The sequence below is a fragment of the Pseudoliparis swirei genome, chromosome 5 (assembly GCF_029220125.1).
Source record: "Pseudoliparis swirei isolate HS2019 ecotype Mariana Trench chromosome 5, NWPU_hadal_v1, whole genome shotgun sequence".
Lineage (NCBI taxonomy): Eukaryota > Metazoa > Chordata > Actinopteri > Perciformes > Liparidae > Pseudoliparis > Pseudoliparis swirei.
In genome coordinates, this window is record NC_079392.1 from 19,935,630 (window position 1) to 20,490,483 (window position 554,854).

Below are 554,854 nucleotides of genomic sequence, written 5' to 3' on the forward strand. Positions count from 1 at the left end.
GAGCCCTATACTCTCACAAACACACATTCACACGGGATATAAAAACACACACACACACACACACACAAAGCCTTACTTCTGTGGTTCAACAGTTCACATGGTCACCTTGTGAACTATCCTTCAACCTCTGCTAGACATCAGTGGTCCCTCTACTCTCCAGAGCAAAGGGAGGACTTAAATGAAATAATAAATATCCTCAGTATGGCTCCCTCTCGCGCACCAGGCCACTCTGACCCCTCTCAGCACCTTCCAAACCAGGCAGGAAGAGCCAACGAGGGGTGAGGAGCTGGAGGATGTAGGAGAGGGAGGGCTGTACGCTGCTCAGGTGACCCAGGAAATGGCTGGAAAAGGCTGGGGACCATAGGATTGTTTCAGCGAGGCTGGACGGTTCAGCAGTGGCCAAAAGAAAAAGCTGGAGCCATGGCTAATCTGGGTTGAGCCAAGTTTAGCCAGGCAGCTGGCAGACATCACAGGAAATATGTTTGTGTGCTCTGGACACAGCAGGTCAGGAGGGCTGTGATCCAGGAGGGAGCGAGAGATGGACGGAGGCAATGGAATAAGGAGATAAAAAAGGACGAATAAACTGTGGAGGAAAAGAGAGAGGCAAGACGAGGGGGGGGGGGGGGTGAAACGGAGTATAAACTGTGAAGATCAACAAGACATCAATTAATTACTGCAATATTCACGTCCTGTTTTTGTTAGGTTTAGTGTGGAGCTGAACACAAAAAGCAACTAATATTCAGTCAGTATACATGAAGGTGGGATTTCTCAAACTTGAAAAGGAAGATGCCTCCCAGAGCTCTAAACATTTTCCAAAACATCTGTTACCTGATCATTTATTCATCCACTTCACCGGAACCATATTATCTTTAACAACTGATATATGTCGACTATATTTTTCGATCCCCCAACATGTCCTTGACCCCAAACAGGACACTGTAGGAGTGACGTCCACAGGCCCAGATGTGAAAACACGGTGTGGGCGATCCCCCTCTCTCCGAGGGCTCGAGTTCAGAGCTGTTACAACACAAGAGGACAGTGGGATTAGGTGAAAACCTACAGCTGTGGCTGGAGTGTGTGTGCGTGTGTGCGTGCATCTGTGCGTGCGTATGGGTGTGTGTGGGGGGTGCAGAAAGAAAGGATACAAAAGATTAAATGATGGCTGGTGGATTGAAGGATGGAAAGATTGTGCTTGACCTTTGTGGGCGAGGTGGTGCATAATATTTGTACGTGTGTGTACATATGGAGGTTAGTCGCGATAGCACTCAGAAGATGACTGTAATTTACTGGGCAGGTTTCAGCCATGATTGTGTGGATATTGAACTGTAAATCTGGGTGCTGGATGAGGGCAACCAGGCGCAGGTGACCTCCACTTCTTGATGAATACAAATGTTTGAAAAACATATGAATCAATAGAAAATATAAAAAGCATGTCTGCAAGCCCGCACAGCTGCAGTACGTACCTTTTCTAATGCTTTCCAGTACAACTTCCTAGGACCAAATCACAGTGCTTTTCATCTCTTTATCGAGTATGTAAGTTCTGGTATTCGGGCTGGACTGCGAAGGCACGGGGGGTCACCTTCCGCACGTAATGCACAACCAAAGTTCACAAGCAATTTTCTGCCCGAACACGGTTAGCTACATGTGCTGTGATTAGCACATCGGCTTGTGAGTTGGTCAAACTTTGGCAAGCGTGACTCCGTCAGCGGTTTCCCAGTCAGCTACTAAAACAAACAAGAGTTGTGTATAAGTCAAAGACAGTGTGTTATAGGTTATTGAAATGGAAACGCCAACAGCATGCTAACACACATTTCAATTAAGTTTATTTTGTATCGCCCATTCTCACAAACTGTAAATTTGCCTCAGAGGGCATTACAATCTGTACACATAGACATCTCTGTCCCACAACCTCACATTTGACTGCATCACCCAAATTAAACTAGAATGAAGTTATTAAAAACCCTCCTCAAAATTAATGAACAGAAGTTTCAGTTTGTATCTGCATAAGAGATGCTTTTCAGTCTTACAGCCTGTTGTGACCCTTTTGGGAAAGTGTACTGAAGAAATGTTCCCTATTATAATTATATTATTATTATTGTAAAAAAAGATTTCCAAAGTGCTATCTCAGTCCCCAGCAAGAGGATTTGGTCCATCTCTGACACTGAACCGAACTGAGACTTCTGTTTCATTACACATGATTTTTTAGACATCAACACATTCAAACTAATAATAGAGTATTGCACAAAACAATAGAGATGAGCAACACTATCAAGGTGTTGTCACAATAACAATAAGCATGATACTACTTATATATCTGTGATATGTGTATATGTTACCAAAACTTGCTATTTTGATCAAGCAAGAAATAATCTACCACTGACGGTTTATTTTCAGTGTGTGTGTGTCTACATGGACATGGCTCAGGGATTGGATAATTTAAAAAAACATTTCAATGGTTGGAGAAAATACAACCGTCAAATAGCAGAAAACATGGCTGCAACGTCAAATAGTCCACCACATCCTGAATTGAATCCAAACCTATCTGTTTGCCAAAAGCTGTGCCAGGAACCAAATATCCAGCTATTCCTCTAACGGAGCCGACATCAACCGATGTCCAAACATCAGAAGCAGAATCACGATGAATTGTTGTTGCTACAAATTGGTTTAATTCAAGCACATTCTGTGTTTTTCTCGTCTGGCATCATAACGCAGTTTTATAAAACATTTTTGATATTTAGTGAAAACAAGAATAGTTTGATTACATTTGTGATCACTGCTGAAAGCAGCTCTCATAGTGCCTTTCTGTGTTCTTACTGTATCTGTCTTCCTCTGTGTCTCTCCTTCCGAGAGGCATTCAGGGACAGGCTTCAGGAGCACATTTCTAAACAGCCTGTCTATGGGGGGTTCGTTTGTTTTACTGTCCCAGCAGGAGGGCTGGTGGGAGTCAACCGGGGTCGGGGCAGGCTAAGACTTCATAGCAGTACTTTGACAGAGGGGCGTACCCTCCTCAGACCCCACAGATTGCTAGTTCAATAACGGCGGCAAGCACCGCTCTCGGGGAGTTTGTATACCCTTTATAGAGGACAACTTTAATCAACCATTGTTGAGCTGTTTGTGTTATTGTTTTAAAGGAGTAGTAAGTCATTCATTTTTTCTAAACGGTGTCAGTTTTTCATTTAAGGGTGCAGCGAATGCGTTCGGCCATGAACCTCTCCTCAGCGTTGCACCGCTTATGGCTTACATACGGGAAATGGAGTAGAATCTGATCAAGCTCGTCTTTAATTTGAAGGTTGAACGTAAAACTTTCCTGTCCCATATGGAGAATGGTAATGGCGAAACGAGGATGTTATTAACAATTCAGGCGGCACACCATATTAGTAGAGATGAAGTTCCTATTTTTTTTGTCGCGGGATGTATTGAGGCCAGAGTTTTTACCCACCATTGTCGTCGTCTTGCATTGTGATGTCCCGCCCCTGGAGGATGTGCGAGAGGAGTTTACGGGCATGGCGAACAGCTCTTGGCAGACGTGAGCAGCTGGGCTCTGCAGAAGGGCTACTTAAAGAGGCCTTACAGGTGCTGTAATGAGCAGGTTCTTAAAATCCCCTCGCCGCCTTGCTCCTAATCAGCCTCGGGGCTATTTTTACCAACCCCTACGGGCCCCTCAGGCTCATCCACTTTCTGAGAGGGCACGTTGTTCACACTGAAACAGACAGAAACACAGTGACACAGCATACACACTCAAGGACTTGCACATTCAGTCCGCACACACACACACGCGCACAATCACACGTCGAGGCACACATTCATTTATAATATGAAGCCACGAGCAAGACAGTGGTCACATGCTTCCACTGTGTCGGAGCTCTTGGAGGTTTAGGTGGTGGTTTAAAGTTTTGTCAGAGAAGCAGTGAAGGATTAAACTTCTGTCTCTCTGGAAATTTTCAGAAAAGAAGTTTCGCAGTAGCTCAAGTGTGTGCTTGACATGAAATCTGACTGAATAGATGAAGCACTGTATGTTTAAATTCAGATTTGGATGAATGTTTGAGGCTCATGTCATATCAGCCCCACCAAACTGATTGAAAAAGCATAATTTCTGACAAAAATGGTCACTGATCAATAATACTTCCAGAGTTATAGCAGAATGTGCTTCCACTGCGTAACACTTGCGTCCAGAAATGTGTCCTTAATAACAATATACACAATAGATGCACAGATTGTCCACCTCAAAGGTCGGCCCACTTTAAGTGCGCCGTTGCTAACTTGGGGGCTAACCCCACTCACTTGAATCCGTAGCCGGCTGCAAAGCAAGACACAGGAACTCCATGGAAACCTGTCATTTCAAACTCACTGCACTGCTACATTTACTGCTGTACATTTTCTGCCAACGTCATATGTCACACACAAAGATGTGCGCTTCTCTCCACCCTGGATAATGTTGCACCGTGTTCGCGACACACTGCCTGAAACCGTGACAGCTGACAGGCTCGCGTCTAAACTAATCGATGTGGTGGAGACTGCAGTGGCTGCACGTGTGGACAATAATGCACGCAACATTTTGGCTGATAACTCTCCCGGATGCGTGAAGTAGAGGCGGGTTAACGTTTCTGCTACGCGGCCTGAAATGCTTCACTGATGAGAGGCTAACAACACGATTCTGGTGTATCGGGTGCAGTTGTTCTGGAGGAGTTTTACGAGTGTGAATACCTGAGCACGATATGGAATAGTGGTATCGGTGTGTCCCCAATATACACCAAACCCAATCTTATGGTACAATAATGTACAGATGAGAGACACGGAACACACTTGAATAAAAAAAAAGATCAAAATCCAACTTAAACTCAACATTTCTGTAAGGTTTTGAGGTCTGACAAAGCCAAGATTTGTCAATAATGGAACAAACACCCGCTGTACATTCACACTGACCGTGTTTACATGCATTCAAATAACTGGCTTAGTCGGACTGAAATCGAATTATCCGTTTCATGTAAACACCTTTGTTCGACTATGTGCGGTCCGACTACGATCCGATTAACACCCCTGGATAACTCGATCCGATCCGGTTGATAATTCGACTATCGCGGCATGTAACGGTGAATTGGATTAGGAACTGGACTTTGCGTCTTTGCGCATGCTTGAGATCCCTCCTCCCCCCTCCCTCCCATGTCGTGACCCGGAAGTCGAAAGAGACGATAAGTTGTCACTGCCGGGAGCCTGGCCGGCAGAAAACAAACAAACAACGCTATGGAGAACACAAGAGCCACCACACATTTCTGGACTGAAGAACAGACAGAATTTATGCTTAATGTATTGAAGGAGTTGAACATACTAAAGTTCATGGTTCTTTCTCGAAATGTTGTTGTTGTTGTTGTTGGTTGTTGTTGGTAGTGGTGAAGAGGTCAAGCGGAAATGGCTGTATCACCACGAGTTGTAATGAAAACAGCGCCGCCTATCGTATCGGATATGACATGCTTTCGGCCAATGATTCAAATGACTCACTGCCATGTATATTGGGATAATAGCAGATCCCCCAAAAGATAGCATAGTCCGACTAAAGCAAGATTCGAATTATACCATCATGTAAACGCACTGAATGACTTTTAATGACTTTGACTACAGCTTTTTTTAAACCTTTTTTGTCTATCTGTCACTCCCGCTCCCTCCCATAAGTTTCCTAATTGGACTGACACTGTGGAAGGTGATCAACATGCGCAGTACACAATGCAACACGTCACCCAACACAGACACACAACATGACACGTGGCATCGGTCCTCCAGCTGGTAGAAATGCATGATGCTTTCTCTGTGAAGAAAGCGGATGCCGCGTGGAGGGACGTCGCCATGGCAGCAGCTTACATTTGGACGGTTTGAGCTCTGTAAACTCGTTAGTCCGGGTTACAGAGACTTGCTCTGAATTTGAGGATGGAGATATTCACACAGTTTAATTTTGCATGACACACCAAAGTGGCGTTTTATGCTGGTGCTGGCATCATCATCAGGGTACTCGTCATGCTTTTTTCTTGTGTATTGGCATGTTTACTCCCCCCTCCCCCCTCTCACACCCCCCCAAACAATCTCTTGCTCCCCATCTGTCTCTCGGTCTGTCTGTCAAAGAAAGCCAACTATTTGTCTCTGTGTCTTTCTCAGAAACTTCTCTTTTTCCAACTTAAATAGTGAAGCAACGTCCAACTCCGGTCATTCACAAGCATAAAATGAGAAAAAAAAGAGGAATACAAATAAGTATCCATCATCATATACATTTGAAGAGCAGAGTACAAGGCAGTTCTCTCTCTTTGCTTTCTGCCATCCAGGGAGTTACTTAGAAGCCCCTGAAAACCCCTGGTGATCGGTAGTGTTTAAATCCGCTCGAGGCCTTTGAAATTATCGCACAGCAAAGGAATGCTCATTTTAATATCAAGTGGAAATGTTTCCCTTTATACCCTTTGCTCATCTGCATTATATGTTATGTGCTGCATTGGAGATGGGAAGGACTTGCAGTCAGTTTGATGCAGCAAGTTCCTCAAACCAGGGCAATCACTTCCTAGAGCTGCAGAGCCCATAGCCCAAGTGCACATATTCCTCGATGACGGAACAGAAATAGGTTGTAAATCCGGTCATTCATCCTCCAGTGACAGATTTGCGCAAGAAATCTGTACCTACAGCTGGTAGAGGCTCACTCCGGACCCCGAGGCGATAGTTCTGACACTCTTGCCTATTAGCCTGACATTGTATCCATGTGGATTCCTAAATTACCAAGTAGATTTAAACACCTTCTCCTCTCCAGTGTTCCTTTAAACCTATGGGTACAGTATACAGTACATGTACATTTCTTTAAAAGAACAGTGCAAAGTTGTCAAGAGGAAGGCTTGGTACTGCTTATTCGTCGTTCCAGAATACACCTTGTTATTTTTTTTTTATTGTCAACACATCCGGTATAAAGACCCAAACCACCAATGTCCATGTCTCATGGGTTCCTCATGAAGATGTGCATCTTCAAAAAAGGGTCGTGAAGATATACTTTATTTTTCATAAAAAGCTCTGTACCTTACTAAAGCAGCAGAGCCCTGTAGTTACTCACATGCTGAATAGTAGAGGACAATTTGTTCCGGACTAATTTCATCTGCGGAAAGAAAACATATTTGTTGTTGTGCGAGTCAGTACTTAGGCAGCAGGATGCTAAAAATCAGTGTTCATGGTAATGAGGGTGCACCAGTATGTGTGTAAGCTCTATGGCAAAGAGGAATAAGCTACATCAGGCTTTGACTGCACTGAAAATACTTAATATAGGATCAAATCTTTGGTTTCAGTCTTCTCATGGGATTAGTTGACAAATGTAGAATAACGCCAGATTTATCCTCTAATACTCTCATGTGTTGCATTTTCACTTGCTCTCACTAAGCCGTCATGTCACTAAATAACTGGTGTAAAAGAAAATCAGCATCAACCAAAACCTTTCACATTTATTATTTTTCATCTTAATTCTAAGTTCCACTGTGTGTGACAGTTAATTTGAAAGCTGAAATAGTGCCTGTCTCCATTATGTCTGTTATTATTAAGTCACACTGCTTTAGTGTTGTTGTTTGTTGGCGCTGTAACATAAGTATATATAGTTATGATACTGATACTACATTGAGCCTCTTTGAATGCGGAGATTAAAAAGGAAAATAGAAAATGCTGTTCATGACCTAATTTTCTTTTCAGTGGATTTCAACCAAACAGAATGAATGACCGACCAACCACATGATCAATCTCTTGGGCGTAGGAAGCAATGACAATGTGGAACTTGGAGTTATACACTGCATATGCAGGAATATTTAAATCTTTTTTGTATTATTATAATATAATTCTTCAAGTAGCAATAAATGTTCACTCTCTAGCCTCGGTCTTTCCTCATGCGGACCCACAGGAGATGCAATCCTGCTCAACAAATTAAAAGATGAAATGCTATTTTAACACGCCAGAATGAATTCTCCCTTTCATTAACATGAATAGCTCGATGAGGCCTGCCAATCACTTATTTATAAACTTCAAATAGCCTCGTTCCGGTGACACCTACTGTAACAGGGACTACCACAGAGGGGTTTTAAAGCATTTTGCCATGTGTGCTTTTCCCCACACACACACACACACACACACACTCACACACACACATACGCTGTATGACCCTGGGTGATTTGGTTGTGTGCCCGGTGTGTCTAAAAATAATACAACTTGCTTTTATTTTCTGTATTTTCACAACCTGTTTTTATGAAATTGTACTGATGTTTTTAGGTGTTCAGCACGCATGCTGTTTCATCGTGATAATGTCAATTATTATTGACATGACGTAGCGCAGGCAAAGCATCAGGTTCAAAGATGAAGCCGTACAAGCTGAGAGCTGCAGACAGTCTGAGAAGCCAATTATTTACAGTTGCAGTGGCTGTGAGAATGCTCTACTAATTATCGAAAACTGAGCTTGTTCAGTCGCTGAAAAGCTGCAGACTCAAGAACAATTTGCACCCATTGAGTACCTTGGGTAATTAATGTCAGCTTCACATTTGAAAGAAAGTTTGTTTTTTAGTCATCCATTTACGTAAGCTACTTTGATGCACCACCTTAACTTCAGAAGATCTTCGAGCAGCTGCGACTTGAGTCTTACCAGCGGTGAAAGGAAAAAGAGTTTTGAGGGACCTTGAGTGGTGCGGCTCTTTTTTGGGTAGATATATTTAAAATGTCAGGCTTTAAAAGACTGGCTTTCTGAGACATAATGGGAACAAGATAACAGCTATATTTACTAAAGTGATTTCATGCAAAATTACCACACTGCCAGTGAAACACAAACAGACTGATTTGCCTAAATACACAATACACACAGTGAGAACACACATACACACACACAAATACAAACACTGAAGAAACAAAAAATGCACACACAACACATCTGACACACAAATCTCCCGCTAAATCTGGGGAGTCTAATCTCCCCTAGCCGAGCTATTCAGCCTCCCCAGTTTAAAAGAAAGTCCTGCATTTAATCTCAGTAAACACAATGCTGCGAGGCAGAACATCACGACATGTCCACGCTATAAAGAAGTATACAAACTGACAAATCAGGCTCAGAATGTGTGATATATATAGACACGATTTTTGGATCACTCTGTCCGACACGAGCAGCGGGAGAAAAACTCTTTTTTACGAGTCACTCTGGGATATTTACCACCCTAGACATGTTTGTCTTTACTAGAGAGTACCTGCACACCCTAAGGATCACCGGAGGGGTCATTAACACCGGTGACCTGTGTCCGGCTTATTGTTGCAGGATGATGTCCCAGACAAAATGGAACTGGGGAGCCGTAACGGAGACACGAGAAGTGGAGTCACGAAGGAAAAAAGGGATTGCCGACGAAAGGAGGGGGGAAAAACGTCCAGTTTTAAGAGGGTTCGCAGGATCACCGTTTTTACAATCCTCTTTTTCTCGAAGAAGATGATGTCACAGTTATGGCTGTTCAAACCATCTGAGGGGATTCAAAATGGCTGCTGGCTTCAGAGACTGAGCTGTGGTTTTTGTTGAGGTTTTCTCCAGTTTCCTTCGTGCAGGCGCTGAGAGCAGATCTGCCAGAGATCTGTCCCTGTGAATCATTACGGTTAAAGGGGAGATTGGGAATGACTTGGCGTGCGTGAAGTCGGCATCAATGAGGTGCAAACTAAGAAAATGACCACAAGTTGCACATAAAACAGTGTCTCCGTGATATTATACCCTTAAATATTCATTGTGTCCTTATTTTATGTATTTATTCCATGCTAAAATACGTGTTTTTAGCCATTCACATATGAATCTCCATCTGTTGGTGAAGATTTGGGAGCAGACAAAAGATTCTAAATATGTGTCTTAAAAAGATCACAGCGCACCATTAATATGAGTTCTTTGGCTTCCGTTCAGCACGGAGACGGCTTCAACTATAAGCAATTTTCAGAAGTGCAAGGTCAACCTCCTCATTACACAAATGGAATATGAAACGGCTGTGAAACAAAGTAGAGATGGAGATTTAAAATACAGAGGAGTGACACTGGCACTCTTAAAAAGAGCAGGACATGTGTAATTACAGGAGTGGGCAGCACACGGAGTGTGAGGCGCACCTTGGCACCTTGAAAGCCACAGGAATGAGTAAGAAAATAGCAGATAATCACGGTGTGACAATTATAAAGACATCTGTGTGAGTCGTAGGAAGGCCGGAGAAGGGACAGCAAATTGGAGGCTCGAGAAGAAGGAAACAAACAAGGAGGAGGCGAGTGAGAAGGACCGAGCAGGTAAGGATGAGGCAAACATGGAGGTCTGGCTGGCAGAGGCTCCAGTGAAACCAGCCGCCCCTTCACCACCCAGTGCTGAGGCAGAGTGAGTCAGTGGCTCCGTCTCCTGTCTCCCAGGCTGCCTGGAGGGACTGTATTGATAATATCCCAGCCTGCAAGGCTCAATCCATCCCCCGGGGCGCTCAGCAGCAAGTGGAGGGAAAGTCCCCGGACGGTCTTTTGGCTCCTCGGCCTGCCACTGCAGCGAGACGGAGCGATCTGAACCCGATAGGAGGCAGGTGCACGCACACATGCACACGAACCGGCACGCTGCTCGGATGCCTTCCACACACCTCATTTATTCTCATTTTGAGTCTTCCCCTCTCCCACTCGCTGCAGAGTGGGAGACAGAGAGCGGTGATCACAGAGGAGGCGAGGAGACGTGCGAGAGGGGGGGGGCGGAGAGAGAGTGACAGCCGACGCCGAGGATTGTCCTCGTCTCTTCTCTCCCATCAGAAGTGCTAATCCAGCCAGCGGAGGTGCAGACCACCGCTCACACCTGCCTGCTCCTCTCCATCTTGTTAGGGGCCAGATGGGAGAGAAAGTGACTTCCTGCTGTACTTCCACCACAGGGCTCGTTCCTTCACATTAATACCTTCGCCGCTCGGCTCCATTTGTTACACACACTCAGGGGGAGCCCGGGGCTGTGAATGATGGCCATATGCAGAACTGTGCTCATCTATAACCCCCCGTGGCTGGAACAAAGTACAGTGGGCTCCTTGAGTGTTGAAACCAAGGTTAACATTTGGAAGTGGTGCAGTGTAATGATTCAGCGGCTCTGCGTAGAAGTTTGCCCAGACGGGGTTGGCGGCTCCATAAAGGTTGGTGAGGTGGGTTTATAGGTAGAAGGTCACTGGTTAAAACGTATACGCGAGAGCGTGTCTACAGATTTGTCAGAACTTCCGCCCTCTTCAAGCAACCGCGGTGAGAGTCATGTGACCGCTCTGCAGCCGACAGTCAGGCGTCACTGCACAACTCCCAACTGTAGATGTGTGAATGTGAAACAAAGCCGAGCTGAAAAATTCTACACGCACTACCCTCCCCCTGGAGGAAACGACAACAACAACAACAATTCCCCGACTGTGGGACTAATCAAGGGTTATCTTATCTTATCTTATCTAAGATGGCTGATGGGTGAATCACAGAGGAAACATTGGAGGACTCGGGCAAACCAAATAAACAGCTTACCATTAATATTCAAAAAGGGCAAACCAAGGGTATGGAGACCAATAAACAATGGTGTGTGTGCATGTTTGTCGATGAAACAAAATCATGAAAGATTATTCTTTTCCGTGACACACAATGCAACATTTTCAAGTTAGTTAGTTGATTAATGTAGCCTTTTGTGCTTGTTGAAGAAAGACAAAAACCTGATGACCTCTACTTGAATAAACGCATCTCACCTTGAATTAGCTCCACATCCTGCAGTTTCCTCGAGAGTGTGTGAGTGTGTGTGTGAGTGTATGAGTGTGCGTGTAAATGCTGTCACCATGGTTGCGATGAGATGTAGGTGTGGATCACAACTACCACAGGGAATTATGCACTTTTTTCCACTGCCACTTGTTTGTTTGAATCACACTTGTAATTTGATTAATCAATTCATGTAAATGTTGGACCGACATTCTCAACTGGTCATAAGACAAATCATTTCAATAGGAACACAAATAAGAATAGAGATGCAACTAATGATTATTTTTAATATTGATTCATCTGTGATTATCTTTTTAATGAATTGTTTAGTCTACAAAGTGTCAGATTATATTGAAATGCTCACAATCATTTCCAATAACCGGAAGAGGAGGCATAATATTCGATTGTCTTTTTTTGGCCAAAAAACAGTCCAAAAGCCAACAAGATATTCAGTTTACGGTCGTATTTAACCAAGAGAAGCAAAAAATCTTCACATTTGAGATGCTGGAACCAGCTTTTTATCCATATTTGATTGAAAAGCAATACTTAATTGATTATCAAATAAGCTGCAGATTGATTTCTCTGTCAGCTCATTGCTTCAGCGACCAATTGTTTAAGCTCTAAACTCGAGAGTCTGAAAGATGAGCAGGCTCTGAGGCCACATTATGCTGGAAGGTCTAAAGAGGGCTGGAATTAACACTTATTTTCATTTTCGACTAATCTGTTTTACTTTTACCAATAATCTATAAATGATTTTTTTAAATTAAAGATGATTAACATCATCCTCTGTTGGAGCCACTGGTCTAACCAACACATTATTTCTCTTTTTGCTTGACTGATTAATTTTTATTTTTTTATTTTATGATCTACTAATGAATTAGTGGACTTAGTCCACATTCAGGCATAAATCGTAGAAATATAACTTTATCCCCTAATTATGTATTTAAATGAAATACGGGCACCATGTTAATTAAACCAAAAGTCACATTCTAAATATTTCACAGCTAACTAGAAACATCCTCTCACGAGCTAAATATATTTTGGTTAAATTATTTAAATTAAAATGTGTTGCAGAGTAAATATTGTGTGTGTGTGGTAAATAACCTGAGCCACTGGGACGACTGAAGACCATCGGCTCCTCAGTGTGCACATGTTTATCTGTTGGTGTATGTGTCAGTTACAGGCAGGACCCCTGCTGAGAGCAAAGACGTTGTAAACGAGGCCCGACAGATAATGTATTGCAGCGCGTGTCATTGAACGCATCCTTTGAGAATACACATAAAACACACAAATACTAGGACACAGAGGCCGGTGGGAGGCCTGAAAAACTAATAATACACAGCAGTCAACGTATGTGAACATGCCACACACACACACACACACACAGCACATAACACACTGAGTGGGTAGGAGAGATACATAATCCTACACCCACACTCTCACTGTTTCATACACAGGCAATATTTGTCTGATAAGAAAGGTCACTTTTGAAAGCACACAAAGTACTACAGGCTCCACTTTTCAAGCTTCGGTAGAAATAAAAAAAGAAGGGCAGCCGAAACCTCTGGACACCTCACTCAGTCATAATTACAGAACAAATCACACTGCTCTTTTCCCTCCATGTCATTTGAAATAGTGGATTAAGAGCAGACAAAAAAGCTGCTTTTTTTAGGCCTGGCCATCTGTGTTTGCTGTGTGAGCTTGTGTGTGTGTGTGTGTGTGTTTTTCCTTATCTCATCTGAACCATCCACCTCTCTCACAGCTCCCAGATGCTTTTTTTTTATACTCTCAAAGCCGGAGTGGTCGGCTTAGGGCCTTGAAACTGGGTCATCTGGGCGTTGTGAAAAGAAAAGGCTGGCCACTGGCCGCCAAGCTGCCTGTATGGACCACGCTCAGGTAGGAGAGACGGGGAGGGAGAAATTGATGGGATGGGGCCTCGGAGAGTGACGAGTGGAAAGGTCAGGACAGTACGGCGCAGCTCTGTTGCTGGGGGAGATATTTTTAGACAGCTCGCAGGGGTCACAGTGCCAGACTGTCAGCCGCTGCTGTAGTCTGGTTGCAGGGGCCGGGGCCAATGCGGAGGCAGGAGAGCCTCAAGGTCACGGCCCTGCACCTTTTCTGCTGACAGAAAGAGGGAAGGAAAGGGGAATGGAGGGGTGGAAAGGCCACAATAGCCTGGAGAAGGGTTTTGGCTTTTACAGGTCTAAATAAAAGTGACTTTGTTCTTCTTGAGAGTATCGGCGTGTGCGCACAAATGATTATCCGTGCAGGGTGGCTTTCGGGTCAAGATGGAACAAGAAAGGGCTGCTAGGTACACGCTCTCATTTCAGAGGCGAGTGACGGTTCAGGAGTGTCACCTCTCCGCCGGGGGCCTCTTGTGAAATGTGATATCACTCAGAGGCTGACCCAGATCGCCAGAGAGCTGCTCGAGTAGCGGATATCCGGTAGACAGGAAGTGTTAGTTAGACTGATCGGAGATCGACGGCACTTAAATTCAATGTTCTTAATTGGTTCCGCTTGGTTGATTTGACAGAGTATTTTATTCACAGCTCCCACTTCTATTGATACTATCTCAGCTAATTATTGTTAAAAAAAATATCCTCAAAGATTACGGAAGTTGCCCCATTAAAATGCTAATTGCAGAATTGTAACAGAACATTAGAACGCAGTAGAAATACAGTCTCATCCTGGCCATTATCATGTATTTATACGCTATTAATTGTAACGTGTCAAACTTTCACATTGCTGTCCATTGCAGGCAAAAATGTAAAGAGATTGTGGAGTTATGTCTACCTGATGAGTGTGTGTTGCATCGCAGCTTTCGTGTGTTTCAATGCATTTTAGAGCACGCAGCGTTCTCCCGGTGGACACTCTGCTGGTCGACACAATGCAGAAGTGTAATGCCCACCGCCTGGTTGCCCCCAACCACAAGTGGTGACCGGATCTGTCTAGATTAGAATTTATAGTATTTATGAGGAGTTTGCATCTTTACCTTCGCATTGAAAATGCGGAAGGTTATGTTTTGATCGCCGTGTATTTATTTATTTATGTAAATATTTGTATGCGTGTTCCTCGCATAACAGCAGCACGGTGGCTCAGTGGTTAGCACTGTCGCCTCACAGCAAGAAGGCCCTGGGTTCGAATCCCTTTCTGTGTGGAGTTTGCATGTTCTCCTCGTGTCTGTGTGGGTTTCCTCCGGGTACTCCGGTTTCCCCCTCCATCATAAAGACATGCACCGCAGCCTCACCCCGGTTCGTATGGATGTGAATGAATGTTGGTGGTGGTCGGCGGGGCCGTAGGCGCTGATTGGCAGCCACGCTTCCGTCAGTCTGCCCCAGGGCAGCTGTGGCTACTGATGTAGCTTACCACCACCGGGATGACTGTGTGTGTATGACTACTGGACTCTGAACTGTAAAGCGACTTTGAGAAGCGCTATATAAAATAAATGATTATTATTATTAGAACAAAAAAAGTTTTAAACCGAATCGCATGAGATTTGGTGGGATGATTAGTTATTATCCGGGGACCATTTGATTCGATTTTGGGATCAATCGGGTCAAAGGTCAATGTCAGGAAAGTTCAAAATCTTCTTTTTACCATAGCACGGTCAATTTGTATCCAATTGGCATGCAACTAATGCCAACATGTTCATAATTCAATGCCCAATCTTGTGATATGCGAAGGTATGCGCTCTACCGAGTGCCCATTCTAGTTACTTATGGACCAGCTCTGTTGTGTATTTGGGTTTTGAGACTTGATGAGAGTATGTATGTTGTGTGTGAGGTTCACATTCTGCAGTTACTCAATAAGAGAAGTGGAGAACGACGTTGTGTTGCACAACTTATATTTCATAGTCGAGTGGAGTCAGACAGACAACCACGTGAAGGGATGAATCATTCGTCATAGCGTAATGAAGTTACGCAGTTGTCACTTGTTGCCACGGTAGTCACGTATTGTGCAGGCAGACGGAGAGACACGAGTGTAAGTGAGGCAAGCCGAGCACTCGGGATTGGTAAGATAGGTGAAGCCGTCGGACTCATTAATCCCTTCTTTCCACACTAAATGGCAACTTGATCACTGAGGACACAGATACAACGATACCAACTTTGTTTTACTTTTGGCTCTCAAATCGTGTTCTCAGCAGCACGCAAACGGCAGTTATCTTCCAGCAAGATAAACAAAACATAAATTTAGGGTCCCTTACATTTTTTTAAACATTTATTCACAATCATAATTAGTGTTTTTAGGAAAAGCAATATCTTTTATTTGGCAGCTTTCTAAAAACTCTGTGGATGTATTATTCTTACAAGATTATTTTACTACAAAAAACTTTAAACCCTTTTTTAATAAGCTTGGTCCCACAGTAAAAGTTACATTTTTATGTTTATATGATGAATAAAAGAAAAAAAACATTGAAGATTGTCTGGGAACCACTGAACAAAACAAATGACAAAAAGAGGAAATGCGTTTGTTTAAACATTTTATTGCTATGTAAAATTAAAAATATCATACCTTTAATGAAAAAGTACTACTCTTAAATAACACAAATAAAATTAGGCAAAATAAAAATATTTGGCAGTGATGTTCAGTGTATGGGAATTAAATGTGAGCAGATTTAGCACAGCATTGCTGCAACACTTGTTAGTCAGGGTTGATGTATAAAATTCACAATGTGCTGTATCGCACACGTCTTCTTTAAGTCCAGTGTCCTCTCATTGGGTCGCACAGAGCCAAGAAAACTACTAAACGTGTAACGCTGCGTTTCTCCCTATCAATATTTAATACCACATTTAACTGAGGTGCTACAGGGTTTCATGACATACAAACCCTAACTAAAACTGAACACATGATGTACGTGTGCTTATCCATGATCTGCCCGGCAACTGTACCGACCATGCGTTGGGAGAAAAGGCTGCGGCTGCTCGACCCAGGGAAATCGCTGCCGTCACAGTACAGAACATTTGAGCTGACGATCCGAGTCAATCAACATGCCACAGTCTGAAAGTGATGTGACACTTCCTTATTATCTTTGACACGTCCGTACTCCAGAGTACAAATCTAAAAGTGAAGTGTACCCTTCTTCGTGAAGCCGCTACGAAGACACAATTATGACAACAAAAAAACAACAACACAAAACTTCAAGTATTTTCCAAACGCAGCTCCTCCTCATCTGGGTGAGGGACTAAAACTCTAGGCATGCAACCACGACTGTTATGTGCACCCAACTTTCTCTTTCTGTGACATACTGCAAAGTGCATATTAGGAACTGGGTGCTCTCCTCAGTTTGGCTCTTTGCGTCGTGGCGTCAAAGTTAGCTCATTCTGAGGCAAAGAGGCTCGGTTTTACTACATTGAATCTCTAAACATTGTGCTGCTTAATAATGCTGCACTCCATACCGCTCAGGTAAAACAGACGTTTGCAAATTCAAAAACATTTTGAATTCTCCGGGCACCATCTCTCCACTGGAAAAACTGGAACATAAAGTGACTGTTGAAACATTTACAAACATAAAGCCGTCGATATAAATTATGAATCAAATCAAATTCAAAATAACTAAAATAAGTTTTTTTGTTTTTCTTTTTTTTGTTTACATCCATACATCAAACAAGTTTGTTGATCATTCCATATCTGCATTCTGCATCAGCATTCACTGCATTCATGGAATACCTTACAAAATAAGTAAGTATATAAATAAATAATCCTTGCATTGTTAAGTATTTGTTTTTTGTTTTTACTTGTACAGTACAGTAGCTATAGTACAGCAATTACAAACCCATTGTCTGGTGTTACTGGGGCTAAAGGTGAGGCTTGAGGGTACCGGTGGTCTGCTGGTCTAGGCCGGTCCAGGCTAATTTAAAACGAACAAGGCCCTTTAGCAATCCATAATCATCTGGCCCTTCTTTGTTGGTCTGCCACAGGGGGAAGTGGCCAGGTTGAGGCTCCGGACGGTTTTCAGAGCTGCCTCGACTTCAGATCTGTAACAGACTTGCTGAGATCGGAGTTTGGCTGGGGGAGAGTCGGAGGAGGGAGGTTGAGGTCAAAAGGCAAGGTGTCGGGAGCCTCAGAAGTGGCCCATCCTGGCGGCGAATAGGCTGCGTGACCGTGGCACTGTCAAAGAGATGCGGCCAAAGCTGGACGAAGGCCACTTCATGATGAACTGGGAGGTCACTGGCAGCAGATACCTGGACAGACGGACACGAGCGAGGGACGGAGGGATTAGGGGAAAGGATAAACATAATGAGAGGATTAGATAGGCATAGGTCACAATTTAGAGGTCAGGGCACATCAGTCCTCGGGACTGAGATCTTTTCATATATTTCTACCATTTTACAGCCATCTCCATTTGCACATTTCAATTTTAATAATAGCGTGGTGATTTCAAGATTGACACCACCCTCCCCTTGAAACGAGAAAAAAAAGATTGAAGGCTGGAATTGTGAGATTCAAGAGATCCAGGTTATTTTGTGTCGGGCTGCTGCAACTGACGTTTTAAATCTTTTGGGATTACTCAGTAAAGCATTTTGTCTATAAAATGCCCGAAAATAATTCAAAGTGATGGTTATAATTCCTCCCACACACCAAGGTGATGAGATGTCCTGTTCTGTCAAAGAATATACATATACTGTATATTCACTTTACTTTCATGGATGGCAAATAAAAGCATCACATCCTCATATTTTAAATGTGGAAAGAGCAATTGTGTGGCTTTATCATCCAGGACTAACGGCAACTATTTTGATTACTCAATTATCAAAATAGTAGACAATTAATTGGACTGAGTTATCGATTATTCAATCCAGCTCTAATTTTATGTAATGTACCAAATGTAAACTCTCAGTCAGAGTCCTGTTTGATTAGGTTATAGGCAGTATTTAGGTATGTGCTCGTAGAAAAATGAATTATTGACTGTATACTAAAAGAAGCAGATCCTTTCAGTGCAAAGGAACTTTTCAACTTTTAACCTTTTTTAGTTTCTGGTATCATGAACAGAAAATCCTCACCTATCATTCCGAGGCAGAGGCGTCAGTACCTTTCTAAGACTTTTCTATGACACCTTCCACCGAGACAGAGCAGTGAGGCAGCTCCTGCTAACAGCGTTCCAGTACCTGAGAATGAGACCAGCGTCAGGTTGAGGCAGAGTAAGGAGGGGCTGAACCCTGCTCCCATCCTCCTTAGCGACTGGAAATGAGTCAGATATGGTTGTCAGAGCAATGTCAGATGAGATGATCAAATCGTGGGCAAGGTTAACTGAAGGTTATGCAAATGTTGGGGTACTGTTCAGAAGACATGAGACAGGGGAGGTTTGAATTCTTCCAGACTGAGCAGTTGGGAGAATGACTTACATTAATAGGCTTTTGCAGCACACTTGTCATATTGTTATGTTATATATTATGTGACCTTTTTTTTTGCCACTCCCGCAGCATGGATTTTTAGCTAATAAAAAATACATCTAATAATTGTTCAGTTGAAAGAGTACAATGGACAAAGGAAATGGTCCCTGTGGAAGTGTTTAAGATGTGACAATCTAATCAAAACGGCGCCAGTGGGGCGGAGGGTCACAGGGGGGAGAAATGATATCTTCTTTTAAGCTGGCGCAGAGATAGCATACATTTTTCCTCTGACAGCTCTCTCCTTGGGAAATAGCTCTCGGACAAATTAGCTGAGCAGTTTCTTCTAAAGTCGACCGGAAAGAGAAAAAAAAGCACATGTCGCTAAGGGCGCCCGCTTCAACGTAGCCCCAGACTCGGGAGAGTTAGAATAGCTCCAAATTAACTTCATTTAGTCCAACGAGAGTGTCCTTGAAGCGGCTTCAAGTGGGCCGTGGGTATCCCTCCAGCACATCCTCCTCGGTTCTGACTGGACTTGGTGAACAAGGGCTCAATCCGGCACTTCCTAAACTCCTCCACTCAAACCCAAGAGAACAAGTGGGGAGGATATTTGTTGCCTTTGATATTTACTTCTAAGTGCAGTCTTCAAGGTTACATTTAGTGATTTCATACCATGATTTTGTATGCTCTTTGTTTACATTTCTTTCTACATTTATTATGTTTCTCTTCCCCTTGCTTGGCATCTTATTCCATCACATGCCTCTATGTGATTCATCCATTGGGATTCTGTTAATGGGTTTTTGGTGTGATTTTTTTTTCTTTTTCCCCTCTTCATTTCCATAAGGCTTTGGCTGAAAACCCAGAAGCCCAGGCAGGGAAATGACAGTCTAAAAAAAAAAAAAAAGTAAATCAAATATTGAACATCCATTGGGGGCCCGGGTGTGTGTTCTTCAGAGATCTTCTGGTATTAACTTTGAGAATATTCTGCTTATAGAAAGGAGGGCTTCTCACGTCCAAATGGCCGCTGCCTCTGCAGGCTATATTTCATTGGATTCACATTCGGTATCTTCCAGGTTCGTCCTCCGTTTGATCACAAAGAAGATCGTAACAACGTGCATGCTTGAAAGCCAGGGGGAGGCTTGTTCATGCACTTGTGCTTTGCTTCAATCCATCAGTTGACCGGGAGACGGAAAGATACTCGGCTGCTCTGCTCCTGACATGTAAAGCTACAATCCACCGCTGTTCCTCCTGACAGGCCTTCCGCGCTCCTCTTTAGTCGTCCATCGAGATGCAACTGCCACTGCGAATTAAGAGGAGGCCAGCCGAAAACAAAATGTCAGGACTAAGGATGGAGGGAAAGACTGGCGATAGCTAACGCAATCATAAACCAAGAGGTACAAAGAGCCTCGAAGGTTATCTGCAGCCCACATTCAGCTCAACACCCCAATTAACCCTAATTACTGCCACACTTTTCCGACAGATGAAAGGTAATGGAATCTGAAACTTTTGTCATCATGGGGAAATTGTCTTTGGGTAGTGACAGTAATTCCACGCTTAACAAGAAAGTCATTAGTGGAGCTATTTGCCTACTTCCTCTCATCTGTCCACACAAAACTGAAGGACTTTGCTTTGACCAATGGGGCTGTTGACATACCGGTTCAGGGCACTCGACAGAGGAAGGAGGCTTGAACAAGAGCGGGCATGTGTGGTCAACAATGGAGTCCCCAAAGATGCCAACCTACAGACCTATTTTGACGAGTGCCAAAGGCTGCCAAGAGCTTTGCGAGGGTATGTGCTACGTATATGTGTGGACATGCACAAGAGACTGTGGATATTGAGTTTTAATGTGTGAAGTGGTTCAAGTAGTCAGAATGTGGAGGTTTGCCAAACTGTTCTTCCAGATAACATATTGAACTGGAAACTGTCATTATCTGTCCACTTGGGTCTTTGAGAAATGTCCCACATAGTATTCAGGTGCCATTAATTATGTCTCATTAATAGCTGGTCATCTCATAGAAATCATGTATTGACCTATTTCTCCAGTAGTTTTGTCTGACGTTTATTTTAGTTCAGCGAAGTTGTGATGTTAACCGGATAAAATAAACCTAATTATTGTTTTATCATTAAATCATTTATTTACAACTTTACTTACCATTCCAATGTGAGACATGGGGGAGGAAATGCACACTCCTCTTTGCAGGCACAGTGCATATGGGCATTGGAGAGTTGTTTCAAATAGAATTAGAGATGCACTGATTGATTAGTTGCCGATCGAAACCGGACTCTTTGCAGCTGAACAACCGGTTCACATGACCGGTCAGTTTCATGTTTCCAATTTGTTGCCGATCATATTTACACTCGTGCGTGGAGCTTTACGTCAGCACACAGCGACACAGGCGGTAACCAGCCACACTCAGACATGAAGTTCACAATTTATCACAACTTCAAGTCGAAAATGAGCCGTGCAGGAACCACCTTTAAAATACTTGGAACAACAAAGTTATTGAGACACTCGTTGTTCCTTATTAATTCCCATGCACCACAGTGACTGGCTGGTGTGCCGATAGCACAGCGTCTCTCCCTCGCACCGTCCGGTGTGTTCACGCTGTGTTCTCGTACAATTTCATTTTTGGCACATTAATAAATACAGTTGTTTGAAGGAGATGTTTTCACAGCAATATCAAATTTATATCAGACATGAAATTATGATCCGTTTAATTTAATAATACTTATTCATATTCATATATTTACTAGTCATTTGAAATGTATGTTTGTATGCAAATAACCACGGTAGATAACGATAACAAAGTTAAAGGATAACATTTAAAAATGTTCACGGTTTACACAGACTTTGAATTATAGTAAATTTAAAAAAGAACTTTAAGAAAAAGAAAATGGCCAAAAAAAAACGAATCTGTGTGTCTCTAAATATAATGTATCCTTTAAATGTTTGTGTCAGTTGCATGTGGACACAGCACGAGATAAATAGTAAAGAGTGAGGCTAGTTTCAGTGTAAAACATTGAGGGACTGATAATCGTTGCCTAACAGTCACATGACATGTGCATGAACACACACACTCTCACACACAGTCAGTTTACCCTCTTATATTGAAAGCTTATCCATCAATGTGAAAATAATCCTAAATACTTCTCTTCTATCTGAAGTGGCGACGGATCGCGTCTGCTTCCTGCGTGCCTGATGGAGCGATGCGAACCGCGCGTTTTGTGAAACTGCAAACCACACGATGCAAGCTGAGCCTTTTTCTGTGCTCTTGTGATGAGAAAAAAGAGCGGTGCTGAGGCTGATCATGGCACTGATGCGGAGGTGAGGTGAGGAGGTGAGGCGCTCGGCTTCCACTGAGGCCACTCGGACAAAAAATGCACTCAGTGTAAGATGCTCTTGATAAACGAAAGGCATAGTTAAGCATGTGGCGGCAGGGGGATTGGCTGGTGAGGTACAGCAAGCTGGCCCAATGGTTGGACAAACGGTGCTCTTAACAGTCATAGGATGCTTTCTTCTCCTATCTCCTCCTTCCTTTCCAATATATTGTCTATAGTTGTGGGCATCAGATCATGTGAAACGCACCCGAATGTCATGTTTAAGTCGATCCAAACAGCACTTATTTTAGTGAGGCAAAGGAGAGGAGACCATGCTAGACTGTTGCTTGTGCAGCTAAAGCAACCGTCATTGGGCAGGTGGGACCAAGTCTTGTTTCAGCGGTGAGGCGGTGGGAAGCCGCGGAGAGCAAGGAACAGGGACGGTGCTGGAAGATGGGGGGGGGGGGGGTTTAGCAGGACTAAACCAAGCAGAGACCTGCGTTGAGGGGCGAAGAGACAGAGGAGGAGGAAGAAGCGACAGCGACAGCAGCAGGGGTGGAGCCATGGGTCGAGGCTGGTCCAGCAGCAAATGGTAAGCTTTTTTACACGGACATATATAGACAGAAGAAATAAGGAGAGATACACCAAGGCTTACATGGACTCTCAAGGACACCGACTGCAAACATATGGGTACACCAAATGTGTCCTTTTGGGTCTGCTTGACTTTTTCAATCCAGTTACAGCCTCAACTTAAAATCGACACAGCCGACTAATTTATAATTTTGGATACACCCTCAAAATATATATGCTTAAAATACAACAATCAAAAGCAACAATGTCAGTTTAGCCAACACACAAGTGGCTCTACCACTGGACACAAACCCCACATCAGTTTTTTGAAACTTCTTTTAAGAGCAGAGGTTTTTATACTGGAGGCACAAAGTGATAGCCTGTTAAGATGTGCGCAAGAGTTATGAATCATGTAAAGCGAGGCCCCAGAAGAAGAAAAAAAGAGCTCTCTCTCTCTCGTAAGGTCATTTGCTGCACAGGCTCATCTGGGCTCTAATTGAATTAAGCAGGCCTCGGGGGCCCCGGGCTAACCTGAGCACTAATCTGTGGCCCATTATTTCCTGTTAACAGCACACTCCCTCTCTCCCTCTCCCCCCTCCCTTACTGTCTGCCAGCACAAAGCATATGTGCTTTAAAAGTTCCCTTACTCCAAACCTGAGCTGCTGTCTCCTGCGGGGATCAACAGTAAAAATAGAATGAGGCAGATTTTTTTGTTTTGTTTGTTTTATCGGGGTTATTTGATAAAGATGATGGCTCTAAGTCTCCATGGAGGAGAGAGGGGAACTGTTTCCTGAGAGAAGTTTAAAGACGATTGCTTTTCAGATTTTCAAATCAAAGTTTTTTCACAGGATGTCAAAGTGTGTTCATTTATTTACTAAATTATATATTTTTTTCCTGCAGAACTTTCTAAAGGCAATTTTAAAGAAGTTTATAACTAACCTGATTTCAAAAAACAATTTCCCCCTGGACCTAAATATCAATCGGAGGAAGACACCAAAATAGATATTCCCATCACCAAGGATCTCAATCTGTTAATCCTAACGCAAGTTCAATATCCTTCTGCACTAGATTTCCTTCCCCTGATATGTAGCGTGTTGTGGTTTTCTCGTGTTTTGATACTGTTATGAAGGTACACTAATTGAATCTGTCAACTAGGACAATAATAGCCATGAAAATAATGTATTTATGCTACTGAAGACATTGCGAGGAATGCCCTTTCTACATCGAGAAGAGCTTTAACCTGGGACTTTTGAATCCCATAGTGTCGTTGAATCTTACGTGGTACCTTATAGTGTAATGAAGTCTCTATTACAGCACTGAAGCGAGAAGAATCTTTAAAAAATAAAGACCTCATGGGGAAGTCATTGAAGGGTTGGGTGTCCTTCTCACCTGGTGTCGTCCCACTCCGGGCTGAGTCCGGTCAAAGAGCCACGGGACTCTGAGACAAACTTGTAGACGACCAGCAGGCAGTCTCGGCACAGCTGGACCAACCGGCGGCAGCACAGCAGCTCCTGGGGTAACACCACCTCGCTGCTCTTACTGAAGATGGTCTCCCACGATGAACTGGAGAGCACACGAGAACACACACACACACACACACACACACATACACGCGCACACACACACTCAAATAAAGTTAGTAGTTCAAGGTAATCATCACCATGTATTGATCAGCATGCACAAGTACACAGTACATGTGTATCATGTGTATGAATCGCGCTGGCACACAGATTCAGTCACATTCATTCATATATTCTTAAAACAGTTCAGCCTTCGCTGTACAAGTGTGCGTTAGCATTTGCATAAACACTTCCACAGACATGCAGGAAGGCACACAGGGAGGTAGGATGAAACAAATCCGAGTACAGTTAACCCCATTTAAAACCCCGGACATACCCCTGACTGTGAGGGAGCTTCAACAACTGAGACATACAACCCAGGGGGGTACGTTTGATGTCTACCCCCATTCACTTCTTAGGAGGTGGGGGGTGCTTCCTCTGAAAGGGTTCAAAACAGAGGGTTTTTTTCCATTCTTTTTCTCTAAGTCGTTTTCAAAGCCTGTTGAATTCATTGCCCACAATAGCTGCCAGACCGTTTGATTGTTGTTAAGTCCCTTAGATAAAATATCAAACAAGAGGCAGCGAGGGTGATTTAGAGTGTGCTTTTCAAGGTGCACAGCTTCTCTGTCGCTGCATGACATCGAGCCCCCCTGTTGGGTTCATCCATGTTCGGGCCGTGGCCTGTTGCAGGGAGGGGCCAGACGGTAGGCGAGCATTCTCACTGGATCAGCCGGGCGGGTTGTAGTCGGACAAAAAGCTGCATGGTGCGCAGCGTGCTGGGGGTAGCTGAGGCGAGGCTAATCCTCACATCCATCTACCCCTCCACCCAATCTTTTCTCAACAATTTTATTTCTACAATGTCTCATTTTCAATCAATCTCCTCTCTTTTTTTCAGGGGCCCCCACCCTTCTTGCCTTCTGCTCATCGGCCCCTTCATCTCTATCACCCACTCACTGCCTTGTTCACTTTCCCTCAGTTACGACTGCCAAGGAGTTTAGGGTGTGGGCAGAGACGTCAGTTACACCCTCTGAGCCCTCTGCGTCGGGGGAACTAAACTGTAAAGAATATGGAGAGGAGGAGATACAAGAAGGTCACACCTCCATCACAGACAAGATGAAAAGCTCCGGCACAACAGCTGTCTGAATGTGAGGTGTGTGTGTGTATGTGTGTGTGTGTGTGTGCACAAAATAATTGTATGGAAAGCATTCTTGTCTTTAAAGGAAGCAGAATGTGTGTTTAACCCTTGTGTTGCCTTCGGGTCATTTTGACCCGATTCAATATTTAACCCTCCTGTCGCCTTCGGGTCAATTTGACCCGATTCAATGTTTAATGTCGGTGTTCTTTCGGGAGTCAACAAACAAACATAAAGTACCTCACACTTAAACTTGGAAAACAATATTAATTCTAATAATTTTCTGGAGATTTTAATAGCTGGGGTCATATTGACCTCAAGGGTAAAATATGTTAGTAAATATAAAGGTAACAGGAGGGTGAAACATTGAATCGGGTCAAATTGACCCGAAGGCAACACAAGGGTTAAGAAAGTCAATGTAAACCATTGACGGGAAACATTAGTTGTGTGTGTTTGTGTGTCTGCTGTTTTGAGGGTTTCTATAGGAACGTGATCAAATTGGCTTGGTTGGTTCACGGCAGTGACTCCTCTTGTAGGAAGTCACTGACTGTCGCATCAAAAAAGTAGGAGGAGAAATAAATAAAAATAAAGAAGCCAAACGAAAACTTCAAAGTATCTGATAACACACACTATACTCAAAGAACTGAGAGGCCTTTATTCACCTCCTTCCTGCTTCCATTCCGCCCCTCTCCTTTTCTTGCTCTCACCTGTGAAAAAGCCCTGATTAACAGCCCAGATTTGTGACCTTAATTTGCACCCAGTCTCCCTCGAGGAACATGTTTCTTTCATCCTCAAGAGCTTTCAGGAAAGTGCAGCGGGGTCTGGTCGGCCTGTCACTCACTCGCTGTCATTCAGCTGCAGTTGCTTCCCTCGTCATACTGAATAAAAATGGCAAATTGTCTCTGCTGTCACTGAAAATGATATATATTGACGAACACTGGGCTTAAGGACATTGAGAGATTGCGAGGAGCGTGAACTTTTAGTTATGGAGAGGGAGAGTGGCGTTATGCAATGAATAGAGCGATAATTGGCCTGCAGTGTGATCACTTGTTTGTGTTGGGGAGAATAATTAGTGTCCATGAACATCTCTGTTCATAAAGGGAGTACTTTCTGATGCTCTGGGCTCATTTTCAACATCTCTAGATTTTGTTCTTTGTTAGTTGATCTTAGTTTAAGTTACCAATTAAAGTAAAATTTTGAAAATGTCTTGCATGTACTTACAGGACTGTCTCAGAAAATTAGAATATTGTGATAAAGTTCTTTATTTTCTGTAATGCAATTAAAAAAACAAAAATGTCATGCATTCTGGATTCATTACAAATCAACTGAAATATTGCAAGCCTTTTATTCTTTTAATATTGCTGATTATGGCTTACAGCTTAAGAAAACTCAAATATCCTATCTCTAAATATTAGAATATCATGAAAAAGTATACTAGTAGTATTAAACAAATCACTTGAATCGTCTAATTAACTCGAAACACCTGGAAACACATTTTCAAATGTTTGATTTTGTTTTGCTGTTATAAATCTTTTTTTTTACTTGGTCTGAGGAAATATTCAAATTTTATGAGATAGGATTTTAGAGTTTTCTTAAGCTGTAAGCCATAATCAGCAATATTAAAAGAATAAAAGGCTTGCAATATTTCAGTTGATTTGTAATGAATCCAGAATGCATGACATTTTTGTTTTTTTAATTGCATTACAGAAAATAAAGAACTTTATCACAATATTCTAATTTTCTGAGACAGTCCTGTATTCTTTGATGAAAGTATTTTTTGCTATTGTGGTTGAACCCTAACGGACTATTTGTATCACGATCTGGAGTTATTGTGTCTTGTTTTATTTTGAAGTACCACGCTGTTTTTCAATTCAAAGTACACTGAGTACAGACTTGTGTTCTTTTGGAGTCTGGTCTTGGGAGTCCAGACTCCGAAGGATGGGAGAACGGTCTTTCTGCGATTGGAACAGCAGCTTACTTGATGACGTCACCACATCAGCCGTTCTTGCTCATGAGTTTACTCCAATTTTTCACTGTAAATTACTTTTTACTGTCAAACAAAATATGACAACCCTGCTTTTTTCAGTATCCTTTAAATATAAATATTTTATTTAGAATTGTGAGTGATATATATATATATATATATATTTATATGCACACATTCAAAATAAAATAATATTACACATATAATTGTATATATATATTGTGTAAAAAATAAAATCATATATATATATTGTTTATACATATTTGTTATATATATTTGTGTATATATATATTTGTATGTATATATAGTTATATTACACATGTAATTGCAAACAATTTGGTCAAAAGTAAAAAGACAGCACTATAGTTCAATGTTAAAGTTTAATAAAATATTAAGTTATGAATCTTAACCCTCAGTCAAACTGATTTAACGTTATCTGTGAATAAATAATAAACTCTTTGTGCTCGTTAGATCCTCCAAAACCCAATTATTATTTCTCATGTTTAACCGCTACGGAGAGCTAGCGGAGCATTTTAAAAAGTACTGCCGAGATCAGGCTGCTCTCGGCGGCCACACAGCGCGCTGACCGCCCGGCGCTGCGGAGCGTACTGAGCGAGCAGAACCTCAAATCTACGGCACAGATCTTTATTAGGCGGAATAATAACAAACCGACCACAGATTTCATTTTTAAACTAACTTCTCGCCTGAAAACATCCTAAAATGCCATTTCTGACTCAACAACAGTAGTTTAGAAAAAGTCAACTGTTAGTAGTTAATTTTCTCCTCCGCTATTGTTTCCGCTTGCTGGTGTGAAATGCATTCTGGGATATCGGCTGGCCAGAGTACGCACAAGACTCCTCTGATGCATCCTCCGGAAAGTGGGAGGGTCAAGTCACATCCGGGTATTTTGACCGTGCTTTGCGAGAAGCGAACTTTGAATTGGAACATGTACTCGGGCTGCGACTGATGACGTTTCACGAGAACACAAGTACAGAAAAGTACGGACAAGAATGCGTATTGAGAAACGGCTCCAGTCTCTCGTGTCTTCTGTATCCCTGCACTTCCTGGCCCTGTGATTGTCTGCCCTGTCCCTGATTGTTTCCACCTGTGTCCAATCACCTGCACCGTCCCTGTGTATTTAAACCCTGTTTGTCTCATTCCCCAGTGTTGGTGTGTACTGTTTAGAACCATAGTGATTGTGCGTGTTTGACCTGTTATTGTGTATGACTGAGTTAAGAAGATTAAAGTTTCTGTGGAACGTTGTTGGCGTTTGGGTCTTCTCTCTCTCTCTCTGGCTACAACAGTCGTGACAATTTGTTTCAAGCGCCTCCGAGCCTCTCCATCCTCATCCAAACCCAGCTCATAACCTTGCAAAGACTGGCCTACCCAGTGTTGGAGTAGCAGTTCCACAGGCCCTGGCCGTGACTCCAGAGCAGCCGGTTGAAGATGCGGTTAAAGAGCCGGTAGACGTGGAGACTTTCTACATCCGGCTCCCTCCAGATCCTTTGCATCACTGAGCGTACATTCGTACGAACAATGTCCAACACCTGAGGGACAGAGAGAGTGAGAGCGCAATGAGGGAGAAAACGAGAGACCAAAAACTTAAATCAAGGATGTGATAATAAGAGAAATTACTCTTGTGAGACGAAAGGTGACTATTTCTAATTGAGACGCGTGAGTTGGCATTCGTTCCAACTGTAAGATTTCTCTCTCTTTTCTTTTTTTCTTAGCGTAACATTTGCAATCACAGAGGCTAATGCATTCACTCAGTAACAGAGAGCAAGCTTGCTTTAATGAATACACAGACGGGATGCATGCACACACACGGGAACATCCCCACGTATTGTAAATGCACCAACGCATACTGAAAAATGATTTCATCAATCATTAAACACATGTAATGAGGATTTGTGCAAGTTTACCTCTGCATTCATGAAGCATACACAGGCATACAGTCCATGTGTAGTGTTTCAGTTTCAAGTTTCAAGTTTCAAGTTTTTATTGTCACATCCCCTTTTATACAAGTATAATCGGTTTGTGAAATTCTTATGTGCAAAACACCCGACAGCAGTAGCAGACTAAAAAAATAATAAGAATGAGAATAAACTATACAATATCCACACAAAAAAAGAAGAAAGTATTAACAATATATATATAAAACAATGTAATAGAATATACATCATGACAATATATATATATAAAACAATGTAATAAAATATACACTTTTTTGAGACAATATATATATATATATGTATATACATACAATATATATATACAATATATATATATATAAAACAATGTAATAAAATATACACCATGGCCATAGATATTAATGACGTTAATGAGGGTCTCAGTCCTTGTTCAGCAGCCTGATGGCCTGACTGAAGAAGCTGTCCCTCAGTCTGTTTGTGCGGCACTTGATACTGCGGTATCGCCTGCCTGACGGTAGAAGGGTGAACAGTTTGTGGCCGGGGTGGTTATTGTCTTTCATCATCCGTTTGGCCCTGGCCACGCACCGCTTGGTGTATATGTCCAGGATGGAGGGAAGCTCACCTCCAACGATGTACTGTGCCGACCGCACCACCCTCTGTAGTGCCCTCGCCCAGGGCGGTGCAGTTCCCGTACCAGACGGTGATGCAACCTGTCAGAACACTCTCGATGGTACTGGTGTAGAATGATCTGAGGATGCGGGGGCCATGTTGAATTTCCTCAGTCGCCTAAGGAAATACAGGCGTTGTTGGGCCCTTTTCACCACGTGAGTGGTGTGCGTGGTCCATGTGAGGTCCTCGGAGATGTGCACGCCGAGGAACTTGAAGCTGCTGACCTCTCTACTGCAACCCCGTCTATGGAGATGGGGGTGTGCTCTCCTCTCCGCTTCCTGTAGTCCACGATCAGCTCCTTGGTCTTCTTGACGTTGAGGACGAGGCTGTTCTCCTGGCACCACTGTACCAGTGATCCAACCTCCTCCCTGTAGGCTGTCTCGTGCCGTCGGTGATCAGCCCCAACACTGTTGTGTCGTCAGCAAACTTGATGATGACGTTGGAGCTGTGCATGGCCGTGCAGTCGTGGGTGTACAGGGAGTAGAGAGAGGGCTCAACACGCATCCCTGAGGGGCTCCCGTGTTGAGGGTCAGCGGCTCTGAGGTGGTACTGCCCATCCTCACCACCTGGCGGCGGCCCGACAGGAAGTCCAGTATCCAGCTGCACATGGTAGAGTGCAGGCCTAGACCTCTGAGCTTGGTGTCGAGCTTGGCGGGAACAATAGTGTTGAACGCTGAGCTGTAGTCCACAACCAGCATTCGCACACAACAGTTCCTCCCTCCAGGTGGGAAAGGCGGTGTGAAGTGCCATGGCAATTGCGTCGTCGGTGGATCTGTTTTGACGATATGCAAATTGCCATGGGTCCAGCGTGGCAGGCAACATGGAACAAATGAAGTCCTTGACCAACCTCTCAAAGCATTTACTGACAATCGAGGTGAGGGCTACGGGTCTCCAGTCATTCAGGCAGGTTACCTTGGGGTGTTTGGGGACAGGCACAATGGTGGACATCTTGAAGCTCTCAGGAACAACAGCCTGGGACAGGGAGAGGTTGAAGATGTCTGCGAAGACTCCTGCCAACTGGTCTGCACATGCTCTGAGGGCGCGCCCCGGGATGTGGTCGGGACCTGCCGCCTTCCGGATGTCCACCCGCTTGAAGGCTCTGCGCACGTCAGCCTCTGAGATGATCAGCAGGCTGGTCTCCTCGGGGGGCGCTGCCTCCGGCGGGCTGCCGTTCACGTCGAACCGAGCAAAGAATGTATTTAGCTCGCCTGGGAGGGAGGTAGAGGAGTTCTCTTCACCGCTGGTTCTCCCTCTGAAGTCCGTGATTGTCTGTAGCCCCTTCCACACACCTCTCACGTCATGGCTCTTGAGCTTTTCCTCCACCTTGTTCCTGAACTCCTGCTTGGCAGAGCCGATGGTCTTACGGAGGTCGTAGCGGGCTCTTTTGTATTCCGCCATATTCCCGGAGTCAAAGGCGGTGTTACGCGTGCAGAGTGCAGCGCGAACATCGCCATTTATCCACGGTTTCTGGTTGGGATAAATCCGAACCGACTTGGTAGGAACAACGTCATCTATGCATTTCTTGATGAACCCGGTGACTGAGGACGCGTGTGTGTGTGTGTGTGTGTGTGTGTGGGGGGGGGGGGGGGGGGGGGTGACCGTGGTAGGAGGAGGACACAAAAAGAGGACTAATTGCTGCACCAACGTCAGTCTTGGAGAGAAGGTGTCAGAAGTTCCCATGCGGTCTGAGGACACCTGCGCCAGCCTTCCATCTTCCCCTCTCCGTAAATTTCCATCCCTACCCACCTCACTGCCTTCTCTTCCTCCCCTATTCTTTCCCTTTTCACCCCGCTCAGAGTGCAGCACTGTGGCTCTTCTACTTTGATTCCCCGCTTCTCATTACTGACGTTCCCGTCTGACTGTGTGTGCGTGTGATGCGAAGAGGGAAGATTTCCAATATGAGGCGAGCGAGACACGCATACACACTCCGACAAACTGATAGATGAGTAAACACGCACACACACACACACATGCACAGATATGTGTTGGTATGGTAATCAGATGGCAGACCGGTGGGCTCTACATTCCTGACCTCTGCCTGCTGCTCATTAGGCTGCTCCACTCCAAATAAAACATCGGCTCGCACCGCCACAGCCCACCACACAGCCAAGAAGAGTTGTGCAGAAAGCAGCGGCTGAGAGATCACATCATTTCTGACACGCCTACCGGATGGCATTTGCCGTCTTGCCCCCTCTCCTGTCTTGTTTACATCCTATTTGGTGTCACTGTCTGACATGATAATGATCTTCATGCGTGTCTTTTTTCTTCTTTTTTTCCCTCTGAAGCTTGATTTTGGGGATTATTTTCGTACTTTAAAAGTTTTTCAAAAGGATTCAAAGGAATGGCCAAAAGCGCTGACATTTTGTCACATTCACCGGTTTTAACAACGCCCATGCTGTACAGGGTGACAGTATAGGCTGGGATCTAAGGGTGCAGGCAGGAAACTTGGACAGGTGTCAAAAGTAAATTCTGGATGATTTTTAAGACTTCAAGATACCTGTGAAAATGAAGCATTATATCTGACAATAATCTCTGAATCTAACTATTTTTAATTGTTATAAGTTAATTAGGTATTAATAACTAGCTGAAGCTTCTTGATTTTTCTCACTCACTTTTCTTTGTGTGGTTGGGAACATATTAATCGCCGCAGTTAAAAGCCACATTTCCAATTGCCTTTCCTTCAAGCCAATAGGCTAAAACTCTCAACTTCTTAGTTGAATATTCTATCGTTGGGGTTATGATCTAGTCCGCTCAGGAAGCAGTGACCTCTGTTCCAAATTCAATCAAATATGATAATAACAGGTCTGAAATAATCAAGTTGCCCTATATGTATATTGAAGCGGATGTAAAACTTAAGACAGATATTCTGCTGAGCATCAGTAGCAACCAAGGACAAACAAAAATGATCTGGAGGGGCAAGAAATTCATAAAGTGGTTCAGATATCTGTGATCTGATTCTAGCATGAGACTCACCTTTCGCTGTTTGGTCGAGTCCAGCTTCACTAACCAATAGGAGGCCACTTTTGATTTATGGTATTTCCAGTTGTCCAGGATCTGTGAAAGAAAAGTCAGAGGTTAAAAAAGAAAATAAATATATTTTGAACATGCCCAAAATGTGTGTGTTAATTCAGACTTCTTTAAGAAGAATAATTAGAATTAAGCAAACAATTAAAAACACTATCGGAGTATTTTAATGTTGTCATTTAAAAATAAAAATAAACATTTGCAGCTCTACTTCCCAGTTGTCCTGTCAGAACCTTAGTTTACCACAGTATTCTTCAATATTATGTAAGGTACAATATTGCTCCTTTAGTATTTAAACTACATAAACATGTGTTCAGTACTTGTGCACTGGCATTTGGGTATCTGGAGTGCCGACAAACCTATAAACTCTCAAACTTTCTATTTTTTTGTGGACTGCCCACGTCAGAAAACAACAGATTAAACAAGTTATTCATATTTGACTCCCCTTCCTATGTTACAAGCACATCTTTGTCTTAAAGAGATACGCACTGAAACTACTGACTTTTTTTTTACATGAAAAATTGTAAAAATGTTCCTGTAGAAACCCACAAAATAAGTATAAAACTCAAAATGAGTGGAATATATCCCCCTCTAAAACTATCAAAATATAGGAACGAAGTCTCGAGCTCATTCTGATCGTCACAGAATAAACCGACTGTCTTTCACACTTCAACTCTGACATGTAATATGTCACATTGCTCGGTTCATCCATCTGTTAACGTATTGCAACTTCGACTTTCACATACACGTAGAACGTTATGGAAAAGTTCCATGTTCGAACATGACAGGACTCTTACGGATAAAGCTGCAATGCTTGTGCAATATGTGGCATCTGACACGTGATACTAGGCAACACAGGAAACATAATCTAAGGGGGGAGAGATTCTTCACTGCAGCACTAACGCTCACTGTCTTGTTTTTTGTGTGTCTTCAGTGGGTATTTACTTTGGTTTATTTGATAAGGAACAGTGAACATTAATAAAAACATTTCTGTAAATGTGCCAGAGTTAGCCAAGAGGCTATTTTTCATCTGTAGTCCCGAGAGGCAGATGACATAAAACAAACCTAAAAACAGAGACACGATTACATAATACAAGGTTTATACAATAAATAAAAACAACACAAAGGAGAGTAGTTCTGCAATCAGCCTCAATTTCTCACCAATCTTTCAAAACTAATGTTAATTTGATCTCACAAAAGTCTGTCTTCAGTCACGATGAGGGAAGGCATATAGAGCATCATTTCAATTTAATCTAGAATGAAAGGTTTGGATGTTTAAATGCAAAAAAAACTTTCTCCATCTACTAGAACATGACTACTTTTATTGACAGCTCAGCCATGTAAAAAAAAAAGAAGTGTCCTACCCTCAATGGGGAAAAAAACATGACGTCATTTTCAGACTGATATATAAAATGTGACGAGCATTTAGATAACACAGTGCTTGTCGGTAGCAGACTTTTGTTTTTATAGCAGAACTCGGGGATAATAGAAAAGTCAAGTCGTGATCTTTAGTTCTTCAGCAGATGTTTTGCAGGTGTGTCAAGAATCCTTGGGGCATGTGTTGTTATGCTCAAAAGCTGTGCAGGATATTCCCCACATTACTGTGGACCTACAGGCACTGCTATTGTTGCTCTCTTGACTTAGCCTACATCTCCCCAGTGGTGCACATAAACCTCTCACGTAGCACGTTACATCCCCTGCAAACAGTGCTCCCATTGGGAGGCTCCAGTGTAAACTTTGTTTACTCACACACACACAGACACACAGACACACAGACGCGCACACAATCAACAATCACGAGGATTCACAGAAACGGAGCTAAGGTGTACAGTGCACACTTTTGTTTGCTTTCCAGAAAGTTACCTCTTGGCTTGTTTGGTATTCCCTCTCAATAAAACCATAAAACCTTGTCTGGTAATTTGTACGACCATCTGTCCCATTTGTTTTGTACAATTGAGGGTAAACAGATTACCCTAAATTAAATCACAACAAATTACACTCCATACATTTCACCTTTCAATGGTTCCAACTACGACAAAAAAATAAGAAGGTTTTGAGTGAAAGATGAAAGAGACAATTACTAGGATATAAACCCATTTTTAGCCCAATTAGACCTTAACTGTAATGTGCAAAACATGAATTGCCAAAGGTTGTTTTCATGCCAAGTGAACGCTCCTCTCTCTCCTGAGGCAAGAAGTGAACAATACAGGTGCAGTTGCTCATCTGTGTTTCCATGGCGCTCTCATTAGGGTTTGATAACAGTACAGGTGTGCTGCTAATTGTCTCTCACGACCCAGACACACTCAGATGTTAGGCACACACACACACAAACATTGTGTTGCTCTTCTCATGAGGACATTGTATGAGCAGACACTTGGCGGCTTGCACAGACTTAACCGTAATCATAATAAATACATGCATACGTTTGAACTTACCAGAATTGTAAATGCTCATAATTAAATCAATGTTGCAACACATCTAGTAACATATTATCAGCTCTTGTAGAAGTGGTAAGTTCAAGAATGTGCATGTTAAGATGTTTAAGGCCCCCCCTAAATATGCATGTTAAGATGTTTAAGGCCCCCTAAACTTTGATCACCAATCGAGAAGCTCCAGAATTATTTTGTCAGTCAAACGGCTGCCCTATTTATTATGCATCACTGTACACAGAGCAACGCAGGATTGCAAGGCTTGTAGCCATACCGCTATTTGCATTGGCTGGTGGCCATGAGATAGAGGGACCACTGACCTTTTGGCATGCATGTGACATAAATAAACCTTTTTTGTTCTTTTTTTTAATGTAGCAAATTGAGAAATCTTTTTTTTTTACCCATTGAACATGTTTTTTTGGTAGTGTTTCTATCATTAGTCCGCCTGGTGAAGACATTCTGGCCGGCTGCTGTCCTTTCAGCACCGCAGGAGCTACTGCTGAACAGACAGCTGGTTCCGAGGACAGCGATGTCCGTAGCGGAGGTCAGAGTCAATGTGGACTGGACGGATGAACGCTTTTATAGTACGTTTGTGCCGCAAATGAAGCTTAGCCTCTGTCTCCATTTTTCCTTCATTTTTTATACTTTGACAAAATGCAATATTTATTTCCTGTCTTTATAACTGTAATTAAATAAAGTCCATAAACTAAATAAGGAAGTTTGGAGAATAATTGTGATTAACCTAAACTGAAATTAACTAGTTGTTGAATTCTTGGACATCCTGCTTCCAAAAGTACATGACTGTATCCATAACCCGATGACATTAGTCAACCATAGAAGCTTATTCTTCTATCATTTGTTCAGTACAGTAGTGTCTTACATAAACAGTAAAAAAACACACAAAATGGAAGGACACAGAGATGTGGCCTGAAATAGAGGAGGCACTGATTAATACGAAAGAGCAGTGGGGAATAGTGTGGGGCAGCAAACTGACCGACACGTTGTCACTGGGGTTGTTTGAAAGACAATGGGAGCTAAGCCAGAGCGGACAGGCTATTGTGGAGGGAAACAAGGAGGTCACTTTTAGTTAGGCTGCAGAGATATCGCACCTGGCCCGAGAGGGGGCTCTGGGAAAACACTGGCTCTGTATTTATTGTACACTTGTAATCCATGTTCACTCTCTCCTTTCTTTTTCTCAGTCTTTTAATTATCCGACTAATTTTGTTTACAGTTTCTGCCTCTGAATATCTGTCTAATGTTGATTCACAAAAGAAAAACAGATCATTACATTATATTATTCCACTTTTAAGTGAATGCACTCACACATAGAATACAAATAGTGCACACACCTCATCCAGCACAGCCTCAGCCTCCTCCTCGGTTTTGCCCGGAAACCTGATCCTCATGGCGGTGAGCGCAGCCAGAGTCTGACGCACCAGCTCAGCTTCCTGCTCTTTACTCCTCAGGTTTATCAGCGGATCGCCCTACACACACAAACACACACACGCACACACACATCAAGAGAAACCAGCTGAGTCTAAAGATACACATTACAATTAAGCAAAAAGGTTTCATTCAAAAATATTTTATCGTAACCGTTTCTAGAGAAACGTTTACCAAGTAGAAAGGGTTGCAATTAATGATTACTTTAGTTATGAATTAATAATAATAACTAATATCAATTAGTCAAATTTTTTAACTCCTTACTTATGGAGGGGGAATCTCCAAATAAGCGAGGCACAAGAGAGTATTAAGTCACATATGAGTGCTTGTTAACATGTCAAAACAACGATGTGAGCAGGGTGCAATGTGTTATCAATAGTAGTCATTATTATGAAAAGCCATTTTTACCCAGAGTGCTCATTAATTTATGATCCTGCTGCCACCAGTATAGTTACAGGTCATTATTGTGTTCACATAGCAGTTAGCACAAAGCAGTTTCAGCAATATTTATCATATGAACATCCCTCATTAAATACCATTTAATTATTGCTAGCAAAGCACTCACTGGTAAATATGAGATTTTCTTAACCAGCGTTTAGGTGTTATTCTGACAGGGAGCTCAAATGTGTAAGAAGGTTTAAAAATAAGGAAATTCTCCTCTCATTTTGTATACATGTGTCTCAGGATACAAGCATTCAACCGGTGCAGTCTATGGCCTATTTCATTACAAAAGGTCCACTGTTTGCAAAGGTTACCAGCATACTTGTAAAGAAGGAAGGGGAATGGAGGAGGCAGGCGGAAAGCAACAGATGGCAACATAATAGAAGGTTACAGTCGGCTTATACAGTATCGAGTTAGTTGCTTAGGAGATTCCTAGTGGGCCGAAATACAATATATGCCACAGGAGGAGAAAAGCAACGATGGCAGAGGTACATTTGTGCATCAGACTTTGGTGAAATAGAATTTGAAAGTAATTCTTGATTGTTTACTTCAACCCACTTGGAGTAGTGGATCAGCAGAGGATTGCCCCACTGAGCAAAATGACAGCTTGACTATTTGAAAATGAATTTCATATAGTTTTCTTGGACTGACAAGATATCTGACACATTCTGAATTGTAAAGATGATTGAGTATCTTACTAAAATGGAGTGGATGGTGCCCAGGCTGTTGCTGTGAGGCACGCGGTGGGTGGAGCCGCTGCGGCTCAGAGAGTGAGAGCGCAGCGTGGCGGAACTCGGCCTGACAAGAGGAGTGGCCATGGGAACTGTGGGAGAAGGCTTGGAAGACAACGCCCGCACCTCATTGGGCGATAAGAGGGAGACGATGGAGCGCGGGCAGGAGATGGAGCGCCTGATTGGACCAGAAAGTGTTGGGGAAGCAGAGGGAGCAGGGCTGGTTTTGGGTGACTTGATTGGAGGTTTCCAGTGCATGCGACCTGCAGAAAAACAGAAGACAGGGAGGGGGGGGGGGAGGGACACTGACTCACTGTTACGTTGCAATTTATTCCCCTCCCTGATCCTGTCTCAGTGCCCCAGTCACTGTCAAACTCTCCTCTCTGTTTTCTATCCGTTGCCCGGTGGCTTTGGAGATGAAGGGTAGCTTTAAAACTCGCAGTGCTCTGGCACGCTGGCTCTGTGTGTGTAAGTGTGGTTGTGTGTCTGTGTTTGTGTGTGTGTTAACAACCGCAGCATCTGTAGTTGAAACTAGAAACTTAAACAGTAGTCCTGTCTGGTTTGGGGATGGATTTAAGAGCAGCTCTCTCTTAGACACACACAAAAACACAAACGCACACACACACATACGGAAACACAGAGGAAATAAAGCTGAAAAACCATACAAACACTTTCCGTCACCCTTGAAACTTCTCCAGATTGTGTACCAGCCAGTATATTAGTTTGTGTTGTCTATTGGTGCAGTGTGTGTCTGTCTGACGTTAAGTTTGCACACAAGTGATTATTTGTGTGTTTGTGGGGCTGCTGAACCGTCTGAGGTCTGGATATTTTGCCGAATAAAAGTGTTACGGGGCTTAGTCCATCAACCCTTTGGTGACTTGGTGAGGAGTCGGACTTGGCAGTGTTTCTGTGCACACACACACAAATAGATCCAAAAGTTTGGCTTTTTCGTGGCTTTGCCTCCCATTTTGTGACTAATAGAATGAGCTCATCAAGCACGGGTTCTTTCTATTGAACAGATAAACGTTCTTTCTATTGAACTGTAACATTTTCCAGTTGCCCACAATGCAACTGGAGAATTATTTCTTTCCAAGGTTGGTGACTGCAGTGAAAGGTGCCATCGTTCTCACTCCAGAGAGCTGAAAGTGAGTTGATCTTTGTGAACTTATGCAAATTGCTGAGAATGCTTGGGACTTATCGCTCTCACTATAAAAAACAGGAACATTTCAGCATTAAACTCGAGGTGTTTTCAAGGTAAACAACACACGGGCTATTCTTTTTCCTCCCTCTTTCTTTCAATCAAATTCCTTCTTCTCTTCCATCACCTTCCATTCAGTGTAACTGCACTGTTTACGGTGCTTTTCTTCCCTCGAGTGCTTTTCAGTGCTTCATCATTTGTGCGTGTGTGTGTGTAGCTGGAGTATAAAGCTGCAGGAACCTCCTTAACTTAAGAACTCAGCTACAAAAAGCCACTTTTCACGAGTCACAGACTATAATCACACTGCTTCCACTTTAATTAAAATCCAAGGACCTACTACCATTTTATCACATCAAATAGGAACATAAATACTGGTGGGCTGATAAACATCTGTATTGTCCCTCCTGCTGGCTCACATCATCACAACCTGCCCCATGCTGCTGCTGGAGAGTATGTGCCCGTGTGTACTGATCAAAGCAAAACTCTGAGCATTTGTATTTAAAAGAGTATCTGTGCATGTATATGGAAATGGGGGCACCAATGCTTAAACGGAAATCTTCAAAACAATGTGTAACTGTGCACAATAATACATATGACGAACAAGTTTGTTTTTGCAATTGATTTAACCGCTGCAATCAGATGGAAGGTTTCAACTAAAAAAGAAACAAAGTAAATGAGCAAGCAAACAAAGCCAGAAAGAAAGATTGCAGGAAACAAGGTTCCTGTGAAACGCCCGCGCTCTGGATTCCTAATGAAGACATTCTTCGACACTTTTCACCATCTCGCAGCTTTACCTGAGCGTTCAGCCGAGTTCTTCTCCTTGCTCTCTCCAAGGTCGTAGGAAACTTTCTTCTCCCTCTTGTCTCCGCCTCCTCCTACTTCTGCTTTCCTCCTCTCCTCCTCTTCTTCTTCTTCTTCTTCTTCTTCTTCTTCTTCTGAGGAAGAGCAGGTGTTATCGGCGCTGCTGCCGCTCATGAAGTCGGCCAGGTAGTCCGGTCGTTGGCGTCTTGGTGTCTGACTGCATTCTGGCATGGCGGTCATTGGCTGGAAGGGACAAACAGATAGAGACACGTAAGGCCAAAACACATAGGTTATATTCATGTGTGCACACATACACAGATGAAACAGACATGATCATTCATATACGATCTTCCTCTCTCGCTCACACACACACACACACACACACAAACCCATGTTACTGCATTCAATTCCATCCAAAATGACCTCCTTTGGGAAAAATGTCTTCCTTCCAAAGTCTAAGACTCAAACAACCTCTCACAAGGACATACGTACTACAGTGAACACACACACGCACACACGCACACACACTTGCACATAAATACATTGAGATGTTGTCAGCCTGTCTGAGCCTCCCTTTACCCTCAGTCCATTACCATCTGTCACTGGGAGACCTGGTGGTGACTCGGCGAGCCCACGTGCCCACACAAGTGTATATTCGCTTGCAGGCTCATTATGCACAGACGCGCAATTACACATGCACTCCTTTATGAGCCCGGCTGTCAGTATGAGTGGCACCGTGAACAAATTTGACCGGATGGGTCGATATGTAAAAGTTTAATTCAAAGTCAAAGTTTCTTTGTCGATGAAATGTTTTGCATGTCTGACTGACTGTGTAAATAATATAACAAGAAAAGCCAACTTCGGCTTTAATTCCAAAGCTCTCGTTGCATTGTGTCTTGATGAAAAGCAAAATTTTAATCTCAGTGGCTGACTTCTGCAGATATGAAATTATGATCTACGTCGCCCGTATAACCAAAACACATTCACGCTTTTTTTCCATTCAGAGTTCATTAAATTGAGCCTTGTCTATTTCACATCCTGGGAGGGGGCGTACTGATAGCATTAATAAAGCATTTACACATCTGTTATTCAACGTTTAGCTCGGGCAGTGCTGTCAGACCGACCGAATTAATGTGCAGGAAGTGATCACAGGGCTTACACAGTCACCGCTGGGTAGCTGTGTGGTGAGTGATAGAGGACCGAGACAGAGAGATTAAAGACATGAGAATAAAAGGGAAGATGGGAACATCAGATTGATGGGGAGAGAAATAAAGAGGAGTACAAGGTGAATCTGAGTATTGGAGCAGGGAGAGAAAGAGATGAGGCATTGAATAGACGGGGAGAACGGAAATGAGCACAGAGAGAGAGAGAGAGAGAAAATGACAATTAACATACGGTTGGAGAGAGAAAAGGGGACAGGAACACACAGTGGATAAACACAAGAGAGCAAGACAAGGAGACAGGGCCAGACACTGAACAGCCGCAGAGAGAAACTTTGGATGAGGGAGTGAGAGCGACTGAGTGTATTCAAGCCGAATGGTCATCTGAGGACACCAAGAGGGACAAATGTGATCCGGTGAATATCATAAGTCCAAAAGTAGGACTAAATAAAATGAAAAGTAGGACTAAACGAAGTGTCTAAATAAGAGGAGGAGGACAACTTGCTAGCTCTCACTGCTCTCGACCACTTGTCCTCTGCGTCTGAACATTTCTCCATCAATAGCAAACCTTAGCGGCCCTTCCTTCCCTCAAAATCCTGTCTCTAATCCCTTTGCCTCACTCCTCTCTTCTCGCCGGTTCAGTTTCACCAGATGGCTTGCGAGCGCTACACCCCAAGGAGCGAATCCATCCGTCACAGCTCTTTCTTTGCCCTGCTCTCAGTGACTCTCTCAGCGCACTCGGCAACATTGAAACTGACAGGGTCCAAATTAATTTGGACAACAGCGATTGTGTCTGAACAAGTCCTCATTCCAGCTAAGGCCTCTCTAATGCTGCGCTGTCGAGTCCCTAACACACTCTTTGAGCGTTCCAGCCAATTTAGCCTTCGAGTGAGGGATGGATGTAGATGTGCAGAGTGAGAGAGAGAATAGGGATGAAGACGTGAAGCAAGGTGATGGAGGGAGTAATGTGCTGTCGTGGGAAATCGAGGGGGCGTAGAGGTGTATGTGACAGAGGGAGAGAGAGAAAGAGAGGGAGGGAGATGGACAAACAGAAAGAATGATAGCGCGTTGAGAGCACGAGAGACAGCCTGACAGCTGTCCCCCGGGGGAGTTGGTTCTTTTCTTTGGGCCTTTTTCTGATTCTTTTCTTTCTCACCTAACCCGCTACCCCCGTCTTTATTTTAAGGAATCACGTCCTATATGCTTTCTGTGGGTGTTAGCTTCAGGCATCTGCCTACCTGCCTCCCGTGTCCCTCTCTCTTTCACTCTACTTTTCACTTTTTTGTGTTTCCCTTGAGGCATGTGGCCCTTATTCTCCCTCTTCTCTGTTAGCGTGTCTCTGTCCCTCTCCATCACTCTCACCCACCTTAGGGCCTCGTTGCCTGGAGGATTTGCCCATCAGCTTCTCGTCGTCCAGTTCACATTTCTCCAGCAGATCCAAGATGTCCTCCTCCTAAACGACAACACACAAGGTGGATTAGAATACGCTTATGATTGAAGGTTATGATGAAACATGAAGGACATACTGTAGCATATCAAGCATCAGCAAAGACTGCCAAGGTAGTTTAATCTTGATGATACACGGATAATCAAAATGATGTTTTATACCTCCAATTACTTTGCAGTCAAAATGAGTTGTGAGAAATGAACAAACTTTAATTGAAAAAGTTTGACTTAACAGGCATATGCACCTTATCTGTGGTTTAGAAAAAAGGCCCTGGCTGCACATGCATAGATATTTGGCAGCGCATAGAGCCTGAATATGAAAAGGGCCTTGGCCATTTGGCCGGCGCTGAAATGCAAGCAAAGGTGATTAATGTTGCTTCACGTTTCGGGACATCAACAGCTCCCACTTGACGCTCAAATACAATTGAAAAGTGTTTTTTCTCAGATAAGCCATCAAACAGCTTCACTGCGCTCTGGCTCTCTGTGTTGTTGTGTGTGTATACATGTGTACAGTGGCATACTTTCACATCTGGAAGTATTAAAATACACATCATGGGCTCAGATATGTAAATTTGTTATGAGCTTTTGACTTTTTTTCGAAATGATGCCTTACTGTTGTGTGTCTTGTTAGTTTTTATGTGGCTATGCAAGTGTGTATGTGTGTGAAGGTGTGAACTTGTGAGTCAGCCTGAACAGGGTCGGGATAAGCTTTGCCTTGTTGTCAGATCAGAGAGTTGAGGTGTCAGATGTAGAAGTGTTAATTCTTGATATGTTAAACTGTTCAGGAAAAGAAATGAAGAAAACTTAAAAGGGAGAGTTAACATTTCAAGACTGAGTGACTTAGTTTGGTGTATTTATGATGATTTTTAAGTATTTTATAATTGCAGTACGAAGTAAAGTGGCTTATATTTTTGAAAATGTGTCAGCTGTCTACTGCAGTGGTCGTCCCTAAGATTGCAGCTGCTTATATGTCTCGAGAGAACCTTTAGCAGATATACGGAGAAAATAAATCATTGGGCTCAGTCATATATTAAGGGATATGATGCTGAAGCATATTATGCACTAAATTGTTTGTAAAAGTGGTCCTGAAGAGCTCACCGCAGTTTATGTATATTTAACTTGATAATTAAAAACAGACGTTTGCCTTACATGAAGAATTTAAGAAGGAGGATAAGGTGTATGGATGCAAGTAAAATAAAACATAGGACGATCTTGTTAAACTAAAATGTTGACTGATTTTAAGTTATGTACGCAAGTTCCGTCACATACGTATCGTAGCCGACTTAACGACGTAGCAAAAACACTTCCTTTACCCCAAACCGCAATCTTTACCTCACCCAAACCAAGTTGTTTTGTTTCCTAAATCATTAATAAAACTAGAATGGGCACTCGGTAGAGCGCATACCTTCGCATATCACACGATTGGGCATTGAATTATGAACATTTTGGCATTAGTTGCATGCCAATTGGATACAAATTGACCGTGCTATGGTAAAAAGAAGATGTTGACCTTTTTCATGACCTTGACCTTGACCTTTGACCCGATCAATCCCAAAATCTAATCAAATGGTCCCCGGATAATAACCAATCATCCCACCAAATTTCATGCGATTCAGTTTACAACTTTTTTTGTTACGCGAATAACACATATACAAATAAAAAAATACAAAAATAAAAAATAAATAAATACACGGCGATCAAAACATAACCTTCCGCATTTTCAATGCGAAGGTAATGATTTCCTGCGAACACAGGAGTTTATTTTGAAAATACATTGTATGCATGTAACAAGTGTAAATTGACACATGCAAAACTCGAGGCATTTGTATCTTCAGTGAAAGTCTGCCAACTCAATAACTTTTCACGCCTGTTACCTTGTGAAACTGCTCCAAAGCATTAGACTATATTAGTGTTTTGATATATTTTACAGCATTGAAGAAAACAGAACTTGACACATTACACATTTACTGAAAGTTACGTACTTTCTCTTTCGTACATTTCTTTATAACTTAGTGAGTCTACATCAAATAATGCCGCGCCACAGATTGAAGAGAGTTCTTATTCAGAAATCACTAATATCTATTTCCCAACTTTCCTAGATTATGATATTTAATGATCACTTTATAAATTAAATAGCTCATACCCTCTGTCTGTATTAGTCCATATAATACATAACTGCCTATTCCATCTCTGAACACGCAGCTCATGAACTATATTCTTCAAACAAAGTACTTCTCTGGCACTGCAAAGTGTGTCGTCCTGTCCAGCAAGCTTTGGTATTTTTAGCGCATTTTATTCAAAAGCAGTCATTTTCCCCTATTGCTGGCAGCTTCTACCGTAACATTCTCTGTCTTCATATTTCTTGGCTGTTTGACAGATGACTGTCTCATCTTGGTAAGAGATTTACTTCTTACATCTAAAGAAAAGAAAAAAACATACCCCTGAGCCAGAAGAAAACTTTTAGGTAATATTGGGCTTATTCTTTTCAACAAAAATAAAAATAAAACGGAGGACCTTCTTTAAAGCATGGAGGATAAGCTTTGTCGAGACTCTTATACTTTCACTGTTGAGCGGAGTGGAAAATATGTTCAGATTGTTTAAAGATTCTTACATAACAAACGGTACAAATGCAGTTCTGCCTATCATTTTGTGTCTCTACAGTAGTTGAACTGCTACTATGAATGTTTTTGCCTGTAGGTGGCACTGGCTGGAGCTGCAGGATGAAATGAAGTGCATATGATGATACGGGCCATCACGTTCTCCCTCCTAACCCGTCAAATACAGAAACTTTCTCAGTTGCCCTTCGCTTCAATGACATATCCCTCTAAGGTCAGTTTTGCATGCAATACAATGTATTTTCAAAATCAAATTCTGTGTTGGCAGGAAATAACTACTTGGTTAGGTTTTGGTAAATATTTTAGTATGGGTTGCAGTAAGTATGTTTGCCACGTCGTTAAATCGGCTATGATACATATATGATGTAACTTGCATGCATAACTTAGAATAAGTCAACATTGACTTTTGGTTTAACAAGCTTTTCCTGTTTTTATATTTATTTTTGTATATATATTTTCCATATTTAGACCATATATAATTGCGTGCGCCTAAATTGCCTGTATTAACTGATAAAAAAGTAGCCATCTGCAGTAATCTAGAGAATTGAGGATGCAATATATTTAGATCCATGCTTTTGATTCATTGACAGGGGAATCATAATCAGAACCAACAGTGAAGATTCACACCTCCAACTGTGAAATGCTCCCACACAATACTTGCAGTTTGTATACTTCTGATATTGTATTGTATTGGCAGAGTGCTACAGGCCAGCTGAGCAAGCACCTGCATTTTTCTAATTTCAGTGTCCATGTCAGAAAAATGGAGGAATGTGAATCCATCAGTTGAGCGGTTGGGAAAAGATAGCTAGCAACAGACCTAACAATGTGATGCATACCTGTTAACCTAACAGCAATGAAAGTGGGGAGAAGAGTGATGTAAACCATGTAGAAAACAGCGTAACCAGTGGGTGGGTTATCTTAAGCACAGCATTGAAGCCAAGCTCTGCAGTGCACACGTTTTATTTTCTTTCATAGTGTGACAATCCATGACATACAGTCAGTCATAAGTATTTGGACTGTGACACAATGTTTCCTATTTTTCTCTTTATTTTTAGACTTTCAGCTTTAATTCAATGTATATAACAAAACTATAATATTAACCGTTTAGGAATTACAACCATTTTTACACAGTCCCCCACATTTTTAGAGGCTAAATAGTAATTGGACTGTTGTCTTACAGAATGGTTTGATGACCAGGTGTGGCCTGCTCCCTTGTTATTTCGTGACAAATTAAGCAGATAAAAAGGTCTGCAGAGGATTCAAACGGCTGAATTTGCATTTGGTAGCTGGTCCAGGGAACTCTCAGCATGAGGACCAATGCAAGTGAATGAGGCCATTAAAAGGCTGACAAACTACACAAACCTATCCGGCAGATAGCAGAAACATTAGGATTGACCAAATTGGTACATTTCTAAAAAGAAGGAATGTACTGGCAAGGTCAGCAACACCAACAGGCTCGCAAGACCACAGAAGAGATGTAAAGTAGACTTGGCAGAATTATTTCCTTGGTGAAGAAAAAAACCTTCATAACATCAAATGCTGAGGTCGAGAATACTCTGGAAGAGGGAGGCGTGTCTTTGTCTCACAATACAGAAGGTTTACAACAAGGTGCAAACCACTGGTAACACTGAAGAACAGGAAGGCCATATCAGACTTTGCCAGAACACATGGCTGAATAAGCCAGATCAGTTTTAGAGGAATGTTCTTTGGAAGATGAAACCAAGATGAACTCGTAGCAGAATAATGGAAAGAAAAAAAAGTAGAGAAGGAGAGAAACGGCTGCTGGCCAGAAGCAAACCACATCATCTGGTTAACATGGTGGAGGCAGTGCTGTGGCCTGGGCTTGTATGACTGCCAGTGGAACTGGGCCACTGGTATTCATTGATGATGTCACGGCTGATAGAAGTAGCGGGATGAGTGTTGAGGTGCTGAGGGCGATACTATCAACTCACATTCAGCCAAATGCTGCAAAACTGATTGGATGGCTCTTCTCAGTACAGATGGATAATGACCCAAAACATACTGTGAAAACAGCCCTAGAGCTTCTCAAGGCAAATAAATGGAATATTCTTCAATGGCCAAGTCGGTCACATGATCTCAACCCAAGAGAGTGTGCTTTTCATTTACTTAAGATAGAACTGAAGGCAGAAAGACCCACAAACAAGCAGCAACTGAAGGAGGCTGCAGTGAAGGCAAAGCATCTCAAGGGGGGAACACTCAGCATTTGCTGATAACAATGGATGTAAAACATCAGGCAATGATTGACTACAAAGGATTGTTCTCCAAATATTAATCAAAATAATCATTATATTCACTATTCTGTTAGATTATTGAATTACTTCTGAACCTATGAAGATGCGGGGGACTGTGTAAAAATGGCTGCAACTCCTAAACAGTTATTGCCACATACTGAGTGCTTTATTTAAAATTCATTGCAGTTATGTAAATCTGCCAAATTGTGTGACAGTCCAAATACGTATGGCCCTGACTGTATTTAAATTCATGGCCCTGTGAAGCCACAAAGGCATCAAACACGAGTCTTGCGGGTACAATGTCATCAGACTTGACAGATATGTTGATGGAACGCTGGCAAATAAAATCTGGCCCCAGGAAAAAACTATCAAAATATGCTATGCACGTCAGATTATGACTATTGATTATAATTAATATTGATTATGATGATTGATCCCACCAGGGTTGTAGGCTAAAGCACTGTGACTGGTGCACATTGTTAAAGGTTTTGGTTCATCACGCGATCATTAATTGTTGTTAAGGTAGAAACCATAAGAAGCACGAGGATATGTATAGGTTTGGCACTAATGCAAACATTGAGGAGATAATTTAAAAACATTTTAGAGGATATCTTGCTTTGTAAGCAGACAAACGATTAAGACAAATACACTACTTGAACAACTTGAATTGGGAACATTAGCACTCAAACTAAGTGCTTACCATGCAGGCTATAAATGAGCTAAACGCTGTGTCTCCACTATCGGTGTGTGCACTGCTATCAAAGGTAGAGTGATGAACCAAAAAGCAAAGCTGAGCAGCACAAACAACCCCACCTGAAGTCTGTCAAGAAAAGGAACTCAAAATAAGTTGTATTCTTCCCTGGTCTGCTAAAAATCATATTCAAATTCAGAAAAAAACTTTCTTTTCCAAAACTTTCCAAGATTAGTATCTCACTCTGGCTATGAATAAGGTCTGTGCAGTTGCCACTCACGTTATTAGATAGCAAATCTTTGCTCTTGTTATCTCTCCCCTTTCCTACTTTGAACAAGAGCCACATCTCTTTGTGTTGACTTAATTAAACTTACCTCGGCCTGTCGTAGCACACCGCCTGATCTTTTGATTGACATTTCTATAAAAACGATCTGCAGAGATTCTTTGACAGGCAATGGCTTTGTGGGGCTACATCTCCTCCCTGTGCTTTGATATGAATGTGTAATGTCGATACTACCAAGTAATATCCCTATTCTGTATTTACTATTATTATGTTGTTGTCAAAAGCAGTATGTTTTTTTGTCTCATTTGCATATTTCTTACTCAGTGCGTCTGTCCTCAGATGTGTTTTATTATCCCATAATGCCTCTTTGTGAAGCTGAACGTTTAAACACAATTTTAAGAGTCTAGCGACGATTATAGCCTAACTATCGAGATTTGAACTATCTATCTATATCTATGGTTTTCCAAGCTGACGAACAAGTCCACTGCTGAGCAGTAGCTGATTTAGACCATAGATGTATATGTAACGGTTACTGTATAGAGTATATTTTTGGCAAATGTGTTCTAATTGATGGGTGACAAGTTATTTAGTCTATTTAGGAAAAACTTCTTCACAACTTTAATGACATGCAAAAAACCCAGATGTCCCAGTTTTTCACTCGCACCTAAATGCATCATGCATTTTTAGACCTGTGTTGAGCTGGGGAGCGTGACAATAGTGTGAAACGTCTACCCACAAATGTAAATATTCCGTACAGATATAAACTTTTCATATGATGTTAACTTCTCTTTCTTGGCAACAATTATTGAGTGCCCCAAATTACGCACAAATCTTTGTAAACATTTGTAATTTTTTGTTTTTATTTGTTGATCAATGAAGACCATTTTGAGATCAATTGTACTCCACCTCTCTCCGATAGCATTGTCTCCTTGGTTTATTTCCCTTCAAAGTTTAGCTAAAACTAAGTTGTTTCTGGTATTGACATTTATATGCTTCCAATTACTTCTACCCCCATGCAATCATGTGCATGTCTTAGTGGGTATGTGTGTTCTCATATATATATATATATATATATTCAAATGTGTATCCCTGAATCTTAATGAATAACCAACATGTAGGAAAGTACACTCCAATTAAGGGCAACTACTGCAATCAACCGTAAAGCTTTTTCATCACTAACTTTGACAGGAAGAGACAGAAAGAGGACAAAAGAAACTCAAGGGAGTGTCTGACTGTGAAAAAACCCAAAATGACATTGTTTTGTGGGATTTAAAAGGGTTTCAAAGTTCATGTACAAAGCACAATAAGTATTTGTGGAGAAAGTGACTGACTGACTGATGGGAAAGCGAGGCAGATAGAGAAGAAGAAGCACATACTGTCAGACGTTCCAACAAATCTGAAGCACTGCGGCACACTTTCCGCATTATTTGCGCATCCTTTCTTGTCTCTGTGGGCAGAATCTTAATAGAAATGCATGTGTGTTTCTTTTCTTTAGAATGTGCTTATCCACAAGTGTCTGCATATTGTGTGCATATGTTTGTGTGTGGGTCTATGCAGGTTTCTATGATGTTTGTGTGTGTGTCTGACAGTCTGCCAACGACGTACGTGCCTTCATTCGTTTCAGAGGATTATTCATTTCCTTTTGAAGTGAGGCAGCTCGCCGGGCAAGGAAGGTCTGAAAGGCGGCCGAGAGCAGGCTTTCATACTTCTCCAACAGCAGCTTGTCGTCTGGGGGGTAAATACGTCTGTAGGCCACAGAGACAGAGGGAAAAAAGCAAGGAGAATGAGGGAGAGGTGGAGAAAGAGGTAGAAAGAAAAAGCAAGGAAGAAGGGTCGTCAGTGCAGCGAGAAAGGGGATGAGAAGGGTGAGAGAAGGAATGATGAAATAGAGAAAACAGAGGTTGTGTTCACAAAGGAGAGGGTGGGGAGAAAGAAACAGACGAGGGGGATTGAGATCCAGCAAAAGAGGGATATGAGGTGAGAGGAGGAGTGGTGACAGAATTGGGAGGGAGGGAGCCATGACGGATAAAAAGACGGGGAAAAAGAAGGGTAATAAAAGAGTGGAGAAAGTAGGTTGTTTGAGAGAAATAAAAATATGAAGAAAAGGAGCAAGAAAGAAATAGAAACGGAATACAAAGATTAGGAGAGGGTGAGATTGATGAAAGAAGAGGGAGGAGTGGAGGGTGTGAGGCAAAGAGAGGTCGAGGCACAGCAGGTGAGCGTGGTAGATGGACAAAAACATAGCAAGCAGGACGGGAAACACACAGGCGGAGAGAATTATAAGTTTTTCAATGAGAGGTGGGAAATGATGGAGGGACAAAAGAAAGGTCAATAAGTATTGATGGAGACCTTGAGGCAAGAAACTGTACACACTTCAAACCAGTCTTTTCACGAGGAGCAATGCATTAATGCCCAACAGTTTCACACACATAAAGTACACATGCATACACCCTCAGTGTGATGTGCACTTTAATGTGCCCATACACACCTCCGGCCGAGCTCTGCTTAGTTTTAATAATGCTCAGTGTTTATCTTAGGCCTAAAGGGATTTGGAAAATGTACAAACCTCTGCCTGCTTATCCTCATGATGCATCTCAACTCTTCCCCCATATCATCGCTTTAGCCATCAAATCAAAACAATGACAGAGTTTTAATAAGCACTGGCCGGTGCAGTTTAGAAGCAGGGACATAGTTTGGCGTCTTGACAGACATTTAGAGCCAGACTGCTCCTAAGTTGGCCTTTTGAATCAACAGCGCATTCAAGTTAAAGGAGTTGACATACAGATCTCCTTTTTTTTTAAACACAAAGACATAAAGTGGACTGTAATGTTTATGCTGCACCATAACATTGCCACCATCTTTTAAATATTGATTACGCCATTATTACTAAGTTATTCACACATATCGGCAGTTCATTTTAGTGAGAGTGCAATGCCAAGTAAAGTTTAACATTGCACAAAGTCACCATTAAAACTTGGACAAAACCCCATCTACCATTAAACAACTTTATGCAGAGAAGCTGTTCTGGGTACACGATTTCCATATTGTTGAGGAGTTGACCCAATTCTATGCATCACTTTCCTGAATGTAGTTCAAATCAAGCGACTGCTGAATGTTGAGAAACCTGAGATGAACCTGTCACATTCAAACTTACCTTGGCACTATTGTATATATGAGATTGTCTAACTTGTTTACAACCCTTAAAGTACAAAGACCAGATTACTTTCTTCTTCTTGAGAGACAATCTGATAATTGTGGGAAAAAATCTCTTCATAACAGGGGGATTAAACTGTATTTAAAAATATATGAAAAGAGCCAGAACTTTTCAATAAATAAATCACTTGACTGAAAAACAAAAGTTCAAAACTTTATTGGTCGGTGTTAACGGCTCCCTATTTTTGGCAACCTCCATCTATGAGCATATGGACATTTTATTTCAGGGGGACCCTGCAGGATCTTTTAAATATATTGTTCATGCCGAGTCTTATTTTCCACCCACATATTCCCAACAAGGCTATAAACCAAAACAATATTCATATTCCATTTACATCAGTTTAAATCTATCTTTGTTTCGGTCAGCTGTGTCTCTCAAGCCTCCCTAGTCCAACTGTGTAAATGATGGTAAATGGACATCAACAATAGCATCAACCAGCTGCCCTGTCTTCTGTTGCCACGGGGTCCCAGCTTGTCTGTAACTGATGCAAGTTTCATCTCATAAAAGATTGTAAGTAAGTTCATTACCCAAACTCATCTAATGAGAAGCAGTGTGTTAATCAGACTCCAGAGCAGCGCAGGGAAACCATTTGAATGCTAAGAGGTCTTTATTAGGGGTGCTCCAGACAGACCTCAGCCTGTCTGATTGACTGTCTGGCTGTGTGACTGAAAAGAGGAAGGAGGTGACAGCACTTCATGCAGGCTGGGATCAGTATTCTGACTATCCATTCAGTCAAGTGATGAATGAAGAAGTCACTTAGACTTGGGCAGACAGCAAGAAGGGCAAGTGTGCGAGCCAATTGTGTAGGCGTGTGTGTCTGGGAGAGAGAGAAAGAAAATCAAGAATTTGAAATGTGCATGTGTACATGTTGGATAAAGAGTAGGAAGAGAAAGTGAGGGAGGGATGAGGGTTAACTATTTGGAAGGGATAAGCGGCAAATCCGAACTTTGTGTTGCTGAGTCATGGTCGAAGATGGACCTGCTCCATCTGTGAGATGACTATTAAGATTTGACACGCTCAATGTTTTCTAAAGTCCCAGCAGGAGTTAGAGGAGAAAAGAGTATACGTGTGGTGGAAACAGGAGATGGAGAATGGCTTGCAGTCGGCAGGCAAAGTATATATGCCCATTTGAATTCCTGAAACCCTGAAAACATTGTGAATAAAGGACAGTTAGGACCTAGATAAAATACCTCTGATTTCATTTTTACTTTTACATATTCACTGATGCATACTGTATAGTCTTTATTCGTCAACCTCGCGTTCTCAAAGAATTAGGTATTCTCTTTGGTTTGTTCTCTCTACAGTAGCATTATTTATTCTCCTGAGAGCGCAATGCTGGGCAATTGACCTCAAATGTAAGCAGGGCTGGTACCGCGATAGTGAGTGGAGTCCCCTCCTCCCCCTCCCCCCTCCCTCACCCCGGCTGTTTGCCTCTTCCATACCTGTAGTTCCCCAGATGTTGCTTTTCATGCTCCTCTCTAGAGATCTGCTTTCGGACCTGTCCTAGTCGCTCTTTCTAGAGATAGGAGAAAAGCAAAGGAAAATTACTTCATCTCATAGATGAAAGTCACTGTAACCCCCCCCCCCCCCCCCCAAACACAAACACACACACACTTACCTCGTATTGGGGATAGAGAAATAAATAATAAAGTCCTAAAAACGAGAAAGCGGGAAGGGAGAATTTTTTTTTTTTTAAAGTAGTCTCACCCAACTATACCTCATTAAGAGGCATTTTCCATCTATCATTTCTTATTCATATGTGAGAAAGGTTTAATTGTGGCCCTCGGTTGGCTAATTTAGCATAAAGCAGAGAGAAGGGATTGACTCCAACACTGGCAATGCAGTATCATTGAGCTCTGAGCGATATGTGCCTTCAACAGACCTGATCCCAGTCTTGCACTTCAGCAATACCAGCACTCAACATGAGGTCGTCCTCTTTTTAAAATAGTGCCACTGCACCACCTTTCCTTATTCCCACTGATTACTGCCGGGGCTGATCAAAAGGCGAATCAAAGAGCGTGGGAGGCCTAAAGTACGAGTAGCTGCCACTTTTCTCCATATATATGGAAAAAAAACTCCCTGACTCCTTCAATTGAAAGAGAAAGTAATTAAATGGTATGCTTGTCTCAGAAAACTTTGACATTGAATTTGAGGTAAGTGGAACTGAATTTCTGCTCTTTCCTTATCGTTTATGATCTCGAGAAAAGTTCCTACCACAAACACACATGCATTATACGGTTGTTTACTAAAGTGAACACGTCCTACAATATAGGAATTTCTATTTATTTGTACAAACTGATTGATGTGTTTACTAAATGTCTCTGATGACACCTCTGAACACATCTCTGATGAGCACCTCTGAAGCCAAGCCACCTTTTGTGCTCATTTTGTGGTGGTCTAGAAGGCTCAGGGCGTATGCCGGTACAGCCATTGTTTGAGTTGCCAGGCTAGTTTTCAAAGTATGTTTGGGGAAATGGATGAGTTTTACTCTGAACTCCATTGACCTAAGTCAAGATGCACCACCTTGTGCAAGTGGTTATAGCATCCCAGATGCTCCACAGCCCTTGGTCATTTGCCAACTAAGAATATTGTGGTTTTACTGGGCCGATCGCAGGTGGGAATATGTGTAAATGTATAAATGTCAAGTCGTCTTGCACAGCAAAACTTTTTTGGAGCGGTTCAAAGTTAATGCTTTATTTTTATAATTAGCTCGTGCCTTACCAGCTCTTCCCTCCTACGCTCCAATGTGTGACGTTGTTTCTCCCAGTCTGAGGAGGCAGCCGAGAGTTTCTTCATGGAGCCGTGTCCATAGAGCCGTCGCTGAGCCTCCGCCTTTTGCTGGGCTAGGTTACGTTTCTTATCACTGGCTCTGGATCAACATAGAACAAGCACAGAGTCAAAAGAAAGCACATTTAAAACATAGCAAATAGAGGAGCAGCATTAGGAATACAGTTAAAGTGAAAGCGTGTTTTTGGTGTTTTCCCATTGAAGCTCTGAAATACTGTTTCTCAATTTGTATACTTTATACTCATCCCTAGCTGATGGACTAACCTCAATTTGCCTTTTCACACCGTTGTGGTAGTTAATGGAATAGAAATTACCTCACAAAACATTCAACAAACAAAAAAGAGATAAAGATAGAGCCGAGGCACAAACAAAGTGACAACCACAGGACGAACAGGACCAGACAGCTAATTCTGAACAAGTGGGCCATTGCGGTCTGGAGAAAGGGCAATTCATTTTAGTCAATCGCTGGCCCTTTAAATTGGATATTGAGTGCCGTTGGTGGGCTGAGGTTTATCAATGTCCATGCCCGGCCGGGTCTGAATTGATCCCACGTTGATACAGTTGGTGTTGTGAGCAGAGTTGAGTCGACCCTACCTCTACACACCACAACCCCTCCCTTCTGGGAAGTAAAACCATTACTATATAAGGAAAAAGTGAGCGAGCTAGAACAACGCCTTCATTCACTCCAGCATGAACATAAGCAGTTTGTCCAGTGGAAATACCTCCCCGCTACCATTCAAGGCCTCCTACGATTTATTTGTCATGAAATAATCAAATCTCCCCTTTTAATCTGTGGGAACACAGTAAACATCAGCCATGAAACAAATCATTTTGGGAGAGATTTGTTTGTGTCGACTGAAGCGGGGAGAGTGAGTTCTCATGCGGGATGGCTGCACCCCGCACCACACATGGCCAAACTCGATCTACGGTGCTGCGTGTAATTGATCGATTGATCTGTGTGTGTGTGCTGCATTTGTGCATGTGTGTGTAACTAGCGGAGTTGAGACTATATTTAGAGCAGTAAGAGGAGGACAAGCACAAAGAGAGGAAGAAGAAAAGAGAGCAGAGATCCAGAGGTCTGGTGTACGATGATCAATCAATGGACAGGCTCACTGTAGCCAGGGGACAGAAAAGCATGCCAGCAAACACACACACACACACACACACACTATATACAAAAAATACAGTACACACAAGAATGACCGTGTGCATCACCGAGTGTAAACAGGCAAACAAATACACCCGCAGAGTAAGAATAACACAGTAAGCTTATGTAAATATAGAGAGCAGGAAAAAAGTGTAAACTCTGAAATACAGATAGCAGAACTTACTGTGATCCTGTTTCTGTCTCACAGCACACAGTCTGATTAAAGGGTGCACAAAGCGCACAGTAGTAGCATCGCGTTGTACCTTGGCCATTGTCTGTCTTTTGTTGTGGCTGGATTTCTTCCTTTTTGGTCCATTCTGACTAATCTCTAAACCTGATGCATATAAACTCGTTTCTCTCCTATCTGACTGCTGGTGAGACGCCACAGGATACTCACCCACTGGGCCTCAGTAATCAAACACCCGCAGAACACAGAGCGTTTGGATCAGAGTTCAATTCACGTAGATTTATTTGTAACCAACAGTGTCACAAATAAACCTGATCTGGCTCCGGTATTAAACACAACAACCTCCTCCACATCTGTCTTTCCCAACTGCCGAACAAACATATTGACATATTATTTATACCATCACACTCGATGCATGTGCCGTCTCCGTCCACTCCCTCATTGCATATTAGTTCTCGTCACTCAGTTTGACCCCTGTTCCAATCCAAGCCGGTTACTTTAAGGAATGTGGAGGTTTCTTGCTGACGTCTCCCCTCGTTACTTCTCTTATCGTTATTGTGTCTGAGCCTCCTGGTCCTCGCTCTGCAGTCTCCTCTCTACCGGTTAATACTGGACCAGCACAAGGCCGCTGTGTCTATCTATGTCTGGCGTTCTCTCATCTTTGTTGATGTAATTTAAGCCTAATATAACACAATGGATAAGTTGAACACACGCTATATAATATATATGTTGTGGAAACAGCCAATTTGAAACATTTCATCCACCACACTTTGTATCTACCACAGCAGTTAGTATAAGTACAGCACATTGTCGTTGATCCACAGCTCCTCTTTGTTTCAGACGAATGTCGCGACTTTGTCATCAGCTTGAAAACAAAACAAGACGAAGGCTGAATTGTGCCGGGCATCAAAGATATTCTGAAGTTTTCAGGGTCGCCAAATAAATAAGCCTGAAAGAATTGATTGAAATCTTAAAACATTCAGAGCCCTGTAAAATAAAATGTGTCGTGAGCTTTGTCTGCCTCTGCACATGAAACTTAATGGGCCCCTAAATGCAATCCATGTGTGTCTATCAACAAGCACGTGTGTGTGTGTGTGTGTGTGTAGGACCAAGGTGGAGAGCAGTACCGCATGTTGAGGAGTTTGAAAGCATTAAGCAGCACCCCTTTCTTCACGTCGTAATCAATCTTCTGATCGGTCCCAAAGCTCGGCGCTCGATTGATCTGCCGAAGAGGAGAGGAGAGAAACATTCAACGGATATTTTTCGACTTCATCTCGTTTTTTCTTCTCTTTTTTCTCAACTATTTCTCTCACAATTACAGGAGTGGATTTGGAGCATTTTTGGGAAAAAAGACATCTGTTCCCACAATAAAAAGAAGCAGGAAGAGATACAAGGGAGAGTTTTGTCTTTTTAAAGGACACTTTGGAAGTCTTAAGTCTTTGCATAAATCTTGTCTGACACTGATGAATGGATGCTTGTGCATGAAGAATAGGCTATGTGTGTATGACTGCATGCTTATGATCAGATTGTGTAAGTTAAACTGTCACTAGATTAGTGACCTTGCCCTTTTCTGTCAACCACAACAAATGGCCCATGACTCTGTAATTGAAGTATGCCAGGCTCTGCAAGACCAATCCGTACCACTGCCACCAATAATCTCTTCGTGAGCATCAGTGAATTACCAGCGCTCGGCTCAATCCCATCATATACAATTGAAATAGCTCAGAGGGAGAGTCAACTGAGCCTGAACAGAATAGCCTAAGCCACATGTGATTTGAGGAACAAAAGCCAGTATGACCAAGAGACAAATTCAAGAGCAGCTTAGCTTTCCTAACAATTTCCAACACTGGTGCAAGCAAGGTATTCAGATATCAGTTACTATACCTGACACAACAAATCAATTCTTCCCTTTTACTCTTTGTATGTTCCAGCTGTGTTTTTTTGCCACGGTGAAAAAAGAGATTGTGTGAGACAACGAAAGGACCAGCAAAATCCGAAATCAGTTGCTGAAATCAGCAGCTGGAGTTAGTATTTGTTTCAGAGACATTATTCGTCACGTTCCGTCGTCATCTTCCCTGAGAAAAAAAGCAGTTGGATACAGTTGAACTCATAAAAAGCAGCACAGCAGCCAATCGCAGATCGACATTTCCATAAACAGAGCAGCATTGAGCCAATTGAAGGTTTTAGAGCATGTGGTAGATCAAATACATCAACCAATCAAGAACTTGGGTAAAGCTCCTCCTAAATTGCCCTTTTGTCAGACACTTGAACCCCAAATTCCCACGATATGAATATGGTTGTCGAGGGAGGCTTCCATGTTTGAATGAATGTAGCAGTGTGAAGCTGAGCATAGGTGATAAGAGCATGCAAGGATATAAAAACGTATCCGGAGATGAGGCTGTCTGAAGCAAGTGTATAACCTCTTCTGAACTGTTTGGGCCATCACTGCCCGAATCTCTTTGACTAGTTTAGAGGATGGATCCACAAATACGAAAAGTCAGATACAAAATCTTCACCATCATGACATGGGTTTGTATGGGCGTGGCTTCTTAAATCCCTGTGTGCACCCACATGCAAGTTTTTTTTAAACGGCAACGATTTATCAGAAGGACGGGGGTGTGGGTGATGAATGTCTTCGAGTGCACAGAGAAAAAGAGGAACAGGGACCGTATCCAACTCTCTCACTCAATAGAATGAACTCGACATACATTCCTTTGTGTGCTGGGAAGGGCAGAGCTCCACTTCAACCTACAGTACCGTACCTCTGTGAAGAACACCACAAAAGAAACAGAGGCAAGAGGTCTGTTTTCATTTAGCACTCCTGATATGACAGCCACAATGAAAAGAGTATGGCTTTAGAGCAACGTAGCCTATAGGTAACAGCCAGACTGGCAGTGATCCTGGCGACGGTTGTCTCGTTACTTGTCTTCATCTCTTTGTTTGATTTGTGGTGTCAAGCCGTCACAGAGTAGACTGGCATCGCAGCGCTCGCTGTCTCTCTTGGCTCTCCCTCAATCTTTCGTCTCTCACCGTCTACTCGGGTCTACTCGCCCTCTTCTTCTGGTTAGTTTCTCTTCCCACTCGGTGTCTTCCTGTCTCTCCACCCGTTTTCTGTCTGGTCACTCATTCCCCTCGCTCTGGTCGTTACCTCTCGTATTCATTCTTTCTCTGTGTTTCGGTGTTCTCCTTTTCCTCTCTGGCAAAGGAAGTTGGGCCAGTCTGGTCCTAATGAACCCCTGCATGCTCTCAAAACCCCCACTCTGATTCCTTAAGTGACTCTGGCAGGGTCTTAAAGGAGCCTTTGGTTGTGCCAAGACGCATTCAATAAAAATGTCAGATGAAAAGATTAGAAACTCCTTTTTCCTCGTGCTTTGATTCGGCTCAGCATCAGCATCGCTTCAATGTCGCCCAAATATCAGCCACACAGCAGAATGAGCATGGAGGAGAAGAACACATCAGTCTGTAATTTTTCACAGGACAGGTTAAAGCGATCAGTCACCCAGTTAAACATACAAAGATCAGAGGACGAGCTGTAAATCATGAGCATACCCTTTACAGTGCATGCTGCTCTTTTATTTTCTGCACCTGGAGGTGTGTGACAGACGCATAAGTATACCTGCCAGTGTTCATGAAGTCAAATAAAGGTTGCAGGAGGGAGGGGGGTTATTATTTATTTATTTCCACTATCCATTTGGTTTGAATTGTCTGTGAACTGAAACCTATCTACTAATCTGTATTGCAGTACAGAGGGGATGATGTGCAACTCGCACATTATACTCGCCTTATTTAATTTGATGTAGTTTATTAATTTTCAAGTGGGGAATTCTCTTAACCCTCTGGCTTAGATGTAGGGTCGGTCTCATAATGTTTGGCCCCCGGGGGGTGTATTGCTCCAGTAAAGTTATTAAGTCTAGCCATACAGCAAAATCCCACCCTCACAATAAAACAATTATCAGCGTAGCCATTGGCCATTCGGCTCCCCTCGAGAGAATTGACTGAATCTCAGCTCGTCCGATGGCATGACAACGATTTAGAATCCAACTCTGTCGAGCAATTCGCCGTTATCACCATCATGACTCGCTTATTGTTAAAAATGCGGGCATCAAGCAGATTTTGCATGTGGCCTCTGCTGTGTCACACCAACCCTAATAACATAGCAACAGCAATGGATCAACAACAATCAGCTGCTTTCTTTCCACAACAAATTGCTTCCCCCCATCGACATCCATTCTGTGTCTGGGAGGCTCATCAGACAAGTGCGAGGGCTGCTCGTGATTAATCGGTTCAGAAAAACGACCCCCTCTTATTATTCCTGGCAGAGTGTAAACAACCACTGCTTTGACGAGCCTCCCATTCTGCCCCGCACACTCGAGGGTATCGGCACAGTTCAACCGCTGTCAGAATGGAGTGTTTGTTGCCGCACAATGGTGGAATGGGAGAGCGAGAGCACGAGAAGCCGAGAGACAGAAAGACAGACAGCTGGCCGCCATGTTAAGTCACTCTCTTGTTTCAGCCGTCTTATCAATCACTGTTTTGTTCTTTTTGTGGCGTTTTTATTGGTCCAGTCGGACACAGGGAAACTCTAGCTGAGCCTGCTGAGCTGCTGGTAAAGGTCTTAGGAGTGAGCGGGCCAACGCTTAGCTTAGCCACCAGTCAGCCTGACTGGCTGGCTGGCTGGGTGGTGGGTGGGTGCAGGGGGGGTTGCTTTTCTTGTTGTGTTTCTACTTTCTTTGAAGACACACAGAGATACAATCTGACACAGCCACAAAAAGCAAAAGGTGCTTTGAAGGTGCACAAAAAGGTAAAAGTGGACATAGATATACAGCCGCACACACACACACACACATACACACACACACCTACTTACAAACATGCGAGAATATAACAAAACACACCTCAGGTTCCAGACAGTCTGTCATAAATATGCAAGAGGATATATCTCCCTTTACAGTCTCTAACACACACACACACACACACACACACACAACAGTTCCATATGTCACTCATAAACATGCAATATATAACTTCCCCCTCAATCATATGCATGCACAAACACACACACACTCACACAGACACACACACACTGTCACTGCTGCTGCCGTACATGCCTGATGATAAATGACTAAATGTTGGCGGGTGTTTTTAACTGCCCCACATACGAGGCCTGTGCGCTCCTAATTTGATACTTATTCTATGAAATAGTCATGTTGGGGGAAAATGGATGTGGATAGAGACAGACAGTCCCATACATCATTCTAATTATTCTTTAATAAACCTTGTGTAAGCCAAAGAGCGGCTCGTAGGTAACTACTGCCACCTATGGATCACAGGGAGAAAGACGTCCTCATAGAGCTACATTTAAATAAGAATGAATCCCACAAAGTGCAAAAGATTAATCAAAGGCAAAAGGAGAATGAAAGGCGGACGGGTGGAAGAGAAACTCTGAAAGATAATTGAGTAAATCAAACTGTATGTATTTTCCTCCATCATTTTTCTCCCTAGAAAATTCAATCATGAGGGGATGAAATTTGGAGAGCATGGGTAGCAAGTAAATTCCTCCTTAATCACCCTGAATACACAATAATGTTTGACTCGGCTATTGTAGGGGTTAGAAAACACTTCTCAGATTGCCTGAGGAAATATCTGAAAGGCATACTAACCTTTAAATCCATCTCCTAAAACTCCTCGCAAAACAGTCACACTTTGAATGGCTACTCTTTTACACTTCCATGGAGAGCTATTAGAACATAACATCTTAATTTAATCCTGCACAGATGAAACGGAATGTCAATTGAAAGCCTTGCAACTGTGAGGCACGACTTATTCCACACAGGACATCCACAGTATTTTCTGCAGTTGTAATTCATTTGCAGATGTGCAAGTTATACCCATGTCTTTGCTTCTATGTGTATGCGTGTATCGTGGAATCTGTTTACACTTGCCAGCGCAGGTTACTCCCCACAAACACCCCCCCCCCCCCCCAACACAAACACGCACACACACAAATACACTTGCACTCAAAAGAAAAGGAAGTCTGGCTTATGTTGGCTCTGAGGAGCGGAGAGGCAGACCAAAATCATCTTGAAACAATTGGGGGAGGAAAGCACAGAAAGAGAGGAAAGTTGCAGGAAGGGGTGGAAGGAGGGAGAGGCGCGGTGAGGAATCACCGCCCTTAGGGGAGCAGTCCAGCTGCAGTCTGTTGTCCAAATGCCCATTCACACACACGCGCGCACAAACACACTGAGACGCAAACAAACCAGTGCCACGGTTGACCAAACCATGCCCGCCTCATTAGCTGCCAATCACTCTGCACAAGCCATCCTAACGGGGGGGGGGGGGGGGGGGGGCAGGAGGAAGGAAAAGAGATTGATGAGGAGATGGTTAACTTGCAGCCATCAATAATCAAGCGGCCTAAGCTTCGTGTCTGATGGCATCTCAGTCCTGAACAAAAAAACAGCATGAAAGTTGGCACACACACTGTTTTATTCCTCCTCCCTTCAATCCGTTTCATACTTATTTGGCCTGTTTTTGTGTTTTTAGCGAGATTCCTCCATGCCTCTCCGACTGGATAAAAGATGTGTTGTAGGCTGGAGTTGGTTTGGTAGTTAGATCAGAATGACCACACACACACACACAGACACACACACACACAAGGACTTTGGCTCTAACGAGCAGGCCGACCAGCATTTGAGCTGCTGGAGTCTGACACTAGACAGCTTTTTACAGACCAGACTCGTTTGTAATTATATGTGCTCACGACAAACATTTGTTTCTTCTTATTTTGAGTTAACCCGCTATAGCTTCTTTTTCCCCCCTAAAATAAAAGGAAGTCAGTCTGTAATGAGGATGGGCTTCAATCCACCCGTCCTTGTGTTTTTGTCCATTGGCACCAATCAGAACAACATGAGAACAATTAATTGTGCTCATTCTCGGGTTCTGTTACAATACAAGCAATAGAGCATTTAAATAAATATGTTGTGTGTGTGTGTTTGTGTGTGTGTGTATATATTCTACTTGTCCTTGCCCAACACCCTTTCAAACCTTAAATCATTTTTATTTTCCATTTTCCTCACTCCATTTAATATTATTTGTCACGGCGGCTTACAGCACATGCGGCCGGGATAAACTTGAGAGAGGAAGGGGGGGTAGGGGTGACAATGCTGTCCCGCTGCTATATTTTCCATTGAGTAAAATGCACTCCTGATGACACACTGGATTTTGAGATGACTGCTGTTCTCTTTGACCCATGTACCCCAATTTGAAGACCTCCACATGCAGGCACAATTTATGAGCAGAGCCTATCATGAGGCAGTTCCTGAGCTAAACTAAATGTATATTTCTTTCTGCATTGATTATGTTTTCCATTGTATTTTGGTTTTTCGCTAGTATTTATTATTTTTCGTTCAATCGACAAAGAAAAGACTCAATGAAGCCCTTAAAGCAAAAGCCTTGGCACTGACAATACAAAGCACAGCCTAAACTGGCCGTGTGTGTGTGTGTGTGTGTGTGTGTGTGTGTGTGTGTGTGTGTGTGTGTGTGGGTGTGGGTGTGTGTGTCTGTCTGTGTGTGAAGAGAGGATCACGGCTCAATGAAACGCCTTTCCCATACGAGACACAGATGCCGTCTGGGCTGGTTTAATGAAAGTGAACGTCTCGGGTTACGCCATTTGAGAAAGTGTGTCTGTGTGTATGTGTGTGTGTATGCGTGTGTGTGTGTGTGTGTGTGTGTGTGCCAATGTAGTGCTGATGTTTTTAATGTCAATAGGAGGTAAAACCTGTGTTGAAACTGCTGAATTAAGATAAGGATCCCACAAAAGCCTGTCTCTCTCTCTTTCTTCCTTCTCTTCTCCACCGGCTATACCTGCTCTGAGCACAATGTGCCGTTTGATGCCTGGCCTTGGTTTGAGAAGCATCGCTCTTGCCATCTCTGTTTTCCCCCCTGTGACAAGCTATTTAGCAGGTGTGCGCTGGTCTGTGGGTTGTTCCTCTTCAGTGTCCCTATTTGTTATCAGTATATTTGCAATGATTTCTCTTTGTGCTGGTCTGCTTACAAAGAGTCGCTGTATTGTATCCCGCACAGGGGTTTTCTTGCAAAGGCAAAATAGAGGCGAGTTGCCCTCTAATCACAGGGTTTTGGAGTTGCACTATTTTGAATACCTTCTCTTAAAAAGAAAAAGAACAGTGGCTACTTTCTGGAGGTGTAATTCGAGGACGTGAAAGGCAATCACGTTCCTTTTGCCTCCCCAGTTTCCTACACATACACACACAAAATGGCAGACAAAAATACAAACACAAAGGGTAGGATTAATGTCATTTGACAGGTTCTTGTATATGATACCATTTAGTTTTCAGGTATCTGACTGACTTGGAGTTTACACAGGTTGGATTTTCATTTCCTGGCTGTGAGTTTGCATGTCCAACAACCAACTTTGACATTTTAAAGAGTAAGAGAGGAAGACATTGTCGGAACAGCAGTCTGGGTAAAGGCCCAACGAAGCGTGGCACAGATAATTCACAGTGACACCCATAGGGGAACCTGAGAGCTGAAGTCCATGAATTCAAAACAAACCTGTAAGACCTAGATTGTGTTCCAATTCCATTTTTAGAGTTTTCCGATTCAAGGGGTTGAAAGAAATAAAAAAATATTGAAATGCAGTGAAATGCATTTGTATTGCAAAGAGATCTGCTGAAACAATTAATTTGGACCTGAGGGCTTGCCATGGGGTACCGTTTGTGGCAACCGGCCTATGGGCTACACTGTGCGTAGTGTCCCTGCAGAGTAGGAATGAACGTCGACAGGTTAAAAAGAAGGTAATAAAGTTATTTTCAGGCTTGACAGCATCTATCGTGAGGATTTGAGAAGGGGTCTCGAGGCTCGCAAGTATTCCCCTGACTAATCAGCTGTTTTTTCTAAACAAATGATTGTTGCTGTAAATGTTGCGTGAAAGAGAAGCAGGGTTGTGTGTGTGTGTGTGTGTGTGTGTGTGCGTGCGCGCATGTGGGATGTTAATTGATGAGAGTTATAGAGCGCTGCTCGTAGCACAGAGGGGATCATTACTGCTGGAGTGGAACAACTGCATTCACGGCTGTTTGCCATGTCTCGTACACACTCACTCACTCACACATACACACACACACACACACACACACACACTAGCAGTCAAAAGGAACACCATCATCTTGCTCTCTCTTGTACATCCTTTTTGTCATATAGTACAACTGCTCAACCACACAAAAATAGTCAGGTAATTATGTCATGATGGGGAAAAAACTAACAATTATCCCAGAGGCATTTCCCATCCTTGAGTCAATTTAACTGAAAGAAGGGGGAAAGGCGCACAGCCACTTTGGGTTAAAGGATTTAGGTCAAGCTTTAACTGACTGCTGACATCAGAACGGTGAGACAGAAATCCTGGAGTGGACTATAAACTCAAATCCATCTGCTGAGTGACTGACACTTGAAGAGACTGACACTGAGAGAATGAGGAGTGGTTGTGTTGCTAAAGAACTTGCAGTCCTGACCTATATTTTCCTCCGCTGCATGGTTGCCTTTTTTATGAGGAAAAGGGCTCTTTGTCTTATATGCAGCTGTGTATGCCTGCATCTCTATTTGGATGGTTGTGTATGAATGCACACATCCATGTAATTGTGTTCGCATGTTTGTGGTTGTGAACATACCTTTGATTTTACAGGGGAGTGTGTCTTCTGGTTGTGTTTGAAGGTGCATAAATACATACTTGAGACTGTGTGGATGTTTGTGTGCGTTTCTGTTCACCAGGGACGGAAATGTGTAAGCAAAATCAGTGTGTGTTTATGCTTTCTGTCAGTGCGTGGCAACTTCTCCCTCTCTACCGCTGATGCCACATTACTTCAGTGCAGGAGCCGCTGTCACTTTAGCAGCAGCACAGACAGGTGAGACTGCACAGACTGCAGCCCTCCTCTCTTTGACTGATGAACACACACATACACATCCTAAAATACAATTGCATTATTATATTAGAACACAGAAGTAAATATCCTACTGTGTTTTCATTCTTTTTTATTCGGTTAAAAAATATTATTTATGTTGACAAAATATGCAATAAAATAAAAATGTTTAATACATCAATGATACTGTCCCTTTAAATGTAGTAATTACACTTGTTTTTAGTATGGCAAACCAATGGTGAGTAGAAATTGCGAGAGAGAAAAAAAGCACGGACGTCGTTTCACACACACACACCACACACACACACACACACACATACAAAGTTGTACCTCCAGTAGCCACGGTTTGAGTTTGCGATCCAGGATGATGTCAAAGCCCAGGACCTCAAAGCAGACGCTGTCGCTCCCTGGTGGCTGGCCGGGGCGACACATGCGATAGGCATGCAGCACGTGGGGCTCAGCCACTATTATGGTCTTCACCACCAGCTCCTGGCGAGATACAAAGAGATAGAGAATCACCAAGCTGCGCTGACAAGCAGAGCGCAAATCATACTTTTTGTGTCACTTGCCGACATCCTAAAAAGCTGTAGGAGGCAATCTTTCATATAGCAGCTGATTAAAGCAGGCCTGTACATTACAGGTCTAGTATGTGTCATGATTACTCAATTGTCAGAGTTTTGTCTGCAGTAATTAAAGCCAGACCTCTAAGTGCAACGTTTTCAGTTAAAGATGATCTTTAAAGTTCAAAGATACTCTGTCAGTTTTCTAGTCGAGGAAAAACATAAAGTATTAATGTCACAGAATCTTTTGAATTTTACTCACACACAGACTTTCACCAATATTGGTGGTGGTCCATCTGTGTGGCTAGTGGCTCCCGACCTGTGTTCATGTGTGTGCATACACATTTGTTTGCTGGCTGCTACCTGCTTGCCTACTCCCACTGTGCAGCTGGGGTAAACATTCTCACTCTGACACACACACATGCAATGCAAAAAGCTAACCCTCACCAGTCAAGCCCCCCGCAGTGCTGCTGGCCTGCCATTTGCCTAGTCCTGTCTGACTGCTGGGTGCAGGAGAGGGGTATGGTGGTCTGGCCCCGGTCTGATAAGGTGGCAGCCCCATCACTTTTCTGTCTGTCGTTCACACTCCTCCATCAATGTGTCCCTCCATCCACCCTTATGACCCACAGGCTGCACAGCACAGACACCTGCTCCCACTCGTGTTGTTTATGCCTGAAGTCCCCAGTACTGGCTGGTGTGTTTGTGTGTCTTTGTCCCTACCCCCATCACCTCCCTCCTTATCCTGAGCCCCCAGCAATGGCCACTGCCGAGCACTGTGCATGTGTGCCTGTGTTTTTACAGTTTTGGCCTGAAATGGTTTCATAAGCCTCTTTGTACCAGTTTACCCATTTATTTTTGTGTTTTCCCGGCATAATTTGTTCATTGTTAAAAATATTTTGTGTATAAATTATGCATCTAGATTGTCTCTGTTTTAGTAACATCAACTCTTTTTCTATCTGTGTAGAAGAGCCATCAGTGTGCAGAGTTGTGGATTCAAGTCACATGACCTGGACTTGAGTCACAAAATGTAGGACTTCAGACCCCCAAAGAAAAGACCCTCAAAGCCCAAAGATTAAAATGAATGTTTTTTTAGTTTTTAATGGCCACGAATCAATCATTTCCTGAATCATAACGGTAACTCTATTCATTACCAACAAGTCAACACTTATTTTCCCAGTTTCACTTTCTTAGAACAAATCCAACAGCATCAAATCTAGATGCATGAGAGAACCATGAAGACCTTCCCGAGTGGCAGTTGGAGAAAATGATACCAAAGTTTTTTTGCATAGAATGAAAGCGGACTGAAAATATACAGACAAAGACGCAACTGGCAATACATTTTGTGAAGAGCGCATTATGACTTGTTTAGGATTTGAAACTCAAAGTTTAGGACCTGGGACTTTCCTGTTTTGACTTAAGACTTGACTCGTGACTTGAGTGCAACAACTTGAGATTTGCAAAACAATGACTTGGTCCCACCTCAGAAGCAGGATAGTTAAACTATGGGCAGGGGTAAGTTGAGTTTGTCCAAAAGGAAAATTACATATTTTTACGACATGTTAAACTAAACTGAAAGAATACTAAAGGGCTTTAATAGGTTGAAATGTGCATTTGTGTGCCAACATTTCTTGTCATTCACTAAAGGGAGATATTATTCTGTCATACATCTATCAGAACTCATCAAAACTATTTCTGAAGCCCCTAAACTTCCTTTCATATGGTATTTTTGTATGACAAAGATGATCGGAAATTATATTTTTCCAAGTATGTGTCACCTCGAATGTTTCTGAATGTCCACCATAGAATCAAGACCTTCCGGATCAGAGAAGGAACATGAAGGCATAATAATAATAATAATAATGTCCACTCTAATGCTACCATCAGAGTGGACTTCCTAAGTGGAACTATTTCATTGTAGTGACTCCTGCATGGTCACTCTGACACACACACACACACACACACACACACACACAATATTTACACTACCAGTAGTGACTGGCCAATAGAATAGTTTTGGCCCAGAAGAGACGGGTCTGCGAAGCAGTTTAGCCTATTACTGATTAAGATATAAATGAGTGATATACAATTTAGCAAATCAGCGTCCTAAAATAGGTTCAGCTTTGGGCCAAAGTCATTTGGGCCAAAGTCATTTGGCCCGAACCTGCTCGTTCTCGTCAGGCGCTTTTTTTAACGAGATGACAAGGGGAGTGCGAGCTCTTCTTTTCCGAGATGACCCGACCCGCTAAAATCTCGGGTGCAGATCCAGCATGGACAGTTACGTAAGTAAGGGACATGAAGCACTTCAAGGAAGAATTAAGAAAACATGAGAACACCAGGACACACGCGATAACTCCTCAAGCAGCCATATTGGGTAAAGTGAACGTTGCTACCAGCTGGACGACGAACACAGGAGGTGAAGAAGCACAATGAGGAAGTGGATAAAAACAGGCACACTTTAACTATAACAAGGTTCATAGAGGCATCTTAATATACAAACATGTTTTATTACATTATATATTTGTATGTGATTTATATTATACAATATATATATATATATATTGTATTATACTATATTAAAATTCTTGTAGGTGAGGAGAAGAAAATTCTTCTCCTCACCTACAAAGCCTTGATTGGTGACGCTCCATCATATTTTAAGAAGCTTGTAGTACCATATTGCTCCACTAGAGAGCTGCGCTCACTAAATGCGGGGCTACTTGTAGTTCCTATAGGGCGTATTCACGTGACGTCAGAATCTCAATCGCGCCATCTTGGGGTCCCACTTATTAAATGTCAGAAGAAGTTGACCTGGCTATCGTGTCCGCTGTTTGATTATGCGAGAGCCCAGCAACCTCATGTCCTTCTGCATTACCAAAGAAAGATTTCAGCGGTTGGAATTGAATATTTGCAACGCTTTTTTACCTGATTTTACTCGCTCAACACTTTGTGGTTAATTCGCTAGTTACCAGCACATAGCCCGGTCACATTCCTGTAAAACAGTTTTCATTTCCGCTATCGACCATGGGACATTAACAACTATTTCTGCGTTATACTTGTTGTGGAAATACCACAAATGTCGGAACATCAAGCGCCCCGTGTCTGGGTTCATATATGATCCGTAGTCGCACAGCTCCGCCTCCAGAACGAGTGTCTGATGAAGCCGCTTCCAGCTCCTTCAGGACCAGCAGTGACTGTTTGGCTGGCCGTGCTGATGCTGTTCCCATGGAGCCAGTGTTTTATTTTACCTTGAAATGAATCACAGAGTAAAGGCAGACATCGCCTGACGGAGTTGCCATGTTCATGGCTTCCTCCCAAGTTTCCATCCACAGTTCCTTTTGCGCAAGTGAAAGACATTGATTTTCGCTCGGCGAAAAAAGCAAAAAGAGATTATTGACGAGAGTGTGTCAATGGAAACGTGCCCACAACCCGATGCATCAACAGAAACACATGAGAACAGTCCTAACGCTCATACGCCGAGTGAAGCCGAAGTAGATGCATGACAAGTTGAAGTAATAGCCTCTTGTTGAGCTGATAAACCCATATTCTAAATCATTAGTCCCACATCCAACAATGAGGCACAGTATAATCACAAGGCACACCGCTTTGAACTGAAATCGTGTCTCTTTCAGGATATAATAGTCATTTCTCAGGGAAGAGCGGCATACAAGCAAGCAAAACAATGCCGTGGTGGGACCCCAAGATGGCCGCCAGAGTTTGTTGTGGTCACGTGAGTGAATACGCTCTATAGTCTTAAAAAGTAGAGCAGAGCCTTCAGTTATCAAGCTCCTCTTTTATGAACCAGCTTCCACCTTCAGTCCGGGAGGCAGACAGTCACCTCATTTAAGAGTAGACTCAAGACTTTCCTCTTTGACAGAGCTTATAGGGCTGAATCAGGTTCACCTGGTCCAGCCCCTAGATATGCTGCTACAGGCCTATAGGCTGCTGAGGGATGTTTTAGGATACACTGAGCACCTATCTCCTCTTTTCTCTCTCCTTTTGGATGAACTTTCATCTCTCCATTGTACATTATTAACTCTGCTTCCTCTCCAGAGTCCTTGTGACTTCACGTCTCATAGGGTCCATTGGACCTGGCTGGGTCTGATGCCATGGCCCTGCTGATGCCCCGCCCACTTCTCCTCTCTACCTCCATCTGCCTGATGGATTATGGAGGTCTGGATCATGGTCCATGCCTACTACCAACTATTCATGTCCATCCGGGGAGAGAGATCCTCCTCTGTTGCTCACCTGAAGGTTTCTTCCCTTTTTTCCCTGTGAAATTTTTTTTTCTTTCTATTTCTTTGGAGTTTTTCCTGATCCGATGTGAGGTCCTGGGACAGGGACGTCGTATGTGTACAGATTGTAAAGCCCTCTGAGACAAATTTATATCGGGCTGTACAAACTATACTAAATTGAATATATTTCATGATAATTATATTGTATATTTACATTAGGTATTTATATATCATATTATACTGAATATTATTAAATCATATATATATATATATATATATATACACTACCGTTCAAAAGTTTGGGGTCACCCAGACAATTTCGTGTCTTCCATGAAAACTCACACTTTTATTTATCAAATGAATTGAACATTTCATAGAACATATAGTCAAGACATTGACAAGGTTAGAAATAATGATTAATATTTGAAGTATTAATTTTGTTCTACAAACTTCAAGCTCAAAGGAAGGCCAGTTATAGCTTATATCACCAGCATAACTGTTTTCAGCTGTGCTAGCATAATTGCACGGGTTTTCTATTCAGACATTAGTCTTCTAAGGCGATTAGCAAACACAATGTACCAGTAGAACACTGGAGTGATAGTTGCTGTAAATGGGCCTCTTTACTCCTATGGAGATATTTCATTCGAAACCAGACACTTCCACCTTGAATATTAATTTACCACATTAACAATGTATATTGTGTATTTTTGATTAATTTAATGTTATCTTTATTGAAAAAACAGTGATTTTCTTTGAAAAATAAAGACATTTCTAAGTCACCCCAAACATTTGAATGGTATTGTATATATATATATATACTGAATTGTATAAATGAGATGTCATTATTATTAAATATTTAACTACACTGTAGAAATGCTTGTTTGATACATTTTTTGCATTGATTTATCCTGGGATGTTTGCTGAAAGAGATTGGATCGCCTTACCAAAAGAAATTTCAGCAGCCGCCACTGTACACTACGCTTCCCATCATCAGACAAATTCCACGCAGGGCTGCTGGCCTGCAGTTTTCTCCGTAACACTGCTGAATAAAGGAGAGCGGTACGATGGTCTCGCTGGGGCCTCTATAATTAGCATTTGTCAGAGAAACATGGGGAGGAACACCTACATTCTTAACCCCTACAGACAATCTTTTGGCAAACCAACTCTCTGACTCTGACTGAGACCGTTGGCGGGAAGAGTCAGTGCAGCCTGTTTGGTCTATACAGGAACAAAATGTAAGAGGAGAGATGTAAAGAGAGGGAGAGAGGAGAGCGAGCAGAGAACATAAATACAGAGTTGAAACAAAACACAGTGTGTGAGTGCAAACGGACAGCACTAACACCAAAGTGGTGCAACTTCTGAGGAAAGAGCAGAGACAGAAATGGTGAGAGAGCAAGAGAAGAGGAGGATGGACTAGCTGAGGCAGAAGGTGACACTCTGATGTGTCACTGAGAGGCAAGAAGGATGTGAGAAAAAGAAACTGAAGCGAGAAAGAAAGAAAGAAAGAAAGAAAAGTTCAAAAAAGGCCGAGGACTTTAATGCCCAGACAAAAATGGAGCACATAGAGAGATTACAGAAGATGGATAGGAGTGGAGAATAAAGGACAAGAAACACTGCTTAAACAAGAACTTAAAGCCCCAGGTAAAACACCAGCGACAAAACAACAATAAAAAAACACTTTGTTCAACATGAACATAAAGAAAAGTAAAAGCTGATGGAAAGAGGAAATAAAAGAGTGCCTTGGGGAAAGTATAATAACCAATGGGATTTGATTTTGAGGTTGAACGCTTGTAGCATGAGAACAGACATGAAGCACAGAACAATCACTGAGGGACCAGACAACCCAAATGAATACTGACAGAGGGCCAACAAGTCAAGGTCAAGAAGAATGAAATTGAAAAGGACATAAACAGGAAAGAAATGGTGTAACTACAAGAGTACTAACAGAATGACAAAGAGGCATATTATGTGATGGATGGGTAAAAGTAAAAAGAAAAAAGGAATGAATAAGGAAAAGAAGGTAAAAGAATCATCCAAAGAGACTGATGAAAGGAGCTGAATGAGGTAAAGGTGTTTGAAAGAGCTGAGAAAGCTCATCCTCCTGGAATGATGTTTTCACTGAGGTCTTCCTGGAGTTATACAAAGCTCGGAAGCTCACTGAATTACTGTCATAACAATTCATATCAAACCTTTCGCTGGCCCGCTTTGGGTCTTTGTGCAACGTGTGTTGGTAAGTAGAAAGAGCATGTGTATATACGAGGGTTCACTGACACAGAATACACTGAGGATGCATGCGTGTGTTGTTTGCATTTGCGGTGTGTGTTTTGTTATCATACATCCTTGCATTCGTGGAAGTACACATCCGCCGCGATATGGCTGCTTGTATCTGTGTTTTTGTGTTTGTGTCTGCTTGGGTGGACTACCCACGTACAGAGACGTCTCCCCAGAACTTGGCCACGTCGTAGTCGTTGGCGCGGAGGAACTCGGTGAACCAACTGATGGACCTCTTACTGCCTTTGTCCACCGTCTCGTCTCGCTCAAAGTTCTCATTGTGTTTGTTGACTGAGTAGTTGGTCAGATGCATGTAGAGCTGGCTCTGTGGAGACAACGGTGAGTTAGGAGAATGCAATAAGAAGAAATATAGGATATCTACAATGTGACCAGATGTGGTAGATTGCTTAGTCAAAGGTCTGTGATCGTTGCATATGTTTTATGTGATAGCACCAGCAGATTGTATTTACACCAGATGGCATGTTTTGTAGTGGTTTCCAAAAAAAAATCTGTCTCTTATTTCCCCGGAATTCCTTTATTTACTGAGCTGATGAAGAAATGAGGTTCTTGTTGACCTGCTTCCTGCTCAAAGGTAGATGCATTACTACCTAAGCGTTGTCCAGTACAACTACTATACAATACTAATGGCGACAAATTAGTATAAAGTACTAAACTTGTATAAACTATATGGTGTGCTTAAATAGCTATGGTGCCTGTACAAGTGCTCTTTAGTGTAATTATACCTTTGTCAGTGCTGATAATCATCTCAGCAAACATCCTCAAGGGTGTTTATGCTTTTATCCCCACAGCGCACATACCCACATTGTAATGTCAAATATTTTCTCATAAGTAATAAGGAAATGAATAAAGGAAAAAGACAGAAACATCACAAACACGTCCCTTGGCAACAACTAAAGATGGTAAGAAATGGTGCGGCTTGCTGTGCTATATGGGAATTACCAATGCTCCATTCTATGGTTCCTCACGCCCCTATGGGATAGACAGATAATGAGTGCAACAGCAGAACATGCTTACAATCATAGATCACCGAAACCTCAAGCACTCAAGGCCCCATAGTTCCAACAGAGCACGGCAGAAATGAGCAGTTGATTATAAATAGCTCTTGTGTAACCCTTGTTGTTTCCGTCTCTTTAAACACTATCCCTCACAGTTGAAGACAATACATCCTTGTCCTTAGCGTCAACGGTAATAACGCTGTGACCGGAGGTTACTCCAACCCATAATAGCTGTCTGGGAGCCACTCTCGGTGGGATAGGACATCCATCTCCATGGCACGACTCATTCCGTCATGTGTCACAGACCGGGTAAGACAATACACATTTGTGTCAGAGGAGGGGTCCAGCATGTCTATGTGAGTGTGTGTTCATATTGTAGATAAGCATCGCAATTGATAGTAAGCTGTGTGTGCGTGTGTGCGTGCGTGTGTGTGTGTGTGTGCGCATCTCATCATTAGCAACAGACTGTGCTTCAGCAGGTGCAGAACCTCAAGGCAAATATGAGCGGCTTGATATTAGAGGAGACATCTGGCATATGGACATTTACACTCTGTTGGTATACAGTATGCCTGCCCATTGTGTGTGTATGTGTGTGTGTGTGTGTGCGTGCGTTCATGCATGCGTGTGTGCGTGCGTGCAATATCAGCCTTTTCAGTTGTCTGCATCTGGTCACTGTTGACTCTATGATATGAGTACATGCATATTTTGTGATCATACAGTGATTACACTGTGTTTCCCAACCTCTGTGCTTGTTTGTGTTTGTGTGTCTAATTTGATTATGATGAGTTCCACAAGCCCATAGCTGCGGTTCTTGGAGTGCATCGTGAATCTACCTCTATAATCTGTCTGTAGTGCATTTCTGACTTCACACACACAAGGTTATGTATGTACTTTACAATATAAATCCATGAACAATTTAATGTATGTCTACAACTCGTCAAACTGGCCTTGTGCACCGATAGTGAACAGATACAAATGCATTTCCTGTTATTAGTTACAAGGTGACTGTATAAAACCATGTGTGCGTTTTTCTCAATCTACGGGAAGAATCTTACACAAATCAATGTTATCACATCTTTATTATTACCGGTAGTAGTATTAGTGTTCATGACTCACCAGGTTGGCCTCACTGGGTGCGTGGTATTTCTCTGTGCCCATGCGAACCAGGCCGTCATTGTAGAGAAAAATCCGAAGTGGGTTGCAGGAAGTGACAAGGATGTAGATGCGCAGGTCAAACTTGTAGCCCTCCATCAGGAAGGGCTTGTCCAGGTACTCCTGAACGATAAAGTGCTCCTGGGCTGGCAGCTTCTCACAGTTACGGATAAGCGAGATCCTGGATAGACGGAAACTTTATTAATCCTCGGGGGGAAATTGGGGTGTCGTCAGCAGGATAATAAAATATGGCATAGTAAAGACAAAAAAGATAATTAAAAAAATGATAGATGGCAGCTGAGCAGGGACCATGAACATGACTGATGATATTGGCACCGTCTTATGCGTTGAAGCAAAGAAATGTAGCCAAACAGTATACAGATTTGATGGATTTTAACACCATATTTCATTTCAAATTATTGGGAAAAGTTGAGGACATATTACTGGGGTGCCACGTCTGCCTTTTATCGTGAGACTGTTAACCTTCACTTTCCTAAAAGTATAATGAGCAATAGATGCAATCAGAGGGAGAATATATGTCCTTACTGAGCATGGAAGGCCTCTAACATTTACAATGAAGACTTTTAGCACTTAAGAGTGAGAGGGTCAGAGCCATTGTGCCCTGATGGTATTTATGATATGACCTTTCACTTCAATGGAGCCTTCACTGAAAACATATGTAAATTAGTGTGCTCAGATGCTGTAAGTCTAGTTTGAGCAGGACAAGCTGTTTGGCTCTGAGGGGCATTTAACGTTCCAAAACTTTTGTTACTCTCTTCATTACTTGGCCATCTAAATAAAATGGTTGAAAAATAAATGTAGAAAAAAAACAGACAGGTACAATACAATGCTGGTTTGTCTTGAGAAATATTCCACAAGCATCTGGAGAGCGTTGCGATTTTCAAACGCCACTCTGTCTGAATGGCACAGTGCATCAAATGCCATAGCGGGCTATTCTAGCTGTGTGCGGACTAATGGGAGCAGACATTGTGCTCCGTTTCAACCTTGACTCTAATTCATTTGCTTTGGTCTCATGTCACTGGCACTCAGGCCTTATGGTATGCAGACCTCTGCGCGCTGGACTCGAGAATGGGTTGCGTTAGTTTATGTGCATCCATGTGGCCGTGCACAAGAGGTTGAGGGGGCAATATATTTTTTACTTTGTGAATGTGAAAGTGTGTCCGTATGTGCGTGGGTGCATGCATGTGAGCAGGAAGGGTGAAGGGTCATTTCTAATCTCTCACTATGTACAAGCATCACGACTGACCAATATCGCCATCACTCATAGTTAAGGCAGACTTGGCCTAAATTGGTTACATGCATAGCCTGCAAGGCTCTAGTATACACATGCAAGCATGCACACCACACACAAACACACTATTTGGCTCAGATGTAAAGTCTTGATTGTTGAAAAGGTAGAGTTTGAGGTATTGAGAAATATTGTGGCACCGAGCCACCAGAGGCCAACTGTTATTCTGCTCTGTAAACAGCTAGAACATTCAGCATCCTGGGAACAGTGCAGTCTATGTTGTTGTAAATCAACAAAATAATTCACCTAGTTTAACTCTGATGAAGCGAGAAACTAGAGCACCAGTGTTGAGCTTCAGAGTGTGAATCTGGACTGAGATCAGATATTGCCTCTCAGGTTATGGTCTTTGGTCAGCAGTCCTCCCTTCAGAAGTTTCCCAGCTTATATCTGCCTCATTGTAATGTTGTTACGTTGAGGTTTATCAAACACTCCTTATCACCACTTGCTCATGGAAACTAAACTAAGCTTCTCATGGGTCTGCTTCTCACAGTGATCGAATAGAAGGGAACAGGAACAAGCTGAAAGTCGGCAGAGCGACTTTGTGAAGGGCCTTTTGAAACAGCAAGCTGAATGATGAGGACAGGGTTAACAGCGTTGGTTAGACGAGGAGGAGTAGCTGAGGAGTAGACGACATGATTGATGAGCTGGGGTGTCAGATAATCACGGCCCACTCTCCCCTGCGTATTTAATTTGGCACCGGAGGGGATCGCGCCTTTTTAAGCCCTGCACGCGCTTTTATTTAGTTTCCCTTATAACAAGCTGTGCTTCAGACACAAACAATAACTTCATTTGGTTGGCCGACGGAAAAATAAATGACAGGGGGTAGATATAACTTAATTTCCTGCCGCGTCACACCATGCAAAGAAAATGGAGGAAAATCTAATCTCGTAAGCCGCTCGTCGTGGAGTGGTCGAGCTAAACTCATCATCTTTCATATTTTGTATGTATTGCTGTAATTTAGCCTTTGCTGCCTTTTTATTCTTTAATAAATAAGGGCTTAGTGCAGCATGGAGTTATAAGTAATGCTCACATTATACCAGAACGGACAAATTCAAAGAGAATGAGAGGGAGAGGTGAGGCACACTGAGCTATTTGTACTTCAATATCCCCACCTATTGGTGCCAGTGAGCAATGCACTCTAGTATTTTTTCACACACCCGCTTCAAAAATCAAATCTTTACAGAATAGCAAGTCAAAAAGAATACTTATTAAATGTTTCGCAATCTGAACCGCTTTAACATATTCTAAAGTGCTCAAGAGAGCTCTGTGAAAAACTGATTATATTCAGAGGACCCTGCATTTTAGTCAAATTAAAATATCCAGTTTGGCCTATATTTTATTGTATATATTTTTAAACCAACCACACTTGAAACTGTCAACAAACCTTAGGAGTTCCACTATGTGTTAGTCCTGTAAATGCATGCTTGACCTGCACACAGTATCTTAGTATAATTAATTAGTGAGTGTCAAATGAGTTAGCTATGTCTCATACATAGAACATTAGAATCAGGTTATTTCAGAGATACTTTTGGATTATTTTGATTACTTGAGTTGGAGAACATTTCTATTTATTTTTTATCACCTGTCTTGGTCAGTGTTTTGTGGTAGAGTAGAGAAGCCCAAGTGTCCATTTCCCCAGGGACCTTCCTGATTTAAATCAACAGATCTCCTCCACAAGCAAGGAGCTTTAAAATCAACACCGCCCACACACTCACCCAGGCTTATAACATCCAGTTGTGTTGACAGTGTGTCAGAGAGCAGACAATTCTACCCTTTGGTAAACTTTGCTTTGTAATGTTTTGTCCGCCCCTATTTACACACGTTAGGCTTCACTGGAGGTGTGTTGATTGCTGGAATTTGACATCTGATTGCTTTAGAGGTTACATGTGTACCTAATAAACTGGTTCATGTCAAAGTAAAGAGGCCATGTCACCATTATTCCATGCTGATTCATTTAATACTTCAGGATGGTAACTGTCTTACATACATACAAAACATACCATAGAACTGTGACATCACAACCTGAGATTGGCACTCACACGACGGGACTGAAATATGCATTCAGGTACGACAGCCTGCTCATCTTTTGATAAAGAGATGCGATGGCGAGACAGAATCTCCTGCAGCAGCCATTCTGGTCCATTTTCTAGTCTGATTATTCTCTGCTGATGGTGCCTCATAAGGAATCTAAATAATTACATGCAGAGAGAAACCTTCAGGGAAGGAACTACAGTAACTGCCAGGGACCGTGTGTGTGTGTGTGTGTGTGTGTACGTGTGTGTGTGTGTGTGTACATGTGTCCTCCACCGCCACGATAACCTCTGATTAATGGAGAGTGTGACCAGCGAGGACAATGAGGCCAACAATGTGATTCCCCACATCCTCTCCCAGCCATAATACTTTTTCCAGAGACACTCATGTCAGGGTCACAAACCTCCTATTGCCTTGTTTTGTTGTGATCTATTCGCTCTATATTTCCCCACAATCTTGCTTAGTTTCTATCCTCTGCTTCAGTCACTCTCTCCTTCTCTTTCGTGCCTCCGTCAGTCTTTTCGCCAGTTTGTTAGATTGCTCTGGGACACTCGCTGGCCTCTGACTTACCCGTGACCCATGGCTCCGTTGGCGGGTTTGACAATAAAGGTCTTCTGCTTGCGTTTCCTGCGTAGCTCCTTGACATAGTTCTGGAACTGTGTGTACTCGGCAGGGAAGATCCAGGTTTTGGGTATGAAGCTGTACTCTTGAGGCTGGCACTTGATCATTCTGGAGAAAAGGGTTGGTGTGGGAGTAAAGCAACATTTAGTAATTGCATTTTTTTTTTCTATATTTACAGTATATGTTCTTTTTTTCTCGCATTAAAGATTTTTAAAGCAGTATCTTCTAGTTATTTGACTTGTAATGGTGGAGTGCAACACGTACCCAGTTGTGACTTTTTAGAGTGCCATGCAGCTTTATACTGAGCTTTTAAATGCTCTTGTTGCACATTTGCTAACTGTAACAAAGTAATCTCATTTGAAAACTTACTTGGACATGTTTCTTGCGAGGCAGTCTTTCCGGCAGATTTCGCCCATGCCAGGGAAATGGTTAATTCTCTGCAGAGGGACAGGCAGACATAATAATGTTGTTAGGACCATTACGCCACTCAATTCCACCCCCACCCCTTCATAAAAATGAGCACATTAAAGGCAGCAACCTGAAGTGAGCTTACAATGTTCTGACATTTATGCCCAATTACGGACTCAAAACAAAAAGGTGACGCTGAGACCTTTCTCAACCCTTATTTAGTTTACCATGTTTTCTTTTTTATACTTTAAAGGTTGGGGAGGGAAGAGGCGAGAAAAAAAAAAGATCAATCTCAACTGCGAGGGGCCGAGGTAATTGGTTCTGCATCGCAAGCTCCTGCAGTGACAGTTGAATGAATTGCTTTGAATGCGCCGAAAGGGGAGGTGGGAGGGAGAGGAAAAAATTCTGGGTTTTCTGTATTCTTTGACCAAATGAGCCTGAACAGGGGCGTTAATTAGGCTCATATGAAGTGAAACTTGACAGCAAACTCTCACAGTACATCACTAAACGGAAAAAAGGAAAGAATTAAAAGAGAGAGAGGGCGAGAGAGAGAGAAAAGCACAGGGGGGAAAAACAAGAACTCAGAGTGTAAAAGGATCGTGTGATTATTATCCAAACGAGACGGACATAATTAGGGATTCGGAAGAGATTGCACAATTATGCCAATGCCGCGAGACGACGTGCCTTGTGAAGGGAAATCAAAACCAATTGTTGAGGGACTTCTACTTTTCTACTGAGAAATGATCTTATGAAATACCACAGCAGCGCAAGAGTGAAAATAATCGACAGCAAATCACCAGTTCTATGTGAAAACATGAGCCACATTGCTCCACGTTAAGTCGTTACAGTATTTGTAATATTCAATCTACGGAGCTGAACTCTTGCTGCCCCTGTCCTAACGAGCCATACTCTTCCGAGCATGTGATTTAATCGATCATTAGTGCCCAGTCTAATCAAATAGGCACTCGGGAAGATGGATGGCTGTCGCTCGGAGCTGCGCGGGAGCAGCAGCAAGTTCAGTCAGCGGGACAGGGAGGTCAAACAGAGGTGGGATCATTTTCAGGCTAGCACACAGAACTCAGAGCGGCCCTTGTTCAGGCCCGTCTCGTCAACATCAGGAGAGACATCTGAAACCTGCCCCCACCCCATGCTGCTCACAACTTGTCAAGTCGTCCTGTCAATCTTCTTATCTGTCTTTGTGTACGCTCTGTTGTTCCCTCTTACCTCCCAGGGTCTGAGGAAACGCAGTTGGGTGCATTCAGAGTCTTCCAGCCATCTTCACTTTTTCATTTCTTTGTTAAATTTTATTTCATTCCAACATTTACTATTACTCTGTCCCAAATGTCTCTATATACCATCTCAAATCCATCTGCTGTAATCTCTTTAGATTTTCCTTTACCTATTTTTTTATTTCTACTGGAGACAAAACATATTATGTGGCAGGGTGGTGTGCAAACCTTTTTATTATGGCAGAGGTAACTACATTGTGTTGTTTTGATAATTCCTATTTGAACTGAAATGTCACAGGGTCAGTTATTTGAAGTTATAGGACTTGTCAAATAAATAGGCTTCAGTGATAATTATTCATTTTAGAATTGTTACATAAACAAGAGTCGATGACAAAGATCATTTATTTTCTTAATTCTTCTCAAACCTCTTTGGCAAGCATGTGGCATTGCTCACAGCCAGCAGTATATGTGGGGCTTTGTTGTCGTCACCTGTAATGTGTGTGCCACAGTTCAGATGTCATCACATCTGGGAGTAGACCTTGCATCACACTGGTCTTTCCAACAAGAGTGTATAAACCTATTTAAACGCTTTGTGCTGTAATAACTTTGAAGAACCTGAAGGAAATTGTGTCATGTATCCGACTCCAACCAAATGAGTTTTTGAACAAAGGGATTTTTTTTTTTTTTTGGAAGATCATTTAGATCCAATAATCTATGCGTGGGAGCGTTGCAGTAGCTGTCATGTTTGTTTCATCCTTTGTATGCATTTCTTCTGGTGCAATTCATTTCTAAAGCATCTCTTGCTCTTTTTTTCTCTTCAGGATTCGTCGGGGGAAATCCCTCCCCACCTTACCAGTGATATACAGGACTGTCTCAGAAAATTAGAATATTGTGATAAAGTTCTTTATTTTCTGTAATGCAATTAAAAAAACAAAAATGTCATGCATTCTGGATTCATTACAAATCAACTGAAATATTGCAAGCCTTTTATTCTTTTAATATTGCTGATTATGGCTTACAGCTTAAGAAAACTCTAAAATCCTATCTCATAAAATTTTAATATTTCCTCAGACCAAGTAAAAAAACAAGATTTATAACAGCTGAGTGTTTGTCAAGGCTCAGGAAACCCTTGCAGGTGTTTCGAGTTAATTAGACAATTCAAGTGATTTGTTTAATACCCTACTAGTATACTTTTTCATGATATTCTAATATTTAGAGATAGGATATTTGAGTTTTCTTAAGCTGTAAGCCATAATCAGCAATATTAAAAGAATAAAAGGCTTGCAATATTTCAGTTGATTTGTAATGAATCCAGAATGCATGACATTTTTGTTTTTTTAATTGCATTACAGAAAATAAAGAACTTCATCACAATATTCTAATTTTCTGAGACAGTCCTGTACACATCAAAGGTAGGTTGTATTGTTTTCAATATTTGGTTTACTTTTTAAAATCAGCTGAATACACGTTATTTTTCTGAACTGCTGCTCGAGACTTTTCACTTCCACAGTGACACCCATCCACTGATCAGTATCGTGGCCTCTGCTGCCGGCCATGGAGCAGCTTTATCTGAGCTACTATAAAGGTTAAGATCCTGTTTTTTCCCCTGTGCAGTGCAGCTATTGGATCTGACACTGTTATTCTCTTCTCTAACCTCGAGACGACGGTGCCCCTGAACAATGTGTGCTGACTTGGCAGAGCAGCCATGCTGTGTACCTGATAATTCCTGAGCTCAGCGATTTTCTCATGCTGCACGGCCGAGTCACTCCAGATGAGGTTGGCCGTCTCGTCATCTTCCCGGGTCTTGATGAAGTCCACCTCGTTGATGACTATACGAACTGCGGGAAAACAATCCCATTAGATTGTATTCCATTGAACTTTATATTCATGGAAACAAAGTAACTTACTTCTATATATGCTAAATAAGAGCACGGTGTGAATTGGGGACCACAAATCAAATATTTCCACTTTACAGATGTAGAAAAATGTTTCACTCAAACTTTTTGCTTGGCGTAATTTCTGTTTCTGCATACTTTAAGAGATAAATGAGTCTGAGAGATTATAGATCAAAAAGCTTCATGGAATGGTTGCAGAGCAACCAATCGTAATGCCTCTCTTCAAAAAAGATAGATTAATTGTGTGTAATGCATTCAAATCCCGATGGAAACCCCATAGTATGAGATAGGTGGCAAGCCCATTTGGACATTAATCCAACAACTATTTATTATTCAGTGGGTAATGAAAAATTCATATGCCCTAACGAAACGTGGTATTAATTAATTTCTTGAAAGCCTTCACCAACCTGGAGAAGGCTTGCCTAATGTTGCATGATAGCACTTGAATGAGCAAAAAGGTGTTTCCGATGTAACCTCCTCCATCTGCTAATGTCGGTAGAGGCTAACAGTGTATTGCTAACTGGAATACGGAGGGTTTACATCACAGCAGGCCAATGCTTTCGGATACCAGTCGAGTCTTTGAGTACAACTCTCTCATCCATCCTTTCTTACACATCTCGCGTAACAGACATCCTTAGAGCCAGAGAGTACACTACCTTCTCAGTGGGTGTAAAGCAAATTTCCAACACCATATTCCCTGACCTTTAGCCTTTACCTGTAATACTATCAATTCGGAAACAACAAAAGACAGCTGGAAAAAAAAGGTAACAGCAAAAATGATCCATCCATCTGGCCCTTAGTGTTAATTTTCCTTCAAAATAGCCCTGCACTACTTTCAGAATGGCCACCGTGAGGGTCTCGTCACAGCAAGCAAACTGAATCACAGCGAGACTCCCATCTACCTACAGGATCCGAGCGGCCCCCAACTTCTACTTTCTGCTGCTGACTCCTTCATTTCATAGGTTGTAGCTCACCCCTGAGAGCTGTGCTGCCACACTGGCTTATACTGACCATATAAGGAGTGCTTACTATGCTGCTGTTTGCCCTTCTCAAAAAGACCTCACTGCCAAGTTAAATTACCTCAATAAAGATTTATGTTTGCATGTAAAGCCGAGCTGTCTCTGTGTGAACTGTTGCTGGACTGCAACTCTATTAGGTTTAATTCAAGACATTAAATACCAACGGCCTCCTTCAAACAATCCACCCCAGCTAATTAGATTTTATTGTCGGGAGTAACAACTACAGTGGATTGTTTTATTGTTGAGACATCATTGTGATTAGATTTGCTGTGTTTTTTGAGGGACTCAAAGAGAGAACTGTTTCCAAAATTCATATACAATTCACTGTGTCACAGGACATTAATCTTACCTGCAGGACGACCCAAAATATTGGTCTTGCTAACACGTGAAATTTTCATGAATAAAAACAATACATCAATTGAAATGCTTGAAATCTGAGGCTTTGTCGTTCATGCTTAGTATACACAATGTAGCTAAATCTGAAAAACTTTTTCAGGATAATTATGATTTAGTGTGTGTTCATCAATGTTTACAGTGCAATTGCATTCAACATTAATATGTAAGCAGTTACCTGAAAATAACTAAAGTTCTACTAATACTCCAACTGAAGCTACATCCAATAACACTGCTGCTAAACCATTTCAGAAAACGTGCTTGCTTTCCGACAATAAACATCAATACTAGGATAATGTACATCGATGAAAGGGCTTCATCACACATCTCAAAGAAAGTCTCCTTTCATCCTGCTCTGTTCTCCATTAGGACAAACTCTGTGATCAAAGATCTTGTCTTATCTTTGTAGACTCACATTTCTGAAGTGTACATGCCTCCTTTTGCTTCTTTTTCAAACCAGTTGTAATCCAACATTCGTGTATATTTGTGAATTTGGCTACTATTTTAATTGTTTTTTATATCATTAGAAATAAAGTATCGTACCAATCTCATATTTGGTGCCAGTCACATTGGCGGCGATGGCGCCTTTCTTCTTTTTGTTGCGCACCTTCCTCTTCCCACTGCTCTGGAAGGAGCCCACAGATGGCCTGTTCACGGGGGACGCTCCTTGATCCTCTGGAGGAAAAGACAGCATAAAACAACACTGGATACAGTCACAGCTTGTGCTCCAGACTTGGGGGGGGGTAATATATTTTACTCGCATCTTTAGGGGATTTAGTGGGGTTTGTTTATGGTGCTAGGGTGTAAATGAATTAGGAGTCTAGTTTGCTGTAGCTGCATGCATCATGATCTGTGTGTGTGTTCACCTGTATGTGTGTGCTTGTGTGGCTCTATGCAAGAGAGAATAGTACTGGTGATGGCAAGTATATATATCAGCAGGAGGTGTGTGTGTGTGTGTGTGTGTGTGTGTGTGTGTGTGTGTGTGTGTGTGTGTGTGTGTGTGTGTGTGTGTGTGTGTGTGTGTGTGTGTGTGTGTGTGTGTGTGTGTGTGTGTGTGTGTGTGTGTGTGTGTGTGTGTGTGTGTGTGTGTGTGTGTAGGTGTGTGTGACCATCTAACAGAACAGCCCGGTCTGTCCCGAGAGAGTTAGACCTCTCTTACTCACCTCCTTCATTGGGAGGAGAGGGCATCTCGGGGACTGGAGGAGTGAAGGGGCAAGCCAAGCTTTCTGCCAAGCTTGGCGGGAGGGCAGGCCTCGCAGGGTACTCACAGCACCCTCCAAGGGGTCCCTCACACTTGCAGTAGTTAGTCTTCCCTGTCTTGGGCTGTATGGACGATGTGGTTGAAGATGGCCCAATGGATCATCTGAGTGTCTCCCTGGTGCCTTTCAGCGACATAAAGAGCAGCAGCAGAGTCTGAGTGTGCAGAGGAGAGAGCAGCGGTGGGGAAGAGTGAGACGGGGAGGGCCTCTCCAGGGTCTACACAGCTCCAGCTTCTTTACAGCCCCAGGAGTCAGAGGAGGAGGGGGGGGGGGGTGGAGAGAGGGATGGATAGGAATGCCTGTTGAAGAGAAGAAACAATGATATTTTACAGCAGCAGAAGAGTAGTAGCAGGCTGACTGCTCAGAGGCTGACGACAGTGCAAACTGGATCCGCACGCTCTCACTGGACTGGAGTGCATTGGACATGCTGTTGATGTAATGCAGCAGCAGCACAGTCCTATCACAGGCGACGTCAGTCAATCTGACACCAAGCGTACCAGTTCAGTGAGAGCTCTGTACAGCTCTGACGCTGTAGTACTACTCATGAAATAATCTAAAGCTGTGTGACGTCCACTGGACTAATTGGTATTCCATGGAACCCGTGTGAAATATTAATGTGGTTGTCAAGTAAAGGGTTTGCAGAATCTCATTGTGGCCGACGCTTGTGCCAGCTGGGTTTCGTTGTGTGGCTGAGAGGTCAATTCATTCAAACAGATGGCCTCTTTACAGTGGTTTATTAAAATGATGCTTCAGGCTATGAAGTGGTGTGAACACCAGTCATCAGCCAGATTTTGTTATTGTTTGGCTGCGATCTGAGAGTGTGTCTTCTTTTGGGGTTTATCAACCATGACTGAGAGACTTTTCATTTTTTCCTGGCTAAGGAAGCATCGTGACTGAGTCATTAATTAGCACTGTTGCATCACAGCAAGAGAGAACTATGTTTTTTGTGTGGGGTTTGCATGTTTTTCTTTTATCACGGTAGGTTGCTCTAAATTCCTCACGTTCCTCATCGGCGTCACTGTGTCATTTTGCCGGGACTTAATCCTGAATGTAGCCCTGAATATAAATTAAGGGCTTTTTATTCAAAGTAATGCGTGTGAATGTGCGATAGTGTTCATAACGTACAGGCTGTCAAATTAAATGCAGTTCTTGTTTGAGGCCTTGGGGTCTGACTGTCAGCACTGAGTGACTCACAGTGGGAAGAGTAATGTTACATGAGAAATGGCAGAGCTACAGGTCCAGTTGGAATAAAAATAAATACATTTTTGTATTTTCCCAAAAGAGAAGGGTATTCTAAGATGTGTCGTCTGATTTACAGGATATGAAGTAGGCTTAATTTCTCCTCATTATAATCGGAGGTGCAGTTTAATTAAACAAAAATGCAAAATAAACTAAAAAGTTTACTAACCCATTTTAATATAGGTGAAAACTTTGTGTGTGAACCAAAGACTGTTCAGTATATAAGAAGTGGATGTAGTCATCGAGATATCGGCCGTTGATTTGTGGACTGTGGGTCAGTGGTTAGCAGGTCCGTCTTTTATTCAGGAGATCGGCGGTTCAATCCCCGCCCTAGTAGATGTGTCCTTGAGCAAGACACTTAACCCTGAATTGCTCCCCGTAGCTTTGCCTACGGTGTATGAATGTAATATGATTGTAAGTCACTTTGGATAAAAGCATCAGCTAAATGAAATGTAATTCAATATTATTAAAGCCTCGAGTTTAGCGATTGAGCCTTGATCGACCTGTCAATCACAGTAAAACTGCTCTAAAGCATATTCTGCTTTATGGTCTGTTTTACTCTAAAAGTGACCATAATGTACGAAATTAACACCCGACTGTATTGAATAAGACTTTAAAATAGTGATTTTGACCATAAACTCATGTGTGCAATTTTTCCGAGGGAATAAATCAAGTGATAAGTAGAGTAATTTTCTCAAAGACAAACTGACTTATTTCTGCAACCAGAGGAGGCGCCCCCTGCTGGCCACTCGTGAGAATGCTAGTTTTAAGATTTTCGTATAAACTTCACTCGGCAGAACCGGAGTTTGCCGCCTGGTGTGAGCGCACTTTCTCAAAGTCACAGAAGAGAGAGAGAAAGACACAGACAGATACGCAGATGCAGTTATGCAACAGCAGATGGTGGCGAGGTAAACAGTGCACACACTTTTTTGAATGAACCGTATCTGAAAAAAGTGTGAGTATAAAAATATATACTTACAAGTAAAATTCATATTACTGTAAAGTACAAAAGTATTTTCTGAAAAATACACTTGAATATCCAAAAGTAAAAGTATTAATGCAGAATAATGTATTTTGTATTATTGTATTATTACAGATGCAATGATTTTTTCAATACTTCAATAGTGCAGCAGGTAAAGATGGGGCTCATTATCATTACCGTATATACTGCTGGGTAGGGTAATCTAAAATAATATATCATAATCTGCTCGTTGATAATATGTGGTACCGTTAATCTGAGTCTGTAAACTACTAATGCTATAATAGTAGTTGTGAAGTATTATGTTTCCACTCAATATAATACAAATTAATGTGCTAATATCTTGATGGGAAACATTTGTTGTGGTACATACTTTTTTCAATGATGAAAACACATACTTTGGATGTAGATAAGATGCCACAGTGCAAACAAATGCCTAAAAGATTCCAGGGGTAGGATTGCCCTCATCCTCAGAGGTCTAGGCTACAATCCAGATGTCCTGAAATCTTAGAAACGCCCCTTTTTGAAGACAAAGCAGCATTCAGACTGGAGACTCCAAACTGCCCGTCCAATGATGGACTGGCAAGCAATACATTTACAGCATGCTTGAAAGATTCCAGCTTCTCATGATCCTCTAAAGTCAAATAGTGCATGTAGCTGATCAATTTAAAATTGACAATGATCCATACTAATAGATTGAGGGGTCAGAACCCCCTGCCATCATGCAGCTAAAAAGATAAACCTCAAGAGTTGTGACATGATTAAAGGAGAGATAAACAATGCATTCCTGCAGCACAAAGTGAAACATATGTATCTATGTGACTCTCATCTTTATTTTCTTGCAAATAACTTCACGTTTAGGAAAATTATTCCAATAAAAAAATGGGAAAATGTCACACTTTGGCTGACCTTTTCACAACTCATAAACAAGAAAGAACCTCAAGAATCCAATGCCACATATCACATTCTAATCAAATAATTTCCCTTAAATTAGCCACAATTAAAAATGTGACTCAATAAGATAAAGGATATCAGTCCATGAAGTATACTAAAAGATACAACGGCATGAACTATAAACCATCGGTAATGTATACCAGGCTATATCTACAGTACACAGATCAACAGTAGCCTCTAGTGGTGAGACTGAAAATCCCATTCTCTATCTACATGTACACATGTGCACATCAGATGATATGCACACAGATACAGCCTCATCATTTCGATCAGCATCCTCTGGAGAAATTAGAATGGGGAAACCGTCCAATGGCATCACTTGATCATCCTAGTCTTCAGTGCCAGCCTCTTGGTCTGCCTGTGGTAAACACAAGACATTGATCCTGGAGAGGACAGGGACTGGAATGAGCTCAGCACAGAGGGGCAGAGCAACAACAAAGAGTCAGGGTGATAAAGTGAGGCAAGCTGTGCTGTTGACAACAAGCCGCCCCCACCTCCCAGTGGTGTACTGCCTCTGTACGGGAGGCTTGGAACACTGTGTCTATCGGAGCAGTGGACCTCAGTGTCATGTAATCCCTCTGGAACAAAAGGGGATGTGACAGGCACACATTATGCAACCAAACACCAACAAACGCGTGCGTACAAATAGAAGATGTATGGATAATCTCATGCAAGTTCTCTCTGAGCAAATGCACACAATCCACAGACAAAGACTGTGATGTTAATGTATTCAACACAATATTGTAGGATCACGGATATTCATAATTTAAGGGGCATTGTATTGCTCTTTTTTTCATCAAGATCGAATATCAGTTTTGTCAGCTATAGTAGACATTCTTAACTAAACACAATGCTGTTATTATAATATTTCTATTCATGTCAATGTTAAGAATTATTAATGATGTTGACGTCATTGTTTCAGACCTTCAGGTTTAAAATGCTCATATTTTGCATTAAAATTGGACCCAGGCTTAAAAATATTGATAACTGTAGAGCACAGAAGCACATTTGTCAATAGAAATCCAGTGTTTAAATGTCCTCTCTTCTAATGTGATGATATTTTTTCCTTGACGTCTCTAGATTTCACATTTCTATCGAAGCCTGTTTGCATGACTACATAACTACAAGGTCACAGTGGAATCACTTTGGTTGCCCACTGATGGTTGACCCCGCAGAGAGAGGCTCTGTCGTGTATTGCTCATTTGTCTTAGTGGTCTAGTTTGCATTCACATGATAGAAGAGGAAGTTCAGTGTAAAACACCAGATTAGAGTGACTGATGCACGGCATCTTGTTGAGATGTTACAAGTTTGATTTGAGCTCCGTCGTCATTGACACGTCACATCCTTCCTATTGCTGCAGTAATCTTATTTCCTGTCTAATAAAATAGAAAAGATGCAATATTTACATTGAGACATTACAAAGCATGTATGTTTAACATGAAAACAATTACATGAATAATACGATAACATCCTTGATAGTCACTGTATTATGCTCAACAATCTCTGTGAAATGTTGTCATTTCTTCCCTTGTTTGTCGTTTCTATCAACTTTCCAGTAACTTTGCGTAACACTGTGAGGAAGACAATGTGAATATGTCAACAAAGTGGGTTCTGACTTCAAAACTTGCATCCAATATATTTTACTGCTAGCATCGACAGAACTAATCCTTCAGTGAAATATTAAATCTTCTCTAATCACGTTCCTTTCACCGACGGTCTGTTAATTACCTTCGCATTGAAAATGCGGAAGGTAATGTTTTGATCGCCGTGTATTTGTATGCGTGCGTGCGTGTTATTCACATAAGTCAAAAAGTATTAAACCGAATCGCATGAAATTTGGTGGGATGATTGGATATTATCCGGGGACCATTTGATTAGATTTTGGGATCGATCGGGTCAAAGGTCAAGGTCAAGGTCAATATCTTCTTTTTACCAATTTATATCCAATTGGCATGCAACTAATGCCAAAATGTTCATAATTCAATGCCCAATATTGTGATATGCGAAGGTATGCGCTCTACCGAGTGGCCGTTCTAGTTATCTAATGCAATGACACGTTTTGTCCAACAGAGGGAGCCAGAGGGCCGCCATAGCAGAGCAGCGCTTACAAGCAGAACTCCTCTCGATGCTGATCTCATGCACTTCCCCCTTGCCTCACACCCTCTTTCTCACAGCACAGAAAGGCTTCATTGTAGAGTCAGCTCTTCATGCTGCTCATCCGCATCACTCTGTGACTGACAGGCCCTAAATGTATGACAAAAGTGTGTCTGTCTGTTTACGGCGTTGTTCTGCAGTATTTAGGCTAGACCATAAACAAATGCTCAAACAATATCAGGAAGTTAAGTAATTCGCATTCAAAACTCCACCAAGAAATTTATTTTCCCACTGTTATTATCCAACTGTGATAAAAAAATGGCACTTCAAAAATAAATCCCAGACTTCCTTTAATACCAAAAGCAAATTCAAAAGGATAGCACAAATAGCTTTACGAAAAGTGTGCCAAAGGAAACCCTGAACCAAAGCATAAACTGATTATTCATGACAGGTGGTGTCACATCTATTAACAAGTATCTTCAACAACCAGCGGTACTTCCCTGGAGGGTTTGTTTTATGTTCTCCCTTCCTTTCATGAAACTCCATCTTGAGAACGTCAAATACAGAATCAATAGAGTGGCTTGGGGAAACACCGCCTTACATCAGCAGTTATTTTCTATACATGCAGTATTCCCCGGTCTTGCCTTTACAGCACTGCAGCGACCTCGGGCCACGTATAACCATTCAAAAGGCCGGAGACACTGGCTAAGAATGGAGACATGGTGTACTATTACACACTGAGAAGCTAAACAAAAGAAGGTTTAAGCACAACATATAGCTTTTATAATGAAACAAGTATAAATTATATTTATTGATATTTAATAGGCACAATGCTAATGTGATCTTCAAAAAGAATACAGTATGCTTGCAAGATCCCTTTTGTAAGAAGTATGTATAGTATCCACTTAGATGTTGTCACCACATTGTCCGGTCAGAAAAAAATGATAGCTGATTGTGCAGGCTGCTCTCGAAGCAAAGTAGTTGCTTTCAAATTGCCAGTGGATCTAAAATTAGCTCAAACCAGTGACCCAACTCTGGCTTTGTGCCTTCTTCCAGATATGAAGAGGAACAAGTGTGGGAGCAGTCAGCCCACGGGGTACTGAAATACACCAACAAACAGTTGAATGATAAGGTTATTTTTATTGGATATAATCTGCAATGATGGAGGCAAATTGGTGAAATGTAAAATTCCCCCACTCCTTTAGAAATGCAATTAAAGTTCGACATTAAGTTCAATCTCGCGTGAACTTATTTTCCGTGAGACAAAGTGCAGGAAATAAGTTACAGTTGCAACAATACACAAAGCATTGCACTCAAAGTAAGCTTTTAGACATATCACAACCACATAAGACTTGGTTTCAGTTTGTGGTTTATGGTCGGTAAATGCAGCAAGGGTCTGTCCTAGATAGGCGAGAACTTAAGGCCGCAGTCAAACAACAAAGTGTAAGAAACAAACAAACTAGCGGCTGACACAGACTGAATGTGAACTGTTGTACATATGGCATGTATCTAGCCTAATCGATCAGTTAGTGTAGGTGCAATGTGCTGCACTGAGTATCCGATATTAACCCCAAAACTGCAGGATGCCAACTTCATTCAGCTTGCATGAAAATAAAAAGCTCATACATATCATATCCTTCTTAACAGCCTGGTCTCTGGGATAAGTCCAGGAGGCATGATGCCATCTAGAACTCATATGTTATGTTGTAACTATTATGTAACACGTCTGCTTTTTTAGGAATGGTGATGTCCAGAGTGCTCTATCAGCATGTGGTGTATAAGTGGCACACTGGACTACAACACAGACCATCTTAAATCAGAAGGCGACAGGCCACGCTAGGACAGACTGCTTTACATGCAAAGCTATAGCCTGCGCTAAGAAGCTACGATGTAAGAGCAGCGAGGGGGGCCAGTGCTTGTCACAGCATGGCAGTCGACATGGTATCATCCTGGCCACTAAAAGAATAGTAGGCCCTCCCCTTCTACGTGTCCTGCCTGGGTTTCTGGATTAGCCCAAACTGGAAGTCTTAAACCTCGCATACAAAGTGGGTATCAGGGTCTTCCAGGAAATCGCTTGCGCTCACAAATGAAATGCCACAAAGCCTAAAAGCAGGTGAATTATTGACATCAATAAGTTGCTAGCAAGCAGTAGCTAACGTTGGGTTGCTAGCCACTTGGATAGGTCAGGTGGGAGGATAACACAAGGAAACAACCCAGTTAACTTGCTACCATCAAATGTAACGTTACAGACATTTCGTTACGGCCTTTTTCATTTTACCACAGCTCCCAAATGAAATAGCAAGCAGCTGAATGAAATGCGGTCTAATATTAAAAAGGAAACGCAATGACCCTGGGCTACTGTACAGTTAGCTTAGCTGCACTGCCTAGCAAAGGATGGAGAAGCGAAGGCGAAGTAGCCCGTTCACGTTACCTTATATATTCCACTGGCGGCGCAGCTCTTTTGCTGGTGTCATCCGACCGACACAGCCGCCGTTAAGTGAAACACTGGGGTCTCTCTTCTTTTTCTTTTTTTAACTGTTCAGTCCCAACAGTGTTTTAAAGAAGACAACAGTGTTCATGGTGTGTAACGGCGTTACTATTGAAGACGACGTTGGTTGACAATATCTGTATTTTTTTAAGTCATCTTGTGTGCTGTGAGTGCTGGAGCGAGTCCATGGGCTAAACCATTCGCTGCGAGATAGGGGGGGGACCTGAATGAAGCGCTGAAGTTAGCGTTCTCAATCTGATACCAACGTGACGTTTGCTGTACCCTAGGGCCGACATGTTAAGTCAGCGCATATTATTTTACACTCTTAACTACTTGTGAGTGACAACAAAAGTCTTACAAAAGCTGCGAGGTATATGTTGTACACCGTTTCGGTAATTTTTGATCGTAGGTTTCGGTGCAGCTCTTCCTCCACAACGCGCTGATACAAACACCGGGAAGCTACTGAGCAACTGTGTCGCTGACCATGGTGCTAAAAGAAAACAATCGATTATGGGTGCGTGCCATTCAGTTATTGTTAGCAAGTTATCGCTGTAACAACTTGGACATATCCCTGAAACTGTCACAGACACTTTCTTTCAAACTCATATTTTGTGAATTACGTACATTGTTTTCAGAGATCAGTTTAAGCTGATTGACATGAGGTTGTGCAAATGACTTGATTACTTTAATCATCTTCAATGCAATTAATCTTAAATTCAACATGAGTGTTTTGCAGTCAAAGACATTTCTTTAGATTACAGCAGGCTGTTTTCGATTTTTTTCCCGCCTCGAGTTGTTGGGTTGAGGTAAAACTATGGAGTTAAACCATAGATAGCACTTTATGTCCAAAAAAAGTACAAGAAGAAAGGAGTGCAACAAAGCTAAAGTTACTTGGCCCAGAATCCGGCCTCATCCCTCATAGATGTGCTCGGACATTTTGTTGACTAGATACTTTACTTTTTTCCAATTGTATTACATATCTTTGTGTGATAACATATCACAAACATTTCACTTCAACCGAAGAGTCTACTACTGAAACGTTTCCAATGACCACGTATGCATATCATCACAAGGATTCATCCATCATTTTTTTCATGTCCTCAAGTAAAGTCTGCATGTTTTCTTAAAAAAACACTTTGCTTGGAACTGCTCTTTCAAAAATGCTGCATTCATGAATCGTGGGAAATACAGAAACCATAATTCCCACTTGCAAATGTAAAGTTTTCCATCAATTAAGTGTGTGGACCAAAAGTCTTAGCTGTTTTAATTGGCTGGATATCTTTCATCTATCCCTGACTGAGTAATGTGTTTTAATGAATATGTGTATTTCTAAAATGACCCAAAGTAGTAATAATATTCTTGTCAAAAACCTTAAGTCTGCCAAAGGGGATGTCTGATGGATAATCATGATTGCTGGGTGACCATAGTAATGACAAGAAAACAATAAAAGTAATAATAGTTTTGAGAGGCAGATTTTCAGCACAGAGTGATCACTTTTCATCCGCCAAAGTGATTGAGTCTAGTATGTAAATAATTGCTCAAATATGAATAGTATGACTATAACAAACAACTGTTACATAATAAATCATGTGACACATATTTACGATTTCCGACCGGCACTTGAAAGTAGCATTTCACCCACTGAAGTCTGCTCGGTGGGTATTCCCATAATGACGTGAACGCAGCACAAGACCACAGGAGACAGAGGTGAAAAGTCTGGATCATGTTTTCATTCCAGTGGAGGCATACCTGAACGGCAAAGGGCATTGTGCATAGAGACCAGCAGGGCGGGTAGCGGGTCACGTCGAGGTTCTGAACACAAAGAGAAGACATTAATGTTGTTGTTAGCCATCCAGCTGGCACGAGCTGAAATTTGTTAGCTAGCTAACGGAGGACCCTGTTAGCTAACCGCCACCATCGTCGCTCCTAGCCAGCTGTGCATCGCCCCGTCCTCCTACGATGGGAAACACAACGACTGCCAAGAAAGGCAACGAGCAAGAGAGCGGTGAGTACTTGAACATCCTCCAGCTGGCCTTCTGTCCGTCTCGCGTTGTCTATTCTACAGCGTTAGCGTATCAGCAAGTCAGTGGAGTGCAGACTTTAGCGGTTGTTGTCCAGTGGTCGCAGACAGCAATGTTACAGTAATATGGGCTGCAGAGAAGAACCATCTTTGTCCGGGCGGTTTAGGTTCGTTAGCTCCATTGTTGTGGTGCGTGTTTGGTTTGGTTATTTCACTTGGAAACAGTGCCACAGATGATGCACCTTAGAGACTATTATTGAAAGTAATAATTGAGAAAATTACAGTAAGTTCCTCGCCATGCTGTTGAAGGTTTCCCCACAGTGAATGCAAAGAGATGCTTGACTCAACGAGTTGAAGGGTTTTATTTGTGCCCACTCTCTAACGTGTGACTAAAGTTATAAAAGCACAATTTTTAGTTTCCCCCAAAAAGTGAATATCGGCTTCCTAGAGTCGGATAACATATGCAAAAATGGGTTTCAAAGTTGCAACACAAGGCCTAGTCGCTGCCAACGACAACAGGTACCTGATAGGACTGAGAGACAAGTCGAACAGATGGCTGCTCGATTTGGTTAAAGAAGGCTAATGATGGTAATAATGGTTGTGATGGTGTTTTTGGTGTCTAGTAATGCGTTGTTTTCCAAACAAGGGCTGCAAAATGTCAAGCAAGGTTTTCTATCCAACCCATTTTACTTGATGGGTCATCTCAGCTGTCAACAAGTTTACTGTAAATCAAAATGTTCTGCCTCCATCGCTGCTTTCTTGCAGTGACATTAACGTGTTGCCTTGCCTTATAACATCAAGGAGAGGTAGCTCCCGTCCTCTTCAAATTGCACTTGTTGAAAAGCAATTTTTCAATCTGAAGTGTTCCATCAATCACTTGAAAGCAATAGCCAGAGGCCACTGTGTTGTGTTTGGTGTTCATTTGTCAGTAACGACTAAAGAAATCCACTAAACTGTCTGTCTGGAGAGCGCTGATCGTGACCTGCTTTCCGGTTGGCAGTAGTCATTGCAGTCTTGTTATTCAAGGTACCAGTAGTTTCCGCAAGGAGGCTTTGAACGGTGTGTACAATAATAGTGTGACTCAAACTGTCAGGTGCATAAACAAGCTGTTAAGACTTTGTTGTTGTCGGTTTTTTTTCTGTTTGCATTTGAGATATTTAATAATTCAGAGGGCACACATTCCTGTAACTACAAAATAAACCTGCATTTCCAGTACACTATCTTTTTTTAAATGGGGGGGAGTGTGCATCTGGGTGACTAAACATCTTTGAAGAACGGCATTGTTGAACTTTACCACCAGAGAGCACGATAACCTGGAGATTACTTCTCTCTAAGTCAGAGAGTGAGTGTTGCAGGCCTCCAGTTTCCTTATCAGCACTCCGAATGCACTCCTGCTGTGCAATGTTTTTTGACAAAACCAAAAGAGGCTGGCCTTTTTGTGTGCTTTGCTTACTTTATACACCTTTTGTCAAAACAACAATACCACCATTTGCATTTCAGACCAATACGTGCTTTCAACACCACAAAGAGAAAGTAGATATGCAGTTGGCTGTTTGAACTGAAGCGCAGTACTTGAACAGGAAGCTCTGTTGTATGTGGTTAGCCAAGCATTGCAATGCACTTGGCTACATACAGGAAGTGTGTATCACTCATTGGTCTCCAGTCTGAAAAACGGTTATTTTGCCTGTCAGCCTTTTCCATCACGCAGCAAGAAATTTATCTCAAAATGGCCCAGGGAAAGGACCAATCCTTCGCCAGTCGCCTTTTCCATAGACGTCGTAAGAGTAGCCAAGAGCAGAAGGGACAAGAGAGTGAGGTGCCTCATATATCTGAGTTCTCCATCATGTGGGATACGTTCAGTAAGTGCTTGGGTATGTTGCTTTTACACACATTTCGACGGCTGCCATCTTCAGCTCTGACCTGGACGAGTGTCAGCCGTTTTTTGTAGTTTTTTGCGTGTCGGAAAACTGAATTTGATTAAGTTTCACCAAGCGGAGTATTAGTCTAATGTCGTACAACTCTGTCAACAAGTTTGGCAAAGCTCTACGTTGAACTATTTCTTATTTCATGCACATTGTTGTTCATGAGTTTGTATCAAGCACACACATTTAGAACGGGCCATGTGTGGTGCTTCAGTTGCTTGCATCATCTCTGTCCTCTCATTTTTGTGCAATGTTTTTTAAGTATGGAATGTGATTTATGTGCACTTTACACATTTTATTTTTAATCACTAGTATAGTCTATGTGGCAGATAGTTGTAGTTTAACAATATTTAGTTTAAAGGAGGATAAAGGCTTCCTGCGAGAAAAAGAAAGTTAGGTCTTGGTATATACGGCGACCTACTGTAAATAATTAACCCCATGTTAACATAAATATCCACTTATTGGCTGATGGTTAGCAACTAAACACCCTTGAATATTGTTTTTAGCTACATTACTGTTTTCATAGTCAATTGAAGAATGTTGTCTGCCAATCAATTGTTTTGTTACTTCAAGGTAAACTATTTTAATCAGGTTTAACTTCTGGTAGTCGTCCTCTCTTGTTTCATTGTGTTATGTGTTGCATTTAAACCTCTTGAATCTCAAATGTTCTTGTTTTAGGCACTTCATAAATGTTTCTTCCTCTCTTTCTCTTCTCCACCATTTCCATCCATGTGGGTCAATGTTCCTGCAAACCACTTGGTGAACTGTAGAGACTTTTGGTATGCTCATTTGTCCATGAGCCCTCCTAAGTCACAGAGAAACGGTTTATTCTACACTTCTACCTCATTTAGGTAGTACTAAGATTGGGGTTAGCTAGTTTAGTCTGTTAACATACAGCTTCCACATAGTCCTTCAATGCCAGGTATGCATTTAAATCAGCAACCACATACCAAATGCACCAGCAACGAGACATTAGATACCTGCCATGACTCTGTGACTTGGGACATCTCATGTCTGCTGTGACTTTCACAATGTCTTTCTAATGCCTGCACTGTAGTTGTGTTCTGTATTTTGTCTTTTTTTCCTCGCCCGGTATTACTGCCTCCTTCCTTTACTCCCATCTCCTCCTGAAAGGGATGCAGAATAGCTTTTCTTTGAATTGGCCAATTCTTTAAAGTCAACAAGAGCCTTTTGCATCACTTTATGAATAAAAATTCCCTGATTAGACGTGTGTTTTTGAGTGTGTGTGGGGGGGGGTTATGTTTTGTCAAGTATATTCCTGCATCCTCGGTACTTAACATTTGCTTGACCATAAAATGCATTTGTTTCCCTGAACATGTGAACTGCATTGGTTTATTTTCCAGAACGTGTTAACGTGCCCCAGTTCATTTTCCTCAACATGTTAACTGACACTGCGTGAGTACAAAGAGGCTGATTTGTTAAATCCCACATCTGTCTCTTTTTATAGTGAAAGAGTTCTTAGCTAAAGCCAAAGAAGACTTTTTAAGAAAATGGGAGTGTCCACCACAGGTAAGTTGTTTCCTATGCGTCCTTTGCTTTATAAAATTAAAACTTACATTTTCTCTTAACTGGCTCGACTCAACTCTGAGTCCGACTGAGGCAAAACGATGGATAGAGATTTGGTTTCATAACGCTTAGCCACCTTCTGGCTCAGATCGTGTTGACTTGAACGTGACCTGATAGCAGAATTGTACTGTGACACTAAGGCACATGTATCTTCTTCTTTTTTAACAACCCTCAGCTTGTGTGTTTTTACTCAGAGCTTCATGGAGACAAAATGCCACATAAGAGCTGCACTGACACCAAATTTACATGCAGAAATAAATGATTTCAATCATCAGTTTGCTGTCTTCACTTCCTCTGCTAATGTTTCCTCAGAGCACAACTGGCCTGGATGACTTTGACAGGTTCAAGACGCTGGGCACTGGTTCATTCGGGCGAGTTATGCTTGTCAAACATAAAGAAACAAATCAGTTCTACGCCATGAAGATCTTGGAAAAACAAAAAGTAAGTGTATGGCTTTGAAAGAAATCACGTTACCCATTTCATAAGAACTAGTGTAATGAATTCCGGTAGTTTGTGAAAAGTAAACTCCTGTACAAATAGTGTAACTACATAAATACAGTTCATCTTGTAAAAGGAAATGGAACTTTTTTTCCTCATGTTATCGCTGAAAACCTCAGAGGCGCTTCACTTGAGAGTTTTGATCTTTTAATGCTGATGTGAGAGTCGTAGGAGGAGGTTAGTATGTCCTCAGTGCGTTTCTCATGTAACATTACACTGTTTCCTTGAATTTCACACAGTTGGCTTCAGAGGTAAAGCGCTCTGACTTTCAGTTTCAGCTGTATTGCTAAAAGACTTTTATTACACTCGATGTCTGCTCGCTTGGCTTCTTTTTTTGTCTGCACACTGAACACTAAACTTTGTATTAGTCCTTCACAGGAGTCTGGAATGTATTTGTCTTTTTCTTATCCTACAACTATGCTACTGCTAATCATGACCATTTCACATTGCTGCTGACTATTTTCAAGGCATGCCATGCATTCACATTTACTGCCTTACAGGTTGCCATTGTTGTGCCTTTTAGCTATTTCAGTCGTGCATGCAAATGAACTCGCAGAGGCCTGGAACTTGTTTGTGATGCAGTGAGTAATTCATCACAGTAACAGTCATGGCCAGGTGTTATATCATTGTGTGGTACTGCAGTTGAAACTGTGGATTGAGGTAATATAAGACTTTTAAACTCAAGGAGCGAGCAAATTGTGACATTCCTTTCTCTCATGCCTACTTTTTTCTTATTGTTCCGATTATATGGCTTGTGGATGCCATTTAACACCTGACTTTCAAGTCTTGTATGTCCGAGATTCCCACCAACTCATCAATGCACCAGATGAATGCCATGGTGGGGGTTTCAAACTAATAACACCTTCAACAACAGACTAAAGAGAACCGTGCAAGTTGATTTTCACGCCTTACTGAAATGAATGGAAGCCAGCAGCTGACACAAAATCTAACACATCACATACATGAAAATGCAATTCTTTAAAAAAGGGATCACTCATATTTGAGCTCAAACATGTAACACCTGTTTGTGGTAATTGACTTTTTACTCAATAACCAAGTATTTATTTATTTACATATGGGAAAATTATATACATCCATACTCGATTGTCAAGAACATGCTGTGCTCAATATAACCTTCGTACTTACATTGTGTCTTGTGTTTTCCAGGTGGTAAAGTTGAAGCAGATAGAACACACGCTCAATGAGAAGAAGATACTACAGGCCGTCTCTTTCCCCTTCCTTGTCAGATTGGATTACTCTTTCAAGGTACATGCTGGCAACCACCTCTTGCTACTTACAATATGTGACCACATTACCGTTGTTTTTTATATATCTTTCACCAAGGAATCCTAATGCTAACCCAATAGAAGTGTGTGTGTGTACATGTGCTACGGTTGGTATCGTATTAATCTCTAAATTATCAGCCAACTTTATGTTTGTAATTGAAAACAACCCCAACCAAGAAGATAACCGCGTAACGTACTATTGCTTTTGTCATGTTTAATTTCCCTACTTGAAAACCACTTACCATTTATTATGTGAGTTTGATCAGTTGGTACAGGACGCCCTGCTTAACTCTCCTGTTACCTTTACATTTACTCACATATGTTACCCTCGGGGTCAATTTGACCCCAGCAATTAAAACCTCCAGAAAATTATTAGAATTAATATTGTTTCCCAAGTTTAAGTGTGAGGTACTTTATGTTTGTTTGTTGACTACCTAAATAGCCCTTTAAATATATAAAAAAGTTGATATTTCTTATATGTTTGACACAGTGAAAAACAGCCTGGGGTCAAATTGACCCCAAAGAACACCGACATTAAACATTGAATGGGGTCAAATTGACCCGAAAGGTAACAGGAGGGTTAAAGATGTCTTGCTTTGATTAACAGGACAACTCAAACCTCTACATGGTGATGGAATATGTGCCCGGTGGAGAGATGTTCTCACACCTCAGGCGTATTGGAAGGTTCAGGTATAGTGTACATTTTAATTATGTTTGAGGTGGGGTTTTTTGTTTTGTAAATGCTGTGTGGGCCACTAATAACTGGACAGTTCTCAATTAGCTGACTGGTTTGTCAATGTCATGGATGGAATAGCTCAAGACGGACATTCTTTTCAGGTTATACAATAAATGATTGAGTTTTCTTGTTCACTCAGAGGAGACTCGTCTTCATATATTACACCAATGTCTGACTGTCCACCCTCCATTCTTTCAGTGAACACCATGCAAGATTTTATGCAGCTCAGATCGTACTCACCTTTGAGTACCTTCACTCCTTAGACCTCATCTACAGAGACCTGAAGCCTGAAAACCTGCTCATAAATCAACATGGTTATATCCAGGTACACTTTCTGTGTAAAGTTGATAGTAGAAAAGTAAACAAAATGCAAAGGTATCCGTCATTAACAAATTATGTTCGTAAACTATTAGTTTTAACTGAGAAGGTAATCAAAAGTTCATCACCTGCTACTTGAAAACAACCAATAAAGAATATGTGGACCTACTGCTTATGAATATAAAGACAGGTGACACAAAAAATAGCAAGAAAACATATTTAATTGGTTAATCCGAGTTAGATGTAAAAAATAAACAGTTGTAGACTTCTGTTGAGTGCCATGGTTTGAAGTGTAGCACATGTGATCTTTGCCTTTACATCTTTACTTTTCTTATCATGCTCCCATTGTTCTTTCTTCAGGTCACAGACTTTGGCTTTGCCAAAAGAGTAAAAGGCAGGACCTGGACATTGTGTGGGACTCCTGAGTACCTGGCTCCAGAGATCATCCTCAGCAAGGTGAACCCTTTGTGCCCACACAATAATCAATTTTAATTATATAGCATAGCACATTTCAAAACCATGTTACAAAGTGCTTTACAATGAAGCAATAATAACTCTAAAAACCTATATATTACAGGATTCATTGTTTAAATGCTTACAATCGGAGGGGAAATCCTGTCCAGGGCCTTTGGTCATTATCAATGTTTGGCCCAGAGTATCTGGGGATATGAGTTCAAATCTGGATGATAACGTCAGCTGGACCATAAAAGCCAATGAGAGAGACTAACCAGAGCAGCTGACTGGGTATCCAAGCAACGGTAAACGTTCAAGCCCTGTAGGTTAACATACTACTTACTGTTAACGAAAATCTCACGTCCAGTTCCACTGAAGAATAGACGATCCTTATTTACCCGACCCATTTTCTCATCCAGCCTCGTTTAGCCTTTTGCTTTTTGTTTTTTTTCCTCCCTGCAAAGCATCGCTACGACAAGTTGTCGTGCCACGCCAGTCTCCGTTTGGTTTACATCTGCTGTCCCATGAGATCACATGAGAGATCACGTGATTTCAATTATATCCTGTAGTATGTGATGCGCCATTATTTTCACATCTTGTGTATGTTTGAGATTAGAGAGAAAACAATCTGTAAAGATTCTCCTTATCTGTGGTATGCTACCCGATTTCAAACCGTTTAGGATCTTAAACTCCTGCAGTCTGAGCCCGGCTTCAGTACGATTTTCAAAGCCCAGCCTGCTGCAGTGTTTTGTATAGGTTGCCGTCTTTGAAAGTTTTGCCTCCTCATATCGATATAAAGTCTAAACATATAGACGAGACAAACAATATGTTTGTTTTTGCGTGAAAATGATAGATTTATTGTTCTGCTCATGACCCTCCAGGGCTACAACAAAGCTGTGGACTGGTGGGCTCTCGGAGTTCTCGTCTATGAAATGGCTGCTGGTTACCCTCCCTTTTTCGCTGATCAGCCGATCCAGATCTACGAAAAGATTGTGTCTGGCAAGGTATGCAGAGATGGTTACATAATCACCACCATCAACTTGCTATGGTTTCGCCCGTGTTTTGTATTGCTCTTTTGTATACTGTAACTAACAGTATGTTAGTTATATTAAATGGGTGAATAGTGTGCCTTTGTGTTGATCATGCTCGGTAATTCTTCGCTCCTGTAGGTACGATTTCCTTCTCACTTTTGCTCCGACCTGAAGGATCTGCTGAGAAACCTGCTCCAGGTAGACCTGACCAAGAGATTTGGCAACCTGAAGAATGGTGTGAATGACATAAAAAATCACAAGTGGTTCTCCCAAACAGACTGGATTGCCATCTATGAGAGAAAGGTAGGTGGTCATTGTGTCATAACATGTTTGTGAACCCGAGTCATTTCGTGACACATCTGTTACTATCCACCCAAATGGGTCCTTTAGTAAATTCAAGACATAAGGCTGTCTTGAGGGGATGGTGAGGAGGGGTCCCGTACCATCTCCTAAATATGTGTCACTTTTAAAATGAGATAGTTGGCATCACACACTTTCTATGTATCAACACCAGCCATTGTTTGGCAGACTTGAATTAATAACCAGAAAACAATTCCTTACTTTCTTCTGCATTCTTAGGTTGAAGCTCCCTTCTTGCCGAAGTGCAGAGGTCCAGGAGACACGAGCAACTATGACGATTACGAAGAGGAAGACATTCGTGTCTCGCAAACAGAAAAGTGTGCAAAAGAGTTTGCTGAGTTCTAGTAAATGGGCAAGAGCCCCGCCAGGCTCACATGTTTCGGGATATTTGCACTCTCCTGAGGGTTACGGGGAACTGAGGCCATCGCGTGTTCAAAACAAATGCCTCGTTCCTTCATTCCACACAGCTGAATGAGGTCCTTCTTGCCATGATCCTGCGTGCAGTAAGCACTATTCTATACACGGGCACATTATGCAGACACCCCTTGTGCTGCAACACAAAAAATACTAGACCACGTTCTCATCATTTGTCTTTTATTCCTCTGTTTTTAGTTTTTTTCCGTATGCCGCTCCCTTCTCATTTCGATTCAAATAATGATTTGTAAAGCAACATGAAGACTAATCTTATGCCCATTTTAAATGGCACGAAAAGTGAATGATTGTATTCGCTGGTATTGCACATATTGTCATTTAAGCTTTGGGGAAATGGAAGGGATTGTTTTGGTTTGCATCTCTGATGATGAGTCTTGCCAGTTACGTGTCGTCTGTTCCAGGACTGGGTGTGTTTTAGGGTTCAGTTTATTATTCCTCAATCATGAACACTTTAACATGAACCATTAATCATCATTCTGGTGTCCTTATGACCTAGAAGTGTGTGTTTGTGCATTTAGATATATACACATATTTGAGACGTATAATTTTCAAACACTTTTTGTTGTTATAGCATGGCCAAATTTCAAACGAAGAAACTGGTGCTTAGTGAAAGCAAAGCAACACTGAAGGCTTCTTGAAGTTTCTCAGTTTTAGCACCCAGACATTCAGTTCTTGAAGTGATGAATTAACAGTGACGAGTGTTATTATAGAGCAGAAACTTGTCAGTGCTGTATTAGCTCAATTGTAGCATTGTTTTATCGATATCTAGTCACATCTCAGACTGGGTGTGGAGTTTAATGAAAAGAATGAGATTATATATTTTTCAGGGACAACTCTTGTTTCACAAGGAAGGAAAACTAAAGGTGTTCACTCCGCACAACGGGGTCTTCTGTTTTTGGTACGTCCAATGTATGAAGTGTATTGACATGGCATAATTGCTGAAAGATCAGTTTGTTCGGATTTCTTGAGAGTATGTTGCTGTGGATGCGAAGCAGTGTTGGTCACATGGACATATTGTGTCGGTTCTGGGTTTCTTTCCGATTTTGTTTGTAAATTACACCATGCTCTGAGAAGACATGTGCAACTGCCATATTTGTTTTATTTTAAATTTTACTTTTGCATGTTTGTTACGTTTGTACAGCATTGTCACAACAAGCTAATAGTGCCCTGAAGCTTTTCCCATATTTTTAGTTGTTGTGTTTTGTTACCTTTTTAAATAGTTCCATAGCCTGGGATGTTGATGCATTAGATCTTAGATTTTATCTGAGTGACATATTCCTCTAAATAATCCCAAGGAAGCAAAACTAAACCATTAACCATGAAATAATAACTGAAATCCTTTAAGTATTCATCTTGGTCACCACTTGGTTGAAACATACTTACCTCAACTATAGCTTGTAGTCTCTTTGCATCATTTTTAACCAATTTGTACACTGTGATGAAGCAATATTTGCTCTCTCTTCCTCGCAAAATGGCTCAGGCTAAGTCAGGTCAGTTAGAAGAAGTTAACAGACAAAAATGTTTTTGTCTTGTTACAGATTTTCAAAGGGAATAAGGTCAAAATAGTCTGACTTTTGAAGAACATTTTCATTGTAAATCCCTCCTGTTAAGTTATTGTCTACACATATGTAATACATACGTTATCCCCTCAAGAGATATAGGTTTTCTGAGGGATATTTCTATTCAAAGCACCACTCATTTCCCCTGAATTCGGACACATTGCCTGTTCTCGCTGCTGAAATGGAGTCCCTGCCTCTGGCGTGACTCGTTGATATGTGTATTTGACAGGCGATTAGAGAATTTGTATGTCAAAAGGTGTAATACCTACAAGGCCAAGGTGTCCACTTGTTGAACTTCCAGAAGTCAGAAAAGACCTGATCGCTCTTCCTTCTGTGATCTTTTGATTTCCTCGAGTGAAGTTTGTCCCTGCCGTCCACAGGGAGGTCAGAGTTTGAGGTCATTTCTGCAGGTCGGACACTCAGGGTTGTGGGGAAATGAAAGTGTTACATTTCACATCGTGTTGGAAACAATAATGCATTGTTGACTGTCTTTACATTTCTGAAGTTTAGATCATTATTTGACATGGTGCTCAAGTGTCTGGATGAGAAAAATGCAATTTAATCAAGTTCAACAATCTTAGACAACCAAATGTGAAAACGGTTTGGTGGCTGAATGCTTTTATTTCTTCTTTTTTATAGATACTAATGTGGTGTATATATTTATTGGCTAATGCTGAATTAAAACTTCTTTTTTTCATAAATTTAACACATGATGACATTTGATTTAGCCCCGGTTTTATTTCTAAAGGCGCAACTGTTTTTATGCTATGTTTATTTATATTAGAGATATCTAATAAAATTACATTTTAAATGTTTTAACTCGCAAATGTGAATATATCGGGTTATTTATTTGAACCACTTTTTGATTTGGCCTTATTAAGAATAAAACATTTATAGAAATAAAAAAAGAATCAACAGTTGATACACATTGATGCTTCTCATGCTAATTTACAATTGTAACCTTTTAGGTTAACTTTTGTTATTATTTTTCAGAACCCTTTTAATGTATTTTATTACTTTGGAAATAAACTTTTTTTGTAAGGGGATCCAACATTATTTTCTCAGTTTGAAGGGTGAACAGAATGTAATTGGAGAATCTATGACATTTTTATTTGGACAAGCTTGACACCTGGGAATTCAGCATGTTTCAATCCAAACTGCCTGTGTGTAAATCTTCCCATAAAAATGTGTAGGAAATCCCCAGCTCTTCTTATGTGTTATTTATCCCTCATGAGTGTGATAATGTTTGTCATATTTGATGTAAATGATGGCACTTTTCCTTGAGCTACTTCACACTCCAGGAAATCCGTTTATGAGTTATCCATAGCTAGTCACACATGCCAGTATGGGATCAATAATCTGAAATGTCTGTATTTAGTTTGTGGGATATCTTTCACATCATTTAGAAGGCTGACACATTTTTTCCCACCCATATTTACTTGTGTTTGCAAGGGGAATATACTTTGCTGTAGCAGATTTTATGTAATAAAAGATATGTCACTATAATAAATTCTTTTTATTATAACAAAATTGTCAGTATTCAATGTGATGAGAAATATCGTTTGTGTAGTAATTGCAGTGATGTACTTCAGCAGGTGCTGGCTGGATCAAGCCGAACGACGGATGCTGGCGTTGAAACTGTAAAAACTTCACTTCCCATGATTCTCTGCTGTCATGTGGGCGAAGGAAGCTAAACCGATGAAGAGGGCTAGTTGCCTTTACTTGATTAAATCTTGATTCTATCAAATAATACCGACGTTTAATCATTTGTAAAACATCTCCGTGGTTAGAAAACTGTTTTGTTATCCAACTTACTTGTATATCTTGGACGCCCTGTTGTTGTCAGGCAGGAATCACCTAAAATAAGGTAACGTTAACTGTTAACGTTAAATTCTGTATTAGCAAACCCAGCTAACTATCCCCGTTAGCTTAATACGAAATACAAAGAGGAAACGATGCAAACTATTAGCGTAACGTTATTTAATTATTGTGTTGCTCCTTTTTGCACAAAACGTTGCGTCTCAGTTAACGCTTCAACAATGTAATATGTTGCATACAACGTTAGTCTGCTATTTTTTTATCCAGCTTACAACGTAAGTTTCGAGTCGTTATGTTCACTGCATCTCTACCCGCAGTTACATGGCACCATACTAACGTTAGCTTTGTTCCGGGTTTTAGCTTTGTTTTGCTTCTACGTTTTCTTTTACCTGTTTGAACACCTGTACTTATTTAATGTTATTGCAGCAAAGACACCCAGCGAATGCCAGACTGAGAAAGAAAGAGAAGCGATGTTCGAGCTGCCGACCCACTGAGCTCTCGGAGAGAAGACATCTGATGAAAAATTACTGCAACGTTACAGATTGTAAGCGACTCATTTCGCCTTCCTGTGGCTAGATTAGAGCTTTAACTTCAAACTGCATTGGCTCAATGAAAGCACGAGCTGCCCTGGCCACCAGCAGTCTCCCCGGAGCATCTGTTGGAGAGAAGCATCAGCTCGTGTTGTTCGGAAGCTTTTAGTCCGAGTTAAATTGCTTTGACCATGTGTCCGATGTAGCATTAAATTAAATAAACGCCTCAGACTCTTTGGGGGCTTCATCGAGAACTGTTTAAACTCATATCTCACAATCCAAATTAGTGTGTGATTTGTTTTAATGATATATGATGTCTGAAATACAGTGTTTGTGGGAATTTTAATTACAATAAAGTTTAGACCTTTTCACTCAAGCTGTTGGAGCAGCTACTTCCACAGCTGTTCTCGCTTAATGCTGTGGAAAATAAAGTTATTTTTGGGGAATATTATGACTATGTTGGCCAACTAACAATTAAATATTGTAACAAATAATGTACTCTCCAAATTGTCATAGTTTCAATAAGCAACTGTAAATAAGCAATAGCAGTTTACAGCTCACTTTGAGTTAAGATGATTTTGTGAAACCAAATGACATGTTTATTTGAGAAATTAGTGGTGAATATTGAACATTGAACATTAATTTGAAGTTGCTGCATGTTGTAATGCCTGTTTAGATGATACATATTATTGTATTAATGTATTCCCCTTTTTCCTTTGCTCACAGCTGGCATGGAAGACAAGGCAAATGGCTCTGTTGACACCAAAAGGTATCATATCCAATTAGTCTAAGACATTGTTTCTGAAAAGATTTGAAAGAATGTGTTTAACAGCTGAGTGCGTGCATATTAAGATGAATGCATTCACTGTCACTGTACAGCCCAGTGGAGAACGGCCAGCTGCCGGACCCTGCCAACTGGGGGGTCGCTGACGTCGTAAATTACTTCAAAGCAACAGGGTTCGAGGAGCAAGCCACTGCTTTTCAGGATCAGGTTGGTGCTTTCTTCCTGCTTGTGATGAAAATGGACAAAGATATCAGTCTGATGCTCCTCCATCCACTTGACAGGAAATCGATGGCAAGTCCCTGCTGCTAATGACGCGTAACGACGTCCTGACGGGACTGTCGATAAAACTCGGCCCTGCGCTGAAAATCTATGAGTATCACGTGAAGCCGCTGCAAACTCAACACCTCAAGAGCAACGCCTCGTAGCACCGCAGGCCAGCCCAACACCCACCTCAAAGACAATCATCGTGTCAGAAGACGTCAGGTTAGCTGCCACTTCACAAAGACTCGTCTGGCCACAGTGACACCTTAACAGATTTTGAATGCTGTATGATTTTATAAGCGTCGACTCCAAAAATGGGTTTCACATGGAGCACACTGTTTATTCTTTCATCCATTCTTATTTCTCCTGCTTGAGATATTGTATGTATTTTATTTGTGTGTGTGTGTTATTTGAATGAAGGCAATTTTGGGCAACTACTGTGCAGGTATGATTTGATTTTTGTGAGTGTGTGTCAGTAAATGTGTTTGCGCTTGTGTGCAAAGTGAATTTAACCCATGCTGGTTTTAAAAAACTAAAAGGTATTTGTATATAAGATGATATATAGTTGAAAAATGTTGTTGTACCTGAACACTTTGATACATGCAGAAAATGATTCTGGCACGTCCCGTTTTGCCGTGAAATAATTTTTTATGCTCTAAACTGTGCAGCTGAGTCCATGAAACGTCCTCAGCATGTCACAACGAAGCATTTTGTCCCTGAAACAAGGAGCCAAACAAAAGCCTATTTGCTCCTGCAAACCTTTATTATCTAGGCATGAGGCCTATGTATATATTCCTTTGTTTCCTACCTGTTGTGCTTTCCGAATTGCTGCCAAGACAACTGTATTGAAGTGTGTATGACCAATGTATATGTGCAACATAACACTGGAATTTGAATATCTGAATCAAAGATTTGCAATAAATGGTGCTCTTTTCTCACAATAGAACAATATCAGTGTTCACATTTATTTTATCTTATTCAAATCATCAAAAAGTCATCATATTTATAAAATATTTTAGTTTTATTTCTGACCCAGAAATATTCAATGTCATTTTTTCATCTCAGATTGAGTCTTATGTGGTTTATTCAGCTGGAGAGATGGATCACATTGGCAGCATTCCTTGGAGGTGTCGGTGCCTTCAAAGCTTGGCTTTCTGTTTCCTGCGAACTGTGCCTGTGATGTTGCCTGAAGGGTTATCCAGGGCGAGAAGAACCTTTACGGGGAATATTACATGTCAGTAGTCAAAGAATGTCGACCAAACATGAACGGTTACTTGGAATAATAGAACTTACTTCATCTTTGTTGATGAGGCCCATTTTGGTCATGTCTATGGTGATGTAATGCTGGTTGGGCATGACCATCTCTATTTCTTCGATCTAAAAGACAAATCACTGACTGACGGAGTGACTTTGACGTGGAAGTGTGCAAAACAAATCGGCCACACAGTATGTGGCTGACGAGTTGTTCTGTGCATGTTTGTTGGACTTACCTCAGGGACTCTATCCAGCACCAGAAGCTGTGTTTCATAAAGGGTCTTCTGCACTGAGGGTGAGAATTCTCCACAGTCGTACGGGCCAGCAAACTTCTCAATAATCGTTTCCTTCACACACTTCCTGCGAGGGCGGTCATGTGATGATCGTTAGATGAAGAAATAGTCATTTCACTTTTTTCCTCTCGAAACAAGCGATGCATTTTGTGTTCAGAAATCAGACTCAAATGACATTTTCCTCCGAAATGGCAAATAATGTCACATGCTCCATCATGCTTAACTAACTACACCTAAGATGTTTCGAGAGTGATGTTGTCTCCTTCACAAGTTTCTTAGGATTTATTTACCATGAGGAATCAAAGTTAACATCCTGAAGCTTGTTATAGCGCCACCTCGCATACACGGAGGTGCAGAAACACCGGTCCTTGGCCTCTTTCAGAGTAGTGAAGCGGTCTTGGTGGAAACCCTCAAACCCGGACTGGGTGGTTTTCAGCACCGTCATGTTTTTCACCCCACTGTGAACCACGGGGGTGCCTGGAGCACCGAGTAAACAGATATCAGAAACATTAGTAGTAGAATAGACACATGCCACAATAGTCGTCATCCTGGACTGTATGAAATCCAAAATAGAGCGTCAACCGCTTTAATGGTAGCATCAAGTTCTCAGTTTTAGTTTTAGATCCCTTTGTAACTATTATTTACACCACATTCAAGCCACAGAAGATGATCCTATCAAACACAGAATAGCTCCAACCAGGTATGTGCCTAGCCACAACCATGATGTCTACAGATGGACATGAGCGAGCAGAAGTTGGCCGTTTTTAACACCTCAAAAGTCCCCCAAAAAACATACAAGCAAATATGTGTTCAACGACATTGACTGCATGAGTGTGCGTGTTTGTGTGTGTCTGTGCTAACCATTGAGATTCTGTTCAGCGTCACAGAAGTGACACGCTTCTGGGCTGTGGATGAACGCGTGGACGTGTTTTACCCCATTCTGAGAAGGCAAATGACAATGACAAACAAAAAGGGTGAAAATCACGCTTGAATTGATGGTGTACTTCATTCATGGTGTTGCTTGAAGAGCTTGAATGAAGGATACATGCGGCAGGTGTTCTGACAGGGAAAAAGCATGTGTGTATAATTTGTCACAATTGTGCTTTTTTCCGTTTTGACCAGAAAAATATCTGCCCAACTCTTATATCTAGGACTGAACCCTGTGTTTTACCTTCTCCAACCGTCTCCACGGAGCCTCCTCTATGTGCACTTTGACCCTCAGCACATGGTTGAAAGAGGTCAGGAAGTGATGACAGAGCTCCAGGGAAAACTGCTCGATGGTCTTCACCTGAACAGACGAGTGTAGCGTAAAGAGTGACAGACTGTAAATCATATCTCAAACAATTATCAGAAATAAATGGGAACATAAAGGAAGTTCTGACGAAAACAAAAGTCCTGACTAGAAACATTAACAAATCGACAAGGTTTGTTAACCCTTGATGTTATTTGATCAGTGTGTGTTTGTGCTGAAGGTTGCCAGGGGTCACTGAGTGTCAATATAGTGATGTGAAAGAGTGACCACAGTAGGAATCTCCCAGTTTAACAAAGGTTAACAAATGTTAAATAAAATTGAAAATGTTCATGAAATTAATTTAGTAAATAGAAATGAACAACTTGAAGGAGCAATAAGAGAATGTCCACGTTTCATGTTTTTACATGCTCTTTGCCTTTCCGTTTAGTTCTGTTTGTCTATGCCTTATGTAAAGCGTCTTTGAGTGTCTGGAAGGGCTATGTCAATTTGAATTATTATTATTATTACATGAATACTTTCACCTCTAGACTAGAGTTAGCTGGCTGTTAAAAGCTGAATGACAATGACCTTTATTCTCTCCATTATAAAAAAGACAATATGCCAATATGATACTTACTACTCGACTACTGCACAATCCCTCTCACTAGTTTAAATGCTCCAGCTCGTTCAAAACACTGAATCAAGTTCCTTTTGAATACATTTTCAACTAAATCCTCACCAAAAAATATTTTAGTAACAACCCAGTCGATTCCTTAAAACGTGATCACTTGCAGAGTCGACCGTGAGTTCTTTAACACCGTTACGCTTTTGGTTTAACTGCCCTCAATTACTTTCTATGGATAGACATTGTTGTCAATATAGAGATGAAAGTGTTATGATCAGAAGAAAGTAGACGGGCTACCCCCTTGATCTTGGCCAGGGCGTGGACGGTGTTCTTGATGGTGTCGGTGGGGATGATGTCTGAGTTGTCTCCAGTTATATAATCCTTGCGTGATTTGAGTGTGAGCTCCACGTCAGCTTTCAGCTCGATGATGTTGTGGCGGCTGCCTTCTCTCCTGATGACCAGAACTTTCACTGTGTTCTTACCGTAGCCGGTTCGCACAAACTCCACATTCTGCACACACAAAGGAACACATAACTGACCTCAGCTGTTCCCAGTGATGTAAACTAGTAGGGTTTTTTGGCCATTTTTTAACTTTGTTTTAATCTTTAGTCAGTTTGAAATCTGGGGCACATGTGTGCATGAGACCAGGAATGTTTGTTCAGCACTTTTCCATCATTTAGAATGTAGCATCCCAGATTTATTGTTACCTTTAACAGATAAATATAATATGTTTAACTTTAACAGTTTTCTAATATGTCTATGAGTGTGTAATAACATTCTTAAAGTTATATTTCAAATCTGTGGATGTGCATTGATGAAGGAATTTAAGTTGCATTAATAAGCAGGAAAAAACAGGACATATGCAATTTTTCATTCATATATTTAATTTAGAAGAACTGTGAATAATACAAAATTGGAAATCAATAAACGATTCTGCATTGACAGAAACATTTTACTTTTTAACAATAGTTAATGATTTAGACATGGTTCGGTTGGCCTTGTGGTCGTTGATCCCCAAAAATGGGAAATGTCATTGCTGAAATTGGGGAAATTTATGAAAACTAATTGTTCTGTATTATGTAATAAATAGTTACCTGATCTGAAGCCGCTGCCATGGTATGTTCCTTTCCTTTACCTTCCGTCCATCTGTCCTCAGTTCCTGCAGCACGGTGTCTCTCTCGATGAAGGAGGATTTTGTAGAGAGGGTGGTGCTCTCGGAGATCTTGGTAGTTGACGTTAAACCCATTTTACCTATTATACCTGAATGGTTACTCTTTCAGACATGCAAAAACAAACACACAAACGCACACACACACTCCTTCTTTATAACAAGCATATGCAGGATTTAAGAGAGAACTCAAAGTTCATGTCTGAGCAATAAATAAATACAGATATTGTTGTGTTTTATTCTAACCCTCCACTCTGTTGTGTGGAAAGCTTTTTGAGATTGAATAATTGACACACCCTGCATAGTAGCATCAAGAATGCTTGCCAATTAATGAATGCAGCATGTTCCTTAAATAGATCTATAATATGTTAAAAAAGAAAATGTAAATAAGATGTAAGCATACTCAAATAGGTGCTATATTTTAAATACAGGTAGCCATTACTATACTATATACACAGTATATAATTGTTAGCTGCTATATTAATGATCACAATATTATATACGACCCCTTTCACTTATTTTTGTTCACTTTTCATTTAATTTACAATATTTACTTGTGACCACAGCCTAAACGTAGTATGAAAAGGGGAATGAATTAATCTAAAAACTGATATGACACTTGTTGGTATGTACTCAGTGACATGTTGGTTAATGCTAGACAGTAAATTATCCAGTGTTAAAAATGCATTGTCAAAGTATATTGACTCTTTCAGAGTTATGACAACAATAGCAAAAGTAAATACAACCAATTGAGCCCCCAGTGTTAGTGTAAATATTCATATTCAGAGTTAAACATGTTTGCATAAAATATACAGTGTTAAAATCAATTGACTCTGTCCGAGTCATTTCAACTAGAGCAAGAGTAAAACAACCAATGTTGATGAAAACGTTTCAGTTACTCTGGAAAGCTCCGCCCTCCCCTCCCTCCTCCTTTCAAAATGAGTTTCATCATGCACGTTTTAATTTTGAAAAGTCTGCAAGTTTCTCGATATCACTGTTTTATATCAAATGTTGATATTTCAGCAGAAGCAACATTTTATAATAACTCTATACTGTGTTTAACTTACACTCGAGCTGTTTTTGTGTCTTGAAATACCGAATTGCAGACGGCTAACGTGACCGAGTCAAAAACAAAGTAAAATTGATAGTGTCAATTTAACACTTCAACGGTAAATTTTGACACTAAGCCAGTGCACATATGGTCCCTCTCTACCGTGTGTTAAAGCAACACTAAACACAGTGTTAACATTTCAGAATTAACGCAACTCTGGTAAGAGTTATTATTTTACTCTACAATAAACTGAGAAGTGTTCATTTTGATTAACACTTGTGGCAGCGGGGTGTGGCCTAACCGGGATGGGTAATTAGTCTCAGCTGGTATCAATTGGGGTTTTTGTTTCTCATCCCGGTAAGAAAAGGAGTATCTGGGGAACGAGAGGAAGAGCTGGAGCAGAGACTGGCGGAGCGTTCGGGAAAGAGAAACCCGACCGGCTGTGAAACCAACGGCAATAAATCCTGTGTGTTGCCTCTTTCGTGCCTGCCCGACACTCACACTTGTTACAACACCAGTCTAAGTGTTAATCAAAATGAACACTACTGTAGTCCAAATGTCAAATGTAAATCACATTACAAGTATTATTTACACTTCAAGTGTTATTTACATAAAAATGAACACTTCTCAGTGTAGTGTAGAGTCAAATAATAACTCTTAGCAGAGTTGCGTTAACTCTGAAATGTTAACACTATGTTCAGTGTTACTTTAACACTCTGTAGATAGGGGCCATATGTTTACTGGCTTAGTGTTAAAATGTAGTCTTTAAGTGTTAAATTGACACAACCAATTGTACTGTGTAGAAGTGATAACAGATTTCAAAACATAGATAAAACTGGTAGTTATAATTTAATATGTTTGGAAGTGACTGTGTGTCATGATGCTTTTTAACTTTTTCTTTTGATTTTCAATTCAATTCAATTCAGTTTATTTGTATTGCCCAATTTCACAAATTACAAATTTGTCTCGGAGTGCTTTAAAATCTGTACACATAGACATCCCTGTCCCAAAACCTCACATCGGATCAGGAAAAACTCCCAAATAACCCTTCAGGGGGAAAAAAGGGAAGAAACCTTCAGGAGAGCAACAGAGGAGGATCCCTCTCCAGGATGGACAGGTGCAAGAGATGTCATGTGTACAGAAGGACAGATTTAGAGTTCAAATACATTCAATGAATATGACAGAGTGTATGAATAGTTCGTAGTAGGCATATTCCACGATGGAGACCTCCACGATCCATCAGGCAGATGGAGGTAGAGAGGAGGAGTGGGCGGATCCCTGGTAAGATTATGACTGGATTGTATTCCAGGTTCAATACATTCATCTATAAAACCTTGAATAAATGATCTTACCTTAACATGTTTTTAATGCTTAATCTCTTTCATGATACCATTTAAATAATTTCCCATTTGACTGTTGACGTGTTTTACTATTCTCTGGTGTTTGTCTTATTTTTAAATAATGTAGAACTATAATGAAGGTAACTACACAACTTGCAAGACTTGCTTTATTAAGTTGAATGTTTGCTTCAAGCGATGTCTCTGAATGAAAAGTTAAATGAAAGTGTTTAATTCAGGTGAAAGTGTCCTTCCACCAGATAGTTTCCAGTTAAGTGATCAGCGGCCCCATCGCTAATAAAAGATGACTGGTTGCACTGGGAAGCCCGTTGGTGTGAACACGTGCCACACTGTGAATTGCGAAGAAAAATGTGGAAAAAGACAAAATCTGTCACTGGATTAGTAGAGGGACAGTAAGTAGACTCAGGCTATTTACAGAGATTAAGAGCCTCCAAACATTTAGTTTAATATCCCTCTTATAAATTCTCACTTTCCCTTCAAGATCCCCTGTCACGTGATCAGATTTGATGACTTCCTGCATTCCATCGACAGCAGCTGTACTTTTCACTTTCAACGTTACTCAACTATGAAGCACTCAACCCAACAGAAGATTGCAAATTCCCTCTTTTGTTCACTTTGCCTGCAGGAGTCGTTCAGTATGGCCACACACTCAAGTTTATGCTTCCAGATTATTATCATGTTTTTGTGTGGCACAGTGTGTAGTACTGACATTTCCTGTAAGAATGAAGCTGGGGAGCCTGTTGATTGGTGAGTTGATATGATGATACATTGCAGCAGAGTTATACCACAATGTTTTTAGTCATGGTGCTTGACATGTTCTATGCCTTAATCCTTTCAATTATTCTTGTTCTTTTTTTCCAAGATGTCTTCTTTAAATAAATAACCCCACAAAAAAAGAATGAAGTAGTATTTATTTCTCCTTCCACTGCAGGTTTATCGTCTACAAACTGTCCAGGTATAAAATTGGCGAGATTGGCAGTGGGGTGGATTACATGTACCTGGACTCCTCAGTGGGGAGCTGGCAGCCGAGTAAATTCATGGTTAACACCAGTCAGGGAGCCCTGGGGAACACCTTGAACCATCTTCGGAAGAGCCTACGAGGTGAGATTATGTCCCTGTTCTTCCTGTGGGTTTTATTTAATGATTCCTGGATATAGAAAAACAGAGACAAAGCACAAAGCATGCTGAGTAGACACTCTTTGATTTCATTTGGGGAACCGAGTTCAAGCTGCATGGACATTAAACAAACTTCTTCAGCCAAATGAAGTAAATAACACAGTGCTTCCTCATGCTGACTGATTTTTACTGTATGACAAAATACCACCCAATACTATTGGGACTTGTGTATGATAATTAATGACATATATATTTCCACATTGCCAGTCAAGCTGTGCCATGCTATGATTTAGCAAAAAAACCAGATCTATATGTTTTTGTTGTTGTCAGGGGGTGAAACCGGGCAAAGAGCATCCGGCTGATAACTGCTGTTGACTCTGGATTAATGACTGAGCGTTATTTGTGTGCATCTTGCAGGGGTACTGCTCTTTGACCGCTCTCAAGGTTTCTGGCTTTCGCACAGCATTCCCAATTTCCCCTCATTCCCTGAGAGAGGCTACTTCTACCCCTCCTCCGGAAAAGTCAATGACCAGACTGCTCTCTGCGTGACCTACCACTATGACATGTTCCTCCGTAGAGGTGGGTGAATGCTCATGAAGCAACAGGGCCTGATCACTGAACACATCCCATACTTACACAAATCTATATTCTGTAACATTTACACAGAGAGGACTCTGGACTTATGTCAGCGCCTTCAATACAGAGAAAATAGTCAATACTCAAACCTGCAAAGGGTTTCTCAAATGATGCTATGAGGGTCTACTCTCCTATAATAGGTATAACACATATTGTTGTCCAACTTAAACAAGTACAGAAACTTCAAACCTCCAGCATATATACTCACAACACACAGTAAAGTGTTTTATATATGGATTTGTGTATGTGTTATGAGTTAATATCTACACGTTGTATTTACAAAATACATATTGTAATGCTCCTTAAATTAACATGTCCAACATGTTAGGAAATCTACTAACTTGCATGTAAGCGCACAGCAAGATTTTTAAAAAATCTAAGTAATTCTCTTTAAGAAGATTTACTGTATAAATGATACTGAACCCTGAGGGTTACTTTAAGTGAGCCCACAATATTTTGGAATTAGTGATGGAAAATCTAGAATGAAAAGCATTTCAACAAAAAGGAAAATACATGACTAATTTAAAAAATGAATAAAAGGAGAAATGTTGAGTAAAGGTTTATGTGGCTGTGTTTTCTTTGAAAAACATCCATATTTCAGAGATTGTTGACATAGTTGAATGTATTGAAGTTGGTATTGGTTTCAAATTGCATATCAGCAACAAAATAATTCAGTTAATTTAATAATTTTAAAAATCGGAAATATTTTTTTAAGAACGTTGTCCATCTTTATACAAAAGCTTCCTATCATGCACCATTTAGTTTTCTAACACATGCCATCTCTCTTCTTTGTGTTGCACTCTCCTCCCTCTCCAGCAAAGCAGATGGAGTACTTTTACCCACGCTTCTATAACTGCTCTGTAGCGGCTGCATTCATGGCCGACGTACCGCAGTTGGCCAAGTTATGCAAGGGGTCCAACCGACCTCTGACCTCAGATAAGAGAGTGGAGCAGCTTTTCTCACTGCAAGGGGACACGTTTGTCAGTTTTGTGAAATCTGAACACTTTGTTGATGGTAAGATTTCCCTTTTATACTATTGCTCATTTGTATTGCTCTACAAAGACAAGCAGATATAATTGTATTGCAAAAAAAGGTATTTTTGTCATTTTTTTACTTTTTACACAATTTGAAAACTTTGCAAAAACCTTATTTCTGCCACTGTCATGTTTGCACACTTCACTTGTCTGCCACAGTCACTTATTATCAGATGATCTCAGAAGCGTATGAACCAAGGCCATAAAAGTATTCTCTGCTCCCAAAGTTATCGGCCTGTGACCCGTCCAATGAGTTATGACCTCCTGTACTTGTGACCTTCATTCCATTTTATGGCCTTAGTGTGGACAGTTGTGAGCAATACCCCCCCCCCCCCCTTTTTAGAAGGATTCTTAGAGCAAGATTGAGCATGAAGGTTTTATTTGTGCTGTAAAACATAATTGGTCATTCAGAATATGAATCTCCAGACTCAGTACTGTATGATCACACTTTCGAAAACTTTTTATTTAAAGTTCAAATATAATATTCTCGTTTTGTCTAAAAGGTTTGCCTTTGTGTTTCCTATATTTACTACCTAAAGAATACAGCAAATGCAACATAAAGCTATATTGATTACTACTATTACCGATCATTTTCTATATGCTTTTCTTCATCATAATGCCACTTCTCTAACCCCCTATTTGGCACTTATTTGGACATCTACACAGGCTGAGTGGCTCAGGCTCTGGATGCCGACCTGCTGGGGGAGTCCTGGCAGAAACAAGGTCACAAGCTTCCTTCCAACTGCTCTTTGCCAAAACACGCCATGAACATCAAGAGGATTTGGCTCCCCGCATCAGTCCCGTTCCAGTCCCACTGCGACCACTCAAAGTGGTGCGTGTCGCAGGGCTACGAGGACCAGGTGACCTGCCTGAGGGATCTAAACAGGGAGAGGGCTGCAATGTGGCGTGGTGGGGGGCTGGTCTGCACCTTCAACCCCTTAATTTACAAGGCCTTCGATTTCAAAATAGATAAAACTGGTAGTTATAATTTAATATGTTTGGAAGTGACTGTGTGTCATGATGCTTTTAACTTTTTCTTTTGATTTTCAATTCAATTCAATTCAGTTTATTTGTATAGCCCAATTTCACAAATTACAAATTTGTCTCGAGTGCTTTACAATCTGTACACATAGACGCCCTGCCCTGTAAAACCTCACATCGGATCAGAAAACTCCCAAATAACCCTTCAGGGGGAAAAAGGAAGAAACCTTCAGGAGAGCAACAGAGGAGGATCCTCTCCAGGATGGACAGGTGCAATAGATGTAATGTGTACAGAAGGACAGATTTAGAGTTAAAATACATTCAATGAATATGACAGAGTGTATGAATAGTTCGAGGCATATTCCACGATGGAGACTTCCACGATCCATCAGGCAGATGGAGGTAGAGAGGAGGAGTGGGCGGATCCCTGGTAAGATTATGACTGGATTGTATTCCAGGTTCAATACATTCATCTATAAAACCTTGAATAAATGATCTTACCTGAACATGTTTTTAATGCTTAATCTCTTTCATGAGACCATTTAAATAATTTCCCATTTGACTGTTGACGTGTTTTACTATTCTCTGGTGTTTGTCTTATTTTTAAATAATGTAGAACTATAATGAAGGTAACTACACAACTTGCAAGACTTACTTTATTAAGTTGAATGTTTGCTTCAAGCGATGTCTCTGAATGAAAAGTTAAATGAAAGTGTTTAATTCAGGTGAAAGTGTCCTTCCACCAGATAGTTTCCAGTTAAGTGATCAGCGGCCCCATCGCTAATAAAAGATGACTGGTTGCACTGGGAAGCCCGTTGGTGTGAACACGTGCCACACTTTGAATTGCGAAGAAAAATGTGGAAAAAGACCAAATCTGTCACTGGATTAGTAGAGGGACAGTAAGTAGACTCAGGCTATTTACAGAGATTAAGAGCCTCCAAACATTTAGTTTAATATCCCTCTTATAAATTCTCACTTTCCCTTCAACATCCCCTGTCACGTGATCAGATTTGATGACTTCCTGCTTTCCATCGACAGCAGCTGTACTTTTCACTTTCAACGTTCCTCAACGTTTCGAACCAGTTTTCCCTGCTCAGCGACACACCCGCTGAGGAACACACCCTGGTTATCGGGAGCTCTATAGTCAGGAACGTGAAAATAGCGAAGCCACGGACCAGAGTCGTGTGCCTCCCTGGGCCAGAGCGGCGACGTGGAGTCTTGTTTGAAGTTGCTGGCTAAGGATGTTGGAGATACAGTCAGATTGTAATACACGCCGGTGGTAATGACGCCGAGCCCGGCCGGAACTCACTAAATTAATGTGGAATCAGTGTGTGCTTATGCCAAGACATTGTCGGACACCGTAATTTTCTCTGGCCCTCTCCCAAATTTGTAGACAGTCGAATTGTATAGTCGAATGTCGTCTTTCAACCGCTGGTTGCCCAGGTGGTGCCCAGCGAATAATGTGGGCTACGTGTAGACAACTGGAAGACTTTCTGGGAAAACCTGATCTGATGAGGAGAGACGCATCCATCCCACGCTGGACGGAGGTCGTCTCATTTCTGCTAACATGACCAAGTTGATCACCGGACTTAATCTATGACAACCCAGGGTTCAGATCAGGAACCGGGAGCAGAGTTGTAGTTTAACACCCTTCTCTGCTCTTCCATTCGAGCAGTTACCCACCCTTGACTTTAGAGTAGAGACTGTGTCTGTCCCACGGCCACTTCAATTAAATAAATCAAAAGTAAGCAGAAGAGGAGTCGACACAATAACCTTATACAAGTTAACACAATTATTTCAGCAGTGCAACAAAATAGGTCTATTAAATGTGGTCTCCTAAATATTCGATCTCTGTCATCTAAAGCTGTGTTACTGAATGATTTAATATCAGATAATCACATTGATTTATGTTGCCTAACTGAAACCTGGCTGAGCCATGAAGAATATGTCTGCCTGAATGAATCGACTCCTCCAAGTCATATTAATACTCACATTCCTCGAGGCACCGTCGAGGAGGTGGAGTAGCAGCCATCTTTGAATCGAGCCTATTAATTAATCCTCAACCAAAATTACACTACACCTCATTTGAAAGCCTTGTTCTTAGTCTTTCACATCCAACCTGGAAAACACTACAGCCAATTCGATTTGTGATTCTGTACCGGCCACCAGGTCCATATTCAGAGTTTATATCTGAATTCTCAGAATTTATATCAAGTTTGGTTCTTAAAACCGATAAAGTTATTATTGTTGGAGATTTTAATATCCATGTGGATGTTGATAATGATTGCCTTAGTGCTGCATTCATCTCCTTGTTGGACTCGATTGGCTTCTCTCAGAGAGTACAGCAACCCACTCACAGCTTTGGCCACACGCTAGATCTTGTTCTTACTTATGGCGCTGACATTGAGCATTTGAACGCCTTCCCACAGAATCCTCTTCTGTCAGACCACAACCTCATAACTTTTGAATTTATACTACCGGAGGTACTCATTAGTCAAAAGTTTCTACACTAGATGTCTAACTGATAGTGCTGTAGCTAAATTTAAAGAAGCGATTCCTTCTGTATTTGATTCGATACCACGCCTCAATATAACAGAGGACCCTGGTCTAACTTTAGTCCGTCCCAGATTGATCATCTTGTTGACAGTGCCATAGGCTCTCTGAGAATGACACTGGACTCGATAGCCCCTCTGAAGAAGAAGACAGTGAGGAAGAGGAGGTTTGCTCCTGGTATAACCTCAGACCCGCAAACTGAAGCAACGTCACGTAAAGCTTGAACGCATATGGCGCTCAACTAATCTCAAGAATCCCGCTTAGTTTGGCGAGATAGTCTTAAAACATATAAGAAGGCCCTCCGTAATGCCAGAGCAGCCTATTACTCATCAATAATAGAAAAATAAAACAACCCCAGGTTTCTCTTCAGCACTGTAGCCAGGCTGACAGAGAGTCACAGCTCTGTGGAGCCGAGCATTCCTATAAACCTTAGTGGTAATGACTTTATGAACTTTAATGAAAAGATTTTAACTATTAGGGACAAGATTAATAATCTCTTGCCCATAACCAGTGCCAATCTGTCCTCAAGTGGAATGGCCTTGGAAACCGCTGTATGCCCTGGTGTATATTTGAGGATTTTCTCCTATCAACCGTGACCAATTATTTTCAACGGTTTCTACTTCAACACGCCTACCTGTCTCTTGGACCCCATCCCGACGAGGCTGCTTAAAGACGCTTTTGCCTTTAATTGGCGGCTCTCTATTAGATATTATCAATGTGTCTCTGCTAACAGGCCACGACACTCCTTCAAGGTGGCTGTTATTAAACCTCTCCTGAAGAAGCCCACTCTGGATCCAGAGGTATTGGCTAACTACAGACCCATCTCTAACCTCCCCTTCCTCTCCAAGATCCTTGAGAAAGTGGTCGCAAATCAGTTGTGCGACTTTCACATCATAATAGTTTATTTGAGAAATTTCAATCAGGATTTAGAAACACCACAGCACCGAGACGCACTGGTGAAAATTACAAATGACCTCTTAATGGCAGCAGATAAAGGACTCTCTGTCCTGGTCTTGTTAGACCTTAGTGCTGCATTCGACACCATTGACCATGACATCCTGTTACAGAGACTGGAGCAGTCGATTGGCATTTCAGGCACGGCACTAATTTGGTTTAAATCCTATTTATCAGATCGATCTCAGTTTGTATTTGTAAACGATGACGCCGATAACCACCAACGTTAATCACGGAGTTCCACAAGGTTCTGTGCTTGGACCAATTTTATTTACCTTATACATGCTTCCTTTGGGCAATATTATCAGGAAACACTCCATAAACTTTCATTGTTATGCAGATGACACTCAACTATATTTATCGATAAAACCAGAGGAGAGCAACCAACTCTGTAAAATTCAAGCATGTCTTAAAGACATAAAACATGGATGACCTGCAACTTCTTGATGTTAAACTCAGACAAAACTGAAGTTATTTTACTCGGCCCTGAACACCTCAGAGATCAATTATCTGGTGATGTGGATTCTGTAGACGGCATTGCCCTGGCATCCAACACCACTGTAAAGAATCTTGGCGTTATCTTTGATCGGGACTTGTCCTTTAACTCCCACGTAAAGCAAATCTCAAGGACTGCATTCTTTCATCTACGTAATATTTCAAAAATCAGGCACATCTTGTCTCAAAAGATGCAGAAAAATTGGTTCACGTCACATTTGAGACTGATTACTGCAACTCCTTATTAGCAGGCTGCTCTAATAAATCTCTTAGGTCTCTCCAGTTGATCCAGAATGCTGCAGCTCGTGTTCTCACTAAACTAAGAAAAGAGATCACATCACTCCTGCACTAGCTGCTCTGCACTGGCTGCCAGTAAAATCAAGAATCACTTAAAATTCTTCTCTTAACCCACAAAGCCTTGATTGGTGATGCTCCATCATATCTTAAGGAGCTTGTCGCACCATATTGCCCCACTAGAGAGCTACGCCACTAAATGCGGGACTACTTGTAGTTCCTAGAGTCTTAAAAGTAGAATGGGAGCCAGAGCCTTTAGTTATCAAGCTCTTCTTTTATGGAACCAGCTTCCAATTTCAGTCCGGGAGGCAGACACAGTCACCTCATTTAAGAGTAGACTTAAGACCGGGCTGAATCAGGTTTGCCCTGGTCCAGCCCCTTGATATGCTGCTATAGGCTTATAGCTGCCGGGGGACGTTTTAGGATGCACTGAGCACCTATCTCCTCTTTTTCTCTCCTTAAGGATGAATTTTCATCTCTCAATCACACGCTAACTCTGCTTTCTCCCGAAGTCCTTTTTGACTTTACGTCTCATGGGGCAATCGGACCCTATGAGACGGCATAGATCCTATCTCCCTGATGGATCGCCTGGGTCGTGGAAGTCCTGCTCATGACTACGCCACTGTCCTGTTGAGACCGCCCACTCCTCCTCCCCACCGCCATCTGCCTGATGGATCGTGGAGGTCTCCATCGTGGAATATGCCTACTATGAACTATTCATACACTCTGTCATATTCATTGAATGTATTTTAACTCTAAATCTGTCCTTCTGTACACATTACATCTATTGCATCTGTCCATCCTAGGAGAGGGATCCTCCTGTTGCTCTCCTCCAGGTTTCTTCCCTTTTTTTCCCCCTGAAGGGTTATTTGGGAGTTTTTCCTGGTCCGATGTGAGGTTTTGGGGCAGGGATGTCTATGTGTACAGATTGTAAAGCACTCCGAGACAAATTTGTAATTTGTGAAATTGGGCTATACAAATAAACTGAATTGAACTATGAAGCACTCAACCCAACAGAAGATTGCAAATTCCCTTTTTTGTTCACTTTGCCTGCAGGAGTCGTTCAGTATGGCCACACACTCAAGTTTATGCTTCCAGATTATTATCATGTTTTTGTGTGGCACAGTGTGTAGTACTGACATTTCCTGTAAGAATGAAGCTGGGGAGCCTGTTGATTGGTGAGTTGATATGATGATACATTGCAGCAGAGTTATACCACAATGTTTTTAGTCATGGTGCTTGACATGTTCTATGCCTTAATCCTTTCAATTATTCTTGTTCTTTTTTTCCAAGATGTCTTCTTTAAATAAATAACCCCACAAAAAAAGAATGAAGTAGTATTTATTTCTCCTTCCACTGCAGGTTTATCGTCTACAAACTGCCCCAGGTATAAGATTGGCGAGATTGGCAGTGGGGTGGATTACATGTACCTGGACTCCTCAGTGGGGAGCTGGCAGCCGAGTAAATTCATGGTTAACACCAGTCAGGGAGCCCTGGGGAACACCTTGAACCATCTTCGGAAGAGCCTACGAGGTGAGATTATGTCCCTGTTCTTCCTGTGGGTTTTATTTAATGATTCCTGGATATAGACAAACAGAGACAAAGCACAAAGCATGCTGAGTAGACACTCTTTGATTTCATTTGGGGAACCGAGTTCAAGCTGCATGGACATTAAACAAACTTCTTCAGCCAAATGAAGTAAATAACACAGTGCTTCCTCATGCTGACTGATTTTTACTGTATGACAAAATACCACCCAATACTATTGGGACTTGTGTCTGATAATTAATGACATATATATTTCCACATTGCCAGTCAAGCTGTGCCATGCTATGATTTCGCAAAAAAACCAGAGCTATATGTTTTTGTTGTTGTCAGGGGGTGAAACCGGGCAAAGAGCATCCGGCTGATAACTGCTGTTGACTCTGGATTAATGACTGAGCGTTATTTGTGTGCATCTTGCAGGGGTACTGCTCTTTGACCGCTCTCAAGGTTTCTGGCTTTCGCACAGCATTCCCAATTTCCCTCATTCCCTGAGAGAGGCTACTTCTACCCCTCCTCCGGAAAAGTCAATGACCAGACTGCTCTCTGCGTGACCTACCACTATGACATGTTCCTCTGTAGAGGTGGGTGAATGCTCATGAAGCAACAGGGCCTGATCACTGAACACATCCCATACTTACACAAATCTATATTCTGTAACATTTACACAGAGAGGACTCTGGACTTATGTCAGCGCCTTCAATACAGAGAAAATAGTCAATACTCAAACCTGCAAAGGGTTTCTCAAATGATGCTATGAGGGTCTACTCTCCTATAATAGGTATAACAAATATTGTTGTCCAATTTAAACAAGTACAGAAACTTCAAACCTCCAGCATATATACTCACAACACACAGTAAAGTGTTTTGTATATGCATTTGTGTATGTGTTATGAGTCAATATCTACATGTTGTATTTACAAAATACATATTGTAATGCTCCTTAAATTAACATATCCAACATGTTAGGAAATCTACTAACTTGCATGTAAGCGCACAGCAAGATTTTTTAAAAATTTAAGTAATTCTCTTCAAGAAGATTTACTGTATAAATGATACTGAACCCTGAGGGTTACTTTAAGTGAGCCCACAATATTTTGGAATTAGCGATGGAAAATCTGGAATGAAAAGCATTTAAACAAAAAGGAAAATACATGACTAATTAAACAAATTTAAAAAAGGAGAAATGTTGAGTAAAGGTTTATGTGGCTGTGTTTTCTTTGAAAAACATCCATATTTCAGAGATTGTAGACATAGTTGAATGTATTGAAGTTGGTATTGGTTTCAAATTGCATATCAGCAACAAAATAATTCAGTTAATTTAATAATTTTAAAAATCGGAAATATTTTTTTAAGAACGTTGTCCATCTTTATACAAAAGCTTCCTATCGTGCACTATTTAGTTTTCTAACACATGCCATCTCTCTTCTTTGTGTTGCACTCTCCTCCCTCTCCAGCAAAGCAGATGGAGTACTTTTACCCACGCTTCTATAACTGCTCTGTAGCGGCTGCATTCATGGCCGACGTACCGCAGTTGGCCAAGTTATGCAAGGTGTCCAACCGACCTCTGACCTCAGATAAGAGAGTGGAGCAGCTTTTCTCACTGCAAGGGGACACGTTTGTCAGTTTTCTGAAATCTGAACACTTTGTTGATCTTAAGATTTCCCTTTTATACTAGTGCTCATTTGTATTGCTCTACAAAGACCAGCAGATATAATTGTATTGCAAAAAAAGGTATTTTTGTCATTTTTTACTTTTTACACAATTTGAAAACTTTGCAAAAACCTTATTTCTGCCACTGTCATGTTTGCACACTTCACTTGTCTGCCACAGTCACTTATTATCAGGTGATCTCAGAAGCGTATGAACCAAGGCCATAAAAGTATTCTCTGCTCCCAAAGTTATCGGCCTGTGACCCGTCCAATGAGTTATGACCTCCTGTACTTGTGACCCTCATTCCATTTTATGGCCTTAGTGTGGACAGTTGTGATCAATACCCCCCCCCTTTTTTAGAAGGATTTTTAGAGCAAGATTGAGCATGAAGGTTTTATTTGTGCTGTAAAACATAATTGGTCATTCAGAATATGAATCTCCAGACTCAGTACTGTATGATCACACTTTCGAAAACTTTTTATTTAAAGTTCAAATATAATATTCTCGTTTTGTCTAAAAGGTTTGCCTTTGTGTTTCCTATATTTACTACCTAAAGAATACAGCAAATGCAACATAAAGCGATATTGATTACTACTATTACCGATCATTTTCTATATGCTTTTCTTCATCATAATGCCACTTCTCTAACCCCCTATTTGGCACTTATTTGGACATCTACACAGGCTGGGTGGCTCAGGCTCTGGATGCCGACCTGCTGGGGGAGTCCTGGCAGAAACAAGGTCACAAGCTTCCTTCCAACTGCTCTTTGCCAAAACACGGCATGAACATCAAGAGGATTTGGCTCCTCGGATCAGTCCCGTTCCAGTCCCACTGCGACCACTCAAAGTGGTGCGTGTCGCAGGGCTACGAGGACCAGGTGACCTGCCTGAGGGATCTAAACAGGGAGAGGCCTGCAATGTGGCGTGGTGGGGGGCTGGTCTGCACCTTCAACCCCTTAATTTACAAGGCCTTCAGACGGGTTGTTGACTGGTACATTGACTGTTGAACGAGAGAGAAAGATGAGATGATTGGGACTGGATTTGTCTTGAATCTGTTTAAGATTTATGAGACGAAACGTGGAGGTGGAGCCTGTTAAGGTTAAAGCAACTGGCATGTATAGGATTTAACTGTATATGCGCTTTTGAAAGAGCATCTCCTCCGATGAAATTCCCCTCCGTCATTACCGCCTCGGACTTTCACTTAGAGGGGTACCTTCCAACTTCTCCAGTTAACCTTCAGTAACCACTGTAGGTTAACTGCCATCTTTATGTCTATGTAGTTGTTACCTTGTTAGGAGGATGCACTGGTGAATAACTTAAGTGTCCATGTTTTGGGTAAACAGTGTCTCCTTGTGTTAGTCTTATTGAATCACACTGTATGTGGTATGTGTCGTATTTTCTATGTGGACCATTCGTGGACATATCATTCAACATTGCTCTTTGCAACACACAAACCAATAATTATCCCACTGGGTTCAAATGAATTCATGTTTTCAATACTTGTCAACTCATTTCAAGAATTGTCTAGAATCCTGTCACATTCTCAACATTAAGAAAAACGTCAGTCTTATTCTGTCTCATTCAAAGACACTGATGCCATATTAACTGAACAGGTAACAACATGTAATTACAGTTATCATCTAAACCCCCCCTCGGCTTTGGATTTCTATACATTACATCTGTTGGTTCCTGGTTCAGCACCAAATTTAATATTCACTGATTAACTCAAAATGGAGGAGATTTTATTTTCTCTGATGTTGTGCACCCTTTTCTGCCTGTGAAGGTGCCCTTGCCTCTCTCACAGGCTCAGTGTTGTTCCCATCATGTCTCACTATGTGGTCTCACCGGTGGCTCTCTTTAAGTTTCCAAATGTTTGACACTCCTTATGATTCTTACGAATTTTGAATCATACAGTGTTATGTAAAACGCAACCAGCTGCGTTTAATGCCTTACAGTTTGTTATCGTCAATTACTGCACATGTATGATGCTTTATACTTGAACTATGATACAAGTGCTCCATCTGAGTATCTTACTCCTATCATCATCATGTCTAACTGAATCATTCAAAAGACAGATTAACCATTGTGTTGTCCCCATTAAAACAGGCTGATCAGCATTGTGCTGTGGGTCACAATAACAAGGAATCGCCTTCAGTGACGTATCTGAACAAGAAACAAGGAAGCAAATGAATTACGAGAGATGTTAGTTTCAGTTGCGTTTAAAAACGAGATATCACAATCGCAGGTTTGCAGATGAACAGTTTACTGTGAAGAGAAATGACCATGGCTAGATACGTAAGTAAAATGCTTGCTTTATTATGCTAAAAACAATAATAGTGGAATTTAAGATATTAAAATAAAAATGGCAGGATCAGCTTCACATGTTTCAGATGTACTGTATTCAAAGGAAAAATCCAAATAACTCGTCGGTGGAATTAAAAGTGTATATATATATATATATATCCCTCCGTATACTGATCTAAATGTACAAAGAAAATGGAAATAATCAAATGACTGTATTTAAATTTTGTTACAGTGAAGGACGTTTACTCAGACTAATTAAAATGTTATTTTGACCTGTTAATTCTTGTTGCACTATTTGAATGGTTTAACCTACTTATGTTTCGGAAGTTCCTTTATACCAATGCAAAATTCTTACAACCCTCTGATAACTCACCTACTTGCCTCGAAAAAAAATAGTATTTGAAGAGCCTTGATATTAATTGTAAGACTGTACGTCATTATTCCTGATGTTGGTGCCAGTTACAATTCTCCATTTAGAAAGATCTGTTCCACAGGTGCATCCTAAATCTCCATCACTATCATCAAAACCTGAAATGAGGACTATTCTGTGTAAAAGGATGTTCCCTTCTGTATAGCTCAGACTTCTGCAATTTATGCCAGGAAGCTTTGAGCTTATTTTGTGAACTTTTGGGTTGCCCGACCTTCCTGACACTATAATCATCATCTCTGTTACAGTTGTGTTTAGTGTCTTGACTTTAGGATCAGCAGTTTAACAATATAAATCTTAATTCAAGGTCCAATTACAAGCCATTTATGGAGCTTTCAGCCACACTTCACGGCCTTAAATCAGCAATCGGAGTTTGCTCCATTGAGTGAAGTTGATTACATTTTCATCATGTGACCTAAGTATTGCATTTTGGTTACATTATGACGGGTGAGATTGTAACCGCTGTCTTGGCTCAGAGATACAAAGTTGAAAGCTCTGGATATTTATTTGTATTATCTTTAAGTTCAATAAGACTTTGTCCCCTTTTGAATTCATCATACTCTGTTGACTATTTGCCCAAATTAAATTCACGAAAATGTTACATTTCTCAACACCCACCACCATGTGATAATAAAGAAAATCAACAAGTGATTCATCTGAAAAAATAAGACTGTTGTCCTTCTAATGTTTTAGCGAACAATGATGGAGTTGCTCTTCAGTGTTGCGATCCTTTTTCAAGGGTGTGAATCGGACGTGAGATGCAGGGATGGCCACGGAACGGAGGTGGACTGGTTGGTAGAAATGTTGAACTTTGGCAATTCCCATTTTCACCTATTCTCAATGTCAGCTGAAAATGTGATATCATATATTTATCTCTGTATCATTAGGTATATAGTATACAAATACCCCAGTGGGATGGATGATTTGTCATACCTGTACATGGATGAGAGCACCAACGGATGGAAAGTCAACAAAAAAGCAATCAACAGTACATCTGGTCCTCTGGCAAACACCCTGAAACCTCTTTTTGACTTCTACGACAGAAAGGTGATGGATTAAAAGTACATGTGTCTCTCTTGCACAGAGTTTAATATGCAAATGGTTTCAGATAAATGTTGTTTTGTTGCAGACTGAAGGCTTTGGATACATGCTCTATAATGATCAACCTCCACAACTTCCAAATCAAACAAAACCTCAATCTGTTTCTCAATCATATGGCCACAGTAAAGGTGGGTGCAGACATTTTATTAAGTTTAAAGTCAAATATATGATGATGTAACAAAGCTCTGTTTATCTTGTCCTTCTGTTCTTCTTCCCAAAGGAGTTGTGATGTTGGACAAACAAACAGGAGTTTGGCTCTCACACAGTACACCAGGATTTCCCGTTTATCAGAACAAAGACTTCTGGCCAAACAGCGGAAATATGAATGCTCAAATTTTTATGTGTGTGACTTACTCCTATAAGACATTCAAAGAAATAGGTAGGTTAATGCAGGTTACATTCATGGAAGTTAGTTGCCAAAAAGAATAACTTCAATTTGAATTCTCAGCATTGCAGCTGGAGTACATCCATGGTTACTCATACGACTCTAACATCTCGACAACCTTCCACGAGGAGCTGCTATGTGTTGCACAACGAGACTGCTACCCAAAACAAGAACCCTGGTTTAGTGTGAAGACGCTGACTTCGATGGGTGGACAGTCGTTTTCCAGCTATGCAAAATACACTCGTTTTGGGGATGGTGAGTAGATGCAATTAATCAATCAAACAGGATTCAAGTGTTAGAATTTCTAGGTTGACGATAAGCCCAACAAGTTTTTAACAAAGTAACATTAGTAATACGTTTTGTAAAAAAATTCAACACCACAGCACAGGATGTTTGTTTCATATTATCTTATGTATGTACAACATTTATTTATAAAATCGTATCCCCATGGTCTGTTTGTACAGGGTTTACTCTTCAATTTAAAAGAAAACAGTATTGTGTTTTGTTTTGTTTTCAAAACAATTGTAGATCTTTACTCCGGCCTTATTGTGAAGTTCTTGGAGCAGAATCTGTATGTCAAGAGCTGGGGGAAAATGCGATGCCCGCTGCCTTCTACCTGCACCCCTGAGGGTCATCATGTGAACAATGTGGTCGAAGTGAAGCTCCCGAAAAGGAAGTTCTTTAAGTCTACTGTAGATCACTCCAAGTGGTGTGTGACTCCTGATGGTAACTGGACCTGCATAGCTGATATGAACCGCGAAATGAGTCAGATGAAAAGGGCTGGAGGAGCAATATGCACTGAAAATGTTGCCGTTGCGAAGGCATTCAATAAAATTGTCAAATTATGTGACACATATAAACCTGCACCTTACAATCATGATGCTCATTCTCACGAGCTTTAAAGGCACAACCCTTTATTGCAATGGAAAGAAATATGTTTTTGCACGACCAAAAGCTAAGATACAAGACTGCAGCCAGATATCCCTGGATATTACCTACAACATTACATATTCAGTCCTAAAAGTGTTGCAAGCTTGACATTTTAGAGGTTTTAGATACCATGTTTGGTGTAACTTCAAAAAAAATTAAAGATTTTAAATCATGCCTTCAGCATTTACTTCAATACAATCAGGATAATATTACTGCAGATCAAATAAATTGGAATTAATGATTATAATGCATGACATTGAATTCCAAATGTTAGGTTGCTGCCGTTTTGTTTTAGTTTGTATCCTGTTACGAAGCTTTCGCCGGAGACAGAAAGTTACATGCAAAATTCAAATTACAGTATAACTCTTCGATAAATGGGGAGTGAGAGCGTTATTCTATATTGGGAATTAACTAAATATTGTAAATGGAATTTTAGACAATGTATTATTATTTGGATGTCGTGTGTAGAGTAACATGCAACACAACACATGTGCTAAATGCAGATCATATCATTTAGTTCCTGTATTAGATGCACAATCTTTAACTTGAAACTACAGGCATAAGTGAAGTAAATTATAGTTATTTTTATTATTGTTTTCATGCTTTATTATCACATTGGGAAAATTGAGCAAATATATATGCTAGGTGGAGCCATTTTACATTCTTATGGTTTGACTTGTTCAACACACTGGTTCAAGTTAATCATTCAGGAAGTGGCTTTCTATTTTAAGTGGAACTATCTTTACCCAGTGATACCACACCTTCCTGTTCACACCACCATACTTTTAGAATTCTGGGTCCTAATCAGGTGACCATTATTATAGTCAACAGTTTAAAATTTCAAAAACAAATCCTTGGAGAGACATTTTGTTGTCTAACATTGACTGTTTTTGCAGGACATTTACAGCATAATATTAGGGTTGGTTGCGTCTGAGTCAGAAAGATGTTGATGTTTTCTCAGGTTGAAATGTGTGGTGTTTAACTGCATTGTACTGTATTGTGTTTAAAATATGGTGTCTCCTCTATGTATATTCTGTTATGTACATGTTCATGGATATACAGTATATAAAGTGTTTCATCTTATTGTGATTGTGGTGTTTAACTGGACCTGCATAGCTGATACGGACAGAGGTTTTAGATACCATATTTGGTGTAACTTTAAAAATGTTTTAAAGATTTTAAATCATGCCTTCAGCATTTACTTCAATACAATCAGGATAATATTACTGCAGATCAAATAAATTGGAATTAATGATTATAATGCATGACATTGAATTCCAAATGTTAGGTTGCTGCCGTTTTGTTTTAGTTTGTATCCTGTTACGAAGCTTTCGCCGGAGACAGAAAGTTACATGCAAAATTCAAATTACAGTATAACTCTTCGATAAATGGGGAGTGAGAGCGTTATTCTATATTGGGAATTAACTAAATATTGTAAATGGAATTTTAGACAATGTATTATTATTTGGATGTCGTGTGTAGAGTAACATGCAACACAACACATGTGCTAAATGCAGATCATATCATTTAGTTCCTGTATTAGATGCACAATCTTTAACTTGAAACTACAGGCATAAGTGAAGTAAATTATAGTTATTTTTATTATTGTTTTCATGCTTTATTATCACATTGGGAAAATTGAGCAAATATATATGCTAGGTGGAGCCATTTTACATTCTTATGGTTTGACTTGTTCAACACACTGGTTCAAGTTAATCATTCAGGAAGTGGCTTTCTATTTTAAGTGGATCTTTACCCAGTGATACCACACCTTCCTGTTCACACCACCATACTTTTAGAATTCTGGGTCCTAATCAGGTGACCATTATTATAGTCAACAGTTTAAAATTTCAAAAACAAATCCTTGGAGAGACATTTTGTTGTCTAACATTGACTGTTTTTGCAGGACATTTACAGCATAATATTAGGGTTGGTTGCGTCTGAGTCAGAAAGATGTTGATGTTTTCTAAGGTTGAAATGTGTGGTGTTTAACTGCATTGTACTGTATTGTGTTTAAAATATGGTGTCTCCTCTATGTATATTCTGTTATGTACATGTTCATGGATATACAGTATATAAAGTGTTTCATCTTATTGTGATTGTGGTGTTTAACTGGACCTGCATAGCTGATACGGACAGGGCAGATGGATCAAATGGTATGGACCATGTAACGCAAGTGCAGACACCAACTCAAGATCCCAGACAATTTTTCCCCCCTAAAAGATGAATTAATATAACCATTCTGTTAACACTCTATATTAATTTGCTTTGTTTGTCTGTCGAAAAAAATAAGGGTTTCATCTCTTAAATAATGCCCCCTCTCTAAGCTTATTGTTGACAGGAAAAGCAAAAATTATTGGACCAATAAACAACGTTTTCTAGGATGATTAATCAACTTTAATAATGTAAAACACTGTAACATAACACTGGCATCATAATATATATTTGGTGAACATGTTGGATTCATGGATTAGTTAAGTGTCTAACAATTGATCTTTCTTGAATTTGTTGTTTAGTTTTCGGCAGCAATAAGCAGCAGTTTTGAGTGGTTGAATCTATAGAAACTCACTGTAAATTAGGGCCCCCACTGCCCCCTTGTGGTCAATAAAACAATTACCGTCCATTTAAGCTGTACAGAGAAACTTTCCCCCTTGAACAGATGAATGCATACTTTCAAGCATACATCTGCACAGTGAAGATCAAACATCCAAGAGAAGTAAAACACATGTTTGAGTGGAAAAGGGCTTTAATGACCATAGTGTGGTGACACGTAATGTAACATAATTCACCTTTAGGAATAGTGTTGCCACACGGACTGATTAAGTGGTAACACAGGGGGAGGCAGGTCATTCATACCTCCTCACTATGGTGGACAGGACGACTCGTTGGCCGGAGGCAGTTCCGCTCGGGTCGACGTCGGCCGCTGACGTTGCCCGGGCTTTCATTGCAACGTGGGTGTGTCGTTTTGGCACCCCATCAGACATTTCCTCGGACAGGGGCTCGCAGTTCACGTCCGAGCTCTGGAACGCGGTGGCTGGCGGTCTGGGGGTTAAGCTGCACAGGACTACCGCTTACCACCCTCAGGCTAACGGCCTCTGTGAGCGCTTCCATCGCTCCATGAAGGCGGCCCTTAAGGCCAGCCTTACGGACGGCAACTGGGTCGACAAGCTGCCCTGGGTGATGCTGGGGTTGCGTACCGCGCCCAAGGAGGATCTGCAGTGCTCTTCGGCGGAGTTGGTTTACGGTCAGCCGCTGAGGGTTCCAGGGGATTTCCTCCCGAAGGCGTCGGCTCCCTGGTCGGCGAGGGCCCAGCGGGCTTTCTTGCTGGACGCGGCGGAGGCTTTCGCCCCGGTACCTACTACTCAGCACGGTACTCCGGGGGTTCAGGTGCCCACGGATCTACGCTCGGCTGGGCACGTTTTTATCCGCCACGACGCACACAGAGGTCCCCTGCAGCCTCCTTATGATGGACCTTTCAGGGTCTTGGAACACGGGGATAAGCACCTGGTGGTCGACCTGGGTGGCAAGGCGGAGCACATCTCGGTCGATCGGGTGAAGGCTGCTCATTTGGACTTGGGCCAACCGGTGGTGCTCGCTAGGCCGCCGAGAAGGGGCCGCCCCCCAGCTTTGACTCCTGTCACGGGTGCTAGACCTGTTGTTCCGGTCCCTCCTCTTACGGGGACCGCACAGGAAGGAGTCGCTTTACCAACTCCAGTTATTAGGAGCCGTTGTGGTCGGCGTGTTGTTCCTCCCCGCCACGCAGATTTTGTTTATGTGTGAATTCTGGGGGGGCTTGTGTGGTGACACGTAATGTAACATAATTCACCTTTAGGAATAGTGTTGCCACACGGACTGATTAAGTGGTAACACAGGGGGAGGCAGGTCATTCCTGCTAACTCGCTATGCTAGGCAGTTGTGTTGTTAAGGTTCTCTGCCTGTATGGATATTAAAGATTGGAATTCGATCCTGAATACTCCGCCTCCGACTCCGTATCTCCGGTACTACAATAGGAACTTAACCAACTAGGTCTCCAGACCCAAAGCAGCTCCCAAAATATGTTATGAGAAGAACTATTTATGTTAAACATATCAAATGCAACGAACAATGTAGTCTCTCAATATACATTTTTAAATGTTCCTGAAGGTGTGTGTTTGTCCCCGCTCTTTCTCCTCCTCGCCACTAAGTGTCCCCACATTTTCATCCTCGACCGCCACGACTGGGTCCTTTCCGGTTCCGGTTGCGAGCACACGAACAGGAAGCTCGCTCCACACACGTGAAAATAACTTTGGCAAAACATACAGCCTACCCAAGATGGACATTACAGAGGTTTCCGTGAGTCAGGACAGCAAATGGAAGAGAAAGAAGCCTAACAAGCCGAAAAACAAGAGTGGGAGTAAGGGGGGCAATGGAGAAGCCGACACGAAGGAGGAGGTTAAAATGGAGAAAAGCGAGGCAGATGCTGCCTTCCCCCCCACCTTCAACGTGTCCGAAATCAAGAATAAACAGCGAAGACACTCCATGTTCGTGAAATACAAGCAGGAAAAAAGCAAGGTAAAGATCTATACTTATACGAGCAAGGAAACTCTGCGGGTGTATGAGGTCAACCCACAGTCTACGTCACTCTGAGCTAAAACTAACGTTACTGCAGTCTGATGGAACACTCACGCTAATTAATAGAAATAATAATAATGGATTTTATTTGTACATCGCTTTAAAAGTGACACAAACGCACTTTACATCAAAAGCAATAACAATATCAACAAGATAAAGTACATAACGGTAGAAAACAAAACCAAAACGTAGCTTACATAACTAGCATCAGAGGTTAAAAGCGGATTTAAATCATCCATTAATTAGCCTATAAAGATCAGGTCAAGTTGACTTATTTTGAGGTGTTGATTTAACTTTTTCGGTGTTTGTTTGGGTGGTAATCTCAGCTACTTATATTTTACCTCATTTTAATTGAGTACTTCCAATTTTATGGAATGTTGTATATCTATTTTACTACATTTCAGAAGGAATATGGAACTTCTTACGTTTCTCAAGCTGCAGTTATCAGTTACAATACACATTATCAACATATATAATTAATGCATCTTTTCGTGCTGGAAGTAATATTTATTACTGATCAATCTAATGATAATGTATTCCAATTTAATTACACAATTCATAAAACATCAGACGATAGTCAATTTACTTGAGCACAAGAGTTGCTGCTTTTGTCTGTCAAAAGATCTGAAACACAAGATATTCATCAGATGAGAGCAGAACCGTATCACATTTGAGAAGCTGGAACCAAGAATATTTAGCATTTCTGCTGGATATCTGAATTTGAGTTTCAGTGCTAATGTAAATATAAGTTACATGCTCTGGCATTTCAGTGTTTATATTTTGTCTGTCTTTGTATTTCAGCTCAAGATCCAGCTGAAGAAGAAAAAGAAAAAAGAAAGGAAAGCTTTAGGTGACAAGGTGAGTTGTTTTACTCTGTGTATTGTCCCATATGTTGCTATTATCAGTCAATGGCTAAAGTGTATGAACTGACCTCCTTAGTTCAATACATTTTTACCATTGAACAACATTATTATTGGGCTTTCATATATTTATTTTGTTTTGTCCCACATGAAGGCGCCGCCAAAAGAGGTGCCCAAGACGATAGAGAACCAGAGGGTGTACGACGAGACGACAGTCGATCCAGGAGATGAAGAGGTGTTTACCAAGTTTGGTCGAGCTTGTTCGAACCATCTCAGGCTATATTTAATGCATTTGCATTAACGTGTGTGTTTTTGTGTACAGATTGCATTTGACGAGGGAACTGATGAGTTTTCTTCCTACTTCAATGGGTTGACAAACCCTAAAGTGCTCATCACAACATCAGACAGACCAAGAGGGGTAAGTGCTCTGCAAAATACATGTTTTATTCAGCATTGGATTGAAGTTGACACAATCTGCCACCTTATATCAGATTTTAGTCGCAATGCTCTTAAGGGTAATGCTTTTGACCGTTTGTTGAGGCAGTTCAACATTTCGTGTATGTCTTGATATTTTGAGAGATGCTGTATAAATGTTCCTGTGGTGTTGCTGAGGCTTCTTCTCGCTCATAATTTTCTGACAACATCTGAAACATTAATAGCTCTCTGATGTTCATCGTGCAGAGGACGGTGAAGTTTTGTGAGCAGCTGGCGACAGTAATCCCGGACGCCCATGTGTACTACAGAAGAGGTTTGGCCCTGAAGAGGATCATTCCTCAGTGCCTGGCCAGAAACTTCACCTACCTGATGGTCATCAACGAGGATCGCAAAATGCCCAGTATCCTCAAAGACGGCTGTGTCAGGAGAGGGGAGGATGATACGCAATGCTCTGTATACTCTTCATTCATTACTTTGCTGTCATTTAGATAAGGAATGAGGACTCTTTAGTTAAATCTATGCGATTAGGATACTTTCTTTTTTTACAAAGCTTTTGAATCTCACTTATTTCAGAGACCACTTTTTTAAAGTGAACACTCAGTGATGAATATGCGAGTTGCAATATGTATTTAAACGAGTGTAATGTCTACGCTAACATTCTTCGACACAGAGAGCTAGTCAAAGTTCTAGCTCACCAAGTCCGACCGTATTCGACTGCCTTAACCTGACATTCAGATGGTTTGGTTCTCTGTCATCTTCCTGATGGGCCGACTGCACACTTCAAGATCAGCAATGTTCGACTACGCAAGGAGATGAAGGCAAGTTGATCAATTTCAATTATAATCTTTATTATTAAATGAGACTTTTGTAACAGAGTTCTTGTTTACATGCATCTCATAGAAATAAAAAAATCTGAGAACCTTTATTGTAGATTTGTCAACTTTGCTATCCGACCTCAATTAATGCTTGAATGTTTCCATGATTAGCTGTTGCATTCAAGCCTATATCTTCCAAATTGTTTGATCATCAATATTGTCATTTAACATATGAAGCCACTGTTTAGTATCATGACAGAAGTCATGTGATCTCCTCGTAATTGTAGTGTTTTCTCGTTTGCAGAGACGTGGCAAAGATCCAACTGAACACTTTCCAGAAGTGATCCTCAACAACTTCACCACGCGGCTGGGTCACAGCATCGGCCGGCAGTTTGCTGCCCTGTTTCCACAAGACCCTCAGTTTGTGGGGCGGCAGGTCGCCACCTTCCACAACCAGAGAGACTTTGTCTTTTTCAGATTTCACAGGTGAGTATTTCAACTGAATTCTGACCGGCCTTGTATTCTATCTCTCGTTTTCCGGAGGTTGTTCAAGACTATTTATCTTAAATATATATGGTCTAATGAATGTGTGTTCTGATTTTTCAAGATACATCTTTAAGAATGAGAAGAAAGTTGGTATTCAAGAGCTGGGACCTCGCTTCACCCTCAAACTGCGCTCTCTACAGAAAGGCACCTTTGACTCAAAGTTTGGGGAGTACGAATGGGTCCTGAAGGTGAGTTTTTTGCTGAAACTTGTGAGATGATGGAACCAATGCCACTTTATTAATGTTTGCCTAAATTTCCATACTGGCTCTTTAGTGCCAGGATGTTTGATAGTCATACAGATTTCTTTGCACATCGGTGAAATGTTTGAAGTATTTTCTTTTATGTAACTTTTTCTGTGAAGCTAAAAAAATATATACACTTCTTCTGTTTCCAGCGTCATGAGATGGATGCCTGCAGACGAAAGTTCCAACTTTAAATGCAGAATAACAACCATCTTTTGTGGTCAGGCAAGGACGGTTTATTAACAAAGATATTACTGCAGTTTTTGGCTTTCCACAAATGGACTTAGAAGTGGATATCCAGACTCTTTGTGGACAACTCGTTATCACTTGTCCTTTCAACTAAACTTGATGACAACACCGATGACTGGATTATTTTTTTTGATATCACCAAGTTGAAACTCACTCTGAAAACCACTTCTTTAAAGCTACATCTGCAGGCGATGAGTGGGACGGGAGCCTGTGGGTTCATCGCAAGGACTTTACCCTCTCTGTTAGTTTGGCGACCCCGGAGAGGAGACATGCAGGCGCTCTACATGAATCCGAATAACCTGAATACAAGTGTATATGAAAATTGTCCTGGTGTATAGAGTTCCTTTCAAATGTTTTTCCACAAACCGTATGAATGTGGCCCAAAATGAGTGAGTCATTGTGAACCTGCCCGCTGTGCATGCCTACCTATTACATCCTGGTTGGTGCAAATGATCAAGAGCAGTGACTTAAATGCCACAGTTCCTGGAAATGGTGACGGGTTCAAATTGTGTCCACAGTGCAGCCGCTTTAGTATTTGATAGGACTTTCAAAAATAATTATGGATGCTACGTAGAACACATTGCATATACTCATTTTAATAAAACATGTTGCTACCAGTTTCAAATCTGTAAATGTGTTTCTCAATCAGGAATGAAAAATGTACGATTCAAAAGGAATATGTGTGTTTGTGTGTGTTATTTACTTCTTGGACTAATGTGCCCGCTCGAGAATTTACAAAGGCAACATTTGTTTTGTTTTTACTGACACAGTAGTTGCTCGTCCCCAAATTCACATGTGCTCCATTGGCTATTTCAGTCTACAACGCAGGTCCTGCGGTCCAGTTCCATCAAGGCAACACACAGACCAAAACCTACAGAAATGTTTTTTGCATTGGTTAAACCTAACAACCATTTTTCTACAGTACTGTACATGTCATGTGAGTTCCAACAAGTTTAATTTAGAATTCATGAACCCTTTATGGGTCATTTGAGTAAGTCATAAAAAACAGTCATATGTAAATGAGATGTATCTTTTTGCTGAAGATTACTCCCGGTATTACAATGTGGCTATTCATTATGACCGTATGTAAACTTGATGTGTTTACTTAAGTTCAGTAGATAAACATCTAATACTATATATATATATGCATGTGTGTGTTTGTGCACACACACAAACTGAATGACTTAACTACGAGGGTAGTTTTACCTCTAACTGAAAAGTGCTCGACTGGGCGGACCCTGTTCTCCACCACCACCTAATGGTTCCAAGATGCTTTACAGTTATGATATGCTCTCGTCATCTCATAATTTCCTTTTGCATAAGTGATATCTCAAATGTTTCATTGATCTATTCAGGCCAACAGCAATGTTTCAATGTTGCAGAGTTGCAGTGTGTGGGTAGTTAGCCTAATTACTAACATTACTAGCAAATGTTACTAGCTAATAGAGATGCTCCGATCAGGTTTTTTGGTGCCAATCATCGATCACTGAAATCAGTATCTGCCGATCCTATAATACCGATCACGGTGTCGATTGAAGCATTCTATTTATTGTGTAGCATTATTTATGAAATGAATTATTCTTAACAACATTGGTTTTGTATTTTAAGTATTTACAATTAAAATACATTAAATACACAATTTAAATTTAGTACATTAAAATTGTTTAATTGCCAGTGTAGGGGATTTCAGATATGTATGGAAAACATCTGCATCAGTCTTTCCCTGGAACTCTTGGGGAAATCTATATACAGGACTTCAAATAATCAGAAATGTGCTTTTTTAACATACAAAAGTCAGACTTTTATTTTTATAAACTCTTCCTTGGTACAGTAAAACTGTTTTAATTTTAGCATAATTTAAGCTAAATCTCAGAAACGATCTATAAAGAAACAAAATCAGTTCATTGTTTACTTTTATATGCTAGTGTATGATTTGTCGACATCTTATTTGGAAAAACGGATGTTTTTCACGTGGTTCTTTCCGCTAACTTTGCAAAACCGGATGTTGTGTCACGTGAATCCTTCCGCTAACTTTATCAAAACCCTCGCGCGCTCCCGATCAAATGCGTGTACCGTGAACATCAGTATATAGGTGCACAGAAATTTAAGTGTCGGCTGAGTTGACCGCAGTCAGTGACTCAACTCGGGGGACAGGGACGGCGCTCGGTGCGTGAGGAATGAGGATCCCCTCGTGGGACCTCTGCACTCTGCCGGCCCTCGCCGGGCGCATTGTCTCCGTTGCGGTGCGCCGCGATTAAAACGTCTCTGATAGTAGTTCTCTCAGATTTTATGTCATCTGATCGGCCGTTTTGAGAACGCCGATCAAAACCGATAATGGGAATATCGGCCGATATGGATCGGCGCCGATCAGATCGGAGCATCCCTACTAGCTAACGTTAACAAACAACTACCCGGGCTTCTTGATATCTACTTACCCTCTGGTCTAGTCCCCTTTAAACCATGTCAAGTGAGATAATTCCAAATTATATGTCCCAGTCTGGCCCACAGAGTCCCGATTTAACCCTTAAAAAACACTGATTGAACTGGAACGCTCACAATTTTCTGCACTAACATCCCAAATTCATTGTCACTCTGTTTTTATATTTTACATACATTACTCTGCTGTCTTTAATGTCTTTTTATATTTATCCTGCTATTTGTAAATTACATGTATGCACGAGGAGAGCGTATATATATATATGATATCAGAGCTGCAAACTCTCACGGTTTGACCGTGTGACACACGCTTTTGCATGTTTTCACACGCTCTCACGCCACACAACCAATTTCTCACGGCAAAAGAAATTCTGATTTTGGGCCGAGGCGCGTTGGTTCCTTTTCAAACTCCGCGACGATAGATGGCGCTAAGGAGCGCATCTGTAAACCTATTCGCTGCATAGACATCCTATTTACCCCAAAGAGTCCCGGAGTCAGCAACAGAAGAAGATTTTCAAACAGACACAACGAGCAGAGACTGCGGTGTGTTAATGCAGGGCTCTCAAGTGTCACGCATTTCGGTCTTACGTCACGCACTCCCGCCACACATCGTATTTCTCACGGTGAAAAAACTCTCTGCTATTTAATGTTTTAATGTGCCGCAGCGCGCAAACATGAGCTGGCCGCGCTGCCCTCACCGTGGAGGAATCAAGCGCTCCCCTGGAGGTCTGCTGTGAGGTGCCACTTATCAGCCAATCAAAAAAAAGAAATGGGCTACACAATAGCGAATCAGAAAAAACCTATCTGGGTAAAATTTAATCCAGCAACCAATGAAAATAAAGCATCCTGGATAGATATGTCACTCTTGCCCATCTTCAAAACTTAAGAGCCCTGTTAATGACATGTGGTTCAATTAAGTACTCACTTATGGAGGACTCAAAATGACTTAAAGGGTACCTGTAGTGCAAAACAATATGTAGCCAGATCAAAAGATAATGTGTTTCTAAAGGTTATTCATGCACTGACGGTCCAGTATTCAATAACAATACGTAGTTTAGGCTGTTCAAAGTCCTCAACTCCGACATGCGACATTGCACTGGAGCTTGAATATGTCGCGGGTGGTGTGACGTCAGATCGTTGATAGATCGACAGCCAGCCACAGCGGATGTGTTCAGATACCAATATAAACAACGTCGAGCGCTCGCAAACAAATGCTGAGAGATTGATAATATGGACGATGAAAGATTGTCTGATTCAGCAACTGGATACTTGTTTGAACCTTTAAAAGCAGACTATCCCCATTTAGTGAATTGTGACAGCGATGATAGCGATGATTCTGATGAAGTTGATGCCGAAGGACCGCCGGTCCAGATGCTTCACCGTGCGGACCGTGCACGCAAGTCGGCGGACGTTTGGTGCAGTTGTGGGAAATGTGTGCCACAGAAAACAGACATAGAGTGCATTTGTTGTAAAGAGCACGAACTTATGTCCGATGATATAGCAGGGCTCTCAAGTTTTGAAGACAGGCAAGCGTGAGATTTCCATCAGCACCCGATACAGCTGACTGTTGCGCGCGCCGGCATCGAGCCGAAAAGAGTTGTCGACGGGGTGCTAGCAGGGGCGTGTCTAGGGGGTGGCCAGGGGTGGCACGTGCTACCCCTGGAATCTGATTGGCCACCCCAGGTGCCACCCCATATGCTAAACTATGATTGGCTATCTGCCCACGGAGGCGGGAACGTTTGAATTGTGTGACTACCGAACTTTCATTTTCAACCGACAAGAAGACATCAAGAAGACATCAAGAGATTGCGGCTACTCGCTCCTGAAAGATGTGAGTAGCTAGAATTATTGATAACAGTTACACATAATGAGTCAGTGGTTTAAAAAGTTTGAACTGTAATAAGCTCAAAACTTTTTTGATTTTCACGATATGTGGTGCAGGTCTGTCATCATCGCGACTGTCGACAGTGTCGACTGACTCAGCTTGCTGCCTAGCAAACCTGTCCAGGGATTCTTAGCTCCTGAAAGATGTGAGTAGACTTATTGATACACATGTGTGAATGGTTTAAAAGCTAAAACGTTTTCCCATCTTATTTTATTATTTCCTGACTCAGCTTACTAGCAAACCTGTCGTCATCATTGTTTGGTTATTGTCAACGATGCTAACGCTAACGCTAATGCTAACGCTGATGCTAACGCTAGCTAACTTAACGTTACAGTATGTAAATCTGTCTTGTATCTCTTCTAACTTTGTAACATTAGACCTGAGTAAGTTTTGCATGTCACATTCATTCATGCATTCATAATTAGGCTAAATGTATTGTGCAAGATATAGTGATATGCATCATGACATGCGACTATTACAGTATGAAAAGAAATCAGAACATTCAGGGATTCTTCAAAAGAAAGAAATCCAAAACAACAGAGCAGGACAGAGCAGCAGAAGCCAGCAGTGCTAGTCAGTCTGAGGATGAGAGCCAGCTTGACTCTGCTAGGGATGTACAGCAGGAGCCTCCAGCTTCAGCTGTACACATGGGTATGTAAAATCCTGATAGTTCCAGATTTCTCTTTAGTAAGCACTTATTTGATTGCCTTGATAATATCAATGACATTGTGGTTAATTGCCAGACATTGAAACTAAAGTTGACACTAACTTCTCAATTAGTGTAGAAGTGCAATAGTCATTATTTCATTTTAGTCATCTGGGTTGCGTAACATACCACTTAGCCTACTTACAAAAAGGCTGATTTTATTATCATTCTGATGACAACGTATGTGTTTTTGTAGACTCAGACAAGGATACTGGTGATGAAGGCCCTTCATCTTCACTTGCACATCAGGGTATGTAATGTATGCATCTTTATAAAACTATCTGCTATGACTTGAGATGTTTCACTTTTGCTATACTTATAGTGGCTTATACTGAGATTCAGGGCAAAGCCCTATTTTTAACAATACAGGTGTGAAAAAGCTAAATATGACTAATTTGACATACAAATAAATTGATACAACTGTTAAAATCCTATATTACTTCAGGTGTGTCAAGTCAGCCACTCTCTGACAATGACACTGACACTGAGAACCATCCAGCAGTACCTGCAGGCCATGCAGTGACACGTGGGGATGGTGATGCAGCAGCCCTTGTGGCCCCACCTGGACCTCATGGTATGCCTTAATATTTCATATGAAATATATTGTACTTAATTCAATTCTTTCATCTGTACTAATGCCCCAATGAGCACTTCTGTCCCAACAAGTACATGACACTGATCCAATTCTCATGCTTTTGTCACTTTCAGATATTTCACAGTCAAGAGCAGCAGGTCCCTCTCAGCCTCGTTTAAAGGTTTTCCAAGAACCCTCCAAGGTGAGAAGAGGAGGCGTTCAATCCAGTGTGGTTTAACCACAATTCCTGGCTTGAATACTCACAAAGCAAAGATTCAGCCTACTGTTACGCATGCAGACACTTCTCCCTGCCTGGCGTCAGAATCTGTTTTCTCCTCAGAATCAGGCTTTTCACACTGGGAAAAAGCAACGTACAAAGATGCTGGCTTTAAGTTGCATGAGAAATCTGAGTCTCACATTAATGCCATGTTTGCTTGGAATGAGCACAAGAGGCTATTGCTTACAGATTCTTCTATCTTAGATATGATTAACAAAGAGTACAAAAAGAAAGTTGAAGAGAATCGCAGTTACATTAAAACAGTTGCAGATGTACTGCTTTTGACAGCAACACAGAATATAGCACAAAGAGGTCACCGTGAATCGGAAGAATATGACAACAAAGGGAATTTCTTAGGAATTCTAGAAATGATCGCTAAACACAATCCTATGGTAGCCCAAAAAATGAAGGACAACGCAATGCAAAATACACAAGCAATACCATACAGAATGAAATTCTGCAGTGCTTAGCAAGTATGGTGCGTGATGAGATTGTGAAGGAAGTGAAGGAGAGTGTGGTATTCTCTGTCATTGCTGATGAAACCAAAGATCTGAAAAGAAGGAGCAGCTGTCATTAGTAGTTAGGTATTACTACAACGGGGCTGTGCATGAAAGCTTTCTTGATTTCCAACATGCCCAACATCTAGATGCTAAGGGGCTCAGCGAAATGATCATCCAGTGTTTAGAAAGATATGGCCTTCAGTACAAAGAAAATCTTGTTGGACAAGGTTATGATGGGGCCTCAGTGATGAGTGGCAAACACACAGGTGTGGCAGCCAGAATTAAGACAGAGGCTAAACATGCGTTTATGTCCACTGTAATGCGCACTGTCTGAACCTGGTCTTAGTTGACACTGTGAAGTCAGTTCCAGAGGCTGATTGCTTCTTCTCACTGCTTGAGAAGCTCTATGTGTACATGTCAGGATCTTATGTGCACCAGAAATGGCTGGATGTTCAAAAGGAGATGTATGGGGCCAGCCTAGGAGTTACAAAAACTTAGTGACACAAGATGGGCATGTAGAGCATTGGCTTGCAGGAACTTCATGGATAGGTTACCAGCTGTGTTGTGTGTCCTTCAAAATATAAGCGAAGAAAATCATAGAGACAGATCCACTGATGCTCGAGGTTTGCTTGCACAGATTGACCTCACATTCATATCCCTCCTTGCAACCTTCCGAAAACTGTTCGGAAACACAAAGCTGCTTTCTGACCTGCTACAGTCACCCTCAGTTGATTTAGCTATGGCAGTAGACATGGTGGAGTCTAGGGATGGGCGATATGGCCTAAAATCCATATTGCGATATACATTGCAGCTATTGCGATAACGATATATATCACGATATATACTGTAAATCATAATAGAACCATTTCAGAACAGGTTACATAGACTCTAAGGAAAGCCAAACTGCTAAATGTATAAAACAAAAGAAGAAAGAAACTTAGTATGTCGTTTTGAGAACATTTGCGTTGCAGACGGTTGCAGCTCGTTGTCACGGTCGCGACCGTGTCACCGGCTTGACGCGTGGGGGCGTGGCTGACTCGGCTGCCGCGCGCACACACCGCAAGCAATCACAAATCAACGGGACTATAAGAACCCCAGCTTGACACCCACGAGTTGTGGGATCATTGTACTATTGTCACATGCGTTATTGTTATATTGGGGGCGGCTTTAGCTCAGTGGGGTAAGAGGGCCGTCCTGCAACCGCAGGGTTGTGGGTTCGATCCCCGCTCTCCCCATTAGTTGCAAGTCGAAGTGTCCTTGAGCAAGGCACTGAACCCCAGTTGCTTCCCGGGCGCTTCACCGCAGCCCACTGCTCCTTAATAACTAAGGATGGGTTAAATGCAGAGAACTAATTTCCCCTTGGGGATAAATAAAAAGTGTATATTCTTAATGTACACCCGCCAGAGGATTACTCGTTCCGTCAGCAGCCAGCCGATCATCCGTCTGCCTAGTGCCTACCCGTTCCTGCCTCGCGCCTCCCGCGATCACCGCCCGTCCCGCTGGGTCCACATCCTGTACACATCGTGACACTCGTGGCACTTTATATTTCGCGGGTCATGGATAGATCGCGTCAAACATGCAATATCGCGATAGAGCAATATAACTAAGATCTCTATCGTAGGCCATTTTTTATCGTTTATATCGTATATCGTTTATATCGCGCATTCCTAGTGGAGTCACTTCACGATACACTTCAGGAGTACAGGACTGAGACATTTTGTGATCAACTGTGGCATGACATAGTAGAGACAGCCAAACAGTGTAATATAGCTGTTGAGAATAGTGAGAAGAAGAGATCACAAAAAGTTAGCTCCAAACTTGGTGGGTCTTATGTGACATGTACTATAGGCTCATGGAAGGGTAATGATGACAAAGATACATTCAGACAGAGACTACTCTACCCCATCCTTGACTCCATGATTGGTGAATTGGAAAGAAGGTTCTCAAAACCTAACTGTTTTATAATGAAGGGTTTACAGGCCCTAAACCCTAAAAGCAGTACATTCCTTCAAGACAACCAAGTATTTGGCTTGGGTGAAATGTATGGTTGTGATCAAGAAGATCTTACTCATGAGCTTCACCAGGCTAGGAGAATTTTGAAAAGGAAGGCTGAGAGTGGGGCAAGAGAGTTGGCAAGCATTCTAGACTTGACTGTGTTTTAGAACCGTACCAAGAGGTGTTTCATGAGCTCTTCAGGCTGTGCAAAATAGCTGTAGCCCTTCCAGTCAGCAGTGCTGCCTGTGAGCGGAGCTTTTCTGCTCTAAAGCTAATTAAAAACCATTTGAGGACAACAATGGTAGATAGCAGGCTAAGCCATTTAGGTGTGCTAAGCATTGAGTCAAGAAGAGCTAAGGCATTGAACATGGATGACTTTATAAAACTGTTTGCAAGCCAACACAAGAACAGGAGAATTCAACTGTTTTAAATGTATCTGGGCTGTTTTTTGTTGGCACTTTACTTTATACTGTGACAGTTTTAATTGTATTTATTTTATTGGCACTTTACTTTATACTGTGACCGTTTTCAATATTGTTGGCATTATTACTTTATTTTAAGTTTGTTGGCACTTACTCTGAGAATGTGCATTTTCTTTTGTATATACAGTACTGTACAAGTTGTTAAAGAATAAAGTATGGAAGTTTTATATTACATTTGTATGGTGTCACTCTGTTGAGATTGGTAGGTCTGTTTATCTTTTAAATTAAACTTTAAACACAGGAATGTAAGACACTATAAAGTAATTAAAGTAGATATGGATAGTAGAGACAAAAATGGTAAATTAATGCTATTCCGTGCCCCCCGCCCCGATGTGCACTCGTACTTCATGCCACCCCTACATAAGTCAGTTCCCCACTTGGGCCACCCCAGTCAAAAAGGTCTGGACACGCCACTGGGTGCTAGTGACTATTTCTACTCAACAATCGATCGGCGTATTGAGCACCCCTGCATTCAAGCATTAAATAGCCGAGAGGTTTTTTCAGCGTGAAGAATTAGATGTGTGGCGGGAGTGTGTGAGATAAGACCGAAATGCGTGAGTCTCACGCTCAATGCGTGAGACTTGAGAGCCCTGATATAGTGTCATTAGACCTCATCTGCTTCACACAAAAGAGTGAGCTTGATAGCTACATCGCGCACAAGCCAGCGCTGGAGATGTCTTTCATTGATGCAATGATCGGCCGACATGTTCGGGGGTGCTAGTGACTTTTTCTTTGCTCCGTCCGTCCCGATGCGCGCAAACCGGTGTCGGGAGCTCCGCGGCGCACGAGACGGCGGGCAGAGGACTGTCAACGCAACACGTAGAGACAGAAATGACGTGCTTCTGCTGTAATGTGGCGCTATAGAGAAAGTGACAGGGGGGCGGGCCAATTTTTTTTTATGTCATGCGATCTACCAATACTACGCCGCGATCGACTGGCAGGTCGCCGCGATCGACGTATTGAGCACCCCTGATATAGATTGTGTAATTCTTGAGGCCACCGATCTATCCCAAGAAGCAACACGTGTAGAAGTGGCTCCGGATTGGCTGAATTCCTTTCAACGACTCTACGTCATAGTTAGCTTTGAGCTGGAGTAAATAACTAGCAAAATGGCTGCGCCCACGGACTCGGAATGTTGACAAAGAAATTTAAATCCTCGGGCTATGCGTGACTTGTTGACAATAGCGGCGGGGTAAATATGATTTATTTGATGCGCCGAATGGATGTAGCACGTTGTTGTTTTGCACTACAGGTACCCTTTAAGTATAAGTAAATAAATAAATAAATAAATGCATGAATAAATATAGAAATAAATAAATGCTTAAATAAATGTATAAATAAATGCTTAAATAAATGTATAAATAATAAATATAGGAATGAATAAATATAAGTTATAAATCAACAGGACATCATTAAATAAATATCTCTACATTTCTGTATTTCTTCATTCATTTATTTCTCTATTTACGTGTCCACACGTATTTCTTCATTTATTTATGTGTGACATTTACGTGTCCGTATATTCAAATGAGCTGGGGCGGTCCGAACCTCTGTCTAAAGCATGATTGGTCACAGGAGTGTGATGCACCTGGTGTGTTGTGCTCTACTACTTCTGCCTGGCACATGAAGCTGAAGTTGGCTCGCTCAGCTAACCGTTAGCAGAAGTTAGCCTAGATAGATTTTTGACTTCAGCCGTTTATCATTTCCAAGTACACTGAGTACAGACTCGTGTTTTCTTGGAGTCTGGTCTTGTGAGTCCAGACTCTCGGGGACGCAGGACGGTCTTTCTGATCTTGTGACGTCACCACATCAACTGTTCTTGCTCATGAATTTACTCCAATTATTCACTGTAAAATACTTTACAGTGGAGTAGAATGTGTTGCGGTGTTCACTGTTGTTTGGCGTAGGCTACGAATAAACGGTAATAAATATACAACGTCTCGTAGCTTTCCTGACCCAGGGTCGCAACAATATGAAGCTATGAATCTTAACCCTCAATCAAATTGACGTAACGTTATCTTTTAATAAATAATAAACTCTTTGTTCTCGTTAGATCCTCCAAAACCTAATTATATCTCATGTTTAGCCGCTACGGAGATGTCAGAGCCAGCGGAGCATTTTAAAAAGTCCTGCCGAGATCAGGCTGCTCTCGGCGGCCACACAGCGCGTGAGCGCCCGGCGCCCGGAGCTCAGAGGTCCCGCAAGCAGGACCTCAAATCTCCGTCGCATATCCTTATTAGGCTGAATCTCGATAAACCGACCACAAATTTGATGCTTAAACTACTAACTTATCGGCTGAAAATATCCTTAAATTACATTCCGTGACTCAACAACAGTAGTGTTTAGAATGTACAGACAAGAATGCATAATAAACGCAGGTCCAAGTGCTAGGGATCGATTGCTTCTGTCTTGCTCTCCGACTTGACCAATCCTGTTCAACAATGAGGTTCGGACCGCCCCAGCTCATTTGAATATACGGACACATAAATGTCACACAGAAATAAATGAAGAAATACGTGTGGACACATAAATAGAGATATAAATAAATGAAGAAATACAGAAATGGAGAAATACATTTATTTAATGATGTCCTGTTGAGTTATAACTTATATTTATTAATTTCTGTATTTATTTCTGTATTTATACATTTATTCTTGTATTTATACATTTGTTTTTATTCCTGTATTTATTTATTTATTTAAGCATTTATTTATTTATTCTTGTATTTATTCATGCATTTATTTATTTATTTATTTATACTTAAGTCATTTTAAGTCCTCCATACTCACTCTCTTAAACTTTACATCTTGAAATAATTCGGTGTGTTTGTGCATGTGATTTTGTGTGGTGATGTAAACTCAGCTGTCATAACAAGCAGCAGGAGAGCACCTTGTTAACCTCTTGGTATCCTGCATGCTCAAAACATCAGAGCATTGTTTGTTACGGCTGCCCACATTGCATTTATCACTTTATTTACAGGCCTAGGAAAAGGACCCTCTCAAAAAATTTCCAAACAGCACTTTGAACAAGTAAGATGTATTAGAAAGAATTTAACATAAAGACAGGACATTTGTGCAATATAATTTGGCATGTTTTTGTAAATGAGAGTAGTTATTAAAAAACATTTTAATTTTTTACGGTAGCAAAGATGTCTCGTAAAAGACCTTTGCCAGGCCAGAATGCAGGGTACAACATGGGTACAACGCCACATTAATTCAAATTTCCTGATATTATAGCCACCAACGTGTGTGGCTGCATGCACGGCAAAATGTTGGTCACCCCCGACAAAATCTCACTCCAAGGTTTTTTGAAAAGTTGGCAGCTCTGTATATGTATACACTTGTTGGAGTTGGACAGGAACACACCCACCTGGACGGCACTCACTGGAAGAAACAGCGGTAGACATTTACTTTAACTCTATAAAGCGTTTATTCAAAATCAGGATACAAACAGACAATCATGCGCATGGACCCCAATCCAGAGCTGTCACCAATGGCCCCAGCACTGGAGAAAGGATGCCTGAGCAGAGCGCGCGGCCATTGAAATAGCCCTCAGGAACAGTTCTGATTGGTCAGGAGTAAAGAGGGCGGTGTTTTCTCATTGGGTCTTGTTCCTCTGCTTCCGCCGTTGTCACTCCTTCATTGGTTCTTGTGGCCCGTCAAGGATTGCATAGGTTTTGTGAGAAAGTGTGAGAAAGGAAGATGGAATTCACATGTAGCTTCCTTTGAAGCTCGGGAGTTTTCTAAGATAGTCTTATCTCTTCCTAGGTGGGACGCGCTGTTTCTAGAAGGTCATTTAAACAAAGGGCCTTTTCACGTGTGTGTGTGTTGGGTCAGAGGGCTGTGGTTGAATCCGGATATTAATTGTCAAAGCTGGACCTTTCCTAATCTTATCTGCGCTCAGTAGTTGTCTCTGTGGCTCTCCTGTTCATGTGAGCATGAGTGTTGCTTTGTTCTATTCAAATCTAGGGTGAGCGTTGGTGCATAGAGTTCTTTCGTGTGTCACTGTTATCTTCTTTGATTAGTTCAGGTGCTGGATTGCCCTGCTAAAGTTTCCAACCTTCCACAGTGATTTTCCACTTTCCACATAACATTTATGCAATCAATGCTAAGCTATAATATATATTCTTTACACACTTCTAACAAGAAGTATATATATTTACATATATATGTATATATATACAGTGCATCCGGAAAGTATTCACAGCGCTTCATTTTTTCCACATTTGTCCAAAATGGATTACATTTATTATTTTCCTCAACATTCTACACACAAAAACCCATAATGACAAAGTGAAAACTGTTTTTTGCAAATTTATTGAAAATAAAGAACGAAAACATAACATGTACATAAGTATTCACAGCCTTTGCTCAATACTTTGTTGAAGCACCTTTGGCAGCAATTACAGCCTCAAGTCTTCTTGGGTATGATTCCACAAGCGTGGCACACCTATTTCTGGGCAGTTTCTCCCATTCTTCTTTGCAGAACCTCTCAAGTTCCATCAGCGTCGGTGCACAGCCATTTTCAGATCTCTCCAGAGATGTTCAATCGGGTTCAAGTCAGGGCTCTGGCTGGGCCACTCAAGGACATTCACAGAGTTGTCCCGAAGCCACTCCTTTGTTATCTTGGCTGTGTGCTTCTGGTCGTTGTCCTGTTGGAAGATGAACCGTCGCCCCAGTCTGAGGTCCAGAGCGCTTTGGAGCATGTTTTCATCGAGGATGTCTCTGTACATTGCTGCATTCATCTTTCCCTCAATCCTGACTAGTCTCCCAGTTCCTCCCGCTGAAAAACATCCCCACAGCATGATGCTGCCACCACCATGCTTCACTGTAGGGATGGTATTGGCCAGGTGATGAGCAGTGCCTGGTTTCCTCCAGACATGACGCTTGGCATTCAGGCCAAAGAGTTCAATCTTTGTTTCATCAGACCAGAGAATTTGGTTTCTCATGGTCTGAGAGTCCTTCAGGTGCTTTTTTGCAAACTCTAGGCGGGCTGTCATGTGCTTTTTATTAAGGAGTGGCTTCCGTCTGGCCACTCTACCAAACAGGCCTGATTTGTGGAGTGCTGCAGAGATGGTTGTCCTTCTGGAAGGTTCTCCTCTCTTCATAGAACAACGCTGGAGCTCTGTCAGAGTGACCATCGGGTTCCTGGTCACCTCCCTGACTAAGGCCCTTCTCCCCCGATCGCTCAGTCTGGCTGGGCGGCCAACTCCAGGAAGAGTCCTGGTGGTTCCAAACTTCTTCCATTTCCGGATGATGGAAGCCACTGTGCTCATTGGGACTTTCAATGCTGCAGAAATCTTTCTGTACCCTTCGCCAGATCTGTGCCTTGATACAATTCTGTCTCGGAGGTCTATAGATAATTCCTTGAACTTCATGGCTTGGTTTATGCTCTGATATGCACTGTCAACTGTGATACCTTATATAGACAGGTGTGTGCCTTTCTCAATCATGTCCAATCAACTGAATTTAGCACAGGTGGACTCCAATCAAACATCTCAAGGATGATCAGTGGAAACAGGATGCACCTGAGCTAAATTGTTAGTGTCATGGCAAAGGCTGTGAATACTTATGTACATGTTATGTTTTTGTTCTTTATTTTTAATAAATGTGCAAAAATTTGCAAAAAACAGTTTTCACTTTGTCATTATGGGTTGTTGTGTGTAGAATGTTGAGGAAAATAATGAATTTAATCCATTTCGGAATAAGGCTGTAACATAACAAAATGTGGAAAAAGTGAAGCACTGTGAATACTTTCCGGATGCACTGTATATATATATATATGTATATATATTTACATATGCCAACTGACACTCTAATTCAATGTTTTTATAACCTGTTTAGCTGAGGAAACATTTTCTGCAGACATAAGCTGTTAGTTCAATAACTCCAACAACAAATGTTTATTCTTAGACTTGAATGAACATCAACAACAGCGGCTACATCCTGAAACCGGGACGCTGTGTGACAGCATAAGAAGGCAGATGGTTAAGGGTAAGTTTATGACACTTGTTAAAAGTAAACTTTAAAAATAAAAAGTTTTTTTGTGATTATTGCAGTTACACTAACAAATTGCACATTTATATTGATAGTAATTTCAGTGGGCCATGTACCCAATAACTCGTTCACTCAACAGTAGTGAAGTGGACATTTAAAATGCCATTGACACATGTTAACACAAAGTGTTACCTGATCACCAGTGCAGTGTTGACTAGTTGCATTTTCCCTATGCAGCCTATATTGTTGGGGTCACTGATTAACAGCATTTGAAGCCCTTTACAATGCATTAAGAGGGCAGAGTCCTCTGCTCTGTTGCTAAGAGCCAACAGTGAGCCTCTCCCTCTGGAGAGCAATAGGTGAGCTTACTGGCTCAGGGCAACACGGCAGTCTTTTATGTGACAGGACAAGCAAGGACAGGCTTTATTTAGACAGACTTGAGTCCTCGAGTGCAGAATGGATTCAATCTTTTCTGTATTTGGATCCTATATTAACTGGGATGTCAAAAGTCTGCTGCTCTTCACTGTAGTTTTCATCCTCACTGCGGATTATATTAAGAACCGTCGGCGGGGAAACTTCCCCCCGGGGCCCCGGGCCTTTCCTATCGTGGGCAATTTATTCACTCTGGATTACACCAGGACCCATGAGAGTATGACACAGGTAACATATGTAAAGAAAATATGAAAGATTGAACAAGGACTGTTTGTGTTATCTGTCATGTTAAGCATCATGCCCTCCCTCCTCTCACAATTCCACTCACAGTTAGCAGAGAGATACGGAGATGTGTACAGCCTTCGAATGGGCCAGCGGTGGTTCGTGGTGTTAAACCGGTTTGAGGTTCTGAAGGAAGCTCTGGTGGATCAGGGAGACAGCCTGGCAGACCGACCAGACCTCCCGCTGCTGCAGGACATATCCCATGGACTTGGTGAGCAGACCTAACAGAACAAATGTCATAGTAATACACAAAGCGAAGTTTATTGTTCCTGCTAAGAAATTAAATGTCAAATCTTCATGATATTTCATGCATGATATTTGGGATCAACATCTCAACCAATGTGATTGTTTGTAGAATTAATTTGAACATTTCTCTTTCACATAAAAGTTCACACTTTTCTTTGTTTTTGCAATCAGAAATAAAAAGACCAACACTTAATGTGTAAAATAACTATAGTGCTGTGAAAAATAACGCGTTAACTCAGTTAATTCAATTACAGGTTTAACTAGTTGTTTTTTTTAAACGCATTTAACGCATGCGCAGAATGAGCTTCCAATCCGTCTGTTGTTGGTCGTCGGGACGAAAAAAAAGTCACTTGCAAAATGAGCTTCCAATACACCACTTCAATCTGAACTCTGTCCGCTCTCATGCAGACGGTCTGTTCATCGGTAATGATCCTTCCGCAGGTTCACCTACGGAAACCTTGTTACGACTTTTACTTCCTGTAGATCAGGGTCTCAACACGTCGATCGCGACCTGCCAGTCGATCGCGGCGTAGTGTTGGTAGATCGCATGACATTAAAAAGATTGGCCCGCCCCCTGACATGTTCTCTATAGCACGTCTTTGTTCTTTTATTAAACTAAACGTCTGTTGTTGATCGTATCTCCACAGCAGCATGTCATTTCTGTCTCTTCGCGTTGCGTTAACACTTATCGATCTCCGTCTCGCGCGCCACAGAGCTCCGTGCGCGCGCATCGGGACCGAACAAAAAAAAAGTAACTTGTCAATCTGTCCCCGTGTCCGTGTCCGGGCCGGTGAGGTTTCAGCTTGCAGCGGTGTCCCCGCCGTCCCTTTCATCACGGCCCAGTTCATGAAGAAAACCCACACAGTCAGTTTGCCTCAGCAGCTGCTAGAGGAAGACTAGAGGCCTTTAGATTGTATCATGGTGGAGTTAATGGTTGACAAACAAGAGAAACATGTTCTGTTTAACCCTCCTGTTACCTTTACATTTACTAACATATTTTACCCTCGGGGTCAATTTGACCCCAGCAATTAAAACCTCCAGAAAATTATTAGAATTAATATTGCTTCCCAAGTTTAAGTGTGAGGTACTTTATGTTTGTTTGTTGACTACCTAAATAGTCCTTTAAATAAATAAAAAAGTTGATATTTCTTATATGTTTGACACAGTGAAAACAGCCTGGGGTCAAATTGACTCCAAAGAACACCGTCATTAAACATTGAATGGGGTCAAATTGACCCGAAGGTAACAGGAGGGTTAAACATTCTGTTTAGGATGAAGATGTATTAATGTTCCATATGGAAGAAAACTGCTAAATAACTGCTGAGTTGCAGCACCATTGTATAGAAGAATGTATAAATGTATATATCCGTCTTTTGTCATAAATCTCTATGTTCTCACAAAATATACCGAGAATATCGGTAATATGTGATTAATCATGATTAATCCACAAAAACCTGTGATTAACCCGATTAAAAATTGTAATCGTTTCACAGCCCTAAAAATAACATTCGTTAATTTTCCTTATTTCGATATAGTACCCTTTGTCCACTATCAGGTGGACAAAAGGTAACATTTTTAAGGTATTAGATAAATGCACGATAAAACCAACCACCAAATTCATCTTATACAAATGTAGCTTAGGTGGGCTTCGGAACCAGAGATGAACTGGTTCAAGTCCTGAGTACGAGTTGCCCAACAACAATGAAAAAATACACTTACCAGAGGGGACAAATAATTCACTTTTTATTATTATTATTATTTAATATTTCTATATATTATAAAATATCCCTTATATATTTCCTGTAGGATATCTACTACATTTTAAACAACATTTTTTCCACGATCAGGAGTAATTTTCAGTAATGGAAATCTATGGAAGCAGCAGAGGCGTTTTGCACTTTCAACCCTCAAACATTTTGGATTTGGCAAGAAGTCACTTGAACCCATTATCTTGGAGGAATTTTCATATTGTGCAAAAGAGTTCAAGAGCCATAAAGGTAAGTAGTACATTCACAGCTACAGATACAAAATGATACACAATAACAAATACACACAGTACATCAAATCTTTTGTTTAATTGTGGAGGTAAGGCCTTCGATCCACACCTCATCCTCAACAACGCGGTCTCCAACATCATCTGCTCCCTGGTTTTTGGGCATCGCTTTGAATACGGTGATGAGAAGTTCAGGGAACTGATCTCGTGGTTCGCCAAAGGACTCGAACTCGAAGCCTCCATTTGGGCACAGGTACGGCCATTTAAATCTTCACGCTGTTTGCCCTTCTTCTGTAATACATTTCTCATTATATAAATTACCATACAAAAGTTTGGGGTCACCCAGACAATTTTGTGTGTTCCATGAAAACTCACAGTTTTATTCATCAAATTAATTGCAAAATGAATAGAAAATATAGTCAAGACGTTGACAAGGTTAGAAATAATGACTTTTATTTGAATTATTAATTTCGTTCTATGAACTTCTAGCTCAAAGGAAGGCCAGTTTTATAGCTTCTCTCACCAGCATAACTGTTTTCAGCTGTGCCAACATAATTGCACATGGATTTTCTAACCCTCCATTAGTCTTCTAAGGCGATTAGCAAAAACAATGTACCATGAGAACACTGGAGTGATAGTTGTTGGAAATATTTCCACCCATTTACAACATTAACAATGAGTGTATTTCTGATTAATTTAATGCTATCTTTATTGAAAAAAATAGATTTTCTTTCACTTTTGAACGGTAGTGTATTTGAAATGCTTGTGGTTGTATTCATGCACAGGTGTGCAATATGCTCTACACATACAGATCAAGGTGCGAAACATTGGTTTTAATATGCGGAATTGATTGTAATATCTAATATTTCTTGAAATGCTGTTTCAATCTCTATTGTTCCAATCTGCTCTACTCGGCAGCTTTACAACGCCTTCCCTCTGCTGATGAGACGCTTGCCGGGGCCTCATCAGACAATCCATCACATCTGGGACAATGTAAAGGACTTTATAACAGTAGAGGTTAAGAAGCACAAACAGAACTGGGATCCCTCCGACAATAGAGACTATATCGACTGCTACCTGAGTGAGATGGTAATCAGCACCACATGCCATATCTGTTTGTTTTGTATCTACATCACAACTATCAGCTGTTAAAGAAAGGCCAAGTGCCCGGCCTATCATCTCCAACATACACTCCTTTGAATCTAATAAAGCAAAGCCGTTACAATATTTTCAAGGGACAAGGTCCAGCATAGATTCAAATACAATTTTTTTTTAAAAAATTGGTCCACATTGTTTTTTAGGGGAAATTCCAGCATAGTATACCTAGTCATCGGTGATTATAACCCCGACTGCGATAGCTGTGACATGCAGTACTTAACATTTTTTTAAAATACATTTTATTTGTAATTATTCTCAGAGTAAGGGGCATGCTGACAAATCCTTTGATGAGGAAAACCTGGTTGTGTGTGTCTGGGATCTGTTCTTGGCTGGATCTGAAACCACATCCACCACCCTGCGCTGGGCTTTCCTCTACATGGTAAAGCACCCCGAGATCCAAGGTAAGAGCCCCGACCAGAATCCCTTTGTTATTATTCAATAATGTGCGAATGTGCGATATTTAAACACATTTGGTATCAGTGGATATTAGGCGCACAATGTGACTGCTTTGATTCCCATGGTTACAATTAGTGTGCAACAATTTGAGAACTTCTCATTCATGACTAATTCTGTGCAACAAACCTCTTCCTGTAAAACATTCAGTGCATGTCTCTGTTGACTGGTGCAAGTTTGTAAATGAACAAGAACGCAAACCATATTTTTCACTAATGTGGAAGTTCTGCATCTCACTTTAACTCTCCATGAGCATTACACCACCTGTCGATGAAATACTGTGACAACTTCTGTCTGTTACCCCCGTTTCGCAGCAAAGGTCCAGAAGGAGATAGACGAAGTGATTGGAACCTCCAGACAGCCGTCCATGGAAGATCGCGCCAACCTGCCCTACACGGACGCAGTCATACACGAGATCCAGAGGATGGCCAACATCATTCCTCTCAGCCTGCCTCATGCTACCAACCGGGAAATCCGACTAGGAGGCTACACGATCCCCAAGGTCAGTTCTCATAATGCAATTTCTATGTATTCTACACAACCGTGTTGCATCTTTCTGAGTTGCCTTTACAATTCCCATCGCCAGGGAGTGACAGTAATCCCCAATCTGAATTCGGTGCTGTTTGACAAGAATGAGTGGGAGACGCCCAACACCTTTAACCCCGGCCACTTTCTGAACCAGGAGGGCAAGTTTGTGAAGCGAGCTGCGTTCATCCCTTTCTCTGCTGGTGAGGAGCAACACAATCACTTGTCTTCTTGGTGTCTTCACTTGTACATAGTGGAGTTTATCCCAGCATGCACTGGGACCCTACGGTGATCCTCACATAGTGGGGTCAACTCTCTCACGATGAAGCAGAGGACACAGGCCAGATAAAGGCCAGGGATCATAACAACTTCCTTCTTGTGGTACATGTTGGTCTCTGACCATTTCATTTCTAATGGAAGGAACCAAATGTTGTTGGGAGTTTTGCAGAGATGGTAATCTTTTTTCCACGTAAAATCATTTCAATGCTCGGAAAGAGGAATGGGAAGTGTGTATTACTTTTGTGATATAGTGGGCAATTCTTTATGGTAACGAGAACAGCTAATATAAAAAAGCCTCATGAGAATGACTGCTACTGTTGCCTGATATTAGTTTCATATCTGGGCCCAAAATAGTGTCTCCAGTTGGTTTCAGTTGTGTTTTCCTGTCTCAGGTAAGCGGGTGTGTCTCGGGGAGAACCTGGCCAGGATGGAGCTCTTCCTCTTCTTCACCTCCTTAATGCAGCACTTCACCTTCTCCATGCCTGCTGGGGTGAAGCCTGTGATGGACTTTCGCTTTGGCGTCACTCTGGCACCACTTCCATATGAAGTCTGCCTCACCTCCCGCTAAGAGAAGCTCTAAAACAAAATAAAACAATGAAAAGAGCAGCAGAGACTTTCTGTCCTCTGCACGTATGATTATGTCACTATGTCAAGGTAAGATAATATGTTCAACTGATATTTGGCTATGAAGTAGATCTGTTGTTTTTAGGTTGGTTTAGTAGTTTTTATTTGTTTAATGTTTTTGTAAATCACTTTTTATTTACAAATGTGACGTTAGACGTTTTTTTCTGTTGCTATCCTTCATTAAAGTCTGAAATGTTTGATTTATATATATATATATATATATATATATATATAAAAATGTGTGTTGGATCTGGCTCCACACTCAGTGCTGTCTCAATCAACCACAGTACATTTAAGGCAACTGCAGTAAACCAAATGTATACATCACTGACAAAAACACACACACACACACACACACATACACACACAAAACTGAATGACTAAACTACAAGGTGAGTTTTACCTCAGTGGGATATCAACTTCCAATGCCCTTCCTGTGTGAGCTCAACAGCTGTTGGAGAGGGGGAATACACAAACAAATACAAGAGTCCTAAGTTATACGCTGTTCTGTAAGCAACCAGATGTGTTACCATCTGTATGAAAACGAGAGTCGCGAGCTACACATGAAACAACAAGCCGTGAACGTTACCTTAACTCTATGCATGCCAGCTTCCAGGCGGAGCTGTTGGACGACTTTCTTCATCGCTACGACGCTGGTCGAGCCCGACATTGTCACACATGGACATTGTCCGCCGGTGCTGCCTTCAAGGGGTGTTCTTAAAATGTCGTGTTGTAACGTTGACTGTTTCCCCCTAAAGTTGTTTTTTAGATGGCAATTGCACCAAATGAGAACACGTTGATATTAAAAATGAAAACTAAGAATTTAAATTGAAAAAACATTTAAGAAATCGATTAAAACAAACTCATTTAGCTCTAAATTATGGGTAATGAAATGGAAATGCGTGGTTTTCCCATTATTTGTGCTTTGGATGATTTATATTCTAAAAGTTGTTGAGGTTATTTTGGTCATGTACCCCTAATATCAGAAACACGAATGGGCTTTGGATGAGAATAAATAATTCTAGTAAACATTATAATTAAGACAACTTCAAGGTTGCACGAAAGCAGCATCAGACCAATATAGATAGTGACCTCTAGTGGTAATAAAGCAGAAACACACTTAGTAATTACATACAAGAAAACCTTCAGACATCCCTGAATGTTATAAATGTAATCTCTGACGTTTACAAAGTACATTGTTTTTCTGTATGCTATACATATAACACAATCTAAAAGCAAAATATAACTTGTTTGTAAAAATAAAAATAAAACAAATCCCATGTCGCCTTTGCTGGATGAATAACGTAATATAAAATACCGAGATCGCGCTGCCAGCATTCACATATTGCATTTCTTATTTACCGGCATAATGAATTCAAATTTAAAAAACAATGTTAGATGAAGACACAAATTGGATTAGCTGTTTCTTTCTGCAGTAATTGTCATCATCAGCACCAGAGCAACCAGTGCTGGCACTCTCATAAAGGAAAGTTCACTGGGCGACTGTCTGTGTTTGATTATACCAAATTGTTACCGAGCAGTCCACGCCTCCGTACCCCCAATAAACGAGGCTTCCTCCGGACACTCCTAAAAGAACTCTCCCCTGTTAAAGTGTCTCTGCGCGTCTGTGCACTGACAATGGCGCTGTGTTGTGAGTCGATGCGATATCCTGAGAACAGAAGACCGGCCAGTCGCAAGGTACGTTGAGAAAATGACCGAGTCATTGTCTTTGTCAACGATCTGAAGTGGACTGTCATTCACTGATGATGCCAATATGCAGACTGAAACGTGTATATGGACGTGTTTTATGTGTTCAGTTTGTGGAGCTCCATGTGCTGTTTGTTCCAGAAGACCAGTGGAATGTGAAGCTCAATAAGGTCCCTGCCGAAGCCATAGAGAGCTTCACATCTGCCGGCTTCATCAGGTAATACCAATGTAATACAAATGTATTAGCAAGTGTTCAGCTAATTCTGACAGATAAACCCGGTGAAGTAAAAAAGTATTCAATGTATTCAATACTTATTTGATATATTTAAACCATATCTGTTGTCAATGTTTTCAAATCACAGTGCATTGTGTAAGTAAATGCACTTTATTTAAAATGTTTCTTTCTCACTGTGTCATATTTGCTTTTAAAGCTTGATATGAGCATGGTATTTAAACGTGAGCAATTGAAAGTTGTTTTATTTATATTTTCAGCTAATATTTTCTAGAGTGTTTAGACTTTGAAAAGTAACTAAAATCCACAGAAACCCAGATTGGATAGTTTTTTCTGGGTTCTTCACAAGGTGTCAAATCGCAAAAGAAGTGTGAAAACATCATTTGTGTTATGTTCAGCTATCTCGAATCTCCTTTTCATCACTCAGGGTGTATCCTGAAACCACCCTGAAAACTCTGAGGAGCGAGCTGGGAGCTCTTCTTGGTCCTGAGAGGCACTTCGAAAGATTTTCCTTCCTCAAATGTGTGGGACGCAGTTTGGCTCTAGTGAGTGCAGCTGGCTGTTTATCGTGGTTTTCTAAAGCTGGTTGGGTTTCACAATGCAGACAATGCAGACAGTTTGATTAACAAGTTCACTATTCAAGCTGTGTGTGTGCGTGTGTGTGTGTGTGTGTGTGTGTGTGTGTGTGTGTGTGTATGTGTGTGTGTGTGTGTTTGACTTTCTCACAAAAAACTCTTCCTTTGCTATTGCAGGTCAAGAGCAAACAGGAGAAGGATCTGAAAGTGAAAACATTTGCTCCACCCTATGTATGTAGAATCCATGATCCATATTTGCATTTATTTTCTTTGGAATATTCACTGACAAAAGAAATTAGGTGGATTTAAGATTAAGAATGGCAAGACAATATAACACTTTGGTGTTTCAACTTTTCAAAATGTCTAAAGAAAAGACCATACACAGCAGGTGGAAGTCTGGTATTGCCATCTCTATCCTAGATATCCTAAATACTTGTGTGAGTGTAACTATATGGCGTTCAGTGTGGTATGTGTTATGCCACCTACGCTGCTAATTTCTCCCTCAATTGTTTGATTCCCTGTATGAACCCGTCTAATTTGTTTGTTAGGCTTGCTCTACAGTATGTGATGATCTTTATTATGTATCAGTTAAGCCCCACTAATGTCTGGTTGTCACCTGTCGGCAGGCTCCGCAGCCAGAGCTTTACCTGCTTCCCACTGTGGAGATCGACAGCAGTGTTTGCTCCCAGTCGCTCATCACAGACACCAGCAGCAGCTCCCCAGACCACCAGACCTACAACCACCCTCCCGAGACGTGCACCCTGCCAGCAGGAACAAAAGAGCCTGTTAAATTCCCCCTCATCCCCCAGTGTTCCCATAAGCCACCTCCCACTCCAAGCCTGGAAGAGGAGGAAGAACATGAGGAGCAGAGCTATAGTTCTTCAGAGGCAGAAGGAGAACATGAAGAGGAGGGTCTCTCTTCCAACCAGTCACAGTGGGCTGATCCGGGATGTTGCCCGAGGAAGCCTCATATTCAAAGGACAACACAGCTCGTTTCACAGAATAAAGGCAACATTACAGGTACAATATGTTAGCTTTCACTCTGCAACAAAGAAAGCATTACAAGCTCTAGAATATGTATTTGCAGCCTGTTATTCCGTGTGATGGCAGTCTGTCATTTCAAACAAAGTGCTGCATTCACCACGTTTCAGAACAGATCTTATCAATCCTCTTGTGATTTAAATAAATCGAAGTCAATGTGATTTATAAATCATGCTACAAGTTTTCATTAGTTTCAATGTGATCATGACATTGGCATTTTATAATCCGGTTTACCAGGCGCTTGTTGCATTGGGAGAAAAGGATCGCACATATGCCTCATAGCAAGGACATTTGTGGCCTTCTGTTGTAACTAATCCTCGGGATCTCACATTACTGTACTGAGCTCTTCAGTTGTTATCTACATCTACAGCTTCACAACAACGTGAAGCTGATTCAGCTCAGGTGAAGGAGTCGCCTGAGAACAAAGACAAAGACACCTGCAAAAAGAAGAAACAGTACCAAAGGCAGAACAGAGCGCCTCTGGAGGACAGAGATTCAGGCTTCTCCCTCACAGACGGGTACTGTGCAGCATAACCGGGTGACATACTCGTACCCTGCTGCGAATACTCATACTACCGCTTCTGTAACGGTGTGTCTTTCTACAGGCTCTGCAAATCGAAAGATGTACGTGCATTGAAGTCCATCAGGACTAAACCAACAAGTGCGGTAGTGTATACGTTAAGTTTCTTAGTGTCGTCATTCGTACAAATTCCACTGCCAGCAGGCGGGTCTATTCGTGAATGCAAACCAGTCCCTTAAAATCCGATTGTTGCATTTCTTGCTGGTTTTAAGGTGACAGATCGTCCAGTTGGGTTGTCTCGGTGTGTTGCTCTCGCCTCTCCCCCTCCAGGTCGAGCCTTCCCTGTGGCCACTCAAAAGACCACGGCCTCTCCCGTCTTTCAGACAAACAGTAAGCTGTCACATTGGCCACATGCCAAGGATTAATGGTCATTCCCTATTCTTTTCTTTTTCTTACCCAACTAACACGTGTGTTACTGTAAGGAGAGGAACTGATTGAGGAAATCAAGCTGGTGAGGGAAGAGAGAAAGAAACTGGAGTGGACAAGGCAAGAGTTGCTCAGAAAAGGGAAAGATTTGTTGTCTCAAAACCGACATCGCAGGAACCAAGGTGAGCAATCCCATCCGGTTTAGTAAAAAGCAAACATCTCCTGAGCAATCATAACAAGTTCTCTAGTTTGCCATCAGTCTGTGAATCACTGAACAGAACCGAATTGTGTTGTTCTTCATGTGCTTCAACAAACCTGTAATATATTACTGTTGTAAAGAGAAAATTAACTTACATTGAATTATAAATAGTCTAATCCCTTGTTGTTTTAATTGCAGTTGACAAAATGTTAAAGACATGAAATTAAATAAAATGTAATTCCTATCATATTTAAGAGGTCAGATTTGTCAAAAGTAACACCATCCGGCTCATATCTTTCTCATTAATAAAAAGCACGTGACAGTTGGAAAAAGAAATATTTTGAGACCAAGAAGGCCACAGCACCATTGGAGGAAAATCTGAGAAACCTCCGACAGGAGTTGGAGACACTTTACAACAAACTCTTGCACCAGCTCCAGGCCAGAGATAACAGAGGGAAGCCATGGCGACAGGGCAGATCTTCCGTAAAGGTGACATTTTGTATTTTATGCCGGTTTTGACTGAAAAGGTGGGCACAGTGTGAGTTTAGAAGATTCCCTATTCTCATTTTTACTCTAAATATTGGATAGTTTCCAACAAAATCAGATACACTGTGGTATTTTGAATTACCAAAGTACCCTTTTCACTGCATACATTACATTCTGTAGTAGTAAAAGCAAAGGGTTAATTATGAATGTATAATAGCAAAGCACTGGCTGGCTTTTATTTTGATGACATCAAAATGTCTACTCTAAAAAATGTCACTGAAATACATGTTTTTAAAGCTGGACTGCAACTACCAGGGTTTTTGCTTTTTTTTCTCTCTCATAAAAGTCAGGTAATGACTAATTGAAAGATCCTGAATTTCAGAATGAGCTCATCATTCAGATCATGACAGAGAGCCATGAGATTGACAACCTGAAGAGGAAGGTAGAGGATTCTAAGATGAAGCTGGTGACAGAGATAAAGGTAACAGAGTTTCTATAAATCTATATAAATGTTTCTATAACCGCTGAACTAGTTGATAACTAGTTGGTCAAGACAAGAGGCATATCAAAAAATGGCAAAATAGCACACATTTGTTCCTTTTTACCATCCTATAATTATTATGTGTATTATAAAAAAACTCTACATGCTTTACTATGAGACACATTATTACTAGTTAGGACTACAATGCAAATTGGCATATTTGAACAGTAAATATCTAATTATTTAAAATAGAAAATACTACTTCCTTTGTTCAGGCTTGATGGTGGGAGAAGCTTTCAGATCTTTTCACCTAAAACAAGTACTAATGCCACACTTTCAATATACCCCACCACAAGTGAAAGTCCTGCATTCACTTAAGTAAAAGTATGATCAGCAATATTTACCTAAAGTATCAAGAGTAAAAGTACTCATTGTGCAGCAAAATTATTTATATTGATTTTGGTTTAACTGTTGCATTATGCTGCTGTAGATGCTATTTTCTTCTGCTTTATATACTGTTGGGTAGTTTTGTGTCCAGTAATGTGTAATAGTCTACACTACAGGATCATCATATGTTTGGTGTGTTGGAAAAACACCGGTTTTCAGCTTTGTGACTATTCATTTTCCAGTTATTTGGAAATAGTTTATTTTTGCCCAAAAAGTGGGATCATTTTCTCAATGTAAAAAGGAACACTTCCAAATTTTGACTTGACTAAACTTGATTTTTAGGTGAAAGGAAGGCTTTAAGCACTCAATTCTGATTGGGTTTGTTTTGTAAAAAGTGTTGGCTACATTCATTGAAAGGAAGAAATACCTTTCAATGTCGTATTTACAACAATGAGTTTATTCCTTCAGTGCCTCTTTCTCTGAGCACCACAGGGTGGCAACGGTAACACTCAAGCTGAAAGTCAGTTACACGTTACTCTGCCCCTCTGAACCCACTAGTGATCGTCTCTTACATCCCGCTCGCTATTCATCTCGCTACCTTAGGTTGCGGTTTACAGAAAACGTGGCTTCTCAATTGTTGGTGAAAATCTTCATATTAATTTGCGGACAATGACACGGATAGATAACCATTTTGTGTTAAGAGGCACTGAAGGACTCCACTCATTTCTCTTATTAGATATTCAACTGTATTCATTGTCTTCACGTACTGTATCCAGTAGTAGTTTTAGAACGGTGAACAGACATCTAACTGGAACTACTTCATATATATATAGATTCTCAGAAATGTAATTAATAGACAGCCTACAGCCAATCAGAATCAAGTATTCATCCAGCCCTTGGTATAATCACTGATAATCCCTCATCGGGCATTATTAAAATAGAAGTAAAAGTACCTTGAATTTCTACTTCAGTGCTTTACTTGGGTAAATACACTATGATATGCCGGTGGTATATGGTGTGCTTTATTAACAAACCATGTAATTTTTTCATGAATGGCTGCATAGTTGAGGAAACAGGCTGCCACGGAGCTGAAGGCCCTGAAGGCTGAGCTGGCCCAGAAGAAGAGTCAGTCCTCTCGTCCTGGTCCTACGTCATCGCTGTGCTTCGGAAAGACCACACGGGACAGACCACAAGTTCAAAGCACCTCCATTTAATTCAGTACATACAGACTTTAAACCAAAATCCTTTGGTTGGACAACAGTTGATTTGTTCGATTTTATGCTGCTAAATGTAGTATGTTGGTACTTTTACTTTGACATTATTTGTGCATGTACATTTTTGGTACTGTTTTAATTAAGAATTTCTCAGGTGCTGTGAGCTAAAGACCCACAGACCCGCTTGTTTCCATTTTCTAGAGTTGTATTTCTAGGGTGAGACAGCAGGTTAACAGTATATGCTGATATGCTCCAAAATACCACGTTAAGAAACCAAGGCATTGAAGAACACCAAAGAAAAAAATCATGCCATTTTCTTTACGAATTTTAAGATAGAATTTACCCGTAGTCACAAATTGTGGTAACTAGATGGGCAGATATAATGTTATCTTATCAACGTGATGTTACTTACCTTTTTGTTGGATTCCAGAAAGGAGGATGAACAATGATTAATTTGACGGTAGACTACTGTTTTTTGCCTAGAAATGATCTCTTAAAGTTATATATTGTTGTAAAAATGTCATTAGAAGCCATAGTTCAGCATGCCATAAAGCATGTCATAAAAAAAAGTAAATAAGGTATACCATTAAAATATAATATGGTATTTTAGAAAAATAAGTCATATAGACATAGTATATTTGGAGAAATGTCACAAGAAGGTAATCGTAAGTGCTTTAAAAAAAGAAAATCAAAAAACCTACTATAAAATGTGCCCCTCTGCTTGGTTGCTGGTCTGTAGAAAGGATGCATGAAAAGACTGCGGCACAGCGAGGAAGAAAGGAGAGACACAACAACAATGGAATAGGAATCCTGAGGGTAAAGATAGAAACTAAAATCAAAGGGGAAAGTTAAAAGGGTGGGGGTAAGTGATGGAGGGGTAAAGGTGGTAGAACAACGAAATAAAAATAAAGAGGATACAAAGATAAAAACGGATTTCTGACAATTGATTCTTCCGCATGCATTGATGCTTATATATCTCTGCTTCCTTTTGTGCATTTCAGTTTCCTGTATGCTTTACCAGTGAGCCGGTATGTTCACCGGGACCAATTTTCAGATAACGGTTGTCATATTTTGTCTTGGAGCTTTTTGGGATCTGTCTACAGATACAAATTGTCAAATTAGGTAAACTGCATATATTGTCTGGAAGGAGGTCCCACAAACTCAATATATTTTCTTCACTGTAGAAATTCAGAATGTGCCTTTTTATCTTGCTGCATAATATGTCCACGCATCCTGACTAGAACACTATCACCTGAAGGAAAATCTCACACACCTCAGCATTGGGGGGGGGGGGATTCCAGCCTGATATTCCTCAGGAGGCTTAACCTCCTTGCCCTCTATGGGTCGGCTGGACACTGTCCCTTTGGGGATCCTAACCTGTGCTTGGTTACCTTTTACCAGTCATTAAGAGGAAAAGGCCCTCTCACAGGTTGTGAGGGTGCAACGTGATCATGGAGTCTCCATTAATGTCAATTGAGAGACTAGGTTGTTCGTCATGGCAGGAAGGAAATTGCTTTATCATCATCTTCTGCAGCAGAAAACGAAGAAGGAGAGTCCAACCCCTCTGAAGACTTCCTGTATCATGAAAGTGCACGTTGGTTCTTGGTTCTTCTAACAGTTCTCACATTGCTTCTGGTGATTTTGCATTTTTGCTTTCATTTGACTATTTTAACATTTAGTCATTCATTGATATGAACCAAAGCAAACCAACTATGGGTTTGAAAAGACTGTAAGAGCACTAATTGTTAAGTGTTGGGGTTGGGATCATTTGCCCTTCGCCTTGTTCCACAACACACTTATTCCATTAGCTAGGTGAAAACTGGCCTCCGAGTAGTGTTTCACTGCATCAAAATCCACTTAGCGGCATCTTAAAGGGGAAAGTGACACCGGAATGGCATCACAAGCTGCAGCTGTAACAATGGCACAGAGTTCAAGAAAAGACAATCACATCTCTCCTGTAATCACTTTTACCAGTCAGGGGGCTGTGTCACCGCAGGATAAGCACTGCTGCACACACAGGTCTGCAAGCTTGACACACACACGGACATACACACACGGACATACACACAATCCTTTTTTGTTTATTACTCAGACACACTGACATACATCCATTCTAAGCCAAGAGTTCATGCATGTATGCAAATCACATCACGCTTATTTCGTCGACACAAGATCAAAATGCATCACCATCATATGTTTTGGTATGTTTTTTTTGACTAAAAGCATTAATGTTTTCTTCCAGTTGAGTTTTAATTTCCTTCCTGCACGCTCAAAACAAGATGCATTCAGCATGCGTTAGCAACTTATGGAAATCAGAACTCACCTGGAAGAATTTTTCTTCTTTAACACTCTCGGTCTATTACCTGAAGCAGCAGACATGATTCTACCCAACACACCTTCTCCAACAGATTAACATACAACTACACTGCAGGCAGAAACAGGGAGACCGAGAGAGGCAGTGACCTGATTGGAAAATAAGCAGCAGGACCACAAGAGGACCCTGTGTACTCATTATACATCCCCTGGTTGTATTTAAGGTATCACAAGTATAGCATATCATTATAAAATGCCATTAGGCATAGTATAACTACATCAAATTGTCATAATATGATAGTACATCTTTAAAAAACTACTTTATATTATAGTATTCCATAAAATGTACCTATATATTGCTTTTTCCGCATTTTATATTACAATATATATTTTATATTACTTAATGTTTGATGTGATCTGATTTTTCTGCAATGTTGACAACGTTGACATTCTGAATTTCTCAGGTGCTGTAAGCTAGTTAAGAGAAGAGCCTGAACTGTCTAACTGGTTATTCAACTTCAACAACTTACATATTAATATGTACATATTTTATTTTTGAAAAGCATAACATTGCAAAGATCTGAGTAAGCTCAATATTTGTCAATCAAAAATATTGTCTGCGTTACATTAAAAATATAGTTTTTCCTTATTTTTCAAGGATACGTTTATTCAGTTCCCGCAGAGGAAAGTAATGTAACAACAGTCAAAAGCAATAAAAGTCACAATAAACTCTGAAGTGCGAGTATGCATCCCTGGACAGAGAGAAGCCCCGCCCCTTTACTGCGACGAAGGGATGTCTTGTCAAACGGGAGGGGGCCCATGTACATTTTTGAAGCAGTGTCAAGTGTATCCCAGCTCACATCCACTGAGTGCATTCCACATCCCTGCAGTCTGCTGCTTGGCAACCGGTTCATCACTGTAGTCCAAGATGTTTCCGTTCCACATGCCAATGCCCCTCAAACCTTTAGATTTCACTGACTCCGCCTTCGGACAGATACTGTGTGGGTCATCGTACCAAACCTGATGAATCTGTCCTTTCTGGTCCTGAGGAACAAAAGGAATCCTAAAGTTAAATGCAATACTTTCTCAGACCCTTAACATACATTTAAGACCTCAGTGTCTTTGAGTACTATGAAAAGCGCTAGAGAAATTGTATGTATTATTATTATTAGTATTATTATCGCCACTTTGAGTTAACACCGCTTAGTTTACCTTTCCTCTATACGCTGATTTTAATATTCACAACTAATCAGTCTTTGTTTGTGATTACTCTTTGGACTACTGTATCAATGCAACATACTTCATAGACGACATGGGATCAAAGCCCAAGAGATTCAACAAAGTGACTAACCCAATGCAAGGTTTATAAAAAAGAGTAATATCGGTTATACACAAAAGCGGAAACCGTACGTACATACTTTTATGACCAGTACTTCACCTGTGAGCGCTGAGCTTTGATAAAAAGTAAGGACAAAAAGACATCTCAATATAAATCTTTAAAGATCTCAAACAAAAATGGCTTCATAGGTACATGTGATGATTTTGTGGTATGGATGGTATTAATCACAGCATAATAACTTTTCTGTTGGACGACAATTAATTGACTGAAATTCTACCAACAAAAAAAAGATTTGGCGGATTTAGTTCATTTGGAGTTCTGCACTCTACCTGGTAGCCAACATATTTTTTTAATAAACATACAAACCTATTCGCAGCATATCAAGATATTTTAACCTCATAATTTCACATTCAAATGACAACAAAAGACTCAAAAGGCTGACCAGTGCACATGTGCCAGCCATTATATTATACAATTATTTTTGGGTGATTAAATATAATGAAATATGCCAGTTCTGATACATTTAAATTAGTGCTGTGAAAAATAACGCGTTAACTCAGTTAATTAAATTACAGGTTTAACTTCGTTTTTTTTTTTTACGCATTTAACGCATGCGCAGAATGAGCTTCCAATCCGTCTGTTGTTGGTCGTCTCGAACCAGCAGCATGTCATTCTGTCTCTACGTGTCACGTTAACACGACTCCGATCCCCGTCTCGCCGGATGCCGGCGTGTGTGCGCACATCGGGACGAAAAAAAGTCACTTGCACCAATGTTTTAATGCAGGGGTGCTCAATATGTCGATCGCGGTTGCCGCAGAGTTCAGATGCCGGTCTTCGCGCATGAAAAGTCACTAGCACCCCCCTAACTGTTACTCATGAAATGTAGTCAAACAAAAACGGAGCAAATCACCGTGTTCATGGCCCGGGCAAAGATAGCGCGGTCTCCTGGCTTCAACACGTTACTGTCAGGGAAGACACAGCGCACCAAAAAAAAAAGATTTTTTGTAAAACGTTTTACCTTTTCTGATTCCGCTAGCTCTTTGCTAACTTCCGCTAGTACTTCCGCTAATACCTCCGCTAATACATCTACTTAGAAAGTGTATTCTGTACGTTTTCTCCGTCGAAATGTTGCAAGACCCGACTTGCTGCATTGATCGCGACTTTAGACATTGTGTGTTAGGGCTCCTCTTGTGAAAAATTATTACGAAATAAAAGAAAATGTATATGTTCTTTGCAAAGATGAGGATATGTTGAATGCTGGGATACCAAACATGCCCATGTTTATTGACGTGGTCTGCGTGAGCAAGCCGTTTAAAGGGAAGGGAGGGTCTTAAGGACGCCGGCATCCTCAGTGGAGTGGAAGAGGTTAACCCTCCTGTTACCTTTACATTTACTAACATATTTTACCCTCGGGGTCAATTTGACCCCAGCAATTAAAACATACAGAAAATTATTAGAATTAATATTGCTTCCCAAGTTTAAGTGTGAGGTACTTTATGTTTGTTTGTTGACTACCTAAATAGCCCTTTAAATATATAAAAAAGTTGATATTTCTTATAAGTTTGACACAGTGAAAAACAGCCTGGGGTCAAATTGACCCCAAAGAACACCGACATTAAACATTGAATGGGGTCAAATTGACCCGAAAGGTAACAGGAGGGTTAAACATTCTGTTTAGGATGAAGATGTATTAATGTTCCATATGGAAGAAAACTGCTAAATAACTGCTGAGTTGCAGCACCATTGTATGGAAGAATGTATAAATGTATATATCCGTCTTTTGTCATAAATCTCTATGTTCTCACAAAATATACCGAGAATATCGGTAATATGTGATTAATCATGATTAATCCACAGAAACCTGTGATTAACCCGATTAAAAATTTTAATCGTTTCACAGCCCTAATTTAAATCAGTTATGATACATTCAAAGCCTTCTACAGTGGTGGGAAAGGATAAAGAGAGGCTTTACTTCTTACTTTACTTCATACGCCAGCAGTTGTCACGAGCAAATGGACCGACCAAAAGACCAGAGGGTGTCATGTGACAAAGTCGGAGAAATTGCACATCTTCACAACTATCAGCACAACAAGATTATTTGTTTTACGTCTGTTTCGAATAGGGGAATTATTTAGTTTGGTAAATTGTCACTCTTAGTTTGAGTGGATGCCGGCACTCTGGATAAACAGACTGGATGAACTTTGCCTCATTTGTTGATTTGTCATGAAGCAGGACGAGAAGAGGGGAAATTAAGCTTAAACTTGAAAGAAAGACAAATAATCCATGAAATAGATGCACACTTTGCAGAAACAAGACTTAAACTATATGAAAAAGACAATGTACCTTGTAATTGAAGTATGGAGCTTGCTGTTTGTCGTCCCAGAGCCTGCCGGACATCGAGGTGTTGACCTGCTTCATGATCCACTTGTATGTTTTCTGTGTTCCAGCTGCATCACTACAGGGGGCTCCGCGGAAAGGAACTTTGGCTATAAAACATACTCCCTCCTGGCATGGCAACAGACATTAAGAGAAATCTGTGGCAACAGCTCAGACAGAACAACATATGATATACTGCAACAATCCCAATAAGTGTAAATAAATGATATCAATAGCCTGTTTTGCCTTCAACAACGGGTAAAAAAAAAAACTAAAGAAAGATCATATATATCAGGGAGAAGAGAAACGCTTCAGAAATTAATAATTCCGATGCTTCTGTATTTTATACACAAAGCGCAATTAAAGCGCTTTGTAAAATAAATAATGCTTTTTTCTTATTGTCAATATAATCCATAAAAATAGCAACACAATGTCTTCGTCTGTCTCAATTATTTTTTACTTCCCACCTCTGTCTGGGCACTGTACATGACATAAACATTAGTAAATAATGCATATATGATTATTATTAATACAAAATACTATTTGGAGCTGCATATTTATACACATTTAGTGCTCCAATGAGAAGGTACAGCAGCAAGATATAAGTGCAATTGACTCGGAATAAACATTTCTTTCATTAATTTGTTTTAATCGCCATTGTTTCAATTCAGTATTTTTATGGGATTTGTAAAGAATAAAAACAAGACTGAGTCTACAGCCATGATAGGGGCACTATGAGGCGACACAGCAATGCATTGGGATGAATGGTAACTGCAATCCACATCCACAATGCTAACATGCTCTTGATGACTTATGTAATGAGTAGTGTTGGACAAATGGACATTTTGACCAGAACCTGGCACTAGATGAAAAGTTAAAAGATAACCACACTTGTTAAAAATCATCCTGTTGTGGACAATAAAGTCTGTGCCAGACATTTCACTTAACTCTCCTGTTACCTTCACATTTACTAACATATTTTACCCTCGGGGTCAATTTGACCCCAGCAATTAAAACCTCCAGAAACTTATTAGAATTAATATTGTTTCCCAAGTTTAAGTGTGAGGTACTTTATGTTTGTTTGTTGACTACCTAAATAGCCCTTTAAATATATTAAAAAGTTGATATTTCTTATATGTTTGACACAGTGAAAAACAGCCTGGGGTCAAATTGACCCCAAAGAACACCGACATTAAACATTGAATGGGGTCAAATTGACCCGAAAGGTTAAAGCAACACGAGTCAACCTCAAGGTAGCGATGGAGGAAAAGCCAACGATCACTAAAGTTATTAACATTCATTGATGGGGCACCATAGATATCTGGAAATATATTTCATGGCGATCCATCCAAAACCAAAAGTCAAATTTCACTAAAATCCAAAATGTCAACTTGCGTGTGGTGCGAGAGGAAAAGTCAAGGAGTCACCAAAGTCCTCTGAGGACACTTGCTTAAAATACAGATTACTGGAAAATACAACAAATATTTTAATTGAATATCTTTTAAAGGAGCATTTCTTACTTGGGAAAAGTTAAGGCACGGGTAGTCATAGCCGTACCATGGCACTCCCATGACGAGCTTCTTTGGATCAATCTTCAGACTCAAAAACTGGTCATACCCTTAAAAAGAACAAGAGGCATTTATATAGCGGTGAGGAATAGGTCTCCATTGATAAAATAATGTATCATCGTGCATTAGTGCACAAAGTGGACAACAAACCATTCAATGTTTGAGAGAGTGGGGCATTTGCCATTGCAATACAGTCCCCCAGGATCTGGCTCTGTTCATCATAGGACATCACAAACAGCAGGTCACAGGATTCAGCGATGGTAATGTAATCATAGTAGCGTTTGTCGATACTATTTGGTGACCAGGCAACATCAAATGACACCTTGAGATCGGGATAAGATAAATAAAAAGAGTCCTGGCAAGTTAGGGAGAGCATACAGCACTTCAATTAATGTTCTTGCCTGTGTAATTCCTATTTAGGGCGAGGGAGGGACTTGAGTGTTTTCCAGGAGTCTTTTGGGGAAAAGAAGGCTATCCCAAGCTACATGTTTATATTAGTCTGAGAGGACCTTGTCAAAATACTGTGTTCACCTGGGAGCCGGGTATCGCACCGTGGAAGGCCTCAGTGGTCTCTTTGACCAGGTTTGTCAAAGCATGGTACTCTGGGGAGCCCTCCTCCACTGCTTGTTCAATGTCGATGTTGATCCCATCCATAAATTGACTCTTGGCCAAGTTTAACTTCTCCGTTATCCACACCGTCCGGTTATATTGGTCCACAATGTAGGGGAGGTGAACATCACCTTTTCACACAAACAAAGAGAGAGATGTGGAGATAATTATGCATTGATGAATGTTCACAGTGCCAACATTGATTAAATATCATGAAATGATACAAAATTGAAGCTCTCCACATTGGGTGCATTTATACCAACATATCTCAATGATAGGAGGACTTCCTACCTTTAAGTACAACCCGTGCTCCTTTGGAGTGAGCGTAACACATGAGATCAGCATCATATTTTCCAAACGCCGCCACTGTCGTCACCATGCTCCAGTTGTAGAACGTCCATGTCTTTCCACCCACATCAAACACAAACACCTGTAGAACACAGAGACCACACAGATAGATGACTGTAAGGTTCACTGTTCCTATTCCTACTCTGATAATGTCCTTCTAAATATTTCAGTAATTTATAAATTTGATTAATCCCCCCAAAAAGGTGCTTGTGGCAGACTGTACTTTTTCTACATCCTATCACCATAAACTGTATCCTGAACTCAGAACTATTAGAAACAAGCAGGGCGGAAGATGTGAAATACTTTAGTTATACATTCTGGATTTCAGTCAATTAATAATTTAGTCTGCCTGTAAAAAAATTTAATTAACAAATTTTCAGAGACAAAACTGATTTCTTAAAACTAAATACTGACAAGGCTTGAAAGTACTCAAAATAAGTTGTTGGTAACTTTTATATACTAAATTAAACTGGCTTTCGATAAAGTCAATTAATAAATGATCATTTTTCTACCGATGGCGTGTATAAAATGTGTTGCTGCAAACAGAAACAAAAAAAGGATCGAACACCTAAATCACATCTAGTTCACCCGAGTTAGCTCAGTATTGTTCTATTCTAACCTGACCTAAGCGTACCTAGTATTTGGAAAGTGTTCCCAAGGTCAGAAAGAAACGCACGATCAAAGTAATATGATCATATTTTTGGAAAAGTAGCAGCAGTCAGTGTTGTGACAAAATGAAGAGCAGAGAGATGTTGATTTGGCGAAGCAACCCAGTGTTTTAATGAGCACACAGCTGCATTCAACAAGTTCAACAAATCCATCTTTCTAGAATATGAAGCACATATTTGGAGTGTAAATGTAGCCCTCCGATCAGACCTTTTAACCAATCAGATCATGTGTTGGAGTCAAGTGACAAGAGCCTTTCCTGCTTCGCAGACATGTTGTGTTCCTTATTTAGTGTTCTTCTAGAACATAATAACTTGACACAGGATTTACTCAGGTTGTGTCAAAGTTACCAGACCAAACTCATGATGCAGTTTCCTTTTGTTGATGCCCAAATCCCCATTTCCAGGAAACTGCTGTTAGATTACCAACTATCATAGCAAGTTAAATAATTGCTTCTGCTGGCTAAATTTAAGGAGTTCAAGCTAATGTTATATGATTTCCCCCAACATCAGTAAGGGCAAAGTAAATTCAATAAATTAAAAATAATGTAAAGTAAATTGAACAAAACAAGAAACACCACCACCTCTTCTGCTTCTCTGACCTGTTCCTATTATGCAAGAACACCACCTCCTCCTTCCTGAAAGGGGATCGTGCTGCTTCCAGTGCCAATAAACCACATCAGCGAGTGACAGTGAACGACACCGGGGGTTTTGTCGACATTAAGTGAATGTTCTTTGACAAGTTTGTCAACAATCACATGTTGTACTCTACAAACATTGCTGATTGTAGAGTACAAAAGGGCTCTTCAAAAAAACGGTCATATGTGCCCAAAAAAGGTAGTGGTTTTATTGATCACGTGGTCTTACGACACCCTGCACTGATAATAATATAAAGATAGATAGATAGATAGATGGATACTTTATTAATCCCGAGGGAAATTTAGGAAAGCTCAGGATATACGATTTATTACTGTGATAAATGTTCGATAAGTCCATTTAGCTTAACCGCAATGTGTTATTATATTATTTCAGTCCGCACTAGCTTTAAAATCGTTTAGTGGCTTATAGAATATGCTAGAAATTGATGGAAGTTTGCAAACGCAAATTATCCTGTAAAATTGTGAGCAGTGTGCTGCAGTTGGAAGTTGAGCTTAAGCATTTCCGTGTGTCATCAAGCAGACATTAACTACCTCAAAGTCTCTCTCCTCGCGGATCTGTTGACAAAGCTCCGGTTTCTCACACGGACACAGAGCAGCCCTGCAGACCAGGATTGTCGAAAACAAAAACAGAAGAAAGTACGACATTTTCGTTGCAGGAACAGGTTGAAGAGGCTGAAGTCAGAGCAGTCGGACTTCAAGCTGTAAACAAATCACTTCCGTACGGAGGCTGACGTGGTTCAATATTCATTCAGGACCAGTTAACGTACAGCGCATGCTTGTTAGTAAACAAACGTATACCAAAACATTGTCGTGAGATAGAAACTGTATTTCGATCCCCATTAATGATGAATAAACTGATAAAAAATCATGACTGTAAGGGACCTGGGTATAAATATTGACAGGTTTCAGAGGTATATTGTTTCAAGGGAATGTAATCTACAAGCACGGGTCTTTTAGCAGCTATACAGCAAAAACAGAAGAGAAAGGTGGCCTGAGACGAGTCCGTTTCCTGTTACTGTATCATTAATTAATTAATTATAATAAGGTGTGTTTCATTCTGACACAGAAAAGTTCCTCTTTCCTGATAGCATGTCTTAATTACTTGAGAAATTTGACTTTTCGCTCTCAGCAAAAGACTCTTATCATGAGGTCTGTAAACTAACATTAGCTACACCCCGGCTAACTATTTTTTGTAAAGCTAATTAACGTCTGTTCGCTGTATAAACATCTGATGTTAGCAACATAATATTAAATTACATTATGCAAAAATTGCCCAATCTGCTGTTATCAATCCACACAACATTTCCTCTGTCTTTCATCGCTCAGGGGTTTCACCAATGTGGCCAATATGCTTAAGACACTTTTGTTTAATTGTATACCTAAGTGAAGGGAAAATTTATGATATGTCTAAAAAAAGATGACAATGTCCATTTTCTAATTGCATTTAATTTCTTCCTCTTTTATCTGCCTTATATTTATTAAATATGCACATTTTAAACAAACTAAATGCCTGCAACAGTTATGGGGAGAAAAAAACTAAAACATGTTTTAACTAGGCAACAACAAATTAAATAGGACATAATTGTTGCCTCAATAAGCGAGTCCTGTTGGATTATTATGCATGGATGTATCATGTAGTACTGTTAAACATACTGTATAATGTGTAAAAAGGTAAATTCTTAAGGCTTTGTTGCAGAGATTAAATAGATATCAGAAGCAACAACCATCAGTTCATCCCACTTATAGTTGTAACTATTTACTGGCTCTGTGGCACTCTGTGATTCTTGGATGAAGACTGCCTTATACAAATGGAATCCATTTGTATTATTATTATTATTATTATTACTAACCATTTTACATATCAACCATTGCATAACTATACCAACTTTCAAGTATCGTTTGAACTTCCTTCTTTGACACAATAATAAAAAAGCACTTATAAATAAATATAAAAAAGTTATCACCATCATACTTATATTTGCTAAAAATGTATTATTAACTAGCTTTTTGGGGGGGATTGACTTAATGCGATTATCTTGATTTAGATACAATTTTATTTTCCATGAGATAATTTTGAAACTCTGTGTTGGTAAAAGTTAAGCAAACAGATGTCAGATTTTTCTTTGAAGAGTCAATAATTCCTGGCTCAAGCAGACATGACTGATAAAATTGCAGGTCATAACACACTGACATTTTAATGAAAGATTGTAACGGTAACAGGTTTATGCAACAGAAAACATTCTATGATGGAATTTTTATTATATGTTATTTCACAGATTTTTTAATCATAATAAAGTGATTTTTAGTAAGTGGATGCGTCAAAACTGCAACGGTTACATGTTTGCCATTTATTGAATAATAAGTTACACATACACTACCGTTCAAAAGTTTGGGGTCATCCAGACAATTTCATGTCTTCCATGAAAACTCACTTTTATTTATCAAATGAATTGAAAATTGAATAGAAAATATAATCAAGACATTGACGAGATTAGAAATAATGATTAATATTTGAAGTATTAATTTTGTTCTTCAAACTTCAAGCTCAAAGGAAGGCCAGTTGTATAGCTTATATCACCAGCATAACTGTTTTCAGCTGTGCTAACATAATTGCACAAGGGTTTTCTAATCAGATATTAGTCTTCTAAGGCGATTAGCAAACACAATGTACCATTAGAACACTGGAGTGATCGTTGATGGAAATGGGCCTCTCTACACCTATGGAGATATATCATTAGAAACCAAACGTTTCCACCTAGAATAGTCATTTACCACATTAACAATGTATAGTGTGTATTTTTGATTAATGTTATCTTTATTGAAAAAACAGTGCTTTTCTTTGAAAAATAAAGACATTTCTAAGTGACCCCAAACTTTTGAACGGTAGTGTATATACCAGGCATGAGAATCCCTCACCTTTCGGCGAAATTCGCCGTTTTGAAACCAAAATAGGTGACTGACGTGAATCGTGTAGATCCGAAGAGTTTTTGTTTTGGGGGAGGGGGGGGGGTCAATTGGCCGGCCGGCGTTTATGAGATTGGAGTGGGACACGGAGAAAATGTGGAGTGGTGCTTTTCGCAATAGAACATCTTTGATGGGCACGTGTCGCGTCTCGGCCAATCAGCGTCAAGATGTCTTCAGCGTTTGGTGGTTTAGCTTAGCTTGAATGTTAGCCCGCTATCTGCTGCTGTCACGCTGCACGGTGTAGCGATCCTAACAAAGTACCCGTACGTTAAGAGCGATGTGATTTCGCATATTTTTAGTATCATACTTCATTAAAAGAGCGATCAGAGCGCACGCGCTGCTCCGTGTCGAGCTGTCTGCGCACACTACGCAGCGAGTGCCGTTAAGTGGCGGAATTTTCGGCTTTAAAATAAAAAAAGATGCCAGAAGTGAAATGTTTAAGTTCAGTCTGTAAAGTTCTGTTACTGTAACTCTCCAGCTGCTCATCCTGATGAACTCTGTATCATCTGGTCAGATACAGACTAACAGTCTCATAGTGATAATCAATGCTATGATGGCTCCATGTAGTTTCATTAATATCTTGTAGGCTAATACTAATAATACTGCCATTTGTTAAGTGTTGAAAAAGTTGGTAAAAAGTGAACCATACAGATATTTTATTTATTACTATTATAGATAAATATACCAGGATCGTATTTATGGTACTGTTTTATGGTATTGTATCAGTATCATGATATTTATGGCAGGTATGGCATAGATTAGAACATACGTGTCAAACTCGTGACCCGCCACGTCATTTTATGTGACGACATTATTGTGTCCTTAAGATTCACTTGTTGGTTCATAATTGACTGTAAAAGGGAATATTACTAAATAGTTGTGTTGTGCATACTGTGATATTCAAACTGCAACATCTTTTCATTAAATACATTTGAGAAGTTAAAAATATCCCTCGATTTAGGTCTCAGCTTGTCATTCAGGGGTGATAGTGCATCCCAAAGCCAGACCAGTGGAGAACCACTGCCCAAACCAGTGGAGAACCACTGCCCAGACCAGTGGAGAACCACCTGTCTCAACTGTGACAAAGATTTTAACAAAGTTAATGTAATAATGTTTGTTTGATCTTTGATAAAGTAATGTGGGTTAAAATAAATATAATTAAATTAAATAGATGTATTGTATAATATTAAATACATTTGCATATATAGTTATACATTTATATAAGTACACCTAAATAAACAAACAAATGCAAAGACAGTTATTTAACAATATGTTCTGGAGTAGTTAGAATTATACCGTGTTAGTGACAACCGGCCCTTTGAGGGCAGCCATGAGGCGGATGTGGCCCTCGGTGAAAATGAGTTTGACACCCCTGGATTAGAAGATCGTGACAACCAGGTAGAGGCAGAACAGACTCAAGGAACAGACTCAAGGCTCAGCAGAGCACAAGACTTGAAGACTTGTTCACGCCAAAAAAAAGGAAGTTGGTTCATGAATGACTATATTATATACAATATTACTATTATTATAGGGCCCACTGACTTGGTGTCAGAATGGAGGAACTATAGATTATCATACAACGTCCAACATCGATGTTCGTGGAAGTCACCAGCCCCCCGCGCGCGCCTATCCTTCTCACCTTTTTCACCCCTGACCCGTTTTCATGCCTGATATACATACATAAATTACATTTTTAGATATATATTCTTGGTTAAATATATATGGATGTATGTATATAAATGTGCTGTAGTGTAATACAGTTTGAAATAGCATTTTTCTTTTCCTATCAAAATGGGTTTAGCTACAAGAGAAACACAAATCAATGGATTTTGGACACCGAGTTGTTTGGGTCAGGCAGTCAGGTTAAGACAACTTGTCTGACATTTTTCCTTCATGTTCTACTTTGTTTGTCTGTTATTGGTCAGGGCAAGGTAACATACATGAACATGAAGGCTGATACTTAGTTAATGATACATTTCAAGCAGAATTTCTTTCCTTAAATAGAGGCCACTTCTTCTGTCATTCACATTCAGCAACAATGTGGGTGCCTTTGCTAACGCTTATGTTTGCCCTTGCGGGTAAGTACATCTTTATGCATTTAAAACAAAATCAGCTTAACCTAAAATTGAATTAAAGTTTTGAAGATTTAACTTTTTGTAGGATGAGGTAATAGCAGAAGAACATTAGTGCATGATTGCAATGTACTGTTATTTTTATATTAGGACAAAAATAAATGTAATTATTCTGAAAACTATTTCTGCAATTGCTTGCAGTATAATGCTGTTAAAAAAATGAAGAATATATATATATATATATATATATATTCTTCATTTTATATATATATATATATATGTGTGTATATAAAACAATTGATAGAACAGAGTATTGAGTTGTTCCAGTTAAATACAGTCTGGCAAAAAAGGTGACTAAAATAACACTTTATAATGATTCTTTATCCACACCGAAATAACGTTTTATTTCTATTTTGTAGCGTGTCACCAGGTGCACCTTGGTAAGTTGTCATTCTGTTAAAATATAATTCTGGTATATAGTTATAAAAAGTGTCTTTGTTCAAAATGATATTGAAATGTAAATGCATTCACTAGTTTGCTTTTTTGTCTCTTACTGTAGCCCCAGAGTTTGTCAATGGAAAAACCTCTGTCTACAAATATGAGGCCACTGTTATGGGTGGCCTGCCTGAGGAGGGTCTGGCACGGGCTGGTGTAAAAATCAGGAGCAAGGTCTTGATCAGTGCAGCATCTGTTGGCATCTACATCCTTAAGGTAAAGACCATTTAAATGTTTTTACTTATTTATAATGAATATTAAGTGAACTGGAATAACGAGTGGCTTATAAACAATCAAGAGTTCAATTCACTTAAAGTATCATTATTCCTTATAGCTCGAAGACCCAGAAATCCTTGAGTTCAGTGGCATGTGGCCCAAAGAGGATTTTGTCCCAGCTAGCAAGCTTACTGCAACCCTGACTGCTCAGCTCTTGATACCCATCAAGTTTGAGTATACTAAAGGTGTTGTCGGAAAAGTGTTCGCTCCGCTTAGCCTCTCTGAAACTGTGCTGAATCTCCAAAAAGCAATCCTCAACATTTTCCAGCTGAACATCAAGACGTCTCAAACTGTGTATGATCTGCAAGAGGTACGCATAACTCATCTTCATAGAGTTCCACTCACAATGTGGATTAATACTTAAACTGACAAATTGTGTTTGGATTTATCTGAAATAGATTGGAACACAGGGTATGTGCAAGACCCACTATGTCATCACTGAGGAAGAAAAGGCTGAACGCATCCTGTTGACCAAGAGTAGGGACCTCAACCAGTGCCAGGAGAAAATCATGAAGGATATTGGCATGATATACTCAAAGAGATGTGTTGAATGTGAGGCTGTAAGTACAAAGTCCCCTCTTGCTTCATAATCCCTACTACAGTATACTCCTTGAAACTGCTGGTGTGTTGATACTGGGTCTTCTCAATGCAGAGAGGACAGAGCATGAAGGGAGCTTCTGCTATGAACTACATCCTCAAGCGATCAGGCGCCGGTGTTCTGATCTTGAATGCATCTAGTTCAGAGATCATCCAGGTCTCGCCTTTCGACATCCTGAACGGTGCTGCCCAGATGGAGTCTAAGTATGTGGTTTAAATTTAAAATAAGAGTGCAATACCAGCGTGACCAGCACAATTGTCATCATAAAGTGTCACGGTGCAGATTAATAGCGCTTATGTTTATTTGCAGGCAATCCCTGATCTACCAGGATGTTCCGAAAGCCTCATTAAGGCTCGCCGTAGGTCAATATCTTCACCGTGGATCCCTGCAGTATGAGTTTGGCAGCGAGCTTCTCCAGACACCCATCCAGCTTCTGAAGATCACCAATATCAAGGCTCAGGTACTTCATGAAATGACCCCTCAGATTGTTGTTGAATTCATCTTGTAGCAACAAACTTTAGGCTGAAGAATATTTTGTCCTTACAGATTGTTGAGCTTCTGGAACACATGGTGATCCACAACGTGGACGTAGTCCACAAACATGCCCCGCTGAAGTTCATTGAGCTCCTCCAGCTACTGCGTGTGGCCAAATCTGATGTTTTGGATTCCCTCTGGACTCAGTACAAAAATAGACCTCATTTCAGGTACGTGGGACTTTCAAGAGCCATGGAAAATATGTGCCATGGATCATACAATACTATAATAATATTTTCTTCCCAGGCGCTGGATCCTGAATATTTTCCCTTCCATTGGTACTACTACTGCTCTGAGGTTCCTACAGGCGAAGTTCCTTGCTGGTGAACTGAATCTTGTAGAAGCTTCTCTTGCGCTGATGGCATCTCTACACAGGGTGTCAGTTGACCTCGAGGCCATGAAGCTTGTAGAGGCAAGTCAGCATTCATTTTCTTTTTATTTGTAAAGTTGTAAGAACTGGGATGCATAATCATCAATTCTGAATTTATTTTACCTCTTTTCAGAACCTGTCTAAGGAGCAAAAGATCCAAGATAGCCCACTTCTCCGTGAGATTGTCTTGCTGGGATACGGCAGCCTGGTTGCTAAATACTGTATTGAGAACCCATCCTGCCCCGCTGAGCTTGTGAAGGTATGTCTCTTTTTTACATTTGTTTTATAAAAATTAAATTCAGTTATAACATCCTAGACTAGATGTGACATGAATGTTTTTTCTTTCCCTTCCACAGCCTCTCCATGAACGTCTTGTCCAGGCTCTTAGCAGCAATGACAATGAGAAGCTCATTAAGACTCTCAAAGTCGTCGGAAATGCTGGACATCCTTCCAGTCTGAAGCCAATCAGAAAGCTCTTTTCAGGTGCTAATGAACAACTGCCACTCAGAGTTCACATTGAAGCTGTTCTGGCCCTGAGGAACATTGCTAAGAGGGAGCCCAAGCTGGTGAGACTACATTTTCGAATTCCTTGCATTACTAAGAATGAATGGATGGATTGATTTTAGGCAGTTTTATTTACATCCAATCTTTTGTGAATTAGGTCCAGAATATGGCTATTCAGCTGTTCATGGAGAAGAAACTCAACCCAGAACTCCGTATGGTTGCTGCACTTGTGTTGTTTGAGAGCCAGCTGCCCATGGGTCTGGTGATTACTCTTGCTGATGCCGTCTTGAGAGAAAAAAATCTGCAGATCGCTAGCTTTGTCTACTCTTACATGAAGTCTATGACCAGGAACACAACTCCTTACTATGTCTCTGTGTAAGAAATATAACATTTTGCAAATATTATTATTATTTTACCATTTAAACATCCAAGCACGAATAATCACATATGTTTTTATGTCCTACTTTCAGTGCTGCTGCCTGTAATGTTGCCATGAAGATCCTCAGTCCCAAATTGGACAGACTCAGCTATCGCTTCAGCAGAAGTCTCTATCTTGATTATTACCAAGGTAAAAGCATCATAGGATCATTTATCATCAAAGAGTTTTGATCAAAATGTGGTTTGACTGTTCTTCTTTTTGCCCTACAGATGCCTGGATGGCGGGTGCTGCTGCCAGCGCCTTCTATATTAACGATGCTGCAACTGTTATGCCAAGAGCCATTGTGGCCAAAGCTCGCACCTATCTGGCAGGAAGTTATGCTGATGTTATTGAGGTAATCATGTCTCACATAGCTAGCTAACACACTGAAAGGCTATTCTTTATCTGGCATGTGCCTTCCATTCTTCTACACCTTTGCAGAATGCACTGTATCAAATTAGAATAGAAAAAAGGACATTTAGCTAGCGATTGGAATAAATGTTCACATCTCAGGCTGCTTACCAATACCAAGCTTGAATCCTAATGTTATTTTAACATTTGATATGATTTCATATTCACATTCAATAAATGCCACAAGCTTGATTCATATGGATATATAAACCTTTAACATCATAATAATTTTAAAAGTACTTACTTGTTTTTCCTTTTTTCAGGTTGGAGTGAGAACTGAGGGAATACAGGAAGCCATTCTAAAAATCCAAGACGGTCCTGATAATGCTGACAGGCTGACCAAGATGAAACAAGTTATGAAGGCTGTAAGTTTAGGGGATCACTCTGATACTGAAACGATTTGTAATTTTTGAGAATTATGTGGTCAAAGCACTTTTTATTTATAGAAGTTTAATGCAATATTCCGGTTGCTTTTCTTCTTTGCACAGCTTTCTGAGTGGAGGGCGCTACCTTCCAGCGAGCCCCTGGCCTCTGCGTACGTGAAGGTCTTTGGACAGGAAGTTGCATTTGCCAACATTGACAAAGCCCTTGTTAATCAAATTATTGAGGTACACCTATGTCATTTTCTACTCTTGTATAAGTGACTGCTGATAAATACATATATTATTAACCAAATATCTGAAGTCTTATAAGATATTTTGTGCTTACAGCTTGCCAGTGGATCAGCAATTCGTACTTTTGGCAAGAAGGCTTTAGATGCTCTGCTGGCTGGTATCAAAAGCCATTACTCTAGTCCATTCCTGATTGCTGAGGTTCGTCGCATCCTTCCCTCATCCGTTGGTCTGCCCATGGAGATCAGTTTCTATACTTCTGCTGTGCTTGCTGCATCGATTGAATGTAAGTTGCACTTGTGTAGCTTTAATGTTGCTGATTTGACATAAGGATTTATACCAATGCTAATAATGTGTTTTCACAGTGTCTGCAAGTGTGTCACCACCTCTGACTGCCGACACACGTGTTGCCCAGCTTCTGAAGTCTGAGATAAGCGTTTTGGCTTCCATGAACCCCAGGTAATACCAGGTGTAGCCTACCTGACAACTAATACGGTTCTTATCATCAGGAATATATACGGGGAGATTACCCTTAAAACGTATATGTTTTGTCCTTTGCAGTCTTGCCATGCATACCTATGCCGTTATGGGAGTGAATACTGCATGGATCCAGGCTTCTCTGATGATGAGAGTCAGAGTTCACTCAACTGTTCCTGCAAAGATAGAAGCAAGAATTGACATTCTGAAGGGCAACTTCAAGATTGAGCTCCTTCCTATTAAGACTACCACAAAGATTTTCTCTGCAGCGTATGTACTTGTCACCAAGTAACATGTATTACACATTTTGTTTTAAATCATGTTGTCCTTTAATTATTTTTCATTTTCCAACAGTGTTGATACTTATGCTCTTGCAAGAAATGTGGAAGACCTCGAATCTGCCAAATACACACCAATCATTGCAGCTGCACCAAAAGCACAGTCATCAAAGCCGAGCTCTAGGTTTTCACAGATGGCATCCGCTCTGTCTAACAGCATGGTGAGTTTAATTCACTGACCACTTTTTCCAACATTAGCATTTACCCTTTTACAAATGAATGCTATGACCTCTGTTGTTGATTTACAGTCAGCATCATCTGAAGTCCTTCCCGGTGACCTGCCAAATAACGATTCCAGCGAACTGAGACGTCTCTCGGATTTCCAGAAGATAATGTGTTCTGAAAGCAAAGCTTTTGGTATCAAATCATGCACTGAGCTTAAGTCTAGCAACATCGCCTTCATCAGAAATTGCACACTCTACACTTTCATTGGAAAGCATTCCATAATGACGGACGTTTCTCCAGGCAAGTTAATGGATGATGTTGCGGCTTTCTTTTACCTGCCTTTCAAAAGCCGCGTTGGATGCCTTGTAGCAATTAGACATTTTCCACACACTAGCTTTCAAATTATTCTTTTTAAACTGTCTCTAATAGACGTCATTACATTACTTCTATGAGTACCTTTGTAATTTGCTAAAAGGTAACATATCTTTTAATCTATTTGGTTGCAGCTGACGGGCCAGAAATCGAGAAGATTGAAATTGAGGTTCAGTTGGGGGAAAAAGCAGCAGATAAGATCATCAAAGTGATTACCAGAAGTGGGGAGGAAGAACGTACTCAGGACAGGACCGTGCTGAGGAAACTTCAGACATTCCTGTCACTTGATTTAAAGAACAACACATCATCTTCATCCAGCTCCAGCAGCTCTAGCAGCAGCAGCACTTCCTTTCAATCAACCGTGTCCTCGTCTAGCTCCCATAGTGGCAATCCATCGAACTCTTCCAGCAGTTCTTCCAGCTCCAGCTCATCCAGCTCCAGGTCCAATGTAAGTCAGCTTTAACTGAACATATTGTTTAAAAACTGTAGAATCCAAAACGTGCATGAAAGAATGAATCTACTATTTCTTCTATCGCAGCAACAACTGTATGAAATGAAGTTTATCAAGAACCACATCAACCAGGTAATTATCCAGACACCCACATTGTGTATAACATATTAAAGCAGGCTAAATGTATGGTTTCTTGGTTTGCAGAATGTTCGCTCCAAAGAACGTAGCAACAGCAAGTCCTCTAGCCAGAGCTTCGAGAAGATCTTCAATAAGGTCAGTCATCAGAGCAAGACATTTCAAAAAGTGTTGTATTTGGTGGGAAAAAAATCTAAACTTTCATTAATATCAATCTCTGGTTTCTACTAAAGGCCAAGTACCTCGCTGATACCGTCGCTCCTGCTGTGACCATTCTCATACGTCCTCTGAGAGTCGACAAAACGGTCCAGGGATACCAGATTGCAGCTTACGTTGACAAAACTGATGCCAGAGTGCAGATCATTTTTGCCAACCTGAAAGAGGGTGACAACTGGAGAATCTGTGCCGATGGTGTGATTCTGAGCAACCACAAAGCAAAGGTAAAATAGATATATATATATTTGGTGATAAAACAACAGTTATTCGAAATTTGTCTGACGCTTGAGATTTTAATTCTGATTTCAATTTCTTTTAGGCTAAGATTGCCTGGGGCATTGAGTGCAAACAATACGATACTGAGATCACAGCTGAGACTGGTCTTGTGGGTAAAGATCCTGCAATCCGCCTGAAGCTTACCTGGGAAAGACTTCCCAAGAGCATGAAGCGCGTTGCAAAAAAGTAATGTGCCAAACTTATGCTGATTACAATATTTGTGTCTAAATTCCTTTTTTTGTCATGATTTGATTTTTATATTCACCACACCTGTTTGAAAAAAACTATAACCATAATATCAATGTTTTTTGCATTCCTAGGATCTCTGATTTCATTTCCCGCGTCACAAAGTCATGGGGAGTAAGCCAGGCAAAGGCCAAAAATATTCCTAGGGAGATCAAACTGTCTGTGGCTGCTCCTTCTGATAGAACCCTGAATGTTGTTTTCAAGACACCAGAGGTGCAGTTTTCTTGCCCATTATTTACACACAGAAAATATCTTGATAATACTTTGTCACACCGTTTGCATATCCACTCATCCTTTTGATATTTCAATATTACAGAGGACAATGTCTATACTTGGCCTGAGTCTCCCTATTTGTTTGCCAATCGGAGACACTGCCAGCGAGCTGGAACCGTTCAAGGACAACTTGGCCGACAAGATCTCCTACATGCTCACCAAGGCTCATTCAGGTGAAAACATTTCAAGGAGCAGGTTTTACTGAATAGACAGGCGGATCAGTAAATAGTTAACTTACCGATTTATTTTTTTCTCCCACTTTAGCTGTGTGCTCCGTGCAAGAAGACAAGCTGGTCACATTTAACAACAATTCATTTCCTCTTGTGGTGCCCCAGTCTTGTTTCCAGATGTTGGTTCAGGATTGCACCCTGCAACTTAAATTTATTGTTATGCTGAGGAGGGATGTAAAAAAGAAGCAGAACCAGATCTATATCAAGATCGATAACCTGTAAGAACAACACGTATTTATAAGTAAATTGTAGGAACTGTTCACGAAAGAAATATACCAAAACATCTTGAAATTAACTTTAATACATGTATTTTAATTGTTTTCCAACAGTGACGTGCATCTGTATCCCGTGGATGGTGCTATCGTGGTCAAGATTGTTGAAGGAATAATCACATACAATGACCTGCCATATCACCATAGCAATGGTTTTTATTATTCTACCAATTCAAATCTAATTGTCATGTTAAAAATTTTTAATTTGTTGAAAGTAACAAAAAAAATGGTGTACTTTCATTCATTTTAGGCGAAATTCATATTCAACGGATGGGTGACGGTGTCGCTCTCATTGCTCCCAAATATGGTCTAAATGAGGTCTACCTTGATATGAAAACACTGAGGGTAATACAAGAAATTTAAACGCTATCTTTTAGATTAAGACGTAATAATCTCCATTAAAATAGAGCAAACAGTGAACTGTTTGAGGCTTTTACAGGTAAAGGTTGTGGACTGGATGAAAGGACAAACTTGTGGACTCTGTGGAAAGAGTGATGGCGAAATAGAACAGGACTTACAAACACCCAACCAGCGCCAGGTCGATAACGCTGTCAGCTTCATTCATTCCTGGGTTTTGCCTGCAAAGAGCTGCCTTGATGCCTCTGGTAATACAATAGCTGCTTCATCTTTTGCTTTAAGAATATCATTTTCCATCCAATGGCAAAATGCATCACATCAATAAACTAAAAAAAGACTGCTGCAGTAGGTACATATATGTATATTTACAGTGCCTACCTTCCCTTGTCATCCTTTTTAGAGTGTTACATGAGGCTTGAATCTGTGAAACTGGAGAAGTCGGCGATCGTTCATGGCCAAGAGTCTAAATGCTTCTCTGTTGAGCCTGTGCTGCGCTGCTTGCCTGGCTGCGATGCAGTAAAGACCATCATTGTCGATGTTGGCTACCACTGCCTGTCCGCTGGTGAGTCTCAAAACATCACAGCCGATTAACACAAACAAATTAAATCTGAAGCAGTGCCTAATTGCTTCACTCCCTCCATTTTTTCAGACTCTACCGTGAGCCACGGACAACTCAACAACATCTATGAGAAGAGCATTGACATCAGGGGAGAACCTGTGGCCCATCTGGCCTGTCGCTGTAATGCCAAATGTGCATAATCTCATTGCCTTCAGTCAATTTAGAACTTTATTTCATTCAAACATTTCATTGGTGATTACCTTGTTGAACTGTACATTTGACATATTGCTTGTGTATTATTTACAATGGCAGTTACTAAATGTTAATAAAGCAAATTGAAAAAATCATTTATACTAAGAGTTTTTTTTATACATGTCGAAATGAAACATAGGTCAAACAAATAAATAAGAAACAACCGAAACCAACAGGTTGAGCCATTTTAGCTTGTCAATACTACCCTAAATATGTGACCTTTTAGCAACCGCAAATCTTTGCAGCACATGTTCCTCTTCTTCAGTCTTCAAGCTCCTCTTTTATGGAACCAGCTTCCACCTTCAGTCCGGGAGGCAGACACAGTCACCTCATTTAAGAGTAGACTTAAGACTTTTCTCTTTGATAGTGCTTATAGTTAGGGCTGAATCAGGTCTTGGGAGTTTTTCCTGATCCAATCTGAGGTCCTGGGACAGGGATGTCGTATGTGTACAGATTGTAAAGCCCACTGAGGCAAATTTGTAATTTGTGATATTGAGCTATACAGAATAAACTGATATTAATTTAATTAAATTCTTCCACAATCTCTCCATTGACAACATTTTTTAATTTCTAACAATTTTTGGTGGCAAAAAGTTGTAAACCTCTAAACTGTAAAGTCATGAAGAATATGACTATAAAATGATAAATCCCCCCAAAATAGCAGGCCCTTTTTTTCTCTATTTACTTCAAAGGTCTTGGTAGTCTACCTCTGCAACGGTGTTGTTGGTGTTACAGTGATGTTCGGTTAATGTAATGTAATAATTTATGTTTAATATGATGTCATGAGGGATAAGGAATAATACTTCTCACTGAGGGAAATTGTTCTTACTGCTCCTGATTTTGCTGCAGGTAAAACTTATGTTTACAAGAATGAGGCACTGCTCATGGGAGGTCTGCCAGGGAAAGCTCTGGAAAGAGCCGGACTCAAAGTCAGCAGCAAAGTTCTCAGCAAAAGGCTGTGCATACCTTGCTGGAGCAGCTGCTGATGTTCTGGAGCTGAATAGAAGAAAACTCTATGGTATATAATCATTATCTCAATTTGAAAATGACCGTTCCCCAGGTTGGAGTAAGAACTAAGGGGCTCCAGGAGGTTTTTCTGAAAAACCCTATACTCATTGACAATGTTGACCGGAACACCAGCGTGTCATTAAGGCTTGAAGTATAAAACAGGAGGAAGTTGCAAACACCAGGATATGATAGCGTACAACGGCACATGAAAAAAACACAAGTCAGGCAAGTAAATTGGATTGTATGTTTCCTTTTTCCACGGCTCTCTCAGTGGAAGGCTCTACCCACCACCACACCTCTGGCCTTAGTCTATGTCAACTTCTTTTGCTGACATTGACAAAGTCTTGATGGACCAGGCCATTGTGGTAACATTCAAGTCACTATCTGTCAACCTCAAGACGAATTTAAAAACAAATTGTTCAGTACAACTTTCTGCGAGATGCAAAAGTTCTGATGAAGTCTTCCCTGAGGAAGTGTGGAAAATATGCTGATCAAAGAATCAGAGGGTTCCATGTTGCTGCAAGTTAGGGACAGCAGCTGGAAGTATGGGGGGGGGGGGGTATTATCTGTCACTACAAGCATTTCACAGCTAGTTGTTGATGTTGGGTTTTGGTTGCTTTTATAATTTTCTTTTCTGTTTGTGTATCAAATTGCCTTGTTGTATATTTGTTTTGAGAAAGGGAGGGGAGGGGGCTGTAATGTGTATCCTCACCATTTGGCTGTCTCATATGTTATCCTATCACCCCTTATTTGTGAGGTCTATTGTACTTTGTCTTGTTTTGGAATTTTTCCAAATAAATCATATATTTTTTTAAACAAACACCGAAGCCCTGTTGGAACATAGCACCTAATAACATCTAAAAGTGGGGGAGCAACAACTCCACGTTGTTAAGTGCCCTCGTGGTCACATTTTTGACAACACAAATTACATTAACAAGTTTGGCGGAGTATATTCTCTCTGATGATAATAATATTTTGGCGATTGGACTCACGCTTTTACCTGGAAAGCAGGTATTTCTGTACCCTTTCCTTATTTTCAAATGAGCCTCACTGATACCGCTTAAGAGGGCCGTCCTGCAACCGCAGGGTTGTGGGTTCGATCCCCGCTCTCCCCATTAGTTGCAAGTCGAAGTGTCCTTGAGCAAGGCACTGAACCCCCAGTTGCTTCCCGGGCGCTTCACCGCAGCCCACTGCTCCTTAACAACTAAGGATGGGTTAAATGCAGAGAACTAATTTCCCCTTGGGGATTAATAAAAGTGTATATTCTTTCTATTCTTATTTGAAAATATGACTATTGCAATTGGCCATTTAAAATTGGTTAAAAAGGGAAAGGTTTTTCACCAAACATTGGAAGACATTGATTGAACGTTCACATTTAAACCATATTTATGGACAACATCATTCTTTCCTTCTTTAAGCAAAACAAAAACATGTTATACATTTAATGAAATCAAATTGTAATGAAATCTGAAATTAATTCAAACAAGTTATAGTAAACATTCACTGTATTCTTGTTCATGATGATCCTGATTATGTCCATGTTTATTTCAACAATGTTTGCCAATTCTGCAAGACCACAAAAATAAATGACAAAGGCATTTATTACAACTCTTACCTATTTACTCAACAGTCCTGCTGACAGTTACAGGCCAGGTACAGGCCAGGTCCAGGTGAACCAGTTCTGTTGATCAGTAACTAATAATTGTTCCTAATAGAGGCCAATAAAAGGTCAAATGGCGAGAGTTTCAAGAATGTACTGTAACATGAATGTTTAAATCTAGTCACATTCATGTGTTAGGAATTTGGTTAATCTGTCCAAATAAAGCCTCTAAAATAAACACATCAATTTAAAGAAAATTGTGAGAATAATTCACATTCATATTTACATTAGAATGGCCTGATGTCAATATAAAACATTTTGTAATTTGTTTTGTGTTTGTAGCCTTTCTTCATATTTAACTGCAACATCATACATCAATCATCACTAATGTATCCGCAACAGTTACTAGAAAACAATGTTGTCAACTACATTTCTATATCAGACTATAGAACAATACTTCATTCTTTACCCAGTTTCTTATTGCATTCAGTGTAACGTCAGCATTACATCTACATTTTAAATTTAACATTGTGCCACGGGACAAGTTTAATATAATAGCTAAAGTTGAAAAGTTGAGATATAAATAGCCAAATAAGTTGAGCCGCAACAGCGACCATTATTGAGTGCCAAGCAACATCAAATAGTGGGGATGTATAACTTTTCTAGCACACCCTCATTGCCAAAAAAAAGAATAGCTTCAGATTAAGATCCTAGACATAAGACATGACTGCCAAACCAAGAATTATACTAACACATAAATAAATAAATACAAAAATACATGTATCACATAATCTAAAAATAAAACCGGAAGATAATAAAAAACGAAACAATGAAATGTTCTCTCAGTCACACACAGCACATCAAACCATCAGCCAACCAGAACTCTTGCTTAGTTTCAACTGTTAATAGTTATTTTACAGTACATCTTACAATGAATAAACATAATTATTATAGATGTTGACTTCATATAGAGCTGGTGCTTTCCATTTGGAGTGTTTGGCTGCTGTGGTCTTCACGGTTATGCCACTGTCCTTGATGAAATGGAACATTTTCATGACAAAAGAGGCTTGATTCTTCAACACGGTCAGCCTTTCCATATTGTTTGGTTGATCTGGAAATAAAATATCAGTATAAACAGTTCGTAACACACAAGAGCTGCATTCGTTACAGGCATGTCATAATTTGTGCAAATAAAGACACTACACCTGTTTTCTGGCATAAGGCAAAGTGTGCGATGCAGGTTTGCTGTTGATGCTGATGTGAGGGCGACACATCTGGGTGTGGGAGAGGTTGTGTCAGACCGGCATTTGATGAGCTTTTCTGGAGCCAATGCTGCACTTGACTCTGTTTCAGCTGTTTCATAAGACGGAAATGAATTGATCCTTGTCAGTGAACTGACTTATTGATAGTTATAAATGAAAACAAGTAGGGAACATAAATTATTACATAAAAGCATTCTGTAACAAAACTTCATTTTTTTTTAAAGAAGGGATTTTGTTAAACCTAACCATCACAGTTGTGGTATAAAAAAATGGGATCCGCCCATTGTTCAGTCTATTGATAACCTACAAGTATTATTATCTATAATATCAAGACAAAGGTGAACTAGGCCAGTACAATGTAATTGGGTAGACACTCACAAATTAAAAAGCAACTTTTGGACTTTGACATTCGTGGTTTCCTTGAGTCAGCAAATGGGCTCAAGTTTAAAAACTGGTGTTTGAGCCACACTGCTCGATCGTCCTCAAAGGCTTTCCTCTGAAAGTAAAACCAGATACAAGTTACCTCAAAGACAAATCTTCAAACAATAATAATAATAAATGAGATGATAATATTTCTATAGCGCTTTTCAAGAATTCAAAGTTGTTTTAAGTGGAGGAGAGATGGGTACTGAGGCGGGAAGGGGAAATTGGTGAATTCTCTCATGTCTTGGCATATGTGAGAACACTGATATAAACTGGTCATCGTGGCACACTTCTACACAAAGAGCCAAATGCGTTGTATTCCCTAATATCTACCTCAGACCAATTCTGGAAAAATGTGTTTAATCAATCACCTCATGGCTAAGCCTTATAGCTGCTTCAGTGAAGTTCCTCCTCTCCCTCTCGAAGAGCTTCCTCTGTTCCTTGAGGGTCTTCCACTCCTCTCTGAAGCGTTCTTTCTCCTGCAGCATGTAGCAGTTGCTCGGCGGGGGTGTGGCCTCCTCATCACACGGAGAGCTCAGCTGCTGCTACAAGAAAAAAATCATATGGATGGTTTGTTTTCCAAAATATAACCAAAGAGGTGTTAACGGCTGCAACAAACAGAATACAATATATTTCCTCCAATATGCAAACAAGGTTTCAATCCTTGGTTAAAACTAAAAGAGAGAAAGAGTTCCCCCGAGTTGAAGCTACCATGTTAGAGGTCAACTTGTATTAAAACAAACAAGTTTGAATCTACAATTATCAAGTGTTTCGTCATCTTTAACTCAAATTGATTATTGATTATATGACACTCTTGTCTCAGCAATGGGACTTGGACTCTTAACATTGGCCACATGAACTAATGAACTCTAAAATGACCGGGAGGGCAAATGTGAGTCTGACCTGCAGGAGCTGCTGTTGTGTTTGAATGAAGTCTTTGCACTGCTGGATCTCCAGCTTCAGTCCGTCCATCTCCTCCTCATGAGTCTCTCGGGATACAGCATCATGTGTTTTGTTCTCGCCCATCTGAGCTAAAGGGACTGAACGAACAACCCAGAAAGTCCAAATAATACAAAATGATATTAGGAAAACTATGTATTGTTTTCTAACAGACAGTACGGATCCAGAGAGGAATGTCATTGGTAAATAAGTCCATGTATTTTGGTTGCTTCTATATTGGTATAAATACATATTTTTTGGCTTCAGAATATAATGTAAGCTTCCGTTGCTCGGACAGTTTCTCGCAAGGTTCTTGTATGACTTAAATCTATTTTGCCACATCAATGGTACAAAAGCTCATTCATAGTGTTAGAGTGGAATCCTTACATTCTTTCATGCATAAGGATCAAACAGGGATAGCATGTACCTTGGCTGTCCAATCTTTCAACGTGGCTCTTGAGTTTTCTCCACTGGAGGCGAATACTGTTGGTCAGCTTCTCGCGGGCGTGACCACTAAACAGCTCGACACTTTCTTGACTGGAATCAAACACTTGCTCTTCCTCCTCCGAGTCAGCCTGACAATAAAATTAAAATATGTTTCAATCTGTTGGTAGCACATCTTGCAAATGTATTGCACATTGGCACGGTTATTTAGTTCATCTGCTTAATCGATGACTTAGCAATCATTTTTTTAAGAATCTCTACACTGACTTGATTGTTAAAATACTGTGAGCAAACAGGAAAAGGTGTTTTAATAACACTGATAAGCGATCTGTTGCATAATGTCTTGGTCCAGTGAATCAGAGACCACATAGCTCATTCTAATTAAAAAAGATATGGGCGATGTAGTAAAAGCAATGACTTGGCAAAAACTGCCTGTTGGACTGTTGAAAGGTTGCATCAGAGAAAAGAGAAAAACAATTCCCCCTACCTGAATGCCAGCATCTGGATATTTGGCATCTTTGCGAATTGGTTCCCTTAAACTCAGAATGGACACCATTTCTATTTTTATCTGCTGCAACACTTTCTTCAACTCTGCATTTTCCAGAAGCATCTCCCTTTGTCGGGTGTCATAGTCGCTCAGCAGAGTCTTATACATCTCCCCCTCATGCCTTGAGATGACAAAGACAACCATCTACGTTTATGTTTGTTAGATCAGAACACCTCGTCAGAGGAAATTAATTGAAGATACAGTAACATCCAGTGTTTAGCAGTGCCACCCTTGAAGCCCATGTTCCTGAAATAATTATGTCACAAATATGTCTTTTGAGACATGGGTAATAAATATTATACAATAACATTACAAACAAAAATATCTATAAGTAAACTTACTTTGCTTCTGTCTTTTGAGTTTTCCAAAGGCTTCTCTTCCCGTCAGCTCTTCCAATGTTGTTTAATACATCAATTGCTGCAAGCAAGAAAGACAAATATAGAAAAGGTGTCTCAAAGGGAATATTCATTATAATCTTTTGTGTTAAGATGTTGGTTACATTTTTTAAATGGTAAATGTTTAGGCAAAGGATGAGCGGTTTTCTCTTTGACCTAGCTTCTTCTCCTTTTTGTCCACCAGAAGTTGATTCAAGCGCTCCTTCAGTTTGGTAAATTCTCTTTCTTTCCTTTTCATCTCATGATTGTACTGGCTGGCCCGGCTTGCAATTATGTTCTGAAGTTTTTGCACCTGGCAGGAAGAAGTTTTTACAGTTTGAATTGTCAAGTTCATCCACCTGTGACCAAAAACCTGCCAGTCAATTCACTTAACATTATCTGCGCCAGTAAGCCCAGAGAAAGTACCTCATCTTTTTCATTTTTCAGGCAATTCTGCAAACTCTTCACTTTCAAATGCAGCTGTCGTTCTCTCTCAAGAAGTCCTGTGTTCTCTCTTTTGGCCAGTTCAAGCTGCTCCTATGATAACAGAACAACATGGACATGGGCATTAAATATGATTTTCAGTATTGACAAGCAACTCTGAAGGTCCTCAGTTTTACTAAAATATGTTATTAATATTTTTCAATACAATATTAATAAGGAGGGATTACTGGGTTTAAATGTTACTGTACTTTTAGTTGAGTGCTGGTGCGCTGCAGGTAGTCCACATTGCTCCTGGACTTCAGCTGTTCCACTTCCATGTTTTCCAGGGTCCGCCGACCCCTGTGATGCAGCTGAATCAGGTCATACATGCAATTTAGCACAGCCATAACATTCATCTCTGAGCTGCCGCTCGACTCCGTCCAAACCGGGGGGAGGCCAAGACATGACACCTCCTGTAAAAAGGGAGAATAAGAAAAGAAAACGAGCGAAACTCAAACCAAGAATATTAAACCGTAATAGGTCAGTGGGACATGTATAGTTACCAACCTGATTGATGTGTGATAGACATTCCTGCACATTGTGCTCTGTGCAGAAGGTACTGAGAAAGTATTTTCTGTGCAGCGGTGCCGGCACCGATGATTGGCTAAACTGTCTCAAGGGAGATGATCTACATTCAACAGAGCTGCTGCAAGTGTCCTTGACTTCTGGGGACAGACACCCTGTCAAATAAATGCATTATGGACTTATGATGATTTATTAATGCTGAACAAGAAAAATAAACCACTTTATATACAGTAAATATTATGGGAATTGATGTTACAAAAACTAAGAATAGCATATGTCTGACCTGTTCCCCACTCACAAGGTTCGTACAGAGCACAAGATAAAGAAAATGATACAGTAACGTACACACCGCTGCTGACGGCAGAACACTGCAGTACTTCAGTTCAGTCTAACTAATGAGGATGCTGAACGAAAGTCCAAATGACATTATACAATATCGTGCTGTTTCTGAGACACGTAAAAGGGGTTAATGATCAACTTCTGAGCACAATAGTCAACTGTTTAACACGTCTCATTTACAGTGCATATTTGCTGGGTTATAAAGATCAAAATCTTAACTCACCAAGGGAGGACTCTGGCATTTTTGCAGTGCAGCCTTCAGGCTCCGTGTCTGGATCGTCTACTGCATGTGAATGATACACAAAGCTCGCCTCAGGATCGACCTACGCAGTCGCTGCTCCTGAAATAGACGGGCAGATTAGCAGTGCCCATTCAACAAAATCTGGATTACAAGGCTATGGAAGTAGACAAGTAGTAGACAACACACTGGAACCTATAAGTAACAGTGTGAGGAATGCAGATTCACAAGCGATAACTTCACAACTTAATCAGTTATCACGTAGTGTTCTCACAGCCTTTATCTAAAATATTTAAATGTGTGTATATTTGTAAGGTCTTAAGCAGATTGTGATGTTGACCTTGATGTTTTTGTTGCGTTTTTGGCATTACACCATTGTCATTGCAGGAGTCTTTAACAGGTTACAAGCAGACCAGGCCGGCATCTCATCTCCGTGTGCTTATCGTCAGCTGATCAGACTAATCCAAGACAGACATAACATTCTCCTCCTGTATGAATGCCTATTTGTCAAATAGTATATGAATATTACTGGAAACTACCACGATTTACAACACCTCATTCTCAGGGAGATTACATTACATTACATGTGATTTAGCTGAAGTTTTTATCCAAAGCAACTTACAATTACATTCATACACCGTAGACACAGCTACAGGGAGCAATTCAGGGTTAAGTGTTTTGTTCAAGGACACATCGACTAGGGCGGGGATTGAACCACCAACCCCCTGATTGAAAGACCCCTACCACGGGCCCACAGTCACCCACAGCCACAGGGACAATGATGTGGGAGCAGAAACTGCATTAATAAAACACACACATGTATAGTTAGAGTTGTCATACATTTTAGTCAGTGGGAGTCTGTGACTCATCATTAACTCCGGGGACCTACACTTTGGTTTTAGTGATACTTAATCAGCTTGGCCAGACAGATGGCAAGCCTCGAGCCACACAGTATTACAAACCTATGAGCTGCTTAGACTGACAATTCAACAAGTGTTAACCTTTAACTGGATCAAACTCCTCTCCAATCTACAATCTACAAAAGAAAACATTTTAGTATAATTTACAGAATGTATTTAAGGTATGCAATCCCACTGGGCCATGTATGATAAGAATATGCTTTTTATTTGAATGATTTTAATTTAAGATCAGATTCTGAACCATGAGGAGTACTCGATGGGATCACAGGGGACTGATCTACCTATAGACACAGTTTCTATGTAGAACTAGCTGAAACGTAGGCAATGTAATACAACAGTCCTGCAAGGTCGCATAAAAATACTTTAATGGCCAGAGAATATTACCTTAATTATTAAAAGAAGATAAGCACCACATCCACAACCTGTTCAACCTGCTGCCGTTGTCTGGAAAGAGATACAGGAGTATCATCCGCCAAACCACTAGAATTAAAAACAGCTTCTGTCCTCTGGCTGTGAGAGTACATCCTCCTCCACCCTTTATAAATATGTTTATTGTTCTTCTTTACTATGTAACAAATTGGCACTACAATCTGAAACAACGTAGCTAAGTTATGTGAATAGTTTATGTGTAACTGGCTATATACAGGACAAAATAAAGGTAGTGCCGGTCCCTTACGCAGCAGTCAGTGTGTTAAACTAACGCCAAACGTGAACTGACAAATGTTGAAGAAGAGCGGCTGGTTATCTCAGCCAAACAACTTCACTAACGAAAGCAGAAGTTTAAAATATTGACTTGTTGAAGAAGTAAAAGCCACAAATATTTTAAGTACTTACTCAACGTTGCATTTTCATTATTGCTCAGCAGTTCCTAATCCTAACCCAGTCTGTCCAAACGACAGTACACGCGACTGACTGCAAGCAGATCAGGCAGCACGCTGATTGGCTGGATCGTTGTCTAGCAACCGAGAACAGCTTATCGTGATTGGATCTTGGCTGTCCAGTATTTTAATGCCAATTTGATCATGTTAATTATATTGTTTTAAACACAATGACACTAATGAAGAACGCCTAGAAATGTTTGTTTTTTTAAACCTTTTTTATTATGACATTTTAAATTTTTTACAGTATGAGAAATAAGCTGAGGATCTTTGTATCATGCTCTATTAGTAAACACCAGTCACTTGAATGTGTAAGGAGCAAGACTTCAAACATTTTAATTGTTTCAATTAATGAACTCACATTAAGCGGTGAAAGTTAGTTCCACAATAAGAATTAACAACATTTTGTTCAAGTAACTTTAATGCAAATTATACATCACTGAATTTAAGAACAACACAGTAAAATAACTCATCGCAGAGCACAGTAAGCAACCATCTTACACAAACTAGTACAGACAGCTGCACATTATTATTTTACAAAAGAAAAACGGTTGTTATTTAGAAAATAGTATTAAATATATTCTGCATCAACAAGGCAAACAACATTATTTGGAAAGCACAAATAGCTTGAATGCAAGAGTATAATTCAAAAGTCCTGGTACACCCATTGTGGGGACAATTGCCCTTTCCTCTCAACAGATATTTGTATATTTAATTGCAGCACATGTAAGCTAATACAATTAACAATGGCTCAGTATTTTAATTTATAAAGGAGTGAGCAATCATGTGCAATACAAGGGCCCTTGTCAAAAACAAACACAACTAGCACTCGGTAGAGCGCATACCTTCGCATACCACAAGATTGGGCATTGAATTATGAACATTTTGGCATTAGTTGCATGCCAATTGGATAAAAATTGACCGCGCTATGGTAAAAAGAAGATTTTAAACTTTTCATGACCTTGACCTTTGACCTGATCGATCCCAAAATCTAATCAAATGGTCCCCGGATAATAACCAATCATCTCACCAAATTTCATGCGATTCGGTTTAATACTTTTTTAGTTATGCGAGTAATACGCATACAAATAAATAAATAATAAATAAATACACGGCGATCAAAACATAACCTTCTGCATTTTCAATGCGAAGGTAATAAATAAATAAATACACGGCGATCAAAACATAACCTTCCGCATTTTCAATGCGAAGGTAAAAATAGCAATTATCAGGTGTATTAATTACACCTGTGCTTTCTCTGTGAAAAAGGCCTGTTCAGTTGTTAGTTCTCCGTAAGAATGTTTGAAATGTTAAAATTGACTTTATCTGAAATGTTCATCTAAAAAGATTTTTATTTATCTATTGCAAAAAAGATTTTTCTTAATTTTCAGGCAGTGAATATCTCCTTTACTTTAAATAAATCCAAAGAAAGAAAAGTCCCTCTGATTGCAAAAATACAAATAAAGCTATATTTGAAACTTATAAGGATAATGTGTGATAAAAAAATAGCATTTCCATAACTCTGGCATGTTTATCTGCATATTGTTTTGGATTTACAGTACCCTACGGTATTTAAATTCATAATACAATTCTATAATTGTATATGCACATTTAACCAAAACATACTTCACTGGATACAATTCAATTTCACAACACAAAGCCTGACCAGTTTCCATACAGTGATTTCCCCAGTTTAGGCTCTGAACTAGTCACTAATTGGCACTAGGACTCCTATGGATTCAGAAGTTCTGAGCAGTGGGTCTGTGTAATCGTCTCTCTTTGCGTCAAGCCACCATGTTGTCATCTCCCCTTTTCCCTGTTTGGTCAAGAAAAAAGAAGAGAGTGAATGAGAAAGAGAAGAGTCATATTGCAAAGCATGTGTCCCTTTGAATTTTAAATAAAGCCATTAGGGTTTGACGGGGGCAGAGAGCAGCAGCTGAGGCCATCTCTTAGCAAGACATCACAAGTGTCAAGACGCCCTCTTCTTTGGGACTATAAAGTAAACCCCTCCCCCATAATAACTGTGGCAACACCCCAAAAGAGGTCTTAGGTTACAATGTGAAAAGAAGCCAGTAGAACCGAATAATGGTTCCTTGAAAAGAAAGCAAATACCAGATACACCCAGTTTATTTTCATCTGGAGGGAACTTCCATGTAATCTTTTAAAATCTCAGCCTGATAAATCCCTTGTCATTTTTTAAAGGTGGTGTAACATCTTGTATGTGATTATGTTCATCATTGCATCAATTAGCCTTTTTAAAAGAAACAGTTACCTCCATGAAAACACAAAGAAGTTAGAAATAGCATTTCATGCAGCGAAGCTTATTATTCTAGTGAAGTTTAATTAGAGAGATGATGTGGGTGTACACTCAGTTGCACATGCACCTAAAATGACAGCTCTCTGATACAGCAGTTCTGCAACAGCTCCAGCCCGCATGAAGGTTACCATGTGCAGTCTTTGTTTAAACTATTTTACAAAGGTGTTGATTCAACTTCACGGTCCTTTTGGAGGCTTCTGTTTTGCGGTGCTTTTGAACTGTATTGCATTATACAGAGAAGTGTTTCTGTCATCGAGCCTACCCTGATTGATAGTAGATAAAACAATAGAAATAGCTGTCAGTATAAAAGGTCCAATGACGACAGCCTCCCTATTAAAAATAAAAGCAATACAACAGCTACAGGAATTGTAATATGCCTAATTAATGACCTAATAATTACCTTCACATCAAGTGCTCCTCTGCATGTCAGAATGTAACCTCTTAGCATGTGAAGCAGGTCAGCTGTGGCATCACTCACCTGGATCTTCAGAGCTATGGACAGAATTATTAAGAACCAGTTTAATTGTTTTTACCTTTAAGAATGTCATTTAGTTTGTATTACACATTGTGCTGTCCAGCCAATTTAACCCTCCTGTTACCTTAGGGTCAATTTGACCCCATTCAATGTTTAACCCTTCTGTTACCTTAGGGTCAATTTGACCCCATTCAATGTTTAATGTCGGTGTTCTTTCGGGTCAATTTGACCCAAGGCTGTTTTTCACTGTGTCAAACATATAAGAAATATCAACTTTTTTATATATTTAAAGGGCTATTTAGGTAGTCAACAAACAAACATAAAGTACCTCACACTTAAACTTGGAAAACAATATTAATTCTAATGATTTTCTGGAGGTTTTAATTGCTGGGGTCAAATTGACCCCAAGGGTAAAATATGTCAGTAAATATAAAGGTAACAGGAGGGTGAAACATTGAATGGGGTCAAATTGACCCTAAGGTAACAGGAGGGTTCAAACTTGATTAAAAAACAAATTGCAGCAGTTAGAATACAACTGATATTAAAATGGATATGTGTTGAAAGTGAAATATGGGATTTATAGTTATCTATCCTCTACAATTTACAGTATTATATTTGGTGTCACCTCTATAGTCATATTATATCAGTGGTCCCCAAACTACGGCCCGATTTATTATTTTTTTCACCTGGCCCGCTGCCGTTGAGATTGCAGTGAGACGCGGAGAAAATGTGAAGTGGTGCTCTTCGCAATAAAACATCTTTGATGGGACGTGTCGCGTCTCGGCCAATCAGCGTTCAGATGTCGACAGCGTTTGGGAAGTTAGATTAGCTTGAATGTTAGTCCGCTACATCTGCTGCTGTCACGCTGCACGGTGTAGCGATACTAACGAAGTACCCGTACGTTAAAAACGATGTGATTTAGCATATTTTTTGTATCGATACTTCATTAAAAGAGCGATCAGAGCGCACGCGCTGCTCCGCTCCGTTAAACGCTGTCTGCACGCGCAGTGTTCACAGCGAGTGGCGCGCGCATCGCTCAACCGTGATGCGCGCGCACAGGTGAGCACACTCTCACTCGCACCCCCCCCCCCGCCCCAGCAGACAAGGGAAACGTTATGTGGCCCTCTCAGGAAAAAGTTTGGGGACCCCTGGTCATATTCATACACATTTAATACAATATAGTGGATATTTTGTTATTTTTCATGCCGTACAATACAAATGGAGTTCCATTGGCTTATAAATACAACTACAAAGTGCTATAAGATCTGGGAGGCATGTCTGTAATTGTGAAAGGCTAAGAGCACATTTTACTCTGTGCACAAAGCTCAAACAATTAAGTTGGAGTTTTCTCAAAAATCTCTTCAGGTTAAGTTTGCGCTTGTATTATGAATTTGTTTTTGCCTTCTGATCCTATCACTCAGTACTTTTCCATGATCCCACTAGTTCAATGCAGAGGATCAGGTGCTACGAGATCACACTATCCAACACGTGCTGGTGAGCTAACAGAGACCACCGTGTTTGGCATGATAGCAGCAGGCCAAAGGCCACCGGCCAAAAGCTCTTCCTGAACTACTATTGAAACCAGTTGCAGCAACACTGTAGACACATTCTTGAATATTAGGAGAGCATGCAGGGGTCATGTAGCACAGTTGTTCAGCACATACATGATATTTATTTATCTGAGACATTAATTGGATGAAAAGTGTTGTATCTGAGCCTCACCTTCACTTGTTGATTCCATGCGTGATGCTGTGTTGACAGTGTCCCCAAACAGGCAGTAGCGCGGCATTTTGGTGCCAACCACACCGGCCACAACAGGTCCTGGCAGAAAAATAATAATAATGCATGTCAGATTATTTAGAGAGGAAATACCTTACATTTTAGAGTTATTTGTATTCACATATATGTGAATATACATATGAAGCCCTCAAATCAATAATTGTGGAATCCAGAAAACTACAACAGTAATGTCCACACTTTGAATGTGCAGTTGATCCAAACAGGAAAAATGGCAGAGGTAGGAGCAGACAGAATCATTTCAAATAGTATTACTAAAATATAATAATGCAACCCATGTGTCCTCAAAATTGACCCCGATAACAATTCAAGACCCTCAATGACCTTCAAGTCCTGCAATAAAACGTTTTTTCTAGCTAGAGACATTTATTATATTGGGTTGTGCTGCACATGTGATGAGATATGTGATAATACTCTCATAATTTCTCTTTCTGAAGCAAGCCATATCTTATGTGTTCTACCTTACAATAGCTATACTTTATATTGTCATACTTTAGTGGGTGGATGGCTCAGAGTTGAGGAGGCATAGAATGGAAAAGTATTGCACTAATAATGCATTATGCAATATCCTATATATTCTAACCGGATGTGTAACACCTTATTGAATGAAATATCTTTGATTTTAACTGTGAAATAACAAACCTTTTTTAAATTAAAACATGTGTATAACAATTAAAGCAGCATTTCAATGTTCAGCTTCTCAAATATTCAAAATATGTTTATGGTTACCCTCACATTCTGCAACCTGACCTTGGACCATTGTAAAACTGCGAATGTGTCTTTTTTTAAAGCAATCTGAAACGTTAACGTCTGGGAAAAGCAAAGCACAGGTCGGATAAACGGATGCTGGACACAAGAGAGATGTCCGCAGTACCCGAGTGGATGCCAGCGCGGATCTTCAACTGTGTGTTGGGTTTATGAGGGATCTTGAAAGAGTGGCAGACGGTGACCAGATCAAGAGCCATGCTGGCTATCTCCCCGGCATGATTGATGCCATTTTCTTCGGGAACCCCTGACACCACCATGTCTGGAAGATAAGCCAGGATTCCATGTCAAGAAACAATACAGGAAGAGGAAGAGAGAGATTACTGATAACATGTCAAAACACATATTCAGACACTCTTTAGACGGTCGATCACTTGTTGTTGTTTTTGCCAAACTCATAAATGTTAGTTGTGTATCTGCCTTTTAACAAATGTTTGTTCAAGCTGAGATCACCTCTAATATACTGTATATATATATATATATATATATATGTAGTATATTAATGGTAGTTCTTTATTAAAATGATGTATCACTTTTTCTTAGTAGTTCCAAATCTGTTTATTTTCTGTACTTACAAGCATCCCCAATTGTCTCAACTTTGTAGACATCGTAAATGTCAATGATGTCATCAAAGGTGGTGTAGAGCTTGTTGAGGAAGTCCACCACCTCGTAGGGAGTGCTGGCACCAGACAGCTGAGTAAAGCCCACGATATCGCTGTCACAGGGGAGAAAGACAATGTTAGTTATCTCCAGTTCTACATGTATACAACAAAACAATGTTCATGCATATGACAATATACATAACAATGTAGAATATTAAATGAATCTAAATAGATCACTTTCGTTGAAACATGTTTAAGGTACCCAACACAAACCTGAAGTAGACAGTAGCGTTGGCGAAGCTCTGAGCCTCTGTTGTTCGACCCTGGCGAAGGTCATCAGCCACCGGTTTTGGTAACATACCTGCACAAGAATTTCACCACTTAATATGCAAAAATATGCCCTAATATAGTCTATGAGACAATGGGTAGGAATGATGAAGGGGGTGTTTCTGCACCACTAGATGGCAGCCTCAATGTATATGTACACATTTCAGTTAACTGTTCCTCAACCTTATTAACATAGTGAACTACACATCTAATCCTGCTTGTACTAGATAGTGTAATCTCTGCAAAGTCACAAAAACTAATGATTTAAAGCTACATTTGGTCAATAGTATGATTCTTTTTGGGATCATTAGAAAATTGAAACTATTTCCAATCACTCCTCACTGTTATCCGGACTTACTGTACAACAGCTGATCCGTCTTCTGTTTCTCTTGAAGAAGGTCCTGTGTTCTCTCAGCGACTATGGCCTCCAGATGTTTGCTGTAATTCTCCATCTGCAATAAAACAAACTCTATTTATGTCTGAAATTCAAAACAATGCAGATGGCACAAATGGGATTTACATTTATTACCTTCGCATTGAAAATGCCGGAAGGTTATGTTTTGATCGCCGTGTATTTATTTATTTATTTGTATGCGTGTTATTCGCAAATCTCAAAAAGTATTGAACCGAATCGCATGAAATTTGGTGGGATGATTGTTTATTATCCGGGGACCAGTTGATTAGATTTTGGGATCGATCGGGTCAAAGGTCATGAACAGGTCGAAATCTTTCGCAGAACTCAAAAAGTATTGAACCGAATCGCATGAAATTTGGTGGGTTGATTGTTTATTATCCGGGGACCAGTTGACTAGATTTTGGGATCGATCGGGTCAAAGGTCAAGGTCAAAGGTCATGAACAGGTCAAAATGTTCTTGAATCGCATGAAATTTGGTGGGATGATTGATTATTATCCGGGGACCATTTGATTAGAATTTGGGATCAATCGGGTCAAAGGTCAAGGTCATGGAAAGGTCAAACTCTTTTTTTACCATAGCACGATACATTTTTGTCCAATTGGCATGCAACTAATGCCAAAATGTTCATAATTCAATGCCCAATCTTGTGATATGCGAAGGTATGCGCTCTACCGAGTGCCCATTCTAGTTACTATTGCATTTCTCTTTGAAGTACTGCTGTTAATCCAAATAATGTCACACACTATTTACTAAAGGTATTCAATGTATCTCTTTACACATTATTCCAATGTATTTTACCATATTTCAGTGGGTTATTACCAGTTTCATCATCATGTCAACAGGGCTGACTTTGTGTGGGTTCATTTTATCGAGCATCTTCTTCACCTGCTCAAACGTGGGCCTCATTGTGGCATTATGACTCCAGCACTTCTTAATAAGCTGTTCAGGTTTGCAAGAGAAGAGAGCAACACCTCATTATCCAATGTGTTTACAGTCGTATGCCTATGACATATAATATCAAGAAAACATTCCAAAGTGTTTTAAGTTTAAGTGTTAAGTTAAGTTCCAGCAACATCTGCACATGAGACAGACCTCACAGTAATCTCCTTGAATGGGACAGTCAGTGTCTGCCTTCCCTGCTTTGACTTCAGGCAGAGGGGGGCGCCACATAATATCCATCCTGACTCCCTCAGCCTGGTCCTGTTTGAGAAATCTGCTGGTTACCGAACTAAGATCAAAAGGAAGCTGAAGGTTTTAATCTACACAGAAAGCCGTCATGCTCACTAAAATGAGGTTGGTGCGAGTTGCAATCTCAACCAGGATCATGGAGTAGCTGAGGAGAGGAGGGAAAAGTAGAGAAAGTTGATTGTGGATATTATTTTCTGTGTATTTTTCTTTGCAAAGATTTAACACTTTTCATGTATATATGAAGATGGTTGCCTGTCCAACATAACTATATTTCCACATATTTGATTAAAATGCATCATATTTTCATGTTTGCTCCAAAATGAACTGCTTCAATGACAATGAACTTGTTTGTACTGTGACACTCAAACACACCTGTAGACATCTGCTGCCGGCGTCATATTGGAGCTGTTTCCCAGTAGGACCTCTGGTGCACAGTATATACGATTTACATCCCCACAATTGAAGCCATTACTGACGGCCTCAAAGTCCTCTCTTCTGTAGGCTGTGAGCCCAAAATCTGACCACAAATTCAGAAAAACACAGAGTACAGTGATGCAGAAAGTTGTTTTTCACTTTGCCTTGATAACAAAATTGCTGCTGGTGAAGGAGGAGCGAAGTAGTGCAATGATAAGGAGATGGGGAGTTTTCATAGTGTTATTTAAACTGAGGATGTTAAGTGACTTATCACAGATGTGTGATTGCTGAAAACAGGAATATAACAAAGACCAAAATGCTTTGACACTGCAAACTGAAGTTGTGTTATTTCTTTTGTTACCTGAGATTTTGCACACCCAGCGGTCATCAATTACACAGTTTCTGGAGTGAAGTCTACCATGAAACATCCTGTGCTGGTGGAGGTACGACATCCCGCGAGTGATGTCCGTGGCAAAGGAAAGTCTGCATGGGGAAAGAAACACTCCAGATGTTGCCGTTTGTGTGTATTATTCATTGTGGTCCATTGGGGGAAATATATTTACGTCTTCCTTTATGTGATTGTTCAACGGTTGTGTAAAATGTTGAGTCTGACTCAAACGAAAATATTTAATTCTTAGGCTACTATAAGGTATACATGTAAAAGATGGATGTAGATGGTGGAGGTGGAACTATTTAAATGACAATGAAAAGTTGAGTACAGTGTTTGTAAAGCAAATAGTACTTAGTTACATTTCACCACTGATATACTGCAACATTACGTTTACAAATGAAGCTGATATTCTCTCACCTGAAGCCCCAGTTGATGGGCACTTCCTCATTCAGCAGGACATCTGACAGGCTTCCTTTCGGGCAGTGCTCTGTGATGATGCAGATGTAGGGGACCTCAATGGAACCACCAATGAACTTGCATAGATTGGGGTGATCCAGTTGCCTATGTGAACAATGACATAAAGCTGAAGGAGTTTGGGAGACAAGATTTTATTATGTCAGAAAAATGTTATTTCCTCACCTAACTTCTTTCACCTCCTTCCTTATGGTTTTAGAGAGGGAAAAATGTTTATTCTGGATGTGTTTCACTGCCACCGTCCTCCCGTCACTGCAAGAAGACCATCAAGTCAACTAGAACCTCATATATTTGAGAGATACAGAGGAACTAGTCATAAAGGTTTGCTTTTCGTCAACAACAGATTAAAGTCATCTAATGGACTTTGAAGGAATATCATATTATATTTTATTTCCTTGAATGGACTCATGAAAGTGAACTGACAAAAGTTAAATATCTATATTACCATTTAACTTGTTGTACTTAAATGAAAATACTACATTAACATTATTGTAATTATTGTGCCTTTATATTATTATTATAAATATTTATGTATATATATATTAGGGCTGTGAAACGATTACAATTTTTAATCGGGTTAATCACAGGTTTTTGTGGATTAATCATGATTAATCACATATTACCGATATTCTCGGTATATTTTGTGAGAACATAGAGATTTATGACAAAAGTCGGATATATACATTTATACATTCTTCTATACAATGGTGCTGCAACTCAGCAGTTATTTAGCAGTTTTCTTCCATATGGAACATGAATACATCTTCATCCTAAACAGAATGTTTAACCCTCCTTTTACCTTCGTCAATTTGACCCCATTCAATGTTTAATGTCGGTGTTCTTTTTTCACTGTCAAACATATCAGAAATATCAACTTTTTTATTTATTTAAAGGGCTATTTAGGTAGTCAACAAACAAACATAAAGTACCTCACACTTAAACTTGGGAAGCAATATTAATTCTAATAATTTTCTGAGGTTTTAATTGCTGGGGTCAAATTGACCCCGGGGTAAAATATGTTAGTAAATGTAAAGGTAACAGGAGGGTTAAACAGAGCATGTTTCTCTTGTTTGTCAACCATTAACTCCACCATGATACAATCTAAAGGTGGACAGATTGACAAGTGACTTTTTTTTCTCGTCATGCGCGCGCGGGAGCTCTGTGGCGCGCGTGGCGGAGATCGATATGTGTTAACGCAACGCGAAGAGACAGAAATGACATGCTGCTGTGGAGATACGATCAACAACAGACGTTGTTTAATAAAAGAACAAAGACGCTATAGAGAACATGTCAGGGGCGGCCAATCTTTTAATGTCATGCGATCTACAGGAAGTAAAAGTCGTAATAAGGTTTCGGCCAGGAACCTGCGGAAGGATCATTACCGATGAACAGACCGTCTGCATGAGAGCGGACATCGTTCAGATTGAAGTGGTGTATTGGAAGCTCATTTTGCAAGTGACTTTTTTTTCGTCCCGACGACCAACAACAGACAGATTGGAAGCTCATTCTGCGCATGCGTTAAATGCGTTTTAAAAAAAACTAGTTAAACCTGTTATTGAATTAACTGAGTTAACGCGTTATTTTTCACAGCACTAATATATATATATATATAAATGTACATTGCTCTTACATAAACCTATACTTATATAAACGTATACGATATAGTTCACACATCGTGCCTGAGTTGCAATACTGGGCTTCATTTTTATAAATATTTGTACAATTCACTTTATCTGTTTTACTACCTTTCAGACGGTTTCTGTGCTGCTGTAACATGTGAATATCCCTTCTGGGTCAATAACGTCTGATTACACATTAGACACAGCTCCGAACTGTGCAGCGCTGATCCATATGGTATAGTCCGTATTTTATGGATCCGTACAGAAAAAGAGTAACACAATGAGGCAGTGTGTCTAAAAAATAACATTCAACTTCTGTTAGTTGAATGTTTCTGATTAATGAGCATTAATATAAACCGTTTCTCACTAGAGGCCTGGCTGGATGAAGGAAGTGTTGATTCTGGTGGACACGGTCATATCAGTTGTTTGACTGATGGTCGACATACTTTTGACGCGCTCCAAACTGATGGTGCTGCAGAGGCCCGTGCAGCACACTTTACCTGCACACACCAGACAGTTAGAGACTCGGGGTCAAGGTCAGTAGTACATTTGTTGTCTTGGTAATGTATATAAATGGAGGGAAAAATAACCTCCAGGCCTGACCCATTCTTACTAACAAATCCCACAATAACAACAGACATCACAAATATATTAAACATATTTATAATGCTTGGAAGAAAATAGAAAGGGATCCATTCTTTAAGCACATTAAAGTCTGACATGAAAGTGAAAATCTAAAGCTTTTTAATGCGAGCAAAGTTTCATGTATACATGAACAGTATCTTTTCACAACTTCAGCGTGAGACTTTTTACCAAATATTATGCTCTTGTAGGTGATGATCCAGCTTTCATCCCAAAGCATCCTCCGTTTCTGGTACTGGAGCCACTGCAGGGAGGACATTAAGAAACATCCATGCATGAAACATCTCCTGTGTGTGTGCGTGGGTGTGTGTGTGTGTGTGTGTGCGCGTGTGTGTGTTGCACGGACTGACCACTATGGTTAGGATGAAGCCGCTGCTAAAGAGAGCAACTGGAAGCCCGATGGCCACTTTGATAGTGATGGACATCGGGCAGATGCCACAGTCTGCAGGACAGTTCAGGCAGTTCTCCTCCAGCTCGCAGACGTCGTCCCCGCACACTGAAACACAATCACATGTCATATTTGAGGTGCCCATCCACTGATTTCTGCGGCAGATGATGTACTCAGGTTATACATAAAACAACATTCGACTAACTCAAATTAAAAGTACAAAAGTATTAGCTTCAAAATGTACTGAAAATACCAAATTTAAAAGTACTCATAATGCAGAATGGTTCTTTCAGAATAATGTTTATTACATTACAACTTGTTTATATACCGATGGGTCGCTTGTGAATTTTCTTATTGTATCAATTATGTTGTATTTGATCTTATCTTAATACTAATATATTATAATGTATTTGTTACATTTTGTCTGAATTTGCAAAATAACTTAACGGGTCAGAAAAATGTAGTGGAAGAAAAGAAAATAGAAAGTACTTCAAAATGGTCCTTAAATACAGTCTCCTACTTTTGGTACCTTCTACCACGAACTGAATTATAATGTACAGATGGTCATTATGTTTTCAGGAAGAATATAGATACATTGACAAAAAAGTAAAGTGTGTAAAAGTATTATTGTAACTCAGCTGATAGTGAAGCACTTCTGTCTACATTGTGCATATTTTTACTGCAACACCACACACAACCCCAACCTCTTCCCTAATGTGTCTGTACAAGTCCAGGATGTAAACAAGGGCGTGTTCTTACTCCCCCTGACTTGTATTGAGCAGCATCCTGGAGATTGTAATTTGGCACCAATATCGTTGTACTGGCTCATAAGCAGCGGAGGCATTATTAAGCATGCAGTGCAGGATTCAGCATATTAACAAATGCATACTTAGCAGACTGACCTTGAGCACTGACAACAAGCACCTTGGACTCCAGTGCTGCGTGCATGTGTCCCATTTTGATATGAGCAATGACGGAGGTGACTCCCACATGTACCAGCACCACCTATATGAGAAAACACCACCATAACAATTATACTGTGGAAGCGTTAGGTTGTAAATTGGATGAAAATAAGTCTCAGTCCACAATAATATTTACTTCGATTTACAAAATGATTGACTGACCTTTGAAGTCCAGTATTTCTGGGACATCTTTCCTGCCTTGGAAACAGTGTGAGTCACAATTTTACCGTCGTCAGGAATCCACGGGCCACAGATTCCCCCTTGTTTCTGTGAAGAGACGACACAACAGTTTGCAGAGGTTTTATTCCAAAAGCCGTCCTACAGACAGTTCATTCACGTCTCAGTAAATACTGATATGTTTACAGTTTTTTGATTTAACAAGTTGTGTGCAGTAACATCTCAATTTATTCAAACGCAAAGTTGTAGCTTTACCAAGATTTAAATGTCACAGTGTGTGAAAGAAAATCTAGAAGAAGCATCATTCAAGGTTTGACTGTGGGTCAGTGTTTAGCAGGTCCGTCTTTCAACCAGGGGGTTGTCAGCTCAATCCCCGCCTTAGTCCATGTGTCCTAAAGCAAATCACTTAAACCTGAATTGCTCAGTGAAATGACATGCAATTGTAATAATCTATGTTTGTGATGGAAATCGATTCAGTGTGAAATGAATCCTCTGATGCATGAAAATCTTAGAGAAAATATTAATTATTTAATTAATGCTGCAATAATAAACATGTTGTCTTGTGTTTTAATATTTCCACCAAAGAATCATAAACATGAAGAGCCATATATGAGAAGACAGAGTATACAAGTTATATTGTAATACACTTTTGTAATACATTATAATAACATTGTGAGGAAATGAAAAGTACAAGGGTTTGACATAATGTGACATGCTTAAATAAAAAGCATACAACAAAATTAGATATCATGCTAAATAATTGAGACTATAAAGACATTGCATTAAATACTAAAATAAAAGCTGTGGCATAACATTAAGAACATGTTTGCTTGCTCTAGTTTTCTCAATGTGAGGAGGAGAAGGTGATGCGAGTGTGGATGGTGAAGATGAAACCAGTGTTATACGACAGGAACCACTACAAAGAACCCACCATGAGCTCGAGGGGACAGGAGTGGACGTTGGCGTGGTACACGCAGCAGTTCATTTCATTGGCGTTGTTCCAGTTTGTCGGGCATTCGTGTTCATGACAGAACCTCTTTGCTTCTGACGCATGACTGGGAGGGAACAAGGGATGGTACACCATAAAGATGAACTAACACAAATAGATAGTGCTCCAAGAAATACATTTTTAAAAACTCTTTCAGAAATGTCTCTTTCCATAAATTACTTTCTTTAAATAATATAGTCGTTTCATGAAACTGCTTACAACAAAGTTTGGATTATCTTGGTTAACAGGATCATGATTTCTGGTCAGAGATAATGCTGTTGAGTTTAAGCATCACAAGCTGATTGTCAAATAGTTCCATTATATTTGAGACGCGCGTGTGTGTGTGTGTGTGTGTGTGTGTGTGTGTGTGTGTGTGTGTATTCAGGGCATGGCAGACTTTTAGGATGCCAGGTGTTTATGTAATACACTCACCCAAACTGGAAAATCTGGTTCTTGACTGCGTACTCGTAGAATGAATCTGAGGCTGTCACCGTGTACGAGACGTTGAACTCTTCCCCGTTGGTTACTTTCTCTGGAGGACGCTGCACCCAGGCCATTTCCAGACCTGTGACAACACACATGCTCGTCACATTAAGCATACACATTCAACAAACACTGTCCATATGCATGCGGATACTAACGGGTACTGTGTGCTTTATTTGCATCATTCTGTTGAGCCCCACCTACTAGGTCACTGTAATTAATTCAGTAATGCAGGACAACATTCAAAGACAGTAAATGTTTTCTCTTTCCTTCTCAGACACAAGAGGAAAAGCATCTGATTTTACCGTAAATACTCACACGGAAACCACTCGAAGAATTACAGATGAGTTGTTTCAACTGTAATGATCCACTCAAGCAAACACACATATTAATATATCAAAACGTACCGCCACAGCTTATCATGTTGAAATCATTTGGACCGTTGATAGGCCAACAGTCGTACTCAGTGTTGTCCAGATCATGCCAGCAATGTACTCCCTGCAGGCAGAGACAGGATGCTTTTTTTAATGTCGTGGCATGTTTTGGTGTGTGTAAACAGGTTTGACAAGCCTAATGTGTGCAAGTGATTTATCAGTGAAGCAAAACTCTTCAAGTGAGTGTGTTAATGAGTTAAATACACAACTCAGCTCTGCAAAGCTTTGTTGGTTTTGAACCGAAATGATAAAGAGCACAAATCACACAGTAGCTGACATCAATATCACGAGCAAAAGAACACAATGAGAAATAAATGTAAGAAATAGCCCCAGTATTATCTTTCATTCATGATTGATTACAAAATATTCTATAATCAAGGAAATCAGCCCCAGAAAAAGCTGGCAAGTAGCCCAGCAGTACACAGAAACACCACAGCACCACATGCCCACAGCAACAAGTGTTTCTGACAAGACAACAAAAGCTAGCCGGATAACCCCGCAGTTAAGGAAAATGTGAACATCACACACTCGGTTTACACAGTATTCCTGCATCAAATACAGTCAAAATAAATATGTAGAACCCCGCTCATATTTCACATCATTGAGCAGTCCATCAATGGGTCAACTTTAACGGCTGCAGCTCTTTCTCCACATTTCCTTTCTGGAATTAATTCTGTTGTCGGGTTACATTTCCTAAAGCCATGTGAAAACTTACCAGCAGGAAACACAGGTAAAGAGATGCTGCTGTCCGTAGAGCCATGAGGAGGTTTGCTGTTGTGGATGGACACACTCTGAACTGACTGAGTGAATGACCAAATCTGTGTGTGTGTGTGTGTGTGTGTGTGTGTGTGTGTGTGTGTGTGTGTGTGTGTGTGTGTGTGTGTGTGTGTGCGTGCAGACACCACAACCAAATGAAGTCCCCTTCTCTGTTTTTTTTATTATCCCTAAGGCCCACCTTCTCTCCCTTGTCTCTAATTGCCCAATCAGCAGAATAGGCTCTCCAATCACAGTTGATCATATAATCGTTCACAAGGTGCTTCAGCTCACCTTCACTGTCAGACAGTTCAGAATGCCCCAGAGTTTTCTGATGTATCTGAACTCACCACAACGGGCATCGTTCCTACTTTTCAAGTCTTAAATTAGTGGCATTTTTTTTCATTTTCCAATTTAATTTGAACATTCAACCCTGGCTGACATAATTGTAGGTGCTTTAATGTTAAAACATTTAATATGTTCGGCATAAGCTTACAATGCAGGAAGGGTTTTACTTTTAATGTCTTTCTTGAGGTGGTGTTAACAGGAAGAATGTGACAGGTGGCAGACCAATCACCTTTTGGTTGGGTAACTGCCAATAAGTTTTCTTACCAATACTAAAATGATCCTTATATCTTACTTTAATGAATTACATCCATGTTTTAATGCACACTTCTTAAACGTTGTTCCAGAGCTTTCAGCCACATTTCACAGTCTTTCCTAAGATGTTCGTAAGCTGTTATCATATGATCTAAGTATGGAGCTTTAGTCACATCATAACAGGTGGTCATTATTGGTGTTTGTTAAATGTTATCTTCCCACAAGCAGCCACAAGAAAACAGTCCCTTAAAAAATCTTATTTAGGATTTCAATAAGGAACTAAATGATCAAAGAATAAGTACTCAATCCATGCGCAATTTGGTGAGCACAAATTGTAAGCACATTGGGTGACAGTGCTATGCCAATGCTGTTCATTTATAATTGAGATATAATACAATGATGGAGCACTTTAAATCAATATCTTAAACTGTCAACACTGTCTTTTCTTTTCTGAAGTGAAACTCCTTGCTGCTATTTATCAGGTAGAATAATTTGTCATTGTGTTCAGCTGAAAATGAGCTGGGAACACTGTCAAGGAAACCAGTCAATTCTGTAAATTATACATGGATTAACTTCTAACCTGGCCTCTAAGTGTCCTTTAGGACACGAGGGATATTTATGTAGCAGCATACCCTTTGTACTGAGGATAATGTTCCTTCTCTGGCTACATCTGTTTGCACTGAGATTAAGACCAAACCAAAAGAAAGCATTTTTGAACATCTGTGAAATGTAATTGGCTTTTCAAGAATGCATAATTACAGCACAGCTGTAGAAAAAGGCCTGCCACACCACACAAGTTTACAGTTCATGTTTTGGAGCAGGACGCAGTCTTGACAGGTCTGCAGAGGGCTCTACTGAGAACATACTGTACACGCTACAATACGACATGTTCTGAATGGAAATGACACACATTTGATCAAGTTGAAGCTCAACCCAAAACAAAAAACAAATGTCATTTATAGCCTGAGTAGTTTTGTATGAGCCATGTGTACAGTGTTGGATCTGTTCCTCTGCTGTCAAAAGATGCCGGTTTTGTTCAGGGGATTAAATCCTGAGTGGGACTTTATACCATAAAAGGAGTCAAACATGTGATTAGAAGGCTATCATTATACATAGTTTCCCGTTTAAAACCTACTGAACATGCTTTTAATGTTTCAATGTATTTAGCTTAATTTTGCCTTCAACATTTAACAATTTTCCAGATGTTGATGGTTGACTGACATTTTAAATAGTGGCAGGATACTATTAATCCTAAAAAGATATTTTTAACTGCGGCAAACACTTTGCAGTCTAATTAATAGCACAATATTGTTCCTCCCACTTCAGAGTAAATTCTCTTTATTTGCAGCTCTTTTGACAATAATGTAACGGACTTGATGGAAACTAAAGGTCACTCACTAATCAGCCTGAATAGAGGAAATCATTCTCAAGTGGCAGCTCTTGAGCACCATAAATCTCAAGCAACGGTACTTCATCAATGATTAACTGCAGTACAAGTCATGCAAAAGGAGCGTCACTTAATCCTTTGTGTTTTTGTTGTTGTTGTTAGTACGCTAAAATATACACTAGAGTTATCAATGTGTTATTTTAAGACTTCTAAGTATTATCAGTTCGTGAAAGTTATTTTCATTTGACTCAGTCAAACAGGATTTACAAGTAAACTCATGGTTTGGTTTCCGACATTCAAAGAGTATGCACCCTCTAGCGTTAATAGCGCTAATAAATTTACAATGTACATGTTAGCGTGCCAATGTTAAGCAGTTGTTCGCGATTCATTGTTCACCCTCTTGGTTTTAGCATGTTAGCATGCTAATCTTTGCTAATTGACACTAAACACGATATACAGCTGAAGCTGACAAAATGTCCTTAGTTTGCAGATATTTTGACATAAACCAAATGTATTGGACAAAGTAAAGTTTTGAGCTGATTATGGCACGAGAGAAAAAGTGAGGAGATCAATAAAAATGTTTACGGTAACATGAATGTCTGGACCATATTTGATGTTAATCCATCCAATAGGCTCTCTCAAAACCACTAATGTCAAACTTGTGGTGGCAATCAGATGGATTGTGTTGAAGGTTCGTCACTTGGGAAACGAGAATGTTTACAAAGTGTCGTGCCAAACCACGTTCCATGTTGTGATATTAAACCAAAATTAAATCTACTGGTGGTGTTAGTCTTAAAAGTCAGTGGAACAAGTTAGAATGAGGATGAGTGCCAAGAATCTCTGGATCAACGAGATGCACAAACAAACAAAGCAACTAACGACATCTCCATTAGCCGCACTGCTAGCATGGCTAAAAATGGAGGGGGAAAAGCTATAGAGTTCATAAAGTTGGAAGAATCAATCAATCACATGACTTATTTATTATTTCAAAAGGTGTTAAATACAAGGATTGAGGGCCTTTATATTGCCTCCGAGGCGCTCTTTCCAAGACAGCGGCTGAGCCGGTGGCTCTTACCAACGGTGCTGACAGCACTCAGAGCAGCAAAGGTAAGGACAAGAGCCAACAGTGTTTACTTGAAGGGGAACAGGAGGGTGGGCGTTACGTTTACGCGACATTGCCGTCAGTAAGGACAACGTTTTCAGCTGGAACCGCCAGAGCAGAGCAGAGCCCATGAGTTAGCCAGTGGACCACGCTACTCCACTGCATCTTCACATGGTAAACAGTAGTTTTCAGCCATTGTAATGCTCTGAATATGAAATGAAGCACCCTTGGAATAAATTGTGGATTTTGGGCTGCTGCTACAAGCTCTTTAGTGAAATCAACCTCGTTATGTCTCTGTATCATTTCCCTGCATTAAGAAAACAGACATGAGCATTATGTTTGGGAAAAAAAGAAGGAGGCTAACTCCAAAAAGTTCGTTAAAAGTAATGTAGAAACAATCGTACAGTGTGAAAGTCCAACTCAACTTTGATGGCATTGCATAATCTTGTTTGATAAAACATATAATACACTAAATAGCTTTAATGATGTCAAGTCTTTTACAGCAGGAGTGGCATAAATACTGTACAGCAGGTCGAAGATGAGTCATTTGAACGGAGTTGGTGGTGGTAGGGGTTTGAGAGTGTGTCTAGTCACAGACATTCAGTCATATCCTCTTGGATTCCTGCAGGTATGCAGGCTATTGCTTAAACTCCAACAGGAATCCAGTGTGTCGCAACATTTTACTGCCCCTGCACTGTCAGGGTGAGCAGCGGTTTCATCAAAGCAACAGCAGCCATTCACCGAGTTGAAGCGGAAGTGTAACAATGCTACAAGAAGAACAAGTTTACCGCCATGAGGTTCTGCAGGTAGTAAAGGTGAACTGATAAAAGATGACGGATAGGACACGAAAGGAGGGATTCTGTCTTTAGTTTCCTCAGGGCCCAACTGCTTTGCAAAAAAACAGCCAAAACAATCCGGTCATGCTGCGCACGATGGCGGTCATACAGTTCAATGACCTCACCTCTTCTTACAAGCTTTTTACAGTATGTACAACTAGATAGATTACCGCAGTTTAACATATTTTTCCCTAGCTGTCTTAAAAACGGTGTCCTGCCCAAGCAAACCTAGTTTGTATTGTACCCGACTACAAACAAGTTACATGTCCTAACTGCAGTAGATTATCCATTACAGACTCACTTCCTGACAAGATACACAAGGAAGAAAACCTAAAGACAATCAGATGTACACAAATGTATATAAAAGGGAGAAAGTTAAGCCACCTTGAACATTAGTCGACCCTTTTTGGAAGTAAACGTAAAACTCTACTGCTCTGCATTTCATCCTGGATTTTTGTCTTGCTTTACAGAATTGTCCAGGTTTAAATAACACACAGGGATGTGATGAGGAAGACAACAGGAACAGGATGAAACGGCAACAAGGATCACACAATCCCTGACCACAAGTGTTGTCCAAAAACGGTCAAATCCTGAATATAACATCTTTTCATCCATTCGGGGAATTAGTTGTGCATAAAAGTCTCTTATCTCCATCTCACCAGCTCGACACTGGAGAGGCCGGCCTGCAGTGTCTCTTCAAGAATGTACTTTTAATCAGCGGACGCTGCCGCCGCCGCCGCCCTGAGATCAACTCGTGTGGTTTCTCTTTGAAGTCAACACCAATCTATATCTTCATAAAAAGGTACCTCCTGTCAGGGCTGGACACAAATTCTGGTAAAATTCTGAACAAGTCCCATTTTCAAGTCTTGATTACGTCCTGATCGTCAGGTTTTGCCTCCTCCGAGGGAGGCTGACTGTTGCCCGTATCCTGAGCGGAGCTCAGCGGCCGGGCGTTGGCCTTCGTCGACCGCTGCCGTCGCGTGCCGTTACCGATGCAGCGCATGAGGTTCTTTAACGTCGTCCACATTTCCTCGTCCTTGTAGGAGTAGATGCAAGGGTTCATGACGGAGTTGAGTACAGCCAGGAGCAGCAGAAAGCGTTTGGATTTCTTGACGTTACAACTGGTACAGTTGAGGCCGTCCAGGAGCAGAACCACCAGGCCAGGAGTCCAGCAGATCACGAAGGCCCCTTCATGAAAAATCACAGTTAGACTTTTGAATGTATTTCTCAAAGGCCAAATATAACGAAAGATTAAATGCGTTAATTAGATCTTTATTAGTGCCGATTTTACAAAGACCCAGGTTAGCCGTTTCCTGTCTTTATGCTAAGCTAAGCGACCGCTGGCGTTAGCTTCATATTTATCGCACAGACGTAATCTAACATTTAAATAAATGTATTAATGTCAAGGAATTGTGAGTTTGTTTAATGATCCCTCAACAAAATAAAAGAAATGTAGGCATCGTATCTTTTCTGATTTTATCATCTTTTTTTCTACCTGTATTTTAGAGTTAACCATTTGTTTCCTTATTGCATTCGACAGTATGTAAAGCGGCTTTGAGAACATTTGGAAAACACTTTAAAAATGTGATGTATTATTACGTATTTAACTGTAAAGCATTGACACGTAATTTATTAACAATCCTGAGTAACTACTTTATCGTTCCAAAATTCAATAAGTCTTGCACACCAGACTCATATGTTGGTAGTGAAAACGTGGAGGTCGAACAGCACTGTATACTGTAAGGCTTAAGTGTCTGTATGATGGAGATAATATGTCTTACTTAAGGACAGTTTTAAATAGTGCAGCAGCTAATGATAATCATCAATATTAAATCAGTTCAATTTCCAGTGCAGAAATCTTGCATATTTGATATCTGGAAATTGAGAATGTTGGGCACTCTGTCCTTGATAAATGGAAATTTATAAAAAGAGTGGAATCCATCATCAAAATTGTTGCTGAATAATCGTCTAATTGTATTCATTGAGTCAGCATTTGTTTTACAGTATCTTAATGATATAGATGAGCTGGCCAAGATATTTATGATTGTTCAGATGGGTATTAAAAATGCAAATCTATTCAAAACTAAATAAGAGTATTTGATGGTTTCATTCACTTCTATTGATAAAGTTACAACACCTAAACATGCTCCATTTCAGCAAGGTAAATACCATTACAACAAGCAGACACAGGTTGGCAGAACAATTACATTATAATGTTCAAAACTAAATGCCGTGCGTTTGGTAAATAATACGGATGGTCACAGGGCCACTGCAGCAGCCAATTAGAATTCATTTCAAACATGTTTGGGCACAAAACAGAGCTGTGTGGATCTGAAAGGAAGCCACAAGCCGCAACTTGTTTGAACAACCTGCATCTCTACGGTCTCAACACAGCTGCAGAACAAAAACAAACACTGCTCTATACGACTCTCTCTCCCTCTCTCGCACACAAGTCCAGTTACATGTGCACACAGACAGAGAGGTTCTGGTGGCAGTGTTTTTATGTTGTTCATCATAGGCCTGATAGTCAAACTCTATCCTCTTTTTCTTCCTCTTTGATAGCCCATATGTTCAACATTAAGTTAAATTGCCTTTTTGATGACCTCCTATTGGCAGTTTTTCATCTATTGAAGTAGACTTTCTTTCCCTTTAATCTATGGCAGAGAGGAGAAACACACATTTCAAGCATCTGTTCTTTTTCTTAGTTGATGTCAATTTGATGATGGTGGTTGGAGTTAAAGAATGAAAAACAAATCTGGATTATTTACTAAAAAAAGGTCGCACACTTTGTAAGACATACTACAAATAATGGCTGTAGGCTATTGAACTACGATAATTATATTTGACCAAACTTGTGCCATGAAGAGTGAAAGACAAATGTAACCAAAGAGGCAGTCAGATTCAAAAGAAACTGAATAAGTGCAGATTTACACTTCTTAGTTGTCGGTGACAATGTCTGACTGTTCCAACACTTCTGCACTCATTCATTTGCCTCTTGACAAAACATGTGTGGGTTAAGCTTCTTTAAACTGGTTTGTCCTGTTACCAGTTCCACCGGAGCAGATTACTTTTCGGTTACAGAAGTTACTTTTTTTCCTTAATAAAATATCGCATGGACTTATGACCCGACCACATGCCTCAGAGGGCTTCAAAGTATCTTCCTTTCTCCCTCAGGTGTTGCAGGAGTGACGTTTGCAGCACCTTGTTTTACCTTTCACTCCAAAGTCTCAGCAATCCCAACAGGGAATGACACTCATGTGCCGACACTTCCACAAGCGCAAACAAACTCTGCAAAGCATCTGAAAGCAATTGGCAAAGTCTTCAAGTATAGGTTCTTCTTCTCCCTCCTTGTTTCTGGACGGGTGGGGAGGAGGGGATGTTCATTGAAGGCCAGTGTGGTGTGGATGTTATGCCACACAGGCTCAGGAGCAGTGTCCTTGCAGGGAGAGATAATTACACAGCAGCCTGAAAGACAGTGTGTGCAAAGGCGGACAGTAGGTCCTACGCTGCAAACTCTATCAAACCATCTGGCCAGGCAACAAGCCGAGAGCCCAAAGAAACAAAGAACAGTGGCCGACAACTATCTCATGGAAGGTTCTATCTGGATGGCTGTGTGTGAGAAGAGTGTACGAAAACAAAACCGGAGGACATTAAACTCATCTGACCTGCACTGCTTTCCGAAATGCATCTGTGTTTGATGGTTGTTGTTGTTGTTATAGTCGCATGAGAAAATACTTTTAACACACTATTCTGGTCCATTTGTTCCGTTCTCATAGGAAAGTGTATTTGAGTTCATTCCCTCTCTTGCAAGGTATCCTGTTGCAACACCTAAACAAAGAGAGGCAGACCAGGATATCGGACTGCCTCATCTGGGATGACAATGCATGAGAAGAGAAGGAAACGTCAGCCTTTAAGAGCGTTCCTCACTCTGGGGAAAGCACAGAGTACGCTGCAACAACAAGTCAATTAAGCATCTCATCTGAACAGAAAGTGAATGTACGGTTGTGTTTGATTTTCCCGCTTTATATCAAGTTAACTGATTTTCTCTCCCAATTTATAGATATTTTTATGTTTAAACTACATTTGTTTATAAAGCAAATAATTAGACGATAGAACAAGTTGAAGCCCCTGGGCAGGAGAAGTTGACTTAAAAGAAGGCAAATAGTCGCAAATACTAGCAGACTCCTCTTTTCTTTCATTAGACTCCCTCATTAGACATTAGATTTCATTAGACTCAAGCACTCAAAACATTTACCGAAAGCGTAAGTGTGTGTTATTTTACTCAAGGTTTTACTTCATATCAGGAAGCCAGATTACAGTCCAGTGTTTAGCAGTGACTCAGTGAATTGCTTGGACTTTGTGACCCTGACGAAGGACACACAGCTGCACACCAGACCCATTTACACCCGACTAATGCAGGAAGACTTTTTAGTCACTATAATGAAGATGCTGCACAGACACAATTTCTACGGTTAGCACCTACCGAGCACAACCATGACCGTCTTGATGAGTTTGATGGGCGTTCTCTTGCGGTTAAGGGAACCGCTGGTGTGCGTCGAGAGCATCGCCGTCTTCCTCTTGACGTAGGTGTAAATCCTTGTGTAGATGACCACCATCACCAGGAACACCACTAGGTTAGACACGGACCAGAAGATCAGGTAGCTCCTGCTGAAGATGGGAGCCAGCTGGGAGCAGTCGCTCAGGTTGCAGATGCAGTTCCAGCCCAGACTCGGCACGGCCCCCATGAAGATGGAGATGGCCCACACCATCACGATCAGCAGGGTCACCCTCCTCTTCGTCAAGTTGCTGTGGACTTTCCAGTTCATGACGGAGATGTAGCGCTCCAGAGCTATTACCAGTAGGTTAGCCAGCGAGGCTGAAAGACTGATGTCCAGAAGACCTTGACGGATGAAGTATCCTTTAACTGTAAGTTTCCGCGACACCTCCCCCGTGTTAAACATCAGGTACACGTACGCTATGCCCGCCAGGAAGTCTGAGGCGGCGAGGTTGGCAAGGAGATAGTAGAAAGGGTAGTGAAACCTCTTATTGGTAATGACAGCAGCTATGACCATGGCGTTGGAGACCAGGATGAAACAGCAGAACAGAGAGCCCACCACCTGCACCAGTATGAGCTGGGCTGTGTCCCATTTGTCATTGGCGCCGCTGTTGTTGTAGAAAAAGCCCATGGACTCATTATAATGGCAGCTGTGATTATGTTGGTCCATTTTAGAGGCCAGTCTGTGGAAAGACAATGAGAGAAAACGTATGAAGTGAAACCGTTAATCATTTATTAATTAAAGTATAGCTCAAATGGTATGGTATGCGGTTTATTGTCATTACTAGAGTACAGGTACAAAAGCAACGAAATGGCAAGAAAATGTATTGATAAATGGTTATTCCAACATCTAAAATCAAAAACGTTCCCCTTTCCTGCTTCTTGAAAGTGACGCTATGCTCCTTTTATTTGTCTCAAGTAAAAATAACACTTAACATATTTGGGTTTTGGAATGTTTAGACAAAAGTCAACACCTTGGTTTTTTAGGGAAATTTGATTTTTTTCACAATTTTCTGAATTTTTTTCAATCCAACAATAATAATGGACGTATTTGACCGTTTTTATAAAGCAAACATTTAGTTAAGGATGTCTGATTATATAAATCAATAAAATGCATTGTACATCAAGTTGTATTGATTTAAATCCATCATATCAAAGCAAGAGTAGAATGAGATGATAAAAGAGATTATAAGTCTAAACTGCTCTGCTTTATTTGGCCCTTAAGTGCATGGTGACCATGTTCCCAAGGCCGAGCGAGATTGGATGACTCCAGTCCAAAGGGGAGAAGTACACATGGCAAAACTCATCCACTTCCATTCAAACGGAAATCACAGAAAGCTCCGTGACTAAAGTTAAACAAGACCATCGAGCCAAATCAATATGCTCAATCGTGAGTAAACATGAGAAAGGTGTGAATGTTCTACCTTTACAAACGTTTATTTGGGGAAACACTTTACAGACAAGCAGCAAAACAAGAGACTACAACGTAGGACAAGTAATGCTGAAGTAGTTTCTTTCGTGCCTCGACAAGGAGATAAGCCTTTGTTACCTGTCAGAGTAGGGAAATCAACAAACGCGAAGAAGGGAGGGATGAAACATTCCCATAGAGGGACGAAACATTCCCATAGAGGGACCGATAGAGAAACTAGAAACTACTATTAACATTAGCCGAAGAAACAAATCCTTCCGCCCGACAAAGTCGAATCAGAAGAAAGACCGACGAAGAGCTCCCCGAGAAAACAAGCGGCCCAGGTGAGTTTACCTGAGGCAGAGCGCAGTCGGCGGTGAGTCAGTGAGCTCCGAGTTGCGAAATCGTCCGTGCCGCGTTAAAGCGCATGTCCCCGCTGCAGCAGAGCGCCTCGGCAGCTGTGGACCGAGGGAGGTGACGGCGCAGGGCTGTGCAGCTTCTTCACTTGGACTCCTCTGCTCCGTGACGTAGAGGGCGTGTGCCACCCAGTCTCGCATGCGAATTCCTCCGCTTGACCGCACGAGGCCCCGCGAGCTGCCGGTCCGATGGAAACACCTTGAAGAGGCGACATCGGACCGTTTCCTGCACTTGGTGGAGACAGTGAAGACCACACTGGAGTTCACCTGGAGACCACCCCGGTGGTTAAATCTGGACTTTGTTTGACTATTTTCATTTCATGCTACCTCATATTGCATTTTGATTCCACATAATTTACTTAGATTATTTACATAAAAATATACGGTCGTAAATTGTATCACGTAGTTAAATATTAAACCTATGGTTTCCAAATGAATAATTAAAGTCGTCTTGTAACGTTTCAGATGTCGAGGAGTTGTGAGTTCAGAGATTTAGCCTCTAAACCTCTCGGGACTCAAAGGTCACATCTTCTGATAGTAGCATACATTAAAAAAGCTCATCCATGTGTCTAACAAGTTTGCCTTCTCTTTTCGCTAATCTTCGCGTTTTGTTTAAAATTGCACGCCACACGTATTGATATTTGTAGCTCATGTCCTGTTGAAAGCAATATCGGTTGAAAGGAAATAGTAACAATGCCACTCTTGAAATAATCAAATGAGAATTAATAGTAAGAGATACGTTTATAGACAATCAAAGTATACACACAACTAAACGTAATACTATATCCTGCTGACACCCAGCCCATTCATGTGTGTCCTCTATGGTGGATATTTTGGTTTTACATCTCTTCTTTGACTCATTTGATTTCTCCTATCAAGTCCTGCTGTACTCTGAAGAGGGCATCCTGGGCGTTCCAGTGATACCACACGTGTAGGGGTGGGATGACAACTTCCTCCCTTCTGACACAAGATCAGCCAGCACATTTTAGGGAAAGTCAAGTGTCAAGTCAAATATTGCTTAATTGTTGTCTTTTTTACAATAAATATTCATATATGTTGTTGTTTAACATGTCAGGAATGATATTTTTAGTTCTGAAAACATTTGTTATTTTTTCCTTAATGTAATAGTCCTTTTATAAATTTCAATTATAGTGAACACCAGGACAACATTTATGTATTTAATGACTCAACATTTGGTATGAAGTGAAACAAATTGATGATATTCCTCTACATTTCCAGGAATATCTAAAGCTAAAAATAAAACCTGCAAAATAATAAATGAACAGTAAAGAATGAACAAAAGATTAGTTTAGGTAATCAAAATAAATATATTGGTTCCAAGTTAGTTCTGGACATAAGACATTCAGTTTTAATAACAAATGTTCTACCATCCTTCAACCAACAAGCAAAACAATCCAGATGATAAATGATTGTCTAATAGTCAAGTTGACCGATTATTGGTTTAATATCACTACAGACATAATTTGTTAGTTTATCTTCTATATTTTGTCATCTTTTCACACAAAAATTGTCCCGAGGTCCACTACATTGGACATACTGAACATTTTTAAATCAAAAATATTTTATAATTTTCAAAATGTTTGAATAGTAAGCTGTTTATTTAACTCTAAACAGGTAGGAAATCGCAAAAAGTAAGAAGTTGGAAGACACTTTTCCCTCGGTTCTCAGGAGGATATAGGAAAAATATAAGCACACAATTGTCACAGCCAGACTGAAATCAACAAAGATGTTTTGAAGACAGAATAAAAAGTAGCCCACTGTTTGTTGGCAACTCCTTGAATTTTATCCAGGTTGTTATGGAATTTAAGAAAACACATTTAATTTGATCAAATTAGAAGCACAGTACTCAGTCGTGCTCTGGCTTGGCTCAACTTCAACAATTGGTGTAGATTTGCTGATAAAGCTGACTCACTGTAGTTCTGGTTTGGTCATTTTACTAATCTCAGCTGTGAATGTGTTTTGCAGAAACCTTTGGAGCACTACACATTTTTACAGAGCTCATAAGGAAAGTGTTGTAATGTTAATATTTAATAATCACGTTCCCACCACTGCCGATTTAATATTGTGATCTACTGTTTGGACTCAAATAAAAAGAATGCTAAACTTGTACACTTGCAGGATAAAAGGGAGACAGTCACAATGGACAAATGAAAATATTAGCACTGTATTCAGTTCTCTGGCAAATACATGCATGTACAGACATTACAAAAGGCCCAGTGAACTTAAACAGCCTCCTGAGCTTCAGTTGATACCGTTCTGAAACAGATTTGATTTCCGCTTCAAGTTCCATGTTAAGGAGAGGGTACTTGATACGCGTTCCTTTCATATTGCACTTCACAGAATCAGTAACTCTGCCCAGTCAAGGATTTTGCAGTGGATGGTTTGATCTCGAAGTCGGCATCAGACGTGTACGGTCATGTTTTCAGCTTCCTCCTTCCTGATCCGGGTTCACTTGGCAGTGGAACAGCCGTCAGCTGATCAGTACAACATCGTCAATTTCTGGAATTCTGAAACACGAGCCAAAAAGAAGTGTGAGACACCCAATGTTTTGTCAACATATAAAAAGCAAATGCTTCCTACTTTAGGCCATTAATACGGGTTCTTAAGCAAATATCGTAACAGTTTGTAAGATTCACATCAATGTCATTGACCTACAGGACTGTCTCAGAAAATTAGAATATTGTGATAAAGTTCTTTATTTTCTGTAATGCAATTAAAAAAACAAAAATGTCATGCATTCTGGATTCATTACAAATCAACTGAAATATTGCAAGCCTTTTATTCTTTTAATATTGCTGATTATGGCTTACAGCTTAAGAAAACTCTAAAATCCTATCTCATAAAATTTGAATATTTCCTCAGACCAAGTAAAAAACAAGATTTATAACAGCAAAACAAAATCAAACATTTGAAAATGTGTTTCCAGGTGTTTCGAGTTAATTAGACGATTCAAGTGATTTGTTTAATACCCTACTCGTATACTTTTTCATGATATTCTAATATTTAGAAATAGGATATTTGAGTTTTCTTAAGCTGTAATCCATAATCAGCAATATTAAAAGAATAAAAGGCTTGCAATATTTCAGTTGATTTGTAATGAATCCAGAATGCATGACATTTTTGTTTTTTTAATTGCATTACAGAAAATAAAGAACTTTATCACAATATTCTAATTTTCTGAGACAGTCCTGTATATGGTAAAACTCCAAGTCCCATTTCTTTGAGATCTCGCATCCAATGTGCTTTAAAAGGTCCCCGGAAGTTAGATTTAGAGACCCACAGCTGCTTGTTCAGACCAGTGATATTTTTCTAAACATTTACTACGTGTTGAAACCGTTGTTGAGATAATCTCCTCCACAGATCACTATAGTGGAGTCCTATGATTCACACTCGTAAAAGTACAAAAATAAAATAAATAAAAATGGCTTCTACATGCACACAGGTTCAGCCATTACACACAGAGACAACTAAGAGATGCAGGAGGAGGTTTGACTTTCTGGTGCTCGTGCCCATTCCGAAAATAAATCTCCAAAAACAAGCACACTGAAAATGGCAGCAAGATGTGTTCCCGTTTCATCTAATCTGTAAAATATCCAACATGTGATTTCCTTTTTCATGATCTGCACATTTTACTGCCGAGTTTGCACACCAAGTCTCATTCCAAAAAACTGCTGCAGTCACTGATGATGTGAATGAATTTCACAGAGAGCAAGGAAGAGGTGTCCAATCCACAGAAATTAAAGAGTAGAGCACAAATTGCCAGTCAAAGCAACAATCTTCTTCATTGTTTTAAGATAGATTGGTTTAAAAGAACCTAAAATCCTGCTGCCCTTCTTTAGGACTTGATCAGCATAGTTAACAAATTTACATATACAAACTTGGCCTCCTTTATTCCCAGCTAATTTCTTGAACCCACTCAGGTGGCAACACTGTCCGTGTTCCATCATCCTTCCCTCCTGTGTGTCCTCTGGCAGAGTCTCCACATCGCTCATCTAGAGCCTGAGCTTCATCATCTGTTCCTTGCCTTAAGGTGGGCAGCTTCTGGCCTCACCAATGAGGCCATGAGTGACACAGAGTCTGTGCAGTGTGGGTTGCAAGATCAAAAGGCGAGCAGATAAGAAAAATACACCAAAGACCAGCATGGCAGCAGAAGCTTGGAGTCGTAATCCAGGCTTTAAATTGTACAGTGGTAACTCTGAATACAAGGACGTGTCTTAGAAAGTGTCTGTGCAGAATTAATGCAACACCAAGAACTACAAAGTGCAAATAACGTCATGTCAAGGAGCGAGACACCCAACTTCCTCCGCACAATCGATCCGGTGACGGCACTAGCCTCCGGATCAGCGTGGAGGCTCCGGTTTTGTAACATAATGGGTTCAAAGAGACACTGGGCTCCCATAGTGCCCACAACTGCAATGAGAAGCTTCTCAGGGTTGGTGTAACCACAGGTCAAAACGGAGACCTGTGGTTACACCAACCCTGACGTTTTGCATGACTCGTCGTCACGACATTCAAAAGTCTGATAAAAAATAACATTTAACAACAGGGTGCTTAATTTAACACTCCTGTCACAGCGTAGGAAAGCACATTGCCATCGCCGGATTGGTGACAACGTTGTTTGGTTTATTTTCTGGAACCAGTGTAACATTAAAGCATGGTGGAATTAAAGAGCGAGCTATCCAACTCGCGGCCTGCGGCCTAAAGCCTCATCTGGGTCTAAAGCTTTGTTTATACTTGCACAAGACACCGTGGCGCTGACCTCCGTTGACAGGCCTATCCACCTCACTCCAGAGACGTACAAGCGACAGCTGCGTCCACTCTCTTCCTGGCGAGCTGAGACACTCTCGAGCCACAATGTCAAACTGGTTATATAGGTTCCAAATTAGTTTTAAATCCAAACGAAGGCCGACTCCTCGCAGTAGAAGATAACCGTATAGGAAAAGGCTAATTGCATGCAGATGAAATTTCATCCACTAAAGACATTACCATGTCAGCCGAGACCGCTGATCTAATTTTTGCGAGCAGAGAGAGAAAGAAAGAGGCTCATAAAAATGAAATTTGGTCAGTTCACAGGCTGCAAATGAGTGCATTTACAGAGTGTGTGTAACTCGACAAGAGTTCTCCTAATGACAAGCCAGCCCACTCTGGCAGTTGTATGCTCAACTCCACGGAGAAGATGCATATTAATCTGTCAATCTAGCATTACGTTTGCACCATTACACATTGTACAATGGCTGTGTAACCGGATTGTCCTTCAACACTCAGACAATCGGAGCAGACTTGGCGACAGAAAGTGGAGCATGCAGGAAAGATCATGTTGTCAGAGTGTTAATTAATGTCTTCCTTGAGGAAAATGTATACCATTTATCACAGTATGAAAGTAATCATAGTAAAAAAAAAATGTTTTATAATTGCAGTAGTTTGTGACTTGCGACTGCTACAGAAACCAAACCTGGTGTCGGTTTAAAAGTTCCCAGATCCAAAACAGAGAATCGAGTGATCTTTTAAAATGTGGAATTTTTTTAAAGAAATTCTCTAAAGAATGCAGAACCACAAGTAAGACACCAGCGTAGTACAGCTTTTAACCATTCCGCTAGGTAAAAACAGGAAGCAACGACTTTTCGACGAGCACTTATTCTACACCGCAGCTTTAAAATGGACATGGTGAACTAAAACGTGACACAGCAACTCAATATTCAGACATATTAGCCCCGTTTACGAAAGGAGTACCCGAAGAGATGAAGAAAGAGCGGACACGGCGTGACAAAATAAAACCATACACGCGCACACCCATATACCAGAGAGGTGTTGAACTACATCACCACAACACATCATGCTCACATCAAATAACTCTTCCAAAATAACCAGCGCGTTTTAGCAAAACCAGCTTGGCCAGCTGACTGTTGACCGTGGCCGGTTTGTCTGGGAAGCAACACGGCAAGAAGGGAGGGATGACTGTGGGGGTGAAAGGGAGTGGGAGGGGGGTGCAATGCCTCAGTTTCTCTGTAATCAGCCCATCATTGGGTGTGTCTGCATAGCTCCAACCACTAATTTCATTGCTCTCAGACCATGTCAGACAGAGCCAAACCACAGCGTGGCAGAAACTCCAGTCTGCTGATGATAGAGATTGGCTTATAGAAAAGGAATGAGCATAAAACGGGGCCGTTTAGACAAATACGGTGTCTTGCTGTAGCAACAAGGTGCTAGCAAACTGCAACAAATAAATTGTACGTGTAATGTTTTAAATGTGCGTGTGATTTACTTAAAATTACTCCAAGGAACTTTGAACTGGTTGTGAAACAGTCTCAATACTGATGCCTCCATACGACCTACACAAGCAAATGAGTCCATCGGTCAGAAGATTTTCGGTTTTGCGCCTCTACATTGTGGACGACTCGGACAAAACAATCATTAGTAGCCCTAAATCTTTTCCAGCAAAATCTAATAATGAAAAGCATGGTTACATTTAAAAAGTTCCTGTGGCAGCACAAAAAAAGAACCAAAGTGAACCATTATAATAAAAGAATTCCAACCCTCGCGGTTCGATTGGCATTATTGAAAAATAAACTATGACATTGCTCAGGTTTCTGTGATGTCATGTTTGTACAGAAGCTGCTTCCAGGTGTGAATGCATGTGCAGAAGGGTGTAAGAATAAAGATTAAATATCATTAAAGCCCGGTAACAAGACTGTAACCACCGTCATACCGTTGGCAGCAGCACAACACAGAGTATCTGATGTGGATATCGCTCTGACTGCTCTCCTCTGCAACAGGAAAATCTTTGTGCTCTTTGAGGAACTTTTGCAGGTCCGTCAGCGGGAAGCCATCTCTTTGGAACCTCTGTTGGTGAAAACACAGAAATGCAAATAATAAAACACTACACCTATCAAACTGCACTGATTTTAGCACTTTTTTAACCTATGCATTTGTCACATGGGAAGGCTCAGACATTTGTCTAATAACCAGATTGTTGTGAGCAGAGTACTGTGAAATATTTCTCATGGATTTCCTGTTACTGAACTTCCTTTCACATCATAGTAAGTTTTAAAAATGTAATCGATAAAAGTCCACAGTTTTCCCCTCACTCGATATAAACCAAAAGCAGAAGTACCTTGATGGTCTCATAGGAGTCGGTGATGAGGGCGATGAAGAGCGACAGCACCATGTAGACGAACAGGGAGATAAAGGAGTAGAGGTAGGCCCGGCTGAAGAGCCACACCAAAGTGTTTTTGTCCTTCAGCTGGGCGAAGGTGGTGAACATGTCGTCGCCGTTCAAGAGGGAGAACAGGCACTCCGCTACACGACTCAGGCCCTCAAACTAGGGAGATGGAGGAAGGGACGTTGGTTTGGAGAAAGGTTGTACACGCCATTAAACAGAGAACAAAGATAAATCTGAGGAATATTAGGACGAGCATGTTTTGGCCGTAGTTTTAACACCTCCATTTAAAAAGCACAACACAAATCTTGATCATTACAGAGATACAACGATGGCGAATGAGGTGCAAAAGACCAACAGAAGCGTGGCGCTAGATAGAGGTTGACCGGCAAAGATGGAAAGACGAGCAAAGAGACAGCTGGCTGAAAAGGGAGAGCCAAGTTGCATGCAGAATGTGATGGTATCTAAAATACAACATCCTGATCCCACTGCGACCGTATGGATTCCAGCACTTAGAGACGTGTGGGATGTTCAGTACAAGAGCACGCTCTGTTTATTCCTTCAGTAAAAACCAAGAAGATCCTGGACGGGCTGACAGCACACGACGGGGCACTCCCCGGGCACCGCAACGTAAATATTGTGATCAAGTCTCATTTGACAGCAACGGTGGACAAACAAGGAACTGGAACCCGTTTACCTCAACTGTATCCGTATCGCAGCTCTGCAAGTCAATTCCACTGAAAGTGCAATTAATGTGACTATCATTTTAAAATAACTTTTATTATGGGTTGTTCATCAAAGCACGAGTGCATTTACAATACAGTCGGTGCTATTTACAAATCAAATGCATTATAGGATTTAGTCAAAAGCATGTGGCCCTTCAGTAAACAGACCTGACAAACAAAATTAAAATCAGTCAACAACTTATTTATAGTTGTAACGCCTTCAGTTTTAAGATGATCAACAAATTTCCATCTGGTAAGTAAGACATTACTCAGCACGGGCGCAGCTGATCTCACATCTGTCTCTACTACAGTATGAGCACTGACTTGTTTAGACGCCCACTGCTGCTCGGACTTCCGTAAATAATTTATCTTAACGGCCGAGGACAGCTAAACACACATATTTTCCCTGATGGCACTTTCTGTCTCAGGCTATCCCAATTAAGTCGATAGTCGGAGTTGAATCTATAAGTCTCCTCTTTCCAAATGCCCCCAGTTTAAATGTCTGTTGACTAGCGCATACAAAAACAATACTATCCATTTACCTTCTTTAAAAGTGCATAAAACATTCTCCACTTCAGTTAAAACACCAGAATGTTTTGGAGATTTAAACTGGGAATGGTGAGATTCACATCCTCCCCCTTTTCAATCACCTTTACACTGTCCAATAAAAAAGGGAAATAAATCCCCTTTAAAATGTGTGTGTTTTCCCCCAATTAGAGACACGGCTGTGAGTATTGTGTCTGTGAGGACAGTGTCAAGGTTAACGTTTGGTCAAGGACAGAACGCTGGTCTGACTGAAGCTGAATGTCTTCATTGACATGACATATACTGACATCTAGTGGTTGTATTTTCAGTCTGTTCAAAAACATTTAAAAAAAGACCAACGATGTGAAGTTGTTTGTGCACAAAAGCGGTTTTAGCAGATTCCTAAATCTGCTACAAAAATGCAAAAGCTAATTAACCATGGGAGCAAGTCTGATAAGTTGCTCAGATGAATCATAGCAAACTAGAATGGGCACTCGGTAGAGCGCATACCTTCGCATATCACAAGACTGGGCATTGAATTATGAACATTTTGGCATTAGTTGCATGCCAATTGGACAAAAATGTATCGTGCTATGGTAAAAAAAGAGTTTGACCTTTCCATGACCTTGACCTTTGACCCGATTGATCCCAAAATCTAATCAAATGGTCCCCGGATAATAACCAATCATCCCACCAAATTTCATGCGATTCAAGAACATTTTGACCTGTTCTTGACCTTTGACCCGATCGATCCCAAAATCTAGTCAACTGGTCCCCGGATAATAAACAATCATCCCACCAAATTTCATGCGATTCGGTTCAATACTTTTTGAGTTCTGCGAAAGATTTTGACCTGTTCATGACCTTTGACCCGATCGATCCCAAAATCGAATCAACTGGTCCCCGGATAATAAACAATCATCCCACCAAATTTCATGCGATTCGGTTCAATACTTTTTGAGATTTGCGAATAACACGCATACAAATAAATAAATACACGGCGATCAAAACATAACCTTCCGGCATTTTCAATGCGAAGGTAATGATCAACTGTATAATTTCTTTGAAGAGTACCACAAAGTAATTTACATTAAAAGATTACACACACAAAATATATTTCCCAGTATGAATCTGCACATTTAATAAAATAAATATTTATAAGTCGGTGCAATTACCAGATTTCTTCACTTGGGTCAGACTGCATAGATTGTATTCAATCACAAAATGCTGTTTCAGCAAATTTAATGATGTTTGGGAACCGTTTTCTCTTGACCTCAGCAGTTCTGCAGGAAGGGACCAAGCCACTGAAAAGAGCCTTGATAGTTCCCCTAATTTTCCTTAAATTCTGACAGCAATAGCAAGATTATAACAGCAGCAACTGCCACACCATAAACTCACTTCTCTAATATCTGGAGCTCAGGCTTCTCCTCCGCTTTCCTAAAACCAGTTAAGAGGGTTACCTTCTCATGGTATGGCCCCAGTACAATCCATCCACAGAAGGTGTAGCCGAGGTAGATCATACCGGCACAGCAGCAAAAACGCAGGACCTTGGGGAAGGCTGCTTTCATAGTTAAAATCAATACCTAGACACAAACAGGAAGTATTGAAACAAAGTATCGTGAATCCACGACCAAATCATGAAAGAATGTGCAAGGACATTTGATTAGGGGTGAAAATAAAAAAGCCAAACGTTCATAGACTCACATTGTATTTCTGGAAGTATCCCAGGTACCTGATCACGCCTACCCACACCAATAAAGTAGATGTTCCAAGAAAGATACTGCACACATCATAATTGGTCAGACTCTACAGGAAGGGAGAGAACAAACAAACGATTTTATGTTAAAAATCACAAGCCAAACTCAAATTTAGTTTATATCTTGTCGTGAATATGGTCCCCCCCCCCCCCTCTCTGATTAAGATAAATCAGGAATAGTTGTTTTAAGTCAAATTAAAAGCTGCATGATTCTAAAAAAGAGTTCATCGTAACAGGCACAATGTTTGTGGTAAACAGTGACATGAACTGTGTAGATTATTTTATGTGGAACTGCAACAGAGGAATTCCCTATCAATTGTTAACCAACATTACATTATGTGTCATTTGGCTTTCATGTTCTAGGGTTATAAACACAAAAACAGCAAATGACACTTTGGAACGGGTTTGTCTCATAAACCTAGTAACTAAATCTAAACTTTCCTCCACTGCAGATACATTTAGTCAAATTAATTTCCTCTTTTGCCAGATTTCAGGTAAGAAACTGGAGTAAACATCTTGTTCCCTGCATCTGCTATATCGTACCAACCCAATAAGATGTATTATTGTACATTTTTTCTCACAAGGAGTCGTCCAGTTGTTGGATTTATTGTTTCTTCGATTCCCCATTTAAATTGACAAATTAAGGACTCTGATATTTTGCATAATTTAAGAAAGTAAAAGACTGAAGAGACTCCAAATATGTCAACTGGTTAAAGTAGGAAAAGAAAAGGTTGAATGAGTGACATTAACGACGTGCATTTCCAAATCACAGCCACAAGCCATCAACAACACCACAGCTTCGCTTTGTTCTGGACCAAAAGTTCTGTTGGGCTTGGGGTAAACACTCAACATGGTGGCTATAAAAAGGGTCAGTCAGGGTAAAAATAAGAAAGTCTTTACAGCAACTACATTGAATCTTTTCATTCTAAAAGTTCAGCATACAGGTAGACCTAAACAGTAACCCTCTCCCCAAGAAAGAAGAACATAATTAAGTTTACCTTTGCTTGTATTTCCATCTTCAGTATAGAGCCAATTATGGCCAAGAGATCGCTGACAATGACCAGCACATACCAGCCATTCAGAAACTCATTCTGGTCATCATCACACACTTTACGACTGTAGTTCTCATGGAAGAATCTGGAGAATCTCTGAAAATGCACAAATGCTAATTCAGTCTGACAGCAAAAGATTTACAACATAGTATCATATCAACTGAGTGATATATAGATCAGAAATATGTAATTCCCAGTATGATTTTATGCAGTGCAAGAGCAGACCGAGCAGCTGACCTGAAGTAGCCTGACCGCAAGTACGATGGAGCGGCTGCACAGCACAGCCGATGTGAGGCAAACAGCAATGACAAAGCCGTCAAACACCAGCAGATAGTGCGTGTTCTTCTGAGCTGAAACATAAACAAAGTGTTTCTTTTAAGCAACTCCTCGCACTGATAAACCAGTTCGCAGCAACACACCTCACTGACGGCAAACAGAAAAAGGGATTCATATTGTTTTGGGGCCGCGGATACGGCGATACAATTTAAATTATAACTTTTTAGAACTGTGTCTTTAAACTCCATTTTACACAAAGGATTATGACTCAAAATCGGTTCAGCGAGTGCCCACAAACTGTCAGGTCTTGAGATATTTTGACACTCTGGGATTAGCTGCATAGTGAGACAGTCACCTTCTCTGGTCCTGCCCTCTAAAGAATGTTAACATAGGTTGTATGTTTTAAACAAACATATCTTTCCTTCTCGTTTAATTATTTAGCATTTATTTATTATGTTAGACAACTACACCTTACCTGTCCCAGATATCTTCCAGTCTTGACACGGACAGCTCTGAGAGTCTATGTCCAGGAATATGTTCACCTTCCCACTGTGACACTGGTTGTCAAACGTTATCTAGAGGACAAGGCCGAGGGAAGAAAAGATTAGTAAAATTATGGAGGACTGACACTGTCTTTTCAGTCCAATGTAATGCGTTTCAACAATAACCATTTGGATGACTTTTGTTCCCCCTCCCCCGACATCTGTCTTTTAAAGTTAAACATGTTGAGAATTATTTCCATGAAGTTGTCCCTACTGCACCTCTCAATGATGGAAAGTATCAAATTGTTAAATTGGCTTCCAGCTGCTCATGTACACTTTTTTTTATAAGGACATAAGATATGGCTGAACCGCACCATAATGTAGAACGAGTAGCAGTCAGGTAACTCCCGTGAACGCACAGTCTGGAGGTTGATGCCGCTGAGCTGGAAGGTTATTTTAATGTCAACAAGCCTGAAAGCAAGACGGAGGATTGTAATGTATGGTAGAGAACAGTAGACGATGCTCGTTGGCTGCAGTCCCATACAGTTCATCGACAGCAGCATGTTTACCGGTAAAAGTCCAAATCAAAAAAGGATGAGTTCTGGGTTTTCCATTGGTTTGCGGTCTTTGGATCATGTGACATACAAACTGAGAAAGAGGAGATGAACAGGGTCAGAAGATGAGCACCAGGTCTGAGAGCTTATATCACCGCAAAGTATGTTGTCTCTCATAACATAAATGATTTAGCAATTCAGGTTCTGCCACAACAAGGATTGTAAAACTCTCAACACAGCATTAATTCATTATTGAATGCATTTTGTATCTAGAATTAAATTTTTTGGGCTCTTTTAAATATGGAATCAGAAGCGTAAATTACTTAAAGACACAAAGGTAAACAATACAATCAAATAACAGATATCAGGCCAATACCGACAATTAATGCATCAGGTATCAATGATTTAGTCCATGTAATTCTATGTTCATATACTTTCTAAAGGATATCATGGATTTTGAATACCCGTTTACATTTTGACCAAGTTGCTTTTCCACTATTTATAATTTAAATAAATGATCAATCATATTAATTTGTTACATAATATTTTACAAAGTTAAGATGTTAAATTAAGACAAGCATGATGTTGCCATGCACATAAAAGAGCTTATTAATTATACACTGGTATCTGATCGGTAGCGGCCGAGTCCCTATGTCCAGGTATCTCTCTTCTGTCATCAGGATTTTTATTTATTAAATCAGATTGGAGCATCCCTAACTGAGATCTAAAATGACAGTTAAACTCTGAAGCGAGGGGAAACATGTACAACATAACACCAATAAAGTGTGTAAATATCTCACCTGTCTCCAGCTGGGCGTCTATATCATACGCCTCGTTTGAGGGCTCCACGCTGCTCCTCTTGTAATATTCTTTACAGATGATAAGCGGCAGCACATCGCCGTGTTCATCCTCTCCGTAACTGAGGGGACCCACAGAGAGCCGGCCCAACTGGCTGTACTATAAATGTCAAAAGCCTCAGGTAAATTAAACTGCAACCATGGCGATGGACCATCATGTCGGATAAAAGCTGCAAACTGTCCAACGCACACAAAGCCTCGTCAAATATTACGTAAAACGTAGCAGTTCACAGGATTAATTGTTGAATACAATCACATTGATTTCTAGTGTGTGTGTGTGTGTGTTTGTGCGAGTGTGTGTGTGCATGCCTGATCCAGGACATAGAACAGACTGTCATAGACATGTTGTTGGGTGTAGACAGCAACACTGTAGTCATCCTCGTCCACGCCGGTGTAGTCCTTCAGGAGAAGGTTTTTGAGGGTCATCATGTTCTCCTCCTTGTAGGACACCACCAGCTGGTTGCTGAGGCCGAACAGGATGAGCTGCAGAGGAAAGAGCATTTCAGTAAGATCCTAGGGAATTTTTTTTTTTATTGTACTCTAGTAATGCAGGATATCATGATGGACTGCATTATTTGGTCCTCCTGATTTGGCCATTTTCAATTTGCAACACTTCACATAGAACAATCCACTTTGCAGCTAGTGACTTTTAAAAAAGGAGCCGTTTTACTTCAACAACTTCCTTTTGTCCACTGCTGAAATATTTTGTCGTACAAGATAACAAATAACTTCCTTCTTTTTTAGCTTTAAAGCAGTAAGGTTCAGATGAATGGGAAAATATGTGAATGATGTTCACATATTTTAGTAGCTTCCATTTTAAAAGAAACAGACAATCAGATTATGTAGGATCCTGTTTGTTTAAATCTGCACACAATAATATAATTTTACAGCATACAGATTGTAAAAAGTGCAGTTACAGGAAGCATTTTCTGAGTGGATCTTCTTCCCTAATCTTCATTCATCCTACTCTACATACCTGTGTTGTGATCATGACGATTTTCAGAATCTGCACCACCAGTTTCCAGGGTATGTGTCGCCGGGCCCGGTACTTCTCACACGGGCTCATGAAGTAGTACTTCAGGTCATCTCTCAGGTTCTCCTCTTTGAAAACCTCTGAAGTCAGCATGGAGCTGAAAAGAGAAGTTACAACTAAATGTGATATCTTCCCAGAGCTGGGAGACAAAACAAATGTAAATAGTATGGAGGAGGCCAGGATGCAGCACTAGAGTTAGAAAAAAGAGAAGTGAAAGTGCAGTCATTTCATTATAATTTACTTGAGCAATAGTCATTTACAGGCAGGACTTTTGTACCAAGTACACTGCCTGCATTCATGGTGCAGTTCAGGGTGGAGTTCAGGGAGTGCACTTTCAATGTTACCGACAGTTTGTCAGCAACATCCTACTCCCGTTACAGTTGATACAAATTAAGGAGTAAAGGAATTTGTCCCACATTTTAGTTATGTTCAGCTGAATGTGTCGTTTTAAAAACATGTCTGGTCCAGTAAGGAATAACTAAATGACTGGTGGGACAAAAATATCTAAATTATGTCAACAAGTTTGTTCATTTCTGCAACTAAATCCGCTGTTTCAGTTTAGCCTTTATTTCAGAAACATAATTTTTAAACTCTCTAACCCGTCACATGTTCCGAAACCATTCTTGAAGAGCAGTCACTGAAAGATAATAACTTACTTATTTAAATTGCTGCGGTCCAGATAGCGAACCAGTAGCTCCATGACTGCGTTCCCACGTGGACCGACGCTTTGAAGGGTAACAGGTCGTAGTGGCTGTCAAAAGACTGAAGTCTCCTCCGCTCAATTATCTGTGGCACCTTCCAGTCAGCCAATCAGGAAATGAGTTTCAGCCGACGCAACGGTCTCCAATCTACGGCCCGGGGAGCCTCCGGCGGTCAGCAAGGACGTCGAAATGCGACGACGACAAACACAAAGCAATATTAAGATGCTTTATCGCCTCTGTTCCCAATTATTGCTGAGATACATAAGAATTACTCTACTGCACACACGTATGGATTCAAAAATGTTGATGATGCATCATTACATTTTTGTAGGTAATTTTTTTTCTTCTTTCGGACTCAACTATACACATACATACACATATTATATATACATATATAATATATATTTGAATATATACACATGTATTAATACACAGAAATATACACACAAATGTGTCTATGTACACATGTATTTATTCATATATATATATATATATATATATATATATATATATATATATAAAGTTTTAAGTCGGCAAGACCTTAAAGATTGACTGGTGCAGCTTTACATTTTCAACAACATTTTCAACAACTTTCTGGTAATAATATCCTAACCTACAAAAAATGTTGAATTGATTTTAGACTTTATATCAGTACCTCATTTTGTTATTTACATTATGTTATGACTTGCATCAGCAGTTTGACTTCGATTAAAGGAAGCAATGTTTAGCTAAACTGACATTAGCATTGCTATTTGAAGCCCTCCATATATATAATGAACACAAAAATAACAGACATGTTTTTGCTTTTTATTTTACAAAATACAAATTTTTATTCAAACATTATTATTTTTTTATAATAATAACAAATAATAGTTCCCTTTTCCATAATACCCGTTTTAGTCTGGCTGCTCTGCGGTTGATTAAACTCTTTTCTCTTTCCAACTGAGGAAAAACAGTTGAATCATCATAAAATATGATATACAGGACTGTCTCAGAAAATTAGAATATTGTGATGAAGTTCTTTATTTTCTGTAATGCAATTCAAAAAACAAAAATGTCATGCATTCTGGATTCATTACAAATCAACTGAAATATTGCAAGCCTTTTATTCTTTTAATATTGCTGATTATGGCTTACAGCTTAAGAAAACTCAAATATCCTATCTCTAAATATTAGAATATCATGAAAAAGTATACTAGTAGGGCATTAAACAAATCACTTGAATTGTCTAATTAACTCGAAACACCTGCAAGGGTTTCCTGAGCCTTGACAAACACTCAGCTGTTATAAATCTTTTTTTTTACTTGGTCTGAGGAAATATTAAAATTTTATGAGATAGGATTTTAGAGTTTTCTTAAGCTGTAAGCCATAATCAGCAATATTAAAAGAATAAAAGGCTTGCAATATTTCAGTTGATTTGTAATGAATCCAGAATGCATGACATTTTTGTTTTTTTAATTGCATTACAGAAAATAAAGAACTTTATCACAATATTCTAATTTTCTGAGACAGTCCTGTATATATATAAAGATAACAGATTGACCAAACATGCACATTTCAACAATGTCTGGAAGACATCTCATTGGCATCACGGCCTCCACAGTTCAGCAAGAAGCACCAAATCCTGATTATATTTATTTTGTTGAAGCTTTCTACTCCGCTGTCTCCTGAACAGGAACTCCGACAGTTTCAACAGGTGGCAGTGAGACAAATGAGGTGCTGTCTTCAGATGAGTGCAGATCCTGCAGTGAGGGGGGATGACATATACAATATTATTACATCTTCAGATAAAACTGCAATGTAGTGATAAATAAAACATTTATACACCAAATAATAATATTTACTTTTGGAGATAGTTCAACCATTAAAACATGAGCCACTGTATGTCAGAGTAAATGAAGTAATGTGTACTAATTTAGGAATTAAGCATACCAGTGACTTGAAAACTAAAGAGTCTAAACTGGCATATATTTGCATTCAATCTCAGAGAAAATAATATATTTAATTTTCTGCCATAACCCTTCAGATGGCAACACACAAAATGAGCTAAATTGACTCATTTGCAATGGAATTCACCCTCTTTACTACTCATAAAATTATAAGATAGCTCGAGAAATCACATTTATATTGACTGTGCCCATGAGAGGAAAAAGCCAAATATTTCTAGTTAGAGAAGAATGATGCGGTAGCTAAACCAATTTTAATCAAACGTTAATTTTATGAGATTTTGTCACATCAAGTTCAAACCCCAGCAAGCCGTGGTACCCCAGTTTCAATCCACTGCCTTTATAATTAGTGTTATTAAAAGTTGAGAAGTATGGTATGGCAGCAAATAAATACGTGTATAAAAGCTAAAAAATCTATCCATGGGTTACAGGCGTTCACGTTCACAAGCACAAGACAAGCTCATCCGTTTTCATCAAAACACAAAAATAAAAAACACAAAGCTGCCCACTGCCAATGAAAATGCCTCATAAAAATATGATGTAGTTATTAAATATTTATTTACCTATTTATGTTGCATATGCGAAGCTGAAGCAATAAAACAGTGTAGTTTAAAGGTTAAATATAATAAAGATAAATTTGATTTAGTTTTCAGGTGCTTTAAAAATAACTCACCTGAACATGAGCTGGTGAAGGCTGCCTACCTGCAGGCTGAGGTACTGCACGGTCTCTGCCAGGTATATTTTTAGAACATTTTTCATTCACTTTTAACGGTTTAATCTTTGAAGGTGATGTATCTGATTCAGTGGGTTTCCTTTTTGTTTTGGTTGCGTTAGCAGCAACGATGCTCGCACTTTCCCCTTCTAGCTCCTCTTGTGTCTCATGCAGGTTTTCTGAATCCGACTCAGCGGAGAGATTCTGCTCCGCCTCACGCAGCTCAGCATCCATCTCATCCTCGTGGTACGGCGGCTCGGCGGTGCTGAGTGACTCCACATCCATCGTTTCTCTGCTTCTGTTGGGCTGCCTCTGGCGAACCTGGTTCCTGTGTAATCGGCCTTCAACGGCTCGTTGCACTGGGGCCCGTTGCGGTGCGTCCCCTCCTGCTAAGTAGTCACCGCTCACGATCTGCTGGACGTGAGGCTGCGGTTGCTCGATCTGTGGAGGCGGTGGATGCCCTCGAGGGCGACGAAAAGGTGCAGCGATGCCATGCTGGAAGGCTGCCTGCACACCTCCATACATGCATACCTGTTGACAAGTTAAATGAATATGACAGTGTCGGACACATTATCTGATCACAGTGGCGGGCCGTGCATTTTCTACCTAGGCCTTCAATGCCGTCTTACTACAGCTGAACAACCTAATGTAAGATTAGTTCACCATGTATTTATGTATGTACATGTGTATATATCAGATAACCTATCTATCTCCCCCAGTATAACTCTTACTCTGGGGAATAATTTAATACATATTTGTGGGAAAATATATATATTTTTAAATTATATTCTGATGATGTTTAGGCCAGCAGAGAAGGCCTTGCTGGCCCTGACGGCCCACCACTGTCTGATCTCATTTATCTGCAAGTGTTAATGTCATTTCCCGGGGGTCTTTACCACAACGGCGAGCACGATTGTGAGGAGAACTGGGATCTGCAGCGTAATCGGTAGATCTTTGAGGAGTGCAACAAGAAACTCGCTGATCCCCTGTCCAAAGTGCTTAAGCGGCTCTGTGATGAAGGTTGTGAAGGTAACTGCGAGCGCCTAAACGGAGAGGGATGTTTGAAATGTAACTTTGTGTGTGCCATTCCCACATTCATTCAGATATTCAAAACGTATTACAATTTTAAAATAGTGTATGTTTAGGATGATGAGGAATGGAAAAACATGTATATGACAAAGGGAAATGCTTCATTCTACTTCCTCAATAAAATACAAAAAATGGAACAGCATTATCATGTCATGATGATGTCATTATTACGCAGCATAATGTATAGCCTGTGAAAAATCATACAGGCCATCGTGTGACCTACCTTGCTTGGAGGAACTAGCAATATGGGGTTGACCAAAAGGAGTTTATAGTATTTCTCACAAGGGTCCCCTTGAAGAGTCCAGGTGCTTCTGAACCACTCTACAACCAAACATCCAAAGACAAGAGCGGGATAAGAAAGCAGTGGAAACTAGTGTATTTGTATTGAGTTAAGGTTTAGTAGTATCACTGTCCTTAGTAGAGTGCAACGTCTCAAAGAAAATCTTTCTAAACACTGAAAACAATAGGATGTTGCATATAAAAGGATGGAGGTATGGGGGGGTTAAAACTATTTAAACAACCCTATTTGTCCATGTTTGTGTGTCTGAGTGACACCATTTTTTTTTAAATTGGCCAACTTTTGAGCAAGAACACTGCAGATGGCAGCTGCTGAATGGGCTGCAATGTAATTGCTTGGTGCAATTCTGCACCGTCCATGTACGTCCACTCAGTGCTTGTTTTAGCCACAGGCTCAGATTGTTCATGAGACATTATAGAAACAACCGTACAGAGAAAGTTAAACATGTTCCTTACATTTTGCTTGATCCAGTCTGTTTGTTATTGTGTCTAAACAAGCTTCGCTTGAGGAGAAGTGTTGTTCTATAAACTGGTGACTTGTTTGTGAAAACCTGTGTGGCTGATTGTTTAGCTGACTTTTGGATGAGAACATCATACTTTTTGCTGTGGCTAAATACTGGACCAATTTAAAAACATTGGTGTCCCCATTTAGAACAAAATGAAAAATAGGATGCAGGTTATAAAATACTGAAATTACATTTAGTTGGGGGACAGTGGTGTTGAACAATACATGGAGCAGCAGGAAGGAGCAAGACCACAACTCATTTGCATTGCTTCAGAATAGTCCATCAATAGCCCCAACAGGGGGCTTTCAAACATTATGAGTGAGACATTATCATCATAACATTTTTCACATTATTGCTGTGGGTAAAAAACAGGCATCTGCAAATGTGTCTATTCTTAATGTGTTAAACAGAAAGATTAAAGCAGCTATAATCCTCAATGTATCAAATGATAATGGGTTGAAGATACGTGATATATTATATTTACACTTGTAATTGGCTCACCTTTCAAGTTATCGCTCCAGTCAAATTTCTTCGCTCCAGAGCATTTTTCATAGACACTATCCATCTTTGCAATGTTGCTTTGGTGCTCAGCATAGGCAATCTGAGAAGAATGCAATGGTATTTTAAATGCTTCTGTGTAACAAGAAAAACAAAAGAATGAAAGAGCAAAAGAGCTTCACCTTGTACAGATATAGCCAGTTCCAGAAAAAACTGACAAAGAAGCAGACGCCGAGCAGTCTACGAAACTGCATGAACCAGGACACTGTTGACCACAGCGGAGTGCAGATGATGGCCACTATAACCAGAAAACCCATTCCCATCTGGAACACAAACAGACAAGAGTACAACTTGACTAGTGGCATGAGATGAAAAACAACTTGAAACACAAATGATCAGAGTTGCAACTATCAGTCGACTAGCAACACAAATAATCATAATTAACTGTTTTGATAATCGATTGAGAAGTAATTCATTAAAAAATTACAGAAATCAGTTGCAACAGGTTTGTGCCGGTCACTGGTAGGTTTCTTCCCAAGCACCAAAGGATAGGCATCCAAAGAACGATATTTGGTCATATCTTTTATTGTCATTGCAGACTGTGCCTCTGCTCCCCACTCTCCCGCTACTCAGTCCCTACTGCTCTTTTATGGGGACAGACGCACATACACACAGATTGGCCTCAGCAATTAGACCCCATTCCCTGAACCACACCCCTGCTCCGCCCACTCAGCAGCCGAGCCTAAACACACCCCGCTACCACACCGGTGTTTTCAGTCCCTTAAATATAAACATGACCGTTTTAAATGACAATAAAGCAAATATTTTTTAGAGATAAGACATTTATGAAATTAGACAGATAAAGACATCACAACGTTAAGAAACTGGGAAGGACATGATTCACTATTTTAGAGATTAAACAAGCAATGGATTAATCTGTAAATTAATCGATCAGGGTTTTTTTTAAATCCAAAATTGCCCAACAAATTCTACACCAACAGCACTTGTTTTTCAAACTAGAACTTCTTAGCCAGTTGTATTGTAAGTGTTATTATTGTTTTAAAGCTTTATTTCTTTTTTTGGAGTTCAATAGATTGTTTGACAGACAACATTGTAATGCTTTATTTTTTTGAATGAACTCTGCCTTTTATCCTGCTGCTGTGCTGTTATCAATAGACTTTCCCTGACGATGGTCTTTGTCTTCCACTTGCATCTGCATTAGAAAAGCGGATTAGGAAACTCATTGACACGCACACAGGCTGAAGACATTGTCTTTCTCCAAAAGATATCTAGCTCACGTTTCTCTAATCACAACCCAATTTTGAAAAACAGGTTTCTTGTTTACAATATGTTTAAGAAATAAGTTTTCTGGAGAAAGCCGACAGTATCGTACTTACTTAAGACCACATACATACACTGAGAGTGAAGCTACAACATGTTCTTGTATGTATTGCGCTATACATGTACAGGTCCATTGTACTGCGGTGACTAAAGGAAAATAACTTTGTTCTGCTTTGTTCTGTCATTTGAGGTTTCTAGTATTTTTAAATTCAGGTGGTGTTTAAAAGTGCATTAAGGAGGTACATTTTACCTTTAAAAAAACAGGTACTGAAGTACAAATGGAGAAACAGTTCAGACTACACTCACATTTTAAATATTTAATTATGAACGTTAAGTGTCGCTAAATGTTTTTAAAGACTTACAAACAAAGAGATTAATGAATAAGCTTACTTTTAATAGTGTGTCAAGCTCCAGGCCAAAGGTGTCTTCAAAGCGCCACTTCCAGGCCTCTTTGTCATGTGGTTTGAGATCGACCAGTATCTGACTGATGGCATTGTCGAGAGCCCCAGTTCTCCAACGGTCTTCCCCCTCCAGCAGTGCATCAATCTCTGTCATAGCTTGTGTGGAGAGTCTGATTTTAGCATCATAGAGGACCTCCGAGGCGTCACCGGGCTGGGGACAAGAAGGGACAGGTAGCAGTCAAATATAAGCCACATGATGATTGCAAGAAAGGTTCAGTAAAATGCATGTATGATTAGAAATGACATATTCAAAGGCAAATAACACAGCATAGTACATGTGAAATGACCTCTTACCAAACCAACTCTTTTTATCTCCTTCCGCAGTCTGATAAGGAAACGTTTGAAGACTGGATTGCATGTAGGCTGCTGTGAGATCAGCATGATTTTCTTCTTTAATTCTTCAACCTGAATGAAAGCAAATTACAATGTGTGTGGGGTCTGACAGATTGGTGGTAGGTTTTAACATTTGCCATATAGATACAGAGGGTCTTCCTCATTTCCTTCTCGATTCCTTTCCTCAGGGAGGAGAGAGGAGTCGAGGCTTCAGGCATTTAACAAATTAAACATCGTCACCTCGGACTGTAATTTTAAAGCAACGTCAATGTGATGTCTGCAGCAGTTTGAACTAGTAACCATCATGTCAGGATTAGCCTACTGCAGTTGAATTGGATTACGCTACATTCAGCATAAAGACATCAGTATCAGTCATTAATAAATGTTGTGAGAACTGAGCCTTACGAGGAGTGACACAAACGATGAACGGCAGAAGGTTTGATCGGCCTTTTGATCATCTTAAAAAAAAAACAATTATGGAAATAAAAGGAACATTTATATGCTGTGGTTTGAGATCATCACAGCTCTTATCAGAATCAGCTTTGTTGGTTATGTATGGGAGGAATTTGACTCAACGTACATACACAGAAAAAACGTGTCAATTCAGTGACTCCAACTAGCCAAAAAGACAGGTCCTTCATATAATTGGTTAACTTACTTTTTTTTAAATTAATAATGCTAACTTTTTATGTTGCAATAATGAAAACGACTAATTACCGCTTGAATTTGACAGTAACTATGATGTAAAAGGATTGTTCATTCAACTACTCTCGATTCCTATATTTAATTTCCCCAAAGGAACTTCGTGCACATGTCGATGCCATATAGAAATCACACACCTGTCTCTGTAGATCCACTACTTGTGAGCGACACGGCGTTGAGTCCACGTCGTTGGAGTCCCCAGCATACGGTCTTCTCTTGGTGGGGACATTGTCATAGATTTCTGGCTGCATATGTTAAATACACAAGTATTAATATCAACACAGCTTCCGAGCAGACAGGCCAACGTTAGCCAATTTAATTCGTCTTAATTTAACGTCACCCAACCTCTGCTGACTTCCTCATCGTTTTGGTGCTTGCGTCGTAGTTGAGCATATCGTACGGGTCTATCCAGTCATTGTCCATCTCTTTTCCCGTGCAAGCCAGAGACAGGCTGCCCACCAGGATCACCAGAAGCATCCTGGCAAGGAGAGGAGGGTGCTTCTGCAACTAGATAGCTGCCCGGTGTGGAAGCTAGCTACAACAACACGACCACCGCCTCAAGAGAAGCGGAAGCTAGGTACAACAACAACACCACCACCGCCTCAAGAGAAGCGGAAGCTAGCTACAAGAACACCACCACCGCCTCAAGAGAAGCGGAAGCTAGCTACAAGAACACCACCACCGCCTCAAGAGAAGCGGAAGCTAGCTACAACAACAACAACCCCTCAGAAAAAGTAAAAGCTAGCTACAACAGCAGCAACAACAACACCACCTCAGGAGAAATGGAAGTTAGCTACAACAACAAACCCTCAGAGAAAGTAAAAGCTAGCTACAACATCAACAACAACAACAACAACACCACCTTAGGAGAAGTGAAAGTTAGCTACAACACCGGAGGGAAACGCGGGTTTGCTTTCTTTAAATCAAGCAAAGTTGAGTAAATAGTTAACTAGGTTAGATATACATGCTAATGGTAGAGGCAACATCAGAAACACCCACTCGAGCATGATTTTGAAGACACTTTGACGCTTTACAATCAAAACAGAACCGCTTTGGTAAAAGTGGTGCCACGATGTACGTCCATCGCAAAGGCTCATGGGAAATATTTTCTTTCTAAAAGGCTCCGCATAAGCAGTATTCACTTCTCTACAATGATTGATTACACATGTAATTGCAAATAATTCGGTCAAAAGTAAAAAGACAGCACTATAGTTCAACGTTAAAGCTTTGGAAACTTCGTCTATGAATATGAATATATACAATTATATATGTACATACTGATATAGTCATGTATATATACATAGGTTGTTTGATGAATAATTTTCATAAACTCATGTCTAGGAATTAAAATCTTAAATTGCATTGTGACGACTGTCAAAATAAATGTAGTAAAATACGAAATAGCAGAGAACAGATACATATAAATGCACAGCCAGTTTAACTGAGCTTTTACCGTGCGTTTAATTTGGGCACACCTCAAAAACACAAGATGAGCTAATTGTAAAAATACAAGTCAACATGGAATTGCTTTGGTCGAGTATAGCCCTACCAAGGAGCAAAAAGACATGGGAGATTAATTTCAGCCGTTTGTGCATCACCTATCAAATCTGTCATAACCGCTACATCTGTACACCAAAAACTAATCAGTCACCTACTTTTTTCTTTTTTTTAAACACAAGAAACACTGAATCGAAGATTTATTTATTGCAAAAATGTGTCTGGCATATTTACATTAATAGCAACATTTCTTAACCCCTTTACTCTGTTTTACTTTAGTTTCATTTACATTTAGGATATTCAGTGAAATCACTTTGTTCACAGAGTATAAGACAAATGATTTACATCTTCAGAAAGACAGCCTTTAAAATACCACAAAACACATCAAGGAGTTTCAGAAACCTCCACAAAGGCTGCAAAAAAGAGGGCATCGAGAGAACGAACACAAGTCATTTTCGCCTTCGTACATGACTGGTGAGCCTGTGGGAGGCGCCTTAGCTCACAAAGCTCCATAAAAGCTGATTTGCAACACGAGACCAGGCTATGTTTAATAGTTAGAAAGGCAAGACAAGAGCACTACAGGTTTACATTTATTTTCCTTTTCGCCCTTTACCACCCTTCATCCCGCCCCTGCCACCCTTTGCCTGTCCTCTTCCTTTGCCGCCTCTAGATTTTTGCTCTTTCCTCTGCATCCCCCGCATGTCCTTCTTCATGCGACCGTCCACCACTTTGAAGGCTCCCTTAACGCCGGCGGGCCGCCTCACTTTCTTACCAGCTCCCCCCTTCTTGGACACAAGATAGGTCACTTCTTTCTTCTCCTTGCCCAGGCCGGCTTTCTTGTAGATACTGATGGGATGGGAAAAAGATAAGAAAATGATTGAAATACCAATACAATTGTCCTGTCTGAAGCATTGCATTTAGGTTCATGGAGTCCTCGTTTTTTGGTGCCCCTCCAACCCTTCAGATGGGATGCCATACCTCTTAAGCTGAGACATTTTCTCCTTCTCAGAGATGTCCACTGTGTCGACAACTGCTTCCGCTTTCTTCTTGGCCTGATCCAGCTTCTTCAGCATCTGGAAACGTCATGGAAAAATCAACAAATTAAGATCGACGGAAATTAGCCTAAAGTTCTCTATAACTAGAAAGGTTATCTTGAAACTGATCTAACCTGTTGTGATTACAATCATTAACTAGTTTTATGCTTCAAACTTTGTTCATCAATAGTTGCCCCATTTATTTTTCCCGTTCTTACCCTCCTCTTCTTCCTGGCCTTAGCTTCAGCCACTCGTTTGATGGGTCTGGCATCGATCTCCTTCCATTTTTGTTTGTACTCCTCCACCATCTCCTTGGTGACCGGCACCGGCTTCTTCCGGTGTTTCCGTTCATCATCCAGAAACCACTCCGGTACCTCCCACTGCTGCTCGGAGATAGCAAACCTGCAGGAGTATACAATCAGCTTGCTGCACAGGCATCTTTAAAACATTTACTCGTTTTAAAATCAGATGTGTAAATTGAAGGCTGATACCAACACTGGTTAGCACGCAGCACTTAAAATATTTTACTAGTAAGGAAAATCACTTTTTCAAATAAGTCTGTTGTTATTCTAAATTTCCATTTTTGCCCTCCATTTCCATGGCCCTCAACTCTAATAAACTAATTTCTGGATGTCGGTGAGCCTCTGTGGCCTGAATAAAATTCTGCAAAATTAGTGCACAACAGAAACTGATGGAGGAAAACAAGCATACGAGTAAAGTCAAAAGGACACAGAGGGTTCTTCTCATTTGATCATTCCAAAAAGCAAATATGGTCACAACGTGGCCACCTGGAAGGAAGCTAACTGATGAGCTAGAGTGGTTCAGTGTGTCTGGGACTTTGAGCCTTTTTGTTTCGACAGATGTATACAAAACTCAAAACATTTTCGTAAGTTACACATATGGTGCACTAGCGAGTATTTACAGCAGTAGGACTTTGTATGTGGGAGTGAGTACACATGGAAATACCACTCAGTAAAACATACACACCTGTGGAAGGAGCCATCCATCAGGTCCCTGGCTCTCTTCTTAGATGTAGCAATCAGACAGCCAAGGGCCAGGCCCTCTGCATCCAGGATCCTGGCTTTCTTACCTGAGGAGCAAAGAAACCAAACAAAGTTAGACAAAAACATGAAGCAAAGTTAGAATTTGTTCAAATTGAAGATCACCAGCGTAACCCCTCAAATAACAATGTTTCATATACTCACTGGTGCTTTCTACTGGAACAACCTGGAAGCCACTGTCCTTGGCCTCTTCCGACATCCCACCAGCCCCTTTAGTGACCTGCTTCATCTTGGTAATCTCCCTGGAACAAGCAGCAACATTATATTATTAAAACACATTTGCACTTCAGTGGCACTTAGATAGCACTTACTTATGGTACTTTTGTAGTTCGACTATGTTGAGGAAAAGTTACTTCCTGTATTCTTGTTGTTCTTAGTTTGTACTCTAGGTTGAAATGCACTTATTGTAAGTCGCTTTGGATAAAAGCGTCTGCTAAATGACATGTAATGTAATATTTATTTGTACGTTTGTTTCGAAAAATCCAGTTGGATCCATTCTATAATATTTTGAACAGAAAGCAGCCTGGACAAACAGTAAATAACAATTTACTTCTCATCATCGGTGTCGTCATCTGAGTCGCTGTCACTTTCACCCATAGCTTCCTTTAAAGGTCCCACTTTTTCCTCCTCTTGCAGAATATCCTTTTTTTCATCCCCTTTCTCCTCCTTCTTTTCAACTTTCCTCTTTTTACCTATTTCAAAAGAAGATCCCAAACTGTAATTATTGCATTAGTACCAGATACAGCTACTGATATTATATCCTCAATTTAAGTCCATTTTATGATGAACATGTGTAAATAAATAAATGAGAAACAGGGGAGACTATTACTGGCTTGTTTGTTCTGAAGAAACTCGGTCTGTTGGAGTTCAAGCTCTGCATCTCCTTCCAGGCCGATCTCAGAGAATATGCCCTAAAAATCAAAAGGATGGCAGGGTCAAAGATCACAAAGATAAACTAATTTGCAGGTGCAGAACCTACGGGTGAAAAGGCCAGTGTTACTGTCAACAGGAATGTTCTATACTACATTACAGTATACCATGTACATATCTATCACATTATGGGCACAAGTGGACAAACCTTGCTGAACCACAGGTTGGTCTCTCGTTCCTTCTTCTCATCCTTTCCCTCTAGTTCCACCAGCAGGCCACTATCCTGCACTTCATCTTCCTCCTCTTCTTTGGCAAACTTCACTCTGAAAACCAGAGACACAAATAAGCAAACAATAACAATTCATTACTAATAGCATGACCATTGTCTTCATTTCTGAGAGAGCAGGATCATTTACAAAACACTACAGGAACAGAATTTCAAACGATAGACTTGACTTTCATTCAAATTAACTTCACTTACTTTTTCTTTGGTGCCTTCATCTCCAGCTCTTGCTGTAATTGTTCAACCTCATCCAGGTCATCATCATCTAAATCAGATGCCAGGGACATTTTATCCGCCTCATCATCATCAGACAAGTGGAAGTCGTCATCTTCTTCTGCCAGGTTTTCTGCCATCTGCATGTCTCCTTTGGATAAATCAACCAGGGCCTGATGGAGACGTGTTGAGCAAAGTAGCATTAAATTAGCAGGAAAACAGGACTGAATCTTTATTTGCTTGTGTCCAAAACCACTTTCGGCAACAGACATTAGAGCTGGGACGACAATATCTGCACCAACACTGCAAACTGATGCCAGCTAACAACGTAAATCAACAAACTGAATTAAGTCTACATAAAGGAGCTTGCCAACCCAGCCCAAGGGGGAGGTTTGCATCCTTGTGCGTGCAGCCGTCCTGTCTTCACCTGTTTCTTCTTTATAGCGCTGAGTGAGAACATGGAAGAGTCGTAGGAATCGGCGATGGAGACGCCAGGCAGGTCCATCTTCAGCTCCACCCTCTCCCTCTGCTTCCTCCGCTCCTTCAGAAGCTTCTTCTTCTTCCTGATGTCATACAAACTCATATTTTCTCAAGAAATCTTAACACTTCATGTTCCAATTTCTTATTTTTCCACTAAAACCACATCAAACAGAAGAGGTGAACAAGATAATTCAAAGTCTATCAAAGCAATGCATGTTCATTGAGTAATAGTTCTGAATAGTTTTCTTCTCAAACCAGCCACTGAGTCAACAGTCACAGAAAATTAATTCCTATGAAGAAAATAGTAATCCTGAACAACTTTGTGTCGTACCGTTTGAGCTCCGATACCTCCTCAGCTTTCAGTTCTGCAAGTTTATTTTCCATTTCTTTCTCCTCATCTTCCTCTTCTTCTTCTTCGCCTTCCTTCTTTTTCTTTTTTTCTGGTTCATCCTCAAAATCCCCTTTTTCTTCATCTGAACTCAAGCTAAAAACAAAGCAAAGAGGATGCTTTTATTAATCTGCCATGACACATTCTGACGAAGACATGAAAATATTTCTGTGGCTTTTTGTAAATGTGCTGCAAAGACTTTACTTGATCTCCGAGTCAAGTGGTTTGTTCTCCCCCTTCAGTTTTTTGGCCAGGAACCTCCTCAACTTGGACCTCCATGTCAGAAGCAGGCTGCAGATGTGAGAATGGAGGAAAGAAGAACATACATATGCATGATTGAATCTTTTATTTTTCAATATACAAAAATGCACTGATAAACTGACTTACCGGAGTTCTTTGCGGCCCAAGACTTTGATGTCACGACAACACTCCCGTATCTCAATACTGGTGGCCGGGTGAAACTCTAGGTCTGTGTTGTCAAAGGTGATCTGAGTAAAGAAGACAGAGAGATTGGAAAAACAGGAGGGCCATAACTTCGCTTGATCTTTCCCGCCTCTTCTCTGCCTCAGGTCAGTCATTGTACATTGCATTCTGTAAATCTAAATAACAGCTCCAGGATAATTAATCATACATATTTCACTTCCCTCAACACCCTACCTCTACTGCTGCAATTTACAGTATATACACAACAGGATTTTCTATGAAATGGCAGAAAGAGTGGACTTCCAGCATCCGTCTTTGACAAGGTAAAGTAAGATAGAGATCTCACCTCACTGGCTTTGTCCAGGAAGTCTACGGCATTTTCTGCTTTCAGAAAGGACATCGCTGTGAAACTGTAGTAGAGTATAAGATCACCATCCTTGTATCCCTCCGCCTGGAACAAAAGATCAGCAGCTTCATCAGTAAGGAATGCAATATGACATGCCACATGTAACCAGCTATTCAGGACACTCCAGGAAATCATTGGAAAATATGGTCTTGGTGTTCTTAACAGGTTGTTGAAATGATCTGTTCAACTATGCTCATCCAGTATTCCACCAACTCATACAGCGTACATGCCTTTGGTTTCTTGACAGGAATCAGCTCCTTCACCGTTTTGGCCTGCACCTCCACCTCTTTGAACGCATGTTTGGGGTCAAAAAACCTACTGTCGATTTTGTCTGGGGCAAGAAAACCTGTAAGGAAAAGATCAATTGTATATTATTTACACTGTTAATGCAGAAGAAATTCTTTCTTCCTTACTGCCACTGACCCTGACAGACGACAAAGATCTCGGCCGACTCGTTCCTCGAAGCCTGCGGCTTGGTGGCCTGCACCTTCTTGAAGAACTGCTGGAAGATCCAGAGCAGTGACTGATAGTCTTTGGAGCGGAAGACTTTAGTGACAAAAGTGCCACCTTTGTTTAGAAACTCAGCGGCCAACTTCATGGCCATGAGGGTCAAATGAGCTGAAAGTTAAGTGGGAAACAAAAGGATATTTTGAGACATTCAGTTCAATTGTGATCCATTACAACAGGTAGGTGTGTCTTGTATAATTACAGGTGTGAAAACTGTATTGTGATGTGTATTTTGATCTGAACAGGGTGATAACTATAAAGACTGACTTAGTAAGATGTGTGGCTGAACATTTCTTGAAACTTCTGCTTCAGTGGCACCTACATTGAGTGAAGGCATCATATTGCCAGTTGGCTCCCACATTTGGGGCTCCGTCATTTAGCACAACATCGACCTTCCATGTCTGCAGTGCCTTCCGTAAAGCCTGTATTCGATAAAGAAAGTATCTCACTTTAATACATGTTAAAAAAATTGAATGCAATGACAGAACCATCTGTGTCTTCAGTGTCATATTTTTTTGCGGAACTACATTGGTTATTCCATGTACAACAGTGTATGCAGCACTGCAGCCATAAGTGCCATTTGTTTTTCTTCAGTGACGTGCTGAACTCTGCCTCACATGTCTGCATTTGTCACTGGTGATGTCTTCTTGCAGCACCACCACATTGGGGATGGGCCTGATGGGCACCAGGTCAACACCTGACAGGAAGAAACACCGTTTAGAAAAAACTTCTCACAGTATCCCAGGAATGAAAATTAGATTGCGAAACAATTAAACCATGTTAAAACAACTGAATTCCAAAGCAGAATAATTTATTAACGGTTAATCATATTAACAGTTAATCATAGTCATGACATGCAACTCACCAATAATAAGACTCGATACAGGCATAAACTTGGTCGCCACCTGCAACCTGCAAACATATTTTGGTTCATGAGTGTATTCTTGTGCCATCTATATTCCACAACTCACATTTCACTCATCTTTCATCCTAGGCAGAGCATACAAATTCATAGCAACATGGTGCACTCACTACATTCCTCTGGGAAATCCTAAAATGGGAACATATTGTTATAAGTAGGGTGTAAGGTCAAAGGTAATTGTATGATTGCTGGAGGCCTCTTGTAGTCCTTAGTCCAACCGTCCAAAGACATTTGTAAATTACACTAAGAATTCTAAATAAATAGTGGATGGTTGAACTACCATATGTACAGAGACAAAACTGAATGGCATATGATATAGTTATCAGAAGACTGTATATACATGTTTGACGGGAAATAATTAACCAGTGTCCTTAAATTAGATTATATTGTTGACCCGCTTTGCCTCCAGTTTAGTCCTCCTTGATTTATACTCTAGGCGTGTTGCACAACACGTTACATTGTATGTGATGGCAGGCAGCTCACCATCCACCAGGAGCAGCACACAGGTCGACCAAAGCTCTGGCTTTCTGTAGAAACTGAAATTTACGGTTGAGCTGGATGAGTTTGAAGGAGGAACGAGAGCGATAACCTGAAAAAGACAACACATAATGTTACCAGACAACTGACACTCTGTAATCCTCATGCAGCACACCTCCATTTAGCGTTGGTAAATTAGCTAGCAATCCGGCTAATGACGCTAGCATCTATCTACTATACTACTTGACTGTCTCCAGACTGCTGTTTTCAAAGAGTGGTACTCTACCTGTTTCTTTCGCCAAATGGTAAAATTTATCCTTTCTGGATTTTCCTACTTTGAGTTTCTTCCCCATATTTGCCGATGTGTTTTTTCTCCGTTGTACTCTGACACAGAAAAAATTACACGAGTTGAAACGTCCACGAAAACAACACGTGCGATTATATCGTCGCAGAAAATCTACGTCACGCTGCACGTTGTTTCTTCTTCTACGTTTCCCTGTGTTTTACGGGACGTTGCTGACCCCTGCTGTCTGTACCGCATATCAGAGCCGTGTACTAACAAGCTTTGCCACTGGTGAAATCAAATGGTAAGAAGTCAAACGCAGTTTAAGCGTAGGCCTACTGTGCTTCCATTACATTTTTTATTTAGAGATGCTTCCCACTTTAATCCTGACATTTTATTAAAGGGAAGTTGTCTCCTGTTTTAGTCCGCCACATGTTACTGAATGCTACAACCTTTCTGATTTTGCTTTTCAGTAGCCTACCAAACATGTAAAGTAAAAAAACACCCAACAGTAACCGTAGTTAATTAAGTAGCCTGCTGAAAGTACTAAATAGTGCACAATGATGCAGTTACAGGCAAGTTCATCTTAATCACAAAAACAACATTTGCCTACTTTTTGTTATGATGTAATCTAGATTGTAGGCTATCTATCTTAATTTGAGATAGACTACATGTGAGACTTCAACCACTAAGATCTGGGTTATTGGAGATTCAAATTCAGCAGGAATGTGTCTCTCTAGAAACAGTGTTCATGTTTCTTTGGATAATCCACACACTTTGTGGTGAACAGTGGGCTATACAAGAGAAGCATCCCCTTCGCATTAGGGTGGCCGCATGAATCTCAGCATGAGATACCTGGACAAATAAAACCAGAACTGTCTGCATGACCGTAAAGTTATTAATAAAAAAAACGATTGAAATGTGCGTGAAGCAACCAAGGTATAGCAATTTCACACTCCAAGCTTCCTATTTATTAATATGAGACAAACAAACACCATTGAAATCAATTGGTGTGAACTATATGAGTTTATGAACAAGTAACACAATCATTTCCGTTTTCATTTTGTATTTATTTAAATTTGTATTTATTTTCATCACAGCCGTAGTAATGTTGGGAGACAACACCCTTCAGTGAAGAACACAGCTGTCAGAAAGGCCTGTTTCTGGATCGTGTGTTTATCAGTCCCAGGACAGAGAAGGCACTGGCTGCTGCCGTCACCAAACCGATGGCCCCAATGGCCCGTGTAGCCTGAGGAGAACAAGGGGGACAAGAGGAGGTGGACTAAATGTTACCATGATCTTAAAGATGTTTAATAATATGGACGGTGCTTTTCTTTAATCTTGTGCACGTCTTTGTAACATACTCAGAAATAAACAGCAAATATGTTTGAGATATTTATAAAAATGTTTAAATAATGTTTCCACCTAAAAACGGGCACGAAACCATTGGAAACTATAATTAATTCAGCCATAACTGTACCACAACTGCTCTATGGAGAGAGAAAGTGCAAGATCTTTAGCCACTTTTAAAGGTTATGGGGGTGAATGACCTTGAAAATATTGATTTTGGGCTGAGTATCCTTTTAAAATCCAAGACAGCCATAACTTTAACAACTCCAAACCTGTTCCTAAATCCAACTAGTCAAGACAGGACTACTTTTGAATGTATATCTAGTTTTGCAGAACCTATGGCTAGAACTAAAAAGGATGGAAGTAAAATAGACTCCCTCTACATTTACACAATCTAGCATCCACAATCACAGAATTTAAATATACACATATAATTCAGAAGTATTCTTCAGAAAGTAACATAGGCCATTATAAATTAAATATTAGATTTATTTTATGGCAAGGTTTAATTTTATGGTAGGCCTACGGTCTTTTAAATGCCCTATTTTCTTTCAAAGATATAATTCAAAAGTAAAACTATGACTGTGGGGACATGTTGTCAGTCCCTGTGGGAGCCTATATGTTGAGTGGCATTTCGCCCTGATGGCACACAAAATGGAAACAAAATAAACAGTGAGAGACCTGCTCGGACACCCCTTCCCCGTAGCGCAGAAGGGTTACAAAGTGCTCGCAGTTGCTCCCCAGCAGGTCATAGGACACCTCCTGGCCAATGAGGACTTGCGCTCGCTCAATGATTTCAGAGACGGGCAGGGGTGTGTGGTTGTAGTCGTACTTGTTGTTGACACGGTACGAGTCGCTTCCTACCACCTCCTTTAGCAGCTGCATGCGCACCACTGCCTTCCTGCTAAAAACGGACTTCACACTGGACATGGCGGCTGCCTGGTTCTCATCTGGATAGGAGGAGCAGAGCCTCAGTGTTATCACACATACACAAGTTAACATTGTAGGACCTTGGACAGGTATAGGAACATAGAAAAACAGCCTATTTAGGGATGCACCACACAAATAGATCCTGAAGGCATTCAGGATCCTGGTTACAGAGAAAAAATGTGTCACCATCGTGTCATTCAAAACACTACCCTTTCTCTTAATATTTTTAAATCATTTAGGTAAAGAGTGTCAAAATCAACCAATGTTGTCAGAGTTTTAACTTTTTTTGTTAAAGTTAGCTCAGCAGTTACACACATCCGATGTCCTACTGACCAACAGGAGTTAAGTTGATGATGTAACCATCTCCCAAGTAGAGAGCCCAGTGCTGATAGGCCGGTCTAAATATCTCAATCAGGTCACCAGGCTGGGGGTCACCAGAGGAGTCAGGAAGGTCGGGGTCATTAGAGGCCATCTGCACACATAGTGAGAGACACAGGGAGAGAAAATATAAGATACAGTAACTATTTCCCATATTGATTGTTGTCATAAAAGTTATACAAATCTTACAGGGGCCTTTATGTGTCTATAAATAAGGTTGTTTAGAAAATGGAACATTTGTTGTATTGGGAATTATTTTAAACCATAACCCAGAAACATCTAATGCACTATGACAGCTTACTTTTCTAGCAGGCCTTTATAAACATAACAGTTGCTGGATTATTTGTCAAAATTATATAAATGTTATAATTCTGGGTAACCTTTGCTGTAAATAGACCCTTAAAAAGGAATCATACATACGTTTCCCGTTTTGAAGATCAGCAAAGGTCAGCAAAGGTCATGCATACTACATTATTACCAATTCACATTCAGCCATTGTAAAAACACACACTGTATATTTGCCGGTCATAATCATAGCTTTTCAATCAACTTACAGTTGTGTTTTGTTGTTGTTTATCCATCCCACATCATGCTTCCACACATTCTATAACGAAAAGAAAACACAGAAACAAAAAACAACATTACTTTTGACCCAATAACAGATCATTTAAGAGTCCAAAGGCAACATAACTACATTCCCAAAGAAGGATAATGCTAGATAGGATGGTACAATGCAAATGGAACCTATACCCCCCCCCCCCCACACACACACACATAGACACACACACACAAACACACACACTCAGAGAGAGAGAGAGAGAGAGAGAGAGACAATACACACATACGCTCTTTTGTCTCCTGTTCTGCCACAATAACATCAAAACAATGGGGAAGCTGATGGAAAAATTGTTTGAGCCCAGGTTTTTAAAAATAGAAATAAACACCCATACAAATTAGATTTTATAGCCTTTATATAGCCTTATGTCAAAGTTCTAATAGTGTTTTGGTTTGTTTTCTAATGATTACCTTGGATCACCTCAGATAATAATTCAAATATTTAACTGATCTGTTAAATCCACAGAGAGAAGGGTTTAGTTTGGATCAACATTACACATGGATGGGATGAAATCAATATCTACCCAGGAGAACAATTAGTTCATCCATATCATAAATAATGTATGAAGCTGGAGCCTTGCTGATAATAAAAAAAGCCCCATGTCATTTTACCAAACCAAAACGCTAACATGAAAACATACAATACAACTCTTGACATTATGTAACTATTGTATGATAGCCTACATTATTGTTGTAATGCTCTTAACATACATTGCTGCTGTATATACAAAACACTGTTAAGATGAAAAAGTAAACACGAAAATGGAATAAAGTCCCTTTTTGTGAGTTATAGTTGTATGATAGTGATTCTATTGAATTCATGCCAGAGGCTCAAACAGTCAACACGTAGCAAGTGCATACAGGAGTAATACTTACTCAAACACCAGCAGCTTTTTCTTTCTCACCATTTTAATTGGCCATCATCAATTTGCACATAACCAAAAAGAAAAGAAAAATAGAAAGAGATCGATACCAAGTTTCTGAGATAATAAAAGGTTGTCAAATATCCGAAAACCAAACTGGACGCTGGAAGTTCTGGTGGAGGTATCTCAGTCTCTGTTGCTCTGACTGATGACAGTTTGCCACAGTTGCTACACATACATAGACACAGGGAGGCGTTTCCTGTCTGCCATTGTCCCATTTACAAGTAGACACGCTGCTCTTCTGAATACGAGTTATTGTGGATGCTGCCTGATCTCTTTGCTTGTAGAGGTGGCAGCAGCCCATGTGTTTGTTCAGATATTCCCTTCTGCTACTTAGAATGTGGCAAATGGGTAAACAGATAGGTGGATAGAGGGCAGTACTTTAATGTGGATGGTCCAGTGTAGGGCTTTGGTGATATAGTGTTGTAGGCCTACTGGGGCTAAACATCAGATATCAAGCGATGAGGAGTTATAATGTTCCATGGAAAAAAAACATGTAAAACGCTGTAGTAAAATCTATTTTACTTTTATTTTCTTCTGCTTTTTTATGATTCATTGATATTATATGTGTTATTACGATGCAAACCATCGTTTCTTGTCATGTCCTGTGTGTAATTAGTTACTTGAGTCTCGCGACAATTAAAATGGATCTCAGGGGTCAGGCGCATTCTCTGCACGTTGATTGGCTAATGCAGTTGGAAGCTGCGTCAAGCTCATCGCAGTAATTTTAACATAGCAGGAAGAACAACAGCAACAACATCCCACTATGTCAGTTAAAGGCGCACATTTATAGACCAGATTATGTGGAAAACAATGTTTAAACATATTTCAAATGAATAACTACAAAAGTATATGCGGCGTTGTGTTCCCTACACAAAGCCGCCTGAGTTGTCACGACTGGCAAAGGTCAGCTAGTGTCGGCGACGCAATGTTAGTGTAAATACGCAACAACTTGGATCAACTATGCTTTTATTTTGAAGTTTGTTCCGGAAGTCTTTCTCCTTCCACGACTCGCTTGTCAGATGCCATTGCAGGATACAAACAGAAGGTTAGCCAGGCTGACAGCAAGAATAAGCACTATCTGTGCTGTCGCCTTGGATCCATACTGTTGTGTTATGAGAAGAGGACACTGGCTGTGATAAGACTGGTGAGGAAATAATACCACTATCCAATTGTGTTTACGCTCATTTAATCGCACTTTGCCGCTTGTGACGTTAGCTAGCGTTATCCGTTAGCTTGTTTTGGCACCAGCACGCGTCCGCTCGTTTAACGCAAGATTTCCAAATGTCAATCATAAGTAGTTGAGCGATGCCAAACGTATTCAGTCATTGTATGTTATTCTCGTGTGTCACGTATATTAAAGTTGCACGAGATGACTTCTAACTTCTGTAATGGCTTCACTAACCGTTGCATAACTTGGTTAACATTTAACCTGACACATTTTCCTGCAGTGTAAGAGTTCACTTAACGCTAACGTTACACTTAAAAGTAATTGTTACCACTGCAATATCACTGCAGACATTAACTGTGCGATATACTCTAATCACTTCGACTCAATCACGTGGTTCGTGTCCACTGATATCATTACGTTTGACCTTTCATGACCCCTCTCGTTGTTTAGATTGAACACCATGGCTGCAGCTCCTGAACTCAGACGGTCAGATTCAGCACAGGGGGAGTTCTCTCCTCTGAAGCGCTTTGTTATAGCCAAGAAGAAGATCAGCGACGTGTTTGAACAACTTCTGAACTATGTGAAAGAGACTTCCGAGTTTGTAGAAGGTTAGAGGATTTTTTTAGATGTTCTATATAGTAGCAGGTCATATTTATTTGATTGGAATTGAATTACAGTTAACAGGAAACATAGTTTTACACTACAAATTATTACGTTATTACGTAACATAATTGGTATCTGTCGGTTCACTCTGTCTGAATGAGTCATGAAGTAGGTGTTGTTCCTCTGTGTGTTTTGGACAGAAACCTGTGGGAATAAAGCTTTGGAGAACATTGCGAGTCAAGATCAAAAGTTTGAGATTCAGGCATATGCTGACAAACTTGCTGTCATTAAGGAAGTTCTGGCACGCAGACACATGAAAGTGGCTTTTTTTGGCAGGTAAAAACAGCTCCCACACACAACAGAATTTTATTTGTCAACAATATTTTCATTAACTATTTTTTTATGTGATTCTAAAGCCTTTTCCATAAAAGCAACCTTTTACAGACATAATCATTGGGATGTAGAAGACTGTAAATTAAACTAGTCTTTCCCCCAAATGAATCGGGTATCTGTTGTGCTTTCACTCTTATGTTCTTAAAATGTAAACATTGCTTTAACATACAAAATAATTTTGGGTGCGACAACTTCTGACTTTACTTTCATTTTGAGAGTAATTTGCGCAAATTATTTGGTTCCAAATGCATTCCATGGCGGGTTTGTTTTGTTTTTAGGACCAGTAATGGTAAAAGCACAGTGGTCAACGCCATGCTGAGGGACCGCGTGCTGCCCAGTGGGATTGGCCACACCACTAACTGCTTCCTCAGTGTAGAGGGCACTGATGAAGACAAGGCCTACCTCAAGACAGAGGGCTCTGATGAGGAGAAGAGCATCAAGGTACATTTTATTTTAATAACTGCTTTGGTTAGGTTCTAATTAGTCTTTTATGAGCCCTGGCCTGTCTCCTATTCATATATTTACACATTGTTCTTGTTCTAAACTCTTGGGAACGGTTTTACCTGTATACAGTCTATGGGTTTAACACAAACCAGGATCTGGCCATATTTGCAAATCAGACCATGAGTGATGCTGCACTTCTTCACATTTCCTCTCTTGATTCACTGGTGTTTGCCCATGTGCGATAAGAATGGCAGCAATGTGGTTGATGGGATGCTTTACTGTTGTTGTGGAAGTGCTGTTGGACTCAAATGGCTCACACTGTTGAGGATACAATATGATAAGATTTTTACTTCACCCTGATAGCTGAGCCAAGCTCACATCTTTGTCCTGATTATTCTACCAGTAGTATTTAATAGTTGTATAAGTAGTAGTTTACTGAAATGTTTTCATAAATGCCAATTTATTTCTTGTATTATAGTCATGTGAAGGCTAATGTAAAGGGTCTAAACAGTAATACAATATCAAAGTGATAAAAAACAAATAATAGATTACACAGAAATCCTTAAATGTTTAATGTCAACTTGTCAGCTGTACAAAAGATTAATTATCTTAATTATAATGTTGAGTAATGTTTCCATTTGGCGGTTGGCACATGTTGATTTACTTAACCCAACATGTGTGACTGGAGCTCATACGACCTGAACCTACAGCCATGTTAATATAGACACAGGTATGCAGAACATTTACGATGGTGTCAGGTGTGTGAAACGAAAGCCTCATTGAACTAAATGAAGTGGACACGGGTTCTAAATATTAAGCAGTCCCATCGGTTTTAATCTGTTCATATTTGTCCTCTTCTATTTTCTTAATCTGTCGAGTGCTTTTACATGGCACTGGCTGCATTGTCAGAAATAAATGTGGAGTTTCTTGTAAAATTAACATTAATATCTGGTAATGTGAATGGTAGTTGATATTATAAGAATGCTGGTAGCCTAAAAAAAGTTACATAATCAAATTGCACTGTTAAATTGTGACCTTATCGGCTGATACTCTAAATTATACCTTCCTGATAATAATAACTTTATTTATATAGCACCTTTAAAAACAATCTTTACAAAGTGCTCCACAGAGAGTCAAAGCAAAACAAGTAATAAACCATACATCTTAGATGTATGGAAGTCTTCCTTTCAATGCTGTAAAAACAAAACAAAAACAGCATTATATATTGTAAAGAGTGATTAAAGAAACTGTGTACTCAGATTTTCTTCAGGCCTAAAGCCCGAGTCAGAAAAGTCATAGTTATTACAAATAAGGGAGACATGTTATTGTAACGTGGTAGGTAATGTTTTCTTCAAATCATAATGTAACATACATACAATCTACATTAAAGATTTGTTATTACATCAACAACCATAACGACAGTCCATTTACATCTCCTCTGTAGACCGTAAACCAGCTGGCTCACGCACTCCACATGGACGAGAGTCTGGACTCCGGCTGTCTCGTCCGTGTGTTTTGGCCAAAGACCAAGTGTGCTCTGCTTCGAGACGACCTGGTGCTGGTGGACAGGTAACGTGATCCGTTAATCAGACCTGGATCTTTATAACATTTACAAATATCAATCAAGGACATCAAAGTTAATTTCACACAGATAAAGTCAGTTAGGTGTAGAAAAAAAAAAATCCTGTTCAAATAGACATATTAATGCTAATATTTTATCGATGACATGCATTTGACCTCTTGACCCCTCATCCGCTCTCTTAGCCCAGGAATAGATGTCACAACACAACTGGACAGCTGGATTGACAAATTTTGCCTGGATGCTGATGTCTTTGTGCTGGTGGCTAACGCTGAATCCACGCTTATGAACACGGTAATAATTCCTCTGAGCCTCTTGAAATAAATGATTTGCCAATATCCTGTGAAATTTTCACGACATGTTTTAGGTCATATTTAGGTCTGACTATTGTCGCTATTCTGCATCGAGGTCTATCAATGCAGAGAAGACAAATTGACTTCCATACGTAGTTTACTGTATGGAAGGATTCGTCGACCAGAATTAACTTTACAATATACAAAGGGCAAAAGTAGACAAACAATTAACGTTCACGATCTCGGGGCCTGAATGAGCCTCGCGTCCACAGTCTAACTACAGCTCCCTGTGTAGTAGTTCTGTCTGGCGAGCTCAGTCCGAAAATAATGTTCTGTCCCCAGCACAATTCTCGATATTTAGTAAGCAGTCACTTCTCTAACACCTCAAAAGTTGGCAATTCGTCAGTTCAAACTATGCAATAGAGCGTATTCACTCACGTGACCACAACAAACTCTGGCGGCCATCTTGGGGTCCCACCACGGCATTGTTTTGCTTGCTTGTATGCCGCTCTTCCCTGAGAAATGACTATTATATCCTGAAAGAGACACGATTTCAGTTCAAAGCGGTGTGCCTTGTGATTATACTGTGCCTCATTGTTGGATGTGGGACTAATGATTCAGAATATGGGTTTATCAGCTCAACAAGAGGCTATTACTTCAACTTGTCATGCATCTACTTCGGCTTCACTCGGCGTATGAGCGTTAGGACTGTTCTCATGTGTTTCTGTTGATACATCGGGTTGTGGGCACGTTTCCATTGACACACTCTCGTCAATAATCTCTTTTTGCTTTTTCGCCGAGCGAAAATCAATGTCTTTCACTTGCGCAAAAGGAACTGTGGATGGAAACTTGGGAGGAAGCCATGAACATGGCAACTCCGTCGGGCGATGTCTGCCTTTACTCTGTGATTCATTTCAAGGTAAAATAAAACACTGGCTCCATGGGAACAGCATCAGCACGGCCAGCCAAACAGTCACTGCTGGTCCTGAAGGAGCTGGAGGCGGCTTCATCAGACACTCGTCCTGGAGGCGGAGCTGTGCGACTACGGATCATATATGAACCCAGACACGGGGCGCTTGATGTTCCGACATTTGTGGTATTTCCACAACAAGTATAACGCAGAAATAGTTGTTAATGTCCCATGGTCGATAGCGGAAATGAAAACTGTTTTACAGGAATGTGACCGGGCTATGTGCTGGTAACTAGCGAATTAACCACAAAGTGTTGAGCGAGTAAAATCAGGTAAAAAAGCGTTGCAAATATTCAATTCCAACCGCTGAAATCTTTCTTTGGTAATGCAGAAGGACATGAGGTTGCTGGGCTCTCGCATAATCAAACAGCGGACACGATAGCCAGGTCAACTTCTTCTGACATTTAATAAGTGGGACCCCAAGATGGCGCGATTGAGATTCTGACGTCACGTGAATACGCCCTATACTTTGGTTGGCTTAAGGCCCCAAATCAAAATGGCGGGGTCAAATGTCACACTTCTGGTCTTTTGGATAGGAAGTTCCTTCAAAATAAAACTTATTTTGTTGCCTTCAGAATAAAGGTAACATCTCTGACTTCAACCGGCATTCGTTTTATCTATCTTTTGAACAATAAACTAACAAAAATGTTATTGTGTCAAAAGTAGCAGCTTTGTTTGAGAGAAAAAGCAGGTATGAAATGAAGGTTTAGTTTTGACTGATTTAAGCAACTCTGACTTTTCCCTTTCCTGCCATCTAGGAAAAGCACTTTTTCCACAAAGTGAACGAACGTCTGTCAAAGCCCAACATCTTCATCCTCAACAACCGCTGGGATGCCTCAGCAAACGAACCCGAGTACATGGAGGATGTGAGTCAACCGATTGTTCAGCAATATTTGATTATTACAGAATGTGCAAATGTTATAATTCTTACAGGTTTGTACAAAATTACCAAGAGTAGCTACCACTAGGGATGCTCCGATCTGATCGGCGCCGATCCATATCGGCCGATATTCCCATTATCGGTTTTGATCGGCGTTCTCAAAACGGCTGAGGGGATCCCCACGCATGGAGCCCCACAAGGGCCTACGCACCACACCGGGCATCCCGACGGTCTGCATTTAGGGGTTCTACACTGGAATGTTGCACGTTCCCTGCAATTAAACGGATGGTTGTCAATTCATGATACTCTCGTCTCGTAATTTAAATACTTAAAATACAAAACCAATGCTGTTAAGAATAATTCATAAATAATTCGACACAATAAATAGAATGCTTCAATCGACTCGGTGATCGGTATTATCGGACCGGCAGATACTGATTTCAGTGATCGGTGATCGGCACCAAAAAACCTGATCGGAGCAACTCTAGCTACCACCAGGGTTAAATAAAAAATAAATCTGATTTATGTTGTTTGTTTTGTTTAACAAACTAAATTGGTTTTGGCTATGAACACATTTTCAGCTACACATCCATATCATGACCTATAGTGCACCTTAAGAATGTGACACCTCTTGTGCAGGTGAGGAAGCAGCACACAGACCGCTGTGTGAACTTCCTGGTGGAGGAGCTGAAGGTCGTGGACCGCGACCAGGCACCCAACCGCATTTTCTTTGTCTCCGCCAAAGAGGTGCTCAACTCCCGCATGCAACGTGCACAGGGCATGCCTGAAGCAGGTGAGTCGTTGCATTTTCATGAAGGACGCATTTGTGGATGGTGGAGAAACTGCATATCCTTATGTTTAATATCATTTACAACCAGGGTATTTTTTCGAACCTTTTTTCTTTTCTTTTTCTTATAATTGAACTTTTTTTAGACTATAATTGATTACAATTATAAAATGTATCCAAATCAAATAAGTCAAATAAACATATATATAATGTATACCTAATGTATAATGTGCCTGTGCTATTTTTTACATACAATGTGATTATTTCATCTAACAGGTGGAGCCCTGGCTGAAGGCTTCCACGAGAGACTGAAGGAGTTCCAATGCTTTGAGAGGAGGTTTGAGGTGTGTGTGTGTCTGTGTGTGTGTCTCCCTGTCCTCTCAATATCTTCCAATAATTGTATTCCCACTTCTCAAAGCATGATCTATTTATTGTCTGAACCTGAGACATATTTTTGAAGAATACCGAGCCGTTCTCAATGATTTTGGCATATTTGTAATTCGCCACTGCGACCATAAAGTCAACAGTTCCTCTGAGAGGAAAGCAGCGTCGAGCCAAAAACGGCACAGATGCTGATTAAACTGATGAACACTGCGGTTGGTATTTCATAAATTGAAGCCAATCTCTTTGACGTTGTCTGGCTGCCGCTGGTGAGAAAGAGTTACAACTGGAGAGAAGGTGAATCACAGTTTGTTTCATTCATTCAGACCAAGAGATACAGACAGCGGCCGCTTTATCCGACGCTGAATCAGAGCTTATTTTATTCTGAAAAATTCAGTTGCCTGGTGAAAATGCCTGTGTGTGTGTGTGTTCGCGCAAGTATATTAAATCGTTTGTTTAAGATTATTGCATGGAGGAAGATATTGAATAAAACAAGACGCAACCAAAGTTCTTCGAACAGTAAAAACCTGATCAAACTTTGCTCGGTGGTTTGGTTTTGCCACCAATCATTCAGCATGAAGCTAGCGGCTGCAGGGCCTTCTAGACCAATCACTGTGCCTTCTCCATCATCCTGTGTCTTCAATGCTGAAGTCTAGATTCGCTTAGGCGAGGACATCCATCTGTTCTCATTCCAAGTTGATTTTGTTCCGTTTTAACTTTCATTTCTACATTTTCTGTGTTTTCATCATAACATCGGGAATTGAACTGTGTCCAGGGAGAGAGATCCTGGGAGAAATTTATCGTCTCATAAAATCTGAAATCCTTAAGATTGCAGTTGTAGTTAGTTTGGCTACTCCTGTGCCTGCTGTGGTAACAGAATGTGTGGTTTATTACTATGAAAATAATGACCTACGCCCTCGCTGTGCAGCGCCTTTGTCAGAAATACAACAGCAACTGTCGTGTCTGTTTACAGTGCAGCCAAACCAACTTTGTTTTTAACAACTACATGTGTCAATAATCAGAGAAACTGTGATCTGATTTCATGTTGCACATGCCTCAGGTCGTGTTCCACACAGCAGCAGGATGCAGTAGAGATGGTTCCCTTCCTGATGAGTTCAGGGTGTGCAGCCTTTTCACAATACAAGCCCCACGGATTTTGCCAGTTTAGTGCAGCTCTGACGCACCACTCAGTGAACAGTAAATGATGAGGCTGTTAATGAGTGATACATCACTCTGGATTACATGCACGCCCCTAACAATTTAAACTACTATTTAAAAGAGATGATAACTTAATCTAAATACATTGAATGATTTGAAATCCCCCCCAAAATATTTTTTAATTCATCAAAAATCCTAAGGATTCTAATGTATCACTTTAAATATAATCTGCTTGATTTGTGTGACCTACAGTGGATTAAAGAGTGGAATAGGGAATTATCCCAAAGTGACACAGTACTCCTACCTTTTATATGTTTCCGTATTTCTTTTCTTTTTCACTTTCATTCGTGATTGTTTATGCTTGATATGTTTTTTATAATTTCCCTGTGGCTTTACCAACACATTACTGTGACATTGCAAAATGTGGGCTGAGGGACACAAGATACACACACTGCTGCCGTCATGTTCACACCTGTGTGTTTTCCTTTCTCTTAAAAGTAGCAGGTGTCTATCTTGTCTTCTGTTCGTCCCTGGTAGCGTGCAAGTTCACGCACCCTGTTCAGCAGCAGCAGCCCCTATAGCTGTCACAGTAACTCATGTGTTATGGCCTCGCAGGAGTGTATCTCGCAGTCAGCAGTGAAAACAAAGTTTGAGCAGCACACTATCAGGGCCAAGCAGATCACAGAAAAGGTCAAGAGCATCATGGACGCCATCAACATCGAGGCGGCAGAAAAGAGGTGATTATCTTGTTCGGTATATAATCTTTTAAGGGGGTATGGATTAGTGGACTTTTTTTTAATGGGAGTCTGATGTCTCATGATTGGCTTATAGAGGTAATCTATAAAACTAAATAAATATTTTCGGGTAACATGATTTGAATTACATTTTGTTTAGCAATAGAGGGATGAATGAGGTAGTATAATATCAGCGGGATTTTTTTTAGAAAGCTACTTTCTACTGTGTTTTCTTTTTGTGTATCTTTATTAGTTGATTCTAGTTTGCATTTGTGACTTTATTTCCTGTTGGTGGGGTGGGAACTCAGAGTGGCGTCTCTGGAAGACCGAGAGTATCAGATGGACCGGCTGGAGTTTGTCAAGAATCAGCTCAACTTGCTGATTGATGATATAAAGAGGAAGATCAAGGCAATCAGTGAGGAGGTGGAGTCGAAGGTAATGGCAACAACTGGTTAACTTTTTTATGTTGTGTTTTTGTATCTATGTGTGGAAATTAATAGAAGACTGTAAAAACAGCAAATCTTCCCATTTGAGAAGATGTAACTAGCAAATCGTGGGCATTTACTTTCGATTTTTTTTTAATGAAATTGCAGGTTAATCCACTAATTATTTCACTCTAAATGAGTTTACTCCGACTGTCTCTCATAAAAATACTTCAAATACAATGGTTTCAAGCAGTTTTTAAAAAGTCAGTACTGAGAGTAAAAAAAACTAAAAACACACTGATTTAAAACCAAAAACAGACGTTGTCTTGCAGGTAGATTTCCATCAGAAAAGACCGTGTTATGCTATTTAATACACTAGCTTGAGATCTGATGCGTTGGACATATAAGTCCAGCCCACTCCGGGCTGCAGCTGGCTCATAACGCCCGTGCTGTTTGATCCAGGTATCCAGCGCCATGGGAGAGGAAATCTGTCGTCTCCACGTGATCGTTGACGAGTTCCAATGTGACTTCCACCCCTCGTCGCATGTCCTCAAGATCTACAAGTCTGTGAGTAGTGGCAGGGATTCATTATTTGTGACCGCACCTTTCCTTGGAAATAATCTATTTTTCGTATTCCCTGCCTTCATGTGACTCCTGTTCTGTTTGCAGGAGCTGCTCTCTCACGTGGAGGAGGGGATGGGCAAGAACCTGGCCTTCCGCTGCTCCAATGCTGTCAACGCCTCTGTCCAGTTCTCTCAGAAATACATGATGGGTAATTACACTGGACACATGACTGGAATAAATACTGAGATCTTTTCTGTAGTAATATTGCATTGTCTGTGTGACGGTTATCTCGAGACAAGCCAAGAACAAATCTGCCTGTAGCCCTTAGGTTTATCCACCAGGAGTGAATAGTTCTGCTGAACCAAAAGGTTTTCTAAAAAATACACTCCATCAATCACTTAAATTACAAACATTTTACAAACAGTTAATTACATCATCAGCAAGGGATTATAGCCATCTCTTGTTCATTTATAATATTGAGTGTTGTTGAGTGTATCTTAATAAAGTGAGAAACACAAAAACAATGGAAGATCAAAGCTAAAATTAACAGTTTGTTGTTGAAAATTATCATTTATCGAACCTTTCCTTTTAATCATTTTATAGAAAATTACATCAGTCCAGATTTTTCACTCAGTCACTCATTGAGAGAGTGCTGCTAAATTTAGTCCAAACCTTTTGGCCACTCGGGCTATGGTCTACGACGCCCTGCTAAAATTACCCTCCTCGCTGAATGCCATCATCCCATGGCCCATTATGCCCAAGTGCGTCACCGTGACAGGCACGCATGCACGCTGTGCTCAGTGACAGTGGCGTTGAAAAGGTGTTAATGTGCCCTCTGATGAAAAGGAATTATGGAATGTTATGGAATTGGGGTGTGACTTTTCTTCTTCCCCCCTCGGGAGAGATAAAGAAAACCAGGATATTCAAATAAAGTGCTGGTGGCTTTTTTTTTTTTCATCATGTGATGCCATTTTCTGCCCCTTCTACCAAATATGTATTATTAGTTGTGTAATGTATTTGCACAAAAAGTGTTTAATTGGAAGAATAGTCCCTTAACGTGGGTATATATATCTCCTGCGCATCAGTGCATGTAGTACGTACAAACTAAGCCTCACATGATCCCATGTTTTCTGTGTATTTTTGTCTATTTCTATTGTATTCTGATCCATGTGTTCTCACTCTCCAGAGAGCATGCTCCCTCTGCTTCCCTCTGCGGCCCAGAGCCAAGTCCACATGCTGGTGCCAAGCAGGAAGTTTGACCTGAGTTACGACCTGAACTGCGCCACCCTTTGCAACGACTTCCAGGAAAACATTGAATTCCAGTTTTCGTTGGGCTGGACCACGTTAGTCCACCGCTTCTTGGGATCTGTCAACGCACAGAGAGCGCTCAGACTGGTGGATCAGAACTTCCAGGTACAGGCGAGAGAGCGAGCCGGTTGTGTCTGTTCACTCACATCTGTTTTATATTGGGATGTTTCATCTCAATGAACACAAAATATACTTTCGTTATTTTTTTAACTGAGCTGTCATTACTCAGGGCTCTCGACCAGCGATGCCCCTGGCCCTTACGCCCTGCTCAGGACCCCCGTCTATAGCAGCCCCGCCCAACAACGAGACAGCTCTCATGACCCAAGAGGACTTGATGGTAGCCGTGGCAACCAACGTGGCATCCCTCACCTCCCGCACCTCAATGAGCGTCATCGTCGTTGGAGGAGTAGTATGTTTCCAAAGATGTATCTTGCATGTTAACCTCTGGGATCGATGTTCAGTTTTCTCTTCTTTCAGCTCAAAGGTGCTTCTCTTTGGAAAATGTTGTATTTCAATTGGCATAAAATACTAAGTTAACTTTAACATTTGGCTTCAAAATGTGGAAAAAAACTTCTCAATCATTTGCATTCAAATAATTTGTTAACATATTTATGCGTTCAGATTTTACCGGCCAACCTCACAGCCTATTAGGGATTCTAGACAACTTTAGGTAGCAGGAAACTGTCTGCTGTAGGTTATGTTAACTCAAGAAATTTTTGCAGAAGTTATTTTCACTTGTGGATTCTAAAAAATCAGGTGTTAAAATTTAAATGCAAAGAACCAGACTACTCCTTTTTTTTCAAATTTGATGCATGACATTTCAAACAACACCCCGTGGACTCGCCACCCGCAGGGACAAGCATCGGGGTCGGGTGCTCTGTAGACCGGCAGCATACACTAGCTCTATGAGCTGGAAAGTGTTGCGGGTGAGAGGGAAGTCTGGGTCTGCTGCCTCCGCGACCCGACCCCGGATTAAGCGGATGAAAATGGATGGATGTATTTTATTCGGGACATGCAGGACATTGCACTGAACAGAAATGCTTTTGCTTGTTTCTGTATTTATTCATTCATTTTCTAAGGTATGGAAAATGGTTGGCTGGAAGCTGATAGCGCTGTCGGCCTCGCTGTACGGCTTGCTGTACCTCTACGAGAGACTCACCTGGACCACGAAGGCGAAGGAGCGAACGCTGAAGCGCCAGTTTGTGGACTACGCAACAGAGAAGCTGCAGCTCATCGTCAGCTTTACGAGTTCCAACTGTAGCCACCAGGTCCAACAGTAAGTCCGGATACGGTATACAGAGCAGTCCATGAAGGAGTTCACAAGTACTTGATATACTTGCATGAACTGTGTAAGATTAGATCCAATTTATGATGATTTTCTGGCAGTTTTTTCAGTCTATAGTCTAGTATTAATTTGTACAGAGATTCTAGCTATTTTAATCACTGCAGCATTCAATGGTGTACTGTCTCTTCGTAATGTTTTGAAAAGTTAGTTTTTCTTTCCAATTAATCTTTGATGTGATATAAGTTACATTATAATAATGCCCAGTGTATTAAGTCTTTAACTTGCAGCACTCTAACGACGTTCATGCTCACAGTAAGCGTCCAATTCACTGCACCAGAGATGTCAGTTTCGGTAACGGTACGAATGTACAAGAGGCCGTTATGTCTGGCGGTTCATTGGTGCAGCTTTTTGAAGTGCTTTTTAATTTAAATGTTAATTGTAATCTTTGTCGTAAATTGTCTTTTATCTTATCAAATCTAGTCGCATTTTCATCTGGTCTTCGTTTAGGGTGTACTACTTTCTTGCATGTGCTTTAATTCACTGCGTGAAAGAGTGACACACACACACAGATCTCATCCCTGCTCTCCCCTCTGTCGCAGGGCTAAATAAATAAGCACTGCAATTCTGTGCCCTCTGTGTTGCCAGGGAGATGACGGCGACCTTTGCTCGGCTGTGTCAGCAGGTGGACCAAACGCAGAAAGAGCTTGAGGCTGAAATCCGCCAACTGACAGCCAAGATAGATCAGCTGGAGACTGTCCAGAGCCACTCCAAGAGCCTGCGGTCAGTGCTGGCTCCTCCTTTCATTGTGGGCAACATGGACAGGGGGGGGGGGGAGAGAGTTGACTTTTAGGGAAGGTCTTGTCTGGGGGAGATAAATATCCTCAATGATATGAGTGATAGAGCCAGAATTTGATTGTGTCATTCATAACTATAAAAGGATGTGGCTCCTGTGTTTACAATGAAATATGATGATGCTGCCACTGGCTGAGCAGCTCTTCAGCTACTTCTGCTCATGTTTGGGAAAGAGAACTAACTTGTAACACAGAAAGGAGAATCAGTTTTTACTGATACTGCTTCCTCTTTCCATTCGAGCACTGATATTTATAAAAGTGTATGTATTTGTGTCACAATACATCAAATATAAATAAGAGTGGAAATGGGCAAATTAGTTCTCTAAACAGGGATTGTATGCAGGTCGGGAGTCTTTACTACTACTTGTTGTTGAAAGGTTTGGGTATCCAATGTTTGCCACAACAGTCAGATATTCAGTCTTGATATACAAACGACTGCATTTTTTTGAGAATTCAGATGTTGCAGAACAGTGCCAAATAAAAAGTTTAATTTTTAGTATTTAGTTTTGTGTTTTATATTTATTTTAATTGATGCTCTGATGTGCACCGCTGCTGTGATTTTTGAAATTTCCCCACTGACGAATAAAGGTATATCATATCATATAATTAGTGAGAAAAGGATTAGAGTTTACTTGTGTTTGGGATGAAGTTGGGCCGTTCTTGATGGATTTGTTTCCTCTGCAGACACAAAGCGACAGACCTGGAGAAACAGTTGGAGTTGTTCACAAACCAGTACCTGCATCCTCAGCAGTGAGCTGCTCTTCTTCACGGCTCCTCAGTTTGGTTCTCGTTGAGCCGATCATTCTTCAGCCCGACGGCGCCCGGTCCTCTCCGAAACTACACCACGGTTTCTGTGTGGACCGTAGTGCTGGAAAGATACATCTATTTGATAATATGAAAGGTCGGTCATTTATCAGAAAAGAATACCAAAATGTCTGGCAGCTTCTCGAGTGTAAAATTGTAAAAAAGCTTTTCTTTTTCTTTTGTCTTTTTGTCACACCAAATAGTCAACATATCTTTTTTGACATTTTCTAGACAACATAATGAATCAAGAAAAAAAAAGATTGATCAATTGCTAACACAAATTATCAGTAATTTCCATCCTCATAATTGACAGAAGAGAGTGGAGGCCCCTGAATGACAGTATTATATTCCCCCATTTTCCACTGCCAACTGGGAGTTTCAGGCACTGGAGACACTGCAGTGAACCAACTGCACCGCAAAACTGCCTGTAAGACAGAAATGAGGGCTCACTCGCTCCATAAGGTGGTATTGGACTCTCGGTCGGCAGAAGGCTTCTGGTCGGGTGCTTCTAACTGTGAATGTCTTTTTGACTAACTTTTGTGAAGTGTCTGTACATGTATCTTTTAGGGCACATGATCTGTTGAGTTAGCAACAAAAAATAAATATATTTAATAAAAGAGAAAACGTTTTCCTGAATTAGAAGGACCTAATTAAAGTTAATTGAGAGAAAACATAAGAGTAAAAAGGGAAAGCATGTCTTTCACATACTGTTTCATGTTCTATTTTCTAATGATCCAAACTAAAGATCAAAAGTTTTGGAAGACCTCATATTTTATAATATCCTACTTTATTTATAACCTTTAGGCTTAAAATGACAATAACACCAGTGCACACTTGGTAAAACTGTCTCTTTTTTTCTTGAATGCGTGTTGAAATACCTCCAGATTTGCCCAATTGTATTAAATCTGCCACAATCCAAAAACGACCTTGTGATTTCATTTGGAAAACTTTTCCCTATGAGAGCCACGTTCGGTGTCAATGTTTTGTTTTCGTTTTGTATGCGTATTGTGCAAGACTGCTGGCAAGAAAACATTAATTTACTGTTTAGAATCATTTAAAAAACTGCTATGCACATTTTTATTGAAGGAAATATTTATATCAAAAAAGCTATATATTGTATATAAATATATATATTATATTAAATGTAATATATATATATTGTATATATAATTAAAATATGTGACTTCCACGAACATCGATGTTGGACGTTGTATGATAATCTATAGGTCCTCCATTCTGGCACCAAGTCAGTGATCGGGCCCTATAATAATAGTAATATTGTGTATAATATGGTCATTCATGAACCAACTTCCTTTTTTTGTTGTTGGCGTGAACAAGTCTTTAAGACTTGTGTGCTCTGCTGAGCCATGACTCGGTTCCTTGAGTCTGTTCCATGAGTCGGGTCCTTGACTGTTCCTTGACTCTGTTCCTTGAGTCGGTTCTGCCTCTACCTGGTTGTCACGATCTTCTATACCATACCTGCCATAAATATGATACTGATACAATACCATAAAAACAGTATACCATAAATACAATGCTGGTATATTTATCTATAATAATAACATAAATATCTGTATGGTTCACTTTTTAATAACTTTTTCAACACTTAACAAATGGCAGTAATATTAGTATTAGCCTACAAGTTATTAATGAAACTACATGGAGCCATCATAGCATTGATTATCACGATGAGGCCGTTAGTCTGTATCTGACCAGAGGATACAGAGTTCATCAGGATGAGCAGCTGGAGAGTTACACAACTTTACAGACTGAACTTAAACATTTCACTTCTGGCATCTTTTTGTATTTTTATTTTTAAAGCCAAAAATTCCGCCACTTAACGGCCCTCTCTGTGAGCGCTGCGCAGTACGTGCATACAGCTTGACACGGAGCAGCGCGTGCGCTCTGATCCCGCTCTCTTTTAATGAAGTATCGATACAAAAAATATGCTAAATCACATCGCTCTTAACGTACGGGTACTTTGTTAGTATCGCTACACCGTGCAGCGTGACAGCAGCAGATGTAGCGGACTAACATCAAGCGAACCTAAACCACCAAACGCTGAAGACATCTTGACGCTGATTGGCCGAGACAAGTCCCTCAAAGATGTTTTATTGCGAAGAGCACCACTTCACATTTTCTCCGAGTCCCACTCCAATCTCATTAAAAAAAAATTGCTCCCGTAGCTGTGCCTCTGGTGTTTGAATGATTGTTACTGCTGATGTGCAGGTGGAAGCTTAGCTTCTCCCATCAGTGTATTAACGTGTGGGAATGTGTGAATGATGTCATGGAGCATTAAAGCACTTTTACAGGTGGAGGTCCATTCACCATTTGGTTGCAGATTGACCATAAGGCTGAGGATCTGTACAGCTGCTGCACTTCTAACAGTTGCATCATCCGATTGTTACTGCATTAGTTTTCCTTTTTGTGAACTTTTTTCTCCGTTTATGCCTCTTAACCCTTGTGTTGCCTTAGGGTCATTTTGACCCGAATCAATATTACACCCTCCCCCCGCCTTTGGGTCATTTTGACCCGATTCAATGTTTCACCCTCCTGTTACCTTTATATTTACTAACATTTTACCCTTTGGGTTCAATTTGACGCCAGCAATTAAAACCTCCAGAAAATTATTAGAATTAATATTGTTTTCCAAGTTTAAGTGTGAGGCACTTTATGTTTGTTTGTTGACTACCGAAAGAACACAGACATTAAACATTGAATGGGGTCAAATTAATCCTAAGGCGGGGGGAGGGTGTAATATTGATTCGGGTCAAAATGACCCTAAGGCAACACAAGGGTTAACATTATATTTTAGGACTGTACATCCTCATGACGGGACTGGCTTTCCTTCAAATTTGGGACAAATGTCCACAAAATGGAGGTCAAAGGTTACTGAGCTCACAACAAAACACATTTTGGGCCATAAACTAAGAGTTCATATGAACATATGACAATTTCACACAAATGCCTAATGGGATAAAATGATCAGGTGATGATGTTTTGTTCAGGATTGATGAAAGTTGACGGAGCATGCAACCTCCAGGCGGTAATTTTGCACTTGTTTCACCCGTTAGAATTATTAATAAAATCCACATCTGTGGATATTGAATACTCCTACAGTTCAGCATTTGGCCTAAAAAACAATGTTAGCATTAGAGTTAAATACAAATGTCCCTTTCAATTAAACAATTCAACTTTGTTGTCAAAATGAGCCTTTGTAATTTGTCCAATCGACTGCCACCAAGAAGCAAAATATATGTAAAGTTAAGTTTGAACAATAAGCCCCTAAAGCAAAAATTATTCAAACTGTAGTTTGTCTCCTTTGGTCCTCGTTTCAGGTGCTTCACATCATTAAAAGTGTGCGTCTCCTAAAACGGGTCCTGTTCGTTCCTAAATTAAACACATTTCTATAAAAAGGGAATTTACTGTATAAAATCTTTTGACATCAGTATATAGTCTTTATTTTTAAATTAAATCATTGAGAATTTGTATTCTTGGTTAGAAGCTTTTTATTGGTTACAATAACTCATGGCAACATATCAGTATCACCAAGCCACTGTACAAATACAAAAAAAAGGTCTGGTGTGAAAAAGACTATAAAAATTATTCCATAACAAGTGATTATAAATTCACACAACAGCACTGAATTATCATGGCACCAAGTCCCTGGTCTTTACTGGCTTAAAACAATAAATAAAATCAAAACATCAGAACAGTAGGTTGTAGGGCAGTGCATCATGTTGTGATGGTGCTGTGGTGGTGATCATGTGACAATCAATACAAGTGGCCGGGTGTCATTGAACCAGCAACTTTCCATTTCTTACATCAAGATATTCAATTAGGAGAATCGTGCAAACGCGGCCATCAAAATACTGCCTGAACTTGTGCAGCAGCAGCAAGCAACATTTTCACATCTGCTCTTTGAAGTTAAACGTTGGCACTGTGGGTGGCGAATGGCGACTTACACCGAGCGCCAACTAAAAGAGAGAAGAAAAAAAAACTACTGCCAAACAAACTCCAAGGATTTAAAGAAGTCACAGATCTTGGTACTTGAGACAATACTGGAAATGCAGCAAATGTCGACATTTCGTAACGCCACAGAAGTTGAGTCAACAGCTCCAAATCAGTTGTATAGTTAAAAGAATAAACTGGAGGAGACTTCAGGCAAATACAACATAATGTGAAAGTAAATGAAGTCAAGCACCTGTTTGATTAGTGAGTGAACTGCTCAGGCACGTGGAAGTGTTACTATTCCAGGTTCCAGCTGCGAATACTGCTGAATTACACAGCGAGGAAATGGTTGCCTGCTGCACATCACTGTCTGAAATAAACAATCCCATTTTCAGCTACTAAGGGCAATGGTGTACATTTTTTCTTCTTCCACTTTTACACAGCTCATAATGTCCTAAAATAACAGGGTGGTTATTATTTGAATAGTTTAGCATTTTGGGAAAACATGCTTATTTCGCTTCTGGAGGAGCATTGGGGAAGATGCCACTTTCATTTCTGTCCATTAGCAAATAACATAAAGGCTGCTGCCAGCTAGCTTAGCATAAAGAGTGGAAAGGGAGGAGAACACCTAGCATGGCTGGCCGCGAGCAACAACGTCTGCCTAGCCGCGTCTCTCGCACCCAAATGTCCCAGTGAATATGTACAAAAACGTGTACAAATACTTATTCACCATTCACAGGGTGGGCTGTGTGCCTGACCAGTTGCCAGGCAACAGACATAATTGGCAGTTTTTGTTTCACAAATAAGAATTGACCATTAGTGGGCTTCAGGCAGAGCTAGGCAGTCTTTGTGCTAAGCTAACAGGCTGCTGGTTGAGGCCTAATATTCAAACAGACAGACACGAGTGTGACGCGACTCGACTTAACTGCCAGAAAGCAAACACTTCCCAAAATGTCAGACTATTCCTTTAAATACATTTCATCTTTATCTGGGGACACATGGACATCTGACGTTTGCTGACTGACTTCAGTCTAAAAAGAAATTTTAACTTAAAACAAACAACCATCTTCAGATATAAGCAGTACACCGGTTTGGTCAGACAGACTGGGTATAAAATCAAACTGATGCGACTTTAATTGATGATATGGAGAAAGCTGGCACTTGAGTAGTGAGCAAACTTTTTTTTTCTTCTTCTATTTTTTGTCACTGACTAGTTTTCAGTTCACAGCTCAGAGTCTGTGGATAACATTGGCACAAATAAGGAAGTAACACTTAGATCTATATGTTACCCTCATACATCAGCAAACAACCCCTCCTCATCCCCCTCCCCCCCACACACACTGATATGAAATGCATATCACATCCTACACACCTCAAAGATATTCTCAGACTAAAAACTATAACTGTTATTTTTAACATTCTCTCAAAATGGATCAATTAATGCAAAGCCAGGTAGAAGCAGCTAAAAATTTAAGAACGTAAAAAGGTAACTAGAATCACGGTAGGCCAGAGGGGTTTCATTGTCGCCGATTGAACCTAAATAAATACTACAGTGGTAGTGTGCGGTGGTAGTCGTAGAAAGCAGAATAGTATAAAATCTTTAAGAAGCAGGATGGCGCTGCATGTGCTTGCGTGGTTTTCTGTAAGCATGCTTTTTAGTGTTCACGAGTATCAGAATGTGCTTCTATTGAAGAAGAAAAAATGCAATCTCTCTTATTGATCAATGTGTAAAAAGGAATAGTAAGAGGATTTTTAAAAAACTTTTGTCGATGCTAGTATTACCTTCTATTATGAATGGTATCGTAAGGCAGAATGGAGACAATAGTGCCACATCTCACAGGAGCACAAACCCTCCTTTATCCAGCCCATGTGGGTCAAATGTATATATTCAGATAGGCACCCGAAACAGCCGATGGATAGGTCCAACTCACATACATTGTGTATTTTCTTTTTTAATTAAGCCTTTAGAGGAACCAAAGTAATGGAAGATGTGCGATGAGAAAATACTCAAAATCAGACAGCACTTCTATGAGTAAATAAGTCACATGTGTTCAATGTTTTACATTTGTACTACAGTGTGTTAGTGCATGTCTAGCTCTCTACTAAGTGAACATTTCTGTCTACCAAGTGTACTTTCTTCACAAGCAATATTTAAAAGTTCATAACATGTTTTTGGTGCTGAAAAAAAGAAAGTGTTAAAACACTTAAAAAAAAAAAAAAGACATTTAATAAAAAGCTTGTGGTGGCACCGGTGTGATTTTGGAGCAGCGAACATGATTTCAGCTCCATGCAGTCGCTCGGTTCACACCTTGACGACGAAGAGGACTCATTGATCCTTCGCTTTGAGAAGAAGAAAAAAAAAGAAGATACAAATGACATGGCGAGATCTGACGGACATCTTTTCTCGAGTCCTCAGGCCTCTTACAGAGTCACTGCTGTCTTGTATGGTCCTTTAAATGTCCTCGCGCAACGACAGGCCGCTCTACCATTTGTCCTGACAGGCCTCAGCACCATGACAGGCTCACAGGTAGAAGACGGCTTCTGCTTGAGGAGAACACATCTCTCTTTGCGACGCCCTTCTCTCCATCAGTGTCATTTGTACGGGCAACTCGACATGCTCGTCTCAAAAAGTAGATTCTATAGGCCACAGCTGACGGGTGATATGATGCAAAGCCATTATTTAAGACTGTTGGGTTATCGATCATATCACACAGCTGTTTGCATGGAATTTATGTGGTTTTCAGATATTCCGCATCTGAGGATTTGAAACCACAATCCATAAGTAGAGGTCAAGGCAGGGCCTCCAGTTAAATAGTTTTCTATCTTAGCTTAAAATTCACGTTTCCACTTTGGAACGGAAACCTCATGAATCCAGACTAAAAACATCCCGTGTTGGTTTTGAAGCGTGCTCTCTAATCATTAATCACTCTAATAAAAGACTGGTGAGGAATGCCATGGGCCGTGTTGTCATTCACTTGGATTTTCAGATTCGGGATGCATGAAATGCGTTTGCAGCCTGTACAATAATACACAGATACAGATGAGGAAGGTGAGTTTAGCTGGGCCAAAGTATATTTTTGGAAATTGTTTTTGTGTATTTGCTAAATCTTCTCTCGTTGCTGGAGAAGTGGGCTTTATTTAACAGAAATATTATAAAAATGAAAGGAGGCTTTTTAGGTTAAATTATGATACGTTACTGTGGCTAAATTGTCGGACACTCAATCTGGTACTCACACAGGATAAAATACGTGTTTCTGGCAAGTAGTAATGTGAATATATACAGTAGAAATAAAACATAAACTCCTCAAAATCATAAAAAGAAAATCTCCAAGGGTGGGAAATAAACTACAAAAATATATACATAGACATTATATATGCATATATTATGCATATATACACACATAATGCTATACATATATACATTTACATATTACACACAGACACTCATCTAGTTTGTTGTTTGTCACGGTAAAAGATTCTCTTCATCGCGGCCTAGAAGAGAATTGGTAGAGGGGCGATATCTTTTTCAGTTTTTCTTAACTCATCTCTTTCTTTATTTCTGATTGGACAATTCTACTGAAAGGTTCTTAATTATGTTTCTGTGTGATGGCTGGGTGAAAAATACGTCACTTGGACAGGTAGAAATAGTTGGTACTTTCTCACAGGCGGGCAGGTCACCAGCAGTGAGGAGAACTCGGGGGTGAGTTGAGAGGATTTCGGCTGCCAGAGTGCACCCCTCAGGTCCAGCCCAGCAGATGAGTTGGGATATGTGGGGTGGGGTTGCGGGGAGCAAGTTGGAGGGCAGTGATCGAGTACAACAAGGAAGAGATTTGTTTAGTTCCAGATCCGCAGGAAACTGTCCCAAGAGCCGGTGGCCACGGCCATGCCATCTTCCGTCACCCCTAAGCAGCTTACTCTGTTGTCGTGGCCAGCTAGGACACCTGGCGGTCAGAGAAAACAAACTAGTCAAAGGTTGGTCACTTTAAATCAGCAACACAGTCCGTGATCACACGGCAGGTTTTATGTTCAGTTTCAACCTGCTACTCATTTGTCTGTTCATATCTATTCTAGGACGCAATTTAAGCTCCATTTAAGAGTTAAATCTTTTGGTAAATTACTCGATTTGCTATTGATTAAATCAAAATTTGTCACGCCCGAAATATTCCCATTCCTAATATGAACAAGAAAACAATGGTTGGCTCATCTGCCCCCCCAAGATAAATACATTTGAAATGACCAGACTACGGGCATCATTTACCTGCACGTTCGCCTTTCAGAGTGTCCCAGACGTTGCAGTTGAAGTCATCGTAGCCGGCCAGGAGCAGGCGGCCACTCTTGGAGAAGGACACAGAGGTGATGCCGCAGATGATGGTGTCATGGCTGTACATCATCAGCTCCTGGTCGGCACGCAGGTCAAACAGCCTGCAGGTGGCGTCGTCTGAGCCCGTGCCAAAGGCATTTCCATTGGGGAAAAACTGCGGGAAAAAACAAAATCTAAATCAAGCAGTCAAGACAGCGTCGTTAAATCATTATGTTACGATTACGTCTCGAGGGCCAGAGCTTCTGGTTAGAGGCTTTCTTTATAGAAGCACCTTGTTTTTCCTCAGAGCCTTACTAAGGCCTATATATATATATAAGGATAATTTGACATTTGGAATACTGCAGAGGCAGGACAATGATGACCAATAACTGGACTAATGAAATGTATTCATATTGTCACACATCCACAAATTTAGATGACTCAAATATTTTTTTAAAGCAATAGTAATCTTGCTTGTTGGACAAACAAACTAAAAAAGATTTAGTGAGTTTGAATCTGTAAATTACAAAGTATAGACAAACCTCTGCAACTTAGCAGTATTTTATTAGTTGCTTCGAATAATATCTTCCAATTCTCTTTTAATAGTTTAGTTTTCTTTTTTGAGAAAATTGGCTTTACACAGGAATAATCCCTTTTATATATTTCAATCTATGCAAGACATTCTGGGTGGTTCGCAACTTCTACTGAAACAGAGAAATCTGCTACTTGGAAAAGCTCAAAACAGTTAAGTGAACAAAAATGTATTATTAAGGAGAACTGAGGAACCCAGAAAAAAAGAAGCACATATTGGCATGATTGATCATAAATCAGCAGTTCTCGATTCATTCATCCAATGTTTACTGAGGCGAGATTCCTCCTATAAGCCTTTCCAGGTTTTTTTTTTAAATCTCACATGTACGACTTGCATGTCTGCTGCTTTGTTTTATTATGCAAACAAATAAAGCTAAAATCTCTGTACACTCTTCCTGTAGAGAGAGAGAGAGAAAGAGAAAGCGACAGAGACAGAGAGCTTGGGAGCAAGTGTGTGTGTGTGCGCGTGTGCGTGCATGTGTGCGTGTTCAGTACTCACAGTGACGGCGTTGATGTCGGACACATGGCCGGCGAAGGACTGTCTGCACATGCCATCACGAATGTCCCACAGCTTGGAGGTGGCGTCACAAGCTCCGGACACAAAGGTCTTTAAGTCCGGGCTCAGAGACAAACTCATCACATCGCCTGTGTGGCCGGTGAAGGTGATGGCCTGCTGGCCCGTCTCTATGTCCCACAATGCACTGCAAAAGAAGAGGTAGTGGTTAGGCATGAGTGTCCAGAGATAATACATTATTTTACATAAACTGCTCAAAGACAACACATACACATACTATAAGGCATACTAGCTCCAATAAAACAGAATTCTGATTCATGTGAATTATTAAAATTTTAGTGCAAGGAATTTGTCAATATGCATCTTTATACAACTCTGTAGAATGATGACTGACAATATATTCTGCGGTAAGACAGTGATGGATATAGGAGTGGAACTTTTTGACATGAAGCCTCTTCAGTCTACTGTGTAGCATTATAATAACAATAGTTATATCATATAAAGAGCTTTCTATTCTTTAAGCTGTGCAGGTGACAGCAGAGGGTCAGTACTCACCAGGTGGTGTCTCCGGAGCTGGTCAGTATCTGGTTGTCATCCAAGAAACGACAGCAGGACAAGTAACCTGGAGGTAAACAGCAGCAACATCAGATAAGGTGCGCTCTGTCCCGTATTGTCAGGCACTTTCCTCGTCACCTAATCACATGCTGGACTACCACAGCTGAATGTTTACTGCTGTGCTAGTCCTTCGCAATGTTGCCTCATACAAGTTTTAAATCAGCAGTGGTATCCTTTCCTCCACCCTCATCCATATCCTGTAACTTTAAAAAAAAAGTAAACAGTCGAGTTGCAATGGGCCTGTTCCTCCAGCATTACAGCCCTGTGGTAGGAAACAGGCTCTACAGTGGCTCGAGGATAGTGGCCAATTCCTGACCATGATAAAATAGTACCAATCGGACTAATTATATCCACTGTAAGCAAAGTTCTACTCTATATCATGCTTGCATTGCAGGGAAAAACAAAAAACAAACACAGATATCTGCAAGGGATATGTGAAATTAACACTTGAAGAAGATACGTACGTCAAGAAACAATAAGCCTTTGAATACGCATGAGATCCAGTGGAAAATAACAGCTTGTGGAGCTTGCCATTGTTTAACTTATTGAACGAGCCAAAATGTCTACACTCAATATCTAAAATTACACTGTGGGGAAAAAAGGAACTGTCAAATTTACTTAGTTTAGTTAACAAGAACAATTTTCAGGGTTACTGGTTCAGCTTTCTTCTTCATATTATGTCTTGGCTGGCCCTGTGTCTACCTGTGTGTCCGGGTAGCTCTCGGGTGACGCGCACGTTGCCCTCTCGGGTCTTCAGGCTGTATATAGAGCAGATGTTGTCCAGGCCTCCACAGGCCACATAGTTCCCAGAGGGGGCGTAGGCGCACGTCATCACCCAGGAAGAACGCAGCGGGATGGCATGCATCTGAGGACGAGGAGAGTCGGGAGTCATTTATTTACTTAACACAATAAAGGAAATAACGTTGAGCTAAAAAAAAAAGCTTAATTTATGTGTTGTAATCTAAAATCATAATGATACTGTTCAATCATCAGTGGCCAATGGAAAATCCTGCCACTTTTTCTTCGTACTTCAGAAGAAATTAAAGGAGGCCTTCTTACCACCGTCTGGGTGGTACTGTTGCCAAAGAGGCCAAAAACCAACATGCTCACGTAATCATATCATGAAAGATTACATCATTATGCGATATGAACTGAATATTAAGTGCAAGAAGACAGTGCAAGACAGTCGGGGGTAGTTTGTTCCTCTGCTCATCTCCATATCGTTTATGTATTAGAGGTTCAGATGGCAGGCGCAGATTTATAAAAAATTAAATAAAGGCCAGAGTGATATTTTGGAAAGTGGGCATCGAACTGAACTTTTTTTTACATTTCTGTGTTTACTTTCACTATTTTTCCAGCCAGATTATTAATTATAGGAATATATAAAGAACTTACAGGCAGCCAGAGAGTGGCTATTTGGATGTTGTACTGTGTTTAAGTGAGCCTGTGCATTAATTACAGCCTGCAGTCTAAAAGCAACATTTGGACAGTTGATATCGGCTCATCAAAGAATCTCCCCAAGAGGACGGTCAGTGAAGTCTGACAGGAGCAGCACATTACTGCCAGCCGAACACTTCTAAATGTACTTCAACTGTTGTCGTACATATTATATATCCTACCATTGATAATCAATAACCGCACCTTATTTGTGGTGTAGCTGTCCCAGATGATCAGCTTTCCATCTTGCGAGGCACTAACAAGTAATCTGGAAAAAAAAGTTAACAGCAGCATGACGCATGGTGCACACGTTAGAAAAATAAGAACCACAAGGTACATGCACCTTGATAATTAATAGCAATGAGAGCCAGCAGCCACCAAACAGAATACTGTGCTATACCGTCTGAATAAGGATAAGGTGCTCTGTCAAAAAGCATTCAGCGTGAGCTCCCTACACTTCTCTACCAATCCCCCATTTCCCGCCATGTTGCTTCTTCCTCCCCCTCCTCGTGCAGAAGTCTCCTCATACAGGGAAGCCACTTTTAATGTCCCACGCCATGTAATATTCATTACCCCAGTTATGTAAAAGTCCTACTGTCGAGTGGGAGGCTGAAGCCTGAGGAGTAGGAAAAGCACTAGAAGGAAGCTGGGGTGGGGCAGCAAGAAGGGACATCACATAGTATTTGCAGAGAGGGTGGTGGAAGTAGAAATAGACCATAGAGAATTAGAGTTATAGGTGGTACAGATGCCAAAACAGCTGGAACTCCTCTCTCCCTGACTGGGTGTCGCTGCCAATCCAGGGACAGGAAGTGGTTTAATGGTGCTATGCTACAATCAAGTGGAGAGCCATTACGCTAAAATGTCAGTGAATGTATACAAAATAAACACTGGGGCCTCCTGCAGGGTCACCCAGAGGGTGCACGCGCGCACGCACGCACACACACAACAGAACAGTCACGTAACAGACAATGACAAATCCACTGCAGGCAATACCAGTAGGTTCTACAAAAAAAAGAAATAATTTGCTTAAACACACAAGTGTGTGATCTATGATTCTAAAAATCTACAAAACATTACCATAAAAACAAAACTACTTTTTGTCGATGCCATCTTCCAGCTAAAAAAAAATTTATGGATAAAGACCGGTGCCCTTCATGCATAATATTGGGAAAATATTATTATTGGTGCTGAGGAACTTCAGCAAACGGTTAAAAAAGCAGTTTGTAAATTCTAAATTGACAACTCGATGCGAACGAGCACATTTGCAGTCCAATCTGGACAGGAGGATATATTGTGATCATAACATTAAAAAAATTAAAAAAGATGGCTGAGAGCTTACAAACTGCATCTTTAACTAAATATTCAATAAGCCATAATGGTTGACTGTGCCCAGCTAATATCATTACTGTGCTCAAAGTGAGGGCCTAAAACAGTGCTAGCACTTAGATGCACAGTAGTAGTGGAGGTGACAGTAGTGACATTCAGTTATGGTGGTATTAGTCATATTAGTAGAATAGTAGTAGTAGTGGTGGTAGTAGTAGTAGTGGTGATACTGGTAGTTGTAAAGCCCCACACCTGGCACTGCCATCACTGCCCCAGTGCATTGCATTGGGAGACAGATGGACAGAGAGAAAGATAAAAGGTGACACAAACATATTAAAAACACAAAATATAATAATGCCAGTCATAACAAGTTGGGAACCCCTACATCTTCGGCATTTGTACCAGTATATATTTGCAGTGAGAGTTGGTAGTTAGTTCCAATATGCTGCCATAACTATAGTTAAGCGACACTATATAGCCTAGATATCGACAGTCAAGCTGGTGGTATTGCAAATAATGCAAGAGATTAAGTGTTAAGTCAATTTTCCAAGAAAGAGATCAAGCCAGACTGGTGATTTTATAGTGACAGGTTCTGCTATGTGACTGAAGGTGTGTCCATGTTTCCCTGGACCTGAAACCAGCCATACTGCTCTAGTGCCAACAGTAGCCATGCTTAAACTGCCAGTCTAAAAAACTCAATTGTCTCTTAGCACTGACAGAAATTTACACTGGCTCACGGGAAAAATGACCTTCAAAGTTCAAACAATGCTGATAAAATTCGAAAACAAAATGGACTAAAAGGTGGTGATCATAGTTAGCATCCCTTTGTGTTGCCACCGTAGGTTAATTAATGAGAACTACTTCCAAGTTCGCTTCAGTGTTTTTAGGGATAAAATAAAGACTATTTTGAATGGAAAACACCAAGCAAGTAACCTCCACATAGCCAACAAGAAAATGATATACTCTACTAGACATTTAAAAGAAGTTGAAGATGAACTGAGGGTGTAAAATCATTCTCTTCTTTCAGGCCTCAAACACACAATAAAAACATAAAATCTGACCAAGAAGACAACAAATAAATCGTATAAAAAAGGTAAATTGCCTATTCTGCTCTAACTAATAATTGGGCCGTCTTTAAAATTACTACTCTACCTGGAGTCGCTCCCCCAGTGCATTGCATAGATCTTGGCCAGGTGGCCCCTGAGAGTGCGTCGCGTTCGCATCTGTATCCGGCCCACTGAGTCCAGACCAGCTGTGATCTGCCAAAACACAGGAAGGAGCGTCAGCAGTGTGACTCAAGGCCCACACACGGTTATCATCACACACACACCCTCGACTGGGCGCCAGCTGAGGCAGCAGAAACAGACAATCATTCAACAATGGCAAAGGATAGTAGCCTATATTTAGGTATAATGTATTAATATGAATGCTGTGTATGTAAATAAAGAATGCCTGAGGATTTTCTAATGTCCATTTGAAAACTTGTACCTTGATTAGCAACTGACGTACACCGACGGAAGTCTGTAAATATGTGTTTGCGGATGTATTTTTTAAAGATATTCATTCACAAGTGAGATGGCCTGACCCAACTTCAGTCCACATGTGGCTTAAACTACTACAGCATTTTACAGAATACATTACTAGCTAATGCGACAAAGCTTAATGCATCTAATCAGCTCACCCGAGCGTTGTGCCTTGTGAAAATATGCAACCTAAATTTGTTATACAGATGTATTTCATATTCTTAATTGTTTGGGCCATTCAGAGTAACATTACATGTCTTGAACACATTCTTTGACAAAATACAGTACCATGACAATCAGGAAAATCCACCGCTGATTGTTTACACTATTCTATACGTGGAGAGCAAGTCTTACCTGTGACAGAGTGGAGTCACTACAGGCTTTCCTGGCATCCTGCAAGACAACAAAAACACGATGATCCTGTTGCGCAGACAAACGATGCAAAAATAGACAAACTTAAATATATATGGAATATTTACTTCTAAATAAGAATCTAAACAAGTGCCATAAATTATTGCTCATCAGTAGGGTTGGATACCGAAATCCTGTGCCAATATGGCACCCGGACCGAAACGCACATTTCGGTGCTTCCTTTTGGTGCCTGAGCCGATTAAAATTGAAAAAAACAATCGGAAAACAAACAAACGACACCCATCCCTACTTATCAGAGAAACATAATACCCCAATGATCACACAGCAGCAGGTGACATTTATCGATCAGTTCCCACAATACAAGTTCTGTACAAGAATGGAAGCGGTTGATTGACGAGTTATGTCGAGTGCGTCACCGCCTCATTTGAGTGAGTCACAGCTTCCAGTGAACAGACAGTGGCACTCGTGTGACATACAAACACAAGTGAACCGTAGACACACACACACACACACACATCAATGTAAACAAACACGTGCACACAAAATGTCGCCATACCCGGATCTGATTGCGTAGTTGTTCGGCTTCCTGCCGCAACTGTTCCAGCTCGCTCATTGTCCTTCTATGATTTGTTCAGGCCACACGCCGCTCCAAATACTGACAGGCCTGGGAAAACACACGTGCCTGCACACACACACACACACACTCTCTCTCTCTCTCTCTCTCGCACACACACTCACACTTTACCAGCTGACACCTGCAAGACAGAGAGACAGAAATACTATGAGTTCACCAGGCAGACAGAGAGTAAGGGATGGGAAGTCTTCCATCAGACAAACATAGGTATCCTGTATGCGTTCAGACCAAAGGTGGGGCTGGGTGGGGGCGTGGAGGGTGGCATGGCTCTTCAAACACCCCCAGTCTGGTTCAAAGGGCCATCAGAGCCAGGCTCTGACCTTTCCTGACTCAATCAGCCTTTTGTGTTGTTCATTGCGCTGTTTGTTCGGCCCGCCCCACACTTACGTGTGTGTGTGTGTGTGTGTGTGTGTGTGTGTGGACAATGGGCCGATCTGTATGATAGAGAAGATATGTGTATATATTAATCTATGGGTTGTGCGTAAATTATGTGAGGATCTATTTAAATGCGCGTCTAGGTAGGTCAGGTCGGTTTGAGCGTGCACGCATGCGTGTGCATGCGAGTTGCCACTTCCTTTACCTTGGGGAGCCTGAATGTGGGTCACAAAGCACTTGGACGCTCCTCAGAAATGTTTGGACCACACTCCCCAACCCTCTCCTCATTTTCAAGTCTGCTGTCCAGAAGTCTAACCCTCAGATTACATTTTCAGTTTCTATAATTCAACAATTACACCGAGTCCAGCCCTTCCTCTCCACAGGAAATCATGTTAACAGGAGGTTGTTTTTATTGTCATCTCATTTTTGGAGAGGCTTTATAACCATATTGCCTCAGTCACTTCTTCACGACAGAAGAAAATCTCATTTGTTTTACAAATAGCAAATAAATAACCAAGACAATTATTTGATGTTCATGCTGCTACAATTGCCTTTTAAGAAACTGAATGTGTAGAGAGCTACTCCTTCACATTCTCGGTTCACTTTGTTTGGCCGTGATGCCTCTGCTCTGCAGACACAAGAGAGCTGGCTTTGGACTGCTCATCGAGGACTCTCGTCTCAGCCAAGGAGCTCTTTGACATCAACGAGGCATCAGGGGCAGCAAGCGTTGCGATGCTTTCAGCTGCCTTAAAGTGACGTCACTCTCTCCTCCAGCTGACGCAACCCCCCTGAAGAGAGGCTCTTGGCATCAGCTCGCCTGTGATGTGGGACCGCTCGATGACTGAAATGGATTCATTAAACTCTACGCCTCTGCCACGTGACGCGGGGCGCCTTGTGGACTGCCGAAACGCCAGGTATGACCTTCTACGCTGCTAAATAGTTTGAATCAATGTTTTCAGCTTGGGGCTTGTGTGTCGTGAGAGGCAACGAAGCACACAAGAGGGATGAGGTGGAACATTGCGCATGATGGAAGATGAACATCAGTTTGGATTAAACTGGCAGCTCTAATTTTAGGCATGCCATGGCAGTGACTTGCAGGAGGGCCTCATGAATCGTCTTCGTCACGAGTGGACGATGCATTTTAGTCATTTGGAAACTCGAACAGGCCACTCATTACTGCTGAATCAGATGTAACCAACCACAGCCAATAGAGGCCGTCAACCAGGACTAGGTAAAGTCTACCTCTAACAATGTATAGACGTGAAACTCGGTGGAGCAGTGTGACTGGAATCATGCATCCAACCAGCCGGCCGAGAGCATGGCACAGGATCAGGAGTGACAAAGGCAGAGCTGTGTGTTGGGCTGCCTATTGTTTAGTACGAGGCTGCCAGCTACAGTAGATAGTGCCGCTTGGCACCACCACGGTTGGGGCTCTGAGACTGGCCAGGGGAGGCTATAACTGCTTCGTCCCTTCTGACATCAACCAACCAACATGTTCAGCCTCATGCTGGAGCTCCCAGTAGTCGCCTAACTGGGACCAAACACCCATCGTCTGCATAAGCTGTGTAGGTTGAAAATAAAAAAGGTGCGCAAAAGAGAGAAATAGACATATCGGTAAACACACTTTGAGCCTTTGCATTGCACCGATTAGGGGTTGCATAGGCGTAATTCTCTTCTTAGAATCTCACTGTACGTTATACAGATATTGTAATATGAGGCAGAGGATTGTCTTAGCTTTTTAATATCACTAGTTGGCATAAGTGTCATCTTTCCCTGGTTTCAAAAGGCTGCATTGCAGTGAATACTTGATGGTCACAATACTGATAACTATTTATCAAACATCTTATTATGAAAGAATTTTGTGAAAGCACCTATGGCCAAATATTGATAGAGGAATTTGGGGAAATATATTCTATAATATAAAATATTTACTATTCTATTTATATGACACGGCCCTAATCTATCACCAGTTAGCAATAAAAAAGTATATTTATATAAACATACATCTACAGGTAATAACATATTTATATTTATTTAATAAATAATATTGTTCACAAAAAATATAGTTACGTTCTGAATAAGAACGACTTTAGAAAAAATAAGCAACCTGACGGATAAATAAAATGAATCGTAACTGAATATCTTTATCACACGACAATTTCACTAATGTGAATAAATCAATAATTATACATTTTACACATTTGTCTTCGCAAGCATTGTTTTTAAATCTGGTTCAACTGTCAATATGTTATTATAAGAATCTTCATAATTGACTTTTAATCCAGCTTAATAATAAAGGCAAAAATGTATCCGTTTATCACATTGCCATGCAACCTTTCACTTTCACTTGTACCACTCAAGAGACAAACAGAGATCTCCTTAACTTCCCCAGAGTAAAGTCATTGTTAGTTACACACCACTATAGTCTCTGGTTCCATAATGAAGCTCGGTCACAATATATTTTTTACAGGACACACTGTCGCTTCAGTGCGCGTCACTGCTGACTCAGGGACAGTTTATGTTCTGCAGGAAAACGTACAACCATAAGACAGAGAAGTCCAAAAGTGTTCCTAGTTATTAAAACAAATTCTCATCGGATCATTACACGCAGCAGCCTATTTTGTATTTAACTTAAATGTGTCAATGATACCTTTTATTCCCTCAGGGTCACATACAGTGGAAAGTCACATCTGCCTCGATCATGAACAAATACTGGTGATCAGCGCAGCAGGAGGTGCAGGCTGTGCAGCTGCGCCCAGAGCCACAGGGGCCTGGCAACATGAAATGGTCAGGAAGTTAAGGAATTAACATTTTGAACAGGTCGAATCAAATTATCGCACAGTAGTCCACTGGCGAAACGGAAAATACCACTGTTTACAGGAAGATTTTAATATCATTCAGAATCACGTTCTATAACATGGGACACAGTTTGAATTTCACATTATAATGTTCAGAACATTTACAAAATGTATGCACTTTCTGTACATAAAGACATTTTGAGACTTTACAGTAGTTTAATACGTTTGTTGTTTAGAACAAGTCTGTTCAATTGTTACAATGCGTTTAGTCTTTGATAAATGTATGATCGACAGGCTTGTGTCCAACTAATAGAGATCTTTCGTTTTCTCTCCCTCCCTCTAAATGTTGTTACATTTGCTGACACTTATGCCGGATCTCATCTTTAGTTTCCGTCAATGCCAAGAGTCAGGAGTGTCTTTACTGGATTGGCAAGAAGCTCGTTACAGCTCCGAGTGTGAAAGTTAAATCTGAATGCAGCAAGACGGCTCCAGCTGGTATAAACTTGTCCAGGTAACCCACTGACTATTTCAAACATCCGGAGAATGGAGGAAATACCTGCTGAGAGGCCACGTCTTCCTCCTCGTCAGCTGATGTTTGTATTACATCATCCATGTGTCACGAATGAGGTAAAAGTTGTATTTTGCTTATAATGACAGTGAATGAATTTGTGACATACGTTGATCACAGGTTACACTCCCCGTACACCAGACAGTTACAGAATTACATATATGCAGTCACAAAACAGTTTCGCCCAAACAGGCCCATAGTGACATCCTTAATCTGAAGTGAACCTTGACCCTTTTACGAGAAAAGCTGAGATGTTCTGCTTGTGTATAATGGGTGTCGTTATTATTTCACTGTTACCGCAGGTTAGTTTCTCTGAGGTTGGGTGTATGTTTAGTAGCTTACAGCTGTACAAATAGGAAATGCATGAAGATACAGTATAGTATAGTAGTAGGTGGTGTAGTTGACCGTGTCATAATATCAAATATGGGGCAATCGTCTGCAAAGTCACTTAACATATTAAATGCATGTCCGCTGTAGTCTGATCAATACATGTAAAACAAAAGTTTTATTAATTACAATTTGTTTAGAATATAATTTTGAGAGAACAGAATTTTCCACAATCAAATAAAAGTTAAATTATTTGGCTGTTCTGAATATTTTATTCACCCACTCCCTACGCATCAGACAAACAATATCATTATTGTGAGGACAATATATTCTTTCATTTAGCAAATTACTTGTAAATGTCTTCAGTGTTGTCTTTTCCTGACTGTAGGGCTCAAACTAACTTTATTTTCATTCATCAGATGATTTTTTTGCAAATCAATGTACTACTTATTTAGAATGAGTAAGTAAATCACAATTTCACAGAGCCCCCAGTGACGTCTACGAATGGCTTGTTTTGCCCATATTTTAAATTCACAATGACACAAGACTGATACATGTAACAAACTGTCCATTTGAGAGGCTGAAACTGGAGAAGACTTGGAATTTCAGATGGATCCTTGAAATTTAAGAGATTCTAAAAAATTAAGAGATTTTCTGTGGATCAATGAACTAATTTATTAATTCATCTTGAATTATTATTTGTATTTGACCATTCTAAATTAACAGTGTAGGTTATATATATTAGTTACTTTCATTTTTTTTTCAAATGATAATTTTAGACAACCATAATCTTTGAGTTTAATAGGTCACCATGCAAGAGAGCACTACTAAAGCCTGTAGGTGTGTTCTCACCATCCCGAAAAAGCTGCAGATTGACAACAACCATGATTAAAAACTAACTTCCTCCAGTTTGTCATACATCAGTCAACAACAACCCACTGAGCTGATTTATTATGTTGACTGTCAACAGCAAAGAAAGGAAACCATCATTTACATCTTATGGAAAAATACGGCCCATAAGGTGGCGAAATTAAAACTCATCAACCATGTTTACTAAATGATCTTCGTCGACTACGTTTCCGATACAAGCAACACATTGCACGAGCCTCGCGCGCCCCGTCACGCTACCAGTTGCCGCTTGGATGAAGGCGCACTGACATGTATATTTAATGGAAAGAAGAAAAAAAGAAGCTGCGCAGGGTTTCGTGCAACCACTAATGTGAAAGCTGATGTATAACATGGGAACAGATATTTCCTCACTCGTGAAATGTTTTGCCCCCGTAGTTCCGCGTAACAGTCGTTTGACAGCCTGTAAAAAAGGCCGCGTTTGTTTAGCAGTGAATTTTCAGATTTGCTTTGAGGGGGAGGGGGGGGGGGAACCAGCATTGAGGCAATATTAGCCTGGGAACGGTTATGTCAAGAGCTACATTGCTGCTGCAACAGACCGTATTTTAGACTCGCGGACATTTCTGTATCTCACTCCCGATATTAGACCAACTGAATCCGCCGTGAGCAAAGCAGGAAATAGCCTTAAAGCCTCCAAAATATCAAGGCAAGACTACACGTCCCTTACCTGAAACAGGATTTTTTTTTGCTGTTGGCTCTGTCCTTCCAATCCGAGTCACACCGATCCGTTTTCACACGACAACCATGGTCCCGGCTGTGAGAGAAACCGCAAAGGCAGGTGTGTTAATATGAAGAAAAAAATTAATCGGGTTAAGGGAGCATAAACGAACGCGACTCGGCTCAGATTAGACTAAAATGTTCACCAAGTAAGCTAATCACCACACCCATGAAAGTGGGAACATGGCAACAGCCTACGCTGAGGGGTGCGTGGTGGTCGATAGATCAACCTTTCGCGTTTTCTAACCAAAATAACGCGTTATAGAATATTGGTCTCAGTATATATAACTTCTTATTGAAACCAGTACTCCAAAATAATCGACGACTCTGTTTCCCTTCAGCTTGGAAATACTTATGAAACGGTTTATGTGACCTACTGGTGAAATGGTACGGTCCGTCAGCCCCCTCAACAAAAAGGAACCGAATGGGATACAGGAAACAAATGTCAGACCTGTAAAGTCTGAAGTAGTAGAAGTGATCCAAGTAGACTTCACCCTTCACCTCAGATTTGCAAAGACACCATTTAATCAATATTTACACTCTTTGATTTGGTCAAATACCAATGTAGTAAAAGAGAAAGCAGAGTCACGAATCTACTGTTACAGTGTTAAAGGCCGGAGATGAGAGGCTGGTTGTTTAATCTATAAATGTTATAATTATAAAAGGCCAGCAATTGAACTCTGGCTGAAGATAATTAGAGGTGGTAATAATGCAGCTATTCAAAACTTTTCTCTTTTCTTATGTCTATGTAAATTGATTATGGTTGGCAGGTCATATATGTCAATATTAGATTATGTGAAATTGTGATGGCATTTTCATTGATTTAATTTTATAAGCCAAACCACTGATCAACAGTTTAATCAATGAAGTAAATAAGTGTTAGTGGCAGTGATAACATATTTAGAAAAAATATAGAGCTGCAAAAATGAGTCAATAAATCACATAGTTGATCATAAGCAGTTTATCAGCAATTAATTTAATAATAATTAATTTTTGAAGCAAAAAAGCAAAACATCCCTGGTTCCAATTTCTCAAATGTAAACATGTTCTGCTTTTCTTCATGATAGTAAATATCACAATACAAAGAATATCTTTGGGTTGTGGACTGTTGATCAGAAAAAAACATTTGAAGATGTAACCATGGACTCTGGGAATACAATTATGAATTAGATTCATTATATAAGAACATAGGAATTATTTGCAGGCAGGAAATGCGTATCAAAGATAATCTAAGTGCTAAATCTAACGTAACCGACATGAAAACAAAGGGATTTACAACAGAAACAGTTTCTTCTGTTGCTACACTATTGAAACTCAACTAATTTATATTTGATACAATAACTAGAATACAGATCATTGAAGATAGACCATCCAAAATCTAAACTTAAAGCTGTAAGGTGTGGACTGTGCCAGGAGACATCTGTTCCAAGTCTCACCCCGGCACACCATGGTTGGCCTGCAGTGGGCTCATTGAAAAGGACCTCTCCATTAGGACAGGATGAATTTTTAATAGGGCCAATGAAAGGGAGCTGTGGGATAGGCTTTTCCATATCTCTGCACGAGCCACAATCAATGGAGGGAAGATGAAAGTTGCCACGCCCTTGGTTTCCTTTCGGAGTGGCATGTGGTCAGATTAAGTCTAATTGAATTCACTCACACAGCAGTAGTTTAGGTGTGTCAGACCAATTTCCCCCAAAACACATTATGAGGATTAGGTTTAGCATGATAGCAGAAACACAGGTTGTGATTGGGTTGTCATCAGTGCAGCCTGGAAATTGGTAATTTTTCAAATATAATACAATATAATATACAGCAATGTACAGTATGTGTTCATCATGTTTCCAGGATAGTTGTTCTCTCAAGATGAGAACTATAGTTTAATAATTCCTCCACACTAGCCTATAATTCACTGCAAATAGTTGAATATTAGTTAGATGATTCACACCAAATTGTGACCACAATTGAAAAGACGAGTCGTTACGTCCTCGAAATAGTTATGACAATAACGGTTTTGATGTTATTATTAACCGTACAGCATGGTGGCCGATGATACACAAACTTGTGTTTGCCTTAACTTGTTTTAGTAAAAAGTCAATTCATTACAAAATAGTGTTCAGCATTTCTGGATTACTGATTGATTTACAGGGACATACATTAAAAACATTTTTTAAATACATAAGAAGGCATCAACTCCTCTGCTCTCTGCCTCTAGTGAGCAAAAATACTGAATTCATTAGCCAGCTGAGAATCAGAGTCAAGGTGTCCAAATGCACATCCTTGGCCAATCAGGTCCCTTGGCCTATTGCTTGGCAACCAAAAGGAGAGGGAGGGAGCAAATTGAGACTGTAAAAATAGCACATCAATAGCCCGATGTCTGAAGAAAAAAGAAAAAGACACACATGTTGGTGAGGCTATAAATACCCTCCTGGAACAGGTACCATGTACAGTATCGCAACTGTATTGTTGCCTATGAAGGACACCTTTTGCATTAATGCAAATTCCGCATGGGTTGTGCAGTAATGTACAGTAGCAGTCGATAGCTGAATGAAATCATTTGAATGTTCCGGAGGGTTTAGGGCTCTAGTTACACATTATTACTGTGTATAGGAGCCTCAAAACTAACAACAGGTTGGTATTTGTAGACAACAGTTTTCTTCCTCCTACTGTTTGCCATCTGATGTTTTGCATAGATGCAAAATCACAATGGCCTTGGCTGAAATGATACATTTAAATATGTAGTATAATAATCAATAATTTGCAAGTACAAGTTTGCATGCTAGAGGGGATTTAGGGTTCAATGGCTTACATAAATAACTTGGATGATATGTAATCCTTTTCTATTATCTTATAATTACATCCGCATATTGTCACGAGACAACTCAATGAGCTGGATGCTTTATCTAGTCTTTTCATATTATCTTGTCACCACAATGTTTCTTTGTTAAAATTAGTCCTTTGTGTCACGAAGGAGTTGAGCAAAACGAGGCCACAAATAGATCTATCACGTCCAATTCAGTTTCACAGGACTGCTCAAAAATGAGCCCAATATGTGGGTGATCAAATCAAGTGGAGATAATGGGACTTCAATTTGAAGCAGCTTCTTAATGTCTATTTTTATCTGCACGCTCCCATTTTTTGTTCACATGTGGTGATGCGCCCCGACGACCCCCATGTAATACTTCCACTATATCAAAGGCAATTAAAAGGTGTACCAACAGTAGAACCGTAAAAGGCTTTATCAGGGCTGTCTTATCCAACAGACATCTCCCGGGGAGGCTGGCCGTTGCCAGGGTAAGCCTCACAAATGGCAACTGACGTCAAGAAGGTAGGAGAAATACCAGGGAGAGCCAGAGCTGTTATGCATAATGGATTATTGAAAAAAGGGCCCTCTTGAAGAGTGCAAAGTGACTTAAAATATGCGTGCCTTGCTGGGCTCGTCACCACTTCTCTCTCTCTCTCTGTGTGATGAAGAAAATAGATGTTGACTGGCACCACATGGGCTTGACTGGCCCAATTGAAATCATTCATCCTGAGTCAAACCCTGCTGATGAACTATCTATTTAAAGGACACATTGTCGTCGTCTCGATGTGAACACATTGCTGATATGAAGCCTCCAAGTAACCAAACCTTTGCATTTGGTGCTTAAATCAGAATGTCTGGCTATCAGCACTGCATCTAAACTGAAGCGAGAGAGAGAGAGAGAGCCCATGTACATTAGCTATTATTATACCCAGCAGATCCTTTGTTGGTCACGTCACAGGGATCCACAGTGACATTCACGAGTAGCTGTTCAGAGGAGATCCCTTCACACCATGTATGAGTCCAGAGCGTAACTACCAGCAGTTTGCTCTGTCCTTGTGTCAGTTTCTTGTCTAATCTCTGTGCTGTTGTTGGCTCATGAGAGACTGTCACAGCTTGGTGAAGAGCTCTAATCGTTTCTGTGATAATGCCTCTCATGTTGTGTTGGAGACCGCCCAAATTCCTCGTTGTCTCACGTCGAGAATAGAATACAAATAAAATATTGTCCACTAACGTTGAAGGGCATATAGCACAAAAAAACATGTATAACAGAAAACATGATTTATCATTACTGAAATGTTATATATCCTGTAAATTAAAAACGTAATATTTAATATTTATAAAGACTATACTGTGACTGAAAGGCATGTTTTAAAGATGCAACATTATAAATGTTTCATGTCAATCTGTATTATAATCTGATCAGAATAAAAGCACCCTTGACTCGTAAAATGTATATGAAAGAGTCAAATAACAGCAGTATGAGTAAGCCAGAAGCGTCTAGCTTTTTGTTTCAGGAGAAGCAGCAGAGGTAATGTGCAATGAGAAGAACTGAGAGTGTTTCAGTCCAGGGGAATCCCAAACCCGTCTGTAAATGTGGGACGTAACAAGCAACACAAAGCATGAGCTAACATGGTCTGGGTTTGCAAAGAGATGTAAATCAAATAAGTCATGCATGGTCAAAATAAGGAAAGGAAGTGAGGAGCAACCCTGATGTACTGATGCCACCCATTTTATATGCCTCCTCTTACAACACCACCAGATGATCATTAATTTATTATGATTGCAATGATTTTGACTTGACATTTTGGTGCGCAGCAGGTTCAGATCACAAGATAAGGCTTTGCCTCCTGAAAAACAAGCACAGCCCTTGATGCCGTGGCGCCTGATCAATTTAATGAGCTCACAAGCAGAATACCACAGTCACCACTGTTTCCTCAGTTACTGTAGTTCTACAGCGGTGGCTTCACTGTTAGTTTGGGCTCCACCCATCTCCATTTGAGCTGAAATTATGCTTTAAATTCAGATTCAAGATCTTCTTTTGATGCTTTGTTCGAATAAAATATTACAATATTACTATTTGTTGTGGTAGTGAATCATAAATGAATCCAGAGGAAACACCCGACAAGATGCAAACTAATGCACAGCAAAAACTCGCAATTTATTCAAATAATTAAAGCTTTTCTACCTTTTTCCAGTGCAGATGAGTAGCAGAGCAAGTGGGCGTTTTCTGCTTACGTCCTAAATGGCATGGATTGTGAGTCGTACAGAGAGCACAGTCGTTTCAGTTCTTCCTTTCAGCTGCGAGTGTCGATGCTGCTCGGAGGAGCAGTGAATGCAGAGAGAGAGAGAGACAGAGACAGAGCTGGAGTATGAGCTAGAGAGCTGCTGAGTGGGAGGGTGAGCATATGGGGGCCGTGGAGGATGGGAGATGGAGTAGTATTTCTATTAAAGAGACAGAGTTTATCTTTTCAATACTATAGTGACAAATATTACAGGTTAAAAATATAACATTTTAATTTATGGAAAATATTTTGTAATACTTTGTTCCAGGAAGGGTTCACTTCAGATGTGTTTGATGTCAATCGAAAGCATCTACAGTGCAGTGTAGTGCATACATCTACCTTTAAAAAGAAAATAAGGGGATACTGCTTTGCATGTATCTACAAGATACATTTGCAAGAATAATTCCTGATATTAAGGAAACTTCATTGATTCAGGGTAAAGGGGAGCTGGAGCCTTTTCCAGCATGAACTGGGTTGAAGTCATGGAAAAAGGGTGGATCATCCAAGACGAGGTCAGCTGGAGGTGAAAAATGTAAAAATGTGTAGTACATCCTATAATGCATGATAGACATATGAACCTCCTCTAAAATGAGAATCTTAAACAACAGTCCTGTTTTGCTGAGGCCATTTTGACATCTCACACTAGTAAAAGTACCAGTGTAAATAATTAAATGTATGATGGCTGAATTCCATTTGGCTGCTAGTTTCAGGGTCCTCGTATTGTGCGTGCCGGCTCACTGTCAAACTTGAATAGAACAGAGCCACCGTTAATGTTGTTAGTAACACCTGTGCTTTTCTTGCTATGATAATCAAAATACCTGATGAGAAAAAAGGCCATTGGAGGATGATGTTCCATTGAAAATATACTCACTCTCTACATTAGAACTATTACAATCATGATTGAAACTGCCTGCCAGATGATCAATGTGTATCTACTGTAGTACAATACACACCTTTATGCACTACTCCTATTGCCAAATCTAATTGTAATATAATTATCAATAATTTGCACGGACATGTTTGCATGCAAGGGCAGATTTAGGGTTCAACGGCTCATACATAACTTGGATTTGTGCCGTTTATATCTCATAATAGTGCAGTTCTATGTATTTTGTCTTTTGAACTTGTAATTGATTAAATACAAAATACGTCAACCAAAATGAGGCTCCTTGTAGTACCTGCAGAGGTATAGCGTAACTGTTTGTTTTTTAATTTTTTATAACAGGTAAGCAATGCAAGGGGCTTTATGGTTCACCTGTCTGGCAAAATCAGGTATCTCTTTGACTCTTAATTGTGCTTCAGATGCAACGTAGTCTATGAATGTGGTAAACAAAATGCATTTAGCTACTTCTTAATGTTGATGACAGTGTTGATATTTGCGATGACTGATGTAATCTGAACATGAATAAAAATGGTCCACTCCAGGTTTTCTTCCAAAATAAATAAGGCAAGATTTATTTATTTTTACACAATTTAAAGTATCATTTACAGTCCTCTAGCACTCAAATTCACTTGTTATGGGTTAGTAGAAAAGTGCACAGCAACATTAGGGGGAAAACTATTTGAACGTTAACACAAAACAATTTTCAAACCATGTTTGATATTTGGAGCAACAACCATCAACATCGATTTGATAGAGGAACATTTTGACTGATCCAAAATAATTTCATGTTTTGTTCAACTTTTATTCAAACTTGATTCCCTGGGCCAGAGGAAGATCCTTGCTGTAGTTTATCGTGCAGGTTGAACGCCTCATGTACTGCTTCCAGGAGTCACTGCCAGACTCTCTTCCCCCTCCGGTATGTTTCTCTCCACCAAAGGCTCCTCCGATCTCAGCTCCGCTTGTCGGAATATTGACATTCACAATACCGCAGTCGGATCCTTTGGGCCCGAGCCAGCGGAAAACTCGACCCATATCCTTGGTGAAGATGCTGCTGGACAGACCCTGCTGGACCTCGTTGTTCCAGGCAAACGCCTCCTCTTCTGTCTTGAACTTGAGGACGTACAGTATTGGGACAAAGGTTTCGGTATGGACAATGGGAGCGTCGTGAGCCAGCCCTGTGATGATAGTGGGCTCCACGTAGTTTCCAGGTCGATCAATCACCTTTCCTCCGCAGACCACAGTGCCGCCCTGCTGCTTGGCCTGCTCAATAGCTGCCAGATACTGATCCACAGCTTGTTTAGTGTGCAGAGGCCCGTAAAGGGTGGTGGGATCCCAGGGGTCTCCGATGCGGACTTGTTTGTAGGCCTTGGCGAGCCTCTCAACTACTGAGTCATGAAGACTCTCGTGCAGCATCAGCCTTCTGGTTGTTGTGCAGCGCTGGCCAGCGGTTCCCACAGCTGCAAAGACGGCGGCGGGTACCACAAGATTCAGGTCAGCATCCTCAAACACGATGATTGCATTATTTCCACCGAGCTCCAGCAGCTTACGACCGAACCTGTCCTGCACCATCATGGCCACCATCTTGCCAACATGGGTGCTGCCAGTGAACGACACCAGATCCACCCGCTCATCCTTTGCCATGGCTGTGCCAATATCGGCCCCTCCGCAGGTCATGGAGCAGATGGCACCAGGCAGGTTGTTCTGCTCCAGCACCTCAGCCACAATCTTGGAAACTGCCACACTTGTGAGAGGTGTGGTTGGAGCTCCTTTCCAGAGGCAGACATTGCCGCAGGTCAGAGCGATGGCATTGTTCCAGCCGTACACAGCCACAGGAAAGTTAAAGGCCGTGATGATACCGACAAGACCGACTGGGTTCCACTGTTCGATCAGGACATGGCCTGGTCTCTCTGAGGGCAGCATGGGCCCACCAATCATTCTTGACAGACCAACAGCATAATCACATACATCAACGTATTCCTGGACCTCTCCCACTCCTTCTACATAGATTTTGCCCATTTCTAGAGCCACCAGGCTACCTAGGACTTTAATCTTCTTTCTAAGCGCATCTCCGATCTGCCTCACAATCTCTCCTCTTTTGGGAGCTGGAATATCTGCCCACATCTTCCAAGCCTCCCTCGTCTTCTGGACAGTTTCTTCATACTCCGCCATGGTTGCCTGGGTTACTCTGGCAATTGGCTCATTGTTGGCGGGGCAGTATGACGTGATGACCTCCCCGCTGCCTCCCCAGCTCCCATTATAAACGCCAGGGTTGTCTTCAGACAAGCCCAACTCCTTCAGCCAGGAGTATTTGGGCTGGCTGATGAGGAGACCTGACATGGCTGCTGACTGCTGGCAGTGGACAGTTGCAAATGTTTGTCTTAAGAGGAGCCTGCGGTGCCGGGCAAAGGTCAGAGTGAGGCAGCGCTGCATCGGTACTGGAAGTAAATAAAGTTTAAAATAATTGTACAAGTTAAAAAAAGTTTAAAGCACGTTCATGAAACAACAGCTGAATTTCAATACAACCTTCAGATGAGCTTGTTCGGCCTGGAGCGGCAACTAACAATTATTTTCAGAGTTGCTGAAACTTAAAGAAAATAGCAAAATGTATCCCTCAATTTCTTAGAACCCACATTTTAAAATCCAATAATATTTTTGTTTACAATTATAAGACAAGCAGTAAATTATCACATTTGAAAAGCTTGAATCTGAGAATGGTTGTTGCTTGGATAAACAACTTAAAATATTTTGAGTAATAGCTTACTAAATGTATGTTATTCAACACATCCAATTAATGGACTATTCATTTCAGCTCCAATTTTGACAACTGCTGTTTGCAAGGTCAGGAGTTAACTTTTACATTTCAAAGTAATATATAACTTGAAGTTGCTTATTAAACTGGATTACAGAGCAGTGCAGGATACACAAACAGGCGCTCCATTGAACGTTGACCTGGTTTCTGGTCAACAGGTGTTGACCAGAAACCAGCTAATACAAAAATAGATTACACTCCTTCTCTATGAATGCATATATTTACAGAAAACAGTGTTGGACATTGTTATTTAGTTGATTGACAGATACAAGATTAATCTGAAAACATTTTGTTTATCAGTTATGCATTTTTAATTGTATTGAACCAATAATTAACTGGTTTCAGCACCTGCAGGTGTGAATATCTTCTGGTTTTCCTAATCTTCTCCAATATGTAGTATAGTCTGAGGATTTCACTGTTGGTGGCACTAAATAGGGCAATTTGAAGAAGTCCCGTTGGGCTCCATTCCTTTTTTCTGATATCTAATCGACTAATAGTAAACGCACGACATTTTTAGAGAACCTTATTTAAAAAAAAAAAAAAAGATATTCAGCTGAAAGTAAATTACTGAAGCCACACGCATGTATTTGGACTGTGACTGAATTATCCCTGTGTGCAGTTCGTTCAAAATAGTCGAGGGGTTACATAACCCTAGCTTTCCTCAGACGTGTACTTCATGTCCAGTAAGTTACTCAACCATATCCAACATGCGCTTGCGCAAGTAACCCCACTTGGGACAACCACGAGGCTGTCGAAACGTAAACTTATTAAATAAAAAGGAGACCATTGTAACCAACAATACAGCTGACTGTAATCCAAAACAATAATTGCAGGTTTACATTTGTGAGACAATTATGTCCGTGTTGCAACTTTAGCAGCATGAAGTTCACATGGTCGCCGAGATCAGCGTCAATGTTGTTTAGTCTAAACGACCGCCACTCAAGGTCCTGCGGTTACTCTCACTAACATCACCGCGCATTAATGAAACCTAGTCTTACACCATTATCTGCAGATCACTTTTTAATCATCAAAAGTAAGTTTATGTTACTTATGTATCACTTGTTTTACTCACGTTGATAGAAAGTGCGGAGGGCCACGTCCACTCTTGAGTATGGAGGTACTTGCAGTCACGACAGCCGCTTGACGTTTCCGGCACAGTCGCTTTATGTTTTACGGCACAGCTGAAACGGAAGTGCTGATGTTGTGCTGCACTCTGATTGGACAGTCGCTTCGACGTAGTGTGGCGCCTGCTTTGTGAGATTGATCCATGCTAACACATTTCCCTTTGTTGTGATTAACCGTTTAGCGGTTGTGATTCTGCTATAATCATTTTTTTTGAAGAAAGTTGTCGTTGAGATCATCTAGAGGATGAGCGGCGGAGTGTATGGAGGCGGTGAGTGGGCTCTCGTGAAATAAAACCAAACGAGTACACGTTCTTCTGTAGCTTTAGCCAGCTTTATAGTTAGCTAGCTATGCTAGCTGTGCTAACGTTTAAGTCTCGCGGGAGGGTAGAGCTTCCCTGGCATCTTTAGATCGGCACGCGTTTAAGAATATGTGAATATGTGAACACTTTCCGTGCGTCATTCGACTGAGTTTAATGTGTTGATCCAACAACTAGCTGTGTAACTCAGTTACCGCCTAGCTAGGTAGCTAGCAGGGAAATGAATGAAAGTGGGTTTGGCGAACTCATGTAACGTTACAGTGTAGTTATTATAGTTTCCTCGGATTTGGAGATACACGTTTCCACTTTTATTCAGCTGAAAGGGTGAACGTTATATGTACTTTAAGTACTCTTTCCCCCTCTTTGCTTGGTTTTATATATCCAAGATATAACTGTTACTACTCTGTGTGCTTTATTGTGCCATTCATGTCGTTATTGCTAGTAATGTTAACCATTAACTATAATTAGATTTTCATTCAGCAACGTAATACTTGTGCCTGCTTTAAGTAGCTTTATTACAATATCAATAAAACCTAACGTAGTTTACGGTAGCAGATCTGAAAAACAGCCTGTGTAGCGGAGTAAAAAGGCAGTATATACAACATACACCTTTTAACAAATGCCACTTTAGTGATTTGCATCTTCACACCACATGTTTAATTTTCTTAAAGTAATGTTAGAAGATTTGTATTGTACAAAGGGTATCAGCTGAGGAGCCTGTTATATTTGTACTTTATGTAACGTACGATAAGGAAAGATCACATAAATGGTAATCTCATTAATAACAATACTGGAATAACTGAAGAGTAGACAAGCTTTCTCAAGCCGACCTCTGCCAGTGACTAAGCAAACTGCTAGGTACACATATCTGACGTTTTTACCTTATTGTGCAAATGTATGGGGGTAATGGAAAGATTTGTTGTTGTTTTGTCTTAGGGATATTGTTTAAAGAACTGCTCAATGAAATGAAAAAACTCAAATATATTGCAGAGTGTAAAATACAATTTTAACCCAGAAACCCAAACTGTCATTTAGTTTTTCCAAGATCTGTACCTTCCTTAAAAGGGTCTCTTGTTAGGAAGGGAACTATGCTAATGATGGATAATTTGTTGCTGTCTTTAATGAAATTCTCATTTTTGCAGATGAGGTGGGAGCTCTGGTGTTCGACATTGGCTCATACACTGTAAGAGCTGGCTACGCAGGTGAAGACTGTCCCAAGGTAAGTGGATCACACAAATGACCTGATTAACTATGTGTCTTTTTTTTCTCTGTGCATCTTCATCTTCCCTCTGGGTGTTTGATTATGTCAAGAAATGAGGACTATCACCCTGGAGACAGACGACATACATTTAGTTCAGATCGTTCTAATGGGCATGCTTGGTTTTGATTCATCTGTGTTTTAAGTGGAGATCTCGATTGTGTAAATATCAGTTTGGTAAGAGAAATGTCAAAGATGAACACAGATGCCCATTATCAAATTCATCTGTGTAATCTCTAATACTGGCCTTGTGCACATACCACATTATGATACGCCCTGGTCATCACCTGTAATGAGAGTTGGTTCTGTAAGAATAGACATGTCAGAGCAGGAAAAACACAGGTAGCATAAAATGAATGATGGCTAATTTCTATTTAGCTGCTTCAGTTGAAGGGTCTTGGTATTGTACAGGCTAGCTTACTGTCACACCTCCAATGCTTACTGGGACACCCAAATAGAACACAGCAATGTAATGTTATTAGTAACACTCTTGCTTTTCTTGCTATCACTTCAGCCAGACATTGTGTCTGCAAGATGAATCAGTCAGTACATACCAAATCATTACAGAGTGAAACCAGGTACTTTTGAGCATTTCAAAACTACTGCACTCTTAATCTTTGTAAAAGTCAGACGAGCATTGCCTGACTCTCAGTTTCTCAGTCAGTGTTTGGGTTCATCTGATAAAGGTTTTATATAATTTATTATGATTGGCATTGACCTGTATTGTGATGTGATTTGTTTCGGCTCGGTTCAGGCGGACTTCCCCACGGTGATAGGTGTGACCATTGACCGAGAGGATGGCAGCACGCCCATGGAGACGGATGGAGAAAAGAGCAAGCAGAGTGGCACCAACTATTATATTGATACCAACCAGCTCAGGGTACCCAGGGAGAGCATGGAGGTCATGTCTCCGCTCAAGAACGGCATGAGTGAGTGCATTACTTCTTATTTTTTTTCAGTGTATTCAAACCAAAAGAACATTTAGATTTTTAACTGCCATGTTATTGGTTAGTAAACAAGGCTGTTTAAAAAATGAGTAATGTTTGTGCAATGCTGAAATATGTCTGCATCTACAACCCATATGAAGATAAATGGGTTGTGTGTGACTGCATTACCCTGTTTTTTTATCGTAGTTTGTGATGTAAACGCCACTGAATATTTATAATCCTGTCTGTGTGAACATAATCCATAATTAGTCTGTTAGTCTGACAGCTGATTTTGTAGATGAACACGTCACAACCCCGAGTGTCGTTCATCATGAATATTAATGAGATTATTTGAAGACCAATGCAATGATGAGCTCTCCCAACTAGTGTCCTTTTGGTGGAAAGCGGTCTTGGGTGAACCACCATGTCTGCTTAACAGTGATCATATTTCCTATGTAAATGTCTGTCATGCATTTGTTTGACATTCAACGCCAGCTGTGGTTCTCATGTCCGAGCTGTCTTTGGAGCTTAAATGTAACTGTTAATTATTATTTTTGCATCATGTATTATTTTCCTATGTATTGACTCAGTTTCAATCACAGATTTCCAACTTTCTTTTTTCTCTCCCCCATTTTCTGTTGATGTTTATTGTTTTCCTTATGTCTGTTCAAAGTTATTTTTCTTAACTATATTTTAGAAAAATTGTTAATTGTTGTCACTCATGGCACAATTATCTAAAGTTAGGGCAGCAACAGCTGATTTTATTAATTATCAACACAATTTGTTGTTGTTCCTTTGATTATTCATTTAATTTAGTCTATAAAATGTTTAAAAACAAGGGGAAATGCTCATTACAATTTTGCATATACTACTGTGAGGTTCACATAACTTATAATATGATACAAACAAGCTATATTAACTACAAATCATTCAAGCCTCACATCGGTGAAACTGCATCCACGGAATTGTGACCTATTACACCTATGGCATATATTCTGTAAACATTAACCAGTTTTCTAAATTGGTGTACATTAATTTCCTCTGTTAGCCAATCAGGTATTTTCAAGCCATGCCAACATTCTCTGTGCAATTGTGTTTGATTTCTGACAGCAAATGTGAAACGAGCGCTCTGTTGCACTGACCTAGCTGATGATGCTCATCATAATCTGGTCCAGTGGAGTTTGGCTGTGAGGCTATTTAGAGACGAGTGTGACACCAATCTTAATTGCAGCAGAACAGCATTGTGGGACTCCAGGCTCCCTCGGAGGGCTGACCTGGAACATTGGTGCCTGATGCTCAATTTCTATCTTAAAAAAAATCACCGTCGCTCTATTTTCTCCACCATCTAACCCAGCAACTGTGATGACGATGATTGACAAACATTTTGTGACGTTGATTTTCTTTGTAGGCCTGAAGTCATAAATATAGTAAAGACATATCTTGAGAACATACATAGTTGCAATCTTATTTTCCAATATTAGATGAGGTATTTTTAACAATTTTGGCTATCATGTTCAAGCACAGGTTGTTGTTTTCTCATGTATAATATCCACACATAAATCGGCAACAATCTGGCAGTGATTTGACATTTAATAAACCATGTTGTGTTTTCTCTTCGGCTTCTTTTCCAGTTGAGGACTGGGACAGTTTCCAGGCCATTTTGGATCACACCTACAAGATGCACTTCAAGTCTGAACCCAGTATGCATCCAGTGCTAATGTCAGAAGCATCGGTGAGTTGGCATTTTGTACGAGCTAGAGTCTGAACAACACCGGCTGGGAGCTACATATTCTGTGATTGCACCATGCAACACGATGTATTCACACCGTTTTAATTTATCAGCAAACAGAGAAATGGTGGCAGATTTAAAGTCCTGTTCTGTTCTTAGAATATTAGCATGTTAGTTCAACACTCATGGTGAGCTTTTTGAGATGCTGTTTGTTTTAGCAGTAATCCAAATATGTTGAGGTGAGGATTTGTATTTAAGAGCTGAAGTGTTTCCTGCTCTGGTCTACATCACATCACGAAGAAACTCAGTAGTTTATGTTGTGCTGACGGTAATCTGTTGTGGGCGGCCTCTTTTCTGTTTTGTGTCTGCAGTGGAACACACGAGCGAAACGTGAGAAACTGACAGAGCTGATGTTTGAACATTACAACATTCCCGCCTTCTTCCTCTGCAAATCTGCTGTGCTATCTGCGTATCCTTTACTACCACTTGGTCCAGAAAAGGATGGGAGACAAACCTGATTTGCGTCTTTTTGTTTTACATTAAATGTCTGTTTATGCTTCTCTGTTTGAAAAGTCTGTTGAACCAGTAATGTATCTGTTATTCGTTGAACTGGGTTACAATTCCTTTACTCTGAGTGTGTAAGCTTTGCCAATGGGCGGTCCACCAGCTTGGTTCTGGACAGCGGAGCCACACACACCACAGCAATTCCAGTGCATGATGGCTATGTCCTGCAGCAAGGTATTATCCTCAATCATTCACTACTCATTAATAATCTACCCGCATGTTTTACTTTTTTTACAAAGTAACTGATCAGCTAAAATGAGTAATAGAACATGTGATGCATGTGTTATCTTCTTTGATTAATGTTGCCATCTGCTGGTTGGAGCTTGCATCTCAGCCTATCAAGCCAGTTGTTTGCAGAAATGTTATTCCAAGCTTCTGTTGTCGTCATGAACAGCCATAACGTTTAGAAATATCTTTGTTCCCAGATGAAACTAAATCATGTTGTAAAACACCAACATAATGCTTTTTGATACAAAGCGAACCAAAGAGTCTGAGCTGCAGTGAAACAGAAGATTGCTAATTCATTAAAGCCACATCAAGAGATTTATCAATTGACGCAAGTTTCAAACAATGTGTGTAGAGATATATATATACAAATGGTAGAGATTTACTGTGTTCCTTGTAGTCATGTGTTTTTTATTTTCTCTGACAGGCATTGTCAAATCGCCCCTGGCTGGAGACTTTATGAGCATGCAGTGTAGGGAGCTTTTTCAAGATTTAAATGTTGAAATAATCCCGCCGTACATGATTGCATCAAAGGTAAGACAAGACTATTGTAGCGCATCTTATTTCAGTGTTTCACAGGTGAACAGTACATTTTAAATAATCTCGTATAAATATTTGCGATGTATTGCTCCAGCCGGAAAACATGTTAACCGTTGAGTTTTTGTGTTTTATTGCACATGTAAGTGGCATTTGTGTTCAGGACAGGTGAAGAGGGTGTCTTACAAATAATCTTCAATGGACAAATGTGTATTTATTAATGCAAATTTGTGTTTTGAATGTTACGATAAAAACATCCATACAGGGTAATGAAATATTTTGTTCCATTGATTTTACCTGTTTAAATAAAGGCCATATAATCGAAAATACACTGAATCTTCCTGGCCCAAAGATGGACTAAGAAGATTAAACTAAACTCTTTATTGTGCGTTATGTGCCTACACAGTCTTATTGCCATCTTCCTTCATACCAGACAATGTCAACCACAGTGTTTGTCATTACAGGATGGAGTGCGAGAGGCATCACCGGCCAGCTGGAAGAAAAAGGAGAAACTACCTCAAGTCACACGCTCATGGCACAACTACATGTGTAATGTAAGCAGCGAACTCTAAAACACCTTTTGTTGACCTTGCCGTAATGAAGGAATGTTTTGTGTTTGGTTGAATGTCTGCCAACTTGTCTTTCTTAATATTTGCAGTGTGTGATCCAGGACTTCCAGGTGTCTGTGTTGCAGGTGTCAGACTCGCCATATGATGAACAGTAAGGGCATTATTTTCAACTTAATATGAATCTGACATTAACGTAGACATTATCTTTTACTTTTACCCTCAGCTTATGTGTAGGTTTGTGAAAGTAAACTTCTTCTGAACAGTTCAAATCTGAGTTGCCTCACAAAAAGAGTTTTAGGTAAAATTATAGATGACATTTAAATAAATATTTCCAGCTGTACATTGACTATGTTTACGTGAACGCATGTTGGATTTAACTAGACTGGCATATTCCCATGAGCGGAATTCTTTGGTTGAGCAAGAAAGCTGAATGTAAACCCTGCACACTGCTTTTGGGTTCCAAGTGGACCTTTTATATTATTGTGATGTAAAAACATTACTGCAATCTTCAAATTCTGTTGTGTTCAAATATTTCACATCAGATTGTCTGAGAAATGTAAGTTAGAGTATGTGTTTGTTATTATAAATTTCATTTAGACAACATTTCTATATATCACGACATCTCTACTTTATTGAATAATTGTCATATTGAGAAATCGCCCAGCCCTCCTCAGTCTTCTCTCTTTCATCAGGGTTGCTGCACAGATGCCCACAGTGCATTATGAGCTGCCCAACGGCTACAACTGTGACTTTGGGGCTGAGAGGCTGAAGATCCCAGAGGGGCTGTTTGACCCCTCTAATGCCAAGGTCTGTTATTAATATGTAGCGAACAGGGCATACAAAATAGCTAAATATGCTGCCCCAAAAAAAGATATTTTTTCGCTTTTAACCCTTGTGTTGCCTTAGGGTCATTTTGACCCGAATCAATATTACACCCTCCCCCCGCCTTTGGGTCATTTTGACCCGATTCAATGTTTCACCCTCCTGTTACCTTTATATTTACTAACATATTTTACCCTTTGGGTTCAATTTGACGCCAGCAATTAAAACCTCCAGAAAATTATTAGAATTAATATTGTTTTCCAAGTTTAAGTGTGAGGCACTTTATGTTTGTTTGTTGACTACCGAAAGAACACCGACATTAAACATTGAATGGGGTCAAATGAATCCTAAGGCGGGGGGAGGGTGTAATATTGATTCGGGTCAAAATGACCCTAAGGCAACACAAGGGTTAATGTGTAATGGAATATTTTTAAGAAAAAATAATTAAGTGATGTTGTTTGTTGTGATCACTTCAGGGCCTGTCAGGAAACACCATGTTGGGAGTTAGCCATGTGGTGACGACCAGCGTGGGAATGTGTGACATCGACATCCGGCCGGTGACTATCTTGCTTGATGAGTTAATTCTTTGTTACTGTCTTCAGCATGGCTTTAAAAACATCAACCGTAATTTGCTGAACCTTTTGACTTTGTGTCTCAGGGTCTATATGGCAGTGTGGTGGTGACCGGAGGAAACACGCTCGTTCAGGGCTTCACAGACAGACTGAACAGAGAACTCTCCCAGAAAACCCCTCCGGTGAGTTGATGCCAGCCCCTCCTCCGAACACATTATTAATCATTGATAGACTGCAGCTAAATCGGAAATTGAATTACAAACACATACTTTTGATTTGTGCACACAATTTCTTATGTGGTCTGATCATTTAAATGCATCCCGTAGCACTGCGATATTTCCAGCCAAAGTTTAACTTGTTTGTCTGTGATTTGCAGAGCATGAGGCTGAAGCTGATAGCCAACAACACTACAGTGGAGCGCCGGTTCAGTGCCTGGATAGGAGGCTCCATCCTGGCATCACTCGTAAGGACACAAAGCAGTTTACACTGTTGTAAAAAGATGTCAACAGGGTTTTAATCGTTTGATCGTCATTAGTTCTTGAGGTAAAGAAACTGGGCCCTATTTCTCATACGTGCTTCAACAAAGTCGATCAAATGTCCTATTATCCAGCTTAAATTAACCCGATGATTGAAATCAGGCTCACGGTTTCTCAAAGGCTGATCCACCCTCAAACTATTTTGTTAATCCGAACCAGGTGTCAGAACTCAGGATTATTGTGCGTGCCCCTCCGACATAAAAAGGGGGAAGCGTCCAACATCACCCGTTGGCTCACATAGTTCAGTAACTTCCACCGACGATGTCTGAATAACTGGATGAAAATCCTCTTTATTCTCATCCATTCTCGTGCATTCATGAATCTCAACGCTTTTGTTGTCAACGCAGCATAAGTGTTGGGAAAATGTATCGGATCATTTTAAGTGCCTCATCACCCCAATCAATTTGATTATTTCTTTAAATGTGCCTGCTGGCAGTCGGCTTGATGGCTCAACTCTTCCAGAACAAGTAGATAATATATATTTGTATATTCAAGTATGTGGAGATGACCATATAGAATAGGAGTTTGAATATGTGTGTGTGAATCTGTATGGGCCAGGGAGCGTAATGAACACATCCAGAAGTTTCTCAAGCACTAAATAAACTTTATGAACAGCTCGGCATAGAGCGGCTATCCCGATGTTCTGCATCGCCGATACTGTACAACAATGTTCAACACTGTACAACAATGTACAACAATTTACCACTTGCAAAACAGCGCAAGGCTCTGCATACAGTCTTTGAGACAATGCTGCCTGCGTTCAATGTTTAGCTCGAGAAGGTCTGTAAATAAATGGTTCATTGTGGGAAGAATGGATCGTGCTTTATGCCCTGGCTACCTTGCGACGGGTTGCTTCCACAATGTGTCTGGTCTGGCAGTTGTCCACGTTTTTACCGAACAAATTTAACGTGTTTATTAAAGTTAATGGTAATCATTTTGGTTGCCTAAAAATATATTCATCATTTGGTTGTCCTGATCTCCACCTATTTGTGTCGCTTCTGGTTGCAAAAACCAAGATGCTTAAAAACGACAGTCCACAAGCCAATGGGTGACTACATCCACCTGTTCTATACAGTCTGTGCACCAGGGCTCGTCATGAATGTACACGGTCCGAAAACAATTTAGTTCACTGATTGGATTACATTTAAAGTAGAATTGCTGTTTATACACACTTCTTTAAAATGTGGCTCCTTGTTGGCAGACAGCCCCTTAACAGCTTGGTCTGTGGTTATGCGTGGATGTATTTTCCTACTTTTTATCCTGATTTAAGGGAACTAAACATGTTTTCTGTGTCTGCCAGGGAACCTTCCAGCAGATGTGGATCTCCAAACAGGAGTATGAGGAGGGAGGAAAGCAGTGTGTAGACAGGAAGTGCCCTTGATTCTACACCCAACCCGACCCTCTCATCACCATCTTCGCCACAAGCTCATCACGAGTTCACCTCTGGCCCTGGACCACCCACTGATCACTCTTGTTTTGTATGATTTGTTTGTTTTTTAAATAGTTTGTCAATATGCCGCCTGTCTTGGATTTATTGTAAAAATCAGACAAACATTTACAAAGTAAACCGTCACTATGATGAAAGATGGTTTGAGCTCCATTGTCTGTCATTACGGTTACGTCTGTTGCCTTATTTTTAGATCAGTTTAGTGGAAACCTTGCATTCCAGTGGCGACATAATCTTGAATTGTACATGTCTTTCTCCCACTGTTCTGAGGATCATTAAATGTCAGTCCATAGTTACTCAATCAAGTTTTTGATCGCAATGTCAAAAACACATGAGAATTTGCTCTGAAAGGTTTCTACCGAATACCGACACGGTAAAATGTGGGTTGTGTATTTGGAGGAAAGACCGTACAGCTCAATGATTCCTTCTGTTTATAACTTTGTGTACTCAGTAAACTCGGAGGCAAAAACCAGATCTTGCCTCTGCTTATTTGTGTCAATACAAATAAGTTTGTGATAAAAGTACAAGTTTGTATAACTTTTACATGTACATGGTTATTTTAATTTATGGGGGTGTCTTATTAATTGCTTTTAAAACATGAAACACAGGTTTACATTTTGGTAACTCTTAATGCAATCAAGTTACATTAACATTCTTAAAGCAACAATCTCCAAACCGTATATATATTATATATACATATATAATTTTACAGATTAGTAAATCTTAAGAGTAGTCAATCCATTTTGATATTATAAAAAAGAAAAGGCAACCAAAACATTTCAGGGTGATGTAGCATAGTTTCTTATAGGATCAAATATCAATTAGACAAATCAAACACTCATACTCAACATAGGACAACAGTTGGAGACAACCTTCAATAATTTGATGAGCCAATTGAGATGCGAGTATTCATATTAAATAAACAGGTGTCCAATATTCCTTAATTGTAAAACATGCACTTGACATTTATGCAGAAACTTTTACTTGAGGAAACTTCTCCTCGAGTTTGGCCTTTGTTCTCTTCTCCAAGTTGACTTTCCTGGCCTTCATTCGAAGATGCTTCTCTGTGCGCAGCCTGGAAGATAAACATTTAAAAAAGAAGAAGTTCGGATTAAAATCTCCACATCTTTTACTTAGTGTGAACAAAAGGGTTCAAAATGACATGTGTGCCACGCCTTACCTTATGTGAGTTTGGACAAACTTGGGTGTGAAGAAGAACTTTCGCTTATACTTTCTGTTCATGTACCAAGGAATGGCATATTCTTTGAATCGATACCTGAGGGAAAGAAAAAAGTGTACATGCGTGATGACACTATAAACGTATAATTTTCTAAAGCCTGAAGCTTGATGTGCTGCACTCTGGCAACAGACCAACTGCAGAAAGTCTATCAATTTGGTTGAAATCAGGATCAGTTTTGGATAATAATACTCAGTCTGCATCATTCAGCTCTTTCCTCATTTCTAAAGCTTTTGGAAATCATTTTAAGCATTTAAAATCCAGCATTGTTTACATGTTAACAAGCTCGGATTCTTCTTCCCTGTCCTATTGCAGCATATCTTGGTGTGTAACAACCGCCCATTGATTAGTGGATCAGTAAAACATGCCTCACAGTACTATAGAGGTCCCAAAACTGCTACATAAAACCATCTCCGAAGGTGTCATTGGAAACACGTTTGGAAAAGTGCAGACAATTTCAAAAATAATCGACAGGTGATTGGATCAACCATCTGGCAATAAAACTTGCCGAAGCCAGTCTCGGGAAGACACAAAAAAAACGTATTTTGGGCTAAAACCTTCAGCGACGTTCTCCAGTTCCATATGCAATACACTCAAGCCAGGCCTAGAGCTGCCAGTAGCTCCTCAAAGGACGCTGATTGGTCCGTGCTCTGGCTTATGGAACACAAACCTGAAGCCTGACTAGATGGATTTTCATGTGAAGTGGTCCTGCGATTCTCACACGAACGAGACATCGCGAGAATCCAGCTACTGTGTAATGTTACAGAAACGACATAGGGAACCTTTACAATGCGTGCCGCTTTCTCCATGTGTATGTGTGATATAATGTATAAGGGAGCCTCTTCCCTCACCAGTAGACAAATCCAAATGTGTTCCTCCTCCAGGCTCCTGGTCTGCCTTTCTCCTGTCCTGTCTGCAGCAGTCGCAGTGCAGTCTCTCTCTCCTTCACCACCGTCTCCATTCTGATCATCGATCGCTCAATCTGGGAGGAGAAGGAGAGCAAGATTTAGCTACACTAGGGCTCCTACTTAAATAGAAACCCTGGATCGCAAAAGGCTGAGCCAAAATGTATGTGTCAAATGTAATTCCCATTTCTACATTAATGGAGGAGATGTCCCTTGAGCATCATACCAACCTTCCTTATTCTTTCTGGACTCGGCATCTGAACTCTTTGTCTCTTTCCTTCCTGCTCAAGTGTTGCCAGCAAGTTCTTTTCTTTTAACAGCACATACCTGAGAGAGAACGAGAGTGTAACACACAGCTGATAAATGTGCAAACACTGAAGCACATGTGTGATCTCAACAGTGCTTACCAGAGTTTGTGTAAATCTTCATTGCCCTTGGTTCTCAGTTGTTTGGCAGTCCACGGTGCACCTATTAAATGTTCACACAATGTTCCATTAATAAAGCTACAAGCAGACTGTGCAGCCACAGTGGCTACGTGAGCTCTCAGAATACCAGCTTACTTAAGGGTTTTACCTGACTTCACGGTGGCCTGTCCCCAGTTCTCAGGGAGGTCAAAGAACTCATCCAGCCCTTTCCTGCAGACGGTTGTGTGCAAGGCTCGACACTGACCCACAGAGATGCTGGGACTGTACCAAGACAGGGCAGCAAGGGGAGACTTTTGCCTGGTGGGTGCAAAATAAATTTACATCACAAGACTTAAAAAGGGACCAGCAACCTTAAAACAAAACACAATTGGGATGCCAATTTCTTAGGAAGTCAGCAATAATAATGCACTTGTTTTGCCCAAACAAGTGCATTATGTCTCACTTTTAAATATCTCCTTTCATTTCTATACACCAAACAAAATATATATATATATTTATAAAACACTGCTAAATATATCTGAACCCATGACTACACGTCAATCCATTGCCAATAGATTCACTTAACAAATGAATGGAAATCAGAAATTAAAGACTTAATTCATTGGGACTTTTATTTATTGTAATGTATAAGACAAAACACCTTGACAGCTTCCAGACAAACAAGGGCCAGTGTGAACTGTGAACACGTTGACTTTCAAGGCGCCTTTATGCCATGTTTCACTAACTGCAACCGCGACTTATCGTTACCTGTAAAGACGAGGCTGGTATTTGGTCAAAGCAGAAGAACAGTGCGTGCTGTTCGTCGCTGAGGATATCCGAAAGACATTTTGAAACTGCTTGCAAAGAGTCAAAACGCGTCCTGCTGATGAGGACGTCGCCATCTTTAACGTTGTCCTTCCCACTTTACCCACAATGCATTTCTCTACACCTGATATATATGTTTGTTATTGCTTTTTAAAGTTATTTATATATATGTATATAAAACATGTTATATACTGTGCTTACATAATAATACAAATTAACTAGAAAATATATGTACGTTTCTGCCCCCATTAAAAATGGCGAGTTCTGCTTCACTGTGTCCTCAACCAATCAGAGCTCGTGTTGTTGAACCGTCGTCCCTTTGTAGAGATGGTGGGCATGAGCATTCTCAGGTCTGCTGCTGCTTTTGCAGCCAGACTGAGTCCTCTGAAATCTGGAAATAATGCGGCAAATCTGCTCACTCGAACAATCCCACGGGCAGATAAAGGTAAGAGACACGCTGGATCTTTATAAAGTACGAAGTTGACCCTCAAGGGGGCTGTCTCTTCTTATGACCTTGCGCCGAGGCTTGTTAGCTTGCTAATATCAGCTAGGATTAGCTGGTAACTTTAACGTTTGTCCTGCTGTCAATACAAAGTACATCACGTTTGTGACGTAACTTTAATAGTTATAGGTAGCTTGCTTACTCTTATTTTTTAGCAGATACTATTTCTAAAGGTACCTGCATTTTCATTAGAGCAAATAGTATCTGATAGCCGGTGTAATAGTTGTTTTATAGTGTTTGCATGTCAACAATATATCATAACAAATGTCTTGGTTCAGATTTTTTCTGTAAATTAAATTAGCTAAATGTGTGTAAACCTACTTGTAATGTGTTGACGCTATAAAACTGATTTGACTTGATGTCAGAATTTATATGGACCAGTAATATTGCCCACCTCTGCGATATTAATCTTCAGTTTTGTGGATATAGTGAACACTGAGCCTAATAAGTTCATAACATTAGTACAATAACCACACATGTAAGTCTTCATCAGTGCTAATAGTCTGGTTTTATATGATGACCTCTATACTATGCCAATAAACCACCTTTAACTATGAAATACATGCTCACAAGTCACAACACTCTCTCCTGCTTGTCTTGCAGTGGCTGTCCGTTGGAATCATGGAAAGAAAATGTTTGTCATCAAACCCACTGACTTCTATGACAGGAGATTTCTGCGCTTATTGGTGAGTAGACCGATCATGACAATAGGTTTGTGTTGTCCTAAATTTGGAGGCTGCAGTAGATTATAATATCAATGCCAGCAGTAGTCAGTTTTCAGAAATGTTGGTGTCTTGATAACCAAGAAATGTTGTTGTATTCCTGAATGTATTTGCATCACTGCTCAAAACTCATGTCTTATTTAAATTTCACAAATGAAGGTGTCCTGATATAGAAGGACTATTATTTCAGCGGTAGAATAAGCTTCCACACTTATATTATTAACATTGCACAGAGCCAGTTATGACTTGAGCCATGCAAGCATCAAACCAAATGTGGACTAAATTAAACAGTTACTCCTGTGCTAGTAGTTTGTATATACCATATATGTTTTGAAATAAAAGCCATGCATAAAATGTCAACTACTTTAGTATCAAAGCAACATTTATTTCTGACATGTTGGCTCAGTCTTGATTTATATTCTCCTCTTTGATTTTTTTTCAGCAATTTTACATCCTGCTGACCGGCATTCCTATAGTTGTCATTGTCACAGGTGTGAACATCTTCATTGGTAAGTAAAGAAGACACCACTTTAAGTTTTGGTGTGCATTATTTAGATAAATGAATAATATTTGGTCACTTAAAGATGTCATTTGAGGAGTAGGTAAAAAAAAATGTTGATTGTGTTGTGAAGGTGAAGCAGAGCTGACTGAAGCTCCTGAAAACTACGAACCTGAGTACTGGGAGTACTACAAGGTATTTTGCTTGCATCGTATCTAATTTTTTCCAGCAGATTTTTATTGTAAGGGGTCTGAACCCTAGTAAAAGATTATGGGCTGAAGCATGCTTTACATTTAAAATTTGCATCAGTATGTGCATACTATAATTATCTTTGACATAATAATTTTTTTGCTGCAGTGCCACACTTTAAAGCAGCTATGTTTGACCATAGATTTAGTAAGAGGAGAGTCATCTAATTGAGGAAATACTTGATTACTTTCAGGGGAAAAATCTGTGATTTGTTTATTTAGATCAAATATATTTTCAGCCCTCAAAAATATTGTTTTCCTTTTTACCTGTCATGGCAGCACCCCATCACCAGGTGGATTACACGGACCTTCTATGACTCCCCAGTGAAGGACTATGAAAAGATGATGGCTGCAATCCAAATAGAGAAAGAAAAGGCAGACATGAGGTGAGTTTTCGTACTAGTGGCGGCTCAGTGGGGTAAGAGGGCCGTCCTGCAACCGCAGGGTTGTGGGTTCGATCCCCCCCTCCCCCATTATGTGTAAGTCGAAAGTGTCCTTGAGCAGGCTGAACCCCAGTTGTTTCGCGCGGCCGCACACAGCCCTGCTCATAAAAACTAAGAAGGGTAAATGAGAAGAATTTTCCTTTAATTGGGGATTAATAAAAGTGTATATTCTTATTCTTATTCTTAGTGTGTTATGTTGTAGCTTCTGTCACCAAAATATTGTCACTTATGAAGACTGGAACACAGTTGTGATACAAGGGCATGAAGACCTTTCTATTTAAACAACTGCAACAGCGCTGACATGTTTCCCTGAAGGGGAACCAAGGCCTGGCTATGTAAACAAACACATTCGAGGGAAAGCGACTTCATTCTCTGCTCAGGTAGACATTACTGTATTTTATCATTACCTAGAAAAAAAACGACCATGTGTGAGGTTAGTATCCTGAAAAAAATATGTTAATTCCTTGTATTACTACTGTTGGCAAATATAAAAAGTACTGGTGTTATATAGTGCAACATTATTACAATATTGATATAAAACTATTACTTTGCATAGTGGTTTCATTGCTATAAGTATGAATGCATTGTAAGGGATCAGTCCAATAATTCTGTGATATTTCTTTTGACACTATTGTAGTGATTCATTTGAAGGTTTCAGATTTCTGTTAGTTAAGCATGTGTGAGGCAGATTCTTGTGCAAGTTTATATTGAATTTCATGGACTCCGCTTGTATCTGGTGTTATGTATATCATTGTAACAAGTGTCCAGTTGCACTGAAGCATCCTGAGAGTAGTGCGACAGTTTTGTTTCAACACAACAGGTTTCATGTTTTTTTTTTTTTCAACAAATTTGTTTCTTTTAAGGAAGAAGTTTGGTCTGTAGCAGTTAGAGGGGCTGTCATAGCCCCTCTTACAGTCATTAACAGTCTTAAAACTGATTTATTGTTCCAGGGTGTAAATATGTGTTAAAATATTTTTGTATGTAACTTTCAAAACTGAAATGGATTGGTCTGTTGCAGCCATTTCTGTATGACACATGTACTGAGCATTTCAGGAATACAAATTAAATGCTGAAAATAGACACATGAACACAAAGATTTGACATGACTATAATTGCCGGTGACATAAACCAACACGCTTACGCATATAGATTCCATTCCTGTCTACGGGTTTAATCACACAAGGATGTTCATGAGAATTGTTGTCCAAGCAAAAAGGAAAATCTGATTTTTATGAAAACTGGGGTGATCAATTTTCTTTTCTCGTGGCTTTGTGAAAAGGAAGTGAAGAGTAGTGTAGCAACAGTCTGGGATTCACAACTTGGTCTTTTCCATTTTTGAAGCAGGATTTCATTCATTCATTGCCTGTTTGTCGTCAACAGACTGACACAGCTGGAGGTGCGTCGACAGATGAGGTCAAAGGGAGACGGCCCCTGGTTCCATTTGGAGACAATAGACAAGGGGCGGATTGATCACAGCCCAAAGGATAGTCCTGACCATTAATCCTGACGCGTCAGCCATTAGTACATCAAGCCGATCAATGTCACTGTGTGTACATTTTTTCCCTTCTTGCGTAAATAAAGTATCTATATAAACTCTGATATTTTGTCAGACAGTGTCTTTATTGGCTTTGTGCTGCAATAACTTGTTTACCTTAAGTGCGTACAATTATTTAAATCTTTTGTGAAATAGTTTGCATTTCCTTGGTGAGGTAGGAATGATCTCTGTGTGTGGAGTCTGAATGTCCTCTCTGTGTCTCCGGATGCTTCTGTGTTCTGTCACAGTTCAACATGCCGTCAGGGGGAATTTATAGAGCCTAAATATCCCAATAGCTCGGAATACAAGTGAGAGTGCTTGTCTGTCTGCATGTGACAGACTGGCTACCTGTCCAGGTGGTACCCTGCCTCACCCAGTGTAGGCAGGCATAATCTCAAAATAGCCACCACTCTGCAAAGGTTAACCAGGGTACAGATAAAACATGGCTAATATTACTCTCCAAGTACTGAATTAATAGTTTGAGTTTGTAATGGATCAACTGGTTGAATATATGTATGAGCACATACACAGGTATGTCAATGCATACCCAGTCATGTACAATACATAAACACATGCTTGTACACATGGGTACAGTATTTTATTTTTTAACCCCAGAATTAGTCTTTCTATTTGTTTGCATTATATTCGAGAGCCTAACCAGGAATGGATGACCGCAAATTAATGGCATTTATATGAATTTTACAAATTCATACAGGACATTTGTCTTCACCTAGGTGCCTTGGAATACATATGATGCTTTTATTTTTACTGTGCCACACTATCTGTACTGGGAAAGTGTTAAGCCTTTAAATTATAGAGTATATGTATTTGATTCATAATGAACAGATATTTTTTCGCAAATAAATGACTATCTTATATCTTATATTCCAGTGAGATATTAATGACTTAATAAAGTGACATTGTTGTTGTAAACAGTAGTCACTGCTTTACAATCAATATTGATATTTTCTGAATTTTTGTGTTTTGTATAGGTGTTTTTAAAAGCAGTTATTCAGTCATAAAAATGACAAATTATTGATAATGATATGTTGGGGCTAGTTATTTTGACATTAGTATGTAGTTTTATTGAAAAGTAATATGTTTTTGTCGTTTACATTTATTTAGTTTTTTCTGTTGATTGTTCACTAATTGGGTAAGACTGTAGGCACCGGGGATTATACAGGAATGGGCCGGACCAGGACCAGCATGCACTGGGGTGGCCTATGGTTTTTTACCAGCACATGAGAGGCAGTGTCAACAGTTGTTGTTTGTTATTTTTAGTTTGTTTGCTTGTTTGTTTAGTAAATAAATTATCAGACAAATGGAATATGGAAATGGAGTGGACATTACTTTCTTTTGGCTCAACTACAAAACCCGCGGTGCATCATAGGCAATTTGATTTTTAGATTTGATTGATTTATTGGACAAATGGCAACTACAGGGTATCTCCTTGCAGTAATACAATCCTATAGATACCTAACCCCATCAGACGGCCACCGTCGTTTTCTGACACGCGTAGAAAGGGAGGAGTGAACAGGGGTATGTTGTTGCTTGCAATCTGAAACCTCACCACTAGATGCCACTAAATCTCACTCTATTCCTAAACCATTGTAGCATTAAAAAAGTCATCAAGGCAAAAAAAAAAGTCATCAAGGCAGGTAAGATATATATATATATATCGGTAGATACTTTATTCATCCCTGGGGGGGATTTGGTTGTAGCAGCAGCAAGCAGTTACTCTAATATTATGAAGTATGAACAAATGCTCAATATATACAAAACCAAAAAATAGCAGAGCAGAACATATTACATTTAAATGACAAAAACTGCAATGTATATACAATGTAAAGTATATAAAGTGAAAGCGTTGCAAGGGTCATTGATGTTGATTCAATTGAAGTACACTCAAAGAAATGACTCATTGGATGAACTCAATTAAATTGTTGGCAGGTTTTCCATCCAATAATTATATGCAACTCCAACTCAAATTTAGCACATCAGTGCAATAAAATGTAATTAAGTTAGTCCAACTCATTTGTATCAAATACATCTAAAATAAAATAACTATATTCATTAAATTAAATTAATTTGTGTTTGTCCAACTCAAAATATAAACTAACTCACTAACAAAATATGCAAACTCCACACAGAAGGAACACCCAGACTGGGAATTGAACCCACAGACCTCTGGCTGTGAGGCGACAGTGCTAGCCACTACACCACCGTACAGCCAAGAAAGTGTCTTCACCTCATGTAAACAACTGATTTTCAGGTGGCGCATGCGCAAAGGGTAGTCCTCAATGAAACACATTTATTTTGAGTTGATATGCACACCATCTAACCTAAATAAATCTAATAAATGAAAGTATTCATACATTTTGTGTTACACCCATTAAATATAAATATCTATTTTTGTAATTGATTTATTTAAATGTATCAAACAATATTTAAATGTGTCACCTCGAAGAAGGGCTTGAATCATTTTTGTGAGTGTAACCTAAATAAATCTAATAAATGAAAGTATTCATACATTTTGTGTTACACCCATTCAATATAAATATCTTCGTTTTGTAATTGATTTATTTAAATGTATCAAACAATATTTAAATGTGTCACCTCTAAGAAGGGCTTGAATCGTTTTTTTGAGTGTAGGATCTGGCCAGAGGAGATTTATTATAAAGTCTTATTGCAGTTAACAGGAATGTTCTCCTGTACCTGTCCTTGTGACAGCAAAGCTGGATCAGTCTGTTGGAGAAAGTGCTCCGCTGTCCCTGCAGTAGGTGATGGAGAGGGTGGTAAGTTTAAATGTAGTTGTTACACTTATGAATCCTGAAATTTTAGCACATTTCACTTTAAAAAAACCATGATGTGTCTAAATATGCATGTCATTGCTCCCTATAGGAATATTGTAAATTGCTTATTTTATTGTCTACATTTCAGCAACAATCACAATTCTGTTTGCATTTCTACCAATATACATGCAAATTGGCCGCAGAGGAATTACTGTACATGAAAGCTTCGTGAATCACGTGACAATGAAGCATTATTACCTTCCTACCTTGACTTAACTACTACTTTACACGGTTCTGGGATGTAACACGTTGTCGTAAGTGTGGGTGCTTTATGAATTATCCTCAGAGGTGGGAGGGGCCTCTTCTGGTAAAACGTCCTCATGCAGACAGCGTCACCGCAGTCAACAGCAGCAATGCAATTTCTACGCAGGTCAAAGGTTTGTTTTTCCACCAAGAACCCCCCCCAAAAGAATAAGATTAGCCTTCATTAGCCTTTGCTGCCTGCGTAGCAACCAGCCTCCGCCCTCTCTGTCATTTTATTTTTATGTTTATCCGCGTCACATCCCCCCCTGGCTTGAGGAATGTAGAGACGGAGGGCTTTAAAAATAGCATCCTCTCCTCTGACAGCGCTGCTCCGTGGCTCCGCAGCACTGTGGTGCGAGAAGCAGGAATGCGAAGATGGCTGTAGACCTCGGAGAGCTGCTGGTCCCGTACATGCCCACCGTCAGGGTGCCCAGGACAGGAGATAGGGTTTTCAAGAGCGAGTGCGCCTTTTCCTTCGACTCCCCCGTAAGTGGCCACGCACACCCACGCACACACACGCGCGCGCGCACACGAGCGGGTTGTGTTGGGGAGGGTGAATGTGCGTCGCAGGCGGGCTGACAGACTGCCACACGTGAATCTATTGTAACTTGTGTGTGTGTGTGTGTGTGTGTGTGTGTGTATGTGCGCGCGCGCGCATGTGTCTCCATGGCCACCTTTCCCCGTGAACTTGAGAGAGAATAAATAATTAAATGTTGTTTACATCTCAGGAGGGGGTTCCCTTTGTGCGGGGAGAGGTAGACGGTGCAGTTCAGGCCCCATCGCCGCTTCGCCCACTAGTACACGAGCTGACACGCCTATATAAAGCTTTACCAGCCCAGTCACGGTGCTGTGGGTGTTGTATTGTGTGTGTGAGAAAGAGTTTAGTTTAAAACAAATAATTTGTCTAAAATTGACTCGAAGTGTGTCAGTGATAGCCGGAAGTTTGTAATATTGATGCTATGTTTCTATCATTATTTCCTCACAATTAATTAAAAAGGATTTTTAAAACCGAGCATTTCATAGTTCATAACAATTGGTTTATTGTGTACAGTTAATATTCACTACTATGTTTTTGAGACTGACAATAACTTGTAAAAAATAATGCTATCCATGGTGGTATTGTAAGAATACATTTAAAGCAAGTTTCTTTCTCAATAGTGACTCTGTGAGGGCCTTTATAGAAGTATTATAGTTTACTTGTATTACTGCTCACTAGAGTTCATTGAAAATAATGACCCATATTTTCTGATTAAGATGAAGTTGTCCACCGTCAAAACATCGATGATGATATTAAAAAAAAGATATTTAAATGTGAGAATATACTATTAACTCATGACATCCCCCCCAAAAAATACTTTCTCGATTGAAACCGTTTTTAAAAGTGACTCAGCTGCCTGGAGTTCATCATGTTGGCCCGACGAGGCCTGGTTTATTTTTATCCTTGCACGGTTGAAGCTCATATGTCACTCTGGGCCACTTAAAGGCCCACACTGATTGCAAATTTAGGGTAGTTTTGAAGAGGTATTCATGATGTATTTTGTCTCTGACAGTCCACGTGTGAAAGTGCACAAGGTTTTTACGCCTAAAGAAGGTCCCACTTTATTTATCCTGCACTTTAAAATGCCTAAATGTGGGCTACTGGTCACATGCAGACGAACGATCATACCATTGTATCCTGTATACTGTATCCTATTCAGATACAGTAAGTCATCGTAGTCAGATGTGACATGTAAGGGCCTCAGCCCTCTGGCACTAAACAGACGCTTTATGACGAATAACTGATAAGGCTAATGTGTCTTTAACCTGCAGGTTCTCGTTGCCCCTAAATCAATGAGCTATTACTTGATTAATAAAATACATTTTGATAAATTACTGTGGAACAGAATTCACATACTCTTTAGTTAAAACATCAGTAGCAGCAACAACAAAAAATATATATCAGAGATAAATCCTATTTCTGAGACATTCTTTGGCTAAAATAATGTCTGTAATTTGATTGTGATTCTATGGATTTTGATTAAAAAACAGGCTTTCCAGCAGCAGGCATTTTCTTTACGAGTGAGATATTTTTTTCTGTGTATACTCGAGTGCTGGGACATATTTTTAGACAAAATTCAAGGAATACTGTTTGAGCAAGAAAGCCTTTTTGAAAATGTGCTTTTGGAATCATTGGTATATCTCTCTTCCTTGCATTTCCACTGTGCAAGTTGAGTTAAACTACTAGTAATTAGTACCATGTAGTGTGGCATCACAATACAAATGCTGCTTTAATGTTAAATATTCTTTTGTAACAAAACTAAAAGTAATTTGCTTTTTATTATTATTACCCTTTCCTCTGTGTGTCAGATTAGAACATATTTGTGTGGTGTATAAAATACACTGCAAGTAGTATAAAACTGCCTCCCAGCTTCTCTTGAAATGAGGCAATATAAAGACCAATTCTAAGACCTGGAATATGGTCGACTTTCTAATAATGTGCACTTTTGTGTTTAAGTGCTGTTATGTTGATGGTTCTTCACCTCCTGCTGCTGTTCATTGTACGTGTTTGTTTTGGTCTGCAGGAGTCGGAGGGAGGCCTTTATGTGTGTATGAACACATTCCTGGGCTTCGGACGAGAACATGTGGAGAGACACTATCGCAAAACAGGGCAGAGCGTTTACATGCACCTCAAACGACATGTCAAAGCGGTACGTACGTTTGACACCCGCTCTGCTTTTTTAGTGACTATAACAGGCAGTGTAAAGTCTTTGTTTACATTGTGCGTTCACACATCACATTTCCAAAGGACTTTGCAATCAATAAAACAATAGCACATCAAATCAGAATCCGACTCAGCTCGAGAGAAATTAAGAGAGATAACATAATACTTTATTAGTTTCAGCAACAAATACTTCCATAAACAAAGGGGATAGAGCAACAAGAGACATAAGTAAATAAAGCAAGACAAGATATAATAAAAAAGTAAACAGTTAAACAAAACGTAAAATATGATAGTAGACAGACTGATAATATGATAGATACAGAAAGGTAAAACGCAACAACGATAAAGTGGTTACAACCAATAATATTTGAACTGTGTTTTTACTCCTAAAATGTAAAACTTTGTTTCAATTGAGGCATATTCTTGCCAGCTTCAGGCAGATCTCAATTGCATAAAAGCATATAATATTTATTTTAGTATAACAAATTGGATTAATTAATTAATTAGAGTTATGCACAACTTATTATTACACTTTGAGTATCTCAGCATGGGAACAGAATATCATGGGGGAATTGATACTTCTGTAATAGTATATAAACACTGGTTTATAACACACTACTAATGTTTCTAAATGTTTTTGTCAACTATCATAACTCCCCCATCCGATGTGAGGTCCTGAGACAGGGATGTCTATGTGTACAGATTGTAAAGCCCTCTGAGGCAAATTTGTAATTTGTGAGAATGGGTTATACAAAACAAACTAAATTGAATAAGTGGAGGAGTTATAGTTGTTAAAGTTATCATTTTGGACAAATGCTGTACATTAGGGAACTCTTAAAATGTCCTGAAGGACCAGGATTGCTGATGTCTTCATGCCGTTCTTTTGAACATCAGCAATTAAATGACATTGTGTGATGCACATTATAGGAGCTTGAATGCCTGGTCATCAACATTTAATTGATGAATGATGAAAATGGAATGTTTTATTTAAGATATTTTTTATTTCCCCTGTAATTTGTACCAATTTAAATACTGCAGTCCTAGAAACTTCAACAAAAAATATTTAAAAAGCATTTGGAAATTACACACCCATAAAATATAGCATTATGAACAATATTTAACAGTTAATTCAAAAGTATTTCAGAAATTAAAATAGTAGTGTTATACTGAGTGTAGCACAAGGTTATAACATAATATGTTTCTCTCAGTACCCGTGGTGAACAATTAACAAAACATATTACAATAAAATGCAATTCAAAATCACAAGCCTCCCAAAAAATATTTTAAAAGATCATTAAATCTTTGTTGACTGAACCAACTCGATTAGAATTTTTTTAGGTTGTTGCGTTATATTGTCAGGCTTTTTGTCCATCCGTGTGTGTATACAAAATTAAATAACGTTGTCTTTTTCTTCGTGGAAAATTAATGAACTAATGTAAAATCATACATCAATCAAAACAAGCCTCTCCTTTAAAAGTTGATGGTGAACAACAAAAGCTGCTGCCGTGTTTTCTCACTGTGTCTAATTGCCCTCAGATAAGTTCTGCTTTGTAAAGAGCTGCTATTTCCATGCCTAGATCGGGCCTAAACAGCTGCTCACATTCTGCAGGCTTCTGTGTCTGCTGTCCCCCCCCTATGAGTCCACTTGGTCTCAAGTGTGTCAGCATTCTCTGTCTTTCTGTCTGTCTGCCACTGTGTCCTCCTCCTCCTCCTCCTCCCTGCTGCGTGGAAGGGAAGCAGCCACCATGATGAGATCAATAGGAAACCTTAGTTGTTTTGCTGCCAGTCGTTTGGCACATTCACGGTTTTAGTAGATTCAATGACAACGTTGGTCTTTTTGATTTTTGATTTGTTTGATTGATCCATGTGACAGGACTGAAAATATTGTCGTCAGACTGAAAATGTGTATCTATAACTGAAAATGTAGTTTTCTGGAGAGAAAAACCCAAACACACAAAACGGTTTCTGTGTCAAGTCTCCAAATCAAACTGTGCAACTGAAACAGTTTAATTTCTCATTCTTTAATTTTGACCAAGCCACAGAGTTTTTTTTTCCCCTCGCCTTGTAACCCGACCTGGCGACTGGAACATCCAGCATCTATTTTCTAAATAACTACCATCTGCACCTTCTGTCACACATTACATTACATGTCATTTGGCTGACGCTTTTATCCAAAGCGACTTACAATACTGTTACATTCATTCACCGTAGACACAGCTACAGGGAGCAACTCAGGGTTAAGTATCTTGCTCAAGGACACATCGACTAGGGTGGGGATTGAACCTCCAACCCCCTGATTGAAAGACGGACCTGCTACCCACTCACCCATAGTCACACCAGAGCATAAAAGCCTTTTCCAGCATTTTACATCGTGAATCATCAAAAGTGTTAGAAGATGCTTTTATTGTGATGAGGGTTCTTTGATCCAATGTAATGTCTTCCTTCCTGTTTCCCACAGAAAGCCACAGGAGCTGCAGGAGGCGCCATCCCCAGACGAAGAAATGGAAAGGTGTTTCTAGGTAGGCTACAGTAGAGGCGGTGAAGGAAGAACTCAGAACCTTCTCTACAAGAGCCCGTGTGAAGGATTTAGGTGGATTTATTAGTAAATGTGGAATATAATATTATTATAATATTAGAACAACTATGTTTTATTAGTATATGATCACCTGTCGTTAGCTTAGAAGGAGCCCTTCATATCTACATTCGGGGCGACGTGTCCTCTTCCATGAAGTCCATGAACTCTTCCGCCATGTTACACCTCCATGTTTCTCCAGCAGCCCAGAACCACAGACTGTGTAGAATAAGTGGAGACCATCGCCGTGACATCACTTATTGGTTTTAAATACGGCTTTAAAGTCTTGAGTTTGGCATTTTGGTCGTTGCCATCTTGTTTTTAAAACCAGAAATGACACGAGAGGGTAGATAAGTACCGGACGCTGAATAAGACATTGATAAGGGAGCCATGCCCTAAAGCACTTATATTACAGCCTTATATTACCGTGTTTGATGTAATAAATTTAAGTGAGAACTAGGGTTTTTGTTTCATAGACTTCTATTCAGTCAGACTTCTTTTTATAATCAAAAGAGACAAACTCCTGATGGCCATTATAAATAATCCTTAAAAATACACTGACGCACCGCTGTGTAAACAGCATTATAATGTTGTAGCTGGTCGAGGTGCAGCTAGTTATTTTCTAAATTAGCTAGCATAAACAAATAATTAGATATATATTTTGTAATCTTAATTTGAAAAGTAAATAGTAATTGTAGCTGTCAGATAAATGCACACCATTTTCCTTTATATATATAAAAAAAAGAAGTAAAAGCATAAAATGTAAACGTATCTTACAAGTGCCTGACATTTTCAATGTGTAATATTATCAGTTACTGTCCACCACTGGTTGGAGGCTTGACCAAATCTGGAGTTTTAATATGTAAGTAATTGGGATTTAAGTGGTCTGCTCAGAGAACCCCTCCATTACAAGTTGGTGTTATTGTTTGTTACACTGTGGTGACCCGCCAGCTGCCCCTCCGGCCGGCCTTTACCCAAAGCGTCAGATATTTCCTATGACGCTTCTCCTCCTGTGGTCCAAGTATAGCCAATTTATTTGTATATGTGGTTGGCAACTGTTCTAAATCAAAGCCCGGTCTCCTCCTCCTCCTCCTCTTCCTCCTCGGTGTGGGGAGGGGGCGGTTGGTCGTCGGCCTCTCAGCTGCCACCACCTGTCAACCTCCCTGACACGCTTCAACTGCAGCTATGACGCTGCTCGGCGAGGACCAGGTGTCTCTCACGCACCCTCCCCCACTGCTGGCCTTCCGGGGGAGGAATTCCTTCCACTCACCCTCAATGTAATTGATGTCTCTGTGTGATCATTGTCCACTGCTTGAGAGACTTACTAGCCATTGCCTTGCAATTGTTGCTGTCCATGAGGTCAATCCTCTACGTAACATCTGACTCTCTCCTATAGAAATGTGTCAGAGACGATTCTCTCTGTCGTCCATTTTGGATCTTTGATGTGACAGCGGGCATATATGTTTCCGTCGTTATCCACATACCAGTCCAGTGACCTAATCTAGCCGGTTACCACGGACATGAAGCTCGTGGGCACAATAACAGTGTCCGGGATAACCTATGATCCTGTTTCTCATGAGTCATTACGCGACTTTAGGCCAGAGGGGAGAACAGAGAACTCTGTATGGAGAGTGACTGAAGAGAAGAGGCTCTCTCTTGATTCCCCTTCCAACAGGTTGATGTCATTTACGTAATAAAGGAAATGATTCGATGAGCAATAAGGACGTCATAGGATTATATAGCAGGCCGCAATGAAAAACACTCACTATAACTTAATAGGGGTGAATTTCCATGATTGGGTAATTCAATTACTTACTTAATTACCCAATAATGGAAATTACCGTAATTGGGAATATCTTCATGACAAGAAGCGGCCAAGCTCACTGTCATGGTAGAGAAGTGAAAATACAATTGAGGAATTATTACGTAAAAAAGAACTGAGATTGTTTGTTTCTTTTCCCACTTAAAAAGATGTTCCCCAAATTATCAGGTGTCTTTTTTGTGATGCAATGAAAATAGTATCTTCACACAATGTAATGTAATTCCAGTATGTTTTACTGCCAAGAGTTTTTATCATATTTGGATTATTATCAGAATATCATGAATTGCAATCTTTGACTAGATAATCCTGACATGAAATTTGCATATCGTCCCATGTCTATTGATCAATTAGCTGATGGACAGAGCATGTCTGTGAGGATGTATCACCTCTCTCTGTCTTACTTGATAGAAACCTGCGCTAAATTTAATGATTGTCTTTATGGATTAATCTTCATTGATTCATTGTTTAGTTTGATCCCAAAAAATCCCAGGTTGACAATTTTCATAAGGCTCGTTTTGTAAGACCAAAAATACGAAATCGGAAAAGCATTAACCAATTTGCTAGTTGTTTCAGCTCCATAGGAATTAAATGTCAGTTTTGTTGTCTTATAATGTGTTCAAGTAACTCTGCAATGCTGTTCATTCTGTACACATGACATCTCTTGCTTCTGTCCATCCGGGGAGAGGGATCATCCTCTGTTGCTCTCCTGACTGTTTCTTCCCTTTTTTTCCATTTTTCTATTTCTTGGGTGTTTTTTCTGATCTGATGTGAGGTCCTGGGACAGGGATGTCGTATGTGTACAGATTCTAAATCCCTATGAGGGAAATTCGTAATTTGTGATGAATTTGTGATTGAATTGAATTGAATAATATAAAATGAGATGCCATCTTAGGAAAGTGTGAGGATTTTAAAGACCAAACGATTAGCCGAGAAAACATCAAGCAAATGGATCAATAAGGAAAAAGGGGTTAGTTGCAGCTGTTATTGTGGTAATTTAGTTTCATTATTTAATCAATAAGAAATAAATGAAGGCACCGTAGCTTCACAGACACACGTCAGAGATTTCTCAGTACTCCTGAGCACTAACTATAAATTGCTGGTGAGAAGAGTGTCTGATAAATAGCTAAATATAGCTCTACATGTATTGTGTGTTAGCAAAAGAGTCATCAGCATCGTATTAAGTCATCCTGTCACTGTTGGTGTTATTAATTGTTCAAGGTTTAATCTCTTTGGTCGCCCTGCATCTTTAGACTATTATGGTATTGACTGCAGATACGAAGCAGAAACAAGAACAAACTTTATTCTCAAGAGTAGAAGAGAAGAGAACAACAAATAACAATGCAGTAACATAACGTTTACTTCCTCCCCTGTAGATTTAGAGCTAAACCGGGATTTTAACGGACAGGACTATGAATATGAAGACGAGGCCAAGCTGGTCATTTTTCCAGACCACTTCGAGATCCCCTTACCAAATATTGAGGAGTTGCCCGCTCTGGTCAGTGAGTCGGTGCTGCACGAGCTCTTGTGTGTCTTCATGCATGTTGATGGGGGGGTGCACGCAGTGGTTCGACTGTAACTGAACAGACCGGTTGATCCCTCTTGTCCTGAAGAGCCGCAAAGCCAGAATTCATTCTTATGTTCAAATTCAAGTGAGATTTTTGTGGTCACACGTTTAAAACTTTCCACTCAAGAATCTAATACATTCTGTGGAAGCTCAGAGTTTCGCTTGTGCTTCAATCAACTCTAGTAGCTGTTAGCAAACCCCAATGCTTTCTTCTGGATGGGTTTTGGTGGCAGATTTTTGAATTTCGAAGGCTACGCTCTGCCAAGCAAAGATTCAGGGGAATGTTTTGTTTTGCTTGATGTGGCACAGCTTCACAATGTCTTGCATAGATCTTGCATGTCCACTATTGTCCTGCATATAAACTGTTATTGATTACTTACATTTAATTTAGTTCATAGAAGTTTAATGTTTCTATATGTTTCAAATACATTTAATTATCTAATAAATGCACTATTAGAGAGAGAGAGAGGTTCTTAATCCCTTAGGTTTTCTTTTTAAGGAGTTATATATATATATATATATATATATATATATACGTATATTTGTGACGTGACCTGAATCACATCCACTTCCAGAAGTTGATTATATCTCTACCGTTTCCTGTGACGTCCAGGTTACCATCGCTTGTGATGCAGCGCTCAATGCACCGTCGGCTTACAAGAAGCAGGAGCCTGAATCCTGGGAGGAGGAGATCCAGGTGTCCAGACATGCCAGGAGTCTCAGACAGCTGGATAATGGGGTCAGGATCCCACCCAGGTAGGAAGGCCCCGAGCCACACTGATATATTTGCTTTGTGCATTTGATCTGTGAACAGTTAAATGTAAATCTGATCACTTCTTCACCTCCTTGTGAGCATAATGCAGTCATTCAGTGAGTCTTTGCATGACTGCAAGTCACAACTTTAATAAGAGTCTCTGTTTCTTTGCCATCAGTGGTTGGAAGTGTCAGAAGTGCGTGATGAGAGAAAACCTGTGGTTGAACCTGACAGATGGAGCAGTGCTCTGTGGGAAGTGGTTCTTTGATGGGAGCGGAGGCAACGGCCACGCTCTGGATCACTACAAAGAGACCAAATACCCCCTGGCTGTCAAAATAGAAACCATCACCCCAGACGGAGCAGGTCCGAGGCACATGACTTGATTATCTAAACAGATTTAGTACATGGTGTTAGTCAGTCATTCAGTCAATGTCCTTTAAAGTGTTCTAGTTTTACTTACACAAAGAAAGTTCTAGTAATGTTTCTTATAATGTTTGTCACACTTTTAGGAAACAAAACGGTACAGTAGCTGTTATTGTATATTAGTGTGTTTAAATGTTCTAATTTTAAGATGATATACACAATGTCTTACCAGGTACACCTGTACAATGTAATGTTATCCAAGACAACCGTCCTGCAACAACATAATATATATGTCATGAAGCTAATCATTTTTAGATTGTATTAACTGTGTCGGAGATGACATTTGTGAGATTTCGGGGACTGGTATGGTGGACTATGAATTTGAAATGAACATGTTAACATCAACAAAAGTTTAAAAATAAGTGAGCCCATCATACTGATCAAACTGATACTTTGCTTTTAGATGTCTACTCATTTGAGGAGGAGGAAGCTGTGCTGGACCCTCACATATCAGAACACTTGTCACACTTTGGAATTGATAAGCTACAGATGCAGAAAAAAGTATTTTTCTAAGCTTGGAAACAAACAAACCAAAGATAAATAAAAAGTGAGGCTTTCACTCTGTTTCTCTCTCTCCCTGTAGACAGAGAATGGTCACCACACAGAAAATAACTCCAGGCCGCGGGTCAGTGAATGGGAGGTGATCCAGGAGTCTGGCATGAAGCTGAAAGCGGTGTTTGGTTCTGGTTACACAGGCATCAAAAACCTGGGCAACAGCTGCTACCTCGGCACAGTGATGCAGGTCCTGTTCAGCATCCCAGACTTCCAGAGGATGTGAGTACACGGGGATGAGACTTTTCTCAAAGGAAAACACACCATTCATTTTGCAGAGCATGTTATCATCTATATTTTTTGAGCTGTAGACTTGTATTTACATTATTCATATGCTGTAATCAGTGAACTGAGGCAACTGTTACTCAGGAGGAGGAGTAATCAATCCCCCTGTCCGCATGTGAAAGTGTTCTAGAGCAAGATACTGAACCCCGAACCGCTCCAGGCTGTGCAATGTGTGAGTGATTAGATTAGAACCTGATGAGCAGGTTGGCACCAGTGTGTGAATGGGTGAATGTTGACATGTAGTGTAGAGCGCATTGAGTGGTCGGAAGACAAGAATTGCGCTTTATTAATGCAAGTCCATTCATCGTTTATATCATAAATGGTAAAACGACAAATCATTTGTAACCAAACCGCAGATGCACTGGATAGAGTAACCTTAATTGTTCATAATATATCATGTATAAAGTATGATAGTCGATGAAAAAAGGCATCAAAAAAGAGAAACTGCTGTCACAGATTGGACACAAAGGACCTAATAGGTCCACCTTTGTAGTAGTTTTTGCAATGCTGGTTTAGTTACTTCAAAGTTAAAGTAAAGTATTCTTTTTCCATCAACTGGCTTGCTTGTAATCATCGACGGGAGTCTATAATTTGTTTGTTTGTTGATTGTCTAGATCTGGATTAGGTATGATAGGTGATGCAGAGTTATTCAGAGTAATACTTGGTCATAGTGTCGTCTCAGTCCCACTTTTTGTGTTTCGTGTTGTCGGTGCTGGTCCGATGTGAGCGTGTGACATATGTTTTGATCTGTAGGTATGTTGGTAATCTTCAGAGGATATTTGACTATTCACCCCTTGACCCCAGCCAGGACTTCGCCACACAAATGTAAGTGACTCCAGTGTTACATAATGCAGTGTATAATACACAAAACAAAACAAGTGACGGTGTTTTCCCACTGCTATGGTCTATGTGGATGAAAAAAGGCTGACGTTTTGTTTTCAATAACTAACTTCAAGTTTGTATCTTAGTTATTAAAATGCTTTAAATTACTATACACGACTCAGGCAGTTATTTAGGAGGGCCAAGTCTTCTCTACAAATCTCCATACAGCTAATAAATAATATGTTTTTTTTAGGGTGAAAGCCTTTTTCCCACATGTTCTGATAAATCCGTGTCATGTAAGCCAGTGTGTTGCAGGTCAGTCGGGTGCTGTGGTCCTGATGGAGGTCATTAGAGTCTTAGCCAGGCAGGGAATAGATATCAAGATATGTGAAGCAACACATGTGTCATATTCTGAGGCACATTGCCATATAAACATGTTTCTACTCGTCTCTGTTTGTATTTGATAGCCTGTCGGCACAAATCGGTTAATTCCGGAAGAAAAAATCTGTTTCCCCTAATGCGTCGAGCCTGGATTGCTGAAATATGATCCCTCTCTTAAAAAGTGTTGAATCAATCTTCATGGACAGGTGGGAATATCCTGTATAAAAGTAATATATTACGATGTGTCCTGTACCAAATATAGATGATATAGCTGTGCTTAAACAAGAAAGTACAGAAAGAGATTTAGATAATTATTTCCAGATTTAGACTCATGTTTTGCAAACGTTGTGAAATGTAATTATTTTGGTTTTAAGATTATTTAGAAAACAATAATAACTTTAATTGATTCTTCAACCCGTTTCTTACTGTGTTTTATGAGCCTTATTTATTTGTGTTTAATACATCTTGGGGTATGCTGTGATCTCAGTGAAGCTTTCTTGGTTAGATAAGGATTAAAAAAGAAAAGTGAATGTTTATTAACAGCCGTATCTTAAACTGAATTTGATTCAAGGCATGTGCATTCATTATATTTAATTTCAAACATATATATAGACTCCTGTGTGTTCTCTGTTTCAGCCTTGGGAGGATATCACAGCTGAAAGCAAGTCAATGCTCAGATACACTGCTTGAGATATTTTGATTATTTTGCTTTCATACTTCTAAATGTGTGTAAAACAACACAATACTTACTTTAATCTTAATATAAGCTTTTGAAGAAAATGAAACTGAGACTGCCCCCTGCAGTTGATGTATGGTTTATTGTAAATACCTTTTGAAAATGTAGGTTATAAATTATAGACACCTCGTCTCTGAATCAGAAGGATTTAGGAAAAGACAGATATTAGAGAAATTATATATTCCTGAAAAGTTTGTTTCTGAGTTAAAATTCTTGTCCAATGAACATTGTGGGTTAACATGCCAGCGGACTGGCGGAGCACGCCCCAGGTGAAGGTTTTAGAAATGTGCAGAAGACACGTGTACACTTCGCCCGTGGTGCGTTATCCAAGAAATCACTCAAATTCTAAAAGACTCACGACATTGTCATATTTATGCCTTTTGTTGTTGTCCGGCAGGGCTAAACTGGGACATGGACTGCTCTCAGGCCAGCACTCCAAACCACCCATGAAATCTGAGCTCATTGAACAGGTGATGAAAGAAGAAAGCAAGGTATTAAACTGGGTATGTCTAGCTCCCAAACTGGGTCCATAACTAAAGAAGCATGTTAAAACTTAGTGGTAGCAAGTGAGTCTTTTTTGTGTAATGTTCAAACTGTTAGGAGTGTCATGCTGTCCGTCTGTCAGTTTGACATTTTCCCAGTCTAAACATGAAGTGTTTCTGCGTTGTTAATACACCTGAGCGTTTTGTTTTATTTTGTAATTGTGACAGCCAGAGAGATGTGGATGGAAACAAGGAGGATGTGATTTTTAGATACATTGTCAAGTTTTCTCGTGACCTTTTGTTCCTTTAGTCGTCTGCAGTCCCACAGTGCAACTCACATTGTTTATGAACGCAGCTCCAGGCAAAGCTCTAATACTGTGTTTGGTTGTTAATTCCCCGCACTACTGCTTCATGTTGTCACAAAGATTAGCTGTGGTTAATGATTGTCTTGTGCTTCATGTAATCGCTCAAGTCCTTGTTGAATTAATTAAAGTAGGTATTTCTTTGTGTGTTTATCCTTCACAAATGAAATGCACATGATATGAAATGATTGCCTTTTCAAACACAAACTACACGGCTGCTAGGAAACTAGGAGAGGAAAGCCATTAAAGCATAATGGGGCCAAGTACTTGGTCTGTAAGCCCCGGGCTTCTTTTAAGCCTCCCAGCCACAGTAATTGATAGGGCAGAGCTGTGATCCTGCACTTCCTACACATGTGATGCTGGGGTCAGGTTTGGATACATATTGACAGCTGTGAAGGGGCTTCAGTTGGCATGCTGTGGTCAATCAGTATTAAGAAAGTAATACCCATTGCAATTATATAATCTCATTAAAATAACTTCTTAAATTAACTCCCCTGTCAAAAACTTGTATTGTATGGATACCTCTGGTGTGGCTAGAAGTGGGCCCACATGGTGTTTCAAGGGGATGTCTGCATGTGCCCACGTTGGTTTTATTTATTATTAATCGATTATGAATATTATGTAGCTTGCCCTGTAGGAGATTTGCTTGGCCGAGCACTAAGAAAGAGTTGTCCGGCAGTGTTGATGGATTCAGTACATTCACTTAAGTATTGTAGGGGACTAGTTCTATTTTTACGTGACCGACTTGTAATTTACTTGAATAACTCTATTTTATGCTACTAAATTAATTTCTACTCCAATACATTTTTATAACTTTTATTCTCCACTACATATATTTATAGAGCTGTCTTTGACCAAGTAAGACCAAGTAAATTCTTAGCGGACTAGCACTCGATTTATTAATAATCAATTAGCTGATTTAATCAACAGATCTGTACAACTGAGTTTCTCCAGAAAGAATCACCCAGAACTTCCACTTTAAATCTTGTGTTTACATTCTTGGAATTACATATTATTTGACAAAGACCAAAGCAGCCTATTAGTTAACAAATCGACTAAGAGCCCTATTTATCTGATAATTTTAGTTTCTACTAACTTTGCAGGTTAATGAACAATTTCACAATATTTGATCATAGGTTTAAATACCCAGCAGTATATAAAGTAATTATTCGACATTCATTGTTGATGCTGTACCTTTTCTGCATCACTTTACTAACCGTGAGTCACAGCCAATACCACTAAAATTGATATTATGGTATATCTCAATATGCTATTTTACAGATCAAAAATCCTTTTCATGAGATAAAAGCAAATGTCTTTACTGAAGCTCTAAATACATATATGTAACACACCTCTTTTTATTGGACTCACTGGTAATTCTCTGGTATAGAGCCCGGTACTGGCAAAGATGCTTTCAATGTGTATCTGTAATATTCACCACTGGTCCGCTCTGCAGTCTTGTCTGATACTTATCTCTGAGACATGTCAGAGGTTATGCACAGTCCGTGTGTGTGTGACACCCACATGTTGTCATTCCAGCACCAGCAGAAAGGAGTCCCCCCTCGAATGTTGAAGGCTCTGGTCGGCAGGGGACACCCAGAGTTTTCCTCTAACAGGCAGCAAGACGCCCACGAGTTCCTCCTGCACATCATCAACATGGTGGAGGTGAGTGAAGCTAAACCTCTGTGTGTGTCAAAAATATAAAAATGTTTACAATTATAGTAAATGAGCAGAAACCACAGCCAGTAGACTGTTTATGTGGAGAGGTCACATTGGTATGTATGTGACATCATGGGATTAAAATTAATACACACGTGAGTTTATAAACAATCAAATATATATATATGTACTGTATATATATACATATATATATATTTATATGTCTATAACATTTTGCTCTATATAGACTTCCGATTTACAGAATTATCTCCCAAAAATGCATGTATGCATGTATGTGTGTATGAAAATATTTTATATTGCTAGTTTTTGATTGATTATTGGGGAAAAGAATTCACTGCAGTATTAGGAAGTCACCTCATGTTTTTTATCAGCAGAACATTTACCAGGACTCATGTTATGAATATCATAAACATTTAAATTATATATATATATTTATATATATATAGATGTCTATACACATCTAATTTAAATGTGTGCATATACATATCTATATATCTATATATATATATATATATTTATACATATCTATATATCTATATATATATATATATCTCTTTCTCTCTCTCTCTCTCTATATATATATATATATATATATGTGTATATATCTCTCTCTCTCTCTCTCTCTATATATATATATATATATATATATATCCATCTAATTTAAATGTTTATGATATTCAGAGTCATAGTAAATGTTTTGCTGATAAAAGAACATATATCTGACCCCTGACACACATGGACAGGCAGCTGATTGGGAGGAGCGGGTCTGATTGTGACTGACCGCAGCTCACTGTCTTTTTGGTGGTACTGTACACATGGGGTCCTCTGACATGTCTCTCTCAACCTGGATATATATAGCTCGGTGCTATCTGTTCCACAGGGATGCCAGATAATGCCTTCTATTCTGCCTCAGCCATGGTGCATGCCCTGACTTGGACCCGACACTTCCTCCACTTTATATTGTGAAGACTAGCAACATACCACTAAGATTTGCCACGCCCTAATTTTTACATATTTCTCCCACTTGTCCCCTTATTCAAAAGAGGCCATGCCTGTCTTTCCCTCTTTTAGTCCACTTGGTTGCCTCTCCTGCTGTCTTCAAACTAGACACATTTTTATTTATCCATACATAGTTAGTGTGACTACAGGCACCCACCACCATCAGCAACATTTGTCTCTGTCTATGTCCGACTGCATACTTGACCTAAGTAAAATTATAACTTGTGTACTTCTATTACCTCTGAGAATAGAAGGGCTAGGTTGCAGAAAAGCTCCGGTGCAAACCAGTGTGTGAAGGCACGATGCTGCCCTTCATCACAGTCTTCAAATAAACTCAGTATAAACTTCAGTGGCCCCTGTTCATGAGAGGTGATGATGATTAATGTGCCTGTGATTCTGAATTGATGTAACGCACTCAGTTATGGAGTAGTACAATTAGTTGAGGCGCATCCTTCATGAAAGAGTTTCATCTACAATTTAAATGACTGTATTAAGAGATGTGGGTCAAACATTTATGTTGAGATCATGCCAGGAAACCGTAATGGATCGCAGCAAGAATAGATTCATAGATAGAGTTGCTTTTGAAACCTCAGGCTGTCATGTGTCACAGAAGCGTCACATCTTCATGGTTCATGTGAAGTTTCTGCATGACTGCAGACATACCAGTTTATTTAAATAGTTGTTAGACTTGAAACTTCGAAAGTAATTTAAAAAGTACTTACTCTTAAAAGTATTTTTAACAACCTTTATTCCAAGACACTCTCTCTTCAATACAAAAAAATAGTCCATTATCAAACTAAAACGTGCCTAATCTCATCAATAATTTTGTGTTCATATTCAGTCTCATCCTCCTGATATGTTGTTGTCTTACAGAGGAACAGCGCAGGTTTAGAGAATCCAAGCGACATCTTCCGCTTCCTGGTGGAGGAGCGAGTTCAGTGCTGCCAGACACGTCAGGTTCGTTACAGTCAACGGGTGGACTACTGCATCCAGCTGCCAGCTCCCATTGAGGCGGCCACCAATCGAGGTAAAAAGAGCCCCCACACAGCAAGCCACAGCTCCGTCTGGTCGATAGCGCTGCACGCCGCTGGGCCCAGGTGGCACCAGCCGCTGGGGAATCAGCAGGTTCTTCTCTGAAAGGGCACAGAAGGTCCTTGTGTGCTGCTGTGTAGTTTAGAGAGACAGATGACATGTTTATCTCTACAATTGACTGCCCATGGTCTTATTTAATGACTTTAAACACATGTGACCGTGGTAAAGTTGATACCTTTTATTGATATTAAAATGCAACTTTTATGGCCCTTATGGTGTTTTGCTGATGTTGACACTTTGTGCAGCTCAAAGTGTTTCTCTTTGATGTCATTCTATCAGAGGAGCTGATGGCATATGAGACCAAGCGGAGGGATGCTGAGGAGAATATGCAGGCTCCCCCAGAGCCGGTGAGAGCCCGGATCCCCTTCACCGCCTGCCTGCAGGCCTTCACAGAGCCGGAAAACGTTCCAGACTTCTGGAGCTCAGCGCTGCAGGCCAAGTCAGCTGCAGTGAAGTGAGCAAAGGTCCCCCTGTTCTTGGGCCCTGAATCAGTGTTTTTTCATCACCTCACATCACTTTAAATAAAAACTGTATTAATATTGTATTCTCACAATTTTACTTCCTCTATTTTAAATCAAAACATTGTGTTATTTCCCTCTGCAGAACTTCCCGTTTCGCCTCCTTCCCAGAGTATCTGGTTTTGCAGATCAAGAAATTCACATTCGGGGTTGACTGGGTGCCGAAGAAACTAGGTAACTATCTGTTCCCCATCACATCTATACTGGCCTCCACCAATGTTGGGACTCGGGTATTATAAGTATTTGTAGTGTTGTAAATGTCCAGCAGAGGTCACCATCAAACAGCAATTAAAAAAGTGAAACTACAATTTTGACTAAAATTCACGAAATTAAAATGAGTGTTTTAGATTGCAGAAACTCTCAGGGTGCTCTTATCGCATTGCCAACATAATCAAGGGTTTCATCAGGTGTCATTTACATAAACAGCTAGCATGAACCTCTCACTTTTTTTGTGATCAAGTCTTTCTTAAATATGTTTTCACTCCTCAGTGGAATCTGTGAGAGGTGATCAAAATAAGTCCATGCACCACCTACCTGATTGAAAGTGCCAGCATTTAAAACGACCTATCGATAAAAGAACAATTGATAAATGTGTACAATGAGAAAAGATTTAAATAGGGGAAAAAAATAATAACATGTAAATACTGCTTTGTACTCTCCCATTGTAAGTGTATGGACTAAGACACTTTGAGAACCCTGTTTTTAGGAGACTTGTAGTCAACAAACACTCCGGTCAACGTGAATGTCACTCCATTCCTCAGTGTAGTTTTATATGTGTCTATTCCTGTATAGATTTGGCCATTGATGTTCCAGACTTTCTGGATCTGAGCAGGCTGCGGGCTATTGGGCTGCAGGCGAGTGAAGAGGAGCTGCCTGACCTCCTTCCTCCCATCATGCTAGCTGAAGACACCAGAGGTACTGAACAAGTTATGCACCTGTGTGCGTGTGTGTACATTAAGATACATGTAAATACAACTAAATTAAAAGTAGGATAATGTAAATGACATATTTTGCACTTTTTTTATCCGACTTTTTAGATTTCTGCTGCATATTTGCAAATAGAAATTAGTGCCAACATTTGTTTCAGATATATTCCCTTGTTTTTAGAGAGCTCCATTTTTCACAGAGACGAATCCCCTGGTCACAAGCTGACATGACTCACCTACAGTGTCCTAAAGGGATTTATTTACATTTGGGTAAAAAAGAAAAGAAAAGTAAAACAGTGCTCTTAACTACTGGAGGTGTTTTTGGCCCTTCATGTTCAGTTGTACAGTCCTTTTATTCATTTTAAAGGGCATTGTTTTCTCAGTGCACCAGATTTGTAAAACATATTTTAGCCAGCTAGCCAAACACGAAATGATAATCATGAGTGTACTGAATACTAAATATATGAAACAGTATACACTTTATCAGATTGTTCCCAATAAAGTCGAATACAGTGCTGCTTTGAGAACTAACTCAGATGTGTGTTGTCCCAAATCTGCTACCTAACATCATGTGTGGAAGAGGATTTTTGTGACAGAGACAAACGATCCGTGAAATTGTCTCTAATATGAAGTTCTGCTCAAAGCCACCCAGGTTTTCTCTTCAGGGCATATTGAATGGTGTGCCACGGGAAAGGCAAGCTCAATCAATTACTGAAAAGTTGTTGTGTTCACAGTGTGGCTAAGCCTAATAAGTTATAATGATTTTATTAGATCCTCTTGTAATGCACTCCCCTGGGTTCTGGGAATAGAAAAGTAGCAAGTGCGTTTTGGAGCCCAAACGGTATTGTTGTTACTTTTCTTGAAAAGGTTGTTGCGTCAGACTTTTTGATGCTTAGTGGTATTTGAGCCTTTTTTGTCTGCCTATCTTCCCAAAGGCCCAAACTATACCTTCCCTCCTTTTGTTTGCCTTTCTTTGTCTCCTATGTGATTGTGATTCTCATCCCGTCTTCCGTTGTTTGCAAAGTTAAGCTACAACAAGGTATCAGTCTCCTCCTTAATATTTAAGCAGGCGTGAAGTCAGAGTGTTCTGTGCCGTCTCAAGCTCTAAACACCAACACAGAAAGGGTTCCAGTGCAAAGACACTAGAACATCAGCAAGCAGCCTTTGTGTCACACATCAGACTTGGGAGTTTTCTTTTCTGAGAGCTTTACAGAATCGAAACAAAAGTCTAAGGACAAAACTGAAGTTTGAACATGTTTGCCTTGATATTTTAGGAGTGAATGTTATGTGCTGTAGCTGCTATCTCAGATCTCTAAACACATGAAATTGGCTTCTTGGAGGAGTGCATCTACATAAAACTCGTCAGACCGTCACATACATTTTTCTCTCTTAGAGATGAATCTACCTCACTGCGGCAGCATTGATATGTACATCTAACAGCATCAACCAGTGCATAAAATATGTGTAAATGTTGTCTGGATGTCGTAAATTAGAGGTGGTAGAGTTGTTTTAATCTTTAATTTAGTCTCTAGTTCAGAGCTAGACAGAGAGGTTAGAACAAGGACCACTGTGTAAAGCATCGGGAAATTATGTGATAAAAAAAAAAGAAATATTTTCTGATGGATTTTATATGATGGGTTTTGGGAATTAACCACTGGCCCATTATTCCCTAGCTGGTTCAGCAGTGATTAATCACTGGCTACTCTTCTGTAGGCGGAAGTGCTTCCTATTGATTACACAGTACAGTTTCCCTTTATGCTGCTTGAACCACATTATTTCTCCTGGCTCCGTGTATCACCCAGTCACTCAATTATTCTGGGCCATTAAGGAAATGGAAGACAAATATGTATCATGGCTTTTTGTGATTCTATTTTCTTTTTCTAAAAGACAAAATATACAATTAAAAGCTGCTCACACTTGTTTAGATATTGATTTGTTGTTTTGGTTTCCTTGCTAATCTGATTTTCTCCTTTAAGATTAAAGTGAAAAACGCAGTCAATTGTAAAATGACTGCGTTTTCCAGGCAGCACTTGAGAAATTGTGTGAGCAAGACAATAAAACAAAACTGCAAAAGACTAAAACTCTGACAAAAGGATGAAAACAAAAAGAGTAAAAGAAGAATTATGTTATATTTTAATACAAGTATGAATTGTCCAAGTGGAGATGCAGTGCTTGCCAATAGTTGGGGCAATCTGCTCACTGCAGCGGGTGACAGGGCACTACCAGAAGCTTAGCTTGAGCCCATCTTGTATCTAACACTTCGTCGATAAAGGGACATCCCTAATGTGATTGCACAAAAGTGTCCCTTTTGCCCACGAGTGGCAACTATGGTAAATGGTAAGTGTAACAACAGCACAAGAACAGATTAGTCATCATGCCAGCAAACTGATTCAGCAGTGTCCATTTTACAGAAATATCTACAGCAGCGTATTATTTAACCAACATTTTTGAAGGATTATCAAGGTTTACTTGATATTATCAGTACCTTAATTAACATTATTGTCATTGAAAGTACTCCAAACCACATACAAAATACAAATAATTACACAAAAGCAGTGATAGTGTGCAATCTCATTGTGTGACGTCCTGAAATATGTTTATTCTCCTCTCCTTTCAGATAATTCCATGAGCTCCATAGACTGTGAGTATTTAATTTCTCTTTCACAGATCTCAGTTATTCAGCATTATCTATATGAAACAGTTCTAGCCATGGACAATGTATTTTAGACACCAAGCAATGATTAATGCTATGTAGCTAAACCAATGACCATGTATGCTTGAGCAGGTGCTGCAGCTGCTCTTTACTTCCTCACAAACTTTTTCACGTGGCTCTGCTTGTTAGCCGGACTCATTTTTCTCCTTGATAAATCATCCCTCAATAACGACCTCCTCAGAGCGGATTCTCCTGTGGTCTTTTTGTCTAATGAGGCCCAAGGAGACAGCCACCGCAGATCTGTTTGGTTGTCTAACTTGTGAGGTCACAGGTGGTGTTGAATCAGCAACGGCTATGTTTGTAGTTATTGATGTCTGTCGTATTCACAGCTCCAGAAATAGACGAGGCGGCAGTAATGCAGCTGGCAGAGATGGGCTTCCCGCTGGAGGCCTGTAGGAAGGCGGTCTATTACACAGGCAACATGGGCACCGAGATGGCCTTCAACTGGATCATAGCTCACATGGAGGAGCCTGGTAAGGGAACATCACGGCATTCAAATGGAAGATAAATATGAAGAGATCAACAGACACACATTATTATGTATGTTACTCACGGAATGACAGTGCAAGCAAAAGCAAGAACAAAAATGTGCACAATTCAGTCATAGTTTGAAGTAAATAACCATGTGATGTGTTTATAGATGATGGTAAAGAACATCACTACAGTGTTTGTTTCAATGGATAGAGTTTCGGGAAAAACTGAGTACGATTCCGAAAGGTCTGCCATGTTGGCTCAAATTTCAAGCACCGAGTGTGACTCGAGGGTTGATGGCTTTTCCTGGTCAATAAAATAAACTTACATGCCATCAATGTTACAAAGGTTCTAACTATATGTTAAGCTATTCTTAGCTGAGATCTAACATATTGCAGTCAATATTTTGCCTCCTTGAATTAAAAAAAGTCCAATAATATATTTCATTGATGAAAAGTAATGTCCAAATGTATTGTACGGGTCTAATGATCAAAAATAGTCAAGACAAAATAGTGATGACTAGAAATAGAGCATGGGGGAGAGGGTGTTAAGGGAGCGTTGAGGGTAAAAGGAGCAACCGTAACCCAAAAATACCGGTGACAAATAATGAGAACAGCAGCTGCACTGTAAGAGACAAATAGTTCTCCAACTATTGCAATAAGCTGAGTCTGAGTCTTTTCTGCAAACGATTTTGCCTATACACACCTGCCATCAACATTTCTGCAGCAAGCACACAAAGCCGAGGCCAGTTTATTTGTGTGGGACGTTTTGAACACAAAGGGAAATGTCACATATCCAGTTCTTCCATTACAGTTAACTTGATTTTGCAAGTGTCAGACTTTGCATCCTTTTGTGTATTGCAGGTGTTAATCGCTGTGTGTGTGTTAGTGCGTGTGTGTGTGATCTTCACTAGAAACTTTGTCGGGGCAGACTTTGTGTCTTATATGGCCTCTTAAGTGTAGAGAGGGTCCCTTGAGGCTTTGACTCGTAGCACTTTTATTTCCCTGGTTGGTAGTGAAGGACTTCTATGCAGGGGAGAGAAATTAGAGCAGCCTGTTGTTTTTTAAATGGCCTGATGAATTTGCAAAAAGTGCTGCATTCAGGCTCAATGACCTCAGTAAAACGGGCTGTCCCCGCCTGCTGCACAAAGGTTACCTCTACTTCTTCCTCTCCCGCATTTGTTCGGTTTCCTTAAATTACTTTGAATGTTTTATTTCAGTTAAGAATTTTTTGATAAATGTCTTTTTGACTGAGGTGAACCTTGAGTGCTGCATTTACAACAATAAACCAATGACACCTTCTTATAATAATTTGATTTCCACAGCACTGCGCAGGCAAGGTAACTCAATTCTTGATTTTTTGTGATTATCTTTACCGGGAATTTGGTATAAAATTAAATTGAGCGTTTTCAAACCAGGCCAGAGTTCAGTAAACTGCATGAATGTTTTTAATAAAGGCGGTGATGAGATCTAAACACAGATTGATTGATATGATATCCAATTTAGAAAAAAATGTGCAAACTTGAGCTATTAAGTTGTGACTTTAATTTCTTTAAAATGTTCTTACAAGTGTCTTAACTGCATAAAAACAACTGTATTATGGGTAATCAAAAGGACACGAGCCCACGAGAAGGAGGCTGAGATAGAAACAGGAGTGGGAGATAAGTGGTACACGTTTTCATTCATGACAAGGGTGGTAATGAAAGCTGTGTTATGATTACAGCAGGAGAGTGACCTTGTGCCTGAATTGAGGTTCACTTTCACTTGAATCTGTTAAAAGTGCACAAAGCATTGAAGTTCACTCAGAAATTCGTAAATGTATTTAATGCAGAGGTTATAAACATGTATAAGTTGTTTCCAGTGTTCAGATTCAGAGCATGTTTCCTAAATTGATTTAAATGTGGGCACTGGTCCCCCTGAATGCATTCTTCTGGACAGTCGTTAATATCAGAGATCTGTGCTTCACCCTTCCAGATGATTTATCACCAATCGTTAACCTAAATATTACAAATACATGTTTTACTAAAAAAACAGCAATAGCACAACTTTCTTCATGAAACTAGTCCTTTGTACTCACAGTGTTCAAAGTCTAACTTCTGTCAACACAAACAAGCAAATATCTGTCTAGAATCTGCTAACTTTGACCGCCAGCACGAATATATTCATAGATTGGGTTAAATATAAATGGAGAGGTACAGCATCTCATTATTATTCTCTCCCTCCATATTTTCTCAGACTTTGCAGAACCTCTTACTCTGCCATCCATAATGGACCCTGGTCCTTCCACCAGCGACAGCCCTGTGAGCGCCACCCTGCTGAGCAACTTGCCCCCCGAGGAGAGCATCGCCATCCTCACTTCAATGGGCTTCCCCCGTGCTCACAGCATCCAGGCCCTCAAAGCCACGGTCAGTCTTTGGCCCACTTTGTTCTTGCTTACACTTTGTTACAATAATAAATGACTTTTTTCTCATTAGCTGACAGCTAGAGTTCTTTTCCAGGCATCTTTTTCTTCTTCTAATTATTTGTTTCTGCTTGCCAATTCAAATGAATCCTAATTTCCAACATTATATTGAGAAGGTTGTTTATTGTTTATGAGTGTCTACATTTGTTGTTGCTAACACTTCGGGTCTAATTCTTCTCCTGTGACTAAAATCCTCTGCTGCTATTGTGGTCACAGTGGTTTGTTTTGAATGAGCAGAAAAGGAAGGGTAGCTCGGGTGCAGTGATGGTCACCATGACTAGCAAAGGAATCAGCACCACTTCCAAAAGCAGACTTCTGTACACACCGAGTTTTTTGTTGTTGGTTCAATTACTTCACACATTGTTGTTTTTGTCATGAGTACGTTCACACCTGACGCAGTGAAACAAGCAACGTCATTTTTGACTGGAACAAGGTAGATTTCCCCCCCCCATGAAATATCCTGGGATAAAGGCATCATGATATATCCTGGGATAAAGGCATCATGATATATCCTGTGATAAAGGCATCATGATATATCCTGTGATAAAGGCATCATGATATATCCTGTGATAAAGGCATCATGATATATCCTGTGACAAAGGCATCATGATATATCCTGGGATAAAGAAATCATGATATATCCTGGGATAAAGGCATCATGATATATCCTGGGATAAAGGCATCATGATATATCCTGGGATAAAGGCATCATGATATATCCTGTGATAAAGGCATCATGATATATCCTGTGATAAAGGCATCATGATATATCCTGGGATAAAGAAATCATGATATATCCTGGGATAAAGGCATCATGATTTATCCTAGGATAAAGGCATCATGATATATCCTGGGATAAAGGCATCATGATATATCCTAGGATAAAGGCATCATGATTTATCCTAGGATAAAGGCATCATGATATATCCTGTGATAAAGGCATCATGATATATCATGGGATAAAGGCATCATGATATATCCTGGGATAAAGAAATCATGATATATCCTGGGATAAAGAAATCATGATATATCCTGGGATAAAGGCATCATGATATATCCTGGGATAAAGAAATCATGATATATCCTGGGATAAAGGCATCATGATATATCCTGTGATAAAGGTATCATGATATATCCTGGGATAAAGTCATGTGATCTCTTACTCTTACTGTCTTCCTTTAACCTCTCACTCAGTCCCTCCCCTCCCACTCACAAAGCCGGCAACCACCTTGACTACATTTTCACTAGAAACTACTCTACCTCCAACCTCACTGTAACTCCTCTCCATGTCTCTGACCACTTCTTCATCTCTTACTCTCTCTCGCTCTCTGGTACTGACAACCCACCCATATCTACAGACTCTGCACCTGTACGCCGCAACATTCGCACCCTCTGCCCCTCCTCTCTGGCCTCCTCTGTCCTATCTGCTCTCCCCTCAACTGACTGCTTCTCACTCATGCAGCCTAACTCTGCCGCAGACACTCTCCTCTCTTCCCTGTCTTCATCTCTTGATTCTCTTTGTCCTTTTAAGACACGACCGTTTGAAATCCTCTCCGGCTCCGTGGTTGTCGGACTCGGTGCGCCGAGAGAGCCACCCTGCGGCGACGGAAAGAAAATGGCAAATCGAATCAAGCGGAAGACCTGCTCTTCTATCAATCTCTCCTCTCCTCATTCTCTACCTCTATCTCTGCAGCCAAAAGCTCGTTCTACCTGACCAAAATTCAGTCTTCCTTCTCTAACCCCAAAAAACTCTTCTCTATCTTTTCCAACCTCCTTGATCCCCTGTCCCCCTCCTCCTTCCACCCTTTTGCCGAGCCACTTTGTCGACTACTTTACAAACAAGATAGACGACATACGCTCCTCCTTTACAAATCCATCTTCTATCACCTCACCAACACTAACTTCTTCATCCCCCTCTCTTTCCTCTTTCACCCCCCTGTCTCCCAATCAAGTTCTTAGCTTGGTGACCTCCGCTCGACCGACCACCTGCGCCCTTGACCCCGTCTCCCATTCTCCAGGCTATTGCTCCTGATCTTCTGTCCTTTCTCACCCATCTTATTAACAGCTCACTCTCAACTGGCTGTTTCCCCAACTCTCTGAAGGAGGCGAGTCAACCCTCTCCTGAAGAAACCCACGCTCGACCCGTCTGAAGTCAGCAACTACAGACCGGTCTCTCTTCTTCCTTTTCTCTCCAAAACTCTGGAGCAAGCTATCTTGAGCCAAGTGTCCTCCTATCTCCACAGTAACAACCTTCTTGACCCTCACCAGTCTGGATTCAAGGCCGGCCACTCAACAGAGACTGCCCTCCTTGCTGTCTCTGAGCAGCTTCACACTGCTAGAGCAGCCTCTCTCGCCTCTGTCCTTATCCTTCTCGACCTTTCTGCAGCATTTGACACCGTGAACCACCAGATCCTTATCTCTTCTCTTCAGGACCTGGGGATCTCAGGCACTGCACTCGCTCTTTTCTCTTCCTACCTTAAAGACCGCACCTACCGGGTAACTTGGAGAGGATCTGTGTCTGATCCTTGTCCTCTCACTACTGGGGTTCCTCAAGGCTCCGTCCTGGGTCCCCTCCTCTTCTCTCTGTACACAAATTCTCTCGGCTCTGTCATTCGTTCGCATCGCTTCTCCTACCATAGCTATGCCGATGACACCCAACTGATCTTCTCGTTTCCACCGTCCGAAACACAGGTGGCGGCGCGAATCTCTGCCTGTCTGACTGACATCTCTCAGTGGATGTCTGCTCACCACCTGAAGATCAACCCTGACAAGACCGAGCTACTATTCCTTCCAGGGAAAGGCTCCCCCACCCATGACCTGACGACCACCTTCAACAGCTCTGTGTTGGCCCCTACCCCGACTGCCAGAAACCTCGGGGTGACACTCGACAGTCAACTCTCCCTGACGGCCAACATCACTGCGACAGAGCGTTCCTGTAGGTACATGCTGCACAACATCAGGAGAATACGGCCTCTTCTTACTCAGAAGGCGGCGCAGGTTCTGATCCAGGCTCTGGTCATTTCACGCCTCGACTACTGCAACTCCCTCCTGGCTGGTCTACCTGCTAAGGCCATCCGACCTCTGCAGCTCATCCAGAATGCAGCAGCTCGACTGGTCTTCAGTCTCCCGAAATTCACCCACACCACTCCGCTCCTCCGCTCTCTCCACTGGTTACCGGTGGCTGCTCGCATCCGCTTCAAAACACTGGTTCTGGCGTACCATGCACTAAACGGATCGGGCCCCGTCTCCATCCGGGATATGGTCACACCGTACACCCCGGCACGTTCGCTCCGCTCGGCAACAGCCAATCGACTTGTGACTCCTGCACCTCGAGCTAATCACTCGAAATCCAGACTGTTTGCTGTCCTGGCTCCTCAGTGGTGGAAGGGGCTCCCCACTGACATCAGGACAGCAGAAAGTCTCTACATCTTCCGTCGGAGACTGAAAACACACCTTTTCCGACTATATCTGGATTAAAACACAGATTTGCACTTCAGTGGCACTTAAATAGCACTTACTTATGGTACTTTTGTAGTTCGACTATGTTGAGGAAATGTTACTTCCTGTATTCTTGTTGTTCTTAGTTTGTACTCTAGGTTGAAATGCACTTATTGTAAGTCGCTTTGGATAAAAGCGTCTGCTAAATGACATGTAATGTAATGTAATGTAATCATGATATATCCTGGGATAAAGGCATCATGATATATCCTAGGATAAAGGCATCATGATATATCCTGGAAAAAAGTCATCAACCAATCGTGTTGTGCAGAACGGACACATTTAAGATGTACACTATACTGTACAACAACACTGAGCCTGAACCAAGACGGCAAACTTTATTACTCCTGTCAAACTGGACAAAGGCAGCGAATACCAGATCCACTCTTTCCGTTCGTACCTTTTTCTTTTTACAATAAAAGCGTCATATGCTTACATTTTTACCAGAGGGAGTTTAAATTCACTAATTTTGAACAAAATGAATCTCGATAAAATAGGTTACAGTAGCTTAGGTTACACAACAATGGACCTCAGACCGACTGCCAGACGCTGCTTTGGGTCAATAGGATCCCAGGTCCTCTGCCTGCGCAAATCTATTCAAACCTTTTATTAAAAAAAGAGCGGCAACTGTTGCAAATTGGTATCGCTGTGGGTATAAATAGTTTAGATGCAACATATTAGCTGCATAGTAGCTGTATTTTCGTGTTGTTTATTCGTGATGCCCCAGGTGGGTTAAGGCCTTGTTTAGTCTCGGACTCACAGAGACAATAAAGAGTTACATAAAAAGGAATAAATACATTTGAGGAAGTGCAATAACACCACAGCAATGAGCACCTGACACCACAGAAAGAGGAAGAGTGTCCTGGTGAGGTAGTTCATGACAAAGCAGGAGGTTGGCATGAATTGAGGTGTTATTTGAAAAAAGGGCAAAGAGACGGGGAGATGATGAAACGATATCACGCGTAAATGGGCTTGGCTGGCCCACTTGTTTGCTTTACAGATTTCAAATTGAATAGATCCTCACCGGTCAGAGGGATTAAATATGTCTTCTCTACATGGTGTTTACAAAGGTCCCAGCAGCATATGGACACTAATGCAGCCTGAACGGGATCTGCCTCAAGCCATTTTATCATTACATCTTATAAATAAATTCATTTAAAATAACTGATTCTCACATTTCATGTTTCACATTTCAAACTGCCCCCCTATAGCACAGCAGACTGTTATTAAGGAACAGAAATAGACACCAGGCTTCCTTTTTTATCATCACTGATTCCACCATCCATGATGCTGTTGAAGTGAAAAAAGAACATATATTCCTCATGAGGGGGATGAAGGTGTGAAGCAAAGAGGGGTCTTATATCCTGGTTTATTATTACTCTCGAATTAGGAGGAGGAATTTGTTTTCAACCTGTGACTTGACTGGGAGCAGCAAAAAAGCAGACAGCTTTATTAGTCAATCAAGACAGATATTCTCCAGGAATCCCACATCTATTCTAGATTAAAAGCAAACATCCTCAGGGGGGATTTAGCACAGATGGATACCTGCTGCCACTTCTCCAATAAATGATGTTCAGCAGTGCCTAGTTTTTTTTGAGGACCTACCTTAAGATACAAGAAAGGAATAAATGTGAGAAAACAAGATAGAACAAGAACATTTCTTATCCTCAGCCCAGATTGTGTGCTCATATGTTTTAATTCTGCATGGCCATATGTCGTCTTCTATGTGCCATTATTTCCTGTTACAACTAGTATTTATTCACAGAAAGTGCTGCTTCAGTCATATTATGCATCAGTTTCTGTGCAGCAGAGGATTTCCCCAGGAAAATACTCGAGGACACCTCATACAGCACATGTTCAAAACAGCAAATGTAAAGGTTGTCTTCGCTGGCAAAACATCTGAACATCTGAAATTGATAGATATCAAAATGTTCCCTCAATATTGATACATTAGAGACATTTTGGGTTTGATTTACAAGGAATTTATGCTTTAAACTTAAAACGTGCTTTCAGAACAATAACCTGGAACGAGCACTCGACTGGATCTTCATCCATCCGGAGGTGGAGGCGAGCGACGCTCTCTCAGACATGGCTGACACGGAGCCAAATGACAACGCATTCTCCAACGCCAACTCGCACAGCGACTCCACGCTGTCTCCAGACCGAGACGCGTCGGGTCCGCGGGTCAAAGACGGACCGGGACGTGAGTGACTCTGCATAATCTCATTGATACTAGCTGTTGTTAATTTATTTCCTTTTTGATCCTTATCTGAAGTTTATCAAGTAATGAGATGGTTGTCTGTTACTATTTTTCTAATTTCACCTGGACATTATGTTCTTCCAAAGCTCCAATTAATGTCTGACACTGATACATAGTGTCCGGTGGTGCTGCTGGGTTCTGACCAACCACAGGCACAAAACATTCAGGATCATTCTGAACCATGCTCACGAAGAAACTTATTTATGCATCTACATACTTGTACACAAATAATGTTCAAACAAAGCAACATTGTAGGTAAAAATCATAAAATACCATGAGCAATGCAGATGTTCTGGCTTCTCATCATTTAAAACATTTGTTTTTATTGTTTACACTATTCACAGAAGCATACGGACATTTTCATCAGCACCAGCCCTTTTATCTGACTGTGTTCACCTGTGTAGAGGCTTGAAAGAGTCTGTTAAAGCCTGTGTGTATGCCGGGTGTTTACATGTCCTACTGAAGCTGTTCATTTAAACAGGCTATCGAAAAGAAAGTTTGTATTAAGATATTTAGCATTCATGAAACACTGCAGTGTTCTCTGACTTTGTGTTCCCCTTTTCAGGTTACGAGCTCTTTGCTTTCATCAGTCACATGGGAGCATCCACCATGTCTGGACATTATGTTTGTCACATCAAAAAGGAGGGAAGGTGAGTCGCACATTTAGTTTATTGTGGGACAGAACTGCGAGAATATTAATCATCCCTTATCATAAATTCCCAGTCACAAAAATGGCTGTTTTTTCATGGTCTAACCTCTTTTGATCTCTGGAAATACATTTTCCAAAAATATTTATATTATTATTGGTTTATTTTTTGCCAACAGACGTCTGAAAAGTAATTATAAAAAATCGCAGGGACAGCCTATGTTTTTGACTGAGTGGAAAGAATAAATTGACCAATTTTCTTTTCTAACAGTAATTTTTGAAATAACTGACACTTTGAAAGCATTTCCCCACACATGTTCTTTTTGTCCTTGTAGGTGGGTGATCTACAATGACCACAAAGTGTGTTTGTCAGAACGGCCTCCAAAAGACTTGGGCTACATCTACTTTTACCATCGACTATCTAGCAGCTAAACTCAAGTTACCGCCCCTCCACCATGCAACCTTTTTAAAGAACCGCAGTCTTTCACTCGGAAGACTGACAGACATCCTTAATAACAGCCGCACTGGAAACGATGGAAATAACCTTTCAGACCAGCCGCTCGCCTTAACGTGATGTCATTCAGGAGCAACCAGAATCCCTGGTCAGAAAGGGAAAGCAATGTGCTGTTTGTGCATTTGTGTTATGTTCTGCTTTAAATGCGTGTTTCAGCATTCATGTTTAAGAAAAGACATTTTCTTGTCAGTTAGGGTGCAGAGGGATGTGTGCAATGTCCACTTCTGCACTCAAAATAATGTCACATATCAAATCTCATTGTTCTTCATCTATGCCTTCTGCTACTGTGCCAGTATTTTCAAAGTGGTACATTTTATAAATGTATATTGAAATGGCTTCACTGCCAGCCATCAAATGCTGCGAAACTGCAACAACAAACAGCTGGTGGCTTTGCAATTTACTTTAAAAAACCAAAAACAAACAGTAGTTTAAAAAAAATGCATTACTGGTTAAATAATGGCTCAGAACTGCTCCAGATGACGTGTAAATTTGTCCCTTTTTAACGAGAAGCCATCTGAGGTGAACTGGCTGAGAGCTTAAGATATAAGTTTTTCCTTCCCTGAAAGCACTTTTTGATTAAAACAAGTCATATTTTACAGCTGATGTAATTGGACATTGGATTCTCCCATTGTAAGCAATTGAATCTGATATCTTTAATTTAAGGTTCTGAACTGCTGAACCTGTAAATCCTTAAAGTGGCCATTAATATAACAGACAACAGCATTACATATAATTGATATCCAACATAAGCAAAGTTGTACTTATTCTAAGTGCAGTTTCATTCATTATGTTTGCCGTAATTGCACGATGTTTTCATCGTAGGCACAACTTTAACTCTCGGCTGCAGCTGGTCCAGTTTAGTTCCTTTATCACTCTCGACAGATTCAGACTGTGACCCAAAAGCGAAAATGAATGTTTTTTCTTCACCTGTTGCCACTTTTTACGGGTGAGTGAATCCATTTATGCATCGGAACTGTTTTCACGTCGAAAGCAATATATGCAACTTCAACCAAATCTACTCCTGAACCTTCTGTGAGAAAACAGCTGTTTGCTGACAGGTATCTCTTGTAAAAACTGATGTGGTGCAGAATGTTTGACTTCATGGTTCTCACGACAACCAAAACCTCCTGCTCAGCTTTAATACTCTACAGCCACAGTAGGACTGGCCAACGGAGACTTTATGTGGTTGTTTATCAGATATAAGTGAATTTGCAGCCTCTGAATGCATTCATGTGTTATCTGCCGCATCTCAAAAGGGCAGAGTAATATTACAAAGTGTTGGTGTTTTTTTCAGTAGCACAAACCCTCAATTCCAGTTTCGTGAACTGGAATGAAAATTATGTTAAAGCATTTTTCAAAAGTTGATGCCTTCTTAATGGTCACATTTTATGTGGATGTCTAATCAGTGCTCATGGTAGTTGTAGTCCACTGGAGAAAAATGTTCACTATTGCGTGCTGTCTTGGCAGCAAAAGCTAATAAACCCGCAAAATACAACTGTACACCTTCTGAATTAATGTTTCTCTCTTACACCGAAATAAGACCTTAAGCTTAATTGTCTCTAAAATGAGGCTTAATCGCTCTACAATGTATTTACTGTACATAATACCTTTTACAGACAGAGGTCACAAAGTGTTTGACAGGAGTAAAACTTACAAAAACACGTCTTGGTTATTCTTGCCAGTTAAAACAACCAGTTACTCTGGTTTGGTCGAAATTAATATTTCATTCTTGGAGGAAGATGTGACGATGTAATACATTTTTCTTTTAAGATTTAAATTGTATGTAATTTGTTCTCTTATTCAAAGAGATTCTTTGATAATAAACAGACTTTCCTAGGAGGGTGCAAAGAAACAAAAGGAGACATATTTGATAAACATCAGAACCTGGAAGATAGTGATGGACTTTGAAAAATGTCTTTCAACAACCTCAGGTTATGCTTCTAATTGTCATAGGAGTGTCTTTCTTCGAGAGTTAAATCCGTATTTCAGCGGTGTTCCCTTTAACAACACTGTACTGAGCAGAACTTTGGTTTTATTATACATTGACCTCTGACCTTCGTCAGATGCTACTTGATCAGCTGCTGCAGTGCTCTTTGTCTGCGGGGACTTCTAAAAGTTCTCTCTATGCAAGTCTTCTGTTTCTGCCTTCTTCCTCTCAAAAGGGATTTTTCATTCAGTCAGAAACCAAATGTATCCTTTCAAAGCCTGCTCTGTAATCCGTGTCTCTGCACTTCATCAGCAGTGAATGGGGGAACTTCTCATCTTGCTTAATGATAATTAGTCATTAATGTGTTCAGATATTCTGTGCAATTGATTTGTATTAGCCTGCAGCTTTTGTGTTGCGTTATCGTTTTGTATTTTTGTTTCAGCTTTCCCTCCAGCTCGGTCTATTCGAATATTATTTTAATAAAACGGTTCAGTTTGTCACAAAAGGGGATATTCACTGTCAGCGGGTGCACTTGACGTTGCCATTTAGTCATTTGGATTGTACTACTGTACTTTTGTGAGATGTATTCTCTTTTTTCATTTAACTAAATGTAAAAAAAAGGTTCTTCACTTGTTTTTACTTTGTTGCCTTTATGCAAACAAGTTTTCGCCAATTCTGTAGCTTTCATTACATAGATTTCCTGAAGGAATTATAAGTTGACTTTTGTAATGTATGCGTTTATCCAAATGTGGCTTAGATGTACGTGAATAGTCATGACAGTATACTCACTGGCACTGTCTACTTACAATGTTTGAATCATTTAATAAACTATATCTTTGTTGAGACTTGGCCTCTTTAAGAATGAACAAGAAGCTGCAACACAAATGTTTTCTTTGAGAAAATAAAGACACACGAGCATAGAATATATAACAACAGTTTATTTAAAAAGATTACTTTCATATTGTATGTTTTAAAGGTGCTAATGCTTTCCTTGTGATTATACAGGGACAGTAATATGCATTATAGTAGGTGTTTCAATAAGTAATTCATACTGTATCTAAAGTATATCATTTCTAAATTAATTCAACAAAATATCATTTTATTCACACATGTCTGATGTATTAATATATAAGCCAGAAAAAACTGCCTTTCTACACATGTTGAATTAAAGGAGTGAAGAAAGAAATATACACAACATGTACTGATCACCTTTATGAACCCCAACCAATGATGCTGCTAATAACATTTCAGAGTGCGATAACTTGATATCTACTGTAGAAGACTCAACACATCTACACATTGATAGTATCACACTCACAACGCTCTATAAATATAGAGTTAATTGTGTCTGTATATCTTGAACATTATTATTATGTTCAGTTTCCTCAAAATGAACATAATAAAAAAATCTTAATTTAATTGAGAAAAGTCTTGAATATTTTCTATTTCTTGCTGTAGCCAGTAATGGTTATTATATATATATATATATATATATATATATATCTATATGAATACATACACTTTTATGGATCAGCAATCAATGGCTTTTTCATACCATAATGTCCAAATATCCTTTTCCAAAATCAGTTTTATATTTCACAACATCATTTTCAACAATCTCTTTTTTATTTTATAATGCACTCTTGGGACTGGTTGTGTGTATAACACAATCAAATATAATGCAATATAAATACTACTGTAAACCTGGAATACACTCTATTGGGAAAAATACTTAATAATAAGATGAGTTCACGGATAATTTCACACATTATTTAATGGTTAAATATATTTCTCTATTTATTAATGATTAATATTGTCTTTTTTTTAATGCAATATATATTTATGTTATATTTTACAAATTGATGATATGGAAAGCATTAAGAGCAAATCGGTGTAAACGTATTAATATAATTGATTTCACTGTAATGCTTTCCAGTATTTAACAGTCACTTTATGAATGTGTGCATAACAATGTATTGATGTGATGTTAACCACGATCAAGTGTCAACCTGAAAAGGCAGATGGTAACAGCAGTCAGAGAGCTCAACTGGCTGGGGTTATTTAAAGTGTCACCAGTACATTCATCATTTTTAGAAGCCATAATTACAAAATGTCTATAGAATATAACGATGATTACCAAGTTGTAGCAATGTAACAGTATTCAAGCTCAAGTCTGGGCACGTTCGGAAGAGATTAAATGTGTTACATCTCACACTCGTGCACACTCGCTTGCAAGAAAAGCATCTTGTGTAGAATATATACTGAATATATACATCACTTTTTGTCAAGGATGCAGATTTTAAAAGTGCACTGTAAAAATATTGATATATATATATTTAATTTTTCTACGTCAGTGGGAGCGGGAAAAAAAGCACTTTCATGTATTTCATGCATACAAATGAAAAACAGCATTCAGAAAAATAAATGTAGAGGATCTAGCATGCAATCGACCTCGATCTGTTCCTCATGAGCATGCGTTAAGCTAGGTCAGTTCACCTGAGAAGGTACGGTAGGTAGGTTCTACAAAAAGAAATCTGTCATCAGGCATCCTATCTCAATGCGCTGCAGTAGAGTGTACACAGTAAACGTTTAGATTTTAAGCCAGCGATTTAAAGATTCCTTAAAAAAATACATTTTCTCATTTTTCAAAACAACTACAGTATCTTGAAATGCAAAAAAGCACTGGCCTACAATCTCATAAGAAAACTAGAGTTGATTTGGAAATCACAACTTAGCCGACATCTTGTTTTGCATTTCGACAACACACTGTTGAGAGAAAAGTCAGCTGGGAGGACAAGGGAGAGAATATGAAAAAAAAAATACATTTTCTCATTTTTCAAAACAACTACAGTATCTTGAAATGCAAAAAAAGCACTGGCCTACAATCTCATAAGAAAACTAGAGTTGATTTGGAAATCACAACTTAGCCGACATCTTGTTTTGCATTTCGACAACACACTGTTGAGAGAAAAGTCAGCTGGGAGGACAAGGGAGAGAATATGAGTTAATATTTTGAAATGTACGGCAACTGGTCTGAAGAGCCACTCCCATGTCGCTCAACAATCTATCTCTCACGGAACTATTGGAGGTTGGGTTCATGTTTTATGGAGAGCAAAGTGTGAGGAAACAGCAGTAGGGACCGTGCTCAGCAAGCTGGACCAGTGTGCTTCGAGCCAGCAGCGTGAGCACACAGGCTACAAGATAAAAGCCTGAGGAGAATTTAAGCAGCAAACACTTGGCTGACACAGACGTACAGTCGGATCCCTCTAGAAGTGTCTAAATGCTGCTGTGCAGCTCTAACAAAGAAATGTAAGCAGGACTAAGTCTACAGCCAACATGCTGATGTTCAGCAGCTCTAATGTTTAGTGCTGCTGAGACTGATGAGAATGTGATTAGTATAGCAAGTATTTGGTCATAAACCAAAGCATTGAACATTTAGTTTTTGACCTGATGGTGATGCTGGATTACTAAATCAGATCACTAAATTCATATGGGGGGGGGGAGGAATCTTCGTACCAAATTTTTAAGGCAATCCATTCTTCTGGGGAACATGACTGTTGGTAGCAAATTTCATTGCAAACCATCAAACAGCTGCTGAGACATTTCAGTGTCAACCAAAGTGGTGCGCAGACAGACCGACATGTCCATCTCTAAAGCCGTGCTGCTAGCAAAGCTGAAAATAACTTATTTAGTAATTGAATGGTATTACAATATTTAACTGGACATCAGTGATGGGACTACTGAATATCACCAATATTTCTCCAGTAAAAAAGCCACACCACAATAAAATCTCTGAATACATTTTGTGCGTGCACTTCTGCTTTGGCCTCATTGCCTTTGGGCCCCCGATGCAGATTGTAGGTGGCGTGCACATATATGCTGTGTCTCACTGGGCTCCCCCTCCTCCTTGATCTATTAAACATCATGCATGGCCAGAGAGTTCGCCAACATTTTTACATGTATCTGACTGCAGTAGCTTCTGATCTGTTTCAGCCTGAGATATCATCTTACTGGTTCTGTTGGAAGTGGATAACATATTAATGGAACTGTCTGGGAAATGGTTACAGTTTTGTAGTTGTGCACTTAAACAAAGTTTTCTTTTCAAAGTGCAACTAAGGGGAGTTTGACAGTGGCTTGGGACATAAAACCTATATCGGATAGCAAATATATAGCTTGATATACTATACGTCAGTAAACTTGGTGGGAGTAAAGTGACACAACACGAAGGCTACATTTTAGGAGGACGCTGTATGGGTATCGACCATGTTTCTCTCTTGAAAAAGAGCACTTGTTTTTGCTCTCCCCTAGTTTCTTAATGAAACACTTCTCATACAGACCGTGACATCAAAGCTGTGCGGTTTGGATGATGAATGGCTCTCGTACTGGTCTCTGGTTTCCACTGATAGCGCTCTTTCAAAGCACAGAAACACCACTTCCCTTTGGCCCACCGAGGCAGACATGGACAAATGGAAAATTCAGAATGGCAACATAAAACATGACCTCTTGCATAGGATCGGAGAATAAAAAACTACTTTCTACAGCACACCAAGACTGGGGACATGCCTGATAAACACCAAGTTGCTGAGCTACACAGAACAGCAGATTATCTATCATTTACTCTCCTGCACGGCCAGGAATGTGATGTTCACCTCACGGGGCGACTTTCAAACAAGCACCAGCGATGCAAGAGAAGCCCAAAATACACATGTTTTGAAGTCTTGCTTCCCTGGTGGTGCAGAGGAATTATCTGGAACTAGAAGGGCACAGACCTCAGCGAAGGCCGTTTCCATAAGCGAAAATTGATATGTGTATCTGCCAACGAGATTTGGATCAGCTCCAAAATGTATTGGTTCTTCCTTGGTCCATGCTAGACCCTTCCACAAGGTTTAATGAAAACCCGCCCGGTCGTTTTCTCATTTTTTTCCTGTAATCCAGTTGACAAACCGAACCAAAACATAACCTACGTGGTGGAGGTAATATTAACTGGCTCCATACAGTTATGTGTTTTGTGGATTCACAACAACTTCATGTTTTCATGTCATTTAAAGATCTTTTCAAATATGCGTAGCATCCTGCTGAAGCTTCCATACATATTGAAATCATGCATGATGGCTGAGGCAGTTCAATTTAATTCAATGTATGAGCTTCGTTGACCGCACAGCAAGGATACAAATGACTTCTTTAAGAAACACACTAAATTCCCTAGATCTTGGCTTGCAGCTCCACGTGTACTACCTCATGTTGGTGTACTGTATTGAAATTAATACCGGTAAGAAAATGTGAGTATAATCAAATGCGAGGGTCATGCTAGAGGAGGAGAGAGACATTTTTAGACCAGTAATAACTTTTGTTTTGTTGTTGATAGTTTCCACACTAATGAAGGATTTGCAAATCAATGTTGCCGAGTTTTTGTGTGTATTTCTCCAACTAGTCAGCATAAAGGGGACAAAGAGAAGTTAGGATCACCCCCCCCCCTCTAAAAAAAAAAAAGCTTTCAAGTTGGTGCTTATTTAAAGAAATCAAAACCAGTGTGAAAATGCTTCGTGTGTTCATGTTTCCATACAAATTGTATCAATAGAAATATTGTTGTTGTCATGCATTGAGTAAGGCAACAACCAAGCTTGCACATTCCACATGGGTTGAGGAAGATCTGTTTGTTGTTGTTGTTGTTTGTTGATAAGTGTGTTAATTTTAAACAAGAATCCATCTATGAAAATGCTTATTCATGCAGTATCGTTATTCTCCATTGCAAGAGGATGAAAACAAGCCAGGAACAGAATGGGGAACTCCAGGTCATATGGTGCAGTCCTTATCGTTTGCTCACTAAATCCATCCTTCAGGGGGCGAGACAGTCTTGAGTCTTTGAAAGTAATTGGATAACACACCTTTTCATTTCTGTCTCAAAACCTCATATGTTCCCTGCAAACAGCATGTGAGTGTTCCTGTGTGAGATTCTCATCCCGTCTGCTCTGGCTCAGCTCTGTTCCACTGGATGAGTCCCTTTTTAATTGATGTGTTCTCTAAGGCGTTGCTTGTACAATCTTTGTCCGTCCTTGTGCTCTTCAGGGAAATCACAAATTGCAGTGCAAATCCATCACAAAGCAGTTACTTCAAGCACTTAACTGGAAACTGTATTCAGAACTGCTCCAAGTACTTGGACGAAAGAAATACGACAACTTTGACCACTGTAGATAATTTCGACGTGCATAAAAACCACACTATTGTCTCTAACATCAGATCCAATCCATTCTGATGTGTGCACTTTGGGCTATTGGCTGTTGGGTAGAAATTGAAGGGTAAGTAAGAGTTGAGATGCTATTGTCACTATCTCCCATTCCTCAAACGTCTAGGTTGAAGGCTCGCATGAGAAGATCCAGGTCACCAATATTTGCAGCCTGGAAGAGTTCGGGCTGGTCCATCATGGATAAAGCTATCCTCAGCGCAGCCCAGATGTTTCCAGACATCACCTGGTGGGACTGCTGGCGACTCCGGCTCTTCCTCTGAAGGCTTAAGGCAGTCAAGAAGTTCCTGGCTGCCTCTCTGGGGAAACAACAATAATAGGAATATGCTTGGTTTCGGGTACGCTGCGTTGAGTTAATTTAGCAATGGATGATCCTGCAGAAGATAAAATAAAATAAGATGAAATAATACTTTATTAATCCCACAAGGGGGACAATTGCAGGATTACAGCAGCAGAGTGGATCATGCAAACAAACAAACGACATATTTTGTACCATAGTATACAATAGTTACTTCTCTTATTTAAACTGATTGGACCTCTTTTTTTGTGCTGCCATGACAAGGTGTGTCCATAAAGGAATTAGCATAAATAGCCACCGCTCTGACCATCCTGCTAACTTGTTTTGAAAGGTTAATGTCCATTACGCTCCTATTCAATGTTTATTGGCGTACACTATGTAAAGTTGAGCTAACTTGGCATTCTAAGTCACAGTTTGTAAGCCGGCAAGCACAGCAAGCTATTGGCACTGACACTTGCATCATGCTTCTGGCTATAGCGTGTAAGCATGACACTTCACCACGCGTCCACGTCCCTATGTCAACAAGAGTCTAGCAATGCCTATAAAGCTACATAGAGACGTAGAGATGAACTTTGCTGTGGCTCTGTGATGTGACTGGGCAGGACCACGTGGGTGTGTACGAACTGTGTTCGTTTGACCTCTCTGACTTGTCTGGATTACCAGTATCGGACAAATTATACCTTTATTATTGTGCTTTGAGCAGAGGTCTAATCAGCCATAATATTAACAACCTGTGGTGTGTGTGTGTGTGTGTGTGTGTGTGTATGTGTGTGTGTGCGTGTGCGCAGAACCTTTAAATGCATGCTGGTGATCTCATGGCATGTGTGTAATCTGCCCAGATTGATAAACATTGTTTCATGGAAATAAACATTTCTTATGTGTAAATTGTCAATGTTTTTAGCACTATGAACCAAATTTGATTCACTTTATTTTGTTGATATAAAGACTCAGAGACAGATTGAAGAAATTATTGTCCATATTGGATAACCTGATTCAGCTCCGCTGTGACAAGGACAGAAACAGAGGAACATTCCTGCCCACTGCTATAAGACTTTTATAATAAATCACAAAAACCTTGCACTTTATACTTTAGATGCACTGTATTATTCATTTTTATTTTATTTTTTCATTTCCTTTGTTATTTAAATACTTACATTTAATATACCCTGCTATTTTATTTTATTGTATATTTGTAAACATGTTTGCTGCTGCTTCAATACATTTCGCCTGGGGATGAATAAAGTAATATCTCATTTAAATATAATCTAATCTAAAATGGGCGACTGAAAGCTACTGGAGGTAAGCAAGGAAAACACTTTCTTTTCTATAATTTTGGTGAACTAACTCTTCAAACAGCGAGTCCTTGTTATGATTTGTCATATTTGGATATTGTATAAGCAGCAACATCTGTAACTTTATCTCAAGACCCTACAACACACTCTATTTCCATTTTTCAAAAGGAAATTGTCACGAACACTAAAACAGTAAATTAGGGAGCAAACATTAATAATTAGATACACGTTGACAGAAGGAGCCGGAGATCGAACCGCCAAATGTGGACGACCCGCTCAGCGCCATGAGTCGCCCCCGCCCCACTTCACACTGCTGTTGTTTATAGATCCTTTGATGAGTTTGCTAACATTATGAAATGCTCCCGTCATTTCTGCCATATAACCTTGTTAACTGGCGAGCTCCCGCCATGTCGCTTCAGGGCAATTATGAAGGAATAATCATGTCGCAACACTCCAGCACTTAACATTACGTCTATTAGCCCCAACTTCTCCTCAAGAGATACCTTATTGTCCCTTGTCTTGTTCTTGTTTCCAGGGTAACAACTCAATGAGGATTAATTACACCCCCTCCCCCCTGACACTGATGTTAACTGATGCTTTTCTGCAACAAGCTACGTAGTATTATTTGTTTTTTGACGTTTGTTTTCATTTGGACGTTGTCTTGCAGGTTCATAATGAGTTTATAATGTTCTTGATTAATGTAACGAGCTAGTTGTGAAATATGAATTCTCATGTTTGGGTATAATGAATGTGGGGGGCTGAATTGTATTTCCCTCGAGATGTTTGCCAGCTCACTCAACCTGTCTGTAATACTAACTTTATGAAAAGTCCAACAGGCCTTTGTCACAATACAAAATGAACATTTTTATCACATAAAAAAAAGAAATTGACAAAGCATTCGAGAAATATCACTCAAAAGCAATTGCTGTTACAAAAGATACAGTCAACATTAGTTCTATATACATATATGTGCTGCTGATCATCTTATCTCCTCATCACAATGTAGTAATTCAAGATATTTCCTCCGAGCTGCAACGATTAGTTGATAAGCTATAATATTTATAATTAGTTAATTGTTTCGGTCATTTCTCCAGTCATAGCCAACAATTCTCTGGTTGCAGCCTCTTAATGTGCAGATTTGAAGCTAACTAAATATATTTAAGGTTTGAACCATTGGTGGAATCAAACAAGACATCTGAATACTGACGGTAAACTGTGCAATTTTCCCTATTTTCTGACAGATTGATCACTTATTGTAACAGAAAAGGCAGAATAATCAATAATCACAGCCTTGATTTGCTGAGTTTAGATCTGTTCATCTCACTTCAGTAGATTGTTTATTCTTATCAATGGCTGAAAGTACCATTCTGACTTTTCTTCATGCTACTCTAATTAACTCAACCCCACTTCTTTAAACAAGTGTAATAACTAAGTGTTGTAGTCCCAGGTCACTCACCTGTGTGCCCCCAGGTTAATACAGCTGATGCCCAAGTTGTAGCGGGACCTAATGAACCCCGGTTGCAGCTCTAGGGCTCTCGTATAAGCCTCCACTGCTTCTATACTCCGGTCCCCGTTCGCCAGTGTGGCCCCCAGGCGGTTCCACAACAAGTAGTCCTGGATGGAGGGCGAGTGGTGGCGTTGGTTGGGTGGTGAGCAATGACAAATGGTGAAGACAACATCTTAGTAAAGTTCACAGTGACGTGTTATTAAGACCCTGTCATGGTTGGTAATGTTGTTATCCCACAAATATTCCTGCATCTATTTAATAGGTACTTACTGGCAAATTCCTTTCCGTCTGCCTCAAAAACTAATCAGCAACGTCCCTTTAAGTTATCTTAAAGTCTTAAATGCTTTCCATCCCTGAAAGACCTGTCAGCTGTCTTCTGCTAATGCCAGACAACATTCAGCCTTATATCTGCAAACACATGCATTCATGTGCGTCTGAAATTATGTTGTTAATTCTTTATGCACAAATAACAAGGAAATATTTGGAGCATTATGCAGCTCCCTGCTAAGAAGTAACCTAATTAGGATGTTTTAAGGAGAGTTGAGTTATGTCACACGGCGTCCTTGCTGTTGTTTCCCACCTGCAGGTAGACAGTCATATACAGAGGTCATGGTCTACTACAGTGTAGAGGTCCTTCATCTTTGGCTAAGCCTAGCAGTCAGATATAATTATCTCCCTTTGTGTTCAGAGCATCTTTTTTTTACCAGCGGGGGAGCAGATATTACCAATTCAAATGTGGGCGGTTGGATTTAACAGTGAGTAATATTCTAGCCGGCCTTGGGACAGTGCTGGGAGGACCGAGACATGATGGAGATGCAAAGATTGGGGGGAAAATGTGGTTTGTTGTGTATGAAATATGCGTCAAAGTCTAGTTTTAGTTTTTTTGCCGATATGTGTGTGTGTGTGCACTAGATCTTGTTCAACTCTGAGAGCAAATGTGTGCCAGTCCAGAGTTTACAAGGCCATATTTGGCAGCTACTTTCTTCACATATTGCTGGGACAGTTTGATGTGCTTCATTGCATCTGTTTGCATGAGCTCTCCCTTGATATTTGTGGCTCCATCTCTTCGAGGATGTGTACAAGCTTGAGGGCTTCGTGCTGTATGTGTTTGCACGACAACATATGGTGTGTGACAGATCATGGTGTGCGCCTCAGTGTTGTGTGTAGCTTTTTTGTGTGTCTAAATCTTTGGGACTGAATATTTCTCAGTCAGATTAAGGTCCAAAACATCCTATGTATATTGCTATTGCAATTCTAATTAATATTGAATATATATTTGCGCTTTTACTACAAGGTAAAAAAATATAAATACACCAGTCATAAAATCTCAGGTAATACATTTAAGCCTGCATGCAATAAGTAAAGTATATTTTATATATGGAGGTGTAATATATGCCACAATATTGTATGGCAGTCCTTCCTTGTATATTTTAGAGAAAAGTCCTGTTGCATAACAGTCGTCATAGTTTCTGTTTTTATTACCATCATTATTACAATACTATAGAATAAATCTTATTTCTGTAATTACTGAAATAACATCTTGTACAGGAACATTGTTGGATCACACACCTATGACAACCTATCAACAGGCACCTGCTCGGACGGGAAAACCAACCAGCATCCTCTGATTTCCAGTTTTGTAAAATGTATCCGCTGTGAATATTTGAATGATCCCCTGATCATCCATAAATAGTGTTTCATGAAAGGTAAATAATTTACATCATTGGCACAACTGAGTGCCAGCTGGAGTCAACCAGCTATCAGACATGTTGTCTCTGGAAGGAAACCAGGGCATCCATGTGTTCACCAACCACAGCAGACAGAGAGCTAGTGAGGCCGGTTTTGACATCTCTGCCAGTGAGATACCAGTATGTAATGAATAGCAGCAAAAATGTCAAATTCTCAGAAGATAAATAAAAATAATTGCATGGACACCACTGGGTCTAATTGTAAAGTACTGTATCTTTTGAGGTGAACTGACCCTAAGAATATGGCGATTTACAACATCTGTGCCAATATCATACTGTATGGCACTCTCTCTTTTGTGTTCAAACATATCCTTCATGAAAAAAATATATTGTTCTGTAATGCACAATACACAGTATACGAGAATCTCCCCGTATATTTAAATTGTTGTTTTATTCATTGTAATACAACACAAATACTGTATTTCCAAAAATGTCAGTATACTTAATGATTGTTTCATAAATTATGGTAAAAAAGGGAACAAATTATACATTCATGTAATTAATTTAAGATGCAGTTTTCAACTTTTAGCTTGTTACATTTACAAATGAGGTCGTTTGCATTTTGCACAGTTGCATCTCTTGCATTTTGCATGCCTCTGACAAGTGTTTGTGCAACTACAGCTGCATTCCTTCTAATCTGCATGTTTTCTGGATTTATTTGTGTGTGTGTGTGTGTGTGTGTGTGTCCTACCTCGGGCCGCACTGACAGGGCCGTATTAAAGGCCTCCACGGCTTTGTTAAACTCGCTGCTGAGGTTGTAGAGCACTCCGAGGCCGGTCTGCAAATCTGGGTCGATGCTGTCAGAGTTGTGCTGAACCGCTTCCAGGAAGAGCTCCTTCACCTCGGGCAACAGGGCACTGTGGACAACACACACACACACACACACACACACACACACACACACACACACACACACACACACACACACACACACACACACACACACACACACACACACACACACACACACACACACACACACACACACACACACACACACACAGAGCTATGGATTGGGCAACTTTTAGAATGCTGCAGGAACAAACGATCTCAGCTGGCAGATACATTTTCTACTCTGAGCTTCATGCTCTGTCCCACTGACTATTTACTTCCAAGGACGTCACAACTTCTGGTTGAAAGGTTGGCCAAACTGACTCAGACAAATCGAGCAACAAAGCCACAGTGAAAGATTACGGTGCTAAAAAATCCATTCATCTTTGTTTTGACTTGCTTATTTGAGTCAGCACCTTAGATAAAAAGGATGAAAGTGGCTCAGCTGGTGTTTTCCACCCATTTTTAGACGCATTATGTCCACTCACCATTTATGTATGTACTCGTATATATGTACATTTGTCTTTAAATTCGGATTAGAATTTAACCTTTTTTTAATTGAGCAGGAACTGCATTGTGTACAACAGCAACGTCTCAATTTAAAATCCTTAATATCTCACTGGAAACAAATCTAAAATGTCAAAGAAATGAATCTTCATCCTGAGGGAAGTCGAGAGAGAAGAACATAGACATCCGTCTGTATCAGTCCTTCATCCGGTCCTCTGTCCTCCTCCCTCTGCTCAGGAGATTCACTGCCTGCAGGTACCTCTGGTAGAAGGTGGCGAGGCTGCTTTTGCTCAGCCAGAAGACAAGTTTACACAAATTTGACAAATGAAAAATACATGGCAAACTAAGCTAAACAGATAGACAACACAGACGTTAGTTTAAGCTTGCGCTGCGTCAATACTTTTGTATTACTCTGTGTCAGCAGGAGCGCATCATCACTTCCCTCCTTTCCGTTCTTCCCTTAACAATACAAAACCCTGGACAAAACCACTGGAACACACGTCAGAGACTCACGTTTTATAGTACACCTTTGGTTCAAATGGCTGAACACTCTCCAAAAGCATGATGATGCGTGTCAGACTTTCTTTGATGCTCTTGCTCCATTCCTTGTTTTGATTTTGAAACTTCAAATGACCGGTTTGTGTGCTCTCTGCAGTACAAAGTCTCCACTCAGCCAAAGGGTGATCATTGGCCATTTGCACCATATCAATAATAAAATGTTGCTAAAAATCTAAATGATGTGTTGAGAGATATCTGTAACATTGATGGGAGCATCAGTTGACATCAAATGAGGCTCAGTCAAATATTTATCAACGCTCTGAAGTAATTCAAAGAGGCAACTCCACAAAATAACTTGTTGGTAACATTTCATTATCACCGAGTCAGCGCACTGCTTGTGTAAACCAGCAGACGGAGCAGATTAACATGTGACTTGTTTACAAGTTATTTAAACAGTTATATTAATGAATAATTGGCTTTATTGAACATACACAATGTTGGCAGAGAAATCTGCACTTTACCTGGTTTCCTTCAATGTCTCCACTGTGACCTCTCTGATTTGCTATTTACTGACTTCCCTACGTGTGTTTGTGTGTGTGTGTGTAGAGCTCCTCCACGGAGGCTGATAGTAGGAATATATTCTACGGTCTTTAGCCAAGGGGCCCGTTTAATACCGGGTTTTTAACATCCCTAAAATAAAGGATTTTTCTCGTTCATCATGTTTTAGACAGAATTCTGTGATGTTTATATTGTGATGACAAAGAAAATAAGATTAAGCGTTAAGCATCAGTACTCAGTGACTCTGGTAGGTAAGGTTGACATTCAGGCTTTGTATTTTAATATCAGTGTTTTTGTTTGGACATTGAACTTTTTTACAAAAAGTGTGCAACATAAAGAAGTAAAAAAAAAAGAAAGCCTATTCAGTCTTAGTACACCTTTCGTATCTTCCCACGTTGGGAACCGTAGATATCCTGCGTTGAGAGTTCGGGGATCCCATCAGGATGGCCTTGCCCTTCATTAGGTGCTTGTACTTTGGATTGTGTCGCAGCCAGCGGAGCAGGGCCTCGCAGGCATCATTTCGCATACCGGTGTTGGTCAGGCTCACTGCCAGAGCCATGAGGGCTGGGAGGTTGTTTGGGTGGAGTTCCAAACACCTGGATGGAGAAAGGGCAAGAAGAGATGGTTTTAAATTGTGCCCTTCAAAGGAAAATCTAGATTTGACAGGAATTAATTAGGACGGGCCAAAGCAAGGGAACATCAGGCGATGGCTAATGATTTCTGGATGGATGAGCTGTACCTCCTGCTCTGCTCTCCTGCAGAGGACAAGGTGTGCATGCTGCCCTCAGCAGCAGGATGAGAGGATTTGCATTAGGTTTGCATTTAGTAGAAAATGCCCTTGTGATTGTACCATGTCGAGGGATGTGCGTTTGTAGCGGGGGCTTATATCACCGGTTATGTAATTCGGACAACTGCCACTAAGATCTACGCTTGCTTTTGTAATTGAAATGGATAGAAGAAGAAACAGTCAGTTTGTGTTAGAGCAGGGGTTCCCAAACTTTTTAGACCACGCACCCCCTTCTACATCCCGACCGGGTTCACGCACCCCCAATCCCCAACACTTTAAAAAAAAAACGCAACAGAATGCAAGAGTTGTTGACGGGGGGGGGGGGGGGGACTTTTTCTTTGCTCCGTCCCGATGCGCGCAGACCGGCGTCGGAGCTCTGCGGCGACCACGATCGACGTATTCAAACATTAAATAACCGAGTTTTTTTCAGCGTAAGAAATACGATGTGTGGCGGGAGTGTGTGAGTTGGGGCGGCTGTAGCTCAGTGGGGTAAGAGGGCCATCCTGCAACCGCAAGGTTGTGGGTTCGATCCCCGCTCTCCCCATTAGTTTCAAGTCGAAGTGTCCTTGAGCAAGGCACTGAACCCCCAGTTGCTTCCCGGGCGCTTCACCGCAGCCCACTGCTCCTTAATAACTAAGGATGGGTTAAATGCAGAGAACTAATTTCCCCTTGGGGATTAATAAAAGTGTATATTTATTATTTATTTTTATTTTTAAGACCGAAATGACACTTGAGAGCCCTGAGAATGTTTAATATTAATTATTACACCATTAGACCACCATTACATGTTTCCTCTCGCGCACCCCCTAGAGGCAGCTCGCGCACCCCCAGGTAATAAATATAACAAAACTGTACACCATGCAAACTGTCTAAGATCTGACAACCATTTCTGAATATGCACAAATCTCGAGATTCTTGCAGGAATTAAACAAATACTTATTTACATCTTTTGGAATCCCATTCTATGTAGAACAGCAATTACATTTCAAAGAATGGACGATCAACTAATTGGCTGTTTCCTCAGTGTTCAGGTTTGACTGGCCAGTGTTCACACTCTCAGATAGGTGCAATTTTTGGCTTTAGCAGTGTTATGAATGAAAGTGGGCCACTTCCCATTGAGCAGACCCTGGCTGTGTGCAATCACCATCCATGTGGAGTGGTTCTATTTTTGGAATAAAAGTCTCAGAATGTTTCCTTCCAATACCCGGTTGGTAAAGTAAAAAAAGTAAATTTAAGTAAAATGGTGATGACATTCTCCTTCGGGACAATAAATACGAGATTTTTTGTTCTCTTGCTGCGAAAAAGTTTCTCGAAACCTCTCAAGCAAATTTAATAGGAAGAGCTTTATCTTGTAATATTTACACAAACATACTGTGTCTCCGAGCAATAACAGCTGATAGAAGCTTTATTCTAAATGGGAATTTGTTGCAGTTGTTTCTCCTTACCTCTGGAGGGAGACGATTGCTGCCTGCTCGTTCTCATTTTCCGCCTGCGTTGTCCCCAAAACTTGCCATGCCTGCGGGGAAACAAAATACAGGAAAAAAGTAAACAGCAGGATGGAAACCTGGACTCCAGAGCTGGAATTCTCTCTCGGCAGCATCGCCTGCCATGCAGTGAGATCCAGCACAGAGCGAATGATGCCAGTGTTTCACAGGAGTGCATTTAAACATTCAGAACTCCAACAAATGGCAAACAATGGTGCATGCATTTAAGATGAAAAAATTGTGCGTACAAAAAAAAAGTTAGGGTAGAAAGCCACTTATTATCAAAACAAAGGATAACAAGGTAAGAGATTATCATGAAGTTATGATTTACTGTACTCAATGTATCGGTAACGCTAACCACGCTATTTAACCAAGTAGGACTGTGCTGCCCAGCAGCTGCTTACAGCTAACGATATCTAACTCTCCTGCCAATTGCATTGCAGATTTGTTCCTCACAATATAGCAATTTCAGAAAAAAAAGGTGTGTTTAACCACAGTCGTGTCGCACTAGTTTGCACATGTGCAGTACCGATTATGCAGGATATAAAGATCAGGTAGCAAGTTACATGTGTTGTTGTTCCTGTGAAGCATAAATATGCTGACAAATCATATGATTAATTCCTATCGAATCGGGGCATAAATATCTCACCGATATCCGATCCAGCATTGTAGGCTGTAATGGACTCATTTCTGACACTCAGTAATGGAAAAAATGTAATTACAATTATTTAAATAAAGAGAGAAGTAGCAAATTCTCACACTGGGTAAGTTATTAAATAATTATTATCCTCGAAACCAGCCTTGAGTTGAGTTTTTGCTCAGTAAAGGTTAAATGTGAGCATGTGAGGGGCACTCTTTTTGCCAGTGTTGTTCCTCCGCAGAGACATTGAAATGGAAAGTACCCTTGATCAGCACAAGAGGGCACACACTGTTATAAATAACCCTTACATCCTCTGTATTTGTGCCTGTAAGGGGACACTTAATTACCTGTTCTGAGGCTAATCTTTGTAGATGCATTTTTGTTGCACTCAAAATGACGGTCAACATTTTTTTCTGAATGATTCAGAGGTCTTCACAGTGGGGCAATAAGCCACTAAGAGCCCTAGGAGGAATTTTGGAATCGTATTAGTTCCATACACCGTGGGATAATCCTCTCCCCGGAATAACTGTCACATTTCTATTTTCCAGGGGATTCCAAAAGTACTTTGTCTGAAGGCTTTGCTCTTTCAGCCTGCAAAGAGGTCACTTCTTTAGAAACCAGGAGAATACAAAAAGGAGAAAAACCTACAGATTGAGCCATTATTCAGCTCACTGGGCAAATGGGAATTCTCATCAACAGTATGAACAATGTGAATATTTTTGCTACAGTGAAGAACTCTTTTAACAAGAGGAAGACTGCCCTCTACACACAGCCAGTGTCTAGCCTGTGGGTGCTGCCGACTAAATCTGCTTCACACAGCCTGTGTGGTCAATAAGGCGTTGTTTCTCTCTAGATTCTCTCAATATGAGGGGAAGTTATTGGGGTTATATTTAGCCATACGTTTGCGTGGTAAACCCAAAGGCTCCGGTTAGGTTGACCAGTGCAGGACTACAATTTGATTGACCATCTGTGCTGTGAATTTACCTCCATCCACTAGCTGTAAATATGAATATTTCCACGATTAACTTGACCGGTTACATAAGGAAAAAATAGGTGTGTGCAAAAATGAATTCACCTCTGAATCTTGAGGGTCCTGCAAGACAGCTCCTTCCAGCAAAAGCACAGCATTTTGCAAGTCTCCCTCTCGTGACTTCTTTTGTCCCTCTTCAAATACGTTAGGCAAGTCTTTATAAGGATTATCTGTGTGGAAGTAGTAGCCCTGTCAGCAAAAATAAATAAATAGGGACAGTGGCAATGTCAGTTTCTCTCTCTTCCACATTCAGATGCAAAGCAGGGCGACTGTCCTGTGCAGTTGTGTGTTGAAGCAAAAAGCTCCAGCAGCAGCAATTGATCTTTACTGCCTCACATCAAACCTGGGCTGAGCTCCCCGGGATTTCTCTGTTCTCTTTAAATGTTACACTTTGCATTTTACAACTTTGATTACCCTGGTGTGTTGTTGACCGCTTCTGAGCGTGATGACTTTGAAAGAGCTTTTTTTTTTAAAGAACTAGTTCTACACTGGGATCAATCAGAAAGCAGAGAGGTCTGATCTCGTATGATTTCACGATATAAGAAGGTCAACTGGTCACGTATACTGCTCAGCCATATGCTCTGCTGTCCTATGTGCAGAGAATATAGGCTATAATATCCCATTTAATAATTCATATTCCAAAATTCTCTCTATATATTAATTTGGGGATGAAATAGTACTTTAAATACATCTAATCATGAAATACATTTAAAGTAATAATAACTTCTGATTTGTTAGAGTCATGTTAAGGACTTGAATTCACTAGCAAACTTTAAAACGCACATGTTTATAACTCAGAACCAAATAATACACCAACGGCTTGGAAATGATCATTTTAGCTTAGCATAAAGACTGGAAACAGGAAGCATAAAGGAATGGCAACAATTCTTTTGTTGTTTGTCATTCAGGATTTGTAATCGTCATGTTAACAAATTCAATGTAAGGGCGATGACAAACATTAATAGGGCTATCTTTCACCTCTTGTATTTTTCATACGGAATATAACATTACTATTGCTGATCTTCCTCTGAGACAGTGTAACACTCCCAGAAGGGGAAAAGCCAGACATTTCTCCTGGTACTTGAGGAGTTGTAGCATTTAGCCTGTTCACTAACACATAACCTGAACTGTGAATAAAACAGTCGTTGTGCTCAGCTAGGTCAATCCCTTCCTGGTTCTAGCTCTATGATACAGACATAGATGATAGTGATCTCATTATCTAGCTCTCTTCAAGAAAGGGAGTACGTGCATTTCTCTCAATGTTGAACTAGTCTTTTTTTTATTTGGGTGGAAAGGAATGCATTATTCAGGTATATTTCTACACAAAGTGCTGGCCCACTCATTTTACAGTTGAACTCAAGACAGGCATGCATTGTTTACTCTGCAGAGGCTGTCAGTACGGTACATCCTGTCATCAGTGTCATGAAGACACAATTCTGCACATGCTGTAATGTTCGTGACCTTCTCATGTGGAGAGACTGAGGAGGGAATCTCTGCCTGCTCGTTTTCAGTCAGCCAGTTCCGCCGAGCGAGCTCTTCCCACTCCGCCTGCATCTTATCCCAGAATTCGGTATCTGACTACAGACATCAGAGAGAGAGAGAGAGAGAGAGAGAGGTGGGAGGAAGATGGATGCATAGATGAGGGAGGGAATGAGTGATTAGTGCAGAGTAGAATAACAGCTTCTATAATTTACTGTCATCCCACTGTTGGAAATGTCACATCTGTCTGGCTCACTGGTAACGTATGGACCTCCGTCTGCGATGACTCATCATATTTCCAAGTCAAGTCAGAGCTATTTACAATAATATTGTAAAACAAATGTGTGGCCACACCACACAAAATCAATAAACAAGATGAGAACCAATACTTACACTTTCAAATTGATTGAATGGTCTTTTTAAGAACACAAATGAATGTATACTTAACAAGTATTGATGTATAATAATGTAAGTATAGCTGGAAAACTGACTTGTATCTTCATATATGTACGAGTTAAGAAATGCACAAAATGTGGATTTCACATCTGAGAGAGCACTTTGTAATCATGCATGTGAATAGACTTCACATTTAGGTGGTCAGAAACGTCAGATTGGGGCCTTGACCTATCTATTAGTTTGACATTTTAACTCTTATTTGTTGGCATTTCAGTTAGCGGAGCGATCCGTGAAGGTTATAAGTTGAATATGCCAATCCATCTTCGAGAATAAATTGTCATTTTCTATCCAACAGGAAATTGAACTTGTAGGAGGAACCTATAGACACAAGCTCACACTGTTGGCCATACATTTCTTTTGTTTTCAATTAGCAACAATCAGAATGGTTTGAAAGTATCTATATCTAATAAGTTTGATACAAAACCTTTATTGTGTTTGCCTGCAATGCATGTCACATTTGATAACTTAGCATAATGGGACATAAACACACCCATCCGATGCATATTAAATGGCTGAAATGAGCTGCATAAAAAAATATATAAAGGCATCAAGTAATTTGCACACAAGTCCAAAAATCACGAGAATCATGATGAGTGAATGCTAAAAACCTAATTGTGCACATTTACATATTAAACGAATACCAGAAATAGTTTTACAAGTCAAAAATCAAGATGTTTGGATGACGAGATATTGTTCCCTTTTACCCAGAGTTGGATTGGATTTAAGTGACGATTGTGTGTGCGTTTCATTTGTTCATCAGCTTAGCTAGATGAAGATAAAGAAGCTTGAAATCGGAATCAGACCAGACGAGTGGTTTGGAAAAGATGCTGTCAAAAGGCAAGACAGAGTGCCGATTACCTTGAGAAATTATAATTCTGAGTCAGACCTACAATTTCCCTCGAGAGTTTGATTGTTAATTGTGATGAGGGGAGATAAGTGTTGTGGAAAAACTCTAATTTCCAAGTTAAAACTTGGACTGAAGGTTTAATTGTTTGTAGATACAAATACCAAGAAGATTATAATGACGTAGGTGTTAAAAAAGCTGCATCAAGGGATTTAACTGCGAAACAGGCTTTAAAACTGATCCCTCTTCTGTCAGACCATTACCTCATAACTTTTGAGTATATACTATCGGAGTGTACACTGTTAGTCAAAAGCTTCTCCACCAGATGTCTAACTGACAGTGCTGTAGCTAAATTAAAAAAAGCGACCCCTTCTACATTTGATTCAATATCACGTCTCAATATAACAGAGGACTCCTGGTCTAACATTAGTCTGTTCCAGATTGATCATCTTGTTGATAGTGCCACAGGCTCAGTGAGAATGATACTAGACTCGATAGCCCCTCCGAAGAAGAAGACGGTGAGGCAAAGTTTGCTCCCTGGTATAACCCTCAGACCCGCAAACTAAAGCAAACATCACGAAAGCTTAGTTGAAAGTATATGGCGTTCTAGTAATCTGGAAGAATCCCGCTGAGTTTGACGAGATAGTCTTAAAACATGTAAGAAGGACCTCCGTAATGCCAGAGCAGCCTATTACTCATCAGTAATAGAGATAAATGAGAACAACCCCAGGTTTTTCTTTAACACTGAAGCCAAGCTGACAGAGGGTCATAGCTCTGTGGAGCTGTGTATTCCTATAGACCTCAGTGGTAATGACTTTATGAACTTCTTTCATGAAAATATTCTAACTATTAGAGGCAAGATTGATGATCTCTTGCCCTTAAGCAGTGTCAATGTGTTCTCAAGTGGAGTGGCCTTGGAAACCGTTGTATGCCCTGGTGTATATTTGGATGGCTTTTCTCCCATCTTGACCAATTCTCTTCAACAGTTTCTACTTAAAACCATCTACCTGTCTCTTGGACCCCATCCCGACGAGGCTGCTTAAAGACGCTTTGCCTTTAATTGGCAGCTCTCTATTAGATAATATCAATGTGTCTCTGTTAACAGGCCATGTACCACACTCCTTCAAAGTAGCTGTAATGAAACCTCTCCTGAAGAAGCCCACTCTGGATCCAGAGGTGTTGGCTAACTCCAGACCGACCTCTAACCTCCCCTTCCTCTCTAAGATCCTTGAGAAAGTAGTCACACACCAGTTGTGTGACTTTCTACATCATAACAGTTTATTTGAGGAGTTTCAGTCAGGATTTAGAAAACACCACAGCACGGAGACAGCACTGGTGAAAATTACAAATGACCTCCTAATTGCATCAGATAAAGGACTCATCCCTGTACTGGTCTTGTTAGACCTTAATGCTGCGTTCGACACTATTGACCATGACATCCTATTACAGAGACTGAAGCAGTCGATTGGCATTACAGGCACCGCACTAAGTTGGTTTAAATCCTATTTATCAGATCGATCTCAATTTGTATTTGTAAACAATGAAGCCTTGATGACCACTAACGTTAGTCACGGAGTTCCACAAGGTTCTGTGCTTGGACACATCATTTTATTGGGCAATAATATCAGGAAACACTCCATAAACTTTCATTGTTATGCAGATGATACTCAATTATATTTATCGATCAAACCAGAGGAGACCAAACAGCTCACTAAAATTTAAGGATGTCCTAACCCTTGTGTTGCCTTCGGGTCATTTTGACCCGATTCAATATTTAACCCTCCTGTCGCCTTCGGGTCAATTTGACCCGATTCAATATAATGTCGGTGTGTTCGGAGTCAACAAACAAACATAAAGTAGTACTCACACTTAAAAAAAAAAAAATATTAAAATTAATAATTTTCTGGATTTTTTTTTAGGGGGGGGTTGACCCTCCTCAAGGGTAATATGTGTAAATATAAAGGTAACAAACAGGAGGAACATTGAATGAATTCATATATTGAACGCGAGAAGAGAATGAGAAGGAAAAACATCATGAATCGTCAAATTGACGAAGGAGCAAGGGTTAAAGACATAAAAACAGGGATGACCTGCAACTTCCTGATGTTAAACTCAGACAAAACTGAAGTTATTTTACTCGGCCCTGAACACCTCAGAGATCAATTATCTGGTGATGTGGTTTCTGTAGATGGCATTGCCCTGGCATCCAACACCACTGTAAAGAATCTCGGCGTTATCTTTGATCAGGACTTGTCCTTTAACTCCCACGTGAAGCAAATCTCAAGGACTGCATTTTTTCATCTACGTAATATTTCAAAAATCAGACACATCTTGTCTCAAAAAGATGTAGAAAAACTGGTTCATACATTTGTTACTTTTAGACTAGATTACTGCAACTCCTTATTATCAGGCTGCTCTAATAAATATCGTAGGTCCCTCCAGTTGAGCCAGAATGCTGCAGCTTGTGCCAAATTGCCTCCTGAGTTACCATATGAATGGTTGCTGAGAAGCAGTGTAGCATTTAAAAAGCTTTTAAAAAAAACTTAGCCTGGCGCAGTGCTCAGCACGTAGAAAACGCAAGAGATACGACTTCTTTTCTGTCCTCCATTTCTACCCATTGTGGTAAAAACAACGATAACAACAATACACACACAGTTAGTCGTGAGTTATGCCTTTCCCCCTAGCGTACAGCATCGTCACCACAGATGACGTTAACGTCTTCCTGTCACCGGCAGAGCAAGCGGTGAAGAATAAGAAACGGAGCTGAACAGCCTCCTGTGACTAATGGAGTCCTCTTCAGCCAGAAACTCATCAATACATGACCGTACTGTGTACAGTAAATGTGTGTTTGTAGTGAAACTGTAGAGGAGTGCTGCAGGGTGTGTGTGTGTGTGTGTGTGTGTGTCAGAGGTCTTCTCATCTCCACATTTCAGAGTCTTGTGATTGACATTGAGACCATAGTGTGGCTCCTGATGGTGAGATTGCAGGTAATTGCAGGCTGCTGAGTCTCAGACAAATTGCCCAAAGGTGAGTCGCTGCTGTCAATGCTGTCTGGAAGTGTGCCATCAGTTCCTGAGGTGGAGGAACTACATGGATGGCAGCAGCGGTAGGTCTGGAAAAGTCAAAGAATTTCGAGCAGAGACTCGAATTTAGAGGTTGACATGTTTAAATAGTGTTTTTTTCCAGCGACGTCTAATACGTTTACACTGTACTTATTTATTTAGATAGAAATATGTTCAAAGTGGGTTTATTTGGTTTTGATGGTATAACTGTTATGTTTCATTTATTTACTTGCGGGCAAAAACAATGAACTCCAACACACATGATGTCATGAAATTATGTCTCAGTAAGACTTTATGCATCTGATCTTATAGTTCAAGTTGCAACAATTTAATTTGTAAAATGTATGCGACAGGGAATTTGACAGGCTCTGCTCTCTCTCATTCTGAATATGAATTAATGATATGAATTAAATTATTGGATTATAGCATTCATGAAAAGGAATCTATTGAAGGCAAACAAGTCTATTTGTGCTCAGATTAGAGCCAGTATACTAGATGATTATATTGAAACTGGTCACTGCTTTGGAAGAAGAAAGTGTCATCTGGGACAAATAGAAAATGAGTATCATATTTTGTACTGCCCTTTATACTGTAGACTTTGTTATGTTCTGTCTAATGATTTGGAGAATACAAGCGAGTTGCTGCATATGTATGACAAATCGTCTGAGATGGTTGTTTAAACAAAGGGAGCTTCAAATTCAGTGTATTTAGTGAATGTACTGTATCAATAACGGGTGCATCATTCCTATTGTTGTTGCCTTTTAATAAGCTTGATTTATGACCAGACCAGTTTGGAGCCGTTCTCTGTTGTCCCGTAAATATTGATGTATTGTGAATGTGTCTTATGATCCCATGAGGGATGGGCCATGAGATGGCAGGACACTTCGATACATTAATGTGCTTGCAGCATTGCGAGCATGTAGTTTGTCTATTTGTTTAACTACTTTATACACTGTTAGTTTAACCTGCAACAGTAAATCATCATTGAGAAACTTCTCATGGGTTACGGAACTTGCAAAGCAACTCATAAAGTACAATATTTCCCTTTGAGATATAATAAAGTGGAAGTATAATATAACATAAAATTGAAATATCTAAATAAAGTATACAAATAGCTCAAATTCACTTACTGTCAGAACACAACTTGGAGGAATGAGGAAATGTGCTTTGTCTAGTTACCTTGCGTCCCAGTTCCTTTTGTAATGGATGTGTGTGAATGTCATGTGACCAACTGTTCCAACTGCCGACCCTGCGGCTAAATCCCTGCACAGCCAGGCGCTGCTTCTGGCCTCTGGCAGTCTTCAGCTTTACGCTCATGTGAATGGTTGTCATGCGACAGCTATTAAGCTCGTTTACATAATCCAGTCTACATTTGTGTTGTCATTGTTTCTCGATGGTTGCATGGACCTGTATTTACACTGTGCCTCCGTCCATCATCTCCTCATTTGCGGCTCATAGACAATCGGTTGTTTTGCGTTGTGAAATCCCATCTGGTGTGTAACTTGCTCGCCCCCTAATTGCACCACGGGTGACATCTAATTGCCCGCAATATTAAAATGGAGAAAAAATGCCTGCGTGTTTTTTAATTTACAAGAAATCTAGTCGTCTCTTAATAATGCTGTGAAGGGCGCTTTCTTACACTAGCATTGGCAGTTTAATTATGTGGAACAAGACAACGACACAGCGAGGTAATCTATATCCTGTGTATCACAGGAGAAAGCCCATCACTGCGACTCTAATTTCAGAAGCTCTGATGAAGTGTCAGGTGAAATGGATTGAATCCAGAGGGCTTCCTGCCACCAAATATATCACCAATGTTTGGAAAGGAAATGTGGGTTGGAGGATGGGTGGGGGATTCATTAGTTACTTCATAAATGCATTGTTGAAAACATAGATAATCATGTTAAAGGTTACACATACCCTCGGCTCGCATTGAGAGAAGCTATATTTATATGTTGCCTCTAGAATCCAATTAGTGTGTCTTAATCAGTGTCTTACAGTGAAACTTAATGTTCGCTGCCAGGAAGGTAATTTGCACAACTTGATAATTCTGTCTACTGTAGGTCAGCAAAAATACAGAAAGGGATGGTCGTAAAATAGAAAAGGGTACAAAACAATTGCTTCAGAAAACAAAATCTTGCTGATCGTAAAAAAGACTGCTATTGTGGATAGACATGTTGATAAAGAATACATGAATGTCATAAACATCATTCAGAGGACCGTTTGGCTACAGTTCACGCATATCAAGTAAGCAACATATTCATTGGTTCCCATGCAAACAGTACTTAACTTGCAACATTAAGCTTTATCCTGCGTGTTCCTACATTTTGATGTTGCACAAATACAGATCACAACCACGTCTCGATTTATAAATATCTGTTGACCATTCGGCATATGAATAAAAAAGTTAAAAGGGGAATGTTGGTCTGGCTTTGAATCTTTTGGCAACCAAATCATGCTATTTCAGGCAAATTAAGTACTTTTTCATGATTCACTTGCTCAGTGTTTGTACAACTGAAAGACCCCATAAATACATTGTTTAACTTTTAAATATTTAGGGATGTGTGCATTTATGTTAATGTGTTGCTTTTAGTGAGGGCTTTGCTGCCAAAATCAGATCCTGTCGCGAGATGTTTCGTGCAAATAATTTGATCTTAGGTCTTCGTGTATGAGCACTTCTCCAGTCAACTCTAACCTTATCTGTTTACTCCAGTTTGAGCTGTGTTAACTTGAGACTCAACCTTTGGAGGAAATGAAGCACATGAATAAGGTTTACTTATTTACCTTTTCCATGGGACTTACACTGCAGAAACTCTAATTATTTACCAGTGACATGGAGCAGCCTGAAAAAAAGAAGAAGCTCTCCTCATCTCCAGAGCCAGCCGGGCCTTTTAATGTTAATGAGCCATCCACCGCTCTGCTGCATAGGCCAAGTCCTTGGTCAGACAAAAATAGGAAGCTGGAGTCGAGATAATGTCACTCAGAGATGAATACAATACATTTCAGTGGACAATGTGCGACCAATGCATTTCGTCAGACCCTGTGATTACACACAATATGGATGTCTGTGATAACAACACATCGAGCGACTGTGGCCCGGGCATTTTGCAGTTAACTGTGAATTTACGACATAGGATCAGTGTCACCTGATAATTGGGCAATTGTTTTTTCTGCACCAGAGTTCGAATGAGTGAAATCTCAATAGCCTAAACTGATCAAAATGTGCAAACTCATCAGATATAAAAGCACCTTAAAACTAAAGCATTTTACTTTCACAAGTGAAACAACATTGTAAGAGGATGAGGTATAGTTTTTGTCTTATTTTTACCTTTGTGGACTGTTCCCTTCTTGTACTATATCCCCCCCATATGCATCTCTGACCAAATTAATTTTCTCTCTGGGGAAATAAAGCCACATTTTAATTTACACTTTACCCTCATTGTCATGTTGGCAGCTCCACTGGGAAGTGTATTTCTGACACAGACTTAAGTTGTTGAAGGAGATGAAAACATTACTCACTTATTTGTTACATTCACATTTTCCCAGCAGGTCTGTGCCTCTGCAATCTGTCACTTAAGCAGAACTGCCTCAGAACCATGTTCTGCAAGATTTGTTTTGTTTGTTCTGTATTGTATTGTAATGTATATTTTGTGTAAGCACTGAGAGACACTTTACCTAGTCAAATTCCTTGTTTGTGCAAACTTACTTGGCCAATAAAAACTGATTCTGATTAAAGTCAGCCTGTCCCACAGCTGTTTAAGTTAAATCAAACAAGGGGCCACGCAGTTACCTTCATCTCGTCTTTACTGCCAATGTGGGAACGTTTTGTCATGCCTCTCAGCGAAGAAACACTGTTCTCTGTAGCCTAATTCACCCTGTAGTTGTTCCAGTGGTTCTCTATGTCATAAAAGTATAACATTGTTATCGGCTCAGAGTAATACAAGGAGGAAGCGCTGTAACTAGCAGCTCATTGTTTCAGCGGCTCAGAGTAATACAAGGAGGAAGCGCCAACCAACGCTGCTTGTTTCAGTAGTGGCGTTTTATTTTATTGTCTTTTTTTGCACTTTTCTTCTTCTTTTCTTTCACGTTTGTCTTAGTTACGGCGGACACTGGACCATAACTACTTTTTCTTTTGTTCACTTTGTCGCTTTTGTTCACTTTTGTCAACATAACAATGACTGGGACCGTCGTCTACTCGCGCGCTCAGCTGATCGCGCTGTGCAGGCGCTTCTGCCTGGAGACAGACCTGTGATCCCGCTGGAGCTGGGGAGAGGGGCTCGCGGCTGCAGGAGGGGGTGTCAGCGGAGGGCTAAAAACGAGATACAAACCCTCGGTACCGTCGATCATACGGGGAACAGGGAGGTCTTTGGCGAATAAGACGGATGAGCTCGGCGCTGGTAATGACCGAGAGGGTCTTCCGTGAGAGCAGTCTCCTGTGCTTCACTGAGGCGTGGCTGCACGGACTATCCGGATCACAGCTCGTTTGCACAGCGTCTTGCCGGCTTCAGGACTGTTCGGGCTGACAGAGAGCTACACAGAAGCGGTAAGAAGAGGCGGGATCGCTGTTTATGTGAATGAGCGGTGGTGCCACCCGGACCATGTGTGCGTGAAGGAGCGCTTGTAGCCCGAACATTGAACTGTTGGCCGGGATGCGCCCGTACTATTTGCCGAGAGAGTTCACGTCCGCCATTTTGGTTGTCGTGTAGCGTACGCCATCAGCTGACGCTGAGGAAGCTGTGGACACCATCCACTCCACTGTGTCTGCTCTGCTGAATCATCAGCCTGGAGCATTCATGGCTATCACTGGTGACTTTAACCACACCACACTGGATAAAGCTCTGCCAACCTTCCATCAATACATAGACTGCCCAACTAGGAACAATAAAACTCTGGACTTGCTGTATGCTAATACTAAGGGCGCTACAGGCGCCACTGCCCCCCCTCGGCAGGTCTGATCATGACCTGGTGGGGCTGACACCCAGGTATGTTCCTGTGGTGAAGAGGCTGCGGTGACCACCAGGACTGTGAGGAGGTGGTCTATGGAGGCTAACGGCGCCTACAGGACTGCTTCGAGTCAACGATGGATGTGCTGTGCTGACCACGGACGGGAGGACATCAACAGTATGACCGACTGCATCACGGAATACATCAAGTTCTGTGAACACACCACCATCCCATCGGACTGTGCGCGCTGCTTCACAAACAAAGCCCCTGGATCACAAGACCTGAAAAGGCGCTTCTTAAAAGCTGCTTTCAGGTCTGGAGACAGGGATGAGCTGAGAAGCCCAGCGCGCACCTGAAAAGGTGAAGCTCAGGGAGGAGGACTCCAGGAGGAGGAGGAAGCAAACTCCCTCCAGCTGAACAACACAAGGAGGTGTGGTCTGGCATGAAGCAGATAACTGGCTTCAAGGTGGGAGGAGACAGCCAGGGGCCCTGGAGAGGCCACAGCCTGCTGAACTGTTTTTCAATAGGTTCAGTTCACAGCCTCCCGTCCTCTCCACATCACACCTCCCAAACACCTCCTCCTCTGTCCCCCTGAGCTGAGCATCACCCACAAGCTCCTCAATAACAATCCTCCTCTCTCCCCTCTCTGTGACGACTGACCAGGTGAGAAGACAGCTGGAGAAACTACACCAGCGCAGAGCTGAAGGTCCTGATGGCATCAGCCCCAGGGTCTAAAGACCTGCGCCACCCAGCTGTCTGGTGTCCTGCAGCGCCTCTTCAACCTCAGCCTGAGGCTGGGAAGTCCCGTGCTGTGGAAGACGTCGTGCCTGGTCCCTGTCCCAAAGAAGTCAGCACCATCTGGCCTCAACGACTACCGACCAGTGCAACGACTACCGACCGGCCTCACCTCCCATGTGATGAAGGTGCTGGAGAGGCTGGTCTTGGCCCACCTCCCGCCGCAGGTGAAATCATCGTTGGACCCTCTGCAATTTGCTTACCAGCCTCATGTGGGAGTGGACGACGCCATCATCTACCTGCTGCAACGAGCAGTGTCGCACCTGGATGGAACCGATGTCTCTGTGAGAGTCACTTTCTTTGACTTCTCCAGTGCATTTAACACCATCCAGCCACTGCTGCTGAGTGAGAAGCTGCGGGTGGGCGGTGTGGACGCGCCCACCATCTCCTGGATCACTGACTACCTCACAGGCAGACCACAGTTTGTCAGAATGGGCCGTGTGCTGTCTGGGACGGTGGTCAGTGGTGTTGGAGCCCCACAGGCAACTGTTCTGTCTCCCTTCCTCTTCACCCTGTACACCAGTGACTTCCAGTACAACACGGAGTCATGCCATCTGCAGAAGTACTCTGATGATTCTGCAGTGGTCGGGTGTAGGGATGGATGAGAGGAGGGGGGGAGTACAGGTGGTGACTGTGTAAAAGTGGCGTGATGAGAACCACCTGCGGCTGAGCGTGGCCAAGACAGAGCACAGAGATGGTGGTGGACTTCAGGAGGCGACGACTCTTACACCTCTGAGTGTCCTGGGAGTGGACGTGGACATGGTGGAGGAGTACAAGTACCTGGGCCTCCATCGACAGCCGACTGAACTGGAAGGCCAACATCAACGCTGTGTACAAGAAGGGGATGAGTCGTCTCTTTTTCCTGAAAAGCTTGATCCTTCAACGTGTGCAGCAAGATGCTGGAGTTATTCTACCAGTCGGTTGTCGCCAGTGTGCTGCACTTTGCCATTGTCTGCTGGGGAGCAGCATCGAGCCGGTGACACCAACCCGTTTAACAAACTGGTTAGGAAGGCTGGCTCCATCATCGGCTGCCAGCTGGAGCACCTGGAGCAGGTGGTGGAGAGGAGGTGGTAGAAGAAACTGGTGTCCATATTGAACAACCACCACCTCCTACAGGGACAGAGGTACTTTTCTCCAGGCGTCTCCTCACGCTCCGCTGCCACAGGAGAGAGGAAGAACATTCCTGCCGACGGCTGCTATGAGGCTCTACAACAGTTCACCTCTTGCCAGATCACCCTAACCCTTCTTATATTTTTTTTTTTTTTTTTTTTTTTTTTTTTAATTCTTGTGTGTTGCTGCTACTGACTCGACAAATTTCCCCTTGGGGATTAATAAAGTATATATCTATCATCTATCTATCTAACTGTGGATACCGTAAGTCACTTACCTTCGCAAAAAATAGACTCTTATATACATTCAAAGCCAAGTGACTTCTCGTGGCCCATTGCCATTTTTTATTCTGAATTTTTAAGTTCTTTTTTACACATTAACAAACAGTTTCTCATCAGTGCCTACTTTGTAAAATGGATGATAATTTGGAGCCTAAATCCTTGTCCTCTGTCGGTCCTAATTTTGTTGTATCTGGCTGCTTCATCTAATTGAATGAATTGAGAGGAAGGTTGTGTGCTGATTTAATGTTCTCTCTCTGCCATCTGAGCAGTTTCTACCGCCATGTCTTTATAAGTAGGAAAGCGCATGCATATGCACAGCTACTGAAATGGAAATGATCTGATTGTGGGCTTTGACATTGGCGGTTGAAGCCAAAACAGCGGACCACTTGTATCAGAATTCCTCTTGAGTGGAGGCCTGCACTGTCGGCTCGATCAAAGCCGAAAGATACTGTTACCAATCGATGATCCATTCTCAGACGTTTGTCCCGGAGCATTTCAAAATCTCATCACTTACCCATCCTACGGCCGATGCTTGAACTCAAACTGTGCAGTTGTTTTAGAGGATGTAGCTAACGGTTTGTAGAAGATGTGACATCATTTCAAACTTTGGGAAGGGAACCCCCACTTATCCGCTGCTGCTCCGCTCAATTTCTCCCCGTCTTCTTACCTCTGCTCTACTATTTATTGACCATTACACATAGTTCACTGTGCAACACTGTAAAAACCCAAACTTTCATAGTTATCTAGACTTCTATACAGTACAGACACTCAGCTCTTTTAGCTGTTGTTGGGCCAATGTGATATAGCGTTTCAGCTGAAAGTAAACATATTGCAAAATGGGAAAAGTAGGAGAAATTAGTAAAATGGCATCGAAGAGCAAAGTGCTAAAAGTGCTTTGAGCCTCCAGCAAAAGCTTATTCTTTCTCGGACATGTAGGAGTCATTTTCCATGTTGTCATGGCAAACTCTCACATCCCTGATAGCATGAGAGCATCAGGCAGACCTCACAACTTAACACATGGAGTGTGTCGGTACACAGTCCTATGAAGAATTAAGCCATATCTAATTACTGTAACTCTGTCATCCCCTGTGGTATCGGATATGTCTGGCCGTAAGATTACTGACCTATTTACCTTCCTATTGTTAGTCAGCTTCTTTTCTCTGAGTCAAACACTCTGTGAACTCCAGCGTGTGTGTGAATTTAGCAGTATTAAACTGTCATCCAACACCACAGGGGCGAACACATTGCATGACGCACCGTAGTAATCATTTGACTAGGAGATAAAAGGACTCAAATGGAAATTAGCTCCATAGGATCTCAGGTAGATGCAATTAAATTGCAGGAACAATTATGAGGCTCTACTGATGTTGGAAATGTGATACTAAAAAACGACTTCTTGGCTCAGAGTTCACAGAATTATCCCTTCATTGCATCTCTTTATTCAATTTCTCAGAACATGAAAGGAATATTTTCAATCCCCTTTTCATAAAGTTGAAGTTAATGGCAGGGTGGGTGTTTCTTCTGCGAGAAAGACGTTCTTTTCTAAACACATTTTGGAAAAAAGAAGTTCTATAAAACCACACTCACTGCCCCGACGTCCTGTCGGATCAGTAAACTTTCCATTGCAGTCGTCACACAGGTTAGACCCTTCACCAACGCTGCTAACTGCTAATGCTACAGCTAACCGATGACTGTTAACTGAAGGCCTCTCGGAGCCGACAACCGCCCTCCTCCAAGTGAAGTGGGCTTCTGGTAGCGGTGAGAACAAAGCTTTTTTTTCCTCTTCACATTTCTGCCATTTACAATTTTGACTAAGAAACAAACTATTAAATCGTACACAGATATCTTTAATGTGTTAAACAAAAAATCAGGCACGAGCTTACAGATTGCACTTTTCAGTAAGCGATGGAGATGGTCAACTTGTGATCGGTCACAGGTGTGAGGTACACCGCTTACCTCAATTGCCGCCTTTGCACGCTCAAACTCCTCCTCCAGGGACTGATGTCTGGACAGGAGGGCACTGCCACCCCACCGCTGTTCCTTGCCTAGGCGGGCCTGTGACACACAGACAAACACACACACACACACACTTTTTTAGATATGCATATATTCCATTCTATATTAACATATTCTATGTTTAATACAATATTCTATTGTATTAAACATATACACACACTCACATTCGCGCAACACATCACAAGCAGACACGCACCCACAACAACGTGGCAGCACAGCACATCACTCACACAACCAATCAGCCAGAGGGAGACAGGCAGGGAGTGTGTGCAGGGTCAGCCGTCTCTGCTTTCTCAGGGACGAGTAAATATCTCTACCTCGACAAAGGCTCTGACATGCTTAGGAAGGCCAGCAGAATCATGACCGTCAGCATCTCGCCCCGCCTCTCATCTGAGTGCCATGATGCTCATCCAGCCTCTCGCAATTTCACTCCCCTACCTACTCCCTTTCCTGTGCATCTGCACATGCAATATCTGAATTATGTTGATAGACTCTCCGTTACAAACTAGCAGATAAAACATTGCTCTGCTGTGAAAATGAAAACAGACCAATTACACGCATGTGGTTTTGCGGTTTGTGTACAGTGTAGTTTACATGATTCCACATTATATCTGCACATTTAACTGAAGGGTACATCATTTTGAGATAGCATTTCATGCTCAGGTGTGATATGGCACTTTCTGTGAATAGCAGGGACTGCACTAATAACAGGGCAAGCAAATCTATAACAAAGACTGAGAATGACACAGAATGGGCCAGCCAGTACCTGTAACAATTTCCATCTCTAAAGACTGCCATTATTAATTGAGGTTACTTAATCTCAGTAATAATGGACTCAGAATAAATTGCCTAATCCATTTATTGTAAATTTTCTATTTTAGAAACAAAAATGCATCTTCAACTCCAACCAAAAAATCCATCTTCACACATTTGCATCGTCATTTTGGTTGTATTTATTTATTTGTTTTATTTATTTATCTTGAATCCCCTGCAATGTGGCAAGATTTGGCATCCTGACAAAAGATTTCCAGTAAAGTCATAGTTTAATGCCATAAAAGAATCAAGAATATTTTAGCTGCTAATGGCTCTGTTGCCAGTGTTTCAGAAACAATGAGGGCTTCCATCAGGGTGGCAATACCACTTTATATGAAAATATTAACTTAATATTTCAGTCCTTGGATGATAACAACATTTATATCATGATAACATTGGATTGTGCTTTGAGTTTAGCAGTCTGAAGTCTCGGGCTGTTCCATGCTATTTTCTGAATTTTGTGCATAGTTCCATTCATTGTTTACGATGGCGAAAAACTGTACTACACAGTCACCCTGTTCGTGATACTGCAAAGATATAAATATTGCAATTCTTTCTTCAGTGAGCCCCAGGCTGTATATGTCATGCAACACAAGTACCACTTCCTTGCAGGCCTTTTCTGTTTACGTTTGTGTGTTTTACCTGCTCAGTAGGAAACTAAAAACAATCCCTGGCAGCTATTATGTAATTCCTGAGCAAAATCAATTTAGCGTGTTTGTTTGCCAATAATTTCCCTCCATCTCGGTCAGTAATCACAGATCTATTATTTATCAGAGTGCTGAAATGGTGTTAAGGTAGCTTGGTGAGTTCAACACTAATGCGCTCACAGTAAGGTTGCTGAGTAATTTATACATTCTGAATAATGGTGTTATGACCAGTTATGCAAAACTACACGGAAACATCAACTGAGGAGGAAAGCGCTTGACATTTGGACCTTGCAGCACCACAAAGGAACAATCTCAAGGCCAACAATGTATCTATATTTGGTTAAGGCTGCCTTCTGGCTTCAATAATCTCCTCTGTTTTGGGCTTTTAAGTACAATTTTGGTGATGCTTGTTTTCCCCGGTGCAAATGTATAACTCTTTCAATATCGTATGAAAGAATGCATAGGGAGGCTTACATGTCTTCTACTAATATACTGCCTGTTGAGCTGAAATGGAAGAATTGTAGGTATTAGGGCATAATGATGGGGAAACACTTACTCAACAGGGCGACTTAGTGAAAGCAAACTTCTATATTAGGGCTACAATATCATGCATTGACATGCAGTTGCTAAATGAACACATTCAATACATAATTTCATGAACTCATTATCAGGGTTTAACAATCAGTCAGGAGAATATGTTTGAGAAGTGTGAAGCTTTCTCACTTCAAAGGGATGTTGACAGTGCATACAACAATGAGGATTACTGACCGCTTCTGTTTTACTGGACACTTACTTGAGATGATAAAGCAGAATCTGGCTCCACTTTGGTATTTGCTTCCCAGGAGTTCTTGTTCAATGGCTCTTTTTGGGTTTTACAGTCTATGGACCTAAAGTAGATGAAAAACAGTTGGTTTACATGATACAGACACACTTGATATGACTACAATGTTTCTGATACTTACAGGAGATGCCTTAGCTCAAGTGTACGCTCATAAGTAACAGAAGCTTCATTTATAACTATGTGTACATTTTAAATATAATTCCTGAGTTAAATATCTAAATCTTTAGCTGCTAAGTATTCCACTGTGGTCACCAGCTTGTCTGTGTCTACCGTTTAGAGCATGGCGTACATATACCGCTCAGGACAATACCTACCACAGCAACTCATTGGAGGAATTTTTAGAAGAACGCCGTCTCTCCAACTTCCATTTTCTGTTGCCATTCCTCTCAGGGTTGGGGTTCAGCTCTTCCCATTTATCCAATGTTGAACATATGTTAACTGGTGACAGTAATAAAGTAATGAATAACAAAATCACAAAACACAAATTGGCCACAGAGGCAATTTGTTGCACATCATGGACATCCTTTACCTACGGATCAAATAAGTAATTCTAAATCTAACGTTAACCTCTGAAATATAATTTACCCTCAGGTCAGTCTCATCTGTGAATTTGGATAAATGCTAATGAGTTTTTTAGCTTTGTGAAAAATGAAGAAAGGTACATTGCAATTTTGGCATCAAGCATTGACAGTATTTAAAAAAGAAAACACATTTAATGTTGTCCATTCGTTGAAAAGCAAAGCTTTTGACCCCGGATTACAACCCTAATGCAGTCTTTCTGATAGCACAACAAGCTTAAAGCAGGCTGACAATTAGTGCTGTGGGTGTCTAAATAAAAAAACACATGACCACAATTGTAACAGGATGTACAGTTTTGTTAAAGGATTCCAGGGTTCTAGTCATTCTCACCATCAAGAATTATTCACAGTCTGCATAATTAGTTCTCATTGAAGACGTTAACCTTTTCAACTGGCGAATAGGAAAGTAATTGGCCGTTTCCTCTTAATGTCTATTAAGATGATCCCTTTCATTACAGTAAATTGGCTTGATCCGTTTTTGCTCTATCTTGAACGTGTGTGTGCGAGGTCAGTTCCACGAGTCTTGATGGGAGTTGTCGGGTTATGTATTGGTGTGGTCGGAGATTTCTGGCTTTTGAAAATCTGAGTGAGGTGGTTGCTCGCAAGTTAATGGCTGTGTGCGATAATAGGATTGACGTTTTACCAGCCTTGCCAATGACGCTTTGGTTTTTCTCATGTGAGTCTGTATGTGAGACATCATGGACACATGGGGGTCCAGGTTTACCCTTGGCCGTTGTGGCATTGCGACTGGTGATTCCATCGCAAATGTGTATGATATTGTATGTATGTTACATAATAAATCAGGTGAAATAGTATGTTACATAATACATCAGGTGAAATAGTATATATAAGTGATAGAAATAAAGGACAACATTTCAGTTTTTTTTTTGGTATAAATTCCTCATTGCCGTGTACTGTGTGTTGTGTATTGTGTGCTGCTTGCTTACTGTGTGTTTAGTGCTACACTGAAAGATTGCAGTTCTTGGTGATAAAGACACACATCCTCTAGTCTAGAGGTAGCCAACACAGTGCCCGCGGGCACCTGGTCGCTCGCAGGGACCACGTGAGTCGCCCGCAAGGCATGTCCTAAAAATAGCCAACATTGAGCTCCATCCCAAAAAAAACGGCCATAATCCCCGGGCACTAGGACCTAGGGGAGGCTGCTGCGCTGGCTTTCTCACTCTGCAAGTAACGTCTCTCATAAAGAGTCAGGATTACAGCCAACGAGTTTAGCTCAAAGTAATGATGCACGGAGTGAACAGTAACGCCTGATAGTTACAGAATGTCAGTAGTTGTTAATGAGTGTAATATTTGTCTCCATTGAATGGTATATTAGACACTGAACTAGTTCATCTTTATCTCAGTGATAACCCAAGTCCAAATGAGCATAAAATATCAATGTGACACTAAAATTACATCTCTAACAATGAATATCTTTTAAAAAATGCGCAAACATAACCACTCTGCTTATTAATATTAGGGCCTGAAGACTGATAGTGGGTTCAGAGGATCTAATTATTAAATAATGTTGTATTACTGTACGTGTCTTCGGCAAAATCTATGTTCTTAATCAGAATGTTGGTCAGAACAATCAAAAGACCTTAGTTATAAAAGCTTCAGGTTTCATCAAACCACGTGGATGTCGTGTGGGGGCTCATTATTAAAAGGTAATTCATGCAAATTTGTTTTTCGGGAAGTTTATATCAAACAAGTAGCTCTGGGTGTCAAAAAGGTTGGTGACCCCTGATCTAGTCAGTATGATACCTATCCAAATGCAGGTTAATGCACTCTAGTGTATGCGTTATTAAGTGATACCAAGTGACTGATGGTTAGTCTGCATCATTCTCCCAAAAGATGGACTTTCTTTTGCCCATAAATTGCATGTGGGGAATGTCTATACTTTTGGCTTATCTAAAAGATTGTGAAAAATCCAATGTTAACAATCCATCTCTACCTGAATCTAGTGATGCCCTCTCTGCGGTTCTCATGCTTAGTCCCATCTGTTCAACTTCCACCTGGATCAGCTCTGTCTCATCCGTCTTCTTCTTGTGGGAGTTGTTCTTCTGGCTGTTGCCCCGGGAAGAGAGAGGGCTCCTTTTGTCCTTGCTCCTCCTCCTTTCTCCAGGTTCACTGAGATCTAGCAAGTCCAGTGTTGAAGATAGAACTGAGGGAGGTGACAGTAGTTTAGTTGATTGTATACACCTTGTGAGTCTGTGTGTGTCAAAATGTGTCCTGGAGAAACTTGTTGTTGTGGCAACTGTCACAGGAGCAATGTTGAATACGCTTGTCAGGTCTTTCATATATCTGTCTGTCTGTGGACAGATGTTGTCAACTGGATAGCGTCACAACTGTGCAAGCTGCAGTCACGAAACTTTACAGTGTGATGCTGAGATCAAAACTTTAAAAAGACGGACGTCGTCCAAGCAAGTGCTCCGGAAGACAGGGTTTAGGAAGTGGGGAAGGGGCTATTTTCCAACATTAGATTTCTGAACAAATTCACTGCATCACATTATAGTATTTGCGTATACATGAATACTTCGAGCTCCCTTTAATGCTCGAAAAATACTGTTTCAATCTCTTACTCCATGTTTTTTCTCTCTAATCTTTTGTTGCCTGAAATAATTGCTCACCTTTTTTTAAGAGGTGAGATTTAATACAAGTAAAACATTTTAATGAATGTCATCTGAGTAGTTCTGCATTCATTGTGTGGTTTGGATAAGGCTGTCCACTCTGCAAAGGGGTGTTTGAGATTCATCAGCATGCATTATATTTTGTAAACTTTCCTTTCTGACAACTTTTCACTTATTGTCCTGCATGAAGCATGGATTTGATCTACACATTTTCTGACACTGTGAGTTGAGCTGTCAAAGATACTTAAGCTGTTATGGTACTGCCCCCTGGGTGGACATCTAAAAAGTGTACTGCTGCTCTTTTCAAAGAATCTAAATATACTACAGGTCACTGCACAGTCTGATAAGGATAAGTCCGCCCCTTGAGACGCTTCAGTTTGGTCAATTAAATAATTCAATCGCAAGTTGTTTTAGCGGCAAAAAAGGAAAGAGACTTCTGTCAAAGGGGTCAACTTTTGTCAGTGATGTCATCCAGCTTCATGGTTGCAGATTCTATAACAGTGTTATCATTCTGAGCTGATCTTCTATTTTTATTGAAACTGAGTAATTATTGGGATGCATTCAAAACCTCAGGTAATAGCAGAATTATAAGCTTTCTTATTTCTTGCATATTTTTTGTAGATTTAATAATTGTAAATAAATTCATTAACACTGTTCTTTCACATCTTGTCTATTGATTATTTTCTGTGTTAGTAATTTGACTGTAGTTCAGGTCAATCGAGCAGTAGGTTGACTGTGGCAGCTTATGTGTTGCCAGTGTTTGCTGGAACTCTCAGACGGCAACCAAGGTTATTTTCTGGAAAAAATATGTAAAGTGCTGCATGACGACAGTAAAATATATTAATTAATAAATAAAACAAATTGTGTAAAATGCACACAAGGAGCATCATTTTAGGTGATTGTTTCCTCTTAATATTATTGTAATGGTACATTTGGATGAAGTGAATTTTTACCACATTCATTTCTTAACTCAATGGTTAACATTATCATATTTTCTAAATACATTATACACATTACATTACAGTCAGTGTAATGCACATCTTATACATGAAAGGCATATCTCAAATGTTTTTTTTGTTAAGATGGAATATGATGTGTTGTTTCTTATGATCTTTTTTCATTACCTCCCGATTTGTGAAAAACATTGGGAACCAAACAGAAGAGACCAAACATTGAATTAAAGTCGAGTTCAGGTAGGATAAGAGGCTCGTAACCCCAGTTAAAGAGAATTTGTATGCATTGGTTATTTGAGGAACCTACAACATGTTCTCACTTATCTCCGAGGTCCCTGGCTGTGTCCTTTGTGCAATGCATGCTCAAAACTACGAACACATGACTGCATAATTGGCGTGCTGCTGTTTCATGACAACCAACTGAGAGCATTTGCTGACTGAACTCTCGGCGTAATTAGAGAGTATGCTTGTCTTCCATGCCTAGTGCTCTTTAGATGGCAAGCACAATTACAAATCAGGGGAGACACACTCGTGGGGAAGGTCGCCTGAAGAGTTTTCAACACCAACAGGAAACAAAAGCTGTTCATGATGTCAAAAATGTTTTGGCACTCTCAAGTCTACTTTAAATGATGAGGCTGGGAAGACAATTGCACAATTTCTCTTCATCAATGTCAACTGGATGCTTGTAGACGGCTTTAGCTCAGTGGGGTAAGAGGGCCGTCCTGCAACCGCAAGGTTGTGGGTTCGATCCCCGCTCTCCCCATTAGTTGCAAGTCGAAGTGTCTGAGCAAGGCACTCACCGCAGCCCACTGCTCCTTAATAACTAAGGATGGGTTAAATGCAGAGAACTAATTTCCCCTTGGGGATTAATAAAAGTGTATATTCTTCTTCTTCTTAATCTAATGAATAATGAGTGGTTTTGGTGGCCAATGGAGCGATGGCAAGCAAACACATTTGATTGTTGAGCATTTTAGTCGTCTTTAGGTTTTCATCTTCGCTACATGATGAAAATAGAAGACATGCATTCTAATATGACCTTTCTGAGTCAAGCCTTCGAGGTTAGTATTAGCATACTGCGTTAACAAGACACTCTCAAGAAAGTTTCCCTTCATACACTGACCATTTTCTGCAGTTTATAGTTGCAGGCTCCGATTAAGAAGTCACAGTTATTGTTGAGACACTGGGTCCTTGACTACACAAAAGCAGGCTTCTCATTTCTGGCCAATAATTGTTAATTTTGTCAAAGGAAATGCAAGCAGATTCGATCATCTCAAGCTATTAGAATCGGTTAATTATTCTCTGGTTGACTTATTTTTATAGAAACCCCTCAAATGATCTAATTACGTAAACTATTTCCAAAATGTGCTTTTAACATTTACATGGCAAACCGGTTTAAATGGACACTTTATGTTCACGGTACGTGTGTTGCTCAAGATCATTTGGATGTTTCCTAATAAGACATATAGATTTACAATTTAACATTTAAAAAACAATACATTTCAAGAGAGAAGAGATTGATCACTAACATCTCAAGCAACCGATTGTGTTTAAGTGAATACAAATGTGGAAACCATTGTGTCTTTAGAGTATTCCTGTGAACATTGAACTGGCCTGTTGGAGCAAAGAGCTGACAAAAGAGAGAAAAGACTCTTGAGCTTGAGATTGGAGGAGAGGGGTGAGATGGGGGTGTTGATGAAGGGCAAAATGTATTTAACCCTTGTGTTGCCTTCGGGTCATTTTGACCCTGAATCAATATTACACCCTCCCCCCGCCTTCGGATTAATTTGACCCCATTCAATGTTTAATGTCGGTGTTCTTTCGGTAGTCAACAAACAAACATAAAGTGCCTCACACTTAAACTTGGAAAACAATATTAATTCTAATAATTTTCTGGAGGTTTTAATTGCTGGCGTCAAATTGAACCCAAAGGGTAAAATATGTTAGTAAATATAAAGGTAACAGGAGGGTGAAACAGTCAGTGCGTTTACATGCAATCGAATTATTGCCTTAGTCGGACTGAAATCGAATTATCCGTTTCATGTAAACACCTTAGTCGGACTATGTGCGGTCCGACTAACACCCCTGGATAGCTCGGTCCGATCCAGTTGATAATTCGACTCGCGGCATGTAACTCTGAATTCGATTCGAACTGGACTTTGCGCTGGCGCATGCTCGAGATCCCGCCGCCCTCCTCCTCCTCCCTCCCTCCCATGTCGTGACCCGGAAGTCGAAAGAGACGATAAATTGTTTCTGCCGCCAGGTTGCAACAAATAACCAGTCCGCTGCTAACCATGTTGGTGCCCTAAGCATAACTCCTCATGATGCCCCTGAGATCGGGTCTGTGTGCGCGCGATGTGTCGGCGATCACGGCAGAGCGATGCGAAGAAGTGTTAACGGGGAGTTGCTGAGCGATTAAATATATCTCTTGTTCTGCCTGTTTTCTGCCTAAAGGCGCCTAATATTTCTAGACTGAAATAATATCGGCATTATAATTATTATAACTATGAGGATTTTATTAGTTGCCTATTTTGTGGTGCCCCCTCAGGACTTGGTGCCCCTCGCCGCGGCCGCCGTGCTGCGTTATGGGAGGGGGCGGCGCTGCAAACAACGCTATGGAGAACACAAGAGCCACCACACATTTCTGGACCGAAGAGCAGACAGAATTTATACTTAATGTATTGAAGGAGTTGAACATACTAAAGTTCATGGTTCTTTCTCGAAATGTTGATGTTGTTGTTGGTGGTGGTGAAGAGGTCAAGCGGAAATGGCTGTATCACCACGAGTTGTAATGAAAACAGCGCCACCTATCGTATCGGATATGACATGCTTTCGCCTTTCGCCAAATAATTACTCACTGCCATGTATATTGGGATAACAGCTGATCCCCCAAAAGATAGCATAGTCCGACTAAAGCAAGATTCGAATTATACCATCATGTAACCGCACTGATTGAATCGGGTCAAAATGACCCATAGGCGGGGGGAGGGTGTAATATTGATTCGGGTCAAAATGACCCGAAGGCAACACAAGGGTTAAGGAAAATACATTTCGGTCTATGTTGGCATTTGAGTACTGATGAATAGTGGGAAGGACACGCAGGAGGTTATTTCTTAGGGGCAACCAGCCAATACGTTTTTTTCATTTTATTACTTACATTTTAAATTTAAACTGTTTTGTTGACTAGTGTGTTTCTAAAACATCAGATACCCATGAAACCAATTTATAATTCATGATGGGGTTTTGAAAGTTCCTTCAACGGGCAAAAATAGTCTTCAACCTCAAAATCAGACGAAAGTAAAAACTGCATGCAAAAGACAAAAACATGGCATCGGTCTCATGTGAATGATCATATTTGAGCTGGTAATTATAGTTCATTATTTATTTTTTATTTCATTGCTAATTCCAATATTTTCCAGTGCCAGTCCATCAGTGTGAAAACAGATCAACAATCACACGTTCTCTTCCCCTGCATGTCTTTAGACTGGGAGAGGAAATCAGAGCAGCTGGAGTAAACATCTGTTCCTCTTTTATAACTACTTGGAACTGATGATGTTATGTACAAGTATTTGCTTTTAAATGCCACATAAATAAGCAATATTATACACAGATAACATTTTGGAATTTTGAGGAGCCTGACCCATTAAATAAGGCCTACAGCATTGTCAGTGGGAGCAGCAGGAGCCACTGAGGAGACAGAAGGTTTAGCATTTCCCACAACATCCGCCCATGCTTTGTCCGCCTGAATCAGCTCAGTCAGTGGCCAGTGTGGAGATGACACGTCAGCTGTGCAATCTGGTTCTGTAAATCGTCGTCATTCAAAAGATGGTACAGCTCAGTGATCAAGGTCCAGTCAACATATGAAAACCAAGATGGCACTATTACTCGGCATCTGTTAGTCAGAACATTCAATTACTCAACACCTACTTTGACCCAGTTCATTTTAGGTTTATTCAGTGGCGGGATGAAAAGGTTGTAATTAATAAATATATAAGGGACACACTTATGAACTTAAATTCCACATGTGCTTCACGGATGCTACAAGTCAAATCTGATTTGCCAGTTTGCGGCAATGCCTTTTTATTTTCATCATCATGGTTTAATGGCACAGGAATATTAGGGCGACATTTTCTTTGACTGATTTTCTGGAGATTTTTTTCTTCTTTTTTTAAAGGCCTGAGTGGTTTAAAACAGATACCACAGATTAACTTTATTATTTACTTGAAATGTTCTTCTAAATGTATCTAAAGTACAGTACATCAGATAACATACCTCTTGTTTAGCTAGTGCTAGTATACCGTGACCAATAGTATGATGTTGTCTTTGATAGACACACAACCAAGCTGAATAAAAAACACCCTACCCAGTATGGTTGCCATGTTAAACATATTACAGTAACAGGAGGGAACATCCAATGCGTCATTCAAGTCCCTCACATGTTAACAAACACAACATGGTATTGGAAAGCTTTTCCTCTACGTTATACACTGCAGGGATATAGTCCATTCATATTCCATATTACTCTTTTGACAAAGAGCTCTGTCCTAATGGTAAAGGGCATTTTAAATGACTTATGATACTGGGTAATCATCTAGGTCTGTTTCCATGTCAACTGTTAGGCTGAAAGTTTAGTGTACTGTACCAGCTGTGTTGGAAGTCACTGGGCGGGAAAGCTCATCACACTTGGTCTCGCAGAGGAAATCGTCGATGGAGGGACTTAAAAGCGGGCGGCTCTCTTGTTGCTCACTCACCAGCTGGAAGGGCAAACAGACAAGCCAGTTCAGGCTCTCACTCAGCATGAAACTCCCATCATACAAGAGTCTCTGGTATGTTAACATTATGTGAAGTTCAGGCCTTCTTGGCATGATACAGATGACACCAGTGTCCCCATACTGACACTACTTTGCACAAGTCTTTCAACATGTCTGCGTGTCGTTTTAGGAAGATAACACACATTTGCTTCTTTGCAGCACATCATTTATTCACAGCATCTTGACATCGATACACTGACGTGATACAAGTGTGTTTTGATCCAATCGGATGTCAGGGATGTTGCAGCTTTTTTAACAGTTAACATTGATGCAAGGCAGAATACTGGACAACGTTTTTTCCTTAGACTGTAATTAATCTTAACATAAAGCTGATCTGCAATTAGATACCTTCCCCTCCTATTTTGAACCAAATGGGCATTTCAGTTGTAGTTTTAGTCAAACTGTGTTGTAAAGATCCGTCACACACAAACAGCTGTTTTCATTTCTGGGTGATTTTAACTCTTCTTACTTTGATGGTGGGTTTAGCTGCTAAAATTACATGAGGTCATCAAACTACATTAAAAAGGTGCAATCAAAGAGATCTCTTCTTCGTTTTTTTCATGTAGGGCAAAAAGTAAGTCGGAAAAGAAAAGTTGTAAACATAAACTGCGGGAACTGGAAGGGCTAACAACATAATTCGACAATTTGTAAGTTATGCGACTTCTTATCAAATAAATAAAAGCATCTATTTGTCTCTGCTGCTTGTTTGATTTTACCATTGTTTGATATAAATAAAAATAATACATATTATAAATATACAAATAAATATTTTCTGAAATGGCATCTATCTTGGCTGGACATTGAAGAGCAATTTCAATCAGATTGTGTCCGAGCGGCCTTAATTTGTTCCCCAAAGAAGATACTTGAATGAATGGAGAGTTGAATTTAGTGTGAACGGGCTTTCAGAAGCGGCCTATCAAGGTATGATTAGTGAAATCACCGGTGTGTAGGGCTTTTACGCTTTAAGATGCTTAATATTCTAAATATGCTTAAAGGGTACCTGTAGTGCAAAACAATATGTAGCCAGATCAAAAGATAATGTGTTTCTAAAGGTTATTCATGCACTGACGGTCCAGTATTCAATAACAATATGTAGTTTAGGCTGTTCAAAGTCCTCAACTCCGACATGCGACATTGCACTGGAGCTTGAATATGTCGCGGGTGGTGTGACGTCAAATCGTTGAGAGATCGACAGCCAGCCACAGCGGATGTGTTCAGAAACCAATGTAAACAACGTCGAGCGCTCGCAAACAAATGCTGAGAGATTGATAATATGGACGATGAAAGATTGTCTGATTCAGCAACTGGATACTTGTTTGAACCTTTAAAAGCAGACTATCCCCATTTAGTGAATTGTGACAGCGATGATAGCGATGATTCTGATGAAGTTGATGCGAAGGACCGCCGGTCCAGATGCTTCACCGTGCGGACCGTGCACGCAAGTCGGCGGACGTTTGGTGCAGTTGTGGGAAATGTGTGCCACAGAAAACAGACATAGAGTGCATTTGTTGTAAAGAGCACGAACTTATGTCCGATGATATAGTGTCATTAGACCTCATCTGCTTCACACAAAAGAGTGAGCTTGATAGCTACATGGCGCATAAGCCAGCGCTGGAGATGTCTTTCATTGATGCAATGATCGGCCGACATGTTCGGGGTGCTAGTGACTTTTCTTTGCTCCGTCCGTCCCGATGCGCGCAAACCGGTGTTGGAGCTCCGCGGCACACGAGACGGCGGGCAGAGGACTGTCAACGCAACACGTAGAGACAGAAATGACGTGCTTCTGCTGTAATGTGGCGCTATAGAGAAAGTGACAGGGGGGCGGCCCAATTTTTTTTTATGTCATGCGATCTACCAATACTACGCCGCGATCGACGTATTGAGCACCCCTGATATAGATTGTGTAATTCTTGAGGCCACCGATCTATCCCAAGAAGCAACGCGTGTAGAAGTGGCTCCGGATGGGCTGAATTCCTTTCAACGACTCTACGTCATAGTTAGCTTTGAGCTGGAGTAAATAACTAGCAAAATGGCTGCGCCCACGGACTCGGAATGTTGACAAAGAAATGTAAATCCTCGGGCTATGCGTGACTTGTTGACAATAGCGGCGGGGTAAATATGATTTATTTGATGCGCCGAATGGATGTAGCACGTTGTTGTTTTGCACTACAGGTACCCTTTAAGAAATCAGTTTACTACAGAAAGATGAGCAGGTTACCACAGTGCATTATAGTCAATGAGAGAACTACTGAGGTGAGCTGAGAGAAACACGCTGGATCTGTCCCAAACAATAATTTCTGAACCATTATTGGCTATCTCACCTTCCAAACCATGAACATGCTAATGACATTGGCTGTGATGCACCCGTTCATGGGCTTGCCTGTGCAGCTGCAGAAAAGATTACTTCCAATTCATTATTGGTACCCTGAAGCCTCGATGTTCCAGGTGCAGCTGGATTTACCAACCAATGTGTTATAACTTGGAGGTAAAAACCAGTGTTGTCTCTTGGAAAGGATAAGCCACCACCACTTCTGTCAGCCTGTGTATCGTGTATATAATGCTGGCGGTGAGGAAACATGACATTTGTTTTTGTAGCTCCCCAGGCCATAATCGCATGCAGAATTTAAATGAAGGTGCTAAAGTTTAATTACCAATTATGGAATGCACTGCACAAAACCCGCCATAAGCTTGATATAAAGGTTCTCCTCACACTCCAGTGAAATAAACTATAAATCCCCACCTCATTAAATCCACACCTCGCTAAAACAACCTAAAAAACAGAACATATAACATTCATAAAAATAGGATTTCTTGCATGACTGTTATATTAAACAGCATTAGCTCTAGCTAGATGGATCTAGTAATGTCACAACTGAGTGTATATTACTTTAGTTTTTATAATTGCTTACAGCAATGTAGAGTATGCTATCCAATATGGTAATTTTAGTTTTGATAGGGGTCAATTAGACATCAGGAATTTAATTGATTGACTATGAAAAGAATGAATAATAATAACAACAGATATCCACATTGAATTTGGGAGCCCGGTCTTGGTGTAAGATGCACACAAATATAGTGCATTTATCTGAGACCCTAAACTAAAGTAATAAGCCATTTTCCGTTGCGGTCTTCTGAAACATGTCATCATTTCACAGTTGTATTTGTAAGCAATCCTCACAACATTGTTTTAGCATCTTCAGTTGTGAGGCGCTATAGGCCTCAATAAAAGAGAACACTAATTATAATTCATGATGAGGTGGATTCCATGAATTTTGCTTCATGTGACAACAGAAATATTTCTTCACTTGGCACTTCATCACTAATGCTGTCCAGCAAAGAGATAAGTGAAATGGAGAAGACAATGATAATTTGCTGCACAAAAGAATAAAGAAGAAACTTGCCAGAAAAATTCTGAAAAAGTACCTAAATAATATTCAGAGAGGAGTCATTACTTTGTTGAGCAATAGTTTGTGCTCCGATAGAAGAACGCTGACCTGGCATAGTTCATTAGAGTTTGTGCTGTTGTGGTGTCAGAATAAAGCTTTGGTTCACAGGAAGTCTCACAGTGTGAGGTTATCTGATTTCATCCTCCGCTGCATTTTCCTCCAATTTTGGATTGCAGCGACAAATCATAGTATGAAAATACACCGTGATGTTTTTAAAGGGAAATGTATCCAGTGATTTACGGTCTATGCTTGTAAAAGTGTAAAAAAGTCTAAGTGAAGGCTGAGCCACCGGTGACTCGGTTACAGTTGTTGGTTCTGTCAAAGGGGTTGACGCATAATTGCTTCTTGACGTAAAACATTTTTTTAATAAAGGAAGCCACTCAACTGTTGGACTTTATTGGAGGAAATGAATCATTTCAAATGGCTTCTGGTGTTTTAATGAATTAGATGATTTTTGCCCACATTCAACTGAAACACTTCCTGGAACATAGGTAGAAATTGTGAAACTGACAGACCTAACACTGGCAACGAGATGAGAGAAGCCCTGCGTGTCATTTAGAGAAAAATAAAACGGCAGCATTCATCCACCCTGCTATTATTATTTACCACATGTTTGTGTTTCCTATTTTTCATGAGTGGGGGGTATAGTGGTCGGGCTCACTGTGATATGTGTCGGCTGCTAGGTATGCTTTTCAGAAAACTGGCTTTTTATCTTGTGGAATATTTCACATCTGGTTCGCTCAGGTATGCAAACATGTTTGGCAGGTGTTGTACAAAATCAGATACGTGACAGAAAAATAACCTGCATCAATTTAGCTTATCTATTAATTGTCAGTCACTTTCTAAGCAAAAATACAAACCATCAATGTAAAAATGTATAACTTAATTGATTCAAGTGTCCACTACAGTAATGAAGTGTCCTGGTCCTGAAATTATGATTTAATACGTATAACAAATAAGATTATTAAGTATGTTAGTGCTTTCAGATGAATCAGTGATCTTCCGAAATATCAATTAAATTAAATACAAACTACCACAATTCAATTGCTTTGCAGATCGATAATGTTGAATGCAATGAAAATATTTTCTGGTTTTCCTGGATTTAACAAATCAAATGTAGCTCGATCCAAACAGCTGATTGGTCCATAAAACGAGAATGCCAGCTGAGCTGTATAATGACATGCAACCTGAACACTGGAGGGGGAGCATCTCTTAACAATGGAAATTACATGCACATGTTATTAGTGGCTGAGTGGGAAATAACCAGATAAACATCTGGAAGAGAATAACAACTTTTGTGATGCTTGCGAAGCATCTTCTGAGAGTTACAGTCTGCATTAAATGAGGTGAACTTTTAAACCGTGTAGTCTGTGTGAAAACTCCCCTCATGATAAAGGACCTAGGATCTCATTGATTTTGATGTGGTGACAGATTGAGTGAAGGTCAGCAATGCCAACTGTGCAGCATGCTGGAAATTTATTGCATACCATAATCTGCAGCTAATACATTAAATTGTCAGGAGGTTTTTAGGGAATAATGAAAAATGTTGACAGTAGTGCTGTAACGGCTCATAAAACTCCCTGGTCATGTTTTTTTTTGCCTTCAATACAAATTGTTGTTGTTTATTATACAGCTGGTCTACAAGTCTCCAGACTATTCTTAATTTTGTACACTGTCCAAAAAATTATTTCAACCACTCTGAAGTCAGTGTAAACCATCAACAGTTATATTATCCTTGTACTTTTTTATAGTCATCCATAGTATTTTCACATCATTAAAACACACACAATTCAAATGATAAGGAAATAAAAGTTTTTGTATGGATTAAAAAAAAATCTTGTCAACAGTATTTTTTTATGTACAGTGCTTTTGATGATGCATTATAAACTGCTGAGAGGTATTGTAAACGGGTCATAATTCCCTCCCTAATCTCTCTTAATATTGTTGTGTAAACATCTTCTTCAAATGTATAAGCTTGTCCCTTGATCGACTGAGGATTATTAAAACGTGATCTCTGGTAGAGGAAGCCTCTCCTTTCCTAACTGAATGATGTACAGGACTGTCTCAGAAAATTAGAATATTGTGATAAAGTTCTTTATTTTCTGTAATGCAATTAAAAAAACAAAAATGTCATGCATTCTGGATTCATTACAAATCAACTGAAATATTGCAAGCCTTTTATTCTTTTAATATTGCTGATTATGGCTTACAGCTTAAGAAAACTCTAAAATCCTATCTCATAAAATTTGAATATTTCCTCAGACCAAGTTAAAAAGAAGATTTATAACAGCAAAACAAAATCAAACATTTGAAAATGTGTTTCCAGGTGTTTCGAGTTAATTAGACGATTCAAGTGATTTGTTTAATACCCTACTAGTATACTTTTTCATGATATTCTAATATTTAGAAATAGGATATTTGAGTTTTCTTAAGCTGTAAGCCATAATCAGCAATATTAAAGGAATAAAAGGCTTGCAATATTTCAGTTGATTTGTAATGAATCCAGAATGCATGACATTTTTGTTTTTTTAATTGCATTACAGAAAATAAAGAACTTTATCACAATATTCTAATTTTCTGAGACAGTCCTGTATATGTAGGATTCTAAATTGTTGTAGTTTTAAGCCCTGCTAGCAGCTGGAGTCGGTTGATCCCTCGTTGCACCAAGGTTCGACTTTATGTTGGACACTTTTCCTCTCGTGCTGCCATGCGATTAAAATGTTTGTTTTTCAGTTAAATGCATTAACATGTGTAGGATGGAATACTATGAAATGTACACCTTTATGTTCAACATGAAACTTCACCCAACAGCAACCTCAGCTTCACAGTTAATACAGCAAATTAACACTCGTTAGTATGGCAACGTGGTAACATAGCAAACATAAAACATGATAATGTTTTACACATCGGCACGTTTGCGTTGTCATTGTGAGCATGTTAGCATAACGATGCTAGCATTTAGCACATATCCCTGCTGTATCCAAGTACAGTCTAACAAAGCTACAGGCGTTGCTGCAGACTTTTACAAAACAACTGACTGACAGAGTGACTTATAATTGGTCGAAACTAATAATTGCAAAAGTCAGATGTCATTTAGGATCAAGGATGTGGCTGTAGGCCTACATCACCACTGGCAGTCACCTGATGGAGGGCATTGAACTATCTTCACTGTACACTACACGGTTGCTGTTTCCCTAAGCACTTCCTGTGATTGCCATCGGGGCCTACTTTAAATAATGGTCTTGTAAAGATGAGACTTCGGCATTTTCATCTTTTAATCATCCAGAATATGGGGACGAAGGTCGACCGCATTTGTCTGGGGAGATGCATCAAGCACTTTGGTAGCAGGTAACCTGCAAACGCCAATTAACCAAGACAGCAGCAGCAGCTTGCTGAGCTGTTTGCCTATTACTTTTACTACAAGGAGGTTACCGTTTTCCCCTTCTGCCTTCTGCTCCCCTTCAGTTCTACCTTTTTGCTCATCTCCTATGTAAATCACGTTGGCACTTTGTTTGCTTGAAAGAGTGATGGAGAAAATTATGTAATGGAGAACATGAGCTAATTGTGCAGCTTGGGCTTGACTCCAAGAGATCTCTCAGATGTTGCTGTTAATGGAGCCGTGTACCAGTTAAACTTGTCAGAGCTTTGAAGGCGGGGAGGTCGAGGTGAGGACAGGGGGAGGTGGAGAGAATTGAAAACAATACACAAAGGGAATGGTGTATGAAAAATACAGGCAGAGGCTAGAATAATACAGGCTGAGGCTTTATTAGGGATGGTTGTCTTGAGAAATAATTCCAGCCAACATCTTTAAGTGTTTTGTTTAGGTGGAATACGATTCACATTTAACTCTTCAGAATATGTATTTTTTTTTAAGCTGAATTTAATTGAATTTAATCTGACATATCTTTTGAAAATGTTCCCTGTAATGCAGCAAGCAGGTTGTTTACTCATTACAGTTGTCTCAAAGCTGTTGTTGTGGGTGGCGATGAACTGTTGTACTCCCACGGGCCTGCCTACTGGAGTTCAGTCACCTCAGTTGGGCATGTTATGACTCATGATGACTTTACAGGATTTGTCTTCAGGCCACAATATTTGAAATCAAATTGTGAAAAAGCGAAGACTGAATTTACACTGGATTTGTATTTCACTTTTTTTAAAGGATAAGGGTGGAATTATTTTTGTATCAGTTTATACATAGCAAACCCTATGAAAACACCAACATCGGCAATATAGTAGTGCATCTCTCAATACAGGTCATGAATATATTGTTTGTTTTTTGTGTGTTTTTTTTGCAAACATTTACTAGGAAAGAATATTGCATTTGTGAAGAACAATTATTAGCTGCGTATTAACACATTTGGTACTTTTGTGTATTTATGGCAATAGAATGATGTGGTATTGACTCAAAATTAACTATGGTGGCCATGTTTGTAATGAAGGAACATTTTTCATCCATTAATAAATTATATCAGGCTTTGGCTACACAGACACCAATACTGGTGGAATCATTCATTGTTCATTTTTGACTTTTCATGAAATTTGTTGAAATTATGAAAAAACACAGAATTGATCCTTTAAGCAGTAAAACAATTTTGGTTGGTTGGTTTTGGTTGAGTAGAAATTAAATAATGGCACTACGGAATGACACAAATGTTAAAATAGTTTTGGGTGTTGTTATGTATAGTATAGAATAGATAGTGTAGCCTATATACAACGTCTGATGTTCATGCTGCTTCCTTTAATGTTTTCCTCATCTTCTCAGAGATCTAGATCTGAGCTGAGACCCATGGCTCTGTAGAAGCCCAATGAGACATCGTATGTGATATTTGGCTTTACAGACACACTTGACTTGACTTGAGATGACATCTGGCGTGTGGAGTCGCAGCCTGTCACTGAGCCTCCTTCCTCACTTGCTAAGTGACATCACGATGGGACACGCTGCCCCTAAAACTTCAGCCTCAGCAAAGCACTGCAATCATGAGTTGTGGCTGTATTGAAGCAACCTACATGATTAAATATTGTGTTTATTTTCCTTAAAAAAGGGTTTAAGCAAAGTGATCAATAATACAAATTGAGACGTGACATATACTTGGAAATCTAGATTGTTAAAAATGAAATTATTTGCATAAAAAAAGAAAAAACAAGCAACCTAATCTTTTTTTTCTTCTTTTATTTTTTTGCTCAGTTCAGACTTGAAATATTTACCAGAGGGTTGAATACAACAAAGCAAGTCAGATAGAGCCAGGCTTTGTTCTTCTAAAGCCTGAGTCAATGATAAGTGTTACCAACGTGCTTTGGGAACTTTCCAGCTCAACGCCTATCGTATTTAAAAAAACAACAACTGTTTTACAGCTATTCAACTTTTACCTGTAAATTTAGCACGTAACGTTTTTCTCAACTTTTGCATTTAGGTCTGACTTTGTACTATAGTGAAGGATACTTGGAAATAACCAATAATAACTACAACAAAAACATAATTGTAATATATTACCATATGTCATTCTTAGGGGCAGGCAGCTCAAATCCATACATGATTTAACCTGATAATACAAAATAATTGTTGTTACTTTTGTCATTGTGTTTGCTCTCTTCTGATATGTTTGTCATGTTTAATCACAATATGGCTGAGCTGTTAGCTGGTTTAGGTTAAATTATATTCATTGTTCACTTTACAGGCAAATAGTATGACAATTATGATTAGATGACGTTAACTAGGAAACATGCTTCATGAAACATGATATGTTTGGTGGCATTATTCCGTGTAGTTTGTGGCTAATACATGCCGGAGAACGCTCGGATATTACTGGTATTACTTGACTTTTGCAAATGAAGTTTGTGTTTCTAAAGGTGCTTCTATTCTTTGTCTGTTCGGCTGTAGAAGCTGTTGCTGCATGAGCAGGTCTGCATGTGTGTATTTCCAAAACACCATTGTTTGATAATGGAAACTCATGACTGTTATGCCTGTGAACTGGAGGATATTTCCTTTGAAACTGCCTCTCACACTCACTGAAAACCTTCATGAGCTTGATAATGGTTCCTCACTATTGTGCTGGATGTGCTCATGGATGCGTTTATGTTTTTCTCAGTTGAGCCCATCTCTGAGTTCTCTGAAGTATGAGCATATTGATTTGTGCATGTGGTAAAATTGTTTGTAATTATCGAAACTGTTATCCATAATAAAGATGTTTTTCTTGCAACACTGCTGCATCTTAAGGGACTATAAATAATTGCAAAAATGTGTTGCAGAGAAAAGCTGTTCTTCCCTAATGTTATCTTGCCAATTTATAAAATATATATAAGAAAATATAAGTTATGACAAATTATGATTTACACATTCAACAAAATTAACTATATATTTACAAAATATATACAAGTCATATCTTGTTAGTGTGAACTCAGCAGCTTCCATCTCTCAGCAAAGATGCTGAGGCATAATTAAATCTGCTCCACTTGAGTGGAAGCATTATCTTGGTTGTATGACAGCTTATCAAACATTGTATTAGAAAGTTTAACAACTATAAAGCATGCTACAGGTCATTAAACAGACAGATATAATGTTGTATACAATGTAACGTAATATACAAAAAGGACAAACACACACACACAGAACAAAAAGCAATCAAGCACAGAGCAAGAAACTGGAACACCGACAGTATCCAGCTACAACATTTAAAAAGCAAAAGAGAAGTGAAAAGCTCAGCAAAGCTTCAGTCATTTGCTGCAGTATTTTGTACTCATGGAGCTCAATCAATAGCTCAACCCCATGTGTGGCATAGCATTTTGGAAATGGATTAACACACTGCTTGTGTTGAGGATTAGCTGCTTATGAGGTGTAAAAAGTTCATGTGAGGTTAGTTTTTGTCCTGACTAGGAATGAGAGAGGACATGTATGTGACCCTCTAGTTAATCCACCCCATACATAACAATTGCTTAATACATGTTAACTTGAATAGCACCATGAATCTTTCAGAGATAAAAAGTAATGTGGATAATTGCAGAAATGTGAGGCTGCTTCTATAGATCATAAGATCATTATTCACTGTTTGTGTAAATGTAGTGATGTAGTAGCAGGGTTTTATACACCACATAGAGCAGCTGGAAATGAAGTATTTATTGCTTCTTTGTTAGATACAACAGTCAAAAGGCTTAAGAAATAAGTTGGAAGACAGTGGAGCTCAGTTACAGGACACTTAAAGCGTTGCTTTGTTCAGTATCACACAGGAGGACGTTCCAATTGGAGGCAGGGGGGGAGGGCGAGGGGGTTTCTGAAAAGGATCTGCCCACCTTGGTAGTCACTGTGAGGAGGGGCTTCCCTTCTGATGACGCCTTACTTGGTATCTCCTTCAGGACCATGGCAACAGTCTTATCTGCAGCCCTAGAGTCTTTCCCCTACAACAGTGAAATCAACAATGACTTGTGTCAGGACAGTTTAAAAACTCAGTGCTTTTTGCCCCCATCCAGGGCATCTTACAGAAAAGACTTTACCTTATGATGATGGAAATACTGTGTGGGTAACTGTCTACGGTAACAACACATCGACTAAAGACATTTCCACAAGACCATGGCAATGAAAAGAGGGTCACTGCACAATGTGGACGGTTGACTGAAGACAGTGATGAGCATGGTCGTCTACAGCAGTACTTATCAAGTAGTTATGATGACAAAATATCATACAGAGCTCATTACACAGACCACATTACTTACGAAGAATTATGTACAGTGTATGGCAGATGAAAGTCCATGAGTACTGGGCAGCTGACGGTCGTCCTGATCAAAGCTACATTAGACATGTTGGACTCACATAGAGATATATGAAAGGTTCAAACTTCAGTCCTGAAAGGTCATGTGATGAACTGCAGACAGTTCTCATGTTGTTGTGATCTGTGAAGCTCAATACTAAAAAAGATCAAAGTTATGGGAGAATAAAAGAAGGAGAGGATCTAATACTGCTCGCTGTTGAGTTGTTGACCACTTGTAGCAACATGACTGATGTCCACTAATCAACAGGTGGTGGTAAAGCACTAAAAATCTACCAGCAGACGGGAAGAAGTAGGCTGCTCGCAATTAAACATAAATAAAACAATGACAGTTTTGTTAAGCCAAGTGGCGTTTTGGTGAGTAGCACTGAATGTGCCCACTGTTTTGATTTGAGTAAACACCAATGGATACCTCAAGTTTCTAATGATCAGAGAACATTGAATACCATTGAGCATGAATGATTTACTTTTTGGGAGTGGGTGACAAAGGGATGGTTTTCTGCTTTACTTTGGGCGATGGCCACGTCTTTACCAAATCTAGGGATCCATTGATACCAGCATCAGGTATCAGGTCAGAATCTGTGCTCCTGTACTCATACTTGTACTTGTAAAACTACGACAATACAAACAAACCCAAAACCACAACAGCAACATAACATTTACCTGTAGTTGGCTGAGCCTTATAAGCCGTCCAGCTGCAATGTTAACCCGATGCACATATCAAATCCATCAAAACAGGTGGTCTCATGTTCCCCCATCTTAGAGAGTTATCAGTTACAGAGTTGTATTTATTGTTGTGGACACGTGCAGCCACTTCCGTCTCCACCGCATCGGTTAATAATGCTGTTAGGTGGGTAGCTGTGTTTCTGACTGGGTTTGGGGTTCCCTTCCCCCCAGTGTATGGCAAGCTCAGCGAAACATTACCAAGAGTCTAGTCGAGAGAGAGAAAGCGTGTCTTACTATAAGTCTGAAGTTGTTAACATGGCATAGCAGTGTGGAGATCCCTAAGGAGATAGTCACACTTAAGGTGGGCTGACCTTTAAAGTGGACCAGCTATTCACCTTTATGTGACAAGCCTCGGAGTTTTTTCATATTTCTTTTCACAGTGAAACCGATAGCATGGTAAAGCTATTTGTGATTAACACCCCGTCTGTAAACAACGATGCTCTGTTTGTAAAAAAACTAAGTTCAATGTTTTAATTGCATTTAATTTGTTTGTTGTCAGAAAGTGACAATTCACAAAAATAAAAAAAGATTTCAAAGTAATTATTTGAACTAGAATGTTTTTATACATATGTAATTATTTAGTACTTGTAAATGAACTTGATCTTGGTCTGACCACCAATGCCTAACCAAACCATCTTGATGGTTGGTTCTTCCACAACATTTTTTTTTTAAATACTCAAGTGTCATATATTTAGCATTACTTTGTTATAATATTATATATATATATATATATATATATATATGTGTGTGTGTGTACAGAGAGAGAGAAAGAGAGAGAGAGAGAGAGAACCTCTTACTTTACGTATTAATTAGATGCCCTTAAAACTTATATTTTTAGTTGACAGTAGTGATGATGACAATATAAGCAGGCAACTAGAATGTAAGGTGACCTTCACAATACCAAAACTGCCTCGTCCTCCGTCTGCCACCCACAGCCCCTCGTCGTTCTTAGCTACATTACATAACAGTACAGAATTATTAAATATGAGGTTGAATAGATTTTGCCAGCCTATTGTCATCCCCTTCACCTCGGCTTTACGGCAGACCCCCCAGCTTCAGACATTCATTCACTTCACAATTTACATAGCCAGAAGACAGATTATATTGTACACTATTAATCATTTTAAGACACACAGATGTATCATAATTATAGCTGTGACAAGAGACCACATATTTTATCAGAAGGAGCTCATCGTTTTGCAATTAAATTGGCTGACCAGAGAGAGAGACAAAACTGCTGCTAATCACTCTCAGTTTTTATGTTTAGTAGACTGCTGCCTCTTCGACTACACATGAAGCATCTTTTGCCAAGACGACCCCATCAGCAAAGCAGCGTTCACATGGCAAGAGATGATTCAGAACAGCTTGAAACAGTTGTTTAGAGTTGTTTTTCTGAATGGCACGTGATGCAATTCGAAAAGTGTTGAATGTTCCTTCTGTGCCGTATGTGCAGGTGTTGTGTTAGCCAACAGTGTCCAGGGCAGTGGTGGCTGGCCCATAGAGGGCCACGGGGCCTGGCCCCACCCACCTTGAGCCAGAAAAAAAAATTATCATTATTTTATTTATAAATTATACAAATTGTCAATATTTTTATTTTGAAGATATGGAATATAGCCATTAATATTTTTAAAATAGGATATCTGTGCCAAATATATGCTTTTCCTGCACGTCCTCTGCATCTCTCTGTCAGTATTGTTGTAACGGCTGAGTTGTGGCAGAATCGTTTGTGCCCACAGGAGACGAGTCTAAGAAGCAGTAGAGCCAATCACTGATTAAAGACATAAATGAGTCATAAACAATTTAGCCAATCAGCATCTTAAAATAGGTTCAGCTTGGGACTAAAGTCATCTGGGCCAAAAGATTTTCGAAAAATCTTGTTCGCGATATCTCGCGAAACTTTGCGAGTTGGCATTTTAACAACATGACCATGGCGAGCGCAAGCAAAAGCACTGAACTTACAAAAAGACCCGACCCTAACTCTGTAAAATCCCTCCCCGGAGACCCGTTTGAGAGAATAACTTTGGCAGAAAAATATACACATAAACAGCTGGGCCAGACCAACCGGACCTCATAATAAGAGAACAGAAAGGGAAGCAACACACGAAGCTTCTGCAGAGACCAGTAGCTGGATGATGTTGTGCTAGTGTTTTGTTTTCCGTGCTTGCTTTTTAAATCAACGGGGACAGATCCAGAATAGACAGTTATGGGAGGAAGGGACATGAAGCACTTAAGAAAATACAAGGACACACATGATAACTCCTTCAGCAGCCATATTGGGCAAAGTGAACGTGAACGTCACTACAGCTGGAGGACGGACACAGGAGGTGAAGAAACACAATGAGGATAAAAAAGGGCTCACTGTAACCCTAACAAGGTTCATAGGTCCATCTTAATATATAAATATGTTATATTAGATTTGATATATATATATATTTGATTCATATTATACGATATGTCTATTTTATTATAATATATTTATGATATTTATATTGTATATTTACATTAGATGGTATTTATATATCATATACTGAATATTATTATATAATATATATTAATATACTGAATTGTATGAATAAGATGTCCTTATTATGTTAGGGTTGGAATAAATGTTAAATATTTAACTACAAAGTAGAAATAGGTGTTTGATATTTTTGTTTTGCATTGAATCACACTGGGATGTTTGCTGAAATTGATTGGATGGCCCTACCAAATAAAAATTCCATCAGACGCCACTGGTCCAGGGTGTCTTCCACCTGGCACATTTTCCTTAACCCTTGTGTTGCCTTAGGGTCATTTTGACCCGAATCAATACTCCCCTTTAGGATTAATTTGACCCCATTCAATGTTTAATGTCGGTGTTCTTTCGGTAGTCAACAAACAAACATAAAGTGCCTCACACTTAAACTTGGAAAACAATATTAATTCTAAGAATTTTCTGGAGGTTTTAATTGCTGGCGTCAAATTGAACCCAAAGGGTAAAATATGTTAGTAAATATAAAGGTAACAGGAGGGTGAAACATTGAATCGGGTCAAAATGACCCAAAGGCGGGGGGAGGGTGTAATATTGATTCGGGTCAAAATGACCCTAAGGCAACACAAGGGTTAAATAGGTTCCTTTCCTAATCCAGCAGGATCTGATTAAATATGTGGTCACTGTGGGCCTGTTCTGGAAGATACAATGAAAAAAAACACAGTAGATGAGATTGACTGCACAATTATGCAAACATATTCATCGAATTATTAGGTGCTGATGGTGGCAGAGGACATAAATGTTGCAGTTAATCTCAAGGCTCAGAAAATCAATTTACAATCTCTCAACCACTACAGTGTGTTCATTAGTCTACTCTAAACTAATACATGCATTATTGTTATTATCATTTACTGGAAAGTAACATGTGGCATTCTCATAAGTTGGACTGAAAAGCTTTATGAACTTCATACGACTCAGTGGTAGTGAGTCTGGAGAGTTTCTACCACATGCAGTATGTTGTATTTATCGTGGGGAAAGGCATCTTGGATATGGTCTTCGTGAAGAACTGCAATTTTGCTTTCATGCTGAAGCAGTGACTTCACTTCATGTCTTAGTTACTAATTTCAAAGACAACCGAAAATAATGATGATGAATTCTTTAGCCAAGGACCTTGATGCTCTTTTTTGTTTATTGCGATAACTCTTTAAAAGATAAAAGAATGTGTTGGGCTTTTGCTGTAAACTTTTCAGTAGATGGACTTCAAACCCCAGAACAATGTAAAGCACTGGTCAATTCAATTCAATTCAGTTTATTTGTATAGCCCATTTTCACAAATTACAAATTTGTCTCGGAGTGCTTTACAATCTGTACACATAGACATCCCTGTCCCAGAACATTACATCGGATCAGGAAAAACTCCCAAATAACCCTTTCACGGGAAACAAAGGGAAAAAACCTTCAGGAGTGCAACAGAGGAGGATCCCTCTCCAAGATGGACAGGTACAATATATGTAATGTGTACAGAAGGACAGATTTAGAGTTAAAATACATTCAATGAACATGGTCACACATTGCTGGCTTCTTCTATCGGTTAAAATTATGACTTTTCCTCATCCAGACAAACAGTAGGTGTCACTAACCCGAGGCTCATGGCCTGGTTTTACAAAGGGTCTCAAGCCGCTTTACATCAAACACTACCTGCATTCAATGCGAGTGTGTTTGAGACCAAAGTTGAGGAGCTTTGATATCCACATGAAGCAGTTTTTACAGAGTGCTTCACATGAATTGCAGATTTTTGTTTAAGCTGGTGTTACATCAAGCTGTGGCACCTGCACTATTTAACATTTGTGTATGGCTTTTTATTACCATTTAATTTGAAAAAGGGACAGAAACAATCAACAGGTGTACAATTAAAGCGTAATTCCTCCCATGCATGGGAGGCATGGTGTCTACGACTAATGATGCGTCAATTTACATTTTAAATGCAGACTGGCTATGTACCATCTTTTGTGACATTCACAAGACAGTAGTCAAATAATCAGAATTTCACGGATCATTGTTTCTACACAAGTAGAAGACGTTCTTTGCTCAACCTCTTTAGAGACAAAATACTGTAAATGGTTGCAGGAGAGACACGATTGTCAGATGACCCAGATAACTGTATCACACTTTTTTAAATGTCTGAACTCAAGGTCGCTGGTCAAAAAAGGTCGCTGGACTCAGGATCATCCTTTTTAGGTGTTGACCAACGTAAAGAGTTCAGGGAAGGCATATTTGTAACATACTGTAACCTTGCCACATGGTACAGAATTAGCTGGCTATGTTACTGGAGTGGAGTTTTTGCAAACCCTTTATCCTCTCATCTCTCGTGTGATTCGCTCTTGGCTTCAGAGAAATGCCTCAAACAATAGCTGAGATTCTTCTCTATAGATGGAATATTGATCCGTCAGGGACGAGCACATACTCAACGTGTACTTGAGATGAAAATATGTGGTACACCGTTTATATCAAGCCCATATACATGGGCAAGTAATGAGTAAACTACAGCATCATATTACACTTACATTTCTTGGACGGTATGTCCAAGTAATGTAAGTGTGCAAGTGGACAAAATCCAAGGGTTTCTACACTGGTTAGAGCAGAGGTCCCAGCCTCCAGGTTAAGGAAGTCAAATATTTAGGGTTGCCAGATGCAAGGTAAGAAATCTGAAAGGCAATTATGATTCACAAATTGATAGACATGTTTTTCCAGTGTGAAATTATTGGATATGGTTGTTTCAAGCTTTTTAAAAATGGCTCAAACTGGTCACAAGTTGTACACAAATGCAACGAGTGTCGAGTGGTTTCCAAGTAGACAGTGATTTGTTACAAGCTGAAAAGGTCAGGCATGACTCGTTAAGAGCTGCAATGATGGCCACTAAGTGAGCAGGCACAAAAGAGAGTGCAACTTGTATCCCTAAACAAGCACTGAAATTGCAGTACTCCACCAGACCTCCTCAACTACCACCTCAGCTGTGACACTTTATTCCCTCTGATACAAGCGTGTTTGTTTGAGCCACAATCACGCAACAAAAAAGCATTGCATTTGTATTTCTACTGACACGGAAAACACACACACAGACGCACACACACACACACACACACACACACACACACACACACACACACACACACACACACACACACACACACACACACACACACCAGGGCTCCAGACTAACTTTTTTTACTAGGAGCACAGTGGCCCCTAACTTAAAATGTTAGGGGCGCAAGCAGAAAATTTAGGGACGCACACATGGTTTTTCCTGGGTCAAAATGGGTCTTCTGTGCTCCCCAAAAAAAATGTTTGCAGCTGCTGCACCGTCTATTCGTGTAGATCGAGCTGTTGAGTGAGTCCATTCACGCTCTGTCCATTCACGCACCTCACAGTTGTGTATTGATCAGACATGAAGACACGCTTATCAACTCCAGTGTTTCCCCTACCATTATAACAGGGTGAAATCTCCACCCGCCACTCTGTAATTTTCGTCTACCCACCTTCGATGTGGCCAATCAAAACATTTGTTGGTTTCTAGAGATGCACCGATCAGGTTTTGGTGCCGATCACCGATCACTGAAATCAGTATCTGCCGATCACGATAATACGATCACTGAAATCAGTATCTGCCGATCACCGATAATACCGATCACTGAAATCAGTATCTGCCGATCCGATAATACCGATCACGATCACGGTGTTGATTGAAGCATTCTATTTATTGTGTAGCATTATTGCCTAGGACTATGAGGAATACATATATATAAAGCAACTCAAACATTAAAGAAATTACGATTTCTTTAAACATTTAGGACTTTACTTTGAAAATGTCCTAATTGATACATTAAAATAGTTTGATTGCTATTGTAGGGGATTTCAGATATGTATGGAACACATCTGCATTATTCATTTCCTGGAACTCTTGGGGAAATCTATATACAGGACTTTTCTTAACATACAAGACTGACTAATTTTTATAAACTCTTCCTTGGTCCAGTAAAAATGTTTTAATGTTAGAATAATTTAAGCTAAATCTCAGAAACGATCTCTAAAGATACAAAATCAGTTCATTGTTTACTTTTATATGTTCGTGTATGATTTGTCGACATCTTATTTTGAAAAACGGATGTTGTTTCACGTGGTTCTTTCCGCTAACTTTGCAAAACCGGATGTTGTCACTTAAATCCTTCCGCTAACTTTATCAAAATCCTCGCGCGCTCCCGATCGAATGCGTTTACCGTGAGCATCAGTCTCTAGGGGCTCAGACATGTGAGAGTCGGCTGAGTTGACCCAGAGATTCAACTCGGGGACGACGGGACGCTCGGTGCGTGAGGATCCCCTCGTGGACCTCTCACTCTGCGGCCCTCGCCCTCGTTGCGTCTCCGTTGCGGTTTGCCTCTTTTCACACATTAGCCCCCTCACACAGGCCGGCCTTCTTCTTCGGTTTTCGTCTCCTTTCTTCTTCTTCTGGAGTTAATGTCGGTTAGCAAACCAGTCATTCAGGCATTACCGCTAACTATAGTGGGCTGAAGTGTAGAACAAGTTTGTAAGCAACAAAAATATTTAATAACAAAAAAAAGAAATCTGCTAATTTACTGGTCGCGCATGCGCGAGTTGATGACAAATTTACTCGCACTGTGTCTAATTTTAGGCGCAAAATGCGACCATTTGGTCGCAGTCTGGAGCCCTGCACACAGACACACCCGTTATTAAAGCCAATTACTGTACACTAGTGCTAATACTCCTGATAAGCTATGCTAAGCCTATGAATGTTACCCTGGGTCTTACATTTCATTGCTGCCATTGATGGCTTTCATCAACTTGATGGGGACCGCTTCCTTTAATTAATTTGGTTTGGTGGAAGCAGATATGTAAATATATACAGGACTGTCTCAGAAAATTAGAATATTGTGATGAAGTTCTTTATTTTCTGTAATGCAATTAAAAAAACAAAAATGTCATGCATTCTGGATTCATTACAAATCAACTGAAATATTGCAAGCCTTTTATTCTTTTAATATTGCTGATTATGGCTTACAGCTTAAGAAAACTCAAATATCCTATCTCTAAATATTAGAATATCATGAAAAAGTATACTAGTAGGGTATTAAACAAATCACTTGAATTGTCTAATTAACTCAAACACCTGCAAGGGTTTCCTGAGCCTTGACAAACACTCAGCTGTTATAAATCTTTTTAACTTGGTCTGAGGAAATATTCAAATTTTATGAGATAGGATTTTAGAGTTTTCTTAAGCTGTAAGCCATAATCAGCAATATTAAAAGAATAAAAGGCTTGCAATATTTCAGTTGATTTGTAATGAATCCAGAATGCATGATTTTTTTGTTTTTTTTATTATTTACAGAAAATAAAGAACTTTATCACAATATTCTAATTTTCTGAGACAGTCCTGTATATGTGTTTTTTTATTTATTACTTTAGTATTTTAGGATAAGTCTACAGCCGAGATAAATGTACTTTCCGGTTGAAATAACTGCCTTCAACGACAAGTCTCATTTCCTGAGGATACATTTAGCACCCATGGGCTCAGAGTGGTTTCTAAACACTTGAACAAATATGGAATTGCCAGTCAAATAATATGTCTCAGGACTTGACATGATCAAACTCCCAAAAACGAAATTATTTTAAAGCCACATTCAGGATCACAGACGCGTTTTGATTGGTGAAGCAATGTTATTTTGTGCTCCCTGATACATTATCTAATTTAATTGCATTTATTCTAATCTCAACATGATTATAACCCTGAAAAACAGCATGGTGGATTTGTTTTTCATCTCTAATCAGTTTTGTGATTCATTAGTTACTATATTTTATGCAGAACAAAAGAGCAATTCAGGCCACAGAACTAATTAGAGGTATAGGAGGCTGGAGCAAAGTTGTGAATTTTCTATAGTTTTTTCACATGCATACAATGTCATGTAAAGCCCCATAGTATAGCATAGGAACACTCATCACAGTGCAATTTAGTACATCATTTTCATTGTGATTTTTTTCCAGAAACAATCAAACGGGAAAGTGAAACATGGGAATTTACACTAACAACAGCAGACTGAAAATCAATTCCATAATTCCTACATTGGGTTGAAGTAATAGTGACATTTTGAGAAATATACTTGTTTGATCGTCATTTTTGTTGTTTTGTCTAAATCAATGTATGCCGGTTACTTCAAATATATATCCTAAAGGAAAAACACTTTTTTATACATTGATTTAGGCAAACAACAAAAAACTATTAGTTAACAAAAAGTATGCAATAGAAACAGAAGTCAAATTGCATTAAATGACTACTCAAAGTGAGATAACATAAGTGCTGCTGTTGAGTCAAATAATATATTTAGTAATTGTTTGTAAATTAATTTGACAATATTGAGCTAATATGCAGTCTCCAATTAATGAACCATTTTTGTCAACAAACAAGATCTACAGTAAGTGTCCCTGATAAGATTCACGTACGCGGAAATAATTATTCCCTGTAAACCTAATTTCAGTGCAGCACATCATATGTCCTTGTGAACAGAATGTTCCATGGCAGAGCTTTCCCAGAAATGAAGTGGCACTCTTGAAAAGGCAGAGGACTCTAATGCGATGGGATACATGGATGAAAACAGTCCCGGAGGGGTTTACAGGCTGCCGCTCCCAAAGACAGCTGAGCAAATATGGCTAAAATAGAAATCAGTGCAAAGGCATCAGGTCGACTAATATGGCCCAAAAACCCACGTACCTACCTCTGAGTTCACACCATTAAGACCACCTTCTTGAGCTACTGTTCGCTACAGCTGAGCTGCCAATGCAGTGACAGGCAGGACGTGTACGATTGCTGGCTGCTGCTGTTTTAGCACTGACAGACTGAAAAGGGGCCTCCTTCTACTTTTAATTCGAAGGTGTTGAAATATTCACATTATTTGCAATTGTGAAAATATACAATTTCAAGTTGATATTCAGCAATAATTGGTGTGCATGTGGTGTCTGACGATGAAGAGAAATTACAGCGCCACAGTTCAGACATTTCCACTGTATGAGAGCCTGAACTCAGTACTTGTCTCCTAATATTTAAATTTCTTACAACAAAGTTACTTGAGGGAACTCTTGGAACAGATGATAGGTAAGGATGTGAGGCTTTAGCACACAGTGGCTGCTGTAGCTGTGTTACTCTTCATGGTTGCCAGTTTGAACCTCAGGCCATCAGAAAAAGAAAATGGACATTGAAACATCCTCACACACTGTAACGGTGTTTAAAAAAATATTTTCTGAAAGTGCATCTTTTATTGTATTTTTTAGAATGAGTCTGTCTTCATGACTAATAACTACTCAAACTACTTCAGATATGTTTTACTTTGTTATAAAAGAGAATAAATTACAGTAATATCTTATTTTTGTAAGTAATTAAAAGAAAGATATTCAAGAAAGGAAACCAAAAGAAACAGTAAAATAACTAGATGTGACATACAGAGCAACTGGACATCTGCCAACACTATCTCTTAAATCTGATCACACTGTTATTTAGTTATGAAAACCTTGTAACTATGAATGCTTATTAGAACACAAGCATATTAAATCATTCTCAGTTTGTTCTCTCTAAAAAAGGGAAAGAAAGATTATAAAACCCATTGTAAAACAACTAATTACTCTCTAATATATTATTACCTTATTGTCAATGTAATTAGGGTATTTTGGATCCAGCCATTATCAGAAATGAGGAATTTAAGGAGAGCGGTTTCAGGACAGGAACAAAATAACATGAGATAGATTTAAAGAAAATGTTGATTGAATGCCTGGTGTAGTGTAAGAGCCTTTCTTAGTTTAAATATTGTTGTCGTGCATTTTCGATCACATGAAGATTTAACACATTTAAAAATGTCACTTCATGGCTGACTTAAACTTGAAGTCGCCTTTATTCATATAATCAAAACTGATTTCCATATTTAACGATTAATCTCTTTTAAAAATAAAACAAGCAAACAATAACATTTCATATCAATGTGTCTTTTCCACTTAATAAAACTGCCAAGAAATCCAACAGCATGTAATGTAATATAAATTAATGATTGACCCTGAAAACTGTCGAAATATCACAGTCGGTCAAAGGTCAGGAGACATGACTGAAGCAGAGGTGCACATTTTTTTTAAGCCTGCTGATTGACAACATACAACTAAACCCTCCAGCCTGGATGGGAACAATGGGTATGGAATCTCTATGGATACTTCATGAAACATGAAACGCAGGCTACTGCTCATGAAACATTAACATGGATCAAAGAGCATGTAAAAAGCATGCCATTTTCAACTTTGGGTATACAAGAACCCAACTCCAGAGGCAACACGAGAGGATGTATGTGTTACTCATGAATATGTATGCACACATTGGACACTGTATCCACTTGGCTGAAAACTCTAGTTGACAGGTGGGAGAAACGGCTGAGGAAGTGTCAGCATTGGTGTTAAATGTCGCCTGTAGTTTTCATTACTGTCAGCTTTGGGCCCCTCCCACTTGGAGTACTCACACAAGTTATTATGTGGCAGTTGGATATTTAATTAACGAGAATCCAATTTGGCAAGAAAAACACATGGATTTTGCTGCGGTTTCGAGTGTGCTTGGTTAACCACTGAGGGGTGGATAATGCATTCCCATTTGTCATTATAACTGCATATATTAACTTTTTATTATTATTGTATAACTTGGGCTACTTTTATAGAGCACATACACATATTTAACACCCTGGCTGGAGTTACAGTACATGTAGGCCATGTGTGGGGAAGATCATGGCATTTTAAACTAATTCAACTCAGTACATGTGTATTTTGTACAGTAATACTACAGACGGTTAGTATTCATATCCGTAGTATTTAATAATACTAATATCTAAAAAATAAACCACATTTCTAGAATCCATATGACTTTGTGCCATGCTTGAGTTGCATTCCTGTTCACTTTCATCTCACTAATTGCACAATTGTCATGTTATTCACATTCACAAGCTTGTGATAACACATTCTTATACCCTCTCAGATGCACTATGCGGTTTACTTTACTCTTCCTTTTCTCCTTTCTCCTTTCCTCCTTCAAGCTGTGTTGCCTAGAGATGACTCTCGGCAACACAGCACCACATGATAGGCTTTGTTTTGACTTCCACTCTTAGCAGGAGAGGATTGATTCTTGCTTTGGACTCTTTATATGACTCCTCCAGTCTGGCAACACTGGAGTGAGATTGAATCGTAAAACTGAGTGAAGTGAGCAGCAGTGAGTGTCCTATTTTAGAAGAACCAAATGGTGGTTCTTTATGGTCTTGTCAGCCACAAGGACAGGGAGCAAGCTTTCATGTGAGCGGCCATGACCATAGAGTCACCACACAAACATATCAACCCGCCCTTTAATCCTTAGTCATCATCATGTCATGATACCATTGTATTAATACTCTATATATTTAATCAGAGAGGCGGAAACCTAGAACATTGATTTGATTGTTTATTAAACCTGCTTAACAGGAGTAAACCCAAAATGGAAGATTGTTATAGTTTCAATTAGCCTAAAGAGAATATTTGTTTATTCTGTGGGAGGGAACCTGAGCACCAGGACACAGCGAAAATATTTAAACTCCAGACAGAGAGAAGGGAGGTGTCTCTGTGAGGCTGCAGTGTTAACTCACAATCCCTGCAGCCACGGTGTCGCCCTACATCTTTGGTGAAAGTGGGAGGGGAGGATAGCTGACTGATGGGAAGGAGGGAGATGGAGGACGGAGTGGGTGGGGGAGGAAGAGGTGGCTACTGATGTTGAACATCACCTGCAGCTCCCTCCAGCTTCCTGTCGTTGTCCTCTTCGTCCCTTTTCGTCGTCGTCACGCGGTGTTTTGGTCGATTGAAAAAAAACTGTCTCCGTCTTTTCCCGTTTGATTTCTTTTCACATTTTCCTCCTCTTTCTTTTTGTCTTACTTCCCCTGCATTTTCCTCATCATCTTCTCCACCTCTGCCCACTAAGATGGCCCAGCTCATTTTTTTCATTTCAGGACAGACGTCTTCGAGGACCTTGTTGTTGGCCGTCAGCTAGAGTCTTCCAGCTCAGACCTTCACTGGCAAGTTCTTCTGGCACCTCTTTGACTTCAGAGTGCAGCAGCTGGACCTCTGTCTGCTGGCTCTGATGCATCTCAGCCGGCCTCTTTATATTTTCCCAAGCCTTTTTAAAAGTAGCTTTTAACTGGTTGTTTTTGTCCAGTTCACTTTGAAATGTTCGGCCAGAGCTTCGTTGTTAAAGTCCAATGCTTGTTTACTGGACTCCAAGATCTGGTCGTTCTCGTTGAGATCTGTGGTGTTCTTTAAACAGATTTTCTTGATCTATTCCTCAAACTTAGCAACCATCTCATTCTAATTCTGGTGGCTGAGGCGCTCAGCATCCTCCATCTTTTCCTCCTGTAGTTGGAGTTCTTCTTTCAGCTGGGCGAGTTCCACGTCTTTGTGCTCCTGAAGACTCAGCACATTCTACAACACCTTCTCCGTGAGGTCTCCACTCCTCTCCAGGCGGCTTATTTTAGTTACCTCTTGGTGAACTCTGCGACAGAAATTCCGCTATTGGATATCCAATTGAATCTTAGATTTCTCTATGTTGCTTCTTTTTTTTTAAACTGTAGATTTCGTTGTAATCAGCTCAGTTTTTAGTTCCTGTTCGTCGGAAGAAGGTGCTGGACAGTCCAGGGGATCAGCGGCCTTGAATCCCTCTTTCTTCCGTATGTCCACAGAACCAAAGGTGGCCTGTGGCTGCTTGGCGTGGTGGACACGTTCTTTAGGTGGAGGTCCTGGACGATTCAGGAGAAGAGCAGCCTTGTATGGCCTAATGTGGACAGAACTCAACATTTTTTGTGGCGGTTTAAAGAACAGTGTAAAAGAAACGTTGATGAAGGTAAAAGACTTGTTGTCTGATAAACACTGCTTGTTTCGGCAACAATGGAGACATCAGTATAAAGACTAAACCAAATGGTTAACAGCCAGCCGTGGAACCAAAAGTTTGACTCTAGATGAACCAGAGCAGTAAAAAGTAAATACGGCTTCAAAGCAGTGGTGGCTGGCCAATAGAGGGCCACGGGGCCTGGCCCCACCCACCTTGAGCAACACACAAAAAAAAGTATACAAAAATGATTAGTTAATGTTAAGTATTCACCAAATCATAAAATGTTTATTACCTTCGCATTGAAAATGCCGGAAGGTTATGTTTTGATCGCCGTGTATTTATTACCTTCGCATTGAAAATGCCGGAAGGTTATGTTTTGAAAGAATAGAAATCTAGTTTTTATGTATTTTATCATATGGTGTTTTATATTTGACTATTTTCTTCCAAGGCTTTTTGTGAGCAGATAATTGGGTCAAGTGAAGAGGTGTATATTCAGAGTAGTAGGACTGCAACCAGAATATTGCTGTACCAGAGATGCTTAGTTTGGACAGGTTAGATAGGAGGTTTTGGAAATATGGGAACTATTAACTGGACATCCCTTCTTCATATTTTTAACCTCACGGCTTCCATCAGTGAAAGCAGTGCCGTTTCAGAGGAAAGAAGGTTCTTGAAACCAGATTGATTTAAATCACGTAGAGTGTAGATCTCAGATTACATCTGTCGTGAGTAAGAAACTAAACAAAGGAAACTCCCCTATCTGATTTGATATCTAGGAGCCGGATGGACAGATATGACCTGAGAGGACAAGATAAACTAATACATGAATGAATTCATCCTGACATTAGACCCATCCCATGCTGCTGTAATCAAAAGAAATTATTTTTAATGAGTAAACATTAACTAATCCCTCTACTTGACCTTGTGTTTAAAAAACAATAAGTGCTCGACTCCAACTCCCGTTAGCTGAGCCTGACTCCTACATTTCTCTCATCAGTGCTGAGAGCTGCAGTAATACCTGCAGGGTTTCTGTCAATGCTGAACTTGGAGTTGTAATTCCTCCATCAGCAGCAGAGCCATCAGCTGGACAGAAATAAAAGAAGCTGACATTAAAGTCTTGTAAGAGTGCTGTGTCGTCTCTGCTGCTGAAGTGCGGCTGCACATCTCCCACTTTCATTAATCTATGAGGTAGAAGAGTGAGGGGAGAACAGAGCGACACTGAAAGATCATTGAACTACAACAGAGGACGCAAACTTCAGCAAACATTCCATACTTTTACACACGTTTATTTATATTTTATCTGACAGTTTTGCAAGCAGACAATGTTATTTTAATTATTTAAATGTTGCAATTTATTTTAGAGTTGTTTGCAACTTTATCTTTATACAAAATCTTTCACAAAGCTTAACCAAACGCTTTGAGTGCCTGAACATAACCATAAAACATTAATCATGCTGTAGTTACTAAAGTCAGATATTGCAATGCTATGTGTGCATTTTAATACAAATGAAAAAGAAAACAGGCGTGTCAACACTTTGCAAATACATTTAGAATAGACATTTTATGATTTGGTGAATATTTAACATTAACTAATAATTAGGGCTGTCAATCGATTTAAAAAAATTAACTAATTAATCGCACATTTTGAAAATCATTAATCGCGATTAAAAGTTTGTTTTCCTTCTTTTTAAAGACAAAACTTCAGACAGAGCTGTGTTTTCAAAGAGGCTCCTAACTATAAAGTGCCAGCGAGGTATTTAATATTGTGGATGATAAATTGTTTCTTCAGCGAAACATCCAGATTAGTAAAAAAAAAGAAGTATATTGAGACACATTGGTCCTGTCATCTTTAAGACTAAACAGCAGCAGAACCAGTGGCCTTGGTAACTGACTGACATTCAAATATGTCACGTTAACCCTCTGGAGTCTGGGCTCATTTTCTCCATTTTACAGAAAAAAATGTAAATTCACCTTTTAAAGGCGTTTGCATGTGACACATCCCCATGTGTTATACATCAAACATTCCAGAACAATCTCAGCTCTCTATAATGAGGCTCAGTTGTCCTCGCGCCGTGTTCTCTGGTTCTCTGACTGACAGGCTGAGCCTCACCTGTGTGGTGGGTCGGACCTTTGTGATTTACTGAGTGTTCATTGGTTGTTTTTTTTCGCAAAATGTTGACAGACAAACGGATTGACAAATCATGGTGAAGGTTTCGTGTGACGAGTTATTTCCGCACCGCGTCACCCGACACGTCGCCCCTCTGTTCCTCTGTGGATCCGAGGAGCAGACGGGAGGAAGGAGGAGCAGGAGGAAACCCGACTGATTCATCCACGAGTTTAAATTGATTTCTGCTCCTTATTTTCGCAGAGAAATAATTGTTTTAAAAGCGGAAACAGTGTTAAACCGTACTGCCGCGGTTTGACACTCAGAGGAGTGAAAAAACTTCAACGCACACCGGAAGTAAACAAAGTTGCGTTAAAATATTTTAGTGCGTTAACGCGGCCAAATTAATCGCATAGATTAACGCGTTAACGCTGACAGCCCTACTAATAATACATATTTGCAGTTGCAAATCAGCAGTATATGAACAGAATTTCTAGCAGACATGGTGGCTTTAAGTAAAAATCATTCTGAAGTAGAGGCAGCGACATCTTTGGCCCAGGTTCAGTTGAAGGGATAGTTATTATTTGAAGTGAGATTTTAAAGTACTACTTAGCCCCACGTTTGGAGAAGCAGACAGGAGTTACACCGCAAAATACAACCCCACTTCAAATAATCCAAACTATCTCTTTAAGATGCTGTATCACATGAAAAACCTAGTGGTAGAATTTGGTGTTTGTCCTATTATAAAACCAGTTTGATATTTTTAACACCGACTCAACCCTATTGAAAATTGCCCAAAACAAACCAACACAAAATACAAAAGATTGAATTAATTCCAGATTCTTTTTTCTTCCAGGTATCACACATACAGATCTGAGAGTGACTTTGAGAGATAATAGGGTTTGTAATAGTAGTTGTTGCGGACATGATGGCGAGAGAGTATAATTGAAAGTTTAAGGTGATGATAGCTGGGTTGTAACACTCACACAGAACTCTGCTTCTGCTTCTACCTTAGCTCCCTCCCCTTTGATTACTCCTTATATCCAGACAGAACAAAAGCCCTCTCCAGAGCCCAGTGGCCAATTCCCTCTTTCACCATGACCTGCCCATTAAGACAAAACTGTGGAGAAAGAGGACACTCAGCCCCTCTTGCAGAGCCAGCCAAGTCATTACTTACAATATGGCTGTGTCGCTACTTGCAGCTTGGCCTGCAGCTGCTAATGATGAGGGATGGCAATAAAAGGAGGAGGATCCCCTCTGTGCATTGAGCAGGAGAGTACAGTAACTTGATTACTAGTGTCTGCCTGGAAAATGGCATTACATTTTCGCTGCAGACCTGTCTCTCACTTCGAGCCTCCAAGTGGCCGAGATCCGGGCGACTGCACTGTCTTTCTCTCTGTAGATGTGTTTATATCGGTGTGCTTCGTAAGGCTCTGTCGTACAAATGGCTAATAGGCATCTGTCTGCCCCTGAGTGCTTTGATTGCAAAACGTGGCTTTCTGTCGTCTTCATGCATTACTATTTCAGCCCATCAAGATGTATTTTGATTTAATCAGCCACCTACATTGAGATGCTGGTCCAGCTGCCTTTCTATTACATGACTGAGAGGTGGACAGGAAGAAAGAAATTGACCATATTGTGCAAATCAAAAGCGATAGCCAAGGTGACGTACTAATGCTTTTATCATTTTAAGACCTGCAATTCAATCCAGGCCCATTCATTTACCTGAATCAGGTTTCTGTTAGACTGAAATAGACCCAGAGCTATATATATATATATATATAGAGAGAGAGAGAGAGTGTTATGATTTAGAGTGTTTCCTGTTTTGTTTTGAAGTCCCTGTCTTGTTTCCTGTTTCCCTGTGCTTCGTTCCCTGTGCTTGTCTATTTCGTTCCTGATTGTCCCCAGCCACGCCCTGATTGTTTCCACCTGTGTCTCCACCTGTGTCTCGTTTCCCCAGTGTATTTAGCCTGTGTCCTTCTGCTTGTTCGGTGTCTGGTCGTTTTTGTTCCTGTCTGGTTCTTGTCCCTGTTCCTGTTGTTTCTCTCCTGTTGCCAGACTGTGGTTCTGCTCAGTGAACAATTAAAGAAACCTTGTTATTTTGAAACTATGCCTGCTGCGTTTGGGTCCAAACCTCGCCCTACACGACAGAACGACCAGACCAAGAAGATGGACCCAGCGCAGGAGAGTTTTTACAACATCAATCGGACCATTTCGTGGAAGCACCCGGCAGTTCCGGTTCCACCGACGCCAGCACCCAGGACCTGGGAGGAGATACAGCAGAGTTTATCTGACATGATCAATCGGACCATTTCGTGGAAGCATCCGGCTCCAGTCCCCGGTGTTCCGTCACCAGTTCCAGTCTCCGATGTTCCAGTCTCCAGTGTTCCGCTTCCAGTCTCCAGTGTTCCGTCTCCAGTCCCCGGTGTTCCGTCACCAGTTCCAGTCCCCGGTGTTTCGTCACCGGCTCCAGTCCCCGGTGTTTCGTCACCAGTTCCAGTCCTGGGTGTTCCGTCACCAGTTCCAGCCCCCGGTGTTCCGTTGCCGGTTCCAGTCTCCGATGTTCCAGTCCCCAGTGTTCCAGCTCCAGTCCCCGGTGTTCCGTCACCGGTTCCAGTCTCCGATGTTCCAGTCCCCGGTGTTCCGGCGCCAGTCCCCGGCGTTCCGTCGTCAGTTCTAGTCCCCGATGTCCCAGCCCCGGTTCCCCGTGAACCGTCCCGTCCAGCCCCGGTTCCCCGTGACTCGTCCCGTCCAGCCCCGGTTCCCCTAGCTTCCCGTTCCTGTCCTCCGGCCCGTCTTCCGGAGCGCGTCCCTCGTCCGGGTGGTCGTCCCCCGGCCCGCCCCCCAGACTCTGTCCGCCATGCACTTGGCCCCTCCTCCGGCTCCCCTCCACCCGCCCTGGTGGGACGTCTGGAATCCGTCCCTTGAGGGGGGGGTACTGTTATGATTTAGAGTGTTTCCTGTTTTGTTTTGAAGTCCCTGTCTTGTTTCCTGTTTCCCTGTGCTTCGTTCCCTGTGCTTGTCTATTTCGTTCCTGATTGTCCCCAGCCACGCCCTGATTGTTTCCACCTGTGTCTCCACCTGTGTCTCGTTTCCCCAGTGTATTTAGCCTGTGTCCTTCTGCTTGTTCGGTGTCTGGTCGTTTTTGTTCCTGTCTGGTTCTTGTCCCTGTTCCTGTTTCTCTCCTGTTGCCAGACTGTGGTTCTGCTCAGTGAACAATTAAAAGAAACCTTTTTATTTGGAAAGACTCCTTGTGCTGCTTTTGGGTTCCTGCCTTGCTCACCCCGTAACAGAGAGTCATAGTCTGATGGACATTTAGTCCAAGAGTCAGAGTACAGTTATGCCAACAGCTCTGAGGGTCCACTCGGCAGTGATGCTTTGAGCTAAATGCTAACATCAGCATTACTAACATGCTCAGAATGATCAAACCATTGTAGTTTAGCGAGCTGAGTTATCATCCTAACATTACGTTTCATTTAGCTGACGCTTTTATCCAAAGCGACTTACAATCATGTTACATTCATACACAGTAGAAACAGCTACAGGGAGCAAGTCAGGGTTAACTGTCTTGCTCAAAGACACATCGACTAGGGCGGGGATTGAACCTCCAATCCTCTGATTGAAAGACGGACCTGCTAACTACTGACTTACATATGCCAATTAGCACCACACACAAGGTGCAACTGAGGCTGACAGAATGTTATTTTTGCAGGTATTTGTTCATAAACCAAAGTGTTGGAAAACCTGAAGTTTTAAAATAATAGATATGATTATGCAAACCAAATGTTATGAAAAATCCACCCAGTACCTTTAACTAACACACCAACACACACACAAACGCACACAAACGCACCAACACGCACACCAACACACACCAACACACACGCACACACCAACACACACGCACACACACACCAACACCAGGTTGCCCAGACTCAGGCCCTTGAGGCCCTTGTTACCTTGAGTGACTTTGCCCAATTAAAACCTTTGAAAACAGCAGCTGCGGGAATAGAAACATGTCGGGAGGAGAAGGAGGGGTCATTTATGTGCAAACATCAGGATTACATCAAACTCCCAGCCTGCTGATCGGGACCAATTTGTGAGCCCGTCCTCCTTTTATATGTTTTCTGACATGCAAGTCAGCTCTGATCAAAATCCAATCAATATCCTCATTGTGAATACCGAGCAAGTTATTTCTGGCTTGATAGTATAGTGTGGCTCATTGATTAATTTACAGACCTATAACACCAACAGCCAACTATCAATGTGCTCCATTAGAGCTGCAAAAAGTTGTCAAGTAATATGTAATGTGTTTACGACCCACAGAGATGGTCCAATTTGATTCAGATCAAGTACAAATGATTAAAAGTAAGGACTCAGGCTTTCACCGTTTATGCATTAACAAGCAACCCCAGGTCAAGTGCAGGTCCCCTGTGGAACTTGCACACCGCATCCTGATTAGTACGGTGTCACAACCCCACCTGCCTGCTGTCACCCAGCTGCCTCTCACTCACGGGTCCTTCACTGAAATGGATCATGGTCTTACTGCATAAACAAGATAGGATGCCAGTAACGACTTATTGTTTGAGGAAGCTCACCCATGTTGGGAGAGGAAATTACAGCTCTTCAGATGCATCCATTTACATATCACAAAGAGATCTGACTACTTGAGGATATGACAGTAAAGCGATCATTCATCGGCCGATTAATTCCATTATGCTGTGCTTTCATTGATATGGTAAGATTCTTTTTTATAAGATTTATTTCCTAATTTCAGTAACTACAAAATGTGACAGCTTCAAGATTGTGGCAAAAACTATGGCATTCCTTTGCTTTGTAAGTAATTATACTCTGAAGCGAAGGGACAGTTTGTTCCGGCATTTCGTTTTAAGAACACCATCTGGGTCAGCGCCCATTGGGCTGATTCTTATCTCTAAAACTGAGCCAGGGACCTTTTTGGACTTCTTGTGCACAGAAAGATCCAAGTGATTAACCAAACATTTAGGCAGAACCAAACGTCAGGCTGCCAGCATCAGCTAATCCGCTTTCTTGAAATCCTTGCATCTTCTCTGCAACACAAATTGTCTTCAAACACAAACACAGCGTCAAACAGCACAATACACATACTTGATATGTATAGATAAAAAAATGTCACCAACAACATTAGTTTTGTGGACTGGTAGTGAGCCGGGACTTTTACTCAAACACTAACATATTCACTTCCTCTCATGAACTCAGCTGAATATGCTGGATATGAGCTTTTATGAGAGACGTTAACAGTAAAATATCTCATTAATTCAGAGAGGAACAACACTGCCATCCATCATTTTGGAAACGTTTAGGAGTTACAATTATTAAGTTTATAATTGTTAAGTTTGAAGGAGAAGCCAATGCTCCAAACGTTATGCAAACCTATGATGTAAAGGCACATCCAGAGGGACCACTAAGCAGCCCTTGTGCACTTAGTTAGTCATTTTTGGTTGCTGATGTTTTAAAAGCATTTACTGGACATGTGCAGCCAGTCCAAAGCAAGTTGTGCTCGTCTGTTACAACTTGTTTGTCTGGAATGAACTGAATGAATGTGGGGACTTTCCTACAATGACACTGTACCTACGTACATGGCATGCAGTCATTTCATTTTGAGAAAGGGCGCAGTCAACCGTCTAATGGCTCTAAAGTGATCATCACATTGTAATAGTACACATTTATCAAACTGAAGTATGACCCATAGAGAGGAGCGTGCCTTAAATTGTAACTGCCAGCTGTTATATATGGTTATCTATTGTGAGGAAGTTTACAATGGGCAGGGGTGTGTGTGTATGTGATAAAGAGAAACTGTGACAAAGACAGAAAGAGAGAGGAGGCGGCCACAGGCAGCTCATTAACCGTTCACCACAATCACAAGGTATCCATGATGCAGATGAATGTCCTCTTACGGCGTCATTGATCTCAAAGGAGGCCGTCTAACTCAACATGGCATCTCTGACATGCAGGGCTGCCACGCTTGCATCACACAGCCATGAATCTCTGTCTGTCACGAAGCCCAAACATAGAGGTGATGTGTCACCGTTCAGTCTTGGCATCTCGTTTTTCTGATTAAATGTTTCAAGAGTCTTTACTTTAAATCTGCAGTAATCTCTTTTGAAATTTGTGACAGTAAATCTAACTGTGATCAAGGGTCAATGTGGCGAACGCCATTTATTGCAAGAAAAGGAGGCATCAAAAATCAGTGCCTGACTTTTATTCTTTGGCAAAAATCTGATCAGGCTGGATTTCCCCCCCGGGGCCCTTTATCAGAAGAAGACTGATGTCCCGATATGACTGCGATCACTAAGCCGAACATCACAAAATCTGATTTTTAGGAGACCATGGCCATTCATGCAGAGTAAGTGTGCAAGGTAAGATACTGATGGCAGCTTTATTGCCAGCTATTTCTAATCTTCTGCACACTGGCTCACTCCGTTTCATTTGCTGTTGTCCTGAAAGCTTTTAAATCAGATTTAGACTCTCAAAATGTTCTCTTTGACGCTTACTCTTTGTAAAACTAAGCAGCCGTTAGTCCAGATAGCCAAGATAGCCCACGTTTCATTCATTGTCAAACAATGAATTAGCTCAAAAGGATCCCATTAGCATCATGTCTAATTAGGATAATCTATAATAATCTCACCCTTTGGCAAACTTCTACCGACGCCCTTCCATGCCAGACAGAATGAATTCATTGAGTTCTTCACAAAAGAATCACGTTGACATGCTGAGCTGCTTCATAGCTTTGTAGAAAGGTTTGATAACATCAATATGCTATTCTAAGTCCTTCCTCTTCATTCACTAAAACAGAGGTGGAACAAGACAACCAACGATGTCCTTTAAGCAGACAAATGTGTTCATTGGTTATCTGTAATTATTAGGGGATTGCATGAATGACCGAGAAGGATGTTTACAGGGTAAGGATTCCCAAGAACAACATCCACAAGTTTAGAGCCAAGACAAATCATTGAACAGGCAATAGCAGATTCCACAATGGGTTTGAGGTCTGGGGCCAATTTAGGTCCCTTATTTCATAACTGAAGACCAAAACAAGCTATTTGCTATTCTCTTTTAGTTGTTATTGAGTTGTTGTTTACTTTTTCAACCACGTGTCATGATACCTGATTGATTTGGCTTTGAACCCTTAACCACAACACTTTTGACTGGAAACATCGTGTGACCTACCAATCAGTGTAAAGTGCTTCTTTCCTCAATGCCAAAAATAAATGTAGTATGATTATTTTCTAACTGGAGTGCACTTGAGTGGTTATTTCTGATGAGGGAAGGATCTTACCGTTGTAGCTTTCCTCATATACATGTCTGACTTCCAGCTCAAATCAAATCTGAGTAGTTCGTCATCAAAGAACACATTCTCTCCTGGTCATCTAGAATGGTTTGATGGTAATCTCTGTGTGTGTGTGTGTGTGTGTCGGCAGTGTGGAGGGTGCTCTTCACACAAGATTAGATGTGGGCAGCGATTTTGATGACACAAGGGTCTGTAAGGCACACGCAATCACGTCATACAGCTTAGTTTATCACCATCTCTTACCCTCTGCCTAAATGGAGAGTTTACATCTCCGCTCTGTCTCGCTGCCTTTTGAAAACTTTGTGCTGCAAATGAATGCAGAGAGGAACAAACTGCAATAATGAGCATGCTGTGAAGAGGCAACCATCTCGTCTCCGATACTTCCAATGTATGATTTTTCTCTTACAGTCGGTTATTGGAGTTAAAGCTGTTGTCCATAAAAGAGGCTGCCAACAGCGTAGTAAAAATACCACGCATTATCTCACTCTTCAAAGCATGAACACATCCTCTGTTGTGCACAACCAACTGATTTACATTAACAGAAAAGATGATGCTGTATAATAATGCTCTAATAGGATTGATGGAGCTGGAACAAGCTGGCAGTTTTAGTTATATTGTGCACGTCTCTCTGAATAACTCTAAGTTGCTTATTTGAATTTACAGTATATATTCACTGCCGTCTGTCATGGATATGATAAGCAATATATTTATATGGATTATGTTGTTGAAAGGATGAATTAGAGGAAATGAATCTGCAGGATTGAGCTGCATCTTCAAAAACAAGTTAAAGGATCTGTGCACTCAAGGTGAAGAGACATCATGCATGAATGCCAGGGGCGCATTGAGTGAATACATTCCACCTAACTCTGTACATTAAGTCAATTAATTGTGCTTCCTGTTTCAGTCATTTTTGTCATGACACCACTTTGATCCAGACTGAATTGTTCTTGCCAAAAACCTTTACCCAAACTGCGTGAATTTATCCAATCTGTCCATATTGAACTTTACTATAAACTGTTTGAAAAGCATTTGTCCAATCTGTGTTACAATCCTTTAAAGGTACAAGAAAAGAAAAAAAATTCAAGTATCATTATTCCTTCTAATAATAACATTTTTTATTGATTGATAATAAATGTTGTAAAACCGCACTAATCTGATCTGCTCTTGAGCCGTGTCAGCTCTTCATTCCCAGCAACAACACTATTCTATCTTCTGTGTCTTTATTTCTCCTTGCACCATTGTTACAGCTGTGACTGACCTTTTCTTTGGCAGCCTGTCCAACTACCCTGAAAGCTGGAGGATAGGCTTTAATTGACGTGATAGCATTCTTGAGGTGTGTAGGGTGAGGGAGAGGAGTAAGTATGGAGAAATGTTGAAATCGAAAGGTTACGCTCTAGATTGGTCCATGCCATCTCAATTCATGAAGAGACATTTCCAACCTTGAGCAACGATATGAAAGGAAACAGATTGATTTCGCTTTTTATTAATTCAGCATAAACACTACAATCGATTGAGGTTTTGAAATTCGGCTAAGAAAGTCTGTCAACACTCCGAGCATTGGTATAGCAGAAAACAACTATTTTCTATGTCAAGATAAAGTGGAGTGATGTCTACCTGAGCAGAGTTAAATGAAGTTGTTATCCCAGCAGGAAATAATCCTACCACCACCGCAATCTAATCCTACAAATAGTATAATGCTATCCCTTGCATATAACCGGTGCCAACAATGTTATCTTCACCTCACCTGTCTCTCCTCTGCTCCTCTGAAACTCAAGAGCAGAGGCTATTAATGATCGTGATGCAGCGCTGCAGAAGCAATATAGAGGAAACACTATAGCCTAGACACATTGTTATGAAATATTGGGTTTAAACTAGGGCTGTGAAACGATTAAAAATTTTAATCGAGTTAATCACAGGTTTTTGTGGATTAATCATGATTAATCACATATTACCGATATTCTCGGTATATTTTAGAATAGAATAGAATATACACTTTTATTAATCCCCAAGGGGAAATTAGTTCTCTGCATTTAACCCATCCTTAGTTATTAAGGAGCAGTGGGCTGCGGTGAAGCGCCCGGGAAGCAACTGGGGGTTCAGTGCCTTGCTCAAGGACACTTCGACTTGCAACTAATGGGGGGAGCGGGGATCGAACCCACAACCCTGCGGTTGCAGGACGGCCCTCTTACCCCACTGAGCTAAAGCCACCCCAAATTTTGTGAGAACATAGAGATTTATGACAAAAGTCGGATATATACATTTATACATTCTTCTATACAATGGTGCTGCAACTCAGCAGTTATTTAGCAGTTTTCTTCCATATGGAACATTAATACATCTTCATCCTAAACAGAATGTTTAACCCTCCTGTTACCTTTCGGGTCAATTTGACCCCATTCAATGTTTAATGTCGGTGTTCTTTGGGGTCAATTTGACCCCAGGCTGTTTTTCACTGTGTCAAACATATAAGAAATATCAACTTTTTTATTTATTTAAAGGGCTATTTAGGTAGTCAACAAACAAACATAAAGTACCTCACACTTAAACTTGGGAAGCAATATTAATTCTAATAATTTTCTGGAGGTTTTAATTGCTGGGGTCAAATTGACCCCGAGGGTAAAATATGTTAGTAAATGTAAAGGTAACAGGAGGGTTAAACAGAACATGCTTCTCTTGTTTGTCAACCATTAACTCCACCATGATACAATCTAAAGGCCTCTAGTCTTCCTCTAGCAGCTGCTGAGGCAAACTGACTGTGTGGGTTTTCTTCATGAACTGGGCCGTGATGAAAGGGACGGCGGGACACCGCTGCAAAGCTGAAACCTCACCGGCCCGGACACGGGACAGATTGACAAGTGACTTTTTTTGCTCGGTCGATGCGCGCACGGAGCTCTGTGGCGCGAGACGGAGATCGATAAGTGTTAACGCAACGCGAAGAGACAGAAATGACATGCTGCTGTGGAGATACGATCAACAACAGATGTTTAGTTTAATAAAAGAACAAAGACGTGCTATAGAGAACATGTCAGGGGCGTGCCAATCTCTTTAATGTCATGCGATCTACCAACACTACGCGCGATCGACTGGCAGGTCGTGATCGACGTGTTGAGACCCTGATCTACAGGAAGTAAAAGTCGTAACAAGGTTTCCGGAGGTGAACCTGCGGAAGGATCATTACCGATGAACAGACCGTCTGCATGAGAGCGGACAGAGTTCAGATTGAAGTGGTGTATTGGAAGCTCATTTTGCAAGTGACTTTTTTTTCGTCCCGACGACCAACAACAGACGGATTGGAAGCTCATTCTGCGCATGCGTTAAATGCGTAAAAAAAAAAAAAACTAGTTAAACCTGTAATTGAATTAACTGAGTTAACGCGTTATTTTTCACAGCACTAGTTTAAACTGAATTAATACTGACTGTGCAGCATTCAAATAGTGCATTTAGAATTTGGACATCAACTTTGTGAATGAAGCTTTGAACTCTTTGCTCTAGCCCTCAATGTGATCAGTTTATTACTTAAATACTTTAATGGCTAGAAAAGACATTTTGAATATCCTCAGTAGAGCCATGTTTCACTTCCTGACTGAACCTAGTTGAGCCCAAGTGCTCTCTACGACCTTCACATCGGACTGTATAGATTTCTTTCTCTCTCTTGAGTTGAAAACTAAGCAGTTGCCAAGCCTGAAAAAAACCTTACACTGGCTGCTTTAAGAACCACGAACATTCAATTCTATTCAGTTCATTTGTATAGCCCAATTTCACAAATTACAAATTTGTCTCAGAGTGCTTTACAATCTGTACACATAGACATCCCTGTCCCAAAACCTCACATCGGATCAGGAAAAACTCCCAAATAACCCTTCAGGGGGAAAAAAGGGAAGAAACCTTCAGGAGAGCAACAGAGGAGGATCCCTCTCCAGGATGGACAGGTGCAATAGATGTCATGTGTACAGAAGGACAGATTTAGAGTTAAAACATGCAACTCTTATCTCATCGTATTGCTCCATGTCACTTATGCCCACATTCGTTTTTCTGAAATTCAACTTCAGATTTGTTTCACACACACATACACCAAAGAATTGCGCAAAGACCCATCTCATTTCAGCATTAAATTTGTTTTGTTAGAATAAAAAGGTAATGGTGTGTTCACAAAACGTCAATGCAACGATGGGAATGGATGTTTGCACATCAGTGTTTATATTGGTCTCCGGTCGTCACTGTCGTCCTGACTTTGTTCATTATTATGTAGTTATGTCGACAATCATTTTATCCATTTATTTCAGTCAGTAGTATTTTGGGTGCACATCGCTGTAGTAAACCAGCCGGTGTCTGGCTTGCTCGATACGGTAAAAAGGTCTAAAATTCACAGAGCGTCCCCGAATGATGTTATGAGCCCAGATAGCTCTGCGTATGGTTTTCAAACATATCTGGAACTTCCAAAACATCTACATCTGTACATGTGCAGCAATAGTTTTTATTTCGGCCATGGCTGATGAAACGCTGTTGGTTTAGGCTCCACCTCCTCTCCGGCATGTATAGAACGAGTGAAGCATTTTGGGTCACATATGATCCCACGGTCGAACTTGCGCAAGTTAAGTGCGGCAAAAATGTGCTCTGTGTGAACACACCGTCATGTGTTAATTGTGAGTGAAATATTGTTAACATGGCCATTAATATGGGGAATATAATATATTAACGATACGTCTCCAGCATAGAATACATCTGTCAAGTGTTGCGAGTGTTCTATCAATGGTTAAATCTGACGCAAACCTACACCACAGATATCCTCGGCGGGATACCCGCAAACCCTCACCTCAAATGACCAGAGCGCATAGCAACATTTGTGATGCTAGTGAAGTTTTAGTGCTCCGATAATGATGACAAACAACAGGATATGTGCCAGATATGTGGTACAGTGTATAGATTAATGCAAATTAAAAAACTTTTTTTTAAACTACAGTATGATCAAAAAAAATGCATTGCCTGAATCTTTTCCATACATTCCCATCTGGGAGATTCCCAGTCCAACCACTGTCCTATTATTTGTCACTACTGGACCACATGGGAGTTACGGACCTCGCTCATGTTCACCTTGAGCTTTTAGGTGTGGGGTAAAACTTTGCTAAGCCTTCACTCATTACTTTTCGCAGGCAGTCCAGAGGTTAGAACCAGTAACTATCTGATAAATGAAAATGCCCTCTCCTCACAGAGAGAGAAGCATATGTCAAAGTGCCGCAGAGCTTCATTAAAAGTTTAATGTATCAAGTGTGTGTGTGTGTGTGTGTGTGTGTGTATGTGTTCTTGTACTTGCTACATAGTTGGGTTCAAACTTAGTTTTAACATCCATTGTAACGATTTAGGTCAGGTATTTAGTAGGGCTGTGAAACGATTACAATTTTTAATCAGGTTAATCACAGGTTTCTGTGGATTAATCATGATTAATCACATATTACCGATATTCTCGGTATATTTTTGTGAGAACATAAAGATTTATGACAAAAGACGGATATATACATTTATACACAGGGGTGCACATAACTTGCTCACCACGAGCCGAGAAGAGTTGTTGACGGGTGTGCAAGTGACTTTTCTTTTTTCGTGTGTGCGCCCCTATGTGCACACCGGATCGAAGCTCTGCGGCGAGGACGGAGATCGGAGTCGTGTTAACGCGACATACGAGACAGAATGACATGCTGCTGGTTAGAGACGACCAACAACAGACGTATTGGAAGCTCATTCTGCGCATGCGTTAAATGCGTTAAAAAAATTAAATAATTAATCCTGTAATTTAATCATAACGCGTTAACGCATTATTTTTCACAGCACTAGTATTTAGTTGTGATGGTTAAAGTTAGGGCAGGGTGCTAATGAATGCCTTATGACAATCATGGTCATCAAAAAGACAGAAGTACAGGTGTGTGTGTGTTTGTGTCAGGGTCAGCTATCATCTCGTCTTTATATTTCCATTAAAAGTTAACTATTGGTCGACCTTTGGTAGGTACACCGTAAACCTGAACGCAGAAGTATGAATACATCATGAATGTGTGCAGCCATGATGTCCTTCCGACTGGGCCACCTCTTTCTTTTTGTGGCACTTTTGCAGAGGGAAAACCCTTTTCTCTCCATTTTGAATGCTTGTCGAATATTGCTTACTTACATTTGAAGACATGTTACTCATTTGACAAAATGTCCCACGAGTCAAGATCAAATTGCCCCCCCCCCACACAGGAAATTAGGTAAATTGTTATCACAGCCTGACAAACTGAGGTTCCCATTATTTACTGTATATGGTATCTCTGAGTTTCATCACATTACATTACATGTCATTTAGCAGACACTATCCAAAGAGTCTTACAATAAGTGCATCAACCTAGAGTACAAACTAAGAACAACAAGAATACAGAAAGTAGCATTTCCTCAACATAGTCGAACTACAAAAGTACCATAATAATCAGAATCAGAATCAGAATCAGAAACAGGTTTATTTAAGTGCCACTGAAGTGCAAATCTGTGTTTTAATCCAGATATAGTGGGAAAAGATGTGTTTTTAGTTTCCGGCGGAAGCTGTGGAGACTTTCTGCTGTCCTGATGTCAGTGGGGAGCTCGTTCCACCACTGAGGAGCCAGGACAGCAAACAGTCTGGATTTCGAGTGATTAGCTCGAGGTGGAGGAGTCACAAGTCGGTTGGCTGTTGCCGAGCGAAGCGAACGTGCCGGGGTGTACGGTGTGACCATATCCCGGATGGAGACGGGGCCCGATCCGTTCAGAGCACGGTACGCCAGAACCAGTGTTTTGAAGCGGATGCGGGCAGCCACCGGTAACCAGTGGAGAGAGCGGAGGAACGGAGTGGTGTGGGTGAATTTCGGGAGGCTGAAGACAAGTCGAGCGGCTGCATTCTGGATGAGCTGCAGAGGTCGGATGGCCTTAGCAGGTAGACCAGCCAGGAGGGAGTTGCAGTAGTTGAGGTGTGAGATGACCAGAGCCTGAGTAAGAAGAGGACGTATTCCTCCTTCCTCCATTGTATATATCACAATGTCACGAAAGGGAAATAAGCATTTATTTAAAATATATATTTAATAGCATTTATTTAATCTATCTAATCTGTGTGGGATGATCCAGCACAAACACACCACACACACAAACACAGATAGAAAGTGTGAACAGGCCAACATAACAACGATCTCTGGTATCTATTTTACTTAAAATAAACTTTCCCACAGCCAGCAACCCTCAAAGTGACTGACACACAGGCCTCTTTCCTTGGAAGCAGCCACCGTCACAGACACGTAGAAACACCAACTCTCGCATTGCCTCTGTCAGTGATGGATTATGCTGAGAGAGCACTGAATTGGGAGAAACAATGGAACAACGTGCCACAAGAGATGAGTGTTGTAGAAATAAATGTGTACCTATGGCATATTGTGAGATTTATCTTTGTTTTGCTTTGGCTTTTGACATCCTCAACATATTTCTTCCCAAATAACTAGAATGTCACATCATATTGAAACATGTGTTCATCTCTTTTAAAGTAGTTGTTCCCACAGTCCCATTGTTACTTCTCTTTTCTCCCCATTTTCATATCCCTCGCTCACTCTGGATGGGAAACCTACGTACAGCATAGTACAGCAGCTAATTGCATTTTTTTATGATACAACTCTGTCTATTATTCAAACAAAGAAGAGGATCAATTCAAAGTCTTTTTCGATATGTTACTCATATTTGTCATGCCATTTCTTTTCAGGTCTGTCTTGTTAACAAGATCTTGATCTCAATGAGAATTCCTTCATAAAACAGCTCACTTATTACTTTGTAATAATATTTCCAACTAATGCAACATATCACGGACAGAAGACGCCAAGACGGGTTGCTAATTTCCTTCATGTATGGAGGGACGTCAGGAGGGACCTCTTCCCTGGCACACTGCTACTGCCCCTGTCATGTGGAGACAAATGAATCCCACATCAACGCCATGCCTCGTTGCCTAAACTTGTGTGAACATGCCTGCATGTACGCGGGCACACAGTAGCATGGAAGTATTTCATGTGCAAGCACATAATCTATGAACAAGCGTGAACTGAGACGCACAAACAGTCAAAGTAAGACTGAGGCCTGTGGGACGGCTCCAGGTGAGGAGTCGGTCCTGCACTGCTAACGAAACCTTCCTGCCTTCAGACGTCTCTGCTGGTGCTCATCTGTCCACCCAGCTCCTCCCTGTACTCTGCTCTGCAGCCCAGCCCTCAACTTCTGCCAGAGAATTCATTAACTGCATGTCTTGCAAGTATTTATAGAAATTCAAGGCAATTTCCTCTGAGCCAACCGACAATCTCCGCCAGGAAGTTATGGTGCATAGACACTGAAATACACCTCACTAGATTTGAAATACACTCCAAGGAAAGCGATAACTCGACCTATCCTCTAGTCCGCTGGAACTCCATCCACCTCAAAACACTAAACAAACTCCTCGTTCGCACATTTTCTGACTCTTTGCAAATGATGTTAAATTGCCACATATTTCAGCCACAACATCATTATCCTCCACACTTCATCATCCCTCATTCAGTGTGTACAAATGACATCAATGATTCCTATTTCCACTCCAGCCTTACACAAGAGAGCTTTGGAGGGACAAATTATTGGTCCATGCGGCGAAAAAGCATTTGAAATAAATTTAAGGGGATTCAGAGAAGCTTCAGTCTACGTTTCATTATTGAGACTTTTGTACACATCTTGCTTTTCCTTGCTGTAAACTGTCGGGTAGAGCTCGGTCGTAAGTACAGCGCTGTGATGGAGAGTGTTGAAATTGTCATTAGTGGCGATCATAAAAGGGAGGTAAATGGTATTTTTGAGGCCATGCTAATTGGTGTGATAATATGCAGACCTTGGTGTGTGTTCTCCAATGATTATCTGAAAAGATCACCTACTCAGAGAGGAAGAGCAATTGTGTCGGGCTGAGGGTTAAGATTGAGTTGTCGGGTTAAAATCCAGAGGCAGGATGTCCGCAGTCTGCAAATCAAGAGATGCTCTTGCTTGAAGTGCGAAACAGATTCTCCGAACATAACAGTGACGAGAATGAGGCATGATGAAGACGAGAGCAGCGTTTCATCTGTTTCCTATTTAGCAACTAACTTTGGATATACCTGACTTCTAACGTGACAATCTGTTCTCACTATCAGCTGCTGCGTTCTGAAAGGCACAAGGAGAGGGAGAAACAGAACATGCATTGTGGGGTGTTTTTGTTTATACTGTTTAAACTGTTTAGTAAATAGGCAGCAGAAAATGACGGATTATTAATGTGATTAAAAAAGCTTTTAATTAGAGGTTAAATTAAGAGCATTGAGTGCCGAGTGGTTACTGTGCATTTCATATAACTGAACTATCCCGGGTTTCATTACGGCCTTGGCACCTTTGTTGCATCTCGTACCTTCTTTTCTTTCTGAAATATAATCATATATCAAAGTCAATTATTAGAAAAAAACAGTACTACTTATTTAATGGTTTCAACCATTCATCAAGCAAGAAGACTAAAGACCAATGTATGGTTTCCACTTGGCTACGAGGGTCATCGTGTCCAAGTGACTTAAATGTCATCATCCTGTCTTTCCTGCAAGTGCCTGTGCTCGTAAAATAGACTGGACACACTGTTTTGTGTACTGTATGTATGTAATAAATCCCCCATTTTAAGATTTGACTATGTTGCTGATAGTCATTTGAGGAATTATATTTGGGATTTGGGAAATTGTCGTTTATAGATTCAACAAAACAATTATCATATTAGTCGCTAATATCAATTTTTTATTTCTCTTACGAGTAGTGGACAATGCATTTAAGTAAGGGTCAAGACAAGAACAGCCAAGTAATGTTTTTCAGTAAAAGTACTACTTTGGCATGTGGAGTCACAGACTGATTATCTAGTACCACATCAGAGGAGGGTCGGCACAAACTAATTATTTGGAAGTAAAAGTCATGCTCACATCTGCCACAGTAAACTACATATTTGTTTATCAACTGTTCTCATCCATGATAGCCCATATCTCCCCAGGGGACCAAACACATGTTCTCTCCACTCCACCGCTGAGACAAATGGTTTCTGGAGCAAATTAATTCCCAGTTGGAGAATGACTGTAATGAATGGGTTGGGCGAGAGAGATGGATGGGCTTCCCTTTCTTCTGCACAGCCCTCTGCTCCCACTAACAAAGATGCTGAGGCTTGTCCTACTTTTGTGGGAGGAAAAATGTGGCTTTGTACAGTAGCTCAGGGGATTCTCCAAGTGAGGCTGCTGTGTGTTAACTGACTTGGAGCACAAAGACACCTAGAGGAAATCTACCAACAGAGAGAATAATGTAGAGCTGTGAAGCTGCGAATTTGGGTAATTCACATTGATTATATCCCGTCTCAGATGCAAGTGTCTTGTTTGAGAAAGCATGATACACTGTGTTGATTTTTGATGCGCGCGTGTGTGTGTCTGTGTGTGTGTGAGTCTGTAGTTCAGGCCGACTCAGTCCCATGACATTCAGATTGAGACTCATAATATTGTGTACGGCTTGTGAGATGGTTCTCTGCCGTGGTGGAGACAAGAATTATCCTCTGTTACTCTTTCTGTGTCAAAACACAAAAACACCTGTTTATTTGAGCATAAAATAAGCCGCATGTCGGACATACAGTACATGATGCCACATACATGACGCCACATACATGACGCCATTGTTTGTCTTTTGAACAGCTTGTCGAGTTGCAAAAATCTACAGTTCCGTAACACATGCCATCAGATATCAATAAAACAACAAAAAGCAGAGTAAAAATGTTATCGACAATGTATTATTTATTTTGTATAAAATCTGAAAATAAAATTCCCAAAAAAACCTCATTGAAAAGGCATTCTTTGTTTACATTACTTACCCTCTACAGGCTGACTGTGATTGAGACTGGGGATCTTGTCGATAGTTACAGCAATACATTTTATATTAAAATGAGATATGTAGGATTTATAAAGTGCACATCAAATCCCATCCTTTTTTCCACCTCATCTAAAGCTCCAGGCTTTCTGTCAGAAAAGTTGTTATGCCTGGAGGCAAGTATCTTTAGATGATGTGCGGGGTCAACGTGAACGTCGGGCCGACAGTATCTGATCACAGAATCATCAGCAGCGTTGGTGCCAGAGGTGTAACTGTAGTTGCTTGTTGGCAAGAATGTTGATAACATTTCCTAAAGCTGGTGTATTTGTGGTTTAAATTGTCTATTTCTCGCTTTTTGGGGGGATATTTTAGGAGGTTTAATATATTTTATTCCTGAAAGATTGTTTCTGATTGTCAATCTTATTGATGAGCGGCTTCCAGGAAAAAAATTCTATGATTGGCTTAAACAATAGCAATCAATAATAGAATAAAGTTGCTTCAATTGGATTGTGGTAACCTTTAACAGAGCATCAGCAATCAGCCAATAACCAGTGTGAGGGTATTAATAAGAAATTACATTTTGAGCTATATTGATTTTATTAAACTAAATAATGAGGGAAAAGTAAAGCATACCTTAATTCAGAGAAAGTGAATATTGGACCATCACCATAACGTCAACATAATATTTTTGGCGACAAATATTTTCTTTTCAGCTTTCTTTGATGAATAAATTCTTCACTTTGGGTTCATGCATCTGAAAAAGTAAATAAGTCTGTGTTTTCAGTCGAAGAACACAACCTTATTAGTTCCTGACAAGTGAACATTTCTGCTCTGTGAGTGGCACAACGACATGACATGAATACTCGGGAAGCCCAATCTCATCATTTCAATTCTGTCACAGCTCTGGATTTTGAGTTTATTTTGTCAACGTTAAATCAGGATTCCAACCGTGGATTCGATTCTCAAACGGGGAAGAGAGATGTCTCACACACGTAGCTGCACATAGACACACACTCCTACTGTCAAACTGTGGCTATAATGAACTGGAGCACCATGTATGAGACTCCTCTCACAGGAGGTCATCTCATCAGCTCCGTCAGACCAAAATAAGTCATCAAGTGAAATTGAAAAGACGATTAAGGTCTTGATTAAAGTGTACAATAAACAAAGACCCATTTTTAATTAACAGACTGACTTTGTTTCAGTACCTTGGCAATACAATATGCATTTGAATCCTCCCATCCCCAGCTCCCATATCCCCTTTCATCATACACACACACATCTGACCCAATGTTAATTATTTTCACTTTTAATGATTGTATAGGATGGATCAGTGGTTGTTAGGAGTGCACAGATGACAGTGAATGGGAAAAAAAAAACATTTCCCATGCTAGGTTAGCAAGAACAAAAAACCCTCAATCAGCTTATAGCACAACTGCTGCTGATGTATGCTGGAATCCCTCTTCGTCCCTTTATTCTGCTTTATGAGCTCCAAAAGCTGCTCAAAGCCTCTGTCGAGCCTCAACAACCCAACCAGGGAGAAGGGGAGATCCCCCCGCCAGTAGCTGAGGACTGGATGCCAGCCATCTTGGTGATCACCATGGCACAATGCAAATCCTTTAGGTTGTGCATCGGGTTCATTAATATTTTTTAAACATTGTTTTCTTTATTTGTGGGCAGAACGAGACAAACAAGCAGCATCAAATAACGTCACATGTGAATGTTTCAGCTCAAATTTCAGAAGCGTGAACCGTTTGTAAAATAACTTTCCAGGCTACTAGGATGCTATCGATTACAACTCACTGAATGTGGATCATAAGTATTATGTTCTGCCATGGTTGAGAGTTTATACTCAAGTCCTTTAAGACACAAGAACAGTTCCAACACCCTCGCTGCTCTCATACCTGTCGGTTCCTCCAATAACAGAATTATATTGAGCCATTGGAAGTATTTGTAATGCACGATGCTATCTCTGTCCATTGGAAAGAACAGCTTTGCAAAACCTCCATGAAGTGCCGAACCAGCCGCCCAGCTGCAGTGATGACTCAATGCGAAAACGGGTTAAATCTAAAAAAGAGAACCGAGTTCACCCGTCAAGGAGAGTTAGTAGCCGCGATGTTAAGTGTCTTGGACACGCGAAGCTACTTTTCCAGTAAAACTACACCACATCAATGAGTTAGCTGCAAGCTGTGTGTCTGCCTTAGTACACTCTGTCGGGGTTAGCAGGTCGATCTTCAAGTCAGAGGATGAGTGGTTTTATCCCCAGCTCCACTAGACCTAGTCGATGTGTCCTTGAGCAGACACTTGACTCCAACTTGCTCCCCGTAGCTGTGTCTACGGTGTATGAATGCAAGTCCTTTTGGATAAAAGCGTCAGCTAAATGAAATGTAATTTAATTTTTCTGCCACTTTCAGGGCTCTGTCTTTAAAAGGTGAACCAGCTATACTCATTTTAGTGTCAACCCGCTCCTCCGAGTTTTTGTTTAAAAAAAAAAGAATCCTTCAGTTCAACAATTTTCTACATTTTGTTAAAGGCAATTAAATCAAAGTCAGCAAAAGTTGAACCAAAAATGATTTACCTCCTTGACGCTCGACCTCATAAACCTTCCAGATCAACTTGACATTCTTGCCATTGTTAAATGACTGCTCCTCTCTTTCTAATTATACTTTGGTGTAGAAATGTCTTTCTCTAGTTAACATTTTCTCATTTCGCAAAGAACTTATGAAGCTATTCTCCAAAATACAGTGACCAATTACTTTTCTTCCTTACCGCACACCTCCAACAAGGAGAGCAGTATTGTCTGTAGAGCTTTGGTTCCAGCTGGATACCAGCGGATTTCACTCATTATCCTGGCTCCTGAAATAGTCAGGCCTATTAAATCACTCTTAATCAGGACCATGGTTCATTAAATCAAGGAGACTTTAAAACGGTTTATCTGTGGGGAAAGCGTTTTATACCCCTTTGTCATGCCTGTAGCTGACCACCTCGGCTGTGGGAGAAGTCTTGATGAAAGCCTCTTAGTGCCACTTTAGTAGACTTAAACCAGAGCTCACGAATGATGGTCTGATGGAACTGATGTGCAACTATAATTGATGAAAGCGTGTTTGAGGCGTGAAGTGAATAGTTTTCTGCTGATATTGTGATGCCCTGTTGACTTGTCTTTGTAGTGCCGTGCTCTGATTTTACTGCCTGTTGGTTGATTATTCTGCATCTGTCAGTGTGTTTACATGATGGTATAATTTGAATCTTGCTTTAGTCGGACTATGCTATCTTTTGGGGGATCTGCTATTATCCCAATATACATGGCAGTGAGTAATTCGAATCATTGGCTGAAAGCATGTCATATCCGATACGATAGGTGGCTCTGTTTTCATTACAAGCCATTACCGCTTAACTTCTTCACCACTACCAACAAGAACCAACAACAACAACATCAACATTTCGAGAAAGAACCATGAACTTTAGTATGTTCAACTCCTTCAATACATTAAGCATAAATTCTGTCTGCTCTTCGGTCCAGACATGTGTGGTGGCTCTTGTGTTCTCCAGAGCGTTGTTTGTTTGTTTTCTGCCGGCCAGGCTCCCGGCAGTGACAACTTATCGTCTCTTTCGACTTCCGGGTCACGACATGGGAGGGAGGGAGGGAGGAGGGATCTCAAGCATGCGCAAAGATGCAAAATTCAGTTCCTAATCCAATTCACCGTTACATGCCGCGATAGTCGAATTATCAACCGGATCGGATCGAGTTATCCAGGGGTGTTAATCGGATCGTAGTCGGACCGCACATAGTCGAACAAAGGTGTTTACATGAAACGGATAATTCAATTTCAGTCCGACTAAGCCAGTTATTCGAATGCATGTAAACACGGTCACTATCTCTTCAAGACGTTTCCTTCATTAAACACGACTTCATTTTCATTTGAGCAATTCATTGGAATATTTTAACTTATAACTTACAAGTTATTTTGCATTTCATAAATCACATCTGATGTAGCTAATTAACTGCGTCTATAAAGTCAAGTTAGGAGGGGAATGTGAACTCCAGTGGCAATAATCTATCAGGGCTTTGGCAGATACAAACACAAAGCAAAGCACAAGGTTGCCAAAAATATCCACCAAAACCAAACAGAACACAGGAAATGCATTAGATTCTGATTCTGAACAACTCAGCAATTTTCATATTGTATCATTGGCCTATTTACTCTTGCAGAGCTCTGGAGGATAACCGCGAAAAATCAAATTATTTTTCAACTAGCAAACCAAACATCATAAACATATTGGCAGCTGAATGAAAAGATGGTGTGAACAAACACGATCTTTTGAGACTTGATCTACTTCTGATCAACGATAGCATCCATCCTCCTTCTTCCCCGGGGAAGTTGAAATATTGTAATCAAATTATGTAATCCTTGTATGCTTAACAGAGCAAATATCGAAAGGCCTTGGAGCATCACTTACAGTCACCCAGGACATCTTTAATACTTACAATACAAGGGTTTCCGTAATCAGATTATCATAAACATGAATACCAAAGCAGGGAAACCACTACAACAATTACTTTGCAATCTATGTCAAAATGAAATAGTAAAGTACCATCTGATGGTGTAAGGATTGAGATCTTTATATATATATATATATATATACGTCACATTAATTTTCTTGTAGGTTTTTGTTTGACAAAGATTAACAGCAGTGCTGAATCAGCTCGCTTTGGCAGTATGTTCACAGAAAGAGCAAGGAGGCTGGCATCCACACGTTCCTTTTCCTTAACTGCATCGATCATCACGCACAACACAAATCTGTACTTAATGCTTATAACACCATTATGTATTCTGTTAGTGAGACTTTTAAGACAAAAAAGCATGATTGGAGGAATTGAAGACCCAGTGCAGCATTATATTTCTGCCAAGCAACACTCGAACATCAAGCTCTGATATTACCAATCTACACCGGCCAACCATGAGGACCAGATTAGGCGTTGTTTTTGAAACTCAGGCCAAGAAATTCTATCTAACGAATATTGTAGCCTTGTGTGCAGATCTATTGCAATTATGCAAACATTTTATGAGTGTTTATGGAAATAGCTTATGCTCCACGGGTGATATCACCACATTAAACAACACATATCAACACACAAGGTCAGTGAGAAATCAAAATGTAAATGAATGAAAAATACTAACAAGAGATTGGACTTATCTTGTTCCCACAGACAACTGCTTCCTGAGCTTATCTTGCTTACTGACAATCCTGAAAACCTAATAAATAAGGACTTACAAGTGTATCTACTTTGAGGTGGAAGCGACAGACTATACGGTATAATAATAAAAGTAAAACTTTGAATTTATATAGCGCTTTTGATGAGGTATGAGCTTCATTTAAAATTCCAAGCTATGGCTTCCAGCTCTCACTGATTTATGCCTGACGCCTGCAGTCAGAGGTCACATCCACACAGTGCAATATGAGAAAAAAAAGATCCCAACATTCATGTAATGTTTTAATATGTTTTTCTGTGATTTGACTCAAATGCAACACACGTAAAAGCTAACTTGAAAATGTTTTCCTTTGTTCTGAAAGCATTGTGCCACGCCTACACTTTGCTTTTTGAAATATAACCTTTGAATAAGAACATGATGAGATTTAAAACAATAAATACAGAAGAGTTCCCTAATTAATTCATTTGAAAGTTTTAAATGTCGCATATGATTGTACGTGTCAAGATATAACAAACCACCCATTCACTACACAAGCAATACGTTCATCCTACTCTCTGACAAAGTTCTGGCTGTATTACTTACAAATTCAGGTAGCTCTGATTTCATTTGCACATGCACACTTGACTTCAAGGAGAAAGTGTTGTGAACATCAAGACAAACCCATCAGTTACACTAACAAGTGTCATGGAGAAAGATCCATTACGGACAGTTAGAGCACCTGCTTTGCATTAACCGGACATGTGCTGCTCAATTAGCCCTGCGTAATGAGCCATATCTGGTTTGAGATAAGGCTTGGTGTTAGGATGCATATGCATGTGATGAAAAACATATAAATTGTGAGATGGTTGAAACAATATGAGATGAAACATGGAAAACTGTGATTCAAATATAATCTGTGTTTGATCATTTATCATGTGTCTTAATAAACCATAACTCACAGGCTCAGGGGGCAATCCAGACAACAGCTGCCGACCGCCTTTTCATGCACTGCTGCTTGAGTAATATATCATGAAATATTAAATGTTGATCTTTAATGCTCCCGAGGTCTGACTCAGGAGTGGTCTTTTATTACATAATCAACTGTTTGGGAGCTAAAGTTTCTCTGGCAACTAAAAATCCATGATTGTTATACAGGGAAAGGACTTCATTATCCACTGAGGACGAATTATTGTTTTGAACGATAAGATAACTGTGTTCAAATGACAATGTGTTACAGGTCCACTGTAGCTGTGATCAAGCTTTTCATGTGTCTTGTCATGTTTTAAACATGGTGTCACCATTGTTGGTGCCTGGGTTGATTGTTATTGTCTATGCCTGATGCAACACAAATTATATTGTTAACACTGCAGTTTGCAGTGTACAAATAAATGATTGTGTGGCGTCACGTGAGCACAAGCATGCGCGTTATGAAACTAATGAGTAGCTGCCTCCACTGCCAGGGCTGCCCGGACGATAGGCGTACCTCCTGTTTATATTGGACATGCAGGTGCACGTGCACATGCAAGGGGCGCGCTACCGTCGCTCACTCTGTGTTTTCTCAATGACTCCTGTAAATGGCTGACTATGAGTACCTGCAGTTGGAGTTCCATGGGCATCCCTTACAATCAATTTAAGCAATGTGTCTGTCTTTAAAGCAGACCAATGCAGCAGACATGTCTTTCTGGGTATAGTTGGTTGGTCTCTACTCGTTTAGGACTAACTGGTATTACCTCAAATCCCTTAAATAAAAGAATAAACCTCGCCCTGTTCACATCACTTAATTCGCTCCATAAGAGCTAAAATAGTTCGTTATCATAAGAACTACCAAAAGAGGGTGCATGTCTCTCTTACCTGTAAATGCCCCTGGTACATAATGAGCACACTCGCGGATCTCTCCGTCAGCGGATCTTTGCACTTCTTCCAGACGTGTGAAGCAGACACTCAGACTGGGAGTGTTGACATGAAAAGCTGAAGCGGAGTTTCTGGACAGAGGAGCTGTCCTCTCCTCAGGCGCTGAAGCGGACACTTTGCGCTCTTCCAGGACGTTTCTTCTGCGCGCGGTGACACCGAGGCGCGCCGGGCGCAACGTCGGACCTCACTTTTAGCTTCCCTCAAAGTCTGCTGACGCTGGATTATGACAAGTAAAAGCCTTTGGGGTCCTTGTGGGAGGGGAACAAATCACCGCGATTTAAACCCTGAACGCATTGCCGTTTTCCACGTCTCTCTCTCTGTTTCGGGTCTCTGGCCGTGCTTCTGTCTCCCTCTCTCCTCTCCTCTCCTCCTCTACCGGCTTGGGTCTAAATGTTTTTTACGCTGCTCGGGGTTCCTTCTCTTCTTATAGTGCGCTCCTCTGACCCAGCCCTCTGGTTCCTCCTCCAGTGCTGAGGTGCTCCACAAGGAGGCACACAAGAACATTTCAATCACACGTGGAAAGTTTCCGAAATGCGCACACCATTTAATCCACATTTATATTATATATTTTTTCCTTTATGTCCTGTAAACAACACATATCACGTATATTTAAATTACTTCTCAATCGGTTTTTTTAGATCAATTTTAAATAATATCAATTTTCAAAACAAGTTTCTCTTCCTCAATGCAACATATTGTGCAATTTCCTATGCTAAAAGCAAACTGCGTCTGAAAAAGTGTATTTGCATGCAAAGAGCAAAATTTGCTGTTGTTCCCAGTTGTCCAATTAGTGGGAGAAACAATTATGGAACCAAAACTACAAGTCAAATAATTTCAAGATAATTATGTCGGAGAACGAGAGCAAATTATCTGGTATGAGTGAAGGTACTTCACCATCAGCCACATGTTGGCAAACACAATTTATCACCCTTTAGAACTATGTAATAAGAAGAAGAGGATGAAGAAGAAGAAGAATATAAACATAATTGTTAAAGTTCGAACAAAATAGGGCATTTGTGATATTCTCTCCAAAGTCCTGCTTGTTCACAGTTATACAAACCCACCACGCAGATGCAAACTTCAGTTTTTCAAAAGATGTTTCAGACCTCACCCAGCCAGAGATTCCTGGCTATAGGCTGATCCACTTTTCTCCAGGATGGCTGCAGGCAAAGACTGCAGGGGGCACAGCATGGATCTAAATTAACATGAATAAATAAATGGATTAACTCATAACAACACCAGGTATTGTGCCAGGAACTCTGTGGCGGATTGTACACAGTGATGCCCCCTTCCACGCTGTCAGTGCTACCAGCCTCAACAGCAATGCTTGTGTTGTTTTCACTGGTCCTGGTAAGGCTGGCTATAGCAGCGGGAACTGGCAGATGTTGTCAATGGGACAGCATCACAACCGTTGCATTCAGGAAACTTTACAAATCAAAGTTAGGTTCTCGTTCGAAGCTAGATGTGTGGCGAGGGGGCCGCTGCCCCCTATTGTTACGCTCATAGCATATTTGGACGTCACACAACTACAGGTGTGTAGTCGAGATCAAAATGAATGCCACATTCCAACTAGATGGCACATGTCTCAAGATAGTGGGTTAAAGAAGTAGATTGCTTTTATTCAATAACAGAGCATGAATAAGTTATGATTAGGCCCAACCCTGTTGTACATTCCCATACAAGTAAACGGTTCTCTCAATTACGATTTGAGGGAAGTGTATTGGACGGGGAAGATATTATACCACTAAACAGAGAAACTTCTAACACTGCATGCTTCAGATGCCAGAAAGTAGTACTCTCTCACAATTGTATAACACTTGTCTGCTGACTGTCAAAAGGTGAAAGGATCTAATATTAATGAGTGTAGATTTCTCTCTCTAGAGTTCTTCGTCACTCCTTATCAAGAGCATGTCCTATTACTCTATTTCTTTGTCGGCTGAAGACGGTCACCGGTATCAACAGGTCATCAGCCATTCTGTATTATGTGTTATGCGATAACAGGAATGCAACAGTCCTTCCACTTCGCAGTGTTTTGTTATTCTTCATGCCTCATGAGATGAAAACAAACCGACCCTCTCGGTATTAAAGTCAGCATGATTATTACCCCTCGAGTTTGTGCCTATATTAAACACCAGAAACACACAAATACATTTGCCAGGCTATGTCAAAAGATGTTTTTCATATTTGCTTGCACATATTGTATCGATGAAAAATGATTATACACTCTCCTGATTTGAGATGACAGATGTGCAGATGGTGATCATTGAATCTATTTTTCGTTGTTTGTTTTCCGTCAGCCATCAATCTCTTTGTGTTGACAGACACAAGGAGAAAATAATCAATGTCAAGAAGAGGAGAATTACTTCTCCGAATAAGGGACCAGACAGCCTGCGCTCTCTGATGGTCAACTCGTTTCAGTCAAATATAAATATTCCTTTGAAATGTACCAGCTGAAAGAGAGAGCCCCTGTTTCATTGATGCTGAGCAGGGACTTGAATACAAATACTCATAATTAGTGTCATTGGTCTAAATATTATGCAACATGGGTTCAGTTATCTAGAATAAACGTTTAAAAACGGAGTTTTAGTTGTTTTAAGTGAAAATGCAAAGATATATTTCCCAAAATTATGGAGGGTATTGTAATTAAGCTAGAATAAAAGTGCACAATTTTAATAACGTTAGAGGAAATATAGACCACATCGTTTTGCTTTTGTGCAAATAAATGAAAATCACCTTATGAATAGAAAAATGCAGTGAGTGAATCCCACCTGAAGAGGCATGTGTAGTGCCACTTCAGGTGAGTACGTTTTATGATAATTAAAATAATTGACAAGCTTGTTTATAAATATTTTTATAATATTTTTAGATTTTATAGACTTTTTTCCAATACAGGTTTTATGTATTCACTCCATTATTATTCATTCACTACACACTGTAAGAAAAGATCCTAATTTTTAAATAAAATAACCTAAATTATTTACAGTACCTTTTTTTTTTTAAACATACACTCTGTGAAATTACAGACATTATCCATTAAATTAACAACAACTAATTTAATAATTTAATTATTATGCTAATTAATAAAAAATATTTTTTTTTTTTTTTTTTTGTAAGAAATGATGTATTATTAATACACTTTTTTTACTTTCTTAAATGACATACAAATTCATAAAAAAAATAACAATTAATACCTGTAATTATGTGTGTTATTATATATTTATTTTTATTTTTAATTACTTTTTTTTTTTTTGTTTTTTTTGATCATTTTAGGTTATATTAATTATATTTATTACTTTACATACAAACTCAACTAAATAATTTAAAGCTAACTAATCATTTTTCATTTCATATTCATTTCAACATTTTTATTACAAAGTTTTTTCAAGAAAACAAAGTAGAAGAAATATACTTAAGTTTTAGAGGAGCATCAGGAGGATAGGAGGGCGTGTTATTTGTCCAGAAAATATTTGTTGTAGAATCCAATAAATGTAATCTGATAATAAAAATATTAAAATTAAAAACACACACTAACACACAACACACACACACAACTCACACACAACACACACACAACACACACACACACACACAACACACACACACCTACACTCCCTAACCAACTAATAATATCTTATTAATTATATTTAATATTATATTTATACATCATATTATAGAATGATAAATGATTAATCTTTTAAAGAGGAAAAAAGAGAAACCAAACTTTTAGTTAATTTGTCCTTACTTGAACTTTCAGGAACACTTTCCTGTGGATTCTCTTCCTATGATTAATATGAATACCCTTAATTTTGGAATACTAATACTTTAGGGACAGAGTTTTGTTCAAAAAGGGTCCAAAAAAAGGTCCATCAAAAAGGTCTAAATATTCCAATATTTTTGAACAAGTGCAAAATATAAATATCTCCTAAATATATGTCCTGGATATCCAAGATTGGAAACAGGAGACATAACAGGGAACACAAATGACAGGATTGGGGCCTACAATGAGGTGACCCCAAAGAGTAATCCAGGCTTGTCAATCTGAGATCCAGTCTGGAAGTGGGTTTGTGGCTTCTGAAATCTGATCCTGTTAAGAGTTTGGGCTTATTTTAGCTTCTTTTAGCTAGCTTTTAAGCTTAGCTTTTACCAGGTTGCAAACTCCCAAATGGGACCCAACCATTGGAGCAGTAAGGCAAAGCCATGTTAAAATAGCATTTAAAAAAAACAAACCAAAAAAAAAACAAAAAGGAAAAAAACCACTCAAAACAAATCAAGGTCCAATAATGGTAATTATGATGTTCTACCAGTCTGTTCTGTTCTGTTGGACCCTGAGATGTTGGAGATGTTGGAGATGTCCTCCCACCAGTGTGTGATGTTGTACTCTTGGAGTCTGTTCTGCCAGGTGACTGGTAGTCTGCTCTGATGCACTATTGTAACTGGAACACACCCATCATTGGCTGCAAGAGGAACTGGTGGACTCTCCAATCCATTGTGGAGAAGAATGGGACATCCCGAACAGGTGGAGGGGACCACAAACCCACCATTGTTCCAGGGAGAAGGGACCATAGACCACTCTCCTGGATAGCAGAGCCAAGCCTCCCACCTACACACAGCGAACTACGTTCTCTCAACAGACTGCTTTAGCGACAGGCACAAGGACACAGGAGGTGATTCAGACCCTTAGAGAAGATTCCTAGATACAGGAGAGATTCCTTTTCCTGATAGAGAGAACCTCCCAGAACAGAAGAAACCTCCTACACCAGGAGAATCCAGGAGAAAGAGAGAGAACTCCAAGAATAGGAGAGAATAGACCGGTAAGTTCAAAACAGAACCCTTCAGACACAGGAGAACCATTCCTTCTCTCTGCCAGATCCTCCTCAAATTGAACCTCCTCAACGAACACAACATTCCCTTTACTTACACTTTTTACTTTATTACATTTCTTATTATTTTTACTATTTAATTTTCCTTTATTAATACACTTTTTAAATTATTTATTTAATTTCCTGTTATCTTATTGTAATGTCCTGCTATTTTATAATATTGTATTGTAGAAAATAGCGAGAATGTCCAATGAAGACAGAAAGAGAGAGAGAGAGAGAGAGAGAAAGAGGGACAGACAGAGGAGAGAGAGAGACAGCAAAGAACACACAACAGCAGATGACAGACAGACAAAAAAACTGGCTCTTTTCTCCGGTACCCTCGGCGGAGAACCCTCCCGTTGGTGTCGCAGTGCAGCAATGACTCAGGAAACAAGGCAGAACTGGTGACAGACTGTTTACTTGACTTAACAATTGAGGGAAACGCCTGCACTTAATTTAATTCCTTATTGAGTAATGCACGCGGAACGATAACGGTTGAGGTTTACTGGTTCTTTTCTGAAGAAAGGTGAGTGTGAGCTCGCCTTAGCCTACTTGAATGGTTGCTAGTCTCGAGTAGCCTCGTTTGACATCGGTAGTCCGCTCTTTATCATCTGTGTAGTTTAGCCCTTTGTGTAAAGTGTGAAGTGGTGTGTTCACTGTTCTGTCGTTTATCTAGTTCACGTTTCATTAGCTTCGTGTGAGTGTTTATTCCAATACATGTTATGTGAACATATTGAGCCATTAATGTTTATTTAAGACATTACCCATACGCCAGTCTTTAAGTAATGTTAGGGCCAGTATTAGGTTGCTGACACATGTTATCACTTCATCCACACAGCACTCATCTAATACACACCATGACAATACAGGACCAGCTTAGAAGCCACTCCAAGTCCTGCGTAGACAACTTTCGGGATACAGGTTGTCGGACACAAATACACGCCGCTGTTGTCTTGTCACGTACGTCGCCACGTGCGCTCACAACTAACGTGACGGCCCGGCTGTGCGGGATGTCACATGACGTCGGGGACGGCTACATGACGTGCTGCTGTGTACGGTGTCGGTGTTTGTCGGACTCCTGATTCACGTGCGCTGTGTCATATGCCGTCGGCTGCTGTGTTCACGACTTGTTCACGTGACGCTTCACGGTCGTGCCTAACACCTGTTCACGACTACGCTGTCGTGCTGACCGCTGTTGAGTTGTTGTGTATGATGCTGTTGGGCGCTGGGCATATGGTGTCGGGACTTTGATTACGTGAACTTGATGCTGCTGGCGTGTTGGACTGTTCACCTGACACATGACGAACTGACGCTTGCTGCAGCGGACTGGCTTGATCTGACATAGCACACTGCCTCAGCTGTCCAGTGAGAGTCCAGTGAGAGGATGGTTTCATGATCAAATTCCATTTACTGTCCACATTATCAGATCAGGACATCACATCATGTCGTCACCAGTCAATGTTTACATTTATGTCAAATGGTTGTTTTAGTTACCCATGATTAATTTAGTCAAGGTCGGATATTTTGTCAAGATAGTTGTTTTGAGTTGTTTTAAAATCAAAACAACAGAATACATACAGATTTAGAACTTTTTTTTATTTTTGAATTTTATTTTAAGTATATATTATTATTTATGTTTAATTTTTTTACTTTTTTCTTTGTCTGTTAAGACAAGCATGATGACATGTCCTGGAACCAAGTTTCCAGTGTAATCTTCACTTCGCCTTGACCCTTATTACTCCGTCCCTGTGTCTGTCTGAACATCTGTGTAGTGTCTTCGTTGTCCCTCTGGTCTGACATGTCTGATTGACCAGTGAGTCCAATGATGCAAGGAAAGTCTGTAAGCCCTTGATGTAGTCAGTCTAAGCGAATGATGGTTGAGTTTCAACCAGCACAAAAAATATGTGGTGGCTCTTTTTTTCTGATTCATTTCTGATCATTTTCAACAATACCTGATCAACACACTGCGTAAAGCTTTGCTCTTTTTTTCATCAAGATACTCAAACAAGCACTCCAAAGTCCATAAAAGTTAAATCACTGTAGCATATATATAAAAGATATTAGTCCATTTGAACCACTATTGCTAAACTTATTTTTTCTTAATATAAGATATTATTTTTCTAGTACTTTCCTATCTTTTAACTTTTTTTTTAGACATTTCAGGTGGCAAAAAAAAAAACTAGCTTTTTTTCACTTTTTCCGTCCTTATTAACTTGGTTCCTTGGCCTGCAAAAACTAAAACGAAAATAAACTTAAAACAAAACAAAAATTAAGAAAAAACTTCATCAAATTGAAAAACAAAACACAAGCAGACAGCCAGTAGTGCAGCATTTAGAAAGCTGCACATGACAGATGAAAATTGAAAAAGTCAAAAAAAGCATGTGAAAAAAAAATGAACACGGAAGGGACACCTGCTGTTGTGCTTTTGGTAGGTGTTAATGTAAGTTGTTGAATGTGTGAGACAGAAAAAAAAGATTGAAACGATGAGACATCGTTTTTAACTAGGTACAAATTAAAATGAATATTATTAAACTTAGTTGATGTTGCTATGGTTGAGTTGATTCAGATTATTGGTACCAATTTGTGACTGAATTTTTTTTTTAAAAAACATTTTGTTTGTTTAAATAAAGCTTTGGTATAAGGACTTTTTAAAAAGACTGTTTAACTTTTCAATTTTTTTGGTTCTTTATTTGTTTGATGTTCTTTTAGATGCTGATTGATTAGAAAATTAGGAAGATTGTTCTTTATCTGGTAAAAATTCCTGGCACTATATATATTGGACTTTTGTATGTTTGTTTTTTGATTTAAGTTTATTGGTTTATTTGAAATTTTGTGAATTGAAAATGGTAATTAGAAAATTTTTTAATCTCAATATTGTGTGTTGTTTGATGTAATTAAGTTTCTAACTTTTTAATGTTTGTAAAATTTCTTAATTGTAGAGAGAATTTAATGTTTTTTTAATTTCAGTAATTCAAAAAAATCTTAAATAAAATAAATTGAATTCACTTTATTATTGAAATTGTTTTGTTTAAAAGAAGAGAAGAAAAAATCTAAAATCACAGAATTTAACTGTTTTACATTAGAAATATCTAATCTCATAAATTTATATTTTAATATATATAATATAGGAAAATCTAAGTAATTCACTTATTTCTATCATAAAAATATCACTATTGAAGGTATTTGACTGTATTAATATAGGAAAAAACTTCAATCTGTGGGATTAGAAATATCAACCTTTAATTGTAAATTTCATATCTTTCACTGCAAAAAATTTAGAATATAAAAGAATAAAAAATAAAAATTTTTCTTACTGCATTTTGAAAAAATCACTTTATTTTTCATATATTGCAAAAATTAACATCAAATTTACTTTAAAATGATTGTAATATTAATAACAAATTATATCACTTTATTCAGAAGGTATTTGACTGTAATAATATAGGAAAAATCTGTAAATAACATTTATTATTTCACTGATATCACTGTTAATTAAGTAATTTGAAAAAGTGTTTGAGATATTACAAATAAAAGTATTAAATACAGTAAAAATATAAAAAAAACACTTTAATGAAGTAAGTTATTTTACCTATTATTATTTAATTGAAGTAAGGTATTTGTTCTTATGCTGCAGGTCAGCATTCAAAACTGTATTACAGATGGCAATGTACATTTCTGAAATAGCCTCTTAGGACATTGATTTCTGGCTTCACAGTATTTCAAATGAAGTAGTGCCTGCATATTTATGAATGAGAACAAAAATAGCTGAGTTGTCACATTTCATGGCTCCATTAATAGCAGACGTATACCAAATCCAACAGACAAATTTGCGCATTAAAAATTGAAATCTCTATTTCATGTAATTCATCATCTATTGCCTGATAGGTACATCATGTGACGTCACAGTTGCTTTAAGTCGAGTACAGCTAAATGTACTGCAGTCGAACATGTGGGGAAAGTACAATATACTTTCAAGTTAAGTTTAATGTTATGTTGTAAAGGCATGTTTGATGTTAAATAGTTCCTGAGACATTGCCAGGAGGCTACTACACAGTTCACCTTACAATATACGTGAACGCCCGTACTGCTGCCTATAACTCCGGTCTTGTATCCGGCAACATGGACGAGTACAAGGCAGCGGTCTATGGACTGAGGAGGGCGGTGAAGGAGGCCAAAAGGAGGTACCGAGACAGAGTGGAATCACAGATGGAGCAGCGCGACACCAGGCACCTATGGCAGGGGCTACGGACTATCACAGACTACCAGAGCAGACCCCGCGCAATGGTGAGTGCCGACGCATCCCTAGCGGACGACCTGAACTCATTTTATGCACGGTTTGAGGCTAGCAACAACAGCGCTAGCTCGCCGGCTAACAACAACACCGTTAGCGTAGCCGAGGTGAGTTCTACCGCTGGGGATGAACACACACTCTCTGTGACCGAGCACAATGTGAGGAGGGCTCTGTTGAGGGTGAACACCAGGAAAGCTGCAGGTCCAGATGGCATATCTGGGCGAGTACTGAAGACCTGTGCTAACCAGCTAGCTCCAGTGTTCACCACAATATTCAACCTCTCACTGGGTGAGTCCGTGGTCCCGCCTGCTTCAAGAGATCCACTATTGTCCCTGTGCCCAAGAATGCTTCTCCAGCATGTATGAATGACTACCGACCGGTGGCCCTCACCTCGGTGGTCATGAAATGCTGAGAGGCTGATAAAGGACTACATCTGCGCCTTCCTCCCTTCCTCCATGGACCCGCTGCAGTTTGCTTATCGCCCAAACAGATCCACGGATGATGCTGTCTCCCAGGTACTGCACACCACACTCTCTCATCTGGACAGCCAGACGGGTGGCTATGTGCGAATGCTGTTCATTCATTATAGTTCAGCTTTCAACACCATAGTCCCTCCAGACTGGCGGCAAGCTGATTGAGCTGGGACTGAACACCCCACTGTGTGCTTGGATCCTGGACTTCCTGACCGCCAGGCCACAGGTGGTCAGGGTGGGCAGACACACCTCCAAACCCCTCACCCTGAACACAGGATCCCCCCAGGGTTGCGTCCTCAGCCCCCTACTGTACTCCCTGTACACACATGACTGTGTGGCCAGGTTCAGCTCAACACCATCATCAAGTTTGCGGATGACACAGTGGTGGTGGGCCTGATCTCCGACAACGACGAGAAGGCCTACCTGGAGGAAGTTGCTGATCTGTCACTCTGGTGCCAGGACAACAGCCTCATCATGAATGTCACCAAAACTAAGGAGCTGATTGTGGACTTCAGGAGGGTACAACAACAGAGGACGTACTCACCACTGGGGATTAACGGGACTACTGTGGAGAGGGTGAGCGGGTATAAATACCTGGGAGTCCACATCACCGAGGATCTGACATGGTCAACGAACACAGACACTCTGGTGAGAAAGGCAAGGCAGCGCCTCTACCACCTCAGGCAGCTGAGGAAATTTAAAGTTTCCCAGAGGATCCTTCAGTCCTTCTACTCTGGAGCTGTAGAGGCGTCCTGACAGGAAGCATCACAGCCTGGTTTGGCAACTGCTCCGCTCAGGACAGGAAGGCTCTGCAGAGAGTAGTGCGTTCGGCTGAACGCACTATTGGAACTACACTGGCCACCCTGCAGGACTTGTACACCAGGAGGTGCAGAACCAGAGCCGGCAGGATCATGAAGGATCCTCACCACCCCAACAACAGACTGTTTCAGCTGCTGCGGTCAGGCAGGCGCCTCCGTAGTCACGCTGCAAGAACAGAGAGACTGAGACGGAGTTTCTTTCCTCAGGCCATCAGGATTGTGAACTCCGACCTCACCAGGACCCCCACATAGACCCACACAACTGCCCCTCTTAGGCACACACACACACACACACACTTACTGTAAATATTGTGTTGTTTTTTATTGTAAATAGTGTGTACTTGTTGCCCTTGCACATTCCTGCTGAGCATTGCCACTTTCATTTCACTGCACACCCTGTGTGTGTATGTGACAAATAAAACATCTTGAATCTTGAAATCTTGAATATAGCATGCAGCAAATAATACAAAGCACTAGGTACCTCCAAAGTGGTGCCTGATATAAGTTCAGTCACACATCTCTTGCAGTCAAGCATAATGCCATCTTCCCACAAGCCTCAGGTCACAGACTGTAAACACAATTCTGGACCACATTTCATGATCGAATGGAAATTGCTCTCTTGTGTTTTCTACCGTTTTTCCGTCTGTGTATTGTGTGTTTGTTTCTGCTGCAATAGAGCCCAGTGGCGTCAACGCCATGCGTTGGTTGCTTGCGACGGGTCAGACCTTCAGTCAGTGTTACCCAGCAATCTGAAAGTGTGTGTGTTTTCACAAACAACCCTATTAGAGGAACTGAGTGTTGTTAGTTTGTTCAGAGGAATATTCAGAGGAATAATGTGTTTTTTTGCTTGATAAACAATAACGAATTGGACACCACAGAGCAGATTATTGTGCTTCTTTCTGTTTGGTCTCTGTAGTTTTATGTGACTTTTCCTTCCAACACAACACCTGAAAAAGACATGATTCATCAGGTCCCCTCACACAAAATGTCATCTATTTTGATTCAGCACATGGCGGAACTACCACGCTAACATATAATCTGCTGTTTGGAGGACGAGTCATTAACAGTGACCCAGCAAAACCCAGCGCTGAGGAGAAGAATGACAAAAAGGTAATAGAGCAAACAAATGATGTCAAATGATCGAGAGTGGAAGACACTTTGCACCAGTTTACACTCGAACAAACACTTTTCTCGGACCCTTTGCCTTTGGTAAGGAATACACCAGCTTCTGGTGAATGCAGAGTGTGATGATATTACTATCGTTACTGAATATATTAAGGTTAAAGACTGGTCACAATCAATTATATTACAATGTGTACCTGCTCTTAGTTTGCACCAGTTTGTGTCTCTTATGTATTGCCATTAAATATGAGTCACAAAGCTAAGCATCAGTTTTTCTGGAGATATAAGTAACCTGTACAGAGTCTAGCCATGCTGTGTGGGAGCACATGAGCTAAATGCTAACATCAGCATGCTGTAATGCTCACAATGATAACGCATTTTTAGGTTGATGTTTCGCAGTATGCCATTTACCACGTTCACCATGTTAGTTAAAATATAAATAATAATACACCTTTTTTTTAAAGCATATAGTTCATCATTTTCTAATTAGCCCTAAATAGAAAATAAAGCTGAAAGGAAATGTCCGTGGATCATTGAAGTCAGCTGGATTCATCTTCTCGCTGTCTTTTACATATTTGTTGAGATACATCAGTCAAAGGAAGCGGTGGTAGTGGTACGCTGGCATCCGTAGAGACTCACAATAAATTGATCGCGGTGAATTTGCATTTAACTCGCTATCATGGTTGAGTTGAGAAAAATTAAGCCTGATTTTTTTTTAAAGTGCCGGAAAGAAAGAACAGACTCACTCAATGGGCCCCATGCCGAAAGTGATGTACACAAAAAAGTGTCTTTAAATGATGTTAGTACCAATGGATTTCTGGGATTTTTCCAAGTTGGCTTATAAAAAGCTTGAATGAGGACACAAAAAGAAGAGGTGAGCTGCTACCAGTGATCTAGACATCCAGCTGCAAGTGGATCTAAAAGCCCCGTCAAAGGTTGACATGTTCGTTCAGTAATGTCAAGCAGGCCCTTTCAGTGGTATTCTGTTTCTTTTCTTCTCTCAGTGTCTGCAGTGAGCTGACTCCACTTGGAGTTTGATTAAACAAACAGTGTTGGTTAACCATGGATTGGAGGATTAAACAGCATGCATTGGCCTTGTTCTCTCTTCTGGTAAGTTATATAGCCTGATTCACGCCAGTAGCCTGGTGCCACAGACAGCATAAGGATCATGTAAAGTTAATTTAGTAAAGAAACTGGATGGTGGAGATGTGTCACATCCAAACTAAGTTGGAGAAAAACCAGCAGGTGCCTTATTTAAACTAGTCTTTTGTTTTTTGGGGAGTTTAGCTACCTTTGCCAAGGTTTAATGATTTACACTGTCAAGTAAAGATTCAACCCAGTTTCTTAGAGGTTTTAAGTTGGCAGAAATAAATAATACCACATTTGCTGAACACATTCAGCATGTGAATATTATTAGCATCATAAATGTGCAACATTTAAAATGTAGGATATTGTGAAGTCTTTCCAGTGGTATTATGAATACCTCCCAGTAAAGCTTACATCGGCTGTCACCTCATGTGGGCCTTGTCCTGCCAGCTCTGGTTTCTTGCAAGCACCAGCCCGATAATAATGACCAAATAATACCCTCGTCTCAAACCTCTGAACCTGCATTCTAATGTTGGGCTATCACAACGTCTAAATCTTTAATGCCCATATTGACAAAGGAAGAAGCCTCTTTAAATATGTAGCCTATCCAGTTGTTCTGCCGGCTTCATTACCACTGTTTTCTGTGCACAGCATCGGATTCATAATTCATGTTTCTCAAATATTCCCTCTGATGAGTAGACGCATACACATGAATCGCATTCATTTCCAATGCAAACACACACTTGTATATCAGTTGAAATGCTCCAGATTAACCAAACTAGGAATATTCATATGCAGAAGTATTTATATTTATCAGCAAATGCAGGATTTTCTTGATGAATATGAAAGTAGATCAAGGGGTCTGCAGTGCTTTGATATCTCCACCCGCTGATTGTTACTGTTTAGAATGTAAATGTCGCTGCCTGCTTTTGCTGCATTTCGTCGTTCGGTGGCCGATAAAAGCAGGTTGTATTCACAAGCCCGCTGAGCTGCGAGCGCCTTCAAACAATGTTGACCCCTCAGTGCCTCTCCTTTTATCTATACACTTTACTATTTGTGGTAAGGTCAATTAGTACAGCATTAGAATTATTTGTATTTTTATTAAGGATCCTCTCAAGCTTATGCCAAAGGGGAGCTTTATTATTCCCCACATAGCAGAAAACACCCAAACCACAAAGCACTTTCACTTTTAATGGCAGAACAATATAAATGGATACAAAGTGCTCTGTAATCGAAACACACTTTTTGTTCTGCAGCATGTTATGCTTGTAGATGAACATATAAAGTCATGGGTGGCAATGAGAGTGGCCTATGACAAAATGGTGCACAACTTCTAAACAGAATCATGAAGCATGAACAACAACCGGTTGTTGTTGACAGTGAAGGCAGGCATCATTGGTCTCAGCAGAGGGTTACGGTTTCTGTGGAGTGAGTTAGCCCTGTCCCTGTACCTAAGCCACGCCCCCTTTCTTAACTAATTAACCCTTTCGTGTAGGAGTTGTGTGAATGCATCCACGTGTGGCTACTCCAATAGGCAAAAGGTACTATTATAGGGATATGCAGGTGTTTATCAATTGTGGCGTTGTTTCACCATAAATAAATGCATTCTATAGGCTATTAAAATAAGTGTGTTCTTAATTGTACTATAGCTTTGCGCACCATTGATGAATCTGAATTTTTCCTCTTTCAGCATCACAGCAAACCAGTGCCCCAGTGGTAGGTAAACATGATACTGGGGCTCAGTTTCAACGGATTAAGTGTAGTGTGAATAACCTGAAATAAGTACGTAATTTAAAGGGTATATGTGTTGCACCCTGAAAATTAATTGTGTCACGGCTCTGCCGCTTCCCTGCTTCTCTAATGTCCCCTGTCTATTCTCTGTTTATACGTGTGTGTGTGTGTGTGTGTGTGTGTGTGTGTGTGTGTGGCGTGGGTATGGCTTCTTTTAACTGGCACCTGGGCTCATCTCTAACACCTGTCTGCAATCCGAGTCATAAAACCATCCTGTGAAATACCCCGGCTTCCTTCGACTCGTTGCCAGATTATTTCGTCAGCTAAATGGTTGTGTGACTCTCGGCCGCTCTGAGTCCTTTTAAACGACGAAATATTATTTTCGTGATTTATCCTGTATTGACTTTTTACTAACCTTTGTTCCCTGTGCCAAGGATTCCCGTGCCTGCACTTCAGCCAAGCTACCACCGCTGACACCCCCAAGTCTTGCTAGTCACCACTGGCTCCGCCAGACCACCAGTGAACTCTGAATAAACCCATTCCGTAACCTACATTACTATGTGTTTGCACTTGGGTCCAGCTATAGTACCAACCCCAACAAACTGTCCACAATCTATCCATTATCTAAAAATAGGAGCTATTCTCTTTTTAGACTTGACTGTTTTTAATAAATCGCTGCTATTACATTTGTTTCAACATTGTCGGAGCTACGCTAACAAGTTAGCTGTCAAATGACAACATTGATGCCACTCTCATAATTGATTTGTTGGATGTGAAGCTAGCTGCTTAGCTTCATTTAACAGCTGATACTGAACCAAATCTGCATCTGGTAAACCAATTTCAAGAACCAAAATAGATGTCCACATGACTAAAGCTATGTTTTCACAAGAGATTTGAAGAATTTTAATAAATCAGGCGTAAACTTTTCAGCTTTATGGCCAAATTACCTTTTTACACTGTGCCTAAAGACAACGATACTTCATTATATACTAGATAGCTGCCATTTTTGATTGTACAACCCATGGGTATGAATCAAATGCAAGTGCCTTTTTAAAAGGTAACTTTTAAGAAATTATTTCAAATCGAGAAAAAGACGGTAGACTGCAAAAAAAGTAAGTGTAAAAGCAAAAGTAAATGTACGGAACTCTGCAGGTTGCATGGGATAGAAAAGAGCTTCAGAGCACTTTGGATATCTGCACCACATTTCATGGCATTCCATCCAAATATTTCACCAAAACAAAATGAACCTGCAGGTGGCGATTGAGAAAAAGTTAAAATCAGTCTGGACCAAAGTGGTGTTCTGACTCACAGAAAACATACGGAAAACCCAAAATGTGTATTTATTCATAGTTTAAAGTGTTTGACTTTAAGATCAAGATAGACAATTCTTTTAAAACCTGAGTAAATTGTATTAGTTTGGAGGAAAGCCAGCCAGATGACTTCGTACTACGTATTGAATGCTTGTACACATAGCCCACAGAGTAAGAAAAGCAAGAGACTGGAACCCATCCCCTGTGACACTGAGTTGCCGTCCACTTCAGAGGACATTAGTGTCATCCCTGGAGGAATGAAGAGAAAACTTGCGGAAGATGGGGAAAGCCAACAGAGTAAGAAAAGCAAAAGACTGGAAGCCATCCCCTGTGACACTGAGTTGCCATCCTCCTCAGAGGACACCGGTAAGCTTTATTCCATATTTTAACTATTATTCTGCTATAAATGATTTAAGAGAAATTTAAATAATCGTCTTGTCTTTTAGTTTGAGGGACTTTTTTTCCTCGTTCGTGTTGTGAATGTCAGTAAATTCATGTTGTGATGTTTTTTCTCTCATCTCTAGAAAGTAGAAACACACCTGAGGCGGCTCTGAGCAAGACAAGTGCTAAGAGGAAGGCGGTCGCCGATGACAGACCGGTTCAGAAGAAAAGGATTCTAGACGAGTCAGCTATCTTTAAGGCCAAGTACCAGCAGCAGCAGAAACTTGGCCAAGGAGGATATGGATGCGTGTTTGCTGGCTACCGCATAGTGGATAGTCTGTCTGTAAGTTTTTCTTACATGTTCTTGCACACACATGCAGACACACACACACATGGTCAGGAAGTTTAACCAAAAAGTCTGTTTTGTTTCTCCTATAGGTCGCCATCAAGCGTATCAGCATAGACAACAATCTCCACCTTTACAAAGACGGTGGTGGGAACCAGATCCCCATGGAGGTCGTCATCCTAAGGAAACTAGCGGCTGAATCAGAGCAGCGTTCAGCACCCATTGACCTACTATGTTGTGGACCAGGAGCTGATCCTGGTGCTGGAGAGACCGATGCCGGCCGTAGACCTCGGCAACTACATTGAAACCAAAGGAGGCTACTTGAAGGAAACGGAAGCCAAGGTAAGCTGCTGTCGTCAACTCATAGCCATGACAATATGCCAAAGCATCCTACTCTCTGATCACTCAACTCTCTCTTTTTGTCTTTCAGATTTTAATCAAGCAGTTGGTGGATGCAGCAATTGACCTCGGGCAGAAACACATTTTCCACCGGGACATTAAGGTGGAAAATCTCTTTAATGAGACAAGTCAAATAAATCACCTGTCAATCAAAGAGAGGAGGCATTACTATAGTTTTTTTTAGATGGTACCGGTACTCTTTAATTATCGTCTCTTCAGCCACTCCTGTGGAACAATCAGTCAATCTAACCAACCCAGTCTGACCTGGATTGATAAAATTCTCAATCATAGACCTTATAGTCCTGGCTCAGTTCAGACCTCAGTGGACATTTCTTTGTTAAGAACAAACTCAAAAGACCCAAAACTACATTACTCATTTGTCAATATCAGACAAGGAACAAGTATTCGGAGAGCTAATGATGTGAAGATGGTTTTCAAGGTTTCCTTCTCAGGACAGGACTGCAACATCCCACACATCCGTCATGTTTGAACGTCATGCAGCTTAGAACTCATCTTGCGTTATCCTAGTAGGTCTAAAGAGATAATTATATGTTGTATACAATATATTGATATAATTATCGAAAGTGAAAAGCTTTATAGCGTACCCTATTTTAAATCACTAAGTTTTTTTTGCGATCAAATGTTTTTATTTAGCATAATCACACAGGATGGCGGAACACCAACACGTGGTGCCCTTTCAAATTACAAACAATATGCTGAGACCAAAGGAGTCTCTCAGAACCATAAAGCAGAGAGGAAAGAGGGGGGGGGGGGGACATAAATATACACACAACACAAGAGACAGACAGACAGACAAATAACATTGATAGGGACCAGACACATGTTCAATTAGAAGTAAGGGGCGATAGCACACATCTACAGTTTAAATCACTAAGTTGAAGACATGCTTACATGTATGCAAATAGCAGATATATCATACACCTTCCAAAACCAGTGGCGGCTGGCCAATAGAGGGCCATGGGGCCTGGCCCCATCTTGAGCCACAAGAACAAGAAGCAGTTTAACCAATTATTGATTAAAGATTTAAATAAGTGACATACATTTTAGCCAATCAGCATCCTAAAATAGATTCAGCATTGGGCCAAAGTCGTCTGGCGCAAAGCTGCTCATTCTCGCCAGGCGCTATTGTAACGATATGACAACGGCGAACGCGAATGCGAGCACAAGCCCTTCTCTTCCAAGAAGACTTGACCTGGTAAAATCTCTACTCCAAGATCCGTTTGAGACAAGAACTTTGAAGGAAAACCTACAGGTAAAACCACTGGGCCCAGACAACAGACTGGCTGAAAGGGAAGCGGCACATGAAGCTTCTGTCGAGGCTGGTACACCAGGATGGTTTGGCTAGCTGGATGCAGTCGTGCTAATGCCATATTTAGCGTTCCATGATTGCTTTTTCTTGTCAACGGGGACAGATCTAGCATGGGCAGATACAGGAGAAAGGGACATGAAACACACAGAAAACATGAAAGCACCAGGACACACATGGATAACTCCATCGAGCAGCCATATTAAGAAAAGTATCATATTACATATAATACTGAATTGTATTATGATATTAATGCATATTAATATACTGAATTGTATGAATGAAATGTTCTTGTTATGTCAGTGTTTGAATAAATATTAAATATTTAACTGCAAAGTAGAAATGCGTGTTTGATACTTTTTTTTGCATTGAATCATACTGGGATGTTTGCTGCAATAGATTGGATGGCCCTTCCAAAAAGAAATTCCACCAGCCGCCACTGTCCACAACTCTTATCATTAACGTTTTACAGTGTCCTGGTTTCTTTCAGAGTTAAACCACTCATCGACACAGATTTATCAAAATCAGTGATAAGTATGAGTATGAGTTGACGTGCAAAACTGTGAACAGGATCTTCTAAATTACCTCAGTGTAACTAGAAAACCAGCGCACATGCACAAGTGCCTCTCTTTTAAGATCACTCTTAAATCTGCATTCTCCTCTGAGAGATGCACAATAGTCTCATCCATCCCCAGTTGCTATCTGATATTAAGCATGTCTGCTGGGAAATTCCCATTTCCTCAAGGACATCTTGGCATTACTGTAGAGCCACAGATGGAAACCACGTTCCAACTGCGTCATCAAGCCACCCACTCTGCCAGTCTTTGGAAACTGAGGGGTGTCATATGGACTCAAGGCGAGCCTGTGCTGACCCCTCACACCACAACAGCTGGATGCTATTCTGACAAATTAACACTGGGGACCTTAACATGCAAGTAAGCATGTGTTAATCACACCATCATATGGTGTCTCAACAGTTACATGCTTCGTCAGTTGGGGAAGGAATTTGTGTGATCACTGTATTTTGGGGAACAAAGATTCGGACCGTGAAGTATAAGTACCGGTTTATTACACCAATTGTGATTGTTTTCAAGAAATACATACAAGTCAAAGCATTTTTCCCCCTATGCCAGAATGATAATGTGTGGAGCCAGACCTTTCTTTAGTGCTGAATTTGCTGACAGAGCTTTTATCCCTCATCTTCAGTAAATTGCCACAAAAAATGTATTTCCATAGAGGTAATGCCACAAAGCAGGGCTTATTTATTGACTTGATTACTGAACTTAGCATTAACAAATGAACCCTCGCTATAGAGATCTATACACAATGTATATTACTGTATGTATAGCTCCATGTGTTATAATGGCTGTACAGTGTAATCATTGCTTGCCCCTCATGTGGTTCCACAGACATCCGAAGAGAATGACTGACAAGGTGAACATACTCACTGCCAAGGTTGGGTGGATCCGCCAGGCTATATCTGATAAATTCAATGAGATGGAGAAATGATGGGGCACAAGCCCAGCAATGCAGCGAAGAACCGCTCTCTCTATTAGTCTTCCTCTCCCTCTCCGCTCGTCTGTCTCTTTCTTTTATGGAGCCCAGTCTTGTCACCATCTGACAGCTGAGCAGAAGGAAAAGCAGAAGGTATACAGGTAAAGACATTTGTTATGCTCGCTCCTTTTAGGAAACGTATGAGGTGACTTAAAGTCGAGGTAAAAAGGAAGAGATGTTACTTCCTACCACCCTTTAGTTGTCGTGTTTATTTTGCGTCTTTACTGACTAAAACTCAAGCACGTCAGCAGCACCCCTCATTTTATTTCATTTGTGAATTAATTATGGCACGTGTGATTTACTGGATAAACCACTGTTAAATTTTCCAAAAGGAACAGCTCACTGCAATTTTAGCATTTGGTGCTTTTAATTAAACTCGAGTGAGAGTTAAAAATAGCACGACAATATGTAAATGAGTCTAGTCATTGTAATGTCTGCACTCCAGGTGAACTAATTTATATGTTACCAAAGTCTCGCCGCCAGCATCTTATTCCACTATTGCAGAAAGGTAAATCGGAGTGCATCGGCTTACATGCTGATTCTCCGTGTCTCTAGCTGTCTGAAAATAACTAATTCATCAGTGGCCAATTACTGGTGACCTTTAGTGACCTCTGAACTTGACATCACAGCGATCTTTACTTCATGCAGTGAAGTGGAGGCTTAAGGCGATTGTATGGATGTCCCACAGTTACATTTCTCAATCATCTGTCCTTGTGCAGCTTCATTGAGTAAAATGAGTCATCCCTTTCACTGAACCGACTCGGCTTTAATAGCTCACAGTCATCATTGTGTTTAATCAGTGCAGATAATAAGCTGCAGAAAAAATAGTTCCGAAATCTGTTGCAAAATGGAACAAGAAAGGACATCCTTATTTCACATGTACAGTACTTTACCTCTGGTTAACACAGGGTAATACATTGATATAAAATTAGTCATTTTGTGGTTGAAGTATTCCTTAAAGGCAGTCTATTAAGTGCAGTTCATGTTTAGGTGTAGGCCAGGGCATGACTATAAGACATCTTTTGGCTATTTAACATAATTAATTATCATAATGTGGTTGGTGAAAAAATGAATTATACTTATATATTCATTATTATACGATAATCTTTTAAAGATTCTAGTTGTTTTAGATTGTACTAATTTATCAAAAGGAGAAAGGATAAATGGCTTAAAACTATATGTAATTACACCAGAAGTTATAAAAAAAAGAAGCCTCCAAATAACAACCAGCAGCACACACTGATTCAATCAGTAGCCCCAGTGTTCAGTGCCTCCCTCTGCCACAGAGTCAAGTTTAAGTTCTTTATCATACTGGTCATGCATGAGCCAATATGATGGATGGGGATTCCTGAGGAGAGAAAATACCACAGAAGTCATGGGTTAACAGCTGCTCAACACATCTGTGCTTTTATTCAGTGAAAGTAATACTATGACAGATAATAAATTAGTGTATATCAGTGGGAGGAGTTACCGTATTGGCCTTAGGATTCCATATACATCAACTCACAGTTGAATAAATTGTGGCAAAACCAAATGTAATATAAAAACATTATATTTGATGCCATACATCGGAAAGTTTGAGTTTTCCCTACTTCTGTCAGTCCTATTAAACAACACAAGATATTTGATTATGCTCAGGAAGTCACTGAGGGAAAACAATTCAGTGTGGCTTGCAGCAGCAGCCAGGCTCGTAGAGCCACACGGACTCTTCTCCTGCGGGCTTAATTCGGTGTGGCTATGCGAGCAGCTGTGTACAGCTAACTATGACTGCTTCAGACATACATCAGAAAGTACGTGTTCTATCCAGATGATACACATGCTGTACAGTACAACGCACGTGTTCTTTAGCTCCGCGAAAGTGACTTTTCTTCCCGTAACGCGGAGTACATGAGCGTCCCTGCAAATAATCCTCGAGCCGGAGATGTGCCAGTTGTAAAATGAGACAAAAGGACAAAACATTTGACAACAATATCCGATTTCTGATGTTCAGCTTTGTCTTCTTTCCCCAAAGTCTCATGTGTTAGAATAGGTTGACTACTCAATATAAAAAGAAGAAGAACAAATAGTTTGTTTCTGGTAAAAAAATAATAATAATGGCAGTAATACTTTTACACCTCTAAAAGTGTCAAGACATAATCTGCAAAGTATATTATCTGTCAAATAAATTAAGTTTAGTCGGAAGACACTTGATAGCCCGTCATTTATATATCATATACATCTACTAATCATCAAGAAATAAGTCGATCTGCAACAAAGTAAAGCACATAATAACGCTCCATATGCTGCGTGATTAATTACAACGAGATCATAATTATAATCTATAGATTATAATGATGTATTGCACGATAACAAAGTATATTTCATTTAGCATCCAGTTTGGCTTTACAGCTCATACAGCTGCACTGAGTAGCAACAGATGAGTGAGAAATACAACATTAATAATAATAATAATAATAATAATAATAATAATAATAATAATAGTAATAATGAGTTTAGTATGAATCAAATGTATATTTAAAAAATATGGGGGAAATCATTAATATCTCTCTCTGTATTGCTCAATCGCTCGCACGCACGCACGCAGGCACGCACGCACCCGCACTAACGTCAATGCCATGGAAACCGGACCGAGGCTATAAAAAGGCCGCGGACGTTCTGATTCTTCCCTTTGCAAATTGGACTTTGACATGAGCTGAACCCCCCGTGGACTCTCCTGTGAACCCAAACCTGTGAAGGATACCTTGAGACTTTTGCACTTCTTGAGACTTTTTGCTGGATACAAAACTTGTTGGCGAACCGATCGACACGAGATCCGGACTACGAGAGACCCTGAGACCCTGAAAGAGGCCCTCCGACGACCGACAACCGAGGACGAGCCCCTGCTGAACGGACTGGGCTTTGATTTGGACTATAACTGTGACGGTAAGACCCATTTTACATTTAATTTAGCATTTATATTATTAATGTGTCCCCTTAAATCCATAAAAGTGTTCTCAGTTTACAAATCAGTGAAACTGTTTGAGTTGTAAGGTTTAAAATGTTGTCCGGCAATGAGGGGAAAACGATGTTTGTGAAAAGTGAGCCTCAGTCGATGATTCGTCGTGTAAAAAAATATTTGAGTTGCAGACTGTCTTGAAAATTGCTGAAGATGTGCGGAGTGTGTTGACAATGAGTGTAGGGCATCGAAACCCAGATGATTTAGGATTTAAGGCATCAAAACGTCAACATTTAACTTGGCAATTACAGAAAAAAGATGGCGCCTCGAACGTTTTTATAGAATTTTCAAGTAAAATTTGCAAAGTGCATTTATTTTGTTCGATGTGAAGCGCTGGGGCCTCCGCGGTCACGTGACCTGCATGCACGTGACCCTGAGTTGCTCTGTTGTGCCCGTTGAAACGCGACTTACTGTACACACATCTGCTCCCTTACTTTAGCTATTAAAGTGATTTATTTGACATTTAACATTGAAATGCACTGTGCTCGTTGTTGCGGTGCTTTGCTTTCGGGGGGACAAGAGAGCGATCTGTTAAGTAGCGTTAACTGATGGCAGCGCAGAGCGCGCGCTGCCTCCAGCATCCTCCACGCGCCCGGAGGTGCACCTCGTGAACGGGATAATAATGAGTTATAAAGCAAAGAGGTTACTGTGTCGCCATGTTTCACTGTGCGTCATGACGCGCGTGGTTTCATGTATATTAAATACGTTCACGCCGTTTATCGCGAACCATTTATTCATATTTTTATTCACCGACGTCCTGAATAAATGTCTTTGCCGAGAGCTCAACTGTCGCTTAATTGACCACCAAAAAAGCTGTGAAATGCCCCCAAACTTTATGAATGAATAATTATTAAATTAACTAATTCATTATGAACCCCACTTTGTTGTTTGGGGCATATGCAAATGCTGCTGACATTATCAATAACGATAAATATTATTATTATGATTTCCATTAGAATAAATCTTTATTATATAGTCAACATGTCCATCTTTGTGAAACATATTTTTTTAAGATTTACAAAATGTATTAAAGTTTAACATGAAGTGTCACATGGAAGCAGCATTACTTGATTCTGATTCCCTCATCTGTTTAAACAGAGCTGCACTATGTTGGATGTAACTGTTAAATGTATAAAAGGCTCTTATGCACTCTTCAGCACTCTTATGTGGTCTGTCGTTGTAAGGATACGCTGTGTTTTTTTTATTTTCTATTATTTCTAATAATAATATATTATTGCTAAATGTAATACAGAAATATTTATTTCCTGTTACGAGAAATCCTGACGGTTTGAACGTTTCCCTCTTAGCTGCTCTGAACGACATCGTGCTGCTGCCTGCGATGGACGTCTTCCGGATCGCCTTAGACGACGAAGGTAATCGAGGTGAGGCTGCTATTGCATTTGTGGGTCAGGCCATGCCTGAGGGTGGTTGGGATCGCGGTGGTTGGGGTCGCGGTTGGTGGCATCCCCAGGTCCCATTTGATGACGACGAGGGATGGGAGGCCAACTCAGACAGCGAGGACTCCGGCTACGGCTCCATGTCCGAGAGGGAGGACGAAGAAGATGACCAGGCCTTCCTTCCTCCCATCCCCTTCCTTGGTGCGCCGCCCCCCTTCTTCCCCCAGCCAGAAGAGGACGAAGAGGACGAAGAGGACTCCGCCCCCTCCACCTCCGGCTTCGGCTCCTCCGTGAAGAGGACCAGGGAAGAGGACGGCGCGGGACCCTCCACCAAGAGGACCAGAGAAGAGGACTTCAGGGACGTTGCTACCTTCCGAAGATACTGGCAGACGGATGAGGACAGCGACGAGGATTGAGGCCGACCACTTGCTTGCTGCAGGACCTTCCCTCGCGTCTGGCGGGGTTGGGAATAGGTTTCATCCTGCAGCACAGGTTTTGGTGCGGTCAATCCTGAAGAAGCTCCGTCCCCGTTTTGCACTTTGGAGTCCCATGGTCAGGAGGACGCAGTGCGGTCATTCTGCCTTTAGAACAGCAGCTCACCTGATTACATCATCACATCAGCTGCTCTTGCTCTTGAGTTTACTCGGGCTCCTCCCTGTGAAGCATTTTTACCATCACGCCACCAAATTGTCCCAGCACAATTTTAAGGAGGCAGAATTCTGGGATATTTGTCTCCCAAGTACGGACAAGTCATTGAGGATGCATCACCGTTAAAGTGTGCTCAGATGTGACTCCTCCCACTTTGGCTCTATGGGAACTTCAGAATTGGAACAACTTGACAGACTTGAGATGTTTCACAAGTTCAGACAAGAACTGGTTTTGAGATGAGGACCACGATCTCCGCCCTCCACTTCAGGCCTCGGATCCTCCACAAACAGAACACACTGGCAGTGGGAGGAGGACAGCGACTCGGATTGAGACCCCCAGCCTGTTCGCTGCAGGATTTTAAATCTCTATGTCTGGCAGGACTGACAAAGCACCAGACAGCCTTCCCTCGCGTGTGCCGGGGTTGGCAATAGGTTTCATCCTGTAGGAGAGGTTTTGGTGCGGATCATCCTGAAGAAGCTCCGCCCCCAGATGTGTACTTTGGAGTCCCAGGCACGGGAGGATGCAGTACGGTCATCCTGCAATTAGAACAGCAGCTCACCTGACGACATCATCACCTCAGATCCATTTTTATGGAGGCTTAATCTTGATACCCGACCAGATGTGATGCCTAAACAACTCACATCTCACCTCAAGAAAACATCATTTCAAAGTTTACATTTCCAGTTGTGTATTGTCTCCTCCGCCATTGTTCCCTGATGCTGGTGGGAAATGCATTCTGCATTCGGTAAAGTGGAGCAAGTCCCATCCGGGCATCTGGACCGTGGTTGGCTACATGGGGACTTTAGAATTGGAACAACTTTTAGTTTACTCCGGATCTTCATTGCGAAGCATTTTTACCATCAAACCACCAAATCGTCGGAACACTATTTTAAGGAGGCTTAATCTTGATGAACCGACCACAGATTTGAAACCTAAAAAACTTGTCGCGCTAATATCATCGGTAAGTATGGGAAATTTTCATCTTTCAGACTTTAGGAACGTCGCCTGGACTCTCGTCGCTCTGCACAGCTCCTTCAGCCACCGGCTGATTCCTCCCTGGTGTCTGAGGGAGAGGAACCACAAGTCCTTCCTTCCTGCTGCTGTCAGGCTGCACAACACACTGCAGTAGATCGCTGGAGATCCTGGCAAACTTGGCACTTTACTCTGTTTTCCCCCTGTATATTTAGTATTAGTATTTAGTTTTTAGTATTTAGTTTTTAATATTTAGTTTTGTGTTTTATGTTTATTTTCTATTAATGTTCTGATGTCTACTGCTGTGATTCTTGAAATGTCCCCACTACCGGGTCTCTGTACAACTGTGTTTGTATTCTCTGCAATAAATCAGATGTGTTCCCTGTGTTCATTTGACTCTCTGGTTATTTCTTAGAGTTAGGTGAAGGTGGCTGAACCCGACAGATGTGTTGTAAAAAACTACTAACGTGAAGGAAAGTCTCCAAGTCTTTTTTACTCAGGTTTCGATGGCCGTAGCACAAGAAGCAGCATCAAGGATGGAGGACCAGGACCAGATGAGAAGGACGGAGGACCACAGGACCAGATGAGAAGGACGGAGGACCACAGGACCTGATGGAGGGAAGCTGAGGGTTGATGTCAACCGACCCCCCTGAACCCCTCTCATCACCCGAGTCCGAGACCCAGGGAGTAAGGTCCTCCCAGCCCCTCCACCCCAACACCACCAGCCGAGAGGACGAGGAGGGTCCCCTCCCCACCAGCACAAAGGACGTAGTTTATTTCCATCTGCTTTTTTATATTCTTTATTATATCATATTTGTGACTTTTTTTGTTTTTTCCCTGTCTCTCTCTCTCTTGTTACGTGGGAGTCATCGGCGTGACTTCCGGCACCTGGCCTCATCTCCACACCTGCACGTCGTCTCCAGCACCGGTCTTCAATCAAGACATCAATTGCTTCCTGTTGAAACACCCCGGCTTCCCTCACCAGTTGCCAGATAATTTCACCGTTTCCAGTGGTACTTAAATCTCAGCCTCTCTCGCGTTTAGAGAGCTGCAGCTCACGCCCCCTCACCACCCCTCACCATCCCTCACCTTTCTGTCTGCATTCCCCTCCTGTCGTACCATCTCATAAACTCTTTACCTTCACCCAACCTTGTTGTCCCCGTGTCTGTGTTTGGGTCCTGACAAAACAGACCCTCTGATGGTCCAAGCAGTAGTTGCTATTATGTTGAACATGCATATTTTATTAATATATATTAACATTTGTGCAACTTGGAACTGATTTATTTGCTGTAATAAAACCGTATAGTTTAAATACAAAACAGTATTCTGCACACGAAAAATAAATGAATCAGAAAAGTTCTGCTAAAATGCCAAAATACAGTAACGGCATATTCTACAGTATATCCAATATATATAAACAACTTGTACCAGTTGTGTCTTAAAAAAAGAAATTACAACATTTTAAATGAATGTCACATAATAACTTTGCCTCCTGCTCCTCAAACTCATTTCTGAGGTTTATGAATGCATTCAAAATAATGCCTGAATAAATTAATGTAGACCTTATATATGAGTAGTATATGTATTTATTTTGAAAGCAATTTAGGTACTAGGTTCAGGTTTAATGGAGCAGCCTTGTTTTTTTATTCCACATCACATTCTTTACAATCCAAAAGGGCTGACGTGAGGTCAGATTCCCAAAACATGTTTCAGTTTCATTGCTAATGCATGGTAGCCTAATTAACAAGTTTCCTGAATGCATTTAAAACTGATGCAGGTTTGCACTGTGTGGGCAGTTAGCCTGCTACTAGCTAGCTAACAACGACCCTCTGGGAGGTGAACAGACTTTGGATATCTCTTTTCTTTTTTCATGGCATTTCTTCTTTTTTTTTTGCTAGGAAGATAAACTGCTCCTCCCTCTATCGCTGGCTTTTATTTTGACATTCATTTCAAGCACTTCCGTTTTGTCGTTTTTGTAATCAGATGATTTCCATGCCTGGAAGTCCTTGAAAAAAATTCAATCCCAAAGGTTTTAGGAAGTCATGGAAAACTAGGAAATGTAGTTTTTACTCTTCTGGGTAACGAACATAGTTCGAACAGAGTTTGCAAATATATTGTGCACAATTACTTTTTCTAACAAGCAATTAAAATTAACAAAATATTGGAGGGGACAATTGTCTTTCCCAAAACTTTGGTTGTGACTAGTCCCTATGGACCATATGCAAACCTACACCCTTGCTCACATCCCGTCACTTAAAAAATATTATAGTCACCCTCCGATCTAAGTCTCAGAGAAGTACCGACACCGAGACTATCTCAGACTACGGATATGTGAACAAACTGTCGGCAACATGGCTGCAAACGCACCACCACCACTTGAAGGAGTTCACGATACGTCTCAGCAGCCAGGCAGACCACCACGGAATAATGCATGAACCCCCAAATTCACATGGAGGACTACAGTGGCCTCTGAGTTAGTGAGGGACACATTGTGACCACTCAAGCACACAGAGTACCTGAGAACTTTATCATGAGAAAATGTACACGGGACAAAAGAAAATCCCATTAAACAACACTTGCAGTGCACGTTTACATCGGGCGTCTTGACATTTAAACAACTCGGTGCATTAGGAAAAACGATTTTCAATGCGTCTTTCAAATGAAACTTAACATCTTGTGGTAATTTAGCATCTTATTGAATGAGTTACAGTAATGTCAGCATCACATTAACACAATAACAATACTAAATACTAATACTAACATACTAAATATATACTAAAATACAGATTTTGAATGGATTTATGTGTTCAGATAGGTAAACATTATGAATACTCGTGTTCTGCTTGGCAGTGTCAATTTAACACAGAGTACATTTTAACACTCTCCAGTGAACATATGGTCCCTTATCTTTAGAGTGTTAAAGTAACACTGACCATAGTATTAATATTTCAGCGCTAACGCAACTCTGGTAAGAGTTCTTATTATAATCTACACTAAACTCAGAAGTGTTCATTTTGATTAACATTAGTTCGAGTGGCAAATGTAAATAACACTTGTAGTGTCCAAATGAACATTCAGGGTTAAGTGTCTTACTCAAGGATCAACTAGGGTGGGGATTGAACCGCCAACCCCCATATTATAAGACAGACCTGCTAACCACTGACCCATAGTGGCTCTTTAACTCTCTGTTGATTGTATGTTTACTGGCTTAGTGTTAATGTACTCTTTAATTTGACTGCAGCTTTTGACTGTCACATTAGCCGTCTGCAATTTGGTTTTTCAAGACACAAAAACAGCTCAAGTGTAAGTTTGATACAGTATAGAGTTATTCTAAAATGTTGCTTCTGCTGAAATATCAACATTTTATATAAAAAAGTGATTTCGAGAAATTCTGTCTGGAATTAAAACTTGCGTGATGAAACTCAATTTCAAAGGAGGAGGCGGAGCTTTCCAGAGTAACAGTGAACGTTGTTTACTGGCTTTAGTTGTAATGACTCTGACAGAGTCAATTCACTTTAACACTGTATATTTTACACAAACATCTTTAACTCTGAAAATGTACACCAACACTGGGGGCTATTTACTCTTGCTAGTGTTGTAATAACTCTGAAAGAGTCAATATACTTTAATACTGAATTTGTAACACTGGGGGATTTACTGTGTATCTGGTGTACTGACCAATTGAAACCCAAAATGTCCACGCCACCCAATTTCACACTATACACTCTGGAGACTGTTACTCATGAGTTTAATTTCTGATGGACAGAAAACACAGTTCTCCTGTGTCCTCTGTAATGTTACGTTTCCTTTCCCCTGGACTAGAGATAGTTATATTGTGTCATCTAAAATAACACTTGCCAGCCTTGTCCTCACCTCCTTCAGCACTGTGAGCATCAGCTCATAGCAACTAAGACATGCTGCAACAGGCCAGAGACTGCAGCACCAACTGAACTGTCACACAGAGACACGTTATACTTCCTGCTTGTCCCAGTCATTCTTTAACGTAGAGGATGATAAAACACCTGCCTGCCTCTGCCTCACCTACTGTCGGGCTCTGAGATACTGGATCAGCTCATGACAACCAGGACATCATGCCACCACAGCACCAGTTTAACTGTCCATCAATAGTGGAACCACCACTGCTGGTTAACAGAGTTCTCCTTCTCCCTGCAAGTGTCGAAGTGTCAATAATGTATTCACTTTATTCAATTCAATTCAGTTTTCAATTCAGTTTATTTGTATAGCCCAGATTCAAAAAATTACAAATTTGTCTCGGAGTGCTTAATGCTTATATTAATGCAACAGTTGTAATAGGCTAACTTGAATGTTATAGTTATTCTAACAGTGTAATGTACATCAACTTCTTCCTTCAGGTCTTCCTTCACTGTGATCCCTCCACAGTGAACACGCTCTGGACTGCAGAGCTACACCGATCAAATAAGCTCCTAAACTTCTCTGTGAGAATTGGCACTGGACATACATGCTGTGCTGCACTGCAGCAGAGTTCAAGGTATTTGATTTTTGTGAGTTATGTACTTTTTTAACCTGTTTTGTCTCAGTTTATTACAATAACTTTTCTGTTTTCAGGATCAGCTCCATCGTCCTAGCTGAACATCACCATTTTTGCATCCATTGCGCAGTGATCAGGTGTTCGGCTGCAGGGAACCAGACTGCTGCAGATCAGACATCAGTCATCACTGTCAATGTGACCGTCTCTCCTTTGTCGAGCATCAAGCTCCTCCCTAAACAAGCAGTAAAGGTAATGTTTCTTCTTTACTTCCTTAGTTCATATCGCTTTTTGACCACAACAACAAAAACTCTGTAACATGCTATTTACATTCACAACTACAGAAAGGAATGACGTTTCTCCCTGTTGTTCTCTTCAAGGCCTCTCCTCGTCTATGTTGCTTTAGTGACGCTGTCCTCACATCAAACTCTAACCAGGTAACCGGAGCAGCAGTTCTACAGCCACTGGCCAGGTCATCATGTTATAGCTCTGACACTGAGCTCTGACCCTAAAAAATATTAGACAGTGGGAACAAAAAATTCAAGCAGACAATTCAAGAGAAAGTGGGTGTCCAAAACATCACCAGTATTTTCTGTATAGAAGATCACTGATAGTAGTATTATTACATTCTGAGGGTGGGCTATTTGTGGAACTGATTATAATGAAGGTCACTGCTGTGAGGATGCTTCATGGCTAAATCCACAATTTTGATAAACTTGTGACTTTAGGGATTATACACATTACTTCAATTCACAGTGGGGGGGTTAAGCCTCTTGCAGATTAAAAGTAAATGTCCTTCTCTGCTTAAAAAATAAGCAACAAAATCATTGAACAAATATGGCCTGTTCATTAAATTGTTCAACACAGTTTCAAGTTTGTAACAAACAACTGACATCTCAGCATGAAATGGATGCAGTTTTTGCCAACGTGGAAAGATAACAGTCAGGGGTTGAAAAAAAGCACAGAAGTGCCGATCTCTTTAAAAGGTGCAGTCCCTTCCTTATGTAACGCTGACAGGTCTGCTGTATTGCCTCCGAGAGAGTTCACAGTTCTTCTTTCTTCATTGTGAACGTGTCTCCTGTGTGTGAGCCACAACAAACATCCACATATATACAATCACGCTGCTATTCTGTTCAGATAAATAACAAATTCTATGGGAACAGTCAGCTCTCTTTTCTGCGACTGGATCCATTTATGGGATCTTGAAGCGTTGACAGCCTGCAGCGAGCAGCTCAAGTGTGTCTCCTTCTACGTATTAGTTTCAATAGTGCAGGGATCCAATGGTAGTTTAGTAATTGTAAAAGAGAAACAATGAAGCCCCTTGCACGGGAGACGTGAGCTATGTTTTGATTATGGGCTATAAAATATATCACCTCAATCATACTGAATATCACTAGCCTCGGCACCACAATCAGTAATGTGTTCACTTCATGAAAATTCAAGAAGGCCACTTACCACCAGTAGGTGTGACCTTGGAAGGCCTCAAGATATTGCTGCACTTCATTTGCATTTTGTCTCCTCTGGAGATGAATGTAACCCACAAAATGCTGGAGGAAACCTTCACCACTGGTTCAAGTTGTGACAAAAAATGTCTCTCTTAGAAAACAGTTAATGGGAAAAAAGAGGTGAGGTATTTAGTATGAATTTGAATTGGAAGAGTCGTCTTGCCTAACATGGAGGACAGCAGTGATTGAGTTGCAGGTTGACGGTAGAGTTTCAAATGAGCAGTTGAAGCTGAATTTTAATACAATGAGGCTTTTTGGGCTGTAGCCACTCAGTGCAACTCCTCAGTCGGTGAGCTGACAGCAGCCTGTATTGTTTACTCATCATTTTGAGTAATGAGTCTCACCGGGGAATTGTTAAGACTTTACTCTTCAAGAAAAGTGAAGGAAATGAGCAAGATAGATTTATCTTTCAGAGGTTGAAAAGCTGTCATGTGCTTTTCTTTTTTTTAGGGGATCTGAAAACCAAAGAAAAAGTCATTCAGATCCTGAGGGGTTCACGAGTAAATGTGAAATCCCTTGAAGTATAACATTTTATTTAATCGTTTCAAATCTAAATATGTGACAGGCGTGTCGGCGGAAAAGCACAGCTTGAATAAAAGACACAGCGACTTATTTACTGATAGTTTATTCATTGATTTAGGAATATAGTTGCTGGAAGTCAAACACACAGAAACATCGTAAGTGACAAAATAAAGGGCGACATCGACATCATTTTTTTCCATTTTCTTTTGGAATTAACGACGTTATAAGGTAATTTCACTTATTATTATCCAATGCCTCAATGGGAGGAGTGACAGGAGTCGGGTGGAGACGTAGATTTCATGGGAGACAGCATTGGAAAGCTGTCACTGTAGTGACAACAATGTATGAGACAACAAATACATCAACAACTAACAAACAGATCCGTCAACAGGAAACACAGCTCAAGCGAGAGCAGAGCACACTGACATGTCAAATTAAATGCATCTAATAGATCACTTGCACCAAGTCGTTACCACATTAGCAGGTGGAGAGTCGCTAAACATATATCTAAATCTGCACATTCCATATTCAGTAGATTAATTGTTTTTATGTTGATGTTATCTATATATTTACAAGGATTTTTGATTTTGTAAACATTACAGCTTTTATGAACCATATTTCCTTGACACTTCATGCCAATTATGTATTCCATACTTCTCTTTCTTGTGAAGGAATTGTAGGCATTACATCTCAGACATTTTCTTTATTCGTATCTAAATCTCTTTCAGTCTATCAGCGCTTTTTGTTTTATTTATATGCATCCTTTCACATCCCCACATCTCGCTGTGATGAATGATTTGCATAATTCTTCAAGCAGTATTTGCATGATTCCTTTTTGTTGTGAATGGCAAACACTTGTTGAAACTATGTATTATTCAAGGTAAGTTGTTTTGAAAAATACAAGTCTTGTTTTTGGATTGAGGAGGAGGAGGTGTGCGACCTCAGTCTGGTAAACAAACATCAAATGAAATGTGGCAGGGTCAGGCGGGTGAGATTGTTGTGTGATGTTTGAGAGCTATGAGAAAACAGATGGTTCCCCTCTCACCTGCTGGTCCTGGTGGTTGACCGCTGAGTCATTCTGCCTCTCCATACAAACAACAGCAAACATCCATCCATCCATTGTCTATACCTGCTTATCTTGCAGGGCCACATGGGTCTGGAGCCTATCCCAGCACCCAGTGTGAGAGGTCAGCCATTTCACACACATTCACACCACGGAGTCACTTTATTATCTATCATACATAAGTAAATATATACAATAAATAAACAAATACAATATATTGTCTTTTATCTGGTTGTACTCGAAAATAATTTATTTTCCATAAGATAAAAATAAAATTAGGACTTTGAAACAATAATTGAACTCTAAAAATGACAGTTTTTCAGAGTGAATACTTTTACTGTTGATACTTTAAATACATTATACTGGTTGTAAAATTAAGTTCTTTAGTACTTTTTCTGTCTGGTATTATTACTTTTATCAAAAAAGGATCTGAGTACTTCTTCCACCAAAAGAAGAAGTAATGACCTTAGCTGTAATAGAGTCGTAGAATATTTCCTGTACATTTTCTGGATGTTAATTTTCCTGTTGACACTATTCAGGTTTTACTAGCTGAAGTATTTATTTATTTATTATATCAGAGAAAACCTCTTGAACGGTGGCCCAACACTACCGATAGGTGTACCCAGATGACTCCTTGTGGGTCACCGCAATGCCAGTAAGAAGGAAGGGTCGGGCAGAGTCTAAGTGTGAGTGTGTCTTCAAATATAGTAGAAGAGAAGGAGGCATGTTGTGTTAGAGTTATGCGTTAATGTATGCATTTTGTTATCTGTGTTACTAATTGATAACTGTTAAAAATAGAATTAGTGAGATGAAAAAGCTCACTAATTTAACAGACTCTAAATAAAGCTTGTTTGTTTCTACGTTTTAAAATTCAGGACAACAGATTATCAGAGTTTTTGTGTTAAAGGACATTATGTCGGTGTTGACACTTTTTTACCAGACCTCTTCCTGAGGAGATGACATCATGTAAATGTAAATGTACGAAATCCAAATATCCAGTATTCAGGATTCAAAGTTTCATAAAACACAATTTTTCATTCAACTTGAAAAAAAGACACATTTAAGAGCACAATAAATGATACACAGCTCAAATTACATTGCAATCAACCCCTACCTAAATCAACTTCTGACAGTTTTGTTATTTGAGTGGACTTAAAAGTTGGTTACATTGTATTATTCTTCAATCTGATCTTTCAAGATGACATATGAAATGAAACCTCTATACCTGACAATCACACTCAATTTATCTGGACCATAACAGAAAATGTTGTGCGCAGCCACAAATCCTGTGGAGGCTGTTATTTCCAAAGTGTAAATCCATCTGATGACGGCTCCAAACCCCCGGCTGTTCCATCTCACCCGGTATCGCTTCACAATGACTGAGAGGCCCCCGTGAACTAGACACAGAAAACTGGATATCTCCATCATTACAAGTGCTGCTGTGTGTTGAAGAGAGACACACTGCTTTTACACTTTACTATGAGATTCTACACCTTTATATTCTGGGAACCATCACCAGGAAGACTGGCGAGAACCATCCTCAGTGCTGCTCAGGCAGTGTTGGACTGCAGGATGGAGGAACAACCAGCTCCTGGGACTCTAGTGTGGAGGAAGATATCAATTGATTCATGGCTGAGGTGACACTTCCCCACATATGTTGTGAGTCAGGCTGTTGCATCTTCAGGCTCTAGTTGTATAACCTTAAAAAGGCACCTTCTCTATAGTATTGCTCGCCATTGTTTATCTAAGATACCTGCTCTGGGTAACTAGGTGCCTAAAGGTGGATACATTCAATCAGTGGCGGCTGGTGTAGTTTACTTTTGGTAGGGCCATCCAATCAATTTCAGCAAACATCCCAGTATGATTCAATTAAAAAAACTACTTTGTAGTTAACTATTTAACATGTATTCCAACACTGTCATAAGAAAGACATCTTATTCATACAATTCAGTAAAAAAGCATATATATATATTTATATATATATATATCATAAAATAATGTTCAGTATAATATGATATATAAATACCATCTAATGTAAACATACAATATACATATCATAAATATATTATAATAAAATATAAATATTGTATAATATAAATCACATATATTTATATAAAATATAATAGAACATGTGTATATATTAAGATACCCTATGAACCTTGTTAGGGTTAAAGTGTGCCTTTTTGAATTAGTGATTAATTGATTAATTGCAAAAACAATTCATAATGAAAATGTCCCGGCCATTCTCGAGTCCTTCCAGCTTTCATCTGAAAGTACACCACCTCTCCTGTTCAAGTAAATATCTGTTTGTTATATTGTATGGAAAAAAAGCTCCTAATGTGAAAAGTGAATCTGGTTTGTGAAGTCACACCAGTCCATTTCATGAAAACTAGTGGCAGAAGATCATCAATTCAATAATTATTCTCATTTGCTTTACTTCCAGTATGTCATTGTCACTGCAAATGAACTCCACACAGTTCTTGTAATACAATATGAAGTAGAGATCTGCTAAACATTAATCAGCCCCCTCGAAAAAGCTTTCCTCATCTTTACGTAGACGAATGGTCCATCTTTAGCTTAGCGACAGCAGGAAGGTCCAGCGCTGTCCTGAGCAGGCCGAAGAGAATTTCAGCAGTTACGTATGAGGTCAGGTCAATCTCAATAATTACAAATGCACACAGAGAGATTCACAAATGTAAACACGTAGATTCACAAATGCGCACAGAATAATTCACAAATATAAACAATTTACAAATGCACGGAGAATGATTCACAAATACATTCCAATGCACACGTAAATAAATTAAGATTTATATAAATGTAAAATACAAATTACAAATATTTATAAAATTTCTATATGGATTTGTCTATTTGTTTGTGGATTTATATGTATTTATTTGTGTATCGCACTGCATTTGTTTGTGGATCGCTACACATTTGTACACAGATTTTTGAGACTCTCATGCAGTGGCTTAACTCATTAATGTGTTTTTTTAAACATTTAAACATTTAAACATGAGCGTCATTCGTTTCATTCCCGCCTTAGAGGTACTCTAGTCTAGACTGCTACTACTCTAGTCGCCAAGGCCAACGCCATCAGAGAAAAGCCCCGCCCCTCTCAGGTGGGACGACATCTGATTGGCTAAAGATAGGTCTATGTATTAAAAAACGCATCTAAGTTTTGAGCCACGGCAGGGGAGTCTCAAAAATCCATGCACCAATGTGTAGCGATCCACAAACAAATGCAGTGCGATCCACAGATAAATACATCCACAAACAAATATACAAATCCACATAGTGATGCATAAATATATTTGAGATTTTTCTTTTACATTTATATAAATCGTAATTTATTTACGTGTGGATATTCGTGTTTGCATTTGTGAGTCTCTGTGTGCATTTGCAATTATTGAGACTGATCTGACCCCATAGCTTTTGTGATGAGTAGTGATATGATTCTGGGCTTTCTTTGCTATCATTTGTTATACGTATATGTAAGATGAATTTTTTTAATGACCGGAGGGTTGTGTCTTAAAGATTGCAAGAAAACCTTCAGCAAAAGACTGTTATTTGCTTATTGTAATATACTCAGCTGAAGAGATATGTAGGTGGATATTTCATTGGCTGTCTCACAATGTTTTAATCTAATTTGACAGAAAGGTGATACTCTTATCTAAAAATATCCGGTTTCCAGTTTGGACACGAGACAAACAAGGACATAACCGAGACTGCTTGTTAATCACTTTAAAACAAATTTGATCGGGTCAATTTGTACATATTGTGTGTGTGTGTGTGTGCATTTGAAACATGACAAAATATGTTAAGGCCCCAGGTTCATTTCTTGTTTTAACACATTAGTTTTATAAGAGCTTGATTATTATAAATGCACTAAAATAAATTGTTGATATATAGATGCCACACACTTATAATGAAATATAGTAATCATATTTTGACCATCAGGGCACAACACATTTCAATATACATAGCCACCACCTTATCTCCAGCTAAAGTGTGATTTATGGCTGCTGTATCCACACGGGTTGAACTTGTCCGTGCGGCCAAAGTGATGTCACACCATTAGACAAAGCTGTATTTATGTATCTGTCTGTACACTTCCAACATGTTCTACTTGAATGTGGCTGGATGGAGAACATGAAGAACTTTGAGGGACTCTGAGACTGTTGGTTTACCACAAGAAGAAACATACACAATATTAAACGTTTTCTGGTTATGATGATGATTCCCCATCAGCTCATTTGCATGTGATTGTCCTTGCTGAAGGACTAACCCGAGGCTATATACACGTGTCTGGGCAAATATTCTCACCTCTGACAGACCATAGCATTGATTTGGAGATGTGTGTCTGTTCACCTAAAAAATGTAAGTCCAATTTCGCTTCCCTTTTTAGTTTTGGTTAGCAATCATTGAGTTTGTCAGAGCTGGTTTTCTGGGAAAAGATGATTCAACCGAATAGCAGATATTTTGGCTGTAAAACCAAAAGAAATGAGCTAAAAGAGATGCAGAGTCAAAGCTTCCTTAACAGCCCCATTCACATAAGAGGGCCATTTGATTAAATGTCAAAATCAATAACAATGTTAACTGATACATGTTTAATGTAAATAGTTTTTCCCTACAGTTTCTCAATTTATTGAACAGTGTTCATGCTTAAGCACATATTAATAATCACTTATGGTGGCATGAGTGATTATGGCATTGGTTGAGACTTTGATTTTTATCGCTGAAGATGGGGAATAATTGAAGTCCTTTGGTCAAACCCACTTACTGTACGTTGGGTGAAGAAGCCACCGACCAAAACATATAAAAAATCTGCAATCAGTGTTTTATTTTTAGAACGTATTTGTATCACAGCAGCCCGTCTACTTACCATTTGCTTATTTTATAAAATTGAAGCAAGAGTGCAGCCCAGTATAGAACGACACTGCCATAAATCATGAATTGTGTCCTGATCGCTGGCGGATGCCGTATCACCTACTTAAGTGGAGGGGAAACAGCTCATTATAAGTCAATGACAGCATTATCACCAGTGTGTTTAAAAATGGCATCATAGATGCCAAAATATCTCAAACTTCTCTTTTATCTAGTAACTCAAACTGACCTTTAAATGAAGAAAAGGATGAGACTTTGAGATCTAGGCAATTGTGTGTGTGTGAATCCTGCTTCAATATGGATGATGGAGTTGTTCCTGTACATTTTTTTTACAACACCCTTGTGCAGATGGATGAGACTTGTGCCGGAGCAGACAGCAAGATAATTCATAACTAAAATTAGTAAAAGGAGAAGAGGACAGGCCAAAAATAGGCATGTCTTTTTTTCTTTTTCAAGCAGAGCTATTTCTGGTTAATTTTCTCATACAAATCCTGACAAGTCATTATTTGAAGCCATTATTTCTTCTCGTTTTGGCAGCTAGGTCGTTGGTGTCATTAATCAAAGTATCATCCAAAATTCATCTTCTGTTTATTGAACATTTTCCAATTCCTTTTTTCTCCAGGATTGTCAAAATATATTGTTAATGCTGATATCTCAAAGGTTAAAGACATGAAAAGGTTTTTTATAATTTTAGGTTTAAAACATTTAAAAATGTGTATGTAGATGTCATATTTTTATCAATGCACTGATAAATGTTTTGGCACATTTCAGTGTGTTTTGATAATGTTTTCTTTTCTGAAAATATTTTCTCAGCAACCCCTTCAGCTCACTGAAATCTTGTCGCATATTAATAACCCCTTTAATTACTGCATCCCTGAAATGTGTATTCTGCTGCCACATAATTATACATCAGCATATTAGACTCTGTGTGCAAACATGAAGAGAGTAATTGTAGAAGCACTTCACACATGCATGATGTAGGTTTAAACACATTTTGGGATTTATGGTGACATACTGATATATGTGAAAAGCAATCCGTCTGTTCTTTCAACAACAACCATGCCGATTCAAAAATGAATAGGTTCATATTTTCATATAACTGAAGAGATTTTTCTATTATGTGATATTTAACAGAAGTGTGATGGTTTTCTTGCAGCATACACTGTATCACACTTTAGTTTAGTCATGGTTGCAAACACCTCTAACTGCCATATTATTAATAACCATTTCACCCCTAAGGTCCAAAATGTTATAGTCATATGCATGTTTCCTGAAAAGGACGCAATCTGTAAATGTAAAAGATTTCATGCACTGGTTAGATGTTAAAGATATATCTGTCTCTTGAGACAATTCAATAATCTAATCATTAACTGAGGGACGAAGACATTTGTTTAGGTTTCCATTAAATAATTTTTTCAAGATAATCAGTTGTATTGAACACATTACAAATGTTCTGTGTCCAATGTGCCACCATGACAAGTTGCAGTACCTGGCCGAATCCATTTCTCCCAGTGAGTGAGAAAGCGTCATTGTGACCCCAGCTCAATGTTGCTGGCCGCCTGGGGGGTGCAGCTGTCAGGCAGAGATTGGACTCAGCTTGCACTGCTGGAGACTCAGGTGGTGGCGTAGGGGGCGAGACACCAGCGCCAAGGCATCTGTGTTCTCCAGTGCCAGAGGCCAGGACTGCCCCTCAGCGCCGTCTGCCTGTGTGAGACATCTTGTGCATGTGCAAAACAATACAAGGACGAGGAAACCGCTCTGTAAGCGATTTCAAGACTTGATTGTGTAGTACAATTTTGGATTAGGATTATATTTATGGCCGTGGTTAAATATGAGAGAAGTGGTGGTGAAGGTCACTGCAGGAGCTAAGGTTGTATACATGTGTGTGAAAGGTTTTCATTTTGCTGAATATAGATCTTCTTGATGATGAATAAGTCAAAACATTTGTGCGTGGACAACAGCAGGTTGCAGCTGCAACACAAGGAAGCTTCTTGAGGCTCGAGGGCAGCTTGAGTGAGTGCACTGATCCAAGAGAAGACGTCTGTCAATCTGTGGGTCAGTCAAGTATCAGTCAAGCGATGAATAATAGCATAATTCATCAGCAGACATATGCAGAATACAAACTACAAAAGAAAGTATGTATTTTGTGAGCAACACAGAAAAAAAAAAGATTGCTTTTGCAGCTTTGATGTCACTATTGTATTTGTATTTTCAGAGGTGATGTTGTGGTTTGAGCTGCTTTTGTGTCATAAGTCACGGATGTCGCAGAGAGAGAGGACCCAAATGCCGACATATTCTGCAAAAAACTATATTTAATTTCAAACTACTAACAGGACAACAAATACGCGGACCATACAGTACGAAGCCACACTGTGAATGAGACGAACAGGGTTTACATACACAGGCAGGCGGAGGTGATTGGACAACGGGGAACGAGACACAGGTGAACACAATGAGGGCGGGACCAGCAATCACACAGAAGGAAACAATCAGGGCCAGGGCAGACAATCACAGGGAGAGAGATGACACAAGGACTTCAAAATAAGACACAAAACGAGACACAAAACGAGACACAAACTCCAGATCATGACACTTTTGAACATTATATAATTACAATTCTAGGTTTAGTTTAGTGTTGATTGTCAGTGGGAGCAGCAGCATCAGAGAGTAATTTTATTCTGTGTTTCTAGTATTGCCAATACAAACTTGGTGTCAAATCATTCGTATTTAACTGAAGTCAAAGTTCAGACAAAAACATCCTGAATGAATATTTATGAAGAGTTACCATTAAAAACTTGGCTAATCTTCTTCAGTGTGTGGGTGTGAAGTGATTGACAACATAAACAAACACCTCGAAGCTGCACAGCACCACGCTGACCATGCTGAATGCCAGAAGCATTCAACTGGTTTAAGCCCTGACCACTTCAATCATGTCAGAGGAGCAACAACAACAACACTGAAGACAAAATATGTACTCACTTTGGCCAACTATGTTGTGTTCATGTAGGATCCCACTGCCCATAAGAAAATGAATGAGAAAGTACTGTAGAACCTTTAAAATATCACTTTTTGAAGCTTTAAAATGAAACATTCCCACTATATGTCATGAAGTGTGATTGGAGCATCCAGTTATGAAGAATTGTTATTGCTTGTTGCTGTTCACAATTTTCTTCAACCCAACTTCTCAACTTACAATTGCCAGTTTCCCAGAATTACCTTTGACAACAATCACAAAAGGAGGGGATGTGAACTTGTTGGTTTATATCAGAAATGCTTTTTAGTAACTTTTGAATGCTGCACTTTAGTATTGACTATCTTATTTTATTTACTTTTTGCCTCAAGATCTTTATTCTTCAGCCACAGTTGATCAAATATAAATCTCCCTCAAGAGCTTTGTCTCAGCTTTTATTATGTCTTCATAAAGCAATAAAATACTGTGATGGATGGGAGTTGGAGTGCTTCAAAAATCAGTCCGCCATATCGGTCTATGATCTATGACAGTGATCATTAACAGGCGGTCCGGGCGCCGGGTGCTGTTGTGTCTTGACCCTTGACCGAAAAAATGCTAAATATAGTTTAGATGTTATTAAATTTAATTTTTGTATTTAATTTGACAGTCAGTTGTTGACGATATACATACGTGAATACAACTGTTGGCTACTGCAATAAATATGGCACAAAATCATATTGTGCAACAATTTGACATTATGTGGACCATAGCTGAATTTTAGTTGAATACCCCTGAACTAGATCAAACTGTTCCCTGAACACGGAAGAGATGTGACGTAATGGGTGAATATCTAAATTACTTGCATTGAAACTAACAACAGGGGGCAAAGTGCAAAGACTGGACGTTTTTCAACATATTTTCATTTTGCTTGAAAGAGATTGAATCCAGGTCGTTACAATCTTTCTATATATATTTTGTCTTGAATGTATTTCTTCATTCGTGGTTGTGATATAGTGCTCACTTATACAATTGTATTCGCTGCAAAGGATACGAAATGTGGCTTCAAGATCTCCAGCAATATCTTTGTGAATGTATGACGAATCTGGTGACCGAGACAAACAACCGCTCATTAAGCCTAAGTCATCAGGTGGACATTTCCGGCTGAAAATCCATCAGGTTACTGCATACTATTTTCCAGTTGAAATCTCTTAGTATGCCTGTACAGGGCTCCTCCTAATTTTATGGCCTCTTATTTTCTTCAGACACATTGCCCTTTTCACACGCAATTACCTCCTCCGCTCCATTTCAGACTCATTAGCAGGACCTGCAAGCTTATCCCTTCCTAATATATAAAGGTAGAGGCTTCAAGGGATATGACAAGCTCTTCCGCTTCTGGAAAAGGACCGTTTAGCTCATCTAAAACTGTATAACTGTAAAGCCAATTGAAATTCAAAATGAGAAATGAAAGTGAATTGAGCACATGATCTCTTATAATCGGAAGAATCCCTGAAGGAAGATGAATATATCAAGTTATAGTTTCATCACTTTGGCTACACTGTATTGTATGAGCACGAAATATCTCTGCTGCAGATTTCTCCAGATGTATTTTAAATCACCTGGCTGTAGTCCCCCAGGAAGGCTTCTAGAAACTGTAAATACGGTTTGATCCCTTGCAAACTTTCACGGTGTTTATGAGCAAGAATATAATCCTCTACCCTCTTCCTCATTGAATGTTCAAGTGGGTAAAATACTGACTTATTGTCAAACGTTGGATCTGCACTTATGGAATACTATTTCAATCAATATTAAATGACCAAATATGGCTTTGAAATATATACTGAAATGAATAAGTAAGAAATACACATTTAAATAAATATCATTATAAATATACATCACTATAGCTCAATAAATAAATATATTTATTTTAAAAGGCCGTTTTTCATAGGACTACTCTTCTACATCTTTCAGGGGACTTTTAATACATAATTCCACATTGATTCCGGTAGAGCTTTCTGATCCGGAGCGGAGTCGGGGCGGTGCAAGATCAGTATCCTGTTGCGAGGGTTTGGCAGTTGCTACAGCAGCGTACCACTCTCCTCCCAAAGAAATAGTCTACTGCAGCGAAAGAAGCGCTAGTGAGATAGCAAGCTATTTATTGTGCTTTGGTCTGAATTTATGAGATTTATTTGAATGCAGCAGATGGAAATAAAATAAGAGCTGCGAAATAAATGTGGCATTCGTTATTTTCTTCCTTATTTATCACCTTAATCTTCTTGTGACAGCTCATTTATAGTGTCTTGGGACCCCTTTGCTTTGCAGATCAATCAGTAGGAAGATATGCTCAATTAACCTTAATGTCAACACTTAATTCAAATTTGACTACTTTTAGCCAACAAATAAATAAATAGATAAAGATTTGAGCACAAGTTAGTGTAATTGACCATATGATTTCAACTGTGAAGCCCAGAAATGCAATTGCTTATCTGTAAAGTGTAGAGCGGACTAAAATAGACAAGTTACTCAAATCTGCATAAATAACAAATATGAGACTAAAATAGCTTTTTAATGCAACATTATAGGAGAGGACTTAACAACAGCTAAACATGCGGCATTACACTCAGATGCAATTGAGAGCGGGAGGAAATATTTACCAACATAACTCTTCATTTGAGTAATGTAGTATGTTGGTGTTCATCGGTGTAAGACATATCTTTGATTTTTTTACTGATTGGACAAGACTAATTAAGCAGTTTAAAATTCACAAATACATTTAATGTTTGTTTACATTCTGTCCTTTCTGATAAAGCTGGGTGTTGATAAACCCCCACTGACATCAGAACGACCATATCTGATGCAATTGAGTTATCCCACTTTGCTGTGGTTGGGAGGTGGGTGGGGAGTGTGTTTCTCCATATAGCCTCGAGGTGAATCTGCTAAAGCAAAGTTATGTTACCCTCATTCAGTCATTTCATTCACAAGCCATGCGGTCTGGCACAACTTCATGCATTTTTCCTTCACAGAAGACTAATCTAAAGGGATTTCTGTACATTTTCTGGAGTAATCTAAAATTGCATCCCATCTGATTAAGTATGAACACATATTGTATTTTACTTAAAACTAGATTATGTTGTCTATATTACTTAATTTCACCATTTGGAGCATTTTAGTAAAACGGTTAAATTAATATTTTTCTGTTGTTTTTGTGTTTGGATATTGCTGCTGTGTCAAATGCAGAAATTCCCTCTAGTGGAAGAGATTCATATCTGTGCATATCCACATTGTTGAGTTTCTTATTTACACAAACTAGCAACCGGAAATTTGTAAAAAGCACATCTGAGAAAGATAAACTAATGTAAGTAGAAGATTACAACATGGCAGTTTATTATTGGTTCAGTAGACAAACACATTAATACTAATGTTGCATTAAAACAAAATAGTTAAAGACATGCCAAGAGCAAATGTTGATAATTTCTTGTACTTGGACAGAAATGTGAGGGCATTGTTCGGTTAAGAAGGTTAGATTGTTTCTTTCACACATGTGTTTGGTAAATAATATATTGTTTTTAGTCCCAGTAGGGTAGATCTAGTCAGTAGGGAATCCCAGCTGACTTTGGGTGAATGCAGGGTATACCCTGGACAGGTTGGCAGTCTTTCGCAGGTCAGGTACAATGAAACAGACAACCATTCCTGTTCACATTGACACCTGCGGGAAATTTAAAGTCATCAATTAACCTAAGTTGCTTGGCATGCCTATAGTCATAGTGTCAGAGGTTTCGTGGGGCGAGGCTCAGGTGCAAAGAAAAACAGGCAAGACTTCAGTTTAAATTAAACAAAATCTTTTTACTGGGAAAAAGTTCAACAAAGAAGTTCAGGTTACAGGCACCGTACACTACAGACAAAACACAAGGAATTTAACACGGGTAACAAAGACAGGGACACATGACACTAACTAAGTTACCAATCTGGCAAGGGACAAGGGAAAGACTGTGAGAATATATAAGGGGGGAAACAACAGGTGTAGGGCATGAGTAAATCAGGGAGACAGAGGAGTGGCTGAGGGCAGGTGAAGGGAATGAACAATCAAGATACAGGAGAGACTGTGGGCAGGTGAAGGGAATGAACAATCAAGATACAGGAAAGACTGAGGGCAGGTGAAGGGAGTGAACAATCCGGGGGAAAGGAGTGACTGAGGGCAGGTGACGGGAATGAACAATCAAGAGACAATGGGGAGACACTGGGGAGACACACACAAAACAGTGTTACATATAGACTGTGGAAGGAAGCCAGAGAACCTACACTGCCACAGGGAGAACATGCAAGCTCCACACAGAAGCAACATTACAAATCAGTTTTAAAGCAGCCTGGGGTTTTGACAGTGTAGGGATTCATTGCCCATTTAACCTTTTAAGTATCTTTTAATTGACATTAAAAGGGCGTTTGAATAATGTACATTACGTAAAAACCCTGAAATGAAAGCTGGATCTCTGCCTCCCCATTCTGTAATCAAGTGTTTGTTGTGCCTGCATTTCAGTCATAACAAGACAAACAGATTTCCAGGAAGATGTTTTTAATTAGTTGTACAATGTATTATGCATATAAGTATTTTTTCAGAAATACTTGACAGCAGAACAAATTCCAGCTTTGACATTGTTACATGATATGTACAACCTGCTAAAGAATGCAACCAGCAATAATATATTAGGAGGAATATAAAGCTTACTTTAATATGGGGTTCAACATCTTACCCAAGGATGCTTTTGCCGGTTGTATGGCTGTGAATGCGCTTATTTACTGTCATTGGCAAAAGAAGTGAGCTTTCTCAAAAGTGATGTTTAAAGTCCTACAGTCTCTGCCTCTTGGAGAGGCCTGAAGATGACCTCTTTCGTGTAGGAGAAATGGGTGAGTTTGACCCTGTGGTTTGTCCTCTTTCTGCACTGCAGCAGGTGGTAAAGAGACAGCGTGAACTTAGCCAGTGCCAGTGTGCAAATAATCATCACCAGCAGCAGCGCAGTGTAGATCATCATCTGTGATTTGCACCTCTTAGCTTTCTCTCTGTTCTGATAGGTGAAAGAAGGCGATGGCCCTTGAGTGACTGGCTCCATAGGACAGGTGAAGATCTCTGGAGAGGTTTGTGGAGGAGTGGTCGTTGTTTGAGTGGTGGTCGGTTGGATAGTGTTGAGGATGGTGGTTGTGGGCTTAGTTGTTGAAGGTGTAGTTGTGATCATAGTGGCAGTGGACTTAGTTGTTAAAGGTGTAGTTGTGGTCATAGTGGTAGTGGGATTGGTTGTTGCTGGTGTAGTTGTGGCCATAGCGGTTGTGGGCTTAGTTGTTGAAGATGTAGTTGTTGTCATAGTGGTTATGGGCATAGTTGTTGAAGGTGTAGTTGTGGTCATCGTTGTTGAAGGTGTAGTTGTGATCATAGTGGTTGTTGGCATAGTTGTTGAAGGTGTAGTTGTGGTCATAGTGGTTGTTGGCATAGTTGTTGAAGGTGTAGTTGTGGTCATAGTGGTTGTTGGCATAGTTGTTGAAGGTGTAGTTGTGGTCATAGTGGTTGTTGGCATAGTTGTTGTTAAAGGTGTAGTTGTGGTCATAGTAGTTGTTGGCATAGTTGTTGAAGGTGTAGTTGTGGTCATAGTGGTTGTTGGCATAGTTGTTGAAGGTGTAGTTGTGGTCATAGTGGTTGTTGGCATAGTTGTTGAAGGTGTAGTTGTGGTCATAGTGGTTGTTGGCATAGTTGTTGAAGGTGTAGTTGTGGTCATAGTGGTTGTTGGCATAGTTGTTGTTAAAGGTGTAGTTGTGGTCATAGTAGTTGTTGGCATAGTTGTTGAAGGTGTAGTTGTGGTCATAGTGGTTGTTGGCATAGTTGTTGAAGGTGTAGTTGTGGTCATAGTGGTTGTTGGCATAGTTGTTGAAGGTGTAGTTGTGGTCATAGTGGTTGTTGGCATAGTTGTTGAAGGTGTAGTTGTGGTCATAGTGGTTGTTGGCATAGTTGTTGAAGGTGTAGTTGTGGTCATAGTGGTTGTTGGCATAGTTGTTGAAGGTGTAGTTGTGGTCATAGTGGTTGTTGGCATAGTTGTTGAAGGTGTAGTTGTGGTCATAGTGGTTGTTGGCATAGTTGTTAAAGGTGTAGTTGTGGTCATAGTGGTTGTTGGCATAGTTGTTAAAGGTGTAGTTGTGGTCATAGTGGTTGTGGGCATCGTTGTTGAAGATGTAGTTGTGATCATGGTGGTTGTTGGCATAGTTGTTGAAGGTGTAGTTGTGGTCATAATGGATGTGGGTGTAGTTGTTTGCAGAACAGTAGTTGTTGATAATGTTGTGGTGGTGGTGGCTGGCTGTGTGGTGGAGACAGTGGTGTTTGTTGTAGTTGGCAAAGTGGTTGTAGATGCTGTAGTGGTTTGGGTAGTGGTTGTTGCTTCTGTGGTTGGGAGTGTAGTGGTGGCTGTGGTGGTTGGTGTTGTAGGAAGTAGCGTTGAGGTAGTAAGGATGGTGGTTGATAGTTCCGTGGTTGGGAGTGCCGTTGTAGTTATTGTGGTTGTTGTTGGGAGAAGAGTGGGGCAAATAAATTGATCCTCTGGTAATAATTTGATTTCCTGGCCTTTTAGATGTTCTGGATACTCACAGAACACAGCAGTTACAATCTTTTCCGAGTTGGCTTTCATCCAGAGGTGAAGATGTATCAGATTGCAGTCACAGTGCCACCGGTTGTCATTGAGGTAAAGCTTTTTCAGTTTTATTAAAGGCTCAAAAATATCCTCAGGAAGCGTCTGGAGGGCGTTGTGAGCTAGCTTGAGTGTGATCAGTGATTGTAGTTTTTCAAACACATCTGCGTCCAGTGACTGTATCTTGTTGTTCTGTAGATTTAGCTCCATGAGCTTCTCAGGACCTTCAAAGTACTCAGGATACAAGGTGACCAAGTGATTCTTAGACAGATCTAACTTCTTGAGTTTCTTCAGAGGGCTGAATATTCCATTAGGAAAGGCGCTGAGATTATTTTGGCTGAGACTTAAGTCTGTCAATTTAGGCATTTCTCCAAAAAGTACAGTTGGTAGACTTGTCAGTTTATTCTTCTGGAGAGTGAGACTTTTAAGCTGAGGGAAACCAACAAAGAATCCTTGAGGCAAACTAGTCAGATGATTATTATCCAAAAATAGCTTATTTAGTTTGTCTTTATGAGGAAAAAGATCAGGTGACAAGTCTGCTATTTTGTTTCCGTGCAATCCAATTTCTTTCAAATTTGGCAAATTCAGAAAAATATCATCAGGAATACTGGTCAACTGATTCTCGTAAAGCCGCAGCGTCTGCAGTTTGTTTAGGTTTGAGAACCAGTCAGTAGATACAGCAGAGAGATTGTTTTTAGCTAAATGGAGCATTATTAGGTTCTCGAGGCTATCAAAGATCCCATCTTCAATCGATTCAATCTTGTTCCCATGTAACTGCAGCTCTTTTACTTTTTCAAGACCGTCAAATAAGCCTTTCTCCAGACTACGGAGCTTGTTTAGCTTTAGTATAATCCTCTCCAGGTTACTTAGATCTTTAAAGACTCCCACTGGGATCGATGTTAGTGGAGTGCTGGAGATCTCGATAGACTTGAGGTTTGACAAACCATCAAAAGCTCCAGGCTCAATAGATGTTGTGTTGGTGTTCATGAACTCCACCTTTTCAAGTTGCCGGTTTTCAACAAATGCTGCTTTGGGGATTGTTTTAATCTGGCTATCCACAAAGAAAACCTCTGTCACAGCTGGTCTCAGGAAACGTGGGATTTCTGTTGTAGATGAACTAAAAACATCCTGGTTTACATTGGGGCAATCGGTCTCCTTTGCACATGGTTTGTTTTCAGACAATGAAGACTCAAACAGTAAAGACAGAAAAAGAACAACAATGTGTCCTCTTGACATGCTTATCCCCTGAAAAAAGAAAGAAAAATTAACAATGTACAACATTTGATAATTGAGTAGATTTACCTGGATATTGTTTACAGTTTAAAAAAGTAGTTTAGTGTGTTAATTTGATCTTTCTTACGATAGCATATGAGTGCTCTACTATCAATAACATCATACAAAGCTTTGCTCTGCCAAGTTATCAATAACTCAACGAGCTGTTACATTCAAATGCCAAAACCATACCGTATTATTTCCTGTCCCAGGATGAAACCAGTTGTTACAGCAGTGAGGAGACACACACTAGTCACATTTCATGAGTTGCGTCCTGTAGTGATGTTGGCCAGCAGGACTGGAGAGTTTAGCTGTTAGGCGTGGTGTAACACACTTCTGCAGCTTGAGATAAGAGCAGGTTGCTTCCCTTCTCTGCAGCATGGCTCCAATAGTATTGGAATTAATGCATGATTAAGCTTGCAGCACTGAATTTTGAGCAGTACCTATCATCTGATGTTAGGTTATTCACTCAGGACAGCAGCATAAACTACGGATAAAAGCTTAAGTATTTATCATTTATGCACATACTCTAAACATTAAAAGGGACAGTGTGTAACATTTGAGCAGAGTATAATCACCACAAACTGACTTGGTATGTTTACCTTAGCTTTGAAAAAGCCATTTATGTATAGGCCTACGTAGGGAGCCAGATGTCTTCCAAGGAGTCTGCCATCTTGCATCTTTTAATTAACATAAAAAGGGCTTTTGAAAAATGTACACGATGTAAAAAACCCGATATTAAAGCTGACCCTTCATAGTTACTGATATGATATACCATCTTATACAACAGCAGGTGTACCGTTTCTATTCAGATACGTTTCAGTTCTTGATTATGTTTTTGTCTCTCACACACAAACTCACACATATGATTACACAAACTGGGTTAATTCAATTTGATTTTGTATAGCCCAGAATCACAAATTACAAATTTGCCTCAGAGGGTTTTACAATCTGTACACATACGACATCACTTTACAAAGTTACAACACTTTCAATGAATGTGATAGAAATTATGAATAATGAGTAGTCGGCATGGAACACGATCCAGATAACCACAATCCATGTAAACAGAAGGAGGTAGAGAGGAGGGGCATCAGCAGGGCCGACAGGAGGCACAGCCAAGGAGGCAGGGCCATTGAGGCAGGAGGCCAGGCCCTGGCCAGGGCCAAGGGGCAGGAGGGAGGAAGCTGGGGCAAGGAGAATGAATCTGGCCTACTGTTCTAAGACAGACCACCCCACCAAACACGAATCCCAGTCCTAGACTCCTGCTCAGTGTTCTCAGTTCTGACACTTTATGAATTGTGGGACTTATTTGTTCAACTGGAAAGATATATTTGGACCTTTTGAGAAGAGGGCAATCATTTCAGTAGAGGTAACAGTGCACCTTCATAGAATGCCAGTGATGGAGACAAATAAAGCCCAAACATTGTATTCAATCTACTAGGATATCATACATTTCAGACACATGTTCACCAATTCTTGATGGTGTTCAATAATTTCCTAAATTACTCTTGTTTTCTGAGTAAAAATTGGAAGTTTCTTGGATCTCTGTCTCCCCCTGCTGCAATAGGATGTTTGTTGTGTGTGTGTGTTTCAGTCATTACAAGACAAACAGATTCAACCATTAGAGCCTTTCAAGTTTAACGTTATCTGAAGAAAAAAAACATAATTAAACGGGCCTTGGTACTAAATAATAAAGCGAGCCGACATGCTGCTGTGGTGAAGTGAAGCAGGTCACGTGATACTCGAGTTGACGGCATAGCTCCGCTTACACCTGTACGTGCAATTACATATTTGACAGTAAAAAGCCAATTTGTTATCAATAAATCTAAGAACATGTGATACAAAAGTGAAACCTAATTCAGTCGGCTGACGTTGCTTTGTTTACACAAGCACAGACTGAAACTGTCAGTCGGTGTTCTTCATTTTTTATAAACTTCTCTCTTAAATGTTGTTTATTTTATTGAAATTTACATGTTTCCAGTGATATATTATTGGCTGTGTACAGTGAATTTGTCATAACTGTTGTTACGCTAGAAACAATATGTATCAATATCTAAATTATAAATATCTTCTTATTCTGGTCTGAATGTATTTGTTTTTCAAAACAATTATTTTTCATAGAAGAACCAAGTATTGATAAGAGTAGCCTCTAGTTGTAGGCCACTTTTGTGACTTGCTAAGAAACAAGGGAGGGGCGAGCTCAGGGGTATTTCATTGAGCAACCAGCTACAAACCACTAGATGCCACTACAACGTACACACTGTCCCTGGAACATATACTCTATGGTACTTCAACATTTAGTTATTTATAGCATATGCATCTGTTCCCACATCAGGAAAAGCAGAAACCTCCATTTCACAAGCCTTTATCTCCAGTGTTTTTTAAATTTTAATTACCTTACTTGACCATTGTTACTGTTGAGTTGTGGAGCACTGTTGCAGCAGCTACCGTGCGCATTCGAGAAAGAAAAAAATGATGGATTATCTCTTGTTGGTGTTTTATTTTATTTAGCACACATCAGTCATCACATCAGTCTCATCAACACTAACAACCAAACCAAGTATATTATATTATAGCACTTAGCCTAGCGCACCTGCGCCGCCCCTATGTATATACCATATACATACCACAGTACAGCATCACACACATATACATCATACTCACATATCTCAACACCCACTCTTGAACTCACAAACTCAAAAAAAACAAAAGCACACACACAAAAAACACAACAAAAAAGAACCTCTATGTACTACACATACTCTCCAAAGAGCACTCCAGCAAACCCTTTCAGTCTTACTTCACTTTTTTTGGTCATCTCTTCTTTTCTTGACTGGCATAAAACACAATTGGTCGGCTGGCTTTTGTGTGAATCCATCCTCAGTAAGGCAATTGTGCAAAATTCCAATTCAATTTCGGCCAATAACTGTTCGGCGGGATTTCTTATTTCCCTAAGTATTCTCTTATACCTCTTTTCATCCCCCTCTGGTGGATAATGTCTGGTATGTTAATCTATGGGCATGCAAGCAGTTTCTTGTAAGATTCATGGTTTTCAATTCCATTCTTTGTTGCAGCTTTTGTGTGCACTTGGTTACTCGTCCATGTCACTCGTCGGTGAACGTCTGCTAGTCTATCTCTTTCTAGTCTGTAACCCTTGGCTGTCTCAAACCCTTGGTATTTGTCTCCTGTGTTGTCTGTCCATCTGATCTCCATCACCCCCCCAGTGTCCTCCTCTCCTACAGTCTACCCCATGGTTGTCTTGTTTTTTTGCATGATGATTTTGGTCTTTTTTTTTTTTATTGTTTTGTTTTTGTCCATTACTTTTTGTCCCATTGTTGAGTGAGCTGACCCCCATGCTGCCTCCCCAAATAGCTGTGTAGTCACACACACAGCTCTACAGCAGTCTATCTTCAGTTATGAACTCATCTTAAACACTCTTTTTCATTCTCTTTCTCACCTGGGATTCTTTTCTCTCTTCTGTCTCTAGATGGTCACTTACACTCTATGGTTTGGCACACTGGTCACTCTGTCTGTTTTTTCACTATACCTCTCACTCTTTTCCTACTACCTATCCGTGGTTTTAGTTTCGCTCAGTGGTATCATCATAGCAGTCTGTTGATCTGGCTCACCTCTGTGTGTATCGCTTTTGATCTGCTCACCTGTCTGTTTACTAGTCTGTGTTTGTTTTGTTTGTTTGTTTGTCTGTTGTTTGTTGTGCTTTGTTGTTTTCAGTTAGACCAATACACCAAATCTTCACATCTCTCCTTCTTCCTTGCTAAATCAAGCTTCATAATATATAGACCCAAATTATTTGTGTTTCCCAAATTTTTTTTTTTTTGGATATTTGGGCTTTTTGTCTGCCCTGTACGCTTGTTGTTCTGCCTGTCGTTGGTTGTTAAATTGTTGCTTGTGTTTGTTCTGGTTGCTGTCAGTTTTAATGCACTTCAGCTTGTTTTATGCTACCCATCTCAAAGCACTTTCAGCCTCAAAATCTGCCAATTCTCAAAAGCTGTTGTTGTCTGATGGCTGGCGTCTGATATTTGGTGTTTGAATAATATTATTTTCTTTCCTCAACACTTTTAAACTGACTTCGCATGATGCACCTCACCTTCCTATATTCCTGTGCACCTTCCCATTCTAGCATCTGCTTTTTCTCTTCTTCCTTTTTGTGCCTGTGTTTTTCAAAACTTTTCTTAATTAATAAACAAACACTGAACTGCAAGTATCAGAATTAACTGCCTGCATTGTCCTCACCTCTTCTCAGTAGATACAGGATTGCCAAGGAGTGTTGTCCTGTAATCTGGTTTGCAACTGTAGGAGCACCAGGGTCCTATTTCTGGTTTTTTCAAAACTGGGCCCCTGTTTACCTGACACTGTTTACCCAACACTTTTTTTTGCAACCACTCCACACAACCACTGCAATTTTTCAATACATCAATTTTACACATACACATATGCAACCCATGTGTCTGTTTCTTGCACACAGGCATTACACTTATTATCTTCACATTTGGTACATTCCTTTTACAGCTTTCCATCTTTACATGACACAAATATGGTCTTAATGCATCCGCCACTTCACCTGGTTAAACTTATCCCAGAGTGGCGAAGCTCCACTAAGTCCTGTCCACCACGCCTCAGATCCGCTGCATTCCGCCTGCCTGTGCACCTGGGAGATGCGTTTCCTCTCAGCGTCTGCGCTGTCGCGTCGCGCTATGTCGCATTCCTCAGCAGGCCCTGTGCAACGCTTGCCCCGAGCTTATCGGGTGCCGCTTTCAGCTCGACAATGTCGCTTGAAGAGTGAGCTTTTGAGTCGCTTGAAACAGGTTATGTCAGTGGTGACATGAGTCACCTGGGGGCCCTGCCATCGAACCCTTCTCGCCTCAGAGCGCGCTTTTTGGCCTCTGCATGCCGCTTCCCTAGATCTTGCGTTCTCTCGCCTCTCACGCGGGCTTCACGCCACACTTTACTCCACGTGTTCTGCTTCTTTGTCACATGCATTTGCGACATCTGCCGCCCATGTCTTTTCCGCTTACGCTCTTATCTTGAAACCATTCGCTGGCTCTTGGCTTTGTCTTCCGCCAACCTTCCTTGAGTTTCTTTGTTCTTTTTGCTGCATCACTGTCGCTTCTGTGCTCCAATTCACTCATTGGCGCTTTTCAAAATTCTTTCTTCAAGCTTCGGGCCTGTGTGTACGTTGAAGCTCTTCTCTATCGTTGAACTTCTCAGTCGCTCAAACTCTTACCACGTGTTTTTTAAACCGTAATATCCTCATTTTTAAAACCTCTTTTTGCTTGAGTACAGTCGCTGTGTTTCACCTCTCCACTCTACTTCCCAACTGCCTTCTCTCTTCGCCTGATTTAGTGCACATTACTGAATGCTGTGGTTTTTCCTGCTTTGTCCTCAAATCCTGTATAAGAACTCAGCTTTCCTTCCCTTGTATAATATCTCTAACTTATTTCTGAGGCTTTTCTTCCATTCTCTCAATATCACATGCTCTCTTCTTCCACTTTGCCTTCCCATTTACTTATCGCTTTTCTGAGCGCTTCTGGTCTCAGAATAGCTTCCCCATGCCACTCAAATTAAGATATTCTGCGTTGCGTTACCTCTGCATCGTTGCCCCACTCTCTAGGGGTTTCCTAGTTCTTCTTCTCCTGCTTCCCCCTTTCTCCTCGTGTTTCTTTGAAGCCCCATTCATCTGGTTTCGTCTCCGTCATGTGGGGTTTATAAACTATTTCACTCTTTGGGGCTGCATTGGCGTACCGTTTTTTGTTGCATTTTGAGGTGCTGCTCGTTGCGAGCCATTACTTGTAAGGTTTCTTCTTGATTGAGTTCAGGGACCGTTCTTTATTTAGCTACTTAGGCCCTGAACCAAGCACCTATCAAATGTGCTTCATATAACTTAGCTGAGCACTAATAGATTCAGATAATAGCCAGGACAGCTCAGTCTTTTATTATAGCTTGAACCATATATCATAAGGCTACAGTTACCATTGTCAGACACACATCAGAAACACATTACAGCAACTTACTGAGTTGTTTTGGCTGGCATATGTAATTGCAGGAAAAGCAAAGGGTGCAATATTTAGATTTTATTCAAATGCTTCATACATTATTCTGAATCCCTTCCATTAGATGGCAGTTTTTGTATATAACTGATGTAATGGAGAGGAATATAGTAGTGCTGTGAAAAATAACGCGTTAACTCAGTTAATTCAATTACAGGTTTAACGAGTTATTTATTTTTAACGCATTTAACGCATGCGCAGAATGAGCTTCCAATCCGTCTGTTGTTGGTCGTCGGGACGAAAAAAAAGTCTCTTGCAAAATGAGCTTCCAATACACCACTTCAATCTGAACTCTGTCCGCTCTCATGCAGACGGTCTGTTCATCGGTAATGATCCTTCCGCAGGTTCACCTCCGGAAACCTTGTTACGACTTTTACTTCCTGTAGATCAGGGTCTCAACACGTCGATCGCGACCTGCCAGTCGATCGCGGCGTAGTGTCGGTAGATCGCATGACATTAAAAAGATTGGCCCGCCCCCTGACATGTTCTCTATAGCACGTCTTTGTTCTTTTATTAAACTAAACGTCTGTTGTTGATCGTATCTCCACAGCAGCATGTCATTTCTGTCTCTTCGCGTTGCGTTAACACTTATCGATCTCCGTCTCGTGCGCCACAGAGCTCCGTGCGCGCGCATCAGGACCGAACAAAAAAAAAGTCACTTGTCAATCTGTCCACCTGTCCGGGCCAGTGAGGTTTCAGCTTGCAGCGGTGTCCCCGCCGTCCCTTTCATCACGGCCCAGTTCATGACGAAAACCCACACAGTCAGTTTGCCTCAGCAGCTGCTAGAGGAAGACTAGAGGCCTTTAGATTGTATCATGGTGGAGTTAATGGTTGACAAACAAGAGAAAAATGCTCTGTTTAACCCTCCTGTTACTTTTACATTTACTAACATATTTTACCCTCGGGGTCAATTTGACCCCAGCAATTAAAACCTCCAGAAAATTATTAGAATTAATATTGCTTCCCAAGTTTAAGTGTGAGGTACTTTATGTTTGTTTGTTGACTACCTAAATAGCCCTTTAAATAAATAAAAAAGTTGATATTTCTTATATGTTTGACACAGTGAAAAACAGCCTGGGGTCAAATTGACCCCAAAGAACACCGACATTAAATATTGAATGGGGTCAAATTGACCCGAAAGGTAACAGGAGGGTTAAACATTCTGTTTAAGATGAAGATGTATTAATGTTCCATATGGAAGAAAACTGCTAAATAACTGCTGAGTTGCAGCATCATTGTATAGAAGAATGTATAAATGTATATATCCGTCTTTTGTCATAAATCTCTATGTTCTCACAAAATATACCGAGAATATCGGTAATATGTGATTAATCATGATTAATCCACAAAAACCTGTGATTAACCCGATTAAAATTTTAATCGTTTCACAGCCCTAGAATATAGACATAAAAAAGATGGCTGTAGTTATTACCAGTGATATATTTACCAGTGACTCCATTACATAAAAATTGTAAATGATGTAAATGAAATGCTGTGTCTACTGTCTACTCTGTCTGAAGTTCCTTGTGTTCTTCTGGATACCCCACAAACTAAATTGGTACAATCGACAAAACCAGTAACATACTGGTGATTAAATATCTAAAATATTTGTCTAATGGCTATTTAGTGATCACAATTAGACCATCTTGTTTGCAGTATGATGGTACTTAATACTTTTAGATGTGTTCATGTGTTTCTTTTTTTTAATGTAATGTATACCGTATGCTAGCATAATACTACTTCCTATTCATATAACATAACCTTCATTTTAAAGGAATATGTATACTCCTTTTCACTGCTGTATAATACGTAGATAACATTATATTTACCATCGGATTCAGGGAGGTGAAACTTGCATGTAGTATTGCTTAATTCAGTAAATGATAAACACAAGGTAAGATTTCTCCCACTAAAAGGACTGCATTTATTCAACATATAGCATTTTGAAATTGAAGGTGTTGAAACCATTGGATTTGTGTTACAGTGGACTAGTGGAGTCAAAATTACATGTTTTGATTTTTAATGGATAACCATTTTGCATAAAAGTAAAACTTTCTCCTTTAAGTATTGTTGTTAACACAGAAACCCTTTGTCAAACTGCAATGACTAATTCTGAAAAATTGAAAACTAATACTGCACGCAGTCTTAATTATGCTATAAGAAGTGCACCTTTTCAGTGCATGTGATTCACCAACATTTTCAGGTTGCCCACAAGATGGCAGTCTGGGTGTTTTCACCATTAGTACATGCAATGTCAGTTCTCTTTTACAACACACATGAAGAGGAATGCTGGCTGGTACATCTGATCATTAAAAGTGAAAGCTAATGAATTCAAAAGTTGACTTGTTTGTTCTAGCTGGTACATCTGAATGAAGCTGCCGAGATTATTTCTGTTGCCTCTGAGATTCTAAAATCAACTCTGATCTTCACACTTTACAATTAAACCACAGTAATCATTGAGTACTTTCCCTTGGCTTAAAACGTTCTTGGGTCGCTAAAATTGGGTGGTCTAAGCTACAGCACAGAGTTCTTATTACTGCGGTCTATATTTCCTCTGCCTCTCTTGTTCCTCTTCCAGCACACACAGCTGATGATGACAGTGCTGATGATGACAGTGGATATTACAGCAATGGCGATGAGGATGATCGAAGTATCATTAGAAGCTGCTCCTGTCTCTCCTTGGCCTCCACTGGTGACCTGCTCGCGCTCTGATGTGGGGGTTGACTTGACCGCAGGTGAAGAAGTGCTTTGTCTAGTTGGAGGAGGGGGGGGTTTCTTACTCTTCTCGGTTGAGGTCAACACGGGCTCCTCCGAAGAGCTGAGAGGCAGAAAGTTCTCATCTGCTAGCAGAGCAATTATCTCACCGTTCAGACTGAAAGGTGTTTCACAGACTACAAGTGTTTTGTTGGTCTTGGATGGGTGTTGTGTCAGCCATTTTTTTAGTGGCAGAATATCTCTGTCACACCTCCAGGGGTTCTGCTGCAAAAGAACTTCCTTTGCGACAGTGAGGGCATCTAGACTCTCCTGTGGCAGGTTGGGAAGGGAGTTATTATGCAGGTCTATCTGTCCCAGGCTACTCAGGCCTTGTAGAAACCCCAAGGGTAGGGAGCTGATGGTGTTGTGCTCTAAGGAAATGTTGACCAGATGTGGCAACCCTTGGAAAACCCCAGATTGCAGGGTTGTTAGCAGATTGGTGTGAAGTGATATCTCTCCCAGCTGCTCCAATCCTCCAAAGGCCCCGGTGGATACAGAGCTGATCTGATTGCGACTGAGGACCAGGAGACGCAACTGAGTCAGGTTCCTGAATGTGTCATCCTCTATGTGGCTCAGCTTGTTGTCATACAGCCACAACTCTTGCAGGCCCATGGGCCCAAACACTCCTGGTCCCAGACTCTCCAGTTGGTTTTCATACAGGGAGATCTGGGAAAGAAGGGGCAGGTTTAAGAAGATCCCTTGTGGGAGAGTTGTGAGCCTGTTGTGGGAGATGAACAGCTTCTTGAGTTTTAAAGTGTTGGAGAACAGATCAGGGTGGAGATGAGTGATAAGATTGTCATGTAGGGATAGTTCCTCCAGGTTGCCAAGATCATCCAAACTGCCAAGGGGTAGTTCCTGCAGCAAATTTTTATTAATCCGTAAGGTTTTCAGCTTAGAAAGCCCCATAAATGTCTCTTTCGGTAGTTGTCCGATATTATTCCCCGAAAGAAGAAGGTATTGCAGCTCAGTAAGAGGGTGAAAAGTTTCCTGAGGTACAGAAATGAAAAGGTTCTTACTGAGGTCAAGGTTTTTCAGCTTGGCCAATGGAGAAAACCAGTCAGGGCGGAGTACGATGAGCTTGTTGTCCTTCAGATTCAGAGTCTCAAGCTTCTGTAGATTTTGGAACAAGGTCTCAGGTAGATCTTGCAGTTCGGTGGTCGTAAATCCGATGGCATTTATGTTCGGAGTGGAATTAAATGTGCCGGCGCGCACTTCCCTCAAAACGGTGTCTTTAATCACAAGGATGCTAAGGGTATTTGAAAAATCTTTTAATACCTCTGGTTTCAAGAAATAGATACTGCAATTGGAGAAGTAGAGGGCTGTGGTAGATGAGGGCACATCTGTGGGGAAGTCTGAGAGGCCACTGCAGAGGATTCTGGTTCCTTGACATTTACATCCCTCCGGACACGCCCAAACAACAGCGGTGATCGAACAAAGAAGTAGGAGCACGGGAAGTGTCAGGGGCTGGTCCATGATTTAACCTAGAACAACAGAAATGGCTGTTACAGTCAAGGTTGGTTAAGATGAATCAGATTGATATGGATAGCAAAGGGCTTTGTGAACGGATCATGATCTCAGAAAGATACAGGATGTGAGTTTCCTTCAGTATAAACTCCTTATCATGGACCGTGTTTCCATGCATTCGAATAACTGGCTTAGTCGGACTGAAATCGAATTATCCGTTTCATGTAAACACCTTTGTTCGACTATGTGCGGTCCGACTACGATCCGATTAACACCCCTGGATAACTCGATCCGATCCGGTTGATAATTCGACTATCGCGGCATGTAACGGTGAATTGGATTAGGAACTGGACTTTGCGTCTTTGCGCATGCTTGAGATCCCACCGCCCTCCTCCCTCCCATGTCGTGACCCGGAAGTCGAAAGAGACGATAAGTTGTCACTGCCGGGAGCCTGGCCGGCAGAAAACAAACACACAACGCCAATAGCGCCATTTGCATTCGCTGTACTCCTATTAACATCATGCAAGAATAGTAGAGGGATGTAGCTTCGCCTTGCTCTCTGTTCGCCATCTTTCTTGAAATGTTGATGTTGTTGTTGTTGTTGGTTGTTGTTGGTAGTGGTGAAGAGGTCAAGCGGAAATGGCTGTATCACCACGAGTTGTAATGAAAACAGCGCCACCTATCGTATCGGATAGGACATGCTTTCGGCCAATGATTCGAATTACTCACTGCCATGTATATTGGGATAATAGCAGATCCCCCAAAAGATAGCATAGTCCGACTAAAGCAAGATTCGAATTATACCATCATGTAAACGCACTGATGGTGATGAACGTGGAGTTTATACTGAAGGAAACTCAAATGCAGCCTCACCATTCCTGTCTTAACATAAAATTAGATATTTGTATGAATTGATTCAATGTTGTACTTTGTTGCCATTGGCTTCATCAACATTGCCAACAGGGTTGGCTGATGAACCACTTTGCTTAGCAACCTTTTGGCAATAAAACCATGTATTCAGGAACTGTGTTCAACAGTGAGTTTGGAGCTCACATATAAAGTTTGCTGCAGAAGGTTTTTGAATTAAATCCCCAAACCACAGAGTATATTCCCTTTAGATATGACACAGCGTTTGGTTTACTGCCACAAGAGAATGTTGATGATCTCTGTGTTGTACAGCGCATCTAAACATGACGGACTGCCTGCACACGTTTGAGGCCGTGGTGGAGGCTGTGTTTGCTGTTTGTTATGGAACAGGAGGCTCCAACGGCAAAGATGTGCCAACATGAAGATCTGCTTCTCCATACAAATCCATTCTGCAACTTAAGGTTGGCAAGCATGAGCTGTTGCTCAGTGGTTGAGATGTATTAGGGTGCAGAGAGAGTCTGTCTGAGGAAGTAACTTTCTATAGAGACCAGAATGTCCCTCAATTCGGCCAGAGGAACCAGATTTATTTTCTTTCTTTCTTTCATTCATTCTTTTCTTCTTTTTTCCATCAACGGTTGAGGGTCATATAATATAGCCTTTTGCATCGAAGCTGTTTCCTTTTTTTAATATGTGTGGGATTGTTCTGCTTTCATTTAAGGGGTGGGGTGCTGGGTCCCTGCTGTGAGATGGAAAATAATGTTTTCATTGTTAGTTAAACTATTTTTTAAATGTTGTATTCCCGGCCCTACCAGCACTCCTAATTTACCAGTACTCCTTTCTTACTTTAATTTTTTTTTTTAAATGTAGGTTGTGTTGGGCAACTACTACTGGTCTCATCCGTTTCCCCTATCAAAAAGTTAAAGTTCACATTTAAGTCAGGTATGTGTCCCTGATTACGCAACTACCAGAAAGACAGATGTCTGTTGTTGATCTTTATCCAGTTCCCATTCCCTTGAATTTGTGGAAAACTTTTCAATTTTTTAAATGCCTAGAACAATGGATTTAAGCAGCTTTAGAAGCTTTCAGACACATGACACGTTCTCGCATCACTGGTTATAGAAACAAAATCTGCAGAACCTGACAGCTAAACCACGTTCCCTCTCTGATATTTAATGCGACATCCAACCAAAACCACAGTCTGCTCCTGACTGGGACAGCCTGGAGAGCTCTGCTGTACAGCGTAATGGCTAAAACATTTCCAGTTCACCATTAATTCCTTGTGTTTTTTTTCCCTTGCCATAGCTGAAGGATCAGCACTTTGTAGCTCTTGAAAAGACTAAACTCAAAGTGGGTAACTGCGGTGCCAGAGACCAGCAGTCAAGCCAGTTAAGTTCATTCATGTTTGACATACAAGGTTGATTACCACTTTATCTAACATAGTGTTAAGACTCAAGTTATCCAAAAGTAAAGCACACTTTTTAATTAAAACAATTCCCTTGATTCAGTGCAAACCTATTGGCAGTATTATCGTTTACACATAAATACAGACGTTATTTTTGCATAATAAAGGGTTGAATTATGAGAAGATTGCACTTTTAAGTTAAAGGTACACATATACAGATTGCTGTTATAGCTTAGTAACTGTTATCCTTATCTTTTTTAGGTCCGGATTAATTGTATCTTTCTGCCTCATTATTCTCGACAAGTATATCACAAGTATGTAGCGATCAGCACTTGCTACATTACATTACATGTCATTTAGCAGATGGTTTTATCCAAAGCAACGAACATACAATAAGTGCATTTAACCATGAGTATACAAACTCAGAACAACAAGGATCAAGAAAGTAACATTTCTTCAAGATATGCACTCTGTTTACCGAGACAGCTGGGCCGCTTTGCAGAACTTACCTCTCGTAGTGGCTGACGATTGAGTAAACGGAGAGTGAGCTGGTGTGGTTAACTTTTAAGAACGTCCTCCCTTCCTTCTCAACCTTGCAAATCCTCTGATGAAAGTTTCCAGCATCTGTACGCTCACACCATCACATTTCCCTGATCTTCGTCATCACTGGATTCCTCTCACCAACCAGTTTTTTTGTTTTTGCCCTGAGCTCATGAATTCTGCAGCTCCTTTCTGAGGACTCAATAGCACTGTTCAGCGACCCAGCTGTCCCCCTGCCCCCTCTCTTCCTCTCTCACACTCAAGCTCACATTTCTTGTTAAATGTGGTGCTGAGGGATAAAGTTAGCAAGCGGAGGCCCCACCCTCTGGTGATTTGTGTTTACAATAAGGGTGCTTTAATGGATTTAAGGAAGGGTGTGTTCTTTGCTTCATCTTCAGGCAACCATATGTTTTCGATAATTTAACTGCATGTTTTTATAACAGGCTGGGAATGTGATTTGGTTAAAGACAATGAAGCTGTTTTCTTGTTTTTAATCACGACATTGTTTTGTCTGTACGTTCCCACTTGTTTGGGTGTTCACATTCAGCTGCACATTTCTTTGGTATGATCTCCTCGGTATGCTTGTAAGCCGATGGTTTGGGCAATTGCTAGTTTTGGAAATTCACAAAACTAACAGTTAGGGAATTACAGATTGCAAGATGATCTGAAAAACAACCACACAGTCTGCAAATGCCTGTTTAGTCTGACTTGTGTTGCACACATAATGAATTGATAATCAACCCCATGTGCAGTCATGTTTGGGAAAATTAATAAAATGTTAATCGAATAATTCTGGATGAAATCATTAACTGCTGTTGTGCATATCCAGTATGTGGGTGTATAAGACTGACTGAATCATGAATATCTGGATTGTACCCCAAATAATTTAAGTAATTAAGCAGAAAACATGACACTGCCTCTGAAAATGATCTCTGTTCAGAAAATAGTGTGTTTATTTTTTTCTCAACCTTGTTCATGTAAATTAAATGGGTTTTAGCTTTGGTGCTAACATGTGGAAAGGTCTGTTCTTCAATAAATCAGTGAAACATAAAAGGCTGAGCAGCAAGTGTTCTTCCGCATTTAACATTCCTGAGTTGCCATAAGTAAAGCCATCTGTTCTCTAACGTGACAAACAAACTCACCACAGAAAACAGATAAGGAGGGTGGAGTTAACGTACAGAAAGTGTTCTGGTTTACTTTAAAGAGATTGGAAGACGGCTGTAACAGTCATTAACCTTGAACACATTATCCTCTGTATAGCAACAGTTTCCAGTCTCCAACCGTGATGCTCTTAAAGAGGTATTTGTGCTTATTGGCCTATTACTTCACTGATAAACTGGACATTATGTATGTGTTACAACTTAGGTGTTACTGGTGCATCATGACTTGTTATAGCCTACCCTAGTTCATAAAAAATAAAAATAAAGACTGTTTAAGCGCTGCTAGCTTCATTTCCAGTAAACATGCTGTCAGCTCAGACATTTGGCCCACATTTGGCCTGTGAACTGTAAGCTAGTACATTTGCCAGTGAAACCAGGTTGCCTCGCAGTCTTACAGAAGTTCATGTTCCTCATCTGAGTTAGGTCAAAAGGTCAGGAGACAGATGAAGACAATGTGTAATATGGCAGGATACTTTCCTTTATGTTTCCCTTTTTTACCAAAATAGACAAATATAAATTACAACCCTGTGATAATACTCTTCTTTTTCTATAGCCTTTCACATTTGAGGTGCTGTTCAGTAGCGAATGAAATCCCTGAGAATATTTAACAGTGTTGCAAGTAGATGAGCCAGACTCACAGAGTGAAGGTCGGAATGGCACCAGATTAATTAGTTTACAAGGGTTCCAGTAACAACCATGTATAGTAATACAATGAGTTTATTTGATCCCCAAAATACTTTAAAAAGAATACTTAAATAGATGAATTAGGTATGACTAAACAGAGAACTTGACTGTATGATAATAACACAGAACCATAACAATATTGTTTGGGCAAAATGTTTGTCTCCATTTATATTTTATTAATGTCAAAATGTTTTCTAACAGTTAATTATTGGATTTAAGAGGATTACCTCTACTCTACAGGCTGGTCTGCTCAGACCAAAATTACAAATGGGCTTTGGAAAATCCCAATGAATACCAGGTTAAAATACATTGAAATACACATAAAAGCTGGGTTTTTAAAAAAAATCCTCTTATTTTCCACTGTGGTCAGATATTTCTTGTAAACGCTGCAGTATGATTTCCTCTCCGCATACTCCCCCTCTCTCACTGTCTGTCTATGTGAGTGTGAGTGTGTGTGTGTGCCCACTGTTGTGTGAGCTCAGCGTACTGGAAAGGCCGAATCACCCGTTGCCATCGCAATGAACTTGGGTGTTGTTCACCAATTCATACTCTTTTGTTTGCTGTTTGTTTTAAAGTTCAATCACTTCTCGTGGAATTTGAGGCATCCGTTGTCTTTTTGGGCAGGTTTAAAAGATTTGAAAGATTTTTTTGACAAGCAGTCGAAAAGTCTCTAATGTTTTCGCCCACAAAAGAGTACTTTTCAATATTATTATTGAATGAAGACTTTAGGATAACATTTTTAAAAAACTATTTAGAAATAATTGTCTTGGCTATATAAGTCACGTGATGTTATAAGTGATCTTGGACCTCTGGGAACTATAACTGCCCATTGTTGCGGTTCTGGCTCATAATGGAGGCTTGCTTTGCAATTGTTGTTGAGTAATCTTAACAGTCATTTTGCTTAACAACCTTTTGTAATCTGAACATTGACTAAATAAGAGCTTCCTGTTTTAAAGGATTTTACAAAGATGATGGTGTTATACTTCCCAGTATCCAAATTATGATTCATTTTGGAAATGCATGTTCCTCCCACATTCCAAAAAGATAAGAAACTGAAATAGATAGATAGATAGATGTATACTTTATTGATCCCGCAAGCGGGAAATTACAGCAGGTTTGGTTACAGTAGCTCTCTCAACCACGACTCGTGACCCCACAAAAGTTCATGAAACAACTTGAAATATTCGTAGAAAACTGATTCCTCAAAAGTAGAGCAAACAGTGTGTTTGAGTTGTGATGTGCCTTAATAACGCAGTTTGAAACTCTCACAGCTAGAGGGAAGCTAATCCCTTGTGATCACTTTTGACGACATGGCTTGACTTGCTTCATGAAGCTTAATGTTGCACTCTACATAAAAAAAGGCAGATACATTAAACGTGTATGGATCACATTTTGATATTTCTCGCAGAAACCCTTGACGGCATATGTACTTGGCACTTTAGAAAACAAAAAATGACAGAAAGAACATGTATTTTTCTGTTTATTTTTAAACCAACAATTTAATTAATATGCCACATATTTTCCTAATTAATCCATTAATTGTTTGGTGTACACATCATGTAAAAGTAGAGAAAAATAATAGCACATCATCACATTTGACAAGCTAATAGAGAAAGAATTGAAACCAAATGATCAATTCTCAAAATAGTTGAAAAATATATGTATTTTATTGATAGCTCTATCCAAATCACATCTCTATGTAAATTATATAAAAAATATGAACAAACAAGTGGTAACAACGGTATAGCTGGTGAGAGGGTTACATGCTGTATTATGTACTGCATTTGATTATATGATTTTAACACTGCATTATCTTGCCGTAATTTTTCGATATCTTAAAATAACTCGCAGAAATCTCAAATTCTAAGTCTGACTATCTTACACTTGAAGATACAATATAACACATCATCTAAAAAACCTACACCTCGGGATCTTTGATAAAATGCGGCTTTTGGAAAAGGACAAAATGGCCTATTTTTCCCCCCAGGCCTGATAACATGTTGTATTACCCTGGAAGACGTTCAAACTCAGCCTTCAGCTCCTCCAGGGTCTTGTTGAGGCGATGCATGTAAAACATGGCAGCGAGAATGAGGAAGAAGCCTGCGGCCACAAGAAGGGTGTAACAGAACATGAGGAGCCCGGTCAAGGCTGCATCTGAGGGCAGAAACCACACGTACACCCAGCCCTTGTGAACGTTGTGGTGAACAAACTCGGGCCCCTGTTCAAACACCATTGTGTTATAGAAAGTAGGTGACGTGGAATGAGACGAAGGAGTCTCGCTGATGAGAAGAAACTCCTCGCCAGGCAGAGTGGTGGTGGGAAATTGAAGAGTGGTTGGTGGGCTCGTTGTATGTACGGCAGAGGGTTTTGTAGTTGAAATGGGTGTTTGGATGGTGACGTGTTGGAGAGCTAGTTGAATGGTGGCCGATGTTGTGGGCGGTGTGGTTGTCGAAGCTGAAGTTAGTCTGCTGGTCGATGTTGTTGTGGGTGGTGTGGTTGTCGGAGCTATAGCTGAAGTTAGTCTGCTTGTCGATGTTGTTGTGGGCGGTGTGGTTGTTGGAGCTATAGCTGAAGCTTGTCTGCTGGTCGAAATGATATGTGTTGTTGGTTCTTGTGTAGAAAAATATCTCAACCGGATTCTTGTATTATCACAAAGGTTGTAAACCTCATCATGCAGGGAGCCAACGGTTTGGTGCTGTCGGTTCACTGGACTATCACACTTCACATCATCTTTGTCAAGAACCACACGCTCATTACGTCTTATCCATTTGGCAATACCTCCGATACTACAAACACAGTTCCAGGGGTTGCCACTCAGAGTAAGAACCCTCAGAACTGTGTTTGACAAGAAAATATCTCCTGGAAGATTCTTGAGGCGGTTATTCATTAAATTAATTGCCAGAACACGTTCAAGGCCGTGGAAAATGTTATCTGACAGGTTTTGCAGCTTATTGTTATTAAGAAGCAGGATGTCCAGTGTGGTAAGACTGGAGAACAGCTGAGGATGTAGATAATGGAGGTCGTTGGATTTCAACGAGAGCTTCACCAGCTTAGGAACGCAGCAGAAGAGGTCTGAGGGCAACTCCCTCAGCTTGTTATTAAAATGAAGGTTAAGCCTCTGGAGTCCAGACATGTTGGCAAACAAGCTTCCAGGAACTGCGGTGAGGTTGGTGTAATACAGATACAATTCAATCATGTCAGGCATGTGACCCATTAGCTGGTATGGTAGAGATAATAGAGGATTGTTAGAAATGGTAAGCGTGATCAGCTTGGGCATGTTGTAGAAGCTTTTTTCCGGGATCGCCTGAAGTTTGTTGGAGGACAGTGTCAGCTGCTCCAGGTTCCTCAGTGACCAGAAGACTTGAGGTGGGAGGCTGGTTATCTTGTTAGAATTCATTTTTAGCTCCACAAGGTTGACAAGGTCATCAAACATCCCAGCTTCTAGCACCTCCAGCTTGTTGTTATAGATAATGAGTTTGCGAAGATTAGTCAAGCCGTGAAAGATGGTTGATGGAAACTTCTTTATGGAGTTCCTGCCAAGGTGCAGGAAGGTGAGGTTGGTCAGTCCGTCGAAAATATTGGAAGCAGGACTATTCAGGTTGTTACGGCTCAGGTCCAGTTGCTGCAAATTTACAAGTCCTTCAAACATATCCGGAGCTATGTCCTTCAACTGGTTCTCATCTAAACTCAGCTGCTCCAGAGAGGTCAGAGGACTGAAGACTCGAGCACTGAGGGTGGAGAGATTATTGCACGACAGCTTGACAGACTTGAGCTGTGGAGCAACATGGAAGGCTTTGGGATGGATCGTGTGGAGTTGGCTGCGAACCAGAAGGAAACGCAACAGGAGCGTCTGGTTTGCCAAGCTCTGCTCATTTATGATGTGCATGTTCGTTTCATTAAGCTGCAGTCGGTATGTGTGGACAGGCAGCTGCTTTGGTATATCTGTGATGTTGTCGCCTACACAATCAACATTACCGTTAGACTCACACAGGCAGCCGCCAGGGCAGAGTGAGTACGTGAGGTGTGGCAGTGTGAAGACGACGAGTGTCGTCCACAAGGTGCCTGCAAAATTGAAATTAAAACACATTTTAACCCACTAAATCAAATCTGAAATTAAATACGTCACTAATATCCCATCAAATAACAGAGCTTTGTAATTATCTTTCACTGTTTACTCAAAACACCACCATATTTTACATGTGTCCGTTTTTAATGCAACACTGAAATTAATCGAATATAGAATAAAATAACAATAAAAACATTTTGATTTTTTGTCTCTCTTAAATTGCAATAAAAAGAGCAAACTTGAGTTGGGGTTGAAAGCAAAACAAGTGAAATATTCCACTAACCTCTCATGTGAGAATCCATCATTGTCTGATTGATATTGGGGTCATGTTGCTGGGATCTGTGCTCCTCTTAAAGAGCTGAGCCCCCTGTCCATCAAGTTATCCCGCCCTCTGCTCCAACACAATGCTCGCCCAAAAGTCTGCCAACACGCTTCACATCCTTCATGCTGCCCTTTACCATAACCTCATATCTCACCTGCCGTGGACCTGGAATAATATGACAATATTGGATGAATGCAATGACTTGTATGTTTTACTGATCATAATTTTATCAGCAAATTATATGAACGAGATAATTGTAATTTAATGTCAGAAAAAGTTAATTTAGTGCTCAAGTTATCCCTAATCCTGTTTTTAAAAACTTGCATATTTTACTTATAGTTTAAAATGTCTCTTTAGCTTAAACGCACTTTCACATAAAATGTACTTATTCAGGATTAAAATTGTTCTGTTTTTATTGTTTATGTTTTTACTAACTGTTACCACTGCCACCCCAAAATGAATGACTTTCCAATAGTGTCTTTATTTTTTTCCTTGTATGTGCTGAGTTTTTGGAATGTTTTTATTTCTTGTCTTGTGTCGGGAACAAAGAGACCTTTGGCTCCTACTTCTTTTTGCTGCCGTGGAGTGACACATCGGATGTCGGCTCAGTTCCTGTCGACTTATCTCAACAGGAAGTACTGACCCCACTCTGCCTGCACTCAAACTGAAACAGATAACAACCATTTCTGCATTGAGTCAGTTACGAAGCCCCCCTAAAATAGGCCTAACGACGCCCCTGCCAGATACCAACAGACAGTTTCCCAAAAATGTCAATGTTTCTTACATGAACTCGGTTATGTCACTGTCTCTTAACTTTTTGTTTCTTTTAACTCCTCTTGTTCTGTGTGTTTTTTGTTTGTAACTAAGTATTTATTATGTTGCTGCCTGTCTTGGCCAGATCATCCTCGAAAAAGAGGTTGTTTAAAAAAAAAAATTATCTTAATGGGCATTTGCAAGTGCCTTCATCATTTCAAGTGTTTGATTGTAAATATATATATATATTTTTACCTTTTAAATAAAGGTTTTCAAAAATACATTTAGACATTTAAAAAAACTGGTATACAAAAGCATCCCATGTTAGCTGAGTTTGTACAAAAGTTGTGGATGCGTGATGCATGCTGAGTCAGTTAGCTTCTACCCCTTTGAATTTACGGGATGAATAATTGTATCTGCTATGTGCAAACATGAGCATAGCCGTTAACCCGGGACCGATTTTCCGGTCAGTGTACATTGCAATTGAAATCTGATTATTTATGTATATGTTCTAGTTTTTCTTGTATATTTTCTTTTCTGTCACTTTAAAGTATATAAAGAAAGACGGTTGTGATGGGAACAAGAAGTGAGTGTGTGTTGCTGTTGGCTGCTGAACCAATGTTATACAGCTGGGATATAATTCAAATGTCTCCCTCTATTTGGAAAAAAAGGTAATTGTCCTTAAAAAGAACTAAGTGATAATTACGTGATATGGAATTTGTATTTCCTTTATTTTTTCAGTTACATCTTATTGGCTATTATCTTTCAAAAACTCACACAGAACAGTGATTAAGTGACTAATGACTAAGGAATAATGAATGAATTATAAATTACATTGAATATTTGAAATTTAAAAAAGGAAAAAAATAAAATAATATTACTAATCTACACAACACCACGTAAGGAACCTCCATAGAGCGGTCTATTGCATTACATTTCATTTAGCTGACGCTTTTATCCAAAGCGACTTACGTTCATACACCGTAGACACAGCTAAAGGGAGCAATTTGGGGTTAAGTGTCTTGCTCAAGGACACATCAATAGAGCCATGAGCAGGGATGGAACCGCCAATCCTCTGATTGAAAGACGGACCTGCTAACCATGCAGACACTGTCGCCCCATTGCTATATGGAATTGGTTCTTTGTTTCTTACCTTGCAATAGTTGATATAAAACAAATGAGATTGTTATTAATGTGTTACTATAATGTACATGTTTTTGCAGCTGCAAATGACTCACTGGCTCAACGCAAAAGTCGCAAAGCGTCACATCCTCTGTCATCCTCCTCTGAGTGAGCAGCAGCACTCCCATTAATCATAAAGCACGAGACTCATCTTTGTCACCCTCCTCCAAAAGACAGATACACCTCACTGTGCAGATGTGCAACATGTTGCAAATCCCTTCACTTCTCCACTGAATCAAATATTCGATCATTAAAGTAAATAAGAATAAAAAGTAGATATGAGTAGAGATGTATTCAGAGTTCAATAACATTTGTAACCCTTTTCATCGGAAAGTTATGCAAAAAACGTCATTCAGTGACCAAGTCGGAAATCATTTTCCTTAAAGATAAAATAAAGTGCAGATACACGTTATAATTGTATTTATTTTGTAAAATAAACAGCAGTGCATTCTAAAAGCAGTGACTGACATGTTGGCAGCGGTACAAACAATGTTTGGCACGATTCGGCCACAAGAGAGCAACATAAACACGAGCAGTAGGCAAATAAAACTGTTGTTAAATAATAGTATGTCTTTGCTGTCAAGTACATTTTGTCATATCTGACCCTCAAGTATTTCCAGTGTTAGCTGATTATTTACAGATTAAAGATGTACAGCTACAGTACTTAAATCTCCCATGAGGGCACCTTAGGGCGGTGGAAATGTTTATTGATGACTTTGATTATGGTACAACTCCATATTGCTGGGATAAATACAGTGTGATTATATTACAGGTGTTTTGAGTCTTAAGGCTATGTTGGGCTTCGCAGCAAGATCACAGTTCACAGTGTTCCTCCTCCTCTTGCATCTGTGTCAGACGCAGTACTTCCAGAAGCAAGCTGCAGGCGAAAGAAGCACACAGAATATTAATACTGTGATGGTTGGAATTAATTACACATATTAATCAGTTCGCATGATGCTAATTAATCCGGAAGTACAAATTGAACTCACGTTCGCCCCTCTTCTTAGTCATGGATTTGCCTTCTGCCAAATTGGCTGTGATATCCCTCTCCAGCTCCAGGTCCTCCCTCAGCGCACGCAGCTGCAAGCAGAGATCAGAGGCTTTAAACGCACCACGACAGGTAGACCTCATCTCGGTATCAACACTCCTATTCAATCTAATCAATGACTTTTAGGAAGGAAGTGACCGGGTTTTCATTCAAAGCCTCATGTCTAGAATAAATACACTTTTGTTTTATAAAATAAGAAGATGCAAACACACCAATAAAAGGCGAACAACTTCTCTTCACACTGTGGTTATTAATCAGGGCCACATTTTTTTCCAAAGTTACATCAAGGTGAATCTGTGGATTTTCTTACCTCCTCTAATTCAGCTAGTTTATTGGCCAGCTCCAGACCTGCAGAAAGGGAATTCCGTCATCATCAAAGCAAGGAATTCATTTTCGTTATCTATATTCACCATTGTATTTGTATCCCTCACCTAGCGGGTCATCCTTTTCAACAGGAACTAAGCTCTTGTGTAGCAACAGCGCTAGAATCTTGCTCTGAGGATCGGTGTCTTCTTTCAGATTATAAACATGGTTTCCTGTTCACACAAAGCAAATAAAACTGCAACTTTTAGCTCTCTAAATATCACAAAACAAGCCGACAATGTCACATCCATCACATTGTATAGTCTTCATCTCTTAACCTGAATCCATTGACAGTCTTTCACACTTACCTGGGTTAAATATGCTCCGTCCCTCCACATTTAGCACTCCCTGCAGTAGTAACAAACCCAGGAGTCCTAAGCAGTAGTTCACCACTGTAACCCTATCCATTGTACTCATTGTCCCAAACTATGCTGCACTATGACCACTGCCTCAAGTAAGACGAGAAATCCACTGACTTGGGGCCATCACGTCAATATATTTATCCTCTCAGGGGCCGGGGGGAGGGGCCAGTCAACTCCTTACGTAGTAAATCAATTGCTCGTCATTGTTGGTTTCGTCAATAGGCCACCTTTTCACTTAAATCGTGGAGAGTCTGAGTGAAATGCTGGGGTCTGACGTAGGCGAGGCCAGTAACCCTACATCACTCTGACATGAGCAAATCAGACCGAGAGAGGAAGTTATCAATCAGCCTGTTGGTTATGAGAGACCAGAATCAGATGGTCTTGGCACTTGCAGGTGTTTTTTTCTCTTACATTAATTGCTTCTTTAAATAGACATATGGGAGTGTGTTGGTCTCGGGAACAAGGTGGCAAGTAAATTGGTTCAGTCTCTAAGTGCATGATGGCCACATATGAGCTCCAAATTCTTGACTTCAGGACTGATTTGGAGCTGAAGGACCATCAATCACTGAAGCGGAGCCAACTGCCCAACACCTCTTGAGTCTATTTTGTGCATCGTGGAAACCACCCATCACACCTCCGCCAGAGGAGCAGGCATTGTGCTTGTGTAGAATTTGGGAAATTAACTTGCTGGCACCAATTGAATTTGGCTGGCTCAAAAAATGAGGTAGGAGCCTGGTGAAGTCTGGTGTCTCACACCCAAGATCCTCTTATGAATCCATCACTTTAGTCCCTCAGCTTTTGAAGACACAGCAGCTCAAGGGTTTGATCAAAACTAAAACTCGCAATAAGGAACACCTCTTTGATTCAATCCCCAATGTGTTGTTTTAGTCATATAAAGTCACATTTAATGAATTAATGGGGCACCTGAAACAGTTGTGTTACGAATAGGGGAGCTTATTGTTCATATCAAGTAAATGTCAGCTGCATGCACCATGGCCTTTCTTTTCCTCTGAATATTACAGCAGTGGCGTTCAATGCTTTTCACAAACAGTTTGTTTCCAGATACCGGTTTGACTTTCTATTCCTGTGCAAGAAATATGTGGACCTGAAGTCAAACAGATAATAACTAATTCACCATTGAGGATGGGCGCAGTGACTGGGTGGCTCCTAATGGTGGCATTGACTGGCCAGGACATGGACCACTAATACCAGTTCTTTAGATGATGATAAGTAAAGAAAATTAATTGGTGCAGGTGTGGCGGACACGGGCAGCTCGAGATTTTAAAGTTGAACACTAGAGGGAGCAACTACATAAACACAATTCATAACACCAGCAGCTGTCACAGAGAGAGAGAGAGAGAGAGAGAGAGAGAGAGAGAGAGAGAGAGAGAGAGAGAGAGAGAGAGAGAGAGAGAGAGAGAGAGAGAGAGAGAGAGACCCCGCATGCAGCCCCTATTGGCCCGTAGATGAAGCCCAACGAGGTGTGTGTGTTCCTGTGCTCATATACTTCGTACTTAATACTTATTGTAGCTGCAGAGGTATACAGTCTTTGAACCTTGAAGAGGGAGCTGCAACAAGTTAACTAGCGGTAGCTAAAATTATACCGGAAGTGTGATACTAATTATTCCTAATTTAATGACACATTAATAGCATGGCTACTTCTAGGCTTCTATAATAAATTGGATGAGTTGCCTTCGATTTAAATGTAGTGTAATACATGATGTAGTTATTGTATGAAATGATTTACACTTTCGCCATATTATATGCTGTACATATATAACAATATTTAGTCTTTTAGCAACTATATATTGTGTAATCAACCCCCGTATTAATGTAGTATAATAACATAAAATCAAGAACATATTCTTAAATCATTTCACAGCTTTATTCAGCCAATGTAACGATGGAGTCTTTATGTGATCTATGTACAGAGCATTTGTTCATCATTTTAAACTATTTTAAAAGTAGGGTTGTCAAATACTGAGAAACGTAAATTAGAAATGTTGTATAAATCAAAACAAGTTTGGTTATTTTGCACAAGACATCGTGGTGTGACTATTTGTTTCTATTATCTTGTAACTATTTGTGGTTGCAGGGCTCATTTGAAAAACAATGCCCCATGCTGTTCATCTGCGCTCTAATAGGGATTTAACAAAATGGTATCTGAAGGCAGTTTGTATTGTCATTGACAATCACAATTGATCAAACCACACCCACCCAATAATAGCTTAGTTCTCACTGTGAATATCTGAATAACTAACTAACACCGTTTACTGTTACTGTCCCTTATATATTGTGTTATATAGAAACAACATAAATCACATTTAAGGGCGCGTTAAATTAAAAAAACACCACGTCTTTTATTCTGACATGTCTAACCGGAAGTGGTGTATTAAAACACTGTAACTTTGCGGGCTCGTGCGAGAGCTTCGTGGAGGGAGGGACGCTCACAGAAAACCCGACACGCTAGCTTCAGCAGAGTAGCAGCCAGGCAATTACAGAGGCGACGTATCGGGAGAGGCTGGCTCACCGAAACTAATCAAAAGAGCCGTCCAGCACCTAAACCGCCAATCGATTTTTATAAGTGAAGGCGATCAATCAGTTTCACCTCGTTGAAACGCGGAAGTGTAATTCAACGTCAACGGCGTTTTTTTGACTTATTATCGGTGACAACATGGCTGAATGTGACGTTAGCATCGACAAGAATAAACTACCTGGAGTGAAAGAGGGTAACGTCCATAACATATTTGTGATTTTAAACTCGCTGTGTCGCGTCACGCGTTTCTAGTCGGTGGCACGAGGCTAATGTTAACTGAGTGAACACAGCTGTTCGTTTGGTGTTGGGTGTTATGGTTGTGGTGGTTTGTTAGCACAGCTTGCTAGTCGAAGCTACATCAGTGGACTCTATGCTGGGGTCAGGGAGACGGCACTGATTAGAGATGAGACGGAAGGCGACGCGATGTCTTGTTGTTTCCCACTTCTCATTGCACATACCGTTCGGATTAATGTGAAATGTGGACCCGTGGATGTTCCACTGTAATGGGTAGACACAACCTGGTATAAGTCAGGTGTTGATAGCCTGAGGGCTGATCACATGGAAGTGTCTCCATGGTGTCAGGGATGGGGAGGACAATCTACTTTGTTTGATGCAGATGAAAGCTACATGGACACTGGCCTCTTACTTCTTTTTAAATGTGCACATCAAATAATTTCTCAGCATTTCACTATAATGCTGCTGCTTTTAAACATTATGATGAGTGACTTTAATTTGCAGCAAGAGAGAACCAACCCCCCACACACAAACACATTCCTCCTAACTTTTATAAACAGCCACGACTTCAGTCTGTTGCTGATGTGAAGGTGAAGCTCAGGTAGCAAGGAGGCTTTGGGGAAGGGAAGGTGTGCTCGTGGGAAGGACCCTTCCCTGTTGCAGTGTGCAGCAGCTGCTCGGCAGGGTGCTTGTTATTCTGGTCAGATAGCTGGAGGAACGTGCATTCCCCACTGCTTGGCTGGTCTGCAGAGAGAGAGCCTGAGAAATCTGATAGAAGCGTTTTAATTTCATCCCTCGTGTGTAAGGAGAATAGTAAATATTGTGAGCTGTCTAGTTGTAGTGCTGTAACTCACAGATGAACCGGTGATGGTATTTGCCTGTAATCTGCATGCGAAGCACAAAGACTCGAGTCGTGTGGTCTTTGCATCTTGGCGTCAGGCTGATGTTTCCAGCACAACGCGATGAGGACCGTAGCCGCTGAAATACTTCTGTTGCTTTGCGTTGTGAACACTAGACCAAGTGAAATGCTTTCTCCAAAATGTAAAACAAGAACAAAGCTTTAGAGGGAATTGTCACTCAAACTCACACTTATTTGTACAGTTGTTAACGGGACTGTTTAAAGCTACACTGGCCCTAATCCATCTAGTTTCTTGGCAAAGAAGCTTAAGCGTGTGGTTGTAAATTGTTCGTGGCGGTCTCCATCGTGGAATATGTATTTAAATTCTAAATCTATCCTTCTGTACACATGACATCTATTGCATCTGTCCATCCTGGAGAGGGATCCTCCTCTGTTGCTCTCCTGAAGGTTTCTTCCCTTTTTTTCCCCCTGAAGGGTTATTTGGGAGTTTTTCCTGGTCCGATGTGAGGTTTTGGGGCAGGGATGTCTATGTGTACAGATTGTAAAGCACTCTGAGACAAATTTGTAATTTGTGAAATTGGGCTATACAAATAAACTGAATTGAATTGAATTCCGTGTTCGTCAAATCCCATCCTGGTTGGTGGTAGTGGGGGGGGGGGGGGCTTCGAGGGGGTATTGCCCTCTTCCCAGCATCTGTTTAAACCCAATCATCCACCCAGTCGCCTCCCGCCGCATGCAAACGGACAATCTGGACCACCGATCTGTATTCAGCTTGAATCCAAGCCTTCTTTGTGCTTTTCAGTAACTCACGGTAACACATAGTCAGAGACAGTTGCTGGCTCTTATTTATGTGGATGAAGTCATCTTTGTGAGAGCAGATGCTGGGTGTGAGCAGTTAATGACTGTGTTTAGGCTGTTTAATGAAGGCTGAGGAGGAGAGCCGTACATACAAGATAAATGTCACACAAAGCTTTGATATGAGTGAATCTGTGTATGATGGTATATATTGTATAATAGTTATCTTAGGCAAAATCAATGCAGTGGGTAAGTTGATTTGAGCAGAGTGGTGCGTGGCTATGCTGTAAGGGCCACATCCAGACTTAGCTGAGGCAGCGAGACGGGTCCTAAATGTCCTCACCGCTTCGGTTTCCTACACAGGAAACTGTCAGCGTTTGAAGAATGGTGGATCCTGAGTATTCAAAGGCAGAAAAGCTGCTTTATTTCAGAACAGTTAGGATGGCCGTGTGGTATTTGTATCGGGGTTTTTATGAGAAACTCCCCTCCTCCAGCCGTTTGCACAGTCGCTTCCAGAATGAATGTTTACAACTTGTTATCAGTGTCTGTAATATTGAAACCATGAATGGAAAGTCTGTGCAGTTTAGATTTTTTTGCGAAGATGTGAGATGGAAAACTAGTAGTCAAATAACTCTCACTCTGTACAGATAAGTAAGATCATGATTGTAGCTGTACGTGTGCAGTTTGAGGCCTAGAGCTGAGAGAATAAGCCAAATAAAAACCACAAGCTGCTGTAAAAAAACCTCCCCTTCAGTAAATGTGGTGGATGTGTTCCGTCAGCTCTCATGCGGTCTGTAATATTTTATCTCCGAGCTTTACAACTCAGTATTGGTGGCTGATTAACTTAAGCATGTAGGTTACATCACCTGTTTTAATATATGTTCATCTCCACTGATTGACACATGCATTTTTCAGAGTTTCTCGTAAAGCGGTAGTTTAACTCTTGCACTGAATTTGCCAGTTCAGGAATTTAAACTGGCAGCGTTTCAGTAGTGGGCTTGCTTCTCCATTTGTAAAGGCCCTTTGCACCTCTATAAGCTCAACAGCTCCCGCAACATCAGTCTGGATTTAAACTTTCAGTCTGGATTTAGACTTTCAGTCTGACGGGAAATGATCGTTCTTCATTCACAGTTTCACTTCATGTCTTTGCCGCTGAAAGAGAACCAAACCACGCGCCAGGTGGAAAAGCACTCGATCAGACCGAGAACCACCGTGCGCTGAACAGATCTCTGGATGCATCCAGTAGTCGTACAACTCGTACATCACGTCAGCTCGCACATTCAATCAAGAAATTAAATCTGGCATTGACAACAAATGTAATCCGCCGTTTGTCTGTTCTGGTTGTACCGTCCTGTTCTCGGTTGTGGGCTAGATTTAACCCTTTTAACCTTACCCTTTTTCGATGTGAGAATGGGGCAGAGGGGGCCGGATGTTAAACACCTGCAACTGCGAACGCCAGATGGAGATCTTCGCATCTCTACGGCCTCAAGCTCGACTCGCACCCGCTGCATGACTTAAGAGGCCGAATGATCAAGCGTGCAGGAGTTGAAACTCATTTTAAACTTTGTTTTTTTTCTCTGTATTGTTCTTCAACTTCCATCTCCTCTCTTTTTTTTCAGTGTGCAAAGACTTTGCTGTGCTGGAGGATCACTGCCTGGCCTACAACCTCCAGGAGCAAGAGAGTAAGAAACTACAAAGCAGCCATGTTTTTTTTTTATTATTATCATTTCCCGCCCCTGTGTTTTCCCCTAAAGAGATGGGTAACTCCTCGTCATTCATTCAAATCGGGGATTTGTGCTTTCATTTAATTTATTTATTATGCGTCTAAGCACTGATCTGAGGTCAACTTCAGTCGGGGAAAAGCTCGGTTTCTTTGTTCAGACGTACAAATGTGGAGAACTCATTCCGGTACCGTGGCTGCATTCCTTCTGTTCAAACACTTTAGTCATTACCTTCAATGCGGAAGGTTATGTTTTGATCGCCGTGTATTTATTTATGTGTATGTGTGTTACTCGCATAACTCAAAAAGTATTAAACCGAATTGCATGAAATTTTGTGGGATGATTGGTTATTATCCGGGGACCATTTGATTAGATTTTGGGGTAAAAGGTCAAGATCACGAAAAGGTCAAAATCTTCTTTTTACCATAGCGTGGTCACATTTTATCCAATTGGCATGCAACTAATGCCAAAATGTTCATAATTCAATGCCCAATCTTGTGATATGCGAAGGTATGCGCTCTACCGAGTGCCCGTTCTAGTTTATTGTAATGTTTTTTGCGTCGGGCCCGTTGCGTCACTGTTGGCTATTTCTGTCAAGCTGCCTGCTGCATTTCTCCTGTAGGTCACTCACTGCTTACTTTGCAAAAGAGCTAACTCTAAAAGATGCTTTCAGAGCATAGAAGAAGACAAATGAACGCAGTCCACAGTTTTCCTCTTTTTCCTTCTGTGTTCTGGTAAAAAAAGTCTAACAAACTGCAGCGTCGGTGGCCACAGCCTGATAAATCTGACACAAACCCAGCTTCAGCCACACAGTAAATGTGTGAATGATGCAGGAGGCCGCCACACCACTCCGTCATGGCCGACTACGGTGGATCCGTTTGGATCACAATAATTTCTGCTCGCGGCTGCACAGAGAAGCTGGATCTGAAGTTAGACGGCACAGTCGGCTTAGGAAGGTTTTATTTATTTATATTATCTCGACCGCACTGAGAGATAACATTGTTTCTAACCGTGTGTGTTTTTCCGGAAAGGAACATTGTGTGTGCATGTTGTTCTAGTGTTTGTCCCCCCGTGACTAGATTAGCCGGTACTTTAATGTGTGCGGAATTAGTCGTTATCTTTTTCACAAGATGTAATAAAGGCACTTTGGAGACCGACTAAAGATGATGTGCATTAAGGTGAATTGAAAGTCTCGTTTTTTTTGCAACTTTTTGTCCTTTTTGCTTTCGGGATTCCGGTTAAAATTCTCCCAGGCGCTGCTGGCCGCTCACTGAAGGAAATCTCCTGCAGAGTTTGGTTGAAAGGCCGGTTTCTGACCCAGACATAACGAGGCCTTCCTTTTATTAGACACAAAGGAATGCCTGCAGATGGCTAGTGGCCACTGCACTTCGTCATCTCCTGCACTCACAAAGAAAATAATTGAATTGAAAGAGGCGACTGCTTTTAGCCTGTGCAGGAAATTAGTATATATATTTGTTAGGCTTTTGATTTAGAGTCGAAAGTGGGAACTTGAGTGCTTTTACGGATCTGCACAGGAACAATAGTTTTCATACGTCCCCATAAAAGGGTACATTATGCAACACGCTCTGCAAGAAAGAAGGCCAGATGTCACCCGGCAGACCCTAAGTGCAGATTAGGCTCAGTGTTCGCAGTGATTAATTTGGTTTTGGCTGGCCTTGTGTTGTCATTAACCCTTTTAAAGCCTCGGTGATCTACGAGCAGCGCTTGTATGCCTTTGTTGAAACGCTAACTGATCTGCTTTCAGCTGGGGTCAAAGGTGAAACAAAGATTTTGTTTCACCTTTGACCCGAGATGTCACCGAGGTGAATGCTGGCTGACGTAACCTGATGGTCTTCTAAATATGCAGCGACCCTCTTTCTTCTTCCTTGATCACATCAGCAGATGACCATCTCCAAAGGGGCTTTTTTTGCACAATCATTTCATATTCGACACGGAGTTAAAGATTAATTTTATTTGAGCACGAAGCACACTCCTTACTCCTGGGAAGTATTTCTTTATGGCTTTGTCGGCACTTGTTTTTTTCTCCCTCCGTGTACGTCTCTGCGCTGCTTTGTAAGAAGGTTCAGATAGTCTAACTTTCTCACCCCAAGTCCTCTTTCCTTCCAAATGTTTGTTGAATGAACGAGTGTCACAATGTCTGGTCATGTTTTTTTACTCCTTTTTTTTTTTTTATATACATTTTCCCGTTGAGAAATGTGGCGGTGGATAAATGATCGCCTTATCTTGAGTTGTGTCATCAGTTTGCCTTTTAACATTATTTTTGGTACGGAGTCTTCAACGTAAACAATTGATCAGTGTCGTCCCCCCCAAAAAATCGATGTCAACCCCTTGACTTTTATCAGGTCGCCACAGCGGTGACGCACAGCTTCCTCCTTCAATCCCACCAGTCGGAAAGCAGAAACTTTATGAAGCCTCTCGCGGGTAAATTGCCAAACGTGATTTGGTCCTTTTCACACGAACAGGTCGATAGCCAGGTGAAGCTGAGCGAGTGAGTGATGCTCTCCATGCTTACGAAGTGCTTGGAGTGCGTCAGCAAGCAGGATTCATCATCTGTTATGGCCCTCAATGTGCCATCGTACAACCTTGGAACGGCACCGCCGCTGTCAAAATTAATTTGTCAGTGACTTGGACCGCTCCTTGTTTATAACCAGAGACCGGAGCGTCTGTGCCTCCCTGTTCTCGTGTTCTCTTCCGGCCATCTGAGCAACACGACCGCGTATCAGCGGGGAAACATCTCGAACGCGTGGCTCCGTAAATAAACTCTTGAGTGCTCTGCTGCTCATCGCTCTTAATTCCTCATCACACGTGCGGTCCAGCCAGCTGACCTACTCCTGTGGTGTGTGTGTGTCTGTGTGTGCACACGTTGTAAGAGCGTTGCTTTTGTTCTTGTGTCGAACAGTCGAAAGCCACTTGGCGTCCAACATCAACAAGAGCCGTCTGGTGCAGAAAGACCTGCAGGTGGCCAAGAAGCTGCAGGAGGAAGAGGATCTGAGGGCCAAGGGCCAGAACCAGAAGCAGCACACTGACATGTGGGTGACACACACACACACCACACTTATGTTTGTATCAAAGAGCAATACTAAATGGAGAAATTGCCAATAAAACCAAACCTGCACACTTCTTTGGACAAAGAGAAGGTAACTCGTGTGACGCTAAAACATTTAGCAATGTAATTGTCTTATGGTTGATAAATAATGTGTGATTTGACATTTACTTGAAAGCTGTTTGCTGATTATAATTGTGTACAATCATCAAGTTGTAGCTATAACCATCCTTCTTGGTGCTAAATTGTGAATCTTTATTTGTTTAATGTCTTATATGAAATGAGCCTCAACAAGAAGTCATCAGAATGCTCTTCAGCCGAGAGCCGTGTCTCGTATTTGCTGCTTGATCGAGAGCATCTGTTTCAGATCAGTGTAATCTGGAGTAATTACTCCCAAACCCCGTGTGTCGACAGACGTGCGACTCCCCCATCACTCCAAACTGTCGTAAATTAGGAGGCGATGTTTTGCATTCACTACTTTCATTTGGTTCGTGAGCATTGAGCAACGGTTTAGCTTTGTTGGGTAAGAAATGCCTTTTATTCAGAATAGTGAAGAGGACTACGGAGTCATACATTGCGCCAAAGCCCACTCCGAGTAAAGGTCCCCCTCCACCACCCCCTTAAATAATAAAATATTGCTGACTCACAGCAAAGTGAGATCAGTGTTTCACAAACACACGGGCATAGAGAAGTGCCCCCCCCCCCCCCCCCCAAGGAGAAGCCAGATGCTCCACCATGGATGCAGGCAAGCCAAAGCTGCTTGTCATGCTGGGAGCTCACGCTGCCATCCAACCTGCACTCGCCAAAGCCACTTCTTATCCACCCACGATACAACGCTCAGGCGTTTGACTAATCACACACGTGGGTAAAATGCGACATCACTTGTTTATTTATTGGTACTTTGCCACAAAGGAATATTAAGATGCCGCAGTTTGTTTACTTTTGTACGTTTTAAGTTCTCCCGAGCTGTCGGCTGCTGCCGGGGTTAAACACAGTTGCAGTTGAGCGCTCACGCTTCCTTTTCAAACATTTCACTCGTGTATGTCGACGCGCACAAACTGCCCTGCAGGCAGATGGTGGTGTTGTCAACATCGCGCTTTGAGCAACAGGCCGATGTGTTCCCGCTCCTGCCTGGAGGAAAACACTCGCTGCCTCACCACGTATTGGATCACTTCACTGCTGGTCGTGTACTGCGTTCCCTTCTGTGTTCCTCTGCTGTAACTAGGTTATTGAAACAGTTATGCAGCTCTTTGTTCATTTTAATTTAAGGTACTATACTAATACAGAGGAGAGGGGTATTGTAAAATAGATATATACATTTGAAGCCTTTTATTGTGCATGTGTATAAAAAGTCTAAACACGAGTTCATGGCAACATCTTGTTGATGTAATCAGTGTTACAAGCATCACTGATGCATACTTAGTTGGGAGGCTGGTGTCACGATATGTTGAATGAATGTTTTAATGTTCTCCAAACACCTCCCCATCTGCACACGAACCCTCGGGAAGCTCAGCGAGCGTCAAGACAATGAGATCGCCCAGGAGATTCAGGATCAACTGGTCCGACAGGCGGAGCAACAGCGGCAGCAGGAAGAGAAGGACGCGGTAGGAAACGCACACATTCCGAGTTCTGCCCACTGAAGCACAAAGTCACATCCGCCCGTCAGTGGCTTGACTCGTAATATCAATGTGGTGTTGTGGGCGAGTCGTTCCACTTGAGTCGTCACTTTGTTTGTGCCTCCCGATTCCATTAATGTCATGACAGCCATAGTGACCCGACCTGTATTGGTTCATTAAGTTGTAATTACAATGTGTGTATTTACCTTGCATGAAGAGCAAAGTATATGCTGATGCTACAGTAACGGGGTGTTTTTGTAAATGTTTTTTTTCTCATGATGCCATCGATAAACGAGTCTTTTCCCCCACAATGAGATCAAATAAAGGGCGATGGTTCAGTTGTGGTCCGTTCCTCCTGAGCTGCCACTGTTTATGTTTCCAATACACTTATTGTTCTACGACTGATGTTGACATTGCCTGTAAGTTGAGGGAGTCATGGGACTCATTGCTGCATACTTCTGTGAAAAAATGCCCTACTTTGCCCGAGTATGGAACACACATCAGGAAACGATGCACCTCACCTCTGTAATGTAATCTCACATGTTTGAAGCTATACTGACTGGCAAAAGAGAAGAAAAACATCAACCCAAAAGAATACGACATGTCTACGTGTTTTGTTTGTTTGCAGGCCATAGCGCGTAAGCTGCAGGAGAAGGAGATGAAAGAGGAAAAGAGGAGACAGAAGCAGCTGGAAGCTAACTTTGAGGAGGAGTACTTTGAGGATCACGGAGGTAGGAAGAGCTCCACTGACTCGTGTTAATGTGGGACTGCTCCTGTGTGCGGAATCCTCCGCCTGTAAGGACCAGAGAGGAGATAAACCTCCTCTTCTGTGTGCTAGGATATTTATTTTTCAGCTCCGGATGTGTGAGGGTTTGCTTTTGATGCCGCACGGCGCTGGAGATTGTCGCTGACTCGAGGCAAAGATTTTGCTTACATATTCCTGCAGAGAAACTGTTTGTCATGTTGCTCCCACGCTGCTGTAAAGGGGTTTAACAGTGCTCCAGTTAAAAAAAAAAAGCATCTTAAATGTGCTTTGGTAGCAGATTTGACCTCCAGATATTGGATGAATATCTAGTTCGTAATGAATGCAACTGATGTCACACCTCTGTATTATGCCATCAGTGTCATCTATTGGAATCTATTTCAAGGTTTTTCATGCACACTTCCACTGCATGATTCATCCATTCGCCACAGTCTCTCAAATGGGTCTGTGGGAAACGCCGCCTCAGGATGTGTTTGTATGTTAAACACATGGTGCCAAACAGGACAGCGGGAGAAGGCCAGTTGTCAACAGACGGGCGTGGCTTAAAGAGAACAGTCTGTCTCCACATGGCAGGTGGTCGAGTGCAAGCCACAGCACGTCCGTGCTGACCGTGCCGCTTTGCCCGACTCTATTTGTACTACGCTATCTGAGCCTTTGCCAGACTCATTATGTCTTGCAAGTTACATAACCACTCACCTGTAATGGCCCTGCTGTTGGTGTGTTTGTGCATGGAAAATGCATGTAAAACAAAGATTAAGGTTGTTTCTTCGCCGTGTATCCATGCTGAGGGGGCCTGACGACGCCACTATGCAGGTTACGAGATTGTCGCCGTACGCGAAGGTGTTCCGTTTTAGAGAACCGTCTTGCGCCTGTGATTTGTCTCTTTTTCAATCTCCACCAAAGTTGTTTTTGCATCTTCTCGATGCACGCGTTTACACACTCGCACACTTGTGTGAAACCATGTTGCTTTTCTCCCGCCTGTGTCGTGGGCTGTGTTTGTGTTTGACTTAATCCAGTGGATCACAGTTGCACACAAACCGGCGTTGGCGGCAATACCTGTGTCTCCGCTCGACACGTACACTCCTGGAATAGAAACGAGGCGGTACAGAAGAGCAAACGCTTAAACTCGTCCATTCGCTCCGAGCAGGTACCGGTCAGGCTGTCTGTGAACTTGCTTTTCAAATGTTTGAACACAAGCAAAGGCCCATCGATTAGACGTCAAGCAGCCGGTTAGATGACTTGAATTCCATTGAGCTGACTGAGTAATGAGCCTCGGCTGTGTGCTTCCTCATTGTGCCTTTTCACTCATTTGTTTTCTTTGAAACTTTTGTTCCAGCCAGATGGTTTTCATAAGAGATGAACATGCTGTTCTCAAGTTCTGTCCGTGCACTGGGTCTAAAACAGCTTATGCTTTGTTGACATTAAGTGTGCTACATATTCCTTTAAAACGGTGTGCATCAAACGGCACATCGTTAATTTAATTAGCTGGATCCCCACGAGCTGACGCCTCAGCGGCCGCTAATCTTCATGGGGACCACAGAAAGGACAAAATGGCATGCATACAGAACATGACGTGAAACAAACAGTTACAAATAGTACAAACCGAATGACACAAATGATGATAGAAATAGTGCAGTCTGATAGCTAGTACAGTGCATCTGTAATTTATACAAAGAAGGATCTGATGACTACCAAGGCAACGGATATATGAGGAGGGAGCAAGTTCCAAGCAGTAATTGCACGAAGGATAACTGCTTGAAGAGCTCTCTTTCGTACGCTTGAAGAAGTTTGTTCCTGGGGTTGTAGGTATCAAGTGGCCTACGATAGTGTTCCTTCTGTGATGGTTATTTTATTTTTTGATTTTAAATGTTATTTGTCAGGGACAAAGCAGCGCACATTATTACACAAAGTGTACATGTGATACAGAAGGTTTCTAGCCAATTGGCTAATTTGCAACCCCAGTCCCTGGTCAGGCCTTTCTAAAACAAAACAAAACAAAACAGAAACAAGAAACATGTCTAGATCTAAAACTAATCTAAAAGTGGTGTATGTGTGCAGACAGCTCTCCATACACAGAGAAGACCTGACAAAACATCCATGCATAGACTGAGTGTTCATACACCTAACATACACATCATAAGATAATAAGATATATACAAGAGCAACACAGGCAGTAGATCCTCTAAACTAAACACAGTTAATACAATACAATAAAACCCATACAATACAATAAAAACCCATTAAATTGAGTGTGCGTGTGCGTGTGTGCAGGCTGGCGCGTGTGTTTCAGTGTTGACATCCCTGGTTTATGTATATTGGCTGTTATATGTATATTGTGACTGATTTATAGAAATATTTAGGTTTCTGATTAAATACTAGGTTTCTGAAACGCATGAGAAGGCTATAGTGAGTGATGTTTAATTTACACTGAGAACCATGACAGACGAGAGTGCATATGTCCTGTTTTAGTGCTTATTGAACACAAGTGCTAATCTGGCAGCTCTTTTTTGAACCAGTTGTAGTTTGTTTGTCGTCGTTAGCAGCTGCTGACCGTATGGATGGACGGTATAGCAGGTGACGAAAGACACATGGTGTATACAAGGGTGCTGCAGCACATTTGGTCTGTTTGCTATGTCACATTTAAATATTAATATGACCATCTTGTTGCCACTGTCCAAATAATCCCAGAGTAGGATCCACAACTCTGGACATTTTGGGTGCAGCTAATTCCCTCTCTACATCTTTAGTATGCACTTTGTCTTTGGATCCTCACAGGTACTGAGTCTAACTCGGTGCTTACTTATATAAGTTTAAATCATTCCTGTCTGTGTTTTTTTTTTTTTCCCTTCACATTTCTATGTTCTCATCAACCATCATCATCATCATTCTCTCCATGCCGCCCTCCCTCCTCCTTCTCTGCCCTGTTCAGCTGCAAGAAGAACCCTCGACTTGGACAAACACACCCGTAACCAATCCCCCTCCCCAAATCGATATGATGCACATGCTCAACTGAGCCCACGTCATCGTGACTCCTCCCCAGATTATAGCTCAACGGAGCCCAAAAGGAGCCGGTACCCAAAGCAGGACCCAGCTGCACCAAACAGCCGCTCCAGAAATCCTGAGCACCACCTAGTGGCAGACGGAGGGCGGAGCAGGCATGCAGATCCGCACCCAGAACACCTATTGACTTCTCGAGGCAGGCACGGGGACAGATACCCAGATTATGAGCCCACAGAGACTGGCAAAGCCCGGGGCCCTGGGAGGGAGGACACCGACAGAGCGGTGAGGAGGAAGGACCGACCAGCCAGACCTCCTCCCCCGCAGAGCCCCAAAGAGGCCTGGGATAGAAAACATGAGCGGGAAAGGAGCAGAGACCTGGAGTGGGAGAGGCAGATGGGAAAAGAGCAGAGGAGAGACAGGGAGCCGGACCTCAGGGGAGGAAGAGACGGGGAAAGATCCAGAGACAGAGGACTGAGTGAAGACAGACGGAGAGAGAGAGACAGAGGACTGAGTGAAGACAGACGGAGAGAGAGAGACCGGCAGAAGCGGAGAGAGAAAGACGGCCAGCGAGCGAGAACCAGGAGCAGAGAGAGGGGACTCGAAGAGGAGCCGGGGCCCAGCAGGCACTATTCAAGGGAGGGCAGGGCTTCTTGGGAGGAGGGAGGGGCTGATGGTGAGGGGGAAGGGAGGGCCCGGGGCCGGCAACGTATCCACTCCGGCCCTGAAGAGGTGTTTGACGAGCTGGACGCGCAGGGCGGGGGTCATTCTCACCCCAACGGAGAGACAGGTACCGCCCTGAGCCCCCTTCTGTGCTCCGGGGGGGGGGGGGGGGGGTTTGTGTGGTGTGCTGGAGTTTATTTTTTTGCTTTGGCACTCAGGTGGTGGGTCGATCTAACAATCACAAATGAAGACACTAAACTCCTGTTCTCATGAGGATGACGACACTTCAACAGTAATATCTGATTTATATTTTGATAGTTTAACATCTGATTTGTTGCTGTGGTGTGGATTTGTGTTTCGTCTGCCGGGTTGTTGCATGACAAGATTACGCTGCTGCGACTGAAATGTGAGCTGTGGTGTTTGTAGTGGAATAGCTTCATAGATTTCCAGCCCGCTCAGGTGCCTTATGTCGCTAATCCACCGACAAATTAATCTATTGCAGTAATGAAACGCCGACTCGTCGGAATGTTGTATGATTTGAATCATTATTTGTCATTTATCAAGAAAAAGGCCCCGAAAAATCAGGCCAAACAAGAAACTTGAAGACATGGAAATAATGTTTTCAAATTCTTTAAATGATTTGGCCTAATTGTCTGAAGTGTGACGACCTCAAAATTGGAAAAACGAATTCAACAAATGAATTTCACAAGAAAAGTAATCGATAGTTGCAGCTGTCTGTTGCTGATGCCGCGTGCCGTCCTCCGCAGGTCGTATCGTGCACCGGGTCAGCGGAGCGGTGATCGCGGAAACTGTGTACGGAGTGAGCGACGCCACCAAGGGGTTAACCAAGCTCGACATCCGTGAGCAGGAGCACAAGGACATGGAGGTGGCCAGGCAAATGCAAGAGGAGGAAATCAAGGTGAGGAAGGAAACGGCCATGAAACGGTTTTATCTTAACGTCTTTTGAGTTCCATAAATGAACCCGATTCGAATATTTTCCTCAGCATAAAGTCCAGGTTGTTGTTTGCAGAGTGTCTGTACGAGTGTCTGGTGACCTCTGGGCGTGTTAATGATGTCATGTATTGTGATTGGGCAGCACATTCTCCAATGGTGACTAGTATTTATTTATTTATCGATCATCTCTTCCCCCCTTAAGCTGCTATCTTGTCCTGAAACTTCCCAAAGTGTTGTCCTGTGTCTTTTTTTTAAAGACATTAATACCTGAATATTGTAAGTCAAAGCCAACCTGAGGCACCCAGCCTCTGGATGATGGTAGAATGAGAAGTCATGTCAGATATAGAAAGTATTAAAGGAGCTCATAAATCAATTTAACTACTTCAACATCAGATCTTCACACCAGGTTAATCAAATCCATAGAAGAAGGTTTTAGGACATAAAAAGCAAATAATTTTCAATAATGTACAAGGTTTAGATTGTTCAAATGATAGGTAAACAACAGCTTTAATATCCGGATATACGTGATATATTCTACTCTTCAAAAGACTGGAAGCCTAAATATACATGCTGAAAGGCCTCAATCTTTGTCATTTCCTATGTTATGTAACGTTGGGACAATGTGTTCCACTTGGGAGGGAAATCTGACTTTTTAATTGTTCTCTGGTTTCAGGCCAGCAAGATGCACGTCCGTACAGCCCAAGTGGCGCAGGATGAGGTGAGTGGCTATGAGGTCTCGATCTAGAACTCTAAATGCGGTCTCATGCCGTCTCTTTTGTTTTTTTCTGAACGGAGCCAATTGAATCATCTCTGAGTTTATTAAGTGGAGGCACACCAAGACTTTTTCTGGCCTCAGATTATCTAAGAAGAAATGCCACGTTTCTGATGTCTCACTTTGGCAGGAAATCGCCCGACTGATGATGGAACAAGAGAAGAAGGGGTACAGGAAGAACAGAGAACAGGAGAACGAGAGAGAGCGGGAGAAGGAGAAGGAGAAGGAGAGGGAGAGGCATGCCATGGAGAGGAAGGCAATGGAGAAGAAGGCAATGGAGAGGAGGCGGCCAGAAGGAGACTACAGGGTAATTTGCCTTAACCATACTTATTTCTAAACCTGTGCTTTGGGATCGAATCTTTTTTTGCAGCGTCTGACTTTCTTTTATATAAAAGCGTGTTTCCACTGCGGCTCTGGAACCATTATCGTGTGTGTTGTTGGCTTGCAGCCGAACTCTGAGGAAGTCGTCCGGCCCAGAACACGAGATGAGCATGACCACCAGAGGCAGAGGAACCACAACAAGGCCGCCGGGTACAAGTCCAGTCCTCCTTCAGAATAAATACTTCTCGTGAGTCAAGAAGTTATTCCATTATTTCAAACATTTCCTGCCGCTGTTTGTCTCTCTCCGTCCGCCTCAGGCCTCCTCAGCCTCGTGCACACGACTATGAGAACGTGAACTCTGGCTACGGCTACTCGGACCACCCTGCTCCCCCCCGCAGACCTGAGGCTGCTTACAAAGGTACCGGGTTCTGGGCCTGAGGACCACACTGGTGTCCATCAGTGCATTCTCACGATGAATTGCATACGGCAGACATCTGTGCTTACTTTTGAAATTATTTTGGATTTATTCTTATCAGACTTGTTATGCCTCTGCGCTGTTCTAGTGAATGTGATATCTCAGCAGGGAATAGTATTAGGATGAACTAACTAAATGATGGAGGTCAAGGGCACTGTGACCTCTCGTCCGGTCCATTCTTTTAAACACAGTATCTCGGGGCGGTCTGGAGGGAATTACTTCAAATGTAGCACAAGCGTCCACTTTGAATAAAGGATGAACTGATTTGGATTTGGTGATCGGAGGTCCCCCGCACAACAAATATTTTACCATAACTCAAGAGTGAATATGTTGTTAATGGCAATTGCACTACAAAGTGATGTCATTTTAGATAATATGGATAAAAGAGGCAACTTGACTGGTTGACGGAGCCACCACGAGGTGCTAAATCCATTTTATAGGTTGAGAATTTTTCACTTGGGACTATTCGCACCCCCTACCTATAATAAATCAATTCAGCTAAATTAAATTGACTATCACATATGCTTTAGTGGTATTATTATGGTATACCAAGGAATTTAGAAATCCTGAGTTTGATGTTCAATAGCATCATATCTACGCTGTATTGATGTATTTTAGTGCACAGCACTCGCCACCAGAGGTCAGTGGTGTGACAGACAGCTGAGGGTTTAGTCTTCCCTCCAGTCATATTCAATTCAATTCAATTCAGTTTATTTGTATAGCCCAATTTCACAAATTAGTCTCTCGAGTTTTTTATCTGTACACATAGACACATCCCCCCCAAACAAAAACCAGATCGGAAAAAAAAAACTCCCTTCAGGGAAAAAAAAAAAAAAAGAAAGAAAGAGAGAGGAGGAGGAGGATCCCTCTCTAGGGTGAATAGTTCATAGTAGGCATATTCCACGATGGACCTCTCCACGATGCGGTGGGGAGGGAGAGTGGGCGGAGTCTCACAGGACAGTGGGCGTAGGTCAGCAGAAAATTCCGACCCAGCAGGCATTCCATCAGCAGATGATCTTGTGTCCGTCAGGGTCCCCCGACCCCAGACGTGAAAAAGTCAAAAGGACTTCCGGGAGAGAGTTAGTAACGTGTGATGAGAGATTGAAAAATTCATTCAGGAGGAGAAAAAAGGAGAGAGAGATAGGGCATCCCTAAACCCCCCCCCCCCAGCTATATAGCAGCATATCAAAGGGGCTGACCAGGGGACCAGGAGCAAACCCTAAAACTATAACACTAACAAAGAGGAAGGTCTTAAGTCTTCTCTTCTTCTTAAACGAGGTGACTGTGTCTGTGTGGACTGAACCGGCTGGAAATTGAAGGAGGGTGATAAAAGCTTAACTAAGGCTCTGGCTCTGACTCCCATTCTTTTAAGACTCTAGATAGGAACTACAAGTAGTCCTTAGTGGTAGAAGTGATGGGTGGGCCAAAGCATGTGATCTCTTTTCTTTTTTTAGTGAGACACGAGCTGCAGCATTCTAGATGTGCCTGATTTTTGAAATATTTCGTAGATGAAAGAATGCAGTCCTTGAGATTTGCTACGTGGTGGGAGTTAGGAGACAAGTCGATCAATATAACGCCAAGATTCTTTACAGTGGTGTTGGATGCCAGGGGCAATGCCTCTACAATCACATTCTGAGGTGCTCAGGGCCGATTAAAATACTACTTTTTGTCCATGTTTTTATGTCTTAAGACATGGCTTGAATTTTACAGTTTTGTGCTCTCTCCTTTTTTTCGATAAATATAGTTGTTGTCATCTGCATAAACAATGAAAGTTTATGGAGTGTTTCCTGATAATGCCCAAAAAAGGAAGCATGTATAAGGTAAAAATTGATTAACGTTGGTGGTTATCGAGGCGTCATCGTTATAAAAAATAGGATTTAAACAAATTAGTGCCGTGCCTGAATGCCAATCGACTGCTCCAGGATGTCATGGTCAATGGTGCGAATGATGCAGCACTAAAGGTCTAACAAGAGAGGACAGAGTCCTTTATCTGCTGCCTGCATTAAATTTTCATGTAATTTTTCACCAGTGCCGTCTGGTTGCTGTGGGTTTTTCCTGTAGAAAGTCGCACAAACTGATTTACACCACTTTCTCAAGGATCTTGAGAGAGGGAGGTTAGGAGAGATCGGTTCTGTAGTCCAATACCTCTGGATCAGAGTGAGCTTCTTCAGGGAGAGTTTAATAACAGCACCTTGAAGGAGTGTGGTGAGGGCCTGTTAGAGAAGACAATGATAATATATATCTAAAAGATTAAAGGCAAAATTAAAAAAAACAACGTCGCCATGGGGCGGGGGGATGGGTGACAGGTGACAGAGAAACGAATGAAAAAAAAAAAAAAATTTGAAAATAATTGGTATAGAAAATATGTGTAATCTAGTGAAATATCAGATCAGATACTGCCCAAGCTGGCAAAGAAGAAGCATCAATGTTTGGCTTTTTTGCTTTAATATGAACTTGAACGGGAATTAACCAAATTATTATCAACGTTTCCAGAAAATATGCTTTCATTTGACTAATCGATCAACTGTTGGTGAAATGAACAGGACCACCATCAGTTCATCTTTACGTTTGGTGTCTGCCTGGGTGCGTTAACCTCGAGGACACGGCGCCCAGGGAGGTGGTGAACGTGTGCCACATGAGCAGTTGGCATCGTCGGAGACGAGCAGAAATAATTTCCAAATCTCAAAGAAGACAGACACGATGTCTCAAAAGTGCAAAAACTGTACGCCGACAATCCAACTTGGCTTGCAGTGTGATGTGTCAAGTTGCTGATGGATCTCTCTCTCGTCTCCTCCAGGTGCCCATCCGAGGCGGTGACTCAGGCTCTCTACCGACATGCCGTCAGTCCACCTTCGTCCATTCATGTTTGTTTTTCTCATACATTTATCTCTTTGTTTTCAACCATTCACATTTTTTTGATCAAACGCCTTGGGACAATCTGTTGAGTTGGCAATGGGATTTCTTTCCCCTGAAGTTGGCCCAGAGTTAAGGAGGCTGTGGCTGCTGGGATCACACTCACCGTTTTTTTAAATTTGTAAAGTGTGATTTAATATATTTTCTTTTAACTGACTCGACATCAAGACGAGCCAAACAAGACGGCAGCCCTGATTCGGAGCTGCTGACATGAAGGAACCTTTTTATGGCCGTCGTGTGCTGATGTTCGTCCCATCTGTGGACCACGCCATCCCGAGGGCTCAAGGCCTCCGCTGGGTATCGCCATGCAATCTCAAAATTCCTCATGACTCCTCACGGGACGTGCCTGTCGGGTCCAACGCGGCTGCTCCAGTGTCTTTGCTCCCATCGTGGCAGCTGCTTTGTGCTGCAGTTGTGTTCTCGTGATGCGGTTCAGCGAGGCTCCACGGGCCCTCCTCACGGGCCAAACAGGAAGACGCTTCTGTAACTGTATTCAAACGACGTATTCTAAATAAGCTTTTATAAAGATGCTGGTAGTTTTGGCTTTGACGTGTTTTACCAGTGCGGAGGAGGCGGAGCTTCGTGATCATCGATGGACATCTAGTTGGCTGTCTTCTTCTTGGGCGGGGAACTGTGACCCCATCACCCTTAGAACTGTGGCCGGATGGTGTTCAGTGTATGACTCACTGTTTATGTGCATGCTTACTGAGAGTGTACAACTGTGTACATGCATTTCAGCTCTGTCAAATGATCCGTTTGTCTGGTAGGGCTCGAGCCCTTTCTTTTTGTAAATGAACAAACTGTTGGCTCATGTATTACTGTTCAATATATCTTTCTGCCACTATTTCATATCGACTCACCGTAACTGGCCCATAAAAGAACCAGTACCAAAATGAAATGCATGTACATTGCTTGTCTGTTCAACCTGAATTCCTGCTTGTGCTTACAGCACAGACGTGCACTTGAATATTTGCTCTTGTTTTATTTAAATGTAAATATCCTTTTTTATTTTTTTTACTTGTGCTTCCATGTTATGTTCCCCAGTATCTTGTTTCCCTCTACTCATCTTTGTTTTGAAAAGGGATCTTTATATTTTATTTTTATACAACATTTAGTTTGTCTTTCCTCAAGATTGTTCCCTTAATTTCCATTCCCCCTCGCTCACTTTTAGTCTTCTCTTTGTTTTGAGCTCAAAGGCAGACATTACTTCCTGCCTGCAGTAAAGACAAACATTCTCACAATAGAATTACATCTGGATGGAGGGAAATCAGTCACCAGATCTGCTCAATATATAAATATAACTTACTTACTTATCAAAGGGACCTATTTTTTGTGTTTTTACTACTCCGGGATCCATTATTTTCTGTTCATATTGAATAATAAGGATGAGGTCGATGAAGAGCACAGTGCAGCCTGTGAGTTAACAGAGGTTTTCGTGACAAAGTGATTCAGTCTTTGAACATTTAGTGCTGTTTCCAGGTTCTCACGTTATAATAAATGTTGCTGAAATTGTAACCGTTTCCAAATTGAGTCCCTCCCCGTTCAGAGACGTTTGCATTGCCGAGGACAAACATGGCGTTTTTTTCTTTTTTTTTCTTATTGCTGTTGACGAAATGACATTTGTGCCGTCAGTTAATTTTTTTTCAGGGATTTGAAAATGGGACAAGGTTATTGTGGACGTAGAAGAGCTACCACACCCACCAAGGTGGGGAGTTATTCTTTGGTGAGGGCACCACCATGTGGACATGTTGACAAGTGAAAACATCCATCTGATCGGGACGTGTCTTTGTATTTGTGGAAGTTCAAATCCAACATTACTTTGGAATAGAGTGCCGTCTACATCAAACATGAGTGCTACGTTTTAAATGTTCTTTAATCCAGGGCTTGTATGCAATCTGCCAATTATGAATCAACACATTGTGTTAACTTGCTGTATCAGAACTTTTTAAGTAAAATTAATGAATAACAAGTGGCTCTTACTTATAGCATCTCAATGTAATAAACTATTGGCATTTCCACTCTTTATGAATATGACTTTTATTCGGTCCCAGAAAAGACGCTGCTCACTGAGCTCACCAGTAAAACAGAGGATCAGGCCTCAAATGAGACCAAGAAAGTCATTTCTTCACACTTATTTCCGGATTGTGACCTTCGCACAAAGGTGACACGTTGTATACTCGAGTCCAGTTGTTCGGTTCCCAAGAAACACAAACGGCCCACAGCAACCAGGAAGACGAAGTGTCTGTCTTCATACTCCTTCGTCTCTGACCTGCTGAAAGCTTTAGCACGCAGCAGGTAAATAAAAAGTGTGCAACTGAGCTATGTGGAGACAGTCTGCTGTTTGCACATACAGATATCAACTATAAAGCTCAGTTGTGATTGTTGTACAAGCATTTGTTTCTCATCTTTATTTCGGAAGGAACAAATTCACTGGAACAATATGCTCATTTAACATTTGTCCTTTTAGATTTGTTTTATTCAATAATGTGCTCAGTGCATTTATTGTGCAATAATGTCCTTGTTCACAGTGCCAGGTAGTCTTTTATTGCCAGCGTTTTAATACATCATGCCACTCCAAAGGAAAGTACCGAGTTACACCCTTCACCTGAGAACGGTGAGTGGATCTGGTTCCCCAACATACCTGACCTACTGATGCCTCCTCTGCAAGTGGTAACACCACTGCCATGCCCTCGTGGGATATGTCACAACTAAACTACACCTCCATAACCAGAAGAGAGGCTGCTTCTGCTGCAGAGATTAAAGAGTCTAAACATATAAAACAGGTTGATATGTTTCGCTCCTAGTGGCCTATCTGGGGAATTATAAAATAAAATGCTCTTCAGATGAGATTTCTGATGCTTTTACAAAAAAGGATTAGACAGTCAGCCAACATTTGGATGGTATCTTCTTACCAATGCACATATATTATGCTACAATGATGATGCATATGTTGAACTGCAGTCGCTCTTAAACAAATCCATCCAAACCTCCATGTGGCAGGCGGCTATTTGGTCTTGAATGCACATTACACACACGACCAGAAACAATGACTGAACTTTTTTTTAGTACAGAAATTCCAAGGCAAAGTTTCCAGCAGTGCGGGTAACAGAAATGCTGCAAACACAAAAAAAGACAAATAAAAGAATCCTGTGAAGAGAAAAGAAAAGTTATTGTTTTGTGTGTCAACAACAGAGGCCTGTATAGTTCTGCGTAACTTAGGAGGCCTCCACGCATTACTAAATACACACAATGATCCCGGAGCTCACAATTGCAGGCAAATATTGATTCATGAGCTGAAAGTCGTTTGATATGTCAGTTTATTAATGTGACTCGCAGTGTCTCTCAGTATCATTCAGCAGACGC

General features: G+C 40.6%; 30 protein-coding genes across 47 annotated transcripts; 13 read left to right on the top strand and 17 right to left on the bottom strand.

Annotated features, from left to right (window-relative positions):
- Positions 1-16,196: 16,196 nt before the first annotated feature.
- ttll7 (tubulin tyrosine ligase-like family, member 7) lies at positions 16,197-93,322 on the bottom strand. Of its 2 annotated transcripts, none has more exons than XM_056413913.1 (22): positions 93,089-93,322; positions 85,296-85,690; positions 84,676-84,807; positions 82,542-82,663; positions 79,558-79,625; positions 79,138-79,296; positions 75,192-75,408; positions 73,220-73,384; positions 66,330-66,488; positions 57,201-57,295; positions 54,674-54,821; positions 53,395-53,468; positions 50,348-50,483; positions 42,818-42,904; positions 40,285-40,534; positions 38,260-38,555; positions 37,027-37,161; positions 33,198-33,278; positions 29,011-29,171; positions 24,339-24,512; positions 18,764-18,839; positions 16,197-17,915 (listed from the first exon to the last, which is right to left on the bottom strand). In XM_056413913.1, exons 2-21 carry the CDS (start codon positions 85,318-85,320, stop codon positions 18,779-18,781), a joined length of 2,745 nt encoding a protein of 914 aa, XP_056269888.1. In that variant the 5' UTR covers positions 85,321-85,690; positions 93,089-93,322; the 3' UTR covers positions 16,197-17,915; positions 18,764-18,778. The 2 variants fall into 2 exon arrangements, with proteins under 2 accessions (XP_056269888.1, XP_056269887.1); XM_056413912.1 differs by having other exon boundaries at positions 18,735-18,839.
- Positions 93,323-94,835: 1,513 nt separating this feature from the next.
- On the top strand, positions 94,836-106,162 carry prkacba (protein kinase, cAMP-dependent, catalytic, beta a). Of its 3 annotated transcripts, none has more exons than XM_056413917.1 (10): positions 94,836-95,150; positions 98,556-98,617; positions 98,987-99,115; positions 100,340-100,438; positions 101,066-101,148; positions 101,393-101,519; positions 101,873-101,968; positions 102,847-102,969; positions 103,135-103,299; positions 103,576-106,162. In XM_056413917.1, exons 1-10 carry the CDS (start codon positions 95,105-95,107, stop codon positions 103,699-103,701), a joined length of 1,056 nt encoding a protein of 351 aa, XP_056269892.1. In that variant the 5' UTR covers positions 94,836-95,104; the 3' UTR covers positions 103,702-106,162. The 3 variants fall into 3 exon arrangements, with proteins under 3 accessions (XP_056269892.1, XP_056269891.1, XP_056269890.1); XM_056413916.1 differs by lacking the exon at positions 94,836-95,150 and adding an exon at positions 96,482-97,024 and having other exon boundaries at positions 103,171-103,299; XM_056413915.1 differs by lacking the exon at positions 94,836-95,150 and adding an exon at positions 96,484-97,024.
- Positions 106,163-107,043: 881 nt separating this feature from the next.
- Positions 107,044-109,689, top strand: samd13 (sterile alpha motif domain containing 13). Its single transcript, XM_056413928.1, has 5 exons — positions 107,044-107,214; positions 107,592-107,709; positions 108,422-108,464; positions 108,575-108,686; positions 108,761-109,689. Exons 2-5 carry the CDS (start codon positions 107,682-107,684, stop codon positions 108,902-108,904), a joined length of 327 nt encoding a protein of 108 aa, XP_056269903.1. The 5' UTR covers positions 107,044-107,214; positions 107,592-107,681; the 3' UTR covers positions 108,905-109,689.
- On the bottom strand, positions 109,687-113,388 carry uox (urate oxidase). The gene is made up of 8 exons (XM_056413926.1): positions 113,238-113,388; positions 112,441-112,653; positions 111,459-111,575; positions 111,149-111,227; positions 110,578-110,764; positions 110,231-110,354; positions 110,034-110,117; positions 109,687-109,954 (listed from the first exon to the last, which is right to left on the bottom strand). Exons 1-8 carry the CDS (start codon positions 113,256-113,258, stop codon positions 109,880-109,882), a joined length of 900 nt encoding a protein of 299 aa, XP_056269901.1. The 5' UTR covers positions 113,259-113,388; the 3' UTR covers positions 109,687-109,879.
- A 2,953-nt stretch (positions 113,389-116,341) lies between these two features.
- dnase2b (deoxyribonuclease II beta) lies at positions 116,342-127,985 on the top strand. Its single transcript, XM_056415140.1, is given in 8 exon segments — positions 116,342-116,467; positions 116,652-116,821; positions 117,254-117,415; positions 118,289-118,485; positions 119,160-119,484; positions 125,146-125,316; positions 126,783-126,979; positions 127,649-127,985. Coding segments are annotated over 8 exon segments (1,668 nt in total). The 5' UTR covers positions 116,342-116,357; the 3' UTR covers position 127,985.
- A 22-nt stretch (positions 127,986-128,007) lies between these two features.
- LOC130193458 (deoxyribonuclease-2-alpha-like) lies at positions 128,008-134,217 on the top strand. The gene is made up of 7 exons (XM_056413919.1): positions 128,008-129,272; positions 130,402-130,499; positions 130,596-130,755; positions 130,838-130,937; positions 131,030-131,188; positions 131,258-131,449; positions 131,723-134,217. The coding sequence occupies exons 1-7, from the start codon at positions 129,255-129,257 to the stop codon at positions 132,094-132,096; spliced, it is 1,101 nt and encodes a 366-aa protein (XP_056269894.1). The 5' UTR covers positions 128,008-129,254; the 3' UTR covers positions 132,097-134,217.
- A 2,133-nt stretch (positions 134,218-136,350) lies between these two features.
- On the top strand, positions 136,351-140,559 carry rpf1 (ribosome production factor 1 homolog). The gene is made up of 9 exons (XM_056413918.1): positions 136,351-136,675; positions 137,537-137,593; positions 137,750-137,830; positions 137,918-138,013; positions 138,277-138,430; positions 138,766-138,848; positions 139,150-139,331; positions 139,453-139,579; positions 139,786-140,559. The coding sequence occupies exons 1-9, from the start codon at positions 136,436-136,438 to the stop codon at positions 139,825-139,827; spliced, it is 1,062 nt and encodes a 353-aa protein (XP_056269893.1). The 5' UTR covers positions 136,351-136,435; the 3' UTR covers positions 139,828-140,559.
- Positions 140,560-155,087: 14,528 nt separating this feature from the next.
- LOC130193464 (cytochrome P450 2J2-like) lies at positions 155,088-160,899 on the top strand. Its single transcript, XM_056413930.1, has 9 exons — positions 155,088-155,393; positions 155,496-155,658; positions 157,541-157,690; positions 157,779-157,939; positions 158,605-158,775; positions 159,104-159,245; positions 159,612-159,799; positions 159,884-160,025; positions 160,494-160,899. The coding sequence occupies exons 1-9, from the start codon at positions 155,190-155,192 to the stop codon at positions 160,667-160,669; spliced, it is 1,497 nt and encodes a 498-aa protein (XP_056269905.1). The 5' UTR covers positions 155,088-155,189; the 3' UTR covers positions 160,670-160,899.
- Positions 160,900-162,199: 1,300 nt separating this feature from the next.
- spata1 (spermatogenesis associated 1) lies at positions 162,200-169,975 on the top strand. Its single transcript, XM_056413929.1, has 12 exons — positions 162,200-162,423; positions 162,543-162,649; positions 163,092-163,209; positions 163,417-163,470; positions 163,866-164,259; positions 164,651-164,798; positions 164,886-164,946; positions 165,073-165,190; positions 165,283-165,408; positions 165,739-165,914; positions 166,294-166,392; positions 167,844-169,975. Exons 1-12 carry the CDS (start codon positions 162,364-162,366, stop codon positions 167,991-167,993), a joined length of 1,611 nt encoding a protein of 536 aa, XP_056269904.1. The 5' UTR covers positions 162,200-162,363; the 3' UTR covers positions 167,994-169,975.
- Positions 169,976-170,058: 83 nt separating this feature from the next.
- On the bottom strand, positions 170,059-178,579 carry ctbs (chitobiase, di-N-acetyl-). Of its 2 annotated transcripts, none has more exons than XM_056413920.1 (7): positions 178,402-178,579; positions 176,490-176,628; positions 176,121-176,329; positions 175,740-175,911; positions 175,542-175,639; positions 173,989-174,150; positions 170,059-171,350 (listed from the first exon to the last, which is right to left on the bottom strand). In XM_056413920.1, the coding sequence occupies exons 1-7, from the start codon at positions 178,513-178,515 to the stop codon at positions 171,147-171,149; spliced, it is 1,098 nt and encodes a 365-aa protein (XP_056269895.1). In that variant the 5' UTR covers positions 178,516-178,579; the 3' UTR covers positions 170,059-171,146. The 2 variants fall into 2 exon arrangements, with proteins under 2 accessions (XP_056269895.1, XP_056269897.1); XM_056413922.1 differs by lacking the exon at positions 178,402-178,579 and adding an exon at positions 177,814-177,898.
- Positions 178,580-182,828: 4,249 nt separating this feature from the next.
- Positions 182,829-191,837, top strand: LOC130193428 (vitellogenin-2-like). Its single transcript, XM_056413843.1, has 34 exons — positions 182,829-182,912; positions 183,326-183,346; positions 183,466-183,617; positions 183,736-183,987; positions 184,076-184,237; positions 184,330-184,478; positions 184,585-184,735; positions 184,822-184,979; positions 185,056-185,221; positions 185,313-185,438; positions 185,536-185,745; positions 185,841-186,058; positions 186,154-186,251; positions 186,332-186,456; positions 186,776-186,877; positions 187,001-187,120; positions 187,223-187,409; positions 187,489-187,582; positions 187,685-187,870; positions 187,955-188,099; positions 188,187-188,403; positions 188,610-188,923; positions 189,014-189,058; positions 189,131-189,199; positions 189,295-189,501; positions 189,597-189,739; positions 189,874-190,012; positions 190,116-190,245; positions 190,337-190,520; positions 190,632-190,726; positions 190,825-190,919; positions 191,014-191,179; positions 191,332-191,493; positions 191,581-191,837. The coding sequence occupies exons 1-34, from the start codon at positions 182,873-182,875 to the stop codon at positions 191,688-191,690; spliced, it is 4,938 nt and encodes a 1,645-aa protein (XP_056269818.1). The 5' UTR covers positions 182,829-182,872; the 3' UTR covers positions 191,691-191,837.
- Positions 191,838-194,111: 2,274 nt separating this feature from the next.
- Positions 194,112-201,740, bottom strand: ssx2ipa (synovial sarcoma, X breakpoint 2 interacting protein a). 4 transcript variants are annotated; one of them, XM_056413838.1, is made up of 14 exons: positions 201,679-201,740; positions 199,910-200,026; positions 199,330-199,502; positions 199,032-199,235; positions 198,766-198,876; positions 198,517-198,652; positions 198,307-198,382; positions 197,906-198,086; positions 197,402-197,549; positions 196,939-197,075; positions 196,407-196,580; positions 195,991-196,108; positions 195,556-195,703; positions 194,112-195,461 (listed from the first exon to the last, which is right to left on the bottom strand). In XM_056413838.1, exons 2-14 carry the CDS (start codon positions 199,926-199,928, stop codon positions 195,314-195,316), a joined length of 1,773 nt encoding a protein of 590 aa, XP_056269813.1. In that variant the 5' UTR covers positions 199,929-200,026; positions 201,679-201,740; the 3' UTR covers positions 194,112-195,313. The 4 variants fall into 4 exon arrangements, with proteins under 4 accessions (XP_056269813.1, XP_056269815.1, XP_056269817.1 ...); XM_056413840.1 differs by lacking the exon at positions 201,679-201,740 and adding an exon at positions 200,265-201,649; XM_056413842.1 differs by lacking the exon at positions 201,679-201,740 and having other exon boundaries at positions 195,556-195,624; positions 199,910-201,652.
- A 214-nt stretch (positions 201,741-201,954) lies between these two features.
- On the bottom strand, positions 201,955-210,110 carry LOC130194214 (atrial natriuretic peptide receptor 2-like). The gene is made up of 11 exons (XM_056415116.1): positions 209,982-210,110; positions 209,706-209,754; positions 209,514-209,621; positions 209,241-209,360; positions 208,364-208,457; positions 207,952-208,039; positions 207,652-207,791; positions 207,186-207,338; positions 206,237-206,335; positions 204,440-204,531; positions 201,955-203,538 (listed from the first exon to the last, which is right to left on the bottom strand). Exons 1-11 carry the CDS (start codon positions 210,005-210,007, stop codon positions 203,428-203,430), a joined length of 1,080 nt encoding a protein of 359 aa, XP_056271091.1. The 5' UTR covers positions 210,008-210,110; the 3' UTR covers positions 201,955-203,427.
- Positions 210,111-210,178: 68 nt separating this feature from the next.
- LOC130194232 (uncharacterized) lies at positions 210,179-217,696 on the bottom strand. Its single transcript, XM_056415141.1, has 11 exons — positions 217,685-217,696; positions 217,297-217,352; positions 216,097-216,229; positions 214,662-214,766; positions 214,440-214,542; positions 213,500-213,645; positions 213,321-213,393; positions 212,875-213,007; positions 211,054-211,140; positions 210,832-210,975; positions 210,179-210,506 (listed from the first exon to the last, which is right to left on the bottom strand). Exons 1-11 carry the CDS (start codon positions 217,694-217,696, stop codon positions 210,179-210,181), a joined length of 1,320 nt encoding a protein of 439 aa, XP_056271116.1.
- A 2,589-nt stretch (positions 217,697-220,285) lies between these two features.
- On the bottom strand, positions 220,286-227,886 carry lpar3 (lysophosphatidic acid receptor 3). Of its 2 annotated transcripts, none has more exons than XM_056415114.1 (3): positions 227,577-227,886; positions 225,743-226,497; positions 220,286-222,447 (listed from the first exon to the last, which is right to left on the bottom strand). In XM_056415114.1, the coding sequence occupies exons 1-3, from the start codon at positions 227,777-227,779 to the stop codon at positions 222,119-222,121; spliced, it is 1,287 nt and encodes a 428-aa protein (XP_056271089.1). In that variant the 5' UTR covers positions 227,780-227,886; the 3' UTR covers positions 220,286-222,118. The 2 variants fall into 2 exon arrangements, with proteins under 2 accessions (XP_056271089.1, XP_056271090.1); XM_056415115.1 differs by lacking the exon at positions 227,577-227,886 and adding an exon at positions 227,364-227,553.
- Positions 227,887-228,802: 916 nt separating this feature from the next.
- Positions 228,803-242,897, bottom strand: mcoln2 (mucolipin TRP cation channel 2). The gene is made up of 14 exons (XM_056414612.1): positions 242,732-242,897; positions 242,019-242,172; positions 241,352-241,525; positions 240,986-241,142; positions 240,201-240,279; positions 240,006-240,102; positions 239,625-239,724; positions 239,111-239,223; positions 238,820-238,969; positions 237,770-237,871; positions 237,526-237,648; positions 234,771-234,977; positions 234,366-234,499; positions 228,803-230,166 (listed from the first exon to the last, which is right to left on the bottom strand). The coding sequence occupies exons 1-14, from the start codon at positions 242,773-242,775 to the stop codon at positions 230,130-230,132; spliced, it is 1,671 nt and encodes a 556-aa protein (XP_056270587.1). The 5' UTR covers positions 242,776-242,897; the 3' UTR covers positions 228,803-230,129.
- Positions 242,898-243,569: 672 nt separating this feature from the next.
- On the bottom strand, positions 243,570-251,713 carry clcc1 (chloride channel CLIC-like 1). The gene is made up of 10 exons (XM_056414611.1): positions 251,007-251,713; positions 250,799-250,906; positions 249,921-250,031; positions 249,556-249,777; positions 248,007-248,147; positions 247,828-247,927; positions 246,747-246,844; positions 246,331-246,477; positions 245,396-245,965; positions 243,570-244,518 (listed from the first exon to the last, which is right to left on the bottom strand). The coding sequence occupies exons 1-10, from the start codon at positions 251,136-251,138 to the stop codon at positions 244,429-244,431; spliced, it is 1,719 nt and encodes a 572-aa protein (XP_056270586.1). The 5' UTR covers positions 251,139-251,713; the 3' UTR covers positions 243,570-244,428.
- A 633-nt stretch (positions 251,714-252,346) lies between these two features.
- Positions 252,347-259,653, bottom strand: ftsj3 (FtsJ RNA 2'-O-methyltransferase 3). Its single transcript, XM_056414480.1, has 21 exons — positions 259,509-259,653; positions 259,229-259,334; positions 258,689-258,735; positions 258,441-258,520; positions 258,146-258,245; positions 257,740-257,934; positions 257,547-257,662; positions 257,257-257,361; positions 256,875-256,975; positions 256,692-256,778; positions 256,431-256,583; positions 256,047-256,182; positions 255,605-255,792; positions 255,332-255,446; positions 255,083-255,164; positions 254,804-254,945; positions 254,398-254,495; positions 254,180-254,282; positions 253,411-253,594; positions 253,137-253,231; positions 252,347-253,004 (listed from the first exon to the last, which is right to left on the bottom strand). The coding sequence occupies exons 1-21, from the start codon at positions 259,573-259,575 to the stop codon at positions 252,749-252,751; spliced, it is 2,556 nt and encodes an 851-aa protein (XP_056270455.1). The 5' UTR covers positions 259,576-259,653; the 3' UTR covers positions 252,347-252,748.
- Positions 259,654-260,563: 910 nt separating this feature from the next.
- Positions 260,564-263,809, bottom strand: plaat1 (phospholipase A and acyltransferase 1). Its single transcript, XM_056414992.1, has 5 exons — positions 263,655-263,809; positions 262,718-262,767; positions 262,119-262,257; positions 261,537-261,805; positions 260,564-260,754 (listed from the first exon to the last, which is right to left on the bottom strand). The coding sequence occupies exons 2-5, from the start codon at positions 262,742-262,744 to the stop codon at positions 260,653-260,655; spliced, it is 537 nt and encodes a 178-aa protein (XP_056270967.1). The 5' UTR covers positions 262,745-262,767; positions 263,655-263,809; the 3' UTR covers positions 260,564-260,652.
- Positions 263,810-264,731: 922 nt separating this feature from the next.
- mfn1b (mitofusin 1b) lies at positions 264,732-279,256 on the top strand. Its single transcript, XM_056414629.1, has 18 exons — positions 264,732-264,848; positions 265,323-265,480; positions 265,676-265,811; positions 266,147-266,309; positions 267,757-267,881; positions 268,077-268,185; positions 269,913-270,020; positions 270,674-270,827; positions 271,098-271,165; positions 272,976-273,097; positions 273,403-273,529; positions 273,982-274,086; positions 274,189-274,291; positions 275,270-275,496; positions 275,621-275,800; positions 276,471-276,667; positions 277,322-277,456; positions 278,212-279,256. The coding sequence occupies exons 2-18, from the start codon at positions 265,333-265,335 to the stop codon at positions 278,279-278,281; spliced, it is 2,277 nt and encodes a 758-aa protein (XP_056270604.1). The 5' UTR covers positions 264,732-264,848; positions 265,323-265,332; the 3' UTR covers positions 278,282-279,256.
- Positions 279,257-281,816: 2,560 nt separating this feature from the next.
- On the bottom strand, positions 281,817-304,376 carry LOC130193850 (guanine nucleotide-binding protein subunit beta-4). 3 transcript variants are annotated; one of them, XM_056414635.1, is made up of 11 exons: positions 304,271-304,376; positions 299,233-299,319; positions 293,514-293,712; positions 292,940-292,978; positions 292,215-292,321; positions 289,944-290,007; positions 289,005-289,167; positions 288,243-288,309; positions 287,673-287,874; positions 286,541-286,757; positions 281,817-286,223 (listed from the first exon to the last, which is right to left on the bottom strand). In XM_056414635.1, the coding sequence occupies exons 3-11, from the start codon at positions 293,568-293,570 to the stop codon at positions 286,117-286,119; spliced, it is 1,023 nt and encodes a 340-aa protein (XP_056270610.1). In that variant the 5' UTR covers positions 293,571-293,712; positions 299,233-299,319; positions 304,271-304,376; the 3' UTR covers positions 281,817-286,116. The 3 variants fall into 3 exon arrangements, with proteins under 3 accessions (XP_056270610.1, XP_056270611.1, XP_056270609.1); XM_056414636.1 differs by lacking the exon at positions 304,271-304,376 and adding an exon at positions 296,617-296,737 and having other exon boundaries at positions 299,233-299,419; XM_056414634.1 differs by lacking the exon at positions 304,271-304,376 and having other exon boundaries at positions 299,233-299,419.
- A 1,411-nt stretch (positions 304,377-305,787) lies between these two features.
- aldh7a1 (aldehyde dehydrogenase 7 family, member A1) lies at positions 305,788-309,193 on the bottom strand. The gene is made up of 2 exons (XM_056414632.1): positions 309,132-309,193; positions 305,788-307,685 (listed from the first exon to the last, which is right to left on the bottom strand). Exon 2 carries the CDS (start codon positions 307,678-307,680, stop codon positions 306,052-306,054), a length of 1,629 nt encoding a protein of 542 aa, XP_056270607.1. The 5' UTR covers positions 307,681-307,685; positions 309,132-309,193; the 3' UTR covers positions 305,788-306,051.
- A 96-nt stretch (positions 309,194-309,289) lies between these two features.
- Positions 309,290-319,228, top strand: actl6a (actin-like 6A). The gene is made up of 14 exons (XM_056414633.1): positions 309,290-309,452; positions 310,643-310,719; positions 311,513-311,687; positions 313,316-313,416; positions 313,785-313,882; positions 314,057-314,151; positions 314,630-314,736; positions 315,204-315,293; positions 315,398-315,459; positions 316,001-316,115; positions 316,607-316,687; positions 316,789-316,884; positions 317,079-317,165; positions 318,539-319,228. The coding sequence occupies exons 1-14, from the start codon at positions 309,428-309,430 to the stop codon at positions 318,617-318,619; spliced, it is 1,290 nt and encodes a 429-aa protein (XP_056270608.1). The 5' UTR covers positions 309,290-309,427; the 3' UTR covers positions 318,620-319,228.
- A 234-nt stretch (positions 319,229-319,462) lies between these two features.
- Positions 319,463-322,146, bottom strand: mrpl47 (mitochondrial ribosomal protein L47). The gene is made up of 7 exons (XM_056414638.1): positions 322,000-322,146; positions 321,401-321,549; positions 321,235-321,295; positions 321,058-321,154; positions 320,774-320,904; positions 319,866-319,961; positions 319,463-319,760 (listed from the first exon to the last, which is right to left on the bottom strand). The coding sequence occupies exons 1-7, from the start codon at positions 322,131-322,133 to the stop codon at positions 319,652-319,654; spliced, it is 777 nt and encodes a 258-aa protein (XP_056270613.1). The 5' UTR covers positions 322,134-322,146; the 3' UTR covers positions 319,463-319,651.
- A 232-nt stretch (positions 322,147-322,378) lies between these two features.
- ndufb5 (NADH:ubiquinone oxidoreductase subunit B5) lies at positions 322,379-326,069 on the top strand. Its single transcript, XM_056414639.1, has 6 exons — positions 322,379-322,501; positions 323,162-323,244; positions 323,723-323,789; positions 323,913-323,974; positions 324,307-324,413; positions 325,851-326,069. Exons 1-6 carry the CDS (start codon positions 322,384-322,386, stop codon positions 325,969-325,971), a joined length of 558 nt encoding a protein of 185 aa, XP_056270614.1. The 5' UTR covers positions 322,379-322,383; the 3' UTR covers positions 325,972-326,069.
- Positions 326,070-329,449: 3,380 nt separating this feature from the next.
- usp13 (ubiquitin specific peptidase 13) lies at positions 329,450-363,102 on the top strand. 7 transcript variants are annotated; one of them, XM_056414626.1, is made up of 22 exons: positions 329,450-329,585; positions 331,661-331,786; positions 334,259-334,319; positions 337,568-337,689; positions 338,372-338,514; positions 338,691-338,875; positions 339,339-339,436; positions 339,519-339,709; positions 340,526-340,597; positions 342,109-342,214; positions 344,095-344,220; positions 346,108-346,261; positions 346,606-346,780; positions 346,930-347,018; positions 347,637-347,759; positions 350,388-350,411; positions 350,813-350,956; positions 352,279-352,293; positions 353,189-353,358; positions 358,926-359,115; positions 359,738-359,822; positions 360,154-363,102. In XM_056414626.1, the coding sequence occupies exons 1-22, from the start codon at positions 329,475-329,477 to the stop codon at positions 360,248-360,250; spliced, it is 2,607 nt and encodes an 868-aa protein (XP_056270601.1). In that variant the 5' UTR covers positions 329,450-329,474; the 3' UTR covers positions 360,251-363,102. The 7 variants fall into 7 exon arrangements, with proteins under 7 accessions (XP_056270601.1, XP_056270602.1, XP_056270603.1 ...); XM_056414627.1 differs by lacking the exon at positions 352,279-352,293; XM_056414628.1 differs by lacking the exon at positions 352,279-352,293 and having other exon boundaries at positions 342,109-342,202.
- A 4,859-nt stretch (positions 363,103-367,961) lies between these two features.
- On the bottom strand, positions 367,962-458,739 carry pex5la (peroxisomal biogenesis factor 5-like a). Of its 2 annotated transcripts, XM_056414631.1 has the most exons (16): positions 418,999-419,011; positions 418,452-418,468; positions 416,668-416,772; positions 405,769-405,880; positions 399,501-399,710; positions 397,283-397,406; positions 396,921-397,014; positions 396,602-396,631; positions 394,608-394,706; positions 381,142-381,258; positions 379,726-379,869; positions 377,972-378,042; positions 376,117-376,335; positions 374,037-374,202; positions 371,547-371,704; positions 367,962-368,799 (listed from the first exon to the last, which is right to left on the bottom strand). In XM_056414631.1, exons 1-16 carry the CDS (start codon positions 419,009-419,011, stop codon positions 368,598-368,600), a joined length of 1,881 nt encoding a protein of 626 aa, XP_056270606.1. In that variant the 3' UTR covers positions 367,962-368,597. The 2 variants fall into 2 exon arrangements, with proteins under 2 accessions (XP_056270606.1, XP_056270605.1); XM_056414630.1 differs by lacking the exons at positions 418,452-418,468; positions 418,999-419,011 and adding an exon at positions 458,637-458,739.
- Positions 458,740-515,736: 56,997 nt separating this feature from the next.
- On the bottom strand, positions 515,737-527,080 carry LOC130194233 (uncharacterized). The gene is made up of 3 exons (XM_056415142.1): positions 527,062-527,080; positions 524,722-526,774; positions 515,737-518,072 (listed from the first exon to the last, which is right to left on the bottom strand). The coding sequence occupies exons 1-3, from the start codon at positions 527,078-527,080 to the stop codon at positions 516,356-516,358; spliced, it is 3,789 nt and encodes a 1,262-aa protein (XP_056271117.1). The 3' UTR covers positions 515,737-516,355.
- A 2,806-nt stretch (positions 527,081-529,886) lies between these two features.
- On the bottom strand, positions 529,887-530,854 carry uts2d (urotensin 2 domain containing). Its single transcript, XM_056414017.1, has 5 exons — positions 530,755-530,854; positions 530,515-530,619; positions 530,394-530,431; positions 530,025-530,115; positions 529,887-529,912 (listed from the first exon to the last, which is right to left on the bottom strand). The coding sequence occupies exons 1-5, from the start codon at positions 530,852-530,854 to the stop codon at positions 529,887-529,889; spliced, it is 360 nt and encodes a 119-aa protein (XP_056269992.1).
- Positions 530,855-533,273: 2,419 nt separating this feature from the next.
- On the top strand, positions 533,274-553,514 carry ccdc50a (coiled-coil domain containing 50a). The gene is made up of 12 exons (XM_056414447.1): positions 533,274-533,537; positions 536,852-536,914; positions 539,874-540,003; positions 541,531-541,621; positions 542,262-542,364; positions 545,326-546,183; positions 546,824-546,975; positions 547,684-547,728; positions 547,913-548,089; positions 548,231-548,313; positions 548,421-548,521; positions 551,376-553,514. The coding sequence occupies exons 1-12, from the start codon at positions 533,483-533,485 to the stop codon at positions 551,393-551,395; spliced, it is 1,878 nt and encodes a 625-aa protein (XP_056270422.1). The 5' UTR covers positions 533,274-533,482; the 3' UTR covers positions 551,396-553,514.
- The last annotated feature ends 1,340 nt before the right edge of the window (positions 553,515-554,854 follow it).

What these genes read in the sequence shown, in the direction of transcription:
- ttll7 (XM_056413913.1), bottom strand. Translation starts at nt 85,320, where the DNA reads ATGCCCTCTCCTCCCAATGAAGGAG. An exon ending in CTCTCCTCCCAATGAAGGAG is followed by an intron (nt 84,808 to 85,295) that starts GTGAGTAAGAGA and finishes CTTTTCCTCCAG; the next exon opens with AGGATCAAGGAGCGTCCCCC. An exon ending in TGGCACCAAATATGAGATTG is followed by an intron (nt 82,664 to 84,675) that starts GTACGATACTTT and finishes GTTTTCCCGCAG; the next exon opens with TTCGTATAGTCATCAACGAG.
- ftsj3 (XM_056414480.1), bottom strand. Translation starts at nt 259,575, where the DNA reads ATGGGGAAGAAACTCAAAGTAGGAAAATCCAGAAAGGATAAATTTTAC. An exon ending in TGTGCTGCTCCTGGTGGATG is followed by an intron (nt 258,736 to 259,228) that starts GTGAGCTGCCTG and finishes ATATGTTTGCAG; the next exon opens with GTTGCAGGTGGCGACCAAGT. An exon ending in GACGACACCGATGATGAGAA is followed by an intron (nt 254,496 to 254,803) that starts GTAAATTGTTAT and finishes TGCTTGTTCCAG; the next exon opens with GGAGATTACCAAGATGAAGC.
- aldh7a1 (XM_056414632.1), bottom strand. Translation starts at nt 307,680, where the DNA reads ATGCAGCGCTGCCTCACTCTGACCTTTGCCCGGCACCGCAGGCTCCTC.
- prkacba (XM_056413915.1), top strand. Translation starts at nt 96,781, where the DNA reads ATGCACTTGGCTACATACAGGAAGTGTGTATCACTCATTGGTCTCCAG. An exon ending in CATCATGTGGGATACGTTCA is followed by an intron (nt 97,025 to 98,555) that starts GTAAGTGCTTGG and finishes CTCTTTTTATAG; the next exon opens with TGAAAGAGTTCTTAGCTAAA. An exon ending in AATGGGAGTGTCCACCACAG is followed by an intron (nt 98,618 to 98,986) that starts GTAAGTTGTTTC and finishes ATGTTTCCTCAG; the next exon opens with AGCACAACTGGCCTGGATGA.
- LOC130193850 (XM_056414635.1), bottom strand. Translation starts at nt 293,570, where the DNA reads ATGAGCGAGCTGGAACAGTTGCGGCAGGAAGCCGAACAACTACGCAAT. An exon ending in AACTACGCAATCAGATCCGG is followed by an intron (nt 292,979 to 293,513) that starts GTATGGCGACAT and finishes GTTGTCTTGCAG; the next exon opens with GATGCCAGGAAAGCCTGTAG. An exon ending in AGAGCTACCCGGACACACAG is followed by an intron (nt 288,310 to 289,004) that starts GTAGACACAGGG and finishes GTTTACCTCCAG; the next exon opens with GTTACTTGTCCTGCTGTCGT.
- LOC130193458 (XM_056413919.1), top strand. An exon ending in CACGGAACGGAGGTGGACTG is followed by an intron (nt 130,500 to 130,595) that starts GTTGGTAGAAAT and finishes CTGTATCATTAG; the next exon opens with GTATATAGTATACAAATACC. An exon ending in ATCATATGGCCACAGTAAAG is followed by an intron (nt 130,938 to 131,029) that starts GTGGGTGCAGAC and finishes TTCTTCCCAAAG; the next exon opens with GAGTTGTGATGTTGGACAAA.
- samd13 (XM_056413928.1), top strand. Translation starts at nt 107,682, where the DNA reads ATGAAAAATTACTGCAACGTTACAGATT. An exon ending in GGCTCTGTTGACACCAAAAG is followed by an intron (nt 108,465 to 108,574) that starts GTATCATATCCA and finishes GTCACTGTACAG; the next exon opens with CCCAGTGGAGAACGGCCAGC. An exon ending in CCACTGCTTTTCAGGATCAG is followed by an intron (nt 108,687 to 108,760) that starts GTTGGTGCTTTC and finishes TCCACTTGACAG; the next exon opens with GAAATCGATGGCAAGTCCCT.
- rpf1 (XM_056413918.1), top strand. Translation starts at nt 136,436, where the DNA reads ATGGACATTACAGAGGTTTCCGTGAGTCAGGACAGCAAATGGAAGAGA. An exon ending in ACAAGCAGGAAAAAAGCAAG is followed by an intron (nt 136,676 to 137,536) that starts GTAAAGATCTAT and finishes TTTGTATTTCAG; the next exon opens with CTCAAGATCCAGCTGAAGAA. An exon ending in GACTACGCAAGGAGATGAAG is followed by an intron (nt 138,849 to 139,149) that starts GCAAGTTGATCA and finishes TCTCGTTTGCAG; the next exon opens with AGACGTGGCAAAGATCCAAC.
- LOC130194232 (XM_056415141.1), bottom strand. An exon ending in AGAAATACTGGACTTCAAAG is followed by an intron (nt 214,543 to 214,661) that starts GTCAGTCAATCA and finishes TTTCTCATATAG; the next exon opens with GTGGTGCTGGTACATGTGGG. An exon ending in AAGGAGGTGAAAGAAGTTAG is followed by an intron (nt 210,976 to 211,053) that starts GTGAGGAAATAA and finishes TTGTTCACATAG; the next exon opens with GCAACTGGATCACCCCAATC.
- plaat1 (XM_056414992.1), bottom strand. Translation starts at nt 262,744, where the DNA reads ATGGATAAACAACAACAAAACACAACT. An exon ending in AACAACAACAAAACACAACT is followed by an intron (nt 262,258 to 262,717) that starts GTAAGTTGATTG and finishes CTATGTGTGCAG; the next exon opens with ATGGCCTCTAATGACCCCGA. An exon ending in CATCAACTTAACTCCTGTTG is followed by an intron (nt 261,806 to 262,118) that starts GTCAGTAGGACA and finishes CCTCCTATCCAG; the next exon opens with ATGAGAACCAGGCAGCCGCC.
- mfn1b (XM_056414629.1), top strand. Translation starts at nt 265,333, where the DNA reads ATGGCTGCAGCTCCTGAACTCAGACGGTCAGATTCAGCACAGGGGGAG. An exon ending in GACCTGGTGCTGGTGGACAG is followed by an intron (nt 267,882 to 268,076) that starts GTAACGTGATCC and finishes CCGCTCTCTTAG; the next exon opens with CCCAGGAATAGATGTCACAA. An exon ending in GTGAGGAGGTGGAGTCGAAG is followed by an intron (nt 273,530 to 273,981) that starts GTAATGGCAACA and finishes TGTTTGATCCAG; the next exon opens with GTATCCAGCGCCATGGGAGA.
- ccdc50a (XM_056414447.1), top strand. Translation starts at nt 533,483, where the DNA reads ATGGCTGAATGTGACGTTAGCATCGACAAGAATAAACTACCTGGAGTG. An exon ending in CAGAAGCAGCACACTGACAT is followed by an intron (nt 540,004 to 541,530) that starts GTGGGTGACACA and finishes CGGGAAGCTCAG; the next exon opens with CGAGCGTCAAGACAATGAGA. An exon ending in AACCACAACAAGGCCGCCGG is followed by an intron (nt 548,314 to 548,420) that starts GTACAAGTCCAG and finishes CGTCCGCCTCAG; the next exon opens with GCCTCCTCAGCCTCGTGCAC.
- LOC130193428 (XM_056413843.1), top strand. Translation starts at nt 182,873, where the DNA reads ATGTGGGTGCCTTTGCTAACGCTTATGTTTGCCCTTGCGG. An exon ending in ACAAAGATTTTCTCTGCAGC is followed by an intron (nt 187,871 to 187,954) that starts GTATGTACTTGT and finishes ATTTTCCAACAG; the next exon opens with TGTTGATACTTATGCTCTTG. An exon ending in GCCATATCACCATAGCAATG is followed by an intron (nt 190,727 to 190,824) that starts GTTTTTATTATT and finishes CATTCATTTTAG; the next exon opens with GCGAAATTCATATTCAACGG.
- mcoln2 (XM_056414612.1), bottom strand. Translation starts at nt 242,775, where the DNA reads ATGGAGCTACTGGTTCGCTATCTGGACCGCAGCAATTTAAATAA. An exon ending in TCGTCATGATCACAACACAG is followed by an intron (nt 241,526 to 242,018) that starts GTATGTAGAGTA and finishes TTTCCTCTGCAG; the next exon opens with CTCATCCTGTTCGGCCTCAG. An exon ending in TGGGGCCATACCATGAGAAG is followed by an intron (nt 234,978 to 237,525) that starts GTAACCCTCTTA and finishes CCATCTCCCTAG; the next exon opens with TTTGAGGGCCTGAGTCGTGT.
- LOC130194214 (XM_056415116.1), bottom strand. Translation starts at nt 210,007, where the DNA reads ATGACGCCGGCAGCAGATGTCTACAG. An exon ending in CCGGCAGCAGATGTCTACAG is followed by an intron (nt 209,755 to 209,981) that starts GTGTGTTTGAGT and finishes TCCTCTCCTCAG; the next exon opens with CTACTCCATGATCCTGGTTG. An exon ending in GACGGATCAGCTGTTGTACA is followed by an intron (nt 208,040 to 208,363) that starts GTAAGTCCGGAT and finishes ATTCTTGTGCAG; the next exon opens with GTATGTTACCAAAACCGGTG.
- uox (XM_056413926.1), bottom strand. Translation starts at nt 113,258, where the DNA reads ATGGCAGCGGCTTCAGATCAG. An exon ending in TGCTGGATAGAGTCCCTGAG is followed by an intron (nt 110,118 to 110,230) that starts GTAAGTCCAACA and finishes TTTGTCTTTTAG; the next exon opens with ATCGAAGAAATAGAGATGGT. An exon ending in GCCTCATCAACAAAGATGAA is followed by an intron (nt 109,955 to 110,033) that starts GTAAGTTCTATT and finishes TTCCCCGTAAAG; the next exon opens with GTTCTTCTCGCCCTGGATAA.
- LOC130193464 (XM_056413930.1), top strand. Translation starts at nt 155,190, where the DNA reads ATGGATTCAATCTTTTCTGTATTTGGATCCTATATTAACTGGGATGTC. An exon ending in AGAGTTCAAGAGCCATAAAG is followed by an intron (nt 157,691 to 157,778) that starts GTAAGTAGTACA and finishes TTAATTGTGGAG; the next exon opens with GTAAGGCCTTCGATCCACAC. An exon ending in GAGGCTACACGATCCCCAAG is followed by an intron (nt 159,800 to 159,883) that starts GTCAGTTCTCAT and finishes TCCCATCGCCAG; the next exon opens with GGAGTGACAGTAATCCCCAA.
- LOC130194233 (XM_056415142.1), bottom strand. An exon ending in GAGTTTGAACGTCTTCCAGG is followed by an intron (nt 518,073 to 524,721) that starts GTAATACAACAT and finishes TGTTCTAGGTTA; the next exon opens with AATCATGGACCAGCCCCTGA.
- ndufb5 (XM_056414639.1), top strand. Translation starts at nt 322,384, where the DNA reads ATGGTGGGCATGAGCATTCTCAGGTCTGCTGCTGCTTTTGCAGCCAGA. An exon ending in AATCCCACGGGCAGATAAAG is followed by an intron (nt 322,502 to 323,161) that starts GTAAGAGACACG and finishes CTTGTCTTGCAG; the next exon opens with TGGCTGTCCGTTGGAATCAT. An exon ending in AGTACTGGGAGTACTACAAG is followed by an intron (nt 323,975 to 324,306) that starts GTATTTTGCTTG and finishes CTGTCATGGCAG; the next exon opens with CACCCCATCACCAGGTGGAT.
- usp13 (XM_056414621.1), top strand. Translation starts at nt 329,475, where the DNA reads ATGGCTGTAGACCTCGGAGAGCTGCTGGTCCCGTACATGCCCACCGTC. An exon ending in CCTTTTCCTTCGACTCCCCC is followed by an intron (nt 329,586 to 331,660) that starts GTAAGTGGCCAC and finishes TTTGGTCTGCAG; the next exon opens with GAGTCGGAGGGAGGCCTTTA. An exon ending in GCTAGCTGAAGACACCAGAG is followed by an intron (nt 347,760 to 350,387) that starts GTACTGAACAAG and finishes CTCTCCTTTCAG; the next exon opens with ATAATTCCATGAGCTCCATA.
- spata1 (XM_056413929.1), top strand. Translation starts at nt 162,364, where the DNA reads ATGGCGCTGTGTTGTGAGTCGATGCGATATCCTGAGAACAGAAGACCG. An exon ending in GAATAAAGGCAACATTACAG is followed by an intron (nt 164,260 to 164,650) that starts GTACAATATGTT and finishes CTACATCTACAG; the next exon opens with CTTCACAACAACGTGAAGCT. An exon ending in GGACTAAACCAACAAGTGCG is followed by an intron (nt 164,947 to 165,072) that starts GTAGTGTATACG and finishes GCTGGTTTTAAG; the next exon opens with GTGACAGATCGTCCAGTTGG.
- uts2d (XM_056414017.1), bottom strand. Translation starts at nt 530,854, where the DNA reads ATGGATAGGGTTACAGTGGTGAACTACTGCTTAGGACTCCTGGGTTTG. An exon ending in ACGGAGCATATTTAACCCAG is followed by an intron (nt 530,620 to 530,754) that starts GTAAGTGTGAAA and finishes TTGTGTGAACAG; the next exon opens with GAAACCATGTTTATAATCTG. An exon ending in TGAAAAGGATGACCCGCTAG is followed by an intron (nt 530,432 to 530,514) that starts GTGAGGGATACA and finishes CCCTTTCTGCAG; the next exon opens with GTCTGGAGCTGGCCAATAAA.
- pex5la (XM_056414631.1), bottom strand. An exon ending in AGTGACTTCCAACACAGCTG is followed by an intron (nt 399,711 to 405,768) that starts GTACAGTACACT and finishes CACCTCCCTCAG; the next exon opens with TTCTATCTTCAACACTGGAC. An exon ending in GCAATCGTCTCCCTCCAGAG is followed by an intron (nt 376,336 to 377,971) that starts GTAAGGAGAAAC and finishes TTCTCCATCCAG; the next exon opens with GTGTTTGGAACTCCACCCAA.
- actl6a (XM_056414633.1), top strand. Translation starts at nt 309,428, where the DNA reads ATGAGCGGCGGAGTGTATGGAGGCG. An exon ending in CGTACATGATTGCATCAAAG is followed by an intron (nt 314,737 to 315,203) that starts GTAAGACAAGAC and finishes TTGTCATTACAG; the next exon opens with GATGGAGTGCGAGAGGCATC. An exon ending in TCTCCCAGAAAACCCCTCCG is followed by an intron (nt 316,885 to 317,078) that starts GTGAGTTGATGC and finishes TGTGATTTGCAG; the next exon opens with AGCATGAGGCTGAAGCTGAT.
- mrpl47 (XM_056414638.1), bottom strand. Translation starts at nt 322,133, where the DNA reads ATGGCGACGTCCTCATCAGCAGGACGCGTTTTGACTCTTTGCAAGCAG. An exon ending in ACAGGCCACCGTGAAGTCAG is followed by an intron (nt 321,296 to 321,400) that starts GTAAAACCCTTA and finishes AACATTTAATAG; the next exon opens with GTGCACCGTGGACTGCCAAA. An exon ending in ACATTTGGATTTGTCTACTG is followed by an intron (nt 319,962 to 320,773) that starts GTGAGGGAAGAG and finishes TCTTTCCCTCAG; the next exon opens with GTATCGATTCAAAGAATATG.
- ctbs (XM_056413920.1), bottom strand. Translation starts at nt 178,515, where the DNA reads ATGTCGTACTTTCTTCTGTTTTTGTTTTCGACAATCCTGGTCTGCAGG. An exon ending in GCGAGGAGAGAGACTTTGAG is followed by an intron (nt 176,629 to 178,401) that starts GTAGTTAATGTC and finishes TGTGTTCTACAG; the next exon opens with GTGTTTGTGTTTGATGTGGG. An exon ending in CGTGCCTTAACTTTTCCCAA is followed by an intron (nt 174,151 to 175,541) that starts GTAAGAAATGCT and finishes TTGCCATGCCAG; the next exon opens with GAGGGAGTATGTTTTATAGC.
- lpar3 (XM_056415114.1), bottom strand. Translation starts at nt 227,779, where the DNA reads ATGCGAGACTGGGTGGCACACGCCCTCTACGTCACGGAGCAGAGGAGT. An exon ending in CCGACTGCGCTCTGCCTCAG is followed by an intron (nt 226,498 to 227,576) that starts GTAAACTCACCT and finishes GTCTTTCCACAG; the next exon opens with ACTGGCCTCTAAAATGGACC. An exon ending in GACGGTCATGGTTGTGCTCG is followed by an intron (nt 222,448 to 225,742) that starts GTAGGTGCTAAC and finishes TTTTTCATGAAG; the next exon opens with GGGCCTTCGTGATCTGCTGG.
- clcc1 (XM_056414611.1), bottom strand. Translation starts at nt 251,138, where the DNA reads ATGCTTCTGGTGATCCTGGTGGGCAGCCTGTCTCTGGCTTGCACGGGA. An exon ending in AGATAAAAAGAGTTGGTTTG is followed by an intron (nt 249,778 to 249,920) that starts GTAAGAGGTCAT and finishes TCTTGTCCCCAG; the next exon opens with CCCGGTGACGCCTCGGAGGT. An exon ending in TGCTAGTTCCTCCAAGCAAG is followed by an intron (nt 246,478 to 246,746) that starts GTAGGTCACACG and finishes CTCTCCGTTTAG; the next exon opens with GCGCTCGCAGTTACCTTCAC.
- ssx2ipa (XM_056413838.1), bottom strand. An exon ending in GTCTATCACACATCAATCAG is followed by an intron (nt 199,236 to 199,329) that starts GTTGGTAACTAT and finishes CCCTTTTTACAG; the next exon opens with GAGGTGTCATGTCTTGGCCT. An exon ending in CAAAAAGGAGAAGAAGCTAG is followed by an intron (nt 198,383 to 198,516) that starts GTCAAAGAGAAA and finishes TCTTGCTTGCAG; the next exon opens with CAATTGATGTATTAAACAAC.